We start from the raw sequence: 576,716 nt of genomic DNA on the forward strand, positions 1-576,716 counted from the left end.
GCTGAATACATGAGATGTGGAGGCTGCTGGAGCGTGCTAATTAGCATGCTCCAGCAGACTCGATTAATCAAGTCTGCTCCGACACACTGTAATTACAGTGCATTGGAGCAGCGTCTCCGCATGTCTACAGGCACCTTTGGTGACTGGCCAAAGGGCACACAGACAGTCTGACACACCCGAATCCAAGTCTCCCAAATTAGTGCCCTACGCACATGACCCATCCTTCCTGAGGATTAGAATATGCCTTTAGGTACTAAGGCACACTGAATGGAGCCTGGTTGCCCACTCATTTGTACTCCATGTGAGTGGAAGGAACTGTGTGCAAGATGCATCATTTGGAGTAAGAAGGTAAGCTGCATTGAAAGGGCCGTGTGCTCTACAGCCGTGGTTGTGCTCAGGAACAGCCTTGAATGGGCTGGAAATGCATTCCCAAGTGTTGTAATTGTAGGAAATTGGTACAAGTAGCTGAAAAATAAGTGTTGCCACCAGAAGGAGGCACCATATCCAGTAGTAGCAAGTGTCTTAGCCCAGCAGACAGCATTGCAGAATGTAAATTAGCCAAAGGGAACTTTAACTCCCGGTTCATGTCCTACAACCTTCTTCCACCCAAGTGCTGTGCAGCCCAAACAGATGTACAGTCAGCCTAGTATACTACAGCATGGGAAAGTGGGAGACAATAATGCAGCACAGGCCACCTGTGGGAGGTACCAGGATTCAGTTCTCAGAGCCATTATCACTACTTCAGCAGATGAACACAAGCACATAGATACATAGTGAGACACAATGAGGACATGAGCAAGAAGCCTGTAATGCAGAAATGTTTTCATTTCCTCATCTGAGTAACAGAATACTGTTGAAAGGCAGAACAAGTGAGATCAGAGATGCACTTGAAGATGGATGGAAGAGAGAAGCTATCAAACCACATTCCTGTGACTCACTCAAAATACATCCCAAACCACCCGCTCTCTATTTCTTTGGTCTCCCAGAAAAGTCTACCCTGTGATTATTCCATTCTCCTCCATGCCCAGAGCCATCATAACTCCCCACACTGCCTTATGGTCCCAAAGCACTTGGGTTACAGGAGGATAGGAAGTGGTTGGGCACTGCCAAGCAGTAGGCCTGTGTGAATAGGGAAGTATTCTATTTGGATTTGGATACGACCAATTCAGAGGAGAGTGATTCAATTCAGAGATCCGGATTACTGTCCTGAATCGATTCAGCCAAATCAGCTTTGGAACATTCAGCGCTAGTTTGGAGAGATTCGGTGATTCGGATCGGCTGGGGAGAGGCAAGCACACCCAGGTGGCTGCAGGTTCTCCCATGGCTTTTCTGTCTGTGCCTGCCTCTCCCTGGGTAGGGGAGCCACGGGAGAAGCCCCCATGGCTGCCCTCCCCAGCCCCAGCCCCTGCCCGGACCCAACCTAGTCCTGCTACAGCCGGTGACGGCGGAGCAGGGCTTTTCTTTTCTTTTTTTTTAAAGCCCTGCACTCACCGGCTGAAGCAAAGGTGATTGGGGCCTCTGGTTGCTCATGGCAGAGCCCTCCTCACACAGCATAGGAGAACAGGGGGCAGTGAGGATCGCCCCACTTCCCCCCACACTTGGACCCGCATAGCAGCTGTCGTGTTGCATGGGTGCAATGCAGCTCAGCAGGGCGCCACGCATTGTCTGGGAGCTGCAGCTGCTGGTGCTGAGCGGTGCCAGGCTCCAGCTGGCAGGTGGAGCTGCCCCAGCTCCCAGACAGCGCATGGCATCCTGCCGAGCCACACTGCACCTGCACCATGGGGCAGCTTCTGCACAGGTGCCAAGCAGGGGGAGCGATCCCTGCTGCCCCCCACTGCCCCATGCTGCATGAGGGTGCTCTGCCACTAGTTCTCAGAGGCCTCTATCACCACTGCCAGAGCCGGTGAGTGCGGGGCTTTTTGTTTGTTTGTTTTTAAGTGTCGGGAGGCTGGGCCGGGCGGGGGATGGGGCCGGGCAGGGCAGCCATAGGGGCTTCTCTCGTGGCTCCTCCTGCTGTGCCTGCCTCTGACCCAGTGGGGGGAGCCACGGGAGCTACGCCACGCTGCCATTTGCCCAGCTGATGCAGGTAGGGGGCCATGATGTGCTACTACCATACTCACATCAGCAGTGGGAGCAGGGGCCGACGCAGAGGGCATGGGATGCGGGTGTGGTAGTACTGGGAGTGGGGGCTATGCTCTGCTGCTGCACCTGAAGCGAGCCGTGCCCACATCCTGCCTCCCCCTCCCTGCCCTGGCTGGGCAAGTGACAGCAGGGCATAGCCCCCACTCCCAGTACTACCGCACCCGCATCCCATGCCCTCTGCATCGGCTGGCAAGCAGCGACAGGGCAGAGCCCCTGCTCCCACTGCTGATGCGGGCATCCTGTGCCCTCCCTGCCCCTTCCCTGAGTAATGCACACCTCCTCCCCAGCTGGGCAGCTTGTCCCAGCCCCAATCCCTCCCTCCCCCATGTCCCTTCCCCCTCCCCCAACCCCAACAGACTTACCAGCTGGAGGCACCTGTGTCAGCTGCCTGTTTAGTCTATCTGTTTAGTCTATGTTTAGGCTGAATCTTTTCCAAAGCTTTCCCGAATTGATTCAGAAGCTTTTACTTGGTTTCCTGATTCGATTTGGATATTCTGTCCCCAAATCAGGCCGAATCTCCTCCAAATCGAATTGGCTCCTGAAGCTTCGCACAGCCCTACCAAGCAGCTCTGATCTTTTATGACTCTTGGATGCACTGGACTGGAAGGGACTTCCTGGGTTATTGAGTTCAGTCCTCTGCTACCACAGGCACTTACACCAGAAAACCTTCATTCTTCCTGCTCTTCCCATAAAGATTTGAGGTCCTAGGGCCTCCTTTCATTATTACCTGGACAACTTTAGGGGCATAATACAATGCTGTGGTATTTTTAGAGCTGCTCTGGTTTTCATCCCCACTTCTTCATTAGTGTGTCTTCTGATGCAGTCTTGAATGACCCGGCTTTCAGGTCTGAAGCATACATATGTTTGCACAGACCCATATAAACCTAGATGCCACGAGTGTTTTGGAGCCAAAGAAGGAATTGTTTTAAGCTTAACTATTTAGTTGCATGTGTAAAGTCATTGATCAGGTTATCATCTTATCTTCATCCATTTTTCAAACCAATTTTGTGACTAGCTATTAGAACCTTCCTTTACATTTTTCTGCAGGCTGTTCCTCTCTACAGCCCACTGAACATCACTGAAACAATGACTAGTTTATATTATGCATTAGCCTTGAAAAGGAATCCTATGAGTTTTTTAAACTTGTCAGCGCTTAATGACTTCTTCACAAGTCTCATGTTAATCAGGATTTTTCTTAAGGCTGCAGCTCCAGGAATCAAGGGATTATATAAGAATTCAGCTCTAAGTTTTTAAGTATGTTTCTAGCACTCATAACTGAGGAAAACTTGTATTCATCCTGAAGACTCAGATAATAAGAACCTAAAGAACTTTTTTTAAAATCTTGTGACCGTTAAACCAATCTTATTATTTGTTTTGAGCCTGACTCATGACTTTTGAGTGAATGGGGGTTGGCATGACTGAATTTATCATTTAAATGCTCTGAAACCAGTAAATGACAGCATGGCAAGGAGCCTTTTTTGCTGCTAGTTCTTGCAGGATGCAAGATGCTATATCGTGATAAAGGCAAAATTCATGTATGGTTGAGCCTGAGATTTGCTGGGTGAAATTTGCATGTGAAATTTTCTCCTGGTTTTTGTGCATGGCTGGCACTCTGGAGGAAATGATGTAAAGAAACAGTAATTTTGCTGAAATTTCAGTTTCCTTCATTAGAATGCACTCTGTTGCTAGAAAGCTTTTAGCAAGAACTTCATTTGTAGTAAATTCATCTGGTAGATATCTCTGGATGCTGTGTGGGGTTTCAGATAAATTGTGGTCCTTGGCAAACAACGCAGACAAAACTGGAACTCAAGCTGTGGGGAAGTTAATGCATTTTAGTTGGCAGCTGTTTTCTGTAATAAATTATATTTTTTTTAAACTGACAGTAATTTGTGTGTTGTACAGTTTGCTTGGCACTGATCAAAAATTGTTCTGTTGTAAATTTTCTTCAATGAAAAATGGCCTTTTTCATTCAAATGTTCTAATTTTTTTCAGTGAAAAATCTGAAAATGACAATACTTTTGGTTTTTCATTCTCTTGGAGAGTGCTTATGCATGTCTTTTGTCCCTCCTTTTCTTTCCATTGGAAACAGAGGGGAAAAGTGGATTAAAGGAAAGGGGAAATGAAAACTATATTTATGGTAATTGGGGGGGGTTGTGGAAATTTGGAAAACTTAGATTTAAAAATGAAACACTGAAATATATTCATGAAACAACATTTTTTGACCAGCTCTAATTGTCCTGATGACATGCATCAAAACCTCTGGCACTTAAGCAAGCTGGTTTCTTGCTTCTTTGGTGCAGCCTGGAATAGTCCCCAAGAGTGTTTTTCTACTATGCTGTTTCTAATTTCTACTTTGCCATAACACTGAGAGATGTTATTTGGTTAATACATGTACAAAAGTGTTGTTAAACCTGCTAGAACACAGCTTCTGTTGTGTTTCACTGAGTGAACAGTGGGGAAAGTGGTAACATTTGTTGTTTAATATCAGAGCACATGGTGTGCTGCTGTGTGAAGAGGGCTTGGTACATTTGCTAACACAAAATGCTGCCAGCAGGGATGCCGATCTTAAAAAGTAAACCTCCTTGATTGCTCATTTACCAAGGAGGCGAGCGTACCAGATTTGGCAGGGATCGCTAAGCAAACATGGTGGAAACTGAAAAACAGGGCACAAAGAAATATTTTTCGTGACACAGCAAGAAGTCCCGATAACAGTTCATTACTAAACTTTGTGATAAAAAATACTGTTTATGGCTTACATTAAGTAGTGTTACTGTTTATTCAATTACTTGGTATGTGTTTTCTAGTCATTTTCCGTAATAGTTTGTGGAGCTTAAGTGTATGTTCTCATAAATGCAGTATATGGTCACGGTGTGAATTTGGAACTTTGTTTTAACACTTACCATTGGTCCAGGGGAATCCAGCTTCCAGGAGTTGCTGATTTGGCTGAAATCACCAAGTAAATGTTTGGCCGGATTCTTAAGCAGAGGTCTAAAAGAGGGGACATTAACTCCTCGTGAGTAAGTTAGCTTAGTTTAAGGCTATAGCACCAACTTGTGAGTTGAGGAGAACATTTCAAACTGAAGCCCCAAACATACTTTTTTCATATTTTTGGATTTATTTATTTTTTTTTGCACCCTTTGCTCCCAGTTCAGTGAAGTATTTTGATTAAAATGGAAGGGGGGAAGCTCATTTGACTTCCCAACTAGTTCTAAGAGTTCGAGAAATAACAGAATTTGCAACTTGCAGTTTGCAAAGTTAAGTATAATTTTTTGTAAACATATAATCTTCTTGTCAAATCATCTGTATTTTTTTTCAGAGGCTAAGCTAGACCTTTTTTTTTTAATTTAGTGAACTGGAATATTAATTCAGCAGATTTTAGAGCTGTTTCATTGAAACACTTAAATGTTTTAATGCTTTGATCAGGTTTACCACTTGAACAGCTTAAAATCATGTATGACAAAGCACCTATGGAAGTGGAGCAAACAACTATAAAGCCAGATGATGAGGGTGTGTTATGGGTAGCTGTGGTTCTTTCTGGATAAGTACAGATAGTAAAAAAAAAACAACCCAGGCTAAACTGATTCAATCTTTGCAGGTTAGTCTAAACTGTGTAGATTGAACCGGTAAGCACGTGAACAGACATTCACTTTTGATTCTGGAAATGCAGCCACCTCCCTGCAGTGGCCCAAGCTAGAAGCCGGTGGGTGCTAGAGTACACCTCCCTGCTCACCTGGAGCAGACAGTTTGGGCCAAGGCTAGCCGGCATACCCTGTCAGAGGTGGGTTGTGGGGGAGGTGCAAAGCATCCTGGGATGCTGGGGGATTGTGAGCCAACTTGAATCTGGAGAAGTTCAATAAACTGCTTTAACCTAAATCTGTTAAATCTGATACAACATCCATCCAGGTTTATCTTAAACTGGTTTTGGCCATTGTAAAAGCAATTTATGCACACTGAACTTCTATTGTGTTACAGATTTGAACTGGTTTCCAATTATATATACCAGTTTATGTGTATTTTCTATCCCTAGCCTCTAAGTTAGTGTCAAGGCTCTTCTCATCTAGTTCAGTAAATTAACAGACCTTTCTTTAGTGGATACTGCAGCACTTATAGTCTTTCCTTGCCTTTTGGTTTCATAGTTCCGGTGTTATCACTTCCACATTTTTCTTTACCTTTGTTTTTGCAGGACATTTCCTTATCATTTGTTTTTATCAGATTTATCATTCCATTGAACATTCAGCTTACTCTTCTCCATCTGACTAGAACTGATCATAACATTTTCCAGTAACACCTGTCCAATAGCCAACCAAGCTTTGATCAAATGAACGTATTCACAGAAAGCAGCCTTTTTTCTCAGTATTTTCTTTTTTCCTTGTTTGGTTTTCAGCAGTTTTTGACTGAAAGGTTAATTTTGATTGGGGTTTAATTTTTGACAAATCAAAATTTTCCATAGAAGAAACGCATGAAAATGTTGTTTTCTTTGCAACTTTCCAAGGGGAAAAAAAAGAGAACTATTTTTCTAACCAGCCCTGCATCTAACCATTTGCTTCAATACTGGAAATAAAAGCAACAGCAATGGTACTTAAAGGGCACATCTACACGAGATGCTATGTCGCCATAGCAACAAGCTATGGCGATGTAGCTCATCGCTACGGTGATGTAGCATCAGCGGGCACTAACAGTGACACCACCGCTACTGTGCTGTAGCAACGAGCTACTGCGCAGTAGGGCTGAAAATGAGCCGTGCGCTGCCAGGACCCCGCAGTACTGGCAGATACTGCGGAGTCATTTAGTACATGGGATTTAGTACCTTAGCAAGCACTAGAAGACTGCACAGTACCAACTGTGCAATCGGGCATTTGTAGACATGTCCAGTGTACAGTAAAACTGGCTAAAGTAAGCTGTCTTTTTATTGCTATTCCTTGCTCACCCTGAAGTGAGTTCTGGCCTACAAAAGAATGCAGATGACCTCTAACAGATTTACAGCAGATGTTAGTAGCAGTCCATCATAACCCCATCTTCCTGACTGCTTTCTTCCATCTGACTCATAGTTTTCAAATGAAAAGCATTTTGATTGAAAATGGGGGTGGAGGGGGAGTGTTTCAGAAACAATAGTTTTTATTTTCAATAAAATGGGAAAAATGAACAATCCATCTTGTCTTTCTTTGCTGTTTTTGATCCTACCCTGTCTTTCTTTTGCCACTAAAAGCATGGAGCAGAGAAACAAAGGGGGAAAGAAAAGAGGTGGTGAGAAGAAAACTGAGGAAATGAGAACTTTCTTGGAAAAAAAAGTGAATAAAGTCATTGTGGCATGCAAAGGACACAGACATTTTTGCTTTTTTTCCCCCAGCTCGACTTCTTACATCATTAGGAAACCATTAGGCATTTGTTTTCACCTACTGCATTCTGCATAATGAAAACTTTGCATTTCTAAAGCTAAACTGGTGTTTTCTTAGGAGATGTATTTATAAGGATTCTTTAGTTAGAGTTCAAGCCATGTGCAAACAGAGCAACTTTCTGGGCCTTTTTTCAAAGTCTAGCTTTGCAAACCTGTGCTCCACCCTCCAAGTTTAAATTCAGCAAGACCTTGTGGGTGCCAGCTCCTCTAATTTATGGCAGTGATATCAGTGGCCTTAGGCATCCTGGCAGATAGGAAAAGAATGATGGGGGGTTGTGAGGAATTCAACTTTCCATGACTCACAAACAGGCCAGCAAACAAAGCTGCTTTCTCTGGGAAAATGTGAGGAAAAGAGTAAAGTGGAAGCACCTTTCTACATATCACCTTTTCTGTCGGGCCCACTGCTGCTCCCTCTGGGCTGGGAAAGGGAGGATGGACTTGGAGGTACTTTCTCATACAAGATCCACCAGAACAACCGTGTTCTGGGACAGTGCTCATAATTATGGTTAGACTGAAACTCCGGGCTGGAGTTAAGATATTTCTGGTGAAATGTTCCTGGCTATGGAATGACCTACCTAAATAGACAGGACTGAGCTTCTAGGCTTGACCCATCTTCAGAGCATCTTCCCCAAGCCTGTTCAGAAAAGGACTTGGATACAACCATGATGGAGCATACAATTCAAAAAGGATGTGGAGAAGCTTGAGAGAGTCCAGAGAAGAGCCACGCGCATGATCAGAGGTCAGGGAAGCAGACCCTACGATGACAGGCTGAGAGCCCTGGGGCTCTTTAGCCTGGAAAAGCGCAGGCTCAGGGGTGATCTGATGGCCACCTACAAGTTTATCGGGGTGACCACCAGTATCTGGGGGAACGTTTGTTCACCAGAGCGCCCCAAGGGATGACGACTAGGTCGAATGGTCATAAACTACTTCAAGACCATTTCAGGCTGGACATAAGGAAGAATTTCTTTACTGTCCGAGCCCCTAAGGTCTGGAACAGCCTGCCACCAGAGGTGGTTCAAGCGCCTTCATTGAACACCTTCAAGAGCAAACTGGATGCTTATCTTGCTGGGATCCTATGACCCCAGCTGACTTCCTGACCTTTGGGCGGGGGGCTGGACTCGATGATCTTCCGAGGTCCCTTCCAGCCCTAATGTCTATGAAATCTATGAAATCTATGAAAAAGCAGAGTAAGAAGCTGAACCTAAAAGAAATGACAAATCCATCATGCTCATCACTTTGGGATGCCTGGATTTACTGTCTATATAGTACAATATAAGGTATATTACATATACCTGGAGTATAGGATTTCCAGAAGAGAACAGTCTAGCTGGTGCAGAATGTGGCTATCCACTGCTGAATAATGTGGATGAATGAGAGCAGATTATTCCTATATCCAGTACCCTTTGCTGGCAACATGAAATTCAGTGTGCTAGCTCCCATGTGTAACGTTTTTAAGGACTCAGGAAGATCCAGCTACCTCAGGCAGGTGTTATATAGTTTGAGCTACAATGAAATAAGTGAACTTGTAAAGGAGATGGGAGGCAAGGCATTCATAGCATCATGACCTTGCCTTAAGTAAGAATTATTAACATAAAGAATTCACACAAGGCTACATTTCAGAAAACATAAATATGTCCCTATCCTGCCAATGCAAATGTGTTTGGCTTTGTCCATTTGAATGGTTCATGGATTTCCATGGGATTGCTTACACGCAAAGTTAAGTACATATATAAGCATTTGCAAAAGCAGGGATCAATTATCCACCTGCTTTTGCAAAAGACTTTATAGGGTCTTTAAATAATAAGGGTGCTGAGAACCTTAATTTGATATTTTCTCCAAATCAAATAAAATAACTACAGAAAACACCAAAAGATGTCACAAGCAAGAACCACAGCAACTTGCTGGCGTTTTTATTGTTGCTGTAATTTGTTTACAATGGAAAATAAATCAAAAGACAAAGTGGAAAGTCCTTCCTTAGGCAGCACTCTCCTTGTTTCATCTGAAGTTTTCCCTTAATACAGGCTGCAGGGTTTGCACCTAAAGTAACTGACAAAATGGAGTAAAAGTATATATATTTTTTTAATTCCCTGTTTCTTTAAGAGCTCTCTCTCTCTCTCATTTTTCAACTGCCCTTCCCCCATTCTGCTGCAGTCAGCAGAATAATAAATCATCAAGTGGTACCCTGAAAGTAACACATAAAAAGCTGTAGAAATCTGAAGTTACAGCAAAAGAGAGGGGAAAAAAGTACGCAAAAAAATCTAGATGGTAATAAAGCAAACACAGGACTAATAAGTGAACATGCTTAGCAGCACAGACCTTCACTATTCTGCTTTTGCAGTATTCAACTGCAATATCATTTCATTGTCAAATAAGGAATACTAACCTAAAAAAAAAAAAATTGCACATTTTTTAACTGAAACGTTGCCGTGCAGAAATCAAGAACAATAGAGGGAGAATCTTTCTCGGCTGTTAGGTTTTCAAATCAAAAGGGGTTTAAGCCGGGTGTTTGCTGCCCAGGCTAATGCACAATGAGAAGCTGTTTAGACTTTTGAACCCCGCTGGACAGATTAGGTTACAAGGCAGGTTTGATTTCAGCTCTGGCTGTCAGCAGGGGAAGGGTTAAGGGGAGACGCGGCATGTTAACTGTATCTGCGGAGATTCTGGAATGTTTATCCAGTGTTCAGATTTCCTGTTTGAGTGTTTGGATTTCCTGAAATCCTGGCTATCAACCCAAGTGCTGCCCCGTGAGCAGACGCTTTTTTTGTTCGTGCGGCTCACATGGTTGGCTTTCCTTCCTGCTCTCTTCCCAGTTGTAGTGCCTGTGTCTTCTCACCGCTCAGGGCATTCATGGATGCAAACCAAAACTTTTAACCTCCAGAACTCGGTGGATCCTCCTCCATTGGATTGCACTGGATTTGATTTTTTGTCTTACTGGGATTAATAACTGAAGAAACATGGTCTCTTTCAGCTGCTTGTGGGAGAATATATTTTAGCCTAAGATGGAATAATGGCCTTAGGTTTGAGAAGCAAATTTGGAATGGGAATTCAAACCGCACAAGTCCTGGTGAGTTCCAGCCCGTTGCACCGAGGTGTGGTTGGTATTGTAACCTTTAGTGCTGAGACAGTGACCGAAGGGGAGCGTGTGAACCGCTAATCAAAGACATAGATCCCTGCAACTGAAGAGTTAGGATTTGTTAGTAATGCTGGTAAAGCCCATTTTTACTTTTGTGCCATGCGGGCTGTTTGCAGGGCAAGCTAACCATTAATGAACTTTACCTGAGCAAAACATACAGGTGGACTCAATTCTGAAAATGCTTCCTCCTCCAAAGAGCCCCTACTCACGGGAGTAGCCTCCTTAATTTTAAGAATTGTTCCTGTGAGAAAGAGATCCTGGAGGTTTAGGGCCACTGCTGGTATAGTACAATATCTTCATCTTAACAACAAAGGCTTTTAAAAAACATAGGGATTTTATATCTGGCTTGTAAAGATATCTCTCCTAGGCCCTTTTGCATGCCATTGTTCATCTAGTTTTAAAAGGAATTTTGCAAAAAGAATCAATGCGCCAATTTTTTCCTATCATCTTTCCCAAAAACGAGTAGCAAAAGTGATAATTGGGTGCAGTGTGTTACTAGGGGCCAAAAAAGGGACTGTTTTGTATTGTAGGAAAATCACTTAAAGATACACTGCAGCGAATCATTTCTGAAACTGGAATAAAATATAAGGCTTAATGAACTTTATAACTTGGCTTTTGAATAGGAGGGTGCATGAGAGTGGCATTAGCGATACATTTTTAATAGAGCCGCAGTCACAAATGCAGGGTCTGATGGCCTCAAAATTGAAGAGGAATTCTTAGGGCTCAATCCTGCAGACCTCACCAAGTCACATCTCCCATTGAAATCACGTGAGCATGTTGTCTGTCCACAATAGAAGCTGCCCTGTTGTAATGTATTTTATTGTGCCCTGAAATAAGTATCTAGTGATGCTGAACCTTTCTAAGTTGTCTGAATTACTTTGAGGGTTTTTTTGCTGTGGCAGGGGGATTACAGTGCCCCAGAAATTGCTTAGATACTAGGCAACAGTTGCACTGGAGGTAGTTTTTAGTTTACTTGAAATATTTACACTTCAGCATTGTCCTCCCAGTGGAATAGTGAAAGCTTCCTGAATTTTAATTTTCAATATTGCGGGTCTCAGGTAGTAAGGCAGCTTTCAGATTAAAATTCTGGGTACCTTAAAGTGAGAAAATGCTTTGCCTCCTTTGCATTTGTAAATGGAAACTGCCTTTAATGTGCTTCATCCAGGTCCGTGAAGATTTTGGAGGTTCTAAACAATGGCATTTTTTAGTCCTCCCACGTCTAGCACAGTACTTTAGATTGAATCCTGAAAGCGTGAGTCGAAGTCACCAGCAGATTTCTGTAAGCAAGGCTGACAGGATAAGCCTTTTCTCCTTTCCTTCCATTAAGCTGGCAGCTATGCTGTTTTCCTTGTATTCAGGTTGTGATGCTGAAAAGAAAATAATCACTACTTTACTTGATACATGGAAAGTCAAGATACCACACTTTGCACAGACACTTACAATCAGATGAACAGCTCAATAGAAACCAAGGAGGGATGTGAGTGAGAACTTCTGAACCACATAGGGATATATCAGATTAGATTTTTGGTGATAACGCTGTGTGGAAAAGACAATGTATTAATTTGGCTATTAGTTGATAGTCTCATCTCCAAACTGGCCTATCTACAACACTCGTAGGAACCTGAAATGAATGAATTTCTAAATCAGAAAGTCCCTAATGATAGTCAAATGTCAGAAAATTCAGAGGGTGAGCAGAGATTAAATGTTGAAAAAGGCTTATCAGTCTCTTGGGCTTGAAAATATGGTTGACAATCTAATGAGAATAAGTGTTTTTTCTGTGCTTTCTGGTTTGGGTTACGCTGGAAATGCGGTGGAAATAGCTTTTCTGGTGGTATTTTGGTATTTCCTCTTTTGCTCACACCCAGAACCAGGAAGTGTAGAAGCATAAACTTTACTTCTTTGTGTGTGCTTTTTTTAATTGTGACCTCTCTCTTCCTTTCCTTTTCTTTTCTTTAACATAGCCCTCAAATATTTTAGAGTTAGTTTGATTTGGACGTTAGTCATTATTTAGAACTCTTTCTGCAACTGCAGAAAGCTATTTTTCTTTAAATACAAGTAACTAAAATACTAGTTTTAAATATTCAGAATGCAGTAGTTTCAGTCCAGCTACCTATAGGCATGTGTGAACAGGACAGTCATAGACTCATAGAGAAGTAGGGCTGGGAGGGACCTCCAGAGGTCATCTAATCCAACCCCCTGCCTGAAGCAGGATCATCCCTGTCCAAACCATCCCATAATTTAAACCCTACATAAGACTACCATCAATCTGACACAACATAGACCTAATACCCTAACCTGCTACAGGTAAGGCAGGAAAACCACATCAGCCAATGTCCTACTTCTATAAAAGGTTGTCAGTATATGCTCAAGAGATCCCAGGTAGAGGGTCGTGCCCTCTGCTACCGATGTGACCATGGGGTAAAATTCCTTCCTGACCCAAATATGATGATTGGTCTGACCCTGAGTGGAGGGACAAGACCTTCTACCCAGGAACCTGTGGCTTTGCTTCTAGCAGGAGTATTGGGACACCCCTGCCCAAAGTCCCCAGCCTTGTCTGTAGCCAACACCCAATGCTTCTGGGAAGGCTTAAAAACACCCTGACACATATAGCAGAAAATCAGGGGGGAGCAGGGGCTACCAGAAAAGACCAAATGCATGGAAAATACTGAAGTTAGAGCATAGGCATAACTATGCTTAAATCATCCCCAATTGTGGCTGCCCAACCTCTTCTTGAACACCTCCAGTGATGGAGAGTCCACAGCTTTCCTAGGCAAGCCTTCTCCAGTGCCTTACTACTCTAAGAATGAAGTTTTTCCAGATATCCAATCTAAACTTACTTTGCAATAACCATCATGGTAGCTCACTCTGAAATGTTTTCACTGGCAGCAGAGACCAGGACTGAATAGGCATCAAGATTAAATTAGCTGATTATTCATTTTCTCTAGGTATTTTTTCCAGGTCAGGGTTTTTTTCATTCCACCCCATGTAATCCCCATCAGTAAGTACTGATGGGGAAGTCTCTTTTCCCTCCAAATTTTGTTATTCCATCGTTGTGCAAATGTGAGGATCTTTGACTCATGCGCTCCAGTTCTGTGTGTCTCATTCACCATTGTGCCTGCCAATCCTCCTGCTCTTCTTGCTATTGTTGGCAAGTATACATAAACAGTTTTGACAGGCATAGAGTCCTGAAGACTCAACTTAATACATACAGTGATGTGTCTCTGCTCCAAAGATAAATGGATCAGAGCAGCTAAGCCACTTTCACTGGATTGTTCCTTTCATTAAAAGCTTTTAAACCCTTCTTGTCCATTTTGCTTGTGTAAAAAAGCAGTGGAAAGTGTTTGTATGCATTTCCTGGCATACAGATAGTTTTTAAATTTCAGGCATTTTTCTATAATTTCTCAAATCCTTCCTAACAGTCAGTCATATTGCACAGCCTAATGTTTTTTAAATGGCTGCTTATATTTAAGGTGAAGTTACCCAGAATTATGGGTAAAGTATGCATCGTTGGTATGCAAGAAGGGGTACATGTCTAGGTGTAGACTTGTGTGTAATCACGTGGGAGCTACATGGTGGAATAAGACAACTGAGTTTGCAAAATCATCTCCTTGCCTGCGTACATGTGCAAGAATGCTGCTCAGTAGTTTTGTAGTCCTTAAAAAATAAAAGGAAAGAGAAGGACACTTACTTCATAGAATATTTCTTTCACTGAAGGAGAAGCCGCACATTTAAAAGAGGAGCAGTGTTAGGAATAATGAGTGTTTTGGTACTGTGTGCTTGGGTTAATTCTCTTGCTTTCAGGTTGAAAGTCACCACTTGGGCTTTAGGAACCACCAGTACTGGAGATGCAAGAGAAGCAGGGACAGCAGGAAGTTTTTTTACAATCCTCCTGTAGTGCAGGAGGAAAGGGGATGGGGATAGGTATCTGTTTTCTCCATGACGCAGCCCACAACCCAAGCTCCATCTGCTTGAGTGTGACTTATTACTCATGTACAGAAGTTGTACATAAACCTTTATAAGTGATCATGCTTCTTCATAAGCGAGCAGAAGTTCAGTGCACATAGGCTGGCTTAATAATGATAGACCCCAGTCTAAGCTAGACCTGAATGGATGCAGTCTCAGACTTAATTGATTTTAGGTTAGACTGGTCTATTGAACTTCTGTACCAGATCCCCTGCTGACTCAAGTTAGGTCGGTATCTGCTGGTCTCAGGCTGCTTGTGGCCCCCGCTAACTCCCCCATCGTGAGCAGGTGCACTAGCAGCCGGCCCAGGCATGGCTGCTCTTGCTAGCCCCACCCCCAGGCTCTCACAAAGCCAATCAGCGCAGCCCTGCCCAACCCTGCCTCCTTCCTGCCTGTGGCCAGCTAGCTGTCAGCCACAGGTGGGAGTAGGGGGAAGGGAGTGTCTGTAGCTCAGTACTTTTCTATTTTTATATGATGTTTCCTAGGTCTCCTGCCATTGCCTGCCATTCACTGGAGCTCTGGGGGGCCTGATCCTTCCTTCTGTGGAGTTCCCCCTGTCCACTCGCTGCTGCTAGCCGGGCTGCTGGGTGTGCCATGGTGACCCACTCTAGGGCTTTCCTGGAAGCCAAGGGCTGGGCATGGGGGCGGTCCACAGTGATAGGGGTTGGGAGTGTGGTCATCTGTGGCCATCAGTCAATCAGGGCTGGGCCAGCCGCTTGGCTTGGCATTCTCTGCCAGCCCAGGGAGCCCTCGAAGCATGGTGGGAAGTATACGGGACCATCCCCACCCTGCTGACCTCAGCCAGTGCAGGCAGCCCACGTGCTTTCCTCACCAAAGGGTGAATGTGTATTCTGTTCACTCCTGACCTAATCTGTACTGCTTATAGAAACCTGCATAGGTTAGGTCGATTCTGCTTCAGGCTTTTTCAGTTCATAGCTTTCTAGGGCCGGAAGGAGCCTAATTGATCATCGAGTCCGACCCCCTGCCCTGGGCAGGAAAGAGCACTGGGGTCAAGTAACCCCAGCCAGGTGTTTGTCTAATCTCCTTTTGAACACCTTCAAGGTAGGGGAAAGCACCACCTCCCTTGAAAGCCCATTCCAGATTTTGGCAACCCTTACCATAAAGAATTTCTTCCTGATGTTCAATCTTAATCTACTTTCCTTCAGTTTACGGCTGTTGTTTCTAGTGACCCCGAGGGGTGCCCTGGTAAATAGAGTATCCCCTATTCTCTGCTGACCCCCCGATGAGATTTTGAATGCCTGTGCTTAGCCATGGTTTGGATTCCTCGGTGCAGGGCTCCTGTATCTACCTCCTAGTTCTGGCTCCTCTGACAGACAGCGGCACTCCTCTTCTATCCTCTTGTATCTTGGCTGGAGTTAACAAAACCTGTCTGCCACTGAACCAGCAAAAATTACTCCGTATCTCTGTGCAGGGCTCTAGCACCTGGTGACAGCATGAGATCACAGAGAAAATCTGCCTTCCTATGCAGGTTTGCGAATCCTGCTGCTGTGTTGCAGAGAGACTGGATGACCCAGGGCACGCACTATTGGTAATGGAAACTGGAACCTTTCACCTCTGTCACAAGCTGCCACTAAACACTTTCCCAGCTTGATAGGGGCCTGACCCTATGTGCGTGTGCCCCCCACCCCCCTGCAGCTCCCAGAGCAGTGGAAGGTGTTTGGTGCCTTACAGAATTGGGCCTGCAGGATCTGATCTGGCTCACTGCAGTCACTAGAAAGAGTCTCCTTCATTCAGTGGGCTTTGAAACCGGTCTGTAGGAAAGAGAGGTTGTTACCATAGTGGGGCTATTTGTGAGCTCTTGTGGCATTGGTGTCTTGGCATCTCAGCTCAGTTCTGGTCTAGTAAGTCTCTGTAACATGCACACAGACACACACATATACACCCTCCCACCCCATATTGTGCATCAGGCTGGCACTGTTTCGTCCTCCCCATATTGTGCATTGTTGCCCCTGTCGTACACCCACACACCCACATGTACCATACTGTGCATCAGGCTGACCCTGTCTCACATACCTCCACACCTACCATATTATGCATCAGGCTGGCCCTGTCAGGCACACAGCCCCACATCTGCACCCACCATATTGTGCATTAGGCTAGCCCTGTTGGGTGTCATCAGAGTGACCAAATAGTGACTGGAAGTGAAAAATGAACTGTGGGCCTTCATGCCACAGTCAGTTTGGGCCTATTCAAATCCAAATTGAATCACATCAGGTAGGGCCATGTCAGGAAGCAGGTTCATCCTCTCTGTCTGCATTTTATCTGTACAGCAGGTAAAGAGAGGGGTTTAGAGTCTCAGTCGCTGTTAACTGGCCAAGTCAGTGGAGCTGGCTCGTTGACACCAGCTGAGAATATAGCCCAGGATATAACCTCTAGGGGCTTTCAAACAAAGCACCTTTCGCCAGTGTGAAATGTGCACAAACTGGCAATGTCGAAGTGATGACAATCAACGCTTGCTGCTTCTCGGCGGCTACTAGAAGAACTAGAAGAACATTAAAAGGAAACTCTAATTTTGTTCTCATCAAAAGCATAAATAAGGAAGCCCCCTCCCTCCTACCACACTGGCTTCAGCGAGTTTGTAGGTGTGTGTGTGGGGGGTTGTTCTTAGTGGTTAACCACATAACAATTTGAAGCATGCAGCTAACTCAAAAGACACTGTTTTTAAACATTTGCAGACTGCAATTATATTAACAGGAATGGGGCATTTGTTGGGTCTGCTAAGCTGCATTGTAATGCTGTGACAGGAAGCCATGCACAGCCCACGACAAGGTCTGGGTAAAATTCAGTCATCTTGGAACTCATCTTCCATCTGCCCACCAGAGCAAGGTCCAGCTGGTCTCCTACCTTACAGCTATATTGTATCTCTGCTTGGCACATCTGAGTGAAACACATAATAGGAAATAAAGCAGCCAGAGAGAAGAGCGGGGTGGAGGGTGTCCTTAAGAAAGACAGCAGCTTTTGTAAATGGAGTGGGAGGAAAATGAAGAACCGAATTTAGGAATATTTGTTATAGAAGTTTGTCAACCCTGGATTGTGGAACAGTCTCCCCAGTACTAGAAACCATAGGGATTGGAGCATTTAGAACAAAGCAAGAGGAAGCACTAGAGAATATCTGGCATGAAACAATCCTGTTTTGTCTGGGGACTGGGCTAAATGCTCTACTGGGTCTTTTCCAGCTCTTTCTTTTTCTTTCTTTTTATTCTCTAGCACTGCTCTTTGGTAAGGAGAGGAGCAGGGAGGTAGGGAACCCAGAACACAGAAGTTCCCTACTGTGATGTATGACTTCAGGAGTAAACGTTCAAAATCCTGCGTGACGCTGTAGCTGTGTAATTCCCACTGCTGTCACCGCAGTCATGGGGCTGGAGCTGCATTCAGCTGTTAAACTTTAGACTCAGACAAACCAATGAAACTTAAGATCACAACATTTCTCCATGTAGAAAGATGCTCGTGAGAAATTTTGCAAGCAGATGACTGCCACTGGATCCCTCCAATAGGCGCTCTTTACTCACTTCTCATTGATTTCCAGTGCCCACTCACCTGTAAACTGGAGGGTCCATCTTTTTCTGGAGGTGCCACTTGACAAAGATGTTCTTCACGTGCCAATTATACAGAGAAATTTCTCCACTCGCTCATCATCACTGCCCAGCAATGAGCCTCAATCGTAGCCTAGCACAGGGCTGTCCAGTTGGTGGCCTGAGGGCCGCAGCTGATCCCCAGGGGGTCACATATGATCCCTGGGTTCCTGCTTGGCTGCTGCTCCCCTCATTCCTCCAGCTGCTGTGGCCTCCCTCCTCCACCTTCTGCTTTCTGCCCCTACACCTGGGACAGGTGGGGCTGGGCAGCAGGAGAGTGCCATATTCATAGCAGGGGGGGGGTCCAGACTGCCCGCATGGCAAGAAAGGGGTTGGTTTGCCCATGCTACACACATGGCCAAGAGGGAGGCTGCACTGCCCATATTGCAGAGGGGAGCCAAGCTACTTGCACAGCCCACAAAGCTGGGGGAAACTGAGCTGCCCAAGCAGCTGCGGGGGACTCCAGAGATGGCACCCACAAGGGGTCTGTGGCCAGCGGAGTGTATGTCCCCCCTTTGTCCAGAAGTTGGAGGCCCCTGGCCTAGCAGGTAAAAAAACATTAGCAACGTAGGTCATCTCCCTCCAGTGTCCCTCAATGTCAGTTAGGCTGGGAAAGTAAATGTACGTTGCAACATGCTCTAAGGTTGACAAACTAGAACTGCTAGAGACAGAGACAAAGGCAGCCCCTGGCAGCTTCTCCTTCTCTGCAATACAGTTTCCAGTGCTTCTGCTGGCTACGACTGTGGTGGTCAGGCAGGAAAAGCAAGGAGCTCTTCCAGATAAGTAGTCAGCAGAATGAAAGTGTGATTGCAGCATGTACTTACATACCAGTACTAGCTTCATCTTGCCGGCAAGGAGAGAAGACACAAATAACAAAGGCCTTAGCACAGCTGGCAACCCCAGCACTTTATAACTAGAGCCTCTGGAGAATTTGCACACGTCATGCATTTCTTGGTATCCATTGTCCAGCTCAGGGAGAAGGAAACGATGCCAAAGCCCAATGGTTGAATTACAGGAGTGGGATTCAGAAGCCCTGGTTTGACCCTCAATCTGCCCCTAAATTCCCCTCTCCACCAGCCGTCCCAGTTACAAATTGGAAACAGTGCTACCTGCCAATATTGTTTTTCCCCCCATCTGGTTTACAAATCACTCCGTGCTGTTCTGCCTCATACTCTCCAAAAGCAATGCTCTTTCCCTCAGTCTGTTGCTTTTCTACACCCAGTCCCGCTACCTCTCACCCCACTGTGCTTTTCCCTCCCCAGTAAACCATGGAGGCAGGCAGGTTCTCCTGTAGATGAAGCAGTTCATTTGGGAGAGAGGGTGGTTCTTGCCATGGGTGAAGCTTCACTGACTGCAGGGGGAAGAGCTGCTGTGGGGAATCAGGCTAGTGCAAGGGAGTAGGTGGTGATAGTAAATCTCAAAGACAACACAGCTTGTTTCTGCTTCTTCACATGCCAGCTTGGGGCGAATCCTACAGCACTGGTAGGGAAAGGTAAATGCAGAGCCACTCGGAGTAACAGCAGGACCAGTTTGGCCCTGCTTGTCTTTCTCCTTGTACATGGCTGGGGCAGTCAGCACAGCAAGTGTGAGTGGGCGACGCACAGTGCATTTTCCATGTGCTTCCAGAGCCTACTGGGGCATGTAGGAGCAGCCACTGAAGAGGCCAATGCAGCTGAGCATTGACTGTATACTTGATGGCTGTATAAACTGTATTCAGCTTAATCCCAGCCTCAGGGACTACGTTCAGATAGTCAAAAAGCCCAAGACTGAATCAGTTCAACCTTTGCAGGTTAGTCTAAGCTGAATAGGTTGAACTGATAAGCAAGTAAACAGACATTCATTTTGGATTCTGGAAATGCAGCCGGATGCCACCAGAGGGGATGCTAGAGCATGCCTCCCTGCCCAGCTGGAGCAGACATCTTATAGATTCATAGATTCATAGATGTTAGGGTCGGAAGGGACCTCAATAGATCATCAAGTCCGACCCCCTGCATAAGCAGGAAAGAGTGCTGGGTCTAGATGACCCCAGCTAGATGCCTATCTAACCTCCTCTTGAAGACCCCCAGGGTAGGGGAGAGCACCACCTCCCTTGGGAGCCCATTCCAGACCTTGGCCACTCGAACTGTGAAGAAGTTCTTCCTAATGTTTAGTCTAATGTCTAGTCTTGTGCCAAGGCTAACCTGCACACCCTGTGAGGGGAGAGTTGTGGGGGAGGTGCAAAGTATCCTGGGATGCTGGGGGATTGTGAGTTAACTTGAATCTGGAAGGGACCTGGGACAGAAGTTCAATAAACTGACGTAACCTAAATCAGTTAAGTCTGATACAACATCCATGCAGGTTTATCTTAAACTGGTTTCAGCCATTTTAAAAGCAGCGAACTTCTGTTGTGTTACAGATTTGAACTGGTTTTCAATCATTTTTACTGATCTATATGTAATTTCTGTCCTAACCAGGGAGGACAGAATGTCATTATCACCAGGTACAGCAACCAATATTTGGAGAATAAAATCCACAACATAGTTCTGGGTGCTTCTGAAACATCTGGGACTGAAAGGAGGCTATGACACATCCAGTTCCAGTTAATATAGCCACCTTAGTTTTACACTACAGGCAGGTTACTTATCACTGCCTATTAGCCATTACCTCCAGAGTGGAAAGCAGTATATTCATGCTCATACCACCAATTACATTTGGAGTTCAGCAGAGCTAATTGTTATAGCTGCATTCACAATGCTGCTATGAGGAGCAAATTAGCTTTCCTGAGAGCATAAGCTAATTTGCCCAGGTGAGATCCTGTCTGAACATGGTTAGACTGCACTCTCCCAAAACAAGCAGTTTAGTTGCCTTCTGGTGGCACCTGGGAGCACTGTGCTATATTGTCTCAGCAAATAGACACTATAGGGAAGGTTTGCACAAGTTGGTCAATTCAGCACCAATTTTACAAAACCCAGGCAGCTTTCCAGACACTGAAAAACAGCCCTGAAATTCAGGGCTGCCCCAGAAAATTCAGGATATTCACTTTACCACTGAAGCCAGCCCTTAGCATATAGGACTCCATAATAATACTGAGCACATGCTTTCAGAAACAGAGTGTGAGCAGTGTCACCATGTCCCTCGGCACTCACAGCCTTGCTAGGTCCCTCATAATGTAAAGCATTTCATGCATCGCGTCATTAAATGAATCTCTCAGGAAACATACAGGGCCAGATCATCATTTGGCATAAATAATCTTCCCACCCATTTTATCGGAGGCATATCTTTGTTGCACCTCATTTAATAATTAAATGTGTCAGCAGGTGCTCTTTTGTCTCCGTGCACAGCAGTAATTCAATCAGTAGCCAAGTATGCAACCAAGCTTATCATTTAGAATTTAACACAACCCAGGAGTCTTACATGTATGCAGGAAGGAGAGTGTCTGTGCTGAACTGGAGTCATGTATCCAGGCAGTCTATCCAAACCACAGGCTACCATATTTTTTATTTTGAATTTACAGCCATTATATTAAGACAGGTACTCTGGGCCTGATTCTGATTTCACACACCTCTTAAAACAGTGTAACTCCTTGGACTTCGGCAGAGTTATTCCAGATTTACTCACAGGGCCCGGCTCTCAAAAGCATGTTAGCTAAACATTTTTATTGTTTAAGTGTAAGAAGTCCCCAGGTGGCAGATAGTGAAATGACCTTCAGGGAAGGTTCGCTGTGAAAAAAGCAGGGGTAACGCCGATGAATAAGCAGTTGTGGACTAAGCAGTGGCAGCACCCCCAGGATGTGGTGAGGACAGCCAATGGTAATGGTTTCCCTCCTGAAAAGCCACATATAGCTTTTGTCAGTGTTGTGACATGGTGAGTGGAGGTTGCTACTATAATAATCACCTGCCCAGCCTCCAGCTATGAGTCTGCAAGTCCGCAACAGCAGAGCCGGCAGAAGAAGATGTTAGAAGCTTAATGCCTGCAAAGTCAGATAAAGGCTCCAGCAGAACGAATGTCCCGTTGTCTTGGTCTCCTTGCCATTGGATCAAGGTCTTGTTCTGTCCAGAGCCATGTGGAAGCTGACACACAGCAGCTTCTCCACAATAAAAGAAGTCATGGATAGGCATCTTCTATGCCAGCAAAGATGGGGTTAAAAGCCTGGTTTTGGCACAGAAGATGTACAGCTGGTATTAGCTCTTACTGCCTCCAAAGACAAATGTGGCTGGCTCAACTGAAACCAATTTCCTTACTCAGGAGAGGACTAGTCTTAAAAGACTTGGCAAGCAGCAAGAAGCAGGAGCAGGGGTGCAAAGAAACTGTAAGGCACCTTTGTACACTGGAGACTTACACAGGGGCTTATGTGGTCCCAGTGAGAAATCACTGGGCTTTTCTTCCCAGGATCTCTGGGCAGCATAGACTAGCCCCGGTGCAGTGCTCTGGCTGCACCCATTATTCGTCCGCTCCATTCCCCATGTTGCGTTCGGAAGCAGAAATCAGGGCTAGCATGGAGATCTTAAGCCAGGCAAGAAAGCCCTCTGAACTGAAGATGATCCCAGGGCCAATTTTACCTCCTTCATACTTGCAGAGGGGGATAACAAATAATCAGGCCTTAAGCTACTCCCTCTTAGAGAGTGACCCTGGAGTAGTCCCACATCCTCTGAGGATCATATATGCAGGGGGAACACAGCAGTGACTTATATGCTTCCTCTGGACCAAGCTCCTCTGAGACATCTGGGCACACAGCCGTCAAAACTCCACGTGATCCTTTGCTTATATGACAGCTGCCCTCTTGGCTGCTGTCAGTGAGACCTGAGCTACAGCTTTTAGTCTCTGCAACTTGAGCAAGAAAGTTGCTCAAGGGAAGAGCTGCAACAGATTCACATCCTCTGGAGCTGTCAGGAACAAAGGCTGACACTTACTGTGCACTCCGCAGTCAACGAGACCACAATTGCCTCAATGGCCAGGACACAAGGAGCGTTAGTCAACACATTTTGCATGCTGTTTGACTAGAGGCTCTTGGGCTTTTTCGCTGGGAGAGAGATGATAACATTACTTAGATGGGTGTACTTACATGCTGTGTTTTTGTGGTTTGGGGCAAAAACATCTGCAGGAACTTCTAAACCATGGTATTTGTCTTAGTGAGCACTTTGCTGGCCATGTTGACCAGGTTCTTTTAAGTACTATGGGATGCAGATGTGGGATTTCAACATCCTTAAGATGTCCTTGGATGTTTGTGCAATACCGTATGTGTCAGCTATTGAATGGCCTTTGCAGCAAGCAAAAGAAACTTGTTGTTTATCCTACTAATATATTTTGTCTCCTTTGAAGCTGTACGTGTTTGCAGTATTCCAGTGCCCTGCCTTGCCTCTGTTGGTAATGGAGGAAAAGCTCTAAGAGGAATAATATTCTGACTTCTGTTCTTGTCTGTACGGTTCTTGTGTGGTGTTGACCAATCTGCTGCAGCAATGCTTCACTTGCACAAGTATTGGTGTCAAGAGTACCATACTTACTAGAGCTGGATATCATGAGTAATAGCTAAATGAATCATTTTTAACACTTGGATGCCTGAAGCTGGGTATGTTAATCCATATCTAGAATCCTAAATAAATTACTTTAATGTACTTTTGAAAATCAGGACATTTATTTAAGCACGTAAAAATGTGTCTGGGGGCTTAACTCAAGCCACATTTGACTTAAAAGGGATTCTAGCTGGGTTTCTTTTAATGATTCAAGCAGTGCATCTCAATTCTGGGGGCAAATGCTTTTGTTTTTGAAAACACTGACATTTTCTTATTACCTGGGATCCTAGAAATCCATTTGCCATGGAAAAATTTGGAATTTGCTTTTATTTTTTTAACCCAAAATCTTTACAATGGCCAGAAAAAATGGAATAAAAACTTAGTGAAAATAAAATGCTGGCTCCCCAGTGGGAGCCAGGGGTTCTCATGGCCACTGCAGCAGTCTGCCGGGGGAGAAGCAGCCACGGTGGTGGCTGCCCACTCTTCCCTCCACCACTGATTGGCTGAGAGGGCAGCTCATTGTGTGGCTCCGCTCCTCTTGGCCAATCAGTTGTAAGAGGTGGGGCTGCCACTGGGGCCCTTTGGTCAGTCAGCATTGTGGGGTGGGGTCTTGCCATGGAAAAACATGGATTTTTATGTTTTTTCATTGGAGGATTTTATTTTTTATTGCAGAAAACTAGGATCCCTGCTATTATAAATTGCTAGATGTGACAAAACATGGTGAGAAAGCAGGTGCACTTGGGAGCTTGGAAGAAACCAGCAAGCTCCTTTGAATTTGTCCAGACATGGAATACAGATCCCTAGAAAGGACAATGCGCTAGCTCCAGCCTCATAGCACCACCTAGCCGCCTGCAGTGCGTATTCATTGATTGCGTGTTGAAGAAGAATGAGGCATACGTACCAGAACAATGTAATAAAGCTTATCCAGCTCTTGCTTCTGTGCACAAATTGCAGTGAGCTTTACATTAACCCCGAGATATAGCTAAGGAAGGAAGAGGGATCCAAGCGGCCAGACACCATCTGTGTGAACTCTGGCAAGCCAGGTCTTCCTCAAAGATGTGGCACCCTCGCTACTAAATAATCTCGTTCTGAGACTGTAAATCTGTGTTTTGTCTTTCCCCTTCCATGCCGGATTGAGTAAGAAATGTTGTTTTTCCAGAGAGGAAATAGGCTGATTCTGGGATGCCCTGAGGACACTGGGTTCTTTCAAGCACTATAGGATGCAGATGTGGATTTCAACATCTCTGAGCTCTCCGTAGGTGTTTGTGCAATATTGTGTGTGTCGGTTATTGCGTGGCCCCTGCAGCAAATAGCAGATTTGGTGTAAAGACACCTACTTTATCTCATTAATACATTTTGTCCTTTGAAGCCACATCTGTTTGCAGTATCCCAATGCCCTTCTCAAACACTGCTTCTTCAAGGACGAAGAGTCTGGGAGGAATAGTATTCTGACTTCTAGCCCCTACAGTCCTTCTATTGTATTCCCTGTGCAAAAGATTGGGAGAAAGAGGATCTGAGCAACCTGTTCTTGAGGCAATTATGAACAATGGGATGTATAGCAAATCATGCTGTAAGATGACATTTAAAGCAAACTTTGGCTGAAGAATGAACAAGTGGCGAAGGAGTTACTGCGTTAAACTGGATCAGATGTGCCCTGTGAAATTTTTAGGTTCGCACGGCAATGAGGTTTTGCTTTTGGAGCACATTGGAAGGTTTAGCTTGATGGTCTTATACAAATAACTGCTTGCATGCCCCTGGGGCCTACGTGAAATCACCCGGCCATGAGATATTATTGAAGACAGGATGTCAGCTGGGTTTTTTAAAGGATTTGTTATCCCATATGGCTAATGGGAACATCCCTCGTTATACCCAATAAGATAAAAACATTTTCGTAAGGGAAATAGCCTCTCATGCTTCAGAACAGAAACCAACCGTTAATTGACATGGGGAAGGCAAAATCTCCCATAAGCAAATTATTCCATAATTGGCTATTAGCTGCCTCTGAAGCATTTGTTGAAGACAGATTCCTCAACGAGATGTCCCAATGGGAGACTCAGAAATTTAGAGAATACGAGGAATGGATTAACATGGGAGACTTAGGGCCTGAAGAAAGACATGAATCCCAGTATGACTGACTGTGTTTTTATACACTAATGTACATTAAACCAGGGGCCAGAGTGAATAGACAGCCAGTTCTCCCATGATGCCACAGTAGGTGCTATTACAGAAGTCTGCCACTCCGTGGGTGTTGACAGTACTGACGTGTTTGCACCGAACAAACAGCGATAGCTGTGGACACGACACCTACAGCCATGTGACTTACAGTGGAGCTGTTTCACCCTTGGCTTTTCTCTAGGTAACCTAAAAACCTCTGGGAAAAGATCATAGCTGTCAACACCAAATAGAGGGAAAGATCTCAGTACGGCTGCGAGTTAGGCTCCTATATGTTATATCAGTTATGTTATAGAAGCTGGTAGCATAAATCTGTCATGTGCCCTGGCCCTCAGGCACCGAAATCCAAAATGTATGCACCATTGGCCTTCTTCCCCCACTGCAGTTGTGGCCTAATCCTGACGATGCCTACAGACCCTGGTTACTTTTCAACTTGAAAAGTCATGCAGGGCCCTACATTTCTACCACCGACTATGTGCACAACTGCTAAAGCCCTGATGTGGCCAAGCAGATTGGAGTCTAGCTCTCTTCCAAGCCCTGATGTAGTTCATGGACTAGGTTTTTCTGACCTGTCCCATCAGGGCTGCATATGGCAAGTAAATTCTCAGTACACCTCAACCTGCACAAAAGACAGCCAAAAGGAGAAGACTTGGTGCTGTCTCTTCTTGTATCCAGTAACCCAGGAGTTGAGAGTGCTCACCTGGGATGTGGGCAAGGTGGATTTAAATCCCTGCTCCAATCAGAAATGCTTAAGCACTGATATGTTGCGTGTAAAGGGAGGGCACCATCATCATTATAATGTGGTATTAATAAATGAGCAGACTTTACATCTAGGAGAAGGTTTATAGCTGCAAATACCAAATAGAAGGAAGATCTCTCTATGACCCTGAGATAGGCTCCTACTTATCCTCAACTTTTCCTCCTGGTTAGTTTAAGCAGCTCCTTGTTCATAGTGCCAGCTTCTGTGAATACCGTTTTGAGCATCCCCATGCAGTCTGAAGAAGCCTGGCCTCTTAGGGTAGTGAATTTCTCAAAACAACAGGGTTCAGCATGGCAGCACCTGAGTCTCTCCTGGTAATCTAGCTCTGAGTGCTTAACATTTTAATTTCAATCATTGTTCATTATAAAGATTACCTGCAAACTGTACACCAGTCACTGAGGCTGAAAGCTTGCCATTGAGTCTTTTAAAAGATTTCTCTCCACCTTGTACATGAGTGCGGAGGCTGCTCTGATACACTGGAATTACAGCGTGTCGGAGGAGACTCAGTTAAATGAGTCTGCTACAGCATAGTAATTACCGTGTTCCAGCAGCCTCCCGCATCTTATGTGTCAGCGTCCCTGCACTTCAAAATGGTGGCAAGAGTGCTTTAACTAAAGCTCGTCAAATGAGCTTTAATTCAAGTACCCCCACTGCCATTTTGAAGCATGGGGACGCTGATACACAAGACGCTGCAGTGCTTTAATTAGAGCGGCTCTCAGAGCACACGTAAAAGTGCCCTTAGAGACTATTCCTACTCCCCATCCCCCGCAATGGCTTGAATTTGGAGTGGGCTAGAAAACCCACGGTCGTAGGTGCTTCATTGTTGGAATGGATCGAATTCACTTTGTGAACATAGTGGGCACATCTATACGAGATGTTTACTGCAAAGCTAACTAATTAGCTCCACCAAAAAATGTCACCATCTACACGTGCTGTGCTATTAGGATGGAGTAAGCTAATTAACTCTGCCATAGAATAGTACTGCTAGATACAAGTCCTATCCTACAGCAGAGTTATTTGCTCGGCCACAGTGCCCATGTAGAAGCTAACAGGGCTGGCTGGAGCACAGGGGCGCTTCAGTGTGGGGGCTGCCTCCACACTAGAGGACCCTCGTGCCCCCACCAGCCCCTGTGCAGCACATTGAGCCAGGTCAAAGCAGCCCCAGTATAACAGGCTAGCCCCCAGGGCTCGCTGCCAGCCAGGGCTGCTCCATCCCAGCTCAACGTGCTGCGATCCCAAGCGCATGTATAACTGCATGTATAACTGCAGTGCCCAGGAACAATAAACTTGGCACAAACTGTGCCGGAGTATATTCAGCTGCACTAATTTCACATATAAAAGTGGGTGGAAGGCAGTGCTACAGAAACTAACACTGATGACATCAGCAGTTTCAGAGTCGTTCATGCTGGTTCTTCTGCTCAGCTGACCGGTAAGAGAAGCAGATTAATGGTATGAGAGATAATGTGGCCAGGGACTAGGTGTCATACTAAATCTAAGAGACTCTTGCATTTTAATTTAGGCTTTGACACTTAATACCTGTGTGAGGTTGGTCAAGCCAATTCACCTCTTTAGCTTAGTTTTCCTGTCTGTAAATACACCTGATCATCTTTGCCTGTCAGAGGATTTGAGAATTTATGTAACTAGAATTAAAGCTTGAAAATTGCTCAGTTGCTAAAATGTATCAAAATAAACAAAACAAATCCTCCAGGGGCTTGGGGCTTGGCGCTCTGGCTCATTTAGATGATTGCCCATTAATTTTATTGTGTAGGGGGGAGGGAGAGATGAGTATTGGCATTTGGCAACTGCACAGATCTAACACAAGCAGCTGGGACCCACTTCTGCAGCAGACATAAGGAAATGTAAAGATCCCATTATACAGATGTAACCCGGCTTTGTGTAAGATGAACTGGCTAAATTTGGAATGTATCCCAAAGAGTCATCTCGCTGGACTCAACGGGATCACTCACATTTGTAAAGTGAGGTATGTGCATTAGTGTGCTGGCAAACAGAAATGTATGTGGAAAGTGCTGAGAAGCCATGTCAGTACCAGGAACATTTTTTGCCTAGAGAAATGGAAGAATTTAATTAATCACTAGCCCTGTTTTGTAAACCCTGGATTGACACTGATGAACATTTACAGAAGTAGTGTTGCCAAAATCAATGGGGCTTTTGGTAAATGGCAACGTGTTACTCAGTGTCAATAAGGATACCCTGAAATGATTTCTTTGTTCTCTTACACTATGGATATATGTACAATACACTACAAGTTAAAATGGAGCAGAGCTGGTTTTAGCTCCATTAGTGGGGGGTAACTTACTCCTCTTTCACTGAAGGTTAACCTACTATATTTTGGTACTTAGTGGGCATGTCTACACAGGATGGCTTAATGCACAGTGGACTGTTCTTCTATACTGCGCCTTTGTGTGCAGTGACAAAAACCATGCTAATGCACAGCAGAATCAGTCTATTGCACATTAAGTGTCACAAAAAAGTGTTTGCCTTTGCTGCGCTGCACCTTTGTCTAGTACCTCATATTAGAGGGTGCTTATACACGAGCGCTGAGACTGCTGCGATGTGCTGGAAATCCAGCATGTGGAAACAAACTCAATTAATCGAGTCTGCTGGAGCGTGGCAATTACCGTGTGCCAGCAGCCTCCTGCATCTCACGTATCAGCATCCCTGTGCTTGAACTAAAGCTTGTCAAACAAGCTTTAGTTCAAGTTCCCCCACTACCATTTTTAAGCACAGGGACACTGATACAGGAGATGCAGTGGTATTTTAATTAGAACAGCTCCCAGAGCACGTGTAAAAGTGTTCAGAGGTACTAAGCTTAATATGCAGTAGCAAAGATGCATTAATGAACGTGTAGATGCACCTACTATGGAGTAAGCATATGCACACAAGCAGTTACTACCCAGCAAATGACATGTGGTAAAGCAGTTCATATCTCCATAGTCTTAGTGTCCCATGCAGTCAGGCTTTAACTTGGCAGCTCTCAAAGTTTGGCTTGTCATTGGTTTAGCTCTTTTCGATCCATCCATTTGCAACAGCCCCTCCCCCCAATGTCAGAGCTCATGCCTAGTTTATATTTTAAAAAGCCTATGAAAAGAATGAAATTCATGATTTTCCTGACAAAAGTGAGGCATTTATAAAATTACACTATAATGCTTCATAGTGTTTTATTTTTATGTAATGCCTTTCCTCCAAGGAGATTAGTGTCTTTTTACATAGCAGTGCATCCTGTAGATATGAATCCTATGGAAAGTCCACTAGAAATTTCTATTTTTATTTCCTCCATAAGATTTGTCTTGGCATTGAATCATTCCATGATTGATATGGTGCATTGGTTAATTTAATCATATATGAGAGATGTACTCACATATATGAGCATTTATGCAATTAGGGTGTTGGCAGAGTGGTTCAGATGTCTTTCTGTGGCTCTAAAGGTGTGAATTCAGCACCTGCTCTGGAGTCTTGCCAAAGACTGGCCCTATCTGATCCAGCTATAAATGGGTACATGGTCATTCAGACCAAGGAGTCAAAAATGGCTAAAAGTGATTCTAGCTGCATGCCACCCTTATGCTGTTGGCTGCAGAAACTGGTGTGCCATAACCACACCAACCCCATGTGCTGTTAGATTTGGAAGAACCTTTGACTTGACTTTTGATATATGTATTGGGGATATATGTAAAGGGGAAACTTTTTTATTTGTCTGGGGCACATAATAACACAAATACTTAATATTTCAAACAGTAAGTTCTGCCTTTCATATCCATTGGTTCACAGAGAAAAGGCAACATCCTTAAGTTATAAGAAACTTAAAAGTTGCTTTTTGGCCTGCATGGCCAGAAATCCAATCCCATTCTAATTCAGTAAGGGGCAGTGTGAAAAGAGCCCAGAAATATCATTGGGAAAAGTAAGCAGGATGGCTTCACTAAGAACAGTCCACCGAGATAGTTGTAGTCAAAATATGACCTTGTGGTGAAGACACGAGAAAGACTGAGTGAATCTGGATTTGGGTCCTGGACTCTCTGGAGGTTAAGTAGGAATATAAGTATCCAGTTGGTTAGAGCTGAGGCAGAGATAGGGAGTTTGTTTTCTTGAAAGGCTGCTCTCACACACCAAGAAGGCACTGCTTGAAGACTGATTCCTGCAGTTCAAACTCCCCAAAGTTTCATAAGGGAGAAGGGTTGCAGACAACTCTAGCTGACTCAGACTTTTAGTGTCTTCTTCTTGCAGAAACATCTAGGAAATTACTATTATTGCATGCAGCCCACAGGGTCTGTTTTCATATTACAAATCAATAGGGAGGGAAGGGTTTTGCAACATCCAGATTATTAGTATCCATCTGTAATCCTTATCACATGTACAGGACATTTTCTACAGACTCAGTAGAGTAAATCATTATAATGGTGAGAGGAAGCATTTCTAATTTATCATCATCCCTTCATAGACTTTGGAGATGAACTATCAGTTACTTGCAATCTTGCATTGCTGATGGCAGCTTTGTCATCAAATATAGAGAAAGAACCATTGGCATGATCAATGAAAGCTTTCCCATGATCTAAAGGAGGAAGCAGACATCCTGATGAGATGCTGCCTCCAACAAAATGACAACTCTTCTGGACCACAAGAAACAGCTAATGGCTAGGAAATGCTAAAAAGAGTCATGCTTAAGTGAATCAGAAGGAAATATAAGACACAAATATGATTATCCCAAAGCCATCAACAAATAGCATAAGGCATCAATACATCAAGGGCTGGAGAGACCATCTATTTAAGCACTTTATATTGACTTTCTTGTCACATCACTGAGTTCTGGAGCAAATTTGTATTTGAATAAAATTGCAGAAAACAACAGAATAATCACATTTGAACACTGCCATTTTAATGCAATATATGTTAAACACTGTGCTGATACATGCCACTGAACTTTTGTGTCTTGGCATCCTTCTGTTTTGGCTAGTGATGATTCACGCATCACACTGCAGCACTGGAATGTCTTACGGGGTTATTTTGTGGTTCTTTGCAGTTCCAAAATATCACAGCAGATGATGATGATTAAATATTTTCCATTCCAACCCTACCTCAAGAGAATGCTGAATCCCAGCTACAAAAGTTAAATGTTTTTAAATCAGTAGTTCCAAATAACTTGCATCCAAGAGTTTTTTAAGAGAGCAGACTTGGAAATCTTTGGACTGTTACTGCTGATTTTCAGTAATTCTTGGCTACTCTCTCAAGCTTCTCCACATCCTTTTTGAATTGTGGAGCCCAAAACTGGACACAGTACTCCAGCTGCAGCCTCACCAAGGCCAAGTACAAGGGGAGAATGACATCCCAGGATTTGCTTGAGAAGCATCTATGGATGCAACCCAGAGTTTTGGTCGCTTTACTAGCTGCAGCATCACATTGCAGGCTTATGTTCATCTTGTGGTCAATGATGACCCCCAAGTCTCTTTCTTCCATAGTGCTAGCCAGTGTAGCACTGCCGAGCCTATAGGGATGCTGCAGGTCTTTCCTCCCAAGGTGGAGAAGCTTGCATTTTTCAGTGTTAAACACCATCAGGTTCTCATCCTCCCATTTCCTGAGCCTGTCCAGGTCAGCCTGGATCGCCCTCCTGTCTTCTGGTGTGGATGCTTTGCCCCAAAGTTTGGTGTCATAGGTGAATTTGGCCAGTCCGCTTCTGACTCCAATGTCCACATCATTAATGAAGATGTTGAACAATATGGGTCCAAGGACAGAGCCTTGGGGGACCCCACAGGTCACAGGGCACCATTACGATTGACTTCCATCAATTACCACCCTCTGGGTCCAACCACAGAGCCAATTTCCCAGCCAGCGGATCATGGTGGACCCAAGGCCACAATTGGCCAGTTTTGCCAAGAGGTGATCAAGGGATACCAGGTCGAAGGCTTTTTTGAAGTCAAGATATAGGACATCAATCTCTTCTCCCTTGTCCAGATGATAGATCTCTTGATTCAATTTGGATTTGGAGATTTGGCCACTAAATTGGGTTGAATCTCTGCTGTATCGAATCAGGGACCGAAGCTTCACATGGCCCTAATAATCAGCTGAGCACAGGATCCCAGCAGATACTAGAGCAGGGGCGGGCAATTATATCGGGTGGAGGGCCGCTTACTAAGTTTTGGAAAGCCACCGAGGGCCTCATGACAGGCAGCCAGAAGCAGATATATATTAACTTTCTAAATGTTTTAGGGGCCCCATGGGCCAGATAGAATAGCCTGGCGGGCTACATCCGGCCCGCGGGCCACATTTTGCCAACCCCTGTACTAGAGTTTATATGCTATGAATAGTATTGCCTGCCTCAGAGCATTTTTTCCTTGTCTTCATTTTCCCCTTGGCTCCTTGGTGGAGTTGCTTCTTCTTGGCAATGGTTTCTTTTCTTGACCCCTCAGGGTGTTTTGTGCAAAGGTACCAGGAGCTGCTAAACTACTGTTCCTCAATAACAGAAGCTATGTGGGTTCATCAAGGGGAAAACAGACTTTTCAAATGTACTTCATGTACTTGAATGGTTTGAAAAGAGGGGTGATGAGTGGTTTAATTTTATTCCTCAATTATTTATTTAATGCCCAGAAGCATGTGTATTACTTTGATGGTTTGCCTTTGTAAAGGGGTTGAACAGCTATGGTAAATTTTCCTATCTCTTCCTCAGTAAAGTATATCCAAATGTACACTCATGCATATTAATAGTGTTATCCAGATCATGGATTAAGGTAAAGCTGAAGAACACCTATGTGTTACATCTACCTTAGCTTGCACCACAGCAGACACAAGCAGAACAACGCTATAATTCATTTTACCATGAAATTAAAGGAATTTACTTTAAGCACATTGTGGTTCAAGAGCATGTCAGTTATCACATGGATCAAACAATTTAATTCCATGCATGAAAGTAGCTTCATTTACCTTTATAAAATATGGCTATTTTTTGGTCATCTTTAACCCTGTAATGCACATTTTTCAACAGACTGTAGATGCTTACCAATGGATTCTCTGTACTTCAAATAACTTGGTTAATCTTTTCATTTGCAGAAAATCAGATTTTCTTTCACTGTGTGAAGCTTCTGGCTTAGTTGTTTGTAAATTTAAGTAAAAAGCAGCACCTCACAGCATTTACAGATGATGTAGTCTGTTTATACAGAAAGCACCAGGGCTATAATTACGACATGATCTCATTATGCATCAAGGTCAGGATTCTGTGATTCACTCTATTGTTTAGACATGAAGGGAGTTGATTTTCAGCATGGTGGTGTGCAACTACTATTATTGTTACATCAATGACTGTAGAAACAAGATTATCATTTGCTTGTTTCAGTTTTTCTAGTTAACTCCAGTTAGCACACCATGAAAACAGGCCTGCTAATGTTCACTCTAAAATATTAATTAGGGATGCAAAATATATATTTATGTTGTTATTCAGGTTAAGTATGATATTTTGGGGGAAAAGATACAAAGCAGGTGATTAAGTTACCTACGGATGACAACGCATGAATTGAAGATGCACATAATTTATAAGCACAGGCTTACCTCCCACTCTATTTCAAAAAGACTTAGTCTATACCTTCTTTCATGATCATCATCCAGTTTCTAAAATCATAGGAAAGTAGGGCTGGAAGGGACCTCAAGAATTCATCTAGTCTCAGCCCCCTGTTCAAGGCAGGATCAGGATCGTCCCTGACTAAACCATCCTAGCCAGGCGTCTGTTTAACCTGCTCTTGAAAATTTCCAGGGATGGAGATGCCACAGCTTTGCTGGGCAGCCTGCTCCAATTTATCATCACATGCATAGTCAGAAAGATCTTCCTAATCTCCAACCTAAATTTCATCTCTTGAAACCTGAGGCCTTTGCTCCTCTCTCAACATATGTAATTCAGTCTCATAATTCATCTGTATATTTTTCTGTTAATGAACGGAAAAGATGGGATCTCTAACTCGTCTGTCAAAGGAACACCCTCTTATTTAAGAAGTAGATGTAGTAAGGCACTTAAGTTGCACCATTGATTTTGATAAAACTAGTTTTATTTAAAATTCGGCATATGCTTAGCTGCTTGCCTAAATTGCAGACTTCACTATATTATTCATAAATAATAAATGACTGATATTCAGCCTTAATATTCCCTTTAATGTCATCCCATTAGTTATAATCCCTCCTATTACCTCACCCTAACAAACCATCCTCTCTCCTTGGTTTTGGGTGTCCCTCAGGTACTTGTAAAAAGTTACCACATCTTCCTTTAGACCTCATTGCTGCCTGTCAATCCAGGTTACTTACACAGCCTCCCTTACTGAGGTATCTGAACATCTCACATAAACCAAATGAATGGGCCATGGGACACTTGGAGCCCAGCAGCTCCTCCAGAGATGAATATCTTGCTGGGATCATTTGACCCCAGCAGACTTCCTGCCTATAGAAGAGGTGGCTGGACTTGGTGATCTCGCGAGGTCCCTTCCAGCCCCTAATGTCTATGAAGTCTATGAACATAATCATTTTTTCTGGCTTTTCTCTGCATGCCACTCAGTTTGCATCCATCACATTTGTACTGAGCTGCCAAGGAGTATTTTAGGGGTAGTCTCTCCAGAGCCACAGAAAGAAAATGAATATAATCATCCTTCACCACAATGACCTTCCCAGTGAGGACACAAAATCATACCAACACTACTGCCACACAGCCCAGAGCAGTACAATAATAATATAATGTACTGGAATTATCTTAAGTAGCTTGTTAGGACAGAAACAGGCAAATCAAATGGTAGATTTTGGATTGATGAGAAACTAATCAAATGCTGATAAACTATCCTCAGTTCCCAACTTAACGTAACAACTCATGTCTTGGTTGCTTGTGAGCTCTGCTTATGCTTCCATTGGTTTACAAAGCATTGAAACCTGGTCTTTTAAAGACTGATGTTACTTCAATTTTAAATAGCATAACTGTATATAAGTAGCATAGCCTACTACTGCTGGAGCAAGGCTTAATATGAGAACTAATGTGTTGAAATATCAGACACCAACAAACAGAAGAGTTAAGTTAAGAGGGGTGAGGCCAACCCCAGTGCTGACACTTCCTGTGATTTTATCATACTTGATTGCACACTGCCTGGCTGCCTGGTCTGCAAATGAAAGAACTAGCATCATGCTCAGGTCTCTTTGAGGCATTTGTTCCTCGGCACAGTTTTGTGTTTCAAAGTGCAGCCTTCAGACTGCAGAGACCCAAGCTTCGTGCTTCTCTGTCCACCTGGAAAAAAAGACATGCCTCTTCCTTTATACCTCTAATAAATCAGTGACAGGCAACAGCTCTTAACCATTTGCTGACTGCCTCTCTCACCACATTCATGTTTTTCTTAAGGTCTCAGCTCCTTTGAGGTAAATAAGTAAGGATCTCAGCTTTTTTGTTAGTTTTTAAATATATTTGTAACCATCTTAGTTGCAGAAAAAATCCTGAAAGCATTTCCTGAGTGCACCTTTCTCACTCAGAAATTAGTAGGCAGAAAAGAAAAATGAACAATACTTGACCCCAAATAATTGTAATCTCATGATTTTCAAATTAATCTTGTGATGCTTTTTTTTGTTTGTTTTTTTGAGGCTGGTCTCATGATCTTGTTTGAATGTTTGGGGTAGGCAGTATTTTGTGCCTGAGGGAGTAATTTGGAAACATTAAGTAAATTGGATAAAAGTCAAAAAGCAAAATATAAAATGTATGGTAATTACATTTTGCCATGCTTTATATGCACAAAGGGGCCAGCATACGAAGACATGGGCAATGTAATTTTTGGTATTTCTGAGTGCTTGACTTAACCTGAATGGTCAAGTCAAGGTACTTTGAACACAGGTTTTTTTTCGTCTAATATCTTTGATATGAAAAAAGTAAACTGATTCAGCAGGAATTTGATCATTTGCCACCATACTGACACCCACCTAGGTGGTCATCAGCAGGTTTAGGGCCTTTAGATCCACCACATTGACCTTTGTCACTTGTGCTAACAGAGTAACTGATACCTCTTGAAGACTGTAGTTTCCCATGGGGAGCACACCATTTGCCCATGGATTTCACAGAAGTTGCAAACAGAAGATGGATGGTGAGATTTGGGAGTCTTATTCTATTCTTAGTTTGGGTCGAATGGGCACAGACTCTTCTGCTTGTTACCATCTAGCTTTGCCTGTTCTTTCTAGCTCTAGTCCTGTCTCTTCCTCCAATCTTCTCCCCTTGTCCAAGCCACTTTATTTTGCCTATCCGATCTACTCAGGCTTTTCATCCCAGTCTATTGACTTCACCAGTTCTAATCCCAATTGGTATTTTGCCCCAGGCATTTGCCTCACCACTTCCCAGCCCCAAGCCTAATTTCCAGGTCCAGACCCAGCCCTAGCCTTCTCCTCTCCCCTGAATTTACTGTTCCAGTTTCTCTTTTAATTTCCGTCTCTTACTCTTCCCTCCCAGATCTTTGTTCCTGCCCTGTTCAGACAGTCCTATCCATTGCATTCTCCAAAAAATATCAGCATGAGGTAGAAATCCGATACATAACTTCTCTGCCTGAATGGTTGGACTTTGACAAAGTTATAAATAAATGCAAATAGGGTCTTAGTGGGATTGTCAGCTAACCCCCAAATCAGACAATGTTGCCTGCCCTGGCTATAACGGTTATGCGAATGAATGCAAAATTGAGTTGCCTACACAAAGTTGCTATCATGTAGCGATTTCTGATAAGATGATACCCCCGTGGTTTTCTAATTGGTCTGTGTACTGCGCAGAAAGTAACCAAGTAAAAAAACGTGGAATTCTTCAGCAGTGATTCTTTTTGTATATTCTGGACATTGTATCAAATATAACTTTTTTAAAGTGACCTTGCAAATTGTGTAGCTTTGTTTGGCTCTTAATTACTCCTGTCACTTTTTCTCTTTATCTAGGTAATTTTCTTGTGGTGACAGATGAGACATGAGATCTTCAGCCTCCAGGCTTTCAAGTTTTTCTTCAAGAGATTCATTATGGAATCGGTAAGAAAGCAGCAAGACATTTTAGGTCAAAATAACAGGTTTCTAGTATTTGCTGTGTACTTTTTTTTAAATCTTGGAGACAGTCCAGGTATATGAGAAACAAGGCACCAGGTCATCTTTATTCCAATCACAGTAGGTAACAATGGTTCCTTTTCTGTTTTTGTCAGTTTGGACTATAACAAAGTGTTCCTATTTTCTGGAAAAAGCCTAAATATATCAATAAGCCCTGTAAAAAAGAAAAGTCATATTTTGTCTGAACAGACACTGAAGCAAATGCTAGTATTTATAAATTATTTTACTTTGCAGTGGAAAAATATGTTTTGAAGCCGTTGAGCAAAAGAAATAGAAAAAGGAGCCCTTTGAATTTCTGTTCCATGCATGCAGATCTGATCAGGAATCTTCATTTAACTTTCCAAATAACATAGACCTGAGATCAGTCAGCTAGGACTTGTGTGGGGGTTTTAAAGAGCAGACTCATAACTTCTGGTGATGTAGAACAGCACCGAGTTGTCTAAATAGACTAGTGTTTAGTCACTCTATGAATGGTGAGTACTTTTATTTATTTATACTGTGACTTATTAAACAAAAAGCAATGTTTGAATTGCCTGAGTTAACCCACAGCAACAGTGCAGTTCAGAGTTAAGGCTGACACCCTTAATTTCGCCTCACTTAAGTGTTTCAGCTGTTGTCCTTAAGAAGATTGCATTCTACTCTAAGGCCATAATACCTATCACTCAACAGACAGGTTGGCTAGATTCCCTAGATTAGTGGTTCTCAACATTTTTAGACTTAAGGCACCCCTCAGAAAATACCAGGTCTTAGCTTTCACTCATTTTTTTAACTACAAAAAAATAATACAGGAGCTCTTTTTCTTGCAAAGACCAGAACAGGTCAGTGTGTTTTTGACATTGGGGATTCCATTTGAAATATCTGGGTTCATCTAGCCACATCTGCCTAACAGTGCTAATATTATGTAACACCCTAAAAAGGATTTTGCAGCATTTTCAGATGCTGCAGAACCTTGGTTAAGAACCACTGACCTAGATCCAACCACTGAGCTAAGTCTGGTACCTATAATTGATTTTAGACTTCCTTAGTTTTGTTGATTTACTCTATATTATTTCATCTTTTTTTATTCCATGGGGGAAAGGTAAAACTACAGCTCAGACCCTCAGAATACCCTCTACCCTGAGGGCATCTTCCAGGTGACAGCTGACTAGGCCCTTCTTTCGGACACTTATTTTGCATGGGGCTATGCACATTCTTCCCTTCTGTGTTCATTAGTAATCTGGTAATTACCCAAAGCTTAGAGTATTGCAATTAACCTATCAAGTTGTCTATGTAAATCTGATCTTGAAACATCACTTCTTGTTTTTTCTTAATTTTCCTAACTTTTCATGCAGTGACATTAGAAACACACTAATGGAGAAAGTCAGGAATAGTCTGAAATTGCTTTAAAATGAGCCTAAATCCAAATAGTTATAGCTGCAGATATGCACCCATATTTGCCAGGCAATGCCTGTTTATTTTTAAAAAATCATTTGGAAGAGCAAACTTTTAAAGCCACACAACTATGTATTGTGCAGTGTTCCTGTCATACTCTGTAATATACTGTAGCACAGGACTGTCTCAACTTCAGTGTGGCCTGGGGCTGTAAATGAAGGCTATTTGCATGCCATAGACCAGTGGTGGGCAAAATGCAGCCCTGGGGCCAGATGCGGCCCACCAGGCCATTCTATCTGGCCCTCGGGACCCCTAAAAAAATTAGAAAATTAATATTTATCTGCCCCTGGCTGACTGTCATGTGGCCCTCAATTGCTTGCAAAAACTCAATAAGTGGCCCTCCACCCAAAGTAATTGCCCACCTCTGCCTCAGACTGTGGGACCAGGGTCCCAGGATCCCGGTGCAGGCTGTATTGGCAGCACACAACACCCTGCTCGCCACTGCATAGACTTTACCAGCAGTGCGTGGTCTCCATTGCTTGGGCAGAGCTGGTGGTATGTGGACCCCACTGGGCCCTCTCCCTCCGTGCAGTGGTGGGAGAGGTGGCTAAATGAGCCTAGGCCATGTAAGGCTCAGTTGGACAGTCCTGCTGCAGTATACCAGCGTACAGAACAGATCCGTTGGGCTGCAATCATTAAGGGGATGGCACTCCTGAGAGCACCACTGAGTAGCATGCTGCCTCTCCTCCTCCTACTCCAGATGTGCCAAACCTAGAAACGAGGCAGTGAAGATGCCCTGTGGGTGCCCCTCATCCCCACCACCCTGTAGCATGCTAGAGACAGCATTCTCAAGACAGCCATGATAGGGTCCTGTGGCAGGTGCCTTCATTGACTCTCCACTTCTGGGTTTGAAGAGTGCAGAGCAGGAGTGGATAGGCAGGCTGTGCTCCTCAGTGGAGCTCCTGGGAGTGCATGGAAATGGTCTAGACATATCCTTAATGTTTCAAGCTTGGTGAAGTGTACTAGGCTGACAGCCAGGGAGGTAAAGTCCTCCATTTACCTATAAAACAGATAGAGTGTGGGGTGTGGAAGCTTCCCTCCCCCCGTCCACCTGACGTGTGCACCAACCCGACTGGAGACAGCACTTCTACAGTGAAACGAGTATTTACTTTCAGCAGTCTGCAATGGATATGATCATGATTAAGTGTTACTAAATACACAGGCAGATGGCCCATTATGGTTGGCCTTTCTACTGAAATTCCCTACAAGTAAATTTAATTTAGCATCATGTAGAGCCTGATCCATTAGAAACTAGACTGAGACCAGTGAGCTCATTTCTCAAAGGCCATCAGATACTCATCTAACAGTAGCATGCTTGGGTCAGTGTTGTCTCAGACGGTATTTTAACCAGCGACTTTGAAGCAGACGTTCTACCTCATTGCCAGCCTTTTAAATTACCCAGCCTCCCTGCTGTAGCTTCAAATGAGAAGCCAGGCTTTATTTCTATCAGGGGCTAAAAACATCCGTGACTTCACTGTAAAATCAAAGCTTGTTGAGTTATGGTAAAACCTTGAATTCTAATGCTGGTACTCTTTAAGTTTCTCATATTTTGCACATAAGCAGGCAAACAGTTTTTTCTTGAAAATATAGAACTAGAGCAAGAAATTGCTCCCTAGCTAAAACTTTGTATGCCAAGTTCAAGTCTGGAGTGACTATTTTTGGCTGGATTATAAAACCCTTTGTTTTCAGGGATTTGTAAAGGAAATGCAGATGTGCCATTAAGTTTAGTGGTTGTAGGGACCTTTCTTACAGTATCCTTCATTTGTAGACTCATTTGTATCAGCATTTTCATTTTATCACTATAATGATACAACAACTAGGATTAAATAGTGAAGTGCAAAGTGTGTGCAGTCAACACTATAATCCTCTCGGAGGGTTTCATCTGCTCATGTTCAGAGGGACATGGGCATGTTTGCCGAGTTGGGGCCTTAGAGCATAAGCTTTCCTAAGATTACAGGTTTGTGTGTGTGTACCCTGCCTACTGCAATGAAACCTCAGTCCTAATTAAGCCACAAGATGCTGCTTAAATATGCTTGACTATAAATACATACTGATAAATTATAATTGTTTACAACTGACTAGAAATTTATCTCTGATTTGAATATCACAAACATCATCTTGAACATGTCCCTTTTATTTTCCAGCGAGTCATTTTTCTGTATCCAGAAAAATTGGTGCTTTTAAATGTTTTTGGTCTAAGGGCTTTTCATTTTTGTGGGAATGAGTATCCATGTTTCTCTAAAAGCCTGTATAATAAAATGAATGCAAATATTGTACATATTGTACTTTTCACTTATTGAGCACGTAGTGCTTTAAATTCAAGGAAGTGGTTGCCACTATTTCATTATCCCTATTCCACAGGTGGGGAATATGAGGTGTAAAATGGTGGTATGTGTTGACCAAAGGGAAACCACAGTGCAGTAGTATATTGAGGAACTGAGCCCAGGTCTCCTAACTCCTACTCTGACACCCAACCCTGCCTCTACATGTGGGCCTGAATCTGCAGTCACTGGGTGCATCTACACATGTGCTTTATTGTGCATTAGCCTATTTTAATGCTCATTAAAGAGTCACTGAAAAAAACAGTGCTATTTAGTTAATGCGCATTCACTGAAGCACATAATGCATGTGTAGACTCACTCACTGTGTAGGCAAAACTCATGATGCCTTTAGTGGGAGTTTACTGCCTGAATAGGGTTGGAGAGTTGCTCAGGAAGGGATTTGGGTACATCACTTCCAATGTGAAACAGAAAATATTGAAATGTTTGCAATGGGTTGATGAATTATTTCAGTCTTTTATTCTGGCAAAGCCTGCTGCACCAGCTGCCCTGCAGCCTGTCTATTTTTGCAGTATCATTCCCACTTTTTAGTCAGCACACTTTCTCCTATAAAATCAGCTTAGATACTAGCGATTTTTCCTTCTCTTTTTTTTTTTTTTTTTTACAAAAGCTAGTTGCTGTCTCTCTCTGATTGTGAAGAAGAAACAAGCCAGTTTGGCCTGGTCTACTCACAGCCCAGTCAGCAAATGCCATCTCCCCTTTCCCTCTGTAACACCTTGCAACTCCACAAAGAAGAAAAAAAACAAGTCTACAGGCAACGACTTGGCTTACAGCAAGTTACTGGCATGACAGTCCAAACAGTGCAGCTTATATCCGACTTGCTTCCAGCAGTGATAACCATTGTGCAGTTTTCCACTGTGCTACTCTTCATCAAGGCAGTGTCCATGGGCAGGGGGATTGCTGGCACGATGGTCCAAACAGTGCTAACTATCCTATCATTATTGCCCTGCACCGAACTGGTCACTGCTTAAGTAGCCTGTCCCATCCATGTGGCCAAGCTCACCAGATACCCAAATATGCCAATTCAATTGATGATTTTTTTCCAGTAATCAACACCTGCAAGAGTTTTGTCTTCATAACGACTCAAACACACAGGGTTTTATCTCTGATATTAGGGGTGACTGGTGCCTCCTGACTGGGGGGGGGGGAGGGGGGCACAATTTGTGGGCAGGCCTGGGGGTGGGCCAAAAGCCCCTTATCCAATCCTATACTTCTGTGCCAAGGCATAGCGCCCCCCCCCCCACCCCACACCAACACGCCACCAGCCCGTGCGGCCCATTGCGTCCTGAGCAGTGCCAAGTCGGGGGCCAATCTCAGTGGGAGGGACACGTGCCCCCCCCCACCGTGTTCTCCCCTTCCAGTCGCCTGTGTCTGATATCTTTTAAGAATTAGTCCTATATGAATGTGAGCTCTGTCTTAGGCCACACATTGTGTTTCCGATGAATTAGAAAGAGAGGTAGTTAGCCATTTTAGTCAGGCAGAAGGCAGGGGAGGGTGATACCTTAGAGACTAATTTGTTCAGTGGCATAAGCTTTGGTAGACAATATTTAAATTGCTTTATGCTTTTCTATTTAGTGCCCCTGCTTTCTGCAAATCCATTCATCCATCTGGGTAGGTGTTGCCCATGAAAGCTTTTGCCCCTCTGAAATCTCTACCGTGCCATCCTGCCTTCCATATGACTGAGAGAGGGTCTCTCAAAGTGTGCATCTACAGGCCCTATACAGAATACAAAAGGCAACACACCTGCAGAAATAACAAGAGAACATATTTCATGGCATCATGCTGGTACCAGTGTGTGTTAGTTTTTGTCTACTGTTTCTGGTTTTGCAGAATACAGCGGTTCCAAAGAATAGATCATTGCTTGTTGTTACTGAGTCTGAAATGCCATTATGTGTTTGTCTGCACGACTCTTGATCTTGCATGACAAAACAGAAAAACAAGGGCAAAACTGAATCAGCATATTAGTCAGCCTAATCTCAGGGAACCTAATGCTCTACTTCATTTTCAGGATTTTTCTTTTCAGCTGTCTTTTGAGACAGCTATTGGAGTATATCTTGCATTATCATAAGCCTCTGTCACAGGATAATAAAGACAAAAATGTGGACAGCACATAACATATATAATCAGTTCTATCATTTCTGACAAAGTCAGATTTAATTTGGCACGTCTAGTGTTAAAAATGTCAGATCCTAATATTACCAAAATGTCATGTATAATAGGAAAACAATGGATTCCTTTTTGCTATCACATTAACATTGAAAGCATGTAAAACGAACCTTTTGTTGATGTTGTTGTTACTAAAAGCACAGCTAAACTGCTCTTAAACTGATCCTGTACTTTCCAAGACAGTCGCCTGTTTTCTTAGCTAATTTTAAATACCAAGTGAAGAAAATACTTGAAGTTGCCAGTTTTGAAATTGAAATCAGCTGACGCCAGTATCCAAAACAGGCATACGGCAGCAACAAAAAAATTGTTGATGCAGCTTATATATTCTACAGGCCGTACTGTAGTTTAAAAATACAGACTGTCCATCAGAATATATGTCTGATACCAATGTGATAAACAAGGGGTTCATACGAGGTAGTGAGATCCCTGCCTTCTTCTGGTTATACGGGCACCTGACTGTTGTGTCCCAATAATAACAATAATTTTGAAGACGCTTGCAAACATTAAAACCCTGAAATGTTTTAGTGAAGATATTTTGCAGTTTGTAATCTGGGCTTCTGAACAGCAAAACAGTACTGATGTCAACATTTAAAATAAATTCAGACTTTCACTGTGAGCACGTGGTGCACTTTGTGTGAGCTTAGACTTGTAAACATGCTGTATTTAAAATATATGTTTGTTATATTTCACACAAGGTTCAGTTAGCTGATTGGATGTGCTAGTGTTAGGAAACTGCTAGTGAAATTGCTCCTGACGAAAAACGTTTCAAGATGAAACACAAAATGAATAATGTTGCATGGCCTTATGTAAACAATACATCAAAAATGATGCTAGTGGACATATTTACAAGAGCTTGTTAAGGAAGCTTGGCACAGCGGATACTCATAAATGGAAATAATAAGCCAAATGAATTCTTTTTATAGCTGTTGATTTGGGCCATTTTTATAATCGGCAGGCTCAACAATCAACTGAAATTGCACCAGTAACAAATTTAGATAAGCAAACAGAGTCTAATGCCTATGTCTATGCCTATATTCATTTAATGCATTTCCCATTAAAGCTAAAGAGAGTCTTTGGCAGCTTGTTCAGGGGATAAATTATCAGTACATAGAAAACTTTACACAGGCACAAAGTTTTTCTCCTTGAGGGATTTGAAAACATTAAAAGTAGAACCACTTCTAAGATTAAACATAGCAACACTGCACAACAGGTTCAGATCAAAAGAGCAAACAATAATATTGGCCAACAATACTATCCAATGAAAATGGCAGAATACAATTATGTGAACTAGAAAACTGGGCACCAGAGCAATCTTACCATGCAATTTGTCTACTTATGTTTTTTACCTGCTAATTTCCCAACATTGCTACTGTCTTTGATTTTATTGTTGCCAAGCGGAGTTGCATGACACAGTGCTTACAGTATTAAACACTACACTAGTTCTCCCAGTAGGGCACCATTCCTGTAAAGAAAAGAGGCCACTGAGAAATGTAACTACAGTGGGCCAGTGCTGTCATTTTACCTGTCATCTCAAAGAGCAATTTCGAATATCCGCAAGCATGAAATCCTGACCCAGCTGAAGCCGCTGGAAATTTTGTCACAGATTTCAGTTGAGTCAAAATTTCACCCCTTGGTGCTTGATTTTCTGTGATGCTGCACACCTGTTTCTTCATGGACTTTGTATGACTTAATTTAGACATTCAGAAATTAAGGCCCTCCAAATTTTGCTCGTTTGGACTGTTTTCCTGCTCTATATCTCTTTCACAGGTGTGAGGTTTAGTTAGGTAAGCACAGTGAAGACATAAAGACCAACATAAGTGCAGAATAATTATTCAAATCTGGCACATGTTGGTAATGGCTGAAAGTTGTAGCTGCCTGATTGCTATTGTTTGACCTCTGGGAGATGCACAGATGATCTCAGTCCAGTTCCAAGTGGTCATGAGTGTCATAAAAAAGTAATTGCCATGAAAATAATTGCAAATGCCTTTGTTAGTAATTAAATTTATGGCTATATTCCCGAACCCATCCCTAAACATGGAGAATATCACAAAAATTGCTTTGTAAAAAGGCCAAGGACTGAACAGGTTTTAAGAAAGAACTACCATAACCCTCCCAGATGCCTGGGTTAGTAGGAAGGCCATTTCCTGGACCAAACATACCCTGAAGATGAAGAACAGATTGTAGGGCTATCTATCACAGTTTGCACTCTTTTCACCAGTATCAGCTCTATGTAAAAGAAAACAGAAAGCTATTCCCAGTATAGGACAGCAGGGACAGGAGACAAGTTTTTTATCAGAACTTTTACAAATGATGGGCATGTCAGGTTTCTACCTAATACTCTATACAAGAAAGTGCATATAGCATGTGCCCCCCAAATGTGCAACTATCTAGATTATCCTCTGAGGCAGGATTTTTGCGGCCTGAAAATCTGTATAAAGAGGGATCATGAAAGATTAGAAATGAAACCCAGATTAAAAAAATCATAGAAAAATAGAGCTGGAAGGGACCTCAAGAGGTCATTTAGTCCTACCCGCTGCTTTAAAACAGGAATATCCCTGTCTAAATCCTCTCAGCCGTGTGCCTAACCTGTACTTAAAAGCTTCTAGTGATAGAGATTTCACAACCTTTCTAGGTAATCTCTTTCAGTGCTTAACCACTCCCATAATTGGAAAATTCTTTCTAATATCCAACCTACATCTCCCTTGTTGCAATTTAGGACATTACCTACTGAAGACACAGTCTGTCACCACCCTCCTTATAATGGCCCTTTTTATATTTGAAGACTATTTTTACCGTATCAGCCACCGTCTTTTGTTTTCCAGATGAAATAATCCTAGTCCTTCCAACCTTTTCTTATATGTCATTTTTTCTAGACTTCTAATAATTTTTGTTACTGTCCATTGGACTTTTCCTAGTTTGTCCCCATCTTTCTTGAAGCATGGCACACAAACCGGAACACAATACTCTTTCTAGCTAGAGCCTCACAAATGCTGAATAGAGTGCAAGTCATTTCCTATGATTTATTAATCCATCCCAGTATGTTACAAGCATTTCTTGTAACAATATTACACCATTGACTCACATTCAGCTGGCAGTCCATGATGACCCTTGGGTCCTTTTGCGTAGTATGAAAGTCTAGCCAGACATTCCCTGCTTCGCATTGGTGCAATTGCTTATTTCTAGGTGCAGACTTCACCATTTAGAGAAGCTGTTTCCTTGCTGTGTTTTCTCTTTCCTTTGCTTTGGGATAGCATACTGTTGTGCCATATTTATGGTTTCTTTTGCTCTCCCTTACTATATCACCTTCCTAGCAGATATCATGATCAATAAAGTACTCTGTTAGCACTAGGTTCTCTAATCTGGATATTTCCAGTAGCTATTTAAAAAAAAAGTTTCATCCCCCTCTTTCTCCTGGTTTGTTTTAATATATAAGGTAGTACTACCTCCTTTTCCCTCTGTCACTCCTAAACAAGTGAAACTCATTCCAGTCATGCAAACTATTCCACCAAGTCTCAGGTATTCCAATTATACCATACTTCTATGTATGTAGTAGGATTTCCAGTGTTTCCTGTTTATTCCCCATACTTCTTGCATTAGTATGTAAACTACTTACGTGACTAGTTGATTGACCTGCTAATTTCCCTCTTACAACATTGTTAAAACTCCCTAGATTACCTCCTTTTCCTTGGCCTTTATGCAGATAACATTGCTCTAGTTCCCTCCTCACCAGGTGGGACAGACTGCATGCATAGATACCCTTCCTCTTTGTTAGGTTACTGTACTGTTCACAATAGGAAAATAAATGGGAATAAAACTGCAATATATTTAGAATCATCTGAGATAGTTAAACATTTGTATTAATTTAAATAAAAGAGTGGCATTTTATATTCAAAAGAGTGACATTCAATTTATATTAGAATTAGTACTAAGGCTTGGGCCTTGTTTCTACTGAACTCCAGATAGAGTTAGAAAAGGCCCTAAAATACTTAAAATAAATGCTGGTTAATTAACCACTTCAAGGGGAATGCAAATAATGGAGAATTATTTGGTAGTTATCAGCGGTTGATAATTGGGGGGGGGGCAGGAAAGGAGGCTGCCAGGAAATTAAGACAACGGCAAATTAAGCCATAGTAGGAAATGTTCCGCTAGGTGAATTAACCAGTTTGCTATCTGCCAATATGGTTATTTTTTGATCCACGACTTACAAGGTAAAGGAGTGTTTCAAAAAACCCTAAATGACCTCTGCAGGGTCTTCAGTACATTTAATATTTTCAGAAACTCTAAATACTTTTAAGAAGTAAGGAACAGTTGTGTTGAGAAGCTTCCCTTTCTGTCCTTATGGAAATAGATTTCTTTCTCCAGTATTTTTTCTACTTAAAAACGTAAAGAAAACTTGATATAAGATTTTCAGTGATTTCTAATTTTTTGCTGATGTGTCTGATGATGTAACACAATGAAGCCAATCTATCCCTTCCATCTTAAAAACACCTGATGCTTGATTCTACTTACTCTCCAATGTACCTGACCCTCCTCCTTTGACTGAAAGTGCCATTTACCGTGTCTCTTTCTGGTCAGAGACTCCCTCCTCACCCTCTTTGCCCTGCTGGCTGCCTTTAATATTGTTACCCTTGTTTGTGGTCTTACTGTTCCTGGCCCTTCTTTTATGATACCATTCTGTCCTGATTTCCCTTCTACCTCTTTAATTTCTAGTCCAGTATTTCATTCCTTCCCCATTCCTATTTTTAGGGTGGAACCCACACAATTCTGCTCTTGGCTTCCTTTTTCTAAATTTCCTCCCCACCCTCTCTCTTCATCATCTCATGACTTGAACTATCATCTGTAAGCTGTACGGATGGTAAAACTGAGCCCTACATCGTGGTACGGGAAAGCCAGACCATATGAATAAGCAGAAGCCACATGACCATATGAAGGCCAAGTAATGTGTTCAGGAAAAGCCATTTCAGAGTTCTCTGGCAAAGAAAACATGCAAGCTCTGCTGAGGACATTCATTTATGGGTATGCACAAAGTTCACGCTTGTGTTTTATATACTTACTCAAACAGTGCGGGATTATTTTTATTTAGTTTTATTTTAGGATTTTTAGGATTATAGTACAATGTAGTTCCTTACATGCAGGGCATCTCTACACATGCCATTAGTGTGCAGCAATAAACTGCAGAGCTTATTGCTCTACAGTTTATTGCTCCCGGGAAGCTCTTGGGCATGCTGTTAATGCATGTGCCTGGACCACAGCACATTGAGCTGGGTCACAGCAGCCCCAGCTGGCAGGGCCCCGGGGGGTCAACCTGCCAGGCCAGGGATCCTCTGACCCGGTTCAGTGTACTGCGGAGGGGCTGGCTGGGGCATGAAGTTGCTAAAATGTGGGGCTATCCGGTCGGTAGGCAGTCCTTGCACTGAAACACCCTTGTGCCCCGGCTGGGTCAGCATCTGTATGTGCGCTGCTGTGCACAAAAAAAAATCTGCAGCAGTGTAGCACTTATACAAGTATCATGGTTAAAATCCTTGAAGTGGATACATGCACCCAAGAAATGTTCTTTCTTGGTTAGTTTTTAGGAATATGCATATGGAGAGGGCTCTTGGAGTCCAGCAGGTACTGTGAGAACCTCAAGTGAAGGAGGAGGGGGAACCATACAATGTAATGTTCAAATCAGCCTGAAGGACAGATGAGGTTGGCAATTATTTGGGCCTCTCAAGACCTAAGCTTGTTTCAAAAGAAAACAAAAACAAACAACAGATGGGTATAAAACTTGAAGCGAAATAGTAAAAGGAACCAATTTTTATTATTGCTGTTAAATCGTAGCGTTACAAAGCAAGAAATATGAATGTTACCCCACTCAGAAACAGGATGGAAAGTTAATACTTGTGCGTTCCCGATGCCCTTTGTTTCTGTTTTAGAAAATGTCAGGCTACTATTTCTGTTGTTTGAATGTATCTAGGAGGAAATGGTGGTGAGCTATACATACAGTCATTTCAGTATTAAAAATACACATGTTGCACTCCATAAAGGTTTGGAAATGATGTTAGCAATTTATAGTATAGGTTTCAAGGCTCCTGGCAAGGATAGCATAATTTTCAATGATTCGTGTATGTAACAGATTTGTTGGAAATGTGTTGTTTATATTTTATCATGCAATCATCTATGCTCTATTTCTTGGTACCAGTGAAAACTGGAAGCTGCGAGGAGAAAATAATTAGCTTGCCTGGACTATTTCACCAGGAACATACTCTAAGATATGAAATATTTCCATCCCCCATACCATAAAATGCTTGCAGCACGAGGATTTGCGAGCGCCAAAAACAGCAAAGGGGGGTTAATTGGATGGCTATGATGGGCTTTAAAGGGGGAAAAAATCTACAGCTTTGCCTTTGAGAGTAATCTTCATCTGATTAGATGGACTGGGATTCATCCAGGCACTAGGTTTGCAAGTTACTGATTTGTGCCTTGGTGGGTGAGGACCAAATTCCCTGATGCTGAAATGCTGCTGGAATTTACCGCTTGTTCCCACATGCGGCGCACATTCAAGTGATGTGACGCTCCTCTGGGATTCTCCCACCCCGGTGGGTGAAGTCATAACAAGGGACCAGACTGTAGAGCAGCATCGCTGAGGCTAAAACCCGACGACCAGTTTAATTGGAGGCTGCAATTGCATCAGAACAGGCACAGGGCGGTCATTTCCACACAGGCCTTCAATGGCAATTAATACAGATTAGCTGAGATTGTTCAGATTGTTCGGCAGCAATGCGAATATTCCTGCGAGTATTCCTTCGGATACTTCCCAGACATTTCACATGGGACAGTGGACTTGCCTGTCAGGTTGGGGGTTCGCTGTGAGACAAGATGCTCAAATCACAATCAAACTGGTTGTCAGCACCCCCAACCCCCGCCCAGTTATGGAGGATGAAGCTATTTCCTATTTCAGGAAGAATCATGGAAAATCATTAGGGTTGGCAAGGACCTTGGGAGGTCAACTAGTCCAGCCCCCTGCTCAAAGTAGGACCATCCCCAATTATATCATCCCAGCCAGGGTTTTTATCTATCCAGGTGTTAAAAACCTCCAAGGATGGAGACACCATCACCTCTCTAATTGACGTGTTGCAGTCCAAGCTTACTGTCCTCATGAGAGAGGTTTTCCTAATATCCAACTTAAACTTCCCTTGCTGCAACTTGAGACCGTTGCTCCTTGCTCTGTCATCTGTCCCCACTGAGAACAGTCCAGCTCCATCCTCTTTCAAACCCCGCTTCAGAGAGTCGAAGGCTGTTATTAAGCCCCTCCAGACTAAATAAGCCCAGTTTCCTCAGCTGTCTGTTCCCCAGACCCTGAACCAAGTCCGTTCCTCCTGAAATACGGATTCTGTCGGATGGTTTGGACAGGGACGATCCTGCCGCAGGCCCCGCCGGGGTTGAGCGCATGACCTCCGGAGGTGCCTTCCAGTTCTCTAGGATTTGTGAAATAGCTTGGGCAAGCTGACTGTTTTCTCCTCACAGCCTAACATACTCCAGCCTGGTCATAAAAAGAGAAGGCAGGGCAGGTTTACACATTACAGGCCAAGCAAGGACTGAGCACGCATTCAGATGATATATGAGGGCTGTTCAAAAAGTGTCAAGACCGATGCTGTAGGAAAAAAAATATTTTATTTACAGGGGTTTCGGCTTAATCTCCATCAAAGTACGCTCTGTCTGCAGCCGCACACTGCTCCCAGCGCTTCTGCCGTTGTTGGAAGCACCTCCGATGAGCAGTTGGTGGATTCGCTAACAGCTGCTCAGTCGCATTTCGTGTTATGGTTTCCACATCACAAAATCTTCCTCCTTTCCAGGTTTTCTTTAGTTGAGGGAAGAGAAAAAATTTGCACCGAATCCCACAAATGCTGCAGCCTCCATACTCACCTGGTATGGCCCTTTGTGACCCTCCACTAAAGCAGACCTTGAAAGGAAGAAGATTTTGTGAGATATAGATGGATGGATAGATGGATAGAAAGACAGCTGGATAGATAGAAAGATGGATGGATGGATGGATGGATGGATGGATGGATGGATGGATGGATGGATGGACAGATTGACTGATGGATGGATGGATAGATAGATCGACTGACGGATGGATGGATGGATGGATGGATGGATGGATGGATGATCAATGGATGGATAGATAGAAAAATAGATGGATGGATGGATGGATTGATCGACAGATGGATAGATAGATTGACTGATCGATGAATGGATGGATGGACAGATAGATCAATGGATAGATCGACTGATCAATGGATGGATAGATGGATCAACTGATCGATGAATGGATGGATGGATGGATAGATGGATGCATAGATTGATAAATCAATTGATGGATGATAGATGGATAGATTGATAGATTAATCGATAGACGGATAGATCGATTGATAGATCACTGGATAGATGGATGGACAGACAGATCGATTAATTGATGGATGGATAAATAGATCGATTGATCGATGGATGAGATCGACTGATAGACCGACAGATGGATCGATGCGTGGATCTAGCACAAGGTTTCCTGAGCTGAACCTCCCTTCAGCATCGCCAGGGGCAGCCCCGCGCAGCCCCCTCTCCCACCCCACACACACACACACACACACACACACACACACACACACACACACACACACACGAGAGCTCCGCGCGCGGGGAAGGGGGTGGGGCTGCCCCGGGCGCGCGTGGCCACCAACCGCCGCTGGGGGCCGGGGGGGCGTGGCCGGGGCGGGGCGGGCCCTGCGCGTGCGCACGTCAGCCCTGTCACGTGACGCGGCGGGGGGCGGGGCGGTGTCAGTCAGTCGGGCGGGGGCTGTCAGCGGCGGCGCAGCGCGATCCTGTCCCGCCGCCTCCGAGCCCGCCCAGCCAGCGCCGGGCCGGGGCAGCGGCCGGGGGAGCCCGCCCGCCCGCCCGCCCGCCGCGTGCTAACGCGCCTTCCCCGCAGGACCATGCCGGACCAGATCAGCGTGTGCGAGTTCATCGCCGAGACCACGGAGGACTACAACTCGCCCACCACGTCCAGCTTCACCACGCGCCTGCAGAACTGCCGCAACACCGTCACGCTGCTGGAGGAGGTGAGCACGGCGGGCGGGCGGGCGGGCTCCCCCGGGGCAGGGGCAGGGGCAGGGGCGGGTCGGCCCGGCCCTTGCCTGGTGCCGCCCGTCGCGTTGCGAGCCAGGTGCAGAAGGGCCGAGGACCCCGCGCCGTGCGGGAAGGGGGCTGCAGGGAGTCTCCCGACGCCCCCCGTCCCGGGGAAAGCCACCCCGGTGCCCCCCTCCTCCCCCCACCACACCCCACTGGTTTCCCAAGCGGCCGGCGAGCGTTGCCCGAGCCCCTCGCCAGCCCTGGCCGGCCACAAGTGAGACTCAGCTTCCGAAATCTCCCAGCACTCGAGATGCGAAGGGGTCCGTGTTAAAAGCGACGCTTTTCGGGGTCTCGGGAGCCGGCTGGGTCGGACTGGCGTGACAGGATGGACGTCCCCTGTAGTCAGATCATCTCCCTTCACGGTGTCCTTGTTGTTGTTGTCGTCGCCGTCTCGGGTAATTTCAGCTGGTAGCAGGGCGAGGATAAGACAATAAGTTCACGAACATCTTTTCTTTTTTCGTCTTTTAAAACAAGCGTGTAACGCTGATTAAGTTCTACCCTAACTTTCCCGGCTTATACAGATGAGTCACTTCATAAGTCCTACCCGCTTTAATGATCAGACGTTCGGCTTGTTCGCTTCTGCGCTTGACAGCGTTGCTGCCTTTTGTTCCCAGCGTGTGAAGTCGGGAAAGACATAGTTTGGCGTTACGTATCGTGGTGTTCAAGTGAAATTGATACCTACCGATACCTCCGATCCCACTGTAGTGTGTCGGGACGGTGCATAGTTTGGAGCTGTTGAGTATAAAATATCGGAAGCTGTCAAAAATCTCTCGTGTCTGACAATAATTGGGTGTATCACAGTGTGGTTGGAGGATCAGCAGTGGGCATTGTACCTATTTGCATCGGTATTTTTGGGATTGGTTCATGTAACAGCATACTGTACGCCCTGATTAGAAGAGCAGCCGTTTAATTGATGCCACGGTGTGGGGGGAGGGAGACTTAAGTTCAAAGTGGATATTCCTCATCTACTAACATTTAGGTAAGTTTTTATTTAGCAGGGGGATGAAATGAGATGAATCAGTAGCTGTGCCACTACATACTGCAGAAATATTTAACTTATTGTTTGAAGTTAGGGAAGGTTTGCAAAGAAATAAATGCCAAAGTTTAGAGTATAACTTCTGGACTGCTCCAGGTAAGAACTTTGTATATAATATATATTGCAGTCCCTGTTCTGGCGGCAGCAGGCTTGAACGTAATGCAGGCTGCTAAGGTACAGCTAGCAGGGTAGCAGATCAGCACCAGCTAACTGCACAGGTGTCTACTTCTAGTAGTCTTGCGTATGCACTTGTTCGCTTGCTTGCTCTCGCTTGTGTGCTCGCTGTTTCCCCCTTTTTGTTTGTTCCTTACACTCTAATTTGTGCCAAGAAGACTTCTCAGATACATAATTCCTTTTGTTGCGTTGAAACGGATTCTTATTCTGCGTAAGAAGGTGTCATGTTTGTGGCCTGGTTTAGTTCTGCTTTCCTCTTTGTTTTTTTTCCCTAAGCAAAAAGTCAGAGTACAGCTTATTCAACTGTCTCAGCACACTGATGTGTGCTCCCTTGTTCAGGCATCCTTTGATATCATGCTAGCTGGGTCCTAAAGCCTTCTTCACAGGAGGTCTTAGATTGCATAGAGTGGCAATTTAAGCGGAGTTTTTGGTGAAAAGTCAGGGCAGACAGCCTTGCCAAATAACTCCGATGAGTGTGTTCAGCTACTGACAAGTTTTTAGAAGAATGTGTGAATAAGATGCCTTAAGAGGACATCCGAAGGCTAAGAGGAGTTCTATGAAGTCTTCCTGGAAATTTCAGCATTTTTCCTAGCAATAAAATGAGATGTAATGTGCATTATCAAGAGAGAAAAAAGGTAGCGCGCACTGGGGCCGAGCAAGGAACCTCACTAGGCAGTGGAGCTGGTATGTTAGTTTATATTCTTAAATTCACTTTGACTGATCTTGCCCTCCCTTTGCCATGCAGTCTGCATAGTCTAGTAAATGAGATTACTGTCAGTGTGCTAGCAGGTAGTGCTAGTTTTAAGAGAATATAGAATGTTAATAGAGAGCAAACTTTGAATTGCACAGGTTTTTCCACAAACAAATGATTCTTCTCATTCGGTCAGGGAAAATTGGACTGTTTAATCTGTGTGCTTGTATGTAACCGACTGAATGCAGAGTACTTGCTAAAAAACATTTGATCAGGTAGCATATTCAAAGAGAATTGCAGGATTCTTTAAACCACTCTATTATATAAGGCATATGAGAATTGCCTGGCAGTTTTTACTAGTGGCAAAATAATGGGAGTGTTACCAATATTTATGCCCAGTAAATGAAGTGTTGAAGAGCGAATAGGGAAAAACATTGAATTTGATGCTTGTAGTTCAGTGTTGCATGTTGGTTCATGATTGAATAAAGCTTGGAATGGCTCAGTGTTTTATAATAAAGATTTTCCTTAGTATAGTGTTAAATTTGTAAAATAAATAAATAAATAAATAAAAAATAAAAAAAACAAGAACAAAAAAAATTCACTAGGGCAATTATAACATTTTTTTCTGTCAAAATGTTGTGAAGTGGTTGTGGATAAGATAAAAGCTCATGTTACAGAGCTCCATTGCTTTGCATAGGAAAGGTACATGGTCCATCATCAAGAAAATTTGCAAGCTGTAAACGTTGGGTTAATATGACTAATCAGTGTATTGATCTGATTCATTCAAAAAATGGTTTTTCTCTTTGAGAACAGATTCGCTTTAAAATTTGGCAATAGTCTCTTGAACCAAAGGTTTACAAAGCTATTTGAATAAAGTTGTTCTTATGATTAAAGTTAACATGTGAATGTGCCAGCTTACTTGAACCTTGGGGAATAAAAGCATCTATTTATAGGTACCACATAATGCAGTATCTTGCCTCCGTTTCCTGTCCTTAAGCTGGAAGAACACCTCTGCAGTAAGAGGACCGATACAGTCAGCATGGCCCTGCAGTCCATAGTTTCTCTTCTAAGATGGACAGCTGGAGTTTCAGATGTGCATCCGAGATGTATTTAATTAAGTAGACGTTAGACTTAGACCTTCAAAACAATGAGTGGATATGAGACAAAAATTTTCCACCGTTGTGGACCTGGGCTGGATTTTAAAGGGTGAAATGGGACTGGAAAAGGCTATCTGTCACTTAGGCCACCTTACTTTAATAGAAATACTGTAGCTTTAATGTTAATATAATTGCTCCTTACTGCTATCCAATAAGAAGTTAGCAGCAGTGAAGACTTACTCTTATATAAAAACTCTTTTTTTAAATGAGATTACAGCCTGATAACGATCTCTATAGGTAAATTTAGGAACTGCTTAAGTTCCTGCCTCTTGTAAATACAAAATATAGTTGTCAAAATAATTTTCTGTTTTCCTTGATTTGCTCTAATTTCTTTAAAGTACACTATTAATACATTTATTTGAACTGTTCATAATATCTTTATTGCAGATTCAATGTAGCTAATGTTTAGTCACCATTTTAATTAATGGATATTTAATTATAGGCTGGGCTGAGAATTTTTTATGGCTCAACACAACCCAAGGGGCAAAGTTCTGAAAAATTCTGCAACGTTAAATAGAATATCTCAGATGAGCACTGGGGAGAGGGAAAGGGTTTCTTTCTTCAGCTTGTTTACTTTGACTATTTGACAGCACATTGTGTATGATCACTCTTGTGGTTTTTCTTGAATAACTGGTCACTTTCTGCTTTAGTTTGGGCTTTTCCTTGTGGTAACAGGGAGGAAAGGCATAAAGCTTCCTGACAGTTTGTGGTTTTGCTGAAGCTTGTATTAAAATTTCTTTGCATTCATTGTAGGTGAAGTAGCTGTATACATTGTAGCAATATGTATAGTTAAGGTTGCCCCACACTTTCCTTTGTAAGATCCTTTTCTGAGTTGCTTATTTGCCAGATGTTAACTGTGTGGCCTGAAAAATTCACTAATATCCACTAAAACAGTTCAGCCACTTCTGGAACAAGGCTAACAATATTATTTTGTCTGTACCAAAAGAAAGAGAGACATTTAAAAACAGTTTCACTGAGAAGCTCTATGCATAGGAGAAAGCTCTTGTAGTGTTGTACAGGGCTTGCTTGCTTTGGTAGGAGGTGTTGTTTCATTTGTTTGCTTTTTGGTTTGCACATCTGTTCAGTTTTTAACATCATCAGAATTAAGTTTGCAAAATCAAGGACTCAGGAAATGCCAGCGTTAAAGCTGCTCTTGCACATGCATGTATTATGAAAGTCTGCAGCTACCACTGTCACACTTTCGATGCGATTCCTGCATTGAAATAACTTTAATGTTTTTTACAAAGCTTTTTATATGTGATTTTTTTTTTTTCTTTTACAGTAATGACTGGAGGTTCCTACCAAGTAGTTTCCAGCACCGTATGATACTTTAAAAGCTTTGAGAGTCATTGTTTTGAAGAACCTAATATAGGTTAAGGCCCTGATCTTGCAGATGTGTTTTAATAACTGCGTCCCTGAGTAGTTTTGTTGAGTTCATTAGGACTATTAATACATGTGTTGGTAGAATCAGGGCCTAAATATATGTAAGTCAAGTGTGTGTGTGTTGGGGTTGCAGCCTCAGACATGAAGTAACAGACAGCAGCATGAAGAAATGTGCACTTTTTATACTGAGTTTTTAGATAATAGTTTAGGAGTAATGTTCTCTGCTTGTCCTCTCCTTCAGCATTATCAGCTTGGCAGTGTTCTGGCAGTCATCTTGTTGGTGTTGAGTGAGGAGGACTTTGGAAGAAGGTGAAGTTCTGGCTTTATAGATGAGCTTGATTAAGATATTCCATATGCATAGAAGAAGGCATGAAGATGCAGGTAGAAGAACTGGATGTGGGTGAAGAAGTGAACACAGCATTCGATGTTCTGATAAGCTGATTGAGAAGACAGGTAGGGACTAACTTGTGAAGGGCCCTAAAGTTAAGGGAGAGAAGCCTATATTTAGTCAGATAGAAACATGGGAGGCAGCAGAAAGACTTGGAAAGGGTGATGTTGCTAGGAATATCTACTTTTCTATAGGCAATGAATGAAAAAGCTTGTTGCTAAGATTAAATAAACATGAAAAAGCAAGATCCTGGCATGGTAAAGATGCAAAGTACAGGTGTGGTTGGGAGCTTGGGCCCCACGGAGGAAAAAAAGGCCATATATTTTGAAATGATGTATAAGAAGTATGAGGAACATTTCAATATTTAGTGGACTGTCCCTAGTCTGATGCATCCAGATGATGCCCAGGTTAGAAGTGTAAATGCCCAGTATATATTTATATATTACCCAAGTGTAAGCAAGGGGGACTGAGGACAGTCTGATGTATGGCAGTAAGGAGGACAACAAGGAGTTGGCCAAATTATGTGCAAAATAACAGGATACTCAAAACAGATCAGAAATAGGCTGAGCTGTGTGGTTGGCCTGACTGTCCGGCATAATGAGATGTAGGACTAAAGATGGTGGTTTAAACCATTTGAGCAGAGAACTGATGAGGTATGGACAGAGAAAAGGAAAAGCCAAGTGCTATGTTTCAAATTGACCATGTCAAATCAACTTTCTGTTGTATGCTGCAATATGTACTTTGTTGATTACAGTGTAAACCACTAGGAAGTCTATTTTTGGGGTTGCTGTCTAACATGAAAGTCATTTTTCTTTAAGTTCTACAGAAATGTACTTCATCCTGATTTACAGTAATGTAAATCATAAAGTTTTAGCTCAAGATTTAAAAAAACAAAAAAGATGCATTGAATAACAAGGATGAAAAGGATCTGAATAGTAGAAGACTGCAGGCCAGCTCTTTTGGACCCTTTGCAGCTTGTGGTATGTTATCAGAAACAGGCCTGCACCATGGCACTGTTGTGGTCAGTTATGTAGGACCTGAATTTAAAAACTGTACTTAATTATCAAAGGAACACTTGAGTACATATGCTGTTGATAGCAAAAACATCCAAAAGAGCCACACAAGAAACCAGAAGTTTCTTTGCTTTATAAAATTAAGTTCAAGGTAAATTACTGTTGGTTTTTATTTGTTCCATAGCAAATTCCACACAGTAAGCATTTCATTTTTCTAATGCAAGTGGGATTTGAAGACCACCTTTATAGTTTGCTTCTTTTTTAATTCATAGTTTTTAAAAAGTGATTCCAGTGTATCAAAAAAAATGGGAAGGGAATAAGCTGCATCGTCATTCCCATACTTGTAATTACATAGCACACAAAAATGTAGCTAAGGTTACTTAGCTCTGTATATTTACAAGTTGCAGGGCATATCCATATACTCTGTAATCAGATTTATCTTTGATCCAGTGGGAATGGAAACATTGGACCATGGCAAACAAGCAAACGTCAGCTGATTACCCACAGCAGCTTTTTTTCTGAATAAGTAAAGGCAGGAAAAAATCATCACTCTAAGCCCAAATTTTGGGGAGAACAAACCTAACTTTTACTGTATGTATGTGTTTAAATGGCACTTTCAGAAGTTCTCTTCAGTGTGTGGTGGTTAACACAAAGTTCAGTAAAGTGTTGCTGCTGCTGATGTGCTGCTTAGTAAAGGACAAATGATGCTCACCTCTGTGATGCTGTTTTCGAGTCCAGTGGAGCAGGCACTGTGAGGTGTGGTGGCCAGAACTCTGTATTTATAAGGTACAACTCTAACTTAGCCAAAGTATTTAATTTAAAAGATAAAACCAAGAGCAGTATTTCCATTTGGCAGTAAAACTGCAAACTGCCTTAATGTCCTTAGATTAAACCACAACAGTATGACAGAGCTAGGAATGATACAGACATGTTAAGACGTTGATAATTTGCTAGGATTGTTTTGTTTTTTTTTTTAAATACATCTTATATCTTGAGCTCTTCAGGACCTGGTTTACATTTTTCTAAATAGGTTGTGGACTTGCTTCAGCTTTTCTCATGGACTTTGTCTACCCACATTTCCTTTGCCTACCATCTTCTCTTTCATACCCCATTTTCAAATATTGCAGCTGTTGGTATGAGAATTTAATTTATGTTTTTAGATGGTAGAAGTTGAGAGAGAGAGGTAGTTAACTGTGTTAGTCTGGAATCAAGCAGAAGTTAGGGTAGATGTGCCTCTTACAGACTAAATCGGAGATGTATAGCATAAACCAGGGGTGACCAAGCTGTGGCACTGGCAACCTTTTGTGTGTGGCATGCCACAGATTGGGGAGGGGGCAGTGGGCACAGTGCCAGGGAGCAGTAAGCGGAGCAGAAGATCACGCAATGAGCAGAAAGCAGGGCAGCAGACTGAGCAAGGGAAAAGGATCAAAGTGGCACTTGGGGAGGAGGAGGGGCTAATATAATTTGTGGCATGCCTGCCAAAGCAGTTGGCTCCCGCTAGCATAAGCTTTTGTGAGCCTGAGCTCACTTCAAGTGCTGTGGAAGGATATGCATAGAACAGTGTATCAAATAGAGAGAGTGATTTGAATACAAAAGACAGTGCAGGAGGGGGAGCAGTTCTGGGAGAAGCAAACAAGTAACAAAGTTATAAGGCAGTGGTTTTTAACCTTCTTAGACTTGAGGCCCCTCTGGATAGACTTTGGGTACCCCTTGGAAAGTGCCAGCTCTTACTTTTCTGTAGGCAAAAGAGTGAAAACTAAGACAGTTTTTTTCTTGCGAAGAACGTAGAAAGACCACAACTGTATATTTCTGTTTGGAACCTCTGGGTTTAGCTTGTGAATCATGTTCATAAACCTAACAGAGGTAATATTGTGTGGCACCCTTTGGAAGGATCCCGTGGCACCTTGGTTAAGATCACTGCACTAGGGACAAAGGCATTACAAAAAATAATACAGGTAAAAAAATCCGAAGACACCAACCAACTAATGTGTCCGCCCAGTCCTTCCTCCCACAAGGGTGGAAGTGAGGTACCAATGTATACAGCCCCCACAACATAGCCTGTTGTGCCCTGATCCCACCCTTGAGGGCGGAAGGGCCCTGCACAGCCAGCAGCAACTTCTGCGTGGGGCTGCTGCTGCTTCTGCTGCCAGTGCTACAGGCTTCCACATCCTGCTCACTCCCTGCAGTGGGTGGGGAAATGGTGGGGGCAGGGCTGCGGCTGGGCAGGAGTGCGGAGCGTGGGGCTAGAGCTGGTGGCAGTCTATTGCCAGCACTCCCTGCACTCATGTGACATGGGAGGGAAGCCCCATGCTGGAGCTGGCTGCCTTCTCTGCCCCAGCCACCTCCAGTGCCTGGCCAGTGCAGGGAGTGCTGACTATACAGACTGCCCAGCGAGGGGTGCGCTCCTTGCTGCGATGTGCAGTGCTAGCTGGAGCCAGGCACCAGCACCCCGAGCGTCCCCGTCTGCTGCTGTGCCATGGGGGGAGCGTGGGGGAGTCCCTACACACCTTGCATCCTCCCTTGCACCCTCCCTTGCACCCCACAAACTACTCCATATACCTATGCCCTGGCCCCATATCCCCAACATACCCTTTTGCCCCCCACACCCACACACTGTGCAAGACTAAGAATTTATTTTGAGTTATTATGCAGTCCTCTCTTATATACAGTACACAAACACAGATCATGAAAAAAGTATTTTTTGCAATAAGATGAAAATATGTTACAGTAGATATTTGACTTCTAGTTTATGATTTGGGGTTTTTTGGTTCTAAGCTGGCAACCCGTGTCCCAAAAGGAGTATTTCTGGAGGGCAAGGGGTGGGACTTCCAGTGGCAAAAGTCAGGGGTTATGGGTGGGACTTCCAGTCCCAAGGTAGCAACCGGAGCGCAGGGCAACTATCAAGAGGAGGGGCTACCCTCAAAAGGTCACCAAATCTCGTTAAGTGGCCCCCTGCCTGCAATAATTGCCCACCCCTGGGTTGGAGTGTTCTGCCACCAGCTTGTGTGAAGAAGCTAAAACCGTCTTTGTTTATCCTTCCATTAATCAGTCCTTCTCTCCTATTGCAATGCCTCACTTCATACAGATTTCCTTCCTCCTAGATGTGGCTTACTATATGTCTTTGAGATGCATCTGCCCACAATGTCCCAATCGTACTGTATGTTAACTACTGTAATCTCCTCCTTTACGTGCTTAAATTCAGTTCCTTAAATCTATTCAAAATGCTGTGGCACTGCTGCTGATAGTTTACTTCTATTTATCATTAAAACCCCCTCTTTCAATGTGCCAAAAACGAAATTCTTGTCCTTATTTTCAGAATCTTTCATAACTTAGTTACGTGATTAGATGATGCAAGACAGACTCTTCACTTTGGTAATAATGAAAACCTCATTTGTTCATGCACTCTTAGGTATTGATCAGCCCGATAAGCATTGGTCTCTGCTTACCAGCAGTACAGTTTATTTGTAGGCGTGACAGAGGTTACTGTTTCCGCTAACCTGATTTAACCATCCTCTTTCTCAAAGTATGTTTTGCATTTGAATTTCAGTCCCTTTGTGACGGGGACTATTGTTTTCCATATACTTGTACATTTTTGTGCTCAGTAGTGCTGTGACCTCTTAGCCGACAGGCACCACAACAATGTAGATATTAATAATGATAGATTAGAGGTGCGCTGATATATTGGTTGTCTATTGAATTGACACTAATGGCTTTTTTAGGCCATTGTAACCAATAATGTTATTTGATACTTAGGCCTTTTAGCCAGGTCTCCTGGAAGCCTGGGTTTCCTCCTGAGAGCCAGAGTGACCCTGGATACACCCCCTCTCACTGGCAGGCCAGGCTGGGCTGGAGGGGAGCACCTGCTGCAGTGTCTCGGGCACTGGTGTGGCATGGTGTGGCATGGGCAGTGGGCTGGGGCAGGCACTGTAAAAGGCTCCAAATGCCACAGACGTGATTGGGGTGGGTAGGGGCATGCAGAGCTGAGCGGCTCAGCCCGCCCAGCATGATTCAACCCATGTTGCCTGGGGGTCCATGCTGAGGGCAGAGCCTGGCAGGGTCTGGGCAGCCTCTCCCTGCTTCGCTTCCCCCCCCCCCCCCCCCCCCCCCCCAAACTGCTTAGGCTCTGGTCCCTCCTCAGAGCACAGCAGCATGTGGAAGCACAGCCCTTCCCAGGGTGCATAGCAGCAGCAGAGTCCCATGTGCTGCGTGCCTGTGTGCGCCTGCCACCAGTGGGGGCAAAGGGGGATAAGAGATGGGACAGAGGCTGCAGGGGCATGGGGGGCAGGCAAGTAGTTGCTGTGGTTCTGACTCTGGTGCTAACCTGGGCTCAGGGCCAGAGTAGGAGCCACAACAGCTGCCTTCTCCCCCCCACCTCAAATCTGAGAGGAGGGGCTCTTCCCCCCCCCCCATGTGCATGAAGGGGCTTGCCTTGCATCCAACGCACTGGGGTAGGTGCTGCTTTATGAGGGACGAGGCCTCTCAGCCCTCCGCAAGCTGTGCTCTGCCTGCCTCACCCCAGGACTCAAACTCCTCTTTTGTCCAGGTGGCAAGAGGCAGGATGAGGACTCTGAAGAAGGGGGAAGGCAGCGGCTCCCCTGTACCCTCCCGCCCCCCTCCCCCCCCACCGCCTTTCCTGGGTCTCACACATGCTGCCGTCTCTCAGAGCTTGCGGGAGAATCTATGCCCCTTGCTCAGCAGCAGCTGTCAGAAGCTGCCCCCCATCCCCTTCTTGAGGCCACTCATTTCCCCAGGCAGCCGCTCCCCTCTGCTGTGTGCAGCCGGGTCTCAGGGCTGGATCCATTCAGTCCCGTGGCCTTGCCTTGGACAGAGGTAGGAGCGGGAGCCTGACGCAGAGATCACCCAGCCCTGGGCAGCCAGGCAGGCTCGGGCAGCTGCCCCCAGGCTGGGATTGAAGGGCAGGGGCTGAAGGGCTCTGCACAGCCTGTTGCAGGCACTGTTAGGCTAGCCCCACCTGCTGCACCTGGCTCTGGCATTTTTACATGTGCTCTGGGAGTGGGGTGGTGGCACTTCAGTTAGAGTGGCTGTGAGAGCCACTGCAATTAAAGTGCCACCATGTTTCTTGTATCAGTGTCCCCACGCTTAGAAACAGTGCTAAATATACTAAGTATCAGTTAGCAGATCAGTATGGGCCAATATGGCTGGTTAATAATCGGCTATTGGTATCGGCCAAGAAAATCCTTATTGTTGCATCCCTATAATACATATTACCTTTTCAGTTCCCTTCTGGCTTTGTGATTTGTATTAATAGAATGGTCAAATAATGCTTTTTAAAGAGCTTTTCTCTTTTTTCTTCTTTAATTCATGTTACTTTCTGCAATGTCATTCTACATGAGCCTGTAAGATGATCTTTGCATCATTTTTTGCTGCAGAAGATACTGGGGAAACTCCCACGCCAGATCAGTCCTTCCTAGTAGATAGGTCTGAAAAGTTGGACCACACTGAAGTGACAACAGAATAGATTTTAGAACAGATTGGTAAATTAAATACTAATAAGTCACCAGGACTGGATGGTATTCACCCGAGTTCTTGGGTGAAATTGCAGGACTGTTAACAATAGGTTACCTACTATTGTCAGAAAAGCCTCTGTCAGAGGACTGGTAGGTTGTCAACATAATGCCCATCTTCAAAAAGGGTTCCAGAAGTGATCCTGGGAACGACAGACCAGTGGGTCTCACTTCTATCCCTGGTAAATTGATAGAATCTGTAATAAAGAATTAAATTGGCAGTTACATGGACAAATGTGTATGCTGGGGAAAAGTCAGCATAGTTTTTGTAAAGAGAAGTTCTGCCTCACTAATCTGCTGGAGTTGTCTGAGGATGTTAACAAGCACATGGACAAAGGGAATCCAGTTGACATAAGCTTTTTGAAAGTCCAAATATATTTTGACAAGGTCTCTCACCAAAGACTTAAAAAAAAAAAAAACCCCAAAAACTGCATTGCCATGGGATTGGAGGGAAGTAAAGTGGGTTAAAAGATGGGAAGCAAAGGGTAGGTCACTTTTTAGGATGGAGGGAGGTCAGAAGTGGGGTCCTGCAGGGATCTGTGCTAGGTTCATGTTCAACATTTTCATCAGTGATCTAGAAATGGATGTGCACAGTGAAATCTACAAGTTTGCAAATGATGCCAAATTATTCCAAGTAGTCAAATCCCAAGCTGACAGAGGAGCTGCAGAAATATCAGCATGAGTGAGTGAGCGAGGAAAAATATGGCAGATGAACTTCAGTGTCAACAAGTATAAGGTAATGCACCTGGAGAAAAATAATCTGAACCATACGTATACAGTGCTGGGTTCTGCATGAGCTGTTTTGACTCGTGAAAGATACCTTGGAGTCACTGTAGATAGTTCTCTAAAAACATCAGCTCATTGTCCAGCAATGACCAAATGGATAGGACTCTTCAGTTTGGAAAGAAGAGAGCTAAGGGTGGGGTATGAGAGAGGTCTATAAAGTCATGAACAACGTAGATGAAGTGGACAGAGAACTTTTATTCACCAAGTCCCAAACTTGGTCACTGGAACCTTGGGACATCCACTGAAGTTAGTAGGAGACAGACTTGAAACTAACAAGAAAAAGGACCTTTTTAAAAAAATGTGTAGCTAGTGTTTTTTTTTTAACATGTAGTTAACTTGTGGAATTCATTGCCACAGTAGGTGGTAGAGACAGATAGCATAGCCAGATCAAAAAAATAAAAAAAAAAGGAATTAACCAAAATCATGGCTGATAAATCTGTTAATGGCTGTTGAACAGAATGGAGATAGTTTAGAAATGCCACAGGAAATAATAGTGGTAGATGCTAGGGTGGGTAATGAATAGGCGTTAGATCACGCTAGCTATATTCAGTTCTAAAGCTGCTGCCAGATGCAGGATACTTTAAGGGATCCTGGGCCAGTGACCACCTTGAAAACCTATAGGCCTCCCTTAAAAAGGGAGGCTATTGAGAAAGTAGCAACTAATTTCTTGGGACAAAGCAAAAGGAAAACAGGGAATGGAGGGAGGTCACAAGTTCTAAATAAGGGACCTGAAAGGGGACACCGAGCACAGTACACTGAACAGTGCTCACTGTTCCTCAAACGAGTCCAAGGGGCCAGAGGACACTACCCAGTGATGTGAACAGATGAAAGACTGTCAGATGCAGGCCTATTTGATGTGCCATAGGTCATGAGCTTCTGCCCATAGTGGAAAACTTTAAGCCTCCCTTAATAAGGGAGGCTACTGGAGACAAACCAACTGATTACTTGGGACAACTAAAAAGAAAACAGGGATGGGAATGAGGTCATAGGTTAATAAGGGATCCAGAAGGGACCACTGAGCAGAGCATACTGGCTAGTGCCCACTGCCCCCTGAATGAGTCAAGGGAGGCTGTGGATGCTGATCAGTGAAACTTTGCTTGGAGACATGAACAAAGGAGTGACGGGAAGACAACCCCACATCTGCCTGGCTTCCCCTTGGCCAGAGCCTCCTTCTTGGTCTTCTAGATGACCAGCTTGGGTAGAGCCAGGAAGAGGTTGACCAGGAGGTCCTGGGGCTTGGTGGAGCCAGGAGGAGGTTGACCAGGAAGTCCCAAGGCTTGGTGGGGCCATAGACAGGGACTGCATTAAAAAAAAGAAAAAAGAAAAGGTGAGGACAGAAGTGCAGCCAGGACCTCAACAGGAGGTTCTGGAGGAGGTGGAAGAGGGGCTGCAACCTGGTGCACTTCAGAGAGGCATGCATCAGGATCTTTGTTGCGAAAAGGGGCAGATGTCGGGGAGTATCCATAAACTGAGCAAGAAATGCATCCATGATGACGGCTCTTTGGAGCAGTGGTCAGCAGAGGTCCCTGGTGGCTTGGGGGATGGAGGTGGAGTACAGACTTGTTCACTGGGGACCCTTGCCTCTGCCTGTCCCACCACTTTTTGCTGGGGAGGGACGCAAGGATGGGATGTTGGATTGTGTGGGACATGAGCATGTAGAGCTGGTGGCAGTGGGCTGTTTGAAGGCGGATCAGCTTGGTATCTCTAGCCTGCTAAGATAGTGGGGTAGGGAGCCCCGGGGGCGGGGGCTGTCGAGGGAGTGGCCTCATGTCTAACTCTGGAGGACTGGGGGATGATGGAGTGTGGGGACTGACCTTGCCCAGGACCTGGTCAATGTAGGTGAGGGCAGTGGGTGGCAAGGTACCCTTGACCTGGAGTGAGTGGCAGGGAGCATGCAGTGTGGACAGCTCCGTGTGCCGGGCCAGGGGGATTCGCCTACCCCTACCTGTTAAATTCAGGATACTGGGCTAGAGGGACCTTTGGTCTGACCCAGTATGGCACTTCTTATGATCTTATGTGATTCTCTTACGTATTCTGTGATATGAAGTTTATTAGTTTAAAAGTAGGTAAATGAGAGTATTTTCAAAGCAAAAAATAAGCAAGGCTTATCGTTTCATTTTTGTATGTGAATCTTCTGACACCAAATTTTGTTGGCATTTGTTTTACTGGTGAAAAAATGCTTTTTAGTATGTGTCAGATCATTTTTTCTCTTGATTATATAGGCAGAGCAAACTGGTTATTGTAGGTTCATAGTTATGAATGCATTGCTTTGCTTTTTCTACTCAAATATTTATGCTGAGTTTTTAATTTTTTTCCCAAGAAAAGTGCAACAGTTTTAACAAAAAAAAGACAAGAGCTTGATATACTTAATTACTTGAAAACACTATCTAGTATATAGGATTAGCTTTTGTTCTGTTTTCACTGTGACCTTGCAAGGTTCTTCAGTCTTCCCTGGTTTACCTGTTGCTTTTTGATGTGTGGTACCATGCATATATTTTTGATGAGATTACATTTCAAGAAGTTGTCTCATGCTTTGTGTTAAAAATAGCAATGTGAGCAGCTACAGAGAGTGTTTGGCAAAGGCTGTCTATCCAAATGATTATTCCATATACCATAAAGCCAACTATTGTGTAATCATCGTCCTACTTGAGCAGAAGAATACTGCTTAATTGTGTCTATACTGAAATAAATATCACTCTGCAGAAATATCTAGTGAGTTGGTTTTTTGAAGAAGACCAGCTGAATTCTGATATTGATGTTCAGCTGAGGGCTGTTTGCAAGGCAAATAACTGAAAACCCTTCAAAGACAGAGGAGATTTTTCTTTACTTGGTGTGTCCCAGAGCAAAATGTTGGCGGGCAGGGAAGGGTGCTGGGGACAGGGTGGTGGTGGTGGGGGCTGTGGAACAGACACTTGAAGAAACATTTCTGAGACAGGAAACAATGTCTCTTTCCATAATATTTCAGAAGAGCAGCATGTTGGGAGGGAGGGAGAGGGTGACTTAAAATGAAAGAAGCATTGTGTATAAGGAGAGTTTGTTTCTAAACAAGAATTTTTTTAAACAATAGGATTTAGGTATCCTATCTTGATTAGATCTGTCAAACTAACAAACTGTTTTTTCTAAGTTCAGTTAGCCTTTGATTTAAGAAAAGCATTCTGATTGGTATGTGACATTCATCTAATATTTTCTTTGTTTCCTTTAGCTAATAGGCGTAGAAACGAGAGGACAATTTTGTTTAAACTTTTAATTTGGAAATTACTGAGAGAGTGCAGTAAAACAATTGTGTAACACTTAACTTTTTTTAAACAATTAAGACGCTGTTAAAGCTGTACTTGCAAATATATGAACTATACACTATTTGTTTTAAATAAAATCTAAAAAGCAAACAAGTGGATTGAGTAGATTTTACGACTGCTTTAAAGATCTCTTAGAAGGAAGTAAAACAAACAATGATTGCAGTTGATTTGTACAAATGACAATAAACCATTAGATTGCATAACTTTTAAATTGGAAAGGAACTTGATATGTTGTTTCTACAGATTGAAGATTTGGGGTTTGTTTTTTTTGTAGTTTGTTTTAGAAAGAACCTTGATATGTTCTACCTAGGGACTGAAATGTGTTTTTGGAGACAAAGCTTAATTAAACTAGGCTGTAACTAGCATATCAATGTAATAATTAAAGTTACTAGAATGTCCAAGTTCTTTTTAAAGGCAGCCATTAAAATGAGGCAGTCAAAGATAAACCCAAGCCTTTGGGTTTACAGAAATGCATATAGGATATACATCTGACCAGATGCAAAAAAAAAAAAAAAAGCCTATAGAATTGATTAGGGGTGCACTGATAGAGATTTTGGGGGCTGATACCAATACCTGATATTTAAGGAGGCATATCAGCTGATAGCGATCCAGTTTCCGATACAACTGCATGCAGCAGGTAAGCCTTTTGTCGTGGAAGGGGAAGGAAGGAGAGTGGTGGGGGCAGATCAATGCCTCCAGGAGGCAGGGAGGAAGGAGACCGGGGCAGGCACTACCCAGTCAGGGTGGGGCAGGGTGTGGGACGGAGCCACGGCTCACCAGGGGGCTTCCGCCACTCTGCACCCTGGGAGAGCATGGGTGGGGCGGTGTGCCACCGGATCGGGGCGGGTGGGCTGGAGCTGCAGGCTGGAGCCAGGCCTGTGCTGGGCTCCTCTCAGTGGGGACTAGGTTCAGGGCGGGTGGTGGCATTGCTTGGAAGGGGCTGCAGCCACCCTAAATTTTGCCATAGCCCCACTCCCAGCACCGCTGCCACCCACCTGGTGCAGCCCCGGCTCAACCCCCACTTCCTCTCAAGTGCCCGGATGAGCCAGGACTGCCCTGGGTAGGCAGCAGCAGTGCTGGGAGCAGGGCTATGGCGAAATTTGGGGTGGCTGCAGCCCCTTCCATAGCCCCCCTCCCAGCAATGCCACTACCCACCCTGAGCCCAGCCCCCGCTGAGAAGAACCGGCTCTAGCCTGCCTGCCCTGCCCACCCCACCCCAATCCAGGGATACATGCCCCCATGCCATCCTGGATACATGCAGCCATGGGAGCTGCACCCCCCCCCACCCCCTACCTCCCGTTAAGTTGCTTCTCTGTCCCACACCCTGCCCCACCTTGGCTGGGCAGCGGCTGCCCCTGCCCCCTCCCTCTCCACAGGGGGCATCGATCTGCCCCCCATCACGCCTCTTCCCTCCCCTTCCACCACAGCAGACTTACCAGCTGCAGGCATCTGGGCTCTGCTCCTTGTTGTCTGCATGCTGTGCTGAGGCTGCATGCATGCACAGGCATTTATTGGTCAAATTATCAGCCACTTCAGGCTGATTTCTGATTCAGACAATTTTCTTTACGTAGGTTCAATATCAGATCGGTACTGATATATCGATGCACCTCTAGAATTGATAAGTTGCTAATTGGAAGGAAGCACACTGGGGAGTTCAGATCCAGTGCCCTGTCCTTTGTTACTCTTGGAAGTTTAGTCAGAAGTTAACTGTGGATCATGAAAGATGCTTGTTTCTCTTTCTTTAATGTCATCCACTGCACTTTAGAGCTCTAAACTTTTCAATTCCTCAGACATCTCAAGAATAGGTTATCACGCTCCTCTACATTCATGTTTCTAATTAAAGGAAATAAACTTATTTGTAGTGTTTATTGAATAATTTGCATCTGGGAATCTTTAAAGAGCTGGCTGAGGCAGACATCCTGATGTTCATTTTAATGCATCTTGGCATACTGGGGAAATTCTGGAAGACTGGAAGAAGAAGAATGTTGGGTAAGTGGAATGAGCCTGAGTAACTTATTAGCCTGACCTGAATTTTGGACCAAGTAATGAGAAGCTGGTATGGGGTTACATTTAAAAAAAATAAAAAAACAGAAAATGTGAAGGTTGCCTGTCAAAATGTTTTCTCCCTTGTAAATAGATCCTTTCAAATAAATCTTACTTAAGTTTTTGAGGGTTTAGACTCTAGTTGATATAGGTAGCTGTGTAGGTGTGTGTGTAACAGAGGGGGGTAGGTCTAAAACAAGGAATTGGACACCTGCATCAGGACTTAACTAGATATTTGGTGCCTAGGTCCAAACTACAACAAACAAATCCCTGCTTGGTAAGTACATAAACCTGTGGGCTCTTGACCTTGTGAGGTGCTTCCCTTTGGACCTGAAAGTTTCCCTAAGCTTGTGAAGTTCTGCGTTGTACATATACCCTGAATCAGCCGCCATGTCATTCTATCTGGTCCGCGGGGCTCCTAAAAAATTAAAAAAAACTAATATTTATCTTCCTGTTTTGCTGAGTCCCCATGGCCCAGAGCAAAGCAGCCTGTGCGGGGCCTGCCTCCCTGTCTCTTGGGGCCTGGGGAGGGGCGGCAATACCCCAGACATGGGTGAGGTGGTGGCCTGAATGGGCAAATACTCCTGTTTGGGCCTCTGAGATAACTGGCAAATGTGGTTATCCGGCACCCCCCACTCCCTGTGGGTGCCAGATAACAAAGCTTTTGCTGGAATAGCTTAATGGAGTCGTTTCTAAAGTTTTTGAACCAATTGACAACTCTCAACTCTCTTGAATGTACCACAGTGCTCCCTTAGTACATTTTGAATTGGAAAGGGAATTATCTGTGGATAATTTGTTGCCTTCTGGACCACAGTTTGCAAACCACTGGTCTAATAGTTAGTGCACCTGTTTGTGAAGTGGGAGACTTGGGATTTGGATTCCACTCAAGCTTGGGTATCAAAGGTGCAGGCATTGTATTGTCTAACTTGTGGGTGAGAGAGGACAGGTCCAGGGGACTTAAACTTTTGTGAAGGGTGTGACCTAGGACCACTTAATGTTCTGATTAAAAAATGTGTGCAACACAAATATTTTAAATTTTATTAACAATATGTTAACTGCCAAATTTCAAAATAGAAGGCAGGGCAGACATGGACCATACTTGAGCAAGCTGGAATCAGCACCTAGTGAAGTAAATATAAAATAACTACTGATTTAAAATTTGCAAGTGAGAGAGAGACTGGCAGAAGGAAAGTATAATGACAAAGACAAGATAATCATATGTAGTGATCTGGGTTACTAAACTAGCTTGGCCCAAACAAACTAGTTTTTAATATAGCCAAATGCAGAGTTTTCTATCTAGGAACAAGATTTGCAAGCCAGACCACTCTATAAAATCCTACCTATAGACTAAGGGGTTGTAGCCAAGAAAAAAATGACTTAAAAGGTTTCCAGGTGTTAATAAGCAACGCAGTGTGAGCTTGCAATGTGCAAAAACAGCTAATATAGTTCTTTGTGTCAAGAAGAGGATAATGGATGGGAGAAAGGTGATTTTTAGTTTTCAGACCTTTCTGAGACTGATACTAGAATATTAATGCAGTTTGATTTTTCACATTTTAATGGATGCTGAAAAAATGGAAGAGGACAGAGCAGCGTCATAAAATAATCCAGGGGTTGGAGAAAATGCCTTAAGAGTGCAAGACTTGTACAGCTTGTTCACTTTTTAGTTGATCAAAAAGATTGACAGGTAGCTTGGTAATAGATGGGGATCTTGGTTTTCTTTGTTTAAAAATCACAAATTCTCAGATTTTTTTTTATTGCTAAATCTCTGATTAAAACCCCCCAAATCTGTGATAAAATAAAATGCCTTTATATGATAGGTATCAGTTGAACACAATATCTTATTAATACATTTACAGTGTTAAAGCAGTTTCGAAGCCTACCAGTGCTTCAATCACTATAATAAGTATTTAGAATTTATTTTATAAATGGTGGTATTTGATTTTAGATGTTTTATCATGGAAAATCAGAGCTCCCCTTGCCCCTGTAGATCACGAGGACATAGACCCAGGCCCCCCTCACTCTCCACCCACAGCCACCCCACGCCCCAAGACCTGCTGAAGGAGGCCCCCAGCTGTCAGGGCTATGGGGCCTGGGACCACAGCCCACCTGCACCCCACAGAGTGCCCAAGCCCTGGCTGCCTCCTGTAGTGGAGCAAAGTGTGGAGCCTGGCTCCCTGTCCCCCACAGGTAGCATGGCCGGAGAGGAACCCATGGGGGTGGATGTGGGCTGCACACTGTGGACTCAGGCTTCCTGCCCTGCTGCTCGCCCCTGGGGCCTCCACAGTGCAGTGGGTGGGACCTGGTAGAGCAGGGCTGGGTAGGGAACCTCCTTGCTGCTGCAGTCTCACTCCCCCAGCCCCCCAGATGAGCCACCCACGACTCCGTCCTGCTCCCCACTGGGGCCCTGCCACCGTGCATTCCAGCCCCAGGACCCAAGCCCCATGCACTGCCCTGGCTGGGCAGTAACCCCCGTCCCAGCTCTGTCCAACTCCCTCCCTCACTACGGGGGGCCTCCATCCCTGCCGCCCCCCAGCCCCCCCACCTTACCTGCAGGAACTGTTGTCCAGGCTGCCTGCTGGCCATGTCCGTGTGTGAGCGCGCACGTGCACATGTCACCCCCTGCCTGACTGCCCTTCTCCCACTCCCCCCAGCCCCTTGCAGGCTGGAACTCTTCCAACCTACACAGAGCTCTTTGCAAAAATGGAAAATCCATGTTTTTCTCCATTAAAATGAAAAATCTGTGGTTTTCTCAGCTAAAAGGGGGGGGGGGAAAGTATTTTTTCCATTTTTCCATGGGAAACAGAAAACCTAGATCCCTGGTAATACATTTTCTGCCTGTGAAAGGAACTTATAATCTAAGATACTAAAGGACTGTTTAGCACAGGCAGTTGTAACAAAAAACAGTGTGTAGAAGCTGAAGCCAAACTAGTTCATGCTGGAAATAACTTTCAAATGAGAGTGATTAACTGTTGTAACTGTTTCAGGCACCATATATTGTGCAATGATAAAGGCACTCCATTCAAACTGTAGCTACTGGATCTTTATTATGTGCACTGTACTCGGTGTTGCTGCTTGCAGCCCGAGCACATGGAATTTCCTGGAGAAGTACTAGTGTCAGCCTCAAAATAATCCCTTTTACAGCTCCCACTCCAACTTGCAGGTTTCCTGAAGATTGTTAGAGGCACAAATTACCAAGGGAAGGGGTGGATTCTCCATCGCTTGTTACTTTCAGATCAAGATTAGATGCCTTCCTGAAAGATGTACTTTATTTATTTTTTTAAAAAAAGAAAGTTTCAGGGCTCAGTATAGGAGAAAATGAATGACATTTTAAGGGCTTGCAGTGGATGGGAAGTCGCATTGGATGATCTCTTGATCTTAAATTCATATGAACTGGTAACATCACCCTTTAAATATTATTTAATGTGGTTTTCTCCCTTGCAGAATTTTGCTTATGGACTAAAGCAGTAGTGGAATAAATTAATGACGTTGAATAAATTGTACTTGAACTTTCTAGGGCCAGCAGTGTTTGAGAGGGAATCTGTCAAAAACATTGTGGAATAATTTTCAGATTACAATTGGCAACAAAAATGTAATAGTTCAATTTGGCAAAAATATCTTTTAAGCTTTCCATATCCAGGCACAAAAGCAGGCTGAAAGGAAAAAGCTCAGAGGCTTTATCGCCTACTGAAGTTCTTTGATATAATGGTCTGTTCCAGTTGCTCTTCAGCCCAATGGCCTTGTGAGCTACCAGTACATAGGATTGCATAATCCTTTGATTATGACTTCATTGTTGCTACCTGTTTCTGTTCCCATCCTCCCCCGCTTTTTTTTTTTGTTTGTTTTTTTTACCTTTCCAGGGTGGGAATTGCTTTTATATTGGCTGAGAAGGACAGGAAGAGAATGTAACTTATTTAATCACTAATATTGTTTTGCAGACTACTTCCATGCTTTGACATGAATATAAAGGGCTATCATAAAATTTCTTAAAGTCACATCATTGATCACCTTCCATTTGAAGTTCTCATGGGTTTTTGTTTAGGACATGAGCTTTATACCATATAGTTGCAAGGCAATACGTTTCTTTTGACTGTTTGTGTTTTGTTTTGTAACTTGATTTTTCTGTTCCCTTTTCAGTAGTGCGACAGAGAATAGGACCTAATTATTGGTTGTGTTCATTTGTAGTCTAACTTCCTGGATTCTCTTTCCCAGTTAAAGAGAAAAATAAGAGACAGGCAGGTTGCAACAGAACAGCTCCTTTCTAAACTGATCTAATACAGCTGTGCCTGTTCTAATAATATAAACAACTAATCCTTTTTGAATCTTATTATGTTCTTGGTCTCTGTTTTCTGGTACACGGGGTCAGTTAAATGGGGCTTTGAAAAGGAAATTTAATAGGAGTAAATTTTACACCCAGAAGCACGTGACTTGTTCCCTTGATCTGTACTCCAGGTACACAGGGAGGCATATGCAATCTGCCATGAATTCTGTTCCTTCATGTCTGAGAATTTATTATTGCAGGCTTACTTCTGTTCATGTATAGCCCTTCCTGTGAAATCCCAGTACCCAATAGAGTGTCTAGAAAATATAAACGTGAGCACCCTGTGTGACCTGAAAAGAGATGCTGCCAATCAAGTTTGGAGAGGGTGTTGGGGAACAATGAAGGAATTTCTGTTGGGGTGGAGGGGGGTGTTGGGAATGGGGCTGTGGGCAGTGGAGGTGGGTGGGAAAAGGTTTTTTTGTAACTAGATGTGAGTGGTGGTTGTGGGGTATGGTTGGGATTGGTGGGAGGATTTACTTATGTGGAGATTGGGGCAGGGAGATCGTGGTTGGGGGTGAGTTGGAGTTGGATTTTGGGGTGTTTGTTTGGGAAATCCAGCTTGTGAATGGTTTATACTAAGCTGCTCTGAGCCTTTTGGGTAGGGTGGGCTATAGCTTGAGCAAATTATATTTTAATGGAGGTATAATGGAGTTGGGGTGACTGCCCTGGGCCCCATGCTTTGGGGGGCCCTGCAGAGCCAGGCCGGCTTTGCGTCTGGCCACTCGCCACCCTCTGACCCCACCACCTCCGCTGCATCTGGGCCCCACACAGGCTGATTTGCCCCAGGCCCCGCACCCTGCTACTGTCGTCTCTGAATGGAGTCAGCCAGTTGTCTTGTTTTTTGCTGCATATTTGCATCTTCTATTTTTGGTAGTTTTACCTTTTTTATTTTATTGTGATAAGCCTGTTACTCTTCAACATTCAGAAGTTGCTATCCTCAACACTAGTTTTCCTAGGTTACCTCTAAGAAATGTTTAGCACTACAACTTTTGAAGTTAAAGCTCATAATGAATGTGACAGTCTGCATGTCAACTGTCTACGTGCCGGGACTGTCTTCAGTCTGTATTTATTGTCCTGTTTTTGACTCTGTGATTTTTATGAACTTGAAGATACTCATTTTGACCTAACAGAACTTAAGACCATGGCTTAAAACTCCCCTAGCTGAAGGACTATTTTTTTTTCCCCTCAAAGCTATATTGCTATAGTTGAGGTTTGCATTGATTTGTACTTAGATCTGTCACTCTTGGTGGAAGGGAGAGGGAGGGCTGACAGGGTGTGTTTGAGGACGTTTTCTTTGGAACGGGCTCCTTTCACCCTGCCTGTTCAGTAGTTGGAGTCTGACATACAGGCCAGGCTGTAATCTTTTATTTTTCTCTAGAAAGTTTCTGAAGAATATCACTTAAAAGTAAGGCATAGAGCAGGGGTTTTTAACCGGGGGTACGCATACCCCTCGGGGTACTTCTGATGGCCTCAAGGGGTACTTGGCAGTGGGTCCCGCTGCTGGCACTTCTGTCACCACCATGCCATGCCAAGCCAACTGGGGTGACCTTACCCCTCCCCACCCCGCTCATCTGTCCACTGGGGGACTCCTGCCTTCTCGACTGGCTGCTGGGGGTACAATGACCCAAAAAGGTTGAAAACCCCTGACATAGAGGAATTCTTTGGTTTTTTGATCGGGGGCCTTGTGATGAAAGAGGCTAGATGAGCTGGATTCTGGCTGGTGGAGAGCATGTGGGAGGCTCAGCATGGGCATGCTTTCCTGTAAATAATTCCTGTAAATAGTTTTTTTACGTACGACATCTATATGTCCTTTTGACCCCAGGGGCACATGGCAGTCTGGGCCTGGCAGCGGGGCCCAGATACTGCCCCCTGATAGGCTCCCCAAGACATAATGTTTCATCGTATTGGGTGAGTGTTGTCCCCAACTTACAGCAACCGTTTTGTAACTGGGTGGTTGCAAATGTGGCTGGCTGAGCTTGAGCAGGAGTGAAGCTCAGAGGGAGCTGGGGGGAGGAGGAGATCCCAGGGAGGACAGAGAAAAGGACTGGTCCCAGCGAGGACAGAGGGAACTGGAATGGCACAATAAAGATGGGTTTTGAAGCAGTCTGTTGTGCTTTTGGAAATAGTCAACACTCAGATAAACCTCTTCTTTTTAAAAAAAGACAACACCTTTCCTTCTTCCCAGGAGCTGACTGAAATAAGGCGCTCCCGGGGGTGGGGGGAGGGTGTGCTCTGGATCACTAGGGAAGCCAGGGACGGAGAAGAGCCAGGGCCTCAACCCAGAGGCTTGCCTCTCGTGAAGCCAAGCTAGGGTCCTCAGGAGAGGGAGGCAAAATAAGGCTGCTTCTTTGGGGAGTCCCAAGGAAGAGCTTTCCCCTTCCCCTCTGAAAAGTGACAGGTAGGGCCAGAGATCTTTTTCATGACATACCTCAACATATTTTAACTCTTGTACGCAAAACTAGTTTTGAGATGAATAAAGTCCCCTTACTATCACTGTTGGTGAGTATTACACTTGTCTTCTTTTAAATCAAGAATGCCAATTTGTGTTATCATTCTAAATATCCAAATGCATGTGAATCCATGGAGCCCTAGGTATTTTAAATAGGACGCAGTTCCTCTCCCCCTCCCCCCCTCCGAACTCTTACCCTTTGTGAATACCTAGTAGTTTCTATATTGTGATTTCAGATGTATCTAAGCTTCAAATGCATCTGAGCACAGGCTGGCTGGTTCCATGCCTCCACAGGCTTCTAGTACTCCAGCGGGGAGCTGCACACAGAGGCACAGAGCCCACCCAGCCCAATGGTGTGCAGCTCCCCCCTGCAGTGCCGCAGTCTGAATGTGCTGGCATGGAGCCAGCCTGGTCTGATATGAAGGCACACGCCAGCAGACCGGGCTGGCTCTGTGCCAGCATGTGCGGGTCCTGGGATTCAGCCAGAGGTGCATGCCATGAATGCACCAAGGGGCCCACTGCTGCCGAGTCCCTGGCCAAATCCCACACCCTCCCACAAACCCCATGCACCCCCCACACACACCTTCACAAATTCCACCCTCACACGTATCCTACACCCACCCCCCAACCATACAAAGTACCTGCAATCACTAGTGCTGACACGTGCTGCATGGCCTGGCAAGGGGTGTGCTTCCATGTGCAGTGCTTTGGGAAAGAATAGAGCTTGAGCAGCATCTGACAGTGAAGGGGGAGGGAAGGAGGCAGAAATTGTAGGGTGTGGGGGAAGTAGAGATAGAGATTGTGAGGAGCTGGGGGGAAAGGGCAGAGATTGTGCATAGTGTGGGGGTAGGCAGATGCTGTGGGGAGCTGGGGGTGGCAGGGTCTGATGGGGTCAGGAAGGCTGCAGGGGAAAGAAGTAGGGGGCAGAGGGCAAGGGGGCTGCCCGAATTCCCCAAGCCACCTCCTTCCCTGCCCCCAGTCACTAGTTTCTATGCTGTAGCAGTGGAAAGAGGACAGATTTAAGACAACCCTCCAATAATTTAATTCAATACCTGGAAAATTATAACATATTTATAATTTTTTGATATATAGAATCTAATTATTGGAGGGTTGTCTTAAATTCAGGGTCAACTTAGATTCAGGTAAGTAGAGTACTTTACTTTTGAGCTTTAGACAGGGTTGCCAACTGTCAGCAAATTATAGTCTGTGGAAAAACAAAACAAAAAGCCTTTTGGCCGTTGGTAAGAAAAAAACCAAAACAAAACCAAAACACTAAGTAGCTGAAGCTTGATTGAAGCTCCCACAGACAGAGCACAGCAGTGTGATAGTGTCTGAGCATGAGCCTAGCGCCTTGCCAGGGAACCTTTTCACAGCCATGTGCTGCTGCTACTGTGTCCCAGGCTGCCTGTAATACTGTTGAGTTACAGATCGGCTTCTTTGGGGGACTGTGCCAGGACAGCAGGAATGAGACTGGAATGGGTAAGACTGCAGGTTGGGGTGGGGTGGCCAGTATGGTACAGGGTGCAGTCAGGAGTATCAGGGTATGGGGCTGTAGGGAGGTGCTGATAGGGGTGTGGGAGGCAGCACAGTGTAAGACCATCACTGCAGCCAAGTAGGATTGCCAACCCAAGAACATTTTTGCACTACAATTTTTTGACTGTCAGCCAAACTTCTTGTTTTTTTCTCTCTTATAGTTGACATTAAACCTCTGAATTTGAACCCAGCCCTTCTAATTGGGGCCTAGCAGCATGGGAGTCTGGGACACAGCCATCCCTTGCCTGATCAGGGGGATCAGGCTGAGGGCAGAATTGGGTCCTGGACCTGGCACCCCTGCCTGATACCTAGGGGCAAGGGTGTGTGCCATGAGCCCAGTATTGGGGAGCGTCTCCCTCATCTTGAGCTCACTGTGCCGGAGACCTTTAAAAAGGGGGCTCTCTCTCAGCCGTCATCTGAATATTTAAACATTATCCATGGAACAAAAGAGAGTGATACAATCCATTGCTGAATCTTAACAACTTCAGTTGCTGTAATGATCAGAACATCTTGAACATGAAGTTTAGTTTTAATCAGTTACTTGCTAACTTTCTCAGGCAAATGGTCAGGATGCTATAGACTTTGGAAGGGAAGTTGGCAGGTCTGCAAAGTTTTTCTTTTGTATCATTTTCACACATGATTTCTGTGAGCCAGCTTGGGATGTCTATAAATGGAGCTTCCTGGACTTAAGGTTTTGAGAGAGATGTATCGAGAAGCTGCTGATCCTCTTAACTTTTTTCTTGCCTCAGCTTTTTATGTGGGCATTCTGCTTTATCCTGTGTGTGAAAGGGTTTAATACTACTCACTGCAAATATTGATCTTTCCCTAAGTGCGAAGAGGATCCAGTGTCTTGCTGGTGAGAGTATAGAATACGCTGGTTATGAAGCTGCCTTTCTGGGGTTGGTCACTTTATCTGACTTGATGAGTTGCTGTTGTGTTCTAGGTTTTTTTTTTTTTTTTTCAATGTTATCTGCCCTGGGCTTTAAATTTGAGGATTTTATCTTTCAGCTATTTGGGGCCAACATGGGCAGGGTTTACATAGGTTTGCAGACGTTCCATTTGTTTCTGATTTCTCAGGAACCCTTGAACATAGTTGTTGATTTTGAACCTGCTGATGTATCAATCATGATGATATGGTTGGGCCTGTTTTGATATAAATGTGACTTTCAAGCCATTAGGGCAGGGGTGCTTGACCTCCAGCCTGTGGACTAAATGCAGCCTGCTGAGCCATGACATCCCAAGGGTCTCCATGAGTCAAGAAATTTGACAATGGGGAAGCAGTGGCAGTTAATACCGCCACCCTCCCCCTGCCAAATTCCCAAGCGTTGTGTGGCCAGATTGGAGCCAGGGCCGGGCCATGCCCCCTTCTCTCCGCGTGGCTGAAAGGGGCTGTTCTGTGTATGTCCTGGGTTCTGAGTAGGGACCATCAGGTGGATTTGGCCCATGGATGGACCGAGAAGTGCCCATCCAGCCCACTGGGCAAAACAGCTGAGTGCTGTATTAGAGCATTCTTTCCTAGGAAAATGTATTTGAAAAGAAAACAGAACTGAAGAATTGTAGCTGAAGAGATTATTTGTTTGAATCGAGAAGCAGAAGTCAGTGCCAGTGTAGGCATCAGAATGACAGGCTGACAGTAGGAAGTAGGTACTCGTGTGCCAAGAGAAAACAAGGTGCCCAGAATATTGTGACTTTGAGATCAAAGTGCCAAGAGGAGTACATCTCAGTAATGCGAGTCGGGCTCCCTAAGGTGTGGTTAAAAAAAACAAAAGCCCTGAAGCACTGTGACTGAAACTCTGGGGGTGACATGAGCTCCAAGAGAAACTGGGGACTGTCATTGTAGCACTGAGAAAGCAAGTGCTGAAGTGCAGCAGAAGATTAAAGCAAAGGATTTACATTTAAATAATAGACTAAAAAGAAAGATATGTTGAATAAAGGTTATTCACAAATTTGTTTGAAAAACTGAAGCCATACAGAAATATAGCAAACCGGGTGCTCTTTATGGCAAAGAAGGATCTGATTGGAATCTGTGGAAGACAATGTTTGGTACCTCCTAGTAGGTGGTTGTTACTGCTGTCTTCATATGTCCAGACTTTCAGATTTGTGACCATTCATTTGTTTTGTATTTAGTATTACAGCTTGGGAAATCTGATTATAGTATCTTCAGAGAACCATAGGGTAATAGAGAAATAGGGTTGAACGGGGACCTTCAGAGGTCATCTAGTCAAACTCCCTGTCTGGGGCAGAATCATCCTTATCTAACTACCCTATACAAGTCCATAATCTGAACTCTTAGTAAAACACCAGTCAAACATGACACAACCACAAGACCTAACATCCGAACCTGCCAGAGGTAAAGCACAGGGACCATGGCAGCCAACGTCCTGCTTCTGCAAAAGTTTGTTAATATGCAAATGCAAGGTGCTACACCTCAGGAAGAATAACCATAAATACAAATACAAAATGGGTGATGCCTAGCTGCGGGGAAGCACTATGGAGTAGGATCTGGGAGCCTTGGTAGATCACTAACTTGGTACGAGTCTCAAGTGTGATGCAGGTACGGAAAGGGTGAATGCAGGTTCGGGATGCATCAACAGAAGCATTAGATGCAAGCCATGGGAGGCAATAAGCTTGAGAGATCCCAGGTAGATGCACACGCCTACAGAGGAAGGCAAAAACTCCCACAGTCTGTACCAGTCTGACCATGGGGTAAAATTCCTTCCTGACCCCAAGTTGTTGTTTGGTGTGACCCTGAACAGAGGGGCAAGATTGTCTAGGTAGGAGCCTCTGGCTTTAAGTCCTAGAAGGAGCGTTGGTACACGCCAGCCACTCCCCAGCTTTGGCTGCATCCAACACCCAATGCCTCTGAGAGAGGTTTAAACCCCCCCCCCAAAACCCTGACGCATGTAGCAAAAAGGAGGGACTGGCAGGGGAATTCTCTCCCAGTCCCATGTGGCAACCAGGAAAACTCAGAAGCACGGGAAATACCCATGGTAGAACATAGACAGCTATGCCTAGATCATCTCTGACGAGTGGCTGTCCAACCTCTTCTTGAACACCTCCAGTGATGGAGTCCACAACTTCCCTAGGCAGTATATTCCACTGCCTTGCTGTTGTAACAGCAAAGAAGTTTTCCTGATATCCAGTCTAGTATTTGAAGACTGTTATCATATCGCCTTTTCTGCAAGTTAAACATGCCTAGCTCCTTCAACCTCTTCTCATGTCACTTATCCTCCAAGTCCTTTATCATTCTTGTCATCTACTTCTGGACTGTCTCTAACTTCTCCACATCCTTCTTTAATATGTAAAGCCCAAAACTACACACAATACTCTGGATGTGGCCTAGCCAGTGCTGAGTAGAGGCACTATAGCCTCCTGTGCCTTGCACCTAATGCTTCTGTTGATGCATGCCAAAACTGCATTTGCCTTTTGTATAGCTGCATCACATTGCAGACTTGTATTGAGTCTGTGATCCACCAAGGCTCCCAGATTCTACTCTGTAGTGCTGTCCTGCAGCTAGGTGTCACCCATTTTGTATTTGTATTTATGGTTACTCTTCTTGAGGTATAGCATCTTGAGTTTGAAGTTCATTCTGTTAACTCCAGCCCAGCTTTCCAGTCTATTGGTTTGATACAGTTGTTCTTAATAAATCCATGCTGGGTGTTTGCGATCAGCCCTTCCTCCTCCAAATGTGTGAAATGGACTTCTTTAGGATATTCTCCAGTAACTTCCAGGTACTGAGGGGCAGCTAACCAGTCTGTAGTTCCTCAGCTCCTCCTCTTTCTTTCTCTTTTTCCTACAGTGGGGCACTTCATTTGCTCTTTTCCAGACCTCTGGCACCTCCTCATTGCAAGTTCCATTGCATTCTTTAAATCACTTTTAATATCCATTCTAATTTTATTTATTCTCCTTTCTTTCTTTTGGCCATTCTTTGTATTTTTGGTTAAAAGAAGCTTAATTTTTTATTCTTCACTTTTTTTTCTATTATCTCAGTTATGAAACCATGTTACACCAAGGGTCTCCCTTAAGTCAAAGGGGGGGAATCTCTTAAAGTTTTCTGAATTTACTGCTTTCATGACTAGTATTCATAGCTGTATCCACCTGAAGAATAGGTTTATAGTAGTTAACATACTGTGGGAATTTTGAAAGCCGTAACACTTGAATTTTAGTTATGTTCAAATTTTTAACAGTGGCAATTCATTAATTTGCCCAAGAGGCATGCTTGCAATCTAGGAAACTCTCCACTTTGTATCCTGGAAGATATAATTTGTTCACTGTGAACACGTATTGGAAGTGACTGCCATTAGTCTCTGTAGGTACAGTCGTTTAAAAATAGTTTACTGTGAACTTAACAATTAACTGAAATAACTGAGGTGATGCAACTGGGGATGCAGTTTGATTTTTATAGTGCTGAAAAATTTTTATTAAAAGTGAGGCGCACTTATTTCAGGAAAAATGTTATAATGATTAGAAGTGAAGCTGCATTTGAATATAAATCTTTCTTCCTTAAAGTAATGTGAGTAAGCTTCTTGTATGTAGTAGAGCCTAATAAAGGCCTTGTACAAACATTCAGTTTCTCCTGGGAGTCACTTTTCTTCCAAGAGACGCCATGACTATAGATAATTGGGCTTTTTCTTCCAGAGTAAAAATGTCTGCTCCAGGAGAAAAAATAACTTGAGAACAACCAGGGTGAAATCACTCGGAGTTTCTCCTGGGAGAGTGAATCTCTGTACGTGTGATGGCTTCTCTCAGAAAAGAATATAATCCGTAAGCATCGCCTCACTTCCCTCTTTCCCCCCCCCCCCCAATCCAACTTCCAGGGGCACGTCCACACCTGCAAGCACTTGTATTTGCAGCAGCTCAAATAGAAGTGGTGCAAATTTGAGCCGGGCTTTTTGCCTCAGCGCACGTGCTTGGACATGCACTTTGTTGTGGAGCAAATTGTGCCACTTGGCAAAATAACCCTGCCTGGCTCCTCCCGGATCTGCAGCCAGGAGGAGCTAGAGCCTGAGGACAGCATCTGTGCTGTCCCCAGCAGTATAAAAAGCGTCCCTGTCCTGTTTCCATCCCTACAAAAAGCTGCCCTGACAAGCAGCTCAGGGCTACTCACTCTCAGGAGCTTCTGGGACCTGGCCACTTGGTACCTGGGGACGTTTCCTCTTGTGCCAGCTGGACTGCTGCATCAACATCCCAGGTCCATTTTTAAAAATATCCCCAAATCCATGTTTTTTACACACACACACACACGTTTTACACACCCTATAGAGAGAGAGTGATCAGTTGGGCAATGCTTTATTGGTATATTTACAATGTTAAAACAATATGGAAGCGTACCATTGTTTTTATCATCATGATAAAATAAATTTTAAAAACCTGTATGTGTTGATGTGTACTTTTGGTTTTCTTCGCACATGATGAGTGTGTGATGGAGGGGATGTGGTGTTTGCAGGAAGGGGATGAGAAGGGGTGTGGGGGAAGGCGGGCGGGTATGTGTGGAGGGATGTGGGGTGATTGCTGGGGGGACTGTGGGTATAGGGGACCTTGTGGGGGGGCTGCTCAGAAGGGGTGGATCCCCTGGCCCCCATAGGGTGCAGCCCCCCCCCCCCCCAGCACATGGAATACCCCCCCACACAGGGCCCCAGCCCCCCCCCCCCCCGGACTAATGGAGCCTGCAGAGTATGCTGAGATGTGTGTACTGTCCTTCCCCACCCCCCCTATATCTATCACCACTATAAGTTCTTCACTCTTTAGGGCCTCATCATTCAAATGTCTGTACATGCAGCTCTGGGTGAACTTTTTTTTCTATCTGAAGAACCAACCTGGGAGAATTCTCCTAGATTGTTTGTTTGAATGTCTGTATGCAACCTAAATTAGCTGATTTAATTAGTAAGGCTGTAGAGAAGGCAATTTGGATGTTTTAATTAATGTCATCTAGAGATATTAAAATGTTATAAACATTTTGTATATTTCAAAAATTGCTATACTTTAGAACCAATATTTAAAATCCATATTAAATAAATCAAAACTTCTAAAAAGCTGAGTGTCACACATACCTGTCACACTTGTGTGTTTCTGTTCAAGTCAGACTTCTGAATGAAGGAAGCAGTATCAAACTTCTATCACTTTAACTGAAGAGTGTCTGACATCTGATAGATGGGACCAGTGCACAGATTCTTCATGCTCCATCTCTGCTTCTTTAACCTGTCTCTGAATAGGTCAAGAGATTTCACTTTCAGTTTCTTAACGGAGGTTAAACAGCAGCTTTAAGCAAAAGCTAATACATCTTGCTTCAGACAAAATATCAGCTTTGCACTCTGTCATCTAAGAGGCTAGTAGTATCTATGTCTTCTGGACAAAGTGGGTGTTTTTAAGTAAAATTGGTATAAAGCTTCATAATGCAATTGCCATTTATCTTCACTATTAAAATAATTTTATGCTATAGAAGTCCCATTATTTCATTACTAGGCATCAGACATGTGATCTGCAAAAGCACTATTCACGTGGGATTGAAAATAGCTACTGTTGATTTCTGGATTCTGAACCTGAAGCTTTCTTCTTGGCAGGAATTCAAAAGTCGTTCCCTAATAATTCTCAGATGGCTTTCTAAAAATAAAGTTATAAAATTGGTGCCTCTCTTTCCCCCTCCCCCCCCCCCCCCCCAAAAAAAAAAAAATTGTTGGGTTGAAATGTTGAGCATTGAGGAATATGTTAATTTTTTTCCCCATATGTTAGTAAGTTGTTTCAGTTGGTGGTGGTTGTTCTCTTGCATGTTGAAATGCTACATCAGTTGAATGTGTGTTACAGTTTTTGGTCAGAGTTGGCCTTTTCTCTCTCAATTTACTGAATGGTACTACTTTCACACTTTTTTTTTTTTCTTCTTCGTACTAACTACAATAAATTTTACACAGGAAATGGAAACTTCTGAAATACATTGCAAGAAAGGTGCTGGTATTGACTGTGAGTTTGGGTTGAATTTTCTTTTTGTCTACAGGAATCTCCCTTATTCTTTCAAAAGGTGGTTGATCAGGGTAAAGGTGGGTTTGCTAAACTTCAAGGAGAAATATCTTACTCAAGAGCCTAAAATATGAATTCTTTTAAATATAATTAGATGCTTTACTAGTCAAAAGGTTTTCATGTTGTCTCTATTTTTGCCTTGTTTTTTGCTGTCACACCAAGGTGAACTCTGGTACTGGCTAGATACAAGGGTTTTGATGCAAGGCCCCTATACCAGTGAGGTGTGCTAGGCATGGGCCCAGAGCCCGAGTTTTATGATGAGGCTTTTCATGTCTTATATAACAGGTGTTGATTTTTGTATCCTGTTCTCATATTTTCTTATCCGCTGTACAAATCTCTATTACTTCTCCCCTTATTTGGCTTTCCCTTTCAGTATGAAAACACCACAGCACACAAGAAGACTGGTGAGAATCGGAAATGTGGGTTACCTGGCCATGCTTGTTCTTCAGTAGTCTCAGGTTTAGATTTGGTGCAAAGGAAATCCCAGCATTGTTTCTTTTTTAATATTAGAATGCTTTGCTTATACAAAATAATGGATTTTTACCGAGCTCCTTTTATATTAATATAGTAATTGAAAAAGCTTCATAAAATTAAAATCACATATAAAATGCATATATTCCTTTGCATGTGATATTTCATGAAGATCATTAATTGCTAAGGACAGAGCATCAAAAAGCCTGAGGCAGAATCTATTCAGTCTGGGCAGCTTCCTCTGAGTTGTGTAGGTTGAACTGATAACCAACTGAACTGATGTTCAGTTTTCAATTGGGAAAGTTGGGGGGGGGGGGGTGATACACGCCCCCCCTTCAGACAGACAGACTCTTAGGCTTTTATGATATTAGAATGTTGAAGGGTGGGGGGCAGAAGCACCTCGTCTTGATTTCAAGTAACTACAGTACTAACTAGAGGCTCTGAGATTTGCAAATCACCTGGGCCTAATGATTTCATGCTAGGATTTTCTAATAACTAGATAACGCCAACATCTGACTTCTCAGTAGCTTCTAACCCATTCGTTCCCTATTCCAACTTGATTTTTTGCCCCCTCATCAGTGCTACTAGTTGTTTTAACTACCCAATCAATATTAATTGTTTCTAGTAAAGATGGGTGCAAAAAAGGCATTATATACTTCAGTCTCCTGGATATCATCTGTTGTTAAATTTACTTTTCCATTGATTACTTTTCCATTCATCTTTTAGTCTTCCTTTTACTGTGAATGTACTTTAGTATGTTTTTGTTTAATTTTTAAGTCCTTTGCTAGTTGTACAGTTTGCATCATGGTACAAATGTATGAATCAATAGGAGACACCCAGAAAGAAATAATGTTCTGGACAGACTGTGGCAAATTCATTCACTAGCTTAAAGAGACTTGGTCAATGAAAATTTATCAATGAAAGCCCAAACTACACATTAACTGCAATATTATTGGCACCTTAACATGTGAAAATATGAAAGGTGAAAATCTATTGGAGGCATAGATAAAGCAAATGCTTCTGGAAAATATTAGGTAGTAAATTCAAGTGAATTGCAGCAAATGTCAAGGAGTGAATTACTCAAAAGTTATCCAGGAAAGAAGATGGAATTACTTGGTGTGTGGCAAGATGAGGCCAGACTACATACCATGGCAGGCATGCCATTGGCTCTTCTTGAGGTGTGTGAGAAAGGAACCCATTGAAAAAAAATCCCTCTAAACAGAACTTAAGAGAATTTCTTTGTGTTTATAGCATGGAGAACTGTGCAAGGCACAGTCTAAGTGAGAGGGTGCTAGTAGAGTCTTATGGGCGTACTAATTAAGCCGTTGATTGTGGAAGGAGTCTGAATTCTCTGTGTGGGATTCAGTTGTTTTACCTGAAAAAAAAATACAGAAATAGTGGGGAAAAAATGCTTGACTAACTGCTTAAATGCATATATTGCAACAAGCATCAGGTATGCATTCATGGTGCCAAATGAGTTAGTTGCTCCTTTGAATTTTATTAAGATACTAGGTTCTATTTTTCTTCTTTTTTATTTATCCAATCATTTTGTCATCAATAACTCACTCTAATATTAATATGCATGATGAAAACGGGACTGAAGAGGAGACTCTGGGTTAAGTCCATTCCCCTGATATTGTAGACGATTATGTTTATCTCTTTCATAAAAAATGAACCAGTACCATCTTACTACTTTGGTTTCTATCCCACCCTCCTCTTTGAGTGGTGGGTCTACAAATTTTATTCCCTTGATGTTCAGAAATCTTCTGGTTTTTAGCCTAAATGTATGTACAGCCAGCTTATACCTATTTGTTTGTTCTTTCTAATAGGTGTTCTCTGTTGATTGGTACATAAGTACTTTATGACTTTATTACCTAGATTTTCAAAATGGTTATCAGTGGTCATAGTGTTCAGTGTAGCTCTGGTAGCATCCTTCAGAATCAGGTAGGATTTGTACTAAGTGAGGTAGTAGGCATTTAAATATAATGTGAGTAAATGCAGCATGCTTACATTTCAATGATGGGTACAGTATTGGAACCTAGATATGTAGGCATATGTTATTTCTTAATTGGTATCTAGGTATACGTGAGTAAACAATATAAAATCCCAGTGTGCCATTTATTCTTGGGAGTTGTCCTCTTGCCAAAGTAATATCAGGTTGTTTTATTTACTACTTAGGTCCACCAGATATTTTCAAGTATGTTCCATAAGTGGCGTATGTGATGCTGGCAGGTGGGGCGGTCCGGGTATTGCTTTTCTCATCCTAGATGCAACATTTGTAAAACTCTTTTCATGTGGTCTGGAAGATACCACATGAAAAGAGTTATTAGAGAAGCTAATAAATTTATCATTGTACCTTGAACAGTGTTGCTAAATTTACTTAAAAGTGCCCTAGGAACTCCATAGTCATGGTTGCATTGATTTACATTAAAATATGGCAGTCAAATCCATCATTAAACTCTTCACAAGTCAAACTTACTTTTCCATTACTGTTTTTTTTTTCCCCTTCAGATTGACTAACTTTTTTGGAGGAGGCCTTTAAAATGAACTATGAAAAAATTTCACCTAAGACTTGACTTATTTATTCAGATTTCACTCGTTTTTTTGGAACTTCTTGGAAAGAGTGGTTGTAAGATTTTACATTTAAGACTCAAGCTGTTCCTAACTGATCTCTGAGAGGGAGAAGGCATGCGCACAAACTGAAGACCTGCCATGGAGGTTTCCTTGTGTGCATGAATCACTTATCACTAGACAAAGGAGAACAGAAATTTTGCTGTATATGAGCTATTCCACATTAACTGTCTGCACATTTTTATTCCATGGCGAGTGAAGGCTAGGTTGAAAACCTACTCTTTGTTAATGTAACTCCCCTGTTTCCCTGATTCTTCAGGCTCAGTAACATAACGCAGGGACATCAAACATGCAGTCTGTAGGCTGGATCCGGAGCTGTGGTAAATTGAATAAGATAGGTTTATTTTACCAGGTTAGCCTCATTTCCTATCTGATACAAGCATATATAATGTACAGTTAAAATGGATCAACTGATGCATGTTCACAAGGAGTAAATAAATCCTTCACCTTTTTGAAATAGTGTATCTGTTCATCTTTCCATGCTGAAGCTCTTAAGGAAATATTGTAGATTATGGGTGTCAGGAAAAGGTTTGCTATATGACAGCAGTTTTCAAACTGAGTTGCATAGATTCCTAGGGTATGCAGTGTTATGCCAAGGGCATGCTTAAATGTTAATAATGGTGTTGGAGCTTCTGATTGGTCGACACACAGCTAGTAATGGCATTGTTGCCTATTGCTGTCGGAGTTGACAGTCTTCCTAGGGAATGAACTTGCAGAGATGTATCAGGTGTAGGAGGGCATATGAAAAGCCTGTTTGTGATAAAGTTTCATTGTCTTCAAGACAGATGCAGTGTCTGGGACCAACAGACAAACAGGCTGGGAAATGTGAACCGTGTACTCATAACATGAGATAAGGTGGCATTAGGTCACAGTGACCAGCTGCAGAGCCCTTGGGATTTCTGGTTTTGATGGACAGACTAAATTAGGAGACCAGGGCATGCCCAAATTGAGACACTGGTAAATGACCAAATTAAGATGTGTGCATGTGACGGGTTTGGGAAACAAAGGAATATGCTGACAGAACAGAATGTGGATAGTATGATGACTACAAGGAAGCCAGTCAATGGTACCTGGGAATGAAGAGTCATCAGGAGGAGAGTGAAATCTCTCCTTTTATATTCTAAGCTGCAAAAGGTCCTCAAGGGGGGAACTCAAGGCCACAATGGGCGGGGGGGGGGGGGGGGGCGGGGGGGGTGTACCACTAGCCCATCTCACCTACCCCACTGTGGTGGGGGGTGGGCCTCAGCTGTTGACCTCCAGGCTGCTGACTGCTGACATTCAATAATGCCTGCATTATTCTTACCTGCTATCACTGTGTATCCATAAACTTTGCCTATTATCAAATGGAAGAAGTCATGGTTGGTCTGAGGGTTTGTGTCCACCCAAAACAAGGTATCTGGGTCATAAGTCCATTGCCAACAGGATGAGCAGCAGTATTTTTGCAGGCAAAGAGGTATGTAGTTAAAAAAAGTTTGAAAGCAGACTAGGGGAAGCAATTATGAATAAGTCCTCCCAGGACAAGACTTGATTGTAACCCTAATGATCATGTGTATTTATTTGCACAATCTCAAATCGTCATATGTATGGTTAACCAGGTTTAGTTATAGCTGAACTTAAAACAAAATAACGTTAGACGAAGGCATCCAAGGTTGACTTTTTTTGAAATGGTCATATTGAGTAGTCATAACAAGGGTACCTGAATCAACATTTATAACTTTTTTCCTTGTAAATGTTTCTACTTTGCAGTTCCACTAGTCTAGAATGATTCTCTATGTTAGTATAGGTTTATTTTCTCAGATTATTGATACAATTTATTTTGGCAAGTAGCCCTTTTTATTTTATCTTTTGTTTCCTTTTTATTCTTTTCATTCCTCCTTGAATTAGTTCTTTACTTGCATACAAGTAGCGATTATTACTGTTCTACTTTTCTGCTTTCATCCAAGAGAGCAGTTTGTTTGCTGCTCAGTGCAGCACAGGGTTTGGGAATGTGAGAATTTGTTTCCAAGCTCCCAGGAGTTCCAAATAAATTGGATTTTCAGCAATTAGACCAGCTGATCTTCCTTTTTGGTATGCCTAAGGATCATGGGGAGCTGAATCTTCTGATTTGTCCAAAGTCTGTCAGTGCAGTTTAGCTGCCTAATTCAGTAGAATAGTTTTTTCCTACTGCAAGAGTTGTCAGTGAGCCATCTGTATTCCTACCACCTCCCTCCGTGTGTGAGAACAGCTTAATCCAGCCTGTCACCTTGCAGCTCCCACTGGTAATTTTCCACACAGCAATGCAGCAGAGTGGTCTGGAAGTTCCTTCCACTTTATTATCCTGATTGCTGCAGTCTTACAATAGAGGTCAACATTAAGAAGGAACATGTTCTAAAAGGAGCCTTTCTCAAGGCACTGCATCTGGGCTTGCATACCTGTCATGCTTTTTACAGGAAGGGAAGATTCACAGACTCTAGGCTAAATGTCTTAATCTCCCCACATTTCCTGTACAGAGAACACTTTCTGCACCTCCAATATAGCCACAGTCCAGATTTTTTGGGGGAAAAAAGGGTTTTTGTAGAATCCCCTTCTGAGCTGTAGTAGTTCATCAGTATGCAGGACACGGAACTAAAGAGGTTGTTAACATATTCTTTACACTCTTCTTTTGAACTTTTTTTGGAGCATGACAGCTCCCAATGGGCACTGTACAGTGCTTCCTTGAAGGCCTGATCCAAAGTTGATTAAAGCCAGTGGGGAAAGCATCAAGGTCCAAAGTACTTAAAGTTAATTTCTTTCAGAAAGGATTCTGAGTATGAGGGAATATCTGAGTAAAAGTGGAAGGAATCTGTTGTACGTCTCTGCCATGTTTTAAGACCTTCTGGACTGCAGTTGTTCTATATTAATAGAAATGTTTTTTTTCTACCCTCAACATTTAGTTTCTCCTTCTTAAGACTGACTTTCCATGAAGAAGATGGGGCAGGAGTGTTTAATGTCTCTGATAAAATACTGCACATCCTGCCTCAGTTTGGATAAGTACCTTAAAACTTGCTAATTAAAACTAATTTTTTTCCCATCATGATACACAGTGATTAATGTCTTGTTTGAATGGTCGTCTAATCCTGAGTCTACATTTTAAACTTCCTTTACATTAATAGCTCTTCATACTCTCGTCTTTCAAGGTATTACTTTCTCCTTACTTCAGATATCTCCAGAAAACTACTAATAACCTTCCTTTTTGAAAAAAAAAAAATGTACCTTATCTTTAATTTCATTTTGCTGGTTTTAATGTCCAGCCATTTTTTGTCCTCTACCCTAAATTTTGCTTGAATAAAAATAACTACATTTTTTCTTAATAAATGGTATCAGAACCCTGCCAAATGGGTAGGGAGAGGGAAGGGTCAAATATGGTATTAAGTAAATATTTCTGGGGCCATGAATTTTATGAATTGATTTGGGAATTAATGACCTTTTAATCAGAATTTCTGAATATGGAATTAGCAATTGGGACTCGTGGTAGAGGTGATATTTTTTCTTAGACCAACTAGATTTTTGCAAAAAAAAATTCTTTAATTGCAAACTTTTGGGAGCAAATGCCCTTCATCAGGCATCGGAGAAAAGATTGTAAAAGTTTTCCTGGGTAGAAATGAAAGTTCGTATTTCATAGAAGAGTTGAAAGTGGTAAAATCTGTTTAGAAAAATTCATTTTATATACAGATTAGGCTCAGACAAAAGTTAGAATAGTCTCTTTACCTCAAAATGCATAGGTTTATAGATATTGGCGTAAGAAGGGACCTCAGGAGGTCATTGAGTCTGACCCCCTGTCCTGGGACTGGAATTGAGCACTGGGTTCAGACAACCCCAACCAGGCGCTTGTCCAGTCTCCTCTTAAAGACCCCCAAGGTAGCGGAGAGCACTACATCCCTTGGAAGCCTGTTCCAGATTCTGGCAACCCTTACTGTGAAGAAGTTCTTTGTAATGTCCAATGTAAATCTGCTCTCCGTCACTTGTGGTCATTGTTCCTAGTTACTCCAGGGGGTGCCCTACTAAATAGAGCATCTCCTATTCCCTGCTGCCTTCCCCTGATGAATTTATAGGCAGCCACAAGATTGCTGCTCAGCCTTCTCTTGCAAAGGCTGAAGAGATCTAGGTCCCTCAGTCTCTCCTTGTAGGGCCTTGCCTGCAGACCTCTGACCATACCAGTAGCCTCCTCTGAACCCTCTCAAGATTCTCCGCATCCCTCTTGAAGTGCAAAACTGGATGCAATACTGCACCCGCTGTCTGACCAATACCGCATGGAGGGGAAGCATCACCTCCCTGGACCTGTTTGTTATGCACCTGCTATTGCATGAGTGTATTTAGCTTTACTCATTACTTTGTCACACAAATGGCTCATATTCATCTTGGAGTCAGCTATGACTCTGAGATTCCTTTCTGCCGCTGTGCTGCTGAGAGTGTCATCCCCCAGCCTGTAGGAGTGTTGGGTATTCCTTCTCCCTAGATGCAGCACTTTGCACTTGTCTTTGTTGAACTGCATCCTATTCTTTTCTGCCCAGGCGAGACAAATTTAGCAAATTTTAGCCTAACCTTTAAATGTTTTTGTTTTGTTACAAATTTTAGTTGCAAAATTAAAAAGTATGTGCATACATCAGATCTATTAAAATTGCTATTTTGGTCCTTTTATTAATTTGAGAATAGAGAGTGCCTAAAAGAGTTAACTTTGTAATGGGATTTCCAGTTTAAGCATCACAAAATTACCTAATAAAAAGTTAGATGTTTCGTTTTCTATTTTTAATGTATTTATCACATATTTTATATTAATATAAGTTCTTTATTCTTCCTTCTAAAAATAAGAATATTCTGTTCTATTTCAATCAGTTTGTAAGGAAAACTTATGTTAGAACAGAAAGTAATTCAGTGGAAATTAAATGTGAATACACTATCTGTCCTAATCTTGTATATCGTTGTCCTAACTGATGGGATGATATTTCAGTAAGTTTGAAGTAGGACCATTTAAACGTCTCTTTCTGGATTGTCTACTGATGCCGGTGTTAAGTGAAATGTCTCCTCTAGTGGTAATTGCAGTAATAGTGACTTACAATTATCATTAAAAACCCACAAAATGCCCTGCTTTGTCTTTTATGTTTTGTTCTAGTTTGAAGATGCTTCAACTGGTAATATTCAGAATGAAGTGACATCTGTCATCCTTTATCACCATTTTTGTTCAGATTTGGCAGCCTCTGAGCCTTCAGTTAACATAATATTGTTGCATCTCAGCTGCCAAACTAGACACCTTTCAGGGCTGTGCTTTTGCGTGTGTAGGTGTGCTTGCTTCCTTTTCTGAAAATTGTGCCTCTGGTTGCTTTTGAAAGTGTAGGCCTTATTTTCTTGCTTTATTAAATGTTTCAAGACTAGCAGAGTCCATGTTTAACTTAACACACAAGCCTTTTAATGTCATTGTAGACACTTTTAAACACCAGTAGTAATTTTATGGAGTTTTTAAGGACTCGGTTCATTGGCTAATTCAAACAAATGATTTGTTTTGGTCAGCTTCTTCAAAGATTTGATTACTTGCACCAGTCTTGCCAGGGATCATTAAAAAAAATATCATTTGTGCTAAGTGACAAAAAATCCATAAAAAGTTGTTTTATTACTCTGGCATTTAAGAGAGAAACAGCTTAAAAATCTGAAAGATGGATTTCCCGAGTTTGTGATCATTCAGGCTTACACAGTCAAATGAATTGGTTATTTGTAGTGACAGTTTTGCTGAAACATTTGTATTCTGAGACATTAATGAGAAATTGCCTATAAATAAAATTTTCCTGACTATGAAATACTGGTGTCCTTTAGACAAACTTCCATTTGAGTTTGCGGTTTGTCTGATAGTCTCTGTTTAAAAAGATCGCATCCCATCTTCATGTCCTTTCATCTAGAAGTCTTCTATTATGCAGTATATAAAAAATATTTCAGTTTAGAGTGCTGATTACAGATCAGCAAACCACTGCTAAGTTTTATCCCTAAACAGGAAAATATTTTGGACTCTGAGCTCCTCCCACTGATAGAAGTTTGGCCACTGACATTATAGGAGCAGGAGATGACCTTTGTGTCTTGGTTCTCAAAGTCTTTGCTCTCATTTTATTAGAAGGCAAAATCAGTTCTGTAACTTTTTTTTTTTTTTAATATATAGCATTAGATTGCAAAGGTTTTTTGTCCCTGCAATATATTATGCTTTAAGAATTCTCATATAAACAACTTGACATTACATTCATTGTTGCACAAGTCATTTTTCAATAATATTTGCTTAAAGCTATCATTTGAACTGCTTGAAAAGTATTCCTTAGCTTGCTGGAAATTTAAAAAAACTCTGAACACATTATTCCAGTTACTATTAAAGCCATACTTTAGAAATGAAGTTCAGTTTGAGGAAGCATCAGAATACTATTAACCAGACGCTTAGCATGATTATGAACTCAAATAAGGACCTACTTCATAAAAATATTTTCTTCTTCCTTGTATTAATTTGTTTTTGGATAATCATAACTGATCCTTCTCTTGTCAGCCTCCATTTCAGTACTACAGAATGTTTTCATTTTTAACCCTTTTTATTAACAGGATTTTGTGCTACTTCCATAGCAAAAATTATCTGGTTAATTCTTATGTCCAGCAATTGTTGTTGCTTCTATTGCTCTCATGGTTATAATTATTTTTTAAATTTACATAAAGTACTTGAATTGAAATTTGAATGAAATCAGTTTCCCTTGCTTTCCTCTGCCTTATGTTTGATCTAACATTTCAGGAATGAAAAGTGATGTGACTTGCATGCTTTTAAATCTAAATGATAGTGTATCGTATTGTATTGTACTGTATGTGAACTATATAATAGTATGATATTCCATTCTTTGGTTAGCTCTGCAAAATATTGTTTCCGATTATATTTTAGTGTATGAGTTCACACTATATATTCAGTTTAATGCCTTCATTTATAGATGTAATCTTCGCACTAGACCAGGGGGGTCAAACTCACTTGGGGCCTTTAGTCAGATCTAAATCCCAGTGCTCCTTGCAGGCCAGATCTGGCCCTGAGTATGGGGCAAAGACCACCACTACAGCCTTTGAGGTAGTGGTGGCCATCATGGTAGCGATTGCCACCATGGCTGTAGAGGGTCAAGTAGCCACAGACCAGACAGGCAATTGCTGTTTCAGAGGTGGCACAAATGGCAGCAGACTGTGTCCACTTGGGATCCCAGAGCCCTGGATTCTGTGGCAGGCTAAGCACACCACAGGCCATGCTCCCAGCTTCCAGTAGTCTTTTGGTAGCTTGGTGGGCTGGATGGAGCGGCTCTGCAGGCACCCCTGCTCTAGTGTGAAGACTAATTCTTTTCATTTTAATTTGCATGGAAAGTAGAATAATTCTTGATAGTTTGTCATCCACGATTTAGAAGAGTGGGAGAGGTGAGAATAGAAAGATAATCTGAGAAATTTTCAGATGATTAGCAGTTTTGTAAATTCAAGTTCATTCTTGTAACATAACTTTGTCCTGCTATTTTGGGATGTAGTACTACTTACATAGCATTTAGGTGCATCAGTCAAATTTTCCATTGCTTAGGGATTTAGAATGATGCATGCCTGTGCTGCACTTTGACTGCTTTGCTCCTTGAGTGGAAAGAGAGATGAATCTTCACAGGAATGAAATCTGCACCCCTCCACCCCCCGCCTCTCCCCCTCCCAATCCCAAACCTGCCTAGACAAGCACTGAAAGAGTTCGGCAGCTTTAGACAGATCAAATGCATAACCCAAGGAAAAAAATAATTGCTTTTAACAGAGTCAAGACTATTTCCTTTAGCAGAAAGCATATCTTAATTTGGGCAGACAATATGTTTAATTCTTTGTTCAGGCCTTTTAAAGATATAATGCTAGGACTCTTGGATTTCAGAAAGCAGCTTGTTCTGGCCAAGCGTACAGACCATTGAATCATAGGTTTTCTCAACTTGGGGAAGAAAATGTTCATCTCCTTCCTGAAATATTAAGCGAAACATTAATCAGAAAATATACACGGAGACTTTTTAGTTGTCCTTTTAATTTAAAGATGCAGAAACAGATCATACATATATTTCATATGCCACAGTAATAGTCCAACAGCTATACATTGTACCCATACAAATGAAGGAGGAGGTAGGTCTTCTAGTTTAAATTTTGGGTTGAATCTCTGAAGATGGGGCTTCAGTTCTTATTCTGAAGTAGATTTCTTCAGTTGAAGCCAGGAGCAGAATATGAGCTAATATAGACAAACCTGCTATCTATCAAAAGCTCTTAAATTTACCCATTTATCCCTGTGTTGAATTTCTTTCAGGAAGGGATCTAATATTGATCAAAAGGCAAGGATTGACTATGAGAAAAAATTATACAGTGGAAAATTGAAAGTTTAAGACTGTTTTATTGTATAGTCAAAATGATTCTGTAATGAAGAAAGCAGACAACTTTGACTAAAAGTTTGTCATAAGACAATGTCAAAGTGAAGGCTAAGATTAGAAATGGGAATGAAAGAGTAGTATTTAGTAAAAGGGGTGGGGGTGGAAATAACCAATTATTTATCAACCAGAAGGTAAAAAGTATAGAAAATTGATTTGGAAAACCATAGATATCCCGGAAAAAGTCATGGAAGGAAAGCTAAGGCAAAATTTAATGCATCAGGAACAAAATCCTTATTAGGAACCAGTCATTAATAAACCAGAAGGTGCAAAGTATAGGAAATGGTTATTGAAAGCCATAGCAGATACTGGTTTCAGTCAATAAAGAATGAAAGGACAGGAGTATGATACATTCCAGTATAGTTTTATTGGTAGTCTTATGGAAAATGGATCTTCTCAATGATGATTTCACTCCTTCAAGAGATTTTTGTTTGATTTTTGGTAGCCACATAGATATGATAGGCTTCTCTGAGGTGCAATATTACATGATAGTCTAATGCTAAAAAGTTAGGAGTATACAGGATAAATAAAAATGGCAGATTGGTAAATGCTGCTCAAGACAAGACAGTTATTTAGCAACATGGTTTTCTGAGCAAGCTGAGCCTTTTAAAAAAAAAAAAAAAAATCTGTTCTAATACAGCCATATGTGAAGTTATTCATCTAGGCTAGTGGTTTTCAACCTTTTTTCATTTGTGGACCCCTAAACATTTTCAAATGGAGGTGCAGACCTCTTTGGAAATTTCTAATTGAGGTGCAAACCTCTTCAAATTGTAAGTGGGCATACATATACTTTTTATTGATCATAGTCATCTTTCGTGGACCTGTAAGACCTAGTCCGTGGACTCCCAGGGGTCTTTGGACTACAGGCTAAAAAACACAGATCTAGGCAGACCAAATGTAGGCCATAACTAGAGAATGGAAGAATGTATCCTGGAAAGTATTGAAAAGGATCTAGCTTAATGGTTCTCAAACTTTTATAGTAAAGGCACCTCTCAGAAAATGCCAGCTCTTGGCTTTCACTCCTTGTTTGTGTGTTTGCTTGTTTGTTTGGCCCACGGAAAAATAATAGAACAGTTTTGCTGTTGCAAAGCACTCAGACCACAACAGGTAAGAACGTTTTTGATGGTGTGGATTTGTATTTGAAATCTCTGGTTTTATCTTGTGAATCACGTGTAGGTGTGTGTACACATAACAATGCTAATATTGCACAGCTTGGGGCACCCACAAAAGGATCTCAGGGCACCCCAGGATGCTGTGGCACCCTTATTGAGAATCCATGATCTATAAGCTCAGAATGATCTCCCAGTACAATGATATAGCAGAAGAGGTAATTGCATCTAAGGATGTATGAGAAGAGTATGCAGATACCTTCAAGGATACTAAAGGGCCCTTTAATATACTAGAAAAGGGCAGGAAGCAATGGAAGCTGGTCAAGCAAAGGCAAACTGAAAAAGTACAAATTGTTAACAATGAGGTGCTTTACAAGAGGTGTATGCTCATTCTCATGTTTTCAGATGAAGTCTGAATACATTTAATCAAAACACAGGTTAGGTTCAGTACAAGGAAACTGGGTGAATTTTAAGGATCTGTGACAGGATACCAGACTAATTAACCTACATTGTTTTTTTCTCCTGAGTTTCCTGAATAAATATTCATAAAAATATTAATAAGAGAGTGCACTTTTTGATTTATGTCACATTCATTTTAGTTGGGAATTCAAATAAATAAAGAGGTCCACCAGATCCTGAGCCTTGACATCTTTTGGAAGCACTGTAGACTTTTCTATTTGGGCAGGTATTTAGCAAACAAAGCTAGGCTGAGCTATTATTATGGGGATCTCTGTCTAATATTGATATTCTAGCTTCCTGTTTTTTGTTCTCTTGACTTGTAAAATTTAATATTGCACAGTTGTAGGGTATTCTGTGGTTAAAAAATATGCAGAACTTTTGGCAGAGGTGATATCTTTTATTAGATCAACTAAATAGTTGCAAAAAAAAAAAAATCTTTATTTGCAAGCTTTTGGGCTCTCATACCCTTCCTCAGGCAAAGGAGAAAGCACAGATTGTAACATTTCTTGCAGGTAGAAATGAAAATTCATAATGCACAGGAAAATAAAAGATGTTATAGTTTCACTTTGGTGGTTCTTTGATCAAAAGCATCCAGGTTTTTAGTCATTGATATTTTGTTACAAAATTAAACTGATGCCATAATCATTATTTGATGTTTAGCAGTTTATCCAGTCTTCCATCTACAGTTCCTTTTAAAAAAATCTGCATGTACTAAATGAACCTGGACTCTCTAAACTCTGAACTTTAACAAATTATCATAGATACTGCCAAATACATTTTCTTCATTCTTTTCCAGGTCTTTACAAAACCCCCTTTTTCTGTGAATTCTGTAATGTAGAATAGTAGCCTTCCCCCCCCTCTCCCCCCAAATCTTACTTTCTGTGGATATTCAGTTGTTTGAAATACTCTAATTTGTTGTTTTTACCTCATATATTCCAAATCTATTTTCTAGGTGCTTTCTATTAGAAGAAAAACATCATCATGAAGAAATTCTTCTGTCTGCACTCCTTTTGTACTGTTTCCTTCTTTTATAACAAGTACCAAATGTGTGCTAGAGTTGAATATGCAATTGGAGGTAATTTGAATTATCCACAATTACTGTTGGAGTATTCAGTTTCCTATCTGACAGACTTTTCTATCTGTGGACTCCTGCACTCTCCTGCAAATAATTGCGTCAACTGTGCTGTTACTAAATCAGTCCTCATCCAGATTTTTTTTCACTCCTCCAGCTTTGTTATGTTAAGAAGACAGTATTTGTGTACATGTTTACACAATGTTTAATTAAAAAAATTTCTAGACACTGACCCTTGCAACTATTTATTTCTGCCCTGAGCTGTATTATCTTCTTCATATTCTTTATGTGAATGACCTGAGTTTTCAAAAAAAAAAAATCTTTGCTGTTCAGGCAGAATATTAATTAACCAGAGGTTTTTGTGCACCAGTGCACACAGCTTTCCTTTTATTTTGCCTTTCTATTGGAGTTCTGCCTTCAGTTTAGGTCAGAAATGGCTCTTAGCCTGCTGTACAGAACATCTTTTAAATTTTTTTCAATGACAATAGCATTGCATTTTTTCAATGACAATAGCATGGAAAATTGGAAAGATTAAGGTATTAGCTCCCGAACCAAGGATTTTCCCCCAGGCTGTGTTTGCTACTAATAATGTATAGTAGGCCAAGACACAAACTAAATCTTGTAGCCTGTTAAACATTATCTGATCTCATCTGGGTACGTGTAGTCTAATTCTAGGTTAGCTACATCTTTTTTATGTTAAGGCCCAAAGTGGACCTGACCATTATCACCACTCCTCCATCTTTTCTCCAGATATAATTTGGAGCCGTGGAGATGCAGACTGGAATAATGTTACATCCTTAGCAACTGGGCAGAGGTCCTTTATAAAATGCCTTAGGCTAAGTATAGATGTTCAAAAAGCCCCTGGCGGAAACGCTCTATCATACTTCACTTAAAGTGCTATAAGTTAGAGTGGGAATGAACTGAACAGACATTTGCCATTCTATGGGGGGGCACTCAGTGCCTGCCTGTGCTAGCCAAGGGAAGCAGGTGGGATGCACTCCCACATGCCTCCCAGGAGGATGCTAGAGCAGCCTCTTTTCCCAACTCTGCCCCCTCCCCCCCCCCATCAGCAGCAGCTGCAGGGGAGAGATGGGGTGGGGGGGGAACAGAGACCTCTTGCCATAAGGGGACCCCCACAGCTTGCTGGCTGGTTGGGGTGGGGCGAGCCAGGTCTGCATGACTGGGGGGGGGCTCCCCCCTTCCCCCCAGCCTCTTGACACCTGTAAATAAGAGCTGCAGTGCAAGACTGCCCAGCCCAGCTTTTCAATGCATTGGGAAATGGGGCTGGGGAGGGGAAGGGAAGGGAGCCCCCCTGCCATGTGAACTTGGCCCAGTCCCCTGAGACCCTATTCAGCAAGCTGTGGGAGGGAGGGAACCTCATGGCAGGGCGAGAGGCTCCTTTCCTTTGTTGGCTCCAGTTCCCAGCATGGCAAAAAGTGGAACTGGGCAGATCTGTGGTACAGCTTCTGGCTGCCATTGCCAGGAAGCTTGGGTGAGAGTGGGTTGCGGAAGGTAGCCCACTGACCCAAGAGCTCCCCCACACCTTGCTGGCTGGCTGGCTGGCTGGCTGGCCGGCCGGCCGGGGTAATGCATAGGGGGTGCATGCGGGTGCATGTGCACCCCTTGCATGTGGCCATGCACCCCTTGCAAAAAGGGGCCGCTGACATTGTTGGTGGTGCCTGTGGGCGGTCACCGCTTACCACCCCCCTGTGCCACTGGCTTCCTGCTCGCCACTGCTGGGATCCTGCTGCTGCTGGCGCAGCTGTGTCCCCCCCCCACCCCCCAGCCTCCGGGGGCATGTGCCATTCATGCTGGCTGGTGTCTCAGGGGGCCAGGCCAGGTCTGTGTGGCAGGGGCGCTTCATTCTTCCACAGCCCAGCTTCTTGATGCACCAGGAACTGGGGCTGGGGGGGAGAGGGAGGCTGTGGGGGGCAGAGAGCCTTTTCTGTCTCCTCTCTGGGTACAGAGTGACAATTTTTGCCTGATCTGGCCACGAAAGCAGTTTATAGCTGTGACCAAACACAAGTGCGCAGCTGCAGACAGCTTAAAAAATGGGTGATCGGGTGAAAAATCTGACCCTCATTCCATGAGGGCTCAGATGAAGACATTTCAAAATGTAGCATGTTCTTTAACTTGTTTCATAGTTTCATAGTTGGTAGGGTCGGAAGGGATCTGAGCAGATCATCAAGTTCAATCCCCTTCCATGGCAGGAAAGAGCACTGGGGTCAAATTACCCTGGCAAGGTGTTCATCTAGCCTCCTCTTAAAGACCCCCAGGGTAGGAGCCAGCACCACTTCTCTTGGAAGTTGGTTCCAGATTCTAGCCGCCCTGACTGTGAAGTAGCGCCTCCTGATGTCTAGCCTGAATCTACCCTCTGCCAGCTTGTGACCATTATTTCTAGTCACTCCTGGTAGTGCTCAGGGGAACAGGGACTCCCCCAGTGCCTGCTGGTCCCCCCTGACTAGTTTGTAAATGACCACTAGGTCCCCCCTCAGCCTTCTCTTGTGGAGGCTGAACAGGTTCAGGTCCCTTAGCCTCTCCTTGTAGGGCCTGCCCTGCTGCCCCCTGATCATGTGGGTGGCCCTCCTCTGGACCCTCTCCATGTTGTCCACATCCCTCCTGAAGTGTGGCACCCAGAACTGGACGCAGTACTCCAACTGCAGCCTGACCAGTGCCGCATAGAGGGGGAAGATCACCTCCTTGAGATGCATCTGTAGATGCATGACAAGGTACGGTTGGCCTTCCTGACCGTGTCCTCACACTGTCGGCCCATGTTCATTTTGGCATCAATGACTCCAAGATCCTTTTCTGCCTCTTCACTGAGGAGTTCCCAGCCTGTCACTGTTTTCAGAATGGGAGGAGGAAAAGGGAGTGGGGAGAGTTCATTTGGGTTTTTTTCAGCCCCTCCCAGAAGGTGGGGCAGGTATATTGGAACCCCCCAGGTCGGGGGGCTCCAGTTCACCCACCCCACTGTTGGCGATGCATAGGGGGTGCACATGCACCCCCCTGAGATTGGTGGTGCACCCCCTGAGATGGGCTGCTGCTGCTTGCCACCCCCACTGCTGACGCCACTGTGGCTGCCTGCAGAAGCTCCCTGCTCCATGCCAGCAACATCTTCACTGCCTGCAGGCGATTGCCGTGCCCCCCCAGCATTGGGAGGCACACGCCATTTATGCACCCCACCCTTTAGCACCAGCTGTGGAAACCCAAGAACAAGCTCCCTCTGCTCCTTTGCCTGCTCCCATTCTGAAAAGTGAGGAGTGGCAGAGAGCTATGGTTATTGCTATAGGAGCCTGGCTGCGGGCTCCCAGCTGGTAGCTAGATTTCTTTCCCCCCTGGAACCAACAGTGAACTTCTGTCTGGTCTGGGGTAATGTAACTCAGAATGCTTTGCAGAAATCTCTGTGTTACGCTGGTGAGCTGGACTTCTGTCTGCACCCTCTGTGACAGCTGGGGGGTGAGGCTGGGCCAGTGCTCATCTAGAGCAGACAGGCACTGGCCAAGCCTAGCAAGCTACCCAGCAAGGGGACTCTGGGATGGCGATAGAATGTAACCTAGATTGAAGCATGATGGATGTGGTACAGATGGTCAAAAAGTGCTCTAACCCAAAGCGCTTTAGTCTAATACTACATCTATCCAGGGTTAACTTTAGAGTGGGATCCTCCATTTTTAAAGTGCTTTCAGTGCCATGACTGTCTGTTCTGTTATGGCTTTAAAGCACTTTGTGTGTTTAATGTGCATTGTGTAACCTCTGTACCTGGCCTTAATTTACAGGACAATGATCTCATTGACAAAACCATTGCTTATCAGAGTAGGTATTGATCAATTATGTTAGTGCTAGCATATGTCATAGCATATGTAAGTAGGACTGATAAACGGCTGAACTTACTTCCCTTCTCTGAATCAATGAGGCCCTTCTAACAGCATGCTTTAGAATATGTACCAAAGAAATCTATATTACAAAAAACTGTTCATGACAGGCGAGAAGCTAGGGTGATAAAATTTAGTTTGATAAATCCATTATCCTCCATGGAAGAGCTTAAACAAATTGACCTTCTGGAAACATTTCTGTTACTTATGAAGGCACAATTAGGTGTATTAAATCAATAAGCTTCTTTCAGTAGCAGCAGTGATTGGATGGACTTACAAAATTCAGTGAAAAGAGGAGTTGGGGCCTTTATTATTCTGGACTTAGAATCAAATGTTTTCATGAAATCTGGAAAAAACATGTTTTACTAGTGTATTCCAAATGCAGTATACTTAATATAATTCACTATAAAATCTTGGCTGTTAAATATTGTACAGTTTAACTGTATTCAACCCTTAATTAATTTTTTATTCAATGGATTGCTTTTACCATATTGTGGAAATGTCAGAGAAAAAGTATTCTGGACAACTACTGTGCATTGAAAACATTAACATGCTTTGTTAATTGTTACTTTTTTTTTTTTATTTAAATGTTTACCAAATCAAACAGCCATTGACTTTTAAGTTGCCTTGGTTAATCTCCAAATATTTTTTTTGCCTTTTTTTAGAGAAGAAAAAGACTAACTGAAATGCTAATCTACTCAAGTTTTCTTTTCCCTCACTATTAAATAAGTACAATGTAAAATTTGCTGCATGTTACATTACGGTTTTAATGTTATCTATGTTTATCCAGAATTTACTCATGTTTTGCTTTACATTATACAAGCATGCGATCTGTATAACTTCTAAATGTGTAAGGGGCAAATATATTTAAGGACCAAATAGAAAAATGCCTCACAGGTCCAGTGCAAGCTATTCAACTAATAACTTGATGCCTATCACCTGTGCTATTGAAAATATTCTCCTATTCTATATCTGAATTGTTGGGTTTTACCCAGGCATCAGACACGAACAAAGCTATATAAGGGGAAATAAAATCTCTGTAGACTTTTTCACAATGCTTTTCAGGCTTCTATTGTGGTTTCTGCCGACTGTTTTATGTAGTGTCTGTACTTCTCTCTTGTAACCAGTTCTCTCCTCATTTCTTTCACTTTCTAGCATTGTGTCTGCTTAGTTCCTATTATGCTTCCCTTTCTGCTGTGTTCTTTCTATTGCTGTATCTAGGTCAACTTCTGGTCTTCTGTGTAAATTCAACCTTATAATATAGTGCCTGATTCTCTAAGCGAGAATCATTCACATGCTGAGAGGAAATGCTGTCTAATAAAGTGCTGACTTGATGCAGGCAGGATAAACGGCCTGGAAGAAGTAGGAGGAGGTATTTAAACTAGGTTACTAAGAGCAAATAATAGAAGAACACACTGAAAATGGCAGAGCCTGCTCTTTTTTATTGCAATATGTTGAGATTCCTGGAGAGATTAGAACTAGTGCAACAGTGTTTTGTTTCATCAGTATTGTTAAATGTCGAAATTAAAAAAAAATAGTATTTAATTGTTAGGATAAATATCAGAGCCTACTTTGCCACTGATGTGTTGAATACAAGTATGAGGGCTGTGACATGGACATGTGAAAGTTTCTGGTAGTTAGCTAACCCATTTCTCCAAGTTTAAGATCTTAAAAAAACCTCCAAAAAACAAATCTGAACTAGGCAGACAAAGTTCCTTGCGTAAATCCGATATCTTTTATTAGACCAACTCAAATAGTTGGAAAAATTATTCTTTGTAAGCATTTGGTTACAAATACCTTTCATCAGGCCAAGGAAGCATCTGCAGTTGGTCTGTACTCTTCCTGAACGGCGTAGTAAAGCAGCCAGAGGCCAGTATGTATGCAAGAAAGACAGTCAGTTTAAATGTAAACTAAGGCAGTCAATAGGTGGGAGAGAGAGGTGGGGGTGGGGAGGAAGAGAGGACAAGAAGACTTTAATGTAGCTATAGAGTAGGCAACGTTTTTTGACCGGAGTGCCAAAAACCTTCCAAGGTGCCTACCTTGGAAGGTGCTGGAGTGCCGGTGTGCCAGAAAAACAAAATGAGGGCAGGGGGTACATGGCAGGAAGCCCTGCTTGTGCCCCTTGCCCCCCCAGCCCTGATGCCCCTGCCCCCCAGCCCGGGCTCTGTGGCCATAACCTGGGCCAGCTGCAGACATCTGCTGCCTCTCTGCCCCGGCCCTGGCCCCAGCTACCTCCCGGCCCTGGGCTCTGGAGAGGCACCATATACCGGCAGTGCTTCCCGTTGTGCTGCCCTTGCCGCTTCTGCAAAGCAACGTTGGACCCCGGTGCAGCAGGGCACAGTAGGAGGCACAGAAATTTGCCAGCTCCCTGCTGCCCTGCCACACTTCCCCTGCAGGCAGGGGCAGCAGTGAGGAGCACAACCCTGTGCTGCTGCCATGTACACAGGGGAAGTGTGGCAGGGCAGTGGGGAGCTCAGAGCAGGTAGCTTTCTGCGTCCCCCGCTGTGCCCTGCCGCGCTGGGTTCCAACGCTGCTTTGCAGAAGTGGCAAGGACAGCACAGCGGGGAACATTGCTGGTATGTGCTGCCTCCCCAGAGGCCAGTTTGGGGCTGGGAGGCAGCTGGGGCTGGGGCAGAGAGGCAGCAGATGTTTGCAGCTGGCCCAGTTTCTTGGTAGCTGCTGATAGCCATGGAGCCTGGGCTGCTTGCAGCAGGGCTTCCATAGGAACAGCCCGGGCTCCATGGCTATCAACAGCTACCCAGAGCTGGGGCCAGCTGCAGCCGGGAGGCTACAAACAGCTGCTGCCCTCTGGGCCCTGGCTCCAGGCCCCAGGAAAACAGCAGGTGTTGGCACTGTGCCTGTTGGGGGCGGAGAGGCAGCAGCTGTTTGTAGCCTCCCGGCTGCAGCCAGCCCTAGCTCTGGGTAGCTGCTGGAGCCCAGGCTGCTCCCAGCAGGACTTGCAGCGTCCCAGCTGCCTGCTGGGAGCAGCCCGGGCTCCCAGCTAGCAGCAGCTACCCATGCAGCTGGGAGGCTGCAAACAGATGGGCCGGGCTCTGGAGCCCAGGCATCACCTGCATGGTGGTGGCGACTGTGCGCGCACCTCAGGGCAGACAGTAGGGCGGTGCAGCCTGCCTCGAGGTGTGCACGCGCAGTTGCCACCAGCATGGAGCTGATGCCGGAGCTGTGGAGCCCGGTGCAGCTGTTTGCACCCTGCCTGCTGCAGCTGCCTAGAGCCCAGGCTGGCTACAAACAGCTGCACCGGGCTCCAGAGCCCAGTCACCAGTTCTGTGCCAGAAGCAGGGGAGAGACTGGGGTTGCACTCCCTCAGGCCCTTCCCCTACCCCCTGCTCTGAGACACGCATGCACGTGCCGGTCCAGAGCTGATGCCTGGGCTCTGGAGCCTGGTGCAGCTGTTTGGAACCTCCTGGCTGCAGCCAGCCCTGGCTCTCTGTAGCTGCTGCCAATCATGGAGCCCGGGCTGCTTGCAGCAGGGCTTGCAGGTTCCCAGCCACCTGCTGGGAGCAGCCCGGGCTCTGTCGCTGGCAGCAGCTACCCAGAGTCGGGGCTGGCCATGGCGTGCCAAGCAAAATGTCCTCGCATGCCATGCTCGGCACGCATGTCGGTGGTTGCCGACCCCTGCTGTAGTTGATGGAGAGGGGGTGGGGAATGAATATAGCTGGTAAAAAGTGGAGAGGTTACTTGGGGAATCAGATGTCAGGCAGGTTATAATGTGTCATAAATCCAATGTCTATATTTAGTCCATGATTTTTTTTGTATCCAGTAGGTTGACCAAGTGAAGTTCATAGGCTTGTCTGTGAGAGGTGTTTTTGTAAATTCCCTTTGAGGATTAGAATTGAGAGGTTGGAGGGAGAGTGGTTTTCTTGTGAGAAATGTGCCGCACAGGTAATTGGGTATTCTCATCTTTGATAGATTTCCAGTATGCATTCATTCTGGTGCGCAATTGTTGCTTGGTGTCGCGTACATATTTTCCATCGGGGCATTTGGTGCATTGGATGAGGTAGATTACATTTCTGGAGGTGCAGCTGTAAGATCCAGGAATGCTGATGGTTCTGTTGTGGGGTGTCGTTATTGTCGGGTTGGTGCAGAAGTGTTGGCAGGTTTTACATTTTGTGTCATGGCATAGTCTGGATCCATTTAGTGTGTTTTGGGCCATAGGAAGTTTCCTTCTGGTGATGAGGTTGGTGAGGCTGGGTGCTTGTTTAAAGGCTAGGATGGGTGGTTCTGGGAAAATCTGTTTGAGAACTGGGTGGTCTTCTAGTATGAGTTGCAGTTGCTTGAGGGTTTTCCATATAGGTTCCAGGAAGGGATGATATGTCATAACCAGAGGTGTGTGATTCATGGGGGTTTTCCTCCTGTACTGCGGCAATTCTTCACGTGGTATCTGGGTGGCTCTTTTTTAAAAGCGTGATCTCTCTCTCTAGAAGAGTGTCCTTGCTGAGTGAAGATCCTTTTGAGACTTGTGAGGTGATGATCACAGATGTTCTCAGTGCAAATTTGGTGGTATCAAAGGGCTTGGCTGTACGTTACAGCTTGCTTGGTGTGTTTAGGGTGATTGCTGGTTCTGTGCAGATATGTATGTTGGTGTGTGGGATTCTTGTATATGGTGGATTGCATTTTACCATTCTGGATAATGATCTTTGTGTCTAAAGGAAATGTTGGTGTTGGAGTATTCCAGAGATAGTCTGATGGAGAGGTGATATTTGTTGAATTTCTGATGGAAATCGATCAGAGATCGATGTTTAATCAGTCATTGAGCATTTTGCTTTTTATTATAAACATATAAGGAAGTTCATCAGTATCGTTTTTGCTTCTGTAGGTAAGATCAAGATTATTTAGCATGCAGTGTATTCATGTGTGCAGACACTTAGCCCTTCTTATCAGGGTTTCTAAATTCTGTTGAGATCATCAGGACATACACTTTAGAAGAGAGACAGGTTTATTTATTATGTTGAAAGTGCACGAGGCCTCAAAAGGTAGTAGGAAATGACACATCACAGTTGTTTATTTTCATACAAACTAACTGTAGATTGTCAGTTATATTTTTGGTTTCTACCAGGAGAATGGGGATTCTCCCAGTACCAACATAGCACCTGTACATGGCCAAGAATTACAGCTGTATTAGCATACACTATAAACTCATAGAAGGACAAATTATCTCTACAAGGCAAATTGTTCATTGCTAACAGAGGCAAACGGCTGGACTTGGAAAAAACCAAAAAACCCCCAGAACAAAAATGAAACAGACCAAAAACAAAACCAGAGAGAGAGAGAGAGAGTAACATCTTTAAAAGGCGCTGTGCTCCTTTATGTCCTTCTTGTCATAGGTCCACGGGATATTGCATACAGGATCATAAGGAAGTAAGGCTGCAATGGATTTTATGAGGCCGTCTAGTCCAGCTCAGGGAAGCATCTAAACCATCCCAGCGAAAGTCTGTCTAACCTGCTCTTGAACATTTCCACAGCTTCTCTAGGTAGTCTATTCCACCATTTGACCACCATCATAGTCAGAAAGTTCTTCTTAAACCACAACCTAAATTTCTTCTTTGTTCCCGGGAGCCACAAAGAAAAGGCCATCTCTGTGCTCTTTATAATTGCCCTTCAGGTATTTGAAGACTTATCATATCCCCCTCTGTCATCTCTTCTGTAGACTAAATAACTCTAGTTCTTTAAGCTTTTCCTAATAAGTCATGTTTCACAGGCCCCTAATCATTTTTGTCACTCCCTGCTGGACTCTTTCCAATCTGTCTGCATCTGTTCACAATACTCCAGGTGAGGCTTCTACTGTGCCAAATAGAGTATAAGAACCATTTCCCTTTGCTTGTATGAGACACTCCTGTTAATTCAACCTAGCATGCTGTTGTTGCCTTTTTTTTTTTAATAGCAAAAAGAGTACACTTGTGGCTCGTATTCTTATGATATATGTTGATGTCAGGAGATATATGCAGCTTGAGTTTGCAGCTAGTTAGCTTCATAGCTGCCTTGGCTCCAATGCATAGAATGTGGATGGTTACAAAATTAAAACATACCTCTGAGAAAATACAATGTACAAACATTTATTTCAAGGAAGAGAGCAACCATCAGAATAAGAGATCTCCTGACTCCTGGAAACTGGGCTTCTTAAAACCATGTTATGGCTCATCTTTCCTTTTCATTTAATATGAAATAAAAATCTTAAGTTTAGCTGTAAAAAGTTAACCAAGGGAATACTCTATTTTTTTTTATACAGTCACTTGAACAGTTCCTGGGGGCAGTGGTGGACTGCTTTCTTTAATCTTCCATAGAAATATAAGAATTGTCTGCCTTTGGGGATATGAGAGCTTCTGGAATGCTTCAAGTAAACTTTTAGCTATTAAAATTTCTGCTTTGCCTAGCTGTAGGTGATGAGGATGCTTACTTAATATTTTTATTTTAACCAAGTGGACTATAATGAAACATGTCCATATTTTGTTTTGGACATATGATACTTTTGGGATATGTTTAAGTGTCTTACCTTTTGACTTTTAATTTGAATTCTAATTAAAGTTAATTGGGGTCCTTTAACAGAACAGTTCTTTTGCTACACTAGCTGCTGATGTTAAGCTTGGCTGTCCTTGGAATAACCTTATCTAAACAGTTGGTGGGTGTATATATCAAATCCTTGTACTGGCATTTTGTTAATATTTGCTTTTCTTTTATAAAACAGTTGACACAAGAAATATGAGGATTGATTACACAAATGGAAATCTGTGTCAGAATTTTGAAGTATCAGAATTTTTCAAGAGCAGAAATAATTTGTTCAGTTAAAAGTAAATGATATAAAATTTCATATAAAACAGTGTGTAAACTGATAGCATTCTTTCATTTTACACAGTTGAACGTTATGTTTGTAAACATAAGAGAAACTGGTATAAGAGAAGCTTTTATAATAGGATGTGCTGATGTGAAAGTACTAAGGAAAGGATTGGGCATTGGTTCATTTGTTGACTTAATTATCATTTTCTTAAGTATCCATTCTAAATATATACATAAGGAGCTCTAAATTATTTCATATGAGCTTTATTCATCTTCATGTTTTGGTTGCGAGTTTCAAATGGAAAATTACGTAGGAGCAAAATATGGCAGTACTTTTCTAGTCTATGATGATTACAATATTGACTTTTAAAATTGCTTTCTCCAGAGTCTTGGGGTTTGTTTGTTTTTTTTAGGTAGCAAGCTTCTTTGAAATTAGAAAGTGTATGCTGTTTAGATTCATAGGGCGCGTCCACACAAGCACACACATGTCTCTTGCCCCATCTGAAACCCCTTTGAGGTGGGGCAAGAGGCATGTGTGGGAATAAAAAAAATGTTCCCCATGCTGCAAACTTGCAGCGCAGGGAGAAAATTAGACCCCTGGGATATCCAGGGGTCTAAAAAAAAAACACTCCACAGAAGAGCGGAGCAAGGCATGGTCACAGACCGTGCCAGGGAGTAAGTCCTCCAAAAGAGATGCTCTGGTGGTCCCCGCATGCCGCACCGGGTCCTGCCACCATGGGAATGGCCTGGCCAGGCAGCATAGGGGCCCCAAGGGCAGCAGGAACCAGCTGGGCCTGGCACATGGTCCCCGCCTGCTGCGCCAGGTCCTGCCACCATGGTCCAACTGGGTGGGAGAGAGGCCTCAAGGGCAGCTGGGCCCGGCACATGGTCCTCACTTGCTGTGCTGGGTCCTGCCACCATGGCCCAGCCCGGCTGGGCCCCAGAAGCTGCTGAGAGCGAGTAGCCCTGAGCTGCTCGCCAGGGCAGCTTTTTGTACTGATGGAGCCAGGACAGGGCAGCTTTATATACTGCTGGGGACAGCACAGGTGCTGGCCCCAGGCTCTAGCTCCCCCTGGCTGCAGATCCAGGAGGAGCAAGGCAGGGTTATTTTGCCCCAAGTGGCACAATTCGCTCCACAACGAAGTGCATGTCGGAGCACACGTGCCGAGGCAAAAAGCCCTGGCTCAAATTTGCACTGCTTCTCTTTGAGCTGCTGCAGGTGGCTACTAGAGCAGTGACTCACTGAAACCTCCTTTTACCCTTGAACAGTTGCTCCAAAATCTATTTTTGTTTTACCTGTAGCCAGGCACAATTTTCCAGTTGCATTTTGTCTTATAGTTACTCCCAGCCAGATGAAGGAGGCAGAATATTGTTTTATATTAAGAATATTTTCTTTGACCAAAGGTGCTAGAATTACTTTATCTTTGCAAAATGGCGTTTCAGGCAGTAGTCCAAAAATGATAGTCTTTATACTAAAATGATTATCTGCTTTGAAAATCAGAGTAAGTTACTGAAAAAAAAAATAAACAGCAAATAAATAAATAAACAATTGGGTTTTTTTGCCACTTCAAATTTCCACTCTTCTCTTAGTCTTAAGATTTGAGTGCTTATTTCATTTAAGTGAAATCATCAGAATTTACTAAGAGTAACAGTTATCTGGGGTGCTTATTGAGGAAGAATCTATCTTGCTTTTATTTGGAACAGTATATTTATTTGAGGAATTAAGATTATATTATATTCAGAAGCATAATGATTTGTGTGTGGGGATATAACATTAAGTGGACTTGGATGGAGAGAATAATTGGTAGTTATTAGAAATATAGTACTGGATCCCCCTGCTGTTGTTGTTCAGTGGTAGAATCCTTGTTTGCCACATGGGTATAGCCATTGAGGCACTCAATGTCCAGGCTCGGTCTGGCCTTTGGCTTCTGTTTCAGTGGCTTAAAGGGGGATGGAAGGCCTGGGCAGCTTCTACTCCTCCATACTCCTGCCTAGGCATACACATCAAGGGTCCTGGTGACCTGTCACGCATATACCATGATCCAGAATGATTGATGGTTGCCCAAGGTCCCCACAAAGGGACCTGGGCACCAGATCCAATTTTTTTTAGGTGCTGCAGAAATTTTCCAACTCTGGTGGCACTTAAAGCCCATTGGTGCTTCTTTTTAATAGGAGGTATATGCACAGTCACCTAAGTCCTGATCAGGATTGCCAGCTATCCATAAATGTGTGGATAGAGGTTTTCCTTTTTTTATACTGTACATGAATTCCTGGAAATCAGTATATGACTTGAATTTGCATAAAGGGAACCCATTTTATGATGTAACAAATAGGGATACGTTCCAAGACCTCAACTAGACTGATGTGGCATTCTGCCTCTCCCAGGGCAGCTGCTGCTCCAGAAGCATGGGCAGTAGCTGCAGGCACTGCTGCTGGATGGCTTCATGGCTCACAGCTCCTGGGGAGCTGCACTGATGGGGCTGAACCAGGCTAGGGTGCAGGGGCACCACCACCCAGTTCAGCCCCCTCAAATAATTTTTTTCTTCCTCCACCTATGGTGTCACTCCCACAATGCACCGCACAAAGCACCTGACTGTGGGCCTTCACCATACCGATCGCATAAGAGTGAATTTACCTTGCATATAAAGATTTTTTTGGTATAAAAAGGGTCGTTGCATAAGAGCAAATTCGCACATACAGAATCCACAAAGTGAGGGAACCTTGTACTCTGTAAGTAACCAGACTATCATCATCTGTCCTTTAAAGTGTATTAAATTATGCTGTCTGTTTAAAGAACAAAAAAAAAAAGCAGCAGCACCTGAAGTTGGATTTGAAGCTGTGTGGTAGGAAAGAAGCTGGACACATGGCTGAAGCACGGACAGATCACAAAATCGTCACCTGGTTGCTGAGTGGGAATGTAGCACTCTGAAATAAGCTCCTCTTAGGGCTTTTTGGCTCCCAGGGTTTTTGATAGCTCCTTCCCCAACCCCCCAGCCATGTGCTGCTCCTGGTGCTGCCTCTGATGTGCCTGTAACACTGCTGGGTGGCAGGTGGACACAAAGTGATCCTTTTTTGAGGTGTCTGAGCAAGAATGAGGGAAGTGGGTTTGGGAGGAGGACATCATAGTGCAGGGTACAGTTGGGAGTACCAGGGCCTGGGGGTGAGTAGAAGACCCTTGGGATGGGGGCAGCAAGGTATAAAACCATGGATGCAGTCAAGTAGGGTCGCCAACCCAAGAAATTGGGTTACTGATTATTTGCAAACTTTTTATTGACAATTAAACTTTCTTACTATGGGTCTGGCAGAAGGGTTACATTTACATTATAGCAAACACATCAGTAAAAAAGTGTGGCTGTCAGTAAGGAGTGTATAGATAGTAAAAGAAGAGAAATTGTGTATTGGCAACTCTAGTCCTGATGCAGTTGAACTGTTTTGTGCCAAAGCCTTGCTGGGATTTTTAGACTAGCTGATACCCTGGTTATCTTACTTGTAGGGGCCAAACCTGTGTTTTCAGACCCAGCTACTGCATGAGGTCTAACATAACAGATAATCAGAGTTGATATTTTTTTGGAGTTATATATGTGTCCATCTTTTATCCAGTACGCTGGGAGGGAAGGGAGAACTGTTTTCAAATTGTTTGACCTGATTTGGAGCAGGGACTTAAATTCAAATGTCCCGTATCCCAGTAGGATGCACCTAGCATCTAGCTATTGAGTATTCTGGGTTGAATCTTTCTTTCTCAGTCTCTTCTTGTTTCACATTACCTGAATAACAAATCGTTGGAACAAGAAGAAATGTCTTTCTACAACTCAGTGGGTAGGGCACCTACTTGGGAGGTGGGAAGCCTAGATTAAAATCCCTGCTCCAAATTAGCCAGCATGGGAAAATAAATCTCCTGTCATTTGGGTAAGTGTCTTAACCACCAGGCTGTCAGTATAATAGGATGAATGTGAATCTGTGTTCCTTTTTAGGAGAGAGAACTTGTAGGAATTCCGGCTGTCCTAGGCCATGGTTAAGCTATAGTAAACTATGGTACTGAATAGCAGCATGGGAGAAAGGGGCTTTCTAACCTCTGCATGAACCAGTTAGAAAGAAGTAAATAAAAACACAGCAGTGTGCAAAAAGACACTGAAGGGAGTACAAAAACAGCATCTAAAATGCTTGAGGACAAATGTAAAAGTTACAACTTCCTAATGAGACACAGATAACAAGTGCAGGTGCATAAACTCGGCAAACAAAATGAGTAGAGATAAACATCTTGGCAAAAGGAGAGAGATAAGAATTGGCATGAGATGAGGGGAGGGGGGGGACATACAAATATAAATACGAGGGTTTGGAAACCCTTGTAAAGCATGAATAACATAAGGTGCCTCCTGCCGGTCAAGGATAAGCTTTACCAAGTTGGAATACCTGTTGGTTTGACCTCCTGGTCTGCTGTCTGATGACAAATTTTTCTGAGCTTTCACCATCAAATATATATACCAGTTGTGTTTTCTCTGTCACTTTTGGGATCTGGAAGATGCCTTGGTAGCATTGGTCTTCCAGAACATACGGACTCCAGCAGTCTTTATATTGAAAGCAACAGCAACCAGATATACATGGCATCCTTTTGTCTGCAAAAGATGGTGGAAATTGCAGCCTGTGATGTAAATTGTTTGCCATGTCTCGTGACTGAATAGTCCAGTCCGAGATTTGCGTGATCTGTGACAGCAATTGCAAAGTTGTCATGGTTGAGTGGTTCGGAAGCTGCTTGCTTTCTACGGACTCTTTTCTCCAAGTTGTTGGAGGCAAATTCCTGTCATGGACTTCACGGACTCCTGTCTGGTAGAGACAATGATGTTCCAATTGCTTGCCAAGGTTTCTCATTGGCCAGGATCTATTCCAAATGTCTTCATATCTTGCTTGCAGGTGTCTTTATTGCAAAGCTTGGGGTGTCCTGTTCTCGGTTCCTCTGATAATTCCCCGTATAGCATATCCTTGGATATACATCAATCTTGCAATCTACCCAGATGCCTGTCCAGCGCAGTCATCTCCGAGTAGGGCTGTCACACGTGGTGCATTTGCCTGTTGAAGAACCTCTACGTTAATAACTTTATCTTGCCATTTGATGTTGAGTATGTGGCATAATCCACACAGGCGGAAGCTGTTTAACCCTTTCTCTTGGTGTGCATAAGTTGTCTATGTATGGTTTCTCTACCATACATGAATGTGCTGAGTATGCAAGCTTTGTACACTAGCATTTTGGTTTTGATGGTAAGCTTTTGAGTTGTTCCATGCTCTTTCAGTTAGTCTGCTGAAGGTGGTGGCAGCCTTTCCAAAGCGAACATTGAGTTCTTAATGCACTGAGAGGTTGGTGGTCACTGTAGAACATAGTTAGTCGAACTTTTGGATTACTTCTAGCTGGTTCTCATTAAGGGCGATTGATGGATCTTGGAACTCTGTCCCAATACAGCTGTATTCTTTATGCTGATAGAGCAAATGCCTGATGAACTCTTGAAAGGTGATCCATGACTTCTTCTGGTGGGTCTTTGTTGTGGGCTATAAGGGCAGCATCATCAGTGAATAGAAGTTCCCTGATAAGCACCTTTCTAACTTTAGTCTTTGCCTTGAGTCGTGACAGGTTGAAAAGTTTCCCCATCTAATTTTGTGCGAAGGTACACTCTACCTTCCATATCTTTTAACACGCAGTCTAGGAGTACAGAGAAAAGTGTAGGGGCAAGAACACATCCTTGCTTCACACCGCTTTTCATTTCCAACCAGATACCAACTAAGAAAATGCTCTAGATGCTTAAGAACAACAGAACAGATATAGCTTAGATACTTACCACTATCAGAGGTTCCTGGCTGAAGATCCCATGTATAGGTGAGCATCTTCCTCCAAGCAGTTAGGAGTCTAATACCTTAGAGAAATGGAGAGAGCATCTTTTCCTATGTATTTTTGTGTTGAGTAGTGTAATGGTTTTCTAGCTTCTCATACTTCCATCTTAAGTGCCTATGTCTCCCTATGCATTTTACAGGGAATACATCTCGGGGCGGGTTAAACTAAACAGGAAAATCCCTTCCCTTCCCCCCCCCCCCCCCACTTTGTTGTAAGAATAAGCCTGTTTTGCTACTTTTGATCATATTGCTTTTTTATAGTCATCATGCAGTTCTCAAATGTTCTTAAACTGGATATTACAAGATTGCTTAGAAACTGTATAATGCAGATTATAGAGATGAAAGATGTCAATAGTCAAACATTTTATGTGGAAATTGCAGAATTACACAAATGCAAAATTGCACAAATGGTTTGGTCATGTAAAGAATACCTTTTAAGGACTAGCTTGAATGTTTGGGTAATTCTGAGTCTCTCTCTTAACACTAAAAATGCTGTTTATTCCATGTAGTTCTAGCACAGTCTTCATTTAACACAGGCAATATTCACACAGTATTTCATGTGTTTAGAAAATATTAACTAGCCATTTTCATAAAATTTGCTAAGTGTGTCTTTATGTATGGGGAAGATGCATGGTAAATGACTTGGCCAGGGATTAGTAGGGGAGGGCTTGGTTTCCAATCCTATACCTCAGTGCATCAAACCACATTGCTGAAGGCCCTATTATTTAGTTATTTAAATTTCAATACCCCCACTATTGAACAGTCTTTTCTAGACTTTTTAGGCTACAAGCCTGTTTTCTCACAGTCAGTATTGATCTAATTAAAAAATTGGAAGAACCAGTGTATTTTTCTTCCTTTGGGGTTGCCAAAGCCTAATTTTAAGGCAGCGCATAGTGAATGAAATCCATCCCCATGGGAGTCAGTGAGAGGTGCAATACAGACTTGTAGGGGCCAGGATTTCACCAAAATGTCTGTGGAAAGAAATGTTTCTTAGCTATCATTTTTAAATGAAAGATAACTACAGATAGAGGCAGTGGCATTTTACTTGGAGATCTCATTGCTTCATACATGCTGCTTGATCTGCTAATTTGCAAGTCATTACACAGAATCTTTTTCCATCTCTCTACTATTTTACACTGCTAGCAGTGTTTGATTTATGATAGCATATAAAGAGATTTAGGTTGCCTTTCTTATAGATTCACTTTTTCCTGAAGCTTTGTAATTATGCACATAGTTATGGTAGATAAATAAATATTTTGGACAAATGGAGAATACAGTGTATTTTATTTAAATGACAAGTATCCTGAAGTACTCCAAACCCACAGCCTATATATAGCATGCTGATTTATGCTAATTTATGCATCATTCTTGGATAAAAATAATTTAAATTTAAACATGACCTTTTTTTTTTAAATTTGAGGGTTATTTAAAAATAGGGAGGGAAATCCTGGCCCCATTGAAGTCAATGGGAGTATTCTCCTTGATTTCGCTGGAGCCAGGATATTACTCGGAGCTAAAAAAAAGTGTTCAGATGAGAATACGAGCAGAGTATTGTGCAAGTTTTGCTTCTTGGTAATTGAAGTGTGTTTTTAGAAAAGGTCTAGCTAAAGGAAGTTTGAGTTCAAGAATGAGATTCTTGGCTTCCCTCCCAGCAACTTTCTTGAAGAAAAAAAAAAAAAAAAACAACCCCCCAAAATATACTCATGTACTCTGGGGAAGATGGTATGGAGAGCTGGGGGGGACACAGTTTTTGTTACTTCTAAAGCTCAAGAGAACAAATGCTAAACATTAAATACTGTTTTCTAAACCTTAAACTTTAAAAATGCCTGTTTTTTTTGGTAAACTTCTGGGTCCTGCTATAAAACCAGTGTTGTCTGAAGTAAATAAAACAGTCTATATGAAGAAAGCTTTTTAAAATTCATAAGCATTTGATTATGAAAATAATGGAACTGTTGAAACAAATTAACTTCTGGCAGCCTTTCTAGTTTCTAATAAATAGTGGTTATAAAAAATATTTTAAGCTAACTAGTAATTGCATAATTGTAATAGTTTCATTATGTCTTCTCTACTTAAACCAAAATCATGACTATTGCTTACCGTTCTTCTTTGGCTTATACAATAACATAGTAGAGATAACTGAAAAGTGTTCATTCCATTAATTTACATTGAGTGAATCACATTCAACTAAAATGCATGTTAATTAATTGTACTGTAAATATACTTCTAGTATATTGTCACAGGCGGGGTCCTCCAGGAGGGCCATGATCTCCTTAAGGCCCCTTCCCCTGTGCCAAGCCGGTCCAAGGGCACCCTCCGATTCTTGCCCGCCACGTCTTTGATGTTTAAATCAGTTTGGGAGGCTGCCTTATGTCCTCTTGGACACGGTTCATTGGGACCTCCGTCCCCATGGACTCCCGGGCCCCTTGTGGGTCTTGTCCTGCAAATGGGTGCTTTGGGGGCACCCTAGCCTTAGGGGCTGTGTGTGGCTCCAACCACCCCTTATACCACGCCCCAAGCCTCGCAGTTGGAATAGACATTGTTTGGTCTCTCTGTCAACACTCATGCCTGCCTCTCGGGCCTCCTCTGCACTGCCGCCCTCTCTCCGGGCTTTCTTAAGAATGCCGCCCCCCTCCTGGGGCTGTCTGTGCCCACTCTGGGCCTTCTCCATTATGCTGCCCCTTTCCTGGGCTCTCTGTGCCCTCTCTGGGGCCTTCACAGTAAAGCCGCCCCTCTCTGGGGCCCACCGCACTGTTACGCCCTTCCTCAGGGGCTCACCACTCCCGCACTTGGGCTTCTCAGCCGCCCCTCTCTGGGGCTGGGGTCTATGCACCCCGCACACCATGCCCTTACTGGTGCTGGGATCCCCACGCTACTGTGGGTCCCATATGAGGATGCTGCGCCCTTACTGGCGCTGGGGCTCCCACACCACTGTGGGTCCCTATGAGGCCTCCTCCAACCCCTAATAGCCTCACCCAAACCACCGGTGTAATAAATAGCAAAACACAAACTCAAGCCTCTTGGCTACAACTTAAACATAAGCCACCTGGCTATAACAACGTTGCTCGGACATCTTGGAGCTGCCACCCTTTACTCAGCTGAAGCTGTACCTGCAGTCAGGCTGCTTTTCACACCTTTGCTTTGGGAGCTCCTGCCTCTCTGGCTGCTGGCAGGGAACTGCTAGCCTGGCCTCAGCCCCTGGGCTTTGAGGGCCAGGCCCTGCCCCTTCCGGTCAGCTGACCTCCTGGTTGCCCCGGGCAACCCACAGCTGTGCTCCTTATTCCCTGCCAGGGCTCTTTCCCCGGCAGTTTCCCCTCTCTAGGAGCAGGGCACCTCAGTGCTCTGCGACATATATCTAAATAACCTGTGATACATGAAAAGACCCAGTGGCTACCTGTCCCCAAGTCAGGTGACATACCTAATTTCTTCATCTTTCAAGATTGTTCAGGCAGATAATTCAGAAATGATCTCTCAACCCTCCAGGAATTGTATGAATCTTTTCTTTTTGAATAGGATCCATTACAAAATTGATGATGAAGGTAGAGATCCATTTATCTACAATACCTTATCAAAATGTTTTTTTTTCCCACACGGGGGACAAAAAGAGAAGTTAGCTTGAGTTTATGAAGGCTTTAAGGAGACATGATTTGTACTGCATATCTCTACTTCTTAATTTGTTTACTGAAAGTAGGCAAAAATATGGGATCTGGGAAGCTTTCTGTCAGTATTTCAGTGATAGGTCTCTGTCTCTGTGTTTTAAACATCACCAGATTGAGATGATGCAACATTGGAAGGGAAAGGAAATTCCAGTCCATGGATTTTTAAGCTATTGTTCATTCTTCTTGGACAACTCCAGTACGTGCTTGTCTCTTGTATCGTTTCTTTGCTGTGTCTGCGGCCCCTGGCATACATTTACACTTCAGATGTGGTTAACCAGTTAATCATGGCTTAAGTAGTAATTAGGCCACATGTTATTGTAATTAACGGCATGATAAAACAAGGACTGAGCCGCACAGTTGTTACACAAGATATGCAATAGCGTCGCTAGCTCCCATTGTGCCTTAAATTGAATGTGTGGCCAGGCTGATCAGGGCTCCCAGCCTCAGGGGTGTATAGGAGCCCTTTTCTCTGCTATGTCCCCAGGCCTACAGCACCCATCAGCTGACTGCCACTCTTAGCCTCCATCAAAACCAAGGGCTCTGGTTGAGGCTGGGAGTGGCAGTTAGTGATCTGCACTGCCAGCCTTAGAGGTGCATTGGATATTTTGGCTCCATGTGCCCTGGAGGTTGGGAGTGGCAGCTGATTGAGGGTCCTGGCCTCATGGGGCACATTGGAGTCCAGGAGTCTGATGCCCACCTGAGGCTGGGAGTGTAGACTTGTTTGCTAGTGCAGGAGACAGCTGGGATCGCTCCCCTTGCACCAGCAATATGATGTGATTGGGGTTTGATCCCTGATCCCCCATCTGTGCCTTCTGCCATGGCCTTGTAGCATGTTAGGAGGTGTGATTGTGATTGCACATCAGATCTCTTTGCGCCTTTACTTCAACATCTGCCAGGGACATGAGTTCCCCTGTTTTTTAATGCAAAAATGATCATTCACAGGAAAACTATTCCAGCAAAGCAATGAAGCATTAAATATATACTGTCCAAGGATTTTTTTTCCCTGCAAAACATAGAACAGACCAGTTCTGTTCAATACCCTTTGGGCTGTTACTGAATGAGGAATTTTCTTGCCATCATTAAAGCAAGAATATTGACCTTCAAAAGCAAACACTTTTAAAGCACATCGTGTGATTTGGTATGATTTGGAGCATTAATTTAATTCGGTTACATTGTGTTTGGCCCAGTGATATAAACAGAGTCTCAATGTTAATTCTCAAAGTGCTGAGTAAACTGCAGTCATTCTCCAAGGCCAATGGTACTATAAATTTAGAAAAAAGTTGTTACGGGGCAACAACTTTTTAAGGCAGAGAAGCCTTTTGGGGTGACTTGTTATGCAGTGCTATATTTCAAAGTAGTACTCCAGTAGATTGAAATAATTGAAAAATATGAAATGAAAAATAGAATAACATCCTTCACTCTCACAAACATGAAAATGGACATATTTTAATCAAATGAAATGAAGTCTTTCTAAAAGACATGAGAAAAAGTACTGCACAATCTTCCAAGGGAAGGATATTTCAAGGTGTTCCCTTTGAACAGAAAATACCTCATTTTCTAGTGCCTCTTCCAGGTTATTTAGTGTGTGGGAAAGATGCTGGGCCTAATCTGATATCACATCAATGTAGGGACACTAATGAATAGTGAAGGTAACGAGGTGTTTTTTCAGGTGTTTTTTTTAGTGGGCATGGGATCTAACCTAACATTTGTGGCATCTTATCTAACATTTGAGTTGGGGTTTTTTCCATCAAGAATTTGTCATCTTTTCTCCCGTTCAGAAGTAGTACTAGACAATAGCTAGTGATTTAGGATTTGTTACTGGTATGAGGGGAAGTCATAACCCTTAAGGGACTCTCCTTGGAAGTGAGATTCTTGTCTTCCCAATGATAAGGTGCACATTTGCATGGTCAAGTTTTTTTAACCAAGATAAATGCTCTTTCAGCCAGACCAACTTTAACAAAACTAGCATAGCTGAGACCAGCCTAGCAATGTAATGTATAAGAAGTGCAGGGGTTGGATGTGGCGAAGGAGCTAAGTTTCTTAAAAGCACTGAAATTTCTTAAATGCTTTTTAAAATATTACACTAGATATTCTACATAAAGATCTCATTCCATTTTTTAGCTCTTTCACTGTAGTAGGAAGCTGTGATTATTAAATAATACTTGCCCGAGAATTTAGAACGGAATAGAAATCATTTTATCATCTCCAAATTCTCAGCTTGGCATTTATATTGGTTCACTGGAAAGTCTCCAGTGTTTGAACTCACTTATCTAATTTTGGATCATATTGATTATATTTTTCCCTTTTAAGCTGCTTGTAATGGGATAATATGGCTGATATCACAAACGTATTTTGAGCTTCTGGGGATAGGCAAATACTGTGATGATATTGGCTAAATAATTACCTAGCTAATAAACAAGAGAGTTTGAATTTTAGTGTCCTGGTATCAGACATCTGAAAGGAAGGAGGGGGGTGGGCTTATCTTCTCCCTTCCCCAAAAAAGCTGCTGCTTAGCAGTTTGCAGAAAAAGCAACATTGGAAGTTATCTGAAGCTGGGTACTCAAAATCAGTTGCTTAAAAAATCTTGGCAGCTTTTCTTCTGTATTTGGTATGGTTCCAGCCATGCCAAGGGCTGCTTTGTGTACAATTTTAATTTATTTTTAAGCTGAATTTTGGTTAGTAAATATTGTTTAAGAAGCATCAAAACGTTTTTTCCCCCCTATCATGTAGGCCTCTCTCTTGTCAACATTTTACTTTTGTTCATACATTTCAAAAACAAAAATACAACTCTTGTTTCCAATTCTCCCTCTGTCAGCATTGTTCATATGATACAGAATGAGTTCAGTAATGCTGTTCAGAACGTTTCACAAAACGTGGCAGCTCTTTTTCTTGTATTAGTTGGTGTTGTTCCAATATTTGATTGAACAAGGACGCTGTAGCTCAATATCACCAGTCCTGGCAAGCTGTTATCACTTTTCAGTTGTGATTCTTTTTGCTAATAATATAGTTTAGAGAAGTGAGGGAGTGGGTCTGTGTGTGCTTAATAGAGATGCTATTCCTAATTGCCAGAGTATTGACACTTTTTAGTCCTGAGTTGTGAATTTTTTGGTGGGCAATAGATGGTAAGAAACTTTTCTTATTCAGTCTCTTCAGGGAAACAGATGCTTCTTGGCAGGGAGCATTTTTTTTCTCCATTTAAAAAGTCAGCTACACTGTCTTTGGCTTCACCGACATTGCTGTCTTTTTTTTCCTTTGCTGCTGAAAGATAACTTTGGCTATGTATCAAAGGATAAAGTGAAAAAGTCAATATTTTTGGAGTGGACAATGGGGGGGGGGGAAAGGAGGGAGGGCTGCAAGGGACCTTGGGAGAACATCTAGTCTAATCCACTGCTCAATGCATCAACATTGGTGTCTAAACCTTTTCAGATAAGTGGTTGTCTGAGTTGTTCTCAACTTAGAGTCAGAGAGAAGTAGGGTTGGAAGGGACATCGAGAGGGTCATCTCGTCCAACCCCTTGCTACCCAGACCATCCCACCATGGGGGCGTGGGTTGGGGGTCACTTTTACAGAGCTTAACTCTGAGCATGTTTTGCTTCCCACCCTGTCTGGTGCAGCTAGGGCTTCAGCCCCAATCACCATTCCCTTGTATGGCGTTGCCACTGTTGCTTCTCCCTGCTGCTCACCTGCCCAATACCACAGAAGCCCCTGGCTCTGCAGGCCAAATGAAATGATTCTGTGGGATTGATTCATCCCGCAGGCGTAGGCTGTTGACCGCTGGTCTTTAACCATCCTCTTACAATCACCCTTCACATCTTTGAAATCTTTTATCGAATTCTCTTTCAGTCTTCTCTTCTCCAGGCTAAATAATCTCAGTTCTCCCATTATCAGACTCAGAGGAGGGTTGAAGTTGCACAGAACATGGGTGGAATGCTCTTTAGATCTAAAGCGTTACTGGTGCTTGCTTTGACCTGCTGTAACTGAACCGAGGTAAACTGTCAGCACTTCAGGAGCGATGGACTCCCAGTGTGCATCAACTAATAATTTTCACACTGCCAGATTTGACCTGTTTCAAAACATCACTACCACTACAAGATTAGTTTATTATCCTGTAAAATAACCTCATTTTGAAAACTTTATATTCTTTGTCAAGGAAACTTAATTGCGCCAAACAGAAAGAGATCAAAACACTTAAACATTCAAGCTATAGCATTGGCAACGCGTAGGGGGTGCATGTAGGTGCACCCCCTGAGATTGGCCACCACCAATGCTGCCGGCGGCACCCTCCCCCTTCGCCGCCAATGCTGACACTGCTGACAGCGTCTGCGGTCAGTTGCTGATCACTGCTGGCTGCCACTAGTGCAGCCGGCAGCGTCTGCAGGTGGTCACCAATTGCCAGCCGGAGCTCACCACCCTCCCCCCCACCGCTGACACTGCTGTGGCTGCCTGCGGGAGCTCCCCACTCACTGCCACCATGCCCCTGCTGCTGCATGCCAGCAGTCACCGTGTTCCCCTCCCCTCCCCAGCCTTGGGAGGCATGCGACGTTCATGAGCTATAGACTGGTTTCTGTTAAATCAATATTATGTCCAAGCACAATTCTTTTTTCTGATGAATCAAGCATGTTAAGCTTCAAACCTTCTGAAGAGCAACATTGCAAATGGAAATAAAGTTAAACTAAACAGACCTCGTGGTTGAAATGTATTATGTACTGTAAAGGACAGACATTTAGCTGCCATCTACATGAGATGCTTTACTGCGGAGTTAACTAATTAGCTCCGCAGTAAAGGGTCACCATTTACACATGCACCCTATTAGGCCAGAATAAACTAATCGGCTCCACCATACGATGGCACAGGCCAACACAAGTACTGTCGTATGGCAGAGTTATTTACTCCGTTTCAGCACACATATAGACAGTGACCCAGGGCTGGCTGGGGCATGAGGGTGCTACAGTGCGGGGACTGTGCCTGCTGGTTATCCCCACACTGTAGCAAACTTGTGCTCCAGCCAGCCCCTCTGCAGCACGTTAAGCCAAGGAGGAGCAACTCTGGGCTGGCAGGCTGACCCCCCACACCCTCTGTTAGCTGGGCCTGCGCCGGAACGGTTCAGCATGCTGCAGTCCCAAGTGCATGTATAAATGCTGCATCTGGGAGCAGTAAAATCCAATGCAAACTGCACCAGAGTTTGTGTTGCGTTAATATTACATGTCAACACGTCTTGTGCGTCTCACTCCAGCACCATTTAAAGTAAAATATTCAGTTCCAGAAATTAACCAGAGAGTGAAAGGAAAACAAAGATGCACAGATACACCTAATGTCTAAAATTGCTCATGCACAACAAAAGGTTTTCATGTGTATCGTACTGCTTTGGAGCAGTAGACGACAAAGCTGTTAACAAACAGCCAATCGGGAGAATACTGGTACTGACAGTCAAATGACTGTTTACATAGCCCTGCAGCAGTAACAGCAATAAACCTTCACCTCGGAAAATTTTGCTTGCCCATTAATTTTCTTTCACTGAAGAGTGTCTAGCACAACAACCAATTTTATTAAACTCAGCATTCTAGCATGTTAACAGTAGAGTGGAACTCAGAAGTTCCATTTTTTTAATGCTAAAATGTGAGAGTTTAGCAAATATTTGTTTTCTTTTTACTATGCCTACTCCACATACACAGAATATAGACACTGTATAGATCAGCAAAGGCGGGAAAATCCATAAGAATGCAAAGGAAATGCATAATAACACCTACAGACAGACAAGGTTCTTTGGGTACATCTGCTATCTTTTATTAGACCAACTAACATAAACAGAGAAATTCTTCTTTGCAAGCTTTCGGGTACAAACACCCTTCTTCAGGCTGAGGAAGCATCTGCAGTTGGTCTGTGCTCTTCCTGGATGGGATGGGATGGAATAGGATAGAATAGAAGCCAGAGGTCAGGATGCAGGAACGCCAGTCAGTGAAAATGCAACACCTACAGTACAAGATTCTCAATCACCTTTAATGGCAGATAATGTTCCAAGACTGGAAATGGCATTTTCCTTCGGTAGAGGGGGAGAATTAAAAGTAATAATTTTTTTTTTTTTTTATTGCCCTAGCTTGATTTTTCTCCAAACCTGCTAAGACAGGGATTTTAAGCTCATCTTTGCAAAATGAAAAACTGCAAGAACATAATTCAGGTATAATGCCACCAGTGTTATTTTTTTTTATTTCCTGGCTCTCTTAGTTCACACAAACCTTTGCTACAAATACAAATAGTATTTAATGTACTAGGAGAGTTGAAGTCCATGAGAGTGAAGCAGAGTCTAGCGGGTTTGTTTTTTTTTAAATACAGTCCTTGCCTAAAATTTAAGTTTCTTGTATTGTCTCCTATACCAGTTTTGAGAAACATGAGAAAAGTCTTATTAAAATGAGTATCTGCAACCATTTTTGACTGAATAAACCAGATATCTGAGATGTAAAGAAAAATGATGAAAGCTAAAAAAGATAGAAATATTCATCCACTATTCATCTGTATCAGCTGTTCTTAATCTGCATAAATTTTCCTTCTCTCAAATATGTGATTTAGAATATATCTTCACTGTAGTGATGGCTGAGATTCCTAGAGTTTCTCCAGCATAGCTAGAAGCATCAACACTGCAATGGTAACTAAGGGCATGTGTAGACTATACAGGATTTAATTTAGACCACTTGAAAATTTAAATGTGGCTTTATTTGTTTTTGCGCGGTGTATTTTTGTTTGCACGACATAGCGTTCATGTTTGCACGAACAGTGCTTTCAAGTGAGTTAAGCCCCTGTGTGTCATTTCCTGTAGATATCAGTAGAGGGAATCAAATACCAATTTACCCCCTAGAATGTCTTTCCTAATGCATTACAGCAGGAGGCGCATGTGAGCCACCCGAGCTCCCCAGTCCCCGGACTCTCATTGGGCAGTCCTGACGTGTCTATTAGTCTCCCCTGGTCACGGTCACCCCCAAATCCTTGTCACTCGGACCCACCTATGCTTGTTTGGTCTGGTCTCTCTCTCCATCAGTATGCGATCGCAAGGACCCCAGCCCAATCCCAAAAGACAAGCCGCACAGGGGAATCCTTCCCTCTTGTTCATTGCTTTCCCTTTCTATTCCACCGGGGAATTTTTCATTAATATAGCTGCTTAATAACTACGTATATCATAAGAGTATCGGGTGGGTGGGTGTTTGGGACAGAGTCTAGCTCAGTGATTCACAACCAGGGTGCTGTGACACCCCAGGTTGCCTCCAGATTCTTTGAAAGGTGCCACAAGGTATGAGAATATAAGCCAATAAGCATAGGCTGAGGTGTGGTCCTGCCTGGCCAGTCTTTCACTTCACACTTTCCAGCCCTTCTACAAAGAGGTAAGCACTGTAATATATAATATTAGTTTTTGAAATTGGATGCTACTGAATTCATAAAAGTTATGAAGAGATGCTTCGAGTCCTGTGAGGGATGCCTCAAGTCCAAAAAAGGATAAGAACCACTAGTCTAGTTATTACATCTGCACTAGTGGTGTTCTAGATCAGGGGTTAGCAACCTATGGCCCGGGGGCTGCATTCAGCCTGCAGACTCTTTGGATCTGGCCTGCAGAGGAATGACTTTGGTGCCAGGCCAGGTGGGGGTGTGGTGCTCTGTCAGGTATCTGGCCTGGGGCTCTGGTGGAGGGAGAGCTCTCTCTGTGCTGTACAATGCAGTTAGACAGACTTTGTGATGGAAAGATAAAGGAACACAGTCAGCTGCACAACAGGATAGAGCAGCCTAAAACTGCATGCTCTGACTTTTAAAATAATTGCGTATAAATGCTAAAGGGCGGTAGAACAGAGGTGCTGACTGACTGCGTAGGAAACGGTGAAAGTGACTTTGTATAGCAAAGCACTCTCAGATGTCTAAAGTCAGCAGACTAAAAGGTGAAAAAATGTTTGCTAGCTAACTTATTAGTTAAAGCATTCTTCAGAGGTGTAGCTACACTTACTTCAAAATCTTTGGACAAATTGATTCTCTCTCCCCTACCTGCTCCCCCATGACGCTTTCTCTTGAGGTTGTCAGGAAATAAGTCATTGGGATAATGTTTATGTTCATGAATTAAACATATATAAAGCACTTTACATGCAATTTTAGTGCTCATGTCTTTATCCTTTTTTTCATGCAATTTTGCATTTGAAGGTCTTGCCCTTAATGTTCATTGGGGGGGCTCACCTTTCTTTAGTTTAAAAACAAAAAACTAAATATGGGTGGATCACTTGCAAAATAAAATCCACAAGACAAGATATTGTTCATTCCATTTTTATACTGTTTGGAATTGGACTGATTTTGCTCTTGGTATATGCCATGTAGGACAGGGGCTTTACTTGTTCATTAAGAAAGGCACAGCATAGATTTAAACAAATAAGCATCTCTGGTAAAATAGATACCTTAATCTTCCTAAAATGTGAATTAAGATGGCATTTATTTTTTGGTGGGTTTATGTAGACTGTACAGTGATTGCAGAGATAGCAAGTGCACTTGAGCAACATTTAAGCTTGTACAATTTGTTCTTAATATTAATAAGCACTGGACATGCAGGTAGACCAGAGAATAGACCTACAGGGTAAACATTGTAAAGAAATCATTTCAGTTCAGCCTCTTTTCAGACTGTCAGCATGAACATAATGCAAGGGCCTTTCCAGTTTTGTTTGGAATACATACACAAATCATTACCTTTCTATTGTTTTGTCTATTGTTGGTCATTGAGTTATAGACATTATAAACAAGCAGATTAATTTAAAAACTGTTGCTATTAGAATATATCTATCATGCAAGGAAATCTCTGTGTGTAAGGGTGCTAATCCAAGGAATGTCCCTTTGTATAATATTTTGACCCAGCATGCATCTTGCTTGCAATTCCTTCCTGTTTCCCAGTAATTTACTTGCAACTTGGAGTGCTTAAATAAATCCCAGAAAGGGGAATGCCATTTGAGTCTTGTGGATAGAATCTCCTTTGGTTTTTCAGGCCCATCCCCTACGCTCTTGGGGTTTCAGATTTCATCTGTTTTTTCAGGTTTTAGGGGCATTTTTATACATAGGTGCACCACGTGCAGCTGTATAAGTGGCGAAATGTGCGTCAATGAACAGAAAATGGCGGTGATCCACTTTTGAACTATAACATACTGAAGGCATTTGAGTTCAAAAGTGCAGCGCCGCCATTTTCTCCGCGCTGATGAACGTTTTGCTACTAATACAACTGCAAGTGACACAGCACGGTGCACATCAGCTCATGTGCGGAGCAGGCTCAATTAATCGATTCTGCTCTGACGCACTGGATCTCCGGCGCATCATAGCATGAAAAAGTGTGTATATAAATGCCCTAGGTTCCTATTTCCCCTTCTAAGTACTTCTGAGCCAGGGAGCTCTGGTAGTCGCATTGCAGCCCTTGATCTCTGGGGATTTTACAGCAGGTCCCCAGCCCTGGTCCCTGGACTTGCATAACTTTCTTCCCCTGGGTAAGTCCTTCATGGAACCGAAAAGACTCTGAGGTACCCAGGGGAGTAAACTTCCACCCTCTACCTCCCCTATGCAAAATGAAGTTTCTTTTCTACTTTTACAATCTTTGAATTCTCCTCTGGCTGACGAAGGGCATGTGAGCCTAGTAACTTGCAAAGAAAAACATTTTTTTGATACTATTTTGTTGGTCTAATAAAAGATATTGCCTCTGACCCAAGAGCTTTGTTTATCTCTTTCTCAGACTAACACGGCTATAACCTAGATTCCCTTCACGGAGCTGCGCACTCCTCCTCTTGGGTTAGCACAGATGTCATTCGCGGAGCTGTGCCGTGTATCATTTTTTTTAACAAACACAGGCTATATTAATCAACTCCTCTCTTTCAGTAGTAAAGGTTGCCCCAGACTGAAGCATTATGAACAGGTTTGCTCCAAAATAAACCTGCTGTTTCCCAACCAGTGAGATCTGCATGGGCAATTTGAAATCATTGGGGTTTTGCTCTGGCATGAGGAGCTATTTACAAGGGTTCAGTTGCAGAATAGTGGCCACATGTCTTTCATTACCGTGTCGGTAATGCACTTGCTGGAGGTTTTTAGGCTGTTTTCTTTATATATGTACACAGTAGTGATGCTTTACTATTTTTTGATTACTTAAGTAAGGAGGAAAACATGATTAATTTTATGCTATAAATGTGCTTATGAATAGAGAAATATTTGAAGCACAGTGGAAATATATTAATTCATATGGTATTCAGTAAGTTACAAGGTACTTTACTTTTTCACTTGCCTTTCATTTTCCACTAACACTACATTTATTGCAAAACCTGGCATTTTTAAGTGCCTTGCTCTGCAGTCCCCAAAGGGGAAAGCTGCTGTGCTCCCCCCCCCCCCACCAGGGAACCTTACAACCAGATCTTCCACTAGCCAGTTCTTGGCATCGGGAACAGGGATGTCTGAACTGTGAACCAGCTGCAGGAGAAACGCATGCTGATTCTGCCACAGCTCTGCTGTGTTTGGCTCCAGTGTATCCTCTGAGAACTAAGGTGTGCAGGGCAGTTTCACCTGTGGCAGCAATAGCCTGCAGGCAACAGCCGCTTCCACCACTTAAAACGACCTTGTATGCCTCCTGTCACTGCGGGGTCCCCGCGGAGGGCCGTGATCTCCTTGAGGCCCTCTCACTGCGCTACTTCGGCCCGAGGGCACCCTCCATTCTCGCCCGCCACGTCTTGATGGAATATATAATAGGGAGGCTGCCTTGTGTTTCCTCGGGCACGTAAGCTCCTGGACCCCTCGTGGGTCTCCCCGTACAATGGGCGCTACCCAAGCACCCCAGCCTTATGGGCTATGCGTGGCTCCTACCTCCCCTGATACCACGCCCCAAGCCTCGCAGATGTAATGGACATTGTCCGGTCTGTCTCTCTCGTGCCCAGCCTCCCGCTGGGCCTCCCCTGATGGTACGGTCCTGCTCAGGGACTCCCTAGCGGGCCCCGGTCCCATGGGCCAACCGCATGGGCACCCTCTCTGACCCTGGCTCTCCGCGCTGCTACTCCCCGTGTTCTTGGGGCAACCGCAGCGCCCTGCCTCAGTCTGAGGGGTGTTACCGCACTAGCCTGTGGCTGGGCTCGCTATGCCCGTCTCGGGCTCCTCGGTATGGCACTCCCCCTCTTTGGGGCTCGCTGCGCCCCCACGGGGCTTCTCAATCATATACAACTCTCTAGCGGGCCTCCGGTCCTATGGGCCAACTGCACGGGCACCCTCTCTGACCTTGGCTCACCATGCTGCTACTCCCTGTCTTCTCGGGGCAACCGCAGCGCCCTGCCTCAGTCTGAGGGGTGTTGCCGCACTAGCCTGCGGCCAGACTCGCTATGCCCGTCTCGGGCTTCTCAGTATGGCCCCGCTCTCTAGGGCTGCTCAGTATAGCGCTCCCCCTTCTCTGGGGCTCGCCGTGCCCACACTGGGCTACTCAATAATACCACCCCTTTCCTGGGGCCGGGGTCTATGTTCCCCCACACGCAATCCGGGGTCTAGGTCCCCGTCCACAACTTACGGGTTGCGCCCGCGACCCACTGGCCACGCTCCTCGCCGCCAGTTGCTCACGCACTGGCGTGCGAGCTGCGCCTTCCCTGGCGCTATGAAAATAATGCGCCCTCTTGGCGCTAGGGCACCCCACACTCTCTGGGGTCCCTGTGATTGAGGCCTCCTCCAACCCCTACAGCCTCACCCAAGCCTCCGGGTGTAATAACACAAACACAACGCAAAACCACAAGCCCCTGGGCTGTAACATAACCACAAGCCGCATGGCCATAACTCATTATCATAGCTCAAGCCTCCAGGGCTATCATGAGCTGTACTTGCAACTCAGGCTCCTTTCCATATCTCGGCCGAGGGAGCTCCTGCCTCTCCGGCTGCTGGCAGAGAACTGCCAGCCTGGCTTCGGCCCTGGGCTTTATAAGGGCCAGGCCCTGCCCCCTACAGGCAGCTGGCTCCCCTTAGTTGCTCCGGCAACCCGCAGCTGTGCTCACTTGGTTCTGCCAGGGCTCTCTCCCTGGCAGTTTCTCCTCTCTCTAGGAGCAGGCACTAAGGTGCCCTGCGACACCTCCATTTTCAGGAGGCATGCCTCCCGTTTTTGTCGGGGCTCAAGGAAGTTGCAGCAGAATAGGCATGCCTGCCTGCCTAAATGTAACGTAGTACGGCGCACCTTTCTCCTGCAACTGCTTTTCAGTGTGGCTCTGACACGTCTGCAAAGGGCAGTTTCATCACATGGCACTGGTGCTGACAGCAGTGCCAGCATCACAGGACTCAGCAGGTTCGTGTAGCACCCCAGCTAAGAACTGCTGGTTTAAAGTGTCCCTGTTGAAAGAGTGCTTGTTAAGGACACGTCAAGTCAAGCAGCAGTTCAGCTATGTTAAAGAAGTGCACCGAAATAATTTGTGGTTATACTGCTTCTTTGTAGTAATATAAAACAAACGTGAGCGTCTCCTCGGATGGACTTTTCCAAGGGGGCCTCACTGGTGTATTCCTAGGTGTGGACCATCTGAGTGGGTGGGTGGGCCAGGTTTGGGGGGTGGCGGGGCAGGGGCAGTGAGGCCACCTTAGCGTTTTGCTTTTTTTATAGCTCTTGAGAATTCATAGATTTTAGAAGTTGGACAGTCAGGACTGGTTGGCAAGAGTGTTATTTCAACCTCGCTCGTTTTTAAATTAACTTCATTATAGTGTTCACTTCAGATGGTTTTGAGAGATCTCACAAAGTTTAATGTGTTTATGTACCCTGTATTTGATTTCAGCAAAAGTTCACACTTAATACGGGTGTTGATGGATGTTCTTTCATCCACCTGCTATAGGAAAGATGTTTTGTTTTCTCCGTTTGAGTCATCTAACAGCAGGCGGCTTTTTAGTGAGGATACAACTTACTGGAGACGCGTGAAGCTTTGTCAATTCGGTAGTGTTGCCATGATGAGTTCTGAGAGGACATGGGTTAGTAGAGGGTCTTGCTTTCCTAAATCTGACTGATTTAGCAATGCTTCCTTCATTTGTTTGTCCTTAAAGGTTTCTTTGTAGTGAAACTTTCTCCAATTTGATCACTAAGCATCAGTTTTTTTCAGGCAGGCTTACTGATGTGAAGCTATCTTTCTGGATGACCTCTTTGCTTTACAGCAGCTGTTAGGGCATTAAGTGCTACTGGTGCCAGATATTACAGGGTGGGTGTTTTTAGTTGTGCTAATTAACTGTGATCAGAGCTGTATTTTGGTTCACTCTTTAATGAATTCAAGTGAAGATCAAAGATTATCTGTGTAAACCTCTCTATCTTTTGTGAAGGGATTTTTAAATAACCCAGTTATGGTAAACTATTTTTAAACCATTGGATATTTTTCTTCAGCAAATTGAACCAGATGCTATGCTTCCCCCACATCCAAGTAGATGACAGGAGTGCCAAACTCACTTTTTTAGAACTTAAGCTGTCAGAATTTATCTGTTTTTAACTTGAAAAATACCTATTTTACGAGCAAAAGGTGGGAGAACCAGAAAATACTCTATGAGGTCAGTCAGTATGCAGAATGAATTCAGTTTTTCTCGTTGTTCCTTTTAGTAAAAGGAACTAAAAATGCAGTGCTCATGAAAGGTGTTTAATTGGCAGTCCTACATAGTGAAGTCCTTTGTCTGAAATGCAGGCAAGGCAATGTAAGCTCCTTTCCGCTAGCTGTTGCTGTGCTTATAAGAAAATAATGCTCTGTTTTAAGTGATTGACTCTCTGTTGAGTTGGGCAGGAAGAGTACCAACTAGGAACTGTAGGGGGGTGTTAAGACACCTGTCCATGTGGAGAATGGCAGGCTACCAAAGTCATTTTACTTTTCTAAATGATTAAATTCCTATTCTGATATCACCATGGGCCTTTGGCTGCATCCCAAACTATATTGGGCCTAGCTGAATTCTTTCTGCAGTTTCAGCTGGATGGCATAATCATTTATTTTCCTGTCTGATGCGACTGTTATATGGTTTTAATGCTTTTAATCTTCCATATTCCATCCCCAGTGAAGGGTGAACTTCATGGGTAGGAGATATGACACACTGCTACTTTAGTGCTTCACAGCAAGAAAACACCCACCACCGTGTCTCGTTTCTGTCCTGGTGTGGCCCTCTCTAGGGCAAGATAGTAGCTTAGGCTTTTTTGTCTGTTCGTTTTTGGCCTGTGCTGAGCGTACTAGTAAAGGTGCCAGTTGTGCTATTTTTTATTGCACAGGTGAAAAAACTGGGAACTAAACAGACCATGAAACTCATTTCAAATAAGGTACCAGACACTTAGCAGATGTTAACAAATGGTTGTTGTGTTGGATTGGATTACCTTTGTGACCTAAAGGTGAAAGATATACATCTCATTTTCATCCTGTTGAGCTGCCATACATCCTGTTTGTATTTTGTAAAATAATTTAACCTTGAGTCTAAAGAAATACATATTGAGTGCATCTACATGTGAAATTAGTGTGCTTGAATTAAGCTATGGTACAGTTCTTACCAGAGTTTATTGCTCCCAGGCACAGCATTTACACGTGCTCCTGGGACCACAGCATGTTGAGCTGGGGTGGTGCAGCCCTAGATGGCAGCGGGCAGGGGGGGATCAACCTGCCTACCTAGAGATTCTCCACCTCAGCTCAGTGTGTTGCGGAGGGGCTGGCTGGGGCACAGGTGTACCCCAACTAGCCCTGGTCACCATCTATACGTGCATTGCAGTGGAGTAAATAACTCCACTGTAGGATAGTACTTGTGTCAGGCAGTACTAACTCCTACAACGGAGTTAATTTAGTTTACTCTGACCTAATAGAGGTGCATGTGTAGACGGTGACACTTCACTGCGGAGCTAATTAGTCAACTGTGCAGTAAAGCACACGTGTAGAAGATGCCCTCACTGAGATTTACCAGTCACTTGAGCTATCTGTGTGTAAGCACAAATGTTTTTATTTGGTTTTCATTAATAAAAAATATTTTCTTGGAATATTCTTGTTTATGCTACCTGATGTTTAGACTGTAAACTAATGGACTCTATACTGTCCATTTATCCCTTACATAATATAAGCTTATAAGTTTGCTTGAATAAATATGTATGACCTTCCTTAAAGGACCAATTAATAGGAAATGGGCTACCTAAATGCAACTTTCAACAACATCATACAGGGCACATATGCACATGTGTTTTTAATGCGCAGTAGCCTATTTTACTGTGCATTAAAGCATCACATAAAAAAGCGTGAGATTATGCTAACATGCAGTAAAATAGGCTACTGCACATTTAGCGTCACTTCAAAAACTGCACACATTCATTACTGTGCATTAAGGGAGCTTAATGCGCACTTTTTTAATACCTCAAATTGGAAGTACTAAATTTAATGCACATTAAAAAAAGCACCTTAATGCACGTATAGACGAGCCAACAGATGCAGAACCTAGCACTTTTGGACATGGAATGGAATTACGAAGCTCTGTAAGGCAAGGGTTTTCAACCTTTAAGGAGTGTACCCCTTCTGGTGGGTACCCCTTCTGGACTGTACCCCCTTCCAAACATGGAAGAGGAGTCCCCCAGCAGCCAGCCAGCGAGCAGGGGTCCCCTGGCCACCGGGCATGAAGCACAAATCCTTGGGTGCAGGGAAAGGATGCGTAGCGGGGACACAGAGTGGTGGATGGTGGCTCCAGTGGAGTGGGTGGGCCAAGCAGCAGCAGTGCAGAGTGCTGGATGGCCCCGTCCCCTGCTCCACCACTTCCCAAGTACTCCTCTGTGCCGCCTGTCACAGACCAGCTGGGCACTGTGAGTGTATCAATTTTATCACAGGCCAACTGGGCTGTTTGATTCAGTTTCGGATCGAGGAGGCAAAGTTGGGAGTGGAATAAAGGCAAAATTACTATAGCTTACACACACACAACAGTTAACAGAAAGATAAATGCGATAATGCAGTATAAAAGAGCTAATAGTAAAATAATAACAACAGATAATAATAACAGATAGATAGATAGATCAATCTGTCACAGGCCAACTGGGCACTGTGAGGGTATTAGCCACACTGGGCTGTTCAAAACAACAAATAGACAGACATGGGTTGGCAACTTATCAATAGTCCCTCGAGGCCAGGTGCACGCCAAGTGATTCCAGCGAAGTTAGACGTCCCTGATGATCAACGCTGTCAGAGGGATTACCGGGGAAGATCCCTTGCTCAGGATCCAATCCTCACTCACACCGGGAGTCGAGTCCGGGCGTGGAACAGAAATGACCGTTCTGTTCCCTCCTTCCTGCTGGTTACCTGTTGCACGTGTTTTTTATACCTAGTCTTATGTTAATCTGTTAGCCTCAGGGCTGCTCACAATGTTGCCCTATAGCTGTTACCCTATGGGATTGAAAGGTGTTAAAAGGTTACTACCCAGACTCAGGTTTATCCAATAAGCGAATTATGATGCAGCACCTTTAGGTTTGAAATTGACATCGCTATGCCTGGGTTCCAACCCCTTCTAGGCTTCATTTGAATATGCTTTCTTGGGATATGCTTTCCTGCAATGTGTTGGGTGTGTCAAGCAGTTAGATCCAGTTTTTATTGCTAAGGCTGAACCCTGAGCAAAAAACCATTAGGCCAGCTAATCTCACAGCTACAGCTTTGCCTCTGGGGCCCAGTCAGTTCCATGAACAGTTAATTTATCATTTTGGTTAAACTTATGACAGACAAGTTACATTTGCAGTTTACAAACTTACAAGCGTATATTAACTAATATTACTTGTGTAGGCAAAATACCAAATGCCTCCAAGAAGCACATATTATTGCTTATTAATCCCTCTGGTTCTGGCTGTCACAGCTGCTGCCACGTACCCTTTGGAGCCTTCCCAAGTACAGACAACCCCTGCTATAAAGGACTTGCTATCCATTGTTACAAATCATTGCCTAGATACAGAAAATAACTTTAGGTGATGTTTCAGAGGACTGGAGAAGGACAAGCATAATACCTGTCTTTAGAAGAAAGATAAAAAAGGTACCCGGGGAATTGCAGACCAGTAATTTTGAAACCAAGAAAGATAATAGAACAAATGTATTAAACAACTGTTTTGTAAAAGCATAAAAACATGATAAAGAACAGCCAACTTTGATAAACTTAAAACAGATCATGTCAGATCTACCCAGTTTCGTTTGTTGAAAGAATAGCTGATTAAATGGATGGAGGGAAGCAGTGACTGATGCATCTTGACTTTTCGTAAGGCTTTTGACATGATCCCATGTGAGAGTTGTATAAATGCACTAGGAGATGGGTGCAAGAACTGTAGTTTTGTTAGCAAAACTTTGTTGTGAAACTGGGAGGAGCTATCAAGTAGATCTCCTTGGAGATCTGTCCTGGATTTGATCTTCTTAAGTATTTTCATAAATTATACCATTTTGTGGATGACGCCAAATAGGAAAGGGGTCCGAACATTTGGGATTAAAATCCAAAATAAATGTAATGCATTGAAAAAACGCTCTGAAATCAATAAGGTGAATTTCAAGAAAGGTGAGTACAAAGTGCTGCATTTAGGAAAGAGGAACCAAATACACTAATGCAGACTGGGGAATAAATGTCTAGGCAAAAATAATTCCAGAACCAGGTCTGGGGTTCATAGAAGGTCACAAACTGAATATAAGCCTACAGAGTGCTTTTGCAAGAAAGGCAAATCACATTCTGGTCTCCTTAGTGCTAGGGAGACCTCAGCTGGAGTACTGTGTCCAGTTTTGAATGTAATAGGTGCAAAAATTGTTCTTTGCAAGCTTTCAGGTACAGGCAGTCTTCTTCAGGCATGGGGAAAGTCTGCTGGTGTTTATCTTCTCTGTAGGGTTGAATAGAAGCTTAAGCCAATATGTAAAATTCAGGTCTGTGAAAATGCAGATGCGTGGCAGGGAAGATCAGAGGAGATGGGAGGTGTGAGACCAGTAGGTGGTTGGTGGAGGGGGAAAGAGGGAAATGTCAACAGGTGATAAAATGTAGCTGTTAAGGTGTAGCGAGGTTACCTGGGGGTGGTCTAATTCAGTTGGCCTAATGAAAGATACCACATTTACCCAGACAACTTTGTCTGCCAATGTCCTTAGACCAACACAGCTACAACCAGTTGTGGACTTTGCACTTCAAGAAAAGTATAGAAAATTGTAGGTTGCCCAGAGGAAAGCACCAAACATAATGGGAAGTCTAGAAAATGTGACCCATGAGAGAGTTTGAAACAATATGAGCTCATTTAAAATAGGCAAGAGAAGACTGAGGGCAGGTACAAAAGTTTCGCTTATTTGAAGACTTGCATGGCGCAGACACCAATCAATTATCCTCCCCTGTTCATGAGCAGAGCCAAGAAATAATTGGTTCAGTAGACCTTAGTGGAGATATAGGTTAAATATTTTTTTAAGTAATTTATGTATTAGTGACCATGTACTGAAATTATGGAATCTTTGTCTTTGATATCTAACCTGTTCTTAAAAATCTCCAATCACAAATGGTCTTTGATCTTAACTCGGTGAGTAGGGGAATGAACTAAAACATCTCTAATTCCCTTCTAGATTCTAGGGTTTAATATCTAAGTACAGATAATACACACTACTCATTTACTTAGTTTTTTAAAAAATATTTGATGTATAAAATAACTTTTGAGATTGCCTTATACCAAGCGTTGAATTGGAAAATTGCCTTTTGATTCAGTATTAATTTGAAAATGAAGTATACAGCAGCAAAAACCTATGTCACATGACTCGCTATCTATTACTGATGAACCATGTGTAACTTGTAATCACAAAATGATGACTACAGGTGTCACAAATAAGAAACAGTTTTCTAGTTGTGGAAATGTAGGCCATGCTATTTGAAGATGTGTTTATCACAAGACAGTTTGTCCTACATAATACTAACTTCTGTTCTACTGGTTTCTATCTCCTGAAGACCTAAGGAGGCCTTTCTGAATTGGATACTGGTAGAAATGTATTGCAGTGCTGCCTACTGTGGTTGGCTCCTGTATTACCTGGCAGTTCATTACATAGTTTATACTCTAATAAGCAGGACAAAGGATAGGACAAGAGACTTACACATGTTTTATACAATGGAAGCAGACAGAAAATTTTAGAATAGGAACTCTAAAAGTGCTCAGTATTGGCCTAACTGCATTCATCAAGCTGGTGACTTGTTGTTCAGTGGGAGAAGTTCGGCCAGCACCTGGCGCTTTTGAAAACGAAATCTTCTGTATTTGCTCAAAGTCTAAGAGGAATTTTACAGAGTAAAAAAAGATACCCTAGATCTCCAGAATCCTTGTCTAGTGCTACAGAATCAGATAATCATAGTTTAAGGTCAGAAAAGATTTTCTGAATAACATGGGCCATTTAATTTCTCCAAGATACCCTTAAATTAAACTGAGTTCAGTTATGAGAACACTAACCATGCTTCCTGGAATTGTAAATCTGGAAAGCACACATGGAGGGGAGACGTACTTAAAATCTCTTAATAGAACAGAATAATACCTGTGCTAAACTGTTCTGAACATAAAAATCACAGGCTTTTTTTCTTTAGTTTTATACTTGAAGTTCAATATTAAATTAATAGTTTGTCCCATCAGTATTTTAAAGAAATATGGGGAGGTCACAAATTATTTACTCAATTTTTGCTGCCAAAAATTAGCGGGTGCCAAAAATTAGATTTCTGAATTTGTATATAGAGAACTCAGTTGGGGCCTGATTTAAAAAAGTCTGGTCATCTGTTAACTTTCAGTGAAGCAAGTGAAAACTATTAGGTGATTTTACCACAGGTTTATTAGCAATCTGTTCTCAGAGTTACAGACTGCAGTGGCATATTGTGCATTACTTAATTGCACAATATTATACTCTGGGTAAATGAATCCACAAATATGTAAAGCAAATGAGCAAGCAAGTAAACCATTGAATATTACCAAATTATGAAAGATCAGGAGGATTATGAAGTAGTAAGTGTATTGCTATCAATAAATGTATTTTACGGCAGAAAAGTTGAAAAAACTAAAAATTCCAAACTTTATAATTTAATGTTTGTTGTGTAAAAAAAACCCCAAAAAACCTTGGAAAACATCTAGAGAGATGTTTGGAGAACACGTGGAAAGGAGCAGATGGATTTAGTGTATCTCACACTTGTTCAAATGAAGGAAGTCATGCTTAACTACCCTTCTGCAGTTTCTGGAAGCTGCTTATATTACTTCCATGAGGGCTGAGGAAAGTTCAGTTTATAATTTTTTTTTATATTGATGCATGTAGTAGCGCCTATTATTTGTCATATACCATACTAAAAAAAAAAGTGCTCTTCAAATTGTTCGCACTGTCCTCTAGTCTGCATGCCTTACCTTGCAAACAAAGTACGTACTTTGTTATTCAACAGCAAAATTCCTTTGGGCTCCAACAAGAGGCAGAGCCATAGAACAGAAAGAAAGCTACAGTGTAACTGCAAGTAGCAAGATGCTAATCAAAGAACAGTTTTTTCCAGCTAGAAAAGTTTTTGTCGGTGCCTTGAAAATGAATATGAGGCAGTCTGACAGCATGCTGTATACTTGAATAGATCTTGGCAAAGAATTCCGAACTTTAGTTCTGCCACTGAATCATTATGTGGCTTAGTTTAAATTCGTTACTGTACAGAATAGGATAAGCCTTCTGCAGTACTTAAAGTGCTGCACATTTTTACAATTCTTTGATTGGTATAAAATGTATTGACTGAGCAAACTCAAAAGAAGCTTTCCAAGTTTGGAGACGATGCTGACATTTTGTGGCAGAGTAAACGATGAAATGTGTGGGTAAAAAGAAAAACATAGCAATCAAATTCAAAGAGAACTCCGAATAGTTTGATAAAATAATGGAAATGCAGGTAGATGTAGAATGATGAGATATCATTAGGCGGTCTAACAATGAATCAATATAGGCAATATACATTGAATAAGATAGTAGAATAGTGTGTAGCTTAGTGTTGAATGTTAATTTCAATTATCACGCACATTTGTGCACTGGGTTATAAATTAAATTAATTTGTAAATAAGGAGCCATATAAAGCACAAGGTGATACTGTCACAATGATGTCCCATTATTATACTTCTATATTTGTGTAAACATAAGCAGCCTTCCTAGATTTCATAGACATTTGGGCTGGAAGGGACCTCGGAAGATCATCAGGTCCAGCCCCCTGCCTCAGGGGCAGGAAGTGGGCTGGGGTTACAGGATCCCAGCAAGATACACATCCAGTTGCCTCTTAAAGGAGTCCAGTGTAGGTGCTTGCACCACCTCTGGAGGCAGTCTATTCCAGGCCTTGGGGGTTCACACAGTAAAGAAGTTCTTCCTTATGTCCAGCCTGGAACAGTCTTGGAGGAGTTTGTGACCATTTGACCTTGTCATCCCTTGGGGCGCTCTGATGAACAGGTGTTCCCCCAGATCGTGATGCACACCCCTGATGTACTTATAGGCAGCTACCAGGTCACCCCTGGGCCTGCGCTTTTCCTTCATTAGGTGAAATCACGTTTTTAATCCTCTCAAGTGATTTAAACATGTTATAGCCGTATTCCAGTGTAAGCCAGCTACTTGCCGATGTAGGTTAAGAAACGTCCCATATAGATGGGCATATGTTGTAGCATACCACACACTGCTCTTTATTCTCAATGTCAGTGGTCTCCTGGAAAATAACAACAGCATCTAAAATATTTATATCCCATGCATGAGTGACAAAAACATAGTAATAACGGAGAACAGTGATCTCGTGACAGGAGCCACATCAATCCATGCAGTTCCTTTTACTAGTTACTTGCTTCTGTCTTCATGGTATCTAGTTCTAGCCCATATCAGCATGAAGTTCCTGGATTTCAGGATCTCTTAATTCAGTTCAGTAAGTTTCCTGTAATCCTTATAGAATAAAATCACGCAACAGGGTATTTGTATTATTAATGCATGCTCAGTTGCTTGGTACCATTTATTTCCCTTGCAGAGGTTCCATAACTATTTTTTATGGTGTCTGTGGTGGAAAATGTAGGTAGCTAAAATTGGTAGCGTATTGCTAATAGGACTTGAATAGAAATTGCTGTTTAATGGTATATTTTGAAAGACACTTTAAAAAAAAAAAAAAAAAGGCTCTTGCAGTGTCAGGAATTCTTCACATATTTTAGTTCCTTGCTTGTTTCTTGTTTCTTGCTGGAGGAGATATCATTCACAATGTGAAGGGACTGTGAAGAAATAAGTGCGTGTAGGAATGTGTGTAGGAATAGCCACAAAAAAAAAAAAATACAGGAAGAGTCATTGTTTCTCTTGTTGCCGCCTACTTTCAATATTCTGGGACTACTTGTAGTCCATATGATGTACAGCAGGGGTCAGCTACCTTTGGCACGCATGCCAGAGCATGGCACACAAAGGTATTTATCTTGGCATGCACGCCTCGGGGCAGACAGCAGGGAAGGAGCTGGGGCTATGCTGCCACAACAAGGATCTGGCCCCTTGAGGCTCCCCTACCACCTGCCCCTGGCACACCAACATCTAACAAGTCAAGGTTGTGAGTGTTTTTGGCACTTGGCCCAAAAACGTTGCCAACTCCTGATGTACAGTGAAAGTGCTTGGTTATATTTCTTCCTTTGTTTTTCTCTTAACCCTGATTATTTTTAATGTCAGTGGTCATTCTCAAGAAACAACATGATTCTGTGCATGATAATTCAAAAAATATTAAAGGAGCAGTGGAGATCATTGATCTTTCTTCCTACAGAGCCCATGTCAGTCAGTGTAACGGGTATGTATTTACTATCATGCTACGCTCACACAAAATGCTTATGAGTAGATGCTGAAAGATGGTCATAAGTTTTGCACAGAAAAACTGTTGCCACTTGCTATATGTATGTTGGTTAATATACAGAAAAAATGACCCAGCAACATTTTTAGTTCATTGATATATTTCTTCTAAGGAAGGGTTTAAAAAATATTTGGTAAAAATTGGGATGCCCTTTCCAGATCAAGATAAGAGTTCTGGTATATTTGAGTTCAGCTGCTCAATAAATACCTTTATTTACCTACTAGCAAATTGCCTGTCAAAAATGGCAACTTTCTTGATGGCATTGTGCATTTAATTGTCTTCTCACAGCAGCATTTTCTTGGGACTTGTTTGCACAACTTTCTTGATTATGTCATGTATTTACTTGTCTTCTCACAGCGGCCTCCTCTTGCAATACATTTGCGTGGTGTTGTACATCTAATTGTCTCCTCACATTAGCCTCCTCTTGGGACTCATTTGCACGGCTCTCTTAATGTCGCCTCAAGTCCAATCGCCTTCTTTGTGTAGCTTGGTCCTCAGGGCTTAGTCCGGCTGTCTGTGTGTGTCTCTGTCTGTAACACTCTTTAAGGGAGCCTGGTGCGGCAGGAGGGGCAGTTCCCATTGCTTTGCTTTTGCTTTAAACTTCAGTTCTGAGCTACAAAATTATGGACTATGTGTAATTTTGAGATATTTAGTGTGTTTCACCTTCTGTGAATCCAGCAATATTTAGGCACTAATCTCTGAAGCACTGAAAGTTTCTATAGAATATGACAAACTTGTACACTGAAAGCATCACAGCTTTTATTAATACAGAGCTCTCATTTGAAACTTCATATTTTTAATATTTCTACTTTATAGAAAATAAAACTGAATTTGTCAGTAAAATACAGGTATTTATTGAAAAATTACCAACCAGTCAGAAACAAGCAGAACTCAATCTAGCATGAGAAATTAAAACTCTTCCATCCTCTTTGGGGGCCTGTTCCAAAGACAGTACTTTGGAGTAGAAGTTATGCTGAATCTTCAGTGCAACGTGGTTGTACTTTTTTGCTTTTAAGGAAGATTTATAACTGCATAGCATTCTTAAATTCTTATCATAACACAGATGTTGTAATGAGAGTTGAAGGCATTTGGACAAAAGGCTGTCTGTCTAGAAAATGTTAAGCAAAGGCAGGATAATAATTGTTAAACCACTCAGAAACTTAAATAAGATTGAGATACTGTTGTACAGGGTGTTGTACACCTTACCCTGAATGAATATAAGTGGAATATTTTGGAGTAGGCAGGAGTTGCTGAAGTGGAGATCATGCTTTATTTGTAATGGTACAAAACAGAATTGTTCTATCAATTTGATTTACATCATCACTTCCTTGAGGCCATCCTGTGTACGATGCTGTTTTCAAGAAGGGGAGGAAGGAGGATCCAAGTAATTATAGGCCAGTCAGTCTCACCTCCGTCCTTGGAAAGGTCTTTGAAAAGATTATGAAGGATCATATCTGTGGGAGTCCAGCAGGAAAAATAATGCAGCAAGGAAACCAGCATGGATTCATAGCAGGTATATCATGCCTGACCAATCTGGTTTCGTTTTATGACAGGGTCACAAAATGCTTAGACGCAAGAGTAGAGGTGGATGTCGTTTTTTTGGACTTCAGCAAGGCCTTTGATATGGTATCTCATCCCATTCTCATAAATGAATAAAGAGGCTGTGATTATAGATGCTTACATGGTCTGGTGGGTGGCAGATTGGCTTAGCAGTCGCACCCAGAGAGTGGTAGTAAATGGGTCAGCATTGACGTGGAAAGATGTGGGTAGTGGGGTCCTGCAGGGTTCAGTCCTTGGACCTGTACTCTTCAATATCTTCATCAGTGACTTGGATGTGGGTGTGAAGTGTACTCTGTCAGAGTTTGCATATGGTACTAAATTGTGGGGTGAAGTGCACACTCCGGAGGGTAGGAAACGATTGCAAGCAGACCTGGACAGGTTAGAAAAGTGGGCAGCATGCAATAGGATGCAGTACAACAAGGACAAGTGCAGAGTGCTGCACATAGGGTGCAAAAAATATCCAGCACACCTCCTGGCTGGGAAGTGACCCTCTCAGCAGCACAGAAGCGGAAAGGGATCTCGGAGTCATAGTGAACTCCAAAATGAACATGAGTCGTCAGTGTGATGAAATCATCAGCAAAGCTAACCGCACTTTTATTATGCGTCAGCAGATGCATGACAGACAGATCAAAGGAGGTGATACTTACCTTTATGCGGCATTGGTCAGACCACAGCTGGAGTAATGCATCCAGTTTTGGGCGCCGTACTTCAAGAAGGATGTTGATAGACTCGAGCTAGTCTAGAGGAGGGCCACTTATATGCTTAGGGGCTTACCCTATGAGGAGAGACTGAGGGACCTGGACCTCTTCAGCCTCCACAAGAGAAGGCTGAGAGGTGATGTTGTGGCTGCCTACAAAATCATTAGCGGGACGTAGCAAGGGATCAGAGATGCTCTGTTCACCAGGGCGCCTCTTGGGTTAACAAGGAACAATGGTCACAAACTGACAGAGAGCAGATTTAGACTAGATATCAGGAAAAACTTCTTCACAGTGAGGGTGGCCAAAATTCGGAATGGGTTTCCAAGGGAGATGGTGCTCTCCCCTACCTTGGGGTTCTTTAAGAGAAAGCTAGATAGGCATCTGGCTGGGGTCATGTGACCTCAGCACTCTTTCCTGCCTAGGCAGGGGGTCAGACTCGCTGATCTGTTGAGGTCCTTTCCGACCCTAGCATCTATGAATCAATAGCCCTGATTTAAATAATGCAAACCCATCCCTGTCAGCAGTGAATGCATTTTGTCTAGTTTTCTAATTAGGTTTTGCTATGAAGATCTTTTTTTCTACAGTGCATTTCCAAATTAAACTTGCCTTTCAAGAGTACCTAGAATTTTCTTTGAAGCTTTTTGTTTCTTTTTCCATCCTTTGGCTCAGTTTTAGAACACTGAAAATGTTTTTATCGTTAATATTTATAGGGGCCCCTATAAATGTTCAGGTAATGGCATGATATGATCCGATGCATGAGCCACACAATCGCACCTGCTACCATGCCACAAGTCCATGGCAGGAGGCGTGATTGTAGGATCCAGTATCAGATCCTATCACTCCTTATTGGCGCAGAGGGAGCCGTGGATAATCATTCCAGACTCACCTTGCACTGGCAAGATGCAGGCTCCCTTGGCTGCAAGTCCTGCAGCTGACCAGGCTCCCAGATGGTGCCCTGCTTGCTGCTGTGGCTGAGTCCCATCAGCTATGGTACTCCCAGCTGTGGCAGAGCATGGTGCACCCCCACAGCTCAGAGCTCTGTCACTTTGTACCTCGCACATGTGGCCAGTTTAAATACATGTAACATGTATATCACACATTGTTATGAGAGAAACCAGTGACTGCTGGACTGATCATCACTTAGTGAGCTCAGTCCTGTCCATTGGTTGCATTGAAACATCAAAAACAATCCAAATCAGTCCAAAGACAGTACATCAAATGCCTTCAGATCCCTAGATACTGCAAAGCCCTCCAAACATATCTCAGCAAGAAACTTGCCAATTTTAGGATTGAAAATGCTGACACTTGTGTTGAAGAAGATTGGCAAGCTCTAAAGGAGACCATCTGTCACGGCGGAGTCCTCACGGAGGGCCGTGATCTCCTTGAGGCCCTTTCACCGCGCTACTTTGGCCCGAGGGCACCCTCCATTCTCGCCCACCACGTCTTGATGGAATATGTAATAGGGAGGCTGCCTTGCGTTTCCTCGGGCACGTAAGCTCCTGGACCCCTCGTGGGTCTCCCCGTTCAATGGCGCTACCCAAGCACCCCAGCCTTATGGGCTATACGTGGCTCCTACCTCCCCTGATACCACGCCCCAAGCCTCGCAGATGTAATAGACGTTGTCCGGTCTGTACGCCCGCTTCCCGGGCTGCCCGTCTCGGGCTTCTCAGTATGGCCCCGCTCTCTAGGGCTGCTCAGTATGGCGCTCCCCCTTCTCTGGGGCTCGCCGTGCCCACACTGGGCTACTCAATAACGTACAATGGTGCTCCCCCCTCTTTGGGGCTCACCGTGCCCACTGGGCTACTCAATAATACCGCCCCTTTCCTGGGGCCGGGGTCTATGTTCCCCCACACACAATCCAGGGTCTAGGTCCCCGTCCGCAACCTACGGGTTGCGCCCGCGACCCACTGGCCGCGCTCCTCGCCGCCAGTTGCTCACGCACTGGCGTGCGAGCTGCGCCTTCCCTGGCGCTATGAAAATAATGCGCCCTCTTGGCGCTAGGACACTCCACACTCTCTGGGGTCCCTGTGATTGAGGCCTCCTCCAACCCCTACAGCCTCACCCAAGCCTCCGGGTGTAATAACACAAACACAACGCAAAACCACAAGCCCCTAGGCTGTAACATAACCACAAGCCGCATGGCCATAACTCAGCCCTGGAGGCTTGAGCTATGATACTATCATGAGCTGTACCTGCAACTCAGGCTCCTTCCCATATCTCGGCTGAGGGAGCTCCTGCCTCTCCGGCTGCTGGCAGAGAACTGCCAGCCTGGCTTCGGCCCTGGGCTTTATAAGGGCCAGGCCCTGCCCCCTACAGGCAGCTGGCTCCCCTTAGTTGCTCCGGCAACCCACAGCTGTGCTCAATTAGCTCTGCCAGGGCTCTCTCCCTGGCAGTTTCTCCTCTCCAGGAGCAGGCACTAAGGTGCCCTGCGACACCATCCATGAAGCTCACACAGAATCAGTTGGCTTTATCACCCAATGCCCTCAGGACTGGTTGGTGAGAACAGTGCTGAGATCAAAGCTCATCTTGATTGGAAGAGTAAAGCTTTCTGTGACTGGCAAAACCATCCTGCATTCAGTCAGAAGCAGAGAACTTTTCAATAAATTTAAGCTGAAGCCCAGATGAAGATTCAACAAATCAAAAACAAATGGTGGGAAGAGAAGGCAACAGAAATTTGCTGACAACCATGACATGCAGAGCATCTTTAGTGCAATCAGGGGTGTGTATGGACCAAGCTCTTGCAGACTTACCTTGCTTAGATCTGAAGATGGCAGTACATTCTTCATAGACGATGAGTCCATCAAAAACCATTGGAAGAAGCACTACCAAAAGCTCCTGAACTGAGAATTGACAGTGACTGATGAAATTGTCAAATCCATCGTGCAGCATCCAGCAAGGGAAGCACTTACTAGTCTACCAACCTCTGAAGAGGTCTACTAGGTGATATGACAGGTGAAGAACAACAAAGCTTCTGGCCCTGATTGCACACCAGCTGAGGTCTTCAAAGTAGGTGGGGAAACTATGACCAATAAACTCCACACACTGTTTCTCAAAATCTGGAACACTGAGGAAATTCCTGCTGACCTAAGGAATGCCAAGATTGTCACCATTTTTAAAATGGGAGATTGTCTGACTGGAAACTATTGAGATATTATCCTCTTCTCCATCGCTGGGAAGATCTTCATTTGTATTTTGCTGAACTGACTGCTTCTTCTTACTGAGGAAATCCTCCCTGAGTCTCAGTGTGGCTTCAGACCATCAAAAGGCACAATGGACATGATTTTTGAGGCCCAGCAGATCCAGGAAAAATGCCAAGAACAACACTAGGATCTGTATATGGCATTTATTGATTTGACCAAAGCCTTCAACTCTGTTAACCATGAGGTTCTGTGGAAGATCTTCTCAAAGTTGGGCTGCCCAGGGAAATTTTATCACCATCCTAAAGCTCCTTCATCCTATGCACTGGCTCCACTACAAAGCCCTTTGCTGTTTGAACTGGCGTCAAGCAGGGCTTGTATGATTGCACCAATTTTTTTTTCCATCTTTCTTGTGGTCATCTAAGTTCTCATCTGTGGCAGTCTGCCACATGGTATCAACACTGAGTACAGGATGGACGGGAACCTTTTTAATCTCTCCCACCTCTGCAGCAAAACAAAAGTTACTTTGGCCTCAACTGTGGAACTTGAGGCCACCATTGATTGTGTTGTCATTGCACATATGGAGGAGGACCTACAAATGGCCCTTACCTGCTTCTCTCAAGCATACCAGTGCCTGGGACTGACCCTTAACATCGGAAAAACAACGGCCAGTCAACTCCCCCAGCAAAGATCCTCATTGAGAGACAGGAGCTGAAAGATATTGAACACTTTACATACCTCAGCAGTCGTCTCAAAAGCTAGCATCAATGAAGAGATCCAGCGTAGGATCCAATTGCCAGTTCTACCTTCAGAAGACTGAATCATCAGGATGGTTCAACTATCATGACACCAGGACTTGAACAAAGCTCCTGCTATAAGGCTGTGGTAATCCCAACTCTTCCCTATGTCTGTGAAGCTTGGGTGACCAACAGGGACCACCTGAAAAGCCAGGAACGCTGCCACCACCAGTGCTACCTCCAAAAGATCCTTGGCATAAAGTGGGAGGATTATCACATACATTCCAGCATCCTCACTGATGCTAACACCACCAATATGGAAGGGTTGATTTAATAAACATCAGCTGTGGTGGACAGAGCACTGTGCGCGCATGCCTGATGCACATTTACCAAAACAACTGCTATCCTCCCAACATAGCTAAGGCCAAAGGAAATGCTTCAAGAGCACCCTCAAGGTTAACTTTTAAGAAGTGTGGCATTAACACCATAAATTGGGAAAAATTGGCCTGGGAAAAGGCTACATGGTGATGCCTTCTGAGAGAAGGTACATCTTTTGGGGAAAACCTTCTCACCCTGGAGGCAGAAAAATGATAGAAATGGAAGAAAAGGAAACAAGACCAAGAAATCTGTGGTCTGATCCTCCCTTTAACCACTAGCTGTGGCATTTGCCAGAGAGTCTGTGGCTCTAGGATTGGTAGTCTTATCCATCAACAGGCTTATTTACAACTCTTGACTTGACCTGTGGGAGTGATCATCCTTGACCATGAGGGATCGCTGCTGCTGACGACGAGAGGGGGCCTGTTTCTCAGAATTTTCTTTTCAGTGCTTAAATTCCAGTCTGTTCTGAGTAGTTGTTCGCATAGTTGAAGATGAAGACATTTTTTTTAATGGAAATTTGATAAGAAATATGGGGAGTGGTTTAAGATCTATTGAGAAATAGTACAAATTTGACATGCATCTTAAAAGAATCTGAATGGGAACAGCTACTGTATAACTGGTGAATAAAAGTACAGTGGCTATGTATAGACGTTAAGGCCATGTCACTGCTCTCCCAGGAGAAACCATGAGTATCCAGATGTTCAGGTTTTTTTTCTCTTAGGGCAAAAAATGGCCACTCCAGAAGAAAAATTAACTTGGGATAAACCAGGGTTAAATCAATCTTAGGAGAGTGTCTCTTGGATGAGAGAGACTAGCCATAGTACAGTACTCCAGCGCTGTCCTTCAGACCTCCTTTCCCCACTGCTTCCTTCCCTGCTGAAGTGAGAGTGCTGTTTTCTGGACTCTGCTGCTCTAGCCAAGCAAAACATCTCCTTTTAACAGTCCCGCATTGTCCTGCTGGGAGTTGCAGACTGACTCTAATTTGGGTCAGCCAGTCAGGACCATGTGCACTGCTGTCAGCTGTCTCCATGCAGACTGAGGGAGCTTGCAGAGCACACAGAGCCCTCCCAGCATCGGCACTGCAAGCTCTCTATTCCTCTGGGGCTCAGTATTTGAACACTTGTTCAGGCTTCTTCAAGTACATTTTTATACCAGAAAAACAAACTTCGGAGAGTTCTCCCAGATTATTTGAATGTGTGTTTGCAGCCAGTTCAGATTAATTTTTAATGAACAAATGCAAGAATTTCTTTCAATCTATTGTTTTGATGGAAGTTAAATGAAAAGAGAAAGTAGGATAAGAAATGTGTTGCAAAGCTATCCATTTAAGTTCTTGAGTTTCTAGCCTCAATTGAAATGCTAATAAATGTTGTACCATTGGATACACAATGGGGTCTGAATTGGATATTAATCCACGAACACGCTTAAATTATTTCTTTTGCTTCTTGGCTTTGTGCATCTTTCAACTGTAGCTATTTTGTATTGCAAAAATTGAGCCGCTTTACAAAATTATACATAAAAATTCAAATCCACTTGTATTGTAAAAAAGGCAGGGTGTGTTTTAACCTTTCGTTATTGACCTAGCATTGGAGTTATTGATCTGAAGTTGTTCCCTTTGTGCTTCAAAATAATGTGGTTAAACAATTCAATTCTGTATTTATTCTCCATCATGAATAATGCAATATGATCAAACATATACAGTCAAGTGCATAGTGACTACGCATATGAAAGAATGGATCTAGGCTGCCTTGCATAGTTTCAGGTGTGGGACAAAAAAGCTGTTATACCACAGATCAGATTGACTTTTTCTCTCAGATTAAATTTTTTTCACTCCCACTAGATTCTGAATGGGTTCCACAGATTATGCGATTAAAAAGAACAGGGCCACAAGTTTAATTACAAACTTCGACCTATCTGGATCTTCAAATTAATTTACTTGGTGGAGGGTTGCGTGCTTAAATATAGGAATCATAAGAATATTTTGGGGTGATAGACATCTAAAGAGTTTCCTTATTTAAATAATGGCAGTAAGTTACTTATGTGTTTGTAGGATCAGATCCTAAATTTTTATTTTTTGCTCTGTTGAACCTTATCTCGCTGCAATCAATTTTGTTTAGAGTAATATTGTGATAGTTTCAGGTTGACAGTATTTCTGAAAATGGTGTGCTTGTTATCATAACAATTGACAGCAATATTTAACTGAATGAGAGAGAAAATACTTTTCTTGGGATTGTACTTGTTTAGCTTGTGCTCGTGACAGCGTTTTCTATACAGCCTTTTTTACTGTTTTCACTGTATAATCTGTTTCCATGGGTGGAGGGATATTTTTACACTACAGCCATAAAAAATAACAGGGTATTTAGGTAACTGAAGTACCTGAAATGTTGTGAATTCCAAAACAAAAATAATCCTAGCACCAACATTCAAAATTTTAAAAATAATGAAAAGCAGATGGTGTCCTTTTATGAAGTGGTAATCATCGTATAGCTGTCCTATAGCTTTATCATGGTGCCTCTACTCTGCCTGTAGACTCAAAAGTCACTTAGAGAGTCTGAACCTCCCCAGAAGCTTGAACTCGGGGCATCTGTAGTTCTTTCAGCCCTTGAAATTATTCCTTAAGTACTTAATAACATTGTTCTGTTTACTCTTGTTTACTAATATACAGTAAGCGGAACTGATAGTTTTATTATCTTTTATTACAGGCATTGGATCAAGACAGAACTGCACTACAGAAAGTGAAAAAATCTGTAAAAGCAATATATAATTCTGGGCAAGGTAAGTGTTTTGGTTTATGATATTACTAAAACATCTAAACGTTGTTTAATATTTAGAAAATGTCCTTTGTCTTTTACTGTATGTTTAAAAAAAAAAACCCCAGGGGCCTGCCCATTCAGCAATAAAAATTTAGCAGGAATGCATCTTCCCAAAACGTTGTTCCTTGCTCCTTGATTCCCCAAGAGATGTGTACTTCAGGGGTACTTCTTGACTGTTTTCAGAGCTCCTCATGGAATTGATTTTGGTTGCTCGGGCAAGACAAATTTTCTTCTTTGGCTATAACATTTCACAACAGCTTCATTCCATTAGAGGGAAAAAACTGTTGACCAGAAGACATGTCAGCAGGGAGCTGAACTCTAGATTTAGATTGTGGAAAGCAGTACCAGTTGAAATAATGAGCGTTAGCCTCATTACGTTTTGAGCAAGTGCCACCAGAGGTACTTAGACACTTTGGGTACCAGTATAAGAAACTGGGAACTGGTTGGCAAATAGATCATGCAGTGTTACTGATATTCTGTTTTGCCGTTTAAGTTCACTATGCTTGTTAGAATCTCTGTTGATAAGTTTGATTTTGAAATACTTTCTTAGTAAGTTTTTGGTAACATTAAATAGGAATCAGATGCCTATTGTTGACCATGTTTCACAAATATAAATTGGTGAGTGTTGAAAGGACACTTTAAACAGCTTTCTGCTTCTGCTTGTTCCATGCAAGTCGGTGGGAATTTTGCCAGTGATGTCTGTGAGAACAGAGTTTGGGCCGTGGTCATTTTCTAGCTGATCCTGCGGGACTACACTGTTTTTCAAAATTAATTTCAGGGAAGCCTAATTTGCATCCGTTTTTCACTCATGCTCAGTTTAGCAGCTATTTCCCTGTCAGAGCACTGTCTTGGTGCTATTTATTCAAAACAGAGAGGAAAAAAGTAATTTATAGTATATGCTAGGTACTTATATGGTAGTAATTTTACCAGTCCTACATTAGCATTGCAACATATGCACTATCCCCTCACTCACTTCCCTAACCCTTGAGTTGATCTGGAGCAGTCAAGCAGTTAACTATGGCAGACAGAATGAAAATAAGTACCTTTCATGCTTTCATAATGTTACTGAAAACTACATTTTTGAAGATGGGCAGACTGTCTGGAGCAGCACCTGTCATTCTAAACATGCTTTCTGAATTTCAAAGCTGACAGAATCCAAACTGTAAAATCTCTACAGCCAGCTTTGAAATGTTTGATTCAGACCACAATGTCCAGTTGTTAGTAGCCCTAAGCTTTAAAATTAAAGCTGGTTTCAAAATCTAGAAGTGTGGCATGTCATGTGAGCTGCTTTGTGAGTCAATATGTGGTCTAAAATTAATTTGAATGAGGAATTTTAAATAATAGCTTTATAGTTAAAAATGTAAATGCATTTTGTAGCCAAGTTGAATACAAAGCTTATATGCCATTGCACACTCTGGAAATTATGTGCAATTTTTAAAAATAAATTCAGAAGCCTAAAAAGGTGAAGGACACGTTGGAACAAGCCAAGTCATTTTTTTAAAGCTCTTTGATTTAAGCTTACGGATGACTGTTCAATGTAGGGTAAGAAATGTGTGATAAAAAGATTCATAAAATGTTAGTTTAAGGAACAAGGAAATATAACTAAAGCCCAGAGTGAAACCTAGTAGTGATCAGGATTGTTAATAAATAAATAAATAAATAAATAAAAGAATTGACGAAGAATCTGTACAAAATTTGGCACATGTCAAACATTAAATATTCCAGGAGAAACAAATGTGATATTATTTTTGATCCTTAAAAAAATTAAACATAATACTCTAGCTCCCCCTTCAGAATATTGTACAGGTATGGTCATGTGTTACTAAGATTGAAGGAAAACAACACAGTGCAATTCATACTGTCATAACAAAACACTTGTATGACTTGGTCGATGTAGAGGCAAAAATGAAAGGGGTGACCAGCTCACATGTGGTTAAAGGTGAAACCCTCTAAAGAAAATATATAGAAAATAAAGTGTCTAGAGACCGAATGTAGACACAAACTGATTTGAGCTGCTTAAAACCTATAAGAACCATTCCCATATGATTTTACCTTTGTTCATCTAACTGGCCTGTTTGGAAAGGAACCAGTTGTTCAGCAGTGAAACAAAACCTCATTGAACTGTGGAGAAATTCTGCAACCAGTATTAAAAGCAGCAATAAAATCTTGTCATATATTAGTTCAAGGATCTAGATGACATTTTCATGTTGCGAAGAGAAGCCACTAGCTGCATATTATGTGCTGGAAGACAGAACTTATTTACTTGGATAGTTATTTATGAGACAGTTGATTTATGTTGTTGACCTTTTAACTCTCATCTATAGTAAACTCTCTTGAAACCTTGAAACTGGTGAGGATGGTGGAGAGTAGCTTCACAGGAACAGTAGTGCTGTAATGGGATGGTATCAAGATGTTTAAAACTGATTTTGCAAAAAATAATAATTTCCTCTTGTGTTTTGCTTTTAGTGGTCTACAAATTATGTCATTTAAAAGAAATTGTCTTGTGATTTTGGCAAGTTCTGAATAAGAAAAGCTCAAAAGATTGGGTTTGTCACAGATCCTCTTTGAACAGCAGAAAAAAGATATTGTTAGTGAAAGAATGGGTCAGTTTTAATATCATGTAAATATACCTGAGAATTTTTTATACTTGCTGTCCAGCTCGTTGGTTTTTCTAGTATAGTTAGATTGTATTGTAAGTTGGAGATGTCTTGTCTCAGTGAAGATGGTGTTTGAAGTCAGTGGGAAATCTTTTTTTGAGTACTTTTTCAGTAACCCTTTGTGGATTGAATTTCAGTGGTATAGTGCATTGCAGGCAGTTCTCGACTTGCAGTGTTTTGAGTTACAATGTTTCGCACTTACAGCGTTTCTAAATTGACACCCTGTTTCAACTTTATGATGTCAGTTTCGACTTTACAACACTTGATCCGATGTGACGCCACGCCAGCAAACAAGTTCGCTACGTCGCTCATCTCCCTGGAGAACATCTGTCCAAACTTCCTTGGACACTTTCTTTAAGAAAGCAGACAAGACTCCAGAAAAACTTGCAACCAAGACTCTGGAGAACCAAGAACCCTTGAAAAAGTCCAACCAAGAGCCTTTCCAAAAGTCCAGCAAAATCACCTCAAAGAAGTCCTTCCAAATCAATATGATTGCTATTTACAATATAAATTAATTAATGTAGCTATATTACTCATCTATAATTGATCGAGTACAAAAATCTGGGGTATTTTTGGTGAAAATAAGGTATCGGGGCTTGGTTCAGGAAGCAATTCCCCATTTATAACATTGTTTCATATGAGAAAATTGGTTCTGAGTTACATTTCAACTTAAGATGCGGTTTTCAGGAATCAGTTGTCGTAAGTCTGAGGCCTGCCTGTATTGTTAATTGTACAGATTTTGAGTAAATGACTATCTTTTAACTTCTACGAAGTCTTTAGCAAAACTGCAGTCATTTGAAATAAAAAAAAATTACTTGTGTCCATTTGCATCAAACCAAATCTTGCAGTTCTTTGTTCCTTGTAATTTTTCATAAATATTACAACAAGAACATTTTAAGAGCAATGGTGATCTGACTTGACCTTTCTTATATAAACTAAACAGGATCTAAAACGGGCATCCTTTCTGTGCTTAGAAGTAACCCTAAAAGAAGCATGAAGTACAACAAATGAATAGTTAAAAAACAGGGTAGATAACTGGGGTGTAGGTTGTAGCCATGTAGGTCTAAGGACAAGGTTCTTTGGGTGAATCTGATATCTTTTATTAGACCGACTTAAATACTTGGAAAACAATTTTTAAGCAAACTTTTGGGTTCAAAAACCCTTTGTCAGACTAAGGAAGTTTCAGCAGTTGGTGTGTGCTCTTCCTGGATGGAATGAAAAGTAAAGAAGCCAGCAGCTGGGCTGGGCTGGGCTGCATCCAAGACAGGCAGTCGGTGAAGATGTAGATTGAGGAGTCAATGGGTGAGAGACAGGCTGGGGCTGGGGGGAAGAGATAGAAGGGGGATGAATAGTGGAGAGATACCTGGGGAGTCAAATGTCAGGCAGGTTATAATGTGTCATAAATCCAATGTCTATATTTAGTCCACGGTTTTTAGTATCCAGGAGGTTGATGAAGTGGAGTTCATAGGCTCGTCTCTGGGAAGACTTGTGTAAGTTTCCTTTGAGGATCAGGACTGAGAGATTGGAGAGAGAGTGGTTTTCTTGTAGATAACTGGGCATTTTTCTAGTAGATAACTGGGCGTTTTTCTTTATAAAAATATATTTGTAGGCTTTGTGTGCAGGCCTGAAGTTCTTTGAAGGAAACATTTTTTTTGTTTTGTTATTAGAAAAAAAAATGTAGGTCCTATGACGAGAATGACCTGTACAGGATCACATTGGTCTGCCTGGTTTCTGAAAGGGAGATTGCTCTTTAAAGATACATGAAAGTAGGAAGTTTATCGTATGCTTGTCTGGCAAGATGCAGCCTGCAGGCCAGATCTGGCCCGTGGGCTGCAGAGCTTTGCTTGTGCTCCTACATGTGCTGGGGCTGGGCAGCAAGGAGCTGCGCTGGGGCCAGGGAGCTGGAACTATGTCCAAATCACTGCTGCTTCTCCCCCCCCCGTTCCCGCTTCTACTTCCCCTGCCCCAAGGCTGCAGTGTGGGCACGTAGTCCAGTTAGAGTGTAGATGCACCAGGGCTGGGCTCAGAAGCTGTGAGCAGGACTGGGAGCGAATCTGCAGCAGCAGCTTGAACGCATTTTCCAGCTCCTCAGCCCCAGTGCAGCTCCCTTCCAGATAGAAATTGCACATGCAGGTATACTTATAGTATACTACCTTTTGGTATGCAATAGGATTTTGCAATGAGTTGCAGGGACTCACTGTTCCAGCAGTATTGTGTTTAACAGGTCATGATGTGATCCAGAGTACTGGACTTCATTGGAAAGATTTACTGTCCTAATACACATTCAGTAATATCCTTGTTTTACGTTACTGCAGTTCAGGAAGGCTAATTTATGTATTTTATCAAGGCCTTTGTCCATAACATGTATATCAACCTGATGGTTTAATCTTCACCAGTAGAATTTAATTTCATCAATGGTCATGTTGTTCAACATATTTTTTCAGATATTGGCAATAGGTTGGTAGCAATCTTAAATAAAATAGTCCTTTAAATATAGATAGATTTTGATGAGGAAAGAAAAGCATTCTTTGGTATGCTAGTGATCTGGCTTCCAGTTTTCTGAGAGTCTTTGAAACAAGTTATTGCAGCAAAGTCGAATGCAATACCATAGATGTGCATGATTCTGTCTGAGGATATTAAAGGCCAGGTTCATAGAATTATAGAAAATTAGGGTTGGAAGGGACCTCAGGAGGTCATCTCACCCAACCCCCTGGTCAAAGAAGGACCATTCCCAGCTAGACCATCCCAGCCAAAGCTTTGTCTAGTCAGGTCTTAAGAATTTCCAAGTATGGAAAGTCCGCAACCTTTGTAGGTAACCTGTTTCAGTACTTTAATACTGTCCTGGTGAGAGAGGTATTACTAATATCTAACCTAAACTTTCCTTGCTGCAATTTGAGACCCGTTGCTTCTTGTTCTGTCATCTGCCATTACTGAGAATATTTCATCCAGATTTTCCATTCTTGTTACTAGAAAATCTTTTACTGTTGTTCTGTAAAGACACAGAGCATGTTAAATATCCTTAAGAGTAGGCCTGTGCAAGGCAGCAAGTATTCACTTCAGATTCAGATTCAACCAGTTCAGAGGGACAGTGATTCAATTCGGTGATTTGACCCACTGTCCTGATTCGATTCAGATTCAGTGCTGATTTGGAGATTTGACCATAGACTATAATGGGGAAATCACTAAAATACCCATAAATGTGTCATTTTTTTGCAGATTCGGATGAAAACAGTAGGGATGGTAGCCCCTTCCAAGGGGACATGATGCCGGCCAAATTTCAAGGAGATAGGTGCAGGGGTTTCTGTGAAAGTACACCTCAAACTGTTGAAAGCAAAACTCGTGTCATTTGTATGTGTTAAGGCAGAGTGGGATGAAAACAGCAGAGATGGTAGCCTCTCTTGTGGGCATGAGGCCTGCCAGGTTTCAGGCAGAGTGGTGCAGAGGTTTCTGTGAAAGTGCACCTCAAGGTTCTGAAAGCAAATAAAAAAGCAAATAGGTGCGCAGCAGAGCTGACCCAAGCAGGGTGCGGGGCCCGGGGCAAATCAGCACATGCAGCACCCCACCCTCACTCTGATCCCATGTGCCCCAGACCCGAAGAAGCTGCTGCCGTGGTGTGGAGTGAGGAGGGCGGCACTCACTCCATCTGCACGTGGAGCTGGTGGAACCCTAGCAGTGGGAGGTTCACCTTGAGGAACACCAGCTGCTCCGCCAAACCAGGATCCAAGCAGGTGTGGTGGGGTGTCAAAACATCACCAGCAATGCTGAACACCCTCTTGCTTGGAACACTGTTTGGTGGACAGGACAGGTGTTCCTGGGCAACTGTGGCCAGATCCTGCCACACCTGGCTGTGGGTTGCCCAATAGGCCAAGGGGTCGCAGAGCAGTAGCTCCACATCCTCAATGAGATAGGTAGCCAATGAGGCCTCCATGCTACCTGCCTGATGGTGGGGTCTGGTGCCTCTGGACCCCAATATTTAAGCCATGCCCTTGGCCCACATTGGCAGCAGTTGTGGTGGAGGAGATTAGCTCATGACTGGAGTGCTGGCATGGGAAAGTGGATCCCCCTCTTCCACATCCCCCCACCTCTGACTTTCTGCCTCCCTGACTGTTCACCAGCACCTCCATCCAGTGATCAAGGGTTTTGCTGCTGCAGACACTCCCCTTCACCCTCGGGTTGCGCATGCCTGCCAGCATGTGGACCGTACTGGACTGCAATGGATCCAGTTGTTTTTTGATGCCCTCCTTCATCTGCTTCACCAGTGCCTGCAACTCTGGTGAAAGCAGCTTGCCCCAGCCAGGAACATCAATCCCCTGGAACTTCCCCATTTCATTCTCAATAACCTTCACTACAGGGATCACTTGGCTAAGGAGGGCATTGCCAGAGCTGAGGCTCCCGGTGGCCTCCAGGAATAGCTTGAGGATCAACAAGATCTGGGAGATGGTATCCCACTCAGCCCTATTTAGGGGGCCACTGATCCCAGTCTGCCCAACCAAGATCATCTCATGGATGGCCTTCTGTTCCTTGACCAGCCTTTCCAGCATCATGTGGAGTTCTGCCAAGGCTCCACATCCAGCATGATTTTGTGCTGTGGGATGCTCAGCTCTGCCTGTTTGTCCTGCAGCGTTCTGTCCCCCCTGATGCTCCGGTGGAAGTAGCCTGCCACCTTCCTGCATTTTGAAATGAGTAGTGGTAGTGATGGTGCCGTCACCAGGAACCCTGTCCCCCTCCAAGGCGTCTCTGACTACAAGGAACTTGTGTGCCACACAGGGGATGCCAACAAAGTTGGCATCATGCACCACCTTGACCATATCGGCCCCATTGTCGGTGACCATGAACCAGTGGGTGAGCTTGCCCTGCCCAACGAGCCACCCCTGCACCATGTGGTTCATGGCCACCATGATCTCCCTTTCTGTGTGGGACCCATCCATCACCTCTGGTTGAAGGAGAGCCCGCCGACACCCTGACTGATTTGCACCAGTGCTCTGTGAGGGAGAGGTAGGCATGGTCCCCACCCCGGCTGCTTCAGATGTCCGAGGTGAAGTGCAAGGTTACCTGCGGACCTGACTTCTGCAGCTCCTTCCTCAAGTACTCTCTGCATGCCTCATACAGGGAGGGCACCACCATCCTGCTAAAGGTGGTGCATGCGGGCACTTGGTAGGATGAGGCCACAAGTGCCATGAGCCTCCTGAACTCTTGATATTCAACAAAGGAGAAGAGCTGGCCATCGACAGCAAGCATCTTCCCAATGCTCTGGGTGACCTTGCTCACATTGGGAACGCGCCCCCCTTTGTCTCTGTCTTTCCCCCACTGGTCCTGGGTGGCTTGCTTCTGCTTCTTGGGGATGGGGGCTTTGGAGCAAGAGGACGACTTCTTTTTGGCCATGCTGTCACTAGTACCAGGCTGAGGAAGAACAAGGTCAAGAGGGTGCTGCTTCCTGAGATGCAGCAGCATTGCTGTGGTGATGAAGTGTTTCATGTTCTTGCTCCAGCTGATCTGCCTTTGGCAGTGCTGGCAGGTAGCATACCTGGGATCATCTGCCACCTCAAAATGATCCCATACTACACTACCCACCTTCATCTGGGTTGAGGGTGGGGATCCTGTCTAATCCCCCCCCCCACCAGGCAGAGGCACCACAACAGGAGGAGCTGAGCCACCTGCCCCCACAGCCTCCTCCGAAGTGTCTTCCAGAGAAGGAGACCTCCCTCTAGGGGAACTGTGAGGGGTGTGAAGCACAAACTCAGATTCCCTCTCCTTCCCCAGAATTTCCTTAGCTATGGCCCTCAACTCCTCTGCTTTCAGATCCAGCTTCTCCTCTGGCACTGGAAGGCTCATGCTGGCAGCTGAAATTGGGGTGGAGAATGTCATGCTGCTGCTGGTTAGTGGTGGTGGTGCAGGTGCAGGCACTGCTGCCATCTCCTTGCTCCCACTAGCAGCAAAAGACTCATCGTTGCCAGGAAAGAGGTTGTGTTTATGTTTGGAGTGGGGGGAACTTGCAGATCTTCCTCTGTCCCCTCTCCCTCCCCTAGAAGATCTGGCACCTGCCTTTCTAGCATGCTTCATAATGTTTGGTGTGCTGCAAAGTGTGTGTGTGTGTGTGTGTGTGTGTGTGTGTGTGTGTGAGATATATGTTGAGCTTTTCTGCACAGTGATGAGACACAGTTGGGAAAACACAGATTTCTTTTTGTTGGGGAAAGAATCAAGACAGACTAACAAGAACAAATAAGAGGATTTTGGGGGAAGAATAAGTTGAAATAAATGGATAGAGATAACAATAGAGATTGTAGGCAAGTGTAAGTAGGAAAGGATTGGATACAGCTTAGGAGAAGAGAGACTAGCTAGCGAGAGACTAAGCCTTTCAGACGCTGCTGCTCCAAGAGAGAGACAGCTCACAAAAGGTACAGATCATGTCAGACACCGCTTTAGATGTTGTTTCTTTGTTCCTCCCTCAGAGCACTGTGATTGGAAGGGAACTCAGAGAAAAATCAGTCACTGGCCAGCTACAGATGTCAATAACAGAGCAGTCTTTCCCCCACGCTCAGCCTTTTCCGGATATGGAAGATCACCCCATACCCCTACCTCTTCTCAGTTTCTGTTTGCTGCAAGCCTTCCGAACCTCTCCGAATTGATTCGGAGGCTTCCAATTCGATTCAGACCTTTTTAATGGGTCTCCCGATTCAGTTTGGGGACTGAATCTCCTCTGAATCGAACTGGCTACTGAAACTTCGCACAGCTCTACTTATAAACATATCGTAGTGCAGGGGCAGCCAATTATTTAAACCCACAGGCCACATAGGCAGTTCTGGGGAACTGTCACGGGCCAGTCAGCATCCCACCTTTCCCTCCCCCGCACAAAAGCCCAGAGTTCGTGCACCCTGCAGCTCCTCCCTGCTGCTACCACCAGCGCCCAGCAGTAGCTGAGTGCTAAGCTCTGGCCCTAGCCCCAGCCTCAACCCATCCTGTGCCTGCTCTGGACTCGCCCTGGCCACAGCGGACCAGCTCAAACCTGCACACACAGCTCCAATCCTGGCCCTCCCTACACCTGCTCTGGATCAGCCCGCCCATTCTGAGCAGCAGCAGCAGTGGTGCAGCCAGGCAGAAGCTGCTGCTGGGCATGTGGGAAAAGCGGCCGCCTGCCCCTCATCGCTGCTGGACCCTTCTTGCTGCAGCTACCCAGTGCCCATGCCCAGGCTGTCCTATGGCTCCTGTCCACTGCCACCACTCCCACTGGTGGCCTGGAGGTGGCGGTGATAGCAGCAGAGAGGAGCCACAGGGCAGCCCAAGCATGTGCTACAGGCAGCTGCAGCAAGGATTCCCAGGCAACAGAAATGAGAGAGCTGATTTTCCCCCGCATCCAGCAGCAGCTTCTCCCTGGCTGCCACTGCAGCTGCTGCCACTCATTGGCGGGCAGTCTGGAATGAGTGCAGGGTGGGCAAGGGTCAGGGCTGTGTGTGCAGGTCCTGGCTGGTCCAGAGCCAGTCTGCTTTGGTTGGGGTGGGTCCAGAGCGGGCGCAGGGTGTGCTGCAGCTGTGCGTGTGGGTCTCAACCAGTACCATGGGGCTGGGGCCAGCAGCAGCAGCCACTGGTGGCGGAAGCTGGAAGGAGCCACTGCCACCTGGGCTGCCTAGAAATGCTGTCCAGCCACGGAACTGCCTCAGCCCCGTTGTGGGCTCAGGGTGGTGGGGCATGCCACAGGCCGGCTGGCACCTGAGCCAGGTGGAACCAAAGGACCTGCCATGGACCTGACTATTTTGCCCACCCCTGCCCTAGTGGGATGTTATCTGTATAGTGTGCTTACCTCTCATAATAGTAGCTTGCTTTGTTTTGCAGCTAAACATTTTCTCATGCAGGTGTGTGTTTTCCTATATCGGAAAGCTCTGTGGAGTCATTCTGGAACAATGAGCATCTTTCCTTCCCACCCTAGCTTTTTGACTGAGCAGGGAAAAATATTCCTTTTTGACTGTCAGAGGCATAGTCTGACCCAGTGCTCTATGCCAGGGATTTCAGATTTGCCTCGGGCCCTGGGCTATGGGGCTTGCGGGCAGTGGGAGTCCAGGGACAGGGATCTGGCAGCAGCTTGGGTCTGGGGGCACGACAAGGGTTCAGGAGCAGCTGACAGGGCGCCAAGCTCCACTGTCCAGATCCAGCCCAGGGCCCCTGCAATAGGCCACATCCCCTTGACTTCCAGTAGCCCGGTGGACCAGGTAGAGAGCCTCTTGTGGGCTGATTTTTTGACACCCCTACTCTATGCCAGTTATTCTCTCTTATCATAATGAGAGTTATCATCCCATTTTATCTAGAAAACTGGGCAAAGAATTAGAAATATTCTGTCGAAAGCATTTCTGCAGAAGCAGGGAGAGAGACTGCATGATTTGCTGGCATTTTTGATTTCCAACTTCTATGCTTCCCTTATTCATTTTCCTCAAAACCCCGCAGACCACATTTGTGCTTCATTTACCCAGGTTAAAGCAGGCCAGAGCTGCTCCCCACCTGAAGTCTCATGTGCATATTTACAGAACAGCTTTTATATCAAAACAAAATATTCATTTTATTGTCGAGTGGTGGCTTGTTTTGTGTCAGGATATGTGATTAAAAGCATACGCCTTTGGAACAATTCTGGTCTTATTAAAAACATATTTTACCACTCACTGATCCATAACCTCATATGACTGAAAATCTGAGTTCCTGAAAAGCTTGTGTTTGTGTGTGCAGTAAGTATGACCACAGGGCGTTCATTTGAAATGAGAAGTGTAAAAATTGTGTTTCCAAAATGCATTTGGATAGCATGAGCAGTTATGATCTGAGTCTAGAAAAGAGTCCACCCTCTACTTCCCCCTTAAGATTTCAGTGGAGCTTTGGACTTGGGATTTTTGTAAAGGTTTGGAAGAATAATTCTTTTGCAGCTTTCTGCCAGGTTTTTTTTTTTTTTTTTGATTTTGAAGCTGATTCATGGATCATGAGATATTGTGCACATGCTGTGGTGAAATTCATTGCTTTGAGTCGAGCACAGAAGCCAACAAAAAAAATAGTGTCTTTCAGCATCCAAAGACTTTCAGCTTTTTATCTTAAATCAAAATGCTTTTTTACTTTCTGTATTCCAGTGCTGTCAGACAAAATTACAGTTTGAGGAGAATGCTACTTGTACGACTGCCTGGAGAAAACATAGCTCCTGGCATTTATAGCCCTTTTCTCTTTTGCTAGGTGGAACTAATTCTGTTTGTGGGGGGAAAGGGAGGGAAGAGATTTTCCTACTGCCTTGTTTAGGATTTATTAAAGTTATACAGAAAAAGAGTACAAACAACATTCATACCACTCCCTTGAAGCTATTGACTATGAAAGCTGGTATATGCTTTAGCCATGCTAGCCTGAGGAGCCTTCTAAAGTCGACCATGACTGATTAAGTGATATATGAACTATTACCACAATAGCCAATGTGGGCATATTAACATAATTGGAAGGGAATACAAGATGCACAGGCTCAGTCTTTGCATTTTTTTTAAACCACAATAAATTGGCTTTCCATGGTTCAGAAACCTGTCTTGTTAGGAAATGTTGAAAGGAGTCTCCACCTAAAACCGGTGAGTTTCTGACCTCCTATTTTGTGAATCCATGTTATGAGCATCTTCTGTCGCTTATGACTAGCCAGGTCTTCGTTTGGTATAGCGATATTGCCTTCCTTTTAAAAAATGTGTTCGTCTTAATAAACACTGAGGAAACTCATCCTGACTATATCCATACTCGTGAGCTACTATCCAGCATAAAACCTTTTGTTTTTAAATTAATGGAGAAGCTAGGCGGATGCTAACTATTAACTTGCTGCCACCCCCCTCCACAGCACACAGGCCACCTGGTGCTGCCTTCACCGCGTGCCATGGGCTTCACCATGTGTTGCCAACTCCTGTCCCCAGCAGCAGTGGGCAGGATCACACTTGGTGGCAGTGGTGAGCAGTGTATGCTGTAGGAGTTGAGAGAGGGGGCTGCGTCAGTGTTGGAGGATGGAATTGGGGTGGAAAGAGAAGATTTACTAGACTGAGCTGTGTTTTGCTATTTTCCTCCCTCCCTTTCCCTGCTATTCTGGGCCAGATCCAGCCCATGGGCCATAAGTTGCCAACCTCTGCACTAGAGCATTCCTTTGTGAAGTCTTACTGTACACCACAGATCATGTATCTATCTCTGCCCTTCAGCCAATTGTTTTGCACACATCTGTTTCCATGTAAACCTTCTCATTGTTATTACTTGTGGGCGTTTGGAAGCAGGGGTGGTGCGGAAGTGTTAGTTTGCCAGGGCTGACGTTAGAAGGCCAACATCCTGAAGAGAATGACATTGGCAGTGTTTCTGTTCTGTAGTACTAAAACAGGGGATGCAAAAGGGACTTAACAGAACATGAAGGGGTGAATAGTACCTTACCAGAAAAATATATAGATTCACTTTTCTTTCATTCAGAAACTCTTTCCTCGTAAGGGTTTTTCAGTTTTCTTAGTTGTCTTTATCTGTAGATTAGTTTCATAGTTTGGTTCTGATATTGGAACATGGTCAGACATGGTTAGAACATGGTCACAGCAAACTTTCCTAACACCTTGACATCCCTGATGTGCAGTTTGTGTTTAAAACTATAAAATATAATAGTTCTCAGTGAGAACTAATATATATTATTTTAATGTTGTGGTAACTTTAGCTCCACAGAGAAAGTAAGTTTTTTGTTTTCAGGATTTTTGAGGGAGTTTTTTCTTCTTGCTTATTCTAGAGACTGAAACTTTCCCCCTAATATATTTAATACTTTTGACTTCACTATATGCATGCTAAGACTTCCCTAGGTGGTACCAATAGACACCATCTGTGTGATTATTTAACTCCGCACCTTCTAGTGCATGATACAAAGGTGTGTATAAACATAATTTGCAAAATGAACAAATGTACCCTAATTTTTCTTGTTGGTACTTTTTCATGGTTTTCTTAACTTTTTAAATTCATTCATATGTGACTCTAGCTTCAGAGGATTTCAGAAAAAAATAACTTCTGGCTATTTGGGGGCTATTTGGGGGCTGGACTCGATGATCTTCCGAGGTCCTTTCCAGCCCTAATGTCTATGAAATCTATTTTTAATGGCTCTTTTTAATTTTGATTTTTTTTTTAATTGAAAGTTCATTAAATATTTTAGCTTTCCTTGACAGAACTCACCTGATTTATCAGTTTGTTAGATCAATTCTGTTGCTGTGTTATAATAAAACCATTTAAAATTGATCCAAGAAGGAAAAAAATGTTAATTTCAATTTATTTTTTTTTTTTTCAGATCATGTTCAAAATGAAGAGAACTATGCACAAGTACTAGATAAATTTGGAAGTAATTTTTTAAGTCGGGATAACCCAGATCTTGGCACTGCTTTTGTAAAATTTTCGACGCTTACTAAGGAATTATCAACGCTGCTGAAAAACCTGGTAAGGAATTTCAAGCATATTATTTGCATTCAAAAAAAATTTCAAAGCAAAGTCAGGTTCATATTTTCAGTAATTTTGATGAGCTGTATATATATTCATCAGAATGTTGTTTTCACTTAATTTTAAGCTGAAACCAGCGTGCGCATTTCAGACGTATTCTCAATTACTGTTACACTTTAAAAACTGTTAAGCAGAGTTGTGCCTAGGTATACATATTAGCCATGCTGTGTCTGGTTATGTAATGCAGGGCTGTCCAACTTCTCAATGGCCAGGGGCCACAGCCCACCCTTACCTCTCTGTAGCCATGGGGCCCTCTGCTGTACCATGTCATGAGCTCCATGCATAGCCTTCCCTCCTCTCCCCAGCCACAGGCTTTACTGCTGCACCATGTGCATGCATGGGCAGTTACCCCCTTTACCTCCTCAGCTGTAGGCTTCTTCCCTGTACCACACAGTGGGCTCCCCCAGCACCGCAGGCCATGATGCCCCCTGAGGTGGGGGCAGGAAGTGAAAGCCAGAGAAGGATGGGGGGAGCCTGGAGACCCCAGCTTCAGCAGCAGCCATAGCAATGAAGGGAGTGGCAGGCAGGGGGAGCCTAGGGGCTGCAGATTAATCCCTTGGGCTGCCAGTTGGACAGCCCTGATGTAATGTATAGTCAGCAAGAAAAATAGAAATATGAATTCATATACAATTCTCAAGTGACAGCAGATATCTTGGAATTAATTATCTGTATATAATATTTATGAGTCTAGAACATCATCTGACTGCAAGTTTGGTCTGAAAAAATAAAATCAAACTACCTATATTTTTAATTCAAAAAACTAAGTTTGTTTAAAAAAAAAAGCCAAATCTCTCACTTCTTCACTAGCATATGTTTTTGACAGTGAAATTCTCACTTGAAAGAGAACCAGTATCATCATCTTTGACTTCTCTACAGAGTCAGGTCTATCCTATTACCCTACTTCTCAGTACCATTCTCTTTTAAACCTTAAAATCTTAGATTATTATAAATAGTTTAGACTCAAGACAGTCTGTTACCCTTGTACATGCCAGTGATTGCATTAGTGATAGAAGTTTGTAACTTTTCAGGTAAATGAAGATGCAAACATGTCAGAAACAGATGTCCAAAACTGGTGTTTTCTGTCTTTTTACTTCATTTTACCTTTATACTTGGGAGTGGAACTATCACTAGTTGGTTTAGATCACAATAACCTATCTCTGTTTCCCAGAAGTTGCAATTTTTGTTTGTTTGCATGAGTATGGGGCTGTCCCTATGCATTCAAAATACCTTTGATCAAAGGCACAAAAGTGAAAGCAATCCATGTTGATAAGAAACACATTCATTTGTTTTTATCCTCTGGTATAAGGTTCAAGAAAGAACTATTTAGATCCCTCCAACTTTCTGCTTCACCTAGGAATATACTTGATAAGTTGGTACCATGTAATAATAGTTATGAGAGCATAACTCTTGAGATCAATATATTCTTTCAGTCGCTGTAAATACTTTTCTTGAAACAATGAGCTAGCTCCTTCACCCTTATTATAGGTCCATGTTGTAGAATGAGATAATGCAATGCTTTTATTTTCAAGGAATTAAGATTAATTTCAGTTCTTCATTCCAGTTACTTCACTTCCATGAAATGTGTCTAGCTTTGGCAAGCGTAGAAGAAAAAACACATGACAGGCAAATACTAATTAATTAGTGTTCCAAATATAAAATAAAACTGGGTTTAGAATATTCCTGCGTTCTTTCCACTGAAAATAGAAGCCAATCCCATTGGATAGAGATGGTTATTCAGTATAACTCTTCAGAAAAGTTTGATGTAAATGTTAAATATTTAATGAGGGGCCCATCTTGGGAAAGGAGTTCATCTTTCTACACTGAATTCAATTTAGATGCCAGCAATCTGTAGTAATAGACATTTTTTCCAATGTCTTGGATAGTTCATAGATTTCATAGACATTAGGACTGGAAGGGACCTCGGAAGATCATCAAGTCCAGCCCCCTGCCCAAAGGGCAGGAAGTCAGCTGGGGTCATAGGATCCCAGAAAGATAAGTATCCAGTTTCATCTTGAAGGTGTTCAATGAAGGCGCTTGAACCACCTCCGGTGGCAGGCTGTTCCAGTTCCAGTTGCTTTGTTTTTTCTTTCCTTTTTCCTGACTTCCCCTTCAGTTTGTGATCTTTTAGTTCCTGAAGAATTCAAACAGCAAAAGGATTCTATTAATGGCCCACATGAAACATCTCCAAAATAAAAGCAGCACTGGTGAAAATGATGCATGGAAGAGTATTGCATCTCACCTACCTAAATTTACATGTGCTAAGCAAGTGCAGACCAGGCATGAGCAACAGAGAACTCCAGATGTATCAGTCCAAACTTTGTGGCTGGACAAAAGGGTTGGTGAAATGAAATGAACATTCAGTCTGTTGTTAGAATACTCAAACACTTGCATATAAACTTTGGATAACAAGGATTTATAAGCAATTCTACAAGTGCTAGATTGAAATATTTAAACTTTATTTTTCCTCTTACCTCTCTGGAAGGTGACAGTGGATGGGACCTACCTGGTTACTTAGTTTTCTACTCTCTTGGGCAACTGCATCATACAAGCCTCTTCATAATTTTTTTCTAAACTCCTGCTTAAAAGCTGCTAAGTTGTTTGCCCCCACTCTTTGAGCAGGAAGAAGTGGGCATTCTCTCAGTCAAGGAACCATGATGTGATTGGAATAACAGACTTGGTGGGATAGCTTGCATGACTGGAGCACTGGCATGGTTAGTGTACAAACTGTTCAGGAAGGACAGGCAGGGAAGAGGAGGAGGAGGAGTTGCACTGTATGTAAAAGATCTGTATGATTTCTCAGAGCTTCAGTATGAAACTAGAGATACGCCTGTTGAAAGTCTCTGAGTTAAAGTTAGAGGGGAGAGCAACAAGTCTGATCTTGTGGTGGGCGTCTACTATAGATCAACAGACAAGGAGGACAAGGCTTTCTTCAGACAACTAGTGGAAGTTTCCAGATGAACCTTGGTTCTTATGGGGGACTTCAGTCACCCTAAGATCTGCTGGGACAGCAATATAGCTGTGTACAGGCAATCCAGGAAGTATTTGGAGAGTGTTGGAGACAACTTCCTTGTGAACGAGTTGGAGAGACCAACTAGGGGCCATGCTCTTCTTCACAGTTTATGAGCAGTAGGTCAAGAATTAGTGGCGGATGTAGAAGTGGATGGCAAGTTGGGCAGCAGTGACCACAAGATGATCTAGTTCAAGATCCTGAGAAAAGGAAGAAAGGAGAGCAGAAGAGTATGGACCATGGACTTCAAAAAAGCAGACTTTGACTCCCTTAGGGAACTGATGGGCAGGATCCCCTGGGGGCTAGCACTGGATTTAGACCCAGATACCTTGTTCCATGGGGACCCAAAACCCTCAGACTGACCTGTCCATTCAGTAATAGGCAAATGTATTGATACACAGTGATAACAGAAAAGAATAATGCAAGCAATCCTATAGCTACCAATCATAGGGCTATCATCAGAATCAAGATACATCGGGCCAGGACGCGAGCTTCACTCTGAGGCTGTCTCTTGAATGTCAGATGTCAGCAGCCTGGAGGCCAATTCCCAAAAGCAAACCTCTAAATACCATTTTCTAGTCATTGCTGGGAGGCCAGGCTGAGGGGGAAAGGAGTCTAGGACTGCTGGTTGTATTTTAAAGAAACTTTACTGAGGGCTCAGGAGCAAACCATCCCGATGTGAAGGAAGAATAGTAAATCTGGCAAACGACCAGCTTGGCTTAGCAGAGACCTCTTTGGTGAGCTTAAATAAAAAAGGAAGCTTATAAGAAGTGGAAGCTTGGACAAACAGCTTATGAGGAGTATAAGAATATTGCTTGGAAATGCAGGGATAAAGTCAGGAAGGTCAAAGTGCAACTGGAGTTGCAGCTAGCAAGGGAAGTGAAGGGTAACAAGAAGGGTTTCTACAAATATGTCAGAAACAAGAGGAAGGTCCGGGAAAGTATGGGTCCCTTACTGAATGGGAAAGGCAACCTAATGACAGATCATGAGGAATAGGCCGAAATGCCTTTTACCTCAGTCTTCACAGGCAAAGTCATCTCCCAGACTACTGCACTGGGAGGCACAGTTTAAGGAAAAGGTGAGCAGCCCTCAGTGGTGAAAGAACAGGTTAGGGACTGTTTAGAAAAGCCGTACATGGACAAATCCATGAGGCCGGAGGCAATGTATCTGCGGGTGCTGAGGGAGCTGACTCATATGATTGCAGAGTCTCTGGTTTTTGTTTGAAACTCATTATCTTTGGTGATTGGGGGAGGTCCCAGATGATTGGAAAAGACCAAATATACTCCCCATCTTTAACAAAGGGAAGGAGGAGGATCCAGGGAACTATAGACTAGTCAGCCTCACCTCAGTCCCCTGAAAAATCATGGAGAAGATCCTCAAGGAATCCATTTCTAACTGCTTGGAGAAAAGTGATTGGGAACAGTCAGCCTGGATTCACCAAGGGCAAGTCATGCCTGCCCAACGTGGTTGTCTTCTGTGGACAGATTACTGGCTCTGTGGTTGCAGGGCAATCAGTGGATGTGATAAACCTTGACTTTAGCAAGGTTTTTGATGCAGTCTCCCACAAGATTCTTGCAAGCAAACTAAGGAAGTATGGGTTGAATGAATGATATATCTATATTAAGGAAAACTTCCATTATACTATGGGGGGAAAAACAGAATGTGAGGAGAGCTGCAATATTCTGCTGAGAGCTAGAAAAAAGAGCTTCAATAACTTTATTAGTTTTATCAATAATGCAATAGTGAAATATGAAGCTTCTGCTTTTCTTGTTTTATGATTGGTATTAATGGAGGATCTGTTCAGGCCAGCCAAAAATAAATGTTCACATTCTAAAAATTCTTCAAGAGACAAGTGGATTTGTTTAGATACCAGGTTTGATAAAAGGATTCAACTTTTAGCTGTCTTCCCATTCTATAGTTCATATACTCCTTAAATCTGAGGGCTTGCATGATTATCAGGCATAAAAACAAAATTAAGACAAAATCCAACTAAACGTATTTAGTGATCAGCTTTGTGGATATCTCTATGTAGGCTTCAGCATGGCTAAGAAATAAGCACCTGGCCTCAGGATGTCTATCCACATAGTTAGACATCTAGATTCTCTATAAAGTTAGGTACCTCTGACAGGTGATTCAGAGGAGATTATAGTTTCATAGTTGTTAAGGTCAGAAAGGACCTCAATAGATCATTGAATCTGACCCCTTGCCCTGGGCAGGAAAGAGCACTGAGGTCATATGACCCCAGACAGGTGCTTCATCTTGAAGACCCCCAAGTGGGGGAAAGCACCACCTCCCTTGGAAGCCCATTCCAGATTCTGGCAACCCTTACCATAAAGAAGTTCTTCCTGATGTCCAACCTAAATCTGTTCTCCGTCAGTGTGTGGCCGTTGTTCCTGGTTATTCCAAGAGGTGCCCTGGTAAATAGAGCATCTCCTATTTTTTGCTACCCCCCTGATGAATTTGTAAATGGCCACAAGAACCCCTCTCAGCCTTCTCTGGACCCTCTCAAAGTTATCCACATCCCTCTTCAAGTGCAGCGCCCAGAACTGGATGTAATACTCCAAGTTCAGCCTGACCAATGCTGTATAGAGGGGAAGTATCACCTCCCTGGATCTGTTCATGATGCACGTGCTAATGCGTGACAGAGTGCGGTTAGCTTTACTGATTACTTTGTCACATTGACAGCTCAAATTCATCTTGGAGTCAACTATGACTTCGAGATCTCTTTCTGCCACTGTGCTGCTGAAAAGGTCATCCCCCAACCTGTAAGTGTGTTGGTGATTCCTTCTCCCTAGATCAGGGGCAGGCAATTATTTTGGGCAGAGGGCCGCTTACCCAGTTTTGGCAGGCTGTCGAGGGCTGCGTGGGTAGCCCCACCCCTTGACAGGTGCCCTGCCCCCTGGTCACCATCTTGGGACCAATGTCCCAGGGCCAGCACCGGTGGGGCCCAGAGCAGAGCGCAGGCTGGCAGGGGTCTGTGGAGCTGGGCTGGGCTGCACCAGCAGGGAGTGGAGAGCTGCCCCAGCTCCGTAGAGCCCTTGCCGGCTGGGACTCTGCACTCCTGCTGCCTGCTCTGGGCCCCGCCAGCACTGGTCCCAGGACACTGGTGTGGGCCCTACGCTCCCACTGGCTCCCCGTTCGCTCACACCCAGTGCCCCCCAGCCCCGTGGTGCTGGTCGGGGCAGCAGCAGGGAAGAAGCTGGTGCTGAACGTGGGGAAAAGCAGCCCATTGCCTGCCTCATGGCCGGCGCCCCACGCTGCAGGCGCTCACAGCCCACACAGGGCTGTCTGAATCAGGCACAGGCAGCCCCAGGCGGGCTGCAGGTGGCTGCAGCATGGGGCACTGACCATGGGGTGTGCAAGGAGCCACTTTTCTCCACGCTTAGCACCAGCTTGTAACCCGCCCCACTGCCAGCCTGGCAGTGGGGCCGGGTTACAAGGTGGTGCTGAGCACGGGGTGGTGGGGGGAGAAAGCAGCCCCTCCCCGCCCCATGCCTGGCATTGCAGCCGCTTGCAGCCTGCCTGGGGCTGCCTGTGCCTGCTCCAGACATCCCGGCCATGGGGTGGGCAAGGGGCTGCTTTTCTCTGCGTAGGGAAGGAGCCCAGGGAAAAGCTGACCACAGGGCAGGGGAAGCGGCCTCTCCCCACGCCCAGTGCCCCATGCTGTAGGCGCTCGCAGCCCCAGTCTTTGAACTTCATCCTGTTCTTTTCTGTCCACTTTTCCAACCTGTCCAGGTCCACCTGGATTCGATCCCTTCCCACTACTGTTTACTGTACCCTGTAATTGTGTGTCATCCACAAATTTGGACAGAGTGCTCTCCACACCCTTATCCAAGTCACTGATGAAGACATTGAATAGCACTGGTCCACGGACCGAGCCTTGGGGGACCCCACTGCCCACATCTTTCCAAGTTGATACTGACCTTTCCACCATCACTCTCTGGGTGTGAACCTTAAGCCAATTTGCCACCCATTTGACTGTGAAATCATCTACGTCACAGCTTCTCAGTTTGTTTATGAGAATAGGATGAGATACCGTATCAAAAGCGTTCTTAAAACTCAAGTAGTTGACATCTAACTCGACTCCTGCATCTAAGCATTTTGTGACCTGGTCATAAAAAGAAACAATGTTAGTCAGGCAGGAACTACCTGCTGTGAACCTGTGTGGGTCACCTTTCAGCATTATTTTTCCTGCTGGACTCCCACAAATGTGATCCTCAATAATTTTTTCAAAGGTTTTCCCAAGGATAGAGGTGAGACTAGCCGGTCTGTAACTACCCAAATCCTCCTTCCTCCCCTTTTGAAAATAGGGAATACATTGACCTTTTCCAGTTCTCTGGGACCTGACCGGAGCACCGTGAGTGCTCACACAGCCGTGCTAGTGGCTCTGCTGTGACACTGGCCAATTCCTTTAGCTCCCTTGAATGAAGTTAATCTGGGTCCACTGACTTAAACACGTTCATCCCCTCCAAATGTCCTTTTACTAGGTCAGTGCTGATCGTTGGTGAGCTGATGTTCCTCCTGTGCCTATCTATAATGCATTGGGAGATTTGTCTTGATCCGTGTTCAGGAATACAGAGGCAAAAAACTCATTGAAGCCTTGTCCCTCCTATCTGTCACCAATTGCCCTAGCCTGTTCTGTAGGGGTTCTGTGTTACCCTGTGCCATCTTTTTGCTCTCTGTATACCTGAAGAAGGACTTTTTGTTGTCTTTATTTTTTGTCATCAGCTTAAGTTCCATTGCTGCTTTGGCCTTCCTGACTGACTCCCTGCAAGTGTGAGCCAAGGAGGTACACTCCTTATTAGTGCTGAACAAGAGAGGTGCCTACAGTTAGCCAATAGGAAACAGCTGAACTTCTTTTCTCCTCGGGATATGGGAATCTGGCTTAGTCAGTGGACAAGATCTTGTGTGCCCAGAGGGTATGTACATAATTGATCAGTTGCCCATCTTTCAGCTAGTAGCCTCATGGTTAGGGCATGACCTGGGTTATAGACTTTCCTCAGCCTGAGGAGGGCCGACCCACATCTTCCAATCCCAGGAGAGTGCCCTAACCACAACACTATAAAATAGTTTTGGTGGGGAGCACACTACAACTCTCCTTTGAAGCAAGGCGAGTAGATAGTTAAGAGTGCAAAAGTCAAGTGGCCAAAAGGAGAGCAGGAAAAAAAGGAACACAACTCTGTAAGCCAGTGATGATAGTCCCAAAGAAAGAAGAAACCTGGGTTTTAGTTCTTGCAGCCAGGCTTATCTCCTAACATAAAATGCATAAGTAGTGGTGGGAGATGAGAACAAAAAGTAGGAGTGCCCTCTCTCTAGCCTGGAACCCTGTCTTCCAATTTCTGGGCTAGTCTTCTAACAACAAGGTAGTTATCAGAAAAGTAAACGCTACTGCCACCATGTGAATTTTTGATTGAGTGACTGTCCAAGCTGTGCTTTCTACTGAAGTGAGTGCTGTCACTGTGAGTTAGGTGAACGCCAGAGAGACCCTCAGGGGATTTGAGCAGCAGGCACCTCTTCAGATCTGACCTAGATTGCAGCAAAGCTTACATAGAAATCAAGTGTCTGGCTGCTCGTACTGACTCACTTCTAAGCATACTAAGGAGCTGATGCCGAGGAGCATAGGGATCTTTACAATCCAAAATGGAGGTACCTTATGAATTCAGGGGCTTAAAAGTTTTGTGGCTGTTCAAGTGAGATTTGATCTGAATTGCTTTGTCAGACTTAGGTACCTAATTTCTCTCTAAATCCTAGTTAGGTGCTTTGCTGATTGATACATACCTAGTACAGCAAAAACTCTCTTAGCTGGCATCCGCTGAGAATGGGGGATGCCGGTTAATCAAATATGCCGGTTAATCAAATGTGCGCTGTCTTATGCACTCCCTGGCATCAGTGTGCCAGGGGACAGGGACCCCACACAGGCTGATTTGCTCTGGGCCACGGGCCGAAGAAGTGAAGGAGAAGAACTTGGCTTGTGACAGCGAAACCATAAGTGGGACTTGCAGTTTCGCTTTTGCCGCGTCCCTCAGATGCCGATTAGTGGAGCTGTCTGGTTCATAAAGTGCCAGACAATACAACTTTTGCTGTAATTACCTTACTACTCTGCTCTTCCATATCCTTTACAATGTGTGGTAAAAAGAAAATTAAATCCAGGAATTTAAGTAGAGTAAGATGCAGTCATCTCAGAATTAGGTCTGTTCAGAGGGCCATAGTTTCACTCCATAGAATTTCTACAGTGACCTTAATGGACTGTAAAGTGCCATACATGTCAATACCCGTCATTCTTTTTGCAAGCAGGTGATACACCAGATAACAATGGTGAGATAGAGTACTATTTAAAAATAAGAAAATAAACAATTCTCCCTAACCTCTACCCTACTCCCAAAAGTAAAATTCAATCACAAACAGTGCAAGCGGCAAGGATTTCTTAGGGGCATATCTAACTGGACCAACTGCGTAGTTAGGATAGAGTTAAACAAGCTTTTGAATACAGGAAACCCTCGCTATTTGTGGGTTCGGCATTCACGGTTTCAAATATTCACGAATGCCGAACCTGCATTTTAAATACACTTTATACACCTATAGGAGCTCTTCAGGAGTTTCATGCTTGCTGCCACCAGGCTCCCACCACCGTGCTCCTGCTGTCGCTGCCAGAGCCATGCCCCACCCCCTCCACAACATAGACTGTGTTCATGAACACAGTGCCTTATTCATGGATTTCACCATTTGAGGTGAATGGCAAGGATCGCCTATACAAGCCATTCTTCTACTGGCTTTTACTCCTTAGGCCTGAAGAAGAATGTCTTGCATTTGAAAGTTTGTCACTCTACCCCAACTGTGCAGTAGACCCAATACAACATATCACCCTAATAAATCCTTGTGTCTTGCATAATTCCTGGACCATCAAGGCTACAACATCACTCTAACACTATCATCACAAATAGTAAAATTATGATTAGCTTTCTAGGAAACATGCATCTCTTTTCTATAAGAGGCCAGATAATTAGATTGGTTGTTTTCACTTCTAAATCTGATAGTCCTAAACTTCATATTAGCTTTTTTATGCTATATTAGTTATAAATAATAATCACTCTGGGTTCATCTACATGTGTACTTTACTGTGGAGTAGACTAATTGGCTCTGCAGTAAATTGTCATACTCTACATGGGTGATGGTATTAGGGCAAAGTAAATTAATTGACTGTGTCGTAAGGTAGTATTGTTGGGCACAGCATTATCTTAAGGCAGATTCATTAAGTGCGATTAAACTCACATGTAGAGGGTGACTGTTGGATGCAAATTGCTCCTGGTCAGCCCAGCTAGCAGGGGGCCAGACCCCTGGCTCCTGCCAGCCCCTCTGCCCCTGGATGCCAGAGCCTGGGGCTGACTCGCAGTGCCCCATGCAAGCCCAGGGCTGCTCTGCCCTGGCTCAAATTGCTGCAGTCCTGGGCACATGTGTAGATGCTGCATCCGGGAACAGTTGACTCTGGCTTGAAACGCTCCAGAGTTTATTGTGTTTATTACTTACTGTATCACACCCCAGTCAATACAAGAGCAACCCAAATTCCTTGCCCAGCACCGTGGCGCACAGCCCAGTCACACAGTGCACACAACCACATACATCTGAGTCTCGCCCATCCATCTGAACCCACTCTCTCCTCAGGCTCACGCGCACGCCTCTCCTCGGGTGTGAGCTCTTTTTAAATCATTTGCACATCTAGTCACTTTTTCAGGGGTGCTGTCACTCATCAAGCACTCCAGTCACACCTTTGATCATCTCAGGACAAAGGTATTGAACGCTAGATGGCTTCACACCAGTTTTGATGCCAACACGGTTGTATAATAAACCATCATACTGCGCATGCTTAGATGTGGAAAAGAGGTCATTACCGCAGGAAGGTGTAAAGTTCACCGCTTTTGGAATGTCCTGGCTCTTAGCTCACTGGGCACATGCAATATTATACTATTTATCTCTTCTCTAGTGACTTAACTGTTATGAGCCTTCACTAGGCAGGTCCAAGGATACGCCACCGAGGAGTCTACAGGGTCACTGGTACTAGAGTCCTCTAGGAAAAATGCGGCAAAAAGTAGCACTGATTTTTTTTTTTTTTTTTATTATTATTATTATTTTTTTTTCTGCTTAGGTAGCTAAATCATCTCCTTCAACAACATTCATTCAGTGGAGAGAGGTGCACATGTACACATGCTAAGTGTTTTCCTAGCACAGCTTTGTTAGCTGGAGCTGCATTTTTTTGTTCATGCCCTTCGTTACCAGGACTGCACCAGCAAACCTTTGGCCTAAACCACCCCAGAAGTAGTGCCAGCATTCAATTAAGCTTGTTCACAGAATAAACGTTATAGTAAAAGTAGAATAAGTGGCAAGTAATCAACAGAACTGAAATGCTGTGAATGGAATAGTCATAGAGCTGACGAGTCCAAGACCTTAGTTTCATAAAATAATCTATTACCATAATTTTCTAGGTGGTGCTCCGGATCACTTTGTACAAAGGAGGAAAAGAGAATTGTATAATCCCTCTTAAAATACCAAAACGATAAAAGGAAACTAGAGAAAAGAGTATGAGAAAATCATAATAGGAGAGGAAGGTAGCCTGTTAGTGGAAATGGTGAGGTACTTAGAGAATAATGAAAATTAGCTTGAGTGATTCAGCTGAGGCTGCAGCTATATGGTAAACTTAGTGTCCTCAGCAGTGGTGCTCTTGAGTGTGCTCTGGGTGGCTGTCTCCTAGAAATGAAGTGGTGTAGGTGTGGTATTGTAGACAGGCTAATTAGCTACAGGTGGGTGAGTCGGTTCTGAATTGGTGCTAATTAATACATTCAAAATGCAGCGCTGTAGCTGCATTTCATTGATGAGAGAGAACATTGTTGATCTGAGGAAAAGTTAAAAAAAACTGGGAAGAAAATTAGGAGCACAGCCCAGAGCATTTGATATAGACTTAGCAAAGCCATGACTTCTCACACCTATGTAGTTGTCTGTGGCAAAGTGGGGCTCCCTGCCTAGCCACAGTGCTAGGTTCCCCACTTGCCTTTGGGCATGCCACCCACCTGACTTTCCTGCCACGCCTTGTTCTTAATTAATTAAGGCGGGAGGCTGCCCATTCTTGCCCCGATGCCAGGGGCACTATCTGCATCTCTGTATCTCCTCTACACCGCAGCCCATGCCTGACAGCTGGATGCTATCTGTGAGTCTCACCGGCCCCACACTGGGCCCCAAAATCCTCCAATCAGGACCCCTCTAAGATCCCTCTATTCAGGTGGCCTACCCAGCCTTCATTCGGCTGTCTGGCTCCCTGAAACCATTTCCCCTCTGGGGCATGGTCCCCCCGGGACCTTTGGCCACATAGGCCCTGGCCTCATCTCCAAGGCCAGTCAGGACCCCAGGCCCTTAGCTCTGGGCGTCCCTCAAGGTTGGCCCCTGGCCCTTTTGACTGTTCTGGTCCTGGCCCCAGCATTGACCAGTTGAGAGTATCCTACATCAGGCCTCTGCCACTAGCCCCTTCACTCTCTTGGGTCCACCTTCCAGCCCCTACTAGGGGTTACCCGCCTGGTTTTGGGAGCTGGGGTAACTCACACCGCGACTGGTGTTCCAGGGTCTCACAGGGACTCTCACTCCCCCCCAGAGCAGCATGTCATCGTGCTCTCGCTATATAAACATATTGGGCTCTCAGCCCTCTGGTTTTCCTCCTCCTTCACTGGGGTTCCTCATCTCTGCCTCCTCACTTGGTGCTCCACACTGCACCGTCATTTGGGGCCATGGGGCTTTGCTCCCCGGTAGGCTCAGGTGGCCGGAGCCATGCCTGGCGCCAGCTACCTTTCCTCAGGGTCTTACACCCAGCACAGGGCTCAGGTGGCCACAGCCATGCCTGGCCCCCACTCTCCATCCTCAGGGTCTCTCACAGTCTTGCACCCCACAGGGCTCAGGTGGCTGCAGCCATGCCTGGCCCCCAATTACCTCTGGCGTCATGCAAACCCACCCAAAGGTGAGGGCTAGGGTTAAGGCACCCCTTCTCGCCTTTCACCGGGGTGATCACTGACCTGGCATTTCCTGGGGACTCCCACACCACTGAGAGCCCCACCAGGCCACCCACTCCAGGCAGGGTGTAGTTTTAGGTCATGCCCAGGACCAGGAGCCTCCAAGCCATCCCCTACAGCTCCTGCCCTTACCTCTAGGATGTTATGGAGCCTTGTAGCCCAGCAATATTACTGCCTCACTCACTAGCAAGGAACTGATCTGTTTATATAGGCAGCCAGGGATCTAAAATGGCTGCCACAATCAGGCACCTGCTGGCAGCTTGGCTCGGATCTTAAAGTGGCAGCGCTGACAGTGCCCTGCCACACACCTTCCCCCCCAAATGGTACCTGGGGGACGTTTCCCCTACTGCTCCTCCAAAGCAGGCTCCCCTCGGAGCATGTGAGAGCCCTCAAGTGGCGAGCACCCCCAAAGGTGCTCTGCCACATTGTCCATTGACCAAAGAAGTGGCACCAGCATACTGTTATCCCATCTTGTTTCTGCTGATCTTGTACACTAATATTAAGATGACTCCATTAAATTAAGAAATTGGTTTCTCCTACCCAAATGTAATGGCATCAACTCGTGTGCATCATTTCATGTCCCAAATGTTCACAATTTGTTTATAGCTGTTATTTACACTTTGAGGCCAAATAGTTTTGAGAGGTGCCTTTTCAGTTGTTTTTTTTTTTTTTTCCTCACTGTGATGCATGTAGACATTTTACCACCTTTTATTCTACTTAAGCTTGGAAGTATAACGGATGTTAAATAGCCATAGGTTGTTTAAAATCATTTGCAAAATGCCCAATGCATATATCCAAATTTTAAAAGCTATGCAAATAATTTGTACCCACTTTAACTGTGATTGTATATGACAACTTGTGTACAAGCAAGGCAATAGTATACTCGGTTATAAGTGTGCCTGTACTTTTGTGCGTATGTTTGGTGTTTTCAGACTGAAAAACCTGTAACTTAATAGTTCTGTAGCTTTTTTTGAAGACTCAGATAATGGCAGAAGTAATCTAAGTACCCATTACAAGTTTGCTAAATATGATAGGATCAGTAACTGGTTGTTTTTTTTTCTACAGCTGAGTTTCAGGCCTCATTTATTTGCATAGCAAATGATATATATAACATAAATTCTGTTGTGTTGTGCAGGAGGCGACTTACTCGGTAACTCGTACCATTACTTTCAGCACCTGAATTCTCCTTTTGAGATGGTTTCCTTTTCAAGATTTAAACTACCTTAGAGTTGATGAGATTGCAGTCCAGATTCTTTGGTGGTTGTTGTTCATTATCATGATAGCATTATGAAGAAAAACCTTGTATGAATACCATAAGGCAGAGAATGTATGTATGCATTTCATTTTACTGGCACATTACTCAAGACAGTTCTAAAGATATTCATTCCTGAAGACGTCAGCATATGTCAGCTGAATTACAGCAGCATAGTGTTCAAGGGTAATAATCAGTTCCAATATCTGTGAGTCATAAGAAGGATGGAATTTGAAAGAGTGCTGACATACTGTATCAGGTGAAAATGCAAGTAACTAGCTCGTGTTCATGATCATTCCTCCCACCTACACCCCCAACACCCTGCAAAACATGTGATCAGCTGCCGAATCACATTTTAGGGCATTGTTTTTAGAGTTTCTTTACAAATAAACAAGAATGCTAGTCTAAAATCTGAGCCTAATGGAGCCCAAATTTGCTGATGATCCCCATGGAATATTGCAAAGCCCATTTATATAGACAGAATAGTGTAAAAATGAATAAGTGGACTGGGTTCAAGGCTGATGATAGATCTAAGGATGGAAATTCTATGCGAGCCTAATGCATAAGGTATCTGTACAAGCTGCCCTACTTTTTCTAGGAAAGTTTTTTTGCGCTTTGAAAAGTGTCTAATGCAGGGGTGGGCAATTATTTCCAGTGGAGGGCCACTTTACTGAGTTTTGGCAAGCTATCGAGGGCCGCATGACAGGCAGCCCAAGGCAGATAAATATTAATTTTCTAAATTTTTTAGGGACCCTGCAGGCCAGATAGAATGGCCTGGAAGGCCACATCCAGCCCAGCCCCCAGGCCGTATTTTGCCCACCCCTGGTCTAATGTATATAGAGTGCATAGTGTCCATCTATCATCTCTGTTTCCTTCACTTATAAAGTAGATGAGAAGACAGTATTCTGTAATCCTTGGTACAAAAGTTTGGGTTCATCAAGTACTGCCTCAGCCTTTGCGTGCATGAATTTATAAATGTTAAGATTAATTTAATAAATAAAAATTATGATTTTAATATTTAGGTTATAGTTACTTGAACTGACAATATGATGAAAGCCCCGATTTAAGGGGCAGTGTTCTCAGGTTTATTATACTTGGTTCTTTGTTATACTTGGTCAGAGTGAAAAATGATTGCGATTGCATGGAGCACATCTTAGCCTGAAGGGGGTCTGTCTTGTTAGCAAGAAGGGAAAAGTCATGGCTCCTTCAGTGTTTCCCACTTGCGGTTATGGGCAGAAGCTGAACACAATTGATGTTTATGAGATGGAATCTCACCTGTGGAGGGCAGGGCAGGGCGGATTGGATAACCTATTTCCTCTAGTCATGACCTGTCTTGTTAGGTATTGGCAGAAACCACACACCATACATGTAATAGCGGAGTAAAATGGGTTTTGTGATCTGCTAAGGATGCAAGTATTCCTCCCCTCTTTTCTTTGAGGCTCGGACCCATCCCAACACACACACACCTACCTTCCCCACACACACAATATACAAAAGTAAGACTTTTTTGAGATATTATGCAATCACTTCTGTATATACTAAAGCACATGGAAAAACATGTTTTTAAAATAAAATATGTTATAGTAGATGTTTGATTTTTAGTATATGATTTGTTTTTATCTATATTTTGTTAAAATGATTTCTTCTGAAAGATTTTGTGTGTGGCCCTCAACTTGATTGGTTTGGCGTCATTCTTGGGGAGGTCTGACACCCCTGAAACCTGCACTGATTGGTGGAGGGCAATGAGGCGGGTTGGTAGAGGGGTCACATCCCCTCACTACCTGATAGGTCATGCCCGTGCTTCATGGTCAGGGGAAGAATTCCCTCTAAGCTGCACAGTCGCGCTCATGCCACGTTGCCAGGTGTGCATGTGCAGCCACTCACGCCGTGCAGCTTTGAGGAAACTCTGGTCCAGAGGGCAGATATTCTGGGGCCCCAGGGGCAGATCATGCATCATGAGGGTGGGCCCTGTGGAAGGGCAACATTTCCCAGTCAAGGGGTGGACTATGTGATGGGGGCAAGGGATTCCGGGACCAACATGGCAGTGAGTGGGGTAAGGTTTTGTGTCAGGGTGCGTGGGCCTCCTTATGTCATGGACCATGTGACAGGGCAGGACTTCCAGTTCCAAGACTGCAAACTCCTCTCCCAAAAGGAGTATTTGTGGGGCAAGGGGAAGGACTTCCTTTGGCAAAAGTCAGGGGTTGGGGGCAAGACTTCCAGTCCCAAGATGGCATTCGAGGGGTAGGGCACCTGTCAAGGCTCAAGGCGTAACAGTTTGACAAGGGGTGTATGCTTATAGCCCTCAACGGCTCACCAGAACTTGTTAAGTAACCCTTCAGCCAAAATAATTGCCCACCCCAATTTAAATCATTCCCCATGCTGAGTAGGGAAACTATAAATTACGTACTGTTTTTTAAATTTCCCTTATGCACCAGTTTTGGGTTATTTTTAATTTCATATTCTCCTACATGTCTATAATTTCACTATCATATTTTAATGCTTCTTTTGCCTTGCAAATGCATGAGGATTAACATTTAATGTATTTGATTTTACTGCTGTTTTGGAACTTTTTTGTAGTGAGTGTAGCTACAAGGTAATGAAATAAAATAAAATGTGTTTGCAATAACTTGTATAGATTGTAATATTTATAGGTTGCTTTAAGTTCAAATGGTGCTTTTTATTTTTAGCTGCAGGGTTTAAGCCACAACGTTATCTTCACTTTGGATTCTCTTTTGAAAGGAGACTTGAAAGGAGTTAAAGGGGTAAGTGTTCAGTCCTGGAAGAGAAACTCAGAGTTGCCTGGGTGTTTGCTTTACTTTCCATGTCACTAGGCTATGCTGTACCCCCTATACTGTTTGGAATGAAAGTGAAGTGTGCGTGAATAAAATTCTACACATGTCCACTAGTATTAATTATGAATGTATGTCTTAAGATATATGGGAAAGGAATACTTAAAAAGATTCAAAAGGAGAGACTTTAAAATGCTATTCGGTATGGTTTGAAATGCTATTCATGACTTTAGAATGATATTAATTTTAAACATTTGATTAAAAATGTAAACATATTTCACGTGTATTTTCTGTTTCCTTAGGATCTTAAAAAGCCATTTGACAAAGCCTGGAAGGATTATGAGACCAAATTGTAAGCATTTCTCATTTGTCATAATTCATACAGATAAGCAAACTTTTTTATTACATTAAAGGTTAGACATTTCATGTTTTAACTTTGATTAAGTTATCCTGAAGATGTTTGCCATTTATCTTAGTTTTTGTAGATGAGTCAGAATTATTTAGCAGGTCCCTACTATGCCTAGATATTCAGTTTGATTCGGGAATGTATAATTTACCATGGGCAAATCAGTAAACATGAAGGATTACAGAAGAGTGTTCTCTCAATACCATGAACATAGTGTTAAGCATATTTCCTCAGTGTTGATAGAAATTCACAATTTTAAGTGTTCCATAAAAGTTAAAGGGTATGCCTCTATTCTCTGTTATAAAGAAGATGCCTTTGTTTCTCTTTAGGCACTGAATATCCCAATTTTAAATATTGTTTTGAAGTCGGAAGATGTATATTCACACTATCACCTATGCAAATGAGTCTAGTCACTACAGATGTCATGATTTTTTTTGTGAGCTTGTGGAACAAGTCTTAATGAGAGAAAAATATTTAAAATAGTTGGCTTGTATTATTCCATAGTCATCAACAACCTGTAATGTTACATAAGTTTGCCTAACTACAAAGGAGCAGTGATTTTTATTTTTAAAAAATAAATAAATAAATAAAAGCAATGAACATTTGGAAACATAGTAACAATTTTTTTTGTTTGAAACCATTCTTTTTTAATTTAAATTGGTTGTAATGTAAAAATAATATTGAATATTTTTCAACCATAACTCCACTTAAGCTTTCAAAAAACTCGGTCTGATGATTTCAAGGGCTGCAAAGCAGTGAGTGGCAGTAGCTTTATCTATCATCCATCTCCATGCACAAATCAGTCACTTAAGCTTTTGATAATCTGTTACAGCGTATTCAAGGAAGGACTTGAATTCTGTACTGGCATTAGTTGTAGAGTGTTATATTCAAAATTCAGTGATTCTAACTGTGTGTGACTGTAGATCATGAAACTCCATTATTTAACTTGATAGGATAAAGTATTTTAAAATAATTTTGAATAATAAGTAATGGTGATTTTAATTGACAGCTTCTCTGTTTATGAGAGAATTCATGTTTTAATATAAATGCATTTTAAGGAAGCATTGGAAGCCTTATTTATTGTTTCATGTTAAACTGTCTACTTTCTTGTTTACCCTGTTTATTATATTTACTTTGGGTCACTATTTGTTGCTTATATGTAAGCAAGAATCAACCCTTAAAGAAAAGGTTACAACTCTAGACACACCATTAAGTTATTGTGACTTATAAGTGATAAATACCTAATCTTAGCAATTAAGTAGTATGTTTCAATATCATAATGAGTATTAAATCAGTATAGTCTAGTAAGTAAATACTTCCATCTTCCAGATGAAGAAGTGAAGGATTAAACTTCAGGTCAAAAATGCCAAATTTGGTTCTGGTGTGTTTGGTCACATCTTCATACTTCCAATAGTTCTGCAGTCAGCAGTGGCTGTTTCTCAGTGGATATTCTGAGTAGTTGTCTAGTCTGTGTATTGTCAATGGAATAGTTGACTGTATATTAGGATTGCGTGGTCAGTTCCTGTAATACCTGTGCATAGGAATTTTTTGATGATGTGCAAGACGAACAGAACCAAGATTGCCAATCTGCTCTTAGACTGGATTTACAAGACTGACCAGAAAAATAGCTTTCTTGTTGCAAAACTCTTTTTTCTATAATGTAAATAACTTTATGCATATTAACTTGGACAAAACAAGAACCTTATGTGAAATGACATTTTAAAGAAAAAACACAGTTTAAGTAATTTGCCCAAAGAAAAAATAAAGATCAGAACCAGAATTAGAACTGCAAAATGTTCTACTCTACTAACACCCTACTTAGCTTTAAAAAAAGGGGGGAAAGGAATACATCAAGTCATGTACATGCAAATAAAAATATAGGCATTTGCCACAATTTAAGGTCTAGGGTTTTTTTGTAGAGGTAACTGAACAAATGGAAAGTGGTCCCTTATTATTGAAGTTCTGAACTTCAGAAAATAGAAAGCAAAATGTTCTTTGTTTTTGCAAGGCACCATCCCAATAAATACACAACGCTTTTCCAGATATATTTTAAAGGTTTCCAAAGTACAGCTAATGTCATTTTTAAAAGAGCTAGGAGATGAGGAGGGAACAATTTGAGAAGAAAAGCAGCAGAACACTGCTGTCCCAGGAGAAAACATGAATGTCCAAAGGTTTTCTCCCAGAGCAAAAATGGCTGCCTTAGGAGAAAAATAAGGAGTTGGCTAGCATCATAGCTCAGCCCTTGGCACAGATGTTTGAGAACTCCTGGTGCTCTGTTGAAGTGCCCAAAGATTGGAAGAAGGCCAGTGTGGTACCTATCTTCAAGAAAGGGAAGAAAGCAAATCCAGCAAACTACAGGCCCATTTGCCTGACCTCTATCCCGGGGAAGATCCTAGAAAAGATTATCAAAGAGGCCATTCTTAACAGACTGGCTGACGACAACATCCTGAGGGATAGCAAGCATGGGTTTGTTGCGGGTAGGTCTTGCTTGACCAATCTCATTTCCTTTTATCACCTGGACAAGGGAGAAGAGATTGATGTCATATATCTTAACTTTAAAAAAGCCTTCAACCTGGTATCCCATGATCACCACTTGACAAAACTGGCTAACTGTGGCCTTGGCCCCACCACGATTCACTGGCTGGGGAATTGGCTCCGCGGTAGGACCCAGAGGGTGGTAGTTGATGGAAGTCAATCGTCGTGGTGTGCGGTCACCAGTTGGGTCCCTCAAGGCTCTGTCCTAAGGCCTGTACTCTTTAACATTTTCATTAATGACGTAGATATTGGTCTCAGAAGCAGACTGGCCAAGTTTGCCGACGACACCAAACTCTGGGGTAAAGTGTCCACACCTGAGGAAAGGAGGGTGATCCAGGCAGACCTTGACAGGCTCAGGAAATTGGTGGACGACAGCCTGATGGTGTTTAACACTGAAAAATGCAAGGTTCTCCTCCTTGGGAGGAAAAACCTGCAGCATGCTTATAGGCTCGGCAGTGCTACACCTGGCTAGCACTACAGATGAAAGGGACTTGGGGGTCATGATTGATCACAAGATGAACATGAGTCTTCAATGTGATGCTGTAACTAGTAAAGCGAGCAAAATGCTGGCTTGCATCCATAGATGCTTCTCAAGCAAATCCCAGGACGTTATTCTCCCCTTGTACTCAGCCTTGGTGAGGCTGCAGCTGAAGTACTGTATCCAGTTTTGGGTTTCACAATTCAAAAAGGATGTGGAGAAGCTTGAGAGGGTGCAGAGGAGAGCAACGTGCATGGTCAGAGGTCAGGAAAATGGATCTTATGATGAGAAGCTGAGAGCCATGGGACTCTTCAGCTTGGAAAAGCGCAGGCTCGGGGGGGACCTGGTGACCACCTATAGGTTTATCAGGGGTGCTCGCAGGACCTGGGGGAACGTCTGATCACCAGAGCGCCCCAAGGGATGACAAGGTCGAACGGTCACAAACTCCTCCATGACCATTTCAGACTGGACATAAGGAAGAACTTCTTTACTGTCTGAGCCCCCAAGGTTTGGAATAGACTGCCGCTGGAGGTGGTTCAAGCACCTACTTTGAACACCTTCAAGAGACAATTGGATGTTTATCTTGCTGGGATCCTATGATCCCTGCTGACTTCCTGCCCCTCTGGCAGGGGGCTGAACTTGATGATCTTCTGAGGTCCCTTTCAGCCCTAATGTCTATGAGTCTAACCTGTGAGCAGCCAAGGTTAAATTACTCCTGGGAGAGTTTCTCCTGAGAGTGTGGAACCACAGTACAGTCCTGTAGCATTCCAGGGGCCTTTGCTCCGTCCTCCCTGGAGACAGTCACTCACTGGACTCGGCTGTTCAAGCCGAGCAAGCCAAGCACTGTGAACACACCATCTTCACAATCCTTCATCGTGTTATGGGGAGATGCAGGTAGTCTGGGCAACCAGTCAGGGCTACCCTGTGCCTTGCTGCCATCTGGTGCCAGGCAGACTGAGAGAACCTGCAGAGCATGCTGCAATGTGTATACAGGGACCCCTGGTGCTCAGCATCAGCACTGCAAACTCTCTGCTTTTCAGGGACTAAGCATTTAAATATCTGTTCAGGCTACTCCACAGATAAGTTTTTCCTTCCAAGAGAACAAACACAGGGAAATTCCAGGTCATTTGAATGTGTGTATGCAGCCTTAGTTTGAATACAAATGGAGTAAATTTACTGCATAAAATTGCCAAAGAGGAGCCCTAAGATTTGTCCTCTTGGGTTGCCTTAGAGTGTAAGTCAGGATGCATATTACCAGTTCGTAGTTTTAGCCCTTCATATTCTTGTCTTGGAATATTTTCTTCCCTGTAGAAAGGAATCAGTATGTCATACGTTTACAGGACTGGGTCTGGAGACAGCAGTTTCATATATTACCCACTGACTGACTGTGAATTTCTAACCCCTACAGGGCTTAGAACATATAACTAGGAATGCAGAACCACTTGTCCCATCCCTTTTACCATGTCACACAGGTTTCTTTTCCTATGTTTGTATACTTAGTACAACTAAAAAGGCTATTTAATATCAGACCACAGCAATTAGTATACATGTAAACTAAGACCTATAGGAAGATAAAGAAAAGATGAAAGGTCAACTTAAATGTTTTCATTATACTGCTGGAACCTTAAAATAATATAGAAGTGTTTGTCTTCATTGATGGAGTTTTTTCTACCATGATAATACACACAGTATTTTTTTAGTAAAAAAAAAATGCTACATTGTATAAGAATAAATAAGTTCCTTAAATATTTATTTGATTATAATTACAGTACAAAAATTGAAAAGGAGAAACGAGAGCATGCAAAACAGCATGGGATGATAAGAACAGAGATAACAGGAGCTGAGATAGCAGAAGAAATGGAGAAGGAAAGGCGGTTATTTCAGCTCCAGATGTGTGAAGTAAGAAACAACATTCACCATTAAATTCTGGCTCACTTTAATTTGAACTGTCCTTTGGGTCATAATAAAGAGAGGTGATGAAACATTCTGGGCAGCGTAGTGGGAAAATGGATCTGGCTGGCAAGTGGTAGAACTATATTAAACAGCCTTGTCCTAATAATTCTATGCAAGATATGACTACTTCATTTCGTTATGAATTTTACTCCTGTTTAGACCAGTGGTTCTCAACCTATTTGCAATAGTGGGCCACACTTGCAGCTCTCAATATGTTATGTGGGCTGCACCTACGCAACTTATTTCCTGTGTATCCATTTTAAAAATGTTTTGTATCTGTTATCTGACAGTAGTGCAATACAAATCATTATTTTGTAATACCTCTAATCTCTATACTGTCAAATGTCTTTAACTTTCTTTTAACAGGATGTTGCATGGGCTGCAGCAGTGTGCTGATTGGGCCGCATGCAGCCCACAGGCCACGGGTTGAGAACCACTAGTTTAGTTAACAAAGTATCTTAGGCCAAGATGCAAGGGAAATATTTTTGGTCTTCAAGTGCCAAGCATTGCCATCCAGGATGTATTTTCTTATTTTGTTTTTCCTCTGATAGGAACTATCTGGTGAAGACTACAGCAATGTTGTTCAACCACCAGCCCATGGGCTGGATGCAGCCTATGGAGATGTCATCTAGCGTGTGGGGCTCCCCTTGGGTCTGGAAATTTGGGAGTGGAGGAGTAGCATCAGTGTTGATTGCTCCCAGAACCGTAGCAACTAATGTTGTCATTGCTTCACTGCTGCCAAATTTCTAGACAACCCTGAGTGCCAGATTTCTACCAGTTCACAGTCACTCTGTGGCCACATCTGATGCACAGGGTTACACCAGGATCAGGTTTAGCACGCAGTTGTACTGGTGTGCAGTCACACCATGGCCGGATCTGACATGCTGGGTCATGCTGGCATGCTGGATTTCACTTGTGGACCGACCAGCATCATGCTGGATCTGGCCTGTGGACTGACCCCATGCTACTCATCTGGCCTGTGAGGCTGGACAGCTTGCATGTCATTGCTCCACAGTGATGCTTATTAAGCTGATAGTTGACTGTGACAAATGGTATTTTTCTATAGTCCTCTCAAGTATTTACTGGTAACTTACTATATTTAACTGATCTTATATATTTTAAGTTTTTCCAGGGGGAGTTGTTTGTTTTTAGAGAAAATAACAACTGTAATAGTATAAAAAGGCAGATATTAATTCACATTGAGAGGAAGTAAGTTTCTTGAACTCATGGCACATTTATTTTATAAAGGCCAAATAAACTCATTTTGACAGTTTTTCTAATTAATTTTCCATGCCCAGGTATTGGTCATTGCATTGTTTCAACACTGTAAATCAGCAACAAGGTAACCATAGAGAATAATTATTAACTTAACAGATTTGAAATAACAATTTTACTGCTTGACCATAAGGAAGTACCTAAACACTTACTTATGAACCACAAGTTACTTGTTTATTTATTTTTTCTTCTACAGTATCTCATTAAGGTTAATGAAATCAAGACAAAAAAAGGGGTGGACCTTCTACAGAATCTTATCAAATATTATCATGCACAGTGCAAGTAAGTACAGTGTTTTGGCTTTTTAACTGCTACAGTTCAAATTACATTTCTGTACATCTCTGCTACTTTGACTTGATATTGGCTTCTACTTTTAGCAGTGTGCAACTGTTGCATTTAAGACATTTTTGTAGAATAAACCTAATGATGAAAAATCAACAATACTTGGTTATCTCTAATCATTGCCTGAAATCCAAATATTGTTTATCCAAGCACACTTTGGTTGGATAGCTCTGTTTGTTCTGTTTGATGCCCTCTATATAAGGAGGGCTAGATGCTCATCTCTTTGAATTTCATTTGGGGGGAAAAAAACAAACCTCAAGAAAGTTAACTATTTGAAACTGGATTAATTTAGTCAAATGAGTTCTTAAACTTCTAGCTAGACTAGTGGTTTTTTCTTCACTGGACATTTTTTAATCAAGATGCATATTTTCTTAAAATATATGCACTAGTTCAAACAAAAATTAATTCAGAGGTTTCCTGCAAGATGACATGCGAGATGATCAACAGTCCCATTTGGCTTTATTATGTAGTTATTATTTATTAATGTTTATCTTAAATTTGCATTCGGTAATTCATTGCTTATATTCATTAATATTGTTGCCATTTGAAAACAACTTTAGTAATTTAGTGACTATTTCTTTTTATTTAAAAATCTTGAAATGCTTTAGTGCTGAAGTGATGTTGTTGCTATGATAGTCTAAGAAATATGTGAGCAGCAAGAATTCTTGTGGGTAACATCTTTTATTGGACCAGCTGCATGGTTGGGATAGACGTAGGCAAGCTTTCGGGTATCGCAGTATCCTTTGTTAGGCCTCTGGGAGAGAAGCAGACACAGCAAAGGTAAATAGCAGGTGGAACAACAACTTGTGGAAAACTCCAAAGGTAAATAAAAATAGGATAGAAAAGAAATGATTAGGTAGCCAGCAGGTGGGAAACATGCAGTAAAAAACTGTTAAAGGAAGAACAGGATTGTTCAGGGGGTCATTGTCACCTTCCTCGAGCATTCGTATAATAATAAATACATGATACATAAACGCGAGTTGTGTGCGTGTGTCCTATGTGTTGCTGTGGAATTCATGAACCCGGTAGGCCATCTGTGTGATCACACAGGGTTTCTAAAGCTTAATGAGACTTATCCATATTGTAAGCGCCTGTATCTGCCTACATATGATTGTTATGTTTTTAGAGGTCGTTAGTTCACACGCCAAAGTGTGAAATAGCAAAAACCAAATGAAACTTGTCTTTCAAACTATTTTGAAGATTTAACTTTATTATAAATGCATATGTTTTAGTGTACTGCACAGTCATGTACTGAGTTATATTAGTGAAGATACAGTAAATTATTCAAAATTGAAAAAGCAATTTAAAGATCTGAGACTTAATATTAGAGCTAAGTGGACTTTCACATGGTTTCAGACAGTTTAGTAAAAATTCAACCATGTATAAAATGGGAATATATTTTGTTCTGTATGTAGGAAAACAGGGGTAAGTTTGCTTCATTTCTTTTATAATCTGTGATGTAAAGTGTGTGTTGGGGGGGGGGGGGGCTGTTATATAAATGTCATGTATTGCTGATATCACAAGTATTTTCCTTCTATAGTTTTTTCCAAGATGGCTTGAAAACAGCTGATAAACTGAAACAATATATTGAAAAATTGGCTGCTGATTTATATAATGTAAGTAACCAATGAAGTAGCTTAATTTCTAGATAAAGGAATGTGTTGTTACTTTTGTTAGATGAGTTCAGTCCAGGTACTGTCAGTAAACTGAAACTAAAAAGTATTCAGCTGCTAAAAGAAGCTCTGAGCATGCAATATAAAAAGTTCTGTTCAAAGATGAATATTCTTGAATCAAATATTAATCATAGTAGTAACTGTAGCTAATATTCTTATATTTTGTGAATGACTGATTTATAACGCAGACTACATTTGGAATTGCGTGCAACACAATGTGTGGCAAATTAATTAATTAATGCTGTACTGTAATCTCTCACAAATATACAAATGACCTTCTCATTGAAAAGCAAGAAGTGATAGAGAATCAGAGCACACGTTTAGCAGAGTACTCTCGTATTTCATGATCTGAAGTCGCACTAATCCCATTTGCCTTTGTAGGCTATAGCTGAATGAAAATGTTTCTCTCCTGCCTCTCTTGCTATATATTATTTGTCCATCCTATTTGAGATTCTAATTGATACTTTAGAGACTAATTTGCCTGCAGTAGCTATAATGAACAGTTAATGTTTAACAAGCTAGGACATGCTGTCCATTTATTTTTAGTGTCTAGAGAGTCTTATTTTTCATACATAGTTATATATTCACTTTTGACTTTCTTTCAGAATTATATTTCCACGGAGGATAAGTCAAAAGGAACAGGCTCTTCTATATTTATATTAACTTTAATGGGAACATATTTGTTTGAATATAAAAATAAAAGCTGAACTAAAATGTGTAATAGTATATATTTTTGGTCACAGATAAAGCAGACACAAGATGAAGAAAAGAAACAGCTTACTGCCCTCCGAGACTTGATAAAATCCTCTCTCCAGCTTGATCAGAAAGAGGTAAATAATTAGTGTGCAGTAATCTCAGGTAGAATGGAAACTACATGAATTCTGAATTCTCAAAATATTAGGCTTATATGGATGTAATCTCTTTCTGTGTGGGGGTATTGCAGTAAATAAAAAATATATTCCAAAACAAAAATGGGAGCCTTTTGCTTTCAATTCCTGCTGTTTCTGTTTTCACATAGTAAAATACAGAAAATGAATTTATGTGGCCATCAGCTAGAATTGACTTGAGTAAAGTAATTAAGTACTGTAGTAGCAATTATTTTAGGATTCCAGAAACTTGGAGAAAACATTTTGTAATAGAGATAAAAAACTGAAATCAACACAGATGCACAAACCTGCTCCAACTTTAGTAATCCTTCATCCTTGGTTAAAGTTAGTGGGTTTGCTGGATTTGTCATTCTCAGCTCATTCACACGTAACAATTAGACTATGCCAGCTGCTGCCCTTTTGAAATGTTTCCCTTCAGGAAGGGCTCCAAATGGTCGTGCCCACACCCTTATTGACTGCTCAATCTAAGTCAACATTACCATTTTAATTGGTATGTAGACATACACATTTAAAAATAAACAAAGGGAGAAACAATTTAAGTCAAGTGCTGTTCAAATGGTTTCCTAAACAAAAGGAGCATAATAATAATAATAATAGTAACAATAATAGTAAATAATATCAAATCTCTGTTGTTAAAAATGTGGAGTAAATATGTGGAGTAGTAGAAATAGGGATATGTTTATATAGTTTTTATTTGTATACCATTTGAAAAGGTGCTTATAAAGATTCATATCTAAAAGAGGATCCTGGGATTGGAAATTATTACTAATACCAAAAAGTGAACATTAATAACCTATTTTGACATACTTCATATTGTTAATGGTGTAGGTAACGGATTGTCATTCTTCAGCTAGTATCTGTAGATTGCTATATAATTTCTTACAGGTTTATTCAAAGTGTAACGTTCATTTATAATAAAGAACTCAAGTTGAGAAAGTCATTCTTTCCCATGTCTTTATACTGAATACAATTTTTTAAAGCATTCGTTTCTACCTATTAACTACAAGTAGGACAAAGTAACAAAATGTTCAAAGGCTTTACTATAATTTTGTCAGGAATTTCATAAAAGGAAATTCTAATGGAAAAGGGATGTACAAATATTCACTTTCACCATTGAGGGGTCAGTCAAACATTGTCTGAAAATATATATTCAAATGTTAACTTTTTCAAAGTTCCTTGTTGGTTAATCTGAAATAATTATGATGATTTTTGTAAAGAATTAAGTGTTTTCAGGGAGAGAACTGTTTGAATGGATATTACAACCAAGGGAAATCATTAAAAAAAAATCTTGTAAATGGAGAACTTTTCTTTTTCATACTTTTTAGTCCCTATTCATTTTAAAAGAAGTGAAGAAATTCCATGGGTGTGGAGAGACTTATAGATTTCAGTTCACCAGTAGTGTTCCTTGATTTGCTCTATTGTTCTCTTTTACTTGGATCTACTTCACAGGCCTGATATGTAAGATTTATGAAGCAAATATCTAAATATCCTGTATTGTACTTACATGTTTCACAAACTAAGTCTTTAGTTATAGATTGAAATGTATATTGAAGGAACATACAGGAATTCATCACAGATTAGCTAAATTACATTGAAAGTAGAGATGCATATCCTGAGTTTAACCACCAGTTCTTCATTTTTTCTGATAATTTTTTATTTGATTTAAGCAAATGTGATTAAAGATCATTTCCCGCCTACCAATACTTTCTCATTAACAAATTTAAAGATAAATCAAAGTATTGATAAGCATGAACCAACTTGGATTGTCCAAGTGGATTTGTAAAGATTAAAAAATATTTTGAATTCTAATATAATAATAAAAGCCACACCACTTCTGGCTGTGTGTCTGTCTGTCCATAATGCTCCAGGCCAACTGCGCATGCACCGCCTGGAGCCTTACAGACAGATAGACAAGGTGGAGGCAGTGGGGACCAGGGTATGCTCTGCTGTGCGGGGGGTAGGGGGTGGGAGGAGGCGAAAGGTGTGGCTTGTGGCCCTGTGAGGGGTGGTGTGGCGCATGGTGAGGCATGGCGCATGGCCTCAGGGTGCCGCAGAGAGTGGGTGTGGGGTGTGCAGGCAGCACATGCCAGCTGCAGCACATGTGGCTGGGTGAGTGGATGTGGCTGTGTGGGTGTGGTATGCGGCTGGGTGGGTGGGTCTGGTGTGTGGCTGCGTGGGTGTGGCATGTGGCTGTGTGTGTATGGGCATGTGTGTGTCAGGTGTGGGGGGGGCACACGGGGGTTCGGGGAGTTGCGTGTGGCTGGACATAGAGTGGCAGCAGTGTGGGGCAGTGGGTGGTGGTGCTCTGTCCCTGCCGCCTGCCAGTCATTCTTGATGGGCGTTTTGATAGTTGCATCGTAAGTCTCAAAATTATGTATTTTTCTTTTCCCAAATTATTTTACAATAGCAAAAATGGAGACTTCCATTTCTGCTTCCTTAAACTTTCGAGGTCACATACCCCAACTATTATCCTTCCAGAGAAAGAAGAGACTCTGTGCCTTTATGCAGTTTTTAGCATTGAATGCATCTGCTTAACACCTTGGCTAGGGACAGAAGTTGCACATAAATTGGTTTAAGTGATCAGAAACCAGTTTAAAGCTGCAACGGAACAGAAGTTCAGCACACATAAACCAGTTTCAAAATGGATGAACCCAGTTTTAAGATAATCCCAGATGAACGTAGTATCGGATTTAATTGATTTAAGTTAAACCAGCTTATGGAACTGTCTCAGATTCCCTCCTGACTCAAGTTACCTCACAGTCCCCCAGCATCCCAGGCTGCTTTGCAGCCCTGGGCTGTGCTGCCTGCTCCAGCAAAGCAGAACTGCCCCCACCCCACCTGTCACAGGGTTGAGGCAGTAGAGCCTCTGCTTCCTACCCTGCATCCTGCTTGCACCTGTCAGCCTGGTGGGATGGGGCAAGGAAATGGACCCCCAGGCCCTCCTAGCTGGGTCTCCCAGCACAGGAGGAGGGAAAGGCCATATGGTGGGGCTGGCATCACCCCAGCCCTTCCTTCTCACCATCTGCCACCTCTGGCCCAGGACCAGCCAGACCCCCGCCCGAGGCTGCCCCAGATAGCTAGAGAAATTCCCCTCTTCCTCATGGCTGCTTGCCTCAGCCACTACCGCAGGAGGGAGGGGAAAGGTGTCTAAGGCCAACAGCCATGTCGGGGGGTGGAAAATTCCCCTCAGCTCCCTAGGGTTGCCTTGGGCTGGGGGACCCTGGGTTGGGGCAGGAGGAAGTCCTGCAAGGCTGGGGCTCCCCAGTGCCCCCTGCACTGGGCTGCACAGGCAGGCACTGACCCAGAGGTCTCCTTCTCCCTCCTCCCTGTGGCAGTGGCTGAGGCAAGCAGCTGTGGGGAAGCAGGAGGGTGGGAATTCCCCTCCTCTCCCCAGGGCTGCCCTGGACTGAGAAAACCCCTGACATAGAGGCTCCCGCCAGGTGGGCCAGCCCCTGGACTGGGGGCTCTTGAACGCCTTGCAGAAGAACAGCAGGGGCTAGAGGCGTGTGCAGGGCAGCCAGTTGGGAATGGCCCTGCTTGGCTGGGTTCCCAATGGCCGGCAGGCTGGGAGGCATGCTCTAGTGCCCCTGCCTTTTGGCCAGGGACATTGCAGGCCTCCCCCTGCATTTCCCAATTGAAAACTGAAGGTCAGTCCAGTATGTTTAGCGGTTCGTTTGACGCAGCTTAGATGAAACTGTGCAGATTGAATCGATTCCACCTGGGGCTTTTTTATTGCCTGTACTTAGTCTTTGTATTCATGGGCATACCTTGCAGTAGTTCGTGTGTTCAGACCGTCTTTCTAATTGAACTTATTCTTCATAAAATTTATTCCCTACCACATTAATTAGTAATACATGATACAAAGAATTAGTAGAGAGTGCTGGCATTATAGTAATAATGTCTCTTTTATGACTGGCAATTTTTTTTGTTTTGAACTGTTGTAGGTAGCCTCTGTAATTTTGTGCATAAATTATGTGTTTAGGTTTTCTGATTTGGGGAAAAAACACCCATCTTATACTTTGAAAAATGCTAATGTAAAAAAAACAAAAAAAGAAAAGAAAGCACCACCCTCTAGTATCACAGAATGCTATTTCTCACCGATCCTACCTTTCGAGAGGATTTGTGGTGGAAGATGAAATGTAAACACAACATGGATAGAAAGAACATAGCCATTGTGGATATTCTTCACTATTTGGGACTGGTTTTATTTATGATACCCTGGGTCTATAAAAGTTTGACTAACAGTCTGACTGCTGATACAATTAGTCTGTACAATAATATATTTAATAGTTCAGTTTTCCTAATTTATCCCATCCATTTTGATTTATGCTTATTGCTCCATCATATCTTTATACTGTTTTGGAGCAGTGGCTGTTCTTAGTGTTTGCTCAGCTTCTAGCACAGTAGGGTTCTAATTCTGCCTGGGAGTTAGGCATTTAATCTGTCATAAACAGGGACACAGGTTTTCCATTTGCTTGTGGAAAAATGCAGATTTTTCTCCTTTAAACGATAAACATGCAGGAAACTGAGGACTTCTGTCTGTAGGCTGCCAGAGTTCCAGCCTGCAAGGGGCTGCTTAGGGCTGAGGGAAGCAGGAGGAGAATGATCAGAGGCAAGGGGAACCACATGCATGTATGCACATGCACGTGACTAGGAAACAGCCCCAGGCAGCATGGCAGAGAGCAGCTGCTGCAACTGCCTGCAGGTAAGTTTATGGGGGGTGGCAGGCATAAGTGATGCATGGGGGAGGGGGCACAGCTTGTGGGCAGACTGAGGTGATGGCTTACACCAAACCCGCACAGTGAGGGAGTGAGGTGGGGTTGTTGGCTGGGGCTCAGGCACTGCCCAGCAGGTTCAGTGCATGGTGCCTGGGGCTGTGGTGGGAATGTGCAGCCATGGGGCCCAGTTGGGGAGCCATAGGAAGCTTGCTGGGGCCAGAGGGGCTGATTCCTGGCCACTTCATGCACTTCTGGGGAGGGGTCAGGTGCCAGAGGCAATGCGTTGGGTGGTATGGGGGAGAACATGGCCCCCTCCACCCAGATTTCTCCACCCAAAGTGGGGCACAGGGCTGTAGCCTGGTTGGACTGACACTGGGTGCAAGCCACCTCCATGACCGGTGGGTGGGACCTGGTGGAGGGTGGAGTGGGGCAGCATCAGCCGCACCCCCATGGCTGCCACGGTGAGGTGCCCCCTGCCCAGTGATGCAAAGGGGGACACTTGTGCCCCTCCTACTGCGGTGACGGGCAAGGGCCACCTCACCATGGCAGCACATCTGACATGGGGCTTACGGCAACAGCAGCAATGAGTCTCGCTGTCCCACTATGACCTTCCCCACTGGGTCCTGCGTGTTATGCTGAGGAGGCAGCTCTTGCCCAGTGCCAGTCCAGCCAGCCTGCAGCCCTGTGCCCTGCTGTGGGCAGAAATCTGGGAGGGCACACGCCCCTCATTTCCCCCTCGACACACCACTTGTGACATTGCCAGTAGTTGGCTCTCCCCCTTCCCCACACCCCCACCCTCACCTCACACACTGTGGGGAAGGGGCCTGAGCACAGAGGCAGCTGGGTGCCCCCTCTGGGAGGGCAGGGGGGCTGCAAGTGAGGGGCATCCCTGAGTTGCTTCCTCTTCCAGTGCCACCCAAGCTGAGGCAATGCCCTGTCCTGGGATGCCATGACACTCCACCCACCCTGGTGCCCTGGGCAGTTGTCCTCACTGGCCACCCCTAAGGCCAGCTCTGCCTGTAAGTCATGCTAGCAGGGCTGGCAGTGGCAAGGGAGGGAGGTGCAGGCCATGCTGGCAGGGCTGGGGGTGGGCTGTGGTTGGGGAGTGAGGGGCATTGGCATATCAGGGTTGCTTAGCACCACAGAGCAGCGGTAGGGCTCAGCTGCAGCTGGACCCATGTCCTAACGAGTGAAGGAAGAAGAAAGCTATGATTTTCCATGATAAAAAAACCAAGATGAAACACCAAAATATATAGGTATTTAGAATTTATTTTGTAATGATTGAGGCACTGATAGACTTCCAAATTGCTTTAAAATTGTAAATATATCAATAAAGCATTCTGTTCAACTGATACCTATATTTAGTGGTGTTTCATTTTAATTGTGAAAGAACATGGATTTTGAGGAGGAGGTTTATCAGAGAATTTTGCATTTTTAACAGAGAAAACAAGGATTTCTGGTCAATAACTAAAGTTTTACAATGTGTCAGTTGATTCCTTTTACACTGAAGTGGTATAAGTAAGCACAATGTACACATTAGAAGTCTTTTCTCTGCTTTTTTACCCCGTGCCAAATTTCCCTCTGCCAGTTGATACTATATTGCAGTTGACATCCAATAGCACTGGGAAGGAGCGTTCGTTGTGTAAGAGCAGGTTGAGGAAGAAGAGTGAAGTTTCAGTGAAGTAATATGGGGTGAATAGTAGCTAAAATAGTTTAATATGTAAGTGTGAGTGAAGAAATAATTTTATATTGTTAGATGCCTTCAGTTTTCAGTACCGCACATGTGTGAGGTTCTGCCTGTTATTTCTGTACCTGACTTTCACAAAGACTTTTCTAATATTTTTATTTAATAAATATTATATTTTTTTATTTAAATTGCGTTTATAATGTATGATTCTTCAGCCAGAATTAATTGGTGGTATCCATTTAAATATACATCCTTCCATCTGTGGAGGATGAAATACAGTTATTTAGAACCTTCAATATTTAACCAAGGTATAAAAGATGCATAACTAAAATCTTAAAATCTGATCTTGCTGTCTTTTACTTCAACTGGTAATTTCTACTCCTAGTAATTGTCACCAAAAAACAATGGCATTCACGCACATAAATAATGTTCCTGTGAATCATTTTCATAATTACACTCTTAATTATATTGTTTTTGTTTATAAAACCATCACCAATAAGTGCAAACCAGTTCTTTGCTCAGCGAAGTGCCAAAAAATTTCCTGTTTTCATAAATTTAAATTATTTTATAATCCTATTGCTATCTTTTCTGTTATGATTTTGTATTCCAGTTCATTATTATTAACAAAATTATGTGGTACAATATTTTACCATATTATCTTGTTATTTGGTAAGCAAAGGCTATGAAGTCACTAAACAATTTTGTAGCTTTTTTTTTTTCCTATCAGTGTTGGGTATCACTTGTGAGGGGGGTTATAGACTGTTTTTTTAGATGGTGAGACTGCAAAATATAAATTTAGAGGCATATTATCATGAAAAATAATTCTCTTTTTCAATTATTTGCTTTTTCTTTCCTATATTGCTTTTGCCTTTCCTGATTGAAGTCTAGGAGAGTAAGTCAATGTTTTAATGAGCCTTCTTTTCTCTAGTAAATTTGATAACACTTTAAATCTTATATGTGTTTGCTTCATTAGATTTAAAATGTTGAGATGGCTTCATTCATTAGAAAACATTAGCAGAATATGTATTTTCAACCTGGTTTAAAATTAAGGATGGATATTGGTGTTAAGGATGAATGTTTCTTATATGCATGTGAAATTTAGTTGCTTTTTGTTATTTCAGATTAGCCTTTCATTAAAGTATTCTCTGACATCAGTCTTCATTACATATATTCTTAGTATGCTCAGAATTCCCAATGACATTTGTAAGAGTTGAGGCTATTCAATAAAGGGAAGGTTGGCTAATGTAAGAGGTTATGCCTAGTTGTTAAATGTTACCTAGAACTCTTTGCTTTCTGAACCTTCAGTTAATTTGTAAAATTGGTGGGGTAGGGGGAAGAATGGAAACAAACTGAGTATCGTTTTAGAGAATAGCAGAATTTATTACATGTTTTAAAGAGTTTTTTGGTTTTTTCCCTTTCATAGGATTCCCAAAGCAGGCAAGGAGGATACAGTATGCATCAGCTTCAGGGAAATAAGGAGTATGGTAGTGAGAAGAAAGGTTATCTCTTAAAGAAGAGTGATGGGTAGGTACTTGAATTACATAAAATTCACACTATATAATATATGTCTTAACTATTTTTGTAATTTGTAAATTCAAAAGCAGATGTGGTGTTAATTTTTCTGATTTTTGTGGCTTGTAAGTGCTATTGTCGTAAATAAAAGTTTTAAGGAAAACATGGCATAGTATTCAAATCTTGAAGTGTTTGGAGATCACCAGCTCATTTCACTTGGCTATTGAACCAAGTGTAAGAAGTTAACTGCACTGTCTTATGGGCCGAGTACAGGCAGTCAAAAAGCCCATGGCTGAATGGATTCAGTCTTTGCAGGTTAGTCTAAGCTGTGAAGATTGAACCAATAAGCAAATGAACAGACATTCACCTTTGATTCAGGAAATGCAGCCCCATGCCTGCAGTGGCCTAGGCCAGAAGCCAGGGAACGCTAGAGCATGGCTCTGTGGCACAGACCCAGCATGGGCTGTGTGTTTGCTTCCTCTTCCTGCTGCCCCTGAGGTCTCTGGGATTTGCGGTCCACAATCACAGCAGCAAGACTCAGCAGCAAGGGTTGCTCATCACTTCCTCTTCGTGATTCCAGGTGCTTCTGGGATTTGTAGTTCACAGTCACAGCCTGCAGTAAGCAGGGCAGGGCAGATCCATACTTAGGGGAAGGGGAGTTTAACCCCCTTCCCAGGCCCTAGACCCCAGCCGGGGTTTGCCTGTGGGGGCCAGTGAGGCCAGTGAGCTCCAGCTAAGGAGGGGAGGGGCAGGGCCAGCCCTGCTCTCTGGAGCAGACAGCAGAGCCCAGCCTGGGGCTGCAAAGCATGCTGGGGGACTCTGATTTAATTAGAACCAGGGTCTGGGACAGAAGTTTCATAAATCAGTTTGACCTAAATCAGTTAAGTCTGATATCATAGTCAACCAGGTTTATCTTAAACCAGTTTCAGCCATTTTGAAGATGGTTTTTCTGCACTGAACTTCTGTTCTGTTACAGGTTTAAACCAGTTTCTGGTCACTTAAACCAGTTTAGGTGTAGCTTCTGTCCCTAGCCATAGACATGAATGATAGTTTCACCAGGCCTTTGTAGATGAAGGGGTGGGGGATAAATCTGTTTTCATGTTTTAAAAGACAAATTTGCAGTGTGATAAAATTGTAAACAGCAGATAATCATTTATTAATCTGAGGAACATTTTTAGTGCTTCACTTAAGAAAAATAAGGCTTCTAGGACTGATATTTTAACTATATTTTATGAAAGAACAGTCTGTGACTTCACTTTATTACATGGTCCCGGTTGGGTGGAATTTTTGTTTGTTTTGATTATTTTATTTGTTGCTCCAACAAACAATCCACAACATTGAGTGGATGGTCTGTCAACAAAGAATTATTTTTCTTCATTGGCAAAAACTCTTGACAAAAACTATACTATATCTTTGCTTCCTAATACATTAATTACATATATTAGATTTACAGTGACGCTCAAGGCCGGTCCAACCGTTAAGTGAACTAGGCAGCTACCTAAGGTGCCAAAATTTGGGGAGGTGCCAAAAAATTATACGCAAAACAACATAACTAGAACCTCATTCTGAATAACAGCCATGGCTGGCTGTTACAATTGTGTTAGGGTTAATGAACAGTGTGAAACAGTCAATAAAAAAAATTATTATTTTATTGTTCATTTTGAATATCTAATAAGTACACGTAAAAGTTCATTCTAGATTTTTTATTTTCCTCTATATAGACAGTGGTGGGGGCACCAAGGTACACAGTTAGCCTAGGGGACCAATTACCCTTGGACTGGCCCTGGTGACATTTGCCTTTTTTAACACTCCTGTGTTAGCTGGAGGCAAGAGAAGGACAGGTGGAGGAATAGGAAAGCAGACTACAGGGGTACATTAGTGCAGTTAATACACTGAAAGTAATGCAAGATGGCATAATACAAGAAGTTGAACATGGTAACATAATCCATATTTGTGGTTGCCATGCTTTCTCCCTGTCAGTGTCAGTCTTCTTTCCAAGAACAACTAAATATTGAAGAGGTGACATTATCAAAAGACCAGTCAGGGTGGCAATGGATCCCCCTTTCCCTCCCTCCCTCCCTCTCCTTAACTTGATGGTACAGCAGGAACAAGCATTGTATCAGTCAAGTGAGGGGAATATGGGGAAAAGAACGCAGAAACGTCTGTAATAACTTCTCAGTGTTTTTGAATCGGACAGTGTTAAAGTACCAGGGATTATGTGGATTTCTTGTTCTGTGCAATGGTTTTAAGACATGCATAAGAGGTGGCTCAGTCAAAGAAGTAGAATTTGAGCAGCATTTTTTTCAGGGAGTAGAGTGAAAGTTGCTGACTCGTGTAGCTTTAATACATAAATATGCTATAGGAGATGGACAGCATTCAATTTTCTGCTTTGAACCTTCTAAAAGAAAATTAAAATTGTTTTCACTCTTTGAAAAATATTAGCCTTCAGGTAACTATCACTTTTGAGTACAGAATTTCCTATTCTCAGGTAGAAGATGAGAAAAACTCAGAGACTAGAATTCATAAAAATATAATTTTGTTGAAATCAGAAGTTCAACCAGATTATTGAATAAAATAACACAACTACAGTAGGATTCTAATCACTTTGAAGTATTTTAGAGGCTTATAAACAATCTGATACATATAAGCCATTTAATATATGTATTTCATTTTGAAGAGAAACTTCATTTAGGATTTTTCAATCAAATGCATACTAGGGGCTTGAATTGCTAACCTTGCAGTGAATACAAAGTAGAAATATTTTTTTATTTTTAAAAATTGGAGACAAAATGGAAAACTTCAATCAAGCCAAGGCAACTTTGGATGTGGCAGTCTGGGGAAATTTTGTCTCTTTTCTTTTTTTAGCATAAAAGAATTCAGCCCACCTGGTCAGGAAAAATGTAATTGGTTTATATTTTAATAAAACCTAATGCAGTCAATGTAGTAATAAAGCATAAAGGTAGAGTGTTAGAGTTTTCAAAAGCATCTAAGCATTTTGTATTGTAAGTCCTATTTTAAAGTGAGTTGGCACTAAAGTCTCATTAAAACTGCAGAAGACTAAGCTCATTAAGTCTTTAAGTCTGTTTTGACGGGAGAGATTTAGGTATTTTAAACATTTTACCTGGATTGATTGGTTTGTCAGAGGTGTGTGTAGACTGGCTAATTTGGTTAAAACGTAAACAGAATAACAGACATTTTCAATTAGGCTTTCTCTCTTTAAGAATGCAGTAAAGACAACCTAAAGGAAGAACAGCAGTTCTGTTTGGTTATTTATGTATTGCCATTTTATTTTTAATATTTTAGGTTAAGGAAGGTGTGGCAAAGAAGGAAGTGCACTGTCAAAAATGGAATTCTTACCATATCACATGCAACAGTAAGCTGCCTCTTTTTCTGCTCTATTGCCATTGTGAATCGAGTATCTTCTATCCCTATGGACACTTCTTTAATAGCATATTTCACTATGCAGTAGTTCTCAGAGCGTTCTGCAGGAACCTAGGGTTCACCAAAGAGTTTAAGGGTAATGGTGGAGCAGGCCCGGAGATGGTGTGCCGCCATTGCCTGCCCAGGTCATCTGTCTCCACATTGGTTTGTGCAGCCTGCAGAGCCAGGGATAAAGGTGCTGTGGCAGAAGTGATATAAAAGGGCTCTGCGACTAGAACATTTGAGAACAGCTGTACTTATACATATAGATGTGGGCGTATTTCACTTAAATGTATAACACAATGTCAATCCAAGTTTTTTGCCTGTTGTTTGCATTACAACAAATACCATTTATTTGCATGAAATGCTTACTTCGATAGTACATGTTTCAGCCCTATGTAGTGCATCGTTAAATCCTAATTTGCAATATAATTTTACTTTGCCATTTTTTACGTAGTTAACCAAAGGGAAGTAGATGTCAATGGTTGCTTTTAGAAGTTTTCAACAGGATCGGAGCTAGTCAGGCTCATGACTGCTGTTGGAAGCCTTGAAATGATAGGAGGTAGTTAGTTTGGGGGCTGTAAAACCACAACACTGACAGTGCAGTAGCATTAACGAGTATTGTTTACATGAAGTTCAGCTAAGTGCAATCTTGAAGCTAAGCACTTGACCACAGTAAGCTGTACGCTGTTAATGCCTGCACACTTTTTTGTGAGAACTGAGAACCATTCAGATAAATTTAAAACAAAAAGGAAATGTTGGTTTTCCAAAGATTTTATATTGTAGAGTATTAACATATCAAGTCTGAAACAGCAATGTTGTTGCATTTTTTGGTTTGTTTTTAGTATGTGGGAATTTCTAAAGTAAAAAATAAACTAAACTGTCAAGCTTCCAGACCCTTCAAGGTTTTTTAGCTTGTCTTGCACTACAAACACTTACTATTAAAGCTGGTTAAATAATTAAAAACAAATTGATTTGCAAAGTAGCAAAAATTGTTGGAGCAAATTCTTTACAATAAATAAACCAGTTTAACTTCATTATAAATTAGTCATGTTCCAAGTGTGAAATCAGTAGACAAAACAATTGTCTAAAGAACGCATCATAAAATCTTGCATAGGGAATAACGGTATGTTTTCCAAATAGTACTAGAGTGGGGTGGGCAAAATACAGCCTGCCAACTGATTGGATCTGGCTTGTGGGGAGGTGCCCGCCAAGTGAATGGATCCGGCCCACAGGCAGGTGGCAGCTCTGGCAGCTGTGTGGTGCAGGGTGACCATGCTGCTTCCAGTGTGCAGGCGTACTTGCTTGCTTGTGCATGTGTGATCTCTCTCCCTTTCGTTGTCTCTTTGCTGGACTTGGCTGCCACCAACGAAGAAGCATGCCAGAGCTGCAGGTGGGTTCAGGCTTCGACGCTGGTCACAGCCTACACCTGTAGCAAGCCCTGACTACCTCTCCAAGTACCTGGAGCCTAAACCTGGACTCTGGGAACCAAGGCATGTTAAAGCTGCAGGTGGGTTCAGGCTTCCATGCTGAGATGTGGCCCTCAGCAGGTCACCAAAACTCATTAAGTGGCCCACCAACCCTAATAATTGCCCACCACTGCATTAGAACAGAAGAATAGCATTTCATTGGTTTGTTTCTCTGTCTTGGCAGTTGTTTTGAACATAAGTTTTAGATGCAAGAGGCTTGTTCACTAGTGGATTAATGTACAGTGAAAATATAAAATTTAGGAGAGATTCCTATTGACTTTAGTGGACTTTGGGATCAGAACTTTAAATAAAACTTTCTCAGAATAATCTTAGACCACGAGACAATAATAGAAAATTGAATGGACAATGGGAAGCAACTTGGTAGTTAATACACTTGTGCTAAGGTCATCTTACTGATAAATCCTTTTAAGGGAGCATATATGCCCAGTTTTAGAACCTGGGGTCACATCCTCACTTATTTTGGTTAATTACATATTTTAGTGCTAGGCTTTCAGATGTTTCTTTTGCGTATTATCCCCTTCAAAATTAATTCTGAAGTGAATTGATGGAATAACAAGCAGAAGTGGTACATGTGCTACACTTCGGGATCTCATGGAATACTCTAATTATGGTCATGACTGAACTTCTTTTTCTTTTTTCGTGGCTTGCTGAATAGAAATAGTTTGTTCTCTTTTGTGTTCAAGTAGCAAGGAGGAGGGTTACTTGGACCCCGTGCAGCAGTAATCAAACTCTGTCAAGGAGGCAAAGTTTTATTCTTGCTTGCTCTTTCCTTGGATGGATCCTTCCATGAACAAATCTGCTTTGTAAGTCTGAGCAGCTACTCTACTGCCATGGGCAATGATCTCATCAGATCTCTTAAATTAAGCACATTTAGTCATGGGAAGTACTTGGGTGTGTGACAAGGTGATAAAACACTGCAGTGATGGGAATGGTGGGAGAATATAAGTAAAGCAATAAGAAAATAGATAATATAGACATTAGTCAGATATTATGCTATTACACATCTGCATGGGTGGATCCAGGAATATGAAAAGGGGAGTGTGGGAGATGCCACCAGTGCAGCAGAGAAAATGGTCCCCTTCCCCCTCTGACCTCTGCTGCAGGCAGACTGTGCCACGGCAGGCTGTGAACTTTTTGTAGTTTCTGCAGCGTGTAAACATCCCACCCCTTCTACTGCCACCAGGAACCTCCCTTCTCCCATTCCCCTCTCCAGCAGGGGATTTCTAGGGGTTGCTTCTGGGTGCAAGAAGGAGCATCCGCTCCCTCGTGCTGGTGGCTTCAACCAGGATCTATGGTAAGCCACAGCATGAGGTGCCTTACTTGGCCAGGGACAGTGACAGGGGCATGCCACGACCTGCTCCCAGACTGCAAGGGACACCCAGAGGCAGGCAGGGAACAGGAGAACTGGAAGCTTGCTGCTGCTGCTGTCTTCCGCTGTCCAAGGAGCAGGGGAAACCCTAGGATCTCTCCTGCCCCACTCCAACCAGGGACTGTGGGGAGCAGCTACATAGGGTGCCAAGTCCCTGCTCCCTCCTTCTCTAACACATTGCTCCTGCTTGGCCCTGAGTTTTCAGCTGCAGGGAAGAACTGCTTGGAGTGCTGGGCAGAGCTGGGGATGGCAGCATCAGTGGGGGATTTCCTCTCTTCTAGGCACTCCTGTTCCCTACCCACCCCTGAGTATCCCTCAAGATCCAGGAGCAGTATCATCTTGTCAGGTGATAATACATAAATGAGATTCCATTGTTGGTCTGACTTTATATGCCAATGTGACTTCCAGTGCCCTGGCTAGAAGCACACAGGTAGTCGCAATAGTATGAGCACAGTACTTTTTCAGCAGCGTCCCCCAGTAATTCAGCAGGTGCCGCATCTAAATTACAGTAGTCCCATCAGAGCGTCTTAAAGGGAAGTCTCTAGAGGGGCTCACTGCCTCCACCTGACTGTACAAGATTTTCTTTGGTTATTAAGTAAAAGGGTAAAAATGCAAACACTGATGTAACGAGAATCTTTTCATTTTCTCTGAAGAAGAAACACCAAGGGAATATCTGACACGTTTGTCAAGGCAGATTAGCTTGTTCATTTATCCTCATCCACTTGCTTAGATTAAGGGATCTTTTATGGGATGACAAATGTTTTCTCAGAACTGTTGCAGATGTGGTGTTGCAACTAACATCCTAAAGCAGGTTTTTGCAAGGAATTTTTGTAGTTGAAGCAGTTCTCAAGTCCTTTTTGAAGGTTTGTAGTCCACACAAATTCTGATGATATTAAGCAGCAAGACCAAAAATATAATCACACAAATTCTGAATTTCAGAGTGCTCATAAATTCTGTTACTTAAGTAAATTATTCTTAATCCTGTTTATTACTTACATTGTGATTCCAAAATGTCATCCACCAAATCTAATCTAGCAATATAAACTGCATTTCTAATTTACTTGTCTATTTTGGGGTATTATTTACTGCTTGCCATGTGCCTGAAAGCTTATAGTTGACCAGAGGGCAAAGCTAGCTCCAGTTTGTTAAAGCTGATTACAATTTATTCTGAGTAGTTCACAGCAGGCTTCTTCATTACAGCCATAGAGAACTTGACATTTTCCGGGTTCTGTTTTTTGAAAGATTTTATTCTTCTGAAATTTGTAAGCAAACACTTAAGAGAGATTATGTTAGGAAACTCTAATAGCTGATTCAAAGGCATCTACTTTCCAAAGCTACATCTGAAGAAATTCTTTTCAGGCTTAGTTAATTTTATTATTTGTTAGGTTCTTGCTCACATTCTAGTGAGTCTCAATTTGCTAAACAGGCAAGGATTTCCCAGGATAAGGACTGAGTGATTTTATCATTCTTTTTACTTTTAAACTGCTTTCCTAGTGATTATCATCATCTTTACTGAGCTAGGAAAATTTGGAGACTGGCATCTTTTCTTTTAAAACTATTTATTGTAGTTCACATAATTGTCCTTGGACCTTCCTACATAGCACACTTTTTTTCTAAAAATAATAATCTTGCATAATCTTCTATCTAAGAAACCATGATATGGCTTTTCATCTACCTGCTGTCACCTAAATACAGGGCCTACTAGCATAGAATTGCAGAAAACACTAACATTGAAATAAAGCCAAAATACTATGCAATTTTATTAATGTACTAGAATTTGCATAATTTGCTTGCTTGAATCAACTGTAACAGGAGCGCTGCTATTATTTTTATAGTATCCAAGAACATGCTAGGTGCTGTATAGTACAATAAAGAGAGGCTGTGATGAGAAATGGGTAGAGACAAAGTGAGATGGATGAATGCTGCAGCATTAAAATCAATTCAGGCTTGTGCATACACATAACTTGGTAGGTCAGTTTTGTCCACCTCTGTTAAAATAGGATTTCTCATTTAATGAGGAATGGTGCAGTATTTTTTTTTACCTAGGTAAACTCTCAAATCTACTTAGAACACAGACTTTGCTTTCTTGCACTGAATTCTGATTGCTGGGATTGGGTGGCAGGGAGGCAGGAATTGACAGCCTAGAAGATTGAAGTCTTCTGCTCTGTGGTAAGTAGCAGCATGTACAGATGTGATATAAGCATTTTCTGTTCACTTCTACCTCCTCACGAAAATAGAGAGATCATCTCTGAAGTTAAGAGGGTAGTTCATCCTCCAGCCTGTTCCAGCTGTGTCTGGCAGAGGAGTCATTTTTTTTTGTGACATAAACACCTTGGCACTTGATTGTCATACTGAAAATCTTGTTTATGGGGGATGATCATTTAGTTTCCCCTTTAGAAGGTCCACAGTCATTGAATAACCTAACCCCTTGACATTCATGTACAGATTTATGGGTAATGCAATTTGACTACTTTCCATACCGTGCCATGTAAACTAAAGACATCTCTTTTTAAATCTGAGATTTAAGAATGTAAGATTTAAGATTCAAAGACATCTCATAGATATTAGTCCAGATATGCTGTACATAACCTTTGGTTTGCCAGTGGCTATAGACATACTAGGTATACTTCACAAAGGCTTCATTCTAAATACAAGTATGAATGACACTTTATTTCCCTCTTTGCCTCCACCATCACAACTTATTCTTTTTTCTGTGTAATATCTATGCTAATATCACTAACTGCGATCTTATATAAACTATATTAGTTGACTCTCATGAGTCATCATAAAGTAATCAGTTAGCAAAAGGAGACAATGTTCAATCTTATAAAGGTTGTCAGTTTTAAAAGCCAAAAAATAAGTAGGCATAAAATTTATCTGTAGTAGAGAAAGCTATTTAAAGATGTATCATTTCCATGTAAATGTCAAAAGAGTATCTGTGACATGCCCGGACTCCAGGTGCAGCCTGCCTCTGCTTGACCACTGAGAATAAGTTGGGGGTGTACCAGAGGCCAGCTCCTTGGCCTGTGGTGCCTCAGCTCTACCTGGGGGACTCCAGCATTAGCTTGAACCCAGGAAAAACTGAAGACTGAGCCAGACTCTTAGAGCAGGCTTACATACAGTTCCTATCTGACCATACGTCACCTCACCGATTTTTGGGGACCCAACTCTACATATATAACTTTCTGCCATCTCACTGGTGCATGTTTGCTAGAACATAAATCTTCCTGATCTAATTAAGAACAGGAGACTGTGTGCATCCTTTTAGACATGGGGATTCTCTAATCCAATATACTGTTTCTCTCCTAATTTCCCCTCAGTGAAAAAAATGTTCTCTATGTTTCTAGGTGCTAGTATTTTCCTTTCAAAATGTAATTGTCTGGGAAGGTCTCTCTCATCCATGTCAGATGTTGATTACTGCTTTTCAGCCTTTCTTGGGTGCCAAAGAAACTCATTGTTGATCTTTGAAAGTCATTATCATTTTGTGCGACCCTGGTGCTGCTCAAACATATAAGAAATACAGTTTATAACAGATACCTCAATGTATATAAAAATAAGGACCATAAAGCTAAACACAGTTAGACATTACCTATATGAAGAAACTGCCATATTAGTGAATCAAAATCAAGAAACCATGCAAGATGCCGCATGACCCCTTCAGTTCAGGATAAATATGTAGTTTTTTGTTAGAAGAACAAGGTTTAAGTATTTGTACTTTGAACACTTATCTTGAATTAATCCTTACAAAGTTGCGTTTTAGAGTGGAAAACAAGACTAAGAGTCTGTTTTGTAGCATGTTCATGCCAGCTGTTTCATTTTAGCTGCGACTTCTCCAAATTCTAGACTCTGGTTTACGAGTCCTGGATTAGTTATAAACAAATAAAATTTGGCCTTCTGCTATTGAATGGATTTATAGGGATTATTGTTCTTCCATTATGCAGCTGCCCGTTGTAAGAGACTAGTTGAACCAGGGGCAGGCAATTCTTTCGTGTGGAGGGCCGCTTAACAAGGTTTGGTTAGCTATCGAGGGCCGCATGAGTAGCCCTGCCCCCTGGTTGCCATCTTGGGATTGGAAGTCCCGCCCCTAACCCCTGACCTTGCCACCAGAAGTCCCTCCCCTTGTCCTCTAGAAGTACTCCTTGGGGGGCAGAGGGGGTCACCATGTTAGAACCAGAAAAAAACATATCATACACTAAAAGTCAAAATGCCTACTATAACATTTTAATTTTATTACAGTAGATATTTTTGTCATGATCTGTGTTTGTATAGTGTATATAGGGGAGATTGCATAATAACTCAAAAATAAATTCTTAGTCTTTTATATGGTGTGCAGGGATGTGTATGGGGGGTAGGGGTGCGTGTGTGTGTGTGTGTGTTTGGTGAGGGGGTGGGGAGTGTGCGTTGGGGTGGAGTTTGTGAGGTAGGGTGGCTGTGTGCTGGAGAGTATAGGGTATGCTGGGGGCTTGTGTGGTGTGGGTGTGTGGCCATGGAACACACTGCAGTCAAGGCAGGCAACACTGTGGCATGGGTGTGTGACGTTTGAGGGGTGTGGGGACCCTCCCCCACACACACACTCCCCCCATGGTGCATCAGCAAGCAGGGGCACTTGGGGCACTGGTGCCCAGCTCCAGCCAGTGCAGCACATTGCAGCGAGGAGTGCAACACTCTCCAGGCAGTCTCTATTGCCGGCGCTCCCCGCACTTGCACAGCACAGGAGGGAAGCCCTAGGCTGGAGCCAGGCTGACTTCCCCACCCTAGCCAGCTCCAGCGCTTGGGGCTTCCCTCGTGTGCCACGCGAGTGCAGACAGTATGGTCCCCCTCCTGTTGCTGCCCCCACTGCCTGCCAGGGCTGTGCGCCATGGCCGGGGGGGGGGGGGGAAGTATGGGAGGGGTCCCCATACCTCTGCCACACCCACACCCTGCTCCATGTTGCAGCCGCCCCCCTGGGCACAGGCTCCCTGCTGCCACCAGCCTCAGCCCCGAGCTCTGTTGTACCGTCCAGCTTCAGCCCTGCCCTAGCTGCCCCTTCCCCCCAGCTTCCCTACCTGCTGCATGGCGGGAGGGGGACGCTGAGGAAGCTGGCAGCAGCAGCTAGCAGGGCTCGGCCCTTCTGCCCACAAGGGTGGGAGCAGGGCATAATAGGGTATGTTGGGGGTGGGTTTAAGCATCTCGTTCCCACCCTCGTGGGCAGAACGGCTGGGCAGGGGACAATTCATTGGTGGGCGCCACAGGCCAAATGAAAGTGCCTGATGGGCCACATCTAGCCCACCAGCCATATTTCTCCCACCCCTAAGGTGAACTGACTGAGATGGGCAAAACCAGCAGCTTCCTCCTTGGTTCCAGACCTTGATCATAATTTTCCAGGTAGTGATTAATAGTGCTATTGCTACCATGTGTATTTCTTGTCATCATCTAAGGGCTAATTAAGATTCAGTTGCCAGAAGAAGGGAAGCACATAGGGAAGTGAAACAGGATATCTACAAGTCTCAGGATGTCCCCTTCTGAGTCCTAGCCCACACTAGTAAATGAAGGGCCCAGAATACTTTTTGGCATCTGAGGTAGAAGATAACAGGAAATAAGGGGTGCACAGGTGGGGAAATTCCCATCTTCAACACGTCTTTTCTGCCATCAGGAACATGCTCATTCATATTCTGGAACAAAAGGAAGGGATGATATCCCCTCTGAATCCATTTAGTAAAGGTGACCTGTTACCCTTTCCTAAAATGTTGGGTATAGGTACATGCCTCTTCCCTCAAATTTACATTTGAAGGGCTAGTAGCCTGCTGGTCCACCCGGTAAACTCACCCAGTATAAAACCAAATAGGGATTAGAACTGTGTGGACAAGTGATTGTTTTGGTTTGCTGGCCAGATTGGAGAAGTTATTTGCTTTCTGTCAACTAAAAATGAACTAATTTTGTTGTTTTGGGTTGAATAAAACATTTTGTTTTAACTCATGGTTTCCTTTTGGTCTTGGAACATTTTGCCCTTTATTATTAAATTTTAATGGTTTTAATGAAAAATAAACTTATTTTGAAAATATCAAAATGAAATCTTCACTCTATTTTTTTTTCAAATTATTTTTTCAGCCAAAACAATTTAACAACTTTTATGCAAATTATACATTTTGTTTCAGTTGTCCTGAAACTGCTTTTTGGGGGGCAATATTCATTGGGTACTCTATTCGATATTCAGTTCACACAGCTGTAGTAAGGAATGCCTTCTGGGAGATGCACAGTGTTTTGGATACATTAAATGTGAGAGCTTGTGGGGCAGATATTTCTTGGGGCAAGTAAATATCCAGACTTCTGAACATTCATTCAATACCCAAAGCATTAGAGGTATTAGAGCCTCTAAAGCTTTGGGTTTTAAAAACATGCACAGATTTTTACCTACAAATTGTTGAAATGTACACACAGCCCTCCAATAGCAAAGATGCAGCCTCCAACTTTACTTTATTTGGAGAATAGTTCCTGGAAAGGCATTTAAATATTGATAGGATGGAGGGCACTTACTGGGCTCTGAAAAGGGGCTAAATCCAAGTAAATGTGAAGCTGTGTCTGTAACGGGGTATGAGTTACATGAGCACTCCTTCCTTTGTGTAATGTTGAGAGGAATCTTGGACTGCAGTGCTAGGACAAAGGACTATGTCCCTGTTATCCTGTCACACTTGACAACTGTGATGAAAATCTCTGTTTTCCATTTACCTTAATTTCCATGTAATTGTTAGTATTTAACATTTTTTCCTCTATTCAGTCAGTCCCTTGGGGAAAAAAATTCTTAGCATCCTTTCTCAATATCCTGGTTACGTCTCTTCTGTTAATTGTTCTTTTGTTTGGAAAAAAAAAAAAAAACTTGGTAAGCTGATATCTATTGAAAACAAACTTCTGTCTAATAGAAATAAACTTGCCCACTTTCTTGAAGCATAGCAGTAATACTAGAGGCACGGAACAGAAATGCCTTTGAAAGGAAGTGTAAGAAAGGTTTTTTAGAATTTTGAGGGTCTTTTATACAACAACTTGAAATCCTTTGGAATTAAGATGTATACAACGATAAAACTTTTAATTGGCCTGGAAATACCACCATTTTGTTTTGCCATTTAGCATCTGATCGGTGTGTTTTTCACAAGGAAGACAATGAAATCGTGTTGTTGGAGGTCCAGAATGAGGTGCAGTGGCAGAGTTTGAAAGATGGTAGCACAATATTTCCTCTTTAAAGTTAGCCTGTAAATCATTTATGGCAGGATACACTTTATATTATATAAGTGTACAGCTTCTAGTTCAGTGAGGCTCTGTTTGGAGCATTAAGATAATACCAAGTACAGTTCATTATAAATGTGAAATTTTGCTCTCCCTACCCTGAAACTCTCTATTCTCCACATTTAAAAATGTAAACAAATTGGTTGCATAGCATGGAGCATGAAGCAGATATGCAAATATCTGTGCTGAGGGAAGCACTTGAAAACTCATCTTCCATAACTATCAAGGCTAGAGACAATCTCTGATCAATCTCCAAGGAAAAGGGTAAATTTTCATCATCTTCCTTGCTCTCTATAACAAAGAACAACTTTCTTATAATGCTGGTCATTTCTTATATAATGTGAATGAATTTGATAGTGGTAGACAAGTTGCCAAATACATCTTCACAGCAAAAGGCTTTTATAGTAGCTTCAGGGGAGCAAACTTTGGCCCTTTGCCAGGCAAATGTGGAAGAGAATTGAAAATGACATATTTAGAACTCGAGGTTTAAGATTTTTTGACTATGATTTAGAACTCAAGTACATCCTTCTCTTAGTTGAAAATGGGTCATTTTAACTTGATTTTTAAAATCTGATCGTGTAGCATCTGATAGGAGTGCATAACCATTTGTACTATATCAATCTAATGAACTAAATCCAGGACGCACACAACATTTAAAGCAAGCAGCACATCACTTTTACAGAGTTTCTGCTGACTTGGTACTCATGGAGTACTGAATACTGACAACCCAGGAAAGTTGAAGGTCTCCAAGAAAAATTGAGAACTCTCAATTCCCATTTAAGGATGAAATAATATAATTTTTGTGACCATGTTGACTTGCATAAATTATGTTACCATTCTTTAATTCTTTTCCTATTACATCCTATGTCAGGCAGCACATGATTTTGTCCGGGATCAGTATCAGGCACATTGGCCCTTAATTCCACAGTTGCTATTTTTATGCTTTTAAAATACTGACAAGTTGGTTAATCTTTCTTCACCTCTTTGAAAAATTTCCCCACTGTTACAAGATATATTAAAATCAACCTAAGGGCCTTGTTACATGTTGCACTTTGAGCTGTTCCGATGTTGATCAGTTTTAGTGCAAGCTCGAGTTTGAACTAGTCACACCTTAAGGCAGGGGCAGGCAATTATTTTGAGAAGAGGGCTGCTTACTGAGTTTTGGCAAGCTATCGAGGGCTGCATGAAAGGCAGTCCAAGGCAGGTAAATATTAATTTTCTAAATTTTTTAGGGGCCCTGAGTGCTGGATAGAAAGGCCTGGCAGGCTACATCTGGCCCACCCCTGCCTTAAAGCTAAAAGGTTTCTCTGGCTGTCCCCTACTTGCACACCTGTGACTTGCCACTAGATGGCTGGTGAGCAGAGACCTGTCAAGGAGCTACAGCAGTGAGTTGCTGCTACAGGGCTGGTGAGCCAGGACAGGCTTCTCTCCCTGCTCTAGGGGTTCTGTGAGACATGGGGTGGGAACAAGAAGGTGGAAGGTGGAGAGTCAATGGGGTGGGGAAGGGTGGTGAAATGGAGGAAGTCAGCACTGAAGGATAAAATAAAAACAAGAAAAAAATAAAAGAAACAAAGAAGTAAATTAAAGAAGGCCTCATGTTTGAATAAATAGGCATTTTGGATTGGGTGGTGGGTAGTGTTGGTTGTGCTTCCCAGGGTGGCTAGGAGTTGGGAGCAGTAAGGGAAGGTACTTTTGGGGGGAGCTACTGCCTCTCTCCTAGGAAGGAAGCCCCAGCTCATGGGGACCTAATCTGGCCTCCTACCTTGTTTCCCCCCAACCCCCTCCTCCCTTGATTCCACTCCTGGACCTACCCATGCCCTGCCACTTGGTTAGCTAGCATGTACTCTGCAGGCTGTTTGCATGAGGTTGCACTCCTGGGGGGGAGGTCACACCCCTGGGGGCGGGAAGTGGAGCTGGCTTGGTTCCAGAACCACCACCTGGGCAGTAGAGGTCAAGGGATGGAAAGTTTGTCCTCACAGGACAGGAAGGTGTGGGAAGGGACACTGCATCCTGGGATGCTGGAGGACTGCAACTTGAGCAGCTTATCTGTCAGGAGTGGCCGCACAGCAATGGAACACGAGCTGGGTAAATGGTTCGGAGGTAAACCTGCCCTGGAGCAGCGTGACTTTTAGCTGCCTAAAGTGTGCTTTAAACTAGTTTCAAGTGTTAATGTATGGACAATTCAGGAGTTAAGAGCTTCAGAATCCGCCTAAAATTAAGGTGTAATAAGGCCCTAAAAAGCCCTCTGCTGAAAAATAAAAATAGGAATCTGTTTTGAGAGGATCATACCCCTTTGGGCATAGACCTATGGTTGTTTGAGCTTTTGAATTGCTGTTCTGCAAGGACACTAGGCTAAAGATGCACATTTTTGTGATGACATTAGCAGAGTAAATTATCAAAGCATACAATTGCAGTGTTGTCTTTAATACTATAGTTTTTCCTCCCCTTATGCTTTTCTGGAATAGTCAGTTTTGTAACTACTTCCTTCACAGCATCTCCAAGCTTTGACAGTTTTCTCCACCCTGATGGCTAAAACTGAAGTACACAATTCAACTTGACTACTAAAATCTCCCCTTCTGTTATTTAGTACTAAATTTGCTCTGTGTATGGACACATGCACATTTGGAACAGTTTCAAAAGGACAGCAGCTCTTATGTTCTACTTATTACCTGTGGACAAGCTGAGAACAATATAAATGTAGCATAACTGCTCCAACTTTAACACAGCTTTATCCAGTGTTAAAGTTAGCTAGTTTTGCTATATTTGTATGGTTCCTGAGATCTCCACATGTAACAGCTGTGATCCTTTTGAAATGTTTTCCTTTTGAAATGGCTCCAAATGTGTGTGTGTCCATACCATCTCTATCCAGTCCTTCAAAACTGCTAGCAGACTCATCATTCCTGCTTATTACTTCACTTCTGTCAGTCTCTTTTCAGTTATTTCACTGACTAGCCATTGTGCTGAACAATTTATTACTACTGCTACTTATTTTCAAGACTTTAAATCACTATCCCTCCCTGCATCTCTTTGCCCTGGTCTTTTTCCCTATCCACTGACAATTATGCTGGATCCAGTATACTTTGTCATCTTTCCTCACAGCCATCGATACCTCCATCTAATCTACCTTTATGCTTGGGGTTCCCTTTTGTGAGAGATCCATCATGCTTCTACCCTGGCTTCATTCAGATTGCTCTTTCTACAGTGTTGCCTAGAAAGATATATGAACCACATAGATATAAGTTATACTTAAGGCAATTATATAACTGAAACCTGTGATTTCTCTCGCCCCTTCCCTTCTTTGCCATATACTACTTACTTTACATGTCCATATTTTCAACCAGTGATTCTCAACCAAGGTACCATGGTACCTTGGGATGCCTTGATCCTTTCAAGGGTGGTGCAGGATGCCACACAATGTTAACACTATTAGGTACACAAACAGGATTCACAAGATTTCAAATAGGGATTGATCCATAGTGTTAAAATTATTCTGACCTGTTGTAGTGTTTCTGAATTCTTGGCAACAGAAGAATTCCTCTATTTTTTTGTAGTCAGAAAATGAGTGAAAATTTAAGTGCTGACATTTTTCAAGGGGTGCCTTGAGTCCAACAAGGGGTACATTGAGTTTTAAAAGTTTGAGAACCACTTGTAGACAATAAATTTCCACAGAGCAGAGACCTGTACTTTATTATCTAGTACATTATAGGTGCTATTAAATAACAGCACCCATAATAGATAATGTAGTAACTGTTGACCAATTTTGATTAAACAAAAGCAAGGCAACCCTTTTCTCTTATGAATGGCTATTTTAAACAGTACATAAATACAGGCATTCAGCTGTAATGACAAATATTTTTCGTGATTTATTTTACCTTTTTATTTAAATATATGCAATTATCCTACAACTTTTATCTTGCCTATGAAAGTCTCTGAACAGTGAAGAATGAATTTCAGTTCATCTCGCTTATAACTCTGATTATAGAGCTCTGACCTACCAGTGTGATATGAACTGCATAAACACATAAATTATCGAAGCGGATTTATTCAAGTTTGAACAACCAAGTATATATTGTCCAAGTATTTTTTCTGAACTAAACGCTATGGCATAAGGGCCTCTTCAGAAGATGGGAAAATATTAAAAATGACTGAAGTGTATAACTTTAATATTAAATGAAATTTCATTGGATTTCATCCAAGATAATTTTTTCCCCCAAGTCAGATAAAAATAGTTCTTACAGTTGAGAATAAATCGTATAGCCCAGTAACAGAAATGCATAATATGACAGTATAATAAAACTACATGCCTTGAAGTGCATGGAAAGCTGACATCTAGGTTTAGCTGTGTTCATAGATACACCAGAATTTTTGAGGAGTATCAGGACTTAGTTCCATTGCTGTGTTGATGCAAAATATAAGTTGTAGACCTCCTATTCCTCTTGCCCACTACGACGCAGCTCTCCCCACAAAAAACATCCATACCTCAAGTTAAAAGGTACTTTAAACTCAAGCTCCCTAGTCCATCTTCATTTGTGAAACTGCTAACACTTGAGCTATTAATGAAGTAGGGATGCAGCAGGTCTACTGTTTGAATTAGTATAGTCTATCAACAAGTAATTCAGGTGTTCTGGACAGGTAGTGTTGTTTAACAGTGGGGTCACTCACTTGAATTAGTGTAACATTAGTGGAATAATTTGAGTACAGTAAGGGAATATCTGTAGCTACTAATTTGACTGCAATCTGTCCGAACATATCTGAGCTATCTTTAAATTAGTTGTGTAATAGGCCAGTGTGAAGCAGCTAGTATTTACTTTGGATTTGGCCAGTTCGGGGGACAGTGATTCGATTTGGTGATTCAAATCACTATCCCGAATCAATTTGACTGAATCTAATTCGGAGATTAGGCTGCTGCTGAATTGGCCAAATCTCCGAATTGGACAGCCTCCGACCCCTGCCCGGCCCCAGCTACCCGCTCTTTAAAAAAAAAAAAAAGGCTCAGGCTCACCCCCCCACTGCCCCACACTGTGTGGGGGTCTCTGCTACGAGCCCCCAGAAGCCCCAATGGCCACTAAGTGCAGGGCTTTTTTTTTTCTTAAAGAGCCAGGACACTGGGGCTGGGCTTGGCCGGCTTTGGGGGGCTGTGGCTGGGAGAGTGGGCAGGGGTCAGGAGGCACTGGGGGAGCAGGCAGGAGATGGGGCCAGGCGGAGGTCCCCCCCATTGTCCCCTCCCTCTTCCTCCAGCCCCCTGCTTACCAGCATGGAGTCTGGGTCCAGCTTTCTGAATCTTTTCTGAATCGATTTGGAGAGCTTCATATGTATTCAGATCTTTTTATTGGTCTCCTGATTTGATCTGAATTTGGAGATTTGGCTGCCGAATTGGCCCGAATCTCCTCTGAATCGAATCAGCACCCGAAGCTTTGCACAGCCCTACTGTGTAACTGTGGTGGCATGGAGTTCAGCTTGAGCTAATTCAGCCTGTTTCTAGGGTGGGTTTTAAGCTCAATGGAATTGGTTTCTCTTGTATTTAGGAGAAATGATCTGTTCTTCCTGTGTCCTTCTGTAGAAGTGTCATAGCTTGCCAACAAATCTAAGTGGTGCTTCTGGCTCTCTGTGTCCTCACTTTTGTCCATTCCAGCTGGCAACCAGCCATGCCTCCAGTACAGATTGATAAGCTATTACTGCTTGTGGTTTCACATTTGCTGTAGCAGCGTGTAGCCAGAGGGTATTGGAGACAGCAGCGATTTCTGACCCCTGAGCAGGTGACAGAGTGAGTCTTGGAAAAGGAGCTTATGCAGCAGTGAAGACGGGGTTTGTGCATCTGTGGCGGGAGGTTCCTCTTACATAAAACAATACTTCTGGTGCAAGCAGGGCAACTGCATGCAGAGTGGTGAGATCCTGAGACAAACCCAGAATGATCAGTCTGGGCTACAGGAGTATGTCTTAAAGCTTGTAAATGAGGACAGCCATACCATTTCATAAGCAGGTGGCTATTGCCCTCTGCCAGTTGGGTGTCCCAAACTGCTCCTGTTTTCTGTTCGTGGAAGTCAGACAAGTTAGGTTGTCTTAAAGCATCAGCGAGCTTCATTGGCAACCCACAGGCATGCAAGGGTAAAAGTTTAATATTAAATTTGAGGGAAAATATTGGCAGAGATCTGTTTGAGGAGGTTAAGAAAATTACAATCCAGCCTGAATAGTTTTGGTTTTAATATTAATTAGGGCTGCGGAAATCTTAGGGGATGGTAAACTGCTAGAGACCCTGACTGGAAAAGAGACTAGCTTTTTTCAGACCAGAAGCAGAATTCCAGTTATCTGTGCAAGAGAGACTTTTCATGATCTGCTGACAGAATATCATATCTAGGAGTGGAAAGTTTTTGTAAGCTATCTTGAGTGGCCATTGGAAACGCGCCCTGTCCGGGAAACTTATTGTCTGTCCTGAATAAGAGAGCAGGCAAAAGGCAAAGAATTACTAAGTGTAAGAACTATGTGACGGTGGAACATGCTTCGTAGAGAAGTTGTGGAATATCCTCCTTTGAAACACATGCCCAAAATCATAGTCAAGAAAGAGAGCCTGAGTGTGACTCTGGGCTGTACTAAACCAGCTACATGGAATAATTCCTGGGGTATGATCCAGTGCTCAGTGTAAAGGAGTAGGTGAAACATGCTTCTCAGTAGTACTCCAGGCTAGACCTGGAGGTAGTGTAGACCTTCTTCCACAAGATATTCATACACAAGAAATCTATGGAGAATAGTTAACTTGTGAAATATGGGAAGCAATACCAGATTGTGCTCTTTGCTTTAGCTTCACCATGCCTTATATGTGATGAGCAGCTACTTTTATTGGCATCCTGTATGCTGTGCTCTGCTTTACTTCAGTCTTGCACACATGTTAAATTCTGTGAAATTTTAGATATGACTGCATATAAACTATAGTAAATACTTTATTTGGGGATCAGAGAGTTTAATTCAGCTGCTTTTGTTAATTTTTTTTAATACATTTGTTCTGAGAAGCGCAGGTCTCATTCAGTTATATTTTAGTGGCTGCCACCAGGGGTTGGTGCTCTAGGTCAAGGGTAACTGGCAAAATTTGTGCTTGTGTACAATATGATACAGCATTTTCAAATGTATAGTGGTTATGGGAAACTGTAATAAGCTACACACCACAGCTACACAGAACATGAGCCTTCAATGTGATGCTGCAGCTAGTAAAGCGAGCTTGCATCCATAGATGCTTCTCAAGCAAATCCCAGGATGTCATCCTTCTGCTATACTCAGCCTTAGTGAGGCCGCAGCTGGAGTACTGTGTCCAGTTTTGGGCTCCACAATTCAAAAAGGATGTGGAGAAGCTTGAGAGGGTGCAGAGGAGAGCAATGTGCATGATCAGAGGTCAGGAAAACTGACCTTACGACAACAGGCTGAGAGCTATGGGGCTCTTTAGCCTGGAAAAGCGCAGGCTCAGGGGTGATCTGGTGGCCACCTATACGTTTATCGGGGTGCTCGCCAGGACCTGGGGGAACGTCTGTTCACCAGAGCGCCCTAAGGGATGACAAGGTCAAACAGTCACAAACTCCTCCATTACCGTTTCAGACTGAACATAAGGAAGATCTTCTTTACTGTCAGAGCCCCCAAGGTTTGGAATAGACTGCCACGGGAGGTGGTTCAAGCACCCACTTTGAACATCTTCAAGAGACAATTGGATGTTTATCTTGCTGGGATCTTATGATCCCTGCTGACTTCCTGCCCCTGGGGCAGGGAGCTGGACTAAGATGATCTTCCGAGGTCCGTTCCAGCCCGAATGTCTATGAAGTTACTTTATTACCTGACTTAGTGGATGAATAAACCTGTTAAAAATTTGATGGCGATATCTTACCAAATATTCCTGACTTATTTTCATAGTTATGGTTCACTTTTAATTGTATACTAGATGATGATAATTTGTAATATCGTACTATAAAATAGCAAAATCTTAATATGGCAATTTACTGCATCTCTATTTTTTGAGATGAGTGATACATATTTGTGCTGGCGAGATTCTGTTGCACATGAAAAAGAGGCAGATTAACAAATTGTCCCACCAAAGTGTGGGGGGCCGGAGGGTGGGATCAGGTCTTTTTATACTGGTATTAAGCAGTGTTGGAAGGATGTTAATTATGGATATTTTGAAAGCATGTAATATGCTTTGCAGAGGTCACTGCCATGTTCTTTCATCTGAGCTAATCTCTGTTTACATCTTTCTTCGGAGCATGCGCTTTCAGTTGTCACTTGTTAATGACCACAGGGTTGGGCATCTGAGCTAGGCTGTATTAGTATATATGCACCGTATGGGGCTGTAAAGGACACCCCACACCTCTTTGGTGGCTTTCCATTCAAGCAAAGTTTACTCTAACTTACTGCCTTTACCGTGGCAAGTGTTTAGAAAGTTTGACAGGGTATCAGATCATGAGAGCTAGGATCCAGAAAAGTTTCCAGCACTGGTTTATGGTATTTGCTCTCTGTTCCTATGGGCCCATTTAGGAAGGTACTTAAGCATATGACTAACTTTAAGGTAAGCGGGACTGCTCACATGCTGAAGTGCTTTATTTAATCAGAGCCATAGTGAAAATATGACAAAAAATTAACAAAGCAAGTTATGAGTACACAATGACTACTAAAATGCTAGACAACAAGAGCTGTATCCAACGTAGTAACCAAAACTTTTTTTAGAAAAACAGAGACAGGGTTTGTAGTTGGTATGACTCTGTATCTTCTCCCCCTCCCAGTCATTTGAAGAAAACTCATTTGTTTCATAGTATTAGAAACTGGTATATTTACATATGTGGTATACTGTATATGGGTATGTACTAAATGTATAATAAAGTGGACATATTTTTAAACATTTGCAAATGAGAGGAAAATCAAAGCATTAATGCAGCGTAACTTAAGCACACGTAATAACAATTTAAAATGTTGAATTATGAATTGTGGTAGGAAAATTAAGCACTGGAAATTAAGGAATAAATTTCACTATAAAAAATCATGTTTCTAGAATTACCAGAGAATGAAGCCTTGAGGTTTTATTCTGTGTGTTTGATGCCATTCATGCTGACTGAAATGTGACTGTTATAAGTTATAGAAAAATGAAGAAGCAACTATATATACAGAAAAGGAATATGGATGAAAAAAAAATTGAGGGAAAAATTGGCCCTAAATCAAGACATATAAGTAAAATAATTTGTCTCTTTAGTCCAACAGGCAGCCTGCTAAACTGAATCTACTAACCTGCCAAGTGAAGCCAAATGCTGAAGATAAGAAGTCTTTCGATCTGATATCACGTATGTGACATTTTAAGTGGATGAACTTTTGTAGCTTGCATTGTCATATACCATTGCTTGGGATTTTATGGAATGGTTTAAAGCATGACCATTACAAGACATCATTTAAAATAGAAATGAGTTTAATTCATGAAAAGTTCATTTCCTAATCCAAACTTCTACAAAGTCCTATGAATACTTTGATCAATCTGTAATTTTGATGACTCGGGACTCCTTAAAACTGGATGTGTGTAAGGCTTAATTGTTATTATTATAGTATAGTTACAAGCCATGAAATGTATTGTGCATACCAGTAATTGTTCTATGAAAATGGTAGCTACATGTGAACATGCTTCTCTGGATTTAGTTAGGTAATTATTTTGGTATTTCAGCAGCCGATTGGTACCTGTTGGTTCAAAATAGACTCTAATTGGAGTGCAAAACTTCCGTTTCCTATTGTTTGGAGAGCCATAGTTTCAGAACTAGCTGAGGTTTTGCCAGGATAAGTGGGGGGGCCATATGTTGACAAGTACAAGTGTAGAGGACTTAAAATAAATGTGATTTCCTGGAGGATGTGATGACACAAATGCGTTACAGTCAATCTAGTAGCCTTAGTGTTCAGATGCAGAAGTGTTGGGACACTTTTTTATTTGTCAAGTTTCGCTTTTCCATCAGTGAATCAATGTTCATTCCATCTCCCCAACAAAATCAGTCCTGACCCCTCCCTCCGCCTCATTTCTGATGCACACCTATTAATATACCGAGCATCACTTATAATTTAGGTTTCTGCCTTAACCTACCATGTGTATATTCTGCTCATTCACTTTTATACACCGTGACCCTGGAAATCATGCTCTTTATATAAGCAAAGTCATTTCTTACCATCTGTATTAGATTCATGCATTTTAGACTTTCCCCTGTCTTCCTTTTTAGTAAGTTTTGACACTTACAGAAATAAATAGCTTGATGTCACAAATTCTGTTCCTTTAATAAAATTTAGGCACAGAAAATAGGTGTGCTGTAGATTAACTGACTCATTTTAACATTTGTCTTTAATTGTTGAATATATTTTGGTGGCAAATATTTTGGTAATTTAAAATTAATTTGAAATCTGTTACATGTGCTCAACATCAGGAAGATCTTTTTTTTTCTTTGTATTTCAGACAACAGAACATACCATTTCCAGGCAGAAGATGAACAAGAGTATATAGCGTAAGAATGCTTACACTGTCATCCAGACTGTTTTAAGTTTACTTATAGAGATATGCAAAGCTACAGATGTCACTGGAAGACATCTGACTTTTTTGCTGACTTAATGAAAAATCCTATAGATGTTTGTTCAGTGATTGCCCTACCCCCTCCCATTTTAAAATCTATAAAGGAAAATTGGCTTTTATCAGAGTAAGGGTGGGCTAAGGGTTTGAGGACTTGATATATATGAAGTACATGAGGACACTACAAATGTAAGATAATAGAATTCCATACCTCAATACTGCCTCCTTGGTTTGTTGACATTATCCTATCTGGGCTTATTCATATTACACAGTAGACTGGATTCTACTAATATTTAAAAGAATTCCTGGACTATATTTTGCCGCAGGTATTCTTTTCTTACAACTTCTTCCTGTCTTTTCTGGTTCTGTCTTCACCTTATTTCACTGTGGGGGGCGGAAATCATAAATGGAAGTATTTCATATACCTCTGCCACATTAGGCTTCACATGGAGATCCAGAAAATAGAAACAGGGACACCGCCTGTCTCTGTCTTGGTATAGTTTGGAATCTAGAAATGTACTGTAGTTCATTTATTAATGTATACCTTTCCATCAATATTATATCATAAAAATAATTCCTCTTCCTCCCAGTGAAGGACTTGCTGGTGTGTTGCAAATCATTTTGTCACTCACTTTTGGCAGCTCTAGGCCTATGGCTCCTGATAGGTTTTAAAATACTGGTTCTGCTGGAACCTGAGGAATTTTATGTCCCAACCCAAACATAACTCATCCTGCCTTACAGATCTGTCATGGCAGCCCATGCAGTGTTTGGAATGGGGCATAAAATTCCCCAGGGGATTAGGCGTGGAGCAGCTGTGTCCTGGTCCTCAAGTGTGTCCCATGCCTCGCCCCAAAGTTCAGTTGAGTATCAGGAGGGGGTATGGAACAACCCTGGGTGCCCTTTCAAGACCCAGTGCTGTCCTCAACAATATCCTGGGGATTGGGCATGGAGGATAGCTGTGTTCCAGACCCCAGTTCTGCCCTGTGCCCCATCCAGACACTCAGCTGACCATCAGGATGAGGTTCGTGGATTCATAGATTGTAGAGTCAGAAGGGACCACAGAGGATCACTGTGTCTGACCCCATTCCCCTGGAGGTACAGGGCAGCTTTGGGGTCTGGGACAAATGCAACTCATTGTATTTAAGCCACAATATAAATGAACCACAGAAATATGCCATGTTAAGTGTGGAATATCTTTGTGACTGATTTGCCACTTTGTAGCTCCATAAATTGGCTGAACATGTGGCATGAATGGCAGTAATCGCATTGTAAATGCAACATTTGCTAGAGCCCAATGATTTCAATGGATTGCAGAGAACATGCAGTTTTCCACCTTCCTTTCAGTTTCTCTCTTCCAAGTCATGATCTTCTCTGTTCTTCCAGAGCAGGGGTGGCCAAGCATCATGCTCTGGATGTTCTTCCAGAGCATCTGTGGCACAGACAGGTGCTGTGGGTGGCACTCAAGTCCCACGTGCTCAGTAAAGGGAGATGCTAGATGGAGAGTGTGGGGAGTTAGAGTCTCTGGCGGCACGGAGCTGAGAGGGATCAGGTCACTGCTGCAAAAGGAAGACAGATATGGGCCTGTTCAGCCTAGAAAGAGAAGACTTTGGATTTGGTGGCAGCTTACAAATATATCAGGGGAGACTATCAGGAGCTAGGCAAACAACTATTCACCAATGTGCCCCAGGGGAAAACCAGGAGCAATGGTCTTAAGCTCCTAGAAGAAGGTTTCAGACTGGATATAAGGAAAAACTTCTTCATGATTCATGTGACCAGACTCTGGAATAGACTCCCAGTGTGGGGTGTTGCAGGCATCTGCCATGAAGATCTTCAAAAGCAAACTGAACACACACCTTGCTGGGGTTATTTGACCCCAGCAGTCTTTCCTGCCCAGAGCAGGGGGACTGGACCCAAGGATCTCACGAGGTCCCTTCCAGCCCTAAACTTTTGTGAAGTGTCAGGTGCCATTGCCCAGAGCCAGGTTAACCCTTCCCTGACTCTGCAGCTACTGACAAATTTAAAGCTTTGGTTCCTTGCTCATCATACAGCAATTGCATGGCCATTGTAGAAATAACTTTGCTCTTGGTGGTTACACCTCTCTCACAGTAGTGTCCTATCCCCACTCGGCTCCATGTAGCTAGAGGCCCTGAGCCTCCCTGCCTCCAGTACCCTAGCAGACACTTATCAAGTACTCCTCAGGAGGCATCCTAGTCCGGCCTGCAGAATTGCAGTGCTCTTCCATTCTTTCAGTGACTAGCATTGTGGACCTTCAGAGGCAGATCCTATTCCCCCACTCTAGTCTCTCAGTGGGAGATTTGCCTTGGTTATAGCCAACTCCATCATATTAGGATCCATGTCACTCCTGAGAGGAGCATATTATTCCCTCCAGCTCATTGAGAAAGAGGTTCAGGCAGCTGGACAACCAAGCAAAGAAGCCTTCTCTCTGCTCCCAGTGTTGCTTATCCATTTTATCCAATGGCCATGTAATGCAAAACAAGTGAGATTGGGAGATGGGGCCAAAACTTAGACCTCCTTTTCTCCCAAGATAGTTCCTGCCACAGAGCCAGACTCCCCATTGCTTGCCTTACTTAACCAATACACTGGTGGTTAGTAGGGCTGTGCGAAGCTTTGGTCACTGATTCAGTTTGGCGGAGATTGGGGGGGGAGGTCCCACACAGTCAGTGGTGGGCCCGGAAGTACTTCCGGTCCACTTCTGGGTTCGCTGCCAAGCAGGCGGAGGGCCTCCCTGCACTCCTGTGGGACACTGCACCCGCCCCACCATTTCAGCGTTCATGAGCCGCGCCTGGCGCCTTAAGGTACATAGAAAAAATAATTAAAGCTGTGTCTATGGCCGAATCGCTGATTCTCTGAATCACCACTGAATCTTCAAATTCGGATTCAGCCAAATCAAATCAGGACAGTGATCTGAATCAACTAATCGAATCACTGACCCTGATTTGGGCCGAATCTGAATCGAATACGGCCCGTTTCCCACTCCCTTAGTGGTTAGAGAACAGTCCCAGGAATTGGAAAATGTAGGTCAAACCTGCCAGATTGAAATGGGTGTAGAACCTGTCTCCCACTTCTGGGGCAAGGGCCTAAATCAGTAGGTCATTGAGTGGAAGATAAACCTTCTTACAGCTGGAATGGGATTGCAACAGAGCAGAAGTGGTGTGAGACACTTAAGTGACTGTATTGGATCACTTCTATATATACACAGTAAGGCAAGTCTAGTTATATCAGGCCAAAATGGAGATGTATAAAGCATCATTGGCTCTTAGTAGTATTCTGGGTGTTGCACAGGGTAGAATATGATTGTGTTTGATCACTTAGGTACCTAAAAGCTGTGTAAGTGCCATTTTAGAGGTGAAATAGGGTCTAGTCTTGGTGTCTTGCAGGTATTCAGTCAGGCTTTACAGTTAATTGACAGCTGAAGATAATGGTATCGTGGACATGAAGTACTGTGTCCATTTATAGGCTAGGAGCAAGCAAGGAGTCTTGTGTTTGCTCTTGTGTGTGTATGTTTGCTCATAGTGTCCTCCAGGCTTAATGTTGGCCTGCAGATTGCAAAATGTAACTTGTCTGTCATGCTGACTGCTGACATTGCCAATTGCAGCCCAGAAACTTTTACTTTTGTTTTTGGGAAGTGCCACATTACTTTTCATTCATTCCTCAGTCAAAAAGAAAATAATTCTGTTAACATTTCTTGATAAATGACGCAACATTGAACTTGAAATATTTGCCATAAATTGGATGCACATTGTGTTGATTTGAAAGATGAAGTTTAACGTGGGGGTTGGCAACATATGGCCTGTGGGCCAGATCTGGGACTGGGCAGCTGGAAGCTGCGTCCCATATCCTTGCTGTGTCCCATAGCCCCCTGCTTTCTGGCTGTGGCATAGGTGCATCTTTTAGCAGATGGGGAGCTGCACTATAGCTGGGAGCTGCAGTGTGGAGAAGCAGTAGCAGCCTGGATGCAGTTTCCACCTGTACAGCCCCAGTGCAGCTCCCTACCATCTAGAACTGCACCTGCTTCATACCTGGGGAGCAGGGGGCTGGGGGGAAACAGCAGTGGCACGGGCTCAGCTCCCAGCTGAACTGGCCCCAGCGTAGGCAGTGGCAAAGCCTGATATACTGCTGAAGCCTGTTAGCCTGCATTGAACCATAGCTTGATTTTTCTAGCCTACAGTTTGTTAAGGGTAGTCAGCCACTGGTTTAATGCTTTGAGACCATGTCACTTGCAGTGTTTCTTTTATTAATGCAGGTACTTTTCTCCCAAAGTATTTTGTCAGACTGGTTTGATATCTCAGACTGGCTTTATATTTCCCTGTTATTGAAGTACAATTTATAAAAATAAAAGAATGTGGTTCAACTTCAGTGGCTGGGAGCATGATCTGTTTAGGAATATTTTTAATATTGAGGTTGCTAAATTGTATTTGTTTGACATGCAAATAGTGAAGATGTGTACTGGAATTAGGTGGGAGTTAAATTGATGAAAATTAATTACGTTTTGCCTGGGTTGGAAACATAAAGCATGATTGGACCTTCATAAAAACAATAACAACGAATTACTGTGCTGTTTTTTATTCAACTGCTCTATGTTGTGGGCAATTACTTAAGTGACCCAAATAGCATTTCATGCCTCTATGTAATTTTGCACAGTTGATTTGATACAGACTTGACTTGTAAAGCTACAAAACAGCCACACACTGTTCCATACTTTGCAGCATAATCCATAAAAGAAAAATGCCCATGAACATGTTTTTTCTTGTGTAGTGAATGCTAACATACTTAACAGGGCTGCCCTATAGGAGTACTACAATGCTGACTCTTCGGGGACATGATCCTGCTCCCATGGAGGTCAATGGAAAGCTTTTCCATTGACTTCCAAGATGTTTGGGTTGTAGCTTAAATGCAGAAATACTGGTTTTTTGGAAAATGCCAATTTTGTCATGTTCAGTTGAAGTTGTTGTTCATTTGAGGTTTATTATTGGATTTTTGCCCTTCTCTCCTATACTCATTTCCAGATATCCCTTCTTATGGTCCTCGCCCCGATAAAGAATTAACACAGAAATAAGGAAAACAGGATTTTCCCTCCTAGTCTTTTTCTCTGAAATCTCTTTCCTGGACTATCTCCCCAACCTGTTTTTTATGCTCCTCTCATCTTCTCATCATTTTTTTAAAAAATAGTCTATAAATATTTTCTACCACTTACTGCCACCACTTCATTTGTGGGTGGTACCACCCCTTTGTTTCTGTTTCTTTTTCCTTGCTTGGCCTTTGTTTCTGGTAACTTTGAAGGGCCTCCATCCACTTAGCTTAATAAAAAAGTAAGTAAGTAGTAGAACAGTTGTTAAAAAAAATCACTATATACTACAGGTCTAACATAGACAGGCTACTGCTGTTATAACTACTGCCCAGAAATGTTTCTCTCTAATCCAGTCTTTTCCCATTTCCCTCTTCCCATTTGTTGCTCCAGTCCACTTTTCCCTTCACCCTAAATTACTAGCTGAGTGTCCTTCAAAATTATGAATGGATAATTAACTCCTTTGGCAGTCAGGAGCTATGTATTAGAGAAGTGCAGAAAATTATTTAAAATGAAGGCTAAGATTTTAGTAGCCCAGAATACTTTGCACCCAGTATTCATTTAGCAGTAATGTACCGCTGAGTGACTTTATCACTAACTTGTACTTTCCATGTTCTCATAGACTTGTGTGACCTGATGTGTAGGGGAAATTTTCTCTGCTAGGTTTTTTTTTCAACCCCCTCTGTTTGAAAGGAATGTTTGAGTAATAAAAGACTGGTCATATGCAAGATAACACGCATCTAATTAGTGCCATAGTTAGTGCCTTATTTAATGTCTGTTGACGTATACTTTTCAAAACAGAAGCCTTAAAATATCATTGGTGGCTCTAAGCACAAAGTCTTTTTTTCTATATGCATAAATATATTTCTGAGAAGATGACTAGAAACAGAAGTCCCACGTGCCATCTGCTCTGGTTCGGTGCACAGGGAGAATGCCCGGTATTCCAAGAACGTGCAGCGTTCAAGCCGAGGCTGCCTTTGTTCTGGAGTGTTTTTCAGTAAAGGTCCAGCTTAGCTCTGTTTTTTATTAGAAAATAAACTGGTATTAACCTACTTTCCTAAGAAAGGCTTTCACAGTTTTATGAATACATCAGAAATTGGCTGCTTTTCGTGGGGCAATGTTAAGAGAAATTTTGGCTCCACTGAAATTGGCCAGAGTGTTGGCACTGACTTCAGTGGACCCAACATTTTACCCAGAATGTCTGCTTAGCTTATCCCTACCAGTTTCTTTGAAGCAATGAACTTTTGGGAGTCAGGGTGTCTTAGCAGATGTAAGGACAACACTCTCCTTTGCTCAGGCAGCTGAGTCACAAAAACCACTGTGGAAGACTGGACAAACTCGCTTATAGTGCATTTTGTAGAAACATGATCTGTAATTAAAATTTGAATCACCTGTTCTCAACCAGGGTGCTGTGGCACCCGAGACCTTTCAGAGGTGCCACCATGGCCATGTGGAACTGCCTCTCACACCTCCTGCAGAGACGGATCAGGAAGGGGGTACAGCTGCAGCATGCACTCTTCACATAGCCCTTCCGTGTCCAATTCAATGTGCTCCTCTCAAAAATGCAGGCACTTCAAGCAGGTGGGGCTGTCCTGCATTCCTCTGTTTCTGGGAGGAGGATGCAGGGTCCAGTCAGGAAGGGCAGTGGCAAGAGTGTGCACTCCAGCTGCAGCCCATTGCATTGTTTGCTCAGGGAAGCCAGGCTGAGCTGGAGCAGCCCTTTGCATCAGTTCGTGGCACAGGGCACGAAACTCATTAGTTAAACCTTTGCTCCAGTGGGTTTAGCTGTAATAGAGGCAGGACCATGTGGCAGCATCCCTGTTGAGAACTGCAGTGGTAAGGTGAGAAAGTACAAGAAGTTCTCAGTGGGATGCTGCCAAATTAAAAAAAAAAGTTTTGGAAAAGACTCTAAAAAGGTTGAGAACAACTGCTTTGGATAATGTGCCATCATTTGTCAGAAGTTTTGCAAATTATATATGATGCAGATTGTTTCAGATTTATATCTGATTATCTTCTTTTATTACCTTGAGTCCAGTGGTTCAGTAAAAGCTGAAATGCTCAATTTATTTCAAACAGAAATTGTACAAATATGACAGTGTTAGAGTTAGGGGAGAGGGGAAAAGATAGACACCAATTACATAAGGCTCTGTAATGTCAACAGTGGGTTAAACACCAAGTTTGTTGGCATGACATGTTTTGGAGACTTGGTCACTTTTTTTTTTTTTTTTGTACAAATGACTTCAGTTGTTTTGAAACAGCATGAATGTTCCTGTGCTAGGATGGCCCTGCTGATTATCTCTAGGTAGACTGCACAGTGTGAGACTGCTCTGAATGTTTCACAGATTGCATCAGGTGATATGCAGAAGCATGGACTTCTTCATTTCCTTAGTTAAAAGGAGTAGGAAGAGAATTGTTATTGCTCTATGGCTGCTGTGCAAGTAAAGAAAAGAACCCTTGGAAATCTGGCCAAGCCAAATGGTCAGCTCGTACAACTAGTGTTTCATCTTTTGATAGTGATTTTTAAGTTGCTATATTATGCCTCTGGTTTGACATAAATGCCTGCCTTTCCTAATTGCAATCATAAACAGCTTGTCAAGAACTACAATATAAGGCCAACTAGCAATTCTTAAATTAACAAATATTTCAATTTGTAATTATCTAAATGTATCTAGATTATATTTGTATCAGAAACAAAAATGCTCTCCTTTTTGGCAAACTGGTCTTCAGCAAAATTGCAAGCGACTGCCACCTAGAGTGCACTTACATGTTTTACTTTTCAAGGTCAAGGTATTGTAGTACCACTGTTTTTCAGTACATATAGGTACAAAAAAATTGCTTGTGTTTACATTTCTCTCTCCCCCTTTTTCTAAGGTTGCTTTTACTAACCTTCCTGTGCAAGCTCTTTACACAATATAGTTAATTCCCAGATTTGTCCTTGGTAGACTAAGCACAGCACAAGACAAAAAAGATTACCTGAGCACAGCACAAACCTACACATTTAAGCTGTGATTTTATACATATTTGCATAAAAAATTGACACATTGAATATTTGTAAAGTTCCTCCTGAGTAATTATTTGCATTATAGGGCTATAACATTATGTCTGAAATTATGCATCTAATCAGTTGAAACTGGGTAGAAAGACAGTATACTGCTTGAACATAGTTTAGTGCAAGGGTGGGCAAAATACAGCCTGCAGGCCAGATCCAGCCCTCCAAATGATCCCATCTGTCCCATGGAGCCCCTCTGCAAGCTGAAAGAATTATCGCAGGCCCTGGCCCTTGGCTACCTCTCAGAAAGCCAGTGATTCCATGCAGGAGGTGCCACTGTGGGTGCTGAGCAACCAACCCCCACCTGAGCCACAGGTGCCAGAGACGAGAAGCCTCTGCCTGGCAGAGCGTTTGCCTGGTCACCCTGTGACTGTTTCCAAGCCCTCCCTCCCTGCAAGAGTGGGAATTCAGGTAAGAGGCAGGGGGCCTGGGAGCATGGGGAGCCATGCGCTATGGGGCTGGGTCAGGCTGGCCTCCCATGTTGCCATCGTGTGCGGCCAGGGACTAGGGCAGGATGTGGGAGCCACACACTATAGAGCCAGGTGGGGCTGGCCCCACACACTGCTGCCACATGTGGCCAGGGGTGCTCACACTCTGGGGACTCCAAAGATGCGCCCCCTCCACACACACACACACACACACACACACACACACACACACACACACACCACCACCACCACCACCACCACCACCACCACCACCACCACCACCCCTCACCATACCCTCTCTCACACCCTAACCAATCACACACCCCACTTCCACACCCTCCACACCCCACCACACACACCCATCCACTTCCCAACTACACAATCCCCCACCATACACCTCCCCCCCCCCCACAGTATACTAACAGCTCACTAAAACTCGCTAAGCAGCTCTCCAGCCAAAATAATTGCCTACTCCTGGTTTAGCATATAAGCAGGCAGTTGGTTGAGGATGCATTAAATTTGAAACATTTTTTGGCAGCAATGTACTGTCAGCTAAGACTGATGCAGTGGAAAGAAACTGGAGGAAAACTTTTCTTTGATTCTATGAAAACATCCCTCTGGTTTTTCAGCTTGCATGTTTTGTGTAGTAGACAGCCCTGTTCAATCTGGCTTCTTTCTGTTTTTGTTTGGTCTTTCACACAGCAGCCAATAAAAGATGTATATTTTTAAAATAGGAAAATACAATTGTATATAACACTCAAAAAATTGGCAGAGACTTGAGCAGGTGTCTTACTTGCAAGTCCTGAATATATGTAGGTATCTGAAGGCCTATGAGCCATTTCGGCACACATCAACGCATTCAAGTGCTTATGTGAAAATTGTCCTATGTGCTAGATTAAAAAGGTGGCACACATGCACAGAAACTTAGACATTTGAATTGTGAATCCAGACACGTGAAGTAGGCCTGAGGTAAGTTGGAATTCAGTAATGCACCACAGACAGTTATAAGTGTGGACCTATTAAGGTCACGATTTTGCAATTTTCACAGAAATCACGAATTTGGTTGGTCCCCTGTGAAAAAGCCTGGTCCCTGTGAAAAAGTGTGGGACCGCAAAAAAGCAGAAAAATGAACCGGGGTGCGGGGATGAAGCTGCCAACAGAGGCAGTTATAAGACATCTGAACTGTTATGAGACATCTGAATTGATCAGATAATAAGGTGTACTCAGAATATGTACCAGAGCTCTGCCATATTGTGACCCTCTCAGATGTGAGTCTTTCCCGTGAACTGATTGTCTCCTTAGCAGTCAGCCCTAATACAAGCTGCTATAGCTTATGATGCACTTCTAAGTTTTATGGAAATGCTTTGACAGATGGTTTGCATGACAGTTGTGAGATGCTTATGCTGCTTTTTCACTGAAGGTAAATTTAGTTTAGACACCCATTACATGCTGGGCTTTTACCATCTAGACAAAGCTCTGTGATTGGACTTGTAAGGATACCCATGATATCGACCATAGTGCATATGTCCTTGCATTTCCAGCATGGACATCTCCTCAGTCAATAAGGCTATAGCAATTATTTATGCAAATTAAGTGTGGGAGGTATCTGAAGCTTATGTCATCAAGGCTACAACTAATAAAGAGGCAGTGAACAGTTTAGAGACTTTTGAAACTGCATTTGAATGGGAAAAAAAAGTGCAGAACCCATTGTGAATACTGAAATAGGCATATCTTATGTCAAGAGACGATATATCTTCTATCTGTGCGTATATTTATATCCATTTGTGTATGTATCAGTTAATTCAATGGTTTTTGTGAGAGGTAACTCATGTGTAGCCACTTTTTTTCTTGAAATGGGAGAAGGAATCCATGCAACCCTCCTCCCCGCCCCCCCCCCAAAAAAAACAAAAACAAAGAAAAAGAAACAAAAATGAAAAGTGGAAAAGGACTTGTGAATCTTGTGAAAAAGTATCACGAGACAGCATATCATTGGACAAAAGTTAGCTGCAACCCTGCTTAGTAGTTAACGTTGGAATTTTGCTTTGCTGTCTTTGCTAGCTGTGTTGAGACTACACACTACTAATGTTAGTCAGGGTGTAGAAACTTATGCCAGATTCAGCTGGGATTTCGTTTTTGACCCATGCAGGGATTTATGACACCTGAATCCAAATCTGTCGCCATGCATAAATCAAAGCTTCAGGGGACTGTATACAAGTGGCTTAACTTCAGGAAAGGGATGGGATTCCAGATCCCCTCCCCATCCATATTTCCTATTGGCTGGCATGTGCATATCTAAGCACATTGTTCTGGCTGCTGTGAATCCTGACAGAAAGGCGCTCAAGTGTCTCCATTCAAAGTACAGAAACCCATCATACACTGGATTTGTACATAAATTTTAGGCAAGAAAACACACAGTTTTACAGCACCTATGTATCCTTTTGAATCTGTCCCCTTCCGTCTTTTCCTCATTCTGTCAGTCTCTGCCCCTTTTTCATAGTTTCATCCTTATAGTCCTTTTCCTACTTCATCCCATTCTGTCATTGGCAAACGTGCTTTAACTATAGACAAACTTGCATTTGAAAAACAGAGCATAAAAACTTTTTTTTTTAATGTTAGATGGATATCAGTGTTGACTAACAGCAAAGAAGAAGCTTTAAACATGGCATTCCGCGGAGAGCAGAGCGCTGGGGAAAACAGTTTAGAGGATCTAACGAAAGCCATTATTGATGACATACAGAGGTTACCTGGAAATGAAGTCTGCTGTGATTGTGGATCACAAGGTATCTTTCTTATATTAACGTTACCAAACCACTGGCTTAAAGAATAAACAAGAATAGAAAAAAAAAAGCTTTTGTAGAATGAAAGTTATTTTTGTAAATGATTTAAAAGTCAGCCTATTCAGTCTATTCTAAAAAGAAAAACAAAACTTATCTGTTTTTCTGGCTTAATGTATTAAATCTTGGGTGAAGAACCTTTTCCAGTTATGGGCCTCAATGACCCATCTCCCGTCAGAAGCAGGAGGGCGGGCGAGTGCTAGGACCCTGCCGCTGTTTCTGCTTGTCTGTCTGCATAGGGAAAGCACCCACAGCTGGCAGTTCCCCCATGGCAACAAGGGGAGAACACCTACAGGACGTGCCGGACACTGCCGAATGCCACCAAAGGCCCACATCCACAGGCCGGATCCAGCCTGCGGGCTACAGGTTGCCAACCCTTGTAACAAAATATTCTGTGCTATCTGCACTTTGTTCCAGCAGTTCAAACCTGATTGTGGTTTTTTGAACTATTGATATTTCACTGTCTCCAGATGCTTATTTAATTGAATGGAAGTTCACTGATTCTGGGCACATTATTTAATAGAAATGAGCAATGGTTAGACAGGGAGCAGGGAAAACATAATGTCTTGAGTCTTACTCTCTGGTCTCAGTTTTGTAAGAAATGTATGGAATGGTGGTTTCCCCAGTCTTGCACTAGAGAACGAAGACACAGCGTAAGAATCCAGCTGGGAACCAGAATCATCTCCAGAAGAGCAAAATTACACATCACTCATTTTCTCTCGTCTGATCTCAGTACGAATTAAGAGTTACCATAGGCCTGTTTAAAGGCCTGATAGCCACCATAGCTTTCACATCATTCAAAGGTTTTTCAGAAGGCAGAGGTGATCAAGAAAGGGGAAAAAAAAAGAAAAATGGATTGTACTCTTCTTCAGAAGAAGGCTTTTGATACCAATAATATATTACATTGTAATAGTAAATTGCTGGTACCTACATTATCCAGTAGCGATGAATATAACAATAATGACTACATCGATGCAAAATTAGAGCATTGTAAAAATAAAATTTTAAATTTTAATATTGTGGTATGATAAATAGTCATTAGTTTATCATTCAGAACTCCAGTAATTTGGGGAAATATTTTTTGTTAACCTTTTCCTCTCCAATTTTACAGTAAATTTCCAAACCATCTCTCCCCTTGCTTTTCACTCTTAAACTCTTGATTCAGTGCTTCATTTAATGGCAATTAATAATTCCTTTGGTCAAGGAAAAAGATTTATTTAGGATCATTTTTTTTAATTATTATTTATTTTGTAATCACCCCATTTAAAAGTTGTCCAAGATAACCTAGAGATTGACCCATGCTCCTCTTGCAACCTTCATGAATGAGTCTTATTTGGGTACTAAACCTAAGCCTCCCACATGGCAGTTGAGATCAGCTCCACTAGACTGGCATCAGAGTTTATTTTATCTCTATGTATGTCCATTCTACCTCCAATGAAATGCTTAATGTAATTCTTCATGAAGATGCCGTTGAATATTTTAGCCTTCATTTTTAATGTTTCAGACTTCATGCATGTTTGAAACCTTTTGCTTAACTATTAGTTGAAAAGTTGTAGATCCTTAAAACAACTTGCTTGATTTGAAGGCAGCGTGCTTACTGAATTTCCCTTCCAGTTTTGTGATGAAGCATCAGATGTTCATAGTTACATCCTTTAAGAAGAGGGCCATTTCCTTTTAATTTGTTTGCAGTGAAGTATAAATGTTAAACATTTGCTAATTATTTTATTTCTTGAACTGTTTTACAGATCCAACGTGGTTATCAACTAATCTGGGCATTTTAACATGTATAGAGTGTTCTGGAATACATAGAGAAATGGGTGTTCATATCTCTCGAATTCAGTCTTTGGAATTAGACAAATTAGGAACATCTGAACTCTTGGTAAGTTTCTATCATTTGGATATATGTAGTCTGATACTATGGTCCTATAAAGAATACATGGTGAAAAAATCAAAGACACATAACTTTTAAAAGTATGCATTTTAATAGAAATGTTCATCTTCATATTTTGTAAATAATTTGGAGCAGTTTTTTTATTGTGCAGTCTGTAAATTTGCCTTGTTACCATTATTTTCTTGTTGAAAAATTCATTTTTTCCAGATTTATTTAACTTCACCTTGCCATGATTCATACGGTCATAATTTTACTTTTTTTTAGTCTTAACCCTAAATCCATATGTGACAAGGTGAGAGAAAACGAGAGAGAGAAAACTTCAGTCGATGAGAGAGAGTAGCTAGAGCAGAATGTGGTAAACTATATTGGCTGAACCTTTTAATTTAGAGGGAAAGGTCCTGCATTACTGTCAAGAGATATTGTGAATTGGATAGAAGAGAAAAGTGATGGTTGTGGTGCATTTTTCTCCACAAACCATCTTTGACCCGAAAGAGGAGATTGATGTTCTGCTGTTCTGTTTAGGAAATTGCAAAGAGTGTTTTTGGGAAGTCAGGCTTGTGAATGGATTTAACTAGCAATAGACTAAAGTTACTGAAACTTTGAATTGTCTATATTATTACTATTCATGTAAGTTGAATTTTAGGAAAGATGAGTACTTGTAATTTATCCCTTGCTCCCAGTAGCTCAGTGTCTAGGTGGGAGGGGGTATTGAGTGGGGATCCCCAGGGGTTATAGTAATAGGCGTGTCACTTGTAAATCAAGAGAAGTGATTCTTCCACTCTGTTGGGCACTGGTGAGACCTCACCTGGAGCACTGTGTCCAGTTTGTGTTCCTCACTTCAAGAAAGATGTGGACAGATTGGAAAAAATTCAGTAAAGAGTGACAGAAATGATTAGGCAGCTAGGAAGCATGAAGAGAAGCTGAAAGAGATAATGTTGTTTTGTCTGGAGAGGAGAAGACTGCAGAGAGATTCAAAACTGAAGGGTGATTATAACCTTTATTCTATAGGTCTAGGAGACAGGACTAGGAGCAGTGGCCTCAAAATGCAGAAGAGGAAATTCAGTTTGGAGATTATGAGAAACTTTCTACCTATGAGGGTGGGCCAAGCACAGGCTACCTAGACAAATCTACATTTTCAAGAGTAGGTTAGACAGATACTTGGGTGGGATGGTTCCTATTAGGGGTGCACCAATAGAGATTTTTGGGGCTGATACCAATATCTGTTTTTTAGGAGGCATATGAGCCAATACCAGTTCGATTTCTGATATAGAGTGGAGAGCTGCTTCCAGCTGGGAGGTCCATTGTGGTGGAAGGGGGCGGGAGATCAATCCCTCCCCCTATGTTTGAAGAAGGGGGCAGGCACTGCCCCGCTGGGGTGGGGTGGGGCATGGGGTGGAGGCACGGCTTATCAACAGGGGTGGCTCACACCACTGCTTACACCCCGGGAGGCAGGGGTTGGCGGGGCGTGTGCCCCCGGATCTGCACAGGGTGAGCCGGCGGGCTGCAGCTATGAGCTGGAGCCAGGTTCGTCTTACTGGGAGCGGGGCTCGGAGTGGGGACTATGGAGGGAGCTGCAGCCACACCAGATTTTTCTGTAGCTGCCTCTCAGCATTGTCTGCCCACAAGAGCAGCCCCAGCTCTTCCTGGCTCAACCCTTGCCTCCCCCCATGCTCCGGGAAGAGCTAGGGCTCCACTAGGCGCATGGCAGCGGCAGCACTGGGAGGGAGCTACGGCAAAATCTGAGGTGGCTCCAGCCCCCTCCATAGCCCCTGCCCTGAGCCCAGCCTGGGAAGAGCCTGGTTCCAGCCCCTGCAGCCTGCCTGTTCATCTTGTACAGATCTGGGTGGCACACCCCCCAACCTCCCCGGTGTGCGCACAGCGGCAGAAGCCACCCCCCCCCCACAAGCCATGCCTCCGTTCCATGCCCTGTCCCGCCTCAGCTGGGCAGCGCCTGTCCCCGCCCCTTCCCTCACTGTGGGGGGGAATTGATCTGCCCCCCACACCCCTTCCCTCCCCCTCTCCCCTTCCACCACAATGGACTTACCAGCTGGAGGCAGCTCTCCATGCTGTCGGGCTTTGCTCCTTGCTGCTTGCATGCTGTGCTGCAACTGCATGCACACACTTGCATTTACTGTCCACATTATCAGCCGCATCAGGCCAATTTCGAATACAGCCAATTTTCTTTATATCGGTACCAAACTGATATCGGACTGATATATCGGTGCACATCTGAGTTCCAGTCTATGTTCCTATAATCCTATGCTTGTACTTTTAAAAAAAAATTACTGTTAGATCACTGTTTTTTGCTTCTGCTCTCTTTATTCACTCAGTATTATTAATCTTATTTGAAAGTTTGAGACCAGTAGCAAATAAGACCATAACTTTTTTTTTTTGTTGTTATTACAGCTGGCCAAGAATGTAGGAAATAATAGTTTTAATGATATTATGGAAGGGAATTTACCTAGTCCTTCGCCTAAACCCACTCCATCAAGTGATATGTAAGTACTGAATATGAGTGTGAGTGCTCATTTGTATCTTCCCTACTGAGAGGTTTCAAATTTATAATCAAGAAAAAGGAGAAGCTAATTAAAAAGAACTTCCCTAGCTAGTCACAGTACTTATATACTAACATGTTAAAGAGTAGATGGTCTAAGAACATTTTAAGGTATATTTGTACATACTGTATGCCCATGTTATTTTAAAGCTTATAGTGTATAGGTGTGCACATAATTCAAAAACCATGAAAAGGTCTGAAAAAACATGCGTTTTGGTTTTTTTTTTAAGTGCCATAAAAAAGCATTACATGATCCTGGCAGACAACCCAAACCCCTGTTACGTGATCCTGTGCATGTGTGTATACCACCTATGAAATTTTAAGGAAATTGTCAAGCAGTACTGGCCTGACAGGTAGGGGCGTGCAAAGTGGGCCGTATTCGATTTGGATTTGGCCTGATTCGGGGGACAGGGATTTGATTCATTGATTTGGATCACTGTCCTCAATATGATTTGGCTGAAACCAAATCTGAAGATTCAGTTCTGATTCAGAGAATCAGCGATTCAACCATAGACACAGCTGTATATGTTTTTTCTGAATGCTGAGCTTGTGGAGTGGATGGAGCGTCCCACAGGAGCATGGGGGGAACCCCCCAGGTGCTCGATGGCAGACCTGGAAGTGGACCTGAAGTACTACTTGGCAATTAGCCATGGGGGGACCCCGAGTGCCCCCACAGACCCAGGAGGCACCAGTTGCTGGGGGGGGGGGGTAGGAGTCCCCCGCGCACTCTGCAGTGGACCCAAAAGTGGACCAGAAGTGCTCCCGTAGGATGCTCCATTCACCCCACCATCTCAGCATTCATGAGCCTCCTAGTACCTTAAGGTATGTAGAAAAAACATATAAAGCTGTGTGTCTTTGTCCAAATCATTGAATCTCTCCAAATAGAATTGGAGGCTTCAGTTCAATTCAGAGAGATTAATGGGTCTCCGGATTTGATTTGGAGATACAGCCACCAAATCGGGCTGAATCTCTGCCGAATCCAATTGGTAACCGAAGCTTCACAAGGGCCTACTGACAGGCCACTGAGACTTCATGCAAACCAAAGCTATCTGAAGACATCGCGATTGTGGAGACATTTTAAAAACTTTAAACTTGAGAGCAACAGCTGGAGCAGATCAATTTGCTGCTCATCTCAAAAAGATTGGGAAAGGGGCCAAGATCACATACAGAAATAGTTTCAATCTTATCAGAGCACCAGAAAACTTCATTTTAAGTGAAGGTAACTAAAGCAAGTAGTTCAGTGGCATTGACATGTCGGAGGATGCCATTTGCCACCGTACAGATTCTGCCCAAAAATGAAAAGTGTGATGCTATAAATGAGGGCATCGTTTCCAGAATTATTGGAGAAGAAAGAACTAATTAAGTGTAGATAGTGTAGATAACAAACATGGTAATGAGGATATCCAATATTTGACCAAGTTTCTCAGCAGTTTGTCACTAAGAGGTTTGCCTCCCCATAGGCTCATGCTTATGGTGGGGATGATGGTGATTCTGTTACAAAATATGAATAAAAATATTGTCTTAATCAATGGCATGAGACTTATTGTAAAAAGTATTTACAACAACAGTATAGTCTTAAAAGTGATAACATGAGATGCTACTGGAAAATGCATTCTTTTGCTGAGAGTCATCTTATGCCCATCAGACACAGCTCTACCTTTTAAAACATGCAGGAAGCATGTCAGGGTAGCTTTTGCAATGACTGTCAACAAAAGCCAAGGTTAAACACTTACTAGAGTCAGTGTTCACCCATGTTTGGATATGGCCAGCCATACGTTGCAATGTCACGAGTGAAATCTTGACAACCTACCAACCTGAAAATCCAAATGATACAAGGAATCAAGGATCGACGAATATTACCAGAAATGGAAGATGTTTACACAAAAAATGTTGAGAATCACTGGCTTGGCTTATGACAAGATAGGGTCATGAAATTCATGCAGTCCTCCCTTCTCGGGATACAATCGAAGGCCCCTGGCAGATGGTACAATTAAAACACAATCAACATGTAAATCAAACCATAAACCGTGACCCGGCCACATGTTCAGTGAGTTAATGGCGTGACAAAATGGGAAACCAGACACACAAATATCCACAAAAAAGAAGTAACAATTGTTGTGGCTGGTTTCCATCATGTCTTAAACAAAATTAAACATGTGGCAGAGTAATTAGAGCTAGGGGTAGACTCCAGTGCTGTTCTGGAGCTGATTTATCAGTTCCAGCACCAGGACTGGAGCATAGAACTAGGCCCACTGCGGTCTTGGGTCTGGGACCAACATTGAGCTGATTATTGTTCCTGGTGCCGGGATCACTCAGGTTTATCAGCTGTAGGCAGCTTAGTACCCCCTGCACTGGCAAGTAAGAATGGGGCCTTTGGGGGATTTGATCCTTGATGCTGCAGTCTGGCATCCTGCCATGCATGAGGCATGGTTATTTGGATCAGGGATCAGATCCCATTGTACCATTAAATTAACATGCGCTAGGGGCCATAGCAAGGTAAAGTCTGATGTTAAACTTAGATTATCAGTCAGTTTTGCTAAGAATTCTAACCCACTTTCTGCTTTCACGCCCTCCAGGACGGCACGTAAAGAATATATCACTGCTAAGTATGTAGACCATAGGTTTTCTAGAAAGACTTGTGCATCTGCAGCAGCTAAACTGAATGAACTACTTGAGGCTGTCAGATCCAGGGATTTACTTGCACTAATTCAAGTCTATGCAGAGGGAGTAGAGCTAATGGAGCCGCTCTTAGAGCCCGGACAGGTAAGCTTATCAGGTAAACAATACTGAGTAATTTTAAGCCGTATATTTTTAAAAGCAAGCACTTATAGTAGCAGCATATTTTACCCATGATCTAACCCTGGTTTCAGCCAATGCAGTTTATCTTCTTCAGTGTAGTTTAAATGAGCCTATTATGAGTGTTTGTACATCTGTTTGCAGAGTAAGCAGGGGAGTATACTTTAGAAATTGGAAAGACAAATAATTCAGTGATCAAATCTGAATGCACTCTTTTGAGTGCAGCCCAATTTCTTTCTAGTCAAGTGTTTTTGATGGATGTCTCTCTTTTTAGTTCCTCCAATTGCTCCCCTTGTCCACATAAAGCTTCTGGTCCATGACTTCAGTGCTGTTCAGTTTGTCTGTACTTATCTATATTTTTCTTTATTGTGTTGTGAACTTACTCTTCTACTCTGGCAGCAGTGGCAGCCTTCAGGTTCATATGAGGAACCATGTTCTGTGCTGTTCTGCTTGCATTAAATTCCCTTCCTGAATCAGTTAACAAAACTATAATGTTCAGGTCATGTTTGAGGAGCCATCTCTTCTGTGATAACCACAGTAAGCTCCCTGAGGATTAATGGGTCTGTAATAAGCAATCTTCTGAACCATAAAGTCTTTTGTTTTAAGTATATTAAAAAAAAAGTTGGAAGCCTGTAACTTGTGTGCAGGGCTAGTCTCTGATTTGGCATTCTTGTTACTGAACTTGTTTCCCCTGTATCAAGCACCAACCTTTGTTTTTCAGCATGTACAAATTGTATTTTGTTCCTAGTTAGTCTTGGAGCAGGGATCGTATTTGTACTGAACCTTTTACAAACATAAAGGATCCTAACAACTGCCTCTGGAATGTACTGGAATAGAAATAATAAATGATGATAGTATAGTGAAGAAAGCAAGAGGACACATGGCCTACATGTTTTTTGAGTGTCTGTGCTTGTGTTCGGAGGGCAGCCTGATGAATGACCTTTAAAACACTACCATAAAACAAGGATGAAATCAAAAATAGCATTTCAGGTGCAACTACACTAGAGCTATACCAGGTCTTTCAAGATGCATTTCTTTTAGGTTGGTGGGGGAAGATAGGAGACTGGAAAGGACCTCCTGGGTTGTCCTACCTAGATCCTTGCTATCAGTGGCAATATTGCAGCTACTTTTCATGTAGCGGCATACTGTGTACTGGTCTCGGTGTATTATGAAACATTCATGATCTGCACTAATTTAAACAAAATTAAGTTTTGCTGACATCTAATGGGTGTTTTTTCACAAAAAAATTGCTCATTTTTCTCTGTGAAAGTGTTGAGAGCTCTCTCCACTCCTGTTGCAGTCAGTGAGTTCTGAAAATTGGCCCAGTTTTATTCAGATGCCCAGCGGGAGGCACTGACTCATATTAGATGATATTGGTTATGATTGTTATCTTGATATACCGCTATAGCTATGTAAATGTGCATATGTTTTGCAGGTTTGTGACAATGCAGGGTCTGTGCCACAGGATGTTACAGTCATAATACATATTGATTTGATTCATATCCCTCTCAATCCCTGGCCAGATCCCTCTGCCTCCTCTAAGCGATTGAGATGTTTGCTGGGCTAGGCTGCTCTGGGCTGGGCCCCAGGTCATTGCAGGGGGAGAGAGTGATGGTCGCAATTCTTCAGCCCAGGGAGGACTGAGACCTCCTGATAAGCCATGCTTCTACTTTATGGGACTAGTTGTTATTTGGCATAATGATTGAAGGTAATCTCAGGATAGTGCCCTCTGATTAGACCAAAGGGGAAAACTAGTTAGAGAGGAAGAGGACAGTGAAAGGAAATGCTGCACTTTTATAAACAGCTTTTGCCTGTCATTTTCAATATCATATGTTTCTTAATGCTGCTTCTATTTAAACAGTTAATAAACCTGTTAAATGATTGAAACTATATGGCAAGAGGGTGATGAGCTTTGCAAGAGAAGTGAGTCTCAAGTGCTTACCTTAGTGACTTTTAATTTTGTAATCTCTTTCTCTCCTTTTATGTTTAGGAGCCAGGTGAAACAGCACTTCATTTAGCAGTCCGGACTGCTGACCAAACCTCTCTCCATCTGGTTGACTTCCTTGGACAAAACTGGTATGGATTGCTCACTTGGCATCAAGAATAACTTAAAGGAAAATAGATCTGTTGAATATCATTCTCATAATTTGCTTTGAGCAGTTTATAGTCCATTAAAAATCAAACTACCTGAGCATGTTTCATGTTTCAACTTTGAGTTGACTGCTCTGCTTGTAAGAAATACAGAATAAAAATCAGGTAGTTGAAAGGAGGAGGCACTACCATGACAGTTTAAAAAAAAAAGAGAGAGAGAGAAAAAATTGAGAGGAACTTACATAAATATGATAATGGAAAGTTTATATAAACAGACAGTAAGAAATCTGTCAAAAAATAGGGACAGAAAGGAAAAGACTGTAATCCAAACAAAAAAAGTACTGAAGATTTGTTCCCACAGACTGTATGTATATAAAGGAATGAGCATAAGCCATCCCTGGAAATGTTCAAGAACAGGTTGGAGAGCCACTTAGCTGGGATACTTTAGTCAGGGATGATATTGTCTTGAGTAGGGGGCTAGACTAACTGACCTTGTGAGGTCCCTTCCAGTACTATTTCCTATGATCCTACGATAATTTGTATAAATCCAGCAGTTTGACCCTGTTGGCAATGAGCTATTTGTCTTTTAGAGATACTTTTCTCTCCTATGAGTTTATAGTATATGGTGATCCTGTAACTTGAGGAAAGATAGACATTTGGAATAAGCAATAGAATTAAAACTGTGGAGAACAGTAATGTTATACTTACTTAAGGAGCTTGTTTCAAGCTCTAGCTGGGTGGTTCAGATATTATGATGGTCAAGGAGATGGAAAAGGAAAATCTAATAAGAATTCTCACTCTAAATAAAATTAATCACTATGTAATAATTATTTCTAAAGAAAAAATATAAAGTGTATGCAGCAAGCTGACTGAATAGCTCTTCTGTCATTTTTAATTTCTCTCTGTTGAGTGAAGGAAATTAAGAGCTGATATCTTGTCCAACTGATTTTTACATAATAGCAGTAATTTAAAGGTGAAGAAGACCAGTGGGATCACTGCAGTATATAAATTTTTTGAATGCAGGAAGTCATACCTGGTATTTCATCTTAACTTTGAGAACAGCATTGTTGAATCATATGGTTTCCCTTCCCTTTTCCAGCAGTTTATGTAGCTACTTCACACTTTATGTAGTCTGTGTAAAAAAGGAAGTTTGGTCTTGTGGTTAAAGCATCAGACTTGGAGTCAGGAAATCTAGGTTCCATTTTAGATCTATTGGCGATTTGCTGTGCATCAACTTACTCTTCAGTAAATTATTTATCCTTTGTGCCTCCCCTATTTCCATTGGTCGTATGGAGGTAATAGTATTTACTTATTTATGAAGGAACGCTATATTATGTTTTGTAAAGCATCTTGAGAACATGCTTTGGGGAGCCTGCACATCCATGGTCTGCACTACAGAAAACCATCCCCCCCACCGCAACTTGCACACTGGATAGGCACCCTCCTCACTGCTGAACGACATATCTGTGTACCTCCCCCCCACCATGTAGTTGCACCTGTCTTGTACTCCCTTTCACTCCTCCCCTCACCCATGGCCCCAGGCTCATTCTCAGTTCCCCTGACCATGCCATAGTGTACTGCCTTGCCCTCTGAGAGCCTAGAGACTGGCTTCAGTTGCAGCCTGAGTGATGTGGGGAGCGGTGACCAGACAGGAGTCTGGGGGTTGCAACCTAACCTCTCAAGGACCAGCAGTTGGAAAGCCTTGCTTTCTAAATTGCTTAAAGTAATTCTTCCTTTTTACAACGTTCAAAGTAAAATTGTCTAGCCCATGCCTTCAGTTGGCATTTTCTTTGGGCCAGTGTTCTCACCTACATAGCCAAGTATTTGTATGCCAGTTTATACCATGTTAAGCTTAAAATCAGAGGGCATTTTTATTTATTTATTTATTTAAACTGAACACTACTTGTCTTCTACAGCATGATTAACACTAGATGGACATATTGCATTTTTCCTAACAATTTTATTATTTCCTGATGAGTGCTCTTTTAATTGTATTATGTTAAAACTCAAATTTACAAAAAGAGTATTTTGCTATCATGCTAGCGACACAGTAGTGATAGACACTTTCATTATAAGTCTCCATGTAAAAGCATCCTGGGTAAGAAAAGTCCTTTGGGCAGGGGGAAAAAAAAGAGTGGGAGGAGCCTCTGAAGGAGGTCTGAGCAGTGGTAACTCCTGCTGTCTCCCTAGACGTCTGTGCTGGCTTTTTAACCCCTCAAATAAGGCATTGGAAGTCTTGCTGCTGCTCCATGCCCTGATTCTGAGATGGACAGTGTGCATCTTTGGGGCAGCAAATGACTTCTATTTATCCAAATACACAGGCAGGGGAGGTTGAAGCCTATGGCTAATTTGTACAGTTTGTATCTTTATACTAACATAGTTTCTGCCCTTTCTGAATCCATCTCCACAGTCCCACAATGAGAATCATTGGCTTCCATGTCCTTGACACTCAGATGAAAACCTGAGGGAAGATATTGGGGAAAGAGAAACACATCTCAAATCATACTTTTAACATTGTCCACCATGCTGACCCAAGTGTAGGATACTCATACACTCCCACCCCCCTCTCCTCCCTGCTGTGAAAAACAGAATGAAATGGTCAAATGAAAAAAATAACAAAAAAATGTGTTTTCTTTTCCCAGCCTAAACTAATGTAAAGTACTTCACAGAATATTCTGATTGGGCATGTTCATATGATACAAAAACAAGGGTCAATTACATGATTAATCTGGCTGGCCAATAGAAACTTGAGGGTTCCTTGGCAGGAGTGGAGTACAGGCAGTCCTCCACTTACAACGTTTTGAGTTACAGCGTTTCGCATTTACAACGTTTATAAATTGACACCCTGTTTCAACTTTATGATGTCAGTTTCGACTTACAACGCTTGATTTGATGCAATGCCACGCCAGCAAACAAGTTCGCTGTGTCACTCATTTCCCTGGAGAACATCTGTCCAAACTTCCTTGGACACTTTCTTTAAGAACACAGCCAGGAATCCTAAGAAGACTCCAGCCAAGAACCCTTCAAAAAGTCCTGCAAAGTCACCTCAAAGAAGTCCTTCCAAATCAATATGATAGCTATTTACAATATAAATACATTAATGAAGCTATATTACTCACCTATAATTGATCGAGTACAAAATTCTGGGGTATTTTTGGTGAAAATAGGATATCAGGCCTTGGTTCAATCGCCCATTTATAACATTGTTTCTTATGAGAAAGTCGGTTCCGAGTTGCAACGTTTCGACTTAAGATGCGGTTTTCAGGAACCAGTTGTGTCGTAAGTCCGAGGACTGCCTGTACAAAGCTTTGGATGTGGAATATCAGCTCAAGGAAAATATGGTCACTAGAATAGTCAGCTGCTGCTCAAAAACACTCCAAGAGTTTGTCTGGGTTCATAATTCCTAGTGTGGTTTTGGTGAAGGAGTGCGTTTCCCAGACCAGAGACATTGTTAAATTGAAAAACAGGATTACTTACTAATTTTCACTCTTCTGTAACAGAAGTTATGTGTGTAACCATGCATGTTATCCATTAAAAAATACAGCATAGAAATGATAGATTTGGGGACGAATGTCAAGGCATATAATATTTCTTCCTTTTTTCTATTCTTTGAATATTTAGTGGAAACCTGGATAAACAGACTGCATTGGGGAATACAGTTCTACACTACTGCAGTATATATAATAAGCCTGAGTGTCTGAAGTTGCTTCTTAGGGGCAAACCAACTGTTGATATAGGTAAGCTCTCTTTTTTGTTTGATTAAAAAATAGTTGTTCCTATAATAAGGTTCAGTAGTTTTGTTTCTATTATGTTGAAACTGAATTTCCAAAGATGAAAGCTATTAATCATATACCCATGATATGAATCTTTCAGTAACAGAGCTATAGGAGGGATTCAGCTGAGAAATAGTTTACTCAATCATTTTTATACCGCTGTATATTACAGTTCTTCAGGTGATTCCTCTCTAGAGGCACATACATTTCATGCACATGAAGTGAATACTTTATGAAAAGTAATATCCTTTTGGAATGAACTTGCACTTTATGTCCTTGCTACCACAGTAGAGTATAATAGGCAGTATTCAAAGTACAGTATTTTGAATTGGTGACAGAAATGACTATTGCTATATACTCTTTCCCTTCAGTCTCTGTGGCCCTACAGATCTTTACCAGAAGCTTCCCTAAAATTGGACATGTTCTGTGCCTTCCTGGGCATAAATACATAGGTGGAGTTTTTGTAGAGAGATCAAGATGCAGGCTGTGTCATTCCTGCAGCTTTGATTTTCAAAAGTGGTAAATCTCTACCTTCCCCTTATTCACCTTAACACTTCCTTCCAGAAGAATGTCTTCTTTGGAGAGGTAATGCCTGTCTAAACTACCAAATATTCTGCAACAAAGTAGAAAGTCTTCCTTCAGACTGTTTAGTTGCATGGAAAAGTGTTTCTTACCTGAGCTGTGGAACACCAGCTTTTACATGTAAATATCTCAATTTTAACCTTTTATACTATTTACACACCCTGAAGAAATCTTTCATAGAAAATTAGGGTTGGAAGGGACCTCAAGACGTCATCTAATCACCTCGGTTCTCTCTGGTTTGACAGAATACCTTGTGACAACTTGTTTCCTTTGTCGCCTACAAATGACCTTTTTGATGGCCATTACATCACCTAGGGAAGGGATTCATGACTCTGTGAGGACAGGGTAACCTTCAGGCCTTACGTCAAGTTTCTTTACGAGGTTGTTTGACTTTCATCTTAGTCCATTATCAGTTTATTTTTTCCTCTAAAAATTAATTCCATACCAGGTGAGAGAGAATTTCACATTCTGGCAGTGGTGAGGGCTTTATTTGGAGCAAATTATTTCAGTCCTTCTCCAGACTGTGGTATTTCAAGAGTGTATGTGGGACATTTGTATTCATCCAAACATCATCAACAGGGTTGTCCTACAGTTATTTTGAGTAGGGCTTCTCTCCATACTTCCACACTTGGGAGATCTGCTTGTTGATCACCTACAATGGAATCCATATAGATTAGGAATGTAAAAGAGTACACAATTAATCATTTAACTGATAAACCCAATGATAACTGGTTAGCTTATTGGTTATCATTTATCGGGGGGGAGAGGGTGGGGCTGGAAGTCCAGGGGGAAGGGAAGCCATGCAGTGTCCTAGCAGGACTGGAAGGTGGCAGGACAGGCAGGAGGTAAGGAGGAGGAAGGGAGTAGGGAATAGTACCCATGTAGCCTATGAGGTTAAAGAAAACCGTGTTCAGCCTAATGATTTGTCAATGTAAGCAATTAGCTACTCATTCACAGGTGCTTCCTCCCTCCCAGCTTCACCTGAGCTGTGTTGGCTGGCAGGGCTTGCCACTGCCGCATCTCCTCCCTGTCATAGGGTCCAGGGAATGGCTCCCAGCAGCAGCCGTGTTATCAGTTAATCAGCTACTGTGTTGTCTGTTAATCGTTTAACTCAGGGGTGGGCAAAATGTAGCCTGCAGGCTGGATGCGGCCCACCAAGCCATTCTATCCGGCCCGCAGGGCCCCTAAAAATGTTAGAAATTTAATATTTATCTGCCCTGGGCTGCCTATCATGTGGCTCTCAATGGCTTGTCAAAACTCAGTCAGTGGCCCTCCGCCCAAAATAATTGCCCGCCCCTGGACTTTAACTGGTATATTAGAGGAGGTTAAACGAATAATTTTTTTTAACAATATTTACATCCCTAATATAGACCATTATTCAAAGGAAGATTGCCTGTTCATCTTAGGGCAGTTGGTTCTTTTGAACTATGTTGTTGTTGTCCATAGCTGGCTAGCCCTGCACTGGCGCTATAAATCTCAGGTCCTGTAAATCACCTTCATTTCCTGCTAATCAAAATTCTATTCATATACAACTCTTATTGACAAAGGGTCTGAGTTGCAATTGCAATTGAGGTAGCCCCTTATGTATAATAACCTGTGCTTGGGTTAAGCCTTGAGTACAGCCAGAATACATACATGTGAGATCAGAATCTTTTTAACTAGTAATATGGAGCAAGCAAGTGTGAATTGTGTGGATAAAATCTCTCAGCTATGATTACTGTAAGGTAAGTAACAATACTTTTTCAATCAATTTTTTTTAAAGTAAATCTTCCTTAGCATATTGAAAGTTAATGCACTGATTGTGGAGACATTTTACAGAAGAGCTTTTTAATTCTCTTTGCAGTAAATCAAGCGGGAGAGACAGCTCTGGATACGGCAAAGAGATTGAAAGCTATCCAATGTGAAGAACTGGTAAGACAGATGGCTACGTTTTATTAAGCACTTATATCTTAGGATATAAATTATTTTATTATATTATTTTTATCCTGCCTAAGTTTTGATTGCCTGCCCCATGAGGGAGATGCAGAATGACCTAGTTGACCCATACATCTTAACATTCCCATATGTTCAATTGAATGACTTGAGAGATGTCTGAGTGGTGTGTGTTTATGCATCTAGGTGCTCTGTACAGAGCATAGGGAGTGATACTTGCCTCTGAAGCTTGGAGCCAGGTATCAGAAAGGTTTCCAGAAAGCTTGGAGATGCTTCTGGGTAGCCAATGGGAAATGCTAAACTATAGCGTTGTGGCTTAACTCTAGCACATCTCAAATTCTGTATAAAGAGTCTCCACTAGCTTGTGTTTCAGAGTGCTCACTTCTGAAGAGACCTGTACGATGGGTTTCTGAAGACAGGCTGTTCACAAACTATGGTTATAATGACTGTGCTCACCTTTGGCTCAGTTTCCTAGTGATTAGAGCTTATGCCTAAGACAGGAGACCTAGATGATACCTCATTTTCAGGGTATTTAAAAACTACTCTCTGACTTCCATGAAGAGTTTCCTAACCACTGAGCTCTAGAATAGGCTAGATAAAGGCACTCTTTACTCCTCTTCTGAAGCTGGGCCTTTGGAAGGACCAGAAGGACAGAAAGCAAGAGGAAAGCCTGCCTCTGTAGTCTAATGGTGATAGCACTCCTGTGTAAAAGGGGTGAGGCAGTCCTGCATTCTAGTCCTTTTTTCCTAGCACTCTGCATTTTTCAGTAGAGTCGCTGGTTAAAAAACAGAAATAAACCTGACAGCTTTTTTGCTAAATATAGTCTGAATAAAAAAAAATATTTGAAAGCTCAGGGGCCCTTGAGATCCTGTGATTAAATAGTACCATGGAATGGCAGGAAAATACTTGTATGCCACATACTTGTTAATAAATCCCAATATCCTGGTACTTTTTTCAGCCATGCTGCATTGTCAATCTTTTAGTTTAACTATAACTCCCATGTCCTTCTCTAAGTACTTCAGCCCTGTTTTTATTTGTGAATGTCACTGTTCCTTCCTAAGTGTAATGCTTCTTATGTTTTGAAATGAAATTCAGTGAGAACAAGTCATTAATGAAGGTATTGAACATTACTGACCAATGACAGCTCCTGTTAAGCCCACGAAACCCTTTTTCCCTGCTGGACATTGAGCCATTGATGACTACTCACTGAGCACAATTATCCAACCAGTTGTATACCCACCTTACAATAGTTGTATATAGACCATGTTCTTTAATTTTCTTATGAAGATGTGAAAGACAGTATTAGATACCTTATTAATGTCAAGGTATATCCTATCCACTGTTCCCCCTATCCATTCCACAAGGCCTGTCACTTTCTCATAGAAGGACATCAGATTCATTAGGTCTGATTTTTGTCTGGACAATCCATATCGCTTATCACCTTCTTCTCCTTTAGCTGCGTATTCATTATTTATTAGCGATAAGCTCCAGTATTTTTCCAGCTATCAAAGTTAGAATGATTTCTTTATAATTCAGTGGGTTTGCCTTTTTTCTTTTTCTAAATATTGCTCTCCCTGGCTTTCTGAAACCTCCTGTGACCTTGGAGTTCTCCAGGAAAATAGTCACTGGCTCAGCAATTGTATTATCTAATTCCTTGAGTGCTCTAGAATGAATCCCTCAGACCACTGATTTGAAAACATCCAACTTAGATAAGTAATATTTAACTTGTTCTTTCTGTAACTTACCTCTGTTTTCTTGATAGTAATTGGACTGGGCATCTGATAGTTGGCCTTTCTTCTGAAGACTGAAATAAGAGGCATTAAAGCCCTCAGTTATCTTCACATCATCCATTATTAGCTTTCCTTTGCCACTCAGTAAGGGATCTACACTTTCGTTTTTCCTCCTCTTACTGCTAATGTATTTTAGTTGGTATCTTGGCCTTTCTGACTGTGTCCTTGTATGTGTGTACTGTATGCTTCATACTCACCCTTGGCAATAGGGCTACATTTACCCTTTTTGTAAGATTGCTTTTTAAGTTTCTTTGTAGAAGAGCTTATGACTTAAATAAGCAGGTCCATGACTGAGTTCCCTATCCTTGTTTCACAACACGATGCCATGCTCTTTTGTCCTTAATGTTGTCTCATAAAGGAATAACCAATTTTCCTGGACCTCTTTTTCCTTGAGACCTGCCTATTAGTTATCTGAATTGAATCATGGCTGAAAGAGACCTCACGAGATCATCTAATCCAGTCCCATACTTAAACCATCCCAGTCAAGTGTCTCTCTAACCTGCTCTTGAAAATTTCCAGGCATGGAGAGTCCACAGCTTCTCGACAGAACTCGTTCCATTGCTTGACTCGTCAAAGTTCTTCCTAATCTTCAACCTAAATTTCCACTGCTGCAATTTGCAGTCATTGGTCCCGATTCTGTCCCCTATGGCCACAGAGAATGGTCTATCTCCATCCTCTATAATTACCTTTCAGATATTTCAAAACTGCTAACAAATCTTCCCTTAGTCTTCTCCAGTCTAAATAACCCTGCTTCCTTCAGCCTGTCTTCATAAGTCACACCTCCCAGGCTCCTAATAATTGTTGTTGCTCTCTGTTGGACTTCCAATCTGTCTGCATCTTTCTTGAAGTGTGGGACCGAAACTGGACCTATACTCTAGGTGAGGCCTCAGCAGTGGTGAATAGAGTGGAAGAATTACTCAATAAATCCAGGATGCCAGCTGATAAAACTCCAGATAAAACCCAGCATGCCATTAGCTTTTTTATTTTTTCCTCACAAGAGCATACTGTTGGCTCACATTCGGCTTGTGGTCCATAAATAGTCCGTGCGCTTTTTTCCTGACCTGAGGATCATGAATTCTCTAGTTCCGTGATCACTGTCATTCAGATTGCTTCCTTTCTTCAGTTTTTTTTTATCAGCTTCTCTCTGTTAGTATACCATAAATTGAGAAGATCCTCCCCCTACTTCGTTTCTCTACTTTCTGTGCTGAAAAATTCTCTCCAACACAGTCCAAGAGCTTACAGGACTGTCTGTGCAACTGTGATATCTCCTAACAGGAATCATAGTGATTAACTAAATAATGAACTGATTACATGCTTCAGTTTGTTTTAAAAGTGTTCTCTATCTCCTTGTCATCCTGGTATGGTGGTTCGTAAAAGCTGGATAGTTAAAAGTTGGACAGGTTTTCCTACGCTTGGGGTACTACAGAATTATGCATTTGTAACACTTGCATCATCACGGCTTACTCCCCTTTGGTATTAATACAATTGTTGCATTTATCTGGACCACTAAAAATTAAGGCAAAACCTCTTTTTCTCTCCTGGGGTCCCTAAGCAATGCCCACCCATGTCAGTTTTGCAGTGGTGACCTCTGCTGACCTTACTATCTCAAATCATAATTTTGTAAGTGGGTATCTTCCTACTTGGTCTCCACATTTCTTCATTAAAACACAGGCAACTTTAGTTGAGTAGCAGACTGTCCTGCTAGCTTCTCCCTTACAGCATTGTTCCTATTTCCTATATCTTTTTTTGTTCCTAGGGTTTTATCCAGGTTACCCTGCCTTTTCCCTACCTTTTGACTCAAGCTTCTGTTGAGTCTAGTTTTAAAGTCTTCGCTAGATCAGTGAGTCTGAGCAAAGTTTTTCTTCCTCTGTTAGGTGTATCCTATCTCTGTTTGGAAGACCAGCTTCTTTAAGTACCACCCCAGATTTGAAGAAGCCAAAACCCTCAGCAACACTATCTGAGCACCCATGTTTTGATCTCCAGTTTGCATTTGTGTTTGCCCTTTTGACTGGAAGGATACATGAGAATGCAACCTGATAACCTGCCTCCTTTATCTTCATACCCATACCCCTTTTGGTTTGCTTAGGGTCATATCTGGCAGTCTTGTTAGTGAGCAGCATGAAGTAGTAGTGAGAAGCCCCCAGGTTATTCATTCACATGGAATTCCAGGTGTCTGAAGTCTCAAGATTTAAAGCCAGGAACCATTGAACCAATCTCATTGGACCTGAAACCCCAGAATAGGTATTCTGCAAGATGATATATTTTTAGAAGCAAAACAGATTGGCATACTGTTGTTATTTTACGATGCCCAAGAAAAGAATGTGGTTAGTAGGACATCCAGTCTTCAGATATTACCAGAGGCTCAAAGTTCTTAAGAACTGGGGAAATTTCCCAAATATCTCCAGTTATGAGGCTCTTTTAAAAACAGTGGTACCCTTAGTGATTTAAATAATAAGTCTTCTGTTTTGTGGCAGTCCGGCATCAGAATATTTACCTTTCATCCACAGTTTGCAAATGCAAATCCACTTTTACTAGCATCTAAAAGTGTTTTACAAATATTTAATTCTAATTTCCCATTGCCAAAGTATTCAACAAGAATACTTTAGTTTGTAATACTTCAGGTGCATTTTTATCTGGTTAATAACTTGCTTTCTTGGGATCATAAGCAAATGAGTCATTCTGGTTGAAAAGTCATGTTTCCATTACAAACCACTTAGTTAATATTAATACCATTTTTGTTTCAGCTAGGACCTTTTTCAGCATTGCAGGTAAAGTGCCCACTAAAAGAAAATTTGCTGTGCAACAGTGTTAGGTGTGACTGGCTGTTTGCATATGCTCTAGTTCTGTTTCATAATAAAAATATCCATTATCAAAACCTGAGCAGTATAATATGGGAAAGTTGATTATAAGAAGTTTTTCATGCTGTAACCCCATTAAATCACGGATCTAACTAACCATCATCAAATTACTTTTGTACACATGAATTAACAATAAGACACTTCACATATTTCTTAGTTTTTGGTTTTGTTTTTTTTCGTTTGGAAGAGAAAAGTTTGCCATTGTTTAAAGAATTACAGAATGAGATTGTGCTTACAACAAAGAGGAAATGTCAGCACTGTTTATGCCCATGTAAACTATAACAGGAATAGAAAACTATGATGCCAAAGTATTTGTGATGATGTGGATAATGCCAAAGTATTAGTTTAATTTCAGATGAACTAATTCAGATGTGTTAACTGCTCTACCGTGCTCGAGAAACATTGACATTATTGCTGACATAGTTTGGTGATGTACAGTTCAAGGTCCTGCTTCATGCATGGTCGAAGATGTAGCAGTTTAGTTCTATATAGGCTCATGCACACATAACAGTTGCATTGTACCAGCTACTGTGTACTCCCATACTGGCTATTGTGGAAAAATGATAACTAGCAAGATATACTTGTTATTTATGTACTATGTACTAAGTTTATCAGATCCTGTTTTTCTTCCCATTCTTCAGTAGGTACTACACAAAATGCCAAAGATAGCTTTTTACAATAACTCAGCATGAAAGCTGAGCAAAAAGGGCAAATTTTGTGGCTTTTGAAAAGAAATCCCCTGATGTGCGCTTCTGTACAGCTGCTATGAATTTCTGTTGCTATTTCTATTGTGTTAAAATATAAGCATTTTTAAGCCAAATATGACAACTTTAAGGTTTAAAGAAACCTTTTTTTCTTTTCTTGGAGTTTTTTTTATTCTGACTATAGGAGAAAAACTTAAAGAAAACAAACCAATGTTTGTTTGATGCCCCAGTACAGTGTCTTCATATCCTTTGGTCAAGCTTTGAAATATATTTCCTTAAGGAGGGCTTCAGAAATGAGAACCAGAGATTGAAAAACAAATTTTAAAAAAATAGTTATTTGAATAAAAGCTGTTTTGCTTTTGCTTTTCAGCTTTCCCAAGCCAAGTCAGGAAAGCTAAATCCACATGTACATGTAGAATATGAGTGGAACCTTCGACAGGAAGAAATTGATGAAAGTGATGATGATTTAGATGACAAGGTAAAAATGAATTTTGAATGCTTGAAATGGGTTTCCTGGGAGTTGTGAGGATTTGCTTATTTGTGGAAATGTAAGAAGAAATGTAATGTTTAAGACCTAGTTTCCATTTAAACATTTTCAAATAATGGGGATATATAGTTCTTTAACTGAAGTAGGTATTCACGAATACTAAAAGAGTACGTAGAATGTATCTTTAGTATAAAGGGTCTTTGGTTGTAGCCGTGTTGGTCTAAGGACATAGGCAGGCGAGGTTCTTTGGGTAGATGTGATATCTTTTATTAGACCAACCGAGTAGTTGGAAAAAAGTTCTTGGCAAGCTTTCGGGCTCTGTCACCCTTAGACCAGCAGAGACTCCCTCTGCCTGACGGAAACGCCAAGGAATGAGAAAAGCTAAAAGTGTGGTAAGAGGTCAGTGAAAATGTAAATAGGTAGAGATAAACAAGACAACAGGAAAAACAGGGAAGGGAGAGGGGAAGAGAGCAGGAGGGGAAGAAAAGGTCAGAAGGAGACAACAGAGATAAAATACAAGGTGGAAAAGAGGTTGTTGTAAAAAAGGGAATAGTTGGAGATCAGAGAAGCAGGAATGAGAGAAGCTAAGAGTGTGACAGGATGTCAGTGAAAATATAAAAAGGTAGAAATTAGAGAAACAAATGGTAAAGCAGGGGAAGGAGGGGGAAGAAAACAGGACAAAAACACTCTTTTTTTACCTTGCATTATTACCACTGTAGTGTTTTCTCCTGGTCTAGCTTATCTTTACCTATTTACATTTTCACTGACAACCTACCACACTTTTAGCTTCTCCCACTCCTTGGAGTCTGAGACCAGCAGAGACTCCCTATGCCCAAAGAAGGGTGATTGCACCCGAAAGCTTGCTAAGAACTTTTTGCCAACTACTCAGTTGGTCTAATAAAAGATACCACATCTACCCAAAGAACTGTGCCTGTCTTTAGCATAAAGTTATTGTACACAATAAAGTTGGTCAGTCTGGGTATTTTTAATTTCGGTTTTAAAAGTTTAGCTTTAAGAAGGAAATGAAATCGATCAATACAGTTGCTGTCTTTTGCCCCCGTGTTTTCCTCTAAATTGAAATCAGTAATGTTTAGCCAAAACAATTCATAGTACCTTTTTGTCTTAAGGACTTACAGAAAATGTACTTAACAAAGGTTAGCTATTGCAGAAATAATCCTAGGTGTTTTCATGAGGGTAAAAGGAAAGAATAGACAGAGAACAAATCCTCAGGCTGGAGGAAGGAGGTACAGTCTAATGATTAGGGTGTTAGGGAGGGCTGGGTTCAGTTTCCTGCTCTGCAATGGACTTCCTTTGTGAACTTGGGCAAGGACTCCATGCTGTCAGTTCCCCAGTTATAAAATGGGGATACAACTTACCTACATATGCATGTTGTGAAAGGAAATATATTAAAGCAGCAGTCAGCAGCTTACAGCCAGGGCCTGGATCTGGCCTGTGGTGCCATTTGATCTAGCCTGCAGACATGGGGCGTTGGCACCAGTTAGCCCCTACTGCTCTAGTGCCAGCTGTGTGCGATTTTTCTGTGCCAGCCCGGGGAGCAGCGCTGGCTGTGGGTACTTTCCTTTGGTCTGCACTGGGAAAAGCAGTGGTGGAGGCTAGGTCCTAACACGTGTCCTCCCTCAAATCTATCTCTGACATGATCTGGATCAGACTGGCCCACAGTCTTAAAAGGCTGCTGATGACTATTAAAAAACTTAGGAATTGTCCATTACTACTGGTAAGGGGGACCATGTAAGTACTTCAGAGCAGAAGACTGGTCAATATTGGGCAGGGGAAACCCTGTCAACTGCCAGAGCAGGAAACATGCCAAACAGCTTTGCCTGGAAACTTATTTATATACCTCAGTAGCCTGTGAGAGCATCATTTATAACACTTAAATTAAAATCTGGTCCCACTAATGTTAATAGGAGTTCTGCCCTTGACTTGTTTAGACTTAATAGGTCATTTAAACTGAAGGCTTACTATTATCATCTAAATAATACTTTAGTAAAAAAATATCGAGATGAGTAACTTAATATATATTGTTACATGTATGTTATTTGTTTTAAAACCCAGTACTCTAGTGGGTTGTCACTTGTTAATGCCATAGTTATTAATCTCTTGGTTTCAGAGGAGTGGGAGTTTCAAGAATGAAGACACTTTAGGGGCTTTAACCTAAATTGTCAAACCAATAAGCAAAGACACTATATTAATATCTATTTGCATTCTTACATAAACTTTTTAGTTATGTTAACTATTTAGTTTGCTATATATGCAGTCTATTTTACACTTAGACTAATGTAAATAATGGGAGACTATCCAGACTCTATAACATGTTTGATGAATATATAAGAGCTTTCTATTGAATCCATGTTACAACATATTTTTTTGCTTTTTTTCCCCACAGCCTAGTCCTATAAAAAAAGAACGTTCTCCAAGGCCCCAGAGCTTTTGTCACTCTTCCAGTCTTTCTCCACAAGACAAAATGTCTCTGCCTGGATTTGGTACTCCTAGAGACAAACAAAGACTCTCCTACGGAGCCTTTACCAATCAGATTTTTGTCTCTACAAGCACCGATTCACCAACCTCTCCAACAGCAGATGCTCCTCCTCTCCCTCCTAGAAATGCTGTCAAAGGTACGTCTGTTTCACACATTTAAATAGAAATCGAAATGATTTTTCTGTTGTCATACCTAACTAAACATGTGGTAGCCCTTAAAGATTTTGTGTGTTCCTCCTCCTCTCTGAATTTTAGTTTGATATAGTCTGCATCTGGAAAACATGAATTTTGCAGTGCTGAAATAAAGACCTTTACAATAGACTCTAATTTTTCACACCCTTGTGATCATAACAAATAGAAACCAAAATACTCTTGGCTAAAATGAAAATGGCTGATTTATTCCACTTAGCAGTAATTCTGCCCAGGTTATCCTGAGTTTCTTGGTTATTTCAGTAAGGCGATCCTAGACTTGAAGCCAAGCCAAAATTCCAAATCTGAGTCCCTCAACATTTTGGTAACTAGTTGAAAGTACTTCAAGTTGCTGTTTTGTGCAGCTTCAGACAGAGAAGACAGAAAATCAGTAGTGGAAGCCCGAGAGTCCCCTTTGTGCCTGGAGACATTGGATGGGGAGAACTTCCAAATTGCTGGAGGACTGCCTGTTGGTGCTAACACCCCCTCCCTTATAACATGTCAGGACCTTCCTATGTAGAACTGCTGGAAGTTAGTGAGATGGAAGAAGGTTGGAAGGAAGGACTCAAGCCATTCATCACACATCCAGCGTTCCAGCGCATATGTAACTTTTCTGAGCCTGAGGGTTTTAGGCCTTCACTAAGGAGGACAACCATTTATCTTTATAGAATTTGTCCATGAAGAACTGTGAGTTTGTGCTAACATTGCGTAATGTTCACCATCTGCAAGTAACTTAAAGCCATAAGATACTTGTTGCCTTTTTTATTAACGTTTGTAATATTGTTTCAAAAGGAAGAGAGGACTTAATTCTGAAGAGTTTTCAGATTTGATGTTTTACATTAGTTGGTAACAATGATTTATTAATCTGTCCAGTTATTTATATAACACCTGTAACTTGGTTGGGGGAATATGAATAATCTGTGGAGTAAAAATATTTAGCTGTCTTTTATTAATGTAAAGCTAGTCTTAAAGCTTATGAAACCCCCACACTTTTTCACTTTTTTTTCTTTCCCATAATTTCTGAACAGCCAAACTTTGTTTTTAAACTGCGCTTGTAAATGAGGGAGAAAATGTACTCCATGGCTAAGAGCAAAATACAAACTTTCAACCATGAATGAATTTGCCCAGATGAATTACAGACCCCTGATGTTAATTTTATTACATAATTTTACATTTCATTTCCCTGGTTTTTATATTAGTTTCAGTTCTCAAAAGTAATGAAGAAAGGTTCTCATTAAAATGCACAGCATACATGGATGAAATACACTCTGTTAATTTCAGAGAACAGCAATTACATGATTCAGATGCCATGCTTGGGAAACAGTGTTCCACCAGCAGCATTAGTCATGTATTGGTGACTAGAGAGTTTCCTGAGTTGTGGTTTTAATATAGAAATGTTGCCAGTTGACTGACTCCACATCTTTGTTTATCTGTCCAATTTTTTATATTTGCTCATTTGTGAGAATTTGGGTTTCTGCGTCGGTTTCACTTGGGGGCTCATTCATATTGGGAATAAATATGCATGTTGACCTTCCTCTTGGCATAATAAGACTCACAGTGTTAGGATCTGAATCTTCAGGCTGTTTTCCTTAATGATAAAGAGCTTGTGTCATATTTCTATGTACAATTCAGTACACTGGCAGAACTCAGTGGCTAATAAAGAAAATAGTGTCTTTGTTTTGAATTTTAGTTTTCATGATAGACCTAAGGCTGATTTAGGAAATTTTACTTGTTTAGAAAATGTGCTTGAAGTCTCATTTTATTTTATATCCATGCTTAGATGCCTTCATTAATCATGGCTCAGATGAGCAAAGGAGCAGAACCATAGGGCCACGTGGAACGGGGAGTTTTCCTTTAGGTCCTATCATAAGGTAGTTTGTTAGGAGCCAGAAGCCAAACAAAAAACAAACACTAAATTATTTAAAAGAGTACATTATTGTGCCATGGAGTGTGAATGCATTTTTCTGCTGAAAAACTGTGACATGCAAACTCTCTTAGACAATAGGAAATGTCATATTGAGAAACTGGACAGGGTAAAGGATAAAGCCTCTTTGCTTCAAAATTGTCCAAGCCGTATAAATCTGCTAATGACACCAGACTTCCTCTCTGGTGACGTCAGGTGCACTGTACTGAGTCTGTTTCCATGGCCTTGTCCATCAATATATGTTTAAATTGGATTGTAAAGAATGTTACCAATTTCAAACTATCCTTTTGGGTTTTTGATTATGAAAATCATTTGGACACTATCAAATCGGTAGTAGAATAAGGGCTAATCTAACAGCACAGCTACTTTCCAGTGTTCAAGAATCACCTCAGAAGCAATTATGAACATATTGCAATCTGTCGTGTACCTCATTTGATTTTTGTTTTTTAAATTTATCTGTTGAAACCTTCTTAACAAAATTAAACCTTGGTCCCCTTCCCTCTCACACTAGTAAGAGACCCAGGCATGGAGACTGACTTGTCATGAGATTTTTTCTTTCTTTAGAAAGAATTCATGTGGTCACTTCAGATCCTCTAGCTTGGCCATCCCAGACCATAGCCATTTAATTACTGTATAGGCTTATTTGAAAGGAAAGTGAGATTTTTGTTTTCCATGCTAGACATGGAAATATGTTAATGTATGTTAATGTCCTGAGTGCCCCATATAAGGATGAGTACGAGAAGCATTCAGCCCATAAATGACTTTGAACTTATCCCTCCCCTCCCCCTTAATTCCAATTGTATCAGCTCCTGCTCTGTTGTGAGGCCCCAACAGCTACCATGGGACCCTGCTAGAGCATGGAGCCAGTCTATAGGGGGCGGTTAGGCTTTGGGTTCTATTTTTTAGCAAGTGGCTTAGTTTTTGAGGAGTCTCTTAATATTGTTTTGTATCCTTTGGGATATAAAATTTAATAAATCTTTTTTCAAAGCATGCGATGTACTTAAATGAAAACACCTCCCTTTAGCCCTCTGTAAGCTGGCTTCATTCGCCAGTGAAGTTCCCTGGTAGCAAGGTTCCATGGTGTTTGCTGAGATGTCACAGTGGAATGGAAGCCATCAAGTCTGAACCTTGTATGGGGGAAGGAAGGTAAGTTAAAAATCATTTATGTACTGAACACCACTTTTGCCCATAGTTTTTAGTGCATTTGGTGTCTAAAAATTAATTTGGTTCATTTTAAAATTGTATGTATAAATATTATACAATCTGTGAGTTTCTGTGTGTGCATTGCAAGTTACTGAAAAGTTTCTTCATGTCTGAGGTAAGCTTCAGTCTTTAGTTGGGTAGCCTTTCCCGTAATAAGTCTTAAAATCTTAAAACTCCTCCCCGTGCATTTCATTTAGGAAGAAGGGCATGTTTACTGTCCTTGTCTTCATAAGAAAGTTGTATCAATTGCCTTAAATTTGTTTCCTTTTTATTTCTTTTTTTTTTTCAAGATTTGGTTTATTTTATTTCAGCTAAAAGCAACTACTTATTCAGCATAAGCTGAACCAAAATAAATCTGGTTTAACCTGAATAAGTTTGTCCATGCAGTTTTTTAGGCGAGTTTGGCTAAAGAGGTTTAAAATTCTCCTGGTTTTGCTGTCTTGAGAAACCCACAATGGATGTGTCTACACGTGCATTTAATGTGCATGAATAAACTCTGGAGCTTACAGCTCTGGAGTTTTTTTGTTCCCAGATGCACTGTTTGAATGTGTGCCTGGGAGCAAAAACCTCCAAAGCATAATCCTCTGGAGTTTATTTGTGCATAGCACATGGAGCTTAGTCAGAGCAGCCTGGGCTGGCAGGGGGCTGCGGAGGTGACGTTTTACTGCACAACTCATTTGGCAGCTCCGCAGTAAGCATCTCATGTAAATGCCAGTTTGTAACCATTTGAAATTCAACCAACTTTATTTAGTTATTTAATTTTTTTTGCACAAGTCTTCAAGCCTCCCTTCTGACTTTGTACGTAAACCAGGTTTTGTGACGTTTGCCAGTTTTAACAGCCATTACTCTGAAGTAATAATACGGCACAATGCATCTGTTTCACTGAGCTTAATTAAACCTTGTGCAAGTGTACATTAGAAATGTTATGCTCAGGGAAGTGTTGCACCTGGGTCTTTTAATTCTGTAAAAGTTTGGGGGCAAATCTGAGGCAGGTTCCCAAGTTGGGGTGATAATGAAAATAACCAACATCGTTCTGCCTGTTCCCATCAGAAACTCGTTTAGACTTGGCCATTTGGAATCCAGTTTGATTTTAACTTTCTGAATTTGTTTCAGTGCCAAGCGTGAAACAGAACAGGGCATATCCATCTGTAGTGCAAATTTTACAGCTTTAATTTCAGAAGCCCCTTCCTTTCATAGACAAACTCAGTCTTAAAACTACTTAGTCTCTTGTCTCCACTACTGCTTTGGGAGGAGTAGCCCTGGAGTAATCCTGATGTCCTGATTAAGGGAATTTCCAGCCAGTTTAGACTTATTTATTCTTGGGGTTTTTTTAGCTTGTAGAGCTGTTTTCCATGGTGTTTACCTCCGTAAGAGGGGAGGTCGCCTCTGTTTTGCTGTTCTGACCAACCAAGCTCTTTGTTTGCTGTCATGTGCTGGATTCTCCTTTATTTTAGGAGGTCTTCTTAGCTCCTGTGTCAGTTTGAATTGGGTGACCAGAATTATGCACTGAGTTGCAGACACTGTCACCTCAGTCTTGTACAATGGCATTGACACTTAGGTCTACTGGAAATATTTTATCTGATACGTTCTACAAATCACACCTGCCTTATTTGCACGCGCATCAGTCTGGTGCCTGATAATTGCCCTGGAATCGACTAATAAGAAGTGAAGGAAGACCTGAATATGCTACTTTCAACTGATAAGCATTTAGCTTCTAGCAAAAATTCTTATTCATTCCTTCAAGTAGTTGTCCAGCTTTCAAGGTCATCAGATTCTATATGACCTGAATGCAGTATGACTTTTTTCTTGACTTGTGCATATAACGATAAAAAAATATATATATTCTGACCATACGTGATAGTGTTGTGTTTTTTATATCTTGTGGTTTTGGTTAAGTAAAACAAGCTATTTCACCCAAACAGCATATTTTCCAATATCGTAATGGGAAGAGAAACCTAATTGCAAACATGTATTCTCACATATTCATGCATGTGAACAAATTCAAAATATCAGTGTTAATTCTACATCTTGACTCACATTTTACATGGAATATTTAAGTGGTGACACTTATAAATACAGTTATAGCTAATGTTAATGTGCAGCACAATGCTGAGGCTTTAAATAATTCTTCTTCTAAGTAGGGTGTTTGTGATCTCTGGTTCTCTAATGCTGGAGATAAAATTGAGACAAATAAGAGATAAGGTCTTAAATGAATGAAGCTTCTAACCTTACCAGTCAACAATTTTATGTTTCTCATAAATTTTAAAAATAAGCAGTATGTTATGAAAGTATTATTTTTAACACAAACTTACTTTCCTTTGCAGTACCGGTCCTACCATTAGCTGGAATATTGGTTCTACCATTTCTCTCATTCAGTGGTAAAAAAAAAAAAAATGTACCTTAGGTTTTCCCACTATAAAAAACACACTTTCTTGAATGGTAACAGCTTTGCATGTTGTACTAGTACACAACTTAATAGAACCTGTACTAACTTCACAAAAATGAAAGTACAGTGCACTGTTAATCGCAGACCTTTTGCGGTTCTTTAACTAGCCACACAATGTTTTAATTGCTGTGTATCTGAGGCAGATGAATACTTTTAAGCCTAAAAAAATGTTTGAGCATCTTAAGGCCTTGTTACACCCTATGCTATGAGCAGCACAAATGTTTATTGGTGTTAGTGCTAGCTTGGAGTTTGGAGCAGTCTGAGAGATCCTGGGATACGGGGGGACTTCAGGTTGGACAGCACATCTATAGGGGGTGGGGGGGCACACCATAATGTAACAGGAGCTGAGTAGTGTGGGTCAGAGAGAATCCTGCCCTGGAGTGGCATAATTTTGAACCTCATGAGTGCTTAAAACTACTTTAAGGTGTTAATATGTGAACAGCACAGGGGTTAAAAGCTCCAGGAGCTACCCAAAATTACTGTGCAATAAGGCCTTTACCCAATTAAAGGTTTTCTGTTTGAACTCTTGTAATTATGTAACACCGAGAGTCGATAGCTACAGCGTAGATTCCAATATTTGCATCAGCACTGAACACGGGATCATAGATCTCCGTATTCTATCACCCGTTTGCTTTTCTGCTGTTTGGAGACCAATTATAGCTCTGAATATGTTTGAAGGCTTGCCCTCTGGCCATTGTTTTCCTGTAAATGTGCTTCACTGATTTAAAGAGAAGATATGCTGTTCAGTAATTAAGGCAGGAGAGTATTTACAAGGACTCCTGGGTCTGTGAGCCTGTTTACCCTCTATACAATGGGTAGACTATTACTTACCTTACAAATACATTGACAGGCTTAACAAGTGATTTGAAATCCATGTAATGGAAGCAGGGTTTAGGTTTGCTGTCGCTGCTGTTTTACATGGAGTTCAGGTATTATCGCATGAATATTTGAAAGCTGTAAAGTGTTAAATGTTTTTAAAACTTCCTGTGGAGTCTATAGACACATTAATATCATGGGATATTTAAAATGTGTGTCTTAGTATGATTCTTCCTAATGTTTTAATTGTGCAGTGCTGACAAAAAAGATCTTGCTCAGTTTAGTTCTGAAGCTTTGTTCACACAATGCCATTTTGCAATGGCAATGCAGAGCATTGTCCCAATTTTTGAGGACTTTGTCTGTTTTTAATTTGTTTGAAAAGAAATTTCTAATTACTGATATAGATGGACTGCACTTCCATGAGGCAACCGCTAGGTGGTGGTAGGGTGAAATCGTTAGATCATCCGTTGTTTGCCGTTGTTATAGCACGTAAGCATCTCTGCAGTGGAGGTTTCAGACTATTAGCACTTTTCTTTTACCCTAGCATACCAAACAAATACATTTCTTACCTGTAGCTTTTATATTAGTGTGAGCAGGAGCACAATGAATATTGAAGTCCTTCTGGTTTATATATTGAGTTGTTCTTAATTAGTGCTTCTAACCTTTAGCTTTAGCATACATCCATTCAGACAAAGTGAAGGGCTTCTTTATGGTACAGGTCCACAAAATCCACAAAAACCAAGGGTCAGGGTGCCAAAAGGGTCTTCAGTTTTGGTGGGAGAATCCTTTTTTTTTTAAATTGTTACTTAAATGCACTTTGGTTACTTCCATGTCATTTTGAAAACTAAAGAAGGAAAAAAGGTAAAATGTGATCAAATAAACTTAACTTGCACTAGTATCTGAGAGGGCACTGCCAAATTAATGAATGTTATGAATTAAAAGTAAGGTTACAGAAGAAGAATCTGTTGCAAAAATTATGTTATATAATCTGAATTTAATTCAGTTTAATCTGATCTATAGCTTTGAGAATATTTGATTTGGGGTGAGAGGGTTAATGAATTGGCAAAAAAATGGGTGAAACCCAATTTAAAATCACTTGAGAAAATAAAATTGAAAAATATAATTTTGTTCAATGTGAAACAAAAATATTTAGACTGAGGTGCTTTTTAGGTATGTAAAGGAAAAGGAAAGGCATGTATTCACAAAACAGCTTGGAGTAGTGCTGCTATTTCCCCTCTTCAACCCAGTTGCTCAAAAGTTAGACCACTCTGATATTCAATTCCTTCCTCTGTTTGAGGAGATTTGATCCCACATCACCACCACCCAAAAGAAGAGCCCCGGTCACGAGATTATAGGATATTCTGGGCTGGAAGCGTTAGAAGAATCTCTCTTGTTCCACTTTGAATCAATATTTCAGCAGTGGCTCAAGTAGGAACTGAGCTACACCCTCATGAGTGTCCTAATTAACCAGGATAGTCATTCTCCCTTGTTTGTTCAAAGAGTTCTACGTTTTATACAACGTGGAAGAGGTTCCAAGAGGACCAATTAAGAAAGGCTTCACTTGGATTACCCTATAGGCTGATAGTTGAGGCACATATCTGAGAAATGGGAGGCTGGTTAAATCTCTGGCCTGAACCAGCCAGAGAGTAGATTTGAATGTAGGTCTCTCAGCACCTTTAGCTTTGAGTCTAGTCGTGCAATTTTATTTTTTACCTTGAAAGCGTTTGTCAAGTTCACAGCTAGTTTTAAGATAAATGAAAATGCATTTTCTGGGAGACTGGTGTTTGCCAAGAAAAAAGATACATAGATAGATTAATATTGCCTTGGTTTGGCTTGCATTACTTTAAATACCTTTACAAATATAGATACACATCTTATAGTGAAGGGGTTTTCAACCTTTTTTAATAAGTGTACCCCCGGGGGGGGCTGGCGAGCAGCCAGATGTGGAGCAGGGGGTGGCGAGTGACAGAGCGGCATCTGTGTGGCCCTGCTCTTGCCTCACCCTGGCCCTGCTCCTGTGAGGCAGTGGCATGGGGTGGCGGCGCTCCGTCCCTCCCCCCCCATCGCCATGTACCCCCTGCGACCTTTCAAAATACCCCCAGGGGTACGTGTACCCCAGTAGACATCCCCTGTTATAGTCTGTGTATGTAAACGTAACATAGTCTTGGTAATTTTCAGTCTTGTTAGCGCACTGATATATAATGTTTCCTGGGAAGTGAGGAAGCAGCACTACTTTTGTGTGCATGTCATGTTGCAGGGATCACTGATGACTATACTTAGCTCTTAAACAAGATGCCACATTATTTAAACTCTCTGTGCAGTATTGTAGGCTCAGAATTTACGTTCAAAATGTGGGCAGGTTCAGAAGAGGTGGAACGATATTCACAGGGATTCTCTAACTTCAAGGCCAGATCTTCCAGTAAGTGCCACGTGGAAGTCTCTGTGGGCACATCTCCACGTGCAGGGCTGTGTGCTTGCAGGGGCACAAGTAGCAATGGCACAAATTTGTGCTGCTGTTTTGTGCTACCTAGCTTGCACCTGCATTTGTGTTTTGATGCATAGCAAATTGTCCCAGGTAGAAGTAGGGGAGCTAAGGGCCAACACCTGCGCTGGCCACAGCAATACTACATGGCATCCTGGTGCAGCAGAGGTGCCGATCCAGGAGCACGGAGCCTGGCTGGCAGCCAGAGTGCTGCTCCGGATGGCTATTCCTCCATATGTTCTGTCACACACTATGCACATGTGTTGCACTGCTTTTTCTTCGCAGCATTTTTTTTTTTATGTTACTGGGACCTCCCGCTAGCAAATTTAGCTCCCATGCTGTATGGGCACATTTTAACATTGCAGGCATACAGTTTGTGGTGCTGCAAATCACCTGGGCCTGAACATCTGGATGCATCCTGTGTGTCCCAAGTCCTGCAAAAAATATCTGCCCATGCAGTATTCATTGTAGGCTAGTGGCCAAAAATACATTGTTTGATTAGCTGCCAAAGATTATCTGGAGCCATTCTAAACAGAGATGGGAGTATGCCTGTTTTATCATTACTAGGTTTAACACTTCATTATGCCCTGTAAATGTGAATGTTTCGGTATGTTTAATCCACCAAAAAGATATTCACTACAGAAAATGAGTGTAGGTTGGGATCCTATTTTTCAGCATTCAAGGAAGGTTTCCAAAATGTTATTAAAAATGAGAAGACTTAATTACATTAGCTATTATATGATGCTCCATAGTTAGAGTACTAACAATATACTGAAAAGTTATGTCATTTCTTTCTGTTGTGTATAAATAGTGATTCTTAAACCTACTTCTGGTTGATCTTAAACCACTCCTTAGTTTTAAGTTTTAAAAAATGTATGTTTTTTAACAATGCCTAAAATTTTAAAAGCCTGCAGTGATTAATTTATTTTAAAATGTACCTTCATATGTGTGTGTCATTTTTTTTGTCTATGATCCCACAATTAAAATGGCTAAAAATGTGATGAGTATGTCATTAATCCCATAGTGTTTTGGCATGGCTTATTTTTGTTTCCAGCCCTTTGCTGCACTTTACTGTGGTGTGACTGTGAATTCCTCGGTGCTGTTTGGTGTTACACATCCTGTATTCGTAAGAAGCTTTTTTTTTTCTTTTCTTTTTTTTTTTTTAATTTTTCAGGTCCACCTTCAACACTCCCTCTAAACACTCAAACCTCTAGTGGCAGCTCCACTCTTTCCAAGAAGAGACCACCTCCCCCACCCCCTGGACACAAAAGAACCCTCTCTGACCCACCAAGCCCACTACCTCATGGACCCCAGAATAAGGGCCCAGTTCCTTGGGGTGAGTTTTAAAATGCAAAGGGAATTTAAAAAAGAAACCTGAATGTAGCTGATATGTCTTTGATTTGTCTTTGTCATTGTTGTCTTTCTAATGTTGCTACGATTTAGTGGCAGTTCTGATAAATGAACAATTCCATCTTTTACGATGTCACCAGACTGTCTTGATGTTCTCTGTACCAATCCAAAACCGTGCACCGTTTATAACCTTCGGCCAGTAAGAAGGCGCAAACTCCCAATGTTTTTGTACAACAGGACACGTTGTTAATCAAAACTTTATAGAAACAGTTATTACATTCCTGTTCAGATAGGCATGTTCTCTCATAGCGAGTACTGGCTAACCCAGTCAAAATGCTCTTGGTCGCTGTAAATCCAGGTTTGTCATAACTGACCCTTTTTTGAGAATTTTTTTTCTTAAAGGCAAATGCTTTCTGAAGAAATGCTCCTGCTTTATTTCCACCAGTCCCAGAACACTGTGTTCTCCTTTAGCCTTAGTAAATATGAGAGGAAGTGGTTCAAAGCAAAATGTTATGAGCAGTAAGCATTTGATACTGCTGCAAATATGCCCAGAGCAAAGTATTTGTCTTGGGCATTTCCAAGTGAATATTATAGACGTCCCCAATTTTTCATCTGCCAAATTCAGTTTTCCAAAAACAATGACTCTAGGGACTGTGTGATGCCAGTATGTATCCGTTCCAGCGGGCAGGGCTTCCTTGGGTCCTTTTACATTGCAGGTTTAAATCCAAAAATTGTTTAGTAGGTCAGCTTCTTCTACTAAAATCCCACAACTGTCCTATAGATGTCCTGATATAAGTCTCCTGAGAACCTAAAAACGCTATACATTAGCTGACCAATTTGAAAACATTTAGGACTAGGCTAGTTTTAGACCTGTTTGTGTGTGTGCCTCCATCATCTGTATTTGAGATTCAGACCAGGTGTCAGCACGAGAGAGAGAGGAAAAAAAAAGTTTCAATGAAAACAGTAGTCCTCTTCTAAGCAAGAAAATAATATATACCTGTTCGTTATATTCTGCATGGCCTGCTCCTGAAAACATAGCAAGTGAGAGAGGCTTGCAGTATGCACAACTGTTTTGGACCATTTGGAAATAAAGTGAGAAGTGAATTCCCAATTCTAGGGCCCCTTCTGAAAACCATAGACAGTGTTATAGGCTTGAATCAGCATCTTCAGTTTAAACTGTAGTTATTATGTATGTATATTATAACAGTGCCTAATGGTCAACCAAGAATGAGGTCCCATTGCGTGACGTGCTGCATACAAACAGTAGTGTGTGGTCTCTGCCACCAAAACCTGACAATGGTGACAAGGTAGACATGGGGTATGGAGAAGTATAATGCACGAGGTGAGTGAAGAGCATTATGTTAGCAGATGTTATTCAGTGCCATATTTTGGTGGTAGCCTTAATTAGACAGTTGAGGGAAGCAGGCAGGGGAGAAGAGGGGTTTGTATAGAGGGAAGCTGAGAGGAAGACTGGGAAAAGTTTGAAGCAAACAGGTGGTCACCACAGGGCAAAGAACAAACTCAAATTAAAAAACCCTGCTATGGCTACCCCTGCAGCTGCTCCTGCTGGCGGGCGTTTCTGATTTGCTCTGCTCTGTGTTTTTGACAAGGCCAGAAGGGGGAAAGAGAATCCATTATCTGGGTCATCGTGCCTCAGTGTCGGGGGTGCAAGAATAGTGTGGATCTGAGGAAAATCTCAGGGTTTTCGTGCTGTGCTGACTGAAAAGCTTAAACCTCTGAAGAAAAAGATGATGTGCCGTTCTAGCCTTCCTGCACACAGGAAAATGGGACTTTGCACATTCCTTCTTCTAAATAAGCAAGATTGCACCATGATACCATCAACAGTTTTCTTACTAACAGCAATTGCCTCTGGCCCCAACCTTTGGCTATCCTCTCTGGTTTTAAAAAAGAGCAACAGTGCAATCAATGAGTTCAGATTTGGGAATGTTTTATTTAAAAGAAACCAAATGTTTGAATATCGTTTGGATGAGTCTTTAAAAATAAATGAATTGAAGATGAATGCTTAGCATTTGTTCTTGACATCTACTTTTTTCATCCATGCACGTCAAACTTTTACATACATATGTTTTAATTCAAAGTATTTCAATCTTATAGTTGGAATAAGTGAGGGACAAAGGTTATAGACTTACCCAAAATGAGCTGTGAATCTGTAGCAGAGCAACAAACATAGAAAGAGCCCTGTGTTGGTTCTGTATCTTACCCAGTAGATACTGCTGCCTTTAAGTGCTTTTTAATTTGAGCTGAAAAACTTTCTCCCTCCTTCGATAACAGCACAATTTAAAATAGTTAGTGATGTGCATTGCCTCTGGTGTTAGTAATAGAAACAGCTTTTGTATAGGAGAGACAGAACCCTGAATTCAGGCTTGTTGGGACATACTAAAGTGTGTATGTTTGTACTTACAAGTATGCTGTATATGCTGTTCGTGATGTGGGGTTTCAAACAGACTCTGTTATCTACCTTAAAACATGTATGGCCAGTTCTAAATTAAGAATATTTTTACAAATCATAACCTAAATGAATTCCTTCTCCCTGAATTTTGACCAAAAGAATTTCCCCAGTCTTTTAAAGCCAGGATAACATTAGTTGTAAAATGAGAGAGGCTAAAATACAATGAAAAGTGCTAGTAGTAGCAGTGGTGCTGCTCACAACTGTAGAATCACTAGTAAATCAGACTGAGAGCCTTTAAAATAAATCTATGAAATATCTACACAGCAGATAGCAGTGTGGTCCAGAGTTAGCTTAGTTAGGTACAATAAGCATTCTGGCCACAGCATTGCAGAGATGAGTGCAGACTAATTTATTCTGCAGGCTCCTGTGGCTCAGCTCAAGCTAGCCTAGGTATCTGTACTCTGCAGTGCAGTCAGTACCCTTGAAAATGTGCCACAAAGTTTGGAAGTCTTTTGGGATTTTAAGGTCTGTTAAATGGGAAATTAAATTTTCACTTGGAGAAGGGTTTTAATTACAAGAGATGGCATTTGCATTCATGGTTTAGGATTGCTGTCTGATAACAATCTTTCAAAGCTAGTTCCCATCTTGGCATCTTCAATAGGCTTTTTTGCTAGCTGCTTTGGTGCTTAAATTGCATCTTACCTGTTAAGGTTTCAAGAAGACCAATTTTTGCTTTACATCTGACCAAATAAGTACTTCAAAATACTCCAAAATTGTTACCGAGATTTAAGTTGGACCTTTCTGCCATTACTAGGAGACCTTTGTTACATTAGCTATTGGATCCTACTGGAAAAAAATGTATACAGTCTTGGCACTGGTCTTGTTCTGAAATATAGTTAAAATAATGAAACTCGTGAAATTCTTTGAATCAGGTATTACTGAAGGACTTGCATTCTGTACTTGAGTTCTGAGTGTAGATGATTCCTTGAGCAAAGACCATTCTCTCTACTACTATAAGTTGAACAGGTTGCCTTTCAACAGCTCTCAGCATAAAAAAGGGCTCTTCACTTGGGATGTTCTGAAATCCTTCATTGCCCACCCCTTGCTGGGATACTGTACCCCAAGTTGCATTTTTGTGAATGGTAGAATGTATCCGAGGGCTGAGCGGAGCCAAACTGCTGGCTTTGAGGTTAATAGGACTTTTAGCACTGACTTCATTAGAAACAGTTTAGACCAATGCTGAATGGGACCAATGCCCCATCCACGTTGCTAAATATGTGTTGTTTTTTCTTCTAATCTTGATGCTCTATCCATGCACTGTCACTAACTTTTTAGTCTCCATGTTGGCATAGCTATTATTGAGCAGAGAAATTAAATTTTAATAAAATTTTTGCTGCTATCCTTTTATTGATCTTCCATTTGCTAGGAATGGAAATATTAATCTCAGTTTCTTTGTGTAGGAAGCATATTACTACTTAGCGTGTATCATTAGTTGTCAGGTTAGTAAATTCAGCCTCTGTAGAATTAATTTAACAGGGTTTTTTTTGCACCATGGGATCTAGTCACATTAGTCTAATTCTTTTATTGTCAAATTTAAGGCTTGTCAGAAATGGTGTTACAGAAAGAGGATTTGAATGTGATAAGGGCTCCCAAATATAGAAGGCACTCTTAACTGCAGCTGCACAAGTCTTCATGATGCTTATGATTAATGGAGGGGAAGTGCTCTGTTAGGAGGTCTCAGATGTGCTGACTTCATTTTTGGCTTTCACTGCCTTCTGGCAGAGTTCAGTAAAACCTGGGTTTTTTCTACATAGGGAAGTTAATTCAGATTAAAATGGAATATATATTTAAAAAGGAATAGCAAGTTCTGATTAGTGCCCTACTTTCCAAAATAGATTAAGATAATTGGAATAAGGCACTCTGAATCTGGAATAAGAACATTCACACAGGGAGTTATTTGGAAGAGTTGGGCTAATGCTATAGCCATGATGGTCCAGGAAATATTCAAGAGGTAACAATGCAGTTGGTCCACTAAAAGAGACATCCTTGTCTCTCTCTTTTTTTGGAAAAAGTATTCTGGGGTACTTACTATATAGACTACTCTTGAATATATACCTACCCCTACAGAATCAGGATTTTCTAAGTAAGAGCTAATTTATAATGGGTTTAAAAGACTATGTACTTTCTAAAGGATGAAGTTGATTTTTTTCTTCATTTCACTGTAGTGCTTTCCCATGAACTTGTTAAGGGGAGAGTTTTATATAGAATGTTTTCCAGTTTCTGCGAAAATTAACTTTGCATTCAAAGGAAATGCCCTGCAATGCTGACTGTATGAGACTGGCCTTTTTCCCACTACCAGCAACTGTTGTTCAGGTATATGTTACACAGGAGGCCATCCTAGATAATCATACAGTCCCCGCTAATCTTAAAATGTATGAAACTATGAACGAACATTTCTCTTTAATGTATGCATAAACAAGCTAATAGTAGGTGTATTTGGAAAGCTGCAGATTTTGGTTTATATCAGTGTAGGCCAGCCTGTTAGGCATGCATGCCACAAATTAACCTTGCACTTTGCCTGAGTGTCACTGATCCCCTTCCCCTGCCCCATCTGCTTCTCTGCCTTCTGCTCCCTGCCTCCTCTGCTGCTCTGCTTTCTGCACTATCTGTCTCTGCCCTGTCTTTCCACTCCCCAGTCTGCCATGTGCCACACATGGAAACTGCCCATGCCACCTGTAATATGTGTCCTGCAAGTTGGCCACCTCTGGTTTATGTAACGATACCTTCTCTTTATGTGTTAAGGTTTTTTATCTCTACTAAAAATGAAAATAACCTAATCATTTTTGCCCCTTAGGTAATGATTTGGGCCCATCTTCGACTAAGACTGCAAACAAGTTTGAGGGGATGTCTCAGCAGTCAAGGTAAGATTTTTAACTGTTTGTGTTTGTTAACGATGGGCTTGAAAATCCATCCACGTGTCGCTGACATGTGAATCATGAATCATCATTTACCAAAACAGAACCTGACTAGCCCTTGTCTATACATTTTCTAAACAGATTTCCTACAATCATGAAATGCTGTATGGTAGAGATGAAACAGTAGCAGCAAATACTGCTCTTGCATCAAAATGGAACACAGGAATGTTGTTGCACTAGGCTCTGATCCAGGCAACCGGGAACTGTACACTCGCATCTTCTGACATTTAAACTACTGCATATTTGATCACTTTTACTAAGCAATGCTTCATGCCCCTACCATAGAGTATCAAAAGGTTACAGATCACTCATTTGAGGTGGAGCCTATTTCTGTAACACAGCCGACTTGAGTCACATCCATTTTGCCTGCATTGTTTCTCAGCCTGCCAGGGATAAGTGTGCGTGGATATGCTGTCTTCAAGGCTGACTGTTCCTGCCAGTTTAGTATCTTCCCCCTTCACCTTCTGTAACAGAAGGGATAGTAGACTACTGTCACCGCGAGCCAGTGTAGTTACTGTGTTAGCTGAAGGGTTAGACGTGCTGTGGCTCTGAAAGGCCGTTTCAAATGCTGACTTCTGCTTTATGGTGGGTGGGCCGGTGTTTGTTGCAAATGTGTGGATATATAACAACACATTTGATGTTTCTTTAAGACAGACCCAGGAACTGACATAATTAACTATAAAGCATTATTAACATTGCAAATTCCAGTGCTTTAAGGCAAAGAAAATTTTGCAACAGAAAATTGACTGAATCCTGCTTAGATATCCTGACAGGATTGCCACTCAGCTGCCCACATCCTCATTGATTTGATATATTTTTAAATGATTTTTTTTCTCCAGGGTTTTTTGTTTGTCAGTATTGTGTAAAGGAGCTAAAACCCTGAAGTGAAAATCCTATTAGAATGATAACTTCAGAAAAGCAGAATAACAGATCAGTAATTTTCCTTTCTTGGCAGGGTTTGGTTGGTCCTGGGCCAAATGGTAGTTTGGTAGGAATAAACAGAGTTAATGAGCCAAATGCTTTTACAAGTTCAGTAGTCTGAACAAACAGGGTCAACTATTGTGCTTGTGTCTGGAGTGGAGCGTTTCCAATTTTTAACAGTATCTGCTCACAGACATGCAGTAGCTAAATTCCCTAATCTGTTAATATATTCAGTGGTGCCTTTGCTATTAAAAATGGAAGAGACTTACTCTACTTTTGCAGAATGTTCCATAAAATGAGCATTCACCCTTTTACAGAACCATGACAGTCCATCAGATATACCCTCACCATTGTCTTATAGTGTATATTTTGGGAAGTTTCACACCACATGTTGAGATTATCTTTTACAACATGTTTTTATCCTTGGATTATGCTCTTACAGCACATTTTTATCCTTGAATTATGCCTCTGAATAAGCAATGTTTACAGCATCGGTATACATTTTAGCCCTAAGAGGACTTAAAACTTAATAGTGATGTTGTAGTCATGATAGTCCAAAAATTTTGCAAGAGGCAAGGGTTTCTTAGGATGCTATCTTTTATTAGACCAGTAGTATGGTTGGAATAGACAAGCTTTCAAATGCAGCACGTTCTTCATCAGGTCATTAAAATTTGAAGAAACAATGTTTCTGCTCATCTTTCTTTTGTGACCTGTGACATATTATGAATGCATAGTACTACTTTTTGGTATGTACTGTTTTATTCACATTTACCCATTTAAAACAGGTACATTCTGGAAATTTGTCTTTTTTTATTTAGGCTGGATCAGTACTTCTACGTGCATGATATTGGTCACTTAGGGTTGGGAAAAGTTGTGGTCCCTGACCAAGGTAGCTACCTGCCAGAAATGCTGGTTTAGACACAATTGTATCAACAAAACTCTGCTTTTACTAGAATAGTCGACTTCATTTGGCATGGAAGTCATTGCTGTACCATTCCAAAGTGTAGTTTTGCCCGTGGAGTTACCAGTATTAAACACTACAAACGTGATTCTGGTAAATCAGAGTAAATATGACCTGAATAAAGTTTGGGGTAATTCTGCAGTTATATAAAAGAGTAGCGTACTGATACTTACTATGCTTTTGGAAAGGAGAAAAGTATAGTTATTGTTAAAACTACAGTGTTTAAAGGATGTAGCTGTGTTGGTCTAAAGGACATAGGCAGACAAGGTTCTTTGGGTCACTTCAGTGCAAGACTGGTTATGATGAAGAGCATGTCCCTGTTCCAGGGGGAGCGTAGTGTGTATTGGTTAAGCATGAAGTCTTACTGTAACTTACTTACCGGATTTTTCTGAACAGTAGATTGGTATAATTAGCAACATGCCATCACTTTAAGTTCTGACAGTTCATATCTCTTGATTAGCACTGGAACTGCAAAGACTGCACTTGGACCAAGAGTTCTTCCTAAACTACCTCAGAAAGGTAAGAGGTTATTTTTAGTTACTTATTTTTAAGCGTTCGCATAATTGTTGACATCCAAAAGACTGGAAAAGTGAATCAGCCCATTGCTTCAGCCCCTTGAACTAACAGCAGCACATAGGACTAACGTTTTGTATACACCAGGTTCTGCAGTGGGATGGCATACCAGGGAGTAATGTGACTCGCATCGCATTAGCTGTCTTTTACTCCCCAGCCCAAACGATCAGGTACCCATTTGGGTGGACTAGTTGAGGGCCTTTTAACATAACCATGGAGCAAAGTTCAGACTTATGCCTCAGGATCCACAGAGAGATTCCTGACCCTCTATACCGGTGCAACCTGGAATCTGAGGTATTTTCTTAGTCCAAGTCCTGGGGGTAGCGGGGAAACAGTACAGACATGACCTAAATAACTTTGGCATTCACCTTTGAACTGAACTGATTACGTTCCCTGACTTTATCAACACTAAAAAAGATCACCCAGTAATAAAATCGGTGGTGTATGCTGCCTACGGAGGAAAGCGTCTCCAGCGTGTGTGCTTTTGAATTACAAGACTTGTTTGCTATTAACATCTTGAATGACTCCAAATAATGATGATGGTTATTAAATTAATCTAGCCTTTTTTAAAGGGTTGGGAGTAGGTGGAAGGAATCTGTAGCAGTACATGAATCAAGAGATTTGGGACATGGGAGAAAAATTGTTAAAAGGAGAGGAGAGTGTGGCATCCAAACTCAAGATGGAAAGATGGTGGTAGCTGCTTCTCCCTTGCTCTCTTTCCTCCTTCATTTGTCCCCAGAAGAAAATAAAAGCAAAAACATAAGATAGAAGAAAAGGAGTCAAAGATAATTAAATGCACATTTAAATCTGTTAGTAGCAGCAGTTGACATCTTAACTAATGGTCAGGGGATAAAATGTTTCAGTTGTGTCTAAGGGTGCACGTGCACCATCAGCAGACTGCACTAGACACACCTGCAGTGGAACACGGCATTCCTCCTCTGTGCAGGCTGCTACCCTGGAGAAGTGCAGTGTTGCCGCTGCAGCATTTCTGTGGCTATAGGCTCCTGCACAGATAACGGTTACAGCGTCAGAGCTTGCTGCATGCTCTCAAGCACCCAGCATTCCCAGCCTAAGGCCGCATTGCCACCTCTTCCAGAAGTTTCAAACAGGGGTGTTTTTCCCCAACCACTGATATGTGGAGCATTGAAATGCCTATATTAGTCATAGAAAACCCAGTGTACCCTATCCTGTCCTGCCCCATGAAGCCATACATAGGTCAGCTTCAAGGAGAGAGGTTTAAGAGACTAGACCATGCAGGATGGCAGGTGGGTGCATCTTTGAGCATTGAAGGGCACTGGGGATGTCTCGTGACAAGGCTCCACCTCAGCAAGGCAACTTCTCTCTGGTTGTTGTTACCTTTTGCGCTCTGAGCAGCATGCATAAGGCTGGAGGGAAACTTTGTGCCTAGGTTAGCAAGGGAGTGGTGCAATGCGTGTCAACTGATTGATGGGTTTTTTTGAGCAGTCAGACATAAATGCTAAAAGCAAAGCACACTGGTGCATTCAGACCCTAGCAGAACAATTCAATGACACATCTGAGCTCAGGCCTCCAGCCTCAAGGGTAAGTGTGGGTTTTGTGAACAGGGGAGAGCACGCCAATGCACATACATAACTGTCTGTTACTTTGCCGGTCAAAACTGGGCCTGGAATCCATTTTGGATTTTATATAGCATCAAACAGAGGTAACGTGGTTTAAAATTTGAGAGAGTAAATGGACATAATAAGTAACTCTCATGCAGCCAACATAACAAGTGCAAACAATCCTGAAATAGTTAAAATGGGGCCTGCAGAATCCAGAAGAAAGAAAAGTTCAAGATGTTTCTGGACAAAGTGCCAACAGGCTCGTGTCATTAAGCTGTCTCTGGTACTAAGTGGTAGGCCTGTACCTATATGTGGAGAAGTTTGCTAGGGACTTCAGCTAGGGCTGTGGCAACAACAACAAAAAGCCTTTGGAGGCTATTTCTGGGGGGTCTTTGATTAAATTATTTTTTAATGTCTTTATTCCAAGCCAAATTGGCCAAATCAATTCCAAATCCGTGAGTCAGTCCAGAACCATAAGTGGCCCTACTACCGGCAAACATCCTCCACCCCCATCTGGGGCTTCAGATGTTTCCAAATCCTTTGGTGGGCCTGCAAGTAGGATGCTCAAGCCTGGAGGCTTGGGGTTCAGATTCCCCCAAGTTTTGCTTGCCCTTAGCTATAAGGCCCTCAGAGCAAGCTAGGGAGACTGCCATTTCCATAAAGCGGCCTTACAGCCGCTACACCTCGGCAGGTACTGAACCGTACAGGCAGCCACTCTCAATTGCTCAGGGGAACTCTTCCAGTCCTGTGTTCCTGTTTTTCTGGTTGGCTTTCCTAGCAAAGGGTAGCCAACACACAGCAAGAGCAAATGCTACGTTACCAAAAAGTGCCCAGGCCCCTACACTGCTTGACTGTTTTCAGCAGGGGTTCCTGCTGAAGCACCCAGCGAGTGGTATGGAAAGGGGGTGCCCTACCATGAGGGGAGAAATAAGGCTGCAGGCAGAACCGTAGAGAGACGATGGAGCAGTTCTCCTGGAGCACTTCTTGGAAGCTTTCCTGAGCATCAAAGGGCTGTTTCTGTCCAAGGCAACCAAGGATTCTTGGGCCAAAGCAGCAGCATAGCCAAGATGAGGCAGATGCCCCAGGGATTGGGACGTAGTTGCTGTCTCCTCAGCTGCATGTCCCACCCTACGTCTAACTCAGAGATGCTCCTTCAGGACAGGCCTTGTCCTAGGAGCGTTCCAGACCACGGCGCATTCTGCAGGACCCCCTGGTGACATGCCTTTGGCTGGGCTTGGCACTGGTTCTTGTTCCTCTTGCAGCCTTTTGCTTGTACATTATTTGCAGGCTCTGCCTTCTGACAGCTGCCATATAGTGGTAGGGGCTTAACGTATGTCTTTCATGAAATGTGTTCCTCAACTAGCATAAATCTACATCCTTGTGCCTCAAAGTCACTTTGGGTTAGACGTGCGCAAGCTTGTTGACTATGCCTTGGTTGGTAAACATTTTGGGGTGAGGCCTGCCCTTGTTCTGTGTTTCTACAGTGTGGGGGGGGGAAGGGACCATGTTCCACGACTAGGCCTCCTAGGCACTAGGACAAGATACAAGTGAGCGTTTGGTAAACCACAAAGGCTGGAGTGCATAAGAATGACATCCTAGCAGTAGCATACAGTATGATACAAATCATGGCGTGCCACTGGACTGAGGAGCCCTTCCTGCACTCGCAGTTTGTAGGAACAACATTTGCAGACGTGAGGCCAGCTGAAGATTGAGAGGGTGTTTGGTCCATGGATTCTGTGATGAACTGTCCCAGAATGAAAGTGAAAGATGGTGAAAACAAAAATGGCTGTAACATTGTGTGTGCAACTGTGCAAGTGGATACTAAACGTTGTTGAGTTTGAAAACCAGCAAGGGAAGCTGGAACCTACTTTGGTTCTGCAACGTGAGAAAAATGCATAAATGATAAAAGGGAAATAAAAATGTTAAATCCATTCTGTCAGCAGGTATTTGGGTTTAATTGTTACAGTATGACAATATCCCTTCAAAACATCATGGAGATGGTACACATTAAAGTGAAAGACATCAGCTTTCACTCATTCTAATATTAATTTAGAGTTTGCTATAATCACAGGCTAGTTAATTTGGGGCAATATGCAAAAGTGTGAAAGCAGAGCCAATAGTTGTTCCAGCTTTTGAGGGACTGATGACCCAACACCAAAACTGGTATCCTAAACTATAGCATCATTTCAGAGGGATGATAATTTATAGTCTACTCTTGTTCTTAGGAATACGCTCAGGAGTGAAAAAATGCTGTGCATTTACCCCTGAGTACGTGGTTATCTGAACTTAATGTAAACAGTGCTCATGAAGTAACACCATGTTGCCAGTTCTGCTGTGGTAGCAGCCCCCAAATTGACAGCTGCTGTCATCTTCAAGGCCTCTAATACTCCTTCTTGTGGCTGCTATTGGATGCCTTGAAAACAAGAGTGGGTAGCAAAAACGAGGGTAGATAGCAGCCCTGAAAGTGACTTGCTCTTATCATGTTCTGGGTTCTTAATAGCAGCCCATTGACAGCTGCCTCCTTCACCTTTTCTGTACAGCTAATCAGGGTACAGCTAATTTACAAAGTAGACAGCAAGACTGAAAGACGTATATTGTATTCAGATAGCTTAGGCACTTAACTAATGTTTGCTATTAATTCACTATGTTCATTATATTTGTTATTAACTAAAAAATAGGGACTGGCATTGTGCTATGCAATTAAGCAAATTATGCACTTATCCAGGTATGTATTTAAGTTCAGTACAATGTATTTAGTATCAGAATTGCTGTGAAAATTTTTTGCTGGGTGTGACTTTCAACCTCGAATTAATATGTTTGTATATGTGCTACATTGTGTGCCCAGAAGTTGGGGTCATGCGCACACATATGGCTAGATGTTTTTTCCGTGTGTTGGAAACCGTTGTGGAAATCATGCATGGTTTTCATCTTCAATTTAGATTAGTCGCATACAATGGCATTAAAGTGTTCTTCTAGTAGATTATATTGTGATAGCATGTGTAGTAGGTTTACATTCTTGGAGTTATTCCCTATAGCACTGCTTGACCTAAAAGCAAATAGTGAACACTGAACAGTTCTTTCTTTATCTTAGTCAAAACATGATGTTTTCATCAACAACTTATTTTTTCTCTATAAGCATCAGATTCTGGACAGATGTGCTTAAAAAAACATAGTTCACTGTAGTCATGGAAGTAAAGCAGAACTGAAAACTGAGAGATGAAAGAAAAGTGACACTAAAAAAGTTAATTGAACATCACCAAAAAAGTTTACTAAGTCTATTTGTTTGTTTGGAGAGAATTTATTTCAAAGATGTGTAAATTACATCTTAACCAAGACAACTGCTAGGTCTTGAGCTTTCTTTAGTTGTGCTTAATTACAGATATCTGTTCTTGAGTTTGGAGAGAGAATTTCAGTTACAGCAGCCTGTATTTTGATTGCCTGAAAAAGAGAATTTCTTCCTTCTATAGAGAAGCATCTTTTACGTTTAAGGCCCCTTTCTTTAAAGTAATATGAGAAAAGGAGATTGTGAAATGCATTTGAAAATGTTCTGGGTTTTTTTTTCTCTTTCAGTGGCACTAAGAAAAATAGAAACCAGTCATCATCTTTCAATAGATAAACCGAGTCCTCATGCAGAAATCTTCCTGAAGTCTTCACAGTCTATTGATCTGCCACAGAAACCACAACCTGGAGACTTGGCCCCAAAGTCTCAACCTGTGGAACAAACCCAGAAACCTCAAATTGGAGATTTACCCCCCAAACCAGGAGAGCTCCCCCCAAAACCTCAACTAGGAGACTTGCCACCAAAACCACAACTTGGAGACTTACCTCCAAAGCCACAAATGAAGGACCTTCCTCCCAAACCTCAGCTAGGAGAGGCGTTGGCTAAAACTCAAGCCAGAGAAGCATCTCCAAAGCCTCCACCCTCTGAGACCAATCAGAAATCTCACTCCTTGGATCTTTCTCCAAATGCACAGTCTAGAGACGCCGTCCAAAAACAACCATCTGAAGATGCTAATGACATAGCGCACAGCCTCCCAGAGACCCCCGTGCCGCTCCCCAGGAAAATAAACATGGTGGGTAGTTATACGATGTCACTTTGTTTGTAAGCCTTATGGCAAGCTTTGAAGTGGCCTTAGGGCTAAATTTGCAAGAAAGGTGTACTGACATTCAGTGCACAATACAGGTGACACTGCGCTCCAGTGAAGGTGCAGGTGGACTTGTGTGCTCTTGAATGGTTTCAACAGGTAATGAAGGTGATGACAAAGGTTCCTACATGCCAAAATGAGGATAAGGAACGCAAAAGGCCAGGCCCAGGAGCATGGCAGTATATCTGAATTCACCACTTCGTTTTGGCATTGTGAAGGGAACAAATTCTGTTTCTGAATTAAGGGAGTTTTCTGTGCTTAGAGCAGGGGTGCTCAGCCGCTAGCCTTTGGGTCAGATCAAGCCCTCAGTGCTACTTCTAGCCCATCTATTTACCTGAAAAATAGTGGGGCAAACTCACCTTTATAAGCTCCTTTTCCCACTCCATGAAGAAAGGCAAATACTGCATTAGCCTTTTGAAGTATTTTCATATCTTTTAAAATACAGATAATCACCTGGGCCATTTGAAATGTTCTGAGAATGAACCACTGAACCTTCTACTTGCATTTATTTTTACATCAGCTATGTTGGACTGTCCCTGTCTGAAAGCTGGCATTCACAAATTGTAGTAGGGGGCACACGGGGTTTCCATACCCAGCTCCTCTTTCTGTGTGCGCACACATGGTCATTCCCATTAGCTGGCAGTGTGGCTGTTGGGAGACATGATCCCATCTCAGACATGTCTTCCCTTGTCTCCATTTCCATGTAAGAGCAAGATCTGCAGTGACAGCCAATAATGCTAGTGTCATCTGCCCAATCCCTTTGATTCTGTTTAGCCACTGACTACACAAGCAAAAGTTCATTTGTTAACCAGTTTAGGAAATCAGGTATTTCAGAAGTGTACGGCAGCTTTGACCAAGTACGATTAATAAGGAGTTAAATGGGATTTACAGAGAGGAAAAATGGTCTCAGTGCCAGTAAAAAACTACCGTATACATTTTGGGGTAAGGGACGTGCTAACAAAAGGAGAAAATTAAATGCTTTGAAAATATTTCAGTTTCTTTACACCTCACTGTCCCAATCAACTCTGAAAATATGCCCTCTTTTAAAATCCAGCTCTTAGTACTTTGCAGAAACGCAGACCACCTCAGGCTTGAATTCACCTTTCCATCACTTCCATGAGTTAAAGGGAATAGATTACTAAAATGTCAGCAAAGCTACTAACAACAAAGTACCAACTACCTGGAGCAATGTCAGTCGCTTTCTTTCACATCCTGATGCCTTGAGATATGTATAGAAATCCAACTGTTTACAGACTCTTGCTTGAACTAGAAAAAAAAGAATACACTGTAGATGGTAGAAATTGTTTCCTTCCATTGTATTTACAGACTGAAGCTATGTACACACATTCAAATGATCTGGGAGAATTATTATTAATAGCTTTCTGCACAGATCTTTTTCCCATTGTTCCTGTCCTGTACGGTACCTTCCATCTGAGTGGTGTTTGAAATGCAATGTATAGAAGCGGACAAATTCTACCGCATACACATAACTGTCTAGATCTGAGCTAATGGGGCAGTACTTTGATACAAATTCTTAACTATGGGCAGAAATAGACCTAGAGATCATGTTTTGGTTTCAGAGTAGATTATCTCATCAGTGGCTTATGTTGTCAGTATTAAATGGTTTCTAGTCTTCTGAAACTAGATTTCATACGAGATTTCTAGCCTCTTGGGTGAAAATCTCATACAGTTTTCAGATTTCAGTTTGCATCTAGACCTGAATCAAAGAATGCAGAGTGGGCTGGGATCCAAAACTTCTAGAGACCGTTTTAAATAGTGGGATTTATATTTGCTATTTTCTTCAGCCCCTGAATCTTCTGAAAATCAGAGAACATTTTTATTTCTGGTTTGTGTTAAAAGGTCAGTGTGTGGACTGAAATGATATTAAAGTTGTCAGAATTGCTTTCTAGCCTAAGCAGAAAATACTGCTAACAATGGCTCTGATATCATTTCAGTGCAAAATAATTTAATAAAGTAGTATGTTAGATGCTGGGTTTTCTGAAATGTGTACAGTTTTAAGTACAAACGATGGCAGCCACTAAACTTGGTTAAAATCCTTGATGAAACTTCCTTACCGTCACTTTACCAGTGCAACTTGTTTATCCTTTTTGGTTTGCAGTCAGAGACAAATGCCTGATGACATAAAGTGGTTTTGGAGAATAAAACAGAGTCCAAAGCTGTTTAAATTCTGTTATCCCTTTCTCTGAGCTCCTTAACCTTAAACTTTACCTTTTTTAAGGGGAAAAACAAAGTCAGAAGAGTAAAGACCATTTATGATTGCCAAGCAGATAATGATGATGAACTTACCTTTGTTGAAGGAGAAGTAATTATTGTAACTGGTGAAGAGGACCAAGAGTGGTGGGTGAGTATCTGTCCTTTTATGAAGATGCTGAGGAACTGATGCTTTTCTGGTTGTCATGTCAGCTGAGCAGCAGCTAACTTGTTCATACTTATACACCTTGTTTGACTTATTTAAAGGTCCTGAACATCAGTCCCATCTAGTTTCTTAAAACAGATATATATAGTATTTAAATGATCCCCCCCTGTTCCAGATGAAGTTAGCCTCAAACCTTACAATTGGCTTTACACAGTTGCTTAATTGGGTGAGCTTCCCAAGAGACCAGACACTGCCTGGATACTTGTGCTTTTCTGTATTAATTTAACCTTTCTGCAGGTCTAGGAGAAAGTAGACAATGACACCATGTCAAGAATGGCACAGGACTTGCATAACATACTTGACTCTTCTGTCAAAAGCCTCAAGTAGTAGTAATGACTTAGACTTGTATCCAGGGTTTAAACTGAAGGAGAATATGGGGAGGGGAATTTCTGGGTTCCAGTGGTGGGGTTCTGCCTCTCCCCTAAAAGCTGCTAAAAACACCCTGGCCAGGGGATGGCTCTTGCTTGCTCAGAAAGACGCATCTGACATGTAGTACTTTGTCTTTGGAATATACCAGCTTTCCATCAAATTTGGAGGTGTCAGATCTGCTTTTATGACTATTGGCAATGGCAGCCTGTGGTTCCAGTCTTCCAGAAATGTTGAATGCGCTTGTTAGAGCGGTTGGGAATCCACCCGATTATCATCATTAATCCCATGCACTGCTGGTTTTCCTGCATAAATGATATGCTGCTTATCAGCAGTTTCCCTACCCAACAGTTGTTATTCCTGTTTCACTTCTGGTCTCCCTTGTGGATCAACCTCTTCCTTCTCCACAGCCTCTCTGGACCTGATCCAGTCTTCAGTCCTCTGCTTCGAACCTCACACCCAGTCAGAGGCCCCAGTCCTCCATTCACTCTCTGCTGGCTTCCTCCCAAGCCCTAATGAATCCTGCCTCTCTCTTCCTCACAGCTGCAGCTTGGGGAAATGAGACAGGTTTTATTAATAAAAATGCGATTCCAACTTCTGTGCTGTCTTGACAGCTGTTAGTCCAGCTGTCCACCTGCAGTGCTGCCCAGGCTGAGTGGGTTCTGTGCCACACACAAGGTTTATTTTCATCAATTGACAGGAAGCCCAGAGAGTAGTAGGATTCAGACCCAGGACACAATATCAGAAAGGGGAATGCCTTGGCCAAATTGGGGTGGGGGAGGAATGGCAACAGAGGGAGTAGGCAAAGGTCCGTGCTTCTACAGGTAACTGCTCTGTTATATTTAGCTGGTCTCCTAATAATACAAGCACAATTAAATGCATTTGGCATAAAGAACAGTACAACAGCTGCAGAATATTAAAAAGTTGCTTGGATGTCAGTTTTCTCTAGATCTTGAAAAGAGAATTTGGTGATTTCCTTGCTAAGTCAGAGATCCTAATGAACTTGTAATGCACAGTTATAGTGAAGTCGATGGAGTTGCCTCATGCATTTGTACTGGCACTGAATTCTGGCGATGCAAGTAGAGGAGTTATCTCATGTGCATGTGAATAGTAACAATTCCATTGCCATCAAATGGCCAGAGGACCTTGCATGTTATCAGTTTATCACTGATGACAATAGTCCTTATCGATATGTTTGCAGAGAATTCATCACTTCTGTATCTTTGACTCCAAGCAGAACTATAGGTCTAATGACCCCTCTGCTGTAACTTTTTAATATATTCAACATGTCCTGTTTCAGTATCTGAGAAAATGTTTCTTTTTTTTCTCCTTAAATTCACAAATCTTCTTACTTGTTTAGAATAAGGAAACCTGTGTTTCATATGCTTTACTTAAAGGCAAGTGTTGATACAAGGAAATTTGGAGAGAATGGCTTGCAGTTAATTGTTTTATTTGGCAAAGGATTTTGTTACAACAGTGCTCAAAGACCACAGTTGGAATCAGGACCCTCTTGTTACAGATACAGGATGGTTTCAACCTCTGATGCTGTCCACAGATGTCAGGTGCAAAAGGCAGATCACTTTTGGAGTCTGAGGCCCTGTGAAGATTCACTGAGGTCTACCTGTTATCTAACCCCTTAGTCGACCTGCCTTAAAACCAGCCAAGTCAATCCACCAGCTCCACAAAACAGGAATAAATGCTAGAATCAGTAACCGTCTCAGATCGGTGGAGTCTGTGAATGAAGCAGTGTCTGGTCAAGGCTGTATGCCCCCAAATCGCTGGGTGGAAGTGAGAATGCTGCTGGCAGCGCTTGCTAAGTCTGGTTTGTAAATGAAGCTGGGATCTCCTTAAGAAGCCTCTCTTTGAAATGTTGCGGAGAGCTCCAAACCAAGAGGTGCTTCTTGGACAGAAAGAGAGCTGGTGGGCCATATCCTACAGTCTTTGCTGTTGTAGCCTCAGCTGTTTGCCTTCTAGTTTCCACACCCCCCCCCCCCCCCCCCCAATTATAGCAACCTATGGAGCAGAAAGGGTTATGCTATTCTGAAAACAGTGGACCAAGATTTATACCTGCGAGGCAGAAAAGGACTGTAGTGAAACACCTGCTGTTCTAATGCAGTCAGAGCTGTAGTTTGTGAAATGCCCACACACCAGGTAACTTACTTGAAAATGTTTGGATCCCCCTTCCACGCATCTATTTTTTCTGTAGGAACTGATGACTGCAACCTTGTGGTCCACTTGTTCGCGGGACTTGTTGGCTCTATCCTTCTTAAGCAGGAGGGCTTAGACCTGGCTTTGGGGCTCTGATTCTTTCAGGGAGAGGGTAGATGAGCCCTCTATCCCTCGTTTCTCTTCTTTGCCTGATGTAAGGAGTGCTCTGTAAGGTTTTCTTCTGCCCATCATATAGAGCAAACTAGTCCATGTCATTTTCCACTTTTAGCTAATATCTTTGTGGAGTGAGTTGGTCAGCAATGATTCAGATGATTGATACCCCAGGTATAGTCTGATACCTGTAGCTAAAGGTGCACTTTTCCTCCTCCATGTTCCTGAAATTCTTGCAATTCAATGAGATACAAGACTTTTGCCAGCCTCCCATTCCAACGACAGTCCTTTAATTCTGTGTCATTCTACCTGCATTCATTTGTGCCTATGTTTATCAGTTAAGCTGTTTGGATGGCTTATTACTGATCTTTATATAAAGCCAAATGTTAGCTGACCTGGGTCAGTTGGTGGAGGGTTTACACGGCATGGGGCGAAACATGCAGAACCCTAGCTCACTTGCGCTGACACACAGAAAGAAGTGCGTGGTGGTTGTATGGGATAAATGGGAAGTCCTTAAATCATGTTCGTCTCCTTTGTTGCAGATTGGCCACATCGAAGGACAGCCGGAGAGGAAAGGAGTCTTCCCTGTGTCCTTTGTGCACATTCTGTCAGACTAATAAACATACAAAACTTGAGCATTGCACATCCTTCATGCAAGACGGGCTTTTTAGCAAAAGCGAACAGCTGCTGCCTCCCTGTAATCCTGTGCACAATTGTATATATAGCTGCTGTTACAAAATAAGAATTCATTTAAGGTCCACCTCATGAGGTGAATTATATCCGCATTGTAAATATACTGTGTTATTCTGCCTTTGCCAGTATTATGGTAGCCTTGGAACCTGGCACGCCTTATTGGGTTTGTTGAAGCCATCCTTGGCATCTAGCACTTATATCTCTGTCCATGCTGTTAAAATTGTGTACGAACTGCCAGCTTTCCAAATATAGGTGGTTTCAATCACCCATGTAACTGTATAGAAATGACTGTTCCTAACAAACTCCGTACTTTCAATGATATGATTAGAAAGTTAGATTCTGTTTTCAAAGTGAATGGTTTGGGCCCCTTTAAAGACCAGTCTACAGTTTTTAAGTGTACACCATTTACAGCTATGAAACCCACTTTGGTATTTATTAAATGAAGTGTTCAGTTAAGTGTTATTATAAAAACAGCAACAGAAATATTCACTGACTTTACAGACAGCAGTAGCATTTCTGGGTGCGCATCCAGCATTTCATGTTTCTGTTCTGTGGACTCCTCCGCACTGAGTGCAGTTTCCCTGTGATATTACCTCACTGTAAGAAGGTTACAAATTACTTCCCTCTGAGAACTTTTTTATTAAACATTAGTCAGACTGTCCTGCATTAGAAAGATGTACTATTTGGTAAACCTTCTTCCATTTAACTTCTAGAAAATATTACTCTTGGCATTATGCATGCATTTAGAAGCTTACTTAAAACCTGTCTTTGTACATGAATAGTACTGTAGTCACATAGCTAAGTTTGAACAAGAGAGCATTTCAATTTTCTCACTGTTCACATTGAAATGTGAGCCTGCAACAGTATTAGTTTATAGCTAATTGGCTGTCTGAACATTGTCATTTAAAAATGGCTTCAACATCGTTGAAGGTTATAATTAGCTAATGTAAAACTTTGTAAGTGGTGTGTTATTTGGCAAACTCAGTGTTGTAGATAATTTTTTTCAAAAAAATCAGAGTGAAAATTGCCCTTTTTCTGCTATTGATGATGGAAACCCAAATCACCAATATCAAGTTGTTTTAATAGTCTTCATTAAACCAAAATTGTGGTCTGTAGTTTTACCTCCAGGCATCAGCCAGCAAACACATTATTATAAGGTTAAATTTCTAATAGTCTTTCAAGTGCTGCATTTGACCCCTGGTAGCTTCAGAAGTATGAAACTGCATTACCTGAAAACACATTCCTTGCACTTAATTAACTCGCATTTTTTTCTCTATTCAAAGCATCTAACGCTATTAAAATACAAATCCATTCATTTTTCTCATTTTCTACAGTATGTTACATTTTAACACTTAACACACAATTGTTTTTCTTCGTAAACCGTTTTTGTCAGGTTCCTTGCTTTTCATATGTAGGCCTGGTACATTTCTTAAGATAGATGTGACTTCAGCACAACAACAGATATAACTTGTATTTTATCGTAGATCATCTTGGCTACCCAGGAGAATTTTTCATTTCATAAAAGCACAATGCAAATTTTCTTAAAGCTTTCATTTTTAGAGCAGTTTGACAAAGCTGTAGTCAGTGAATATTTAATCTTATTGATATGGCTAATATGGAAAATTTAAATATCAGTCTAATAAAACCTGCATGATAATTGCAAAATATTGGAACTGTTATTGGAAAGCGGCTTTTAAACAATTGCTTCATCATCTATGACAAAAACAAGTTTATTCTTAAAAAAACAAGAAAAGGAAAAAAAAAACAGGGCACAGTGCAACGAAGCTTGCTGGCATTTCCCCCACAGCATTACCCACAGTATTTCAGACTCGTACTTTTTCTGGAAGGAAGTCAGGCCCAGAGTTTATTTTGCATTCCATTTTATCCATTAATACAATGTTTTAAGTTGCATTAAAGAACAAAAACTATTTACGTTTTGTGGTCAAGTGTATTTTTAAGTGATTTCAAAATGAGCTGGTAAAAGCAAAATGTATAAAGAAACTTGGACATGTAAAATGATGTTGAGTCAAATGCTATTCTTTTCTACGCTCTTTGCAGTAGTATATATGCATTTTTTTAAACTGAAATTGAGTTCCATCAGGAACAAGAGTTCTGTTTATTCTGGCTTATCGTGGGTCATAGGAAACCTGAAAAACACGTTGTATGATATTGATTGAGTTTAAGTATGGTATTATTTAAACTCAATGAGCCACTCTGCAATTTTGTACATGACATGGTATTGGAGAAAGTCTAGATCTTTATGGACAAATAGCTAATTAGTTTTTTTGCCCCAGGAGGGGGAAGTATGTTCTGCAAATGATGTCTTATTTACTGTTGAACAGCAGTTGCTATTTATTTTTTTATTACATAGTACATTGACGTGTTGTATAGAAATCAGCTCTGGTAGTGCCACTAGTTAAAATCTTGACTTCTTATTTGAATGTTAAGGTCAAACATCAGTACACTTGTCTCTTCACATGTATTTAATGTGACAGTTTGAGTACTGTATGTGTTAATTTCTACTTTTTTAATATTTAAAGTCGCTTTTAAATAAATGTATTCAGTTGATCCCAGACATCTGCACCAAGGCCCTTTTGTCAATTGGAATATCCTTGAGGAGAAAAAGACAATTTACTTCAGTGGAGTGCAAGAGACTATCTTAAGTACTTGGATATAGCACACACCTTGCCTGGTCACCATTGGCATGTATATCTGTTATGTACAGAAGCATTTCCCTGTAGTTAAGTGTTTTAATCCAACGCATGGAGTAATGAGTGCATTTTGCTGTGACACTTTCTCCAGTGGGCTTTTCTACAGGTAAAGTGGCTTTCTGTTTGGAAAGAAATGCTTGCCATGTCAGTCATCTTCCTCTCTCCAGAAGGGAGAACAGAATCTCTCAAACAGCTGTAGTGTGAAATGGTTCTTCGATGGCCATGAGTGTGATCCCTGGAGCCGAGCACCTGTCTCAGTTACTACCTAGCCTGGTGATTCTCAGCCTTTTTAGACTCCAACCGTCCCCTCATAACTTGTGAATTGAGCAGCACCCTAGTTCAAAAAAACAAGTGTATTTATTACAGTTCTTACCTCCTTGCAGAAGGGCCAGGCAGCAGGTGCCGTGCAGGGAGAGCCTGCCCTTACTTACTTAACTCCTCATGCTTCCTGTGGCACCCCAGCCCCCACGGTGAGAAATAATGATCTAGCCTTTACCAGAGAAGGTCGACGCATTTGAAGTTGTGTGCAGCCTTCCTTTAGGCTCTTGAATGCTTTCAGTGCAGATTCTTCTACTTGAAGGAGTTGGTTATTAGGGCCCTCTTTCTTTTCTGCCTTACTGGTTTTACTCTCTCGCTATTTAAAAAGACAACTTACAGAAACTTTTTAGTCTCTGTCCTTCCCTGAACACTGCCAAAGGATGACAGTTTCCCAGCCAGCGTGACTAGCAGGAAGTGGTAAGTGAACAGAGCTAGCTCATGGACCAGCAGCAGGGCTGTGGTCTCCCTGTGCTCTAAATCAGCAACTTTGTGAGCTACAGTTAGACCACTGCCACCACCACCAGCAGTCCTATGAGCCAACTGTGGTAACTCCTCATTACACTAAAGTCTGCAATATAGCCCATACCCTGAGCCATTCACCAAGAGCTGATTGCACTAGGAGTTTGGCGTTTGCATGCTGAATATATGAAGCACTAAAAATGCTTCTCTGACCAAGACTTGATCCTGCATCATTCCATTATTGCTTTTTTCTTTTCCCTCTTCTCATGTACCTGGTTTTCCCCCTCCTGTGCTGGAGCAAGACCCTCATTTTTGCATATCATTTAGAGGGTCTTAGTTTTTCCTAAATCACAGTAGAGGGGGAAACGTATTTTCCACTTCAAATTGAAGGAAGACTGCCTTGTTGCCGCAAGAAAAAGTCTGAAAAGCTGCAGTTAGTCACTCTACTTATTCACATTACTCTTTTTGCTACATAGATGGGAGACAACCACTGGAAACACATCTGAAAGCTGGAACTCTACTGCAGTACAGAGAGAACATTCAAAAATCGGTTTGCTCTAGGTCTGGAACAACGTCATCTGCCCTTTCATGTAGGAGGTGTTCAGCTGAAGGCTTATAGAAAACAAAATTAAAGCTATGCTGTCTTGTTCCTTCCCCTTTTTAGGCTTCCACTCAAGTGGCTCAGCCAAACAAAACAGGAGGAAGTTGTCTTGAGCTTGTAAAAACAGCAGGAGGGTCAGGTGCTCCTGCTCAACAGAGCACAGCAAGTGTCTTAGCTTCAGGAACCTGGCATACCCCTTCAAATAGCAGGTAGACAAGTGAATGCCTACTGGGTACTGCCTGAAGTAGCAGACAGTTGAGCTAGCTAGGACCCCAATTTCTGATATCCTATAGAGTATTTTGAGGTTCTCCAAGCCTTGAATGCTCCAATAAAAGAGATTTGTTGTACAAGGCAGGGTTCATTAAACTAGTTTATACAGGTTGGTAAAGAGTTAATTATGGACCTTAACTAGTTTGCAATTTAGCACAAGCTGTTGTTTCCAGATTATACCCTAGGATTAAGAGTAGAAACTTGCACCATTTTGTTTTGCTAGTCCCTTAAAGCTTAACTATTATTTGGTTGTGTAGAAGGTGCCTCTTATGAGCATCAAGCTGAAGCTTCCAGAGACTAAAGGAGGTGCCAATTAAGTGTGTGAGCAGTATAGGCTGCAGCTGCTGCTAGCCAGCATGAAAGCTACATTCCCCATGCTTAGTGAAAAGCAAGCTCAGTCTGTTGACAAGTATTAGTTTTACTTAATAGTTTTCCTGCCCTGGAGGCCTTAGTATCAATAAAAAGCTTAGCTAGGGATCACTTTAGGCTATTTCTATTGCTTCCTAGTCTGGTATGAAGTACTTGGCTATGGGCACTTCTACGTCCAAGGGTAGTCAGCTTTGGGTAGGAATGTTACTACCTACATTTTAAAGTGTGGCTGTGTTAAAAAAGGCAGACTACTCCCAATATCAAATAACTCAACCTTTGGCTTTCCAACCTGCATTCCTCTGAAGAGAACAGAAAAGGCAAAAAAATGCGAAGAGAGCCTATGTAAGTAGTCAGCAAATAGTGCTTCCACAAACCAGCTGCAGCCTAGGCTTTGTTACAGCTTCCTCTACAGACAAGATGTACTTCCTCATTCAAAAGGAGTCTTTTGGAAGCTCACTAGGGAACATTACATTCAGTCACTTAAGTGAAGCTGGAGGCCATGTGCAGTTATAATATATTTGTTAAGCTTGCTTTAAGAAAAGGTGCAAGTTACAACATGCGCCACAGTTGTTGCATGAAGCCGTTCTCGGGATTTTACTCAAAAGGGCTCAAGGTCTCTACAGATGGACTGAGAGGCTAGGCCCAGCCCTTTTCAAGGGTGTAGAGTAAGGCTATAGTGTCCGAGGTGACTTTCGTAACAAATGCAAATAAGTCTGATCAGATGAGACTTTTAATTGTTCAAACACTGAACAATCCCACTGCATTAAACATAAAAGATCCTCAACTTGAGGTTAAACAAAAAACCCAAACCAATCCCACAAGCCATGAGCATTTCTCTATGAAGGTAGTTTGCAAAAAAGCTTAACCTCTCACACAGCTGGCAGCACTCCACTAGATAAGCAGAGCTTTCTGCACTTGTTTTCTAGCAGAGCCTGTGGATTTCTTTTCTACCGATTTGATGACTCCAACAGCAACAGTCTGCTTCAAATCCCGAGCTGCAAAACGACCTGAAATGAGAACAAATACTAGGCTTAGCCATCTTTGACTCCGTTAGGCAAGACAGTCTGTTCCTGCAGATGCCAGGCTTCCTTTAGTCCAGAAATAGCCATTTAGTGAAGTTAGGCTGTGGATCCTACTGGGAGTGGAGAGCAGTCCCAGTAGACCCCAGTCAGGGACTAGGCACTTTGATTTACATTTTCACCAAAGTTTCTCCTTTGCCACTAGCAGCTAATAGGCAGCACTGTCATGACTCCAGATACTTACCCAAGGAAGGAAAGTCAAAAAACCTTTCCACACACATGGGCTTCCTAGGTATAAGCCTAATGAGAGCAGAGTCCCCAGATTTCAGCATAGATGGACTGTCCTCCAGCTTCTGCCCAGAGCGACGGTCAATCTTCTCATAAAGTTCAGCAAACTGGCAGGTGACATGAGCCGTGTGGCAGTCGATCACTGGGGAGTAGCCAGCCCTGATGAAGCCAGGGTGGTTCAGGATAATCACCTAGGATCCAGAAACATCCCAGAATGAGTGGAGGGCTTTTCACCTCTGCCATTTAAAGGGAGAATAGCCAAGATGTCTGGACACTTAAACTGCTTCAGTTGACAACCATCTGAAGCATCAGCTTTAAAAATCTATACATCCAGCATTTACTCTACAAATAGGATTTTAAAACACCTCTCCATCCCCTACTTTAAGCCTCCTGGAAGTACCATTTCAAGAAGACACCCTCCAGGGAGCTGCAGCTTCCTCACTGTTCATCCCAAATACCCATCTGCCCTTCACAGGAGGCCTCTAGAACAGCAAACAAACCAACCTGACTCTGCCTACAAATGCATCTCTGTACCTGGGCTATGAAGTGAGCTGCTGCTGCTGGAGGATCATTCCTGGAGTTACCAGCTACATGGCCCCGTCTAAGGTTCTTGACTGCAATGTTTTTTACGTTGAAGCCTATGTTATAGCCAGGAAAAGCCACTTCCAGTGGTTCATGGTGCATTTCAATGGATCGGACCTCTGCCGATAGGTTTGTGGGGGCAAAAGAGACAGTCATGCCTGGTTTAAGAATGCCAGTCTCTATCTTCCCCACAGGTACAGTACCAACTCCTAGGGAAAAAAAACCAAAAGCACACACATTAATGCATTTGTCAGAGCCGACTACGTGAAGCACAGGTAGTGCAGCAGGATAAACTCCCCTGGCCATGACAGGGCAGGAGAACAACTTCAGAATGCTCTCCTTCAAGGAGAAAGTTGACCCTTTAAGGGCCAGAAAGGTATCCATGGCTATGCAGCTGCAAGAAGTCCAACAGGGAATTTGATATCTTCCCAAACAAGCAGGTATGAAGTTCTAGATTGGGCAAGTAGCTTCATTGCCAACAATGAGATCCCAGGTGGTAGTCTCTAGTGTCAGTAAGAAGCACTGGTGCTATGGCAGGCACACACTGAATAAACACCACAGGGACTTCCTTACAAAGTCAGCAGGTGGAAGTCAGCTTGTGCAAAGAGGTGAGGACATGCCACTCTTACCAGGAAGGCAACACAGTTGATAACTACTATAGAGCAGGTGAAACAGCAGCAAAGTGAGAAGATGTGTCGCTGCCACAAGGCATAAGCCAAGGTTACTGGACCGGACCAGACTGCCAGGACCAGTGCCAGGTTGGTGCTATAACTTATTTCTAGAGATGTGACAGGGCTAGGAGTAAGCTGGGCTTTCTCTTCATGAAGGCCATTTGTGAGGGGCAAAAGCAAAAATTTCAGCTCTACTCAGGTTCATGCCCCTGAGCACTCCCCCCAGCAGTCCCATAAGGAAATCCCAGGACCCAGCCCCTTTCCAAGACCAACCTCCAATCTTGTAGACATCCTGCAGAGGCAGCCTCAAGGGCTTATTACTCAAACGCACAGGAGGCAGAAGAGAGTCTAGCACTTCCAAAAGAGTTTGTCCCTTCCCGTAACCTTCCTTCCGTTTGACCTGCCAGCCTTTGAACCAGCTCATCTGCAGGGGGAGAAGCGAAGTGCTAGCAAGATGCATCAGACCGACAGCTGGGATGCACGCGCAAGCTCCCAGAGCTGGGCTGCTCCCCAGCCAGGCCTGGAGCAAGCCCCAGCTCCTTTTCCCACGATCTAACCTGGACTAGACGGGTGCTCCGGACCCCTCACCCACCCTGGGCCTGCATGCAGAGGCTGGAGACCATGCGAGGCCCCCTGATGGGGACAGATGAGCTGGGCTGCAGACACCAGCCATTACCCCCACCCCAGGGGGGACACACCAAGGCTGTGCTCTGCTGGGGAGGGAAATGGGCTTCCCCCAGCACTGCTCCATGTCTGCACCCCTACATGCGGGCTGGCACAAGTGCATGGTTAGGGAAGGCGCACAGCAGAGGCTCTTGCTACAGGTGCGAGCCCTCAGCTCCCTTATTTAGGAGCTTTGCCTTTTGCAGCTGCTGCCATGGGCCCAGAGCTCGCAGCGCGCTGGCACCCCTCCTTCCCACACCCCGCGCTACCTTCTGGCTGGGCAGGGCCAGGTTGTCGCCGGCCCAGCCGGACACGGGCAGGCAGGGCACGGCGGGCAGGCTGTAGCCGATCTTGCGCAGGAAGAGGCCGACGCCCCGCACCACCTCCTCGAAGCGGCGCTGGCTGTAGGGCGGCTCCGCCAGGTCCATCTTGTTGACGCACAGCACCAGCTGCTTCACGCCCAGCGTGTAGGCCAGCAGCGCGTGCTCCCGCGTCTGCCCCTGGCGCGACACGCCCGCCTCGAACTCCCCCGGCGCCGCCGACACCACCAGCACCGCCGCGTCCGCCTGCGCACACACCGCCCTCAGCGCCGAGCCTCCCGCACCGCCCCGCACCGCCCCCAGCCCCGCACCGCCCCCAGCCCCGCACCGCACCTGTGCCGTGGCCGTGAGCATGTTCTTGAGGAAGTCGCGGTGCCCGGGCGCGTCGAGCAGGGTGAGCGCGCGGCGCCGCGTGTGCAGCCGCCCCAGCGCCAGGTCGATGGAGACGCCGCGCTCCCGCTCCGCGCGCAGCCGGTCCAGCGCCCACGCGAACTTGAACGAGCCCTTGCCCATCTGCGGGGACACGCGCGCCCGCGTCGGGGCTGCAGCATGGGGGGGGGGGGGAAGGGGCAGGGGAAGGGTGTTTCCCCGCCCGCACCTACCTGCGTGGCCTCAGCCTCGAATTTCTGGAGCTGGCGCGGGTCGAGCGCGCCGCTCAGGTAGAGCAGGTGCCCGGCCGTGGTGGACTTGCCCGAGTCCACGTGCCCGATCACGGCCACGCTCAGCTGCAGCTTCCGCGCCGCCGGCACCGCCGCCGCCTCCTCTTCCTCCATGCCCGACCCCTGCCCCCTCCTGCCGCGGCCGACCCGCCTTTATCCTCGCACCTGCCCCCGCCCCGCCCCGCCCCCCGGGGCTCCTCCTGCCCCTCTGCCCCGGGCTAGCCGTGGGGGAGGCCAGCTGCGTGGGAGGAAGGGGCGGGTCGCAGGTGCATGGCCCCACACTGCACACCAGTGCTGCAGCCCGACCCCAGCAATGGCCCACGCCAGGTCCTGTGAAATAGGGGTTGGCATTTCCACCTAGGAGGCATGTTACCCCCTCGGCACTCTCCTGTGCCAAAGAAGGGTGAGTGTGCCCACATGTTTTTAGGATCTTGGCACTCTCCCATGCCGAAGAAGAGCGAGTGTCCCTGAAAGCTTGCAAGCAAAGACGTGTTTTTGCAAATATCCCGTTGGTCTCATAAAAGATACCACCTCTGCCGCCAGTTCTGGTTGTGTGATGTCCGGCTGCTGCCCAAGCCTTTGCCCTGGTTGTCTTGCCTGTGTCCATTGCCCGGCAGCTCCTTTCTCACTCCCCCCCATGCCGCCCAGGCCCCCTCGGAGAATTCAGGCCGCGGGTGCTGGTGAACACGGGCAGGACTGTACCCGTCTTTGTGCTTGTTCAATTACAGCTGGAAAGCTTTCCAGGCCTTCCTGCAGGCCCTGCTCCTCCGGGGACAGAAGGGCAGTCCGTGTGGGCCCGGGTGTGAGTTAGGGGCTACGAGAATGGCAGCTGCCTCGGTTGTGGTCTTTCATGAGGTGCACAGGGAAAAGCCAGTATGAAATAAAGAAAGGGGAGCCCTTCCAAACCCTGTTACAACATGCACGGGAGTAGGGGATTTGTTAAACTGGGACCAGATCTTCAGGAAATGGTTCTTCCAGAGAATCTGCTGCTAGGGGTGATTTATTTATGTGGATTGCAAACCCATTGGGGCAGAGACCATGTTTTTGGTCTGTGTTTATACTGTGCTGGGGCTCTGGTCCCTAACTGGTCTTTCTAGAGCCCGGTTTGCACAATACACTGTTAATTAAAGCTATTACGTGAATGGAAAGTAACAGAGCAAGCAAAGGAAACACCCAGACCAGTTCATCTGTTCACCTTTAACGCTCATAGCCACAGGCCTGACCTGCAGGCTGCACCGTGTGGGTTTGCCACGAGCGTTAGCGCCTGCAGCTGCAGAGAGATTGTCAGGCAGACAGACACCTGCGCCTGAGCAGAGCCTGGCTGGAGGTCTGCAAGGGCACAAAGGCCAGTCCAGCTGCGAGGTACTGATATTATTAGAGCTGAGTGGTATTTTCCAATGGAAAAAAAAATATGGTGTGGGACTGATGAAGCTACTCACAAATCCAGACTTGCTGAATAGGTTTGTCTGGGGAAAAAAAAAAGAGCTGGGGGCAAGGCAGGCATGCCTTTTTTTTTGGCCAGCGCTGGTCCAGGATGTGGGATGGTCAGGCTGAATACCCTGCTCTGCCTGATGAGGGAGTTTGAAGCCACAGCATCCACCTCCCAGGAGACTGCTCTAACCCCCAGTGCTTTGAGGTGAGTCTCGGTTAGTGTCTCCTGCTGCTGCCGTTGCACTTCTACTCCCTACTCACACAAGTAGGGACCTGAACCCAGGTGTCCCATTTGCTCCAGCCACCAGGCTAGAGACCTACGCTCTTGGTTTCCCTTCTACACTTTCTTTCTTTGCCTCTTGACTATTTATGTGCTTTAGACAAAGCAGGACATCATCCACAGGATAAACTGAGAGCCGCTCAGCTCCAAATACTGCTCAGCACTCTCGTCCCTGGGCTGCCAGCTAGAACCGGCGCTGAGTCCTGCGCGAGGTCTGCCGTGTGAAATCTTTGCTGGTATAAATCATGCCCAAAAATGAAAGCTCATGTTTCAAACACTGATCAACTCAAAACACAAAAACTCTTCTATATTTTGGCAATGGCAGAAAAAATATCTGGGGCCTATTTGAAGCCATCTTTATTCTGAATGTATTGGTTTGGATGCCAGACTGAAAACCTGGCCCAGCGATTTGCAGAGGCCTAATTTTTGGAGGTGGTGCTGGTAACTACCTGGAGTTACTCTTTGTTACCACTTTTCATTCTCAAACTGTCTCTTCAATTGTGCATCACTTTGCCAAACTTAAACCACTCAGGCCTAATTTTCCAGGCTAACTTTTTCTCCCCCAATTAATTAGTTTCAGGGTGGGGGTGAGTTCATCCAACTCCAGGAACAATATTGAGGGGGGAGGGAGTGTGTGGGGGTTTTCCTACATTAAAATCATCTTATATTATTTATATAGCCCCAACTGTCAACCTGGCATTTCACAGACCTGGAGGAAGACCGCTCTGTACCTCAAAGGGTGTTCAATTTGAGGATTCCTTAGTGCTGGTATTTTTTGACTCATTTATATATAATGTTTCCTAACTATCTCTTGAATGACTTGACACTACCGCACTGTGCAGACAGCTAGTGTGTGTAACCGCACGCTCTCCTCTCTAAGCCTGGCCTCCCTCAATCGTTCTGTTCGTTTCATACAGTCCTTGGACCTTTGCTTTCAATCAGGAGCCAGCCCTACATTTAAACATGTCTGTAAAGTGACTCCCTGCGTGGAGATTCGCTAGCGCAATACCTAAAATAATCAGCTGTTCAGAGCGGGGACTCTTCTTCGCCATATGTTCATGCAGTGCCTACTACAACGGTATCCCACTGCTGATTAGCACCTTGGGGTGCTGCTACGTTAGAAATAAAAATAAATTGGAATTTAGGCACCGCACAGGAGCTGACACCCTGTTTTTGGCTGGGGGAGGAAAAGAAATGGCCGTTGGTTTGGATTTACCACCAGAAATCAGCCTTGGTCTTATTTTGATTAGAGAAATATGTCTGTGCTCCATAGCCCTGATCCTGCAGATACAGATGAGTTTCAGCACCCAGTCGTTCTGCTGAGATGAATGGGACTGCATGTACGCATCAATGCACAGTGCTGTTTGTAGAAGAGAGAAGCCGTTTGGGTGGAAGATTTTTGATTCTGTCTTGGCACACACGAGGAACTCGGCCTTCTAGGGCTCCTGGCTCCTGCTGCCAAAAGGAAGGAGAAAAGACACAGGGGCGATCAATATTTCCTTAATGGAAAAGCTTTCAAGAGGAGATCGCAAACCCTGGCAAGTCCAAAGAAAAATTAAAAATCTATATGCTGCCGTTGATAGCATCTTATCAACGAGTGGGTGTGATTACAGCCCTAATCTCTCGGTGCGCTGGCCCGTTTTAGAGTAGCGTGCCCCTTCCTTGTCAGCCGTGTTTTTCGTTCAGTAGCTCTTTTCCCTGGAGTGGTGCTCTGGCCTGACATTCGGGCAGCAACGTTCAGTCATTCCCAAAAGACTGGATGATAGCACTCACACTATAAAGCAACAGCAGAGTTGGTCCAAATTATCTCTTAGCACAGTGAGTTAAGCCAACAGGAGAACCTCCTGATTGCTGCAAACACTTGCACCTGGGTCCAATTTCATACAGGGGAGTTGTCCCACCCAGTGAAAGAGAATCACCCTTGGTTTTGATCTAGGAAGCTTTCCCTATTCTCTACTGTACTAAGCATATGCTCCCCTTAGGCATGTGTTTTAGTGGGATTTTATCTTGTTTTTCTCTTTTTGAGAACATGCATGCGTGCTTTGGGGGAATAGAGATGGACTTCAGGACCTGCAGGTGCTCTTCTGACTTGAAGGATGTGTCCACAGAGTTGCATGTGGAATTGTATGAAGGCGAGGGCAGTCGCTGTTGCAGATCCATCTCTTGTATTTGGGAGTTGAGCAGGGAATCGTTAGCCCCCGCTTGCTTGCCAGTTGTTTGTCCCTGCAGGCCTGTCGTCTCTGCCCTGACCTGGGAAGATGATTCATGTTCAATGTGCAAACTGCATTTATCTGCCCTGATAATGTTTATCACAAAGTAAAGTTGCTAAAACCACAACTGTGTGAATTGTACTCGGGGAAGTTCAATCATAGCAGATTTAACCATGGGCACATGGAACCGGTGTGGGTAGGTTTTCTTATTTATCTATCAGTTATTTTCTCTTCGGTGTAAAAGCCTTCATGTAGTGGGAATAGGGATAGACCGGTTGGCTCTCAGAGGGTATGTGAAGAGGCGTGACAGGCATTGCTCCCCTCTCAGCTTCCTGTGTGTGGTGGTTTCCATTCACTGGGTACCTTATCTAAGAGCTGGGATAGGCCTGATTTTTCAGAAGCTGCCAAGCAGCCTTTGCCTCCTGCCACTTCCTTGGTCTGATTTCCCCCGCACACTGGTGTGGAGCAGGATCGAGGCCACTAAAGGCAGTGCCTCGATATCAGCCTAACAGATGTGAGTGAGGAGGGAACCGGGCCGGGTGGTTTAGTTGAGGTTGTGCATATGCAACAGGTTTTTTAATTTAAATTTTCCGTTTTCCAAGCAGCAGTGTTGCATGGGTCTCCGCGCCCGGGGGTCAGTGCTTCCATTTGTGCCCCTCCCCTGTCTGCGGCCCATTGCTGAGTGGGGGGTGCTCCCCTGGCAGCTGATCACCGAGCCTGGAAACGCCGGTGGCAAAACTAGAAGTGCTGCCGGAGGACCGAGTACCCCTGGAGGGCCTGGCCAGCGCCCGGGGGCATGGCTCCCCCCATCACTACACTACTGGTTCCAAGCCAAATTTGCCAAATCCATGAGTCGGTCCAGAACCATAAGTGACCCTACGACCGGCAAACATCCTCTCCCTCATCTTGGGCTTCAGCTGTTCCCAAATCCTTTGGCGGGCATCCTACTGGCAGGCCCCAGCCTAGAGGCTTGGGGTTCGGATGCCGCTGAGTTTTGCTTGCCCTCAGCCATACGGCTGCAGGAGCAAGCTAGGGAGGACTCCCCCCTTGCCATAAAGTGGGCATAAAACCAAGGGTAAGTACGCATGACCTACGCGGGTCCTGTCCCGTGCCAGCAGCACGGTCTCCCCGGGTGCGACTACGAAGCCACTGCGGCGATCGCGGTGCTTGGCCTAGGTAAGCCTAGGACCACACTTGATCTGAGCCCGCAGGTGTGCCAATGGGCGCGGGGTGCCGCCTGGCTTCGCTGCGGGGCGAGGGGAAGGCAAGGCAAGCCCTGCTGGAAACCCTGGCGTTTCCTCGCCTCCATCCCAGGCAAGCTTTGCAAGCAGCCCGCTCCTCCCTGCTGCCGGCGGGCGGGTGACAGCAGCAGCCCGCCGGCGGAGTCCCGCGGGGCTGGCAGCGGCAGCAGCAGCAGCAGCCGGGCGGCGCGGCTCGGCTCTTTCAAAGGTAAACAGGGTTTCCTCTTCCTCGGCCCGGGGCTCTTCCTTTTATAGTTATTTTCCGCGGTCCCGGCTCTGTGCAGACCTGTGGCGGTGACGTTGAGCCGGGCCGACCCGGAAGCCCGGGCTCAGCGCTGCGCCGCCCGCACCCCGCACCGCGCACCCCGCCAGGTACACGGGCACTGCGCGGGGAGGGCACGGGAGGGGGGGGGCTCCCCGTGCGCGTGTGCATGAGTGTGCATGCGTGCACCGCCCTGCCCAGCAAGGGACTGATGCGTGTGCGCCCCGGGCAGCACCAGCGAGCCGCGCGGTGCCGCGGGCAGCCGGCCCGGCTTGGGGACCGCTGTCCCGGGACAGCTGGGCAAGGGGCGGGTGCGGGACTCGGGCCCGGGTGTCCTCAAGTCATCCAGGGGCCTGGAGGAGCGGGGAGGCGACTTCCTCCTAGTGCTGCACGGGCCCGGGCTGGAGCAGCCTGCCTTCCTCCGGCGGGGCAGGTGCGGGTGCGGGTGCGGGGCGCCAGCCTGGCCGCGGTGCAAAGAGGGCAGCCCCGCTGTGGGGCCCTGGCCAGGACCCACGCAGTGCTGCTGGGCTGCGCGGGGTGGGCGTCCAGTTTGGAGGCGGTGGGGGAGGTGGGCAAAGGGGTGCTGCCCACCTGGCTGCAAGAAGCAGTAGAGGTTGGGGATGCAGGCGGGGGTCCCTTGCGGGGCCTACACGTGAAGTTGTCTTGGGGAGCGGGGCAGGAAGAAGGTTTGCGACTGTTAAAAGGATGGAAACTGCGCGGGCAAAAGGCAAGACATTTCTGTGCGTTGCGGACGACCTGATGGGGAAAGACTTTTTCTGGCACGGTGACTCCTTCACCCCTTGGAAGGAAACAAAAGGCAGGGCAGCACCTGCTTTTAGCGGTATAGCGGGGGTTTTATTTTTTTCTCCCTCGCTCAGAGCTAAAGTTCATAATTTCTCAAACCGAAGCACTTGTATGGAGATTTATTTAGGACTCCTGCATTTTGTTCCTGACTTTGCCCAGACCCAGCAAAGAGGACAAGTTGCTTTGCTTCCTTCTTCCCAGCCACAGGATGAGGGACGATAGATGCTCCCTGCCTGCGAGCGTTGTGCTTAACTAACACGGCCCGGAGTCCGAAGGAAAGATGGTAGAAAAGTATCAAGCGTTCATTTGCCTCGGGGCGAGGGGGAGGCTGGGAACCTGTTAAAATTTCTGTTTGTGGCTTTTGCCATGGAAAATGAAGCTCTCCTCCAAGTGTTGGTGGCACGGAGAGCTTATATAATATCCAAATGGTGTCTAAACCTCAATAATCAGAGGCCAAACACTTGAGGCTGCTTCTGTTGAAACAGGCCCAGCTAACTGTGCCCAAGACGGATTTTGGTAAGAAAAGGTGCCTCATTCAGGGCTTTTTTGGAAACGTGATCTCTGAGGACTAGCCTGGTTTCAAGTGTTTATGTGAAACTCTCCAACTGGCTGGAGAAGAATGGGATGATTATTGCTGAGGAGGGTTTTCAACCAAATTAAATTGGCAGCGTCAGAGCAAAGGCAGTGTTCTGCGTTCCCTTGGATTGATTTTTGTGGAGCCTCTTTACCAACTGCTCAGCCTTTGCCATCTGCACTAAGTGGAAGTGGCAACAAAGCAAGTTCATAAATACACAAATAATCAAGCTCTGATCCAGAGGCTTGTTTGGGAGAGGGCCTTTCTTCTCCCCAGCCATTTAGCATAAATGTGCAAATCAATATCCTGAGTGAGGTTGTCAGTCAAGGGTATATCAGGTACCGTGGAGAGAGCAGAGCACTCCACCGTTGACCGGCATGAGGGTGCCCAGCACTGGAGGGAGAGAGTTACACAGGCAATATTGACTGGACCCATGCGCCTGCAGGGGGCTCGACCCTCCTCTCATTTACCTCCGTTTTATCTGCATTGATGCTAGGGGAATTGTCCTGAGGGATGCGAGAATTGAGTTGACAGATCATTGTCTGAGACATAGAGGTCAAAGCATAGGACTGGGAGTCAGGAATCGGTGCTTTGCTGTTAGCCCTGGCCCCGACTCGCTCTGTGACCTTGACCTCTTGGTCTGGGGGGGAGGTTAACAGGAGTGACCCACCTCCTGGGGCAGTTACTGCTGCACTAAGACCAGAACCTGCGATATTCAGATTTCTGCTGTGCCGGAGGAGATCAGTGCAGAGCAAGTCGCAAGCAGCAGTGTTCTTGCTTTCTCAGTAAAGGCTCTTGGAAAACATCAGACACGAGGAAATGCCAATCGGGAAGCATGCCCCCAACAACGATCAAGGCAGCTTCCAGTCAGTCCCAGTCGGAAGCCCAGGGTTATTAACTGATGATTCAGGAGTGCCAGTCATAAGGAGTTGCCATTGAGCACCCGTGCACGTGGGTGTTTGTTTGCTTCTTGGAGGTTGTTTGTGATTATCCAAGCGTTAGACAGCCATGTTTGTGGGCCACTTATTACCCACGGCTCTGGATACATTTGATTTGAATGAAAGCAGATTATGTTATGTTGGAACAGATGCCAGGCTTGAGACTTTTCAATCTTTGTTGTTATTTATGCAAATCTTGCACCTGCTGTTGACTAACACATCTCAGAGTTTGTCCCGGGAGCCAGAAATGTACTGGGCTGGCCTGCAGGGAGGGAAGGGCTTCTGGTCTGGGGGCGCTCTACTTCCCTGTCTGGAGATCAGCAGCATCAAGTGTACGAGCGGATGCTGTTTCTGGGTGCAAACGCCACCACCTTTAGCAAGAAGTTGTTGTGTTTCAAAAGGTTTGATGATGCAATGCAGAGGAACACCAAAACCCCATGCAAATGAGTTGGCTCTGTTCAGAGCTTCATATCCTAACACCCAGTTTGTCCAGTAATTAAATAAGTGAGCTGTAACCTCCGTTGTTCAAAACTGGTGCCTTGAAGCTGACAAAAAATATTGCATTTGCTCTTTGATCAGTTGTTTAGTAAAACTGGGCATCTGCTTTATTAGCCCTCTATTTTTTTGTTGTTGCAAGAGGAAATGAGTTCTGAAAGGAATCAAACTTTCATAGCAGGAGCCAGGCTGGGTCAGACTGGTGGGTCCCGTTAGTGCAGCATCCCTGGCAGTTGGTAGCACTGGGCTTTTAAGAGGCAGGGAAAGAAACCTTGTGGCACGTAGCTGTTCAAGAGGAACAGCAAAATGTCAATGAGGCAGCAGCTTCCGGTCTCATGAGACGAAAGCAGTCGCTACCTGTGGTTAGCTGAGCAGACTTAGGGTATGATCTTATTCTCAGAAACCAATGAGTGCTCTGGCTTCGGTAAGAAGAGATGCAAGCTCATGAACAGTGAGTACCTTTTAAAACATTGAAGATAATGTCTGGAGCAGAGATGTTTTCAAATGGTCGGGAGTAGGGAGTATAATGGGTATGCAGTAATATGTAAGTATAGCTGATGAGGCTTTGGCCTAGCAAAGCAATCAGGCCTTGCAACTGAGCCTCTAAATATGAACAGGCCAGATAACAGGGTGGCATTAGCAGAGGTTTAGGTGTTGAAGCCAGCAAGAAACTTAGTGCAGTTTGCAGAGTGTAGGAGGACTGTGGTCACTCACACTGAAAAGAAATAGCAGTTTAAAGTTATTGAAAGCAAAATAGCAGCTCCCAGGGCTTAGAGCAGAGGCCCTGGCAAGGTATTTTTCATGCTTGTTTTTGAGAGAGCCTGGCAGGTTAACATTGAAAGCAAAAGCTCATTTCCTGCTTGAAAGTCCTGCTAAAGTGAATGAAGCTCTCGGGGCCAGATCTGCAGCTGGCTAAGGCAAATGTTTCCACTCAGCGGGGCTGTCTCTGCCTATCGCCCAGACTCACAAAGACGCAGTGGCAGGTAGTTAGCACCGTGCAGAATAATGCCCAGCGCTGCAGGGGTGACTGGTACGTGCTTTTCTCGTTCTACTTCACCAGTGGAAAGAGCCTGGTTTCCATCTGTCCGCAGGCACCACGGAGAACGTGACTGGATCCTCAGTAGGGGCGATGGTGGCTGAGCTTCCCAGAGAGGCAGCTTGGGCCCCTTCGCGGCTGGAATACCACCAGGCACTGCACTTGTGCAGCTAGGCTGGTTTACACAAGCTGAGGATCTTTCCTGTCTTGCTCTATTGCTGTGTCTCAGTCTTGATGTACAAGGCCCCGTGTTAGAGGTGCCAAGTTAATGAGCCTGGAGTCCAGTGATTAGAGATGCCAGGGTGCCTGGCCTCTGTGGGAGGAGTAAGTGCTCTCCTTGCCCACCCGCCCCGTCTGCATGCCTGGCATCCTGCACCTGTCCTAGCTGCCCTAGCAGAGCCTGTAGCACTTCTGCTGCACCCCGAACACCTGGCAGCCTGCGTGCTGGCCGCTCCCAGCAGCATGCTCTGTGCTCTGCTGCGGGCAGGCAGGTGGATGCGGGGCTGGAGCCATGCTTTGCAGCTGAGCTCATCCCAATCACTCCTCCCGTGCTCCCCGGGCCAGTGAGACCCACTGTGGGGGCAGAGGTTGCTGGTGTGTGAGACCCCAGAGGAGCAGGGAGGGGGCAGGCAGTGGGAAAAGCAGCACATGATGGGGGCCGCTCCTCCTTCCCTGCCACTTTTACCTAGCACCAGCTATACCTTTCTGGTCTCAAAGGGCCTTCCATACCTTTTACAAATTTAGATTCTAGGTCCGTGATTCTCAATTGGGGTGATGGGAAATTCAGAAAAGTCATGGGGGGGGGGCCTTGAGGCTAACAAAGTTGAGAACCACGATTATAGGCCCTCACCATCCAGTAACCTTTCTAGCACAGCATGCGTGCTGAGTCCTTTGCTTGTCTGCTCAGAAAGTGCCAGATGTAGACAAAGATCCAGCAGGACCCGAACCAACCAACTCCTAGATGCTGACTTCCAGGCTGTCATCTTTTAGCTGTTCATTCCCTTGCGTTTCATTTCTGGCCTTTTGAAACTGCTACAACATGCTGGAAAACAGGGGTGATGATGATATCAAATTATTGGAGTGAAATTTGGATTCGGGTACGTGGGCCGCAGCTTCCCGAGGAGTAGGCTGTACATCTGTGTGAAGCGAATTTCTAAAATGAGTCAGTTAGTTCAAACCTCTGTTTTAACCTTCTCTCACCTCGGAGCCTTTCTGAGGCCGTATATAACCTAGTTTTGCTTTTAGTGTCCCAATTTCTCAGGCTGTCCTTGCTGCAGATGCTCTTGAAATAATCCCGTGTTTTTTTTAATATTAAAATCCTCATTCTTATAGGATCCTACTATTCAAGAGGTTGGAAGTTGAGGGTATCTAAGTTCTTACAGGCCTCAGGCCATACATTTAACATGTATTTGGCTTCTGCTCCCCTTATTTCCTTTGTTCTGATGAAGGCTGTGTTAAATTGTGCTGCACTTCTAGCAACGAAAATGTTGTTTTGAGTCAGTACAACCTGCTGTGTAAAAGCGCTGCAGTGTCTCTCCCTGTGGTGTGTGATTTACAAGCTCTCCCGTATTTGCCAAATGCTTCCTGCCTAGGAAAGGGAGGCTGTAAAACCTACTGGTTAGGATGGAGGACTAGAAATCAGGACTCCGGGGTTTCTTTCCTGGATCTTATTGAATTAGCTGCTATTTCATCCAGAATTTGAAATTTGATTTAACCTACTTCCCAGCCCTGCGCTCAAACCACTAGGCTGCAGTCTCTCTATTTCAGGAATAATATAGATGCTACTGATAGTCTCTTCCATGAAAATCTAATCTGTGACCTAATTTGCTGCGATACCATGAAGAAGCTGTCATCGAGAATTACTATAACCCCCGAGTCTAACATAGCCTGCCTTCCAAGCCTGTTTCCATTGCAGTAACTTCACTGGGTGCAGTGTTTCTTCAAGGACGTCTCTGGGTATCCTCCTCTGCCAGATTTGGGGGCTGCTCTACAAACTGCTCTGATCACTGTGGCCAGAATGTGTAAAACTACTTTCACGGCTGTTTCTTTCAAATGCAAAGAGGCACTGTTAATAATAGAACTAAAAATTAACCCCGCTTTCCAGCGTTTCCCTGAGGCAGGTCTTTGTATGTCTCTCTCGTGTTAGAAAATATTAAAATAAAATAAGAGCGTGGAACTAGACCCTATTTTCTGTCTATGGTATAGATACAATTATCACCTTAGAGCAGGGGTGCTCAACTCCCATCCCACAGGGCACATAGAGATGCAGAGCCTGTGGGGCTCCCCATGGGTTCAAACATCTGGCAGCAGAGAAGCCATGGCAGTGTTAATCCAGACCTATGGGGAACCCTGTGGGCTCCCCTAGGGTGCCACTGCCCTAGAGCCTAAGGCAGGGGTAGGCAATGTTTTTTGGCTGGAGTGCCAAAAAACCCCACAGTGTCTACCTTGAAAGGTGCTGGAGTGCTCGGAGCCCAGAGCAGCTGTTTGCAGTCTCCCTGCTGCAGCCGGCCCGCGGCAGAGCTTGCAGCCTCTCAGCTGCCTGCTGGGAGCAGCCTGGGCTCCATGGCTGGCAGCAGCTGCTTAGAGCCTGGGCTGGTGGTGGTGTGCCGAGCAAAACAGCCTTGCGTGCCGTGCTCGGCACACGTGCCGGGGGTTGCTAACCCCTGGTCTAAGGGCTACTAATGTGCTAATGTGTTGACTGTATTGTTCATGTACCTTGTCTGCAGCAGGAAAATGCAGTGGACTGAATGAATCCTTTACCCACAGCAGCAAGCAGTTAATGACGGTAGGCATCCCATTGATCTTAGCTGGAGGACTTTGGTGCATAATGGCTCACCAAGTGCAAGTTAGGGTTTCATAGACCCTTCTGGCTGTCAACTTGGGCAGCATCTCTTTAAAGAACAAAAAAACACCCATCGGTTTTGTCAGCCCATACTGAACCTTACACCTGCAAACCCTGTTGAGTCAAGGCACTGCAAAACAAGTTGGATAAAGAAGGTTTTTAGTGACTAGAAATGCTATCAAGTCCTGCTCCGAGTTCCTAGCGCTGCCATGTCCCAGGGTCAGAAATCTCAATGGAGGAACTACGACTCTATCAAAAATTGACAGCAGAGCTGAGTTTCCTGTTTGACTGTTCTAGAAATAACAGTTCCTCTTTTTTTTTTCCCCCCTCATCTTACTTTAGTGCTCGAGTTAAAACAACTAACTCATGGGGTGGGGGAGCCCATCATGCCGAGCAACGGTATCCATATTTAGGGTGCGGAGAGACAAAATAATACTGAGTGAAGGAGAGGGAGGAAGGAGGGGCACCGCGCGCCAGCTGAGCTGCAGTAGCTGGTTTGCATGTTTTTGCGGTAAGTGAAATCTAAACGGGGGCAGTTCACTTCTGAATGAAACAGCTGCTCGGTTACCACAATCTCACTTCTGCTGACCTTGGGACAGAGCAGGCACGACGGGTGCCCGTACACAAGCAGCGAGGTTGCTCTAACAGGCTGCACTTCCAGCACGTCGGAGCAGATGCGATTAATCGTGGAGTGGGGTCGTTACCGTGCTCCAGCAGCGTCTCGTGTATCGGTGTCTCTGCTCTGAAACATGGTGGCAGGGGTGCTTTAACTAAAGCTCGTCAAAGCGCCCCCGCCGTCATTTTTCAGCACGGGGATGCTGATACGTCAGACGCTAATTAAAGCGCCCAGAGCATGTGTATAAACACCCCAAAGTATGACATGAAAGCCAATGACCACCTCTGTATAATTTGCTTATCTACCCACACCTTTAGTTAGAGACTGATAATAGTTCGTGTGGATGTTAAGGGGCTCACCGTTAATGCCTTAACACCTAGAATCCAGCAACATATATATATTTGGAGAAGGATGTCCAGGCCACGGGTTGTCTAGCTTTATCTCCCTCCACTTTTTTTCTTCATGGGAGGTCATTCCCCCTCCTCCTTTCAGACACGTACCTCCATCCCTCTTTTTATCTCACCCCAGCCCCCACGGCTTCTCACATCCCTCCATCTGGGATCTGACCTTAACTCCCTTTGGGTTCCCACTATCGCTCCCTTAGCTCTCACAGAAGAATCGGGAGCCGTGGCCAGACCCCAAGCTCTGGGCAGAGCTCTACAGCTAAACCCGCCGACTGCCTGTAGTAAGAGGCCGCTCGGAGCACAGGGATCCCTCAAGTCGTGTTGACTTGCGTTGCAAAGGGAGCTCCACAAGCTGGACTCCAGGCATTAGCAGCTGCCTGGCAGCGGGTCAAAAACGAGCAAGGACTGGTAATGTAACACAGACCTCACCATCATCGTGGCCATGCAGATAATCTCCAGGTGTGGATGTATGTACAGCCCCAGCCTGCACCTAGGAGTTTTGAGGTCAGCTGGAGATCAAGTTAGACCATGTCTTGTTGCACTTTTAAAAAGTTTATTCCAAGGCCTGGATTTCTGCAGTAAAGTTTGAATGGGTAACCCTTCTCACGTACTGATGTGAGCCAGAGGACTCCATCATTCATGTGCAAATGCAGAGCTTGATGTCACTGCAAGGGAAAACTGCTGGATGAAATGCACTGGAGCCAGAATCCAGCCCCTGCACAGCCGATTCAATAGCCTGCTGGGGTGATAAATTCACTGCAGTCACCAGAGGGGGAATTTCCTTGCTAGAAGAGCAGCGTGGGGCTGTCCTGCTGGCGGCATTGGTTGGAAAGGTCATGCTAATGACTGGTTAAACACCACAGAAGTGTTGGGGTGCAGTCAGCTCTGAGGCTGCCATAATTAGAGCAGTCTCTTGGGTTTATACACATGCTCTTTCTGCTGGGAGCTCCAGCCAGCTTAGAACTGGGGACGTGCAGATGAGGAGGAGGACGGGCTCTCTGTGCACTGCCCCGCCGAGATGCAGTGCCAAAATCCATCCCTCTACCCCCAGACAACGTGTGGCAGAGCTCCCTTTTGCACTCCTATAGAGGCAGAGTCAGTGTAATTGCACCAGTACCGATTGTTATCCCGCATGTCATGAGGTCAGGGTTGACATGTGATGGCCAGGAGCTATGTGGAAAGGCTTCCTCTGCCCAAATAGTGTCATTTCTGTGGATAAATAAGAGAGGAGTGCAGTTGTCACTGTGGTGGGTCTGGAACCGTTCAAGGAAAGAAAATAATGCAAGCAAGCTTATGTACTAAAATCTGCTACCACGAATATAACGGGATCGGGCAGAAGTTGCTTTCCGATGCATGCAGATAACTCGCAGAGGCAGCTTGCTCCTTTTTGGGGCCTGGCCACGTCACAAAATATGATCTATTGTGCATTAGTCGGTTTGTCTAGCATTCTGTACATGAAGTCCGAAGAAATGTTTACTGTAAGGAACAATGCGCTGTCTTGAATAGGCCCATATATCATGAATATCCTCTGGCACACGCCTAGGACAATTTATCAAATTAGGATGTTGGTAGGATTCCCTATGCAGTAATAAGCTCTTCAAATATCTATTTAAGGTTTGGAACGGAGTCTCTCTGCTTCAGTAACTGCCTTGAAATGAGGTTCGTTCCGTGTGGCTTCAAGTTGTAAAACTAGAAGTTGGATTGCAAATTTTGTGAAATTACAAACTTGAAGAATGGAAGGAGAAACAGAGGGTTTTTTTTCCTGGTAGGGGAATAGTTCAGTCCATCTCCAGTTTCTAAGTGTGCTCTGTGTTTTGGTTTTTCCCCTCCTCTGCGTGTGCACGTGTATTTGTGCACCCGTGATTGTAAAATCTTAGCACCCCTAAAATGGTATGTGTTTATTTGTATGGTGGTCAATCCTAAGTCAGGTCATGGCTTTGGGCCCTACTGCGTTAGATGCTGTACAGACACGTACACAGCGGGCTTTTTCCTAGTCTAGTTGTACTGTATAATCAGATCTAGCTGTCCACAGCGGTCTGCATTTTTCTGCTTCTATTCTGAGTAAAGTGCACAGCCGTGGCTGAGGTTGCTAGGTCATGCCTGCTTCACTGTTGGGCTCCTGCAGTCTCATGCAAACAGTATAGTTGTCAACACTATTTTTCTTCACAATCTCTCCTTCAGGCAGTTCTAAGGGATGCAGGGGAGGGAGGAGATAGGGAGGAGAAAGACCTTGCTCAAGCTAGCATGTCCCACCCACATAATGGGACTGATTCTGTGACTCTTTGATATGCTTTGATCTCGTAGGGGTTTTGAATCGAGTGCTCCAGGACTGCCGGGTCCCACCCCATGTCCAAGCTTTTGGAGAACGTGCATTGTTACAAGAGGCAGCAAGAGGAATGTTGGTTTGCACCACCGGGGTAGATCATTGCCCAATGTGTCACTAACTTTGTGGTGTTTCTAGGGGACAAGTCTCACAGGGGTGAGCTGCCCTTGCAGCGTTTGCATATTGCATAGGTTTCTGGGTCTTCCCCTTCCACTTATCTCCAGCAGGCACAATAATATGTATGCAGTGCATGGAAAGTACCATTTTCAGTCAATGCCTGAGTTCATGCAACTTCCTCTTGTGAACCCAAGCAATGCAAATCCTTCTTACAAATTCCTGTTGAGGAAGAGGAAGGGCAGATCATTCTTTGCTAGGCTGGCCAGAGGGGAACTTGCAGGGGACTCTTCTCTCCCGCAGCTCTCATTGAGTGCTTCTGAGTAATGTCCAGGCAGAGCAGAGCGCGCTGGCACCAGCAGCACTGGTCAGAAGCGCTGTCTAGCGTGGAGCAGGCCGATTTGTTTCCTGCACCGTTCCCACGCGTGCCCTTCTTAGTGGCAGAGCAGCTTGCTGAACATGCTAGGACGGCTGGCACAGTTCCTGGTGGCCCTTTTGTTTCCACAATGGAAACTGTGAAAATTATTCCATTGTCTGTGGGGCAGACAATGGGTCAACCAGCATCCTTCTGCTGGGAAGATGCAATGTAGAGGAAAAGATGTGGGCAGCATCTCTAGGCTTGACAGTGCCCCTTGGCTTGTCCTGTGTGCCAGCATGCAGAATTTCAAGGCTCCTGAAACAACCCCTCAGTCTCTTGCACTGAGTCTAGTTGACTAGAGCAGTGGTTAGCAACCTTTAAGAAACTGTGGGCTGGTCCAGCGCAGGCTGGGTAGCATCGGTGGCACGTCAGAGATAGGGGAGAATGTCCCTGTACGTGCACCTCTGAGGCCCAGACACGTGGGAGCTGTACTCGTGCCACGGCTACTTCTCCCTGCCACAGTCTGCTCCATGACTGCAGTGCAGCCACCACTTCCGGCCCGCGGGGAGCTGCACTGGGGCTGGGCAGTCTCCAGCTGTGCCCATGCTGTAGCTGGTAGGCGGGGGGTGGGGAGCAAAAAGAAGCATCAGCTATGCAGTGCGGACTCGGTTTGCAGGCCCCCAGCCCCCGTGTAGCCCCGCGCCGGCTGGAATCTGAGCCTGCGCACAGCTGGGCAGGTGAGAGAAGTGGCGGTGGTGCAGGCACAGACAAAGCCTTACAGCTCTGCGGGGCGGATTGAGTGGCTCCATGGACCAGATACTGGCAACCTCTAAACTGGAGGGAAACAAGTTCCACAAAGTTTCTGCCACCTTCATACAAGGGGGCAGTGGGGGGCACAGAAATAAGTAGAGCCTTGATTCTTTTTGTGACTCTCCCAAATCTGCCTACTGGCAAGGATAGGCCAGCAGCAGGCATTGTCCTGTTGCAGCTGAAGCCATCCTTGCAAAAGCAGGGAGAATCTGGCTCCTGGCCTGCTCCAAGGAGGGCACACCACAGCCCTGCCCTTTGCTCTGGGTTAGAGCTCAAACGGAGGCTGTGGCCTCTAGGGCTCGTCTGGTTCAGAGCGACTAGGAACGAATTAGATCTCTGGCAACATTTAATACACTGGGTCCATATATCATGATTGGTCCTGTGCTAAACGCTGTCTGAAAAGAAGAGGTTGCGTGGCCCCTGTCCTTCTTAAACAAGTCCTCTCCTCGTCATCCAATATTGCTTTAGTTATTAGGGCTCATCCTGCAGAGCAGAAGGGGTGCAAGTACCACTGACCTCGTGCAGACACTTACACATCTGGATGGGACCAGGGCTTTTTGTTCGGCAAAGTATCGACTGGAAAAAGATTCTCTTCCCAAAGGTCAATGCAAAGAGGATTCAGAGGCAGACTGGCACCTGCAAAGTTTGCCTTTGCCCCATAGGTTTCTACCACAAATATAATGGAAAGGTTCAAGCTCTAAATGCATAGTAAGGTGTTCTTCATTTTAATGGCATTATAATAGATTGACTCGGTGCTTTTATAAAGCCCCTTTCATCTTTTGAACTTGGAGAGATTAAACATAAAAATAGAGAAAATTCCTAAGCATTTCTCACCCATTTCTCTTGCCCTTTCCAGTTCCTCTCCAGTGCTGAATTAAGTGAACCTGTATTTGATTCACAAAAACGGACAGGAACAAAATGTTAACACATCTTTAAAATAGTCAAGCCGGCAAGTATTGTGTCCGTTTGAGTTTAAATTGCCAGATCAATTTCCCATTAATACTGAGGATGTTTAAAGGACAAACTCCCTGCCTCCCACAGTGTAACTTTACCCTGAGGTGTGACATTTCCACTGCTTTAGAGTGCAATATGGGAGAATATAATGGACTGGAACAGCTAAACGTGCACATCCTTGTATGAGGAGGGAGTAACCAGAGGATTGTGTTACATTAAACCTTGTCTGCCCTCATCTCTCTTGTCCTGTGCTGGTTTCTCTCCCTTTGCAGTGCTAGATTGTAAATTCTGGGCTCTTTGAATTAATTGAGTGCTCCGAGGCCTCAACCAAGTTTCAGGCCTGCCTTTGCCACGTGCTTTAACGCGTGAGGGAAGTGGGAGAGACCCTGCCCTGAAGAGCTTGCTCTGGACAAGGACAAGGACCACAAAGAGGTGAAGCGATCTGCCTGTGATTTCACAGGCCAGTGTAGAGGATGGTTATAGAGCCCAGCTCTCCTGATTTGTAGTGCAGCACCCCTCCCTGCACCAGAGCACCTAAAGAGGTGCATCTTCAACAACTTGTTCAAGTAATGAAGAGATTGTGTGCATGCCTTTTTTTCAGGAGGACAGGATCAGTGTTGAAGTGGGGCATTTTCGGGGGATCTCTGAATGACTCTGTGCAGCAGTTTTGTGCAGGAATACTGATGCAGCTTTTCGTTGTTGGATTGGCAACCTCTGTGGCTGGATAATGCTTTCCTGTTCTTCTCAAAGATGATGTTTAACTTCTAATGACAAGTACAGTGCAAGTTATGAAAGATCAAAACCCCCTCCCCTGAAACCGTGATTGATTTTTCACCCCCCGCAAGCACTGAGCACCGTTCTCATGATGCAGATCCAAGAATCATGTGCTTAGCAGGGCAGGATTAAATGCACAGTTCAATCCCTGTCTAAAATCAAGTATGAAAATTATTCCAGTGATGATAAATGACTCCAGTTTTAGGAACCTTCTGCCCTTCATATCTTGTCCGTGCACCTAAGTCCACTGTATTGAGAACCAACCAGCTTGGTGAGAGTCATCCTGCAAAATATTGAGCACCCGCAACCTTCCTATAGTCACTGAAAGTCAAGGAAGGCTTAGCATATTGTGGGATCTGATGTCAAAGAGAGTATATAGTAGAGCTAGCTTATACTGCTATTTTGAGCTATGCCTAAGCAGTGGCATGCCTAGCCAAGCCCTTCCAAACCCGGTAATGTGCCAATGAGACTGCTTTGAAGTTGCCTCCAGAGACTGCAGGCAAGCATCCTGGAGAGCAGCTCTGGGAGACTATTGCCAGGGCTGCTTCGCTGGCATACGGCTGGGTTTCAGGGGAGAGGGTCTATCACTGGGGTGCAAACATAGAAATCCACCTGAGATCAGAGCTAGTAACAGCCAGTTCCTTAGAAGCTATGGCCCTTCCTTCACCTCCCACGTACTGAAGGGAGCTGAGGTCCAGAGAGAAAAGTGCAATGGGCTGTGTTTATTTTCTAGCATCTTCCCATAGTGATCTTGTTGCATCTAACTGAGGCCTCTCAGGACCCGTCTTCCAGCATCTTGTTGCATGCTGGGGGCTCAGGATTCCAAGAAATGGTTTTCACATGCATTATTTTCCCTTGTTTTGCAGCCCAGTTCCCCCATCCTTCATCTGCCCCAAGCCTTTTTGAGACAAACTGAGTGGTTGTGAGCCTACACGTCACTTGTGGAGATGCACTCTTTTTTCAGGTTCTTCATGTTCCCCAAAGGGAGGCAGTGAAGAAGTGTTACAGAGGAGTGCTTCAACATGTAAAATTATTTTAAAATACAGCTCTGGTCAGAAATTCAAAGTCAGTTGACAGTCCTAGAGATTGCAGCCTTCTGGCCACACCTCAGCCCGTGCCAGGCTCTTTGCTAGACCTGCCCAGGTTGCCTGCTGAGTTGCCCAACAAGGGAATAGGTGGCTTTGTGTTGTGGATGTCTGTTCTTTGGGTTAAGTCTGTTCAACTCATTTCACATAGACTGCCCTGTAGGCGCCATTCTGTACCAGTTGGGCATTTAAGGGGTATTTAGCTGTCTCTGGCAGGCTGTGCAGCATCCCTTGAGCATATCCCACCCACCCACTCCTGCTGACCTCTGCCAGGCTAGGAAATGAGGTGGTGAAGCTGCTTTGAGAGTACCCCTGCCACCACCTGAGTGTGCTTTAGGACACAGGAAGGGGCCATCCTTGGAGCCTCATGCTCAAGTTGCAAGGAATAGGAAGGAAGAGGATGCACCCACTTTTTACATGGTTTCAAGATCTCCGGCAATGAGAAATAGGTTCCCACTTAGAGAATAGCTAGAAAAGCCTTGTGTGTTCAATGGCTTCCAGTCCGAGTTGCACTGAAGGAGTTATGGACTGATGGCCCAGAGGGGAAAGGTTGTGTGTCACATTGCCGGTCTCCAGACAGACACATGTCATTTCCCTAAACCATGGAGGACCTGCACTGAAATGATTCTTTCATTTCCTCAGAAAACCCCTTGGGTGGATATCAAATAAAGAGTTATTTTTGGGTTCTTTCCCAGAGAGTAGTGTTTTGGATGACCCTGATCCTCATACATCAATAAATATATCATCAGGCTGTAGTAAAGATTCAAAAAGCTTTATTGAAGGGGAAATAGATTATTAATAATTAAGAACAGTTCATTGTATTGTTCTTAGGCCAAGGAAAGCTAATAGAGCTTTTTTTTTTTTTAGTAGATAAAAGTGTAGAACATTGAGAAGGGATTGATTGCAACAGTTAATGGCCACAAAATCAATTAATGAATTGCAATGGTTAATTCTGCATTAAAGTGAAAAATGCAGCTCCCAAGCTGTGTATTAAAGCATCTAAAGATAACAATAAAGAAACACACAAAAAAATCCTTATTACCTGCTGAGGGCTTATATTATATTTGTCCTCTGTTGTTGTGGGATAGAAACGTTTATCCACATAACTAATTCTGAATGCATTTATTCTATTTTTTACTCCTCCCTACCCACCTTAAGCTTTAGAAAGCAAAGAAAAACTTTCCAAAGTGATTACTTCTTCTCACAGAATTTCCAAAGCACCGTTTCAAAATAGTCACTACTGCAGGCAAGGCTCTAGCAACAGAATATATGGAATAGGATGTGATTAAGAATTTTTTAAAATAAAAAATATACAAGAAGAGAATTGCAAACTTTTAGGCATTTGAATTTTCCTTTGTCCCTTTCCCCTGTCCTTTTGTGTTCATCTACTGATTTAAAATTTTCTTCAAAGCTTTTATTTTTTCCCTACAATGCAAAAAATTATACAAAACATAGGCAGGACAAAAGTTAATCAGAGGAGAGCTTAACAGTAGCTTTGGTGGATGGAGACGTGTTTAAAAATATTCACACGGGTAATAAGCAAAGAGGTTATCTGTTGAGTAAACGGCTGGGCTGGGACGTACCCTTCTAGTACACTGTTTAAGTTCTGCAGGCTTTTCCTTTGCAGTTTCCAAAATGCATCCATTTCCAATTCTGACACCTTTATCCAAGCCTGGATCGACCTTGTGCCTCTGCTGTTCCTGCCATCTCCTATTCTCTTGCCTTTTTGACAGTAGCTATCCAACCCAGCCTTGGAAAAAAACATATCCCTTCCCTGCTGGTGTATCCACATCCAGGTCTTCCTTCAATGCCTTCACCTTCTGCAAACAGTCAAGCTCCTCATACCCCCCACAAAACCCTTTGTAAACTTGGAGCCAGACTCTGTGACCTTGCCTTATAAAGTGTCATGCCCGAGTCCCTAAGTGATCCCACTGGGAACTGCGTGCATAAAAAACAGGACGTATTGTAATGGCTTCAGAATCAGTCCTCAGCTAGCTCTGTCCTCATCTCTTCCTTTCCCCTTTGTCTAAACTCTATACCAGCGGATCTCAAACTTTTTAGACTTGGGGCACCCCTTATTAGACTCAAAGTGCCCCTTGGAAAATGCCAGCTTTTAGTTTTCACATGTTTTTCACTACAGAAAAATAATAAAACATTTTTTCTGTTGCAGAGAACTGAGAAAGCCCACAACAGGTCAGAAATGTTTTTGACATTATGGATTCCTATTTGAAATCTATGGGTTTATCTTGTGAATCATGTCTGTATGCCTAACAGTGCTAACATTTCATGGCACCCGTGACACTGTTAAAAAGATCTCAAGGCACCCCAGGGTGCTGTGGCACCTTGGTTGAGAATACCATTCATTTAGCTATTCTTTCTTTTCTTTGTCTGTGTACGTTTCCTTGCAGCATTCTTCCACCCCTCTTCAAATCTTGGTTGGGCTCGTTCTTTTCTAAAGAGGCGGATAAACCTCATTTCTCCCCACCTTTTAAAAATTTAAATGTTCCATTTTAATTTTAAATTACTTTAAACATTTGATAATTAGGATCAAAATACAGGTACAAACAGTAATGAGACCAAGAGAGCACCTTGTCTTCAGCCCTGTCCTCCCATGTCTTATTTCTTTGACTTGTGCTAACGTAAATCGTGTGCCGTTTTACGTAGACAGTAGCATAGCATGAACTATGCGTTCTCCCTCACCCACGTTTACATTAGTATAATTTATTTTCCTGCCTGTATAAGAATAAACTGTAAAGGTAGAAACATCCCTTTAAAAATGCTGGTGCAAAACCTAGGTGTAGGCCAGACATTTGGTATTTGTCAGTGCCTTTTGTTTTTGCTCTAACATCGCAAGCTCTTGGGACTTCATCTATACTTCTTTACAGCACTATGCACAGCTGTAAAACTTAAGATTTCTGTAGGTAATATTACATATTTAAGTTGCAAAATCAGGCACTCACAAGTTAGCCAATGTCACACTTAAGGTTGTCTACACAGCCTTAGAACAGTCAATGTCCACTTAATATCATTTAGGAAATTTGTGGCTAGGAAAAGGCCTGTGTCCTAGGCCTGAAATGCAAGAAAATATTACTTTTCTTCCAGCCTTTGGGATTATTCACTGTCTGCTCTATGCATGGAATGAAAGGGGAATCTTGTGGAACAAATAGTGTCTGATCATGTCATTAAAAACAGCATCAAAAGGGAAATGCACAGAGCCAGCGAGCGACAGAGGGGAAGCTGCTGGATTTTATTCTATCTCCTACATTGTCAGCAAGATATTCAGCACGGCTCTGATCCAGAATGTTTTTTACTGGAGATGTGAAAATAGAAGGGGGTCAGCCTGGTCTTCACGTGGACTTTATAGCTCTGGGCATTGGACAAAAATTGATTCTATTTAACCGAATAGGCTTGTAAGCTTCTGAACACCGGGATTTCGGTTTTCGTCACTTTCCTGAGCACGTCACTTTCTGGGTACTTTTACTTTTGTCGCTTTCACGGGTTACATTTGATGCTAGCTTTAGCTTTCGTATGAAACTGAGGTGGCAAAAATGTTTGGCTCAAGTTCTGAAAGAAGAATTGGGAGGGGTTTGGCACGATTCTTCATGCCAGCTTTCTGCCGCTGCCCCTGATTCAGCAAAACGCGTTTAAAGTACTTGCCTCAGTGTTTTGCCGAGTCAGTCCTGAACAAATGTTGCATCTTCTTCCCCAGAACCCTAGCATTGGTCATGTGGCCCACAGAGATCCTGGTCCTGTACGTCCGCTGCAGTCAATGAGTGTTTTGTCTGTTGTTTGGTGCTGTGAAGTTTTTTCTGAGACAAATACTGAATAATAGAACAATACCTGCTTTCTTATTTTCAAATCCAAATATATTTTTCATGTGACAGTGGCTTGGGAACTCCTTATTTGCAGAAAAGTCATACTGTCTTCTTGATATGTATGAGATTGTTTTGTGTGATGGTAATAAAACGGTAGTTTTTCTACAAATGCAATTCCCTACACCCATCAGAGATGTGCTTCAGAAAGTCCTGTGGGAATTGTTGCTTTTAGGAGCATATTGAAGATCATTGTGCGCATTTCAAAGTATACACGTGAATCGTGACATAAGGATCAGCTTCTTCTCCCCATTTGGGAGCCACATTTTCAACCCTGCTCAGACCATAAAAGAGGAGATATGTTGTTGACTGTCATTCCAAGCGAACGTCATAAAACCAGCCCAGTTTGGTGTCGTTTATGCCATATTTTACATTCCCAAGGGGAAGGTTACACATTACAATGCAGCCATACTAAGAGCACTTAAAACACAGGCATCTTCATGTTAAAGCTCGTTAACTTGTGTTAAACGCCCTCTGAGTGTCTCGACCCTCGCCTGAAGTGGCATAACTTTAACTTTGGACCAAGCTACCTACCTCATGTTCAGGTAACTTCAAGCTGATCCACAGAGAGAAAACAAGCGATTTGCAGTCCTCCAGCATCCCAGAATGCACTGCTTCCAACCTGCCCCGAGCAAGGATAGCGCTCAGGAAACCCTGCTCATCAGCCCTCTAGTGGCAAGTCAGAGCTGTGCAGGCAAGAAGTGGTATTAACTCTTAACATGTAACTGCTCTTAGCAGCATTGGCGATGCATAGGGGGGTGCACGCAGGTGCACGCGCACTCCCCGGGATCGGCTGTGCACCCCCTGGAAGCGCCAGCTGCAAAACCGGAAGTGCACTTGTGGTCTTGCCACTGGCTTGGTGGCCACTGGGGAACCCCCGAGTTGGCGATTGCGTTTGGCCGCTGCCCCCCCGTCGGCGATCTAGTGCCCCCCCTAGACTCGGGAGGCACCAGTCGCCCATGCACAGCACGTTCTAACTTTAACACCACTTAACATGCTATAGATTTAATATGGTCTAAGTGTAATGTGTAACTTCGCCCTTATCAGTGAAACAAAGACTAGAGTAGCTGGATTGCTTCAAGTTGGGATTAAGATGCATGAGCAGAACTATGGCAGAAGCGAAGTTTCAATCCTGCAAGGGACTGTGCAGCCTTAGCACTTTCTGAAACTAATAGGAATGGGGAGAACTCAAGACCTTGCAGAATGAAGCCTTAATAGAGTCCATGCTCATGTTATGCTTGGCTTTGCCTGTTACTGTGAAATTCGGTGAGTCACGTGCATATAACTGTACTGCCTTTTGGAACTGGCACTTGAGAATACTTTTCCCAAGCATAAAGCTGAGATGTGTTAATTAAATTACCTGGCTGTTTTACCAGTGAATGTGTTTGAGTGCACCTGTGATCTTAACAAGGTACTACATACAAAACTGTAGCAAAGAAAACAGCTGAGTTGAGATGAAGTGTTCCTTTGATAATGTCCCTGGAGAACAACTAGACACAGGCCAGAAATCATTTATGAATCGAGCGATGCTCTAAGAGTTTTTGTTAATGAATGAAAAACTGAACTTGGTTCCTCCTGGGGGAAAAAGCAACAACATAGCAGCAAGGGACATAATCAAATTAAAACCCTGATTGTGCATTCCTGAAGCAGCCAGAACTCCCCCTGAAATTAAAAAAAAAAAAAGAGTAAAGGTTGGTTTCTTTTCAAGAAAGTAAAAGATGGTCTAGTCCCCTTAAAGTGATGTCTCTTTTTTGTCTGGAACACCAAATCTATCCTTTAATTGCAAAGATCCTTTAATTGGAAAGCTATTAGGCTGCTCTTTGATTCATAAATGTTTTAAGAAGGGAGAGAGCTGGCCAAGAAAACTTAATTCAGGTTTGTTCTGATGAGCATTCTTGATGAGGATCTGATAGTTAACTGGTTTCTCCTAGGTAGGATGGAGGGGAGAGAAGATTCTTGAGGTCATATAGTCCTGATTCAGCAGTTCGTCCCTAGTAATGTGCTCCAGTATGTGCTTACATCCAGTACTTTTAATGGGAGTTTAATGGTTGAAATTTAAGTGCTTGGCTAAATAGGGGCAGACTTCAGCACATGCTTAAATGCCTTGGTTCCTGAACTAGAGTCTGTTGAAGTGACTGGAACTCTTTCCATTAACTGGAATGAGTTTTGGATCAGATTCTTGCTTGTGGAGCAAGGAAGAGTGCAAAATGAATTGCTGAGTTTCAGCTCAATCCAAGCCAGCGCTGCTGCAAGTCTTGCAATACTGAAATGTCTACAGATTGTAGAGACTGGCTTCTTTGGCTCTCCTACCTGCCCTGTAGACCCCAGCAACACTTCTGCTGAGGGGGGTCTAGTTTCTAGCGTAACAATAATCTTGACACGTAGCTGCTGAAGAAATTATGCATTCCCCACAATTCAGCTAACTAGCGTCTGGGACAAAGTACAATTAAAGTAAAAGCTGCAATTTTGCTTTCCAACTTCCGTTGTTCTCCAATCCTGCCCGCAGAGCAAGTTCAGCACCTAACATCTACTCCTCTCCCACTCCCCAGTCACATATAGGCAGGCAGAAATGCAGAAGAAAGGCAGTGAGGATATCAAAACACAGAAGCGTTATGTTATAAAATCAGTATTGTCTCTAATCAGGGTACAATATCTAACCCTTCTGTACCTCTTGACTTTGAGAAACTGTGCATTAATTGATGTCCTTTAGCTAAGCCATTCCCTGCTAAGGTATTATTCTGGTCATTTGATACATGCAGTAATATAAAGAGAGGAGAAGGAGCTGAAAAATCATCTCAGATTCTGTAATCATAGGAAGAAAAGACTAATGTCATCAGCATTGCCTAGTGATTAGAGCATGGGACTAGGGGTCAAGAGATCTGGGGTGTTTTCCCAAGTGAGCCGTGATATGCTGAAGTGCATTTCTTAATTGCCAGTGCTTCAGTTTTCCCCTTTTATAAATAGAAATGACAATGATCCCTTTTTGACTGAAAGGCTTTTGAAATCCAGAGATGAATGGCTCTATACAAGTGTACAGTACTGTTATTACTTGATAGTACTACAATATTAAGAAAACCCTACAGGCACCCTTGTACGCCTAGGATGAGTTGACCTTGGCTTTTGTTGTGTCTGTACATGCTGAAAATATGAAGATCATTTACGTTCGTTACCAGTGTTTATATTTTGGAAGAGCAACATTTATATTGCTGGATTTGTGCTCTCTGAAACAAAAGCTCTAAAGAAAAATGTTGTCTAAATGCGACTACTTCTGCTGCCTCCTGTACAATAGATGCACTAAGTAAAGAGATCTGAAAGGTGGGAGAAATGTAACGCTAGTTTTAGCTGTAGAAAAAAAGGTGCTGGGAACTACTCCTGCATAGCAAAGGCTTTCTGCAAGCGCAGCTGCTGTCTTCCATTCTTAAGATTTTACAGTAAGAAACCTGCTCTCTTTAATAATTAAAAGAAAAAAATCTATGGATATGGGAAGCTTACTTTCCACAGACAAATGTGTAATGGAAAAACAAATGGGCCCCCTAGATAAACAACTCTATTGTCAATGGACAGTGCACCAGATTGTGACCGTTGTGTACAAATGACAAAAGATTGCTTTTCCCTTATTGCTCACTTTTTCCCTTAAGCTACCATTAAGCTTAAAAGTAATAGGAGTATTGTAAATGTTAGTGGTGCCTAGGTCCCTTGCATTTAGACTTCAATTGAGTTCTTTTTAAAGTGTGGATATACATTTAGTTCTGGAGAGTATTTCTTAAAAATTAAGGTTAGTAAGACCGCAGATATACTGTCTGACTTGCCTTCTTTCAGACTTTAAGTGGAAAATCATACTGTGCAATAATAATATCATCTGAAGATGTCCAGCAGCACGTAGCAGTTTGATGTCAGCAACTCTACTACCAGAAACCACTTCTGTATTATGAACTGGCAAATGTCATCTCTGCTTTTGCTCTTACCATTTTTCTGTCCAGAGGCATTTATATTAGCGGGTATCAACCAGGAAGTGTACAGTTAATAACTAATGGCAATCGGCATTTTTCTGTTCAACAGGAACAACATTTTCCAAAGCATCCACTGATTTGGGGTTTCTCAAGTTTTTTGTGTCCTTTTGGGGGTACCTCGAGCTTGATTCTTATCCCTCTTGGGAACGTGCAGTTTCGGTAAAAGTCAATGAAAGACACGGATGTTCAGCACCTGTGTGAATCAGGCTCTGGGTCCCCTGGGGTGGGCACTGCAAATGTGGCATCCTAAACTGGTGCATTTAAAAATGTTGATATAGATGACCAGTAAAAAAGCAAAAGCCAGAGTAACCCCACTATAACCATCCTATTGTTTGTCAGCTGCTTCCACAACCCTCAGTCTCCAAGACTGTCTATCATTCATGATTATGCAAACTTACTTTTAGTGGAGCAAAATCCCTGCATCATAAGTATGTGAAACAAGAATCTTCTTAGAGGATGATGCCAGTCAGCCCTGGAACTGCATCCATCCCAAGCTGCAAGAGATATTCAGCTTCTCCCTGAAATGAATGGCCTGGACATTGGTGGAGGATTAGCTGGTCAATAAATAGTAGTTTTTTACAGGTTGTTCAAGCTGTAGGAGAGAGAGAAAGTGAGAGAGAGAGACAGAGTGAGATTCCCTGAAAACCTTCCCCAGGCAGGATGGATGGCATGCAAAACTCTTGAGTCATTTAGTTGGAAACGCCCTGTATGAGGGCAGCAGTGAAAGTGGAAGCTAATTCCTGGGTTCAGCTGAATTGTACAAAGCAAAGGGTGATTTTTGTCTCTTTCTGCTGGTCTTGAACACTTTGACTATTTCCCCTAACTCACGCTGGCCTTTAATGGCCACAAGGAGAAATTGCAGGGTTGGTGTTGCGAAGGAACAGCCTGACCACTTCCCCATTTCTGTAATCACACATAAGGAAGCAGGAAATTAGAATACATGGCATAAAAAGCACCATGTTAGTTGTATGCGAGAAGAGGCTCACCCTTGCCCTGGACTGAATGTCCCATGGCTGTTCAGACAGTTTTTTTTGGCTGAAGGACGTTGACAAGGTAATACAAACTGGCTGCTTGCTGCCCAAGGGCATAGTTGATATCATACTTTTGTAAAGGGTTTTACTATATTGTGCATGTAATGCTTTTGTAAGGAGTTTTAGTTTCTCCAGTGCTGAGTCCACTACCTCTTCGTTCCTAGCTCCTAACAGTTTATAAAAAGTTGTGTGGTTTATTGGGTGATGCACAGCACGTTGCAAGGGCGTATGTACCAGCACCCCCATGTCCTAAGGCAAAGATATTAAGCAAGCGAGTACTTCATATGCATCTTCTGAGCTGTGAGATGTTTTCTGTTCTTTACTCTGTTTCCCAAAGCAGGTTTGGGGGGAAAGCCACATTCACCACTGTTAGTTCCAATAATAAACTGACATTTGACTTTTAAAAGAGAAAGTAGCTGACGCGGTTGAATTTCCTGCTGGCACTCCTCCTCTACCTTGTAAATCAAACAAATACTCTTGCCCGGGGTGCTGCGCTCTTTGTTGATGTTCTGTTTTTGAATATCCAAGCAATAAGGCCTTAGAGGCAGCCACCTGCTTTCTCGTTGCCCTTCTTCGGTTATATTTTCCACCTGTCCCAATTAGAAGCCCAGAAACGATCCCTGTTGAAGCCTTGGGCATCAACGGCAGCTTGTTGACTGTATTGTGTGGCCACCAGCATTCAGGGCTGGTGCCGTAGTCGTGCCAGATTTAAACAATAAAAGACTCGTCAGCTCCAGAAGACACAGCCAGTCTAAAGACCAGATAAGGCCTCGTGGGAAAACTCTGAAAAATGCTCTACTGAGGTATTGTGGGGGGGACGACTAAGCTTTAGTCAGATCTTTCTTCCTCTTTTTTTGTGCGTGTACAGTCTTAAAAGGGATGCTGGTCTGAAAACAGGATCTTTGTTTGCCGCTCATCTGCTTTGGCAGCTTAGTCTACATGTGCAGTAGGGCTAATCCGTACTGTATGACATACTACTAATTTCCACTGTATTCATGTCAAAAACTGAGGAGTAACCAAAGGGAGCAGGTGAACTCCTAAGAAACAAAGTCCTGATTTCATGCAAATTTCATTCAGAAATAGGCTCGTGGGGCTCAGCAGGGGACTGTGTTTTTAAAAACATTCCTCTGTCACGAAGTTGTTAAAATATTAAAACTTAAAATCAAGTGCATCTTTTACTACTCTTACGCTCCGTACATTTGCACTGTACTGGAAGGGGCAAGCAGTGCTCGGCTGCTGAGTCTGGCTGCAGTTTGGCAGCGGGGCTCTGCGTGTGGGGGACGGTTTGCATAGAGCTCAGAGAAGGATGTGGACTTTTTTTCTCACCCAGATCTTGCAAATTGATCTACTTAGAAAGGAAGTTGGGTGATTTTTGTTTTTTTGAACCCCCCGAAACTAGCAACCCTACTTTTAGCCGAGGAGAAGTGGCTCTGTGTTCCCTCCCATCCCCAGATCAGCAGCTGCAAGCATCTTGAAAACCAAGAGCCGGGGCTGAAAATCAGTCATGAGGTTTTATTTTCAAGTTCCTTTTCTTTGACTTCGAGTCAGAGATCCGCCGCTTTCTTTCGACAGCAGAGGCAATGCTTTCTAAACGCCAGTTGGGATCCCCGCAGTAATCCAGTGACACTGGGACCCAGGTCATCAAAGGAAAAAAGACAAAACAGGAGATTTGGCAGGACTCCTGCTTCGTTTCTGTAGCGCGAGTGTCAGGGATTAGAAGCTCCTATCCTCTGTGACAGCCTGTTGCATCTGTCTGGGGCAGCATTTCCCTTCAGTACCAGCCTGTTGGCCTAGCTTTGCTCAGGGAGGGCAACTCCAGCAATGTTGGTGGCACCAGGTCCTTGCAGGTGGGTGACTTCTAGTAGATCCTGGGGAAGCGGGTGCCTCTGTGTGGCCCCGTGGGGTGCAAACCTGCGTGTCCGACCAGGCCTCGGTGCAGGACCCTGGCTTGGGATGGGTTGAAACCTGGGGATGGGGCACCCCAAGGCCCGCCGGGGCGCTGGGCATTGCACAGCTGCAAACCCTCCTGGTTCCCCACCACAAATGGGGAACTGCAAAACTCGGCACCATGAGGGAGAGCCCAGAGGCGTGAGCCCTCGTGGTTATCGCCAGGGATCCTGGTTTTCTCCGATTAAAAAAAAAAAAAATCCCCAATTTGCAGATTAAAATTTCAGAGAGGGGGGCTGGACCCAATGGTCTCATGAGGTCCCTTCCAGCCCTAAACTTGTGTGAATCTGTATCAAAAAAGGTAACCCAAAATTCAAATTTTTCTGGATCGAAATGAAGCACCGCTATATATAGATATCTAAATAGATCTCTCTCTCTCTCTCTCTCTCTCATATAGATAGATATCTATCTATGTATCTATACAATATCTAGCTATATCTGTCTGTATATATATAATAGAGATATCTATATAGATATCGCTCTCTCATATATCTATATAAGATCTAGCTATAATCTCTTTATAGAGAGAGATCTATGTAGCTCTCTCTCATATATATAGCTATATAATATCTAGATATATCTATAATAGATATCTAGATAGATCTATATCTAAATATGAGAGATGGATATCTATATAATATCTATCTATAATATATAGATATATAGAGGTATCTATCTAGATATCCATCTCCCTCATATATACATATATATATATAGCTATATAATATCTAGATATATAGAGAGATATCTACTATAGGTAGATATATATCTATATCTATCTATATATCTACCTATATCTATAGATAGATGGATATGAAAGATGGATATCTATATCATATCTATCTATAATATATATATATATACAGAGAGAGAGCAAGAGAGAAAGATCTATATATCTAATATATATATATATTAGTGGTGTTATATTTTAATCAAGGAAAAGTGTGGATTTTGGGGTTCCTTCTTTTAAGCCAAAAAATTGGGGACTTTGATTATTTTTATCACGGGGCTTGAGCTCGAGCCGGGGCGGGGCTGCCTGCCCAGGGGATTTAGGCACTAGGCCCATGCCGCTCCCGCGGGGGTTTCTCAGCAGCCCGCGGCGCCTTTAACAAGCGTCCCTGCCTCCCGCCCGCAGCGCTTTCCGCGCCCGCCCGCGGCCCGAGACACGCAGAGATTCCCTCCGCGCAGGCGCATTGCGGCGCCTCCCCGCGCGCAGGCGCAGTCACCTGCTGGCTGCCCCCGCTACATCCGGGTCACTCGCCCGCACGCCCGGGCTCCCTGGTGCTCGCCGCCCGCTCCCGGCTCCGGCGCTGCCCGTATCGGTCCGTCCCCTCCGCGGGGGGCTGCGGCCGCTCGCACCCCCCTCGGCTCGGTAAGTGCGGGGGGCCCTCCCCCGCCTCGTCTCGCGCCCTCCCGCACGCCCCCTCGTTCTGGGGCCGTTGGTGCTCGCCCCCCTCCCCCCCAGGTGTGCGCGGGCGGGGGGGGGGCGTGCCCAGCGCCCAGCTGTGGGGCGGGTTTATCAGGCGCAGTGTGCAATGGGTGTCACGACGGGCACCCCGGCTCGTGCACCCGGCACCCCCAGGGAGGGGACGGACCCGCGGGGTTGGGCTGATGAAGGCGATCATGGTGAGCCACGAGCTTCGTCTGTCTGAACAGGATGCGGGGCCCTTGAGCGGCCCCCTGCGGGCACTTCGCATCCCCCCCACCCCTCCAAAAAAAAAAAAAAAGGTTGAAAAATTGGATGTCAGTCCCCCCAGGAGTGTGTGCAGGTGACTCACCCCCCTCCCCTCCAAAAAATAAAATAAATAAATAAATAAAAGAGCTGAGAAACTGGACATGACTCCCCTGAGCAGTCCCATGTGGGTGCCTTGCATCACTTAGTGGGGGCATGCACCCCCCCTCCCCATTGGTCACCGGTGCCATTTGCAGGCAAGCAGTCCCCGCTCACCATTGTGGTGCCCCTCCCAAATCTTGGGAGGGAGCAGTCCTTCATGGTGGTAGAATTGCCATGTTGCTTTTTTGTGTTAAAAAATAGGTGACTGCTTACAGCCAGTGTTTCCTGAGGAGTGTTTGGAGTCCAAGCAAGGGTGCTTGGAGTCTAAAAAGGTGGAGGACCACTGCCATATAATTAGGGACCTACTGAAATTGCAGCAAAAATGCATTTCTTGGCAGCTCCTTTAATCTTGCAGTTTTCCCTGTGCCGCTCCCCCCTCCCCCCCCCCCCCACTGATTGGCAGATGGGTGGGCCCTGCCACTTGCTCTGATCTGCAGTTTTCATCTCCCTGCCATTTAAAATATGCGGTCTTTTGCTTCTTGGCTGGTCAGCAACAAACAGCAGGACCGCCAGGGCTCCTTGGCCAGTCAGTGGTAGGAGGCAGAAATTTAAAATCACAGTTTTTGCCTCCATGCGGATGAGGAGCGAGGGGCAGGCAGCAGGGCCCCTCTGCCCCTCAGGGGAAACTGCAGGATTATAGGAGCCACCAAGCAGCGCACTTCCACTGCAGTGTTGGTAGGTCCCTGTTTGTAGTAGTGGCATGATGGCGTGCGCAGGTGCTGTTGGTCTGCAGGAACATCTAGAGTGTTTTAGTTTTTTGGGGGGAGGGGGCTTGTTTGGTTTTATTTTGCTTTTTGTAAACTAACTCATGAGTGTTGTTGCCTGGATAATACTCTGCTACTCTGGGAACTGTTCATAGGATAAATAGTAGGCACTTGTGAATGTTGGGCGTTCAGTTGAGTGTATAAACCAGGAGAGGAAAGCACTCATTTACAGTTTGTGTTGTATGTAATAAAAGGAACGGATACAATCCAGTTGGAAGATGTTAATTTTTCTCTTGTGTCACTTGAAGAGTTCATAGAGCAAATGGAGAGAGAGCTGCTTTGCCTCTGTTAATTTGCAGAGGAATAAACTTTCTCTTGTATGGTGCTAAAGGACACTGCAATATGACTTGTTTGATATTTAAGATACAGTTTCTGGTTAGAGCCAAGAGACTGTTATTTTAAGGATTTTTTTATTTGGGTAAAATGTGTATTTTTTTTCTCCCGTTTGTTTGCTCTGTGCAACCACTTCAGCATCCTAGACTCAGATGGAAACAGTGGTACGATAGGTGTCTGTGCTTTTGCTGTCATGATGGAGTCTTTCTAATTACTTAAAATTCCTATACCATTTTGAACACCTCTGGTGAAATGTGATGGATAAGAACAAATATAGTGCTTATGTTCGTCGATCAAATTACAAAATTATTCTTCATTTGATTTCAGTCATAATCCATATTTACATCATCTCTTGCTCCATTCTCCTTTCTGTTGTCAACTGAACCTTCTGGCACTTCCTCCTGTTCATCACTTTCTGGTATTGATGTCTAGCTATACAGGACACTTCGTAAGGAGTAATGAACTAAGGTTTAAAATATGTCTGAGAGGTAGGAACGCAGTATTCCTTTTCTTGTCAGTTGGGGTTGATGATGGGCAGCAGAAGGAATTGGGTGGTTTACCTCTGGTATCACACGTGGTAAATTACCAGCATGGCTAAAACTTGAATTAATATTCCCCCCCACCCCTGGGTTTGTGCTCTCCCTGCTAACTGTCTCCAAGGTGGACAGATTTAGTTGGTTCTTTAAATGAAGTTCCCTTTTCTTTCAAGTCTTAATCAAGAACATAAAGCATTCTGCAATCAGATGGTTGCTTTTCTGTTGTGGGGAACCATTTTGGGGAAGCATACAAGCACCATTCCTGTAGCAGGTGTTGATAGGTGGATGATGCCTTTAAGTCAAGCTACCGGGAGGGTGTAAATAGAAAGCTGATATTAATCTATTTCCCCTTAATTCTGAAAATATTTATATTGATGCTTGGGAGGCTTTTGTTACAGGAGGACCCATTTGCTGGATACCGCATGCTCGTGGTAAGAAATGGTTCTTGCCCCACAAGTTTTCTTCCTCTAAAATATCCCCTTGTATCTTTATATCCCTAACTACTGTATGGCTATAAGGGGTGAATTTGACCTCTTCTGTCCTAGAAATGTGCAGTTACTCTCATCAGCTGTTCTGCATTCTTTGCATCAGTTTGCAGTGTAACTGACCCCACCTGAGACAAAACACATTGAATCTGAAATATGAGATGCTTCTTTTCTAATATCTTCCCCTCCCCTCCCCCCGCGTCTCCCCTGGAATATTTGCCAAAGGGGTGCCTCCTAACTGGCACAGAAGCATTGTGCTTCTGTAATTATGCTCTTGTATGGACAAGCATGCTCTTCCTTACCTGTATTGAACACATGCACAGAAAGAAATGGGAATCTCTCATCTTGTATTTGAAGTAAATTGGTACGTAGTTCACTAGAACACTTTTTTTTCTAATTGTATTGCAAAGCAAGCTTATGATACTTCAGGGAAAATCATACATATGTGCATCAGGAGAGGTTTTTTTGAGTGAACAGAGAGTCCTCCAGTACAATTGGAAAAAGATCTTCCTATATTCATCAGCTGTGCCTTCATCAACTTCAGGAAGTGCAGATGCTTGTTCTCTTTTTGGTGTGTTCAGCTTTTAGATTAAAGAGAATCTTATGGAACTAATTTTGAGAGAGATTTTAAACTTGCTCTGTTTTTATCTGCTGTTTCCCAAGAACCTTCTCAAGAGCTTATACCAGTTAGACCAGCCTACCTGTATAACTGTCTTAGCAATTCAACTAATTTCAAACCTAAATTGACTTCACCTGTCATAGTTCACAATCTAACTGCTTTCAGGAGTTCAAGTTTACAATTAAAGATTAACTAGAGAGAAATAATGTAGAGCCAGAGAGATTGTATGAATCTAGTTAGTTTTAAACCGCTCATTGTATTTTTTTAAAAAATTGTACCTAGCACTAATTGTAGCATAACAGCTGCAGGAGCATCAGAAGAAGCTCTTCTAAGCAGCTAATATGTTTGTCTATACTCTTTGTTTCTTGAAAAAATAGCAGGCAAATAGTTTTCAAGACCAGTGGAAATTGAGAGTTTCCCTGTCTCTGATAGAGATAATGGAGGACATTGTTTCTGTGCATAATCTCAGCAGACTTGATGCCACAATTATTTTGTAAGCAGAACACACAAAAATATTGTAATCAATGCAAGTAAGTTGATATTTTTAGCTGGTGTTGCTTAAATTTTTTGTTACTTTTTTTTTCCAGGTATCCTTTGGGAATATTAACACTAACTAGTTAATGTTAACTATGAACTTCTCTTGCTTTTGAACATAGTTAACAACAGATAAGTTGTTTGTAAATAAACCACATGAAATCTTCACTGGTAGATGGTGCCTGACTTCTCAGCAGTAAAATAAATATTAGCTAAATTAAACCCAGCTCCATAAGAATAGCGTGGAGATGTTTATTACTGTCCATCAGCTCAGCAGTGACAACATTGGCCAAATGGTCTTGCTACTCATTTAGTGTCTGTGGTTTCATTTTCCCAATGTTTGACTTTTTCTTGGCTTTTAGGTTATAGCCCCTGAGATTCCTAGGTGGTTTTCTGTCCAAGAGTGGGATGAGTTTAGGCCTGCTTGGCATTGGAAATCAGATGAAATCAGAAGCATTTAGTGCAGCATACAAAAACATCCCTTCTCTCTCTTCCTTCCCCCCCTGCCACCCCTTTTGCCAAATGCTGAAGTCTGCTGCTGAAGGCAAATAGCACCTTTTTCTGGAAAGCTAATTTCCGTCAGCAACCATTCCCTTACTGCATCCATGTCCATCAGCAAAATGACAGGTCTGTATCATTCATCATTTTTTTTGTATGAAAGTCAATGAGACACAATGCTGTCCTGGGGAAAATCATTTAAAACCACTTTTGTTTCCCTGATATATTTCCATTAACAGGACATCAGTGTTCTGTGAATGAATGCCATTTAGTTGGCTTTTCTTGAGTAACTTTTAAAAATTGGCTTTGAAGCGCCTGCATTTCTATGTAGAACTGTGCATTGGTGGTAGGCGTCTTCTTTGACTCATTACTTAAGGATTGAGTTACTTGATCTGTCAGCCTGAACAAGTTTGCTGCTATGTTATGGAGGATTATAAATAATGATTCCTGAAAGTTGTAAAAACAAAGCAGCTGACTCATTGGAAACCCTTGGGTTTTTGTGATTAGCTGATTTAGCAAAGATCTCTGTACCCCCTTTTAGGTTATATTTGTTTTATTCTTGCTGGAGATTCATATAGGAATTACAGCATAAAATGTAAAACTGTTAGTCCTGGTTGTCTGTCCACAGGTCCTACATTGGCTTGTATTTTTGCAACCTTAACATTTAGCAATGTGTATTTAAAAAAAATGGCATTCATTTTCCATTAGATGAAAATTCCTACTTGCCGCCTGGTCATGTGAATTGTTTTTTAAGTTTTGGTCTAAAACATGTTAGCTTTTCCAGAGTACTTGTACCTTTCCATGTTTGTGTTTTGGTGTTATGCTTAGATGAAACAGTTCCTTCCACTCGTGGTAACAGATACTTAACTCTTAGTTTTTTTCCTTAGCATAACAATACCCCTCACTAAGATTTATAGTGCAAAGGTCATGTGGGACAGGCAAAACGTTGTTTCAGGGCTGATTGCAAGCAGTGTGTGGTTCATTGATCTGCAGATTATGGTAGATACTTTATAAGTGGGTGGTGACTTACCAGTTAGAGTCTCTTGAGAATGTGGTGGCTTTAGGAATTTCTTGTGGGCATGCATATTGTAAGACACTGGGTGCTTTTTGTGCCTGGGGAATAATGACACAGGCTGGTTGGTTGGTTTGTTTATTTCAAAAGCCCATACTTTATCACTATTCAGTGATATTGCTGCGAAGTGTGTGGGGTGGGAACAACTGTGTAGAAGGTCCATAGACTGGAGTATCACTATGGTCTGAGATTCAGTCTAGAAGTAATAGGAACATTTTTGTCAGTTAGACTGGTTATAGTGAACAATTATCAAGATGAGTGTTCAAGATGACTGTACTGTTACGTTTTTACACAGTTACTGCAATATGCAAAACAACATTAAACAGTGAACCTTATACATTCTTTGCAGCTCAACAGGACAAGATCCTCTATCCTAAAAAAATAACAAGTTAGGATTAAGGGTTTACTTTTAAATGGAGAATCTGCCAATAATGTGATAACTGTTTATCATAATGACTTAAGTTTCTTTGTACTGAGCTGAGATAGTTTAGAGCTTGGCAGAAAAAGTGTCAAAGGGAAGTGAAGTCTGCTTAGTCTTTCAGAATCACTTTGTATAGTAAATTGTGTATTTGCCAAAACCATCTCCTGCCATTTAAATATAATAATTGTGTCCACATTTTTCCTTATTTCATTAAAATCAATATGGAGAGCCTGTTGTGGGACATCACATTTATAATCTTTTTGAAACTGTTTGAATGTTAATGTTTTTGTATCTGAATTTGTGTTAGATGTGATAAGTGATGATGGCAGCAGCAATCCCTCAGAGACAAGGATAATATCCAGATAATATATAGTTGCGTTTTGTTTTAATCATGGAAAAATGTGGACTTTTGGTGGTTTCTTTTTTAATCAGAGAATTTTCGATGATATTTTGTTGTTGATGTTGTCAGAGAAAACCAGGAGCCCTGGTGATCACCTACACAGGTCAATAAAGAGCCTGTTGATGCAGCTGTAGGGCTGGCCTTAGCCAGGCTCTCTGGCAGACGCCACAGGTGGAGGTTAAAGGGAGGGTTGGACCATGTATTTCTCAGTCTCGTTTCTTTTCCTTCTGTTGGTGTTGTTTTTCTGCCTCCAGGGCGAGATGGTTTTCCTCAAAATAAGAATGTACCTTCTCTCACAAGGTGTTGCCATGTAGCCCTGTCCCAGGCTAGTTTTTCCCAATTTGTGGTGTCAGTGCACCGTGAGGGTGGCCTTGCAGCAGTTGCTCTGGCCCCCTGTGTGTCCTTTGTCCTTGGCCGAGTTGGGTGTACAGCTGTTGTGGTAAGCAGTACACCAGGCACACGCGTGCAGTGCTCTGTCCACCACAGCTGATGCTGAACAATCCGTGCTTCCATACTGGTGGTGTTAGCGTTGGTGAGGACACTGGCATTTGTGTGACGGCCCTCCATTTTATGCCAAGGATCTTGTGGAGGTAGAGATAACACAATGCAAGTTTGCAGAAATATCCCAGTTACATCTTGGGAGATACTTTCACAGTGGAAATGGTGTCTTTCAATACGCTTAACTGTAATATTTTTTTAATGTGGGGCAGAGCTCTGCACTGTTTGGGGGTCTATTATACATGAAACTTTTAGTTTATTGAGGTTGCAGGACACTTATAACTAACTAATGCAGGCTCTTCTAATTTTGACAAACATTAACCATTTAAACTACTTTTTTTGGAAATCTTTGGACTGATTCTTGGAAAACTTCTGCCAAAAAATTCAGTACTAAAAATGGGCAAAAAATTCTCCCTCCGGCCTGGCAAACTGTTCAAAAAAGGATTAAGTTTCTCCATGCCTTGGCACTAGACTTGAAATTTGACAGATGGGGGGGCTTTTTCAGGAGTGAATCTTATGCATGCATGCGCACACAGACACGTACGTGCAGACACTTAGGCAGCATGGAGGAGTAGTCAGTCTGATTTGAATGCAGAGTGAATGAAAGCTGAATGGGAGGGAGGGACAGTAGATTACAAGATGTCCTGTGTGGATTTAAAGCCAGGAGATGGTGAGAGGGGAGGCTGACTGGGGGCAGAGGTAAGGAGGCTAGAACTGGTTTCTACAGAAACTGGGAGTCAGTGGAGGAGTTTGGATTGGGAGCCAGTTGGCACACTTAGATCAGAGACTAGATGAAAAAAGAAGTTGGGAGTAAGTGCGTTACAGAACATGCAGCAGAGGAGAGCGAGCCCTTACAAGCAGCTTGGGTACAGACAGGAGTCTGACTAAGGTGGACAAAAGAAATAGGGCAAGGAACTGGAATGGGTGCAACTTAGTTGAGAAGCATGAGTGGAGACTGGCTGTGTCACTGACAGAGAGGCAGGGAGGGGCAGAGATGTGTTTGGGACCCACTGCAGATTATGGATGCTGGAATGAAATATGCAAGTCTTGCTATTCCTTTAATGTCATCAAATATTAGTTAAATTTGCTAAAAAGTCTGTAGTTCAAGTGTCAAGAGGTCTGCTTTTTGGAGCTAAAGGGTTTGGTACTGTTGACAAACCACATAGGACCCTCGCAGAATAGACTTGCTGGCTTTTTGATTTACTTTTAAGAACTGGGAAATGGACAAGTGGACTCTGTAAACTGAATTTGTCCTGATAAAGACTAGTCCTTCAGGATTAGGGTGTGTCAGAGTTAAGGTTTTCTGGACAGTGCTGTGTCTCTTTAAAGACATGGTCACATTCTGTTTCTCCCCCCGCAAGACCTCCTGCCTTATTCACAGCACAAGGGAGCTGATGCTTACATACCGATCATCCTCTCTATTCCTTTGTTCTTCTTGTTTAATGCTTGGCCCCACAACTTCCAGCTGTCTTGTCCAACATAGGGGTGTGCTGGCAAAGTGGTTGAGGCCCTCAAGGTATGAGTTCAGTCATTGCTCTGGACTTGTACTAAAGTCGCTTCCCTACTTCTGTCGGTTTCCCCAGCTCTGCATGGGTACCTGATCCTTTGAAGGAGCTGGAGGAAGCCAAATGTGATCTAGCTACGTCTCTTCCTTATGTGCCGTCGGCTACATAAACTGCTGTGCCTTAACCACGTGAGCAAAATGGGCTGGTAGGCTCTTGTTAACAGTTGAGCTTCCGACTTGATTCAAACATGGCTCTGAAGACGAAGTTGGGTTTTTCTGTGGTGCTCATGACAATGGAATGAGTAATGTACAACTGTTAACTTTGTATCTACGTGGTTCTGCTCTAATTCCCATGGAGTAGCTAGGGAGTGGAGGAAGAGGGAATAAGGTTGAAAACTTCTGCTGATTTGGGATGTCTAATTTGAAATGTCTAAACCTGATTTTGGGGGGATGCTTAGCGTTGTATCACTTGACCATTTAGCTCCAAATGACCTCACTTGCAGCTGTGAGTGCTTACCATTTATGCACATCAGACCCTGAGCATCTCATGTCAGGTACCTGGATAATGACGAACCAATTCTTCAAAAGCCTTGTGTAAAAAAACAAAAAACAAAAACAAAAAACAAACAAAAAAACCAACCCAAAACAAAAAACTTGCTCAGTATCTTATAAGAGGTGAAGAGGTGGGGATAGGATGCATTTCCCCAAGGAAGAATGCAGCCATTGTGAACAGAACACAATCCTTTCTCCTGTAATCAGCTTTCATTTTCAATTTATTATCCAACTTTCTCAAAGTGAGGAAAGAATACAAGCTGCTTTAATCATGCCTGCCTGCCTGGTCCTTGGACACAAACAGAAAAAAAAAATAGCATGATGCGCTTGCACAAGGGGACTGAATTAAGATTAAACAGGAAGCCTTAGTTCTAGCACTTCCTGACTTTTGAGTGTTTGACTTAGCCTGCTCCCCCTTCCCCCTAGAGTTAGTAGTTGAATTGTGATTCAGTTCCAATCTCTAGCTTTTGTCTGGTCTGACACACAACCTGATAAAACTTCTGAACAAGAGATTTCAGTCTTTCTTACCCCTTTCCTCCAGCTGGGTGGCTCCTGCCGGGGAGTGGGAAGCTGCATCTCCACCAGTTGTCTTTGATCCATTCCTTATTCTTTTTCTAAAGTGCCAAAGGAAGCAGGGGTAAGAAGCCACTTGTATCTTCTGCTTTTGGATTGGATTGGCCTGTTTTCTTCACAAATAACTTGGTGCCTTCTGTTTCTTCTACTGATCTTATTGTTTTTTATGTAGAAGCACCTGATTAAAACAGGCATGAGTAAGAATTAGAGGTGCACCAATAGAGATTTTTTGGGCCGATACCAATGGCTGATTTGTAACTAGCCATCTTGGCCAATACTGATATGTGGTGTGTCAGCCTGGAGAGCAACATCTGGCTGGTAAGTGTGTTGTGGTGGGAGGGAAGGGGTGTGTGGGGGGGACAAATTGAAGCCCCCATGGTGAGGAAGGGAGTGGGGCAGGGGCAGGCACTGCCTGGGTGGGGCACGGGATAGAGCTGCGAGAGGCTTGTCCAGGGGCCACAAGAATTGATTCCTTCCACTGTGCACAACCTCAGGGCAGGCATGAGGGGCATGTGTCCTCTGGTGACGGCAGCTGGCGATGGCACTGGGAGGGGGGCTGTGGCGAAATTTGGGGTAGCTGTAGACCACACTGTAGCCCCCCCCTCCCAGTGTTGCTGCTTCCCGCCCCAAGTGCAGACACCCCTCGGGAAGAGTGCGGTGCAGCCCCCAGCCTCAGCCTGCAGTGGCAGCCTGCCCTTGTCCTGCGTGCAGATCTGGGGGGCACATGACTCCCATGTACCTCCTGGGTGTGCGCAGCAGCAGGAGCCGCTCCCCTCTCCCAATGTCCCCTGGGTGAGCCACCCACAGATCTGTCTTGTGCCCTTCCCCACCCTGGCTGTGCAGTGGTAGTGCCTGCTCCAGCCCCACTCTCTCCTTCACTGTGGGGACCTTGGTCTGTCCCCACCACCACGCCCCTAACTTCCCCCACGCCCCTTCCCCCACAACAGACTTACCAGCCAGCGCTGCTCTCCATGCTGCCAGGCTGTGCTCCTGGCCACCTGTGTGTTGCACTATGGCTGTGTGCATGCACATGGCATTTATCGGTGACATTATCAGGCACTTCAGCCAAAAAAAAGCCAATTGCCGATAATGTCAATTTTCCTTTTGTTGGTGCCAATACGATATGGGACCAGTGTATCGGTGCACCTCTAGTAACAATTTCATTTTTGTGGTTTGGCTGGTAGGCAACTGACCTAGAGCTTGTGAATTTTATTCTGTTAAACTGGGTAGAGCTGTGAGCATCAGCATCTGGAGCAGGGGTGGGCAAAATGTGGCCCGCCAGGCCATTTATTCTGGCCTGCGGGGCCCCTAAAAAATTTAAAAAATTAATATTTATCTGCCCTGGGCTGCCTGTCATGTGGCCCTCGATGGCTTGCCAAAACTCAGTAAGTGCCCAAAATAATTGCCCACCCCTGATCTGGAGACATTTTTAGTTAGCAAAGGCTGTGTTATCTGGCACTTTACCATCCGGAAAGCTCCACTAAGTGGCATCTATCAATACAAATCTTCCTTCCGAGAGATGTGGGGAAAGTGAAACCGGAAGTCCCATTTCCAGTTTTGCTGCCGTGAGCTGAGTCCCACATGCTGTGATTCTCCCTTGTGGACCACAGTCCAGGGCAATGCAGCCTGTGCGGGGCCCCCTTCCTGTCATCCAGCACACTGATGCCAGGGTGTGAAAGCCCTGGTGCACCGGACCCAGCATATTTGATTAACCGGCATCCCCCATTCCCAGGCGATGCCAGATACCAGAGCTCTTACTGTATGTCTCTGGGAAGCAAAGGCAACCCCACGTTCGTTTGTGTTCAGTTGATATTCAGAAGGTTGTCTTTGCAGCTAGAAGGGCTACAAAGTATTTTAAGTGAAAGATTAAATTAGGCATAAGTTACACCACTAGGCTTTTCAGTGAAAGTTTTCCACTCACTAATTAATGAATTTTCACACCATATATGTGTGCATACACCTATCAGACAACCGCACCTATTGGAGTGACTGGGGTAATTCTGTTCTGTAAAACTTATTTTATACTAAGATGGCTAGATTCTGATGGCTGACTCTGGGCACATGGGAGACAGTTCAGTATTGTCATATTTTCTTGCATACAGTACACCCCCAAATAAAATACACACCTTGTTTTTGGAAGGCAGAATTTAGGGGGGGGCAACATTTTTTCCTGAGTCGTGGTTGACTGTGACAGAGTAAGTTCTCCTGGGAGCATTGTGTCCAGGAAGTTCCTAGTGCCAGCTGCCTCGCCCAAACTCCTAGGATGCCACATTTTTCTGGACACTTCCTGATTCTAGGAAGATTTGCTGTGTGTCACCCAAGATTATGCCCCAGACCCTTGCAAGGTCAGTTGCAAGAGTGTTCGTTTTTTAGTTCTTTCTTTCTTAGTTCTTTAAATAATTTCCTGTAAAGAATGTGTTGTTTCCACATCACAAGCCTCATGAAGAGTCTACCAATAGCTCACTTGCTCAAGCAATACCTAGGGTTGTGAGAGGGTTAACACAGGCCACTGCCATCTTGGCATCCTTTATAAAAGCGTCTCCAGAAATGAAGAAAACAGTTTCCCTGCTTAAAACATGCACCACAACTTTGGGAGGTTCATCTTTGTAGGGAAGGGAAAGTATGAGTATGTGAGAATGTGGTACTTTTTTGACCTGGAGGTACTTCATGTAGAAAGAGTTGTATTGGGAAACATTTTTTGAAAAAACAACAACATGAGAGCCTTAACTGCTATCTTCTGGTTTTATCTCGGCTTTTTATGGGTCTCTTATGCTCTGTCAATTTTCTGTTTTCCGTTCTTCCAAGTTAGCCAAAGAGCAATTGGAGTTGCAGCTAGCAAAGGATGTGAAGGGTAACAAGGGTTTCTACGAGTATGTTGGCAACAAGAGGAGGATCAGGGCAAATGTAGGTCCCTTGCTGAATGGGGGAGGTAACCTAGTGACAGAGGATGCAGAAAAGACTGAAGTGTTCAATGCCTTTTTTGTCTCCGTCTTCACAGGCAAGGTCAGCTCCAAGACTACTGCACCTGGAAGCACAGTATGGGGAGAAGGTGAGCAGCCCTCAGTGGTGAAAGAACAGGTTAGAGATTTAGAAAAGCTGAACATATACAGGTCTGTGGGGCTAGATGGGATGCACCCAAGGGTGCTGAGGGAGTTGGCTGATGTGGTTGCAGAGCCATTGGCCATCATCTTTGAAAACTGATGGTGATCAGGAGAGGTCACAGACGATTGGAAAAGGGCAAACATTTTGCCCATATTTAAGGAAGGAAAAAGGACAATCCAGGGAACTACAGACTACTCAGCCTCACCTCAGCCCCTGGAAAAATCAAGGAGCATATCCTCAAGGAATCCATTTCTAAGTGCTTGGAGGAGAAGAAGGTGATTAAGAACAGTCAGCATGAATTCACCAGAGACAAGTCATGCCTGACTAATCTGAAAGCCTTCTATGATGAGATGATTGGCTTTGTCCATGTGGGGAGACTGGTGGATGCGGTGTAGCTTGATTTTTTTAGCAAAGTTTTGGTATGGTCTCTCTCAATATTCTCATGGGCAAGCTAAGGAAGTAAGGGTTGGTTGGATGAATGGACTGTAAGGCGGATAGAAAACTGGATGGAGCATTGGGCTCAGATTGTAGTAATCAATGGCTCGATGTCTAGTTGGCAGCTGGTATCAAGCGGAGTGCCCCGGGGTCCGTACTGGGGCCGGTTTTGTTCAGTGTCCTCATCGACGATCTGGAAGATGGCATAGAGTGGACCCTCATCAAGTTTGCAGATAACGCCGAACTGGGGGGAACAGTAGATATGCTGGAAGGTAGGGCTAGGATTCAGAGAGATCTAGACAAAGGGGAGGATTGGGCCAAAAAGAATTTCATGAGGTTCAACAAAGACCAGTACAAAGTCCTGCACTTAGGACGGCGCAATCCCATGCACCAGTACAGACTGGGGACTGACTGACTGGGCAGCAGCTCTGCAGAAAAAGACGTGTGCATTATAGTGGACAAGAAGCTGAATATGACCCAGCAGTGTGCCCTTATTGCCAAGAAGACTAGTGGCATACTGGGCTGCATTGGTAGGAGTGTTGCCAGTAGGTCAAGGTAAGGGGGTTCAAAAGAAGATGGAGCTAGACTGTTCTCGGTGGCTGGTGACAGAACAAGGAGCAATGGTCTCAAGTTGCAGCAAGGGAAGTTTAGGTTAGATATTAGGAAGAATTTTCTCACTAGGAGGGTAGTAAAACACTGGAACAGGTTACCCAGAGAGGTGGTGGAATCTCCATCCTTGGAGGTTTTTAAGACCTAGCTGGACAAAGCCTTGGCTGGGATGATCTAGTTGGGGATGGTCCTGCTTCAAGTAGGGGGTTGGACTAGATGACCTCCGGAGGTCCCTTCCAACCCTAATTTTCTATGACCTCAGCGTGTGGATTTATGTAATTCTAAATCTATCCAGTGCAGGTGAGAGATTGTAGTGACCAATTTGTTGACTACAGAAAGCAGCATGTTGAAAAACAGCTGATTTATGGTCAAGTCAGACAAGGGATGAGTACAGTGAATCAAAGAGGAAACACTATTATGATAAAATTAAGCATAATTTTCAAACAAAATAAGTGAAATGAACTGTGGCACTCCTACTAGTCTCAAAACATATAAAGTTGTCCTTCCATACATGAAATACTGGCAGGAGAAAATCTACTTATGCCAACTAATGTGAAAAGGACCTAAATAAAAAGTTACTAGTTCTCATACAATAATTTGAGCTTTAATGTAAAGCCTGTAGTTAAAATGTTCAGTTTCCTGGAAGTGGGTTAAAAATAGCTGCTTACCCCAAAGTGCTTGTTTAAATAACTTAAATCTCTTCCAGCAAAGAGGAGTTGCTAAAAATGTAAGACAGGTTTTGCTCCCCTTCCCTGCTCCCCCCGCCATCTAGTTTTATGCATCTTTCTTATAGGGACAATAGCTCTTTCATCAGTTTATATAGTTTTCCAATAGTAATTAATATAACAGCTATTAGAAAACCTTTTTACATTGTTGAAGCTGACATTCACATTGAGGTTTTATATGGTATGTTTGGTCACCTTAAATTTTGTGTGTTTAGTGTTGCAGTACGAAAAAATGGCTTTGTGGGTTGGTACATTTTTGTGTGTAATGTTCAAAAAGGAGAACTAAAAATACCTTGTTTAGAACATGTGCTTAACAATCTTGAAGAGGATTAAACAAGTTTAGTTGGTTCAGAATATGTGAAGTGTTCAGGATTTGATTGCCTTAACATGCAAAAAAAAAAAAAAAAAAGGCTTCTTTGATGGATCAAAAGCTTGCTTTAAATGGGAAGCATTACATTTTAAAATTAGGGCAACAAATTGTTTCCTGATTCTACATTTGGGCTTTTTTGAAACATTTGTTTTGGTCCTTTATGGCTGCTATGCTCAATGAAGTGACTGATTGTAGATCGTGTTGCATTTTTGTTATGAATGAACACAAAACTTTGGCTTAAATTAAGGTGCTATAGTACTGTTATCATAATACTGTTGGAAGACAAGATAATCTTAAGTACCGTCATCAAAAATAGAAAGGTGAATATTCCTTTACATTGTTTTTGTGAGAAAATAGTGTATAGGGAAATATTATTTTTTCCTTCAGTGCATGTAGCAATGTGGTAAACAGTGATAAATGAATATTTGAACTGTTGTTTTATTCTTTTTATTATTATTATTATTAAAATGGCTTACTTTGCAACTTCCTTATCTTATGTTTCACAAATTTCCTTGTTTTCTTAGTGTGTTTGCACATTTTTGTGAAGAATTCCTTATGCCTCCCCCATAGGTCTTAAAGTGGGTTGTTGTGTTTTGGTGGGGGGGGCAACCTTGAACTGGACTTCTCATGTGAAAGCATCTTTAGCTTTTATTGGGAGGTTTTTTGCTTTTCTGTTATTGCTGTTACTACATCAGCTAGTTATTTTATGAATGTTGTTGCCCTTAACCTTTGCTGTTTCTCCCTTCCAATTGGGTGGAGTGTGTACTGGCTGTCACTTCAGGTACCAGAAGATGGATGACAAACGAGTGAGGCCATATACAAAGTTGGGGTTGTGCCCCAGTTTTATTTTGGGTCACATAATTCAACTCTTCCACTTTACTCTGTCCTTCCCTGACACTTTTGGCTTTTATTTAGGACACCTTTCTTGCTTGAGATTGCCACTTGTTAGTTGAAAACAAGTGTTTTGGAGTTTCACTTTTGTTGTCTCCATTTTTTCATCTTCAATCTCTGTTTCTCTATAGCATCAACTAACTATTTTAATACTGTACTACTAAAGGTAATCTTAAATGTTAACAGTTTTGCTTATCACAGCTCTGGTGCTTCTGTTGCTCAATGCTGTTAGCGTGCCTAGCCATCTCCATGCAGTCTGGCTTAAATGCAACATTTCTGCTGTACAGGAAAATGTGTGTTCTCTTGAAACGCTAATTTTGGACCCTAGGCTTCCTGAACGTGCATCTCTGGGGCAGAACTACCATGCTGTTCTCCTGGGGGTGCTGTCCAGGGTCAGTCTGCCAGGAACTTGTACATGATTCCACTTAAGCTGTGTCTTGAATTTCACAAAAAGATGTAGGTCGCTCAATAAATTGTCAGTGCTTCAATGGAAAGTTATTGGTATACTGTCTGATCAGTCTGCATCATTGTTTTGAAAATCTGTCTGACCCGAGCAAATATTTAAGGGACTTTTAAAATTCCAGTTAAAGTAGTGTTAACTATGCCAGTTTCACTAACTCATGCACATAAATGTTGTTGGCTTATCCACACCTGGCATTCATTTATTGTTTTTGTAGAAGACCTGGGTCCTTACCTGGCGTTAGTAGAGGATTTGGGACTTTGCAGTGCAATTTGATGTCTTCCTCGGAGGGTCCGTGATTTAACCTGACTGTTCCATGTTCATTGGCTGTCAGTCCAAGCACCAGATCAGAGGTTAAGAACATAAGAGCTGCTGTTTTGCTAAGCCAGACCACAAGTCCATCTTGCCCAGTATCCTGTTGCAGACAGTGGATGCTGAGGGAGAGTGAACAGGGTACGACCAGGGTTTTCGTCACTTCTTCTCCCACTTGCAGCCTCCAGCATTTAGGGACTAGGAAACTCTGATTTGGAGATTATACCCCTAACTCCCATGCTCAGTCTGCCAGTAGCTATTGATGCACTTTTCCTCCAGACATTTGTTCAGTCCTGTTTTGAACCTGGCTAAGCTGTAAGCTTCCACAGCTGCTTGTGTCTGAGTTGATTACAAGCTGTGTGGCAAAAGGCTGGAATCCTTTTGCAGCCTGCTTGTGAATATTAGTAAAGGCTTGGTGGAAATCCATATTATGAAGAAGTTGGTTTGTGAGAACATGACTAATATGTGGTGTAGATGGGATTAAGTTTGTTTATGCTGAAAAAGCTCTCTTGTTTCACAGTTCAGCCATCTCTGTGGCCAGGGCATAAAATCACTTTAATCCTGCCCCCTGATCATTCTGAATACATGCAGTGTCCTGATCTAGACTTGTCTGCCCCCCCGCCCCCTCATCTTTACTGTGGTTTCGGTGATTCTGGCACTGTTTATGCCTAGGGAAAATCTATTAATTGAACTCAAATTATTGCCTGTCCTAAAATTCCACACTGAGTGGAAGAAACAAATAAAATGTGAAGTAAGTGTAATCTTTTGGAAGTAGCATCTTGCCCTTTTTTGTCAAGATCGGTTTGTAAGAAGTGCTTTGATTCCTCTGAAAGGATGCTTGCACAGATCCAAGAAGAACGCTATCATCACGCCCCTGTAATTGTAATAGCGCCACCTGCCCCACAGCTCCATTTTCCTTCACCAATGGTGCAAACGGGTTTCTTGGAATTGGTGATTTCATGTAAATACTTTGAACCTCTGGTTACCCATAAAAGAGCTTTCATAGATTCTGTCTTCTAAGTCGGTGGTTTTACCTCTCCTGCCTCTGTTGGAAGAACACTAATTTATGTAATGATGCCCCAGGATTTTTACATGCGTAGGAAATGAGACTGGGAGTTGCGCTGTGGCCCTTAGTGACATTTTCATCAGAGCACCAGACTCTTAAATAGGTGGGTTCCCGCCCCCACTTTAATGTAGTTATTATAGCTTTCTAAAAAGGAAACTAAACTTAAGGATATGACTCAACTTTTTAGAAGGAAGGAAATGTGAAATGAAGGCAGTCTCTTAGTTTTGAGCTTGAGGCAAACTTGCAGAGGGGCTCAGTGTTGCTGAATAGAGCTATTACCTTTCTATGCTTTGGCATGAGTTAAATTATATATCTGTATATATATTCTTTTGGCTTTTTGAAGGTCACCACATACAATATTGAAAAGTCAATATGTGCTCCTAACTGCAGTGACTTAAACTGAGTGTAAGACTGCAGAAATACACAACTTCCACAGACCTGGGATTGTGCCTTGCTAGGGAATAGGCACGGACTTCTAGCAATGGGAGCTCAAGTTTGGTGAGAAGGGAACATCCTGCTCAGCTCAAACTTTGCTGATACCATCTGGACTGGGACAGAAGTAGGCAGTGGACTGAGCGGAGGACTGTTATGTGTCATCTCCACATACACACTTGAGTCCGTTCACATTTACTTATCGGAAGAAAATCCTTCCTCTTTTCAGCTGAACCAAAATGATCTAAAAGTCCCTTCAATTTACATTGTGAATGTTGAGCTGTGTGAACAGCAAAATAAGTGACCAGTGCTGTCTTAATAGCTAGATTGTTGCTACTCAGGTAGCAAACAATTGTGTGTACAGTAGCTAAGCAACTTCCGAAGTTTGTGCTTGCTTGTGTTAACTAATACAAGTATTGGACTGGCTGCTGCTCCTTCCAAAGGGACATCATTTCCAATGTGTCAGTACAAGTTTTTGTTGGGGGGATGGAGTTGCTTTGCTGTCTTTCTGCTTTGTGTTTTTCTTTTATATTATGCTCTTGTGAAAGTGTTATAAAATACTGCATGTTGAATTTGATGTAGAGGTTTCTGAAGTAGAAAAGTTATTATCTTTGTACTGGGTTTCTCAGTCAAAATTCTACTTTGAAAGCACTTACAGATCTGATGTGAAAGTCTAATGCTGACCCTCTGTGCAAGATTGAAAAGAGGATGCTTACACAATGTGTGTGTTTGCCAGGAATTGATTGAGCTGGTGTTGCAGTTTTGAAATACAGCAAGCCTTGCACTTCACCCTGCAGGGTTTATGTGAATTTTTGTTAACTTACTTATATCATTAAGTGACCTCACACATCACCTTTTTAAAGCGCACTGTTTGAAATCTGTTGAATCACCCGCTTAGTCTGCTTAAATGTTGAAATAGTAGCCTTTCAGAATCACTCTTCAGTATTATTAAAGCAAGTTTAGTTGGTGAGTAAAAGACTTCTTACATGAACTTTCCCTGGGTGAATTCCATCCTATTGGAGACTAAAAAGGAAAAATGAACCAGAATTCATTGCTGCTATTACCTTTTGGATGGTAAACAGTTATTCCTATTGACATCTCAGACAAAAGCTTTAAAACTCAAAGTGCAGATAGGTGACTATCTAGATTGGGGTTCTGTTCTTTTTGCTTGCAATCTGCTACATCTATTTATTTGTAGCATGTTGTGCCTCTGAGCTCTAATTGTAGCCTGGTCTCCTGTGCTAAGCACTTTACAAGCACAGAACAAAGCCTACAATCCAAGTATAGGAGAAGAGCCAACAGAAGAAAACTTGACAGCTGGGGGCATGCAAGACAATATTAGGTAACATGATAGTTGTTTCAGTACCTTCAGAAGTGTGACCGCTGTCCATTTTTGGTAGGCATCCCAGCAGAGAGGTTTCAGGGAGCTGAGAGATTTGTTTTCCTTTCTGGACCTTTCTTCAGTTTGACCAGTTGCTGTATACGTTCCAAAGATTAAAAAACAAAACCAAAAAAGCATCAGGATGTACAAAAATCTTTAAATTAAAAATTAAACCATGTGAAGATAGTCAGGTGATGGGTTCAGATACAAATGTTGCAGGTTCAAGTTTACATTCATAATACCTGTTCATTGTTGGCTTTGGTATAAATAGTTCATGCACACTTAGTCCTGACATCTCTCCTTGCTCAGTGCTGAAGATCAGTTCAGCTTTTAGAAAGAAATAACTTTACTGGCTCCATACTTTTTTGGGGAGACCAGGGTAGGTTATTAGTAATTCCTTGGTGAATGCTATCGCCAAGTTGATTTGAAAACACTAGATGTCAATTCTAGCTTTTCTCTTTAGACCTGCAGGAATTCTTTGAAAAGAATAAAGTTCCTTCTGATCAAGATACCTTTGCTGTAGCAGTTTGCTTTTACATAATTGAGAAAACTGAATGTTTACTCTTACATGATGCAGTTCTGTGTTGACCATTTTACATTGTCACCTTTCATGTGTGGCTTCCTTTTTTAATCTTTCAGATCTAATTTGACTTGGCCTACTAAAAATCATACTATTTTTTGTTGTCAGAACATTAAACTCAAACTTGCATTAGTGACTTTGCATCCTTTGCAATGTCCCACACCCCTGCCCTGCACTAGATAGGGAGGGGAGTGGAGCAGCTGGGCAGTGCCCCATGGTCTTACCTTATCTAAATCAGGAGTCTCTGCTCTTGGGAAGGCTGGGGGTGGGGGCAGCAGCTGCTCTCCTTCTCCCATGGAGGAGTTGATCTGGGGCGAATGCCCCCCCCCCCCCCCATACACCTTCCACAGACCAGAGTCCTCTGATACTGATTAGATTGCCTATTATGCAGCCTGGCAGTTTGGAAAGCAGCATCTGGCTTGTCAGGCTGGGGGAGGTGGGGGACTGATCAAAACCCCCAGAGGGAGGGAGAGAGTGGGGCTGAGACAGGGTGTGGGGCACAGCTGTGGGTGGCTCATTTGGGGGGGGGGTTCCTGCTGCTGCACACACCCCTGGGGGAGGCATGGGGGGTACATGCCCTCCCCCCCGATTTGTGTGGGGAGTGAGGGCAGGCTGCTCGCTATAGGCTCGGGGGCTGTGTTGGCCTCTTCCCAGGGGGAGCAGGGTGGGGCCAGGTGGTGGTGACACTGGGAGGGGAGGCTACAGGGTGGCCTACAGTCATCCTGAAATTTGATGTAGCCATCCAGTAGCCCTCCTCCCAGCATGACCGCCGCCCAGCTTGAGCGCAGTCTCAGCCCAGCTCCCCCGCCAGGAAGAGGCCAGCGCAGCCCCCAAGCCCGTAGTGGGCAGCTTGCCCTCGCCTCATGCACAAATCCAGTGGGTATGTGCCCCCCATGCCTCCCCCTGGGGTGCACATAGCAGTGGGGTCTACTGCCCCCTGCACCCTAGATGAGCTGCCAGCAGCTCTGCCCTGCCCCACTCTGGCTGGGCAGTGCCTACCCCTGCCCCTTCCCCAGTCCCCCAACCCCACTCCCTCCCTCACCATGGGGGCCTTGATCTGCCCCCCCCCCCCCCATGCCCCTTCCCTCCTCTAAGCCCTTTCCCCTGCAGACTTGCTGGCTGGACGCTGCTGTTTAAGCAGCTGGGCTTCATTCCTGCCCATGTGCATGCTCTGGCTGCACACATGAATGCGGCGTTTATCGGTGACATTATTGGCCACATTGTGCAAAAAAAAGCTGATTGCTGATAATGTCAATTTTCCTTTTATCGGTGCCAATATGATATGGACCGATTATATTGGTGCTTCTCTACCTGCTACTTGATTCTTCGAGATCCTGGAGGAATCTAGCAGAAGCCTACGTTCATTCTTGCAGTAGAGTTTGTTTTGCAGGGCAGATCTATCAGGTGTCAAACCTGGAAGCTTTTCTCCAATAGGTGATGTGTTTCTTTTTGAAGAAACTGAATGAACTCTTGCATGCTGACAATTTTTGCCAAAAAAGTGGTTTTTCTCCCTGCAGAAACTTGTATGTGGCATTAAGCTCTTTTTTTTGCCCCTGGCCTCCCCCCCACTCCCTGCCTCCTCCCGCCCCCCCCCCCCCCATATCTCCATATCTGGCAATAAAGATTCTGCAAGTGAAACTTAATAATTCAAACTGGAGAAAAAAACAAATTGACTCTCTTATGATTGGCCCTGCAGGGCTAGCAATTGCAATAAAAATTTACTGCTCATTGTAATCATTATTCAGCAGATAACTCAGCAGAGGACCCTTGCACTTAAAGTACAAGACCAAAGTGTTTAATCTTGATTATCAGTATTTTATGGGAAATACACTTTTGTGTACACAAGCCATACTTCAGGTTGTGTGCATATGCGTGCGTCTATGTATGGATTATGTACGTATATATGTATGCATGTACAACTTAGTTACAGTCAAGTTTTTATTTAAAATGTATTAAATAAAAACTTGATTGTACCTGAATTGCCCAGCTCAATTTTAGGCTTTGCTGTGCTAGGTGTTGCACAATTTTGGAAAGGAAGCCTCCACTTAATATAAGCTATAGCAAGGAACAGATGTTTAATGTGGTTAAGTTGTTATTGAATGCTTAGTAAAATCTAGGAATTAAGCAAAGAGAATTAATATGGATTAGTGCTGATTTTTTATTCCTACTGAAATTGAAACTATGCCAAAATATACTGTCAATTACTTGGCTAACTACTGTGTTTTGACTAAATGGCACTGGAGAGGACTAACAACAAATGTTCGTATCCTAAAGATGACAGCATTCTGCTTATCTTACTGATGCTTTTCAGTACAACCACTTTTATGTGGATACAATAAAACTTAGCTCCCATATTTACTTGAATACAAGTTGTTTTCCCCTGTCAGCACGGGGTAGGAGGGGAGTTACTTAAATAGTCTTCGATTTGGGTAACTGCCCAGACCAGGTGGTGACTCAGCTCTGACTTTGGCACCAGGCTTTGGGCTGAAGGTGGAGCAGAGCCACTACCTGCTCAGGCTGGAATGGCTCATTTGGTAGGGGCTAGGGGCATGTGGGGGGAGGGAATGACACCTGCAACCTGTCCTGTGTACTCCAGTAGTTCCCGAACTTGGGGTTATGACCCCGTTTGGGGTTGCAACTATTAAAAAAAAAAAAAAAAGGGGGGGGGTGTTGCAAAGACTATCACAGATCTTCTTTTTTAAATGTCAGGTTCCCCTTGCAGGCTATCAGAGTTCCAGCCTGAAAGGAACTGCTTGGGGCTGGGGCGAGCAGGAGGAGGGTGATCAGGCTGGGGGGTGCACACATGGCAGCAAGGCAGCATGGAGAGCAGCTCCAATATACTTACCTGAAGGGAGCTATGCAAGGGGGGTGGGAAACTATAACGGATATATGATTTTCCATGTATATAATCTTAATTATTGTAGGGGAGTCATCTTTAAATTTAAAGTCAACTTGGATTTCGGTGAGCAAGGTATTAGGATTATCTGTCAGGAGGTTAATACAACAAATCTAAGCACAAGTCAAGTTTTCATCTTGGGTTTCAGAGTTGCAATACTTGATTTGAAGCATAGAGGTCTATTTTCATATAATATTGTTTTGCTTGCTTTTTAATCAGCTCTTTCTGTCTTAAGTTATTATTTGGCTTTGTACTCTGTAGAGGGACCAAGTACAATTGGGTTTTCCAACATTAACAGGTGGTTTGAGACTCTTCTTTTTATCTGTTCAAATGGCTTAGTTCTAGGTGTGCTAGGCTATTGATTCAAAGTATGATTTATAAGATGGGAATGTGCAGAGGGTTTTGCTTTTGGTAAATAATTCTTCAATAACAAAAGAAAAATTTGTGAAAACAAACCCAGGTTGTTTTTACCTGTTTGTCTTTGGTCCCTGACCCTGTAGCAAACATTCTTTTATTTGATTCATATGCCGTCCTTCAGCGGGGCTTATGTTAACAGACATAAACCACCTTTAAAAGTAAATGGATACAGTATGAAACAGAAGCTCTTTAAACAGTATCCCAGCCTAGTGGAGCTTGCTAAACATTAGCTCTCTTTATATTTTTAACAAAGGTATATTTAGTTAGATGTTTGAGTTAATTAACCAAGGTTTGTCATAATGGATGTAGCCCAGGACAGTTATACTACTTTGACTTAATTAAAATAATCATCACTTTTTAAAAATAGCTTTCCATTTTTTACTTGTAAAGAAATGTGCGTTCCAGTTGTTTGACATAAACACAAAAGCCACATAGGTGTACACTTAAATGGCTCTTACACCACATATGGTACATCTTTTTTGCTGCAGGAGGCAGAGGCTGACATGCATTTTGCACTTATTTAAACAATTATATACATTAACATTTTTAGATTAATGAATGTGACCTTTTTATAATTTTAGAATATGGGAAGGATGGTGATTTAGCTTTCTAGTAAATAGCAGCGACCAACTTTTTTCCCCATATTCTTTGTCATGCACTGTATTAAGATAACTAGAATTTAGATAAATGCACAAAAATACATATACAATTTCTTTTTGTTTAAAACACTCCAAAATGCTTTGAAAAGATAAACCTCCTCCTACATGAGTTTTTGAAAACTGAACCATTTAAAGCGGTGATAGGGAGTAGCTGTAAAATGGGAGTATCCAACTAACATGCCTTAATGGCAGATCCTGATGAGATGCATGATGGTGTATCCTGGAGTTGAAGGTTGGGTCCTATTTTGCTTCTGGGGACATTTGCCAAATGGTTTCATCTGGTATCAAGGTCCCTGGTTTTTCCACAGGATCAAGCCTTTAATGCCATACATTATACATTAGACCATACTTAAGTTTGACCTCAGAAATTAACTATTCTTCCCTTGGTTCTTTTTTTGCACAGAAAAGCACATAGCTTGTGATTTGGCTTTTTTAATGGAAGTTCATGATTTCAACCTGATCATTTAAATGTATTAAGTTATATTATGGCTTTATAACTATAATATTTTGCATTAAATCCAGATTTTGTTTTAAACAGGCTTAATTTTTAAAAACCAACCTTTTTGAATATTGCATCTTTTTGCTTAAAATTTATATTTGTATTTTTTAAAAATACATGAAGTGTGAACTATTTTATTCTCAAGTAAAAACATGAAGGTCATCAGAATATGGTTCTTTAATGACCTAAAGAATTTAGGGAAGTAGTCTTCTTTTACTCAGCCTTTTCAACGTTGTAGTTCTTACTTATGATATTTTGTTAACCTGCCCCAAAATTTACCATCGTAGACTCTTATGCAAAGTCTTTGAATGTGGCTGTCTCCATGAAATATACTGTCAGCTAGCTGTTTCGATTTCTTAAATGTCCAAAACGCACATCAGGTTAATTTTCAAATTTGAAAATCTCAGTTTATACGTTGTTTCAAAATAAGGTGCATTTTGTATAGGAAAGTTCATGCAGATCTTGCTTGAATCCTTTGAAATCTGTTCTGTGGGCAACTTTTTCTGCAAGCTTTAAGCATTTTACGCGTGTTGTACCTGTTGAGTTGTGACACGAAAGCTCACACTTTAGTGTCCTGGCAGTTCAGTCTCTGAAAACCCTGTAAGGCTTAATAAGGTAGCGAATAGAAAAATGCATAGTTTGCCTCTGCAATAATTTCCGGTGTATGTGAAAACAAAGCTGTTTACTGTATCTCTTGGAGGTTACAGATAATATGCTGACACAGTGTATGACAGCATAATTGCAACTGAGTCGTGAGTGATTTTGGTAGAGAGCCAGCATACTAATAACATCCCCTCTTTCTTCTGTAAATTTAATCTTGGAGGTATGAGGCACCTGGCTCTCTTCCTGCAAGTGGATACAAAGGCAGTGCAGCTTGAACTAATTGTAGTTCTAAACTGTACAGCAGGATGTTGTGATGGATTCCATAAAAATCATTGGCATAGCTTTGTATTTGGTGCTGTGTGGGTTTGAAACAATGTGTAAGATTTCCCCCCCCCCCCCTCCCCTCCCCAGCAAATTATTTTTTGCTGCTGTCTCATTTAGATACTGGCAACCTTATTTTCTTTAGTATATCCATTTGATGTTGATCTCCTGCAATGATGCCTGAAGCGATTATTCCACAGAAGAGAAAACAATCTCCATTTTCTATGTGGGTATTGCACTTGGAGGATTTGTAATATTTTTATCTACTAAAATACTTTATCCTTAAAATTTAAATATTAGATTTGACCACCTTATCAGATTGCCTCAGGGGATGTCAAGTTTTGTAATCCTGCCATTGATTATATTTATATCCCATGACGCATGTCCAAAATGGCAAACTTTAGTTTCGTATGTCACCTTAATTGTCTAAGTTTCTAACTTCTGTGCTTTGTCTTTGCTCTTTTTTCCTCTGGAATAATGAAAAACTGCTAAGGTTTTCCTATTTTGCTTAAATATAAAGATTGGATAATAAACAATGCTTAAGGAGGAGAAATTGAAAATTGGCTATGTTCCTTTAAGACAGGTGAATTGTTATAGTATGATTGCACTTTAGGTTTCTTTAATATAAGTTGTTAAGTGTCATTTCTCTTTATTTGTACTACTGGAACATGGGTTTTACCATGGTGGTTGACTTAATGCGGCATGTAGGGAGAAAGAGGAAGTTTAGGAAGTACGTTACCTTTAAAATGGGTCCAAGAATGACACTCCCAATTATCCTTGTGATTATGCTAGAAGGATTTATATGGTTGGTAGGTTATCTTCAGCCAATGCAAGAGACCTGTTCTTTGTGGTTGTCTCCGGGCATCAACACACACAATACTTGCAATGATTTAAACATGGTTTAAGCCTCAGTGCTAGATCAGACATTCAAAAAGCCTGAGGCAAAATTGATCTAAGCTATGCATTTTTCTGTAAACAGCATCATTTGGACTAGTAGCAAACAAAACACACATTTGCCCCTTTGGCGGTGGGGGAGGATCTTAGACTGGGTTCCACCATTTTTAAACCAGTCTGTGTGCTGGATTTCTTTTCTGTTACGGGTATAGACTGGTTTCTGATCACAAGTATAATGTCTGTACCTGGTCCAAGTGGACAGATGTACATGGCTGTTTAATTTGTTTAAATCCACCTGGAATGGTTCAAACGGCTACCTAGAAAATGAAGCGCTGTTTTTTAAACCAGTTTACTAAAAAACATGGATTCAAATATGCTCTGGTGCATTAAAACCAGACTGGTAGGGCTGTGCGAAACTTCAGTCACTGATTCGATTTAGAGGAGATTCAGTGGCCGAATCTGAATCGAATCAGGAGACCCATTAATCTCCCCGAATTGTACTGGAAGCCTCCAGTGGGACGTTCCATCCGCCCCAGCATTTCAGCATTCATGAGCTGCACCGGGTACCTTGAGGTATGTAAAAACAAAACAAACCCCAACAACCCCCCCCTCCCCCAAAAACAAACAAAAAAACCCATAAGAAGATCTCTCTATGGCTGAATCGCTGACTTGCCAAATTGGAATCAAATCTTCAGATTTGGATTCAGCTGAATCTAATCGGGACAGTAATCTGAATCAACTAATTGAATTACTGTCCCCCGAATCGGGCCAAATCCGAATCGAATACAGCCCACTTCGCACACCCCAACAGACTGGAACAGCAATTAGATTAGAGCCTGTTGTTCCCATTTAGTCAAAGATAACTACAGGCAGACTTTCCACCTGCTATTGTTTGGCTCTATTTAATGAGTTTGTAAATACTTTGAATTGTGCTGTTCCTGGTGGAGTCTGTCTCAGAAAAAACGTAAGCATCCAGTAGTTCTTACGAAGACTAGCTGGTGCCAGGACTGTGACTCCTACCTTCCTACCTAGTAGCTAGAGGCCAATGTGAGTAATTAGGGAGAGGACTCGAGAGGTTGTCAGCGAGATCTGAAGGTAAGGTCCTGATGAAGTCAAATCTCAAAAGGTGCTGGAATTCTTTACAAAGTTAAGGCTCCCTTTTGACCCAGTTTGATTGTGAATAGCTTCAGCGCTGCTTGCTGCTGTCTTTCCAAGCTTTCACAAGCAAATGGCAGTAACGAATGATATCCTTGACAGTTTTTACTTTTGCCCACTGTTTTCCTAATGGCAGGAGCAACTACCCAGCATTAACTTTAACTTTTGGCTGTTGAACCTTGGGCACTGTTGTTGATCTAAAATGGCTACCATCAGATCTCAAAATATGGGCATCTTAGTTTTTCTAAATCAGTGGTTCTAACCTTTTTAGACTTGAGGCACCCCTCCATAACTTTTTAGAATTCAGTGGCGCTGCATTTAAAGACTTTTATTTCTTGCTCCATGGTGCAAGAAGGTAAGCGCTGCACCCTTAAAAGGATTTCATGAGGTGGCAGGGTGGGTTAGGCACCCTTGAGAGCATGGGGGGGGGGGGGCCTGGTGCTCAGCACAGGCAAGACAAGGTAGTTGCTATGCAGGGCAAATTAGGGAGCTTGAGAGTGGGTCATTAGACCCTGAAGGAGGTAGCTATCCTTGCAGGAGGCAAAAAGGAGTGACAGTGACTGCTGGTGAAGAAGCTGGTGCCAGGTGAAGCGGGTGGGTGGGGGGGAAGAACCCTGCCATGCGCAGCTCCTTCTGCGATCTGCCTCTTCCCTGCCACTGCAGCTACTCCTCCAAGGTTGTGAACGTCAGTGATTGGAGCCATGTGCATCTGTGACCCCTCACACCATGCCCAGGAGCATAAGTGCAGTAGGGGAAAAAGGTGGGATGAAAGTGTGGCCCAGCATGTGTCCACCTCTGGCAGAGCATAGGGGCAGTAGGTGCAGGGACTGCCAGGGGATGGGAGCTGCGCTTTCCAGCTCCACTGCTTCCATGCTCCTCCCATGGTCCCAGGGCTGGTGTGAGGGCAGAGTGGGTGGAGGAAGGGTTGTAAGGAATGGTGTTGGGCTGCTGGGGCAAGTGCAAGGTGTCCAGTGCATGGAGAAGCCAGCATTTATCTTCTCTCTCAGGTCCAGGCTCCGTGGCACCCTGGTTGAGAATTGCTGCTCTAAGTTGAATTAAATAGTTCCTGTTTTTAAAGTGTTCTAGTTTTTTATATTCATTCAGTGGTAGATAGTGTAAATTTAGATGAACCTATTTGCATTTTTCTGAAATCTCTTGACAGTCTCTTAGAAGATTGCATTAAATAAAATAAGTGTTTATGGTGTGTTGGGGGGGGCAGTGGTAAATAGATTATTTACTCCTAGTCTGTTTAGAAGCTGGAGAGAAGTTAGCAATCAAGCTTCTGTGTTGTAGAAGGTAGGGAAAGGGTTACTAGAAGAAACCCACACGTTTGGTGTTTGTAGAAATGAGTTGTCACTGAGGTGGCATTTTTGGAAATGAAAATTATTTAGTTTTTTTTCCATACAGGAAAATTCAAACAATAGAAGGACCAGCAAGGGAATAAATGCAGTGCTGAACAGAACCAAGTTCAAGATACCAAGTGTTGGAACAAATAATTTGAACTATGTTTAATGGTGTCTAAGTTCTAACCTAACTAATCCCTTGTGGGTTGTGCGAAGTAGTGCAAGATGAGTCATTGTGAACAGATGAAGTGCAGTGGTGACTAAAAATTCCTTCAATCTCATTCTTTACATTGCCATTAAGGATATAATATTCTAACTAAGGCTAGACAGTTGATATTATTTCTGGTCACCCAGGCTCACAAAATGTGGAAAAGGTCCAGAGATGGTTGGTGAAAAATTGGAGATATAGAAATTTCCTGTACAAGAAAAGGCTGTGTGTGTGGAAGAGGCATGATAAAGGCCTATAAAATAACCAATGGCATAAGGAAAATAAATCTAGTCTTCCTATTTAAATGGTCAAGTTGCCCATGATATCATCTAGCTAAATTCTAAAAGTGACGTTCAAAATTAATTACATGAAATAGACTGCGCGTTTTAACTGTGAGAACTTACTGCTCCAGTGTATCATTGGGTCTTGGGCTTTAGGGGAGATGGAGCTGATGTACCATTAAACGAAGTAAAGTTTCCCCCTGCTCCCAATGAACTAAGACTGTTCCTTTAGGGCATGTTGTTCTATAGAGAAGTTTTTTTTGTTTTTTGTTCCTTTCAAGTACTCTCAGAGGATACTGAACTTGATTGTGTGCAGTCATTTTCTGCTGTTCTAAGCTAAGCTACAGCAATACTTTCTCTTAAAAATGTGTTTTTGCTTTGTATTGCTCCGGAAATCTGAGATTTGAGTAATTAAAACAGGATGTACAACAATCGTCTTAAACAAAATTCTTTAAGAATGTTTAGGAGGTCATTTTAATTGCTTTTGCCTTGGCACTGATAAGTTTTTTCCTCTTGTCACTGTAGAAGGATTGGATGATTGGAGGACCAGCCTGGTGTTCTGCTCCAAAAGGTGTTTTTGCCAACTATTAAATTTGATGCCGTGCTTAAAGTCTGAAGTTGATTTACATATAAAACTCCTTAAGTGAGGTGCAATTTGAGAGTAAGCTGTAAAAAGTTGCCATGGGATTGTAGTCCTCTGCTTGAGAAACAGAATCCACTTGGATTCAGACAGATGCACAGGTTGAGCAGGAGCATGGAAAGGGGAGGAAGAGAGAAGTTTAGTTCTTCCATTCCTGCTTAGCCCGAAATGTGGTGCCCCATCCTTCTGTGTAACTTGAAGGGGAGTACTTGTGGGAGTACAGCTTAATACAGGTGGGAGAGGAAGAGGGAGATGCAAAGCTTTAGATAAATTGCCATGGTACCAACCCACTGTTCATTCTGGCCACAGACTAGGGCAGGGGTAGGCAAAATTTTTTGGCTGGAATGCTGAAAAAAACACAATATCTACCTTGGAAGGTGCTGGAGTGCCGACATGCTGGAGCAACTGTTTGCAGCATCCTGGCTGCAGCTGGCTCACGGAGCCTGGTCTGCTTGCAGCAGGGCTTGCAGCCTCCCAGCCGCCTGCTGGGAGCAGCCTGGGCTCCGTGGCTGGCAGCAGCTGCTTAGAGCCCAGGCTGGTGGTGGTGTGCCGAGCAAAACGGCCTTGCATGCCGTGCACCGCACGTCTGCCGGGGTTGCTGGAGTAGGGGCTCGTAGTGGTGCAACAAAAAGCAACTTAAGTCCTGGGTGGATAACGGTTGAGAATCACTTACAGTAATGTAAATATGTATAAATTGATTGCTTTATTTTAGGACATAAATGTAAACTGTTCTGTCAGCATAGTTGTACATACAGTATGGAAACAATGTGCCTTCCAGAAGGGTTGACTTGGGGTAGGTACCAAAGGAAACATTTGAAGAACAGAGATTCCTGATATTTTAAGTAGTGAGTAATGTTGATGGGAACTGCTTGTCTCTAATCCTGCCCCTTGCATATCATGCATTTTGGCTGCATCTGCGCTCGTCATGGTAACTGAGATCTTGCTTCCTGTACCATGTGTAGGCCAGCTTCCTTCTATGTGTTACTTTGATGGTTTTAGCAGGTGTGCAAAGGCAATAAATGGCATTTAAGAAACTGAGTTATTAATATGGTCTTTCCTCATTGTGAATGCTAGTTCTCCCCAGTTGACTTCCTGTTTTGCTGTGTTCTCTCCTAATTAGGATATTATACAATATAGGTAAGATTCTTTTCTCCTTCTAATATAGCTCTTGCAGTTTGACCTCCTGGGAACTTCTCTAATGTTTGCGGATCACGCAACTGTCAATAACCGTAGGAGAACCTAAAGGATGCGGAACCCTCTATTATAATAGACCCTGCCTCTCAGTCCATCCTGATTCCCTGCTTTCTGCATGTGAGAATAGCCATGGTTATTATGGCTGTAATTAGCACAAAATTGGCATGTAACAGTTCTGTCCTGGGTCTAAGATTTGTTTAATATCTTCATTAATAATTTGGAAGATTGTATTGAGCGCACAATTTGCAAAATTGGCAGAGTTGCAGAGGACATCAACTTGGGTGGAGCTGCAGACAATTTGGAAGGTAGGGCTAAGATTTAGAATGACCTTGATAAACTGCAGATTTAGTGTGAAACTAACTGAGTTAAACTCAACAAGGACAAATGCAGTCACATGAACAAATATAGACTGGGGAATGGCTAGTGAGGCTGAAATACTGTAGGAAAGGACCTAGGGGTTATAGTGGACCATATTCTGAATGTGCACCAGCAGTGTGCTCTTGTTGCAAAAAAAACAAAAACAAACAAAAAACCAACCAACCCCCACCAATAACATATAACAAGGGGCCTGACTAGATAATATCTTGAATTCCATTACAACTTTTTTTTTCTGTGATTTGTTTGGGATTGGAGTGGCACTTGGGAATGGTGGGGAGCTAATTTGTGGCACGCTTGCCAAAAAGGTTGGCCCCCACTGCTGTAATTCATCTTTGCCCAAGTCCAAAGCCCAGCCTGTGAAGTGGGGATGCTTTTCGAGGTGGACAACATGATCAGGACGTCATCAGGTGTTCGAAACTGAAAGTTGGGTCCCCAGAATGATTTTAATGCTATTCATGGTCTTAAAGTTGAATCATTTTAGGAATTCTGTTTGGTTTCTTTATCAGGTATTATTCCTTGTCTTAGTCTTCAGGATTGGATTGGTGCTTTGTCTCAGATGCATTTTTTTTTATATTTCTGTAAAGAAAAGGCAAAGGAAACTTAAGTTTTCAGCATCAACAAGTTCCAGTATTGAGGTTAACCTTACAGATTGTTAAAAGCTCTGGAGCTTCAAACAGTCTCTTTTGATGACTTCACCAAAGAAAAATGGGCTTTCCTGTTACCAGTACCAAAGTGATTGAAGTAGCAGGACAGCTGAAGATGAACTGTGATATATTAATTTAATGAGCAGAATTTGGAGATATCTGAAATGGTGCCTACCAACTTTCATAGGGTCTGCTGTATAGTCAACAGAGAAGAGTACTGATTGTCAGATATTTTAAGAATTAAGGAAATGTCGTGCAGCCAGTTAAGTTAAATTTTTACTATGTACAAGCTTCTGCTAGTGCTGTCTTTTGACATTAAGTTAATCATTATTATGTTACAGCAGTTCTTAAAAGCTGCCAAAAGATTATGCTACACCCTGTATAAATGTCTTGTAAGGACTACCCTACCCCACAAAAATTACAGTCTAAATGACAAAGACATTGTGGGAGAAAGGAAGTGGGATAAGTCCTACTACTGATGAGGAGCTGAGGCTTAGTGAAATTCAGGTCCTGAGATCATACAAGAAATCTGTGGTAGAAGCTGGGATTGAACGTATTGTGTCTTGTAGTCCAGTCACAACACCAGTACTGTTCTTTAACGATATGGAGCTAGTTAAAACATCAGAAATGTGGGTGATTTAGTTAAAGAAGCAGGCAGTCCCTTAATGATTTTACTTGTGTTACCATGTCTCTAAAACCTTACATAATCTGTGTACTGTTTAGGCAGATACTTTTTGGAGCAAGCGGGATGCAATCAATCTCCTTTTTAAAGAGAATATAAACAACTTGGCAAAGGCACGTTAGATGCTGAAGAACATTTGCATTAAAGAATGTACAAAATTACCTTTTTGTTTGTTAAAATTCTTGACTTGGCATCCCTCCATTCGGCATGTTGTTACAGTCGTATATAAAAATATTTCACAAAGCATTCTGCAGGAATGGTTCTTTAGATACAGTATAATCTCACGGTGAAACTTGAGTTGATGACTGTAAGCCAATTTGACTCTTGCCCATGGACTTAAATAGGCAGTATTACCAGAGAGGGGAGAAGTTGAAAATGTACATATGATTGATATAAGGTCTCCTTCAAAGTGCAAAGTGACCATTCTGTCTTCAGTACCTAGTATGTTTAAGGCTGTATGTGTACCCTTTATAACTAGAAAGACTTCCCTGTTTTAGTAAGTGCATCACTTCTAGAAGTATGAAAATAGTGGCTACTCCTGCTTGGCCAGTCTCCTGGCCTTAGGTACTTGGTATTACTTAAAAGTTAGTATTATAAGAGAGGGAGTAATCTTAGGGTTACCCCCAGTCACAAAGTGTATGCTTGGACCAGTGAGAAGCTGATCCAGAGTCATGTAATTTTTTTTTTTCTACTTCTGTTTTGTTCACCCCTTTAATTAGTCTGAGCCTGCTGGAGAAAACCCCTCATGCAGGATAAGTACTGCTTTAAGAAGTTCTGCTTGGACTGTTTGCCAAAATGTGGAATGATTTATGATGTTTTTGCCATACAAGATGCCCATGATTTAATTATGAAAGGTCATGAATGACAACAAAAGGAAAATAGTTCCATAGTAGGTATAATTTATTTTGGCTTGTGCTGGTGAGGACTTAGCTAAGGCAGAGGTGTCAAACCCATCCAGTCCTGATCCGGAGTGTGGAGTTGTCATCTGCCCCGCAGGGCTGCCTATGGGGCCAGAAATTTGATGAGAGAGAGCAGTGTTAATTGTAGGAGCTCCTGGAGCCACAGCAGCCTCCATTCAGTCTGCTGACAAATTTCTGGCAACGTGGACCAAATAACACAGCTCTACACTCTGAGGGCTGCAGCGGTTAACACTGGTACCACTCATCCCACTGCTGAATTTCCAGCCCTGTGGGGGGGACCCTGCAGGTCAGATCCATCCCTCAGGCCAGATCTTTGACACCCATCATCTCTAAGGGCTAGTCGCATTTGATTTTTCAGGATGGACTACTTTACTTCATGCGATTTCAGGATAGTCGGTTTCCTAAAGATGCCTCTTCAGTCACTGGATAAAATGATGCCAAGGATATGTTTGTATTCATGGTGGAATTGCCATAACCTAGAGTTAGATGGGAGCTACACTTAGTCCTTGTGGAAGGTAAGGAAGAAGGGTTTGAAAAATGGCAAGTAATCAACTACAGAAATGACAATTCACCCCAGAACTGCATCACGGCCTAAAGACCATTTTTAATTGGAGAGGTTTTATATTTCTATTTGTTTAAAAAAATCTGATGTTCAGTTACAGAGCACTTAAACATCTCAAATTCTTCTGCACTTGAAATAAGTTCGTCCTTGCTATAACTAGTCGTGTTAATTGAAGAAGCACAATTGTTGCCTACAATTTAGGTACAAATGTTAGGTGAGTCTCCTGTTCTATATGCTGAAGTTATCCATGGACAGTTCTGTGCTTCCACCAGATGGACTTGAAAGCCCAAACGAATTTCCCTCCTTGGGCTGCATTTGGCACCTCAATCGGATTACTGCAGTATACTGTAAATGGGGCTACTTATTGGGACCATGGGTAAACTGAAAATAGTGCAGAAAACAGCAGGTTGCTTACTAGGGCTGTGGACAGAAGAACAAATACTGTATAAAAGGAGGAGATTTACCACGCGTCGGCTGATCTGGAAAAAGACCAACAACATACTGAGCTGTATCGACAGGAACATCACTTGCAAGTAAAGGGAAGTGATTCTGGTACTTTTTTGCCTCTGATGAAAAAGTGAGGCCTCACCTCTGTGTCCAGTTTTGGGCCCCATGCTTCAAGAAGGATGTGAAAAGATTGATAAAAATTATTAGAGGTCTGAGAAGCATGACTTAAAGGATCATAGAAAAGTGGGACCTCACACGGCAGAATGATCCCAGCCAAGTGTCCATCCAACCTGCTTTCTAACATATCCAAAGATGGAGATCCCAGAGTTTTTTTTTAAGTAGCTTGTTCCAATGCTTGACCATCCTCATAGTTGGAAAGCTTTCCTAATCTCCAACCTGAATTTTCTCTGCTGCAGCTCTAGGTCATTGCTCCTGTTCCTGTACCCAAAAAGAGAAGCCCATCTCCATCCTTTCTGTAATTACCTTTTAGGTATTTAAAGACTACATAGAGTTACTTTTTGAAAACTTTCTCCCAAACTTGTAAGTGGGAAAAGTCAGGAGGAGAAGTGATTATTCTGCTATCCTCTGGCAGTTGCATAACTTGTTTGCTGAGAAATACCCTCTGTTCTCCTTGGATCTGTCTTGTTTCCTATGGTTATGGGAAAACAAGCTGACTTCCTCTCAGTAGAGAAGTGCTGCATATCATCCACTCTACAGTAACTGCCCAAATGTATGCCCTTACCCCCAGTAGATGGGAGCTAACCTGCAGTAACTTAGCCCTCAGCACTAAGTACAGACCCATCAGGAGACCAGATGAGAAGGCAGAGTCTGACAGACAATCACTACCTGTGGTAAAGTGGTGAGAGAGTTAAGGTTCAGCATTTGGTTTTCAATTTGCTTAGGTTGTTCAGAGGAAAAGTTTCCCCTCCCAAGCAAGTGATATACATTCACACATCTGCTATATCTCAATATGTTTTACATATTCTGCATGGTAGGCTTTGAGGTGAGGATATTTGTTGCTACACTAACGTAACTTTGCTTTCTGGAAGGTAACAAAAAATTTAATGTGTATCTTTCATGTCTTTGCAACCACAAGACTTCCTGTGGAACTTGCTGCTTGCTGTAGAGTTTAGGCTTAAAATCTCAGCTTTTCAGTTTTAAGTGAAAAACCTTTCTAGCTTTTCTGGTGGAAAAGGAAACCTTGATTATATGAATGTATTGTATGCGGACACGGTTTTGTTTTAGCTTGTTTGCAACCTTAGGAAAATAATTGCTTCTAAAAGGGAGACTTGCCTCTTTTATCATGCATGGCTCTCAATTCTGAAACCCATCCCTGAGCAGGTGAACATTAATGTTTTTCTCCTGTTTCACTCATTGCTCCGGCAAGGATTTTGCTTCCCAGGCTGCTTCAAATAATTTAGGATGGAGAAACATCCGGACTGCTGTACATACTGTAGCGGTGTTGGTAGCGGTGCTGTGTTACAGAATTCATTTCTTGCTATCGTTTAACATGTTCATACTTGAACTCTGAGGAAGCTGCTTACTCAATTTTCAAATTCATATCATTCAGTACATTGAAATATAGGAACTTTGCTGCTCAGCTTAGGCTCAGAGAAACTTGGGGAAGTGACTATGTCTTGCATTTCGTCTGGTGGTGCAATGAAACATGGGATTCCCCTTCTACCTTCATATTTTAATATTTAAATCCAGTTCCATATGTTTGGGACTAACCAGTTATTGGCCACTAAGTTTTTTAAGACAAATGCTTCCTGTTATTAGTAGCAGGGAAATTGATTTTAAGAACCTCAGATTTAATTTATATGCTGAATCGGGCATCAGGAAGATATCTTTGGAAAAAAAACAACACTACGGATGCACAACGCAACTAAAATTTATTATCTACAATGTAGATTTTACATAAAGAGGATTTCTTTAATAGTTAGTGACCTTTAATATATATTTGCAACTAAATGTAACCTTTACACTAAATTGCTACTTTCTGCAAGCCAAGAGGATTATGCCCTGTATGCAGTTAAGAAATAGTGTAGCTTGGCATACATACATATTTTATTCAGTTTGTATTGTTTTACATATTATTAAGTTAGAGAATTGGAATTTCTTATTTACTACATCTAATTTTTTTCTCCATTTGTGGCCAGCTGGTTTGGGATGTCAAGTTGGAATTAAAATAAGGAAATTAGTACTTTTTTTATATCTTCTCAGTTAAAAAAAAAAAAAAAATAAATACAAAAAAAATTATCAAAATATGCTTTACATTTAAAATGGGTTTGTTAAAGGGTGTATTATCTGTAGTGGGTGAATTGAACTGATGGGTTTTCTGGTAACTTATTAAATTAAGTTATTTTCTAGAATTTAGACATAACAGATGCTAGTCCTACTTCCCCCCCTCCCCCTTTCCAATCCATGTATCAAAACTAGCTTCACTAATTTTATTTTTTTTTTCAGTGTTGAAAGAACTACTTAATGAATTGAATAAACTGAAATAAAGTGTTTCTCTCCATCTGCCCAGGAATCTAGAGCTGTCAAAATCTAAGTTTATTTATTAATTCTAGTGGTAGATACTGGGAATGGTATAAAATTTTTTAAACCTATCCAAGTTTAATGCTGCTCTTTCCGGGTTAAAGCTGGAGCAGTTTCTGTTATTTGTTTTGCTCCCATCTTGTCCACATGCATGTTTGAAATGTGCAGAAGCTGCTGTGTTTTGAGCAGCAGTCTCCTGTCCCCTTCTAAAGTGGATCCTGATATACATTTGTCCACACCCTCCGTGACCCTCCCCAGCTTGGTTGTCTCACTTCCAGCACATTGGCAGCAAACGTGTACTGCTCATGTGTATCCTTTTATTTAACGTAAGATTATTTTACTAGCTCATTCCTTAATGTAGACTGTCAGACATTCAAATTTAATTTTAAGTGGTTCCATTTTGAAGAGGAATGTGTCTTAAATAATCTATTTAAAAAGGGGAGGAGGGGAGAAAAAAACCTGCTGCTGCCTCTTTCCTCCTCTTTGTACCGGTGCTAAGAACGGCTGAGGCGTTAGCCATAAGCATCTTGTCCACTTTGCAGTCTGGAGTTCTGCCCTTTCCCTTTCATCAGCAATTTGTTTTATTGAAAAATGCTGGATGAGTTTGCAGAGGTAGAGAAATAAGCCTTTCCTCCTGAAGCAAGTAGGACATCATAAATAGAGAATCATAGAAAATTAGGGTTGGAAGGGACTGCAGGAGGTCATCTAGTCCTGTGGTTCTCAACCTCTTTTGTACCAGGATCCATGTGTAAACAGCAATGATCAGTCCTGACCCAGTGCCCCTCACTCCTGACCTGCTGCCCCCACCCAACCCCCCAGTGTGTGGGGTGTGGGCCATGGAGGGGCCCCAAGCAGTCCCTTGCAGGGTGGAACTCTGCCAGCCTACGAGGGACAAGCCACCGTTTCCCACGTATTTCTCCTTTAAAGGAGAATCTGTTTTTAAAGTTTGTTTGCGACCCTTTCATATACTCATGTGACCCACTTTTTGGGTGGGACCCGTGGGTTGAGAAACACTGATCTAGTCTAACCCCCTGCTCAAAGCAGGACCATCTCCAGTTAGATCATTCCAGCCAAGGCTTTGTCTAGCTGGGTCTTAAGCCTCCAAGGATGGAGATTCCACCACCTCTCTCGGTAACCTGTTCCAGTGTTTTACTAGCTTCCTAGTGAGAGAGGGTTTTTTTCCTGATAACTTGTTTTTCCTTGCTAAAATCAAGCTACACTACATCCACCAATCTCCCCACATCTACAGAGCCAGTCATTTAATCATAGAAGGCAGTCAGGTTGGTCAGGCATGCTTTGCCCTTGGTGAATACATGCTGACTGATCTTAAACACCTTCTCTAAGGGCTTAGAAATGGATTCCTTGAGGATCTACTCCATGATTTTTCCAGGGACTGAGGTGTGAGACTAATTGGTCTGTAGTTCCTGGAGCTGCCTCCTTCCCTTTCTTAAATATGGGCACTATATTTGCCCTTTTCCAATCATCCAGGATCTCTGTACATCTTGGAGATAGGTGCCTAGGAAAGCCCAGAGGAAAAGACATAGCTCATCTCTCTGGTACCTTTTTCAGTCCCCATCACTAGAAGATGCAGGGTAAAGATGCCTCTTATGCACTGTCTGGCTCTAATTTCATTTGTAAAGAGGCCTACGGTCCTGTTATGTTTGGTTCTGCACTGTACTGTCTTCAGTTTGCATAAATATGAGTGTATCAGAGAAGATGATGGTAATCCTCCTTCTCTGCTTGCTCTTAGAAGCACAAAATTGTGAATTACTATATTTGCCCAAATCCATGATGATCTTTAATTAAGATGACTACCCCCCCCCCCATTAGATTATATACATGGGAAATTGTAACATATATAGAATTTTTCATGTACATAATCTAATTTATTGGAGGGTCATCGTAAATTCATTCCCCCTCCCCAAATGCAGTGATGAGGCTGGCAGTAGCAGGGGGTCAGGTGACAGGGGAGTTGAGCAGCCTAATGCGGCTTGCCACCTGCCCGCCCCCTCCCTGTGCCACACTCCACACCTGCTCCCCAGGTGCCTGTCCTTTCCTGTCGCTTGTCCCCTCCCCCCGCCATGTCTTACCTTGGGTCTTCGCTTCTGTTCTGGCCTAGGGCACAGAGCACTTGCTGGCTTTACCCTATGCCCAGCCAGGCAGCAGCACTTGCAGTTGGCAGCTTTAACCCCGGGGCCCATCAGAGCTGGGTCTGGGGCCAGGCTGGAGGTGCTGCCACCACAACCACTGCTGCCTGGCTTGAGGAGGGTGGGCAGTAAGGTACATGGTCCATGCCCTGGACTGAAGTGGGGTGAGCAGAGGCAGCACAGGGCAGCGGCTGCAGTTCCAACTCCAGATCTCCTGTTGATGGAGAGTTAAACCGTTTGGCACTCGTATCTGTTGTACAGTATCAGAAATGCAGAATTTCCTTTAACACCTCATGACTCAGAACGAATCTGGCATGCATCTTTCTGAGCAGAGCTGTCAAGTGAATATGTACTTTGAGAAAATATGCTGCTGTCCCTCTTCGAGATAAAGTGGAACTGTTTGGATGGTAAGAACGTTCTGTATTCTCTGGAATGAATGGTTGGTATGAAGTCAGGACCAGTTCAGAGTTTCACATTACCTGTATGGGAGGTGCAGGGAAATCGTAGGAATGGTTTGAAACTTAAACTGTAAATTGCAGGCTTCAGTACAGTGTTTAAGCTTGTTCCTATTGTTGCAACACCTCGCAGTAGTGATCATTGACCTGAACTCTGTTCCAACAGCAACAGCTGCCTAGGGGTAGTTGCACGTATTATGCCAGTGGATTGCTTTGCACCTTCTTTGCAAAGCGCTCTTGTTACCTGTACATCCAACTTTTCATGTCTGATTGAATAGTTATTTTCTGTAAGCTATTTTGAGCCTTTTGGATGGGGTGCAAAATAAATCTATTAAATAAATATATAAATGCATAAATAGTGCTGCTTACCAGCAGCTACTGTTCTAGTTGAAGAACTAGTGTTAAGTTTAGAAGCAGCTTGAATTTACACAGTATGTTTTCATGAGCATCTAAAATTGGCATCTTTAGACCGAATCTATTTTGACTTGACTCAAACTTTCTTGTCCCATTCTTTGCATAAGATTATGAAAATTAGAACAGTAACTTAGTCTTTTCCCTGTGGCATGTTTCACAAATTGCTTTTGTTTTTTTCTCTGAATTTTGTTAATAGAACTATTGTTCATGAGTTCTTGTGGTGCTTGGGTGTTGAATTCAAATGAACTTTTTTTTTTAAGGTGCTACAGTAAGAATTGCAATAACGTAGATTTTATTTGTAAATTAATCTTTCAAAGAGGAGCCACAAATTTCAGAAATACAAATAAAATGTTAGGTGATCCTTACAGGCGTGTAAGTTGATCCTTAGGATCCTTATGATCCTTAGGATTCTTACTTCTGTAGGAGGTTGAAGCTCTTCTGATGTAAACTTGGAGCAGAATCTGGTATTTGGGAGAAAGGGACTTTTATGCTCTGCATATCAAGCTTTTTATTAAGTGGCAGCTAAGATTAAGTCATTTTGAATATTCATTGTAATTTGGAAACAGTGCAAAGTAAATCAGGGGAAAAAAAGTGATCCAAGATAGAGAACTGCTTGGGTATTTGGTATAGATATTATTAAACCTCCTTATCTGTAAGAAGCCTGGGAGAACAGTTCTGCAAGTGGGGACAAGAAATTCTGAAAAATTAGGATGGGTTGTTGCCCACACCTGTGGGTGTAGGTGGGGTCCCATGCATAGGGCCATATCATCTGGCCAGTGGGGCTTGTAAATTTGGTGGTGGAGGAGTGGTGGCAGTATTAATTGTCACCACTCCTCCTCGTTAAATTTCCAGACCTTTGGAGAGCCCAATGAGCCAAATTGCTTGGCTGTGTGGGCTGTATCTGGCTTGCTGGCCAGGGGTTGAGCACCCCTGACCTAGAATATGAGACAAACTGCCCTTTCTCAGATATAATGCAGGAAAGTCTGTGATAACAACATCTTTAGCCAGTTCTTTGCTTCTGCAGATTAAGGAATTAACATAAAAACAGTTGAACTTTCTGCTCTTCAGAAAATATTGTATTGGAGCACCTAATCTGATCTGTTTTGTTTTTTTGTTTTATTGGTAGTAGTAGTAGTAGCTGCAGTAGTGATCTGTTTGTGATTTAATTCACGTTACCTTCCATTTGGCTGATAGATGCTTCAGGATAAGTGTAGAGATACCTTACTGAAGTTAACTGTGATGCTGTTCAAATAGTGGTTTTGGGGAGGGTAGATGGCAGTGGGCATTTATTTTGGATCCCACCTATGAATGAACTTATCCCCTGAAATGCTGCATTGTTAAAATTTGGGCTTGGTAGTTCGTCTGTTGCTGCTCTTGTCTGTCCAAACTTTTTGTGGTGTTGAAGTGAGATTGTAGTTGTAATGATCCAGGAATTTGAGAAGCCAGAATTTTTGTGGGGGATATCTTTAGAAAGTTGATCCAAGTCTCTCCCAAACATGTACTTGGGTCCAGTAAAGGGCATCACCTGCAAAAATCCTTACCTCTTGCATAATCTTTTTCTGACCCTTAAGCAGTTTCTCAACTTGCCAGACAAATGCTCCTTTAACTATACACTGGTAACATTTCCCATTTTTCATTTACATAATGAATCGAAGAAATGCTGTCAGACTTGATAACTTGTTTAAAGCAGCTTCTTCTGTAGTAATCCTATATAGCATTGTACATTCTGAAAAAACCAAGGTGATTTAAATTAACTCTGTCTGTGGTTTCCTACTCATTGAAGTTACTTATCCTGAACAATCAGTTCTGACTGTTCAGTTGGACTACTTTTTTAGATTGTATTCTTATTTCTACAGAGCATATAATTGAAAACTGCTCGCTTAAAAAATGGGGTATTTGCCCATTACTGTACGAATTTAAAAAATGTAAACATTAATTAATCTGATCAGAACCAAAGTAAATAAAGTTATTGTCAGGACAGAATTGGCAACGGTATAAAGAATTTTCCATTCCAATAGGAAATGTTATATTAGAGCCTAGAAAATTTAAGAGATGCATTCAATCAAGTCTTGAAAAATTAATTCCATGGTAGTAAAAGGAGAAGCTTTTTCCTGATTAGTATAAATAGATCAAAGCCATATGTTACAGCAGAATTTAAGCTTTTATTAGGAGGGAAATTCTAGACCTTGTGGTTGCAGAAATAACCACTCAGGAGCTGACTGAAAAACCGATATCACTTTGTCTAATTCTGGGGACAGCGACAGTGCCTCTGTTGCTCAGACTTTTATCAGGCAGTGTCTGACTGAAATACAGGTCACTGACTGCCCGTTCAGGACTGGATGTAGCAGTGGAGATGCCAGGAATTGTTTGATTTCATGCAGCTCCTTGGCAAGAGATGGACATGATGAACCATCGATAAGGAAGATGTAAATGGAGGCAGGTAGAAGGATTTCTTTATTTAAGAGCAAATTGTGCACTTCTGCAAAACTTTTTAGGACACCTGATCTCTCTCTTAGATCATTAGCAAACTTCTGTGCCGAGAGAGAGAGAGTTTCATACAACAAAATAGGTAGGACAGCAAACTCTTCATTTGTCAAACACTGTGCGTGTCCTAGGTAAATGTTCCTTTTGGTGCATATTGTTCAGGGCATCCTATGCTTACAGTCGACTTTTCTAATTTGTTTCATTTGAACTATTGCAGGCTTTATTACAGGATGCCTCTGTACATTGGTAGTTGTTTAATTAACTGAAGCGCCGGCCCTGGTTTAGGTCCGGGCCCTGGGTACACAACAAGACCTGGGACTGGTGTGTGCTGCCTGTGGTGCTTGGGACTGGACCAGCCACACGGACTGCATGCTGCACGGGAAGTGCGCACCATGTGTTGCCCTACTGACTAACCCTGTGCATTGGCTCTGGGTTCAGCGGGGCACTGCATGGAGCGTATGCCTTGTGCCATGTGCACTGGATGCAGATAAGTCAGCTCTGTACATTGTGTGTAATGGGGGTCAGCACATGGAGTCAGTCTAGTGACCGACCATAAGTTTAATACCCCTGCTTTAAGTTGTACTGAGGCATCTGCTATACAGGAGGAAACACGGGATGTGGGACAGAGGTGGAAAACACCTATTAGACCTGCAGAGTAGGAGATGAACATGTATTTCCTAATGAGTCTGTTGCCCAAGACCCAGTTGTTTCAAAACTGTTTTTTGTGAATAATGCTGCTGTGTTTTCCTTCTGCAGCCACTCCAAAAGAATTTAAGTATATTTATTAAAGGCTTTCAAAAATCTAAATGGAGTCATTATATACAACCAGATGATATTTTGGTTCTTCAAGCATTGCGTTTCCAAACTAGAAATTCCAAAGATTCAAAGAAGGAAGTATAGATTTTGTAAATAACACTTAATTACTGGTGGCTTTGAATTGGTGGTAACTTTACTTGATGAGATTTAATGCTTGAGGTTACCCTGTGGTTACTCCTGGTATTGTTTGCTCCATTGTCTGCAGTAATTCATGAAACTAATTTGTAAATGATACTGTTCCCAATTCTCTCATTTTGTGAAGGAAAGTGATCAAACATTTATTTTGAGTCAGCAACTTGTTGGCCAATGTGCTGGAAACTGAAATCTCTAGCAAGCTATATTACAGGATTCGTTTTTTTTAATAGTAAAATATAGGATCAGTTATTGTAAAAAGGGTTATCAGCTTCCATGAATGATTGCTGTTGTTGGACACTCATGGTACAGTCATCTTTGAGTGTATATATAAAAAAATTAGCTGGTACTGCAAAACAAGTGACTTATCAGAAGGCCAATTTGAAAAAAAAAAAAAGTTTAAACAATTCAACTTCAAATGACTAACCTGTTGGAAAAATACTTTGTTTTTTAATTTTTATTGCCACAGTAAGATGCATATAGTCTTTCACTGCACCCAAGAGTGTATATTTAAATGCTTTCTTGCATTACTTGTCCATTTCCCTAAACTTAGTTAAAATCATAACAACCCAGATTTACATTTTTAAAGATTGAATAATCATATTGTTTCTTTGATATCAAAACAGATGGTGAGCTAGAATTTTTGTTACTGCATATATTATTACAGTGTTACAGCTTTGAAGCATGACATTTTGATTCAATTAGACCATGTGCCATTTGTCTTTTAATCTTTCTTTTTCTGTTTCTTCAGATACTGAAGACAAGCTGCTACATCAGTTCTCCAAGGAGTAGAAGCTTCTATTAAGACTTCAAGAGGATACTGTCAACTGGTAAACGTATATTCAGGTCCTTGCTTGTAGACTTTCTTCTCATATGAGAGAATCGAGATGTGTACTTTGTGAGTCCAAGTTAAATTTAAGGCCGTTGTGTTGTTCACTAAGAGAGAGTCCTTTTGTACTAAGAAAATTGTAGTTTTGATAATAGGACTACACTCACCTTTTACCCTTGTTTTTGTTCTAACTAGAAGAGGAGTGGGGAGGAGGGAAGAGTGGCTTTTCTCAAAACCAGATGCTTTTATTTTATAAGGTAATTGTGCCTGTAGTTTGGATTAAGACTGCAAAACTAACACTGGAACTTTAAATGAAGAAATGTTTCAGCAGAGACAAATTAAATATTAATATATTTTTTTTAAAAAGAACAGTTTAAAATTTTCCTTTGGAAGTTCTATTACCCTTATCTGACTTCATACTTCTTTGGATGTATACTGATAAACAGTAAACTTGTGCTTGAGTATATTACATGGGGAAAAACTCCATTAATCCGTGTTGTTTAGACAGATGCTAAAATTCAACATAGTTGTCTGTGCAACGTTAATTCTCCCCTTCTATGCACAGGATGGATGCTGAAAGAGGAAGGTTTCCCATGGAAAAGTAGTATGTGATCATGCCATTAGATGTTACTGCTTTGCATGAGGAGAGAGGGAACATATTAAGCTTGCACAGGCAACTGTACATTTGGCGTTCTGTCTTTCAAATGTTTGACTTTGTAACCTAAATAACTTTTTTTTTTTTTTTAAAGTAGTGAGTCTTGGATACCAATTCCTGGGTTATTTTTAAAGAAGAAATCTAACAAAATGTTTGTAGCTGTATCAAGTCACCATAGACCTTGTCTAAAATTCAAACCCTGAACCTCTCATCACTGCAGCAGACACTGTTACTTGTTTGAGTTACAAGTATACAGAAGTTAGTCATCAGGGGAAGGCTGTTAATGCAGGCAAGGGTAGACAGCTTAGACAGCTGGGTTCAGGATTACTGATGCAAGTGGGTAGGGGAAGAAAAGAGGAGAGAAGTGGACATCACTCTATGTGGAGGTCTAGAATTTCTTAATCTTAACATTAGCAAATCAATATTGTTGTTTTATCTAATCTTATTCTGATAAACAGAGAAACCAGTATTAGGGGTGTACCAATATTTTTTGGGCTGATATCAATTATTAACCAGCCATATTGCCCAGTACTGATCCGATAGCCGATATGCAGCCTGGCAGCGTGGAGAGCATTGTTTGGCTGGTAAGTCGGTGTGGGGGGAAGGGGAGCAGAGGGCGGGTTGGATCGAGGCTCCCATGGTGAGGGAGGAGTGGGACAGCAGTTGGGGGTAGGGCACGGGACAGAGCGTTGAGCGTCTCGTCCAGGGACGTGGGGAGGAGGAGTGGCTCCCCGCCACTGTGCGCACCCCTGGGGGAGGCATAGGGGGCTGTGCCCACCGCATTTGTGCACAGGGCAAGGGCAGGCTGCCCACTGTGGGCTCAGGACCAGGGGCTGTGCTGGCCTCTTCCTGACAGGGGGGCTGGGCCACGGCTGTACTCAGGGTGGGTTGGGAGGGTGGGGGGCTACAAGGAATTTTTGGGTGGTCATAGCCCCCCCTGCAGCCCGCCCCCTCCCAGTGCCACCACTCCATGACCCAGTCCTCCCCCCCCCCCCCCCCCCCATCAGGAAGAGGCTGGAACAGCCCCAAGCCTTCAGTAGACAGCCCACCTTTATCCCCCACACAAATCCAGGAGGCATATTCCTCCTCTGAGGGTGTGCGCAGTGGCAGGAAGCCACCCGTCTTCCCTGTGTCTCCAGATGAGCCACGTGCAGCTCAGTCCCGTGCCCTGCCCCGCCCTGGTTGGGCAGTGCCTACCCCTGCCTCAGCCCCACTCCCTCCTGCACCATGAGGGGCCTTGATATTTTCCCCCCATGCACCCTGTCCCCTCCAACTTACTGGTCAGACACTGGTCCCCATGCTGGCTGCGTGCATGCTGAGGCTGCACGCGTACATACAGCATTTATCAGGGACATTACTAGCCCAAAAAAGCCGATTGCCTGTACAGGAAAACCTCAGTATTTGCAGGTTCAGCATTTGCGGTTTCAAATATTTTGTCAATGCTGAACCTGCATTTTAAATGTACTTTAAACACTTACTGGAGGTCCTGGGGATCTCTGTATTTGCTGCTGCCAGGCTCCTGCTGTCGCTGTTGCTGCTGGAGCCGTGCCTCCCTCTCTCCCATAATTCTCTAGGTCCTTCTTTTAAAGATTGGCATGGTGTTTGCTCTTTTCCTGCCTTCTGGGACCTCACCCATTGTCTATTTAAATTCTCAAAAAAAAAAAAATTGCTAGTAGCTCTCTGATTTCTCTTAGTTCTCTAAGCACATGAGGGTTCATTAGGTTTAACTAATTTAAAAGCATGTGACTTTTCTAAGCAGTCTCTAACCTGTTCCTTTCCCTAGCCTAGCCAGGATTTTAGACTCTCTCTGATCCAAGTTAATCATTGGAAAAATAGAAGCAAAAACACTTAAATGACATTAACTTAAGTACATACAAAAAGCTAGAACTCTTGGTTCCAAAATGATATCTTTTATTAGACCAACTGGAAAATGGCAAGAAAATTGTCCTTTTCTGCAAGCTTTCGGGATCAAGGTCCCTTCGTCAGGCTCTGGGAAAAGTGTAGATGGTACAAAATGGTAGAAAGTATAGGTGGGAAATAAACTTCATTTTTGGACAGAGGGAGCTGAAAATGGAAAGCTGTCCCTCTGGGTCCATGAGAGTGTCTTTGTGAGCTGTGTTGAGTAGTTCTTTGATATGTTGATCAGGTAGAATTCCTTCCCTGGAGGTGTCAGATGGCAGGCAGGGAGATAAAACAACAACAAACTTAAGTAGATGCTTAAATGACATTAAGCAGGCTGTTTCTTTCCTTGGTCTGTGTCTGACTATAAATGTACTTCCATTTTACTGCATCTTAGTTTGTACCTCCACTTTCCTGATTTTGGCCCTATGTGTTCTTACTATACCTTTTTATACTCAACTGTGGAAATGTGGTGTAGCGTTCAGTTTTAGATCACTGATCTCCAACTAAGCAGAAACAATGTAGAGCTTGAACTTTGTTTCAGGACAGCATACCTTGTATTTTATAAGCTATAAATTATGTTGTATTGCCAAGTTAAAAGATATTAAGTTTCTGCAAAACTATACATGAAACTTCAAAATATCCCCTGCTTTTCTTCCTGTAATTGCTTATTACAGGAAGGGGACTGAATTGCATGCAAGCTTTAGTTTAAAGGATTCTCTTAGCTTTCTGAAAGAAGAGCTTCTCATGTACTTGAAGAATCATAATCTTGATAGTTTATATTCTTTACTTCTGAGGTTGTAAGTCTCTGAATTAATTTTTTGGGGTGGGGCATGCACTGCTGATTTGAACAAACTGTATTAAGTTGTGTGCAGCTGGCATCCCAGAGCTTGTATCTCCAATATTTGTTGATTAACAAGCTTCTATTTATTGTATTGACTTTAAAGTGGTATCAGTTAACACTTTCAGCAACACATTTGCCAAGTGCAATAAACGTGTACCTGCAACTTCCCTTTCTGTAGTAGCTAGCCACTTTTTATTGCCACTCATGTAGTTATCAGAGAATTGTCAATTTTAGCTACTAAATAATTCTAAAACATGTCACAATCCTTAGAAACATTTTGAAAATCATTTTAAGCATTCTTCTTTTCATAACAGTTGTGGTATCCAGCACAGATCCCTTGTTTGGATTTACGAGTGTGTGTGTGTGCGCACACACACACACACAGTTTCATGTCACTTCTTAATTTAACTTTTAGTACAATTTTGTGTCTTCCCCCAGTTAAGAAGCTTGTTAGGGATGATTTTTTTGTTGCAAAGTATTATCCCCCACATGATATAGGCTTCTGATGCAAGTCTTTGGCTCTTACCAATTGGGAAGTAAAAAAAAGAACTTCTTGTATTGCAAGAATTAAAACCGGGCTCTGTTTTATTGTTGCATCATATCCTCACATGTTTCCTATAATAAATCGGGAAATAGATACAAAGAAAGAGAAGAGCAATTTAAAGATTTGCTTTGTTTTTATTTGGATATATGCTTCAAGCCACAGATCCTTCAATTTCTATGAAATTCAGAAAAAGTAGTAGGCAATTGGAAGCAGATGTACAAATGGTTTTATACTAAACATCATGAATATTAATATTTCACTGCAGGTCATATTGGGCAACTACAATAAGATAAATGCCAGATTTTAAAAAAAGAATCAGATTGATGATAGCATATATTAGAAATACATGAAGAAATCACATGTTTATTTTTCCAGAGTGGTAAAAACATTTCTCGTTTGTTAGCATAAATTAAAAATTAATTTCCTGTAACTGATGATGCTCCAGTCAGCATATTGCTTCAAGCTAATATTAAAGTTCTAGTTTAAACTTCACCATGTGTATACTGGATGCATAGTTTGCAGAGTTCCAGCAATCTTGGTTGGATGTCACTCAAAATGATTCATAGCATCTGGATGGCAGCATTTTTTTTTTTTAAAGCTATAGATACTTTTTTATAAAATAAGATTTCAGTGAGTGAGTACCTCTTAATTTCCCTGACAATTTACCATCTTTTCAGCATACTTGCACCATTGCAGTGCTGGTTTCTGAAGCAAGAAGCAGAAAAAATACTACTGAAGCTTTAGTTGCATTTGTGGCATTTCTTATTTTCTAAGTCAGATTATGCATTCTACAATACTATCTTGTAAGGGTGGGTTATCCAGACAGTCTCATGTAGTCCTGTGTTCTTACCTCAGGTATCCAACCACAGAAGTATCTGTTTGCTTTGTATAGAGAACAAGATTCTTTCCCTGTCCATGTAGGTCTGAGGATGTTGTGTACCTGGTAATGCTGGTATTGCAGAGATATTTAATTGAGTTTTAAATAAAAATAGTACCACTTGTAGACATATGCTAACAGTTGTGATCCCCAGCAATGCAGAATCGATACAGAGCTCTACTCCTCTTCCCCCCCCAAGTCCTCACTTGTAGTAACCTGCCAGAGCATTCATTCTCTAGCGCATTTTGACTTGCTGTTCCAACATGCTAAATCAGAGAGTAGTTTTTAAGTCTGGAAAATTGGTTTAGTGATGAGTGGGTAACTCTAGGTCCTGAGTTGCTCTATACCAGTGGTTTGCAACCTTTTTTTCATTCGTGGACTTTCGCAGGCTAGCTAGGCGCTGAGAGTGTATCAATTTTATCACAGGCCAGCTGGGCTGTTTAATTCAGTTTGAGATCGAGGAGGCAAAGTTGGGAGTGAAATAAAGGCAAGTTTATTATAGCTTACACGCACGCACGCGCGCGCGCACACACACACACACACACACAACAGTTAACAGAAAGATAAATGTGATAAGCAGATAATGCAGTATAAAAGAGCTAATAGTAAATAATAACAGATAGTTAGATCAATCTGTCGCAGGCCAACTGGGCACTGCGAGGGTACTAGCCTCACTGGGCTGTTCAAAACAACAAATAGACAGACATGGGTTGGCAACTTATCGATAGTCCCTCAATGCCAGGTGCGCGCCAAGTGATTCCAGCGAAGTCAGGTGTCCCTGATCGATGCTGTCAGAGGGATTACTGGGGAAGATGCCTTGATCAGGATCCGATCCTCACTCACACAGGGAGTCTGGGGTCCGGGCGTGGAACAGAAATGACCATTCTGATCCCTCCTTCCTGTTGGTCACCTGATGCATGTGCTTTTTATCCCTGGTCTTATGTTAATCTGTTGGCCCCAGGGCCACTCACAATGTTGCCCTATAGCTGTTACCTTATGGGTTTGAAAGGTGTTAAAATTATCATAAAAGGTTACTACCCAGACTCGGGTTTATCCAATAAGCAAACTATGATGCAGCACCTTTAGGTTTGAAATTGACATCGCTCCGCCTAAGTTCCAACCCCTTCTAGGCTTCATTTGAATATGCTTTCTTGGGATATGCTTTCCTGGAATGTGTTGGGTGTGCCAAGCAGTTAGATCCAGTTTTTATTGCTAAGGCTGAACCCTGAGCAAAAAACCATTAGGCCAGCTAATTTCACAGCCACAGCTTTGCCCATGGGGCCCAGTCAGTTCCATGAACAGTTAATTTGTCATTTCAGTTAAACTTATAACAGACAAGTTACATTTGCAGTTTACAAACTTACAAGCTTATATTAACTCATATTATCTGTTTAGGCAAAATACCAAATGCCTTCAAGAAGCACATATTTATTGCTTATTAATCCCTCTGGTTCTGGCTGTTACAGTGGACCCTTTTGAAAATTTCAAATGGAGGTGTGTGGGCCCCTTGGAATTGTAAGTGTGGGCATTCATATACTTTTGATTGATCATAATTAAGTCTAGAGGGTCCATAAAAGATAGTTGGCAGACCCCCAGGGGTCTTTGGACCACAGGTTGAAAACTACGGCTGTATACCATGGAGTGTCTTTGTGGTTTACCCTCCTTCAACCTCAATTTCCTCATGTCAAATTGGGGTGCAATAATATTTGCCCAGCCCTTTCCAGTAAATAAGTGAGTAATGTCTTGTGAAAAAGTGCTTTCAGTTCCCTGGTCAAAACAAAAAGTGTGAAAGCTTGATTTTACACTGAACAAAGAATCGAGGAGGCGTGTGGGGGAGGCGGAAACGCTTTGATTGGGTCAACCATCACTTCTTATTCCAGACTCTAGAAGCCCTTGGTTTTCCACCTGTCACTGGACCATCTGACTTTTGCACCAGGACATCCTTAGCCTCCTAAAACTGAACAGATTCCTGGGATGCAACGGCACCCAGCATGGCTGTCTCATCTTTTAATGCTCTACACTGTAACCATTAAGCCACTTCTCCATGTGCTCCTGTGGTGCCTGATGAGTCTGTCCCTCCCACTGGCAGCAGTCCTGGCTCTTCAGCCCCTGCACCTGTTTGGAGGCCTTTCTGGGTGCTTTGGTGGCTTCAAAGCTCTGGGCATTTTCTTAGGCCAACTAGCCTTTCTATGAAAGCCCTGGGAAAGTCTTGTGAGGAAGTTGAGGTACTGCTACAGTGGTGGAGCTATCACCTGCCATGTCTCTCCTAGTGCAGCTGAGTCTTGGGCATCACTCAGCAACCTGTCACACATCCTGGATTGCCACTAACCCTCCTTAAAAGGCTCCAGAAGCTGCTCATGGACATTGACACCAGTCCCTCCAGATAGCTGTCTTCTGCTTACCTGCCATAGAGGGGGATCAGGGCCTGATATGCCTACGTTCTTGCCACCTGCCCTCACCTGACTTGGAAGCAATGCCTAGTGGCAACAACACAAGGGCAAGCCTACCTGGGATGCTTTCTTCTTTTGGTGTGTGTCGGGGGGGGCACAGATGTTGTAACTCTTTAAAATGTTCCGTAATGTTTGTTCAAGATTTTTCAGCCTCTTTTTTTTTCCTGAAACAGCAAAACTAACAGGTTTTACTCAACCCAAATAGGCTTTTTTTTTTTTTTTTGAGAGGAAAAAAGAATCATTCTGAAAAAAGCATTGTTCTTATTTGAAACGGTTCAAAAGCCAAATGTTACTCACCTCCTCTTGCTTTTGATGTGGCTGTGATGGACTGCATTATAAAAGGAACAATTACACCCCAGGGAATTATGTGCAGAAAAACTCAAAATTGTGCACCGAGTCCCAGGGGCTGCACGTGGTAGCATAGAACCAGCCTGGCTTGGCCTCCTGGCATGCATGTCTGGACCAGACCAGGCTGTCTCTGTGCCAGCACGTGGGGCTCAGGGTACTACAGGCAGGAGCTGCTTGCCATCAGGCTTGACCAGACTGGCTTTGTGCCTTAGCGTGGGGCTTTCAGCACTCCAGCGGGAAGCCTTATGTGGAAGCACAGGGCCTGCTTGGCCCGATGGTGCGTGGACTGGGAGCTGCAGGGAGTTGCGTGCCATCAGGTCGGGCAGGCTTTGTACTACCATGTGCAGCTTCCAGCTGAAGATGGCCTGGCCCTGGCTGATGGTGTGCAGCTCCTACCTGCAGTGCCAGGAGCCCCACGTGTTGGCACGGATCCAACTGGGTCTAGTTTGAAGGCATGCACTAGCAAGCTGGCTCTGTGCCACCACATGCAGCCCCCAGAATTCAGCTGGAGCCGTGTGCTGCTGTGGGGCTCCGTCTGTAATGGCCATGAGTGCCCAAAGGGCCTGCTTCTTGCTGCTGCCACCACTGGTGGGGCCTGTGAGCAGTGGGTAGGGGGGGTCCATACCCACCTACAAATTGCATATCCCACACAGCCCCCCATGCCCACCCACCAACCCCACAGCACTCCCCTCCTTCACTGGCCAGGAGCTCCCCTTCCCACTCACCAGCTGTCCGGTTGCGTGCCACTGCACTCAGTGCTTCCACTTGGAGCTCCTAGTTTGAGTGTCGGGAGCCCTGTGGAGGTGGAGACAGAGTCCGCCCGGTTAAATTACGTAGTTATGCATGGTCATATGTTTTATGTGCAAAAATTACATGGGCCCATAATTGTGTAATTCCCCAGTTATAAACCATAATAAGTGTGTACATTACCAGTTCAGTTCTTCAGTGAAAAGCAGATGTTTAAAACTTGTGCAAATAGGTGACTTGATTATTAGATGTTTTCAATTATGATTGCCCTTCAGAAGTGAATGACTAACACTCTAAAACAGTAATTCTCAACCTTTGTAGACTCAAGGCACCCCTTGAAAGATTCGAGACACCCTTCAGAATATGCCAGCTATTAGTTTTTTTTTCACTTGCTTTTTAACTACATCAATAATAATAGTGCAATTCTTCTATTGCAAGAATTAAAAAAGGCTCCAACAGGTTAAAATGCTTTTAACACTCTGGATTCCTATTTGAAATCTCTGAGTTTATCTTGTGAATCCATATTTGTACACCTAATAGTACAAACATTATGTGGCACCCTTGAAAACATGTCAGGGCACCCCAAGGTTGCACAGCACTGTCGCTGAGAATCGCTGCTCTACAGTCGCATGCTATACTGCTTTGCACTGCTATGGCTTTGTAGTCATTTCTTATTTGTTTGGTTGTGTTTTTTTTGTCATCCGAGTTAAATTTCAGGCAGGATTATAATACACCTTCTGTATGTGGGAATACCTTTTTACTAGGGATTTTAGAACACTGTCTTGCCTGTTTCATTAAAGGCTTCATTCTTTCAACTGTTATTTGGTGCTCTTGTATCCAGACGTACGGACATTTGTTAAAGATGCAAGTTATGATTCGTTGCAGTTGTTCTATGCAGTCACTAGGGCTGTGCGAAGATTCGGTCACTGTTTCGATTTGGAGGAGAGTTGGACAGATTCGGTGGCCGAATCTCCGGATCCAAATTGAATCGGGAGACCCTTTTAATTTCTCGAAATCGAATTGGAACCCTCCAAAAGATTTGAACATAGACACAACTTTAAATGTTTTTTCTACATGCCTCAAGATACCAGGGGGCTCGTGAATGCTGAGATGGTAGGGTGGATGGAGTGTCCCACAGGAGTGGCGGGGGGGGATCCCCAGCATGCTGGGTAGCAACCCAGAAGCACTTCTGGTCCACTTCCGGGTCTGCCACGGAGCATGTGAGGGGCTCCCTCCTCCTCCTCTTCCCCCCCCCCCCCCGGCTCAGTGACTGGTGCCTCATGGGTCTGGAGGGGCACCCGGGGGGCCCCCTGCGGCCAGTCGCTGAGGTGTGGGGGGGGGGGGCCCTGCGTGCTTAGTGGTCGACCTGGAAGTGGCCCAGAAGTACTTCCAGTCCTCTTCCAGTTCACCGCCAAGCATGCGGGGGCCCGCTCTCTTGTGCCATGCTCCATCCACCCCAGTATCACAGCGTTCACAAGCCACACCTGGTACCTCAAGGTTTATAGAAAAAGCATTTAAAGCTGTGTCTGTGGCCGAATCTGAACTGAATATGGCCCATTTTGCATACCCCCAAATAACTTTCAATTGTCTTCATGGATGACATTTTAAATAGAGCCCCTGTTTGTGCATTCAGGTCTCCATGCAGTTGGACATGAGTACCTCAATGTTTTTGTGTCTGCAGCCAAAACATTCTCCCTTGTCCTTGTGCCATGTCCTGTGAGCTATACAGTTACTAGTATATATGCTGTGTATGGCTGTACTCCAGTATGTTATGTCTATTTTTTATAACAATATGAGAAGTTATGAGAATGTGAGGAAAGCACAGAACAACTGAATTGGTTGTTTAAACTGTGTAAGTCATATTTGAGGTTACTCTGAACAAAAGCTGCTCTCTGGTGTCTAGAAAAGACACTTCTATATTTAAATGTCCTCATAGAGCTGGGCATAATTAACACTTGATATTTAGAAAGCTGTCAAGTTGACAGCTACCACAAGGGAAGCGATTGCTTCCCAATCTTATATTTGGACCAGGATTTTGCTGTCCAAAGCATTTTTATTCATTCTGATCCATCTGTCATTGGCATTGTTCTTCCTTGTCCTCTTAATAGACCTCCGGTTGGTCTCACTTTCCCCTCCTATATTACACATATTTCTGATCTTCCTCCCCCCGCCACCCCGATCAGTGATCTAGAGGCCTTAAATTTATTATAAAAGGTGGGCTAGGGTGTAGGTCAGATGTGTTGTATGACAGACACAGAGATGCTTTGTGTGCATGCGTGCACACGTGTGTTTTGTTTTCAGTTAAACTTTTGGCTTTGTATTTTTCAAGAATTTTGTAATCAAGCATTTTAAAAAGCAATATTCTAATTTAGGGCATTTGTTTTGCTATTTTGATGGCTATGAATAGCCAAGCCTCAAAGTAGTAGGGACGGGTGGAACTGGCAGTATTGGCATTTATTGCAAGTCCACTTTTAATTTCTCTTAATTTTTATTTCCATTTGTGCTGTTTTAATGGAGAGAAGTTTAAATAAGTGCATCTTGAATTTGGAGTGGGAAAAGGTAAGACTTTAAGGGAGAGCGTCTTGGGCTTCCTTTTTACAGTATTGGATTGGATCCCAAGAAAACTCCCTCCTGCACAGCCTAGCAACAGGCAGCTTTGTACAGTTCTGTAGTTGTACCGTCTTCTCCGTCTAAATTGCAAATTCCCCCATGCCAGTGGTTCTTAACCTTTGTGAAAGCATCCTTCAGAGAGTACCAGTTCTTAACTTTCATACTTTTTCACTACAGGAAAATCATGAAACAATTTATATTGTTGAGAGCTCAGATTGCAACAGGTTAGAAATATTTTTGACATAAACCCAGAGATTTCAAATAGGAATCATTTATCTTGTGAATCATCTGTAGGTATTTGTACACCTGACAGCACTAATATAGTGCATCACCCTTAAAAGGGTCTTGTCACTTTGTTTGCAAATCACTGTCCTACCCCTAGGAGCTGTAACCAAGGACTTTTTAGACACAATTTTTGTACCAAATTAACTACCTGGAAACAGACTAGCTAAAATGTATGCAACTGCTAGCATGGCTGCAGTTTTACCCTAATAACGTGCTTGAGTTAGGTAGGTAAAGAGTTTGAAATGGCTTTAAAAAAAACCCCCAGCAACTGGATAGGCAAGTCCTAGGACTCCTTCTCCATAGGCTTCTTCCTTTCATTCTTCTGCTTTCTTTTGTCTGTCCTAAATGACAACCTTGTGCTCTTCTCACCTTCCTAAACACCCTCTTCACAATGGTTTTTGCTCCTGAAGATGCGCTGACAAAGCCCTAGTTTTATCCTGTTGGTGTAAACCACTAAATTGTAAGATCCAAAGCTCTCCTCTCCCTCCCCTTCCATTTGTATGTGTTTAGCTTCAAGTCAGGTGAGCTAAATTTCCACTTTTAGGAGCTGCTAGAAGTGGTAGTGTTGATTAAATGTGGAACTGGCAAAGGCCTCCAAATTCTTTTGCATTTGTGACTCGTTTCTCGTCGTTCAAGTTGTCTAGTCTTGTTATAAGCTGCTTTGGGCAGGGGACCTGTCTCTGCATGCTTCCATCATCACATTAATGCTATTTTAAAAGGCTGTATTGTCTCGGTGAAATCTACAACTCTTATAGTTTTTTTTTTTTTTACAAATCTTAGGTTTTTGTTTGTCATACAAATTAAGTTTGTATGACAAAATCATAGAGCTGTGGAATCGCTTGCTTGGGCTCCAAGGTCACTTCATAAATGGACTGAAGCAAGAGAACATGGAAGAGGGGATCCAGTAGTTAAAAATATAGTCACGGCGGAGTTGTTGCAGTTGATGTCTGGAGTATGCTTGTAGGTATTGTTACTCATAGCTAGTCCTTGTTGGATTCATCTTCACTTCTTTTGAATTGTCTCTATTTACAACAGTTCCTTGTAAAATACTTATATAAAATGGTGAATCACTCAAGGTTTGGGCATGCAAAACGTAGCCCAGTTGGGAGGGGAGAGTCTGCAGAAGTTGGTAAGAAAGTGTTTGAGAGCAAGGTAAATTTAGCCTCTCATGATTATTGCTAGTTCTTACAGGGAGAACCCAGAAGCTGTTTAAAGATTAGAAAATAGTGGCCTACCTTGAGAACAAAGAATTTTCTGGTGACTTAAGGCTGAGCCTGCTTTTTCATTGATGAGAATTTGCTATCTCAGATCTCAAGTCTAATGCCTAGATGGGAGGAGTTGACCTTTCTTTTTTCCCCCTTTTTTATTTAATGTCACTCTTCAGTATTTCTTTTGGATTTTCAGCTAAGTTTTGATCTAGTAAATGGGCAACACAAGCAAGTTATCTCAAAAGGAAAGGGCTGCTCCCCAGCCCATGTGTACACTTGCTCCTGCATTTGGAATCCTTGAGGGGTGTAAAACTGCAATAGATGACACAGGTATAAGTAGGCAGCACCTTTCAAATATCCTCATCATCTGTAGAGTCTGAGTAAGCTATTGTGCTATGTAATGTGTGACTCATAGCTTCTGTATAAAACTTTTTTTTTTTTTTTAAGAAGTGTGACTACTAGTCAGTTTTCAGTGTCTATTAAGCAGTCTCTATTAAGGAGAGATGAGCCTCTTGAGATGCATCTCCTGTGAGTGACGAAAAGTATCAATTCCTGTTGATAGCAAATGTAATGTAATTGCTTTGTCATTGTGAGTACTTCTAGGCTTTGTGCATATACATGGATGTCACTGTGAAACATAAAGCTTCTGAATTCTCTGTAGTCTTCTTTTTCATACCTAAGAGCTGGGTATAGCAGTCTGCCACGTTCTTTCCCTATAATGCAATGTCTGAATTTCCTTCAGATTTGTAGCAAGCCTGGCAGCTCTTTCAGTTCTACCATTAAATGTAGTAGTTCTCAGGTAGCTGAACTAGGCCTACTTGAACTCGTAGGGAGCCCCACGAGCACTCGAATGGGCTGGCGCACAGCTCCAGTGTGTGCTTGGTTGGTCCATGCTCCTCATCTGGTGCACAAGGTTGGCCCCACGTGCTGTATCTGGCTCACATGTTGGAAGGGTCAAGCCCTGTGGGTATAGTACGTTTTATGTGGTTATCTTTTGTTAAACAAATTTATCATCTCAGAGAACATGGTGGGTTTTGTTTTGAGGCCCATTTCCATAAAAATGATTGCCTTGGCCCTGCCAACTGTAAGTTTGCCTTGATGTCTCTTAACTTCCATTATCTGTTTTCTACGTGTCTAACTTTGATTACTGTATCTTTCCTTTTTCCCATATTTGGTATATATTACTAATTTCTACCTTCACCAATGAACCTGCATGGGGTCTTAGACAAAATTGTTCTTCAATAATGTAGAACAGTGATGTTTCCTAAATTTAAAACTTGTCTTTAAAGAACATTGGTTTTCTTTCATTTTTTCTATTTTTTTTTTCCTTCTTGATCAGTTTGACTCAGTGCTTTCACTTTAGGAAAATAGTCTTTTGAAGGGGGTGTGTCTCTGTGTGGGTTGGATTGGCTTTGGACAGGACCATCCTCTTCGTGACTATTGAATGTAATGGGGTCATGATCGTTGCTCCTCAGGCTAAGTTCTAATTCAGTGATGAATTTATTTAGAGGGACCTCAGTGTTTTGCTTTGCTTTACTTTAAAATTTTGAGACTGTCTGCAAGTGTAAGGACTAGGGACAAGTTAGTCTTTTAAGGAAAGTGTTAAAGGAAAGAAAAAGAGTTACCATGATACCCTGGCACCTGTTTGTGACCCCTTTTCTTAACACAGCATTAAGCATACATGAATGACCTTTTGAAAGTACTGCAGGTACATCCAAGTGTTGTGTGTTTGATGGGAGGATGTATATGCCTGTGTGTGTGTGTGCGCGCGCATGGAGGGAGAGAGAGAAAAGAATGAGAAACTTTAGAAAATGTTCTGAAGCCATCAGTTTTTGTTGGTTTGTGCTATTTGTAGGCCCTGACCAGTGATGAGTATTCATATGGAGGTCTAGCCCACTTTGTGGCTTCTGTTTCCTCTCCCTCCTACTTGCACTTCTGAGCCTGTTCCGATCTCAGGGAAAATACTGTAGACTGGGGTGCTCAACCTCTGGCCTGTGGAGCCATTGCATCTGACCCATGGGGCGCTCCACCCATGGGGCTGTCCATGGTTTGGGAAATTTGGCAGCACAGGAGCAGTTACCCTTCCCCATTGCCAAATTCTCATGCCCCCTCTCATAGCACAACCAGATTGGGGCCAGGCCATGCTGCTGGGACCACATCCCCTTCCCCCTGCCCAGATGAATCAGGGCCGAGTCACACCCCTTTCCCCCCAGGGGCCAGGTTGGAATTGAGTTACTCTTCTTCCTCCCCTGCCCCCCTCCCCCTCCTTATGGCTCAGATGAGGCCCTAGGCACTGGATCAAGGCTACCAGCCACTTCCAACCTGTAGATGGACTGGGCACTGCCCATCTGACCCTCCAAGGAAGAAGGTTGAGCACCACTGTTGTAGACAAATGGTGTAAATTCTAGCTTGAGCTACTTTTTGATTTAGTAGAATTTCTTGCTGCCTTTTGACATGCTGTTGACATGTTTTCAGCATTTCTTTTTAACCTTAGCCATAAGATGCCTTTCCAGACGAGTTGCTCTGTAAGGCATCAGCTTGCCCAGCAGTCTTCTGCAAAATACTAATGTAATACATGTTAGAGCAATGGCTCGCAAAGACTGTTCAGGAGCTTTGTGCCCTGGTGTATTATACAGGTCTGTCTGTTAAGGGTGCAGCCTTTGTGTAGAAGTATGCTCTGAGTGCAGGACCCTGAAACTTTGTTTTGAGTGTATCTGGTCATTGTGGTAGGTCTGTGGTAAACTTTAATTTCTTGCAGAGCTTAAATTTTCTTGTGTCATTTAATTGCAGCATTGGGACTCTAACTTTGATGTCATTTGTACTAATGGTTAAAATGAGACTAGCAAGCTCCTTCTCTAAACATATTTGAATCTAGGTTTGCAAAATAATTGCACCATAATTCTTGTTCCATTTAGATAAGCATAAGTAAAGCAAACTAGAAAGTAGTTTTGAGCCCTTTGTTTAAAGTAACTTTAAAAGGTGATGGGTATATTGGAAGACACCTTTGATTTTTAAAAAGCAGTACTTTTAAAAGAAAAGCACAGTGGATCAAATAAATGCATATTTTATAAAGATATGTGGCAACTTTTTAATAGTAAAACATTTTCAATGTGAAAGAATATATTGTTTCATAATCTTTCTTTCCTTTCTTTTTTTTTTTTTTTTTTTTTTTAAACAGCCTGGGGGCCAAGAAAAGAGCAGCACTGGCTGTAGGTAAGAATTGCAAATGATCTTTTATGTACATTTGTTTGTGAGGAAATAATTGGCTAAGGGGACTAGAACTATACACTTCCTAATGACTGCAAGTAGAAGAAAATTAGTAAATTAGTATTTATTTTACACTGAAGGAAAAAACCCCAAATGGCTGTGTTAATTAGAATTTACATCAGTTGCTGGGGAATACATTCTTTAATACATTCCTCTGGTCTATGAAGAGGCTTATTTATTATATCTTTTATTTCTTCAGAATGTAGAAGGGGAAATATAAATATGTCATATTTATTTAACCTTTCATTAAGATTTACTTTATACAGTGTCTTGCCAGAGAAGAGACGGGTTTCCTCCTTTTGCATTTCTTTTTCACCAGTCAAATACATTCCTCTGCTGTTAAGTTGAAGACTTAAGACAGCTTAAAGAAGGCCCATTAAAATGTCTTTCATTTAAGACATCATGGACTGACAGTGGTATATCTGTGCAAGGCATTTCAAATAGTAATGATCTTCAGGGGCTGTTTCTTATGCCCTTTGGAAGATCTAGAGAGAACTATATTTATTCAGGTTAGTATTGCATAACAAAGAATGATTTTTTTATGTGGTCATAGTGACACCTGCTTCACAATATTCCTAACACCAACTGTTTTATCATTGAGACCAGTCAAGTCTTGGGCAAGCTTTTAAGACTGTCAAATGGTGTGTGCTTACCAAACGTTTCACCTTTTAGTGTTGTAAGTTAGTACACGGCCTCATTGTATTGAAGCTCCATGCTTGCGTGGTGGCGAGTTGACATATTTGCCTACATTAGAGAGATTGAAAATAAACACACTGATGCAATAAATCCTAAAAGTAAATCCTGTCTCTTGATGAAACTTCAAAAAGAAAGTATGTGAATTGCAAGAAAAGAACTATATATCCTTCATGTCTAACTTTTTATCATTTCATTCTTTGTCTAATATTGACAACAGTGAAAGTATTGCCAAAAGATATCTTCAAACTCATCCAGTGTTACGTTTAGGGAACAAGAATATAATAGGACTTGGGCAAGTCTAGTAAAACTTTTTTTCATGTGGGAATATGAAGCATAGAGGTATTAAATTACTTATGCTGATCTGATAGGAGGTGCCCTCCCTTCCCCCAAAATAAATTGGAATAATTTGATTGTATGACTCCTGGGTTAGTATTTTAACCACAAGATATTTCCTCCCTTCAGTTACAATTACTGGAATTCTTATTAGGAGTGAGCTATTAGTGAAGTGATTAAAATAGAATATACTATAAAAATTGGTAGGTATACATTTAATATTTCAGTGGTTTTGGAACTCAGCTGCCTTTTCCAAAGCCTTAATTTCATCTTCATTTCTGGGTAATAGGCATTGTAGTAATGTGACATTTGAATAACTTCCTGCTGTTGGGCTATTACTAATTTTTTTTTTTCTATACTCTTCTTTCGATGGAAGTTGTCAACTCTTGAAAAGGTCGCAGTCTTGGTTTTTTTTTTTTTTTTGTTTGTTTGTTTTTTGCGGAAGGATTTGCTGCGTCACTAAACCTTTTATCTTATTTTTTTTTTCCTTTTCCAAAAAACTAACCTTTAAGTGATGTTTGTGAGATTCTTGGCCCTTTTTGAGACTCTTCCCATCTCCTCACAAAAACCAACTCCAAAACTTGGGATCTCTTTAGAACAGAGGTGGGCAAATATTGGAATCGGCCAACAGCTGAACTCCATTTCCCAGCAGCCCTTGCCCGTGTTGGCTGGGGCTGGTTTCCATGGAGATCCCTGCAGCAGCTATGCTGCAATAGTGTGGGGCCAGGGTTTCTGCGGAGACCGGCCCCAGCAGTGCTGGCAGGGTGTGCGGCTGGGCAGGGAGCTGCTCTAGGGCCGGGCTGGGATCTTGTGGTGGTGACATCATGGTCCAGAGCCAGGGCAGAGCCATGACCTGCAATCTGCTTGCTCTGGGTAGGGGCATGCAGGCAGCGGGTCGTGGCTCTGCCCTGGCTCCGGACCATGGTGTCACTGCTGCAAGGAGCCAAGGTAGAGCTGTGACCCACTACCTGTGCGACTCTGACCCAGCTCCAGACCCCGCTGTCACTGCTGCAAGATCCCAGCCCACCCCCAGAGCAGTTTCCCACCCTGATGCATACCCTGCCAGCGCTGCTGGGGCCAGTCTCCACAGAAACCCTGGCCGGGTGCTATCACAGTGCAGCTGCTGCTGGGGTCTCCATGGAAACCAGCCCCAGTTGCATGGGCAGGGGCTGCTGGGAAATGCAGTCCACTGCACGCTAGACCTTGCCTGCCCCTGCTTTAGAATATACAGGATTGGGGGTTTTTAAATTATAAGTGGCCTGGTTTATGAGGAAACAGTAACACATCAGTCAAGAGGGTATCCACGATGTTTTAAATTAATTGGAACCGTTGTAAAACAAAAACAGAATAAACTGCCTGCTTCCCTCTTCTGCCCTTTCCACTCCATCTCCCCAATGGTTTAATGCATTTCAAGGTCTATGATCCCAGTGAGTGACCTGCTATTCCAGTTAATATAGTTCCTCTCAATATAATGTTGTAAATAAATACAATATTTGTCAAACACTACGTTCGTTTCCACTGAAGATAATATTAAGTGAAAGTGCCTCTGCTTGGTCTTGGAGGCATAACAACAGAGAAAAACACATTATGAAGAATACAAAATAAACTAAATGTAAACATGTCTGGTCTGCTTGCAGATGATGTATAAAGTATGAAGATGAAATCCAAATATTAATTCTTAGTGTTTCCTTCAAAGCATTTAATATATTTAGTAAAATACTATGTCTTCATCTCAGAAGCTTATAACTTGGCAGTCAGGAAGTGTTAGGGCTAAGGTTGAGAAATGCAAAAAGTCAAATGAATTTCCTTTGCAAGGTCTATATCAGAACAGGTCATAAACAGATTAACGTGTCCTGCTGTCAGTCTCGGCAGTTGATGTAACAGATTTAAATAGTGTTATTGTGTTACCCTTATTCAGATTGTGCCGTTAGAAATTGGCAGATACACTGGAAATAGAGAACTCTTCCGGTTAGCTTTTCCCACCAAAATGCAAGAACTTACTTTTGCAAGTATAGGGATTGAAAGGCTGTAGAGTAAAAGTGTTATTTTATGCTTGGACTTTTGAAGCTGGCCTGGTCATTCTTTACAAGGATACAGGGTTATCCTTTACAACTGTAATGTAGCATTAAAGACCATTTTTATATATCTTTTAAACCCTGTGCCTCTCATATATGTTGGTTGATGTGCAAAAAAATCCTCCAAGCTAGGTATGTAAACGAGGTGTTTAAATCTATCACTTGCACGTCTGGAAAATTATCATTTGTCATGACCACATTTGTCCACAGTGACTAGTGATTGCTGCCCTAAATTAAGGGGGGTAGGGGTTGTCAGTTTTTAAGCTCTTGATTTTTTTGCAGTAGTTCCAGCTTATTATTGCTTTTTAGGTTCAATGCATGGAAACTACATGTACTTGCATTATTTAACAAGGTAGTTTACACAACTGATGAACCCTGCCAGAATTCTAATGTTCTAATAATAAACTCTGGTAATTGAGGCGCATGAAGTTCCCTAATCCAGTATGAGGAGAACTGGGCACTTTGGTCAAATGGGAAGGGGAAAAAAAAGTAAGTCTCCTGGGAGCTTGGCTAGTTTTAAGGCAGAGAAGGAAGTTTTTCTTGATGATTGATTGAAATTTACATGTAAAGTACCGTAAAGGAGTAGCTATTCGACCTCAGAACAAAGGTAAGGATAGAAAATGCTTTTAATGTCTTGAGGAACGAGGATTTGTAAATTTAAATGGACAATACCCAGAACCAACCCCCCCCCCCCTTCCCCACCAGACTCCCTCCCCTTGCTGCACCTTTTAAAAGTAAGTTTAAAGATAGATTGTGATGCTGGACTGAGAGCTCTGAAGTCTAAAATCCTTTAGTGATCTACCCAAATACAAACTTCTCTATAATTCAAACACACAGTGCTTTGCAAAAGGAGCAAAACAGCCCTTGCACTGACTTTTATGAGGTCCTGGAATAAACATAAATAAATGACTCCAGCCATAAATGTGGGAAAGTGCTGCCAGACTGGCTGGCACAGAATATATTGGAAACAAAGTAAAACTGCATTAGCATTAGCAGATTCAACAGGTAATCACTTTAGATTCACATTTCAACACATTCCTCACACTGACTGTTTCAAAATTTAGCCTTTCATAGAAGATCCAGGGTTTGGTTTTGCAGCATAAATCTGAGAGGCATCAAGTGCTTCTTCCTCTCAAATGTTTCTAGCGGCCGTATTTCACCAAGTTTATCTCTCAGGTCTCTTTTAAAAGTGCTGATAAAAACTGACCAACTTTTAAGGAGATAACATCTTAATGGAGTAATTTGAAAGGAAACAAACTTGCTACTCTGGTGCCATCACCTTGTGACATTTAAAGTTAGTGAATCACTGCTGATGTGATGATATATAGTGTAGCTGGGAAACTGCTCTTCCTTAGAGGTATCCAAAGAAACATCTACTCTGAGTGATTATTATCCTTTTATCTGCAAGGTCCAGTAGTAAATGAGTGACCTCTGCAGGAGGAGATTAAGTACTACAAAAGCATTTTTATTTGAAGGATTGAAATCCAAAGCCCTAGACATTTTATACTTGAGCATAAGTATTCTGTAACTAATTACATTTAAAGATGTCTTTACATATAAAGATTCAGGATTATGATAAATGGTACTTTTTTTTTTTTAGCTCATGCCTTTTGGAAAGAGAAAGTATTAACTAATACTTTTTAATAGTTCTCTTAATCTCAGATGTGCATGTTCCAGGAATAAATGTGCCCATTTATCAGCTGTAATATAAAGTGGTGTGATTATTGGCTTTTGTGACTGGTAAAATTAACTTTGTTTAAAGTAATTATTCCAGAATAGCCTATCTAAACTGAGCTATTCTGGAATAGTTGTTGCAGAACCAAAATATCCTGCTCCAAGTACAGTGGTCCGTTTTCTTATGTAGACATGACTTTTGATCTCCTGCCTTTTTAAGAAGCTTGTGGAGCATCTAATATCTGTAGGGGAAGAAACATAATTCAATTTAAGGGCCTGTTGAAATGATTCACAGCACACAGTTAATGTCGTGGTTCTCCATTTTCCTTCCTTTTTGGAAGGAAGGATGGTATATTAACTATGCAAAAACATTAAACCTAGTTTCTCTCATTAAAGTTGCCCTTTAATTTTAGAGTATGCTTATGACAGCTCAATATTAGTAGAGAGCCACTGAGGTTGGCACATCTATAATCTGTAAACTGTTATATGGGACCCTCCAGCTATATCTTTCACTGTTTTATTGAGCAGTTGTGAATTACTTCATGGCTACAGAACTAAAATGGCATTAATGTTAATCACTTTAGTGAGATACTTTTGGCCACAGAATAAAAAATAAACCATATGAAACTTCAGTGAACAGTTTATATTGTTTTACTTCTTTATAATACATTTATTGATACAGTCAAGAGCTACCACTAGATGTCAGTACTGGAAAAAGAATACATAATGTGTGTCAGATGAGGCTATCAAGCTGTAAAATGTGCTCTTGAAAGTAATTTGTACACTCAAAATCTTGTGCTGCAGTTATCTTCCACGTACATAAGCCCTGCCAGTTCTTATTTTCACCTTGTTCAGTGTTTGGTTCAGATTAAATATCTGCGTCTCTGAACTGGCCTTTTTTCTGTATTAAACTCACTGCAGTAATGATAAAATTAGGTTATAAACATTTAAGACTGATATTTCTTTTGAAAGGTTACTTGATCTAAATGAATAGCAGCTATAAACATTAGTAGAACTACTACTCCCTCCTGCCCCCAACTACTAGAATTGATAGAAGGAGAACTCAATGGCCATGTCTACACATGTGATTAATGCACTCAAATAAACTCCGGAGCTTATTGCTCTGGAGTTTATTAATGCGTGGCACATGGATCCTGGTCAGAACAGCTTGAGCTGGCAGGGAATCCAGGGGGTCAGCCTTCCAGCCCAGGGCTGCTCCCACTGGACTCCACGTGCTGCGGAGGGGCTGGCTGAGGCACGAGGGTGCTTCAGTGCGGGGCTAACCATTGGGCAGCATGTGTACATACGTTAGCGCATGTGTAGACATGCCTGCCAGTTAGCCCTGCACTTCTATAGCACCCTTGTGCCTCAGCCAGCCAGGGCAGCATCCTTGTATTTTACAAGTACTATCCTGCTGCCGAGTTCTAATTTTGTGTGCCCTAATAGGGGCACCCATGTAGACGCCAAGATGTTTTCTCCAAAGTTAATTGGTCAACTTTGCAGTAAATGTCTCATGTAGACGTGCCCAGTATGCAGGCCAGAAGCATTTCCTGACTGATAATTTTACAGTTTTGGATATCTTTTGGAAAGAAGTGTGCTTTCAGTAGATGGACTTTTTAATTTTCCCGTTCTTTCACATGCCCTCATTGGAGAGGAAAACAGCTTTGAAAAAGAGACCGTAAAGATGCTCTGTGAAATCCTACAGCACTGTTTACAAACTTGTCTCTGATGTTATCATTGACGGCTGTATGTAACTATAACCGTTGCTGTGGATTTTAAAAGGTTATAAATCTTCAAAGTATTACATCTTTTTTCCAAGTGAACATTTCACGAGGGGAGAAAATCCAGTTGACTTTTTGCTTGATGACATGTATTGCTGAGGGCCTTATGTGTCAGAGATAATGCAGACACATAATTTACTCAAAAGGTAGCTATTAATCACTTTTCTGTGTTTAGACTTACAGGTGTGATGTAGAAAAATAAGACTCTGCAGTTTGCCTTAAGGTTGCTAAACTGTGGTCCGTGTCTTCCCTCTCTTCCACTTTCTCCCTCCTTGCCACACCTGGGCTCCCCTCCGTGTCTGTACTCCCTCTAGATCTGTCTTTTAATACAGGTAACTTATTAGGTATTTGATACCATTTAACCAGAGATCATACTGAAGCACTCTGTTACAAATGCCTGTCTAATTAAAAAACTTCCCTACTATCCAGTTTCCCACTAAAAAAAAATATTTTTGCTCTATTTTTGCTTTTCTGTGGGTTAGAGGATGAAGACCTAATATACAAAACCTAGAATTTAGGTAGTGCCTTGTAATTAAGCACAAGACCTCAAATGTTGAATATTCCATTTGATCTTAAGCATAACTGGAATAAATGTGGTCAGCTAAGTACTAAATGATAAGACATGAGAAAAATATTTCGGTGTGTGTTAACCTCTACAAAGATCAAATAAATTATTTAAACAAATGGCCTCAGTGATTGCAAATGTCTTTTGGTATTCATTTATGTAGCTGTTGTTGAGACCTTTTTGTAGCTTCTTAATCTAAAAAGTATGGCATTTTCCTGCCTCACAACATTTAGACATAACCATTCTTTTATTCTTGCCATTTTCTTACAGAAATACTATAGAAATATTTTCTGTTCACCAGCTGGGAACAAAGTACTTATTAATGTACAGTTCTCCTCGGGGAAACATTCTCTGGTGCTTGGGAATTTGTTTACATCATGTACTTGCATTAGATTTCTTCTGGAATCAGTAAAAAGCTGAAAACTGTCAGGGATGTTTTCAGCATGAAGGGCATGCGTGCAAGTCTTGTTTTGAAAATATGCCTTTTCTTTCTGCTTGTCTGATCATGACAGTGCACTCACCATCACATAAGGCCCATAAGGCTGTAATGGGCCAAATCATTGTAATCAAATGTGGCATTCCGTATGTCTTATTTTGTGAAAGTAGGTCAAGTCTGAAATTGCGTTCTTGACGAGTCCTTCAATTTCCCACAACCTGTTCCATGTGGTTTGATCATTGTGCTGAAACACTGTTGGTGCTGTGGGCAATTGCAGACAACTTCGTAGGGACAATCAGGGTTTTTTTGGACAGATTAGTAGTAGCATTTTTTCCTCTCTGGTTTTATCATGTCTTTTTCTATAGAGCTCCTTCTTTTGAAATGTATAGAGAAATAGTGGATTTATTTTTTTGTTGAATACTAGCTTTCTTTAATGACTTGGTAAGCTGTAACTTCGGTAGCACGGAAGCAGAAAGGGATCTCGGAGTCCTAGTGGACTCCAAGATGAACATGAGTGGTCAGTGTGACCAAGTCATCAACAAAGCTAACTGCACTTTATCGTGCATCAGCAGATGCGTGACAAACAGAACCAAGGAGGTGATACTTCCCCTCTATTGGGCACTGGTCAGACCGCAGTTGGAGTACTGCGTGCAGTTTTGGGTGCCGCACTTCAAGAGGGATGTGGATAACCTGGAGAGGGTCCACAGAGGGGCCACTTGTATGGTTAAGGGCTTGCAAGCCAAGCCTGATGAGGAGAGACTAGGGCACCTGGACCTCTTCAGCCTCCACAAGAGAAGGTTGAGAGGCGACCTTGTGGCTGCCTATAAATTCATCTTGGGGGCACAGAAGGGAATTGGTGAGGCTCCTACTCACCAAGGCGCCCCTGGGGGGTCACAAGAAATAATGGCCATAAGCTAGCAGAGAGCAGATTTAGACTGGACATTAGGAAGAACTTCTTCACAGTTAGTGGCCAAAATCTGGAATGGGCTCCTGAGGGAGGTGGTGCTCTCCCCTACCCTGGGGGCCTTCAAGAGGAGGTTAGATAGGCATCTGGCTGGGGTCTTCTGAACCCAGCACTCTTTCCTGCCTATGCAGGGGGTCGGACTCGATGATCTGTTGAAGTCCCAACCCTAACATCTATGAATCTTGGAGTTGATTCAAGGCTGGGGTGGGGGGCTGAATGCTCACGTACATGCATGTGTGCGCTCCAGCCCAGCAAGTCGGTCCATGGGGGAGGAAAGGGAAGGGGGCTAGATCAAGGCCCGCACAGTGGGGGACAGTGCCACGGAGGCAGGAGCAGGGGTAAGTTGAGTGGGGCCCCAGCCGAGTGAGACTTACCTGCTGGGGAGGCATCGCCCCGGTGACTGGCCCGAGGGTGCCCTCTGCCTTTATCTGCTTCCCTCTCCACAGACTTACCTGCTTGGTGGGATAGGGGGGTGGCAGCGCACAGTAGATCTTGAGTTGCTTTTAAATGCCAGAGGTGATCTCCTGCTTAAAAATGTTGGAGACCACTGCTGTAGACCCTTCAGCTTTTATTGTTCCAATAATAAAATAATGAAACTACAGACTAGTCGGCTTCACTTCAGTGCCTGGAATAATCCTAGGGAAGGTCTCCAAGGAATCCATTTCTAAGCACTTGGAGAAGGTGATTAGAAACCATGGCTTTACCAAGGGCAAGTCATTCCTGACCAACCTGATTGCCTTCCATGATGAGATAACTGGCTCTGTGGAGAAAGCAGTGGATGTGATGAACCTTGATTTTTAGCAAGGCTTTTGATACGGTTTCCCCACAATATTTTTGCAAGCAAATTAAGGAGTTATGGGTTGGATGAATGGACTGTAAGGTTGAAGATTGATAGAAATCTGGCTGGATGGTTGGGCTCAGAAGGTAGGTATCAGTGGTTCAATGTCTAGATGGCAATGGGTATCAAGTGGAGTGCACCAGGGGTTGGTCCTGGGGCCAGTTTTGTTCAGTATCATCATCTACAACCTGGAAGATGGAATGGAGCGTGCTGACAGTAAGTCTGCAGATTGACACCAAGCTGGGGGGAGTAATAGATAAGCTGGAGGGTAGAGCTAGGGTTCAGAGAAGCTTTGATCAAATTGGAGGATTGGACCAAAAGAAATGTCATGAGGTTCAACAAGGACAAGTGCGAAGTCCTGCACTTTGGACACAACAATCCCATGCACTGGCACAGTCTGTGGACCAACTAGCTACATGGACACAGACACAGCTCCCCCCCCACCCCCGACAAGCATCTCGGTTTGTTTTATACATACACATCATCAGAGCAAGCTCGTTGAATTCATCCTGGCTTGTGGGTTGGGACAGTCCAGCTCACAGGGCCAGTCTGTGCATGCTGCATGGACTCACCCTGCAGGGGGTCTGCCTCCAGCCCCTTGTTCCACATGCAGGGCACACAGACTGGCTCTATACGCTTCATGCAGCATACAGAGCTGGGGCCAGCATGTGCTGTCTGCAGTGCGTGAGGCCAGTCTAAGACCCACAGACAGCACTGAAGACCAAAGAAATAGGCTTCCATGATGCATCTTTGGCTCCCCTGTATTTGAGGACGTTCCCTAGTAATACTATTTACTGCTAATTGTGCTCAAACTTCATTTTAGTGATGTTCTTGGACACCTCCATATTTGAACTGGTACAAAATGAAAAATGCAAGAATCATTGTGTTTGTGCAGTGCTTGCCCTCTGGTCATAGTTGGGTAGAGTAATAATAATAATAAAAAAATGGGGAGATGAATGAATCCTTTGTGTGACTCTGGAAGAAATTCACAAGGAAGTTTTTACCTCCAAGTAATCTCATCTTGATTTCTAAAACTAGTATGTATTCTGTGGTGTTTAATAGTAGGGCTTCAGTGAAGCATGGCAATGATATATTTGTTAAAGTTCTTAGAAAAGAAACTGGAGTCAGATTCCTGTAGGACAAAATTTTGTTGTATGGAGGCATTTTGAACCAAGAGATATCTGACAGATGATAATTATCCTGCTGGACCAAAGCAAGCCTTGTCAAAGTAAAAATGCATAAAGGCTTATTTTTAGCATTGAAAAAATTGGTGGGAGGTTTCAGTGAATCAAACGATACACACAAGTAGTAATTGGGGATCACATATGCTTAAAATTTTTAAAGCGTCTCCAGGCAGATTGCATAATACCACTATGTATAATTTTAGCACTTGAGGAGGATTTGGTTTGTCAGTTAATTTATTGGACTCATGCCTTGGACCTCTGAGTGTTGCAGACTTCCTGTGTGGCATTCAGCAAGTCTCACTCTGCCTTGGTTGCCCAGGTGAAGCTTTGCAAACGAATTTGTTTCTTTGGTTCCTCCAAGCCCCCAGTTGCTTATCAGTTTAGCATCTGAACACTTCTTCAATGAAGAAAGCCTTCAAAATTATGCTCGTGAAATAAGTAGTTATACTAGTTCTGCTCCCTTGCATCACATGTTCATCCCAGATGCTGTAGTGGTGAGCATAATGGAAAAATCTGCCAATACAGAACTTTTAAAAAAAATTAGTCCAAAACCCTTTAAACAGGGATGTCACACTCAGCTGGCCTACTGGTCTGGATAAGTAGCATGGGGGAAGTCTGTGGGCCAGATTGGCCCTGCAACCCGGATCCAGTGCATAAGGGATGGGCTGGTGTAGGTGCTACGAGTGCCCTCTGCCAGCCTTGTGTGTTGCATGCTGCAAAGCACATTCTGAATCTGCTTGCATGCAGTGCACAGGGCCGGTCTGATTGCGGGTCTAATTTAAGACCCATGGGTGGCTCTAGCAGGCCAGGTGATGGGGCTCTCTCTGGACTGGATTCTGCCTCTGGGCTTTATCTTTAATGCCCCTCCTCTCCCCCAGCCGTATAGTTTTATAGTAGCTAGGGTCAAGAGGGACCTGAACAGATCATCTAGCCTGACCCCCTGCCACAGGCAGGAATGAATGCTGGGTTCACAAGACTCCAGACAGGTGATCATCCAACCTCCTCTTGAATTTGCCCTAGGTAGGGGTGAGGACGACTTCCCTGGGAAGTTGGTTCCAGATTTTGGCCACCCTAACTGTAAAATATTGCCTTCTGATCTCTAACCTAAACCTGTTCTCCATCAGCTTATTACCATTGTTCCTTGTCACCCCAGGTGGTGCTGGGGAGAAAAGGGCTCTGCCTATTTGCTGTTGATCTCCCCTGATGAATTTGTAGGCAACCACCAGGTCCCCCCTCAGCCTCCTCTTGCTGAGGGTGAACAGGTTGAGGTCCCTCAGCCTCTCCTCGTAGGGCCTGTCCTGCTGCCCTCTCACCAAGCGGGTGGCCCTCCTCTGAACCCTCTCCAGGCTGGCCACATCCCTTTTGAAGTGCAGCACCCAGTACTGGACACAGTACTCCAAATGCGGTCTGACCAAAGTCGCATAGAGGGGGAGTATCAAGTCTCTGGACCGGCTTGAGATGCACCTTTGAAATGAGATACACAACTAAAAGTGTAGGGATAATTTTTTTGATGGGTTGTGCCTTTTCCTGGCTGTTCTCAGATCATGCAGTCAATTCAGGAAATAATCTAATCTTGTTGGCAGGAGTAGGTGGCCTTGAGTTCTAGTGCCTTTCAGTTGTCCTCTTCTTAAATTGCTCTAATTCTGGCTTTCATTTGGAGGTTGCACAGTTGATAGCATTGGATTAAACATTTGCATGCAGTGCTTAACTCACTGCTTCAGTCTTGCATCCTCAAGTAACAATATCCAGTAAGTGCATGGTTTTATGCTTATTCTCTCCAAATAACCATTGTTGGAATGAGTGAAAACTTAAGGTTTCTCAAAAACCCTGACTTGCAGCTGTCATACACCATGTATTAACCATTTCAGATATTGTATGCTAATCTGGTATCAAATTTTGATTCTTGGATTGTTCCCCTTGAGTCCGGAAGTTAGACTATTGATCTATATCCATTTAACTCGCACTCCCCCTCCCCTCCCCTTCTTCAAGAGCTTAACATCTACATTAGATCCTTTCAATTTATTGAAGCCACTGAAATGGGGTAAGTAGTAAGTGTTTTGCATTTGGCAGTACCATGACCACAATGAATTTATGATGGCTAGTTGCTGTTCTGCAGGTTCTCCCGAAGCATAATTGAAACTGGGGATGTACGAATTGGGTGTCCAGAAGAACTAAACTTGTTGAAAAAATAAGTCCTTTTCATGAAGTACTTTGGCATTCCTGCTTTAGCATTGAACATCTAAAATCCGATGATGCTTGAAACCTTGTCATGTCAATTTGTGTTTCAACTAGATGATTCTAATTAATGCTTTCAATCTTTCTCCCACTTTCCATTTCTTTTAGTCAGGATGTGGCAGAAAAGTGTAAGAAGAGATTTCTAAACATGATTAATTCCTGTTGGGTTGGGGGTGGGGAGGGGAAGGTGGAGGGAAGGGTGTTAACTTGTATGTGGTTTTTCAATTTCATGTCCAGTTTGGTGGGGAAAAAATGTTTGTTGGCCATAGATGACTCCTACTGAATTACTAGCCAATATTGCATTCATTCATTGTGGATTTTGGAGGCTGACTGAAATCTGGTAGAAGCAAGTCTGATGCAACTGCCACTGTCCCATAACTGATATTTTGCCCTTTTAACACTGCAGTTACTACAGAGTAACACATGGATCAACATTGAACAGCCCTGATACTAGAGTTATTCGTTCTGCTTTCGTAACTGGATACAAGTATTTTCCATAGGAAGGGAACTTAGCTTTTATGTGTATATCTTTCCCCTTTTTTCCACCCCCATAAGCTACTACTTTCTGCAAAGGAAAGGTGGAACAACACAGGTACAAAGTTAATGTTGGTGAACTTGCACTTGTGAAACCTCAAGGAGCCAGCTCTAACTGAACGCCAGGCCTCTGCTTACAAAAGAAAATCCATTATTGGAACTAAATGATTTTGCCATTTTTATTTTTAGGTTTGCTGGCATGGGTAATCTCATTAAGGTGCTAACCAGGGACATAGACCACAATGCAGCACATTTTTTCTTGGATTTTGAAAGTAAGTCTTTCAGCCCTTCACAGTTGGTGCATTCAAAAATGGTAATACTAGGATAGCTTAGACCTACCACCACAGTGAAGACAAGGGGCACTCTTGGTTTCAAAATGACAATTTGAAAAAGGTTGCATGGTTTGTTTGGTTTTTTTCCCTATAATAACCGAGCCACCATCATGCTACCATGTAGCTTTTTAAATTTTTTTTTTTTTCATATGCTTAATCATTTTGGGTCTCTGTGGTCAGTGATGTCCTTTCATCTGCCTGCAAATCAAGTAGCCATACAATGAAAAATTCTGTCAGTGTGCCTTAGTGAACTGTGCCTAGCGGTTGTTCAACTTACAACTACCCTGCACAAGTGAGCAATTAAATCCCTACTTGACCTTTTCATTTGCAGCACAAGTGATATTTGTATTATACCAGAATCATAAAGTTATGAATAAAAGCGAATTTGAGGTTCACACCTGTTAATTAGCAGGCATCCTGTCTATACTCATGGTGGTTGTACATACAGATGAGAATGAGATAGGGAATAATGTCCAGGCACATCTTTCTCTAAAACTTTTTAACAAAATTGTGGAAAAAAAAAAATAAAGCTCTCTTCCTCATTGCACTGCATCTCCAAATACAAATCTGCATAAACATTGACATCATAGCCATGTTTCAAGTAAGATACATTAGCCTTGGAGGGAAACAGCTGCATAGGACACTGGTGCTACTGGCATAGTGGGACAGAATTATTCACTTGCAAAGCTGTCATTTGGAGCTCTGCCTCTTTTTCAAAGGAGACGCTACGAAGTTGTTGGTGACATCTGTCTGTCACTTGTTACAGGAAAACTACACTGCATCTCTAGGATCACCAGTTGTTCATCTTGGAGGTGGGGGTCAGCCTCTACCATCGCACAGCATAGCGGGAGCCTGAAGGATATGGGTTCATGCCTGATGGAACTGTTTGTTTTTTTCCCCCACCAGCACCTTCATTTTAGTGTATTTGGGCTGTTCCTTCTTATAAAGGGATATTCTCTTTTCTCTCATTCTTGTCTCGACAGGTACCTTAACATGGGGAACCTTCTTAAAGTTTTGACATGCACAGACCTTGAACAGGGGCCAAATTTTTTCCTTGATTTTGAAAGTGAGAAGATGATTTTTATATATATCTTTTTCTCTTTGCCTGCAGTAGACTGCATTTGTCATGTACTAAACGTATGTCTCCACTTTGCCATCCTTCTAACTGCTATGCATGACCGAGCTATGAATGGTTCAGTGAACTGCTGGATGTGTCTTTAACAGAAAAATAAATGACTACTTCATAAAAGACAAGATTACCTGTAATATATTGGGATATAAAGGCTTTTGATGCTATGTTGCCTGTAGGAATTTGATATGCTTTTAATAAATTTTAAACAAAACCTCTGTCCATTTATGTTGTCCCTGAATTTGAGGCTTTCATGCCTTACAAAGCCCATGGACTTGCATATATAGTGATCCTTTTTTAAAAGCAAACAAACAGTGGTAAATAATCCTTTCAGACAGTTTACATTATAGAATGACTTGCTAAAATTTGCATACAGATTGCAGGTCCTCAAGCAAGAACTAAGCCTTACTGTTAATCTCCTCTTGCAGACCCTGCCAGTGTTCACTGAGTCGGTTATTGGGGTGCACTCCACACTAGTTGCTTCACAAAAGCCATTCATAGCTCTTGAACAGTACCGTGTTTAAAGGTATATGTGAACCTTTTGACTGGGCACGGAAATTTTTCCTAAAATTCACCCCTCCTGTCCTGACTTCTCGCCATCCTTACATGCTCTCAAAAATGCAGAACTCTGTTTTCCAGGAGTGGGGAGAGGATTTGATGGTCCCAAATGTTCTGAAAGGTTCACATGCCTTTTGAGTACTTTGGCTTTTTGCTTGTTTTATGTTGCATGACACGTGGCAGGTAAGTGTCCCTGGCTGCTGGCATGCATGTTTAACTCTGCTTTTGGCTGTGATATTGCATAATGCTAGCTAAGTAGTTTTTGCCATATTTGTAAAACATAATGAATTTGTGTCTAAGGAAAATGTGAGAACGATTTGATACAGAGAACCCAAAATGCACTGTTTTCTCTCTCTCCTTCCCCCCACCCCCCTCCAATTTTTTCACTTTTTTTTGGCAAAATGGTCAGTTTAGCTGTATTGATTCTAATGTGGGAAAGACTACTTTATAATTGCATCGTTAAAATAGTAAAATAAGTTCTAAATTTCTTTCATTTATTGATGAAATTTATAATTAACTTTCCCAAATATATTTTGTTACTTAACATGTTGACATAGTAAACAAATTATTTATAAAAGGTAGCTGTTTTAATTCTGTGACATTAAAAATATTTTTTCTTTAGAATGACTGTGCCTTAACCATAGGATAATGTTTGTTGTATATCAAAATGTTTGAGTAACAGTGCTATAGTTTGTATTGTGTTTTACTTACACACACACACACACTCTCTCTCTCTCTCTCTCTCTCTCTCTCTCTCTCTCTAGTAGCATTTTGTCAAATACTTAATTTTTTTATACTTGAATGATCAGTTCTGTTTCAATGTGCATGTTCTTTAGCATGAATGATGGTCACTGGCATGGGGATAAATTAGTAGGTTGCTGACATGAAAGGTTTACACTACGCACTGAAATGAAGCAGCTCACCTTATGGCTGAATTTTAGACTGTGCCTCATTTGTTTTCAACTTTGGCTTGCGTTTGTTTCTGCTGCTCTACTGTGTATCCAAGCTTCTTTCTTCTGTTTCAGGTGGCTTGCACTGACAGAATCTTGGCTTTGATACAGTCAAGATCTTATTCTTCAAGACTTGGCACTTGATCTTTTGATAACCTTAGTGTCATGTTTATGTGGGCGAGTGAGGAAACTGTTAAAAACAAATTTGTTAGATGTAGTGTGGTTTTGGCCCAAGGCTATTAAAATACTGCTTTGGGTCATTAATCTGTATACTTGAAGTCTGTTTCACAAAGACCTCATAAGGTTATTTGTTAAATCTCAGTTACGAGAGAATGCAGTAGGGTGCATACTAACTTTTATGAGGTTCTGAGGATATAGATGCCGTGTTCATTTCTGTTGAATTACACTTTCCATGACTCTTAAGATACAATTTTATTTGATGCTAGACTTCAGTTATGCAGTTTTTAGCTGATTTGTCAGAATATTTGCAATGAAAAAACATCCAGAAAATATAATATGATGGGCTGTTGAGTTTCCTTCAGATAGTGTCAGGTTCTGACTTTCAGAGCTATTGACTTTCCTTTGAATATTGTCAGCAACTATATTGATAGTATTACACATGCCATTGTCTTGATGCTCCCCATATATTTAAGAATAAATAGCTGCCTTGTATTTCTTTATGTGCACTGAAACTGATAACACAACCAAAAGGAATAGAAACAGTTTGGTGTGCTGATTTTTGAAGTTATATAGCAGCACTAACTGCAATATGGTAATGGAGGAAACTCAAACTGCACTTCTTAGCCCAATGTAATCCTCCAAAATGGCTAGCATGACTGTTCAACAAATCAGTGTCCTTGGAGAGAGCAAAAAACAAAAAATCCAGACAACTTTGGTTGCAACTCTTAACATTTTGGAAAATTCAACTTGCAACACTAAGCACAAAGCACTCCTAAACAGAATCATCACATACAGTATGTTTAGCACTGCACAACACTTTGTTTGGCCAAGGAGGAATACTGCACTTGACTATAGAGAATCAGTTTGCTATCTGTAAAGGGACTCTGTTTGCATTTGCAAAAGGAGAGGAGGGCAAGCTGCACAAGAATAAGCTTAGTGAGCCACGAGGGTAGGCGTCTAGTGCGTTCTCATTCAAAATAATTCCTTTTAAAAAGTTCTGTAATTGTCAGATGCCCAAGCAAGAAGGAAGCATGCAACAAAAGAAAAGTCTAAAGACAAGATGATGATTTGAAGCAAAGAAAAGGGAAACCATAAAAGTAAAGTTATAATAAGAAAATGTATTGTACGTACCAGATCGAATTTGTAGGGATGGAAGGTGAAGTGGGAAGCTACTTATGTCAAATCTGCATTATGTATAAGATAGTAATATATCTGCCCCAAGGGGATTTTGTGCTCCCGAGTAAAATTTCGTAAACACCCACAATCTCATATGTTTGTTCAGTATTAACTTGTTTCTAAATTTGGAATAATTGTTGCATGCATTTTTAAGCTGAAACTATAATGGATAGCATTATTTTTAATGCTTATTACTAAAACACGTTTTAGATGAATAGAACAAGGAGGCTGTTGTCCATAGTGATAGCTGAGACCCAGTGAGTTTTGAGTGAGTTGATTTTTCACAACTGAGTGTTCAAGTAGGATGCTTCAGAAGTGACTAGCATAATTTACTGCAGTCACCTGTCAGTTCAGCATGCTGTGTTGAATTACTGACACTGACCGTTTTTACAAACCTTCTCCTACTCTGTCAGTCTAAAAGAAATGCCTTTTGTTCAGAAGGGTAAATGAAGAAAGGATAATGAAAGAATGTTAAGGTGACAAGAGACCTTTTCAATAGAAGTAGTAAAGTGGCAAGTCTTGATTGCATTAATTAACAATGCAAATACTCTGGAATGCTGTGGGACTTCGTATTAGTCTGTACTGCACTATAGCATTTCATGTTTTTGCATGAACTGCTACTAGTAAACTAGTGCTTATCTGTCTGCTATTTTCCCATTTTTTTTTTTGTCTTCATTTCTTACAGCAGTCTTCAGCAGCTTTCAAAATTATACATGTGACTTTCCTGTGACAGTTTCAGAACTGCTGGACATTTTCTTTTTAGTCTATGCCTAATCAGTGTTGTCCTTTTTTTGCTCCTTTTTTTTAAAAAAGAAAAGGAGTCACAAGCTTCCTTGCATTCAGACACTTCTTACTGGTTGTCAAAACATTAACTGTTATGCTGTTGCAAGGTCTACATTGATGTACTTTATGATAATGACCAGTTTCTGTGCATTTAACATGGATGTTCAATTTGTCATTCAACCCAACTGAGTATCTCAAAGCCAGATAAACAGTGTATGTGTAGCTTTTTGTCTTGTTGCAAGCCATACTTTAAAATGATTTTTTGTTTTATTTTTTATGTTTTTGCAAAATGTTGAATATTAAGAGTTCCACTTCCTGGGTATGCCCAGCATCCATCCACGTTAATGGAAGTTATATGCACGTCATTGAGACAAGACCATTTATTCTAGTTGGTCTTGAATGTGGTGTTTTTTTTTTTGTTTTTTGTTTTTTTTTTTGTCAATTTATAGTAAGCAGTTTCTTAAATAGTAACTGCATCTAATACATGGACTCCAATCGTTAGTTGTAAACAACAATAATGGTTGTTAAAAATTAGCTAATTTTTATTTGAGGCAAAGATATGTTAGGAAATCTTTTATTGGACCACCTGTATAGTTGGGATAGAGTTAGACAAACTTTTGAATATAAGACATTCTTCATCAGGTATGACCAGAACAAGCCAAACACAGCATGATTTCTATTTTATTTTTTGCTGATATTATGCCCTGGGGTTTTTTGTACTCTGATTTTAGGTTGGTTAGTTCGGAGTGCATGCCTGTTCCCTAATTAACGTAGTTAAATAGCTAAAATAGTGTCACTAGAAAGTTGCAGTTTGAAGTAGTGATTCCTTTTTTTCTTGTCCTAAGTAGGCTAAACTTTCACACCACCCACTCTAGCTAGGGACCCACTTCAGCTAGAAATACCAAAAAGGCAACCTTTGTGTGAGAGAGCATTAAAAAACCCAGCAAGCTAATCGCATCCAAAGTAAATAAATTATGAAATAAAATGTTTTAAAGATCCTTGCTTAGATCACAGACTTGGTGGCATATCTGAAAGCAGATATTTTCACAAATAATTTCTTTAAAGTAAATGTAGCTTTTTTGAATGATGTAAAGTACAGGTCATTTTTCTGAAGAGAGAATGTTTATTGCCAGTTACAGTTAAAATATCAGAAAGACTGCTAATGCATTTGTAAAATTATTGCATCCATTATTGAGCTATATATGTTAAAGCTTTTTCAGCCTTTGCTTGATGTTTATTTTTTTTCTTTTTAATAAAGTTAATCCTGAGAATGTATTCTGTACAACGGTGAGAACAAAGAATTTCTACTGTCAAAAGCTTAAAATAAAAATTACTGGTATATATGGAACGTTTGAATGCTGAAAAAAATAAGTAGCTCGTATAAAGCTATTAGTTTATCCTACAATCAGTGTCTTTTTTCATAACTCACCTGCAGCTCCTCCATGGAGCTTCTAGTGCACTCTAAAAGTGAGAATAAGTTGTAGTATGTGCATGACAGAAATATAATTAAAGAGAACTTTTCAATGAACTTTAAAAGAAATAACTTGAGGATAATGGTGCTTAGTAACTTATTTAGCGGTTTCATACAAGTAAGGTTCCAAACCCATACAATGATTCTGTTCTCTGAAGTTCCTCAGAGATAATAGCTTTATGCAGTACATGAAATAATCTTTATATACCACTTCAGTCCTGTGGATCAGGCTGTATCAAAACCTCAGGCAGTTAAAAATTACTTAATTTACTCTCCTACTGTTTAGATGCCCAGCCTACTGAATCTGAAAAGGAAATTTACAATCAGGTGAATGTAGTATTAAAGGATGCCGAAGGAATCCTGGAAGACTTACAGTCCTACAGAGGAGCTGGGCACGAAATACGAGAGGTAAAACATGATTTGATACTTTTCTGATCTACAAACAACTGTTTTTGTGCTGTTGGGATACACTCACATGTTGAATTTTAGCTTCTCTTTTCTTGGTTTAGTTTCTGTTGGAAGAATTGTTTGTTAGCTTAACATGGTTATACTTTTAAAACACAACGGAGTAGGATCATAGTTAAAAAAAAGTTTCCATTTAGTAAGTTACATAATTTAGTAGCTTTCTTATTAAATGTTGCATACAAACAAAAGGATGGAATGGGTTACCTAGAGAGGTGGTGGACTCTCCATCCTTGGAGGATTTTAAGGCCCGGCTCAACAAAGCCCTGGCTGGGATGATCTAGTTGGGGATGGTCCTGCTTTGAGCAGGTGATTGGACTAGATGCGACCTCCTGAGGTTCTTTCCAACTAATTTTCAATGATTCTACGATGCTTCCTCTAAAGTTATCATCTTAACAGGATTCCCACTCCTGGGTCTTGGGTTTTAATGAGAGCTAAAGGTGCTCCTCATTTGCTGCCTCAGCTAAAATAGACTTTTAGCATTGTTTATTGCTGTAAGCCAGCACAGTTTATGGAGATTGGACTAGGTTTTTTGGTTAGCCTAGGTATGGGTTATGTACTAAGCAGAAATTGCAAAATCATAATTTCATGTATTAAAGTGTGAACCAGAAAGAAGTGTTTCATTTTCCGACCCACAGCTGTGTTTGCATAGCTGGCAGAGTTATCTCGCTAACTGATGAAATGCGATGCTCGTTCGGAGAGAAACCCCTCATGACACTTTTTAATTGCCTTTATCTTTCAGAAATAGGTCTTGGAACACAGAAGATTCTTCTACAGTTGCTTGTTCCAAATGTCTGTTACTTCCATTTAAAAAGGTCTAGAGCAAGCAGTCCATCCTCCAAATTCTTAGAGGTCCAAACTCGGCTTATTTCTGTGAGGACAGCGCATGCCTCATGAATATGAACACTCGCTGTCATCTTTAGCCGTGCTGATGCGACAGCCCTTCCCCAGAGCTAGCCTTGCTACAGGGCACTAAGGCTGCCTATACACATACTCTGGGATGGGGGTTGGAGGACTTCTAATTGGGGCAGGAGTTGCTTAAACTAAAATGCCGAAGCGTATTGTGTATTCAGTGCCCTGTGTTTCAAAATGGCGGCAGGGGGGGGCTTTAACTAAAGCTCATTTGGTGAACTTTAGTTAAAGCGCCGCTACCGCCACTTTGAAATTTAGGATGCTGAATACATGAGACACTGCAGCGTGCTGGAGCGTTCCAATTAGAAAACTCCAGCAGGTGCTGATGATTTCTAATCTGAATGTGTTGGACGGAGCATGTATATAGGCACCCTAAAAGTCTATGGAAATTGCTCAGTCCTGTTAGGTAAATGGAATAGCTATTGGTGGTATTTAAAAAAAGCCCCAAAAAACCAAACAAACTATAAGATCCTCCTTTGTGCGTCCAACCAAAGCAGCTGCCATTTCTTTTCAGTGAAAACAGGCTAGAAATAAAACTTTGAAGGCTTTGAGACAGATCTGAGCAAAACTTCCAGGTTGCTGACAAGTCCTTTCAGCAGTAACACAACTATTTGTATCTATTTACTTCTGTTAGAAATTAGCTAAGATTTTTTTAATGAACGTTAAAAATTCGGAAGTAATGACTTTTCCCCCAAAATGTGCAGCGGGACATGCAGAAAAACAATGAACAAGAAATGAACTATACAGTCATCCAGATAGAAACAGCAACGTTCAGCAAATATTGCGGTGGAACTAGTAAAGACATAAATTAAAGAGCAGATTAAATAGTCTTATGTGAAAGAAATGTGGCGGAATTCAAAGTTCCTACAATAGAAAACGTGTTGGCTTGATGCCAAGGTCTGATAAATATTTTACATGGTGACTATTCCATAGATTGGCGATTCAGAATGTCAAGTTCCAAGATCTTCCAGCATCCTGTAAAGTTTGTTACACTTGGTTGGGTAGCAGAGGTTAAGAGTAACAGACATTTTTACTGAATGTCCATTTAAATTTGCCCAAAATTTCTTACATTTGGAAAGAAAGATCAAGACTCTTGGCTTGTATTATGTTCTAGTATTTCCTAGAAATTTGGGGTGAAAAGAAATTACTATGAAGTTCAATATACTTTGCAAAAAATATTAAATTACTTTTGCCAGTAAATCCCAACTGTCTGAGGTGCTAGTCACTTTCTTCCTGTAATCATATTCAACAAGAGGTTATTGGCTTGCTGTTGTCATTACACAAATTCTACAGAAAAATCAAACAACGGAGAGAGGAGCCCAAAGGATCCGAAATACCAAAATTCACTAAATTACCCCATTACAAAAAAAAAAACAAAAAACAAAACAGAAAGCTTCTTCTGTACCAAAGAAAATTTTGCCCAAACCTCACTGTATAGCCCTCGGCCTAAAATTCCATGTCAATACACATCAATGCAAATATTTTTAATTGAATGGAAACTGTTCACAGATTTAAACAAATTGCTTTGTTTTGTTGCAAAATGCTCATAAAATGCTCATTTTTTGAATCCAAAGAGATTCATCCAGAGAGCCCCAGGTAGAATTCAACAGACAGCCGATTGGTTTTTGCCCCCCTCACCTGCTGGGCTGTCCTGGTTTTAAAGCTGCAATGGAGAGCTGTTGCATGGACTCTCTCAGAACTGGGGACTGAAAGCTTTCCACTTCCCTGCAGTGGAACCAGGGCTCTGAAAGCCTCACCTTGAACACCAGGCTCTTTAGGCTTTGGAGCTCCTAGCGAATCTGAGAAGAGGATTAATTCTTGCCTTCTGCTCTAGTGAAGCAGACTGGGGAGTTCCCCAGGGACTGCCGGATGGGGTTAACTGTCTGATCATGTAGCCATTGTGGCCCTTCCCCACACAAACTGAGCCCACCACCATGCTGAAGCAGATGATCATGCACAGCACCTTTTTTTTTTTTTTTTTTAACTCAGAGGACAACCTTGGTAAAAGACCATTACAGTCCCTGCGCCGGGGGAATAGAGGTTGCATGAGCCTTCTTCAGCTCACGAAAATTTCTATTGTTTCAATTATAAATCAATCTACTACCCCCCAACTGGTAGATTTCTACAGTTGTCTGAGTAGTATCCATGATCACTCAGCTAAATTAAACTGGTTCCCTTGGAAGTGTCTTAAGCAAAGCAGTTTATTTTGCATAGTAAGTATGTCATACTGTGCTAATTATTGCATTCTTTGTATATTAATAACTTCATAGAAATGGTCTTTTTATTCTATATAATGTTATGTACAAAGTATGCTGAATTATTTTCATTGGATGAGGAATGTGCAGACCAAGCACAGTATCTTATTAAAGACTTCAGCTTACACTTTGTCTGTAATGGAATGCCCACTGGAACTTGAATGTCTAGAGAAAATGTTATACCCTACTTGTTTGAAGAATAATGTCCCCTTTTGTTTTTGGTAGGTTGTTTCAGTGCTCTTTTAAGCCTCTCTTTATGCATGTTGTGAATAGAAGGAAGCTTTATGTTCTTGATTTTTATATTACTAAGCTAAATCTAACTTGTTCTTTCTGCATGTGTTTGATTTTTTTAAGGCAATACAGCACCCCAGTGATGAAAAATTGCAGGAGAAGGCATGGGGTGCAGTCGTTCCACTAGTAGGCAAGCTAAAGAAATTCTATGAATTTTCTCAACGGCTAGGTAAGTTGAAACTTAGTAAATTAATGACTTGTCATCAGAATATAATGAAAGAATGCCAACCCAGACAATATATCCATCCATGTCAGTAGTAAACCCCATGTGATTTAGAATCTTTTTGCTTGAAAGGGAGCTGTGTTGCTGTGGATTGCTTTGTGGGCGTAGGATGGTGCATTCGAACACCCCACTCCCACTGCATTTGACAGCAGACTCTCCTCTGTCAAGATTGGAAGAGGAAAATAAAGGTTGACTCGTGTCCCTCTTTCTTGCCCTACTTGCAACTCTGTTAAGAAGTTTATCTGTGAATGCTAGATTGAATCAGCAGGAAAAATGTCCATACCCAGTAAAAATAAAAACTTTAGCAAGTCTTTATAACAAGAAAGTAAGGTAAGTTCATATCACAAAAGAAACTACCTCTCCATTTGCGTATCTCACCCATGCTCATGCCTGGGGAACGTCTCCTATATTTCTAAATGAATTACCTCCACTTGTTTGAAGCAGCTGTTCTTGTAGCCCACTCCTCTCTCCCTCCCCTTTGGCTTCTGTGCATGGGAGGGAGAAGTTGAAAGCCTCTAGAGTTTCACTCACCAGAGATCAAATAGCAGCCACCCTCACATGGAGATGTGGATTTAATTCTTAATTTCAAATTAAATTTGGTCTCTCTAAAGCAACAAGTGGTTACTCCATGCTCATTACAATTTATGCCCAAATCCTACACTCTCTTGTTCTATTTAAATTCAGTGGAAGATTTTTGTGAGGTTTTTACAGGTTCCTAAATAAATAACTACAGTAAAGGCTCATATGGACATTTTACTGCACATGTAGTTGCATTGTTGTTTGTTTTATAAATGCAAAGAATTTAATTTAAATGTTGCTATTTAAACAGTGGTATTAGAATGTTAATCTGGTAATGCTCACCTAAATACTACTGAAGGACTCCTAAATTGGTAGATGAATCCTATAACTTTCTGGCACAAGATAAGTCTTTTGTGTTAAGGTGGTAAGTTGAGCTTGATGCAGTAAATTGCATGGTTTAAGAAAGCAAATTTATACATGTATGCCCACAGATTGTAAAGTGAAAAAGTCAGATATACAGGTTTCCTTGATTTATGCTGTACATGCGTTCCTGGAGAACGGTGCATAAAAACCCACTTTACAATGTAACAAATAGGGATAGGTTCCCATGGCGGTGAGGGAAGGAGTGAGGCTGGGACTAGGGAAGGGGCGGGGGGAAGGGTGCTACTCCTGGGGCTGCACAAGGCAGCAAAGCAGAGGGAACAGAGCGGCACTCGCCCCAGCCCTGGCTACAGCAGCCCTGGGAGTGGCGAGTGCCAGCTGCCTGCAGCCGCTGGGCTGCACCGTGCTCCACCTGTCCTCACTCACCTCTGCTCCTGGGTTCCTGGGCAGCTGGCACCAGCCGCTCCCAGGGCTGCTGCAGCTGCTGGGCTGCACTGCGCTCTGCCTGTCCCCACTCACCTCTGCTCCTGGGTTTGCACCATGCCCTGGTGCAGACAACTGGTGTCAGCTGCTCCCAGGGCCTCTGCAGCTGGGGTGAGTGGGGCCATGGCGCTTTCCCCTCCCTCCACAGACTTACCTGGTTGGGCAGGGGTGCATCTGTGCTGATCGCATAAGAGTGAATTTACCTCGCGTATAACAAATTATGGGTCTAAATATGCTCATCACATAAGAGCAAATTCACCTATGTGGAACTCGCATAAATTGAGAGAAACCTGTAAATCCTTTTTATTTGTATACGTTTTGGGAGTAAGATCAATAGTTAATCATTCAAAATGGAATTTAATTTTTGGGGGAGGTTTTTTTGGCATAATACTGATAACACAATGCCAGAAATACTTTTATATGGAACAACAGACAGTTCAAGGACCAAAATATTTAGCTGTTTGTTTAATTTAAATCAGTTTTTGGATCTATATTAAAGCTGTTATGAAATGCGTCTTTTATTACTTAAAGCTGCAGATTACACTACTTACAAGTTCTCAAAGTCAGTTCTACTAGTCATTTAATTAAGGCTAGCATGGTCAACCAGCTTCTATGTTTGAATGAAGTGTGAATCTACTGGTCGGCCAAAACTACACTACTGTAGTACACATCATCAAATGCATAGAAAAATATTCTACAGAATGAAAATACTGAAAATGACCGACCAGATCACAAAATGTAAATAATTAAAACCACGTCGTATGGTTTTCATTAACATGTATTTAAACACTAAAAATACCGGATTTTTGAGATGTCAAAAACTTCCATGCTTCAGTTACGTTGCAATTAAAAACCTTCATTCCTGAGATCTTGGCATTTTGTCTTCCTGTTAAGGCAAGAAAAGAATGTCCACTAAACTTCCCTTTTCTCAGTAGCTAAAACATCCGCATATGACTTGCAGCAGAGAGCGCAAAATGTAAGGCGGTCAGAAAACTTAACAAAAATAGCAAGGGAGCATGTTAAACTTAATTGCTGCATGTATTTTATCCAGAAGCCAAGTCAGTCAGTTGTAGGAGGGGACAGTCTGAAATAAAAATACTTTTTTATTTGTTGGGAGATCCCTGATAGGAGCATCCTGTGATACTTTCCACAAAGTCTGAGAGATGAGATTAGAAATAGAAACTCTGTATTGGATTAAGAGGGGAAAAAGGAAGGTCAGGAGAAGTCAGTGGCAGCACTTAAGTTCTTTTTTAAGGACTACCTTTTTATAGTTTTGCATCCTTTCTCCACCAGTCTCTGGGGGCACCTATACACATGCTGGACATCTGCTCTGATACATGCTAATTAGCATGCATTGAAGCATACTTGATTAATAGAGTCTGCTGAAGCATGCTAATTAGCATGCTCCAGCAGTCTGCGCTACATGTATTTAGTGTCCCTGCACTTTAAAATAGCAGTGGGGGCACTTCAGCTGAAGCTTGTCGAATGAGCTTTAGTTAAAGTGCCCCTGCTGCCATTTTGAAGTGCAGAATGTTGAACGCACATGATGCTGCAGGCGCTTTAATTACAGTGGCACTCAGAGCTGCTCTAATTGGAATGCCCCCCCGCGCTCACCCTGGAGCATGTGTAAAGACACCCTGAGAGTTGTAAACCAAAGTACTCCTGAGCCACCTCTGAAGGATATCCTCTCACATGAAGTTACCCAGAAGTCTAGCTTCTCTTAGTCTAGAATAAAGATCAGCAACGTTTTTGACCAGAGTGCCAAAAACACCCCAGCCTCGACCCAGTCCTCCACATGGCGTGCCAGAGGCAGATGGCAGGGAAGCCGAGGGGCTCTATCCTCATTGCTGGCAGGAAGTGCGCACACACCTCCAGGCAGGTGGGAGTGGGGGGGCAGTGTTGCACTGTCCTGGCTCTTTCTCTGCCATGTGTCCCAAGGTGTGCATACACCTGCCACCACCATGAAGCTGGAGCCAGGGCTCAAAATCCCGGTACTGCTGTTTGCAGCCTGCCGACCACCTGCTGCAGCTGCCCAGAGCCCCAGCTGCTGGCTCCCACCACATGTCCCATGCTGGGCTGAAACTGCTCCCACAGCATGGGGCATGCGGTTGGGGCCACAGTCATGCCTTGTGTGTGCCTTGAATGGGATCCAGCCAGCAGGAAGCCTGTAGTCCAGATCTGGCTTGGGGCACAATGCAAGTTTGATACCTTTAACTTAGCATACTTATGTATAAATTATTTTTATCAGCTTTCAGAGAGGCAAATTGGTTACAGTACTGAGGGGAGAGTTAAAATATGTTGCCCTTCTGTGTTATCTGCTGGAGTAAGTTTCCATATAGTTACCAAAAAAGTTGTGGTCATGTAAGAGTGACGTTGTAGTATTGATGGTGCATAAGTTATGCAAGAGGCAAGGATTTCTTAGGATGATATCTTTTATTGTACCAACTGTGTACAATAATGCAAGACATTCTTTTTCAGCCAATCACTGTGCTAACTTCAGGACCTGAAGAAAAAAGTTTTGCATTTGAAAACTTGTCTAATGCTACCCTAGCTATATAGTTGGTCCAATAAAAGCTATCACCCTAAGAAACCTCATGCCTCTCGCAAAAAAAAAAAAAAAAAAAAAAGTGCAGTAATTGAAACTTTCCTGTGGTCCTCCAAGAAAAGTCAGTGCTCTTGTGTATAAATGTTTCCAGATTGTGAAGATGAAAAATATTCAATTTTTCACTTCAAGAAGTGAAACCTCAACTTTGTATTTCTTGACATAACATCCCTTTGAACAATTTAGAATCAGTATTTCACCCATTTAAAAAAAAACGAAGTTTTTTTAGCCATAGTTACATATGCTAGAAAGTTTTTGGAGTTATTTCTGGTAGCTATCTTCTGAACAGCTTTATTTTTCTTTCAAACTCTCTAACAAAATAGTCCCAAGAGCAAGATATTTTCCCTAAGTCTCAGAATATCTTCTTTGCTGTCATTCTAGGCCCCCAAATCTCTGGAAATGTTCAGGATCATTTGTAGAACACACACCATTTCTAGATCATTTTTGGATGTTTCTAAAAATAATAAGAAAATAACCACTTACACAGTAATAAGTAAAAAGCTGAGGCTAAAAAAAAATCTTTCTTTAGTTGTCCAGTAAAAAGCAGCCTTAAAGGAGAAATCTTTCTTCTGACGTGGAGGTGTGAAACATATTTTAAGTGATAACTTTATCCTGCAAAAATGTTGAGGTTACTGCCTGACTTGGTTTTATTTCAAGATGTCTCTTCTCTTTCAAGTTTGAAACTTTAGAGGGATAAACTTTTGCCTTCACTGCTTCTTAGTGGTGACTGGAATAACTAATATACGGTAAATATGAAACATATTAAATAGAGACACAAAACAATTTGGAGAAAAATTAGTTTATCATAAAATTTACCATATTCTCATGTAACATGTACCAGAATGTAATATTCATCTTAATTTTGAAAGTCAGAATGGAGAAAAAAAAATATTTCTATCATTATGGCTGCATAACTAAGCCTCTTCCACCTACTTTTCATCTGACTTGCCCTCTCTTTTTCCTGCTCAACTAAAAGGCTAAAACACTAGCTCCCGGTGAAGACTGGTGTCCATGGGTGGATCTGTGATTTTTTTTTTTTTAAACGGGTCAAATAATCTCCAGGGCTGTGAAGTGGGAGAAGAGTGACATAGGAGCAGCTAGCAAATGGCAAAATTGTTGTAAGGAAGGTTGGCATGATTAGTGAAACATCAAGTCCCTTTAAAAAGGATAGACAACCATTAACACCTGTGGTGTGAAGAACAGCGAGCCATTAGGTGAACTGACTCCCTCAGCTGTCCAGATAGTAATGCCATAGCTGCTGTCTTGCAGACCAGGAATCAAAGCAGGGTGCTTGCACCTTGGTCAAAACAATCACCTTCCCTGCTTAATACACACACCCTAATTTTGGAGGGCTGACTTTTGATGGAAACTTGTTGTTGTACGTGAGGAAAATACGGTAATCAGTAGGGATGTGCAAAGCAAGCTGTATTCGATTCGGATTTGGCCTAATTTGGGGGACAGCAATTCAATTAATTGATTTGGATCACTGTCCCCATTTTTTCATTTCGGCTGAATCTGAATACCACGCCCCCCCCCCCCCCCCCCCCCCCCCCGATGCTCCTGTGGGATGCTCCGTCTGCTCCACTATCTCAGTATCTCAGCGTTTACAAGCCACCTGGTGCCTTGTGGTATGTAGGAAAAACATTTCAGCTGTGCCTGTCCGAATCATTAAATCTTTCCAAATCTCTCCGAACCGATTTGGAGGGTTCTGATTCTATTCGGAGAGATTAAAGGGTCTCCTGATTCGATTCATGTTTGGAGATTCGGCTGCCGAATTGGGCCAAATCTCCACTGAATCGAATCGGCGACTGAAGCTTCACACAGCCCTAGTAATCAGATCTAGACTTGATATAAGTAATAGATCAAAACTAATCTACAAAATGGTACATAAAAACAATTTATCAAAAATCCACTTTGAATCATAGACTAACCATACATTTTGACAGATTGAAATTGTAAATCGGTGAACTGTGTGTGTGCACACGTATAGTAGAAACAGATACCATTTTACATTTTTTTACATTTTTTTTTTTTGTCCTTTAGAAGCAGCATTGCGAGGTCTTTTGGGAGCCCTGACAAGCACTCCATATTCGCCCACCCAGCACCTGGAGCGAGAGCAGGCTCTTGCTAAGCAGTTTGCAGAAATTCTTCATTTCACACTCCGATTTGATGAACTCAAGGTACATTCTTTGTTTTGAAGAAAGTTAACGACCAAAAGGAAGCCAGATTAGGGTCTCTTCCACATACTGCCACAACCTGTCTGTGACATTGGCTACATTTCTTAACTGTTCTGTTTTACAGGTGAGGATCTAGTCCCGTATTTATTTCAGATACTTAAAAACCAGTGGGCTATAGGTCATGAAAAAAGGTGAAACGTTTTCTATTATGAAAATCATGGAACTAAGTGCAACTGTTAAATATCACTGGAATGTGGCAGTGCAGTGTGGGGACACGGATATGAGGTGTATGCACACAAAGTTGGCTTAAAGCTTAACTTTTGAAGTCTCCTAGCTTTATCTAACTGTGCAGGCTTTCCCTTATGCTTATTAAAGCATCAAGCTAGAGTAGCCACAGGGAACTGAAAATTCAGCAGAGAATTAGAATCTCATACCTTCTCATTGAGCCATGCCCTTTTTCATTAGATGCCAGCAGGAATGAAAGTGGAGTGTTGACAGATTTAAGAGCCCTGTAAATTGGCTCTGTGCCAATCTACATTTCTGCTAGATTAAAACGTATACTTGGGGTAGAACTTTGAATCCTTATTTTACTTATAGGTAGGTAAGTAGAAACAAGATAAACTCCCACAGGCAACTACTATCTCTGATTCTGTTCGTACCACAGTTTGAACAAAAGAGCCATTCCACAAAGTCCCTAGTTGCTGTCATACAAGGAATAAGATACAATAGTTCTCTTGTCTCCTGGGGCGAGGAGGGTGAGTGGGGTGGGGGATGAGGACAATAGTCCAAAAATACCTATTTGACTTCTGGCTTTTTAGAATAATTTGTTAGACCCCAAATCATTCCTGGTCACAGAAAAAAAATAGTTGCACAGCTGAGTATATTTTCTAGGTATGGGATTATTGTGCAGTGTTGCTGAACCAGGCAACCCCATGGTATAAACATACTTCTTCATTACAGGGTGAGGCTTGTGTCATAGTGATTTACCTCCTGGAGTAAGTAATCCCATTGCAGGAAAATGTGCAATGGCAGCTTGCTGCCTTTTTCCTGCACATGTGCTACACTTCCTACTCCAGACCCATCCCTGATTCCAGGAAAATTATATTTTGTGTACAAAACTAACATTTGTGGGTGTGAACAGACATACCACTCAAACTGTTCCAAGAAAGTCCCTGGTTAGAAACCAAGCAGTCATTGTCCCAGGTCAGAGATGTCTTCACATACATTGCTAAGGGTTCCAAGGACAATGTTCCCCGTTTAGGTATTGCAGTGCCACCAGCAGGAGGTAGTAGTAGTCTGTACTCAACCCAGTTGCAATTTTCTGCTCCCCTTTCTCTCTCTGAAATCTCTGTGGTGTGGTACCTTGACTAGAAGTATCCAGATTTGTGTGTAGGGCAGGGGACCTGCTGAAGGGCTAGGTGCTCCAGAGCTATTGTGGCTTTTAAAGACACTTTCTTCTAATCCACTCATCAATTTACTTCAGTTCCAGGGAGCTGGCCCAGGGTTCAGTGCATCCCAGGCTGATTTGGTGGGGGAGTGGTCAGGAAGAAGCTGTCTGGACCACTGCTTCTGTGTGCCTAGGGCTGGGATTCTGGGGCCCCAGCTCCTTGAGCAGTTCTGCTAATTATAAGAGTTAGTTGATTTCCTTCCATTGATTTACAGTGGAATCCTTTAGATGGTGCCCCCCCTCCCCCAACTGGCTTGTATGTCTGGACCCTTGCAGTTTAAATTGCATTTAAACTAGTCTGTATGGCAATCCCCGCACACGTGCCATTAGTGGCACACAACCGTTTTTCCCGGCATGCCAGGAGGCACACAAAGAAATTGGTTTTTTGGGGGGTTTTTTGTAAGTTGCTGTTCCGGGCTGTGCAGCCACAAGTCCCACCGGGGCGGAGCCAGAAGAATGCAGGCAGGGAGGCTGTCTGTGCTCTACTGCCCCTGCCCCTTGCTCCCTGGCTGTGCCCTCCAGCCCAGCTGGCCCCTGAAGGGAGCTACGTATGCAGGCAGATACCCTGTCCCACCTAAGGCATCACTGAAGTGCCGAGTGCTGGGGGGCCGGGCAGTTGGGACAGGGTATGGGTGGTGTGGGTGGAGGCACCGCGGGCAAGCCAGCCCGGTCAAGCCCTTAGAAAGGTGGGGGCTGGGCAGGAAGTGGGGGCTGCCCTGGGGCTCTGCGGGCTAAAGCTGTGGTGGGCGGGCAGGCGGGTATGCCCAGTGGCATCCATGGTGGAGCTTGGCCCGGCCCGCGCAGCTCCTCAGGGATGGGCTGCAGCCACCCTGCGCACATGACGATGCTGCCTGGCTGAGGCAAGATGCCGGGCTTGTGGGGCTTTCCTCTCTGGAATCAGCCTCCTTGCATGCTGGGCACAAAGCAAGCAGAACAGAGCCATCCCCGGTGCAGGGGCCTGGCTGCGGGAGCCTCCTGGAGCTTGGGAACAGCCACCGCGGCTGCCTCAGCCTGCCTGGGTCCCAGCCTTGCCCACCTGCAGCTCCCCTCAAGGGGCCAGTGCTAGGGCAGGCACTGCACAGAGCCTCTGTGCTGCAGGCTCCCGGCTGGCTTGGCCCTGAGCACCGGCTGCCGCGGCTGTTCTAGAGCCCGGGGAACCGCCTGTGTCTGCACCCCCTACTCGCAATGTACCCGGCACACGCACAGACCAAGCAGAGAGCTCCCTGAGCCCTGCCTCCTGCCCCAGCCAGGCAGCATCCCTTCATGGGCAGGGTGGCTGCGCTCCATCCCCATGGAGCTGCGTGGGCCAGCTGGGCCCCACCTCCAGTGCTTCTGGGTCCCCCTCACTGTGGCCCGAGTAGTGGAGCCCTGGGGCAGCCCCTGCCTGACCCCAGCTCAACTCCAGCTGCAGCTTTCCCAAGGGCCTGGCCAAGCCAGCCTGCCTGAAGACACTCCCCTGGTGCCTGCTGTTCCCTGCTCCTCTTTCCCTCTCTTCCCCCTCATCACAATATGCTTAACAAGAAAAAAAAAAATTCACAAGTATGAGGCAGTTCATGAAGATTTATTTATTGTCATCAGGTTTTGAAGTTTTAGAAAGCCTGGTATTTACTATTAAAAAAAAAAAAAAGCAACATTAACGATTATTAATTGTATTACATATGCAGTGTATCCTGCCATGTACCCCTTCCGCCCCAGTTCTGTTTTTGTTGTGTGCCGGCACTCTGGCACCTTACATGGTAGACATTGTGGTTTTTTCAGCACTCCAGCCAAAAAACATTGCCTACCCCTGCTGTATGGTGTCTTACTGCCCCCTATTGTATTCCTGTTGCTGCTCCCCCTCCCTCCTTCCCCATTAAAAATTGGCCATTCTGTTATAGTACACTTGCATGCATCTGTAACCCTATGCATCCACATCCCAACAAGTTTTTGTGTTAATGCCCCAAAAAACAAATTGCATGGGTATTGGTACAGTGGTATAAACCTAGGAGAGTTAAACTGGCAAGATTTCCTCTACCTCACAAACCCAGACTCATTAGAACATCGTATCTTCCCCTGAAGATTAGCTTTTATTCTGAAAATGTAAGATTGCCTGTTCTTTGTTATAAACGTCGTACGTACTTTTAAAGCACTCCAAGGCGCTGGGCATTCTGTATAAACCTAGTGACTTAATTGGCAGTCTGATATGCTCCTCACCTCTCACTAGCAAACCTTCATAAATTTGCTTTCTAGATCCTATTTTGTAATGTCACACACACATTCACTTTTATATTTTTTTAGATGACAAATCCTGCTATACAGAATGACTTCAGCTATTACAGAAGAACTTTGAGCCGTATGAGGATTAACAATGTCCCAGTAGGTAACCCCTCCAAAACTGGAAAAAAAACCCTCAGCACTAAATTGTTTTGTCTTTATGGTATTCTGTTTGCTTAACATAAGAATCAGTTTGTTGTTGATTCTTGTACCCGTTTTCCTCTAGGCAGAGGGAGAAAATGAAGTAAATAACGAATTGGCAAACAGAATGTCTTTATTTTATGCTGAAGCAACGCCAATGTTGAAAACCTTAAGTGATGCGACAACAAAATTTGTGTCAGAGGTGAGTATCTGTTAATAGGTTTTTCTTTACTTTGGAAGGTGCACCTTAAAATGCGGCTGTCCTGTGAAGGATAATTGCAGCCATGTTACAGGTTTTTGTCCTGGCGACTTTCAGAAGAGATTTTTCACAGCTTTAATTTACAGATCAGATGTACTCATTTTGTAAAAATTAAGTGTTACAGCCAGTCATGTACTTTTTAATTTAAAGAAAGGACAGATGCAACTGACCTTCCAGTAGATACATGGCAGGTGTCCTATAGTAATTCTGGCCTGGAAAAATCAGTAAAAACACATTTTGTTCAGGAAAAGTGTGTGAGAGACACTTGTGGGCTTTTTGACAGTGACTTTCCTGGTTGTAGCCATAATTAATTTAAAAAGCCTTCTTAAAAAGCAAAGCAGCAGCAAATGAAGAAGTGTGTGTTTGTGTATGTGTTTTTCCTGTGTTTGAAATGGAAAAGCAAATTAAGAGAAACTCCATGTTTGTTCACATGTGCATGTCCATGTGCTCATGCACTTCTGACTTTTTTTTCCAAGCTCCCTTGAGTGTTTTCTGATACCTGTAGTTGAATGTACTTACAAAGAAGAGACTTTTAGGTTAAAATAAATCTTTAACCTGTATAGTATCCTAGAGTGAAAGTAACTTCTTACTCTTTGTTCTGGAACTACCCATTTAAGTATCTGACATACAATCCACAGCCCCCTGCTACTGTGACTTTTCTGTTCTTATAGCTTTCCACGTCTTGACTTTTGTGCCTTGTAACTCTAGCTACTTCCGTAAAAGATTTTTCTTGCCTGGAGAGTGCATGCACTGCCAGCGGCATAACATCCAAAGAATGTGTCCTCTCACTGTGCCCTGCCCCGCAGCTCCCTCTCCCCCTCCCATACCTTCTGGCTTCCAGACAAGGCAGCACTCAGTAGCTGGGCAGCATGTGTCGGGGAATGCAAGGTGTTTTGGGAATCGTAGTTTTTCTAAAGTGACAGTGAAGTTTTTTGCTGCCAAGGGGAAACTTTCACCCTGTTTTGCTGCCAACACCCATGTCAAAAGAGCAAAAAATATGTTGGTTTTTATGGCAAAAATGGGATTTGGTTTTCCCCATAACAACTGTGAACTCCACTGCTGCTCTACAAAACTACAATTCCCAGAATGCCTTGCTCTCTCTGACGTACATTGCCAGCACCAACTGCTTCCTGCAACCATTGGTGCAGGCAGAGTGTGGATGGGAGGGTGGAGGCGGCCCTGTCCTTGAGTGGCACCTGGGACACGTGCACCACCCACCCACCTCATGCTGTGTGCTGCTGAAGTATTTTGTGCTCTTTTCAGTGTAAAAGTGCAAACTTTTAAGTTCATCTGTAAGCTTTCCTTCCAAAAGAAAAAGTACACAATTGAGATAGCAATCAATGAGCAGGTCTTCTACTTTTGAAATTGCAGTTTTTGGCTTCAAGTTTTGAAAAAAATTGCCATTTTTTTTTTCCACCCTGTACAATTTTTAAAATGTTTGTTTTAAATGAATTGTCATTATAAATATTGCAGCAGATATCTCCAGTTAAATACTGGAAATCTTTCAAGGCAGATTTGTTCCCTCTCTTAATGGCATGTCGATTAAGCTCCTTGCTTAAATAACAGAAGAACAAACTCCCCAAAAATCAATGTTGAGTCAAAATGAAGTGTACAATAAAGAAACTAATAGTGGAGGGAGAGTCGATCACTGTGATCTTAACATATTAAACTGTAATATTATATTTCCTTAGATGAAGTACTAACATTTCTTTAACTAGGACACCAATTCTGATGTGTGTGCTGACCTGGAATTGTAATAGGTTTTTATACTATAAAATTCTTTCTTGATACACTATGTAAGAACTCATTTCTCCTTTTCACAGAATAAAAATTTACCCATAGAAAATACTACGGACTGTTTAAGCACCATGGCTAGTGTGTGCAGAGTCATGCTGGAAACTCCGTAAGTATGAGCTGAATTTAGTTCTTCATTTTGTTTACAAATGACCTAGAGGCCTATAGACAAACCTGGCCTAGCCCATAATTCTTTAAGATGAAAAGTAAATATAGATAAATCAGCAAATTGGGAAAGGCATTACTTGTTAAAATCAAATTCCCTTGCTAGTCTTGTTGCGACTAACTTCTCATTTAGGCTAGCTGCACAAATGACAGTTTTATTTCTCTGAGAATACTTTAAAGTTCAGAAGTAGAGAAGAGTTTGAAAGCTAGAAGTCCTTTTGGTACTTTTGTGAATGGTTTTGCCTCATGTATAGTTCAGGAAATTGTAGAAACTGAGCACAACTGCCCTATTGCACATTTTGAGAGCTGGCTTAAACAGTGCATATAATTGATCTTTCCTGGGAATTCAGGTGAGGTGTAGTACTGTATCTAGCACGTCTACGTGTACCTTTCAGTGAGGAATATTCAGTATGAAGACTGCTAAGCTTAAAGGCTGTAGCTGTAGATTAAATGTAGCAAGTTGTGGCTATGTGGAAGAAAAAGCAAAACTCCCATGCATTAAGTTTTTAAAATCCATTTGTTTATGGATCCTTAACAAGTTGCTAGTGATATACCTGTTTGGGTATGGGGGAACGTATGTCCTTATTAACTGAAGAGCAGCAAGGTCTGCGGTTGGTCGAAGACCATAGTATTTGTGTGTGTTGTGTTGACAGCTATGAAGAAGGGACTCTCAACTTTTTATTTATGCTGCCCTTAAGAGCATCTTAAATTGCTGATGAGCAGCGCTTAAGCCTCGCTCATTAATTTTGGGCAATACCAATTTTTTTACCTCAGAAATCCTGGCTTGCTTGAACTGGGAACAGATTACACCAAAGGTCTCTACTTGGGGAGTAAGAAGATTTTTTGTTATTATTGTTTTGTTTTTGCAAAAGAATACAAGGAAACTTGCAATTTGAAAACCTAATACTAAGAAAAATGGTTGTTATAGTAGTAGGATACCACTTTGAGTTTGAGAGAGTTGCTGTTCCAATCTATAAATAATAGGCTTTGGGTACGATAATGTGACTTGTCAGGTCTGGGTCTTTTCTCTCTGGGTCACCTGTTTTCCAGCATTAAATGTGGAAGTCTGATATGGTGTTTAATGTTAGTAACTGATTGATTTATATTTTTTTTTGTTTTAACATGACAGTGAATACAGAAGCAGGTTTACAAATGAGGAAACAGTATCATTCTGTCTGAGGGTAATGGTGGGTGTCATCATACTCTATGACCATGTGCATCCAGTGGGCGCTTTTGCCAAAACTTCAAAAATTGATGTAAGTGTGGTGCCCCCAATCTGTGTATGTGTGTATATATATTTAATTCTGTGTACACTACTTATTCTTTGCCTATCTTGTGATTTTTTTCAATATGCTAATTAGTAACAAATATACACCTTGGAGATTCTTTTAATTGGGTTATTGTATGCAATCAGCCTCCAATATTGCCAATACGGCAAGAATTCCTTCATGTACTTTGAAGTACACAAGCAAACGTATTTTAAGAGGAAAAGCAGAAAACAAGTTTTCAGTTAAATCTAGCAGCGTCCAGAAGTATACATCCTTAGAAGTGCTTGTATAGTTTTAATTAAATATTGGAACGTTTGACAGATCAGCAGCCCAGGGTGGTACAACCTATTCCCACTGTTCCATAATTCTTCTACTGCCGTTATTCTAACTGATTTACATGGTTTCTTGCCTTTTACCTTCCTTTTGTTCTGTAATTGAAATGCACAGCCTGATGTACTGTAAAACTACGTTTAAACCTGAGAAAATATTTAAAAATAAATATTGCATTGCACTGGGTGTAGGGCAGGAGTGGGCAATTATTTGGTCTGGAGGGCCACTTAATGAGTTTTGCTGAGTTGTTGACAGGCGGCAGGGAGGAGGGGGAAGGCGACCAATTGATCCTATCCAGCTGCCACCAGGAGCCTGAAGAGGAAGGGCTCTGTCCTGCGCTGCTTCGTTCTGCTGCAGTCAGGGCCAGGCCAAGATGCGCAGCGCTCAGACTCCTTAGTTCCCCGCTCCCCCAGCTTCCTGTTGGTGCTGCGCAGTCCTGGCACTGCAGCTGCTGGTGGCTGGGCCTGCATAGGACAGGGCATGATACAGTGCACCAAGTAGCCATCCTGCCTCCCTACCATGATGAGCCGCTGTTGCTGCACTGCCCTAGGAAGGTAGGGGAGAGAGGGGAGGTTGCCCTGGGCTTGGCCACCCCGCTACCCCCCTCCCACATGGCCTGCACACTCGCCTCCTAGCACCTAGAGACAGGCAGACGTTAATTGAAAACAGTCTTTAAGATAAAAATCTCCCTTCAGATCTACACAGCAGACTTTGATGTAGATACTCCACTACCTGTGGCTGTGTGGAATTCAGTGTCATAGCCCCTCACGAGATAACCAATTCTGCTTTAAGGGGTGACCTCAGAATATTGAATGTTTGCTATCTGTCCAGCATCCAGACAACTAACGCGTATAAAAAGGAATCTAGAATATATATGAGGCAACCATTTTGTGTTTGGAGTTTACCTGATATCAAGTGTTTAATTTGTTTTCACTTCTAGATGAAAGGATGCATCAAAGTCCTTAAGGACCAGCCTCCTAACAGTGTAGAAGGCCTTCTAAATGCTCTCAGGTAATTACTTTTAGTTTGAAATGGTTTTGAGCTTAATTTTAAAAGGTGTTGCCCTGGGGGGTCAGGCCAACTCTCAGGATCTCAATATTGCGCTGTTAGACAGGAGGGTGTGACACAATTGCACATATACAAACACACAAATCAGTTAGGTGCATACACACGCAGACTACCAGTTCAGGCACATACACATTCAAACCAGCCTAGGCATATGCATACCTATCACCAATTCAAATACATACACTATACACCCCAAAAGTTGGACACAGATCTCTAATTCGTATATCATGCACACAATGCCGTGGCATGTGTACGCACGCACGCACACAACTCATACACACACATTCAAAATAACTAGGTTCATGCACACCTATCACCAGTTTAAGCTCATACATGCTACACACTAAATTTAGACAGAATCAGTTACCAACGTGCACATCCAATACACCTATGTGGATTACTAATTCATATACCACACACAATGATATCTATATTTGTATATATACGTGTATTCACTAATTTACACACAAACCACCCACCTACACAGACACACAAGTGAGTTCCGAAGTTGGGTGTTGTGATGTGTATATATGTATGTGCTTGGTGTACTTGGGATTCCTGGGGAAAGCTTAAGGTAAGAAAGTAGAAGTGTGGGGAGTTAAAGTTACGAGGATCGGGATTAGAACCTATAGACTACAGGGGCCTGGTCTGAAGAACTGAGGCTCGGGTGTAATATTAGGTTAATTGATCTTAATTGATTAAAAGACAACGCCCAAAGCCTGCAGAACAGGGAAGCATGCTGGCACAGAGGCTGGGTCTGGAGCCAGAGCTACTGGGGAGCTGAAAAGTTAAATGGGGAGGGGGAAAAATGAGACTAAGGGAAAGTGTGGGTGTTAAAGAAGTGCTCTGGGGAGCCAGAGGATGGCTCTGGGGCAGCTAGAGAAGTTGCAGGGAGTGACAGTAGGTTCTGGAAGCTGGAGAAATTTGCAGGACAGTTAAGAGGAACTGGGAAGCTGCGGGAGGGGGAAGGATTACTGAAGGTGCAGGGGAAGCCTGAAAACAATGACAGAGCAGAAAATCACAGGAAAAGCAGCAGGTGGCAGGGCAGCAGGAAAGCAGAGAAAGATAGCAGAAAGTTGCAGGGAAAAGGCAGTAGGAATTGAGAGGAGATAAGGAAACTAGTGGAGAGGGGTGGGGGCTAGAGCTGAGAGAGAAAATGAGGCTGGAATTTAAGATAAGGAAGGGACTGGGATTCAGTAAAACATGACCCAACTTAGGGTTGCAAATGACAGTGGCTTTATTAAACAGGGGAGATGGTGACACAATGTCAAATCGGTTCCCTTGCACCCACATACGCACACACCCACACACACAATGGCAGCAGGGGTTAGAGAGGCTTGGTGCAGGGGATGAAGTCCACTGAAGTCCAGGAGGAGAGAGAGAGAGAGTCCAAATTGTAGGAGGAGCTATGCAGGTAATATTTCATAGGTTTCATAGACATTAGGGCTGGAAGGGACTTCGGAAGATCATCGAGTCCAGCCCCCCGCCCAAAGGGCAGGACGTCAGCTGGGGTCATAGGATCCCAGCAAGATAAGCATCCAGTTTCATCTTGAAGGTGTTCAATGAAGGCGCTTGAACAACCTCCGGTGGCAGGCTGTTCCAGACCTTGGGGGCTCGGACAGTAAAGAAATTCTTCCTTATGTCCAGCCTGAAACGATCTTGTAGTAGTTTGTGACCATTCGTCCTCGTCATCCCTTGGGGCGCTCTGGTGAACAAACGTTCCCCTAGATACTGGTGGTCACCCCTGATAAACTTGTAGGTGGCCATCAGATCACCCCTGAGCCTGTGCTTTTCCAGGCTAAAGAGCCCCAGGGCTCTCAGCATGTCATCGTAGGGTCTGCTTCCCTGACCTCTGATCATGCGCGTGGCTCTTCTCTGGACTCTCTCAAGCTTCTCCACATCCTTTTTGAATTGTGGAGCCCAAAACTGGACGCAGTACTCCAGCTGCGGCCTCACTAAGGCCGAGTACAGGGGGAGAATGACGTCTCGGGATTTGCTTGAGAAGCATCTATGGATGCAAGCCAGCGTTTTGGTCGCTTTACTAGCCGCAGCATCGCACTGCAGGCTCATGTTCATCTTGTGGTCAATGATGACCCCCAAGTCTCTTTCTTCCATAGTGCTAACCAACATAGCACTGCCGAGCCTATAAGGATGCTGCGGGTTTTTCTTCCCAAGGTGGAGAACCTTGCATTTATCGGTGTTGAACACCATCAGATTCTCATCCGCCCACTTGCTGAGCCTGTCCAGGTCAGCCTGGATCACCCGCCTGTCTTCTGGTGTGGATGCTTTGCCCCAAAGTTTGGTGTCATCGGCGAACTTGGCCAGTCCGCTTCTGACTCCAGTGTCCACATCGTTAATGAAGATGTTGAACAGTATGGGTCCAAGGACAGAGCCCTGGGGGACCCCACTGGTCACAGGACACCACGATGAGTGACTTCCATCAATTACTACCCTCTGGGTCCGACCCCGGAGCCAATTTTCCAGCCAGTGGATCGTGGAGGACCCAAGGCGACAATTGGCCAGTTTCTCCAAGAGACGATCATGGGACACCAGATCGAAGGCTTTTTTGAAGTCAAGATATATGACATCAATCTCATCTCCCTTGTCCAGGTGATAGGTCACCTGGTCGTAGAAGGAAATGAGATTGGTCAAGCAAGACCTACCCGCAACAAACCCGTGCTGGCTATCCCTTAAGATGTTGGCGTTGGCCAGTCCATTAAGGATGGCCTCCTTAATAAACTTTTCTAAGATCTTCCCCAGGATAGAAGTCAGGCTGTTGGGCCTATAGTTAGCCGGATCCACTTTCCTCCCTTTCTTGAAGATAGGCACCGCATTGGCCTTCTTCCAGTCTTCGGGCACTACACCAGAGCGCCAAGAGTTTTCAAAGATCCGCGCTAGAGGCTGGGCTATGATGCTCGCCAGCTCCTTGAGTACCCTGGGGTGAAGATTGTCAGGGCCGGCTGACTTGAAGGTATCCAGCTTCTCAAGATGTTCCTTCACGAAGTCAGCATTAATGGAGGGCAGGGGATCACCCTCACCCGGACTTCCCGGCCCTGTAGCGGGCACGGGCGTCCCATGGGGCTGATGATATCTACCTGTCCAGGCTGGAAAGGGGTCCAGTAGATGTTGTCCAGAGGGGAGTCGCCGGCAGGGCCTCTGGGTGGATAGGTGGTGTGGCATGGTGCTGGTCCAAATGGAGAGGGCGTCCCACTGGGTTTGTCTTTCGCTGCCCGTTTTTATAGGGGCAGACCTTGTCTGACCCTAGTGCCTGGGCATGCCTCCTGTCAAGGGTCAGCCCCTGGCGTACTGAGCATGCGTGCTCCATGCAGGGATGTGCAGTTTCGGGTGTCTGTAATGGTGAGAGTTGCTGGTTTCGCAGGGTCTCTTGTCTTTCAAATGCTGGGTTCTTGTCTCTGTTCCTGGGTGAGGTCTGTGGTTCCTGGATGAATCAGTGCGAAGTGATGGCCCAGTCGTTACAGGCCATTCAGTAGAGGCCTGCTACCATTGTATTTCAATCATTCCCAATCACTCTCATTCATCCGGGAACCAATTTACATGGGAGGGATACATGACTCATACAGTTGCAACATGGGATGCCCAGGCAGAGGATAGAAGATGGAGGCTTGACGTATAAAATGGAAACTTGACATGACTTTGGTTTACTTACAAACACAGGCCTAAACCATACAATATCCATATGAATCAATAAAAATCAATATGAAAATGATAATACAATATACAACAGTAAGAATCAATACAAACCTAATAATAATACAGTATAAAACAGTAGATATCCAAAGCCAAAAACTTGCTACCAAAATGTTTAAAGCTTATCCTAAGTCTAAGCTCACTTATACTTATCTATAGGGAGTAGAGCAGGAGAGAAAAGGTCAGAAATGGTTGGGGAAGGGGAGGGAATGTATTTTAAAATAAATACAAAAAAAAAAAAAGAAAAAAACTGGGGGTTTTGCTACAAAGGGACTAAGCATATTTGTCTATTCACATAACAGATGAGGCTATCCTTTGTCCCAGATAGGTCTTATTTCTCTTTCAGGAGTTAAGTTTCTTGGTACATGAAATAGTCTCTTGGACCCATTCATTCCTTACTCATACTGGCATTTTTTTGCAAGAGAGTATCAGTTGTTAATGATGACTTTTATAGGGTTTTTTTGCATTGTGAGTAAATACATCTCTGGGAAGTGCATTGAAGCGACCAACTTCCTCAGTTAGGCTTTCCCGACAACCAAATGGCATGTTATGACTGGCTTGCTGTATGCTAAAATCATAGAAAAGAGGGTTGGAAGGGACGTCAGGAGGTCATCTAGTCCAGCCCCCTTCTCAAAGTAGGAACATTCCTAACTAGATCATCCCAGCCAAGGCTTTGTCTGCCTGGGTCTTAAAACCCCCAAGGACAGAGATTCCACAACCTTTCTGGGTAACCTGTTCCAGATGGTAGCAGGATGCATTTGCATTGACCCACTTTCCTCAGTACTAGTCAGTAGATGGTTATAGTTTAGCTGCTATTTTTGTTAATTTAGGCCCTCTCAAAAGTCACTGTTAATTCATTAACTAAAATGAACTGAAATTTGTTCTCGCAACAGAAAGCAATATGAGCTCAGGGGATAGTGATTTACACTTGCTTCTGCAAATGGCTTCTGAGCATTAAAGCAGCTTATTTGATGTAATAAAACATGGAGAAAACTGGGCTAGGGAATTTTGAATGATCCCAATAACTTCAGTCTATTTAAAGAGACGCACACGATTCAAGCAACAGTGTGTACTGCTGGAATGTCTTTTTTGCTAGAATGTAAGACAAGTTTGAAAGTCATGTATTTAAAAAGATATTATTGCCAGTTGGAGGGATGGAAACATTTTTGTTTCATCTTTACTGCTTATAAGAACCAAAAATTGCTACATTAGGCTACTGAATTAGATGCAGTTTTGGTACAACAGCGGTTGACATTCACCGGTTTGTTACATAGAATAAATTAACAGAATAAGTTGAAATTGGGGTGGGGGGTTAACAATTGCGGTAAGGAGGAAGAACCACTGTGTTTGGCTGGAATAAGAATAGTAGCTATAGAAATCAAGATAAACAGTAATAATTTCAAAATAATCTTTATAAATTGATTAGTTTGTAGTAGCTTTTCAGAGGTCACGTTGTTCTCAGAGGGGTGCATCTTACTTACCATCTACCTCTGTAAAATGTTTCCTGGAGTAGTTTCCTATTTTAAGTACAGGAAAGGGAAGCAAGTGTAAATGCTTGGTACTGCTACTGTAATAAACTGACTTCAGAATTTAGACATTCTAGAAGTAGCTTTCTCCAAAATTCCCTAAATCTGTACTCTTCACTCAAGTAGAGCATGCGCTTAGTCCCTAATGCAGTGGTTCTCAACCTCATTTGACTTGAGGCACCCCTCCATAACCCTTATGCATGAGCAGCACCCCATTTACCTCCTTGCAGTGGGGGCAGGGATGAGCCTGTGCCTGCACTTATCTTTTCACACTTGCTTATCTCTATTACTGATCTGTCTGGTAGGCACCCCTGGAGCCCTACATTTCTCCCTGCTGTCCTGCAGCTTGTCCCAAGGAACAGACCAAGGTTTGCTCTAAGATAACTCCTTGTATCTGCAAGCCTTGGCTCCACTGTCCTTATCCCAGACCCTACAGCTGCATCAGGTGAATCTCTGCCACCTCCAGATAGCTTCCCCTTGGGTTGTGAATGATTTTTAGGTCCCCCCCCCTTCCATAGAATGGGCAAGCCTGGAATATCACTTGCCCTGAGATCATGCTTTACCACAAGCAAGTAAGGTAACAAACAGCAGTATTCGATACAAAGCAAGAATTATACAACAAAAAATGACCAGATCAAACAAAAAGACAAGTAAAGCTTCTCGCCCTCTTATTTGGCTACAACTTAGTCATTAGTTGCTATTTTCAGAGATCAGCCTTCCTGATGATCCTGCTAGCCTTCTGGGAACTTGGACTCCAGCAAGGCCTGGGGGATAATCCTAGGACTATGACTATCTCATATATGGCCTTAAATACCCTCCAGGCCAGCCCCCTCTCCCCCAGTCAGCATTGTCCCAGTTGCTGAAATTCCCCTAGCTCAGGGGCGGGCAAAATACAGCCTGCAGGCCGGATGCGGCCCACCAGGCACTTTAATTTGACCCATGGCGTCCACCAACAAATTGCACCCCACCAAGCCCTTCTGCCCACGAGGGTGGGAGCGAGGCACCTGTGCCCGCCACAGTGTACCCTATTATGCCTTGCTCCCACCCTCGTGGGCAGAAGGGCAGAGCCCTGCTAGCTGCTGCTGCCAGCTTCCTCAGTGTCCCCCTCCCTCCATGCAGCAGGCAGGGAAGCTGGGGGCAGGGGCATGGCTGCAGCTGGGCAGGAGCGCAGAGCTTGGGGCTGGGGCTGGCAGCAGTGTGGAGTCTGTGCCCAGGGTGGTGGCTGCAGCATGGAGCTTGGGTGGGCAGGGTGTGGGTGTGAGTGAGGGTCAGGGAGATATGGGGACCCCTCCCATACTCTCCTCCTCCCCTCCCCCCCCCATATGGCATGCAGTGGGAGTAGCAGCAGCAACATGGGGGAGCCAGCTCCAGTGCCTAGGGCTTCCCTCCCATGCTGCACAAGTGCTGGGAGCACTGGCAATAAAGACTGCCTGGCAAGGGCTGTGCTCCTTGCTGCGATGTGCAACATTGGCCGGAGCTGAGCACCAGCGCCCCTGTCTGTTGCTGCACCATGGGGTCCCCACAAATGCCACACACCCACACCACAGTGCTGCCTGCATTGACTGCAGGAGAGGACAGTGTGTTTCAGGGCCACACACCCACACCACACAACCCCCCAGCATACCCTGTGCTCCCCAACACACAGCCCTACCATCTCACAAACTCCCCCCACCATGCACACACTCTAAAAGACTAAGAATTTATTTTTGAGTTATTATGCAATCTCCCCTATATACACTACACAAACACAGATCATGACAAAAATATTTTTTGTAATAAAATTAAAATGTTATAGTAGGTATTTTGACTTTCAGTGTATGTTTTGGTATTTTTCTGGTTCTAAGATGGCAACCCTCCGTCCCAAAAGGAGTGTTTCTGGAGGGCAAGGGGAGGGACTTCGGGTGGCAAAGGCCAGGGGTTAGGGGTGGGACTTCCAGTCCCAAGATGGCAACCAGGGGGCAGGGCTACTCATGTGGCCCTTGATAGCTAACCAGACCTTGTTAAGTGGCTCTCCACCTGAAATTATTGCCTGCCCCTGCCCTAGCTGATGACCCGTTTCTCTGAGAAGCCTTTGCTATTGTGGGGCTGGTCGTTGCTGTCGTTTCCCCCCGACAGGCACACAGTACCTGGCAATAGTCCCTTCTGCCTGTGTTCGGGAAGGGTGATTGCTTTTGCCCTAGTAACAAAATGGCAAGAGATCCGTGGGCTAGTTTGCCTCCTCCATTTTTCCTTAAGTCTGCATCTCTCAGTTCCTTTGACTAAACTATGTCCCTGTATTACAAAGATGCATACAGACAGCATGTCATAATCCATGCAGTGATAAAGGAATTCAGCATAACATCAGCTTTTCAGCAAGACTGCATGCACCGTAGCAGTAAAACAAACTCAAGAAAACATGCATGACAATCCCACAAACACCTCAAAATACAGCAGGGTTTATAACAGTCCCCCCCCCCCCCCCCCCGATTTGAGAATCACTGCCCTAATGAGGATTTTTGAACATACTGAATAATAGTGTAACAGTCTCTTATGCATTGGCACTCCTCACTTCTTCTAGCATGTCCAGTCTGAATGGGATCAGAGGGCTCCCGAAATCCATGTAGGGATCCATTAAAATTCCCCTTTAGTAACAGGGCGGTGTTTTTTTGGTTTAGTATCTTTATAAACTGAATTTTCTGAAGAAAGTAGTCTGAACTGTTAGAATAGAGTAACTTGCAATACGTCTTCCAACCCTCTGGGAAGGGTTTACTGTAACCAAAAAAAAAAAAAAAAGTTTCTTTTCATCAGTGGCCTTGTTTTACTCCAAGACACTGGTCACAGGCTCCTTCTGCCTGTGGCAGGGGAGGAGGCAAGAAGCAGAAACTGGAGGAGGGAGTGGGGGGGAGCCCAGAGACTCTGGCAGCTGCAACAGAAAAACAGTGGGGATAGCAGTGCCCATGCTGGAAGCCGTAACTCCTGGAGGGGCCACACCTGGCCTGTGGGCCACCAGTTGCACAACACTGCTTTAGGAAAACAAAAATTGAATTATGCTTTTGTAAAATGTGCTTTTTCATTATTAGGTACACAACAAAGCATTTGAATGATGAGACTACCTCCAAGCAAATTAAATCTATGTTGCAATAACAATTACCTGGAATTAGGAACTGCTGAAAACAGAAAACAGTGTTCTGCAATGACTGAGATGCACACACTTTTTTAGTGATTGCAACTACTATTTCATTCATCCTTGCTTTCTATTTTCTTTTCTCTTCCTCTTTTCCTTTTTTTAATCATATGTTCTTGTTCTTCAGTAAGCTCAGACTTCTTTTCTGTGCCAAATCAATAAGAAATTATGAATTCTGGGATGTAATTTTTTACTTTTCAGAACAGCCATCTTAAGTGGCAGCTAATTATGCATTGCATTCGCATTTCTCTGTACTGGAGAAAGTTCTGTGACTTGAACTAAATATTTTTAAACTTGTGGTTTTCTTTTTTTTTTTTTTTTTTTGGAAAAACTAATATTTAATATTGCTTCTTCTGCATGGCAAAACTGCCTATTTCTGCTATTTAAAAATGACTTCATTTTCTATTGCAGCTTATTTTCATGTGCAACCATGAGGAAATGTAAGAACAGATTTGTTTAAATTAAATGTGTTTGTACAAAATGGTACCCAACACAGGTTTTTTTAAATGAGTAAAAATGGTTTTGTTTAAAAGTTACGTTTGCATTTTGACTCATTTTTGTAAGGGTGTATGTTGTATGTTTAACCTTTAATAACTAACGTTAAAAACTGTGGTGTGTGCGTAGCAAAATACGTATGCATGTTCATGTCAAATGATTGGCTGTGGTTAAGATAATAAAATCAGCTTTCATTTTTCTAAGTGTGGTTTGATTTACCAGTATTTTGAGTGAGATGTCTTTCGTGCTTTTGAATTTTTACAAAGAATAAATTTTTTTATAAATTTTATATAGTGAAAATTCTGCTGTTTCATTACGAGCACTGAAGTTGAGCCACTTTCTGAGTTAAAACTTTACATGTTGTCTTAAGGCCTTGATTTGCACTGCATGGTATGTTGCTTGTATAGTAATATCCCACAAGATCTTACAAACTGGGGTGCAAAAAGAAATTTAAAGAAGTTTGTAACTGAGTAGCCTCCTTCATTCTTAAGCTGATTAAACCTCCGAGAACCTCTGTCATTCTTAAACTGCTTGTTCTTAGCCTAAGCACTGCAGGAGTTATGCGGGTGCACATCTAGTCCTTGTTTTCTTGAATCCCAGCTCCAAATGTAACGTACCAACATGGCCCTACCAGAATCTCAGTGTCTTTTCTGTGGCTGTCCTGCTTATGTTACAGTTTAAGAGAAGTCTTCTCATCTGCTCGGAGACAAAAGACCACCCCAACCTCCTGTCCTCACATATTCCTGTGCCAGCAGAAATAATTCCTGGGCTGAGGGACAGCTCCAGAATGAGGATGTAAAAGATGGTGATTCTCATCCAGATTAACTATAACTGCTTCCAGAATATAAAAGTTGCGGAATTTCTCCAGATCCCATTTCAGAGGAGCCACCAGTACTTCCTTTGTTTGTTGGGCATTGTTCATATTGCCGCGTCCAACTATTTGGCTTTCTCTTAGTAATTTTTTTTTTTTTATTCCTTGCCAAGAATGCTCTGCGAAGACCTGGATTAGTTTTTCCAACTTCAGAGTAGGCAGATTAAAAAACAAAAAACCCCATGCACCTGGCCTATCAAACATGCAGCCCCCAGTCCAGATCTACCCCACAGAGCCACTGTCTGGTCTGCTGGGCTACCAGCTAGTCACTGAATGTTGGGGCCATGGTCTGCTGTGGAATTGGGGGTTCTTTGGCTTGCTACTGACCCCAGACCCATTGGCATTATTGGTGGACCCCTCCTACCACCAGTGGACTCCCCACATCAGGACCCCTTGCCACCACTTCTGCCAGACTCCTCGCTGCCCCTAGACCTGCCGCTGTCGTAGCTCCCCCAGGCTGGATCCTGGCCACAAGGATCCTTGCAGTCTAGATCAAGCCTCAGGCTCCAAAGTGAGTTTTGCACTGCTGTGAAGCAGAATTCCTTTATTTACCAGGCTTTTTAATAAATGTGGCAGCTACCAAAAAAAGTGTCAAACAAAGTTGACTTCAGCTGAGAGGCTAAAACATCTTACTCTTTTTTGTTTAAAATTCACATCTTTACAAGTGTACAATTTAAAACTTAAAATTCTCTGCATGCATTTTAAGAGTTCATACATCAGTGTTGTTTTCATTTCATTGATAAGTTGCCACAAAATTGAGAAGAGTTTTTAAGACCCTAATTTTGACAGTGGTAGTAAGAATGTCTTTGCAAAAGGCTCTAGATACTGCAGGTGCTTCCTCATAATTTATGGGACCTTGGCTGTAGGGTTCAAGGATTTTCAGTTGGAAAGGTTCAGTTTGGTCAGTACAAAGACTGATGATGTTGTTTGCCCTTCCAAATGTCCCGTACCACTCTGCTGCCTTGGGGTCTGCACACCTGTACACAAAAGAAACCAAGAGTAGACCTTTTGCAAACTAGATAGAAGATAACACCAACCACTTTTTCCCCTGCAAAGATCCCCTTCTAGAAAAAGGCATTGATTGCAATAGATGGTTATTATCCCACTCCATATTCACAAGTAAACAACTATTCTGGGCTAGTTGCCATGAATTAACTGTAATGATGGATTGAATCTCTCCTACCTTTCAAAATAGCTTTTTTTTGTGAGTAGCACTTGGCCCTGCACCACATTTTTGGCCCTTTTTTCAGGAATATGAAGCTATTTAAGATGAACATGTGATCCTATCGATGCTGCTGGCCAAAAAAAATTGTTATTGCACTGAGAACAATGCAAAAAAAATGGGTCATTGCACTGAGCGCAGTATATATAAATACAGACTGCATCTCAAAGAGCTCCAGTTTTCATCCAGGTAAGTAACTTTTCTCTCTCTGACCATGTCCCAGAACTGTTTGGGTTCTCGGTAAGGAATTGTGGGGAGGAACCCCCATAATACGTATAGAAAAGTTTAGTGCTGACAAGCCCCAGAAGCTCATCACTGCCCTCAAAGCTTAAAAGCAATTAGACACTAAGAAAGCTTATTTAAGATTGTTCTTAATCTTTAATCAGTTCTTAATTTAACATAAACTGCCAGAAGGCTAATATGGAGGAGGAACTGATTTCACATTATAAAAGTTCCCTGCTGAAGGAGATTTTCAGTGCGCTTACTGAAGACTTCAGAGATGTACAGTTGGGAACGTGCATGTTTAACATAACGGTTGCATAGTGGAGCTTATTGTCACAACAAGAGAGAATGAAGTGAAACCTAAATTGAAAGCTTATTCTGCAGAAGATGTCACTGGAAAGCTTTGTGACAGACTGTTGAAATGCATCAAAACCATTGTTTTCCATCAGTGGGTTGAATTCTGAAAAGCCATTTAGTTAGACAATGATTGTATTACAAACTGGCAAACAAGCTCTTGTTCAACCATTGCCTGGGCACTAGCGGTTCGTCAGTGTCCATATTCCATTACAAACATAATTAATTACCTAAGCAGCAGCAGCAGAAATACCATGCCTTTGAAGTGATCAATCATTCAATACACAGTAATTGTTGATGAAGCCATGGTGTAAACAGCTCTATGTTCAAACATATGATTACATGTCTGCTATTGGGGATTCTTTTCAAGGTGCCTCCATTCAGTGTCCTGTGTCCCATTGAATACAAAACAGTCGTGAAACTCAGGGATTTAGAGCCGAAGACTCGAGTTTGTTTGGAGGTGTAAGGTTCCTAATTATTGCCTATTTATAGTAAATCGGTTGCAGTTGCCAACCTGCAGTGAATGAGTTGCATCTGTGCTATAAGTACATATACTAAGGGAGTAAGGCAACATTTCCCAAATTTTCTGGGCTTATGCCTTGCTGTAGGAGGGTGCCCCCCTCTTGTGGCCCTGCTACTTCAGCTGCTGCTGCCCCTGGATTGATGGCTGCCCCCCGAATTCCAGTGCAAGGCTTGTGGGATACAATGGGTGGTACCAAATGCATGGCAGTGAGGGGTAGTAGTGGAGCTTGGCTATGAGCGCAGGTCACTTCCAACCCAGTCAGCACTACCAGAGCCACAGCCAGTCACCGCTTTCCCCTAATGTGCCACTTTTGCTGCTTCTCTTGGCCACCTGGTCAAAGCCTATGCTGCCGAAATGCTGCAAGAAACCCCTCAGCTTTGTGAGCCAGATCCTGGCCCATGGGCAGTAGGTTGCCAACCCTTGTACTAGAAACTTTCCAAGCATGCTGTTCTAGGAAAGAGAGATGCCCCTTTAACGAGGGCTACAGCAGCCTGTTTCTCAAGTGAGCATTTTGCTATTATCAGACCACACTCATCATCAGCATCATCTTCCATCTGGTAAGCATTCTTGGCTTTTGCTGTTGTGAAGCTCTTCATAGCTTACCTGTTAATCTTACCCATTTGGAGGCTAGATTCTTGTTTCCTCGGTGGACAGGACTAGAAAAAAAATTGGCCGTTAAGACGGATAATACCCTGTATTGTAGAAAGGATGTTGCTATGGAAGAAGGTAGGGCACATTGGTACCTTAAAGACTGGCTGGTTCAGAGTGGCATGAGCTTTCGTAGGCAACAACTTCATCAGATGCTGTGAGTGGACTGCAAAAAGAAAGGTTTTGTCTCAGCCCTTTGGTTGAGAAGCCCCGGTCTAAAGTATTTAAGCTTGGGAACTGTAATTGTAACAGGACTGTGTTACCCTTTTCATGGGGATCTGTCATAAATATATTGGTGTACGGAGGGGAGTGGGGCATGTGTGTGCCTATGACAGCGCCATTCACTTGTAGGTTTAGTGAGACCCCAAGTCTGAAGTTGTGTGCAAGGACGAAGCAGGAGACTTTGATGGAAACAGAAGCAGTGCCATTGTTGGGGGGATAATGTTCCTTATGACTTGTAATCCATTTTATGGGGGACGTTGGTGTATAGAGATGTGATGGCTATAATAGCTAATAGGGTGTTTACTTGGAAGTTTCTCAATGGAATAGAGTTTGTTGAAATATGGTACTAATGTTACTAACAGGGAATAATTTCCCACCCAATGAACATTTAAATGCATTTCTGAAGTCAGAGGTACTTTAAAGAAGAAATTAATTTAAATTTAATTTAATTGTTAACCATCTTCACAAAAGCACTGACATGGTATATTTTTGGCCTGCGCTTATGCTACAAATACCATTATTATGTGGACAGCACTATTTGAATGTAAACAAATGCAAACATTTTAAACACATGCAGTTACCCACAGAACCAGATAAGCAACTATTGGGATTTTCAAAACCAGCTAGGTGCCTCATTGACTTCAATAAGTTTGTAAGCACTTTTGAAAATTTCCCTAAATGTCTGCCTGCGTGGTTAGCTATTCAGATACTTCTTCAATGCAACCCTGGATGCATTACCTGCTTGCACAAGTTGCGCTGCCTTAGCTACACCAGTATAACAAAGTTCAACCCCTGTATACTGGGGTACCATATTTTTACTACACGCTCCTTGTTCACAAAAAAAATCAGCCCTCCAAAATAGGGTATGTATTTTAAGCAGGCTGTTTTCTTTGCTGGAAAAGAAAGCCTGGAGACGCTGTACATGACATGCAGCTGCCTATATGGTGGAGTCCTTTATTTAGCATCTCATAGCCATAGCTGTTTGCTGAGCACTTCAGCTTGTGCAGGAGGCAGCAAGTGTGCTGCTGGTAGTATCTTGATAAGGCTAGTGATGTGGAAACAACGCTTTATTTGCAGGGACTTGTAGGAAGAACTGCTTACAGTAAGGAGCTAACAGTCTTGCTACTGGCCTTGCAAAGATTTGAAGCCTAAATTTGTGAGACACAAAGTAAGTCCTCCTGGAAATAGCCAGGAAATGTGGCATCTCAAGAGAGAGTCTGGGGAAGAAACTGGTAGCAGGAATTACTGGTGCCACACTCCCTGGATACTGTTCCCAGGAAGAGTTACCCTGCCATACCATTGGCCATGACTCTGGAAAAATCTTTTTTTTCCACATTCTGCCTTTCAAATAAAACAATGTGCATGTTTTATTTAGGCTGTGTTGTATGTGATAAAATACAGCAAATATGCTTATTTTGTTAATAGCTTACTTTGTGGGACAGGGACATAAGCGTTACTAATATAACCACATTTACATTCGGTTAAATACTCGCACTAAAGGTTAACCATTGCAATTATATTAGCAAACAATATATGTAGCTTACATAGTTTATACAAACCCAAAAACTTTGTAGTTTAGGTTTTAGTGTGGTGCCGTAAGATTTATTTTTAAAAGCATGAGAGTTTCTTACTGCTCCATGAATCCTTAATTTGTATGAATTGTAAATTGATCTGCAACCAGTTAATATGCATAGTTTATAGTGTAAATAAAGTATAGCTCTCTCTTCCATAGTCTTGCACTTGGGAGAGGTCTTGCACAAATGAAATTTAAAAAACATCATAGCTTTTTTGCACACTATTGATTATTTTAAACCTGCGTCTTTTCAGTAAAGGGCAGAAAATGCACTTTCTGTATCCTTTGACAAAATGTACCTCACGTTCCAAATCAAGAGCTGCTCATTTTCCTGTAGCAAATAATCAAATAATCATTTTAAATACTCCTTTTTTCTGCAAATATGAATCATCCTTGTGCTGTCTTTTTTCAGCTTTAAGGAAACGCATGTCTTCCATTGTTTCCTGAAACTGGGCAGTTCGGGCAGATCACAGTGTAGATGTAATATAACTCTAACATGCTACTGTAGTGCAAATCATCTATACTCAGGATGCTAAATTACCAGGCCATCCAGTGAGACAAAACCATGCATATTAAGTGAATGTATTGCCTCTGAGTTTTGGGGTGTTTTGGGGCTTTTTTGTTTTTGTTTGTTTTTTACTGTTTGAGGTTGGGAACCCGTCTTACTTTGTGAGGCCTCTGTTGCTAAATAGATTAATTTTAATAGGTTGAAGAGAGAAAATGTGGTTGTGCAGAACTATTTATAATGTATGGCAACTCTGGATTATTTAGGGTCATGCCCCTGCCTTATTGAGGAAATGAATCTTTTGAAAGAAGTGAGAGCACCTGTGTTGAAATTTGTTGTCAACTGCATGGCCCCACTCCTGTTTGGATGATATTTATTATTTAGTTTTATTTTAATTGACTGTATAAATTATGCAGTATCAGACATGTACAATAAGCTGGGCTCTGTGCTCTGTTGCTTTTCAGGATTTTTCTCGAGTGTTGCCCCTTGGAAACGATGACTGCTTTTACCATGTGTGCCTGTAGATAGTAAAAGTTTTGGAGAAGCGCGGTAATGAATCTTCAGGAGAGCAGCGCTGCCTTAAGCCAGCCAGGGATCTGACCTACTGAATCAACCCCATCTTTTCTGTATCCACACTAATTTTACTTTAAAACCTTTGAATCCTACCTCTTCAAGTTGATGGCAGCATACAGATTTCATCCAGTTATTTTCTTTGTGATGTGGCCACAGTGTGTCTTAAAACAAACCTAAATGTATATACCTGAAAGCCCGACACCCTGATGACTTCGCTACCGTTATGAATTAGAGTCGATTAGCTTTGCCTCTTGTCTTGTCACAATGAATGTAGTTATCAAGAAATAATTGCAGGAGACACAATCATGCTCCTTATTGAGTTTTAGTGCTTCATATTACTTCTGGAAATGAAGCTTGTTAGAGGAAGCTCCTCTTTGTGGAGAGCATGTTTTAAAGAGGAACCTGGGTATTTCTCAGCCCTTAGTTCGGGTCTCATTATGGGCGGTCTGAGACGTTAGAAGAGACGAAATCCAGCAGGAATGCCATTGTGTAAGGGTTAATAGTATATAAGGACGTTTTTTTTTCTCTCCACTGCCTGAATGACTAGGGACTTGAACAATACAAGGCCTTTTAAATCTGACTGCTTCGGACAGCTCTCCCTTTCCACTGTCCTGCCAACATCTCTGCCTTTAAACATTATTCCTTTGCAGCCTCAAAGTAATCAGAGCTTTCCTTTCTCGTTCTAACCTTTCTGCTCTGCACTTCCTCTAGGCACAAGCAACTGAGAAGGGAGATCATAGCTGGCATGCCTTCCACTTGGCCAGCCTACAAATATGTAAGCCTCCACATTCCTCTCCCTTTCAAGAGAAAAGGATGGCTGGGATTTGGACCCACCTGAATTAGCTGTTCAGGTTCTCAGCTGGAGTTGCTGTGTTCAGCATTTTGCAACCAGTTCCTATCAAATGATGTGTGCCGCTGAATGGCATGCTGCTTTTGGCCTGTTCATGCTATAGCTACACATGGCGCGTGTGACTTTTTGGAACACGTGGCAGAAAGAGTACAAGCCTCAGCAATATGTCTTTTTATAACTAGACCTGGACAAGGAACAGTTTTCTTGCCCATCCATGGCTGAGATTTCAAAACTTTCTGTACCAGGACAAACCCCAAATCTCCCCAAATGAAACACAAGGGAGAGAAAGACAGAATAGCTGATGGTCTAGTGCAGGGGTTTTCAACCTTTTTAAACAAATGTACCCCTTCTGCCTCAAAGTTTCAGCTCATGTACCCCTTTATATATTTTTCTTGGTTTTAAGGGGGGGGGGGCAGATCGAGGCCCCTGTGGTGAGAGAGGGAGTGGGGCAGGAGCAGGGGCAGAAGCAGGCGCTGCACAGCTGGGGCAGAGCGTGGGATGGAGCTGTGAGAACAGTTGGTCCGGGAGGCACGGTAAGGGGCAGCAGTTCCTGCTGCTGTGAGCACCCCGGTGGAGGTCTGGAGGCATGTGCTGCTGCAGCCTGGTCTCTGCACCCCGCTGCCCCAAAAGCTGTGCAATGCCATGTGCCTGCTGTGGCATGCACACAGACGTACACATGCAGGCACAGACAGACATGCAGACAGGCACATGGAGATATGCACGCGCACACACACCTGCCCCAGCAGGTAACTGTGGGGGGGGAGGGACGAGGGGGGACCTGGATCAAGAATGTGGGGGGAGCATGTCTCTGTGTCAGCTCCTAGGAGCAGGGCTGGGCTAGGGTGGGCCAGGGCAGCAATGCCCCTCTGTGGGTCACACATGCAGTGCCCAGCTGGCCGGACTTTGGGGGGGGGGGGGGAACGACTCGTATGTGGCAGTAGTGAAAAAAGGCCAGAAATCATAGGAAGAGTAAGGTATGGCCTGCTGACTAACGTCAGTGAATGTCATCATACGGAGTGAGACGTTTTTTTCCTTGCCTGTGACATGGAATTCCTTTTTTCATGGCAAAAATTATTTAAACCAAACTTTCCACTGGTGGTTGCTAATGACGTGTTCCTCCTTTTCCAAGTCTCTAATGTGTGGTATCTGAAGAGGTGCCACGAAATAAGAGCTGCATCTGATGCTAGCCTGAGCTGTGATTTGAACAAATAAGATGCTGAAAAATTCTGAGTCTTCTGAAAAATGAGGCCTGAGGCATCTCAAACTGAATACCCAGTCAACACGTGCACATTTGATGACAGCCTCTGCCTCACTTTCCCATCTGTAAAATGGGAAGTAAACAGTGCAGTAAACAACAAGGCATGGGGTCACGTATGGAATACATGAGGGACGCCTGCCCAGTCGGTGAGTGTTACCTGTTGTGTGCTCTGAATGGGCCAGATGCAAAAAGCATTTTATAATTGCCAAGAGAGTGAGAAGTGGAGTGCTGGTTTGTAGAGCTAGAATTTTAGAGAGAGCTTCAAAGGGTATTAGCTTTTTGGTTGCACATTTGGTAGTACAGGGATTAATGCTGAGAAAAGGGTGGGGAGGGAATGGACTAATGCAATGTTTCCCAACTGTAAGGTCTATTAGTCAGAAGCATTGGGTCAGAAGTGCCAGAAGCCTCATCCCTGGAGGGACTTTTCATATTAGATCGCATAAAGTAGTAATAAATATGTATTAGTATTAGGAAACAGTCTGGTGCTGGGATGAGCTGGACTTAGATGACCTATAAAGTCTTTTCCATCTGATTTTCTGGGAATCTACGTCACAGTTGTTATTATGAAACATTTCTAAATAATGTCCAATTTCTAGAGTCCAAAGGTTAGAAAACGTTGAACAAAAAAAATGTTCTGATCGGCTTCAGCAACAGAGTAATCATAATGTTGGAGAATAAACGCTTTCTCTTCTATAAAATGACCGTAACAAACAAAACCAAAAAACCCATGCCTGAGAAGTGTCTTTCTGCAGAGACCTTGACTATCCTGAAGATGGCAATAGCATTCCTTTAAAGTCAGGGACCTTTTTCACTGGTTAAATGCCACTGTTCTTTGGAGTGACTGTCCCACCCACAAACTCTCCCTTCCATAAATTACTCCAATATAACTTTCCCCTTCAAAGGCTTGGTGATCTGTTGCTGTCTTTCTTTTCCCCATCATATCGACACATCAGCATGATTTGCTTCATGCTTCGGGTCTGGAAAGGAGTGTTTGCTGCTGCCAAACGCGTTCTTGTTTGTATTCCAAAGTAGGCAGCCCATAGAAAACCCTCAATGGTCAGCCTTTAAACCTCTTTATCTAAATAATTTTGCAATGCTCTATTAATCAGATATTTTATTTAGGTTTTCTATATCAGATTCTTCTGTTATAAGGAGTGCTTGATAGACATCTCCAGACTGTGGATTTCTCATTCTGTGAACACACGGTATAAGCAACAGCATGACGAACTTTACCCAAGCTACCCTTCTGCGGAGCCTCAGCCTTGATCTGCAGGGGCTATCCTTCATGCCCATTCATCCCTTGCCTCTGCTGAAACTGCCGAATGCCAGAGGAGTTCAGAGTCCAATTCTCTGCTGTTCTAAGGACCCTTTCTTTGATGCTCTTAAATTATATGACAGCTGCTCTGTGCTCGGATGTGCACATGCAATTCAAGAGCATTTTAACCCTTTATTATTAAGCCTCAATGCTAATCCTCTTCTATGTACTCTTAAGGAGCATCCACACATGTAGGTATGTGTGCTTGCAGCAGCTCAAATAGCAGCAACACAAATTTGTGTCAGAGATTTGTGCCTCAGCACACGTGCCTGAACGTGCACTTTGGTGTGGGGCAAGTTGTGCCACTTGGGACAAACTGACCCTACCCAGCTCCTTCCGGATCTTCTGCCAGGGGGAGCTAGAAATGGGGGCCAGCACCTGTGCTGGTCCCAGCAGTATAAAAACCTGCCCTGGCAAACAGCTCAGGGCTACTTGCCCTCAGGAGCTTCTGAGGCCCGGCCAGTTGGTATCTGGGGACGCTAGCCCTTTGTGCCAGCTGGAGTGGCCCCTGCACTGCAGCACTTTGACAGCTGGGGCTGCTGCCTGGCTGTGACCTGCTGCCACCTGCAACAGTATCCACCCCTTGGACCTGCGGCCACATGTCTGCATGCCTGTCAGACCCAGGTGGAGACTAGACAGCCACCTGGGCTGCAGCACGGGTGCTGCAGCAGAGCCTCCTGCACCTCTGGACCAGCTGCCAGTGGGCTGTGGCTGCACAGTTGGCCTTGTGGGAGGCACTTTTGTCATGTCTTCTGGTGCCCTTGCTCTGACACCTGGGCAGCTATTGCCCAGAAGATGCGCTCGTTATGGTGGCCTGCTTTGAACTGTCAAAGCGTGTCCTGGCCCCTAATGGCCAGGAGGTCAGGCACCTTGTCTGCCCTCCAGCTGGGTCCCTGGTGCTTACCCTGAGCAGGCTTCTCTGCCCAGGCCCTACCACTTGCCTCGCTAGCAGAGATCCTGCTGTTCCCTGTTTAAAAATTGCAAATTCTCTGATTAAAATACCCAAATTCTCTCATTAAAATACCCCAAATCCATGTTCTTCTGCAGTTAAAATGAAACACCACTATATCTAGAGATCAGTTGGGCAATGTTTTATTGATATATGTACAATTTTAAAGCAATTTGGAAGCCTACCAGTGTCTCTATCATCATAATTAAACTAATTCTAGATATCTATACACTTTCAAATTTGCCCCTGCCTGCCCCCACTAGCTTCCTCCCAGCCGCAGTTCTGTCCCAACACCAGGACGTAAGTCCAGGTACCACCCGCTACTTTGTCATTCTTGGGAAGTCCTCGACTGGGGCTCAAGGACTGGGCTGGGTGAGCCCCTTCTCTTCCAGGCCAGCCTCCCCTGCACAGGCTGCTCTAGGGGCACAGGGGTCTCTAAGCCCGGCTCTAGTGGTCTCTCCTACCTGGAGCACTCCCCCATCCCTGATCCCCATCTCTCCGTCACATACCCCTGCTGCCACTCCCCTCTCTCTCCCCCCCAGCCCATCATATCCCCAAGTGGTTCCTTGGACCATGAGCCTCCACCTGCCCAGGCTCAGGCTGCATGTCTCAGCACCGGTGTGGGCACCGGGCAGGGCTGCAGTGTGGCAGTTGTCTCTGCAACCACATCTTCTGCCAGCAGGTCCTGTCCTGTCCTGTCTGGTGGCTGGGTACGTAGGGTGTGAAATTTGTGGGGGAATGTGGGGTTTGTGGGTAGAAGGGGTTTGGGGAGGCTTGCGGGTGGGTGTTGGGTTTGTGGGGGATGGGGCTTGTGTGGAGGTTTGGTGGGGTGTGGGGTTTGTGGGTGGATTGTTGGGGAGATTGTGGGTCAGAGGTTTGTGGGTGTGGGTGGGCTGTGGGGGTGGGGCTGCTTAGGAGGGGTGGGTCCCCTGCCCTGCTTAGGAGGGGTGGGTCCCCCGCCCATCCCCCATACAGTGTACAGCCCCCCCCCCCCCCCCCCACAGTGGCTGTTGGTAGAGCTGGACACGGGCATGGGCAAACTGGGTGGCCACCCAGGTCCTGGACAGAAAGGGGGCCCCCCAATTTTTTTTTTCTGTTTTCCTATTATTATTATTATCGTCATCATCATCTCTGGCGAAGTTTTCCTGGGGCCACCAGGAGTTTAGGTACGGTACTGGCCATTGGGGCGCTCATGGCCCACTGTTGGCAGAGAGCCCCGGTGGCTCAGCGCCATTTCAGATCCGGCAGCTGCACATGGCACTGGTTTGGCCTCTGGCACACGCCCTTGGGCAGGACTGGGCTGCTCTTGCTGTCACCTGCAGCTCCTAGCACCACACACAGAAGCTGTGTGCCCTCAGGCTGGGCCAGGTCCTATCTCCATGAAGCCAGCCCAGCCCGATGGCATGCAGGGCACATGGAGGTAGGACTCGGCTTGGCCCTAGGGTGCACAGCTTCTACATGAGGTGCTGGAAGCTGACGGTGACAGCAAGAGTGGACCAGTCCTGTTCAAGTTCATGCACCAATGACTGGGCCAACGCCATGTTCACCTGCCGAGTCTGAGGCAGTGCCACACTGTTGGGGGCTCTGCCAACAGTGGGACACAAGCGCCCTGATGGCCACAGCCCCTCCTGTGGAGGGGCTGTGTGCTGGGGGGTGGGTGGGTGGGCAGGAACTAACCCCTTCCGAGCAGTGCCCCCCACCCCCAGAGTGTCCCCCATGTCCCTGCTTACCTGGAACAGAGCCTGGGTCCAAGCTGCTACTGCAGCCTTGCTCTACTCCTATTTGCCCCAGCATGCTGGGGCAGCCTGCTACAGCAGCAGGGGCATAGGACAGGCTAGAGATGCTCTGGCTGGGTGCCAGAGCATCTCTTTGGAGGACCCAGCTTCTGGTTGCCTCTGGGTTTGCTCCAGGCATGCCTTTTTCCAGCATTTTTTTTTATAGCGGGATTTCCCGGTATCAAATTTAGAGTTCATACTGCACATATGCAGCTTGCTGAACATTTTTTTTTGTTCCAAGCGGCATCTTGGATTGCTTTGAGATGCCACAACAGGCAGGTGCTTGCTTGTGTGGGACGTGACTTTTGGGTGTGTCCAGATGAGTACACTTATGTGCTTTGCAGCACCTCAAAGGCTTTTGAGGTGCTACAAAATGCCTGCAGTATATGTGAAAAGGTTGTCTGAGCTACATATTTGCAGTGTGGAGCCTAAATCAGATACCAGGAATTCCCAGTATCTAAAAATATGGTGTAAAATAAAGTGGGACAGCTCACGTGGTTACAGTGTGCATTGCCTGAAACCGGAGCCTGGCCAGCCAGAGCCATGCTCCAGCTGTCGGCCAGGCTCCGTGTGCCTGGGATTGCCACCACTGCAGCCTCGGGGAGGCCCCCAGGACCCCAGGTAAGGCTCCTCGGGCCAGCCCCATTGCTGGCCCCAGCCTCCTCAACCCCACCTAGGGCAATTTGCTGTGCACCAGTGTGTGTACCACTGTGTACCACTGCTATTTGTCTTGGGTGAAATGCACATGTGTGCTCTTTTGGATGCACCCTTAGATGTTCCTCGGGAAGAACTTGTCAGTGGAGGATTCAGGTCTTAAAGGAAAGACTGAACCAGGCCCTTTATGAAAGGCCAAGAGCAGACTCCATCTGAGGGCATAAGACACTCTGGGGAACTGACTGGTTTCTGTATTCAGACACTTTCTTACTGTCCAAAGGTGCTCTCTCTGATGTTATCCCCATCGAGATATCTGTTGTCAGGTATTATAGTGACACATACTTTAGAAATACCTATGCCAGGCAGTACAGTACCATGGAGGCCCTGTATCCTGCTGTCTGGTTTGGATTCTTTTCTGTATTAACACATCATTTATCACGGGAAACAGCCCGATGCAAAATGATGATATGTTGTATCAAGAGTAATTCCTGTGGGTGATTCGTATTCCTGCTGCTTACGTGTTAGGAATATCCCATTGGAAATGAACAGTTTGGCATCCTTCTTTTGAGCAGTTCTTTTTTGTTTTGGGGTTTTTTCTTGCTTTTTTTTTTTTACATTTACAGTGAGCTCAGTGCTCTGCTAACCCGTACCAGGAGTGGCTCAGAAATGTTATATAATGGGATTGGAATTTGGTCAGTCTGTGCTGTTTCCTGTTCAGAATGAAGATTCCAGACATTTAGAAATGAGGTTTACCCAACTCTTAAGTAAGACGAGTGGCTCAGGGGGGATAAAATAGAAGGATGAAATCTGATAGCAGGAGTGCAGAATACTGATTCAGGTGGCACTGGAGGCATTTATAAAACAAGGAACTTGCCAAGAATTCAATATGAGTGCTGAGCAATGGAACTCGGTAGCATCTGCATGACCTGGGACCTAACAAGATTTATATGGTGTTGATGCACGGGTAATGCATTTATTGTGGGGGGGTGGTAGAGGCAAGGGGCCTGTGAAAGAAGAAAACATGTAAAATGGCATTATAATAGCTATTATAAATTTGCCCTGCAGTAGTTCCTAGACAAGCCTCATGGCAGTGCATGATTCAGGGATGGGACCTTCCTTGCCTCCTTCACTCATGCACACGTCCTACCAGTACCAAAGTAACCTACTCAGGGCAGATCAATTCCAAACGACGACTGTCTCTTGGCAAACAACCAGCCCCTGAGCAGACTCAGAGAGGCCACCTACAAGCTCCTTCGAAATGAAGCCACAGGTTAGATTCAGGCCGGAACATGGGATGGAAGCTCCTTTGGTGGTGCCATTTGTTTGGCACGATGGAAGTCTACAATGTTGAGCAAAGCTTCTTTGAGAAGGAGACAAGGTTCTTGGGGGTTGATCTGTGGTTGCAGAATGAGCCTTCCCAAGAGCTAAGGTACCATAAGAAACCTCAGCACTTTTACTCCAAGGATAAGGTTCATGCCTGTGACCATCCAATAAAATATGTGGGTGCTTACAGAATCACATTTTTTGTGTGATGAGGCCCCTGAAAATGCTCTACATCTGTAACATAAGTCATGGCTGCAGAGTGTTTTTAAAATGACTGGTTGTGCAAAAATTTAACCCTCGTCTGATGACCTACCAAACTAATGATTTTTGCAATTTTTGCAGAAATTGTGATTTTGGTAGCTCCCTGTGAAAAAGTGCAGGGACCATGAAACAGCAGCAGAAAGCCATGGCATCCTGAAGCATGGGGGAAGGATAGGTGTTGGGGGAGGGGGTGGAGAGGAGGGAATTTTTGTGACGGAGTGCGGCAGCCTCCCCATGTCACTGATTGGCTAATGGCACCCGGAAAACCTGCCCTACACTGGAGATTGATAGGTGGCTATCTGTCAATCTCTGGTGGGGGTGGGACTTCTGGGGCCCCTTGGCCAATCAGAGGCATGGGGGAGCCTGCTGCACTTCACCCTGAAAATGGCACCCAGTGCCACACTGGAACCTTGAAAACCAGAGGCAGCCTTTGTGAATTTGGTAGGTCCCTACTGGTGACATATCAGACAGGGGTGGTCTAAGGCAGAGTGTCTTAGGGAACCTGTGTATAGGCTCCCTGTGAGGGTTAATTTTGGGCAATTCCTGCGTGCTTTGTGGGACTGTCATTGAGATGAGACAGTCTCCTCCCTGCATAGTGGGGGAGAGAGCCCTCCCAGCCATATGTATTCCCCCCAGCTACCTCTGCTGGAGTCTTGGAGGAAGCCGGGCTGGACCTGTGAGGTGGGGGGGCCTCCCTTCCCCCCACCCCCACTGCACAACTGTCTTGACAGTGGTAGGTGCTGTCATGCTGGGAGCTGGGGTGGGAAATGGAGCCTCCCCACCTTGCAGGACTGGCCCGGCTCCCCCCAAGACCCCAGCAGGAGTAGTCAGACCGGTCTGTGGTGGGGGGGGCTCTATTCCTTCCCCCATCTGAGGCTCTTGAGAGCAGTAGCCATGGCTGCCATGCCCGGAGTTGGGGGTGGGGGAGACAGAGCCACCCTGCCTTGCGGACCCAGCTGAGCTACCCCTGTGTATCTTTCCTTTCCCTGGCCAGCCACTGCGGATGGTTAATAGCTGGTAAGGGGGGGCAGGGCTGGGGAGATCGGCAGTCTGGTAGCCTCTTGGGAGACAGTTGGAGTGCCCCCGCCTCCTGGCCTGGGCTGGTGCAGGCAGGCTCCAACCCTCCCCCACCCAGCAGGTGAATGCCTGGTGTGTTCAAAGGTGCTGTAACTCATGGCGCTTTGTGTAAAGTGCCATGAGTTAGATCACCGTCCTGACAGGCTGCTTGCATTTGTGTAAGTGCCCTGTGTTTAAATCAGCACCTTAAATCCACTCAGGAACCATTCACTCTACCAAACCAAAGCCCTGCATACAGTCTTCTTCCTGTAGGAAAGAAGAGAGAACCAACACATGATAGATGTCATGGTGCTTATTGCACTGCTGGAAAGTACATGGGTACAACAACGGTGAGCTCCAGATAAGAACCTCTATAGAATAGAAGAGAATAGGGTTTTGTCACTGTTTATTACCATTTGTGTGTATTGCTGTATTACTCAGAGATTCCACCCAAGCTGGAATCCCATTATTCTGGACATTGTGCAATAATCCAAAGGAAAAAATGAAGATCCCAGACTCGCAGAGTTCACCAGCCAACAACCATATACAATGAGTGGATCAGACAAATAGAGGAGGAGATAAAGGCAAGAGAAGTGAGGTACTCTACAATAATCCGTGATCTCAACCTGGAGTAAGTGATTGCGGTTGGGATTTTGTAGATATTACGGTCTGAAATATGTTTTCAGTACCAGTGTAGGGATTAGAGCTCTGAATGTCTGTGCTGGATCATTGCATTCCTGTGCTGTCTCATTGTCTTGTCTGTCATTCTCCAGTCAAATGGGAGTTTTGTAACTAATAGGTTGCCTGCTAGAAACATCTGATTTTAAAGATATAAAATAATTTATGTGTATGTTCACATAAACTAAAATCAGATATTAGATTCCCACATTCCAAGAAAAAATAATAGTAACTCAGAGTTTCTGTTGCAAACATGTGATTGTATACAATGATGTATATGTGCATAAAAATCATATGTTTGTAGAAGGGAAACTTAGTTACCATGACTTTTCTAGGAATATGGGAGCGATCAACCTGGATCAGATCAGTTCTCCATCCAGTCCAATATCCTCTTACTGACAGTAACTAGTTCTGGATGTTCAAGACACTGTAGTAGGCAGTTAGAGGACAGATTGTTCCAGGAAAAGTTTCCTCCTAACACCCTATAATTAGCATTTCATTCATGGCCTGAATCATGAGCATTTATATGTTTTTCAAAGCTTTAATTTAAAAATGATTTTAAGTGTTGACTGTGCTAAGTCTGGTCAGGCTGGTTCCTCAGCTGAATGTCAGTCTTTTGGTCATCTTTCAGTTGCATCAGATGTTTCGATTGAAGTTGAAATGAAAAATGTGTTATAGAAATTGTTTCAGAGGTAGTAAAACCTGGGAAATGGAAGTGGGCAATTAACAGAAACCTTACAAGTTTCCCTCAGAAATGTATTTTCCATCTTCTGTATTTGATTTTAATGAAATAAAATGTAAGTGCAGGCTTTTAAATGTAAGCAACAGCCAAAAAAATCAACAACACACACACAAACAAACAAAAAACCTCACAAACCACCCAAAAAAAGTCTCTCTTCCTCTGGATTCTGTTATTCAAAATTGTTTTCCACTCTGCTCTGATGAAGCTAAAAGAAGCAGAAGGTGCAGCCAGTGCTCTTCCCAACGTGAGTTTTTGGTAGCTGTATTAATCTACCAAGCCGAGATCTCATCCTGTCAAGCCCGTTGTCTACTAGTTTCTCTCCAGTTTTATAGGATTTGACCTGCAATGAAGATTAAGGGTTACTATCAGTCTTCGGTCACAATCAGATGTTCAGAAAACCCAGGGAGGAATCAATCTAAGACTAAGTTACAGTTTTCTCTAAGCAATGTCGTTCAGATCGGTAGTGAACAGAATACACATTCACCCTTTTTGAGGGGAGACAGCCTGTGCTTGCTGAGACCCACAGGTTGGGGGAGGAGGGAGCGCTTCTGCACAACTCCCAGCATACCCTGCAGGCTCCCAGGGCTGGCAGAGACTGCCAAACCCAGCTGAGCACCCTGGCTACCCCTGATTGGTTGCTGGGCACAGGCAAACATGTCACCAACCCCGCACTACCTCACTGCAGTCCCTGCCCCATGCTCCACCCTGAGGCTTCCAGAAAAGCCCCAGAACAAGGGCCCTCATAGTTTCATAGTTGGTCGGGTTGGAAGTGACCTGAGCAGATCATCAAGTCCGACCCCCTGCCGTGGCAGGAAAGAGCACTGGGGTCAAACGACCCCAGCGAGGTGTTCATCCAGCCTCCTTTTGAAGACCCCCAGGGTAGGAGCAAGCACCACCTCCCTTAGATGTTGGTTCTAGATCCTAGCTGCCCTGACTGTGAAGTAGCACCTCCTGATATCTCGCCTGAATCTCCTCTCTGTCATCTTATGGTCATTATTCCTCATTACTCCTGGTAGTGCTCGGGGGAACAGGGACTCTCCCATTGCCTGCTGGTCCCCCTTGGCCAGTTGATAGACGGTTACCAGATCCCCTCTCAGCCTTCTCCTGTGGAAGCTGAGCAGGTTCAGGTCCCGTAGCCTCTCTTCGTAGGGCCTGCCCTGCTGACCCCTGATCATGCGGGTGGTCCTCTTCTGCACCCTCTCCGTGCTGTCCACATCCCTCCTGAAGTGCGGCGCCCAGAACTAGACTCAGTACTACAACTGCGGCCTGACCAGTGTCGCACAGAGGGGGAGGATCACCTCCTTGGACCTGCTTGTGATGCATCTGTGGATGCATGACAAGGTACGGTTGGTCTTCCTGACCGCGTCCCCACACTGTTGGTCCATGTTCATTTTGGCATCAATAATGACTCCAAGATCCTTTTCTGCCTCTGCACTGACGAGAAGGGAGTTCCCCAGCCTGTAGGTATGCTGCTGGTTCTTCCTCCCCAGGTGCAGCACCTTGCACTTGTCAGTGTTGAAACCCGTCCTGCTCTCATCCGCCCACCCCTGTAACCTATCTCATAGATTCATAGATGTTAGGGTCGGAAGGGACCTCAATAGATCATCAAGTCCGACCCCCTGCATAAGCAGGAAAGAGTGCTGGGTCTAGATGACCCCAGCTAGATACTCGTCTAACCTCCTCTTGAAGACCCCCAGGGTAGGGGAGAGCACCACCTCCCTTGGGAGCCTGTTCCAGATCTTGGCCACTCAAACTGTGAAGAAGTTCTTCCTTATGTCCAGTCTAAATCTGCTCTCTACTAGCTTGTGGCCATTGTTTCTTGTAACCCCCCGGGGGCGCCTTGGTGAATAAATCCTCACCGATTCCCTTCTGTGCCCCCGTGATGAACTTATAGGCAGCTACAAGGTCGCCTCTCAACCTTCTCTTGCGGAGGCTGAAAAGGTCCAGTTTCTCTAGTCTCTCCTCGTAGGGCTTGGTCTGCAGGCCCTTGACCATACGAGTTGCCCTTCGCTGTACTCTCTCCAGGTTATCCGCATCCTTCTTGAAGTGTGGCGCCCAGAATTGCACGCAGTACTCCAACTGCGGTCTGACCAGCGCCCAATAGAGGGGAAGTATCACCTCCCTGGACCTATTTGTCATGCATCTGCTGATGCACGATAAAGTCCCATTGGCTTTTCTGATGGCTTCATCACACTGCCGGCTCATGTTCATCTTGGAGTCCACTAGGACTCCAAGATCCCTTTCCACCTCTGTGCCACCCAGCAGGTCATTCCCTAGGCTGTAGGTGTGCTGGACATTCTTCCTCCCTAGGTGCAGCACTTTGCATTTCTCCTTGTTGAACTGCATCCTGTTGGTTTCTGCCCACTTGTCCAACCTATCCAGGTCTGCTTGCAGCTGTTCCCTGCCCTCCGGCGTGTCCACTTCTCCCCATAGCTTTGTGTCATCTGCAAACTTGGACAGAGTACATTTCACTCCCTCGTCCAAGTCGCTGATGAAGACATTAAAGAGTATCGGTCCAAGGACCGAACCCTGCGGGACCCCACTGCCCACACCCTTCCAGGTCGAGACCGACCCATCTACCACGACTCTTTGGGTGCGATCCTCTAGCTAATTCGCCACCCACCGGACTGTGTAGTCATCCAAGTCACAGCCTCTTAACTTGTTCACCAGTATGGGGTGGGATACCATATCGAAGGCCTTCCTGAAGTCTAAGTATACGACATCCACCCCTCCTCCTGTGTCCAGGCGTTTCGTAACCTGGTCATAGAAAGAGACTAGGTTGGTCAGGCACGATCTGCCCGCCACAAACCCATGCTAGTTTCCCCTCAGCATAATTTGCCCTGCCGGTCTCCTTTGTTAATTGCACAGGCCTCCATGTCCCCGCCCATCTGCACCCTGCTGTATATTTCCCATTGCCTGCGCTCAAGCACCCAGATCCAGGACCTGTGGCATATCCTGCTTGTCAGCCTATGTGACTCTTGAAGGAAGCTGCGGGACATCACACATGGCCATCTGAATGTGATGTAGCAGCTGGTCACCATGGGAAGTGGCTTCCTGCCCCTGAGCCAGCAGCTGGCCATGTGCTGGCCAAGCATCCTGGACTGAGCCACCAAGTTACAAGGGGTCAATGATGAAAAAGCCACCCCAGGTCCTATAGAAGATGGGGTGCTCTGGCATTGCCTCTAGACCATCAAGCACCAGTTCTGGGCCTGTGTCTCCAGCAGTGACTGGTGGGAGTGGATCATCCTGGACACCTGGGATGATGAACAGTGAGTCTAGACCTGGATGACCTTTATGAATCTTGTTGCCCAGGGGGCTGCCCACATTGCACATCAGGACATCAGCATGCAGCCACCTTTCAATCCAGAGAAGCAGGTGGCCATTGCCATCATGAAGCTGGCCACCCCAAGCCATCTTCACTATGTCACCAAACTGTTTTGTGTTGGCAAGTCCAGAGGAGCTTGCCAACACAAAACCCAGAGCACTATCCACATGAAAGGGCTGCAGGGTGGGGGCAGATGCAGGGGCAGGAGACATCTGTGGGGCTGGGAGGAGAGGCAGCTTCTGCGGTGGAGGCATTGCCACAGCAGGGGCTCTGGACTCCTGGCAGTCCTTCATGGAACCACCTCCTTGCCCCCTGCCCCCAGGGCCTAGGCTCCTTCTGTGGGGACCCTGACTCCAGATCCTCAGCTGTGCTTGGGGCCCATGTCACGTGGGAAGACTGAGCCTAGGGGCTGCCCTACCCTGACACAGCTGGGACACCCTCTTGCAGCAGGATCCAGGCCAGGAGAGGGGTTTCCTACTCTCTAGCTCCCAATTAGGGGGTGGAGAGGTGGGACTTTTCTTCCCCCCCCCCCATGGCATCCAGGGGTCTCTCCCATGGGATCCCCATTCCTGTCACCGCTGAGAAATCCGGCATGCTGTCAGGGGCTGGGCAGCAGCCTCTCCCATCACCCCCAGCCTGGGGGGCTATGAGATGGTCACAGTGCTGCCTCCTACAGACAAGGCCTGCAGCATCTCCTTCTTGGTTCTTTGATGCCTCCTATGGACATCCCTCATGTACTTTGCAGCTGTGCAGCCCCGTCCTTGAGCCACACATTTTTTGTGTGAAGTTGCAACTTTTGTGTAGCCCTCTTGGGTTGTGGTCTCACCCCTCTAGGTCTGTACTCTCACCTGTTCAAGGGATCAAGACTTGTCCCTCTATGGCTTTGGTCTCTGCCCTTAGGGCTCAGATCTCATTCCTCCAGGGCTGTCCCTGTCTTTTCCTTTCTCAGGTACCGGGTCCCTTACCCTGTCTCCACTCTCCGTGAGTGCTGTGCCCCCAGCACTGTCTCTGCCCTTCTCGGGCATCAGGGCCCTGGCCCCACCTCTGCTCTTCTTGAGCACTCTGATGCTCAGGCACTATTGGCATCCCCACATCCTTGCCACTCCCAAACCTGGTCCACTGGTATAAATGATCCTCAAAAGGTGAGCTCTCAGGCTGTAATTAAACTAAAAGTCCTCCAACTACATAAAAGCCGTTACCTCTTTCACAATCCTCCCATCCCTTACTTCTAGCCTGCTTGGTAGTTGGGACCTCCCAGGTAGTTTTTCATCTACAATCATAATAGAAGAGCTCTTTCCTGAACAGCCTGCAAAGACAGAGTGCCTCCTTGGGTTCAAGCCCTGAGCTTATTTGCTGCCTCACCCCAACCCCTCCAAGTAATGCAACTTCCCCCGCAGCTGCCGTAGGTGTTCTCTTTTAGGCTGGCTGGCTGACCTTGACAGCAGTTTACAGCTGCTAGGCTAGGAGCTATACCCCTGTTCCCTCGTACTACTGCAGGGCAAATAGCTCTACAGTAAGGACTCTGCTGTCCCGAGCAGTCTCTGCCCTACTGTACTACTGCAGAGCAGTGAGATCCGCAGTAAGCACTCCCAGCCTAAAGCGCCCAGGAGGCCTGTTTTTCTGTTACTTTTAAAGGGCAGACTATCCCCCCTGGAGCTCTCCCTCCTGCTGGTGTTCCTTTAAAGTAATGGGGAGCCTCTGGCTCCCTGTTAGTGTCATTACAGAGGCAGGCTTGAAGGAGTGATTTGAAAGAGGCTGTCATAGCTGTTTTACAGATTTGGATTGGAAACGCATCCCATGCTTAAGTGAATAGTACTAGATAAAAGAGTGCTTGGGTGAGAAGTGAGTCAGCAGGGCTCATGCACTTGGTGAGAGCAAAGGAGAGGGGAAATGGCTTGCAAGATGGATCTGATAAGGTGCAGCTAAATCATGAGTGGTCTTAAAGTGAGAAAACAAGGCCCTTATGTTTGATGGAGCAGAGACCAGGGAAATCAATGGAAGAATGCAAAGCAGTGGTAACCTGTATGATGGTCATTTTGTTCTTTATCTCTGTTTAAATATAATTGACTACTTATTTATTTTTGGGCCACTAATATGCTTTGAGTAGACAGCTTCATAGACTGTACAATAGCACCATACTCTTTTCCCCTCTGAGCTTATACCTGATTCACAGCCTGTTAGTAGCTCCAAGTAGTTGCTCCAAGTATGCATTATCTGACTCTGTCCTATGCATTACTCTAGTGCAGTGGTTCAACCTTTTATGATGAAGATCACTTCTTAGTAGTAAAGGGCATCCTAGGATCAACCCCACATGCCCCTGGACCACGGAGATGTCCAGACCTGGCCAGGCCGGGGCCCAATGTTTGTCTGGATGCCAGGCAGGCATGGCTCAGTGCAGTGGTGGCACAGAAGTGGTGGCTGCCCCTGTACAGATAGGGAGGGAGCTCTCCTGCACCCTTGGAGGAGCCTCTCCAGGCTCCAATCCTTCCACCACTCGGCTGGACTAGGGCCCCACTTACCTTCCCCTGCCCCTGGCTGGGCCACACATTCAGTTGCTCATTGCAGGGGCCTTGATCTGGCCCCTGCCCCTTCCCTCCCCCACAGATTGACCTGCTGGGGCTGGGAGCGGTGGGTGTGCTGGGCATGCGCCCAACTGTCTCCCCAGCCCAGGATTGACCCAAAGAGGCTCCAGGATCTACCTGTCAATTGGGATCCCCGGGTTGGTGACCACTGCTTTAGTGGCTGATGAGACTAAAATACAATTAAACCTCAAAACGCCAGATTCCAGACAAGGCTATTGACACAGAATAAAAAACTATCCTTGTACAGTCAGATACCATCACCATCAGAGAGCACCATTTAGAAAAGGGACATTTAACAATTTTTTTGTTTTGTTGGTGCTTTAGGGCCTTTTAGTTGTTTGTGAAAAGGTTAAAATTTAGTCCATTTGAGATCGGGCACTAATACCACCTTTCCCCAAGGCTCTGTATTGGCATTGATTTTTCAATCAGGAGAAAAGCAAGCTATCACCCAACAGCCTAGATTAAATGAACAATATTGCAGTTGGCCTATGAAATTCGGTTGGAAATACCTGCTGTGTAATGCAGGGACGAGAGCACAGCATTTCTTGTGGTAAATGACCTGGAGATTCAGCCAGGGAAGTGCAAAGGGATTACTTAAATGAAGGGACAAAGCTTTTCATTGTTTTGGCTGCAAACCCAATGTTTTCTCCTCCACCCTTCAGCTCAACACAGCAGTAGCTGTGTGAAATCATATGGCCTGTGTCCTACAGAGCATTGCATGGTATGATCTGCTGGCATTTTCTCATCTTAAAATCTATTAATTTATGTTAAAAATATATATATTGGATTTTTTTGGACAACTGAAACATCAACATTTGATACCAGTGCTCTACACAGGGACATGCTGGAACCCTGGGTTAAATTCCTTGGGTTAAATTTGGATGAGTAGAGGCAAGAAGCCTGGTGCACCATCTATTCTAATCAATGGCAATAATTCCATTGGCTTTGCAGGTATTCGGTAAGGCTCTACGTTTGCTGAAAATACAGAATGCATCCCACTCCAGGAGAGTGTTTGCTGAGTGCTCTCCAGCTTACACCCTCCTTGGATAGTAAGGGATCAACAGATTTAAATTTAGAAGGGGCATTCAGTGCATGAATCAATTGCTAGCTGAGATGAGGGGAATATATGAGGGGTAGTACTGAGATTAGGGGGCCAGTACATGCATCTTCAGGAGGCCTCAAATGCCTCTACACTAATGCTCATAGTATGGGGAACAAGCAGGAGGAACTCGCCCTCCTGCTAGCTAATGCCAACCCAGACATAGTGGGGATCACGGAAACGTGGTGGGACCCAGCGCATGACTTGGCAGTGAATATCAAGGGCTATAGGCTGTACAGGAGAGATAGGATAGGGAGGAGAGGTTGGGTTATGGCACTCTATGTCAAGGAGAAATACACATCCTCAACAAGTAGCACAAGGGCAGAGGCGGGGCACACTGAAGTGCTCTGGGTTAGAATACAAGGAAGTCGAGGGGAAAGGGACTTAACGGTGGGGGTCTACTACAGACCACCCAACCAAGGGGAAGAGCTAGACTGGGAATTCTTAAGTCAGCTCATGGAGGTAGTTAGGTCAAAGGACGTGGTCATTATGGGTGACCTGAACTTCCCAGATATCTGCTGGGAAGAGTAGTCAGCCGGGTCTGACCTCTCACGTAGGTTCCTACCTGAGATACAGGACCTCTATCTAACCCAGGAGGTGCACAGCCCCACCAGGGGAGACACCTTGTTGGACCTGGTCCTGGCCATGGACGATGACCTGGTGAGGGGTCTGCGGGTGCTCGACTACCTGGGTGACAGTGATCATCGCCTGCTGGAATTCACCATCCAGCACAAGGTGGCAAAGGCCTGCAGTAAGTCAGCAGCCCTGGACTTCAGGAGGGCAAATTTCAATGAGGTAAGGAGAATAGTCGGGGAGGCACTGAGGTCCTGGAGGGGAGGGGAGTCATGTGTCCAGGAAGATTGGTCGTTCCTTAAGGACATGATCCTCCAAGCCCAAAGGAAGGTAATCCCAATGAAGATCAAAGGGGGCAAGAGGATGCAAAAGCCCCCATGGCTCACCAAAAGCATACAGGAACATCTCCTAGCTAAAAAGAAGGCGTACATCCAATGGGAGGGAGGGGCCATCACCAGGGAGGACTGTATCTTGGTTGCTCGGGACTATAGGGGGGTGGTCAGGAAGACCAAGGCGGAAATGGGACTGGGACTATCTACCCGGATCAAGGACAACAAGTAGTCCTTTTTTAAATACATAGGGGGTAAAAAGAAGGTACCGGGTAATGTGGGGCCTCTGCAAGACACGGTAGGAAATCTGGTCTTCGCACCAGACAACAAAGCTAACCTATTTAACAATTTCTTTGCCTCCATTTTTCTGAGCAGGGACCGGGTCACACCCCCCTCCCACCCCCCCCCCCACTGGGACCCCTGTAGGTCCCAGGGGAGGTGCACCCAGGCCTAGGGTCAGTGAGGACCTAGTCAGGGAACTTCTGGAGGGACTGGACATATTTAAATCAGCAGGTCATGACAATCTCCACCCCAGAGTGCTGAAGGAATTAGCAGAGGTCATAGCAGGACCCCTGGCACAGCTTTACAAGCACTCGTGGTGCTCTGACGAGGTGCCAGAGGATTGGAAAAGGGCCAATGTGGTTCCTATTTTCAAAAAAGGGAGGAAGGAGGACCCAGGAAACTACAGGCCAATCAATCTTACCTCGCTCCTGGGTAAGCTTTTTGAGAGAATTATCCTGGCGCATGTCCGCGAGGGGCCAGCTGGGGAGATTATGCTTAGGGGCAACTAACATGGGTTCATTCGAGGCAGGTCCTGTCAGACCAACCTGGTGGCCTTCTATGACCAGGTCACAAAATCCTTAGACACAGGTGTAGCAGTGGACGTAGTCTTTCTTGACTTCAGGAAGGCCTTCGACACTGTCTCTCACCCCATTTTCATTAAAAAACTAGGGGACTGTGGTGTCAACACCTACACAGTCAAATGGGTCACTAATTGGCTGGAGGGCCGCACCCAGAGAGTGGTGGTGGACGGGTCATTTTCAACCTGGAGGGATGTGGGCAGTGGGGTCCCCCAGAGCTCAGTCCTTGGGCTTGCACTATTCAACATCTTCATCAGCGACTTGGATGGGGGTATAAAAAGCACCCTGTTTTAATTCGCAGACAACACTAAGCTGTGGGGAGAAGTGGGCATGCTAGAAGGGAGGAATAGGCTGCAGTCGGACCTAGACAGGCTACAGGGGTGGGTGGATCAGAACAGGATGGGTTTCAACACTGACAAGTGCAAGGTGCTGCACCTGGGGAGGAAGAACCAGCAGCACACCTACAGGCTGGGGAACTCCCTTCTCATCAGTGCAGAGGCAGAAAAGGATCTTGGAGTCATTATTGATGCCAAAATGAACATGGGCTGACAGTGTGGGGAAGCGGTCAGGAAGGCCAACCACACCTTGTCATGCATCCACAGATGCATCTCGAGCAGGTCCAAGGAGGTGATCCTCCCCCTGTATGTGGCACTGGTCAGGGCACAGTTGGAGTACTGCGTCCAGTTCTGGGAGCCGCACTTCAGGAGGGATGTGGACAACTTGGAGAGGGTCCAGAGGAGGGCAACCCACATGATCAGGGGGCAGCAGGGCAGGCCCTACAAGGAGAGGCTACAGGACCTGAACTTGTTCAGCCTCCACAAGAGAAGGCTGAGGGGGATCTAGTGGCTGTTTACAAACTAGTCAGGGGGGACCAGCAGGCATTGGGGGAGTCCCTGTTCCCCCAAGTCACTACGAGGAGTAACAAGAAATAATGGTCACAAGCTGGCAGAGGGTAGATTTAGACTAGACATCAGGAGGCGCTACTTCACTGTCAGGGCAGCTAGGATCTGGAACCAACTTTGAAAAGAAGTGGTGCTGGCTCCTACCCTGGGGGTCTCTAAGAGGAGGCTAGATGAACACCTCGCTGGGGTCGTTTGAGCCCAGTACTCTTTCCTGCCATGGCAGGGGGTCAGACTTGATGATCTGCTCAGGTCCCTTCTGACCCTACTTACTATGAAACTATATAGGAAGACATTCAGGAAAACAACCTTCTAAAGCCTCGATGAAAGTTGGGGTGTAAGCTATTTCACATTTACTTTAATGTGGGAATGCATAGATTGGCAGCTATTGTGTAGTGACTAACATGCTGTAAATCCCTGCTTAATCTTACCTTGCATTATCGTGGTCAGGTAACATAGGGTATGGTTGAAATTTGTAAAATATAGGTGGCCAATAAGGGAAGCTAGATGAATCCCTAAATTGGCAAGAGAGGCAGCTGATCACATCAGATTGTGAGAGTTCAAGTGAAAGCCATGAGATGTGTTTGTTACTATAATGCCTAAAAGCCAGTGGAGAACTGGGGGCACATCTACATGTGCACTTTAATGCACATAAACTTATTTTAATGTGCATTAAAGTATCTGTGAAAAAAGTGGGCATTTTTACATGTGCTCCTGGCATGGTGCCAGGCACTTTAATTAGCAAGCTGTACTAATTAAAAATGCCCATGCATCACATGTATTAATGTCGCTGTACATCCCTGTGCTGAAAAAATGATGGCATGGATTTCCAGCACGTCAGAGCAGGCTCTCCATTTGTGTAGGAGCCCAGTGCTATTTAGATAATGCATATTAAAATAGGCTATTACTCATTAAGTGTTACTTAAAAATTGTGCTAATGCACATTTTCCTAGTACCTCACCATGGTGGTACTAGATTTAATACACATTAACTAAAGCACATTGATGCACATGTAGACACTCTGGGTTTCAATGTCCTATGTAGTACACAAACAGAAAATAAGAGCCCTGAAGATCTTACTTCCCAAGTAGACGAGACAGACCCAGGATAAAGAAAAGGATTGGCCAAGCCGAGTGCTCGTGGGGTGGCAGTAAGCACTGTTGTTAGTTCAGTGGCTTTTCAGTCTTTTTCTATTTGTTTTTAATCCCTTTAGGGCATGATGTTTGGATGAGAGAGGATACATGGAAAGTCAAAGTGAAAGAGGGGACATGGAAAGGCAGGGAGGGGGTTGGCCAATCAGAACAGTGCAGAGAATGACCTGAATACGCTGTAGAAGGCAGTATGACATCATCAGCCCCAGACTCCACTGCTTCTGCCTTCAGTGCCTGGCCGGATCCTCCCTGCAGTTTCTTTCCCGAAGCCTGTGGCTCAAGGAGATGTGTGATGCTGTTTGGGTCCGACTGCTTCAAAGTGTCGGGGGACAGGGGGAATCAGACTTGGACTCCTGCACACTTGTGGTCCTGGTGGTGGTAGTGCCAATGGGGAGCCATTTAGTCCTGTCCTCCCCAGGGCAGCTCTGCCTGATTTCTGCAGCTGTGAGTTTAACCGTGTGAAAAATATGGAGTGATGAATCCAGTGCCTCCCATGCACAGGTTTGTAGCAATGGGGACTGCAAAATCCATTTTTGTGCAGAAGACTTTGGCCTGGCTCCTTCTCCCTTTGTCTTCCCAGAGACATGGGCTTGAACATTGCAGGTGTGTTATGTCATTGCCACCATATCAGCCAGTTTCTTTATCCTACTTGTTGCCATCATTTTATAAATCACATCAGGAGCTGACACTGGGTCGTCCTGTCCTTACTGAAATGATTAAGTAGACCTACTCCATTAACTACACTTATCTTCTGAAAAGCTGAGGACTCTCTGCCAAGATCTTGAAAGGAGTTAAATTAGCATCAGCCAGCTGTGCATGCAGACTCTGGAGACAAGAAGTGAAAATTGCATGCATTGTCATAATTGCAAACAGGAACCCACAAACTGAGCAGCCCTCTTCATCCTTCCCCTCAGATCTATACACTGCTGCCTCTCTACAGAAATCAAAGCATGCCTTGGTTTTTCCCACTTAGTCAGAGCGGGGTCTCAGGTACTGACATTTGGTGCTACCAACAGGTCTTAGGGGAAAAAGAATTCAGAATAAATTAGATAGAGGTTTTCTACTTATTCACCCCGAGAAAGCAGAGTGCCCCCAACACATCTGGTTGTTTCAGAGAACAAGCTTTTATTTTTTTTCCTTTTATGTCAAATACATTACAAGAGAACAGAGAGAAGGCAAAATTGCCTGCCTTAAAGAAAAAAAACACAAGAGGGTGTTTAGGTCATTGCAAAATGGCACCGTGATTGCCTAGGCCCTTCTATTATTGGATTAATGTCTCCTTTGCAGTGTTTTGAGCCACCTCCTAGGTCTTGGTTGATCGCTCATGAATTTCAGCCCCGTAGCCAAAACCTCCCTGGTTTTTTTTGTCAGCCTGTAACATTCTTCATCCACAAATGGAGGTCTGCTGCATGCTGCTGAGTCTTTTGAAAACTGCTTAGACTCTGAGGTTGATTTAAAAAAAAAATCATGAGACAGGTAGCACAGAGGAAGTTTTGCAAGAAAAAATTAGTAAGGGGTTCTCTTCCTTTGAGTCAGAGGTGTAACTGGGCAGTTCTGTGCTGCGGGCAGTGCCAGGAGAGCTGTGGCAGTGGCTGCTATTGTTGCACCCCCCTCCCCTGTCAGCGCTCCGAGCCGGTGCCCAGTCGCACCCTCTTCGGTGTGTTACTGCTCAGAGTATGCACGTTGTTTGGGTGTTTCTACCAGGCATCCTGACAGTCAGGGTCATCCCACTCCCTGCAGTAATGGAAAGACCAAATATGTGATTCATGAAAGATTGCTGGAAACCTTCAGTGTGTACCAGAGAAATGCTTCTGTTTTTCTTCAGAAGTGCTGCAATGACCATGATGTTAAGAGGCCACGGATACAACAAAGAAAGAGAAGAGAGTAAGTTTTGCAGCAAGTTTCTTCTCCATAGATAGTGGGGAAAAATAGTTTTGACATTAGGACCCCAGGGTTCTTGTTCTGGGCGTTGACAGTGTCTCTTACGTGGTCTTGGTTATGTTACACCACCTCTCCGGGCCTCAATTTAACTACCTCTAAAATGGAGAAAATAATTTGGTATCTGTCTAGCTGTGGCAGTGCACTGTTTGTGCCTCCCACTTGAAGAACATCAGGCAGGCTGTGGGCAGCTGATAGGTGGGTTCAATCCCAATTAGGTGGTCACCTGACCACAGGGTTTTGCCTGATTGGACAAGGGCTGAGCAGGGAGAGTATAAGCCCAGACCCTGGGAGCAGAGTGGACTGCTCTAACAAGGGGGGCATTGATCTCTTTGGGTGCCCGGGGACCCCCTCTGTTACACTAGTACATGGTGGCATTATGAGGCTGTACCAGGTGGACTAGATTGGCACAATGTGGGATAGGACTGTGTATATACACTCTCTCTCGCTCTCTCACTCTCTCTCTCTCTCTCTCTGCTTAGTCTATAAGGTGCAAATCTTCCCTGCCTTTTGCCATATTTAAAGCCAGTTTTCAAAGGAGTATGCTGAAATGTTGGCAAATTGGGTTTCATAGAATCACAGAAAATTACGGTTGGAAGGGACCTCAGGAAGTCGCATCTAATCCAACCCCCTGCTCCAAGCAGGACCAGCCCCATGTAGATCATCCCAGCCAGGGCTTTGTCCAGCCAGGTCTTAAACACCTCCAAGGATGGAGCTTCCACCACCTCTCGGGGTAACCTGTTCCAGTGTTTCACCACCTTCCTAGTGAGAACATTTTTCCTAATATCCAACTTAAACGTCCCTTGCTGCAACTTGAGACCATTGCTCCTTGTTCTGTCACCTGCCCCCACTGAGAACAGGCCAGCTCCATCCTTTTTGGAACCACCCTTTAGGTAGTTAAAGGTTGCTATCAAATCTCCCCTCAGTCTTTTCTTTTGCAGACTAAATAAGCCCAGTTCCCTCAGCCTCTCCTGAGAAATCATGTCCTCCAGCCCCTAAATCATTTTTGTTGTCCTCTGCTGGACTGTCTCCAATTTGTCCACATCCTTTCTGTAGTGGGGGGCCAAAAACTGGACTGGACATATTACTCCAGATGTGGCCTCCCCAGTGCAGAATAGAGTGGAATAATTACCTCCCTTGATCTGCCTGCAATGCTCCTACCAATGCAGCCCAGTGTGCTGTTACCTTCTTTGCAGCAAGCGCGCACTGCTGGCTCATATGCAGTTTCTTGTCCACTGTGACCCCCAGGTCCTTTTCTGCAGAACTGCTGCTTAGCCAGTCACCCCCAGCCTGCACCGGTGCATGGGATTCTTCTATCCTAAATGCAGGACTTTACACTTGTTCTTATAAAACCTCTTGAGATTTCTTTTTGCCCAATCCTCCAATTTGTCTAGGTCACTCTGAATCCTAGCCCGACACTCCAGTGTATCTGTTATAACCCCCAGCTTGGTGTTATCTAGGATTTTGCTGAAGGTGCCCTCCATCTCATCTTCCCGATTGTTAATGAAGATATTGAACAAAACCGGCCCCAGTACCGACCCCTGGGGCTCTGCGCTTGATCCCAGCTGCCAACTAGACATTGAGCCATTGATTACTACCCACTGAGCCCAATAATCCATCCAGCTTCCTATCCACCTTACGATCGATTGATCCAACTCATACTTCCTCAGCTTGCTTGCAAGGATGCTGTGGGAGATGGTATCAAAAGCTTTGCTAAAGTCAAGGTATAGTATGTCCACTGCTTTCCCCACATCCCCAGAGCCAGTCATCTCATCATAGAAGGCAATCAGGTTGGTCAGGCATGACTTGCCCTTGGTGGATCCACCCTGACTGTTCCTGATCACCTTCTCCTCCAAGTGCTTGGAAATGGATTCCTTGAGGATCTGCTCCATGATTTTCCTGGGGACTGAGGTGAAGCCGACTGGTCTGTAGTTCCCTGGATCCTCTTTCTTCCCTTCCTTAAAGATGGGCACTATATTTGCCCTTTTCCAATTATCCGGAAAAGGGCAAATATACGCATATACTTGCACGGGATGTGGGACACCTGGGTTCAAAGCCATCCTCAGCCTGAGAGGGCTCAAATTCTAATCTCTCTCCCTGTAAGATCTATTGGTGTATTTTACATCAAATATCCGTTGAATACAATACACAAACCAGTCCTGTAGCAGAGGTTACTACCCAGGGTTTCTGACTAAACAAAACTTTTTATGGAACATATCCACTTTCCTCAGCTTCCCCCCCCCCCCCCCATTTTTATTGCCATTTTTCTTGAGTTTTACAATAGAAAGCAGCAGAACTATGGCTACAATCATCTGTGGGACTCTTAGTCCAAGACACCGTGTTGTCTCCTGTGTGCATCCCATGCTATCTTGAGCTCCTGATTGTTATTGGAAATGAGTCTCCTTTGTGGTATCAAGAGAATCTTTCTAGACTCACGTTTCTGGTGGTTTGATTTTTCTTTATTATGGTCCCAATTCAACAAAGCACTTGACTTCAGTGAATTGCAATCACATGCTGTCATCTTCGACTCAATCAGGATCTTGTTTGTGAATTAATTATAAGCGTGCGTGTGCTCCCACTTAGAGCAGCTCTGGCTTTGAGGGGAAGGAAAGGCCACACAAGATCAGGAGGGCACTGAACAGTGGCGGGCAGTCAGTAGCGTGCTCAGGAGGTGTCCTGCAGGAGGCCCAAAAGGTTGCAGTGGACGGTCTCTCTGGGAGAAAAATTTCTTGAGGTAGTGTTACTGAGCAGCTCAAGATGCATTACTTTCCTGTTGATTCACTGCTGTGTGGGAGAACTGGCCTCTTGTGGGCCAGTGTTGCTTACTCCAGGCATTTCCCTTTTGAGCACGCTGCAGTCAGATGGAAGCAGGGACACACACACACTCTCACTCTCACTCTCCTGGTGTCTCAGCAGCTGACTTTTCCCTTTGTAGATGCGATCACTTACAACAACACGCGAGCTCCAGAGCAAAATGACAGCGCTGTTTCTCAGCGAGGCAGCTAGTAGGATTTCTTGGCCTATTAATCAACCCCTAGCCCTTGACTACAAAGTCAGAAGAAGAAAAGAGGCAGAAGTCTCTTTTGTCGGGTCATTCGCATTGCATTGCTGGTAGTGAAATTCTCCCGGCAGGACACTAGACCTCCAACTCTTAAACAGAGCTGTAGATACATTTCCAAAATAGGACTCGGACTGGAATCGAGGGCACGTCGTAAATCAACTTTTAAATGCCTTTTGTTGATTTTTTGCCTAAAGTTGTCAAGATTCACTTAGACTGGAACCAACTGAGTCAGACCCTCAGCTTGGAAAAACTGTTATCATGGAGTCGGAGGAGCCAGGCTGACTTATATCAGCTGAGAAGATTTGTCCCTGTGATGTGGCAGGGAAAGGAAAGAAATGATTGCCCTGTGTGTCCCATCATGCACGAGCTGGCTCTGTGCATTGCTGTATGGGAGGCCTAAACTCTTCTTTCTAATGCTGTCATTTTCTGCTACACAAACATCCTGCCAGACCCGAATGCCCGCCAAAAAAATGAGTCAGATGTCCCTGTCTCTGGATGCATTTCAGAATCTCTTGGAAATCAGTTTACTGCATTCTAGTAATAGTTAGTCTGGATTTTCTCCATCCAAAGTGCAACTCCTAACTATGCACCCAGTTTTGCAAGCTGTTGACCACTGCTTTCAGTGGGAGCTGAGTACTCTATATCCCAAAGGCAAACTTAGTCATTCCCCTCTAAGTGTAGGATGACAGACCATGGGCTTTACCAAGCATTGCAATTAAACCCAAAGTTCACATGGAAGTTTTGTTTCCTCTCTGGTCAATGGTTAGTACTTTGCTACACACGGCTCTGTATTATCAGAATCACATACTCCCCAAAACTTCTGCTCAACTGCTTATGGAACATTTTTAGCTGTATATTTATTTCCTTGAGGCACTCCAGCCACAACCTGTAGGGAAATGTCCATGCCACACTGGCTTTATCAGCATGAGAAGCTCCCCTGGTGTGAGGCCAAGTGATCTCCTTTACAAGGGAGTAGGGGCACTCTTCTGTGGAAACACAATAGTGTGGAGAGGTGCCCGACTAGCTCAGTGGCTGGGGTATGGGATGTGGGAGACCTGGGTTCAAAGCCATCCTCAGCCTGAGGGGGCTCAAATTCTCATCTCTCTCCTCTGCAAGGGCAGTTAATGTATTTTACATTAAACAGGCATTGCATACAAACACAAACCGGCCCTCAAGCAGAGATTGGTACCCAGGCCTCTCCTCCATCAGATGATTGCCTTAGTCAGTGCGTGAGAAAGTCCTCTTCCCTCTTCTTGTTCTTTATCTCCCATGCCAAGTGGAAGAGCTTTATCAGGAAAAGTGGACGCTGCTACCTCTTTCTCTGCCTTGTCCCAGACCACTCTGTAGCCTGGCCATTAGTGTCCTCTCCTGAGAGGTAAAAGATGTGTATTTTGAACCCTTTCATGATGACGGGGGCATTTCAACCCGGGTCTTCCAACTTACAGGTGTGCGTTTTACTCACTAGGGCAGGGGCAGGCAATTGTTTTGGGTGGAGGGCTGCTTACTGAGTTTTGGCAAGCCATTGAGGGCTGCGTGATAGGCAGCCAGGGGCAGATAAATATTAATTTTCTAAATTTTTTAGGGGCTCTGCAGGCCAGATAGAATGGCTTGGAGGGCCGCATCTGGCCCCTGGGCTGCATTTTGCCCACCCCTGCACTAGGGTATAGTATAAAAAAGGAGGGCACTATTTCTTTTCCTGCAGCCATGTTGTTGAATGAAAGTGGCTGATGTCTCTATTTTGTGCAGAACTCAGTCATGTTTGATGTGTGTTCAGGATGCTGCATGAATTAGGCCCTTGAGGGGAGTTAAATTGAGGACCATATAGTCTGAGGCTCCCTCACAAGCTTAGACAGGAGGCCAGGGCTGAGCTGCTCAGCCGTGTCAAGATGATGGCGGTTCTGCACCTATTGATAAGCAGATTTTTAAGCACTTGAGGATCTTAGTGGATGAAAACTGTGGACATTAAGGATTTTGAGTGGTTTTGTGGGCTGCATTCTTGCACTCAAGTGCTAAATACCAGTGAAGTCTCACCATAGGGGCTTAAATCTCTTTGAGATTTTGGACCTTAGTTTCTCTGTGCCTCAGTTGCCCTATAGTAAAATGGGCTGGGCAGCACTTTTTCACTCCACAGGGCTGTTGTGAGAATATACACATTAGCCTGTGAAGTGCTCAGCCCCTCTGGCAATGGGGGCCATTTAAGTGTCTTGATGGGGGGTGTCTGATGCTCCACTTACCAAGGTTGTTGTACAGCTCAGGGGGGTTACAGATCCTTGCAAAGTTCTGCTTTTCTTACATCCCAGTGTGACATGTATCAGAGAGAAGTTTGACCTGATTTCCAAACTGCAATAAGTGACTTTACTGAATGCTAATTGACTTTAATAAGCAAATGCTGCATACTGCATAGGAAGACGAAACAAAGCATGTGAGGCTAAGATAGCTGTTTCTTTCTTTTTCTTTCTTCTTTTTTTTTTTTTTTTACCACTTATCTAATTTTCCTAATAATTTTACTGTGACTCTGGGTCAGATGCTCCAGCCCTTTATGGCCCCAGTTACTGGAATGCAGAAAGAAAGTTGCTCTGTGCGATAAAATCCTGAGTTCACACAGTCACCATACACAGCAGAGCAACGAGGGAAACTGAACCTGTGTCCATGTGAAACATGTGCATCCTCTCCCTAGGCCATGGGATCTCATTCATAAATCAGTGCCAGGCAGGTAAGGAGAGAAATGCGGGGTTTGGAAATAGCTCCTAGACTTAAATGATGTATTTGCTCTTTCCAGGTGGCATCTCACAAGGGGACTGGATTTTTGACTAATGCCTATGCTTTCTGCTTAGTTCTGACCAAGGCTTAAAGTACGTAAAAGGTCATTCTGTTCCCATTGTGCATTCCCTCGGCAGATTCTTGGGTAATACTTTGACCGTGTGAGCTGTGCGCTGTCAAGTACTGTATCTGATGTGTTAATACAGGGGTGGGCAATTATTTTGGGTGGAGGGCCACTTACTGAGTTTTGGCAAGCCTTCGAGGGCTGCATGACAGGTAGTCAGGGGCAGATAAATATTAATTTTATAAATTTTTTAGGGGTCCTGCAGGCCAGATGGAATAGCCTGGCAGGCGGCATCCAGCCCACGGGCTGCATTTTGCCCACCCCTGTGTTAATAGGTCTGAATGAATACATCCCAAAGAACAAAGTGATGTGGTGACTATCATGCCTTTCTTGAAAGATGTAGGCCAATTTATGGTTCATGTTTAGATGTAGGAGATATGGGATAGGTCATGTCCAGGAAGCATTTCCCCTGCGGCACCAAGTGTCTCTGAGAAGAAAGCAGGCCCTTGAAGACTTTTAGAGGGCCAAACTGAGCATGAGGTGATGCATAGAAGGTGCAGCCTACTGGTGCATGTTTAGCCCGAATTTAGTGATGCTGCCTCCTGCTCAGGATGTGGCAGGCACAGAGGGGCTCTTGAACCAAACACAGCACAGCAGCCACATGCATGCATCAGGACTGGTTCCCTGTGGGGGCAGCATTATCCCCGGTGAGGTTACCCTGGTTTGGGTAGCTTTACGGGAGAGGCATACAACATGAAATCATATGCAGGCTGTTTACAACATAAAAGTCTTATTTTAGCAGTCACAGAGCATGGTTGTGTGGCCCAGTCCTGAGACAGCATATGTTGCCCTTCATTTTATCAATTGCCTCCTAATAAGGGCTCAGATCTACAAGATGACTGTGCAAAATCCAACACTAGAAGCATCAAAGCCCGATCGCATTGAAAGAAGGATGCACCACGTGGTATGTTGGAGGAGGGCTGATTATTTCCTGCCTTTCAACACTACCTCCCCTTTGACTCCTACCCCATCTCCCTCTGCAGTGCCCATGGGATTGTCTCCTGTGCCCAGTACTGCAGCAAGCACTGACATGAGGATGCAAGGTTGCCATTACCCAAAAGATTGGTGCAGATGAAATCTTTTCCTTTCCAGTGAGATTGCCATTCAGCAGAAGCAGCTTTGGAGGATGGACACTACACAGGAGCAGCTGGGACTGTATAAATTCTGGCACATGAATTTTCCATTGCTGTCATTCTTCCTTGAAAGTGAGGGATAACCCTCAGTGTGATGAGCTCCCTGAAGATTATCCAGTGTTTGCTTTTCATTTTATTCTTGTGCTGCTGGTCCTGGGTGCTGAGTTCCTAGCTCCAGGGAGCAGTGGTAATGAGCACTAGTTTTGCAAAGAGATGCCAGATGCTAGTTTTCAACCCCCATTCCCTCACCCTAGGACACCATTGGTTTCCTGTGATGACTCGGTCCTATGTCACTCTTTTTAGCTGACTGGACCAAGTGAGGTCTTGTGCTCAGCTCAATGGCATTTCTCTGTTTGTATGTCTGGAGTTAGGACCTCAATCTGAAATGATGAGTTTAATGTAGAAATGGCTGCGTGAGGCTCTGTGGCCTTGTTATGTGGGTTGGACTGGTCCCCTCCAGCCTGAAAATTTGTGAATGAAAATCTGTGAATGATTGTGCATGACCAATGACCCTTCAGTTCAGATGTCACCTGGAGCTGGACTTAGCTTTCTAGAGCTGAAAACAGCAACCTCCCAAGCTTGAGCTAAAGGATGAAGTCCACCTTCCCACAGGCATTCGTAGGAGACAGAAGGGGATCACAAGATGATGGTGATGATGATGAATGCCACCTTGGAGATGAATTTTCTCCTGCTAGCGGTCCCCAAACAATCATTTACAATCTAATCAAAGCAGAGAATCTGGCCCCAGGTTGCGCAGGGTTTAAGTTGCCTCTTTCTCTGTACCTATTTCAGGAAAAAGAACTGCTTAATATGGCAACTGTACCTAAACTCCTAGGCACCAGGCTAACTGCTTGTTTTTTTAAGATAAATGATTTAATCACTAGCTCTTTACCAACCTCCCCCACCTTTTCATAACAGCGTTCCTCTGTAATCTTTGATTTTGTTTTACTTTCTTATTCTGCTGGGAACTTGAAATCAAGGGGTTTTGGCCACTGCAGCCAGGGTAATATTGAGTTGTATGGGAACTGCTACATAACGATCGCCAGTATTTAACACATACGTCCATTAACTCCGCTGATTGAAAATGCAGTTTGTTTCAGAATATATTTAATTTGCTATTTTCCCTGGTATCCCATCCAATCTCTTTGGGTAACTGGATCTAGCGATTCTTTTCAGGCTTGGCCCTATGCCCATTCAAATCAATGGGAAAAACTCTCATTGGCATGAATCATGCAAGACCAGACTCCACAAAGGCAATCTTTCCATTTGGAAAAGGGGAGGGCCATTTCACCATGGAAATAATCACTAAGAAGTAACAGCTGTAACTGCTTCTGGCTTCTGCTTTTCCTTTTATTTTTCTTTGTATGGGCAGGAAGGTACTACTCAAGCATTAGGATTGGAGGATGCTGCTTCATTAATAAGATCTCTTTATCACCATATCTTGCCAGAGGGAGTGCTACAGCTAAGACTGACATGCTCACCCCATCCTGAAATCCTTGCTTTTCTATCTTCAGAATTGTCTACAAAATGCTCCTTTTTAATTCAAATGTGCATTGTCTTACCTAAAAATACAATTTAAAAAAAAATGTGAGTAAAAACTTAGAGACCTTTTTTCTTTACTGGATGGGAAAAATTGATTTTTCTGCTTAAATGATAATGTTCCAGCTGTGAATGTCTAAAATTTAAAACTTAGAAGCAAGAGGAATAACTACGAGACCTGTGAAATCTTTTCAGCACTGTAAGTCAAAGGGGGTTGTATTGATTTCTGATGGCTGAGGATCTATCATGGTTAGAGGGAAAGCATCCATCAAAATGTGAACATATCCTACTGAGCTACCCTATGCGTGTATCTGAGATGCTATGTTGACTTCAGTAAAAAGGCAGTGATGTACGCCGGCCAAGGATCTGACCAAAATGATCTCATTTTTCCTCACTTAAGCACACACACACACACACAGTGACTAATTTAAGCTTGAAGTTATGATGTGAATAAACCTCAGCTGAGGATCTTTGAAATGATAGAGAGATACAGCCTTAAAAATGGGCTAAAGACTTGGAACAATTTTGTGGAAATGTTTTGACTGTACTGAAGAGTTGAAGGTGTATTCCTAACCTCTCTTAATGCCCGAGTCATTGCAGCAGAATGATAGTGGTATAGATTTGGGGATGACTGTAACAATGCCCAAAGCATATTTATTTTCATTTCTCCAGTTAAGATACAGAAGGTCTTGAAGTACCAGTTAGGATCCTGTCGTAGGTGCTCTGGGGAGTTGGTCGGTAGGCTAAGTTGTGACAATGTTATGCTATTGCGTTCCTCTTATCTTCTGCTGCTTTATACCCGTCACATGAGGGCAAATGCCAAGATGCACATGGCCAAATGATCCGACAAGGTTTCTCTCATCTTTATCACTGAACCTCAAGTCTTTGTTTCACTTTAACACCAAAGGCTCGAGTTCCCGATGGAGCCTGACATCAAATTGCTCTCCTTTTGTGCCATTCGTAAGGTTGTAACTTCAAAAAAGACTACAGTGTCTGGGCTTAGAGCCAGACAAGCCAGAAAAATTACCCTGAGAGTTGTGGCCTCACTGACAAACACCTGGGCGTGCTAAGGCCACAGAACTATTTTAAATAAATTCTCACTGGAGTGGGTCACTTTTTTTCAACCGGGTTTAATGGGCGTGTTTACACGAGATGTTTATCATGCAGTTGACTAATTAACGGCACAGTAAACATCTCGGCATCCACATGTAGCAGGGTGCGCAAATTAATAAACTCTGCAGCAGGGTAGTATTTGTAAAATTCAAGGGCTACTCTGCTGCGGAGTTTTTTCGTGCACAGCAGCGCACATGTAGACGCTGCCCTGGTGGGCTGGGGTACGGAGTACTTCAGTGTGGGGCTAGCTGGCCGGCAACCCCCATGCTGAAAGCACCCTGTGCCCCAGACAACCACTCGGTAGCATATGGTGCCCTGCCGGAGTAGCCTGAAGCACCCTCATGCCTCAGCCAGCCCCTCCGCAGCACCATCAGAGCAGCCCTGGGCTGGCAGTTTGACTCCCAGGTCCCCTGCCAGCCTGGGCTGCTCTGCTCATGAATAAACTCTGGAGCAATAAAATTGAGAGTTTATTCATGTGCATTAGTTTCATGTGTAGACATGCCCAATATGATAATCATTATTGCTCTTGTGGCAGGTTTCACTGGTACTGTCACACAGTCTTCCCGGTGCTTTATAAGAGTGAGAGCAAATCTCCTTGGAACATCTTAGGACAATGTTTTAGCTTTTCTAGAAGAAGCTCTGGGATCATTTGATCATTTGACCCCAGCTGACTTAGATGAACGTGCGAGGTCCCTTCCAGCCCTAATGTCTGGGAAGTCTATGAAAGAGAAGTTTGGAAGCAACAAGAGAAGGTCCCTTCTGCTGAGACAGTTTCGGCTCTGAGTTAGTTCTGGAGAAAAAACTACGACCTGGGAACTGGGCATAGATATTTCTTGGGAGGAGATTCCTGAAAGAAGGACTTGTTCTGCATGTTGTTTGGCCTCCGCTCTAACCTGGTGGATACGTGCAGTAAAGCACTGGGAGCCCCATCTGCAAAGTCTGCTGCTTAGCAATGGGTGAAGCTGAGGAGGACGCTGACACTCAAGACTATTGTGCACCTCAGTGAAAAATGACGTAGATATTCAAAGGAGCCCTGAAGCATTTGGGTTTCCAAATTCCACAGACTTTTTTTCTATAGTCCAAGATAAGTGAGATACTTATGCCCTCAAAGGAGCTGAGAATTGGCGCTTTCCACCAGCTTTTGAAACTAAGCCACTGACAAATTGAATAGATTTGCAGATGGATCTGCAAAACCGTGAGCAACGTTCTGAAGACTGTTCACTTTCTTTACTTATGTATCCTATTGACCTCCGAACGTGGCAGGGCCAACTCTCAAATCTCCGTGGTTGCAAATTTACCTGTAGCTTATGAGCGGTCGGGAGCAGTGACAGGAGTTCTGGATGCAGTTGGGGGGAGGGCATGTTCTTATCTAGATAACCTGCCAAATTTGCTAAAGCCAGTCAGGTAGCCAGGTTGTAGCCATACTGGTCTAGAGGAAAAGGCAATCAGGACTCATAGTAGAGATGTATCTTTTATTAGATCAAGATTTTTGCAAAAAATTGTTTTTAATTGCAAGCTTTCAGGCACAAACAGGAAGCAACTGTGACCACCTGAGATCCTGCTCCTGCCTTTGTTTTAAGGTAATTTGCATCATCACAGATCCTCACAGGAGGTGAGAGGCTTCATACCATCAGTGATCTGACTGCCCAGAGGAGTTTTCATCTATTGACTCCTCTGTGAAATCCTGTGGACTCTCATTTCTACCCAGGAGAACTTGACAAACTTTTCTCCAATGCCTGATGAAGGGTGTTTGTTCCTGAAAGCTTGTAATTAAAAACATTTTTTTTGCAAAAATCTTGTTGGTCTAATAAAAAATATCATCTCTACTATGAGTCCTGATTGCCTAAAGCCAGTGAGGCAAGCACGGGTTTCCAGTTTCATTCAACAAAGCTATTGCTGACAACCATCAAACCTTCTTTCCAGAAACTCATGAGACTTTGCCTTCTATAAAACCCAGGTCAAGATCGTCCTTCATAAGCAGTAGAGATAGTAGATTTGGTAAAAAAGCAACTGGAATCTGTTATAACACAATGAGTGTCCATGGCTGGCATGAGCCCAAAACTACTTCCCTGTGGCTTTAGTGTCACTTTACTCCTTTGGCCCCAGAGCTGACCTTGATCTGAACTTAGCTTAATTGCCCAGTGCTAGGAACTGCCTTTTCAGGCCCCCATGTCAGCATAAGATATTCTCATGACAGTGATAGCTGCGTGAAATTGCATAATCTTTCCAAAACAGCGGGGTCATCCACCTTGCTGTGGTCAGTGACTTCCACTGAAGACAATTTATTTCACAGCAAACTTCCTATCAAAAGATTCAATGCCTCTGCTTAAGCTACTGTTTGGGCATAAAACTGCTGCTTACAGCATGAGCAGGGCTTGCATAAAGAATGACTCAAGATCTGTTTATTCACCCACCTGGTAGCAAACTGAGGTTTGCTGCTATAAAGGAGCCTGCACAGGCAGCTGGAGGTTTTGCAGAAACAAGCACTGAAGTCAGGGATAGCAGCACAGGCCCTAGCTCTCCATCTAGGGATCCATGTCAGCACACACCAAGCCCCTTGCCATGTGAAAATGAAGAGTGTGTATGTACCAATCCTCTTGTGGGAGTTCATAGATATACCAGTTCCTCCACGGGGTGATGCCCTGGCTGGAGCATTACATTTGGAGGCTGCAGTGTGGTTTTCAGAGCAGCGTACGTGCAAAGGGTGGTCTCTTGAATTATTGAATGTGCAGATAGGTTGGTTAGAACACCTTGATGGTAGCTGGCCAGTGCCTGGAGACTGGGATTGTGCTTGGTGCGACTCCAGCCTGGTTTCTGGGAATCCCTTGATTTCCAGATCTTGTGCTATGGGCACGTGTGCAGGAGTCTATGGTGTGGCGGGGGTGTAGCTGCAGAGTCGGGTGATCTGTTTCCAGTGCCGAGCCTGTCACTGGCTGCCATATCCCAGTTCAGTCCAGTAGCCCCACACAAGTGCAGCTGCATGTGCCGTGGCTATTGTGTGGGCTGTCCTTGCCCTGCCTAACAGCTGCCAGGGGGCCTCTTTCATCATCTGAGAAGCAGATCTGCTCCTCCCTTACTTTGAATTGGGCATCTTATTCATCCCAGCCATGGCCCTGGATTACCTGACTGGTAAAAACCTTTTCCCATTGACTTGTTCCACCAAGCTGCAATGTGGTTGGGCCTGTTGTGCTTGATAGCAGTGCTGGGATGCTCTTTGTCAGAGCTTGTCACTCGGGGCCACTGATCAGGAGGCAGTTGGGCCTGAAGTGATAAAGAGCACAGGGGGTTACACAGAACTGGCTTCTGGAAGTAGGTGTGTCCTGGAGACATACTCTGCAAAGGCATTCGCAGAAAACATACAACCACCATATCACTGGAAAATGAGAAACGCCTTCGTTGTTCAGATAGGACACTCCTGACAGCAAGTGACAGAGGCTGAATAAGAACAAGATGGAGCCTAGGACTGGATTGAGGATGAGACCTTCTTTACTATAGTCAAGCCAACATCTGGCAGAGATGGCTTGAAACCACTCACTCCCCTCTCCAATAGCAAGCAAACAAATGAGAAAAGCAGAGAGAGGAGATGGGAAGGGGAGTGTCCGGGTCCAGATGAGGCCAAATCAGGACAAGGATTTTGGGCTCAGATTCAAACTGTCCTCACAACAGTTTGGCTGCCTGTGCTCGTGGACGTCTCCCAAGATCTGACAGTTTCCAACGTCTTTTGCAACCTTGGCTTGAGATCTCGGGAGAGCCCTCAGCCGGGTGCTGGCAATGCAGGCCCTTTCCTGAGAAGGGAGAGGAAGGCTCTCTGTGAGTATTCAGGGGAGGAGGGAAACAACAGCTATTTAAACGAAAGGACAGTGTTAACACAAGCACAACAGGGAATCAAATAGTCATGAATAAACCTAGGCTGGATATCAGATGGCAGTGTCTAACCATGGGAGGAGGGAGGTTGTGGAACAGCCATTAAGTCAGAGTAAGGGGGCAGCTGGTGTGTGCAAATTTAGCCATGCTGATCTGCCTGCCTCAGTGACCCAGGAGATCCCTTCCAGTCGCAGGGTCTAGATCCCACCTGAAATCAGAGCTGGAGGCTGCTGGGACTCTGCTCTGGGCTTCAGTCAAACCAGTCCTCTATGTGAGCTCCACTGGTGTATAGCCCTGTATGCCTGACTGTACCTACTGTAGGCACTGCATTCAAGAGCACACAGTAACGGGTTGAAATGGACTCTCTTGTTGGCTTGTCCAGGTCCTTCTCTCCATGTGGGAAAGATCCCCGAAGGCCACCTGAGACCACATAAATATGAGGAGCCCTTCTGCTGGGTACTCTTCTTCCCTGACAGCACTGGTAATACAATATATCTGTCTCAGGTGCCGAGGCTGCCAAGGTGCTGCTGTGCTTTGTAATGGGAGGGTCCCCTGACTTCAGCTCTTTCTAGCTACTATGACCTACAGCCCACGAGTTGCCTGGCATGTCTAATGTTGCTGCTGGCTGCTCTGGGGGGAGGCGCACCTTTCCCCATTGTGCAGTCCCTTCTGCCTCCATGGTCTGTGGGATTATGGTTTGTATCCTTCTCTCTGTACTGCGCGTTGAAATGGAAGCATGATGGACAAGGTTACTCGAAAGCATTAAAATGGACGGTAAAATCCTCACTGACTACAATAGGAGCAGAGTTAGGCCAATGCTGTTATAAATTCCAACTTTAAAATTCACATGTGCATGGAATAAACTGGTACAGATTAGGGTTGGTTGTTAATATTTCAGCCATCACTGGCATGTACCACACACACACACACCCACCCAGCCTCAATCTCTCTCTCAACGTTTCCTCCAAACCCTAAACAATTGTAGCACCGATATGAAGAAAACACCCGTATCTTATAGTTATTCTAAGCCCTCTTTTTGTTAGCAATGCATAGGCCACTTTAATTGCTTCAAATATGTGTTTTTCTACTCTGGCTTCTCAGTGCTCTAATGGCAATCCTCCATCTCCTTGTGCTACAAAATCCTCTGAAATGCTGGAATTTGGATTCCTTTTCGAACTGGCAGCAACTTTCACATGACGAGGCTCCATAGCTCTGTAACTAATTCTGCGTTTCTTTGACAGTTGCCACGTTCTTGCAGTGTGATCGACTGGCAGAAAAACCTCCAGCCCTGAGATGTGTTTAAATTCCACAACGCTTCTGTGGTGCAGCAATTTTCCCTTTTCTTCTGCCTCCAAGCGTCGCTGGATTCACAGTTCTGTTATGCTCTATACAACCAAAACAGGGCATGGTTAATAAAGGGCTGGTGTTGTTTCCAGCAAGGAAAAAAAGATGGTCTTAAAAATCTTCCTTAGAGATTGTGTTTGGTGTCTGTAGCACTTAATCATTCCTTATATTTTATACAGAGTATCTTTAATATGTATGGATAGCTATTCGATCCTTTAAAAAAGGGAAAGTACTTATTTATGTGCAAATGTTCCTAAAGCTCCCATACAAGCTACAGTTGAAATGGAATTGGGTATTCAGTGTAATCGGCTGGCAAGTGCACGAGTCCCACTGCCATCTCCTGGATGCAATCAGGATTGCTCTATTCTGTGTCATGGCCCCTATACTGCAGTCAATCCTCAGACATGCTTCTTTGAAGAGACAGGGTCTGGCAGCTGGATTTTTTTCAGCATAGTAACAACTCTGAAGATGGAGTTGATCACCAATAGCTTTTTCTCTTTTTTGTGATGAACAGGTAAGCAGAGAACATTTCATATAAGTTTCTGTAGCTAACAGGACACTGCCAACTGACTCCTCACATATTACTCTGGTACGTTTTTTGTTCACTAGTATGAATTACACCTAAAGAGTACTAAAAAATGAAAGCGCTTAGAAGAAGGACTGTTTTCTCTGTTTTCCAATCCCTCTGTTTTGTCCACGTGCACAGTAAGTGTCAGTGTTTTTCTCTGCTCTGTTTGTCCTGCTGTTTATTTTGCACAATTGATGGAGCATTTTCACTGCAGTCAATTCCCCACCCCGGTGTGTGTGTCTTGCACACAGGACCCTTTTAAATAGAGGATAACATGGTGACAAAACCCCATAATTGGCAGGCAGATTAGGAGAGAGCTGAGCATGGTGAGATTTCACGTTATATAGCTATTAAGGGACTATTTGATCATCAATCCTGACCTCTTAAGATGCATAAAAGAATTTGGTTTTAAGATTTTCACCAGATTTAAAATGAATACCGAGGGGTGAAATTAGCCTCCCCCGCAAGGTTTTTCTAAGTTATGATGATTATCAGAGTTCCAATGATTTCTATAACAATAGATTTATAGGGAAAGGCTTTTTTGGAGAGGTGTGATTACAACTGTTGAGCTGACTCCCCGGAAGTGATATGGGCTAGAAACTGGCAAAAACCAAGATGAAAATGCCAACTCTCGTAGAACCAATAAGTAAAATAAAACAGGCAAATTAACCACATACATTGTAAAAAAAAAAAGGAATGAATCTTTAAAGATGAAAAAGCTTAGAAGTCTAAAAAGTTATTGCCTACTGGTACTAATTTGGGTAAGAACATTTGTTCCACTGTATAGGAGGGGTCAGATTCATTCCTGAGTAAATGAATGGATTTCCCTGGAGTTGCATCAGATGTGAATTTAGGCCATTGCTTTTATAACCTGACAGGATACTTGAAAAAACATAGAAGCAATATTTACTATGGCACGGTGAGAGGTGATCATCTAAAGCAGAGGCTTCACCTTCTGGCCCTGTGGGCCAGATGAATGGCATGGGGGTAATCCATAGGCTGGATACTGGATGAAGTTGGCACGTGGGGTTGATTCATAGGTGCGGTCCAGCACCACAGCCTTGACTCTGTGAGTTCAGATCAGACCATGCACTGGCATGATCTGGTGCACAGGATTATATTATCCGGCCTGTGGAGCTCTCCACAGGTCCAGAAATTTGGCAGCAGGGGAATAGCAATTAATGCTGTCATTGGGGAACCTAGAGAGCCAGATGCTATGGCTTTGCAGGATCTGGCCCATAAGCCCAGGAGCTTAGGACCTTTGATCCAAAGCAGTGGTTTTCAACCTCATTAGACCCAAGGCACTGCTTGGAGAATGCCAGCTCTTAGCTTTCACTCCTTTTATTGACTACAGAAAATAACAATGCAATTCTCCCCAAAAAGACCACAGCAGGTCCGAATGTTTCTATCACTGTGGATTCCTTTTTGAAACCTCTGCGTTTATCTTGTAAAACATGTCTGTATGCTTAACAGTGCTAACATTGTGTGGCACCCCATAGCACCCTTGAACGTGTCTCAAGGCACCCCATGTTCTGGCAACTATGGATCTAAAAGTTTCCTCTTTGCTATTGAGTTGTTATTAATGGCTGAATATTACATCTACAAGATGGCAGCTCTTTTGAAAAGCCACTTTTCTGCCCTGCTGAGTCCTAAGGGAAGGGGGTGGTGGGGTGTATATCTGGAAAGGAACCCATTTATACAAGCAGATTGTTTCCCATCTATATCAGTGGGGGAGTCAGTGGTGGATGGAGCCCAAAATGGGGACTTAGGAAATCTGGCTTCTGTTACAGGCTCTGCCACTGGCCTGCTTGGGAAAGATGCTGCATCTCTGTGTGCCTTATTCTCCTTGTGTAGAAAGTGGGAGTGATAGTGCCTCCTATGGAAAGTACTATAGAAAAGATAGGGATGTGTTGAACTATTTCCCAAGTCAGATGATTTCTTGGAAGGGGCATGGGGGAAAAGTAAGTGTGAACACATGCATGTATCTGTTGACAAAAATATGCATGGGGGTGTCACATTTTTCTCCTTTAGTTCAACCCAAAGAAAGGGAATAAGTGGAGGGAAAAAATCCTTTTATGAAGGGGGTGTCCACCCGTCCAAGCACCGTTCTGCCATTAGAAAGGCAGGAGTGAATGTGTAATGGCTTGTCACTGAACTAGGAGACTACAGCTGGCTCCAGCTTATCAGCTCACTATTACGCCGCCCATCCAAATGCAGCTAAACACCCTCTGTTAAACTATTTGCAATGAATTACTTAACCAGGCAAGAGGAGTTTTGTCCTTGCTCCTAATGGGAAGAAGATCAAGGTTGACATGAGCCAGGGTTTGCAGGGTTGTTTCCTTGCTCATGTATTGGCATTGCACTCTCCCTCTTCCCTGGCGGCCAGGACAAAGTCCCCTGCGCAGCAGAAATGACTGTAGATGGCAGCATAGGCATTTGAATGGGAGCACCGGGCTGACTGTTACAGCTGATTTCATCATCACCCCGGAGAAAGTGCATGCTGGCAGGATATGCAGTGCCTCAGCATGGCAGCTGCTGCTGTCTGACAGGGGAAAGGAGGGGGCTGGAATTTTGGAAAGTGGCAGGTCATGAAATACCGGGTTATTATTCAAGTTGTTCAGTTGAGCAGGGATATCAATCAAAACCAGATCTCCAGTGCTTACTGCAGGGGGGCCAGGAGGGGAATAGCTGTGTCTGCGCTGGGTATATCTGCTTTGAAAGAGTTCTGTATTGTAACCCGGGACCTGCCTTAGACAAGTGAAATATGGGTTGTACACTTGCTATGCACCAGACAGCTGCTGACCTGCACTTGAGCTTGTCTCTGGCTTTGATCACCTGCCCCCCTCACCGCACACACTCTCTATAATGGACAGTCCATGTATGGACCAGTCTGCGTGCATAGAGAGGAGAGGTTTAGCTGTCTTCGTGCTGTCTCTATTCTCTGGCCTGTGTATGATGGGTGGGGGAGACTGGGAGGGACCCAGTATAGGTCACATTATAACAGTTCTGAGTGTAGAGGCAAAAGGCTGCAGCAGGGATGACCCTGGGGGATCTACCAGGTTCAGGTGTGAACCCTGCAGCCTGAAGGGCACCCCCCTTGCACTCATGAAGCAATGTGAGTGTGCTTCCCCCTATGCAGCCTCTGGGCCACATGGGAGATCTTGTCACTCTGCTTTCACTGATGGAAACTATGGCACTGATCTCTACCTAAGTGGAAACGGGTTGAGATGAATCCAGCTGGAGTGAGAACAGAACCAGGACCTGGGTTTGTTGAGTCATCCAGTATGTGATCTGACATTGAAGATGAAAATGGCCCTTTGAGGTCTGTTTCCATGTTAGCACCACTGCCTGGTGGAAGAGATAAATGATTTAACCCCTCAACCCACTGATGGGCTACATACCTGCCCTGGCTGTTGATCATGGTTTCCTATAAAGTGGAAAGAGAACAAAGCCAGTGGCTAAACAGTTATGGCTGCAAACCATCTGGGCAGCCACATTTTCTGGCTGGACGGCCCAATTAAAGTTCTATCTTAATCGCTGCTAAGTTACCTTCAATATTTTCCTTTACCTGCTTTCTCTGTAGGACAGCATCTTCATTACAAAATATCATAAAATGTAAACTCCCACAGCTGGGTCCAGTCAACGCCAATGGAAAGATCACCAGGATTTTAGGAGCCTTTATGCCTAATTTTCTCATGTATTAGATGAACCTAATGTAAACCTATGTAAAAAATGCACTCACCCAAAAGGATAAAATTGTGGGAAAAAAGTTTTGAACTTAACTTGGAAGGAATTTTGCTTGGATTGAAAGCAATTTCAGTTACTTTTTGTTACATGGCTTTGGTTAGACGCACCTTAATTTTAGACCATTGGGGGAGTGTCTTAAACACTAGAAAATATGATAATTTATATATGCTTCTGTTCCTCAAGGATGGATGTACACAAGGACTGGGTACATGTGATAGTGATCGCTAAAATAATGTCAAGTCCAGGCTTCAAGGCCAGTTCTGGGTAACTTTAGGCCATGCCTGCTAGTTCTTCTGAGAACGGGAGATAGACAGCTGTTTCAAGCAACATCCTAGCCTCTAGATCGATAGTGCTGCAAGGGCAATCGCGCTATTTATTTTGATGTATAGACTCATGCTATAACAATGACAACTTTTCCTTTGCTCTAGGAATCCCTAGCCAATGTTGTACTAACTGATGCCTCACCACAGTGAAAAGTACTTTCTGCTCCAGTGTCTGGAAGGCATTTCCTGAGATTGTCAAGACTCGGAAGAGAAGTCTAATCCTGGAGCAACAAGAAAAAACTGCTTGGCTCTGGCTGAGAGGGGAAATAGGGCACTGAACTAAATAGCAGCCTGCTGCAGCATTTAAAAGGGAGAGTAATCACAAATAGACATGTGATCCAACCCCACACACAGTGTATAACCTTAGCCCTTGCCAGTCAGGCCTACCCTTGACATATATACCCGAGAGGCCTGACTTTTCTTGCACTGAAGCAACACTTACATAACTTATCACCAGATCTCATTGAATTGTATAGGGCCTGCCATTCACCCTAGCTGGAAATGAGAGACAGGCATGGAGTCCATAGACTTTGAAATCTTTGTAAAACAGCCTGGACGTTCTATGAAGTGATGAGCCAGACTCTGCTCCCATTTATACTGGAGTCAGCCAGATAAAACTGAAGCTCTGATGCACTAGCGCCTGTTTAAAACTGAGATCTGCCTATCGGCCTTGACCTGTGCCTGAGCAATTGCTGTCTTCATATGGTGGTATAATGGTCAGAACATCTGCAGAAGCATTTTAAAAAGCCTTTCTGCATCTCTCATATTGCAGTTTCAAAATAATCAGTAGAGATAATGCACCGTGGTCACTGATTGCAGACAGCACCCCAAGAGGCGTTTCTGCAGAAATGGTCAGGGAAGCTGGTTACCCTCATGTAAAACGGTAATGGACAGATGATGCAAACAGCTGATCTGGAGTAACTCCATGCTGTCTGGTGGGGAGTTATCCCTGGAAGGATCGGGGTAAAACTCTACTGCTGGCAGTTACACCAGGTTTAGGTAATGTCTGTCCTCTTCCATTCCAGGGTAGCTGCTTTCTGAAGGCAGACCTGTGCCTTCTCCACCTATTGTGTGAGCTACCCTGTCTCTTCCTGCTACCAGTGTAATGTATATCAGCATAGAAAACAGATGCAAATCGCACAGGTTATGTGTCTGTCTGTCCATGCCTTGAGGCATTGGAAGCTGCACCATGGTGCCTTCGTGGTCCAGTCTCCTGCAGGCTCATTGTTCCAAGGGGCAGGAGGAGGCAGCAGAGATAGATGCTGCTGCAGTGCAAATGCTTGCAGTTAAAATCCCAGTGGTCTTCAGTGTGTGCAGCTTTAACCCATCAGTCTGCTCACACTGCCCTGTGAACCACATGACACCTGTTGTTGGTTCCTTCCATGTAAAGTCAAATGATAAATGACATTGGGTGCACTGGCTACTGATTGCTATTGGCTGGGTTGAGATGAATGCTTATGTCCTGCTCTATAACTGAGGAGTTAATCATCATGGAGAGTGGGTGCACTGCGCAAGCTGTGGCTGCTGCCAGCTCTTGGGACGATGCAGCAGAGCCATTCCCAGGGAACCAACAACAGTTACACTATTGGTCTGGAAGGAATAACAGGTGGCTTGACCTCCGCTCCCATTCTCTGCCCTTCTCCAAGGAAGATGGAGAAGATTGTATCTTTTTGGAGATAGCAATATGGTCCACTTATGGTATGATGTAGCTAGGTCTGAACCCATCCCACCCCCACAATAGAGCTCTTTGTGGGGTCTTGGGGAAGTTGGAGATGCCAACAAGTTGTCTTACCTGTCCCCACACATGACAAGGAGACTGTTGGCAGAAGGTATTCTCTGGGTGCAGATCTGGGCCTATGCGGTATTCGTGTCATCTCCTCCTCTCTGATGCCTGAGATCTGCAGATGCAAACAGGGACAAGAATTAATGACAAGTAATACAGTGGGTTCAAATGTGCAGGCGGTTTAGGTTGGACTCCCTCTTAGCTAACATATTTCAAAAGCATCAAAGACAATCAGGTAATCAGGTCAGTGCTGGAGACAGTGACTGAGACTTATACTGGGGGGACAAATACAGTAAGTTTAATTGTGATACAGCAAAGAGCAGGGTTTGGCCCACTAAGAACTGGCTACACAGGCTTGCAGGCTACATCTCTGTCTTGTCTACAGTGTCTCTAGGGGCCTTGTTACACCTTACACTGTGTGCCGCTCAAATGTTGATGAATGTTAGTGCTAGCTCAAGTTTGGGGCGGTCACACATTCAAGCCATGGGGGCCTGGAGGACTGAAAGCTAAGCATCTCCCCCTTTCCCATTCTGGGCTTGTCCCCTGCCCCTGGGCTCCTGGGGCTCCCCTCTGCCCGCTCTGCCTCGGGGCTCCCTGCTTACTCATGGTTGCCTGCGCTGTCTGTCCCAGGGGAGCAGGCAGAGAAGGGTTAACCTGCCTGTCCGGCTGTCACTGCCCAACTACTGCCCTTTTCCAGGCTGAGCCCACCCAGAGAGCAGCACCGTTGTGGGCAGCAGCCATGCAGGCAGGTTAACCCTTCCCTGAGACAGACAGCATGGGGAGCCATAAGTAAGTGGGGAGGAGGATGGAGGGTGGTGAGTGAAGATCCAGGGTGCTGGGGAGAATGGGGGGCAGTGAGCTTGATCCAGGCTAGTGGGGGATGAGGGATCAGGTAGAGTATTTACACTAAATTGTAGCCTAGAGTAGCTGCACCTTAGTGCAACATGAACTGGGTATCATGGATCAGAGATAATCCTGCCCTGGAGTGGCATACTGTTGAGCCACCTAATGAGTGCTTAAAACCAGTTTCAGGTGTTAATGTGCGGACAGTCCAGGTATTAAGAGCTTCAGGAGCCAACCAAACTTACCATGTAACAAGGCCCTAGGATTGAAGGCAAAGAGGAACCAGCGTGCTGGGCCACAGACAAGACTGATTGCTCTCTTGCTGTCCAGGCGAGGCGACAGCTCCACAGGCCAGATCTGGCCCATAGTCTGGAAGTTGAGTGCCATAAGTGTAGAATTGTATTTATTTAATCTCTTGAATCAGCTCAGATTTTTCATATAGGAAGGGATCGTGTCCCAGAATATTTTCTTACTTTATTTAGATAAGAAAAACATTCCTAACACCAGATCATATTCAGTACCAAATTTTGAAGGCATAAACCTCTCCTCCATGTTTAGCTGACAGAGATGCATGAGCCTTGAACAGGAGATGCAGTTTCTACGCAGACATGACCAGTGTTTCTGTTCTTTCCTTGTGTTGCTTTCCAGTCCTCTTATTCGGGGTTTATCAATCTGTTTGATCCCATGTTCTACTTTAGTTGCCAAGTGATCTCCTGAGTGCTGGATTTGGAAGTAGTCAAACCAGAACTGGCAGTCATGGACATAGGCATATATAGGATTTTTTAAAGGGAAAAGGGGTACAGATAATGTGGCACATTATTCATCACATATAACACAGAATCTGTTTTTCCCCAGTTAAAGTAAAACTGGAAGATTTACTAATATGCTAGTGAATATGCCCACATAATAATATACCCAGTGCTACATTATTAAGTTTAAGATCAAAGCAGAACCAAATACAGCTTTATTTGGATGTGCACTCATTTTCTAGGTTATATAAAAAGTTAAAAAAAACACAATAAACTAGAAAAATAGTAACAAGATAGCATTTTATTAGTTTTGTTGTCATTTGACTTAAAGGTACATCTCTTATTTAGATGCATAAAACAAAGTGTAGGCTTCTTGAGCATTTTGGCAGTGAATCAACCTTTCTCTGTTAGTTATTTCAAAAGCGGAGTTAATATCACCACACCGGAGTTAAGTTTTTTTAGCTATAATTAAAAACTGTCTGCGGGGCTGTGAACAATAAGAGAGCTATTATGAGGAATGGCTAACAGGCAGCAAAACTGCAGCTATAGGTGTAGCTATAGCGGCACAATACTGCTATGGAGCTGTAGTGTCACACAAAAGCAGCTCTATAACCTCCCATTTAGGAGGTAACATATGCAGAGAAGCTTGGTGTCTGTCATGATGCTGCTTAGCACTGCAGGAACGTTTGCAGATGGAGATCGGATGACTCCCTAAGTCTCCCCTACACCTGTCCTTCTGGTCCAGCAGTGGGCTGAGACCCACTAGCTGGGATCCATTATCTCTGATCACTGCCAAGGAGCTGAAAGTGTGAACTGGAATGATATTTATTTGCATCCCTGCCTTTGCTGTCTGGATCAAGGCTTAATAGAGGATTATGCTTCCACGAGGAGTCAAAATGGCAAGAGCAGAAATTATTATTTTTGCCTCCATTGCCTCTTAACTTGTTTAGAGAGCAAGAAGGAGCGAGAGAGGTAGGTCAGTGAAGAATGCCCGAGGTTCTTATAACTGATGATGATTCCTTTTGGAGAGGGTATGAAGTTTTGTGTTTCAAGAAAGAAATCAATCTCTAAGTATGAGAGGTTAGGGCAGGGGCAGGCAATTATTTTGGGTGGAGGGCTGCTTAACAAGTTTGGTCAAGCTGTAAAAGGTTGCAAGGGTATCTCCAGACCTTGACAGGTGCCTCACCCCCTGGGTGCTATCTTGGGACTGGAAGTCCCACCCCCTAAGTAGGGGTGCACCAATAGAGATTTTTTGAACTGATACCAATGGTCGCTTTTAAATGAGCCATATCAGTTGATACTGATCTGACTCTGATGTGACCCGGCAGCGTGGAGACCAGCGTTGGGCTGCTAAGTCTGTTGCAGGGGAGGGCACAGGCATGGAGGAGGCAGATTGATGCCCCCGCAGTGAGGGAGGTAGCGGGGCTGGAGCTGAAGCAGGGGCAGGTGAATGTGGGGAGGTGGGTTTGTGGGGTGTATGGAGCAGGAAGGTGGCTGGGGGTGTGGGGTGTGTGCACATAGCAGTGAGTGGGGCTCCCCCCAGGGGCACGCAGGTGTGTGCGTGGGGGTGTGCAGATGGGGTTTGTGGGGTGTGTGTGTGGTGTTTATAGGGTGTGTAATAATGTAGGGGGGAGGTTGTGGTTGTGGGGGAGGGTTTCAGGGGAGAGTTTGTGGGTATGGTGGGGTGGGCATGGGAGCCCTCCACAGGTGCACCCCTGAGCCGGTCAGCACCTGCCCCCACCCCACAAGAGCCCACAGCTCATGTGCCCTGCAGTGCCTCCCCACCACTGCCAGTAGTGCGCAGGCCCAGTGTGCCCCGTGCCCACTCCAGACTTACTCTACTAGAGCGGATCAACCAGAAGCTGGGCACAGCCCTGACCTGGCCCCCTGCTCGTGGTGCTTCTTGCTGCACATAGCAGGCCTGGGGTGGCTTTATGGCAGGATTGCCTTTCTAGGCAGCCCAGGCAGTGGCAGCTCCTTCTGGCTGCCACTTCCACAAGCCCCAGCCTCACAGTACCTTTGGGACCCACACACATGGCCTCAACCTCTGTGCCTCTTGCCCGCCCAGGCTCAGCAGCGGCAGCGCAGGACAAAAGCTGTTGCTCAGTGCAGGGGGAAAGCAGCCTCTCCCCCTCCCACTGCCACCAGTTCCCTGCTGTAGCTGCCTGGAGCCTGTGCCGGGCTGCCCTGCATCTACTCTGTGCTGCCATTGCTGCCCCGCAGGGCACTGATGGCAGTGGAGATGCAGGGCATCCCCGTGCAGGCTCTGGGTGGCTGTGGCAGGGAACTACCAGGAGGGAGAAGGGGATGCTTTATTCTTGCACTGAGCAACAGCTTCTGTCCTGCACCACTGTTGCTAAGCCTGGGTGGGTGAGCCCAGAGCAGGTATGGGGTGCGCAGGGTCAGGGCTGTACATGTGGGTCCCGGCCGTACTGTAGGGCTGGGGCCACCTGTGGAAAAAAGCAGTCCCACTGAGGAGCCACCCCAGCCTTGCTGCATGCCCAGGGGTGGCAGGATGTGCCACGGCTGGACTGTGCCTGGGCCAGGGGACCAAGTGACCCACTGCAGGCCAGATAAAGACCTGTTGTAGGCCAGATCTGGCCTGCAGGCTGTATTTTGCCCACCCCTGGGTTAGGGTAAGACCGTGTGTGTGTGTGTGTATGTGTGTGTGTGTGAAGGGAGGGAGTAGACTGTGTTTTGTCCATTTACTGTGGGGTTCTTGTACCTTGCTTTGTAGGTCCTAATTGCCACTGTTGGAGGTAGGAGACTGGACCAGCTGGTGGTCAGCTCTGATACAGTTTGGCATCTCCCCATGCTCTATGTTTTGCTATAAATGAAAACTAGTGCCAGCTGGCCCAGTATCCTACCTCCAGCTTTTGTCCTCATATAACTTCATCCTGTTAGCTCTAGCCCAACTTCCCAGTCTGTCAAGATCCCTCTGAATTGTGCTTGCACCCTCCAATGTGTTCACAGTCCTTCCCAGTTTTGTGTTGTCTGGAAATTTGCTTAAGAAGCCTTCTCAGTCAGCATCCAAAAATGAATAAACATGTTGAACAGCACTGGGCCCTGTGGGACATCACTTGCCACTTCCTGCCATTGTGGCATGGACCCATTAATAATTATCCTTTGCTTGCGGCTATTGAGTCACTTATCTATCCACCTTGTAGTAGTTTTATCTAGCCCACATTTCTCCAATTTGTTTATGAGACGATCATTTAGGAAGATCATCGTCAAAAGCCTTGCTGAAGTCCAGATACACTATATCGACAGCATTTCCTTCATCCACCCAAGGAGTTACTTTGTCAAAAGAAATCAGGTTTGTTTGACATGAATGGCTTTTCATAAATCCGTGCTGCCTGCTTGTGATCAGCCTTTCCTCCTCCAGATGCTTGCAAATGGCCTTCCTTAGGATGCTCCAGTAGCTTCCCAGGTATTGAGCTGAGGCTAACTGGTCTATTGTTCCCTGGGTCCTCCTTTTTGCCTTCTTTAAAGAGGGGCACTACCCTGGCCCTTTTCCAGTCATCTGGTACCTGGTTTGTGTCCTACAGCTTCATGACGATGAAGGGCTCTGAGATCTCTGCCAGTTCCTTCAAGACCCTGGGATAAATTTCATTCAGCCCTGCAACTTGAATTCATTCAGACTCAAAAAAAGCTCTCTGACTTTTTTTATTATTGCCTCCTTCAGCTTGCCCTCTTCCTTGTTCAGATAATCCATATTAGGTGTCTGGCTCTAGCTTACTTTTTTGTGAAGGCTGAGGCAAAGTAGCTGTTGAGTAGCTCCTTTGTGGATTGTCATTTAGGAGTTCTCCTTGGTTTCTTAAGAGGCCCCACAGAGATGGACTCAAGTGATTTAAGTGGTCTCTCTTTGCTTCCCAGTAGACAAGGGTCCCCATTTCCCATCCCAGCACAACTGACGCTAATTAGCAATAATGTCTGCAGCTTCATCAGAGAGGCACAGAACTGAATGGGCTGCAGCAAGCGAACAATCCCCTTCCTCTACAGGGATGTTTCTGTGCTGCTATTCACACTGCGACAGCTCTGTGGAAAGGCAGGGTAGAAATGAACCTTTAAGCTAAGGACAAACCATCTATAAGCCTGAGCCTGAATTGATTCAATTTGGACTGAATTTGCCTGATTTTGGAAGCTTAAGTAAGGGTATTTTTTTGTGAAATCTTTTACTGGACCAAGCACATAGTTGGGAAAGGTGTTAGTAAGTGCCCTTCTTGACCTCCCTTGTAAACGATATCACCAAAAACCCAATTGCTTTTCACATAATTCCTGAACCATCGCAGCTACAACCCTCCAAGCCTCCTGCAGAAGCTTCAGCAGTCTTAGACCTGACTAGTACTATGGTGGGAGATTACCCAGAAATCCTGGGCCAGAGTGGTGGGCAAATAATTGATGAGTATTAGATTGCAGACACTAAGTGGAGAGCTTTTGTGTTCAGTACCATTGTTGCTGAAGAACTGAATTACAGGCATCATCCGTTCTTAACCCCCTTTTCTCACTCACAGCAAATGGGAATCTCCCTGGGCATGTATACACATGCAATTAATTTGAAGCAATAAACTCTGGAGCATATCACGTCAAAGTTTATTGCTCCCAGGCAGCGCATTTTAATATGCACCTGGGACTGCAGCCTGTTGAACTGGGTCAGAGCAGGCCCAGCTGGCAGGGGACCCAGGGGTTAGCCTGACAGCCTGGAGCTGCTCCAACTGGGCTCAACGTGCTGCGGAGGGGCTGGCTGGGGCATGAGGGTGCTTCAGTGTGGGGCTAGCTGGCAGGCAGGTCCTGTACTGAAGCACCCTTGTGGCCCAGCCAGCCCCATCAGTGTCTACACATGTGTAAAAAACTTCACCATAGGACAGTACTTGTATTTACAAGTATTACCCTACGTTGGATTTTATTAGTTTACTGCGGCCTAATAGGGCCGCACAGGTAGACATGGAAAATGTACTGTGGAGCTAATTCAGCAGCTCTGCAATAAACGTCTTGTGTAGACGCACCCCCTGTGTAAAGTACCATTCCTATCCCCCAGACTTTGCTAGCTCAGTGATCTAAACCTGCCTTGCTTTGGTGTTTCAAATCCCAGTGTAACAACACAGCTACTCCCTTGGCGAACCTCAGTACAATTTTTTTTTTTTATGTGACTCGGGCACGTCCATTTAAAACTTCCCTTATCATATTATCATCAGACACGGGAGGAAATATAGTGTGATGTGTTATATCACATGATGGCAATGAGGCCAAGTAATAGTCACTGGTGTGTGTACGTGTGCACCAATTAGGAATGTACCCTACTAACAGTCTATAAGCACTGCTCCTTCAAAAGGGTTTGATTGTTTGCTGGAATAATTTGGCAAGTCTAATGAAGCTGAAAGGAGGTCAGATTACCTGTAAATGGCTAAGAAGTGTTGGAGCAGATGTGAATGTGTCTATAAAACTTAATGTTGCAAAGACTTTAAAATAAAACAAAACAATTTTCTGGGAGTCCTGATGTGGAAACTGAATATGAAAATAGTTGTCTCCTAGTTTGCATAACCTTAGGGACTCAGGGAAGAAACTGCCTGTCACAATCAAAGACTCCCTGCTTTTTTTTGCTCTGTCGCTTGTCAAATCCGATGCTGTCATTTCACAGTAAGCACCAAGATGCAGACATTTTGGATTCATCGTGCTTTGGCAGTAGAGGAAATTTTGTTAGTCAAATGGGAAGAATTAAATATCTACTTTTTTTTTTTTTGATTGGCTGTGGTTTGGCTTCCACTAACAGTGACAAAACTCCTGCTGATTTTGCTGGTGACAGGACTGGGGCCAGTATGTGCATTTGCATCAGTATGTATTACCATCTCACTAGATGGTATTTTAGGGAGGATTGGGAATGCAGGGGCTGAAGCTTACACTTTGTCCTGTGATTATACGGTTCCAACCTTTTACACTCAAGGGCTCCTCTGAAAGTGCCAGCTCTTTGCTTTTACTCATTTCACTTGACTATGGAAAACACTAGAGCAATTCTGGTGCAAGGAACTGAGAAAGCCCACAACAGGTCAGAATCTTGTTGTTGCTATGGATTCCTATTTGAAATCTCTGGATTTACCTTGTGAAGCATGTGTAGGCATTTGCACACCTAACCTGCTAATATTGCACAACATCCCACAGCACCTTTAAAACAAATGAATGGCACCCCAGGATGGCATGGCACCCTTGTTACAAATTGCTGGGTTAATGCCTGAGTTTAGTTGATATAGATAGGAACCTTTTTGTAATTTTCAAAAATATCAAAGCAGGCTAGGCATCTAATTATAACCAATGGGAGATGAACCTCAGATGAGGTATCTTTGAAATTCCCAGTAGGTCCCATGCAGCATTTTAAAATAAAAGATTGACCTTTGAAAATCTGGCTCTGTGCTGTGCCCTGGGTCACAATGGGAAGCTGTGTAAAACTGAGAAAAGTATTCAGATCTCCTGAATCCCAGCCTGGTGCTTAAACCAAAATACCATCTTTACCTTTATTTAATATTGATTTTCTGTCCTACGTGGGAGTGCTGAAAAGCTACATTTCACAATGTTTGCAAGGCATCTGGAGGTTTTAGACTGAAAGGACAAAGTATTATTGGCACTTAAAGCCATTTAAGGCAAAATAAAAAAAGAAAGAACTATAAATTTGCTTGCCAGTGTTACATCCCTTTGTGGCTTAGTCGTTGGTCAGTTCCACATCGCTGTGCTCATTATATAATATGCTGATGTAGAAATTGCCGGAAATTATTGCTTCCTATTACATAACAGCTGCTGTGTGTCTGATGGATGTCCTGCTACTTGGGGGAACAGAAAGTGTGGTGGCTCTCTGCTCCTGGCACAATTTGTACACATTTTTTACTGTAGAGTTTGGTTGGCATTTAGCTGTTACACAACATGCTTTCCACCAGGTGTCCCATTTCTTTTTGAAATATCTTTATCAATATTTGCCAATCCAAAATCAAGGCAAGTCATTTAGGTTTCAATGGAGCTCTGCTGAAATCAGTAAAATGACCTACCACCTGGAGATGCAATGGATTAAATGGTGGGTAATGTCAGAAAGCCACCTTACGGCTGGCCCACGGACAGCCCACATTGACAGTGAATGAAAGCTATTGCTACAAAATGAGGTTATTGGCTTCTCTGAAATGGGTTTGACCCAGTGGATGTCATCATCTTGGTTTTCTATCTTCTTGCCTTTTCCCAGAATTATTTGACAAGGTTGAAGTAGACTGCATCAGCAGAGAAACATTTGGCATGGCAGTTCATCAGTTTCAATGGGCATCACGTAGCTAAATCCCCTCGACATCTTTGCAAATCTCAACCTAAGGTTTTGCCATTTTAAGTACCTCACCTGACCCAAGCTCAGCTCAGTAAAATTTAATACCCACTGCATAACAGAGCCCATAGAATTTCACCCCGTAATTCCTTCATCGATGGTAAAAGGCTGCTGAATATAATACCTATTGTTTATAGAAAAACATAGAGTCTTGATTAAAAAATTGCAGAAAATGGCTGATCCACCAGATCACCAAATGGATAAAATATGGAAATGTGATGTGGCCAGAAGAAGTCATTTAACCATGGAAGAATAATTGTTTGGTTATATATTTCTTCCTTGGCTTTATGTGGCAGTGTCTCTGAGCCCTGGTTATGGACCAGGACTCCATTTTGCCTAGCAGGAACACAAAACAAGAAAACGTCTTTAACCCACACATCATAAAATCAATTGGACAAAAACCAGAAGATAGGACAGGCCAGTGGAAAAGGGAGTACCAGGAAACAATATCACATGATAGAGTGTGGTACCAACATGTTTCCTGCCTGTTGTCTATCTTTGTGGTAGAAGCATAGGAACATAGGACGGGAAGTGGCCTCCCAGCCCATTTAGTCCAGTTTCCTTCATTTGCAAGCAACCAGTTGTTCAAGCTGTCCAAGGGTGTACAAAATCATTTACAGTAGCTCCTCCTGCACACCACCGCCACCAACCATCCTCTGAAAAACAAAACCTCATGCCACAGGGAAAGAGACAAGGCTGCCAGTCATGTTGTTGGAGACAATTTTACATGTGAAAGTGGAGTTGGGAAATGGAAGTGGTATAAACAACATGGAAGACACCTGAGAGTTTTCAGTGACTAAGATGAAGTTTAGCGGTTAATTGTCTTGTGCAAATGAAGAGAGCATCTTTTATGTCATAAAAATCAGTAATATACTGCAGACAAGGTTCTTTCGGTGAATATGATATCTTTTATTAGACCAACTTAAATACTTGGAAAACAATTATTAAGCAAGCTTTCGGGTTCAAAAACCCTTCGTCAGGCTAAGGAAGTGTCAGCAGTTGGTGTGTGCTCTTCCTGGATGGAATGAAAAGTAAAGAAGCCAGGGGCTGGGCTGGGCTGCATCCAAGACAGGCAGTCAGTGAAGATGTAGATTGAGGAGTCAATGGGTGAGAGACAGGCTGGGGAGGTGGGGAAGAGATGGAAGGGGGACGAATAGTGGAGAGATACCAGGGGAGTCAGATGTCAGGCAGGTTATAATGTGTCATAAATCCAATGTCTATATTTAGTCCATGATTTTTAGTATCCAGGAGGTACTGCTGCAGTACAGAAGAAACCCCCCCCACAAATCGCACACCGCTGGTTATGACATATCACCCCTCCCTTGAACTTGTACAGAAAATCCTCAAACAATTGCAACCCTTACTAGAAAGAGCCCCTACTCTTAAAAAGATCTCAGAGCCACCCATCCTAGCCTTCAAACAAGTCCTGAATCTCGCTAACCTCATCACCAGAAGCAAACTTTGTATGGCCCAGAACACACCAAAAGGATCCAGACCGTGCCATGACAAGAAATGCAAAACCTGCCAACACATCTCCACCACCCCCACAATTACTACACTCCACAACAGAGCCATCAGCATCCCTGGATCTTACAGCTGCACCTCCAGAAATGTAATACATCTCATCCAGTGCACCAAATGCCCCGATAGAAAATACGTAGGAGAGACCAAACAACAACTGCGCACCAGAATGAACGCACACCGGAAATCTATCAAAGATGAGATACCCAATTACCTGTGGGGGCACATTTCTCACAAGAAAACCACTCTCTCTCCAATCTCTCAGTCCTGATCCTCAAAGGGAACTTACAAAACACTTCCCTGAGACAAGCCTCTGAACTCCACTTCATCAACCTCCTGGATACTAAAAATCATGGACTAAATATAGACATTGGATTTATGACACGTTATAACCTGCCCTGACTACTGACTCCCCAAGGATCTCTCCACTATACATCCCCCTTCTCTTTCTCCCCCCTCCCCCCCCCCACCTGTCTCTCACCCATTGACTCCTCAATCTACATCTTCACTGACTACCTGTCTTGTATTCATACCAACCCAGCCGCTGGCTTCTTTACTTTTCATTCCATCCAGGAAGAGCCTGCACCAACTGCTGACACTTCCTTAGCCTGATGAAGGGTTTTTGAACTCAAAAGCTTGCTTAATAATTGTTTTCCAAGTATTTAAGTTGGTCTAATAAAACATCAGATTCACCCAAAGAACCTTGTCTGCCTATGTCCTTAGACCAACGTGGCTACAACCTACACCCCTGTAATATACTGCAGTATTTTACAGGCAAAAAGCCAACCTCTGGTGCATTTACTGCACTATGGGATTAATCCACTGGTTTCAGAGACTTCTATTCTAAGGCTGTCAGGATGTGGGTGACCGAGTAACACAATCCCAGCCTCTAATAACTTCCATTTAAGGGCCGAATCCTTTCTTCCTTAAGCAAGCTATACGACTGCCTTAATAGGACTAGTCATCATTAATCTGAATGGGATTCAACTCTGTGACAAACATGGCAAACAAATGCCAAAAAACCATAGGGCATCGGTAGAGGTAAGGAGAAATGTTTGGTTTGTGTCCTTAGGGAGCTTGCAGCCAAAGCCAATATGGGCCCTGCAAAGAAGCAGGTATGAAGGGAGTGAACATATAGGAATTCATTAGAGAGTGGACAGGACCTTCTTACTCTGACAAATGACCTTTTTAAGAAAACAAAGATATTTGCAGAATTTATTTGCAGAATTTCTTTGAAATTTCCAACCAAATGAAAAAAATGGAAGTATTTTGGGTTTTGAAACCAACCCATGAGAGCACTTACATTTTGTTTCCCATTTTCTCACTGAAAAAGGAGGGGGAAGCAGCAAGAGAGAGGAAAAATGATTAATGTCCTCTTTTTTATGAAAGGCATTTGCCCTTTTCTGAGCAGTGTGAAAAGATGTCAGGGGCCCAAGGAGGCAGCCCTGCCTGGGCTGATTGCCTGGACAGCCACACCTGTCTTGGGTCTCTGGCTGGCAAGCTCTGCCTCAGTTAGGTAACTGTCTGGCTTCCTGAATGGCTGCTGGGAGCTTAGTCTCCCCATTTATTCCCACCTATGGCAACAGCTTTGAGGTGGGTGTTGATCCAGTTGGCTGTGGCTAGCCTCCTAGGTCCTGCACTCTAGCTTTCATGGCTCTTGACCCTGATTTTGGCTTGTTTCTGGCTTTTGGCATTGGATCTCCCTGTGGATCTGTTTCCTAGCTCTTGACCCCTGTTTGGTTGTCTTCTTGGACTTCCCCCTGTGGATGGTCCTTTGTATTTGGTAACTCGGTATCTGATCCTGACCCTGACCTGTGTTGTGGACTCTCCCCTTGAATTTCCCTCTTGATGTGGTAATTTGGCTTCTAAATCTTGAGCCAGACCCTGGCCCCCAGTCAGTGACTTAGCCACTAGGCCAGACTGCCTACTCCCCAGTCCCTTGCATGTAGGGGGAAAGACAACTTTGGAAGAACTCAACCAGAACCAAGATGACTGTAATAAATATAATTTGTGCATATAAGTCGTCCTGGTCAGAGTCCTCTCTGACATGTAGTTGAGTCCTACTTTGCTCTTTGCAAAGATCTCCTCAATGCAACAAGATGTTGGTCTCAAAACCTTCTATGGTGGCATGACTGAAACAAAAACTTGGAAGACAAAGTGCTGCAGTGAGGTTAAACTGTCACTGTCCCTCCCCCCAGCCCACCAATTCCTAACATCAGGAGAGATATTTCCATTTTACCCTCATGACTCTTAAATGTCTAGTTTTCAGGTCTGTGTCAATTCTTGTGCTGCTTCGCTAACTCTCAATTGGTAAGAGCCCAATTTGAGGAACACAAGATGGACAACAGGACACAATGTAGATAGTTCAGTTAAATTAGATAAACTGAACTCTTTGAGACGAGGACTGTCTTTTTCATTCTTGGTGTAACTTTTTTGATTTGTACCTGAAAAACAAGAATTTGTAGGGTTTTATTTATTGAAGCAAGAGAGTAGAGACCGAGTCTCAGACCTGGTGGGGATCATGTACAGGTCCAGTGACTTCAGGTACGTGTTCTGCCCACATGTAAAGAGCACCCATTCATGCTGTTATATCTTGTCTTTCACTCTGAGAAGTCCCTTAGAAATAAAGGATCCTTTAGCAGACATCAAGATTGCTCAGCAACTTGCACAATCAGACTTGAATACTTTGTGAATGGGTGGGTGGGTAGGTGCACGGTTGTGTGTGTGTGCATGTAGAGGTATATGGCAGTGTATTCAGGTCCTTATAGCACACCCAGCTCAGAACTCAGGCACATACCATGTCACGCGTGCCTTCGTGCCACAGACGAGATCCAACTTAGAGGCATTTTGAAAACAAATCATGGCAAGTGCCTGCCCTCAGTTGGCTTCTTCACTGATAAGGTCTTATTTTTGACCCATGGGTTGTGTGGGAAGCACAGGTATTGGCAGGGACCAGGACAGGAGGTCTGAGTAGTACAACAGGTTGTTGGGAAGAAGGATACTTTTGTGCTGGAGGCATTGGACAGGGAGTCAGGTGATTGGGGTTTGAGCCTCAGCTCTTCTCGTGTCTTTTTATGTGACCTTAACAAGTTATTTAATTTCACTGCACTTCAGCTCATCACAAGAATGATGATGCTTCCTTTCCCTTACCATTTGTTTTGTCTACTGTGAATGAAAAGTCTTTGGGCCAAGAGCTATGTCTTACCAGACTTATGTACAGGGCTGAACAGAATGGGGCCTGATCTTCATAAAGCCTCTGGACAATACTATTATACTCCATTCATAACAATGGAGACACAGTTCTGAGTCATTTAGGTTCATACAAGCGTATTAAGGATTTTTTCCCCCTAAAAGTTTAAGAATATCTCTGTTTATCGATTCCCACCCCGCTTTTTTAATGAAGAAAATTGTTATTATTCCTACTGCAGGTTTCTTGAGTATCCCCTTAGCTCCGAGCATCCCATGAGACACCCTCTCCCTTATTTTTTGAGTTCTTTAAATGCAACAGGAAAAAAATTGTTGAGGGTGCTTTTGTTAAAGGAAATCAGAAGGAAGAGACCCCTGTTTAAATTCATTTTCTCTACAAGTCTTTCTTCAGCAGTGGCCTCAGTGAAAGAGGGAGAAAGAAAGAGAGTGGAAGTCACTGAATAGTTTATCCACTGGATTTGCAGAGAAGAGCTGTGTCATGTCATGGTTTCCTCTTGGCTATTTCTGGTGGGCTTTTTTCGGCATGCTTTCATCTTGTCTTTTGTCAGAGCTGAGAACTGGGATTTTTTTGCCTAATGTTCAAAGGTTTGCCCAAGTCTCTGGGTGACAGAAGGTCAGGGCAAGCAGACAGAGATGGCAGTCCACAGTTTGGGAAGTGGATGCAAAGGCACAAAGAAAGATCCATGCAGGAGGCTAACCTCAGTCTTTGGGTGCCCTGAACTCAAAAAAGCTTAATCCTCTGTAATGACCTGTGTCTGCGAGAACAGATGAAAAGAGGTGAACCTCCCCCCCCCCCCTTTTTTTTTTTGGTGTTTCTACTCTGAGTGATTCAAAAGCAGGTCCCAAACTATCTCATTTTCCTCTTAATGATGAGGTAAGAAAACAAACAAAAAATAATTAAACAAAAAAGGACCTGTGTGGAAAATAATTGGGTGGTTCAAAAAGGGAGAAAATAAAGCTGGCATGCAGTCGTTTGATGTACAAGAACCCTATCTCACCCCAGGATAGGGAAAATCAACCCAAGGATGTGACATTTTGGGGAGGAATTATTAGAATCTATTAGATCTATGTGGTCAACCAAAGACTGCAGCGCTGGTGTCGTCAGGAAGGCTTTGGCTTTCATGACCACAGCCCGCTCTTTGGTGAGAGAGGCAGCGAGCTGCTGGGAAGAGATGGCCTCCACCTCTCTCCCCTAGGGAGGAGGCTCTTCTCAGCCAGACTGGCTGACCTGCTCCACCGGGCTTTAAACTAAGCCCGCTGGGGGACAGGGGGACTACCGCCACTGCTGGCCCGCTGAGCAATCCTTGCAAAGCCAGTGGATCACAGCACTCAAGGGAGCCCACCCCACCCCCAGCCCTGGTAAAATCTGTGGGCAAGGAAGGAGCCCCCCAGGGGGCACTTGCCTGCCTGTACACTAATGCCAGGAGCTTGGGGAATAAGCAGGAGGAGCTCATCCTCCTGCTCAGTGCAAACAATTACGATGTCATAGGGATCACGGAGACCTGGTGGGACTCCACCCATGACTGGACCACGGGGATAGATGGCTATACCCTGTACAGGAGGGATCGTGTAGAGAAAAGGGGCGGGGGTGTAGCTCTCTATGTTAAGGAGAGCTACGCGTCCCTGCAAGCCAATATTGGCGACCAGGGTGGATGGCTGGAGACCCTCTGGGTTAAAATCTGTGGGGAACACGGCACAGGGGACACAATGGTGGGAGTCTATTACAGACCTCCCACCCAAAGTCCTGAGCTAGACCAGGAGTTTGCCCAGGAACTGGCTGAGGCAGCTTGCTCCAGGACCATGGTTGTCATGGGTGACTTCAATTACCCAGACATCTCATGGGAGGATTGCTCAGCAAAATCTGAGCGGTCGCAGAGCTTCCTCTTGTGCGTGGATGACCCCTACCTGACTCAAGAAGTCTATGGGCCAATGAGAGGCAAAGCGCTGCTCGACCTGGTACTGGCTACTGGGGAGGACCTAGTTGGCGACCTAGTGATTGATGGGAAGCTGGGTGACAGCGACCACGAGCTGATCACCTTCACCATCCGCCAAAAAGCTGGCAAGTCAGTCAGCAACACGCAAGTCCTTGACTTCAGGAAAGCCGACTTTGACAAGCTCAGGAGGCTTGTCAGTGAGGCCCTAAGGGACTGTGACCACAGGGAGAGGGGAGTTCAAGAAGAGTGGTTGCTCCTCAAGGGAGTGAACCTCAATGCACAAACTAAGTCTATTCCATCTCGGAGGAAAGGCAGCAAGAGGGCACAGCAGCCCCCCTGGCTCTCCAGGGACCTAGCAGACCTCCTGAGGCTAAAAAGAAAGGCCTACAAAGGATGGAGGATGGGAGTCACCTCCAAGGAGGATTATTTTGCACTGGTCCGGTCCTGTAGGGAGCAGACCAGGAAAGCCAAGGCTGCAACTGAACTCCAGCTAGCTTTCAGCATCAAGGACAATAAAAAGTCCTTTTTCAGATACGTGGGGAGCCGGAAGAAAAGCAGGGGCAACGTTGGACCCCTGCTGAACCAGATGGGGCAACTGACAACTGACGCCCAGGAAAAAGCCAGCCTATTAAATAGGTACTTTGTGTCAGTCTTTCATCAGCCCCATGGGACTCCCATGCCCGCTACAGGGCCAGGAAGTCCAGGTGAGGGTGATCCCCTGCCCTCCATTAATGATGACTTCGTGAAGGAACATCTTGAGAAGCTGGATACCTTCAAGTCAGCCGGCCCTGACAATCTTCATCCCAGGGTACTCAAGGAGCTGGCGAGCATCATAGTCCAGCCTCTAGCACGGATCTTTGAAAACTCTTGGCGCTCTGGTGTAGTGCCCGAAGACTGGAAGAAGGCCAATGCGGTGCCTATCTTCAAGAAAGGGAGGAAAGTGGATCCGGCTAACTATAGGCCCATCAGCCTGACTTCTATCCCGGGGAAGATCTTAGAAAAGTTTATTAAGGAGGCCATCCTTAATGGACTGGCCGACGCCAACATCTTAAGGGATAGCCAGCACGGGTTTGTTGCGGGTAGGTCTTGCTTGACCAATCTCATTTCCTTCTACGACCAGGTGACCTATCACCTGGACAAGGGAGATGAGATTGATGTCATATATCTTGACTTCAAAAAAGCCTTCGATCTGGTGTCCCATGATCGTCTCTTGGAGAAACTGGCCAATTGTCACCTTGGGTCCTCCACGATCCACTGGCTGGAAAACTGGCTCCAGGGTCGGACCCAGAGGGTAGTAATTAATGGAAGTCACTCATCGTGGTGTCCTGTGACCAGTGGGGTCCCCCAGGGCTCTGTCCTTGGACCCATACTGTTCAACATCTTCATTAATGATGTGGACACTGGAGTCAGAAGTGGACTGGCCAAGTTCGCAGATGACACCAAACTTTGGGGCAAAGCATCCACACCAGAAGACAGGCGGATGATCCAGGCTGACCTGGACAGGCTCAGCAAGTGGGCGGACGAGAATCTGATGGTGTTCAACGCCGATAAATGCAAGGTTCTCCACCTTGGGAAAAAAACCCACAGTTTCCTTATAGGCTCGGCAGTGCTATGTTGGCTAGCACTATGCAAGAAAGAGACTTGGGGGTCATCATTGACCACAAGATGAACATGAGCCTGCAATGCGATGCAGCGGCTAGTAAAGCGACCAAAACGCTGGCTTGCATCCATAGATGCTTCTCAAGCAAATCCCGGGACGTCATTCTCCCCTTGTACTCAGCCTTAGTGAGGCCGCAGCTGGAGTACTGCGTCCAGTTTTGGGCTCCACAATTCAAAAAGGATGTGGAGAAGCTTGAGAGAGTCCAGAGAAGAGCCACGCGCATGATCAGAGGTCAGGGAAGCAGACCCTACGATGACAGGCTGAGAGCCCTGGGGCTCTTTAGCCTGGAAAAGCGCAGGCTCAGGGGTGATCTGATGACCACCTACAAGTTTATCAGGGGTGACCACCAGTATCTGGGGGAACGTTTGTTCACCAGAGTGCCCCAAGGGATGATGAGGTCGAATGGTCACAAACTACTACTAGATCGTTTCAGGCTGGACATAAGGAAGAATTTCTTTACTGTCCGAGCCCCCAAGGTCTGGAACAGCCTGCCACCGGAGGTCGTTCAAGCGCCTTCATTGAACACCTTCAAGATGAAACTGGATGCTAATCTTGCTGGGATCCTATGACCCCAGCTGACTTCCTGTCCTTTGGGTAGGGGGCTGGACTCGATGATCTTCTGAGGTCCCTTCCAGCCCTAATGTCTATGAAATCTATGAAGTAACACTAAGGGCTGGTACTTTTCTGGCCCATGTAAAAGATAAGGCTGTATACTTGACACATTTCATTCATATGGGCTAGGGACAGAAGTTACACACAAACTGGTTTAAGTCATCAGAATCTGGTTTAAACCTGTAACAGAACAGAAGCTCAGTGCACATAAACCAGTTTCAAAATGGCTGAAACTGGATTAAGATAAACTTGGTTGAATGCAGCATCAAACTTAACTGATTTGGGTCAAACCAGTTTATGAAACTTCTGTCCCAGACCCCTTCCTGCTTTAAGTTAACTCACAGTCCCCCAGCATCCCAGCATGCTTTGCAGCCCTAGGCTGGGCTATGTTGTCTGCTCCAGCAGAGAAGGGTTGGAGGAGGGAAGGGGGAGGCAGGGACTGCCCCTCCCCTGGGGAAATCCTGGCTGGGGTTTGGGGCCAGGGAGGGGGGGTTAAACCCACCTTCCCCTGAGTACAGAGCTGCCCTTCTGCTAAACTTACTTCTGGTTGCAAATGTGGACTACAAATCCCAGAGGCACCTGGAAGCAGGCAGAGGAAGTGATGAGCAACCCTGCAGAGTCCTGTGTGATTGTGGACTGCAAATCCCAGAGACGTTGGGGGCAGCAGGAAGAGGAAGCGAACGCGCAGTCCATGCTGGCTGTGTGCCAGAGAGCCGTGCTCTAGCACTCCCTGGCTTCTGGTCTGAGCCACAGCAGGCAGGGGCCTGCATTTTCTGAATCAAAAGTGACTGTGTGTCTATTTTTTCTCAGTTTAATCTCTGCAGTTTAGACTAACCTGCAAAGACTGAATTGATTCAGCCTGGGGCTTTTTGACTGTCTGTACTTAGTGTGTTGTATTGCTGCAGCACAGCCTAGTACCAAGCAGAATCATTGGTCTCTGAGCCCAGCATGTGGTGCTTAAAGTGATAACCATTAACCTGTAACCACTGGCTGACACTACTTCCCTGAGTAGGAATTGCAGGACCAGCACCTTGTATTGTTCTCTCTTGTGGGAGCTTAGGTTTAGGTCCAAGTGCTGCAGTTATGTAGTTACTGTGTTAATCTCATTTACATTGAGTGAGAGTTGCACTCATTGTCCACACAGCCTCTTGAGCTAAATGGGAGTATTTATGACAATAGCAGTTGCTGTACCAAAGGTCTATTAATCTAAAATCTTTAAGTCCAGATAAAATCTCAACATATGGTCTACTTCAAGCACAATTCATAAGTCTCAACGCAGGAATGATGATATAACATTCTAGGACCCTTAGTCTACTAGAGGTTAGATTGTTGCAGTACTCACTTCTGGCCTTCACAGCTATGAATTAAGCTTTATTTAGGACCGGACGAGGATTGAGTGGGGTGATACTCACTTGAGTTAACCTACAGCCTGTATAAGGGCTAGATTCTGATACATTTATTCATGAATAATGCCTTGCTCCTCCAGGCTTGCCTTTCTCCTCAGTGGGCCTGCATGATGGGAAAGATGCTACTCCTTGTGTGTATGGCATTCTGTGATTCATTCATCACTTCTTGGAGTGGGTGGCATACCATCCAGCTCCTACTGGCTTATTTTTTTCCCAGTAGAGTTGCTCCCATTTGGTATAACATAGAGCAGAATTAGCCCCTGGAGTTTTTTTTCTCTTTTGGTTAACTAACACTCATGAAGAAAGAGGAATAAAAGCTTTAGGCTGAGATTTTTCAAAGCCATCCAATTTACAGGAGATTAACTATCCACATTCAACATGCTGCCCCTGGCACAGCACTTATGACAAAGCCACGCTCTATCGCTCAGTCTGTGAGGTCTTTGAAGCAGTGATTGTATCCTCTATATCCATCTCTGTATAGCACCTTGTGTAATGGCAGTATATCTTGCTTATGTTCTTTGGGTGCCACAGAAATGTAAGTGTCTATTTAAAAATACTTGAATTGTGAGCCATTTATTTGATAAGAACTTAATTCATACACATTACTGTTAAAAATGAATTAGGAAACCACTGAAGCAGAATCTGTGAGTAATATTTGTTGCCAATGGGAGAGTCAAATTTTGTCTATCCAAGGGACATAGTGACATCCTTCCAGGAGCCTGGATGGATCATTCTGTAAAATTGCCAAGCCCTGCAAACAGCTTAGCAGAGAAGCAGGGTACAACGTGCCAGTCTGGCTCTGAATTTTGCCACAGCTCCAAAGTGTGAATGCCTGTGTAGTGCTTTCCTTAGAGATGTGTCCCACAGGGAGTACCATCTTATCAGTGTAGCCATAAACTGCAGTGTAACAATCCATACGCTTTACCCCCTGTAATATCATAGTCCATGATATTTTATGATGGCATTGTCATTTTTTTTTTGGATTGAGAAATCCTGCAGCCTTTGAGTTGTATCACTAGCTCAGGCCAAATATTGCATGCCCTGTCAGCATCAATCTTTGTACAGAAAATATCTAATGTGCTGATTCTTGCTTACAGCCTTTTAAGCCTCAGACACAGAGATTTTTTCCTAAATCCTCCAGTTGCCATGCTGACTTGGTACAACAGTTCTCAGATGTCCATTTTATTTTATCCCATCATGTTGGAATTTGCTTGCGTCATTTCAGCACTTTATTTTCTGCAATTACATAGGGTAAGTCTGTAATCTTTTCAGACTCCAGCTCTCTTGGAGATTGGCTGTTTCTTTTGCTCCACAAAAGCAACCCATGGAGAAATGGGTCAGAAGGAAATAAAGATGCTAATTGGAGCATATAACCCAACAGAAGAAATCAGATCTTTGGCTAAGTCTGTGGTTCCCTCAGCCTTTGTCATAAGGAATTGCCCAATGTTGACCGGCTCTAAACAAAATAGACTTTGTAAATCCAACATCACTGTGATCTACCATATCATATTCATAGCTTCCAGCTGTTAAATGATATAACAAGACATGCTCATTGCCATTTTTAATGGTAGGCAGTTTAGAGCGTTTTCTTTTTCTTTCTCACAATATAAACTAAACATTTTCTGTAGATAGTGTAATGTTTCTCCAGCAGTGGAGACGATTAATGAAAATATACCATTACACACCGTTTATTTCCAGAGTTCTGCAAGACTGCGTGGGAAAAAACCAAGGCAGAGGAAGACTGACGCTGTGATCTGAAATCTAAAATCATTACAGTATTAGCCACTGAGCCATGCTTTTGGTTTTAATGCAGGTGCTTTATAGACAGCAAAGCTGCACAGGCTCTGGGATGAAAATGTATCCCCTTGGGATTCAGCAGAACGCATTTCTTTCTGTAAGAAGGCGTCTCCTTTGCCGCAGAACTTTCCACTTTCCATCAAAAAAACCCAAACTTGAAAACCAAAAGTCTTCAGCTAAACCCCCCAACTTAACTAATTCAATCTGCAAAAAACACAGGGCCTGGAAGGTAGCATGAATGGAGGAAGGTTACGGAGAAGAGAAGGAAAAAAATGAGGAGGAAGCTAACTTTGATGCCACCTTCTAACCAATTCATGACCTTTTTAAGGATACCACCTTGTGCAGTGTCGTCAATATAGGAAGAAACTGGGTGTATGAAGTGTAGGTAAAACTGAACCAGCATCTTGGATCTGAACACAGCCAAACTGTGAGGTTGACATTTGGATTTTGGTTAAGGGGTTGCGGCATATGGTTTATGAGGAAAGGCTGAGGGAACTGAGTTTATTGAGTCTGAAGAAGAGAAGACTGAGGATGGATTTGACAACAGACTTTAACTACCTGAAGGGGGTTTGAAAGAGGACAGAGCTGGACTGTTCTCAGTGGTGGCAGATGACAGAGCAAGGAGCAACGGGCTCAAGTTGCAGCAAAGGTTGGATATTAGGAAAAGCTTTCTCACTAGGAGGGTGGTGAAGCCCTGGGATGGGTTATCTAGAGAGGTGGTGGACTCTCCATCCTTGGAGGTTTTTAAGGCCTGGCTAAACAAAGCCCTGGGATGATCTAGTTGAGGCAGGTCCTGTTTTGAGGTGACCCCCCTGAGCTCCCTTCCAACTCTACTTTTCTATGATTGTATGATTTTTAGATACAAATGAGAGCTGCTATGAATATGTTATGGGGAGGCATAGAGGTATCCATTTATTAAGACTGAAGGTGATTCTGGAAAGATATTGGAAATCGGGAATGTATCTACAGTACAGCATCCCAGAAGGGTCCTCACCAGCATATTTCCAGATTGGGAGTAGTGTGCACATAGGCATAGGTGACAGGTGGTTGTGGCATGTTTGGGACTATCCTGGCTGTTGCTGTGCTGTAGAAATATGCCTGGTGTTGTGCTACTGACTGTTGCTTTCTCACTGGTCTTAAGCAGGATCCTCACCAAGCTCTAGTGGCTTTTAGCTATGTGTTCCCTTTCTGGACCTTATTCAGTCATTAGGCTTGACTTGGCAGCAGCCAGCAGCACCTTTGTTATCTGATGGTTAGGTGATTTACTCCCTTGCTCAGCTAGTTGCTTCTTGCTGTTGTGGTAACCCTGCCAAGACTACATCATTTCTGTATGGCCAGTTCTTAATGTAAAAATCTCTTGTTTGGATCAACTCAAGTGCCAATACTTGGGTGATCTCTCTTGCCTTTTCTTTCCTGTGGCCCTACAGCTCATTAGCCATGAAATATCAGCTCACTTTGACACTCTTGCAGCAGTGGTTTTCATTTTCAGATGACTTCCCAGCCTTTTTCTTTGATTTTTGATGGAGTGAAGGGCATCTGAACAATTAGAAACTAACTTGGTCTGAAGAGCATTCAGTCTACATTTTCTTAATTCGTAAGCTTGGGCAATAAGCTGACCAGGAAGTGGAGATGCAGGCATATTTCTTTTCCCCAACTGCCTAAGGGTTAAGAGTGGATAATTGGTGCTGCTTATTGTGCTTCTTTCTCATTTGGTGTCATCACATCATGACATGCCAGAATGTGTTGCTTTAAATGGTGTCAAATAGTCAGGGAATGTGACATGATATATTATCTGACAGAGTCTCTCTCACCCTGTCATAACCTGCTGTATTCAGAGATCAGAGGGAACTAAAGTTCATTATGTCTGATTCTGCTGGATAAGTCAATCTGAAGGGAGGCAAGGTCCTTGATTATTTGCATGGCTCTTCATCGCCAAAGTGGGAGATGAGGTGTGGGAAGGGAGAGTAATGTTGTCATTGTGATTTGGTGGCACATTGCAACTACTTTGCATGGGTGTGGGTGCCTGAAAGTTGCATTAAGAAGAAGAGCTCTGAGAGGAGACCCTCTTGACTTCGGAGGGCTATGGTTCATTCCCCAAGAGAGTGAAAGGATTCAGATGATGTTGTGCTGTTGTACATATGAGACCCAGCAGCATAATATAATAACGTGCTTGCTGAAGAAAAAGTCTTCTCAAGCAATTTACCAAAATAGAGATTGATGTGGCCTTTTTGTCTTCCTCTTTTATTTGCTTGTCATAGTTTCTTTTATTTCAATGAACATTCAGTAGCTGTAAACGTTGGCCCCCAATTGAGGCTTTATCAAGAAACAAGATGAGTTTTGACCCAGACTGCAGCCCAGAGGTTGCATTTTCTAAGGTTTAGCTTATTGGATCAAATCATGAAAATAGGAACATAAGATTGAGTTGACCAGCTCAACTCAACACACAAACCTATGGGATGCTGGCTTCATCATAAAAAACAACCAACCTGAGAACTATCAATGTATGTAAAAATGGCTTAGAAATAGAGAGAATTTGTGCAAATGTTTTTATGTCTGAATTTATGGACCAGCAGATCAGGGTTGGCAAATAACTCATACCACTATGGCCTGCTTCAATTGGAATTACCACACTTATTGGCCTGCAGCTTTAGGCATGATTCATCCCATGCATGTATTATGTTTCCTGAGCTTCTGCTTTTCAGTTATTATTCATCATTATTTTCAAGGTATCCTGAAAACTGGCTTGCAAAGTGCAATGCAGCTAGTAAGTACTGTTGTTATCAGGGTGCTGCTGTATGCTTTTAATATCCAGATTTGCTTGTAGGTCCAGATTTCCCCAGTGTTTCTCAGGCCCAGGGCTGGTTTAGTGTGCAGCCAAGTGGAGCTCTGGGTGAAAGTTCACATCAGCTGTCCCTTGGTGCATATTGGGTTATCCCTCCCTCATCAGCACAAATCTGCAGGGATAGGGTGCTCCTTAAACGTCTGCACCAGCAGCTCTGTTTCTTGTGGTAGGAAATGGTGTTCCTTCGGTTTGGCTCCCAGCTTTCCCTGGCAATGCCCCAGATTTGTAAAAAGGGACGATATAGAAACTAAAGCATCTCTCTGAGAAACAGGATGGGAAGCAGTTGCTGAGCACAATGGCAAATCAGCAGTCAGAGAAGGGGATGGTGCTTATTTCTCTGCAGGGCAATGTCTTCAAAGCCTTTCAGCTTGTTACTTGGGATCTGGGGAGGTTGGGTATTGGGGAGGAGTCCACACGTGAGGTCAGGATGTTGGTGAAAAGCTCCATTAGTATTTCCCCACCCTGCAAAATCATTGCAAACTTGACAGCAGAGCTAAGATCCTCCTGTGGTACATACCAGCATCCACACAAATATTGAATATGTTTGAAACTCAAGTTACCCACTACCCGGGTACATATCTAGAATCCCCCAGGATCCTGTGCACACAGCCTGGTTGTAGGGGGGTGGGGTGGGGGGGGGGGGGACAACAGCTTAGGGAAGATCACTCTGTAGCTGTAATTAGATGGGGTCTTATTCTCAGGCAAGACAGAACAGTAACCCCAGAATATCCACAGGACAGAGTAACCCTTCATCAATCCCTTCATCCCTGTGTCACTTCAAAGCAAGCGCTGTGTGACATAGCAGATTTACTGTGTTGGGTATTTTCATCTGTTTGCGGAAGAAAGTCCTTCTGCTGCCAATGTTTAGTTTGGTCCAAACCAGAAAAGCTAAGTTGAGTGGGAAAGGGGTTATGGGTGGGACTGCAAGGCCTTTCATCAACCATGGAATTAGAGCAGGGTAAGGAGAAGAAAAAAATATCTAGGTTGAAGCTTCTCTGCAAACACATATTTAAATCAGGGAATGAGTTCTAGGAAATGGGAGTCCTTGGTCCACAAAGTGCCTTTGCACTCTTTTGTGGTTTTAGGCCACAGATCTATGTGGGAACCAGCATGGAGATGCACGACCACTGCAAGGTCATGGGGAAGTATGGCACCCCGCTCTTCAAGGTCCAGGACAGGCCGGGGAGGAGCATGCTTCATTCTGTGCCTTTTTAAGGGGTGAAACACTTGTTCCTTTCCAAGGTCCGGCACTGCCTCTAGGTGTGTGGGAAGCAGGAGTCTGAAAGAAGGATTTTGCAGTGCCTGCATTCAGAAGGCTGCAGGAACTGGAGTATAGCCTGCCCCTGCGCACTGGCTTTGGGGGCAGGGCTTATGGTGAAGAAAAGGCTCCTTGTTACCATCCCCTGCCCACTAGTACATCTGCACTGGGGCTACCAACTGGCCTCAGGTTGGCTTTGCTGTCTGTGAAGGGCAGCAGAAGTAAATTTGCTGATGTAACCAGCTGTAGCCAAGTGGTCCAAATGCTGCTTGCTGGAATCCTGCGAGTGGGCTTACTTCAGATATGGCGACCAGAAAGCCATGAGCGCCGCATGCCCCCGGAGGCTTGGGGGGCACAGTGAGCTCCCGCAGGCTGCGGCAGCACCGTCAGTGGCGGGAGCATGGCGGTGGCAAGCAGGGAGCTCCCACAGGCAGCCATGGCGCTGTCAGAAGTTGCAGGGGGATGGCAAGCGCTGCCACCTGCAGATGCCACTGGCATCAGTCAGTGGCGATCGTGGACTGCCTGCGGTGTCAGTGGTGGGGGGCGGGGGTGGGGTGAGCAGTGACCACCTGCAGGTGCCACTGGCAGTGTTGACGGCACCTTTTCACAGAGGTTGCACCGCTATGCCCAGGTGGTGCACGTGCACCCCCTATGTGTCGCCAATGCAGAAAGCCTAACCAGGGGATGAGGATAAGATAGAAGGTGACCTCAAGTCGTGCAGAGGAATCGGGGGAAATAAATTGAAGAAAACATCCCTGGAGTGATTTTATTTAACTTGGGGCTGTCCAGCTACCAGGCAGCCAGGGGCAATACCCCTCTCTCCTCCCAGCTGCGTGCGCCTGCACCCCCCACTGTCCTCCCCTTGCAGCACTGGCAGCCTGGCTCTCCCCTGCGGTGCCTCCCTGTCCTTAGAAGTGGTGGCTGAGAGTAGAAGCTGGAGGTCGGTGGGGAGCCCAATGAACCTGGCTGCTGTGGCAGAAACAACAGTGGTAGAGGGCAGTGGCAGCTGTACTGGGATACTGCAGGCCGCATGCTAACCCTTTGGGGGCTGCTTGTGGCCCATGGGCCACCAGTTGGACAGCCCTGACTTATATGATGGCATGTATATCTCTGACTATTCTGGATGTTATAATTAAATAACTGCAGAAGATTCCACTCACGCCTGTGGGGCCTGAACTCTGGTGTCAACAACAAGGTTTTCTCTAGACTTCAGTGGACCTCATGGTGTGGCCGTGGAAATTTGGAAACAAGTATTTGATAACCAGTGCAAGGGTCCAGTCTCCTCTCTGGCAAAAGATGTGATTGATGACTGTCTGAAAAGCTACGGCGTGCAAAGAAACATTAGAAATCTTGTGAAAACTCTTCTTTAATGTTGTAACACTGATTCCATACAGAGGTTTGGTCACAGGCTTTGTGTCACTTCACAACTCCCTCCCCTCTGGCCAGTTCTTCTTCCCTTTAACCCATAACTTCCGGTCAATAGACCACAACTTAGAGAACTCTTTCCCCCTCCCTCTGACCCATGGCCACATTTTATTGCTTTTATCCTCTAAGGCAGCTGATAAGCTAAACAATTATGAGTTTCTTCAAACATTAAATATGTCCCATGTTAGAAATTAAGACACCAATAAAGACATGAAAACCACACAAATGATTAAAAGCAGTGAAAGGTTCTTACTAGAAAAAAAATGTTTGACAATGATACAAGCTCAGGTCCCAAGATATACTGCCCTCTTGCTTTACAGACCCAGCCCTAGTTTGAATGGGAGTTGCCAGAGGCTCAGTACCTTCAGGATTTGTCCTTGAATAGTTGTATGTGGTGTGCACTTATATATCAATAAAAGCAGAGCTAGAACAGCACACATCTTGAATACTTTACTATGCTGAAGTACTCCTATATAGACCAAGGGATTAACCTTTTCTCTCTTCCACAGACTATTGACGAGTGGAATACAGCAAGCGAGAGAAGAATTTGGTTTACTATATTTGCATTGATATAACAATAATAATAATAATAATAATAATAAAACAACTGGATAGCCAGCTCTGAAAGAGAAGGAAAATAACTCTATGTGCTCAAGACCACATAACTCATGTAGTCTCGGGAATGGGTTTTAAATTTATGCTGTGAACTTTATACAAATATCAGTTTCCCATAATGTGGGTTGCTGTACTGAACAACCTTTGGTTGAAAAACAGAAGGAAATAAATAGCATGAGATTGCGTGGCAGATAGAGTACACTTGATCCACAAATGAAACAGAGTCTTATTGGAATGAGATCCGTTCCTAAGCTTACAGTTTCTCTCAATTTTCTTAATTAATTATGGCTGAGTTTGAGTAATTTGTGTATTTCTTCTCCTTTTTTTCCCATTATGAACATATTTCCTAATGGAGTCCGGCTCATAAGGTACTCAGTGGTCTATTACATTACATTACATTAACCTGGTGCTATTTGATCATGGTCTTTGCAGAGATTTCCAGTTTATCATACTGTTCTTCCATATCTGCTCTGCTCGCTATCTGAAGTCTATGCTTTGGCTATAATGATAACCCATTCATTCGAAGTGTATTGAAGGCCTGGCTGTAAAATTCTTCCTTTCTTTTTTTCTTTTCTTGCAACCTAATGCTGCTGATCGCTCTTTGATTGTAGCTGCCTTTTTACTGGATTAAGGGTTTTCTGTTTCCTGGAAGGAAAAAATATGGCTATCTGAGTCAGAGGGAGTAGGAAAGCTCTCTGTAAACTCTTTAATGGGAGTTTTTATGGGATATATTTTTGACTTCATTTAGTTTTTATTTCAGTATGGCTCTTTCATCAGTCTGAGCACCTGAAGGAAATGAGAACATTATGGGAATGCAAAGGAGAATCTTTGCATTAAAAGAAAATAGGAACATGGAGCTCGAGCGATGGTAAAGTTTAGTAAGGGGCTAATGCAGTACTGACCACCATCAACATAAATAACCTTGTTGACTTCAGTAGACATTGAGTTGACCCCTAAGGAAAACAACTCCCTGAAAACCTTTCATCTTTCACCAAACTAACCCAGGAAAGGAGTGTTGTATTCTGCATTCCCTTTCCAGATGGATAAGATCTTGGGGTACATATACATATGGAGCGCGGCTGCTCCGACAGTGTAATTACAGTGCATCAGAGCAAGCTTGATTAATTGAGCCTGCTGGAGTGTGATAGCTCAATTGGCGAGCTTTAGTTAAAGCACCTCTGCTGTCATTTTTCAGCACAGGGATGCTGATACACAAGACGCTCTGGGTGCTTTAACTATAGCAGCTCTTGGAGCCACTCTAATTAAAGCGTTCTTCCCTCCTCCCTCCGAGCATATGTATAAACGCCCCTAGGGTTTAAAGCCAGAAGAGATGATTCTGGTTTTGTTCAATATCCTGCATAACACAGGCCATTGGAGGCTTCACCAAGTGAAGCCTCCAAGACTATGACTTCTAGTTGAGGCAGAAAGCATTTTTTATGTATACAGTCTTTTTTAAAGGCCTTTACATGGTAGAGAATCACCATGTCCCTTGCGAAGTTGTTCTAGCACTTAGCTGTATTTATTGTTAAAAAGTAGCCTTTATTTCCAGTTGGTATCTGTTTAGCTTCAATGTCCAACACTTGGGACTTTTTATGCCTGTCTGTCAAACTAAAGAGCTTTTTAGCATTAAGAATCTTTTCCCCTATGCAAGTATTTATAGCACGTGGTCCACTCACCTCTTAACCTCCTTTGGGACAAATGGGACAATAGCCTAAGCCTGCGTGGTTTGCTTGAAGGAATATTTTCAATACCTTCAGTCATTCTTATATTTCTTTTCTGAACCCTTTCGTTTTTCAGCTGCCTCACTGAAATGGATGTATACTAGTGATGATCTTGCCCATGCTCTATACCGAGGTAAGATAACCTTATCACTACCACACAATATTCCCCAGTTTATAAATCCAAGAATTGTATTTTCCATCTTAGTCATATCTTCATAATGACAGCTCATGTTCAGCTGTGTTTGCTTTCTAGGTCACAGTCCTCTATGCTGTAAATGTGACCTGTATCATTTGCTACTAGAAGTATGATCTTGCATTGGGCTGCTTTAAGATGCACGCTGTTCAAACGAGCTCAACTTACCATATGTTCTGAATAGCTGACCTGTCCCTGTTATTATTTGCCACTCCTCAGTTTGCACACTTTATTTTGTCATCCATGCTTTTATATTGGCCTCTGGATCACTGACAGGGGTATTAAATACTATATAGATCTCTTGAGGGCCCCTCTGACTGGATTTTGCCATTTGGTGATGCCCCATTAGCAGTTCCTTTTTCAGGCTCGGAGACTGGAGGGGACCTCCTTGGTTATTGAGTGCAGTCCACTGCTGGGTTATATTAACCCAGGTAATATAATCCCTCCTTGGAATTACCAGCCCGATTTTAATCCTTTTAATATGTGCTGTATTGATTTTATATAGTAATATTATTTTAATGAGATGTTGTGTGATCAAAACTTATTATCTCATTACTTTTTCCTGTAGCAATAACAAAGAAGTGACGGAGTCAATTTTATGCACTTATTTTTGTATATTGCATCTTTGGGTTAGAAATGATAAGCAAAACTAGGAAAGAGCTGCTTTTTCCACATTTGAGTAAGGTATTTTGTATTTTATAACAAAAAAGTCGATTTCTTTAAAGTACACACCCATAATGCAGAGACCAGCATTGCTGAACTAAGAAGACAAACAAAGCATTTTGTATTCAGAAGATTCAAAGTGTTAAGTGGATTTTTTTTTAGTTTACCGGTTTGAAAATAGGCATTATCTTTATGTGCTCAAGCTATGTGTTCGTAGGCTATTCTGAGAGAAAATCCCACACAGAGTAACTGTGTTTAGATCCAGCTGAGCATCTCTCAAGCAATCTCCACTCTCACAAAATGTAATGGCAGCCTTGAAGTCCATGTTCTTCAGAGAATCTGGTTTTTTTGCCCTGCTTGTATGCAGGATATTTTCTTCCTCAGGTGTGTGCCAGCCACAAAAAGAAAGAGAGAGCTACAGTAATCAGAAGAGATATCTTTGCGGGGCCGGGGGCTAGTGACTCTCCACAGTACACTTGCCATCTGACTTTGTACTCTGAAGTTTATCATATGTCTCTCCGACCTGCCTGGTGTTCAGCGCTCCAGCATCTACAATTGATTTATCCACGAGAGCATTGTTATACAATGCAGTTATATCACTAGTTGCAAAATGGGCATTGAGAAATGTCTATTTTCTCTTTTTGTGGTTGAGACTGAAGGAACTCTAAGTGCCTTCTTTGACTGCATGGGGGAAGGGAAAGAGAGGAAAAATTGTCCTGGTTTCACTTTCTTTTATGAATCCAATCCTTGATCTTGGTTTATGAAGGTTTCCAAACCTCTGGAAGATTTAAACTGACATTTGAATAAGTCTCACCAACTCCAGGGAGACTCGGACAAACTTCTGAACAAATTTCAAATGGCTCCGAGCTAGTTCTTGGTTTGGCTTGTGGTTTCCATTTGAGATGCTGAGTTCCTGAAATTCAGCACAAAATTTCAGAGGTGCAAACCCTGTTAAACAGACTCATCCTAATCTCACTTGACCTCAGCTCTTCTTGGTTCTTATGTACACACCCAACCCCATGTATTAGTTGTGCGTTGACCTACACAGCTTGAGACCAGCCCAAGATAAGTAAAATTTCCCTATGTTAGGTGTAATTAAACCAGGAAGGCCAATGAAGATCTTTCAATTCAATCATACAATAAATGAACAAGAACCAAGTGCTGGTATCAGCAAAAATGGGTTTATTCACCCTTCCTCTCTTTCCCTGGAAATAGCCAACCTGAAATTGCTGAAAACACATTTTCTCAGCACTTTGTATGTCCTTTCAGTCTGAATCGTAGTTCTGCAAACACTTACCCATGTGACTGAAATCAGTGAGACTACTCAATGAGTTACACATGCACGTAAGCAGAGTGTACATTGTACTTTCCTTTAAGACTAAAATAAAAGAACCTCTCAATAACTTAATTCCTGGTAGAGTGGAAGGGAAGCCTCCGAGTGACTGCTTTGATATTTGGCAATTTGTTCTTCCTTTGCCATGATGTTTTGTGGCTGTTCTCAGAAGGAAAGGCAGTCTAGGGATTGGGACACTAGCCTAGGACTTGGGAGACTGGGAGTTTAAGCCTGCGTACTGTCACAGACTTGCAGTACTACATGCATCAAGTCACTTTACTTTCACTCTGCTTTAGTTCCCCTTTTATACAGTGGAGGTATTTAACATGTTCAGCTCTTTGTTGCAGGCTGTTGTGGAGGCCAACTGAATTGGAAAAAGGTTCAGACAAATATATGGAGGATAAGTCCCTCAAGGGCTATTAGACACAGCCATAAGATATGTAGTTTCTACTGATGGTGACTGGGAGGGAAGGTAGGACAGAAGATGAATACCAGGGGTGTTCAATCCCGGCCTGCAGGCCAGATATGCCCCCATGGTGATGGGTAAATTGGCCTGCAGGGCTTCCTACAGGTATGTGGGGAGCACTCATTGAAAGCCTTGTAGACCACAGTTCTGCAGGCTATAGCAAGTGTGTAGGGCAGCACGGGAGCCCGAGGCCCCTAGCATTAGGCTAGGTCAAAGCAGTTTGGGGTCCCATAGTCCTGATCCATCACATGGGGCTCGGCAAAGGTGGCACAGGGACCTGGGGTCCAATCCAAGTGCATGGGGCCCAGTCCCAGTGCATGGAGCCCAGTCCCAGCGCACAGAGTCTGATCTGGCCCACAGACCAACCCCATGTCATTCATCGGGCCAATGGTGCCAAAAATTGAACACCACTGCTGTATACAAACTCGGTTTATCATACTCTTCCTCTAAAGCATCCATTACTTGCCATCGTCGGAGTGGACCTTTCATTTGACCAGTATAACACACGTTCTTAGGTAGTATTTCCCTCCTCCTGAAAAATATTGCTTTCAAATGTTATTAGAAGCCACTAATTACCCAGAATATATACTTTTTAATTTTAAAAGAATCTGTTTAGCAACTGCAGCTTGCAAAAAAAAAGCAAGACTATATAAATTCCATCTGTGAATATCTGATCAGTTGTTATGTGGGTGGAAAAGTATGCTTCGCTGCAGTTCTGATTCTTTTATTCCTTTAAATCTTTACAAGTCATAAGCGCACAAAATTTTACATTTATATTCTCACCCAGTCAGTCATGTTTTTTCTGCACCCATATGTGAATGTTTAATGCATTAATGCAACTTTTATGGTGAAATCATAAATCCATGCTGTCATATTGCTTATTGTAAAATCTTTAACCTAGAGTTTAACTTTAGTATAATACTGTACTTCCGCTGATGACATGTGCCTTTTATTAAGTGCCACCCACTTTCTTCCAGGCTACTTTTACTTATTAATCTCAATTCTTTATGCCACTTCCCTCCATGTTGATGGGAACTTTGCTTGTGCATGTATAGGTATCTACAGAGGACAGGACAAAAAAGGAATGCACTTCACTTGCAATAAGGCGGTGTTAGGTTACTTATTAGGCAGAATTTTCTAACTATGAGTGTCAGATTAACTGCAGAGGCTGTTGATTTGCCAATAAAAGTTTTTAAAGTCAGGTTAGGTAGACATTTTGTCTGGGATGGCTTAGATAGGAATGGCCCTGTTTCAACTGGAGGTGGACTGGATGATTTCTTGAGGTCTCCAGTCCTCGTTGAAGGTGTTCATCCTTTGGTGGGCCTGTCTCCTGCTTTGCCAGCTTGAGTTTTACATACCAACAGTGGTATAGCACAAAGCAGAGCCCCGACACTCCAGGGCTAAGGTCAATATTACCAATATGACTTGGTAGTAAACTGAAAAAACAATGGACAGATTGGACAGAAGAAGAAATGATGGGACTAGGCCTACACATTGGTCAACAAAATGCTTGAAAACATGCCTTTCCTGACTGCCACACTGTTCTTTTAGTTTTCTCAAATCAGAATGAATGATTGAACTAGATGTTAGGCAACTGGGATGGTATCTATGCAGAAATACACATGGGGGAAGACTGAGCTATTTTGAGATAACCAGAGAGTGAGTGTACCCCTAATAAGGTGGTTTAAAGCACAGGCCTAGGAGTGCAACTGCAACCTTTGAGGAATCCTCCAGAATGCAGCCAGGATGCTCGGGCTGCCCGCGGGACCTAGGCTGAGTCCCATCCACAGGCTTAGCAGCCGGCTTATCTTAAAGCACAATACAAGCTGCTGTAGGTTGCGCTGGGGGACTGGCCTCACACACAGCTCTCCCAGTACTGACAGTGTATAAAGGCTATCTTCTCATCCCTTCTGCTTAGCTGCACGGTGTGCTTCATGGTCATTGCTGAGGCTGTGAGCTAGTCACTGTTACCTAATGGCACCCCGGTGGATCTCTCCCTGGTTCTTAGCAGTCAAACATCTACATCACAAAAAACACAGTGGCAGCTGAGACTAACTGGCAACTTGTGGAAGTGTCAGAAGAAACATCAGGGTTGAACAAGCCCCAGGAGCGAGCGACCCTTACCTGTAAAGTTTGATCAAGACCTTGGCATTTACAGCCAAGCAAAGGCAAATCCTGCCATGTCTGGGCCATGTCCAGGCAAGAGCTGCTGTTGCCCTCTACTTCTGTACCCCTCCAGTGCCCAATGGTGTAGGCTCATGGCCAACTTACTGCAAAGCTATTGTCTCACTATTCACCCATGTGCACACATTCACTCCATAATACAAGTGCAGTGGCATTCCCCAAATAGGAGAGAGGCAAGCTGCCCAGAAATTACCATATCGTCAGAGTATGTATCTGGGCAATTACCATGGCGTAGCTGCTGTGCTGTGGCTTCTAGTCCTAGGTTACCTCACAATAACTTATTCATGTGGCCATACTTTAAAGGGGTTTCTGATTTTCAAGGCAATCTGCCATTTTTGTATTCCAGTCTCAATCCAGCAAGGAACCTAGGACAAGATTCTTCAAGTGATTTAAACAGTACTGACTTCACCATTCACATCTTTGGATTTAATGATCCTATTGACATGTTTAAAGGTACACATGTGCTTCAGAGTCTGATTTATCACAACTTGGAAGCAATGAGTGCCTCTGGGGTCGGTCCTGGGGTTGGTTTTGTTCAGTATCATCATCGATGACCTGGAAGATGGCAGAGTGCACCCTCAGCAAGTTTGCAGATGACACCAAGCTGGGGGACTAGTAGATACACTGGAGGGTAGGGCAGAGACCTTGAGAATTGGAGGATTGGACCCAAAGAAATCTCACAAGGTTCGATAAGAACAAGAGAGGCTGAGGGAATTGATCTTATTTAGTCTGGAGAAGAGAAGACTGAGAGGGGTTTAAATAGCAGCCTTCAACTACCTGAAGGGGGTTTGAAAGAGGATGGAGCTGGACTGTTCTCAGTGGTGGGAGATGGCAGAACAAGGAGCAATGGTTGTCTCAAGTTGCAGCAAGGGATGTCTAGGTTAGATAGTAGGAAAAACTCTCTCACTAGGAGGTCATAAAGCACTGGAACAGGTAATTTAGAGAGGTTGTGGAATCTCTATCCATGGTGGTTTTTAAGACCCAGCTAGACAAAGCCCTGGCTGGGATGATCTAGTTGGGGCTGGTCCTGCTTTGAGCAGGGGGTTGGACTAGATGACCTCCTGAGGTCCCTTCCAACCCTCATTTTCTATGATTCTATCTCAAGGCACCCCCGGGTTTTGCGGCATCCTGGTTGAGAAGCACTGTTTTAAACACATGAGTAGTTTCATTAAATCATAGACTATGACTCCTTTGGTTAGGGTTATAGACACGGCTCTGTGCTTTGTTAGTTTGTGGCATACATTCGCTCAAAAATTTAAACCCCACTTGCTCCTATCTTAAAACAAATGACATATTTGCCTCCAGGAATGTTGTGCTTCTATTCCAGTATATTTTTGGGGGGAGTAAAAAAGAAGATTATCTTTCAGAACTTGGTCAAGTGCCAGAATTGGGAGGTGTGGTAAAGAGGAATAATGCATGATGGATTTCTCTGCTATTCCAGAGCTGGATGAAATGCCTGACACAGCTGTTAGCTTGCAATGCTTATGAGAGGGGAGGAATCAGTCTTACCAGATGTTGCTCATTTCCTCTGTTGCTGTGTGGCCAGCTCTCTGTAGTACAGAGGATATGGGGGGGAGGGAGGGGAGGTGAATCTCAGTCTAAATTACACAACAGGGCCCAATGTGGGAATTTTGTGTGAGCAGGGACTGCAAGATCAGAAGTGGAAGCTGGAAAGACTGAGACTCTTCATTCACAGGTCTGATTCCTCTGCCGTGGAACACAGCAGTCTCCAGTGGATCAATATAGGATTATTTTACGAGTTATCACACAAGGCTCCAATATTCCATAAAAACCCGGGGGTGGGAATTAATAAAAAGAGAGCAAAGCAAACAGCCAGTGATCCAAGGGCTTGCATCTGCAGGCACTATAGTGCAACTCTGCATTGCGTTTCTGTGAGCTGTTGAGCACTAGCTCGCATGTGTAGCTCCTCCAAGGAGATAACAGTATTCACAACCAACCTAGACGTTGTAGCACCGGATCCTGCATGCTACAAATTGCTCTAAGGGTTGTGGGAAAGGTCTCATTAGTGGATCAATGCTGGAAGGTATGGATTGAAGGGGAATAGATGAACAGAAGGAGGGAAGGAAGGATTTATCGAGTGGCTTGTAATGAATGTAAAGATTCCTAAGGAGAGAGAAACAGATGAGCTGGGGAGGGGGCGAGGTTTTGTATTTAAACCTCTAATGATGCACTATTGTTCTCCATTTCCTTGTGCAATTTTGAATGTGCAGTTCCACACAGCATCAATGGACATGGCCAGCCTGTCTGCACAGGCCACATGGTCCTACTTGCCACCAGGGTGGCAGGGTCAGGAGTGACAGAGCCATTGCGTATACGAAGTTGTGCCTGGGGAGAGGAACGAATGCACTGTTCTGACATCACTTGATAAGGTCAAATGTCCACCTGAGACAAGTGTGGCGAAGGCACACCAGTTCTATGGCCAAGAGCACGCCAGGGAGTGATGTGGCCAGGATCACAGCCAGCTGCCTTTGACACCCAACCCAAAGTGATCAGGTACTCATTTGCAGCTGCACCAGTTGTGAATAATGGTCTCCAGCACAGGGTTGAGAGGGGCTCAAGTTCTCACTTCCATAATGGTATGGAGATGCTTTAACCTCTCTGCCACTGCACTCCTTACACATGCCAACTGGATATAAATTGAACAATAAGGAGTTGGGGAGGAAACATGAATCCCATAATGGTTTCCCCTACATTCAGGAATTAGACTTACACTCACTTGCTTACAGTCTGGCAAGAGCTAGGCAAAGCTGTATTAAGTCTGGACCGTTAGTACTGGAGCACAGGGGAGGGGAATACCAAATAGTAATTTACAGTAATGGGACAACATTTAGTAAATTCTCAAGTAAATTAGTCTAAATGTAGAATAACCCATAAAAGTTAATATCTTACTCTAGATTTACACTGGTGTAACTAAGAGCAGAAACAATGATCAGGTTGCTAAAAGGCCCATATAGTAATGTTTTTCCTTCTTACCCACAGTATTACTCCCCCTAAGACTTTCTTATACTTCCCCCTGGATATTGTCCAATAGAAATACATTGGCATGAGGTACATAGAGCAACTCTATTCCAACTATATAGTTAGTCCAATTAAATGTATCACTCTAAGAAGTCCTTTCCTCTCACATTTTAGAAAGGGGGAAACTTGAATAGTGAAACTCACTTTCCACACCTCTGCTACTCTAGGGATATGATAACTACTGTAAGTACTTGAACAACGGATAGAGGGAGGAGATGTTCATGGCAATCTCTCACTATTGATGTTTAGGAGGAGATGTTTCCTTGGGCCTGTTCCAGACACTCTTCCTCTAATGTAGCTCATACCATCAGGGACATGGTATTGCATGGGCTCCTGTAGTGTGGCAGTTCTTATGTTTTGGGTGGCATAAGAGGTATAAGTAATCTAGGATCAGTGCAATGAAAATTAATGAAATGTTTGATTCTGATGGAAATTAAGAGTTCTACTGAAATTAATTTAGTTTCTCTGTGACGTACACTCTTGTGTCTCAGAACGTAATTTGGTCATTTAGACTGTATATCAGGATCAATTCCCTACCAATGAATACAAGAGTCTTACAAGGGAAGTGCTATTCATACAATATGATGACAGGAATTATTCCAGGGAGATGGACTCAAAGCTACAAATATCAAACACCTTGATTTATCTTCCCATTGTTCAAAGAAGGATCTCCAGAGTGCTTGCTTTTAGACACAATCTCTATCATGCCAATCGTCTCCATTTCGATTCATTGTGTAGGCAAGTGGTCCCTTTGATGTGGTAGTCTGCTTTGAAGATCACCTAGCGGACTGGCTACAGCTCCTGTAGTTTAAAATGCTCTGGTCTGATCCGTCTAGGAGACACTAGCACCACCTGCTTCTTCAGACTCAAATCTGGAAACTTCTGAAAGTGCCATCCTTTCTTCCAGCCCCTTCTTTAAAATCACCCAGATTGAGACAGTGCATGTGCAGTTTGAAGTTACAGTTAAGATTACATGGAAAATAAAGTGACAGGAGCAGCTGTCATATTTTTAACAAAATTTGGTCACTGCGGATATGAAACCTGAGAACTTGCATAAGAGACCCGCTCCACCGAGCGTTGGTTGAGTCCACCGAGCAGCTGCACAAAGGAGGGACCTTTGGGTTCTTTTCTCGAACTCCTTGCCTGGGGAATTGCGGCTGTCAGTTCCCGAGGGCCGCCTGGTGTTTTGCGCAATCTATCTTTAGAGAACTGCAAGTTCATTTCTGAGAAGGGCACTGGCTTTGAGCAGGGACTACTTCCAAACTGACAAACCACTTCCTGCAATCGTTAACTGAATTAAGAGCTTGCTGCCCCTCTAACCCCACCCCCCTCGACAGACCCCTCTTCTTGGCTTGGCATCAACAATTATTGGTAAAGACTGAAGACCAGGGAAAGCTGAAGCAACACCAGTAAGTCACAGAGAAAATAGCACCTCCCCAAGGGCTTTCAGATACCTCTTCCTGCTGGATTGAGAACTGTTGTGGCTTCACTTTAGTGTTGGCTCAGCCTAGGAATTAATTTTATATTCTTATTGGTGGCGAATATCCCCAAGTCTATGGCTATTCCTGTGTGGGCCAAATCCTGAGACGAAAAAGGCATCTGAAACTCCTGTGGACTAGGTAAAGATTCCCAAAACCTCATATTTGGTCTGATTAACCAGGAGTAATGGCCACAAAATCCTGGAAGACTGTTTCAGGCTTAACACTAGGAAAAACTTCTTCACAGTCAAGGTGTCCAGACTGTGAAATAAGCTCCCTCCAGAGGTGGTGCAATCGCCTACCCTGGAAATCTTCAAGAGGAGACTGGACGGTCCCCTTGCTGGGGTCACCTAACCTCAGTTGTCTTTCCTGCTTGGTGCAGGGGGCTGGACCCGATGATCTTGCAAGATCCCTTCCAGCCCTTACAATCTATGAATCTATGAGCCTACTTTCATAATACACAATAGCAAAGTCTGATAACCTCAATGGTGCATGATTGCAGGCTTTGAGAATAGGATCATACAAGGCACCTCTAAATCTACTGATTTTTGCAGGTCTAACATCTACTCTTTCTGAAAATGTGTGCAGTGATGGTGTCCCCAACACTTCCTTCCTTTACTCTAATTGGGATTACTGTTAAGAGCCTTTCCTAATATTTGGAGTCAAGTTTTTCTCCTTTAGCTTCCTGCTTCTGGTCCCACCATATCTGAAAGAACTGACTCTCCAGAGAAGCTTATCCTGGAATGGGATTTATGGTGCCAACCTTTTCTTCTGAAATAAGTTTGTAGAGTGTAAGCAGTGAAAAGTATACCATAAAACCATTTCAGTTATGGCTCAAGGCTTTGAATTGAATTAAGTTGTTCCTGTCATTCCTTAACATATAGCAATATCAGTAGCAGCCTTGCAAAATTGTATTGGTTCCACTAAGACAGGACAAGGAGTTGTTACAGTATATAGAGCTTCTGTAACACAAACAATCCTGTTTTACTTTCCATTAAGACAATGTTTGCTGACACTTGGAATGGCCACTTAAGACATCTTTATCTCTCATCACATTAACTGGCTAGCTATCTCAAGAAGTATTTGAGTACTCTGAGAACTATAAAGGAGATTTTGCATTACAAGCATAGAATTTATCTTAAATCAGTTATTTTGTTACTTTGCTTTGCCACAAACACAATGCCACTGAGATACAACTGGAGCTAACTTAGCGCCTTTTAAAAGGTGGGGGGAAATGGGAAGTTGCAGAGATGGGAAATAGGCACAGAGAGGAGAGTAACAAGAGGACAAGACTTGAGTGATGGTGAATAGACTGAAGGTTATGAAGGAGCTTATTTATTCAGTGCTTGACTTGTTTATTGTGCCATGATGAGGTGGGAATTTTGGAAATACAGAAGTCTTTGGTTTTTGGTCACACTGATGACATTGGTCATGATGAAGTATTTAAGAAGGAGGTCCAGGCTGAGCTTGCCATATTTTATCACATAAAGGAGCCAATGAACCAGGAGGAGAATTGCAACTGGAGCCCGTAGGCTGTGCAGCAAGGCTAAATTATTAGAAGACAGGCTGTGGTTACACTGAATGTAGAGTTGGTTTAATTGGTTTGGCTACTATGGTGACATGGTGAATTTAAATCTTGAAGAAGACAAAAACGAGATTGTAAGCAAGGCAATGTAGGCCTCAACACTAATATGTTCAGATAGCTCGGTTCTACTTCCCTTACCCCACCGAACCTCTGCCTGAGGTTGGTTAGGAGTTTCTGACTGTGATCGGAAGGCAGGATTAGAGCCGTTTGGACACTTTTTTCAAGAAAATTGTTCTCCACTGGAATTTGCCAGCTTGTTGAATCTGCCATTTTTTTGTAGGGATGTACCAGATTTCAGCAAAGCTGTAGTTAGGGAAGGTTTTTTGGCTTCAGGGACAAATTTGAGACACCTCCTTCCCTCAAAGTAGCCATTAGCCTGGAGGTTAGTGCACTTACCTGGCAGACACCCAGGTTCAAGTTGCTGGCCTGAGTCAGGCAGACTAGGAACTTAAGCTTGGACTTTCCAGATCCCAGGTGAATTCCCTAACTGCCAAGCTCCTGGGTATTTTAGAGTATGCACATGTGTATGTCCCTCCTTGCCCTTATTTTCTGGAGACTAAGCAGATTTACAGCATTGTTTATTATCCTTTTACAAAAACACTTCAAACAGACCTTAGCATTCTAATATTAAATATTAGAAATAGCATCCTAACACTGAACAAAGTTCTCACAGTCCAAAAAAGCAACTCAAGCAATGACTTGTCATAGCATTCAGCATATTATTCACCTTAGCTCACTCTTGTATCTATTTAATATTCAATATTCTAATTCAACCGCCTTCAACACAACCGTAACAAGAGGCAAACTCTGATAATTTATAAAAAGTGAAATGACATATGAAATGTCTTCAGGCACATAATTTGAACATGACCCTTTGAATACAGTGTTTAACGTTTCAACCCATCAGGAGACTGGAGCGTACAGCACAGGTTTTGCCATATAACTTAGTGGGAACAGGACTTAGCTTTTTCTATGAAAGGCAAGGAAGCAGAGGGAAGTTGTGTTAAGCTTATTTGCAGGACTTTTTCACTATGTCTGTTGAGCACTGGTTTTAGTTGCAATAGATTTAATTTGGGAGGAAGCCATTTATTTCAAGGCTATAAGTCTCATGCATCTCTCAGTTGTACCAATATCAAATCAGGAGCTGTTCTTTTAAAGTAAAAGAGCATATTTTGGTGTAAAACTGGAGTGAGTCAGGTAGTATCAGTCTCTATTGTTGTAATAATTATCTAGAAAGCTTTCTTGGTGATAAGTAGATAATAGTATATCGCAAGCAAGCACTGAGCTGTGTCATTCCACAGTGTATGCAGTCCTGGGTTTGGTTTTCTTGGGCTGTTACAGTCATTTAGTTTCTTTCTCCCTTTATAAAGCTTGAAATTAGTCTGTAATTGTAGGCCAGTGACTATTTCTTCTTGGGTTGTGATCCTGTTGGTTCTTATGAGTGAGGCAGAGTCTGTACTTTCTAAAGAGATATTACAACTAAGATTCAGTGTTGCTTTACAGATCCTGGGCTTATGGGAGGTCATGTGAAAGAGCAAAGATTTCAATGAACTATATTGAAAGTGAGTATTACTAACTGAGCCAGCAAAGCACCTGAGGGCAGTGGGGCTGCTCTGTGCACTCACACATTCATAGATGGTTTTAAAGCCAGGAGACATCGCAGAATGATAGAAAAGTATGGCTGGAAAGGATGTCCAAAGGTCATTTAGTTCAACCTCTTGCTGAAGGCAAGATCATCCCTGTCCAAACTGTCCCATACGAGTCCTTGTCTAATCTGTTCCTGAATGTACACAATCAATCCTGCCACACACATTGCCCAAAGATACCAAAAGCACTCTAACCTTCCACAATTAAGTAAGGGGGCAAGTGTTGTCACTCTGCCACCTCTGCCAGATTGTGAAAATACACTTGAGAGATCAAAGGAAGAGGGCCATTTCTCCTGCTACAGAGGACCCTTCCCGACTTTCCCACACACATAGTATCCATCACAATCTGAGCATGGGGTGAAATTCCTACCTGATCCCAAATATGGCATCGTTATGATCATTTAGTCTGCTTTCTTGAATAAAACAGGCATAAAAAACTCTCTGAGTGGCTTTGTACATCAAGTTCATAGTTTCTGTTTCAGCTATAGCTGATATCCCAGAGGCACATCCAGTCTTGATTTGAAGATGGAAAGGGATGGCGTACACCCCACAATCTTTGTTAAGGGGAAAGCAACCTTCTTGTCTTTATTTTGCCTAGTGTTAGCATCGAATCATTGAATGGCTTTATGCCTTTTTCTAGATTAAAGAGCCATTTCCTACGGAAAATCTCTTTTCTAGGTATGGACTTGTGCATACAGGAATTTAGGGCCAATCTTTTTAATGCCAGTTTCCTAGACCTTGAATCATTGCTCTAGTACTCACCAGATCCCTTTTCAAGTTTTCAACGGCCTTTCTGAGGTATGAATAACAGAACTGAGTACAGATGTCCAGTGATGCCATAGACAGATAATACTACTTGCCTTCCCCTTCATATACTACCACCTGTTCCTCCATAGGACTCAGCATCACCCTGAGAGCATATATTGAGCTCATTATCTGCTGTGGCCCTATCTCCTTTTCAGTATCACTGCATTGCAGGATACAGTCCCCTACTTCGCAAATGTGACCAGCATTGTTTGTCTGTAGCTGCCTGAGCTTACATATGGCTCATTCAGGGATTTCCCTTCCCACTTATACAGTGATCCCCTTATGCAGTGGTATATAACTGACCTGTCCCATAATTATTTCCCATGCAACCAAATTTTATGAGTAATTATATATATATATATATATATATATATATATATATATAATCTTTTTTCTAAATTATTAGGCAGAAGGCAGGGCAGGGTGGCACCTTAGAGACTTACTCATTTCGAGAAGCATAAGCTTTTGTAGGTGATAACCTTAGTCAGATGCTGTGGTCTTCCAGATCATTGACGGAGAAATAAAATAGCAACAGGCCGAGAACAGATCTCTGCAGGACCTCACTAGAAACCCCTCCACTATACAACTGCTTCTCGGGTACAGTTCCTTTTTGCAATCTACCTTTTAACCAGTGTTTAATCCATTTAACATGGGCCACATTCATTATGCCTAGTATCAATTTGTTTACCATGCAGCAGTCACTCCAATGCAAGAGCCACAGATTTGTTTTTAAAATCTCCGAACCGGGAATGACACTTTCCTTTTACAGACAGGAATCGAAGGCAGGGAAGGCCATATATATATATGGATTTGATGTAAAAAAGGCAGGAATAGAACCTGATTGTCTTGACTCCTAGTACGTTGCTCTAGCCCAGTAGTTTATGCTGCTGTTTCTGTAAGACATGAGCCTGTGCATTTCCCCAAGCCACTGGCTTGGTTTCACTGCTGATATGCAATCTCCTTTGAGTCCGATTCCTTACATCTAGCTAAAAAGGGGAAATATTAAAACAAACATCCCACCACAGAAAGATCAACCATCCGGCATAAGCTATCTATACGCCTGCAGCAAGCAAACAGTGTGTTTTGGGGAAGGAGACTGATGATAGCCCTGTCTCTCAAGACGACACAAATGCTTTCCAATCATCCGGCTTGGAGCTTGCTGGTGACTTGGCTTATCTATTCTATACTACCCACTGCAAAGAGGCTGATAGCCTTCGGTTACGCTGGAAAATCTACACCCCTGATCTTCCCAGCACAGATATAATTGACTCAGGATGTCCTCTCAGTGTTGGATTTCCCCTCTCAGGGAAGCTTGCTCTTTAGATTTGTACGTGAAAAGGAGGGGACAGGTAGAGGGAGTCCAAGGTGCAAACTGAGGTGGGACTGACTGTGATTGATGCTGAGCATTGGTGTAAATCAGACTGTCCATTCATTGCAAACAGGAAATGTTTTTCATTCTTGTACAATCCACTCTCTATCCAGGAGTTTTCTTTAACGCTCATCTCCATAGCAGCCAAGCGCTTTCCCTGCAAATTGCTAGGTCTGCAGGATACGAATGAGAAAGCATTTCCTTGAAAATAAATGAAGGTGCATTTAGCAATGCAACCTATACATTTCAGGAAATTATAATGGTGGGAAGAGAACTAGTCACAATTGTTCCAAAGATAAATTTTTGGCCCAAAACCACTGCTTTCAAATTTGATTTTTTGTGAGAAAAAAATATATTTCTTATGGTTTTATAGTAAAAAAAAAAACCTTTCACTATCTTAAAATATTTTTCATTTACCTTTTATGTTTGATCTTGTTGGGATTTTTTTCTTTTCTTTCCTCTTTCTTTCTCTCTCATTTTTTCCCTCTGAATCTTTATTTTTCCCTGTCTTATAAGAAGTGGAGCATAAGTGGAAAAAAGGCCATAAAAAGGATGAAAGTATGCTAAAAAGGGCTTTAAAAGGGAAGAAAAATGGTTCCATTTAACTTGTGTATCAAAAACAATTTAAAAATATTTTCGCAATTTATACAATGTATTAACCAGCTGGAAGGAAAAGCAAGAAATGCCAGCTAAAGTTCCTCGGTTCTTGGGCAGTAAGTTCTAATCTCCCCATCTGGACCCATTGGGCACATCTATGCATTCATTAATATGCTATAATTAGGGTGCATTAAGTCGAGTCCTTGTAATGACAGGTATGAACTTAATGCACTGTAATCAGTGCTACCGCACGTTAGTGCAGATGAATGGGGTTTTTTTGTGACACTGCTGCACATTACACTAAATCTGCTGCTCATTAGTGCGTTAGCATGGGCTTTGGCCGCTGCACTAACGTGCAGTAGCACTAGTCTGCTGCACATTGAGCATCTGGTGTAGACACTCCCACTGTCTTAGTCCCAGTTTTCTTGTTCAGCCCTTCCAACTCTCCTACCCTCCTTCCCTCATCTACTTAGGGCTCCTCATATGATGTATCACATTTATACATCCTGGTCTGAGGTCACCTCTCTCTGCCCACATTCTTCAACACTATTGGCGCATTTCTGGTATCCCTCCTCACGCTCCTTATCTAACTTCAGTATTTTTTCCCTGTAGCTCTTTGTCCCAGCCCCTTTGACCAGTTATTCCCAGTCCTCCCCTTGTCCTCAGATCCTCACCAGATCTGTGTCTCTTCCTCCCTCAAGTCGCTACTGGTTCTTAGTTTCTTTTTCCCATGACTCTTCACCTGATCTGAGTTTCCTCCCTTCTACTAGCTCCCAACTCGTCTGAATGTCCTTCCTTGGGTCTTAGTCCTAGTTTTCTTGCCCGGACAGTCCCATTCTCCTCACATGCCATCCCTGTTATTTTATCAATTGACTTTCCTCACAGCTCCAGCTCTTGCCCTTCTGAATTGCAGTCATGTACCTTCCTCCTCCAGTCTGCCTGGACCTAGGAGGATGGTAGCCACTAACAGGAGAGATAGGCCGTGCGGTCAAAGGTAACCTACTGTTGTAACTTCAGGGAAAGTCTTGTTTCACTCTCAAATCTTGAGAAAAATTAGCATTTATCTTGGTGAAATGTTGGCAGATTTTCATGGGAATGAGACTGACAAAACAAAAGCATTGGTCGCCGACATTGCATTTCAAGGCCTTCCTTTGCAGCAGAGGCTGCTGGGACATTATTTGAAAAAAGGTCACTAGAATTTTTTATTAGGGCAAAATGTCTCCTTCCCTAGGCCTATTCTCAGAAATGATCTGACTGGAGGCTAAAATCTTCCAGGCTAATTCAACCTGAGGCAGATAACCAGCACTTATAAGCTGAACTCATATGGTTAAAACTGGACAAAGTTAGAAGCAATCGGAGACAGGTTCTTGTAACAGGAAGAATGGGGACATCTTCAGTAACAGGTGATGATAACCAGTACCCACCTCATAATAGACAGGCAGTCTGCTGTGCAAAGGGCTGCAACTGTATGGGCTTTATAGGTGCTTTACTGAGCTGACTTGCATAACTATATTTACTGTTTATTGTGTTTAAGTAACATCCCACCCCAAATTCTTGCCAACTAAACCTTGATACCACTTGATTTCCTGTTACTGGTTCCTACTACATGACTGTGCCAGTCCTGTTGGCCACAGAGTCTCTGTTGGCCTGTTGCTATTTACTTTAACTGAGCAGCCCCTTACCCTTGACCAGCCTCACTGAAGTCCATGGGAGATGGGAGTCGCAAGTTAGTATTCAGGGAGAATAAGGAAAGGACATGAGCTTTTCCTGTGTGATGTTGGGAAGTTATTTCCTGTTCAGTGGGCACATCTACATGTGCACAGTTATTGCGCAGTAATTTAGGGTACTGTGCAGTCACCTAAAATTACTGTGCAGTATGGGAGCATGTCTACATGCATGGTGCAAGTAGCAAATTTATGCAAGAGTAGTTACTGTGCAGTAAGGCATATGTAGATACCTGACTGAGCAGTAACCCTGTGTGTGTGGACTGACTTGGGACTAACTTGAGTTCTAAGTCAGTCCGCACACAGCAGTACTGCGCTGTTACACCTGCATGTGTAGATGCCAGTATAAAAACCACTTACTGCTCAGTAATTTACTGTGCAGTAAATGTGCATGTAGACACACTCTGTGTCTCAGATGACCCTTCCTGCCTGTTCTATGTAGAAATAGCCTAACAAAGCCTTCCTTCCAGGACCACTGTGAGGCAGTTTACAACCCCGTATGAATGCAGCATAATATTATGATTGCTACTATTTGCAAAAAAGAGCCTTTACCTCCTTATTTTGCTTCAAGGGAGGGAGGAAAAGTGTAAAGTGTGATTTGAAGTACTGATAGCCACATAGCTGTGCATGAGGGTGAAGAGAGGACATATCTTAGGTCTGGGAGGTTGTGCGAGTTCAAGCTCTCTCTGAGATTTCATCCATGTACAATGCATTTCTAGCACTCTAAATAGGTATGCTGTCATGAGAAAAACCCACATATCTAGGATTGGCTGCAAACCAGAACTGTTCGTCGAAAACCTGTAAAATGAGTAGGGGTCACATGTCTGTACACTGATGTAAAGGCTACATTCGGTTAAATCCTGAGTTGGTTTACTGTGGATCATTTGGGACTTCTAAATTAGCACTGATAGGCTAAAGCAGAGAACAACTTTATGTCATTTCATTCACTACAGTTAATGAACCCATTGTTTTTGTGCTGCATATGTAAATCTGTAAAAGCTCTTCTATTTTGATCCTGGCTAGAGTCCTGGGGCTTAGCTACACAGGGACAGAGCAGTTTGTCTGAATTAAATCAACATGTGGGTATAGAGTGGGTTGGTTAACTTCATTAAACACCATGCAGACATACTCATTCACTGTTAAAGTTCAACTTGGATTCATTCATTCCCATACCCCAGTGATCAGAGCTCATATCTTCAATTTGGGTTTTCAAGGGCAGATCCAGGATCAGGTGAAGAGTGATCTTTGAGCTCACCGGTTGGTCAGTGGAGGTGTTGATGAATCTCTATGAGTTCACTCTGACAGGCCCTGTACACGTGAGCTGATGTAAGAGCTTACAAGAGGCCTAGCCGAGGGAAGGAGTGTCAATGTACCCTTGTAGGCATCCCAGGTCTGCTTTCTGCCTGATTCAGGCAAGAATTCACACTTAGGTTTCCCACCTCCTAGGAGTGTGCCCAGGTCCTGTAGAGTAGACCATACAGATTTGGCGGTAGTCTGCTGCTCTCACTCTCCTGTGAAACCAGTTTTGCTTTGCATAAGACACTTAAAGGCTTGTTGGGCAGAGAAAGCATGGGAGAAAGCATGCCTGGTGGTTCTGTGGGAGACCTTGTTCCTGGCCAGATCCCAATGAATAATTGATTGTTTTATGCAATTCAATAATAATGATTATTTATGACATCATCATAAACAGAGAGGTGAAGTTTAAAGAGAAGGAGTTTCTGGATGAAAAAGGAAGCATTTCCTTTAGGCTAACCTCTAGTGATGTAAAATGCAGCCTGGAGCAAGCTATTATTCCTTGTCAGAAAAATAGTCCTAACAACAACACAATCATTTATGAACTATCTCGGGTATCTTGTGGCAGAATGGCCTCAGTTTCTCACCCATGTGTTTACTTGTCTTAGCCTTACCCTCAGCCTGCTCTGATAGATCATTTTAGCAGATGTCTTTCTGTAACTGATACACTGACACAAGGGAATTATTACCTCACTTGTTGCAGAGCAATTCATGGTTGGTTTGTACTGAGCAGAGCCCTATTTAGCTTGCTCTTTTCAATAACCCTTTATGGCGCAGGACGTTAGAGGAAGTGTGCTCTGACAGACTTAATGGCAAGGAATCTATTACTAGAGCTGGTTGAAACTAGGAGCATCTATTTCAGAGAGAATTTGGGATTTTTGTTGCAATTGTAAATTGAATAGTTCAACCAAGTTTCAAGCTGGTTTCATGACAAAACAAGCAAGATACTTTGGTTTTGAGACGAAGATAAGATGTTAAGCATTTTTTTTAAAGATATAAAATGGAATATTTCCACTCTGATGGCATATTACAACATGCCAGTATGAACACAACAATTGTTTTTCAAAATGTGGAAGCTAAATGTCAAAATTTCCTTAATGAAACTTTTTAATTTTATTCTTTAGGTGTTGTCATTGAATTTGAAAAGATGTTGTAAAAAACAGTTGGTTTAATTGAATCAGCTATTTTCTCACCAAAAGGAAAAATGGTGGACATTTTCTGGCCATCTTTCAGGAAAGGGCCATGTCTGGAGCCACCTCTGGAATCAATGTGCTGGGGTACTTGGGTATGGGCGATGATTGCATCTTGCAGGATCATCAGAGAGCTATGATAATTAGAGCTGTCATGATTAGAATGAAATGTCCCATTAGCATATTCAGCAAATCCTTTCTGATAGCCCTTTAGTGGTATTGTACAACCAGTGAGATGGCAGAATGTTAATGCTTCATATCCTTTAAGAAAAAAGTCCCATGCTATTTAACCTTATCAGCTTTCGGTGTGTGCAGGCGCAGCACCTTAAATGTGACCTCATCAGATCATAATCTAAGCAAGGTCAAGCGAGGTGAGGACGCAGGAGATCTCTAGGGAAAATTTAGGGGACGCTGGAGATGGTGTTAGCGATTCAGCAGAAAGGAATGCTTCCCCCAGAATTAGTAATGGGCAGGCACCACAGCACTTGCCAGTTAACATATGAGGCATGAAAATGAATCCTGACCATACATGGTTGTTAACGACCCCATAGCATTTTTCACAAGAGTAGATGCCTCTCTCTGTCCTGCTTAATTTTCAGTTTGAATTCACGTCACATAAATGTCCCCCTTATGCTTTTCAGACGGATGAGGCTTACCTTTCGCTTTATGTCCTAGAACTTATCTTCTGCTTCCTGGGTAAACACAAGCTATAAGGCCACACTACAGCAGATCCTCCACTATTGTGATGGTGGTGATGAAGTGGCTACAATGCAATAGCTGCTCATGGCGGTAAATCTTGGGCACTGACAGAGGTGACATTTGTTGCAGATTGGTCACTTGAAAGTGCTCTACAGATATGTCCTGACAGAAGTGCACAGCTGTAGAGCACTTGAAAAGTGTCTGATCACATGACAAATTAACCCTCATTTAATGAGGGTTCAGATGCAGGCGCTCCAAAGCAGAGTGCCTTTATTAATTTCAGTTTGTCCGTGTGTGAGTTGGGCTGGGTGGATACAGCCCATCCCTCCTCCTGGTGCTGTCCATAGGATGGGAGGGGGAGAAGGCAGGGGAGGGAGCTCTGTTTTGGGGTTTGCCCAGCCTGCACTGGAGGGGGGACAGGTGGATTGAAGCCCTCCACCTCCAATTCACAAACCCTAGAATGGAGCTTCCTTCCCTGCCTTCTCCCCTTTTCATGCTGCAGACAGCCCCGGAGCTGGGGGAAGGAAATGCAGCCTCTCTCTGTTGGATTGGCTCCAAAATGGAGCTCAATTTCCCCTCCCCTCCTCCCCCACCAAACAGCAAACAGGGTTATGGGGAGGGGGGTTGCTGTAACTCATTGTGCTTTTGGTGAAGTGCCATGTGTTATAGCAGGGAGCTGCATGTGTGTGACCACCCCTTATGTCCATGCACATTTCTGGGAGAGAGGCTAAATGCTACAGATTATATGGAAACTGAAGATCTATCAAGGGCATGCATCCCAGAGGCTGGCCTCATCTACATCCATGCTCCTCGTCCTTCAAAAACTGGGTTTGACTGTGATTCATTACAAGTGCCATTCTGCCAATGGGTACCTTGTCCAGAGGGAAGTAGTTAGCTGTGTTAATCTGAAATCAGGCAGAAGGCAGGGTAGATTTGTACCATATAGATTATGTAAATTGAAGATTCATAATCTTTGGTAATCAGTGGCGTACACCATCAGTTCTATGATTTAGGTAGTCTATAAAGTGCAATGCTTATATTGTGCAGAACATGGTCAAGTGAAAATGTTGCTTGGTCCCCAAGTAGACTATTTTACTGGGACCAGGATGTTATATAGAGTCTGGGCTTCGATGCCTTCCTCTTCCATCAAGCCTTATTCTCATTTTACATTCAATATTTCTGCTATGTTAATAGCATGAGGGAAATGTTAAGGAATTGTGAGTAGCAGATACCTTTACTTTTATCACAGTCTCCCACAACCTTTCTTTATGTAGGGAAAGACCTTTGGCTCTCCTCTGTACTGTATAAAGGTTGAGGGGCATGTGGCCCATGAACACCTGTGTGATGTTACCACATGGTATTAAATAGATGCCCAATGGTGATCACATATAATCACTGGGCAAAAGTCTGGGACTATGTATCCAAACAGTAAAGTTTAGATGCAAAACGTGGACTAAGTTAGAATCATAGAGAAGTAGGGCTGGAAGGGGCCTCCATAGGTCATCTAGCTCAACCTCCTGCCTGAGGCAGGATGTTCCCTATACAAACCATCATATACAAATCCATTGTTTAACTTCTTAGCAAAATTACACAGTCAACCCTGACACAACACAATACATAACACCCTAACCTGCCACAGGTAAAACAAGGGGACCAGCAGCCAACATTTTTCTTCTATAAATTTGTTACTCATTTCTGATGATGTTCTGGTCTGCACATCTCAAAAAGGATGTAGTAGAATCAGAAAAGTGCAGAGAAGGTCATCCAAAATGATCAGGGGCCTGGAGCAGTTGCCATTCCAGGAAAGACTAGAAAGGCTAGGACTTTTCAGTTTGGAAAGGAGAAGGCTGAGGAGGAATATGACAGAATAAAATCATGAGTGATGGGGACCAAATTAACAAGGAACTGTTGTCTACCAAGTCCCAGAATACTAGAAGTATGAGGGAGAGGGATGGGCACCTGCTGAAATTAATAGGTGATATGTTTAAAATTAACAAGAGGAAGTACTTTTTAATGCAATGTGTAGTTAACTTGTGGAATTCATTGCCACAGGAGGTGGTGGAGGTAGATAGCATAGCCAGATTCAAAAAGAGACTGGATACATTCATGGATGGTAGATCTATTAATGGCTGTTAAACAGAAAGGTTGGAGATGTTTCCTTTGGCATCCCTAACCCCATAAATAGTGGATGCCAGAGAGGGTATTGAATAGGGGATAGATCACTCTAGAGATACCCAGTTTGATGCTCTCCCTCTATAGAATACACTTCTGGCAATGTCAGAGATAGGGTAATGGGTTAGATGGACCACTGGCCTGACCCATTATGACATTTTTATTTCTTATGTTTTTAACCCTGTGGGAAGGAGAAAACAGAGTCATGAGCTCCTGTTGTTAGTTGCATCTCTGCCACAGACTTCCTATTTGATCCAGATAAGTCACTGAGGTGAAGCCTGCTGCAAACAACGGGAGTATTCCCACCAAGTCCTGTGTCTATGTTTTACTATTTGTAAAATAACGTGAATAATAGGGGTGTGCGAAGCGTCAGTCACTGATTCGATTCAGAGAAGATTTGGCCTGATTCAGAGGCCGAATCACTGAATCAGAATCAAATTGATTTGGAAAAGATTCGGAAAAAGATTTGGAGATTTGGCGATGCGGAAGGCAGTCTTGCAGGGAGGCCGAAATTAAGAAAAGGGAGGGGGAGTAGGCGGGGGAAAGACTGACATCTGTAGCTGGCCAGTGACTGTGATCTTTCCCCGAGTCCCCTTCCAATCACAGTGCTCTGGGGGAGGAACATACAAAGTCTGCAGCATTTCTGTCCCTTTTGTGAGCTGTTTCTGCCTGATCACTGGGAAGGCCCTCTGTTACAGGCCCCCATCTCTGCTGTTTTCATCCTGCTGCACCTTACCACACACACAAAGTCACACATCATGAATTTTACTTTGAACAGTTTGAGGTGCAGTTTCCCAGAAACCCCTGCACCTATCTCCTTGAAACTTGGCAGGCGTCATGCTCTCAGATGGAGCTACCATTCCTGCTCTTTTCATCCAAATTTGCCTTAACACACATACATATCATGGCTTTTGCTTTCTATCCCTGCTGCTCTCAGACAGGGCTACTATCCCTGCTGTTTTCATTTACATCTGACAAAAAAGGACAAAGTTATAGGTACTTCAGTGATCCCCCATTATAGCCTATGGCTGAATCACCAAATCTCCCCAAATCAGTGCTGAATCTTTCAAAGCTGATTTGGTCGAATTGATTCAGGACAGTGATCTGAATCTTTGAATCGAATCACTGTCCTCTGAATCGGCTGAATCCAGATCCAAATCAAATACTTCCCTATTTGCACAGGTCTAGTGAATAATGCTCGCTTGCTATGTACACATAAAATCAGTCTTAATTCATTAAATTCAAGATTATGCCACCTTAAGGCATATTCTGTAATACTCAGTGGGCACATCTACACATACCCCTGAACAGGTACCCGCTGGTACTGCGCAGCCCTGGTGGTGCATAGTTATTTTTAGATGCTATGTCCTGACATAGCTTGTTGCTATGGCGAGGTACCATTGACATTATGCTTTGTGCCCACTGATGCTATGTCACCATAGCAATGAGCTACGTTGCTGGAGCTCATCGCTACAGCAACATAATGTCTCATGTAGAGATGCCCAGCGAGACCATCTGAGGAGTTAGGGTGCATTTGCACATATTCCGGGGGAGGGAGCAGTTAATCAGAGCGGCTCTTGGGAACCAGTCTAATTTAAATGCTGCAGCATCTGATGCATTCAGTGTCCCTCATTTCAAAATGGCCACAGGGGTGCTTATAAGCGAAGTTCATTTGACAAGCTTTAGTTAAAACCCCCCATGGCCATTTTGAAATGAGGGATGCTGAATACAAGAAGCTGCAGCACGCTGGAGCATGATTAATCGAGTCTGCTCCAACACGTTCTAACTAGAATGCTTTGGAGCACGTGTATAGGCATCCTATTGAATGTGTTCAGGATCTGCCTGCAAGTGCACCGAGAGTTGTGGCTGAGGAAAACAGATGAAATGCAGAGTATTAGATGAATTTTAAAGAGCAGATAAGCAAATATGGGACGTTGAATGAACAAAGCATAAAAGAACAAGGAAATCAAATAAGTTAGCCCATGTAGTGCCATCTTTATTTTTACAAAAGGGAGTACAACATTGACAAAACACCTCTGAAGTCACTCTCATAACATCTAGCTTGTATTGTTTTACCCAATAATGGATATTCAACTTAGGCAATTAATGAATAAGGAGGATGAGTCAATAAAAACCTCCCAAAGCAAGTACATTTTTTCATTTACATTTTTTAAATGAAAGTGCCTATGCAGAATGGTTTTAGAGCACAAAAATAACCATGGTTAAACTTAACAGAAATGGAAAGCATGTCTGACTGACTCACTTCATTTTAATTTTCTTTTCCGTACTGTTTTTGAAGTTTTATCTTTCTTTATTTTTCTCAACTTGCAATAGCACATTTTCTTTGCCAGAGTAAAAACCCAATTTACTTCCATGTGGATAATACAATCCCTCCAGTGATCAGCAGGGGGTACTCTGGCACTTTGATATAGTTAACTTACACTTCATTGGCATGAGAGAGTCTCCCATTGCTCCTGGGAAGCTGCTACCAGGTTCATCTTTAAACATGGATCATTTAATACCAGTGGAACGTATTGTTGGGTCTTTGCTGGAATGTCCTAAAAATTTAGGTTCTCATCTACAAAGTAGAATAGTTCAAATTACTAACACTGGCCATCCCAATTACACATTTTCTGTATTACACTATTTAGGCAAATAACAGTAGCATCATAGTTTCTGTTTGAGTTCAGAATTTAATTTATGGATGTTAGCAAAATATTACAGTACATTATATAATTAACTTGTATAAATGAACGAATGGGAAACCCAATCCTTTCTTGAGAGTTTGAGCTCTAAAGCCATAAGCAAGTACAGTGGTACAAGTCATGGAAAATGGCTCACTGGCAGGTTTGCTGGACACCTGTATTTTCAGAAGAGATTTGAAGGAAGGGAGAAATCAGCATCAGCATAATCTGAAATGGTGCCTTTTCTATTTGAGTGTTTATGAAGAATTATTGAATTCTTCACTGAAAATCTAAATAGATTATTTATTCAACTATTTTCCAGTAGATCTATCAATAAAGAAGTGTTCCTGGAATGCCACGATTTATCATAAAGAAAATAGTCTAACATTGACAGCAGCAGCTGTAGATGTAGCTGTGGATACTCTAGCTAGCAGGGATCCTATTTACAGGTTGCCCTGTCCATCTTTGTTATGAAGGTTTTAAATGCTATTACAATTATTGGTTCAGTTATTTAGTCAAATTTCCCTCTTCTCCTTTTAGTAATAATTGAAATTCTTGGCTTAGTTTATTTGAAAAGCAAATTTTGAAAATACTTCCTTGTATTGTACTGATCTTGCAGGAAAATAGGCAGCATCTCTTTCACCCAGTGAAGTGGATCAGATGTGCCAGGACACATCCACTGTCTGTTTATACCCTTACTTTCTCTTTGGCCTTCACCTTCCAAGAAGGCAGGCCTGGAACAAGTTGTTTCCTTGAACTCTTAGATCCTGCATGGTGACCACCACTTAGACCTGAATGGGTGAGTTTCCACCGCTGTGCCCTCTGTCATCCACATAGTGCCAAGCATTAAATGCTAATGCTATGAACTGGCAGCGTATCACAGGCAACGTGCACTCATTTTGCACATGCCTGAATTGACGCAAGGCAGTGGAGACTGTCCTCTACATCCTCCTAAAGGCAAACCCATATAAGTTTTACACAATTACTCACATAACGATTCCCAGTGAACTGAATGAGAGCTGCTTAACGTTCATAAGAACTGCAGAATCCCACTCTCATTAAGTAAAATGGAGGACAACTGCTACCTGCAAGGATTCATGCAAACTTCACGAACCCTGCCACAGAACTCTATCCAAATGCAGACCACAAGAGCAGGTCTTTAACTAGCCTAGCAAGTTGCCTACATGGGAGTTAATGGCAAAACAAAATGCTTGCATTTTAATAAGCGTGTTAATTGATGACAAAATGTAAATGCTCTTTTTTTTCAATTCGTTTGCAATGGCTGAAAGAATTTCCCTCCACCTTTGCGGAGAGACCACACATGGTGGGGAGAACATCACAGGGACTTATCCCAAATTGTATCCAGGAGTAACAACTGAGGGTTTATAATATAAAATCTTTTGCCTGTTGATGTGCTGCACTGTATCAAGTGAACCCTACCACAGTGACTCCAGTTTTTAAGCTATCTAAACAAGAAATTCAAATGCCATCTCTTTCCCCCATAAATCAGCACTCATCATAGCCCTTATCATAGCCCATTTATAGCCCTTATCATAGCCCATTTATAGCCCTTATCATAGCCCATTTATAGGCCACTTATCATAGACTTTATCAAAGCCCATTTGATGAAGTCAGATTTCCATTTAGATGTCCTATAATGAACACAGGACTAAAAGGAGATTACAGGGACACCGGGTCCAATTTGCTGCATTTGCAGGCAGTCTTTTACCCCAGGGGTCCCTAAAATCACCACTTCAAACCCTTACTCACCACAACAAGACAACACCAGAAACACCAAGAACACCCTACACCACGGTATTGGTGTCCCCCTCTGAAAACTAGGATTCCTGTATTATTAGTGTGTACGTAAACCAGATCCAAACCCTTCCAAATGTGCAAGGAAGGAAGGTCAATTTAATACCATATGTGATAGATCTTTGGAGCCCAGAGGTCAGACTACGTGATCCCAGTGGTCCCTTTGGCTTTAAATCTACGAATCCATGAAAACAGAATCACATCAATCATGTACTGCAGCTCATTGATCTCGTGTTTACCTTGTACACCATCTCAAGGAAATCCTAGGCAGCTGCAGCAAGAGCCACTGGAAGGAAGACTCCTGCAGAGAGGGTTGTAATGTCAATGTCTTCTGGCCACCCCTAACAAATGGCATTGCTCTCAGCAGGAGCTTGTCCAGAGGCGGGAGGAATGTGAGCACAAACAACAGGTCAAGAATGTAAATAGAATCCGGCCAACGCGCCGAGCCGAGGGCGCTGCTACACGCAGTGTTTTGACTGGGTTTCTGGCCACGGCAGTGATGTGTCCAGGAGTAATCTGCGTTATCACGAGAAGCCAAAAAAATAAACTGCTGCTGTTTCCAATCTGAACCACTCAGATTCCGCTCTCCTATTTACAAAAGGCAGGAGGAACACGTTTGCCCATTGCCATCAGTCATGGCATTCTCTCTGCTTACAATTACGGCAAATCTGATACATGTACACACTGCACAATTAGCACGTGCAGCTTTTTATGCGTGCCCACTGTGCACGGAATATAGTATTGTTATTTATGACTTATCTACCAACATCAACATGCTGCACTCGCTCCTCCTCACTCTGAATCATGGAGTTACTACCATGCAGCCCTGGCATGCACTTGCTGAACAGCGCACTGGGAGGTCCAGTCCCAGTACTGTGAAAAATGTTATTTTTTTTCTTTTCAATTAACAGATTCCAATGTCACAAATCGCATTATTTTATCTGGTGCTGGACATCTATCTGTACATGTAATGCTGCCTTCCTGGCAGCATCTTTGGCTACCTTCTCAACTGCATGCTTCAGCCATCGAATGCAGATTCAGGGAAGCCAGTACAGGATGCAACTCGACTTCCCTCACTCAGAGATCCGCTCCATGCCAGGACAAGCACACTGTCCTTCAGGGCAGACGCACTTATGCAGGGGTCCAACACAGTTCAGAAGCTGGCCTTTGAATGCAGCAATAATTACACTGGAGAAGTTCCCTCGAAGTTTCCAACTTCCACTCCCCAGCATGCTTATCCTCAGCCCTAGCCACTCCAAATCACTTGAACAGCTTTACTGCAGACAAAACAAATAGCTCTAACAAGATAAGCATATCCCAGAATGTGAGGATTTTCCAACATGTAAGGCCATGTGCTCTGTTGGTGGCATTTGGCACGGTTGCATTGAACTGAATGGATAGGTGCCAAATGACAGTAGCAGAGGATTTGTCCGGTTGAACTGCGGAAGTAATATATGACCTTGTGGACTTGCACAGATGTCTTACCTAAAGCATTTCACTCTTCCAGCCTCCTCTGAGCCTCCAAATGCTCACACAGTATGGGAATGTGCTTATTGGCACTAGTAGCCGGCACAATGACCGTAGAGAAAGTTCATTACCATCCCTCAGTGATGCTAAAATAGATCAGGTAGCAGCAGCAGCAGCACCAGCAGAGAGCAAGTAAATCTATCTCTCTTTCCAGGAGGCTCCCACTGCTATCATGCATGACTGTCCATCCGAAGTCATGGGCTTTGGATCAGGCTCCATGCGAGGGAAAGCAGTGCTAATTATAATCACAGCTGAACACAATAAAAACCACTGAAGTCTCCTGTTGTTGCTGCTGCCGCAAATGGAGACGACATTCCCTTCCACCCACTGGGGAAATTAAACAGGGAATAATCAGAAAAGTTCATCATTCATAAGCCTCTTGATTTGGATGCATGTGTTTTGGGTTTTTTTTCCCCCATTGAAATGTGTACCCTCTCTTTAAATCTGGTGGTTCATTAATATATTGTGGATTTCTGGTTCTTGGTTTCTGGGACCCTCCTGTCTGACTTAGAAGCTTTGAGCTAGTCTGTGGTACAACTATGAGCTATTTTTTAAGTTTAGATGCCACTTTGCACTCTGAACTTTCATCCCCCAAAGTTTGGTGCGAGTGGTCACCACTGTTAAATTCATCTGACAAACCTGGGACCAGAAAAGGGACATGCATCTGACTAAGGATTTCAATTGCTCACCCAGTTGCCCCAAACCTAAGGTAAAATCTAGCCCAACCTTATGACAATAGCATAAAGTTCAAAGTGCTTTTAAGGTACTAATTCACACCAGTCCTGGAAAAGAGTTGCCCGGCCCCAGGAGAAGCACAATGCATCCTGACAAATAACGCCTGCTACTTCATTCCTAAATGAGATGCAGTGCACACATCTCCATGGATGGCCTGTTTCATCTCCCCCAACTCTTTCTACCAAAGCTTGTGCCAGAGGTAGTACTAATTCTCAGTAGACCTTGAATATGCCTATGTGGCTTACTCAGGACTCCTGAGAGCACGCTGAGAAGTAAGCTGTGCTCACCCACACCCACACCCATTGCACACCTGCCAAACCTGAAAAGGAAGGAATGAAAAAGATGCCTCAGGGTTGGTCCAACACAACAGAGACAGAGATATTGAGAGTGGAGGCAGGGAGATAACCCCAAGGCAGGTTCACTGGGTCTCATCCAGTGCATGCAGAGAAGTGTCCTATAGGTGGGGTGTACTTCTCAGTGGCCCCCTTGGGAGCTCCACAGAAGAGGTACAGACACACCTGGGCCTATTGGCAGGAAATGCCAGCTTTTTATAGGATGCAGATAACTGTTTTTACAAACTCCACGTTAGGACTGCACACCTGGGAGTTTTTAAAAATCCCACTAGATGCCTGCTCTGCTTCTCCAGGTTTCTAGACACCTTTAAAAATCTGCCCTGAAGGAACTGAGCAAGCTATGTCTTCAGATAGTATCTCTTCACACAATTTTAATGCATTATTTATTGAATTCATCTCCTCAGAGATGAACAATTGCTGTCCTGTCACTAGAACAGGGCTATCTTCTGGAAAGCCAGACTTCACAGAAAGGAGTGACCAAGGCCGGACATAGGCATGGGCGAACTGGGCAGCTGCCCAGGGGCCAGACAGAAAGGGGGTCCCAAAATGGTAATTTTAAAATTATTATTATCATAATAATAATATGGGACCCAATACTAAAAGTTCGCCCAGGGCCACCTGGAGTCTAGGTACAATGCTGGGAGTGACACGTCCTTGGGAATGAAAGCTAGGCCAACTGCAAACACTTTATTGCCACTAGAGTCATTGACTTCCATAAGCAGAGCTGCCAGTAATACCTCCAGACAAGGGTCTTTGGGTGAATCTGATATCTTTTATTAGACCAACTTAAATAGTTGGAAAAAAAATGTTCTTAGCAAGCTTTCAGATATCAGATTCACCCAAAGAACCTTGTCTGCCTATGTCCTTAGACCAACACGGCTACAACACACACCCCAGTAATACCTCCATTCATTTGGGAAACAGTGAAGACCAAGCTCCAGGTAAGTTCCTCTGCTGACCAGCTTTAGTTTCATTCTGTCTTGCCCTGCCACATGATGACATTCATTAGGCACATGAAAATTGCAGTTATTTCCCTGGTGGAGCTGAATAGCATGATTGCAGAAAAGCAGAAAAGAGCTAGTGGGTAAAAAATGTCAATTATGGTATAGTGGAATCCCTCAGAGCAGCTGTGAAGTCACAGGGCAAAGCTCTTGATGGGAGGCCAGAAGTGCAATGACTGATAGCTCTTTAAGGGAAAGGTTTTACAAGTCCAACACTGGGAAGTTGTACCGAGAATCTGATGCCCCAGAGAGAAGAGATAAAAGAGGGGAGAGTCTAGGGGCCAACCTACATGACAAGGACAAGGACCAACGGTCATAAACTCCTCCATGGCCATTTTAGGCTGGACATAAGGAAAAACTTCTTTACTGTCCGAGCCCCAAGGCCTGGACTAGACTCCCTCCAGAGGTGGTGCAAGCACCTACTCTGGACTCCTTTAAGAAACATTTGGACACTTATCTTGCTGGGATCCTATGACCCTAGCTGACTTTCTGCCCCTGGGGCAAGGGGCGAGACGCAATGATCTCTCAAGGTCCCTTCTAGCCCTAACGTCTATGAAAATTTATGAAATCTATGAAAACTTGTTGGTATAGCTCTAACATTACAACAGCTGGACTTAGGATCACCACATGTTATTATTAAGGTTGTAAAGAGATAAAGGGCCAATTCATCTCAGCTGCCTTCAACAGAGCTGCCATTAATCGATTTATTCGAGGCAGCAAAGGGGGGTCCTCAGAAAAGGTTTACAAGAACAGGGCTTGGTGGCCTTAGGGATCTGTTTCAGACAGAAGATATAACGCAAAGAAGTTGTGAACCTCTGTCACTAGTGCATGAGCAGCAAACTATTTCACAAGTCGATGAAGACCAAGAAAAAAAAAATCTGTAGGGAAACTATGTTTTGTTGCCACAGAGGGGTTGTGATTTAGCTCAGGTAGTTTTCACAACCTAATGGTTTTCTTTGGGGAAACATTTGAGCAATTTCCCACAAAAATGATGCCAGGCTTCAAACATCCACCAGCTTTTGTAGGATCCTTGCTTCACAATGCCGATGTGTGCAAGTGTGTGTGGTGACTGACCGCCTCGGATAAGAGCACAGCGTAATTCTTGCAAGCCACAATTGACAAGGTGCACTGGGAGATTGGAAGGAACTTGTTTCTTCTGTTAGTAACCGCAGGAGTTTCTCTGAGTCTCTTGTGGTTAATAATTCTTAGAACAGGAAGCTGGAGAAACCTTAGGTACAAGAGATTCTTGGTCCCAGCTTGCTTTACCCACCCTCCGGGGCCAACTGATTAGGAGAGCACACAGGGTTACATAATGATATTTCAGGGTCGTTTTGTTGTGTAGGTGTGTGGCCACTTCACAGGCAAAAAAATTTTGTGTCCAGAAGAAAACGCAGCAGAATTTTTCTCAGTGTTCTTAGTGGGATTTTTTTTTTTTGGCTTTCAAATATTTTTCAAAAGCTCTCAGTGAGGCGCCATCGAGCATCAATACAACTGAAAATCTGCAGCGCTGGAGTAATCATTTCAACAGGAACTCAGCCAGCCACCTACCAAACTCCTTTCCACCCCCTCCTCATGCTGGGAAGCCCAGCCTCAGTCAAACAAACGTTTTTTACCGCGTGGCTGTCTCAAGAAGCACCATAAAGGAGCCAAGAAGAGAGGGAGGAAGCTCCAGACACTTCACACAAACCCCCCTGCCAAGCTGCCCCTTCTCTCACAGAAAGGGTGCCACTGCTGAGCACGGCTGTGGTGCGTCTTAACTTCATGCTTGCAAATGGTCCCAGCCTGTTACCTTCTACTTGGGAGAAGCTTTCTCCTAAGCAGAGGGACCAGCGCAAAGCTTATGTATTATTTAAGTCCTCTGAGCAGAGTTAAAGTGGAACTGAGAAGTGCAAGGACTTTATTCTTTCTGCCTATGAATAATGTTGGCCAACCCATGTATTATTCCACATAAGCAATGGCTGTACAATGCTACCCCAGCCTACCCTGTACAGGTAGCATGCCTCCAGGCTGCCCTGGAGAGACTCTCTGTAGCAGCCAGGGGAAAACTTAACCTTCAGCCCCTGCTCTACCAAAATGGACAACAATATTTTGGTTTAGGCCAAATGCAGTCTTATGTTTTTCGTTTAACCAATACTCTTCAAATCATTTTGGGCTCCATTAGGCAGGGTTGTAATTTTCCTCCTGCTCCAGATGCAGTTGGTTTGTGTGCTAAGGAAATCCAAGGGCAGCTCAGCCACCAATGCAAAATGATTTAGGAAGTTGAATATATTTCCCATTAGACATCATATACAACCAAAAAATATGTGCAGTTCAGTGGATGATAACAATTTTCATATAGTATCACCCCAAGTACAGATTCGAACCCATAGCTACAGGGGAAAGGTGGGGGATACACATTGGCTGCAGGGCATGTAACAGAACAGGTGCCATTGCCCAGAGCTTTCACTGTGCGGCAATATTTCTGTAGACAAAACACTTTTCCTTATAACACAGAAACTGTTGAAGGGATTTTCCGCAAACTTTTCAATACAATTTATCTTAGGGCAGAGGGTAATCACAGGGGGAAAAATCCATCATACAGAAAGAGAGAGATTTCTCTTCTGGTTTCTTTTGGCTGAATGAACAGCTGGCCTTCTAGAACTTTAAAAATAATTTCATGAATCTAATTTCTCTTGTTTTTTTGTGTCTTTGGGTTTATTAGTTTGTCGGGTTTTTTTCTGTTTTTTGGTTGGTTTGCTTTGTTAAGCTGCTGCCTGTTGGGGAAGGAAGGTTAGTCACTCTGACCTTACAGATGCAAAGAAACAACTCATACACACTATAGCAAATTACTAGACAAAATGATGTTAAGAACACAATATACATTAGTGACTGAGAAAAGTTCTTTGGAAGGAAAAGTATTCTGCAAACCCCTGAAATGCAACCCAAGGAAATTCTTGTGGAATTTCATATTACAGCTTCACTGATGCCGCTCACGTTTGTCATGATTAATGTTATCGCAGTGAGTCCCAAGGGCTCCCATAATGATTGGCCACTTATCAAGAAGTGTTGTTGAATGGCTTTTATGCTGCGCATGCTAAACATTGAAATCATTTAAATGCCACAGATTAAGAGAATCCAATTATATTCACCTACCAAACAGGCAAATGCTCTCTCTCCTCCCTCTTGTAGCTTCTAAGAGACAAACATTGTCTGTGCAGTTCTCCAGGAATTAGGCATGCAAATCCCATTAGCTGTCATGAGTGTTGTGTGACTGAGTCCTCAATAACCAGACTTAAAACTTATCTTTGCCTAGTAATTCATGATTGTATGTGAATCTCATAAGTGTATCATACAACAGAACAATGACTACCAGTTTGTTTAAGCCCCTTATGCACTAACTAGAGCCATTGAGATTTTCCTTATTAACTACATTATCACCTGTATGACATTATTGTATAGAGGCCAAGCAAACTAATAATTATATATGTGCATGCATATGGGCTGTCATAGTAAGAGTCAGTCCATGCCCAAATAGCTTACAGCTAAATAAACAGGAGACACAAAGACAATCGCATGCTCTGGTATAATTTCTGCTGTCCTGTATACTGAAATAAATTGTAACAGGAACAGGAATGGACAGACATGCAGCAATCCCAGGATAACTCACATAGTAGGCAGCTGTTGCTGTACTAGGTGGCCAGGAACAGGCAACAGCCAATTTGCCTTGAGCAAATGGTTCCCCCCAAATGGACATAGACAGACACAAACTAAACGTTTCAGGTTTAGTTCTTTCAGGGGAAACTCTCCAGCTGACTGATTGAAGCGTACCACCGTTAGAGGTTTTTATAGCCTGTCCTCAACTGTTACAGTGTAATACCAACTGCACCAGGGTGAATGCTTTGTCTGTCCAGACCCAAAGCGTGACAGTGGTTGAAGGGACATGGACAATGAAGCAATTTGCCTCATTCTACAAAATCCTATTCATTGAGCTACAAGGCCACTTCATGCTGAAACCTTCAATTCATGGCACACACATGGCAGTACTGGCAGTAGTCTCATGGCAGGATGGCACTGGCCCCAGCTGAGATCCCAGGTGCTGGTGGTGCCTGGACGATCTAGAATAGACAGCATTTGCCAGGGTGGGTCTTGCAGTCAAGAAGTCAGCTCAGCATCCGTAATGCCTCTCTTGAACAGCTCTTCTTCCTGAGGAGTTCAGGTGTGGTTTAATGCCTCCCTCTTCTGCCAAAGTAAAGCAGAATCAAAGCCACCACCTGACCCTTTGGTGCTGGACAGCTAGGCCCTTGCGAGTATTTATAGGAGATGGATTCCTAAATACTTTAAAGCCTTTGCGCCTTCATAATTTACTCTTCCCTAATGCATGATTTCCGTCTCCAAGTCATTTGGAAAGACCCTGGAGCCATTTTAATCTGTTAAATAAAATAATGTTAAATGTTAAATAAATTCTGGAGGGTTGACACAATGAACCTATTTGATAGTAAAGTAGATGCGTATGTGTGTATAACAGAGCACAGACTGGGGAGTCAGCGTTGACTCTGCCGAGTGAGTCTGCACAGATGGGAAGTGTTGAGCACAACCCAGGTATTAGTTTGAAGACACAGCATTTCAGCAACCGGTTGCATTCTCACAGTGTCAGTATCTATGTGCAATGTTGTTCGTTAGGAAGTACAACAGTCCCCCCCCCCCCAGTATAGTCCTGCGAGCGCCCACACAAGTATACACCTATATTATTCATATGCAGGCGCATTTGCAATCATGGCTCCTCCAAGGCAAGAGATGGAATCAAGGTCTAACACCACATCGCCCTTCAGAGCTACAAACACAAGCATTGCTTTCCAGTCTAACACGTAGCACTTGTCCACATTATAGTTTCACTTGCACTGAGGCTTCAGACCTTCAAATTATGAAATGGAAATTTTTCTGAAATAGGCTCTCTAAATGCTCCTAAAATGTGCTGGTCCCAATTTCTTGCTCGCTCAGCAGTCTGTGCAGTTGGATCCGTGGTGATCAGCTTTGCTTTTCCATGTGACATAAAAAAAATGGTAATGATTTGGATCAAATGGAGACAGGCTCAAATATGTTTTTTCTGGAAAAGTTTTGGCACCAACGTGAGGGTGTGAAGTGACATGAGGGATACACTTTCATCCCCTTTGAAGTAAATATTGAAACCTCCAGTGACTTCATGCAGGCCAAGATTTTGCCAGGCCTTTTTTGTAACTCATTCAGATTTCCCTGCGTCAGTCACTCCTGATTTCACCACTTCTAAGTCACATAAGCAGCATGGACTCGGTACTGATGGTTTCACTGCTTCTTTGGTCCTGTTCATGAATCTCTTCATAGTAGAAAGGGAATAATTCTATTCTCACTTACACTTCTGTAAATCTGCAGTAATTTGAAGAAGTTCCAGGGAGTGACATGGGTTCAAACTGATACCAACAGGTTCAGAATCAGGTTCTTGTATAAATAAGCAATGCACAGACCAGGGATCAAATTCTCAGCAATACTGAGCATCTGCAATTCCCACTGAAGTTACCCTTCAGGAGTTGTCTTTTGATTTGACAAACTTCCTCTCCTGTTAAAAGAACACCAGCCTTTTAAGATGATGACACAGGGTGTCCTGTCTCAATTAATACAACTAGTGGTTCTCCTTGTAACTCAGTATGGGGATGTCTAAATCTATTGTTTTGCAAGTAGAAACGTGCACAAGTTGGATATCTTCTGTCATGGACTAATTGTATGGCTTGCTGAAGACTGATAGATAATATGTTGTGCATTTTATAGTAAAACAGGTGGTATGTTGGATTCCAGCAGAGTGCCAGATCAAAAAGGGGGTGCAGTGGGTCACGAATACAATCCACCAGCAATTTTTGGCCACGTGCAGTTGCGCATTTGGTTTACTTTAATGTATATGTGCTTGATTAGAAAGATTGCCTTTCATACAAGGGTTTTTTGTTGAATGGATGCAAATAATCATGTAATTATTCATTTATTCAGCCAAGTTCATCTATTGAAATTAATCAAGATATTTGAAATGGAGAGGCATGAAATCACGCGCTGATTTTTTTTAATGCTCTAAATTTGGAAAAGAAGTCTTTTGGATGATATTGGACCAACTTGGAGCATGGGGAATATTTCTATGCTCCAACCTGGAGCATAGAAATATTAACACTAAAAAGCCACAGAACTTTCTACTGATCGTTTTGAAAGATTTTAATATCTTTTTCTCCCCTATAAATTCTACATTCCACATGTAGTGTTCATCCTTAAAATTATGTCATTTTACTTGAGATAAACAGATAAAGGTTATTTCAGTATTTGCAGCATTTCTTCTATTTTTCTGTACTTCCTTTGAAGAGTATCTAATACCAGCCATAGTCAAAGGCAGAATTATTTAGTTATCCAAGGCAATTCATCAGGTGTGTGAATGTGATTATTCCACATGTAAATTCATTGCATAACCTCAGTGCTGGTAGCTTACTCATTTAGATGGACTAAATGGACAATGTATGTTTGTAATCTTTCTGGGTTCTCTTGGGATCACTTTGTAAATGAAATGTTACATGCGCAAATCTAAGCCTAGTGAAGTCTCTTTCAGTACCAATAAAGAGCGGTCATTTCGTAATAAGTGCATTAACAGCTGGAAGCATTGTTCTGCAGATAAGAGAAAAATCTTTGCAAGAATTAAACATCTCTATTAAGAACAGGATGTTGTTCTCCAGGGGGTCAGTCCTGAAAGATGCAGACATACTAGGCCTCCTTTACTTCAATGGGTCTATGCATGTTCTTAGAGTTAAGCATTTGTCTGAGTGCTCTGTTGATTTGTGGTCAGAGGACTCACAGGGCATAGCTGTAAAATACCAACTGAGTCATTGGCCAGAGCAATACATTAAATGAATTTTAATAGTGTTTCATAGGTGGTGAGTCGTGGCCAGGTATTTGTTCTGCTTTAGTGGCTACGTACAACCAGATATGTCCAAAAACTTCACATCCCTGTTACTGAGCATTTGGCAGCACAAGCAAAGGAGAGGCTGACAGATTTTGAACGTCTGTACCTAGCCTGTCTGCCTTGGTCATCTTTCCCTTTCTATGTAGTCGAGGCTATACAGTCTAGGCAGCATCTGCAATCTCTTCCAGTGAGTTCCCATTGCTGCTCCTCTGTTTTTGCTCTCCTGTCTTATCTATCAACCTGCACCATTAGTGGATGGGAAAACAGAAGATAGAGACCTTATAACATGTAGAAGAGAAGCTAGCTGAGGCTCCATTTATTTCATTTCTCATTGGCGGGGAACCTTAAAGTTAAAAGACCTTCTCTCTCCTTATACCTTAATGTCACAGATGTGATCAGCAAAGGGACAGGAATATTGATCCCTGCCATATCCATGACCAGGTGCCACAGTAATTATCATCATCATGTAATCCCTGATGTACACCATGAAGAGTGCCATTTCTTGCTATATGTTTCTCTTCTAGCTCTGGCTACTACTTCAAGAAAACACTTAAGTTAGATGCATCAGGACTTCAGACGAGGTGCCATTTCACCTGGCCCAAAATGTCAGGAAAGGGGTAGAAAGTCTTATTTGGGCTATTGAATTCAGGCAGCTGTACATGTGTGGGTGCACCTTACCATCTCCCCATTTCACCTCTTCTCTAATAGTGACAAGTATCACACTGGTTGAAGCACCAATAGATCATCATTGCTATTCCCGTTCTTGTTATAACTCTCTATTCTGGTAGTGCTCAATACAATTGGCTTATGAGTGTTAAGCACTCTTTACCCATGAAACAGAAAGAGGCTCTCTGTCTTTGAAAGCATACAATCTAAGCGTACGATGATGAAGGTTTCTTGTATACACTGGTTCAGTAACCTGTGAATGGAATTTAACACTTGGATTTGCACAGTCATACATTACATTACATCTATTACATCTACAAGTGGGGAGCTTATCTAGCAAAGTGCATGGTAATGTGCTTGTAAGTAGGCCTGTGCCTTGGGTGTTAGCTGGTAGGCAAGCTGTTCTGCCTAACAAAGATAAGTCCAAGTATTTTCAACTTGCTTTGTAGCTGGTATTCTGAACCTGTGCCTTTGAGAGGAGACCTGGAATATGAATCTTAGTTCCTCTGGTGTACAACTCATCTGTTTACTACAAATATTTTTTTACCTCCTGGAAAGATTTTGGGCTCTGACTTTTCTCATTTCCGCTGAGGCAGATAAGGAAAAACTTAAGTCAGTGGGTCTGCTCCAGGGTGACAAAAATGGGAATCAAGGTTTGGCTGATAGCATGCAACCCTTCCCCTGGAATAAAAAAAATGGACAGGCAAGTTGTTCCTGTTTGCAGGCTAACCCAGCTCACTGGCAATACCGGGCTCTTACATCGGTGCAGTTTTAATTGGAAAGGCCCTAGATAGATCTGTGACTTAAGTAACAGTTAAAGATATGCACAGTGCTACAGAAAAAGCTGTGAGATTAACAAGACCTTTCCACTCCTTTGGGATATTTCTCTTTGGTCTCCCTCACTCTGTCCCTACATAAGGTTTTCAAGTCAAAGATATCATGTTCCTCTTGTCTGCAAACTGCCTAGCATATGATCTAAAATAACAAGGCTAAATAAATAATCAGCGGGGCACTTCAAGTAATTGGCTTCCATCGTTTCTTTTAGGACATTCTGCAGGGAGGTATCTCTCACTAGCAAATGAGTTTATTCCAGACCAAACTTTTCCATTGCTAACTTCATTTCCATTCTTTTAGCTACTAACTTGTTCATCTGGGCTAGGGGCAGAAATGACACATCAACTGGTATAAGTGATTGGAACCCGGTTCATATCTGTAGTTCAGTGTGCATAAACCATTTTCAAAATGGCCCAAATGGGTTTAAGATACACCTGGATGGATGTAGTATCAGACTTAACAGAGTTAGGGTAAATTGGTTTATTGAAATTCTGCCCCATATGCCCTCCAGATTCAAGTTAATTTACAGTCCTCCAGCATCCTAGGATACTTTGCACCCCTCCCACAGACACCCCCCACCCCCTCACAGGGTGGTCTGGTGAGCCTTGGCCCAAGCTGTCTGCTCCAGCCAAGCAGGGATGTGTGCTCTAGCACCCCCCAGCTTCTGACCTTGGCCACTGCAGGCATATGACTGCATTTGCAGAATCAAAAGTGACTGTCTGTTCGCTCGCTCATCATTTCAATCTACTCAGCTTAGACTAACCTACAAAGATTGAATTGATTCAGCTCAGGCTGTTGACTTTCTGTACTTAGCCCATGCTTGATAATTCCCCTTCCTCCCTGACCCTTAGACCCTTGCAGATAGCTATCATTTAGTTCAGTTCAGCCCTGGGAAGTACTGGCTGTGACTCTCCTGAAACGTCTTCCTTGTCACTCTCACTTTGTTCACATCTCCACGGCTCATGTTCCTTGTGGCAAATATGAAGCATTTTTCTGAGTAGTTTTGGTAGGTAATCAGTCTCCTCAACAACCAGCCGGGTTTGACAGTCACTACTATGGTAGAGGAACTTCTTTCAGAACAACGATTGAATTAAGAGGATAACAAATGGTGACTGGGGAACAGATCTAGGATAGCTATTGCAACTCAGAAGACTTATAGCAGAGCAATAGTGGTGCAAGCAAGTCAAGAGAATCAAGCAAGAAGCAAGCGAGAGAATCAAGACTAAGTGCAAGTCTCTCACTGCTGGAACATCTTTGAGGATAATTCTGGGTCAATATTAGAAAATACCAAGAGCTTTTTAGACCAGTGTTTTCTTGCAGGTCCTGCAGGCCTCATACTTAACTCTAGTAGTTGCTGGTGCACTGAGTCAGCACAGGGAATGGTTTAAAGCTACAGTCCTGCCCCTCATCTGCACAGTGAGACCAGCATAACTCCAGTCAGTGCTTGCCAATATAAAGGAATGGGGAATTGCATGCATTTTCTCACAGCAAAATCCATAAAAGCTTTCCAAGAAGTATTCTACCTTTCTCAGCAGCTCCTGACAAAGAAAGGAGGGGAGGGGAGAGATGTGGGTGGGAGAGTTAGATCTTGAAGCAAGCTATGGGACATGTGGATGGGGGATGGGGTAGCTGGAGGCACCAAACACTGAAAATAAGAAGTGGTTTCATTCAGATAAGCAGTTTCTGCTTTTCATTCAGAGCATGAATCTTATGATGGGATCCAGTGAGGTGAGGAAGTAACCTTTATGCTTGCACATTTGCAGTGGGAAGACTGACTTCTGCCCAGCAAGGGAGAATCTGTCAGATACCAAACACGTTCTCGTTTTTATGAATGAAGAGTAGGAAACTACATGCAAGGCAAACAATTCCCACTTCCTCTGCAACTGGAAGCATGACAACATTGATAGGCTCGCTCTGGGGCCTCATTAGAAACTGCTATCTGTGGGGCTCAGGCTTCACAGATCTCACTCCTGCCCATGAGTTATACGCTTAATCCTTCAAAGAGGGCTGCGCCGCAGTTTAACATTCCACAAATTCCCATTCCCTGCTGACACTCGGAGCTCATTCAAAAGCAGTAAGTGCCAGTGGAGCAAAGGCTGTAAAACACACCAGCAAACCTTTTCAGTGGCTAATCGGGGTTAACTCTACCCTTTCTTATGTGGTCCATGTTAAGCATTCCTTTCTATTCAGGACTGCTGGGAGGATGAGCAGAAAGGGAGAATAGAGATGCAGAGAATCAGGAATCCTAATAATAATCACTTAAAAGACATGGTAGCTATAAACCTATAGCACTTAATGATTGTTCATACTTTCAGCCTCACAACACCCTGATATAGATTTGTCACACACATTCACCTATAGTGAAGTTGAGGTCCAGAAGGCTTATAGCCCCAATTTTCAACAGTGACCTCTAGTTTTGGTGCTCACATTTCAATACTACTGGTGGAGCTATGAAGAGAAGCTAGACCTGTGCCCAGTCTTGTGGGTGAACCACTCAGCTACTGTTTCTCCTGTGCCCTGCTGTCATAATCCTGCTTGAATACCTAAGAGTTAGGGATATTTCTTGCATTTCCAACATTCTCCAGATTACAGATGCATACACTCATCATCAGCTCCCCTCAAATCATTGCAGAGAAAAGGCCCACTTTTTCCAGTCTATGACTTTCTTGATTGCAGACTTGGCTCAAAATGTACTCAGCACTGGATGAAATCCCTTGGTGCTATCTGCAGTGTCTCCATAATAGTTGATATCTCCTAGGATGATCTGAAGTATCTCCTTTCAAATATTCACGGGGGCCATCCTGAGCAACTTTGGTCAGGTGTTCTTGTTTCTCCTGACCCTGTCCCCTGTGCTTACTTTTCCTGAGTATGATACACTGGTTGTGGGGGGATCTTGTACCCTTCCCCTCTTTGAACCAATGCAGGAGAAATACAATATACCCTGGATTTGAAAAACATCTGAGCAACACCCATTGCAGCAGTAATTTTCACTTAAGGTGAGCACTAGACCTGACTTCCAGAAGATGAATTCCTGGTCCCATAGCTCCAGTGGAGTCACACAACCGGGGCTGGGAGGAAGGGGGACCCTGTGCAAGGGACCCAGTGCTGCATGGACACACAACTCTGTTGTACATGTGGTTCTGGTTTCACATTGACCCAGGAAGCTCTGAGGTTGGTCCCATGCTATGTTCTGTCGTGGGACTCAGGTAAGTAATGCTGCAGGATGAAGCTTAGGAGTCTGAGTTACTGTTGTCACACACTTAAAAAATCTTTTGTTACTGCCTAGTGGTAGGTACTCGGATACACTGGCTTGGCTCTGGGGCCTTGACAGGATCAACCTCCATGCCTTCACAGTGTGGTTCAAATAGAGCCAAAGGAGGTAAGTCAGCTGATTAGGATGCAGGGACATTTATAGATGTGCTCTGGGAGGTGGGGTGGGAGCTTTAATTAGCGCAGCTATAAGAACCATGCTAATTAAAAGCGCTCGGAGCATTACATGTCTCAGTGTCCCTGTGCTGAAAAATGGTGGCAGGGTGCTTTGAACTAAAACTCATCTAATGAGCTTTAGTTTAAAGTGCCCCACCACCATTTTTCAGCGCAGGGATGATGATAAATGTGATGCTGGAGTCTCCTGGAGCACGGTAATTACCAGGCTGTAATTACAGTGTGTCAGAGCACGTATATAGGAGCCCCAGGAGACGGTTCAAGCTCCTTGCTCTGCCACATAGGATGTGTATGATACAAGGAGAGTCACTTCATTCCCGTACCTTGTTTTCCCATCTGTGTCAAAGTGCAAGACTCATTTTCTCTGCCACGTCTTGCAGAGCGGGGTCTGATTCTTTGCATGCAGGCGTACGGGACATAGTAGAATGGGGCCGCGCTTTGACCCATTCTACTGCAATAGAAATAATAAGTAACTACAGTGATGGGAGCCAATCTGAGAGCCTATTCCTGCATGCCTTTACTACAGCAAGAAGTCCAGGGGGCTTCAATAAAGAAAACACGCGTGAGCGAGGGTTGTGCATTGAAGCAAAAGTTTGCAGAATGGATCCTGAGTGATTGCAGCATGAGACTTGCCAGTATTTGTTTCCTCAGTGGGTCGTGGTTTGCAGTTTTCTAAGAATTTCAGTGACAGGTAGGAATTTGGAAGCTCTTGTAGACTGATAACAGTGGCCGTTATGATTTGTCAAGTGTGAAAGTCAGGCATGTGTTGTCCCCAGAGATACGCAATTCTAGGCAGCCCCGTACCACCCGTAGATGAGTGTTTACAACTTTCTGAATCAACTGTCACTTTTTCCCCTTTTTTTTTCTTTGTTCTATTTTTTTTTTTTTTATGAATGAAGTCTGAAGAAAACCAGACAGAAAGGAAGGCTGCAACATGTTTTATGGGTTCAGTTTCCTTCTGGTGAGGATGTTACACTTACTGAGGTGAATTTTTGAAAGAGATGTGGAAGGGTTTTCTGGCCATGGTCAGGGGATATTTCATTCATGCAGGAAGTTGCAAAAGCCGAACAGAAAGTGTGTATTCTGGAAGTTTCAATTAAAAAAAAAATAGGTGAAGGTGAACTATCAGCTGAGACTGAGAAACTCAATTCATTTTGCATTCCTGAATAATCAAAATGGGCTTTTTAATAAATAATTACTAATAAAAGAGCCTTTAATGCCAAGTCATCAGAATAATTTTCCAACTGCTTTCTTTTACCTAAGAATATTGGAAACACGGGTTTCAATGGCAAAGGCCCATTCGTAATCATTACAATCTTCCCCTTTCATTCCCAAAGTACTTAGACAGGCAGCTTTTCTGAGCAGTGATTGACCTTTTTGTTGTATGTTTGTACAACACTTAAAAGGACCCTGGTCCTTGTTTGGCATATTCCTAGGGGCTGCTATAATGCAAATAACAGATACCAATAATGATTAATAATGGCAAATGGAATTGCTTTATCCAAAGCATTGCTGTTACCTTCCAGTTACATCAGCTGTTTAACTGGGCACATCCATGCCATGTGGCACTTATGGGTAGGAAGGACACCGGTTTAATTTAGGAACCTTTGAGCAAAACTCATTCACTATCCCAGGACGTGAGTGAGTCCCAGGGAGGTGGAAGCTGGGGTACGCTGACATACTTGCTCCTCTCCTTTATTTTGACTCTTTAGCATGCAGTGCAAATGCTCACTTAAGACTATGAAACCAGTATTGAGGTGATATGTGTAGGTTTGGGAAGGGGGCGGCAGCGAGGAGGTGAAGAGGGAGTAATATCACATGAACCACTGCTAGTTGTAGATTTAAAAAAGGACCTTTATGATCAACTACCCTGACCCCCTGTGTAACACAGGTCAAGGAACTCCATGCATCAAGGTCATAACTTCTATCAGAGCCCTTTGTGTGAAGATATTCCTTTAAACGCTGACAGTGATGGGGAATCACCCTGCTGTGCCAAGGGTATTGTTCCAATGATTAACTGCACTTGCTGCTATAAATAACTGCACTCTCTTTCTGGCTTCAGCTTCTTCCCAATGGATCTTGTTTTGCCTTTTCCTGCTAGGAAACAATCAGCCATGTGTACTGCTGGATATCCCACCTACATCTAGATACTGGCGGGTCGTGACCATGAGTTGAAGGGCGTCAAAGCTTGTTGATTGGCCCTTTTTTTCAGCCTCTGAAGGGCTCAGTTCTGCCCTGCACTCACCTGTATGAGCAAGGGTAGAATTTAGGCCTTGGTGCAATATGCACCAGCTCAAAGTCAAACTGCCTTTGCCTGATCTCCCCCTCCCAGATTTGCATTTGGCCCATGGAGTCCAAAGGATGTTAAATTGCTGTACCTTAGATGTTGATGGAATGGGAAGAAAACCTCACCTGGATATGGAATATGAATGCTTACATGTTTCATTGGAATAGTGAAGCAGGTATTTAATGTTTGATTGAGCTACATTAAAACTGGCCCTGGTGCAACAAATCCAGTTAAAATGCATGTGGTTACATCAGTGAAGTCTTTCCAGGCAGCTACATGTAAACCAATTTACCTTGCACTTGAATTGATTTAAACAAGTTTAAATCAGTTTAAGTGCACCCAGTGCTGGTTGTTTGGACTGGTAGAGCTAGAACTATCTTGAATTAATTTTGTTGCCCCTTTACAATTTTTCTAGTGTGAATCAACTCTTAGACACACAGAGCAACACTTAGATGCACTTGAATTTAACTGACTGTGTGCAGTTGACATTGCAGAGCAAATGAGAGCAGTCAGAACATAAGTGGTCCAGCGAGATGCTGGCACTCACAACGCAGACTCCTGGGATCTATATTGGCCCAACCTTTGAGAACCTTAGCTTATGTCTGATCCAGCTCTGAATTCCCTTAAAATCATTCAGGGCTATTGTTGTAAGTCAGGTCCTGAATTGCTCAGCTTGATCATGAGATCCTGGCCATTAGAGGCATGTCAAGTGACCGAATACATCAGGCAGCCTTTTTTAATGATGGCTGTACAGCTTGTGACAGCCATGAGATCAGTAGCTTGCAATCATCTTATGGAAACCCAGATGTCAAGAGATTTGGGCAAAGCAAACTCAAGCTTGCAAAATCAGCCAGCCAAACACCCATGGAAACAAGACTGACAGCAGCTGCAAACTGTATCAAGAACAGATTCCCTTTACAATCCAGGCAGTAGGTTATGTTGTTATTCAAGCAGCTGGCATGAGGCGCTAACACTAGAACAGATACGGCTTTGGGAAGTTCACAGATCTGGTTCTTTGGGACATGCCCATGTCACCTCCAGATTATGGTAGGGGGAGTGTTAGTGGAGCACACTATCCCCACTTGGAAATGCAGTTAGTCCCCTTTGAATGTTGCCAGAAACATGCCAATAATCATGCTCACGATGAAGAGGTGGTTGGAGCACACCCAGTACTTTTCCAAAGTGTCTTCACTGTGTCCCTTTCCAGATGCAGCACTGTGTGTCATGGAGGTGCTCCCTGTTGCAAGCTGGGATCTCTGAGGATGTACCATGGGTTTCCCTTTTCTTCTACTTCCAAACAACACCAGGCACAAGGGGCCTAAAGTAAGCAGTGGAGAATGCTGTGAAGAAGGGTGAGGCGTGGAGGACTCAGATGTGGGAAACCTTGGTCATGTCTACACTGGAAACCTGCCATGTCCAGCCGCAGTGCACTAAGACATGCCTCGCTGCTCCGTATGTGCTGCATCCTGAACTGGAAGTGGCACAGTCATGTTCCTGTGGTGCCGTGGGTGGATTTTAAGCACTGCATGAACCTGGCCTTGCTGCTTCCCACCTGGGAGGTAGTGTACTTGGAGCACTGTTGCAGAGTTGAGCACGCTGCTGCCTGGCTTGTTAAGCTTCTAGTGTAGACATGTGCCAGCCTATAGCACCCTCTCTGGGGTTCTACATTTTGGATGTAAATACTTAAAGGTGTAGCTCAATACCCTTACAGATCTAGCCCAGGGTGTTTTATACACCTTTAGGATCTGCTTAATGGGAAGCCTTAACCCAGAGCCTGGAGCACAATAGAGAAAAATGCCAAGCAGATTCCAGGAAGAAAAGTTTTACCCTGAGTGGAACCAGTGTCACCAACCTGAAGAGGGGCTACAAAGCACCCTCCCAAATGTGCCCCCTGCTCTGCATTGCCCTTGTGTTTGTTTTGCCACAAATAATTAAACTTTATTTTTTTTTATAATCCATCTGAGCTAAAAAATAGTGAGTAAAGAGGGAAGAGGATTTCAAGGACAACTGATACTACTAAAGATGGGGAACTGTATCGCCTTCCCTCCCCTTCAAAACATTTTGAAACTAACTTTAAATTACCATGCTGAGGAAGCAGTATTATCTCCATTTAACAAGTGGGGAAACTGAAATGGGGAACCTGAATGACATGCAGTACCACAGACCAAGTCATGGTTAGAACTGGGATTAGACAACTGGTGTTCAGGCAACCACTCTCTATCTCAGCTGCATATTTATAAGAAAAGTGCATACGACCAAAACTTTAAAACAATTCTATAGGATTGTAGTGCACTGCAGGCCAAGGAGCAGAAGGAATAATCCTCTTAAAAGGCCAAAAAACCCCAAAAAACAAAAACCCAACCCAAAAAACCATGTGAAGGAAATAGCAATTGGAAATACATTTTTCTAGCATGGAGAGAACACAGTGAATATGGGGAATCAGATTGGCACTGTATGGACCTGGTGGCTAGGTCCCCAAATGCAGGGGGTGCACTTGTAGAGGTGCAAAGAGCAGCGGCACAAATTTGTGCTACTGATTTGTGACCCATTGCACGTGCATTGCACACGCGCTTTGGCACGTAGCAAATTGTCTGGGGTAGGGGAGGCTGGCCCCAGCAGTATTACCTGGAGTCCTGGTGCAGCAGGGGTGCAGGTCCGGCACGCAGAGCCAGTGCATTGCTCTGAACGGCCAGTCTCCATTTGTTCCAGTACACGCTACAGATATGTACTCTGTGCTGCTTTTTTCCTCAGGGTTTTTTTATTGCTACCGGGATTTCCTGGTAGCAAATTTTGCCACTGCGCTGCAAATTTGCAGTGTGCTGCAGAGTTTCACATTGCCTGTGTGCAGTTTGTGGTGCCACAAAGTGGTTTGTGGTGCCACAAAACAAACCTCGTGCCCCTACACATGGGGACCTGCCCCGTAAGTCTTTCCTGCCTTGCGTGTAAAGTGAGGCACAAGGACTGTGAAGTTTCCCGCCACAAGCCAGGTTCTGCCTGGTCAGCCAGTTTCTGGAAGAGTGTCATAGGATTATGACCTTAGGCCATAATCGCAATCCTGATCATGCTGACCTCATAGTGACTTGTCCAAAGCATATATTCTTTACCAAGTTGTGGCCTCCACTCAATGCAAAAGCTATTGATTTACTCATCTTAATTAAGTTGTCTAGCGAAAATGATTATTCCTGAAGGACTTTGTCAGCAGATCCCATCTTCCTTTGGTCTAATTCTGTCCATGTCAGATTAACTCATCTGTAATACACACTCCAATTAAACAAGGTCCAGTATAGACCAAACGCCGTCTGGTGCTTGCCCTCTAGATGGCAGCCTTTCCCTAATTTTGACTCCATGCAGGACTAGTGGGAGTTGGCTCTGACTTGCAGCATTCATTAATCTCAAACACAGTTTCACTGTGTAACCCTGAATCTGCTACACAAAAAAAAATGGATGGCTAAAATAACAGCGGAAGATGAGAAGGAAAATGCCGAGCCATAGGAAGTTTGTGCTTCATGGGCCTCGTGGAGTCTCATGGAATGAAACATGAAATTAAAGGCATTTGTTACTTTGCATATTTTCAGTAAGACGGTCTTCACTTCACAATCGGGGCTGTATGGCTTTCTAGGAGTTAGTCATCGAGGCATGCTGTGCAGAAAAACTCCACTCCTGGCTAGAGGAGTGATTGTAGCAAGGAAATATTTGAATGTTTTGTCCAGTCGGTGAGTGGCCTGTAGATGATAGATAAAGACATAGCATCAAAATAAAACTGGTTTCTCTTTATAAAAGCAATAGATGAGGCTTCAGCATGAGCAATGAGATTTTGTTTGGTTGAGTTCACTTTCCCAAAAGAAATACAACCACGCCAATGGGAAGCGAAGGAAATCATACAACTGTTGAATAGGAGAGCTGGAAGGGGCCTCAGGAGGTTATCTAATCCAACCCTATGTTCAAGGCAGGATCATCCCTATCTAAGCCATCCTAGGCAGGTGTTTGCCTAACCATTCCCAAAACTGCAAGCACCACCACCAGGCACAATGCCCCAAAACATCAAGTCCCCACCCCCTCCTCCCGCCCCATGACCTTGCCACAGGTAAAGTAGGGGACGAAGGCACTGTCAATGTCCTATTGCAAGGACAGGAGGTTGTTAAGAGATCCAAGGAAGAGGACCACACTGTGCTACTACAGAGGAAAGCAACCTCCCCACAGACTATGCCAATCTGACTGTAGGATAAAATTCCTTCCTGACACAAAATGTAGCAATCAGTCTGATCCTGAGTGGAGAAGCAAGACCTTTTAGCCAGGGTTATTTAAGTCCTAGCCAGAGTGTTGGCACACAGTAGTCAAAATCTCCAGCCTTGGATGCAGCCAATACCAGTACTTCTGAAGAAGGTGAAAAAAAATAAATTTGACAACCATAACAACAGGAAAGGAAAAAAAATCCTCCTCCATCCCAGCAATGCCCAGAAGCATGTACTTGAGGACCACAAACACAACGCCATGCATTGCACACCCTAACTAGAGAGCTAGAACTCCCCTTTCCAGGGGTGATGCGTAAGGGGTGCATGGGGGTGCACGTGCATGCCCTGAGAGCACTGGTGCACCCCCTGACAGGCCACGCTCCCTGCTTAGGCGATGGGTGGGGGGGCAGGAGGAGGTGCTGGTGTCCCCCTGTGAGTAACAGCCAGGGAGCTGAGTGCTGGATGAAGCGCCGTGGCCACTTCTGGGAGCACCAGGGCTGCTTTCCAGTCGGCGCGATCAGCTGCGGGAGGACCCCCTCCCCAGTTGCTGACTGGTCGCATCTGACTAAGGTGGCACCAGTTGCCCATGCCCCTTTCTGTCATCCTGCCCCTCTAATAAACATGTCTCTGTTCTTTAATTTTGTTTTATAACTCAGTCAATTGTGTAGCTCTGCTTCCTTCACTCACTTCTGAGCACTGTTCTCTTCAATTTCCACCTTTTCTGCACTACACTGCCCTTTTCATAATCATCAAGCATGTCAGGGGTCTCCTGAGCTTGCGACTGTTGCTTTTCACAGCACACTCTAGGCATTGCTACTCCTAAGTCATCCCTGACCAACGCTTATCTAACCTCTTCTTGTAAACCTCCAATGACGGAGCTTCCACAACTGCCCTAAGCAGTCTTTCCACTGCCTCACTGTTCAAACCATGAAGGTGATTTTCCTGATATCTAATTTAAACCTAATTGGATACAATTTCCAGTCATGGCTATGTGTCCTACCTTCTGCAGCAAAGGAGAAAACCTTTTCTCCCTCTTTATGGAAACCCTTCAAATATTTGAAGACTGCTATCATGTCCTGTCTTGATTATCTTTTCTATGAGCTGCACACACTTATTTCTCTCAACTGTCCTCATATGGCTTGCTTTCGATGACATTTATTATTTGGAGGAATGGAGAGCAGTGGCCATGATATACCTTGTCTTTAGCAAGGTTTTTGACATGGTCTCCTACAACATTCTTGCAAGGCAGCTAAGGAGGTACAGGTTAGATGAATGGACTGTAAGGTGGTCATAAAACTGGATGGATGCTCAGTCTCAGGGGGTCATAGTCAATGGCTCAGTGTCTAGTTGGCAGCTGGTATCAAGTGGAGTGCTCCAGGGGTTGGTCCCAGAGCTGGTTTTGTTCAATATCTTCATCAACGGCCTAGAAGATGGGATGGAGTGCACCCTCAGCAAATTTGCAGATGACACCAAGCTGGGAGAAGTAGTAGATATGCTGGAGAGTAGGGCTAGGATTCAGAGACCTAGACAATTTGGAGGATTGGACGAAAAAAAAATCTCACGAGGCTCAGTAAGGACAAGTGCAAAGTCCTGCACTTAGGACAAAAAAATCCTATGCACTAGTACAGTTTGAGGACTGATTGGCTAAGCAACAGCTTTGCAGAAAAGGACTTGGGGATTACAATGAATATGAAGCTGAATATGAGCCAAGAGTGTGTGAAGAAGGTTAACAGCATACTGGGCTGCATTAGTAGGAGGATTGCCAACAGATCAAGGGAAGTGATTCTTCCTCTCTACTCAGCACTGGTGAGGCCACATCTGGAGTGCTGTGTTCAGTTTTGGGCCCCCCACTGCAGAAAGGATGTGGACAAATTGGAGAGAGTCCAGCAGAAGGCAACAAAAATGGTTCGGGGACTGGGGCATATGACTTCTGCGGAGTGTCCGGGGGAACTGGGCTTATTTAGTCTGGGGAAGAGAAGACTGAAGGGGGATTTAATAGCAGCCTTCAACTACCTGAAGGAGGGTTGCAAAAAGCATGCAGCTGGGCTGTTTTCATCAGTGGCAGATGACAGAACAAGGAGCAATGGTTTCAAGTTGCAGCAAGGGAAGTTTAGGAGAGATATTAGAAAAATCTTTCTCATGAGGAGGGTAGCAAAGCACTGGAACAGGTTACCCAGACAGGTTGTGGACACTCCATCCTCAGAGGTTTTTAAGACCTGGCTAGACAAAGCCTTGGCTGGGATGATCTAGTTGGGGATGGTCCTACTTTGAGCAGGGGGTTGGACTCTATGGTCTGCTGAGATCCCTTCCAATCTTACTTTTCTATGATTCTATGATTCTCTTTCTTTACTTAAAACTCACCTGCCTTTGGTTCCTCCGAGATTCTCTTGCTGCTAAAAAAGAGGGGAAATGTGAGTGGTAATAGTGTAATTTTTCCAGAGGGGACCTCCAAGCAAAGATCTCAAAGGTTTTTACACCAATTGCTAAAACCTCCAAAACATTCTGAGCTATAGGGAACTTCTTTTAATCCCATTTTGCAGGTGGGTAGTTTGAGGCTTCAAGCGGTTACATTACTCGCTCATATACACAGCAGGCAATTGGGAATAGATCGAACTGCCTTTGCCCCCCATGAGTGGAAGCTTGAAATCCAAATCCTAACTCCCTAGCGTCTAACCAGTAAGCAATATTCTCTGCTGGCGTCATGCAAAGGGTTTGCCAATTCTGTCTGCAACTGCTGCCATTTACACAATGCTTTTCCTACTTTGTGGACAGCACCGTACCTAGACTCCTGGTGGCCCTTGGCAAACCTTTAGTATTAGGCCCCCCTTCACCAGAGGTAATGATAATAATAACTGGAAAATGGGAAAAAATTACCATTTTTGGGCCGCCTTTCTGTCTGGGCCCCGGGCAGTCACCAGGTTTGCCCATGCCTGTGTCCGGCCCTGTCTGTGGATAGAAGAATAAATGTCCTAGGACCCTGTGGTCCTGTATGGCTAAAGACCTTTTCCAGCTTGGCTTCCTGAGTAATTTCTCAGCTAGGCTAACAGCCATTGGCAACCCTCTTAGGCTTCACGCCAGAGTGGTCCAGTTCAGACGTGGGCAGTCACTAGTACTCAGCTGCTGCCACCTTTTTATCCCATGGTGGCATGGGGCGAGCACCTGCAACTGGGACTTTTCCCCACAGCAGCAAAGGAAAGCAACTGCTGCCCCTACTTCTGGGTGCTGCTGAAGCCCCACATCCACAGACTGGATCGAGTGGCTCCATGGCCTGGATCCAGTTCTTTGCACATAGGGTGCTGACCCCTGCCCTAAAGCACTTGACCACACATCCCCAAGTCTTGCTTTAATAGGTAGGGGGTTGCAGATAGATGTGCCCGGAAAGCATCCTAGTCTCCAGAACTTGCTTCCAGCCAGAGTGAATCCCAGATTTGGCAACCTTGAAGACCTGCTGAGGTCTTTGCCTCTTCTCTCAGCCTTTTCCTAGACATGCACACAAGGAAAGTTCTCACATGGACTGAGAGGAGATGATGCAGAAAGTTCCACCATCACCTCCTTACTTTAAAATTTGTGACTTGCAGGAAGTACATTCTGTTTGACAATGTATATAACATTTGACCATATATAACATGGCTAGATTTTAAGGCAGGTGAAGATTAAATGAACTGCACAATGAATGTGCAGGTTACTTAAACGTCTGACAAGACAGACATGGATACACGCCTTAGAGATGGTTTTCTACTATACCAATCCCAGGACAAGGATGACAGAGTCCCTTTGGCTGTCACCAACAGGGTATAGCTTGAACATTTTAGATCAGAGGTGCTCAACCCCTCACCTGTGGGCCAGATCTTGCTTCAGATCTTGCTCCTCATGGGTCCATGGGGAACCCTGCAGGTTGTGGCCCTTCACACTAGATCAGCCATACAGAGTGGCATGAGGCCCCAATCCCATCACATGGGGCCTCAGATCCTGATCCTGGTGCATGGGGTAGCAGGGCATTGGGCCCAATGCTGGCATGCTTGGATCTCCTGAAAAAGGATGACTGATGCAAGGCAGTTACGGGGGACAAACCTGTCTTAGCTGACAGGCAGCCACTCCCATCCTCAAACGTCTCTCAAGTACCAGGCTACTTAACTCCCAATCTCACCCAGACACCAGGCCTTGTAATGGGTCAAGATGCCTCCTGTGCCCCAGCAGCAATACAGACCACATAATCACAAGACCAAATAACACAGATTACAACATCCAAGGGTCATTCACTTGCAACTCTTCCAATGTTATATATGCCATCACCTACTCTGACCTATCAGCTGCAGAAAGGCATGCAAGTCTGTGGCAGAGCATTTTAACCTCCCTGGACACTCCATGGCTGATGAGAAGGCAGCAGTTCTTAGACAGAAAACTTTTTCAAATAGGTTTGAATGGGAAATTGCAGAACAAGAAATCATCCACAGACTGGATTGTACTAAGTATGGTTTAACTAGGGCTGTTGATCCTTAGCTCATTACCTAGGTTAGTTTGTGTGACTCCTTTTTTACTATGGATTAACAGCTTGTTTGTTTGCCTCTCCCAGCACTGCCTGCTCTTCCTCACCCTCTCTTTCCCTGCTTCCTTGTCTTTTGTAGTCTAATGTCTCTCTCCTCATACTCTGCTTTTTGCTTGTCCTTTCATAGCATCTGATGAAGGGACTTTCAGGTCATGAAACCTTGTGCTATATATATGGGGAGCGTACACCCCCCCACCCCCCCACTTTATTTAGTCTGTAAGGTGTAAATCTAACCTGCCTTCTATACTAAAACCTGCCATTTACTGGATCAGACCATAGGTCCATCTTGCCCGGTACCTGTGTCACACAATGGCAGACAGTGGATGCTGAAAGGGAGAGTGAACTGGGGTTTTTCCATTGTTCTGATTCAGTGGCTGTATCACTAACCCCTGTGCACAATAGCTACTGATGCCCTTTTCCTGCAAGAATTTGTCCAGTCCCCTTGTGGCTAGACTGGCAGCTTCCACAACATCTGGCTGGAATGAGTGCCACAGTTTAATTACATGCTGTGTGAAACACAACTTCCTTTTGTTAGTTTTGAACTTACTTACTACTAGTTTCATGTTGTGACCCCTAGTTCTTGTGTTGTGTGAGAAAGGAAAGAATAAATCCCTATTTGCTTTCTCGTTGCCATGTAGTATTTTGTAAACCCTTATCATGCCCCCCTCAAACATCACCTTTCTACTAGTGTCAGCTTTCTGATGCCTTTAATGGGTGGTGAGGTCTGTGCTTACAGATTAAGGAGCCCTTCTGAGCTGCTGTGTGCCTTTTGACTAGAGGTATCTGAAACCTGTGAAAGGTCCAAAACTGAAAAAGTCTCGCTTCAGTAGAGAACGTAGGTACACACTGAAGTCCACCCTGAAGTTATCGGATGATCCTCCCCATCAACTGGAAGTACAGAAGAATGAATGCCAGTGCTTTGGCTCAAGTGAACACTGCTGGCATTGATACTGTGTTTATATGGCACTAGCTCTGTTGGACAGGACATATCATAAGGATGTCGAACAACCGGCTCCCAAAACAGGTCCTATACTCCCAGCTCACTGATGGTCACCACTCTAGAAGTGGGAACAGAAGAGACTCAAGGACATTTTGATGGCCAATCTGAAGAAATATGACATTACTATCAGGATCGAGGAGACTCAAGCACTGAATTTTCCCCAGTGGCACTGTGATTTATGACATGGCATCAATCATTTTGAGCAAGCTCACCTCACTGTGGAGGCAGATAGGTAAGAGTGACAACGGAAAAGATCTGTGGCCCATCATCACCAGGATCTGCTCCTTCCTCCTGGAACTTTTTGCCACATCCGCAGTCAATACAGATCTTGGATTGCCCTCCTCAGTCATCTAGGGGCTCACTGATGACTTCCCTATTTACTAGCAGACTGTCATCCAAATATCAGGAGACTGCAGACAGCAAATGATTAACTGCTTAATCTCAAGAACAGGCTTAAATACCTGAACCTAAAATGCTTGAGTCTCTGCAAGATTTTCCACTGACCTCAAGCAAGAGCCACTGGAGACCTGGAAATAATTTCCTGAGACCCTTACTAGGGACTAAGGCCTGTCCCTGTCCTAGGGGGAAAGAAGAGTGAAATTCCTTCTACTGAACAAAAGGTTACTGCAGAAACAATTCAGTGTCATTTCTTCTTTGATTGAGTCTTCTTGGAAAGTGGACAGTGATCCTATCAATATTCTGGCCAAGGAATAGTTTCAAGGAGCCTGAATGGTATCTCATCATTGCTAAGGTTTTGCTCAGCTGCATTAACATCTGCCTAGAGTGTGAAATAAATGGAGAGGCTCAGGAGAGAGGGCAGAATCAATGACATGGGATCGGCCTACACAAAACACTGCTTTTCTTTTGTGTGATAGCAGCCAATAGTTGCAGTCAGCGGATCTGTTTGACCTCGGTGCCTCTCAGCATAGAAGAGAAAGCGAGCCCTGGCAAATCATTGTAAGTGAGGCTCTCAGTACTAGTGTTTCCTTGCTCTCATTGGCTCTTTGATAGTTGACATCCATTGACCTTTTTAGCATGTTTCAAAACCAACTATTTACTAAGGCTGTGACAGAGAGTTGAGAATTATTTTTTACTTACCTATTTATTTGTTTGTATAGAGGTGATACCTAGCCCTTAATGAAATACTTCAGTTGTTTTACTTCACTTGTGCCTCGGATTTCTTTTCTATTTAAGGTGGGATTGTTTTTTTAAATAACTGATGAGACACGAAACATCCTCTTTGCAATCAAGAGAAAGTATCTGAATAAAATCAATATAGATATTCTAGTATTAGATCTCACTTGATTCCTTGTGCTAAGCAAGAAAACATCTATCAGGCAAACTGCCTATATCAGAAAACTATGTGTGTATTGTAACAGAAACACATATGCTTTTCACGCCACAAGTTTAATCATCATCCTCATTATGTTAATGCTTCCAAGCCCCACTCTTGAACCAACTGGGTGCTGTATGACTATCGACAGAAAGACTCTCTCTCCTGTAAATTACTATGGTCTCCAATGGGATTTGCACATGGGCTAGGAATAGAAGTTACCATAAACTGGTTTAAGTGATCAGAAAGTGGTTTAAATCTGTAACAGAGCAGAAGTTCAGTGCACATAAACCAGTTTCAGAACGGCTGAAGCTGGTTTAAGACAAACCTGTTTGAATGTAATATCGGCCTTAACCAATTTGGGTCAAATTGAAACTTCTGTTCCAGACCCCTTCCTGGTTCAAGTTAAATCAGAGTCCCCCAGTATCCCAGCATGCTTTGCAGCCCTGTGCTGCACTGTGCTGTGCTGTGCTGTCTGCTCCAGAGAGAAGGGCTGGCTCTGCCACTCTGTGCCTAGCTGAAGCAGTGAGGGCTGGCTGATGGGGGGGGCTAGCCCAGCTGGAGATGCAGCCCAGTCTATGGGGGAACTGCCCCACCCCCACAAGCAAACCCCAGCTGGGGTCTGGGGCCAGGGAGGGGGGATTTAAACACCCCTTCCTCCACTCAAACTTACTGCTAGCTGCAACTATGGACTACAAATCCCAGAGGCACCTGGAAGCAGGAAGAGGAAGTGATTAGCAACTCCGCAGAGTCCTGCTACTGTAATTCTGGACTGCAAATCCCAGAGACCTTGGGGGCAACAGGAAGAGGAAGTGAACACACAGCCAGGGAGCCTAGCTCTAGGTCCCGTGGCTTCTGGCCTGAGCTGCTGCAGGCATGTGGCTGTATTTCCTGAATTGAAAGTAAATGTCTATTTACTTCTGTTTCAATTTAATCTGTGCAGCTTAGACTAACCTGCAAAGACTGAACTGATTCAGCCTCAGGCTTTTTGACTGTCTGTACCTAGCCACGAAGACTGCAGTAGCTCGTAAGCTGCTTGTGTTTTACAATAGGTCAGGATTTTTTTTCCCATTGGAAAAGGCACTTTTCAAAAGCAATTATTCCACTGGTACCAGTGGCCTTGCGACTGTCCTCCTGCAGGCCTGTTATCCTTTTGACATTCTCCCTGTCTCTCCAGAAGCAGGAAAGCTGCCCCTACGACATCTGGACCTGCAGGCAGGAGGGACTGTGGAGAGCTGTGGAGCTGATGAACCACAGCAGTCAGCCTTCACAGAAAACGAGACTGATGAGTGCCTCCAGGCAGACACCTGACAAGCCAAACAACTTATTCCAGCACAACCAACCTGCAATATGTTTGAGGACACCCAACCCGTCCTGTGGAAAAAAAAGAGGGTGTTTGTTTGTTTGTTTGTTGTTTTTGATTCACATACTAAATTGGGATAATTTATTTTTCTGAAAACCTCATTACTGTGTATGCTGGAAATCTTACTTCCAGCCAGAACCAGAATATAACATTTGCTATTCACAATGCTAGTTATTACTGGGTTACAGCAGTATAAATGATTCTGGCAAGCTAGCAGGTGCACGTGTTTGCCATTCATCTTAATGTTTCATCATATCTCTGGAAAGCTGTTTAAACCCCAACTGATCACCTTTATTGCTATCTCAGTATAAAATTTACCCAAGTTAGTCTTTTGATGCTCTGTAAATCCATAGCCCTCCATATTCTGTTTATCCTGTATGTC

The 576,716-nt window shown here is 43.4% G+C and overlaps 3 protein-coding genes across 14 annotated transcripts; 2 read left to right on the plus strand and 1 right to left on the minus strand.

Annotated features, from left to right (window-relative positions):
- Positions 1-10,082: 10,082 nt before the first annotated feature.
- Positions 10,083-292,640, plus strand: ASAP1 (ArfGAP with SH3 domain, ankyrin repeat and PH domain 1). Of its 3 annotated transcripts, XM_059723743.1 has the most exons (31): positions 10,083-10,601; positions 37,568-37,654; positions 52,628-52,757; positions 152,010-152,082; positions 166,065-166,210; positions 183,263-183,337; positions 183,667-183,716; positions 188,553-188,682; positions 190,208-190,293; positions 191,894-191,969; positions 192,770-192,856; positions 200,742-200,842; positions 204,134-204,203; positions 223,584-223,671; positions 224,814-224,862; positions 236,104-236,267; positions 238,067-238,200; positions 240,619-240,710; positions 243,343-243,529; positions 245,553-245,638; positions 249,275-249,390; positions 251,852-251,919; positions 257,663-257,770; positions 260,184-260,412; positions 265,916-265,969; positions 270,510-270,671; positions 275,950-276,016; positions 278,413-278,471; positions 283,676-284,178; positions 286,490-286,612; positions 289,915-292,640. In XM_059723743.1, the coding sequence occupies exons 2-31, from the start codon at positions 37,596-37,598 to the stop codon at positions 289,987-289,989; spliced, it is 3,447 nt and encodes a 1,148-aa protein (XP_059579726.1). In that variant the 5' UTR covers positions 10,083-10,601; positions 37,568-37,595; the 3' UTR covers positions 289,990-292,640. The 3 variants fall into 3 exon arrangements, with proteins under 3 accessions (XP_059579726.1, XP_059579727.1, XP_059579729.1); XM_059723744.1 differs by lacking the exon at positions 265,916-265,969 and having other exon boundaries at positions 10,090-10,601; XM_059723746.1 differs by lacking the exons at positions 10,083-10,601; positions 37,568-37,654 and having other exon boundaries at positions 52,529-52,757.
- A 2,865-nt stretch (positions 292,641-295,505) lies between these two features.
- Positions 295,506-299,134, minus strand: LOC102560544 (elongation factor 1-alpha). Its single transcript, XM_059723747.1, has 7 exons — positions 298,939-299,134; positions 298,670-298,849; positions 298,286-298,582; positions 297,627-297,777; positions 296,635-296,891; positions 296,057-296,291; positions 295,506-295,800 (listed from the first exon to the last, which is right to left on the minus strand). Exons 1-7 carry the CDS (start codon positions 299,107-299,109, stop codon positions 295,685-295,687), a joined length of 1,407 nt encoding a protein of 468 aa, XP_059579730.1. The 5' UTR covers positions 299,110-299,134; the 3' UTR covers positions 295,506-295,684.
- Positions 299,135-304,507: 5,373 nt separating this feature from the next.
- CYRIB (CYFIP related Rac1 interactor B) lies at positions 304,508-483,894 on the plus strand. Of its 10 annotated transcripts, none has more exons than XM_059723756.1 (14): positions 330,690-330,778; positions 343,028-343,078; positions 374,876-374,954; positions 390,599-390,633; positions 405,318-405,400; positions 410,868-410,989; positions 414,565-414,670; positions 420,753-420,889; positions 424,611-424,688; positions 424,813-424,929; positions 426,810-426,889; positions 428,075-428,201; positions 429,484-429,554; positions 483,669-483,894. In XM_059723756.1, exons 5-14 carry the CDS (start codon positions 405,328-405,330, stop codon positions 483,688-483,690), a joined length of 933 nt encoding a protein of 310 aa, XP_059579739.1. In that variant the 5' UTR covers positions 330,690-330,778; positions 343,028-343,078; positions 374,876-374,954; positions 390,599-390,633; positions 405,318-405,327; the 3' UTR covers positions 483,691-483,894. The 10 variants fall into 10 exon arrangements, with proteins under 10 accessions (XP_059579733.1, XP_006264864.1, XP_059579739.1 ...); XM_059723755.1 differs by lacking the exons at positions 405,318-405,400; positions 483,669-483,894 and adding exons at positions 404,192-404,274; positions 437,905-438,792 and having other exon boundaries at positions 374,876-374,970; XM_059723751.1 differs by lacking the exon at positions 483,669-483,894 and adding an exon at positions 437,905-438,792 and having other exon boundaries at positions 374,876-374,970.
- Positions 483,895-576,716: the final 92,822 nt, after the last annotated feature.

Source organism: Alligator mississippiensis, chromosome 3, assembly GCF_030867095.1.
Source record: "Alligator mississippiensis isolate rAllMis1 chromosome 3, rAllMis1, whole genome shotgun sequence".
In the NCBI taxonomy this organism is placed as follows: Eukaryota; Metazoa; Chordata; order Crocodylia; family Alligatoridae; genus Alligator; species Alligator mississippiensis.

Coding starts and splice junctions, on each gene's coding strand:
- ASAP1 (XM_059723743.1), top strand. CDS start 37,596: ATGAGATCTTCAGCCTCCAGGCTTTCAAGTTTTTCTTCAAGAGATTCA. Junction 183,717..188,552: donor AAGGATTATGAGACCAAATT/GTAAGCATTTCT, acceptor TTATAATTACAG/TACAAAAATTGAAAAGGAGA. Junction 238,201..240,618: donor TAGGAACATCTGAACTCTTG/GTAAGTTTCTAT, acceptor TTGTTATTACAG/CTGGCCAAGAATGTAGGAAA.
- LOC102560544 (XM_059723747.1), bottom strand. CDS start 299,109: ATGGAGGAAGAGGAGGCGGCGGCGGTGCCGGCGGCGCGGAAGCTGCAG. Junction 297,778..298,285: donor TGGCCCTGCCCAGCCAGAAG/GTAGCGCGGGGT, acceptor CTCCCCCTGCAG/ATGAGCTGGTTCAAAGGCTG. Junction 296,292..296,634: donor CAGCTCACTTCATAGCCCAG/GTACAGAGATGC, acceptor TCTGGATCCTAG/GTGATTATCCTGAACCACCC.
- CYRIB (XM_059723750.1), top strand. CDS start 405,328: ATGGGGAACCTTCTTAAAGTTTTGACATGCACAGACCTTGAACAGGGG. Junction 405,401..410,867: donor TTTTTTCCTTGATTTTGAAA/GTGAGAAGATGA, acceptor CCTACTGTTTAG/ATGCCCAGCCTACTGAATCT. Junction 424,930..426,809: donor CAACAAAATTTGTGTCAGAG/GTGAGTATCTGT, acceptor TCCTTTTCACAG/AATAAAAATTTACCCATAGA.